Here is a 576,716-nt window from a genome sequence, read left to right as displayed (position 1 = left end):
ATAATTAAAAATCATACTGTCCAGGGGTGAAATGCTACCAGTTTGGACTGGTTTGCCTGAACCAGTAGTAATAAATGCTACCGGTTCGGGCAATCCAGTAGTAAAAAAAAATGCTACTGGTTCAGCCAAACCAGTATTTCCGACGATCAGCTGTGCCGCATGACTTATATTTGCCAGAAAGCAGGAAATCCTGCTTTCTAGCGAATCTAAATCATGCGGCACAGCTGTCCCCCTCCTCACTGTTCTACTTACCTTTGAAAATTCAGAAAAGACTTCTTAATCCTCTTTTTTTCAGCGCTGCTCAGTAGCGCCTGCGGTGCGCACACATATGAAGTGCGTGTTTGGCATGCACCACGCATGCATGCAAAAAGCAAACTAGTAGCGAAGCAAACCAGTAGCAGGCTTCACAGCATTTCACCCCTGATACTGTCTACTACTTATGTACCTTTCCCAATAATTCTCAAATTGTAATTGCACATTGTGTATGCAATCTCCTTTAAGAGCAATTAATAATGTCTACAAATCTTGCATGGACAATCTGTCTCCTCTGCAGTAGTAATATGGTTTGCGTGTCAAGAACAGAGTATCTTTGGTCTTCACAATAACTCTACCCCTTTTTAATGGTTTAATATGGTCAGTTTGTGCTTTTCATAGGCTGGATATACTGCAAGTTATATCTTGTCTGTAAAATATGGCTGGGCATCTTTAACAAGAGCTACTGTTATATACAGTCTTCTGTATAAATGTGACCAGTGAATGGTTATAGTCATGAGCTAGGAAAGTGGAGCTTTTAGATAGTTCAAAAGGTATATTTAAAGATATATAAGATTCTGCATTCATATAATCACGGAGCTGAGATTCAGGCAGTGCTCATTCATAATGGGGGATGAAGCCCACAAAAGAAGAATGGAAGCAAGCCACACTTCCTTGCAAAGTCTAATTTGTACAGTAGACCTCTGATGTTCATCATAATCTGCACCCTATCAGTTAAACTAATTTCATACAGCTAATACATAACAAGAAGAACTGCAGTAACTAATGCAAAGGAAAGACAGTAGTCTTTGTGAAACTCCTTTTAGAAATTAGGGACTGTCCCCTGATAACACAGAATTATTCAGAATATGCATATGTTAAAAAATATTCGGTACAAATGCTATCATTTTAATACTGATTATATATATATATATATATAGGAAACATCCTCTCAAAGCTAAATACAACCTTTAGTCTTAAAAAATAAATCCCAAAATATATGATTCTACATGCATGCTTTTTTATAATCTATGCATAGATTATAATTGCAGCTTTGAAAAACAGGGAGTTTTAGGACATTGTAATTAGCATATTTAGATATCCATATTTGCATTTTAGATGACTTTCATAATGTGGCTAATTTGTTGAAGAAAAGAATACTGCAGTAAATATTTTTGTTTAAAGTTGCTGTGTTGTTGGAAGGAACCGAAGCAATAAGAAACTGTAAATAAGGTCACTGGAAAGAGAGAGCTGATTCACTCATGTCATGCAGTTTTAAGACCCTTTATTTTTCTCTAGATTGCAATATTTTGTACCGTCACCTGGAAGAAAGTGTCATTATCCTTAAATCAAGCATATACGTCTTGAAAGACAATTCGCTCTACAACTGCATACCGAAACATTCTGGTTCTGCAGTGGGGCCATTTCCTATTGCTATAACAGCCATGTTGCAAGGTATCAAAGCGCCATATATTCTCTCAGTAATTAATAACAAACAAACAAATCTCTAATAAAATGACAAGTGCCCTTCTGTTTAATTCCTGGCCCTATCAGTTTCCCCCAGCTGGTCATTAATCCTTGGTAAATGACCCGAGCCATGATTGTTATTACTGACTATATTACTAATCTAATTTAGACTGTTAAAATATATTCTGACAACTCTGGGTCCTCCTGGGGATATGTGCAGGACTGATTGGCTTATAAATTAAGAAATCAACAAAGTATAAAGAACAGGTTACTCCTACAGGTAAATTACTCTTACAACAGATGGGGACACAATGGTAAGGGATTGATACCTATTTATAAAGGCTGTTGTTACAGAAGAAGAATTTTAAAAAAAATTCCAACTATTAAAATATGCTTATTAGAATATCCTAGGTGCACAAGCTTTGCTTGGGAATTGTCTTTTTGACACAATGGGACAGCACAGTAACTTCAATTACTTTAAGAATCATGTTGGCAGACATTTGAGTTAGTGGTAGGGCCATCTTGTCCAATAAAGCTAAAAATGGAGAAATGAAGATAAGGGCTGTTCACAGAAGGGGATGAAGGCAGGTAGGACTTCACAGGTGTGAAGAAAGCTGATTTAGCTAGGAAAAGGTGGCCCAAAGTCAAACGCAGAAGAAAATTATAGCAAACCACGTTCGTGTTGTTGCCAAAAAACCTGTATGGTTAAAGCTGGGATGCTTAGATGAGATTGGATGCCAGATGAAAAGATCTTCAGGTCAGAACTATGGAAGAATGCTAAGCTTTCTTTCATACCTCTATGATGATTTGGTTAAATCAGGGCCACAAGGAAGCCTGGTTAATGGTGGTGCCAGTAGTGGAAATAGAATTCCTGGGTTTTACAAGGACAAATCTAATAGGAACATGAAGTATGGAAAGCATGAATGATGCTGAGAAGCTCAAAATTGTCAGAGAAGAAATAAAGTGTGCTAGATGGTGTGGAATGGGCCATTTTAAATCAGATGTTTACTTGAGACTATGTACTGGACAGGAGTAGAAGTGATAATCAGAAAATTAATTACGAAGTATGTGCTTAACTATAACCTAATAAATAACAGGCTCATATCTGCTAACATTAATGGATATGCAGTGATGATCTCTGAAGCACTACAAGTGTGTGATGGAAAATATGGAGGAATTTTAAGGCAAATTTCAAGAGATGCTAAATGCAACATCTAGAAATGAAGCAAATAAGAATCATGTTGGCAGACATTTGAGTTAGTGGTAGGGCCATCTTGTCCAATAAAGCTAAAAATGGAGAAATGAAGATAAGGGCTGTTCACAGAAGGGGATGAAGGCAGGTAGGACTTCACAGGTGTGAAGAAAGCTGATTTAGCTAGGAAAAGATGGCCCAAAGTCAAACGCAGAAGAAAATTATAGCAAACCATGTTTGCAAGGCAAAAGTTGGGAAATAAAGAAGTTACATAAATATTGAATTAAATAATGCACCAATGAGGGAGATTGAAGAAAGGAGTTTGTCATTACCTGCCTCATGTAACATAAACACATATTTTAAACTAGGAAAGCATTCTGTGGTTAACACTGTTATATAATAATTACATAACAGGTGTTGGAAGAAATGTCCATCTGGATTCAGTTTCAGTTCCAAGTGGGGAAAAAGACACTGGAAATATGGAAGTTGCTTGGAGAGAAAGTTTATTGATGAACAGGATCACATGGCTTGAGATCCTGGGCAGAAAAGGGCAGAGATGCTGAGAGTGCCCGGGTTTTATGCCCTCTGTTGGCCTTTGAATTTGAGCTTGTATTCTGATTGGTTGTCAGATTCCCATGGGGCCACACAGGGGTAACTTTTTAGGTTGTCTTTTGAGTCCCAGGCTTGGTTGACTCTTGCTGGGTGATGATGTAATGAAAGGGCTTTGGGCAATTCCTACTATGGCTCTGCCTGAAGGAGGTAGATCTTTGTTATGTAGAATAGACTGGTCCAGGCCTTAATGGCCCATTGACAAAGGTGGGAGTGGGGGTGAGTTTTTGCCTTCCTTTTAGGGGAAATATTCTGCCCTTTTAATATTTCCTAAAATATCTCATTTTCCTAGGAGAGGGGTGGGTGCTAACTTCCTACACAGGAAAATGGAGAATAATATGCAATCATTCAGGACATTTTTAGATTTAAATTTAAACTCAAAATTTAAATTTAATTAGTTGAAGAAAATAAGATTTGCCAGCATGGTTTGAATTGAACATATAGTAATGAACATATAGTAGATTTATCTTGACTTAAGTAGACACAACTTTTGTCAAAGAGACCATGAGAGTTATGCAGAGATATGAAACAAAGGAGAATATTTGTAGTTCAGGGTTGACATGAGAGTTCCTTGGGGATCTCTGAGCTTGCTTGTTTCTTGAAGACATTTCATTACTCAAATTAGCACTGATGCTGTTACCTAGTTTGGTAATGAAATGTCTGCAAAAAAACAAGCAAGCTCAGAGAGCCCCAAGGAACCCTCAGATACTAAACAATAAAAGAACTTAAATATTCAAGAAATAACTAACATGAGAATTTAAGAAGGGACAGGATAATAATGAGAATTTAAGAAAGGACAAGATTCTGATAAGGAAGGATGGAAGAAGATAAGGAAGGACAGGATGATAATGATGATAATTTAAGCAAATACAGAATTTGAATATAATGAATGAATGGGGACTTTCAATTTCAAGGAAGAAAGGATATGGAAAGATCTTAATAAAAAATGTCAACATAGGCATGAAAATAAAAAATAATAAAGATTTATGAAGAGAAATAACAAGAAAGTTTATAGTTAAAGTTGGATTATTCAAGTGTAATCCAAAAGCTAAACCTAGTATACAAGGCTACTAGAAGGTAATAATATTTAAAGAAAATGAAAAAGTCTTCATAAATATACTTTACAAGTGGAAATATAGAATGACAGAATAATTTGCAGATTTAGAATAAATCCGGGATTCTTTTAGAAAAGTAATAATAAAAGACAGTATATTAGCTGTTCAAGCACTTAGAATAGGGGGGAAAAATATTAAACTGTAGGAGAAGAGGCAGTTAAAATGCTAACAGTGGTATGTCACAGTCCCTAGGAAGAAGACTGTCCCTAGAGATAGGAAAAGGAAGATACAAGAGAACATGCAAATTACTGAACTGTTATATTAATTTTAATGCAAGGAAAAATTTGCTTAAAGGCTTACAAAGAATAGAGCTATACATGAAGAGAGAAATGTTAATGCTAATGAGCAGGCAAGTTTTCAGAAAAAAATAGAAACAAGATATTGAATAGCTAATGAAAAGAGGATAAGAATAAAGGGAATAAGAGGGAAAATAGAAGAAGAAAGAAAAAGAAAAGAAAAAGTAAGAATGGTTATCTGTGTTTTAGTGAGTGAAGACACAGGTTTTTTTATAGGCATTTAATTATGTCATGTTCTGTAGAACATGGCAGAATGTGAAACCACCCAGAGTCACTTGGATAATGAGATGGACTGTGTCTAAATTTGATCAATAAAAAAATAAAATAAAATTTGATAAATAAATGTCTAAAGTTAGTTTGCGTGCCAAAACATGAATATGCCTCTAAGGTATTTTCTTTGTCTTTACAATGACAAAGTTTAGTAACAACTGAATTTGGAGAAATGAAGTGTTCAAACTATAGAAAACGGGGATGGAACTTGTCCCCATATATTTCTAATGTGTACAGTATAATGAATATATTATAGAAACAGCATGATTGGAAGAGATGACAGCTGGAATAAAAATTGGGTGTCAAAACAATAAGAATTTTGAGTTGTGCTGATGATACCACTTCATTGGCTGAGCTTAGAAAAGCACGTTATGCAAATAAAAATGGAAAGTAAAAAAAAATCCAGGTTGATTCTATATATTAAGAAAAAAAGTAATGTCAGCCAGGAGGCACAGTTGAAGACAAAGAATTTGCTAGATAGTTTTGTTTTGCAGGGCTCAAGAAAATATAAAGATGAATGGTGTACTTGAGAAGTAAAGAGAAGATCGATCCAAGAGAGGAGGGCACTCACAAACCCAAATCAGGAAAAATTTGAATTCAATAATGAATAGCAAGATCAGAATAGTCAAACAACTGTTTTTAAAAAACACAGTAGTAATGTACTGAGGGGCAAATGACCTGGGTTTTGTAATTTGTTAACTAACATTGTTACTTTGTATTTTAATTTGATTTATTTTCTCTCTTTTAAAATGATGTTCAGGATTATTAGCTTTTAACATTCCTAAACTGATAAAGAAGCTGGAAACGCTCCAGATAACAAAAAGTTTGTTCGTAGAAATTGGGGTCTGCTTTATCTCTTTTGTGAACTCCAAACAGCTTTTTTCCTTACAATTATGCACCTTCTCATGTTAAACCTCATTTTAATGAACATGTATGATATTATGGGAAGCAAATATGTAACATGTTTGACTACATGTAACTGATTGCCTATGCAAAGGGGAGATTACTTTTATCCTGTCCAATCAACTTTCCTCTTGAATTTTCTTTGTTGTGTTAACTATCAAAAGGAGTGAAATATGGGGTTCTCTCTCTCCTTTTTCATAGAGAGATTTCACCTTATCCACCTAATAAACTGCTTTAAAATGATCTACCCACTCAGTTGCTTATTGGGAAGGTAAACTGAGGCAGAACCAAGGGCCAGACTTGGCTTTCAGTATGGCTGTGAAAGTCAGACAAAAGAAAGAGAAAGAATGTGGGGTTTTTTTGTTTTTGTTTTAAAAGATTAGAACAGGGGTCCCCAACCTTTTGGACCTCAGGGACCACTACATTCATAATTTTAAAACCCGCGGACCACTAATATGATCTGTCTAATGACTGGCTGGGTGGGCGTAGCTAGGTGGTCATGTGACTGGGTGGGCGTGGCCAACTTGATGTCACTCACATTGAGGAGCACCTTGCCAGCCTCTACTCACCCCTCCCCTCCCAGCCACTCCTCACCTTCCCGCCCAGTCTCCTTAGGGCCCCAATAGGAAGCAGTTGTTGAAGCTAAGCAGCCACCACGAGAAAGAGTTAGCAAAACAGCTGGCTCAGTTCAAATTGGATCTGACCGAGAAGGAGGCTCAGCAAAAGCACCTCACTGAGGACTACAAGTATAGGCTTTCCAAGCAGAGGGAAGACCTGCGGGAGTGCAAGGTCAGGTACCGGCGCCTGGAGGCTCAGTGGGCTGAGATGGTCAGCCAGTTCCAGGCCATGATAAAGTCCCACTGGAACAAGTCCCTCCAGCTCTTTGCCATCAGCAGCGCTTCCCTCCAACCTTCGCCCAAAGCTCTGCCCCAGAAGTCTGAAGCAGACCCCAAGTCGGAATTTCTGTCCCCCTATGACCCACACAAAAAGACCCCAAAGGGGAAGACTCTCTGCAGCAACACAAGCGTTCATTGCACGTATCCAGCTCAGGCCGTAGTTTGAGGACCCCTGATTTAGTGCAATAGAAAAAATGCAAATAAGTTTTCTGCGGACCACCAAAATGTTCTCATGGACCACCAGTGGTCCACGGACCACCAGTTGGTGACCGCTGGATTAGAACATGGTTATTTAAAGTGATGGATGTCAAGAAGCATCAATCCATAAGTCTTGGACAAAATAAACATTGACTGCTCCTATAAGGCAAGTAAGCATTTGTAAGCCACACAGAATTGCTCTGGAAAGCAAGAGAAATGGCATATAAAATCAATAAATAAACAAAACCTTACATATTTTGAATGTGTCACAAGCAAACTACCATGTTGGAAGTTATTACATTCATCTGGAAAAGTTTTAGCGATTGCTAAAAGTAAATACCAGCTTGATAACAAAAAATAAATCAATGCCTGGATAAATCTTTTGAGGTACAATCTTGCCTTAACAATTAAAGAAAATTTCTAATGCACATTTCATTTATATACCATATGTTTGTTGTGCAAATTTCTCCAATGTCTTTTTTCTCAGTGCAGGTGTTTTAAAACAATTTCTGACTAAGGTAAGCTTAAAAAAAAAAACCCAAAGAAATAAAACAAAACCTGTTTTATTACACACTTTGTTCAGTGCAGAGATAGATTCATTTTGTACCTAAAGTATACATTATTTTTTCAAGTAGCTGTGTCATAGACCTTTTTGCGTTTGTACTCATTTCTTAGTGTAAAAAGGGAGAGATTGGTTACTCCGTTCTGTTACCAGACTCCATTTATGCAATGGGGGAGTCTTTTTTTGGCAGAACTTGCAAATCCGCTCACTTAGAAGTCCTCAGAGACTGTATTTTATATCCTTAGTGTTTATTGCTTAACAGCTGGAGGATGGAACATTTACTCTCCCAGTTAAAAGGAAAGCAGCTCTGAGGCCATTCAAAGGAATGTTCAGCAACGCAGGGATTTTAAAGAATGCAGACAAAGCAGGAGGTAACAGCAGCCCTATTACCATTGGATGTTTATTTTTTTATTTTTATTTATTTATTTGTCAAGCATATATAAGATAAAAATATGAACATGATTATGAATTCACAAAATGGATACGAATAAAAAGGAACATTTGGACAGGGACGGTAGGCATGTTAGTGTGCTTATGCACGGCCCTTACATACCTCTTAGGAATGGGGTAAGGTCAACAATAGACAGTCTAAGGTTTAAGTTTTGGGGGTTTGGGGAAGAAACCACAGAGTCAGGTAGTGCATTCCAGGCATTGACCACTCTGTTTCTGAAGTCGTATTTTCTGCAATCGAGTTTGGAGCAGTTTACCTTAAGTTTGTATCTATTGTGTGCTTGTGTATTGTTGCGGTTGAAGCTGAAGTAGTCATTGACAGGTATTTGAGAACATTGTATTTGAGAACATTGACATGTTCTCAAAGCTTAGCTTTGTTTTGAACATCCTAAGACTTTTTGTTGCTGTTGGGTGGGATAAAATAATGTTTTCCATAAATAAATTGTAGTCCTTCATTTGAGACCTCCTCTAAATTTGCAGCCAATCAGCAATTTAAGGATTGGATCAACCACAAGAACTTTACTCTGTAGAAATACAATTGCAAAATGCAAATTCAGGTAAGATGCCCCTGGTTATGATTTACAGTACATGTTTCATTCAAATTTTTGCCACTTCTAATTCAATATAAAGGTGAATTTGTGCACTTGATGTGGCCATTTGGCCAGTGTCCCTTTAATGTTGAGATATTTGCCTGTCTGAACATGTCAGGCTGAGAACAAGCCTGACTTCAATCATTTCTGACAGAACAAGAGGTGGAAACCTCTCAGTGAATGAATTTCAAATGCTATAATTTTGTCTGGTGTACCTGACAGGAAGACTTTTACAAATGTCATTTTGCAGCCTGAAACTAATAGTTTATTTAAGGAATGTGCACAATTGCATTCAGGCAACCACTTCAGGATGAATACACAGAGAAGATGCCTTAAATCAATACATGCACCCATCCTTGACAGAAAGAGTGAGTGAAGGTTTATTTTTGCTCAGATGGGTTACCCAATGTAATTGGGGCTGCTGACTGCACTCAAGAGGAGGCCATAACATGTTCCTGAATGAAGAAATCTGTTGAGTATTAAGTGACAGTTTAAATGAGCCAATCAGGAATTAATCTTGAGAGCGGGAAATTTAGAGAAACATCAGTGGCTGAAGCCGCGGACAGCTCCTGCTTATAAAGGGCTGCCGCGGCTGGAGTTGCCATTGCTGTTACGGAGCTTAAATAAAGCATTGATATTATACTTTGTATTGAGTCCTTTCTTCAACCGCCCGCTATTCAACAAAATCCTTCCAACCAGAATAAATTTCCAGAGGAGAATACAAGCTGTGTCTGACCCCTGGAAGCCATGCAGGAAGCCACCTGATAAACACCAGGTGTAATTCTTTCTTTCCTCCCTTTTCTCTTCATGTGTTGTTCTGCAGGTATTTGGATGTTTAGAGCTGGCCCCAAACCGTCTAACACAATCTGAAAGAAAACAGAAGCAGGCCTGTTGGTTCATAGGAGAAATGCCAAATTCCACAGTAGAGCTATAATTTCTTTTTAGCATATCTCACATTTCATTTTAAGATGGTACCAGAGGTGGGTTTCAGCAGGTTCTGACCAGTTCTGGAGAACTAGTAGCAGAAATTTTGAGTAGTTTGGAGAATCGGTAAATACCACCTCTGACTGGCCCTGCCCCCATCTATTCTCTGCCTCCCGAGTCCCAGCTGATTGGGAGGAAATGGGGATTTTGCAGTATCCTTCCCCTGCCACACCCACCAAGCGACACCACACCCACCAAGCCACGCCCACAGAACTGGTAGTAAAAAAAATTGAATCCCACCACTGGATGGTACCCTTACTTTAGGAGTAACTGTGGCTGATTGAAACCTTGATGTGAATAAATCACAGTTGCAACTTTAGTTATCATGAGTTATTGAGGTTACAAAAGGCGCCTTGCCCTTTTAATTTAAATTTGAAAACAGAAATAACCGTGAGAGTAATAGAGAGTCATAAATATTCCCCTCAGTTGCTTTTCACCTTAATTTCAAAAGTGAGGATAAGTTTCAGGCCTGCCCCAGCTTGGTGGTCTAGGAAAGAAATACTCCCAACTCCATGTGTAGTGAAAATGTTTAGTAGAATTCTTCTACTAAAAAGCCAATTGCTTACAGTAAAGGAATGCCAGAAGTGAGGTTTTGCACATGAAAATTTCCCACTTAACTTTCCCCTTTGTTCATTCACCCTGTTATCTTCCAATTGTCCACTTATATTTGAAGAATGTGTTTTGGTAATTGTCCCTGCAAAGGCGGGTTGGATCGCAAGCCATTACATTCAATTTCCCAGACTGTGGTCTTGGAGGGGTGGGGTAACATCTCAGGATGGCATGGTTCTTGGTTTCAGTTTCCCCCTACCACCACCCCCATCAGCTGCATCCACCCCATAATTCATGGTAGACTGGCATCTAGCAAACCAAAGCTGGAGTGAAAGAATGGCAGTCCTGACAATAAGGGATAAAGATTCCACCCACAAAAACTTTCTAGAAGAGGTAGATTTGAGGGAGGAATCTGAAGAAATGGTGAGAAGAATCATGTTCTTTGAGATAACATTAGTGTAGCAAAAGCAAAAAAGCAGATTTCTTTATGATTTCCAGGGATCAGGAATTGATGGAACTGGTCATGGGCAGAGATATATGACAAGACAATGCTGAAAGAGGTTATGAAGTGCTTTAAAAGGAAGAACAAGTCTGTATTGGATATAGTGAGGTGACAAAATGCACTTCAGCAAGGAAAATCACTGGGTTTGACAGCCATGGAAAGGTGCAATACGGATTATATTAAGAATACTTTGAAGAGATTATACTAACAGTGCTTCAATACAGATTATATTAACCATATTTTGAACAGTAATTTGATCAGATATTAAGCTCCTAAGTAAACACTTCATTAGCCCTGAATTCCACCACTTGAATGAATTACCGTAATTGTGCTTTAGCATGGTTAGCATACTGACATACCTTTTAAATTTAAAAGGACAGCATAATTTAAGATTAAAATTTCTTGGACAGCATAATTAGGGGGTTGAGATATTGGACTAGGACTAAAGAGACCAACCCAAATTCAAATCTTCACTTACCCATGGAAGATCACTGGATGATTTTCAACCAATTCAAGCTCTGTTGTCAGCTTCAAAATACTTCCAGAATAGCCAGAGCAACCTATTTCAAACCTGAAACAATTGCATGTTTTGAGATTGAAACATTTCAAATTAAAAATATTTTCCACACTGAATCAGAACTAATTCATGAGGATCTTCTTTAAGACCAAGGCCAGAGAAACTACAGTATGTCTAGAATTCAAAGCCGACTGTTATGAATTTCTTTATCAGTAATATTAACAAGAAAATAAAAAATGTATAGTGTAGTCTAAACCAGGGTTCTCCAATCTTGGCAACTTTAAGCCTGGTGGACTTCAACTCTCAGAATTCTCCAGGCTGGGGAATTCTGGGAGTTGAAGTCCACCAGACTTAAAGTTGCCACGGTTGGAGACCCCTGGTCTAGATCAGTGGCCCCCAACCTTTTCGTCACCAGGGAACAGTTCTGTGGAGAGAAATTTTTCCACAGACCGGAGGGGGCATGGTTTCATGTGCTGCCTGCATCCCACAGATGGGGTTTCACTTGCTTGTGCAGCCCAGTTTCTGGCATTCTGCAGCCTGGTGCCAGTCCACAGACCAAGGTTTGGGGACCCCTGGTCTAAATATAGTGCTACTACTGCAAATAAAAAAAATCATTTTATTAGAGTTTGGTTACTGCAATAAGTCAAAATCCAATAGTAACTGCACACAAGGCATTCAACCTAAGTTTTATTACATTAATTCCAGTAGAAATACACGCAAGCTGGTATCATAACTGTATATTTGCAAAGGATTGTTAACAACATTTTTGCACTCTTTCAAAAACCGTGATAAAATATTACACATACAAACAGACTCATCCTTTACCTATTTGAGGCATGACTGAATTTATAAGAATTCCATTGGCGTATAAATTCAGATTTGTATCCCCAGTTTGTAGCTAGTATCCACCTCCATTCATACTGTTCCATAAAGCAGTTTTTAAAAAATGTTTTGTAATTAAAACAGAAGGCTTTCCACAGTCACAAAGAATGAACCGTGAAGTAAGTTGTAACGCTCAAAAGCCTGGCACATTAAACTAAACACAGAGCAATCAATAACAAAAATTGACTAAGCACACAGTGTTTTACAAAGTAAGCTGAATAGACTTGCCTCTTGGATATTCTGGGGAAAAAAAAAATCAATTTTTTGAACTAACCAAGCCGCAAAGCCGCAATACGTTATTCAGAATACTGACTAAGCATTAGTGTGGAAACAAGATAATACTTACATTTCAGGCACTGCCTTGCTTCAACAATGATCTTTTGGGACCAGGCTAAGGTGAGCTTATCTTTGCCACATTCTTGACCTAGAATTTTCTGACAATGTCATTCCTATTTTTCAAGCATCCTGCTTAATGTTTCCTTATAGGGGAAAAAAAGTCAATAAATTATTTTTCTTTTTTGTATTTTTGGTATTTGCACAGTAGCTTATTCCAGGTATCTACAGAATTCTACATGTCATTGCATCATGGCCCTCTAATGGCATAAAGCATGCCATTTTAAACCGTTGAAACATACACGGAGATAGCAGTAGCACCTAGACTTATATACTGCTTCACAGTGCTTTACAGCCCTCTCTAAGCGGTTTTACAGAGTCAGCCTATTGCCCCCAACTATCTGGGTCCACATTTTACCAACCTCGGAAGGACGGAAGGCTGAGTCAACCTTCAGCCTGGTGAGATTCAAACTGCTGAATTGCTAGTAGTTGGCAATCAACAGAAGTAGCCTGCAGTACTGCATTCTAACCACTGCGCCACCGCGACTCTTAGAAGACAAGAACAACAAATTCTGGCTTGGAAACTAAACTGGGCAGTTGAAACTTGTATTGGAAAAAGATAGCAGATCACCCCTTCTTTTCTTTTGGCAAGAAAACTGCATCTTTATACTTGGTAAAAGTTTTTTATAAAAAAGTGCTACAAAGCTCTTATCCATGAAATAACTAGGAGTTGAACTTAAGCTGAAGAAAATACTGCTTAGTACAACTCATATTTTTAACGCATGTCTCATCTCATCCCAAAGAGCCAGTTTGGTGTAGCGGTTAAGGCATCAGATAAGAAACTGGAAGTCTGTGAGTTCTAGTCCTGTTTTAAGCACAAGCCAGCTGGGTGGCCTTGGGCCAGTCACTCTCTCTCAGCCCTGGGAAGGAAGTAATAGCAAACCACTTCTAAAAAACCTTGTCAATAAAATTGAAGGGACTAGTTTAGGGGGTTGCCTGGAATCAAAACTGACTTGAAGGCACACAGTAACATATATGTGCACACACACATATCTCATCCCAATCATCTTTATACTTGGTAAAAGCTTTTTTTTTTTTTTTTTTTTTGTAAGTGCTACAAAGCTCTTATCATTATTCCTGTATTGTGAACACAGTTTCGCAGTAATTGAATGCTGGTGAATTTGTGGCCAGGGAAGATTTGAATAGGAATACGTTTGTTCACAATTCTAGCTGCTATTCCTAAATGTAACCGGCATTAAAAAAAAAAAAAAACATTTAGAAAGTTGATCATTCCATACTGACTCTTTGGTCTTTTTAGCTCACCCTAATAAAGTCATTTAAAATCGCTGGCATGATTCAGCCATTTCACACAGAACTGAAAGTGGTCAGAACAGCCTTCACACTACAAAAGCATGTACCTCATTAGGGGTCAATCAAGGGCTGGGTTCAGTGTTTAAATGCGGTCTTGTATGCTTTAAAGAAATGAGATTATCCGTCCCTTTTTTTGGGAGGGGGAGAGATCATTTAAGTTATCTTTGATACTTCAGCTAAAACATCAAGAGACATTTGTGGCAATTTCCATTATGATTGATGGCAGTCAAAAACTGCTTACTTCTATTCTGTTCCAGGAACTGGAACTGCATTTCTATAAATTCTACCCATATACTGATAGAAAAAGCTGCAGAACGTGGGAGCTTCTAAAAATTCTGAATGTATGTATGTATGTATGTATGTATGTATGTATGCATGTATGTATGTATATCTATATCTATATCTCTCTCTATATATATATCTACGAATATATATATATATATATATATATATCTGTCTTCTTAAGTTTTCGCAGGGGTGTGTATGCAAAAAATTAAAATCTCAGGTGTTTTCCCACGTCATATTAAATAAGTTAAAATGTTTAAAATATATTTTAAAAATCAAGTAAAATAACTTGATACCTCCACCCACCTATCCCCATATCATCTGTGACAAGTGTTAGGAAGAAAAATGAAAATGGAGAAACTAGACACATCCTAGTGAATATAAAATGCTGAAAGCTCACAAAATGGTTAAAATAAAATGAGATCCCATGAGAAGAACTGCAAGAACAGCAAAATGTTCTTGAATTCTTTTCTTATCATGTTGCAATGTTGGGGCACATTATGGAATTATAGTCAAAATGGGGAAACACAAATATTACCGCCTAAATTCTTCCTGAATAAAATGTTGAGAGAATAAATCATCCTGAACATTTGATCAATCATAAATGAACCTATTTTTACCCTGTATGCCGACTGACCTGTTTTCCTGAATTAGTAACCTTGATTGACTCAGACATTTTTAAAAGTTAACTTAAGACAGGCTCATAAAGAGATTGTCAGAATATGAATATGAATATTCATAGACTGGAATATTCATAGACTGGAATAAGCAACATATCAGCCAATGGGGACTGTTTGGATAAACATGGCAACAGGTCAGCCAATGGGGGACTGTTTGGTAACTGAAACATAGTATGTTGTTGTATGGGGCCATAAGAGACAGTTTGGAGCCTGGGCGTGGCTTAACTGTTCTGTATATAAGCTTGAGGGCACTAGCTTCTCCTTCCTCTATTTTGCCTTCTCCATTTTGTGCTTCCATTTTGTGCTGTGTTTGTATTTGCTATTTCTCTTCTCTACAAATGGAAAAACCTACAAGGGTATTGTATGCCTTATATGTTGTTATGTATATAAAAACATTTTGAATCCTGCTTAATAGTCTGCTTGTGTGTGCTGCAACAGTCTCTGACAGAGATGATGATGATGATGATGATGATGATGATGATGATGATGATATCCATTCAGTAGTGTTTGACTCTTGGCGATTCTATGGGCCAGATCTCTCCACATCTTTGGATGTTGCACTTCTTTGAGTTGCTCTATGCTCTGACTGGAGTCAGCTTTGCCACTGTCGAGCCATTGTCTGGCACAATGGTCTGGTTTCCTTTTATTGGTAACTCTTCCCAAAATAATTGGGAAGAGTTTCTTGAGTGAATTCCCCACATAACATGGCCAAAGTAAGTTTGTTTCATGATTTTGTCTTCTAGTAACATGTTTGGTATTATGCACTTCAGTACTTGCTTGTTAATCACTTTTGCTGTCCAGGGAAAATCCAGCACTACAACTCCAATGAGCTTATTTTCTTCTGGTCTTGCTTTTTAGAGGTCCAAATTTCACAACCATAGGTAGCTATGGGGATATGCAATGGAGTAGACTAACCTACATTTGATTGCCAAGTTGATGTCCTTGCATTTCTGTATTCAGCTGATGTTCATCATTGCTGTGTGATTCGATGTAATCTGATGTTTTATTTCTGGTCCGTATTCACTGTTTTGAGTGATCTGCAATCTTAGGCAAGTGAATTTTTCCATGCATTCTATCTTTTCACCATTTCTAGTTTGATGTTTCCATTCCTTGCAATGGTCATGAGCTTGGTCATTTTGATGTTCAGAAAGAGATTTTAAAAATCTCACTTTCTTCTTTGATTTTCTTGGTCAGATGTTCCAGACCTTCTTTGGTTTCTGAGATGAGAGTTGTGTCATCAGTATATCAAAGATTATTAATGTTTCTTCCTCCAATCTTTACCCAGGTTTTTGATTCTTCAAGATCTAGCTTCCTGACAATCATTTCGGCATCCAGGTTGAATAAGGAAGGGGAAAGAATGCAATCTTGTCACTCTCCTTTATCTTAAACCAATCAGTGACGCCATATGGTGTTAGCACAGTGGCTTCATGATTTATGTACAGTGATTACACCAACTTGACCAGAGGTTCTGATACACCCAGGTCTTGTAAGTCTCTCCGTAGTTTCTCATGATCAATACAATCAAAGATTTTCTTGTAGTCAATGAAGCGGATGTAAATGATCTTTTGATATTCCTGAGATTCTTCCATTGCTACCAATTATGAGGGCAAAATGACTTTTATTCACCTTTTGTTCAAGGAATCAAGCAAAGATGTCCCGTCCCCCAATGATGGTGAGAATGAATTTATTATTAAGCAAAGACACAAATTAAAAATTATTACAATTTGTTATGTATGTAATATTGCTAGTTGACTAATGGATTGCAATGATAGATTTTATTTGAGTTCTTTGACATCTTCTACACTAAGAAATTTCAAAGGTGTTTGTGTTGCTCAGAGAAAGTTTATTTTCCCTAGTTCAGTTAGCTTAATATTATGAAAATAAAGTTCTGTTTCTACAGAAAAAAATGGAGAGTGATGTCTACATGCAGGGCAAAAAACAAACTTGATACAAACAAATTGTTGTGGATGAAATTCAATACTACGGAGAACAGAAATATAAATCCAGAACCCAGAAAAAAGTGTGATGGTTTCAGTTCAAATTACTTTGAATGAAGCCACCCACTCTAACTTCATCTCCAATATACATTCTGATACTGGTATAGCTTTCTCCATTAATTTTAATTGAAATTTTGCACACAGATCCTTCCTTGTTAATTGAAATTAGCAGGGGAACATTTATAAAAATAACTCTATGGTAGATGCACAGTATAACCTGGATCACAGCTGGGGTATAAATGACTCCACATGTATACTAGCTCCCTTGGCTAGGAAAATAGACTAAATAAATCAAATTATGCAATGTGCATCTTTCATGCTTTGTTTTAAAAGGGAGATTGGTGCTGACTTCTTATACTTGCCAATGAGGCTGCTTTACAAGCCCATCTGAAAGGAGAAGTGCATAATAATTCAAGAGAAATGCTCTATCGAATTAATAATATATGTAGTTTTGAAGCTATGTCTCTCAGCACAATCTCTTTTCATCACAATGGCTTCCCCTTTAGCTGTGTTTACTAGCATTATTCACTATGGACTAAACTCTGCAGGGAAAAATGCTGAGGTTGGAATACAGTAACTTTCACATTTGTTCTTTAAAATACTTGCCTTTCCATAAGCAGCTGTACTTGAAGGAAGTGTTATCCTTTGGTCTCCAAAGCCAGGAGGTTTTGCAGCTTTATTCACTTAGTCCTATAGATTTTTTTCACTAAAACTTAAATCTTCATTAGGGATATCGATAAATAATGAACACTGCAAATAAGGTACAAGTGACCTATCCTTAAATACTTGCTGTTTGCAAATATTAATCGGGCAATTTGAATTGATTTCATGCTTTTTCATTGGAACATCAGATAAAATATTACTTCCCTAGCCAAAAACTAGGCAAGGCTATGGAAAAGCTTAGCCCACGTTAAATCTTTATTTGATTTAATTAGAATCTAATTAATGTAATATACTTAGTATGAATACTTCCTTTGGATTTTTCCTTCTAGTTCATTAAAAATGGGGTAAAAGTTAGCTTCAACTCTCAGAGAGACTTTGAGATTCAAATCAAAGTCTTCCAGAGAGCACAACATGCAGTTGATGTGATAGCAATAGCAATAGCTCTTAGACTTATATACCACTTCACAGGGCTTTACAGCCCTCTCTAACTGATTTACATAGTCAGCACATTGCCCCCAATAATCTGGGTCCTCCTTTTACCAACCTTGGAAGGGTGAAAGGCTGAGTCCACCTTGAGCCTGGTGATATTTGAACTGCCAAATTGCAGGCAGTCGGCAGTCAGCAGAAGTAGCCTGCAGTACTGCATTTTAACCACTGTGCCATCACAGCTCCTACCGTAGTGATAGTTTGATTTAGTGATTAAGGCACTAGGGAGAAACTGGGAGACCATGAGTTCTAGTCTTGCTTTAGACACAAGGCATCTGGCTAACTTTGGGCTTTCTCTCAGCCCCTAGGCCACTTCTGAAATCTTGCCCCAAAAAATTCAGGGAGTTATCTAGGCTATTGCTAGAAAGCAAAGTTGACTCAGGAAAAAAAAAAAAGCTATATTCTCATGCTGTAGGCTAGGGACATAAAACAAATTCAGTGTTATTTTTAAGATAAAACATTATGATTGACCATTATAGATTCTATTGCATCATGCAGTCCCCAAATGGCCTTCCTGTATTAGAGACAAGAGATGATCACAAAAAGACATCTTTTGCAAATGTGCATTTCATAGACAAAGTTGCATGCGATAAGATGTAATTTTTAATTTATTATTTATAAACTAAAACGTATAAAACAAAACAAAACAAAATGAAATAATGAGTGAATATATGAAGCACTTCAGTGGTGGGTTTCAAAAATTTTTACTACTGGTTCTGTGGGTGTGACTTGGTGGGCATGGCAGGGGAAGGATACTGTAAAATCTCCATTCCCTCCCCACTCCAGGGAAAGGAGGGAATCCCCATTTCCTCCCGATCAGCTGGGACTTGGGAGGCAGAGAATAGATGGGGGTGGGGCCAGTCAGAGGTATTTACCGGTTCTCCAGAACTGGTCAGAACCTGCTGAAACCCATCTCTGAAGCACTTCCAGAGGGGAAAAAAAGAGACCGATATGCCCATTTCTCCTAAAGAATAGTTGAAAGTTGTGGAATGAATGTTATTCTATCAAAAGAATGAGAACATTCCTTTGCTAAGAATTCCTAATATTCAGCAATAAGCTATGCATTATATATCATTTGATCATCTAAATATCTTTTCTTGCTCCACAAATCTGCTAATGAATGAGGCCAGACATCCTTAATAGGTCCTCATCTATGGATCAAGTGAATCTAGATCACATATCACATTTATCTGAAAATAATATGATTCTAGCTATAAGACACCCATTCCAAAGGAAAACAAAGACAAAAATAAATTACAAATATTGGTCAGGATCTTATGTACTGCTTGACTTTCTTCCTTTCCAGTCAAAGATTTCAACTATATCCATACTGGCAATGTCCCCTTCTTTATAAAATACATACATTTGAAAAATATGTACATGTTTATATGTGTGCAAGTATGTGTATGTCCATCTATATTATTTATATGGAGTCCCTGCAGATTTTACTCTACTACTTGTTGCCAACTGTAGGAGTTGGCGCTTATCTCTATTTCAAGGCTATGAGCCAGAGCTATTCAAAGATGTTTCTGTGGTTATGTGCCCAGCATGACGTTGTAGAGCACTGTACCACTGTGGTACCTATTTATCTACTCTCATTTGCATGCTTTCAAACTGCTAGGTGGCAGGAGCTGAGGGAAAGACAGGCACTCACCCCATCGCACAACGCTATGGTCTCAGACCCAGGCTATTGGCTTTCCAGCCGACAAGCCCAACATCTTAACCATTGAGCCATCATGTCACTATATTATCTATATACTGTATCTATAAAATGCAGGTCAGCAGCAATCTCATGGTGAATGAATGAATGAATGACTTCTTCTTGTGCCATATCCATCATAAAATGTTGGCAATCATGTTGGCAATCCTATTTTTGTCAACAGCTGCATGAAAAAGTGCTGCTGGGTTTTGTCCAAACCAATCCCTTAAGGTTTTGAAGCCATGATGTTCTTCTTCCACCTGGACCTCAGTTGCCTTCAATCTTTCCCTGGAGGATTAAGTGAAGGAAGCTGTATTTTTCTGGGTGTCGCATCACATGTCTAAAATATTCTAACTTTCGCTTTTTAATGGCTTTGATGATTTCCCTTTGTTTTCCCAGGCAGTTTATCACCTCCACATTTGTTAACTCAGCTTATACAGAATGAATTACTACAGATTAAATTAATTGGCTCAAATCAAGATACCCCGATATCAATCAATGAATTGATTTTGTATCAGTCCCATTCTGCATGTACCAACCATTCACACTAACAATGCTCATGTATATAAATGCACACATGTTCCCCTCTGATCCTCTAGCAGAAATAGTTAAAAATAAGGGCTGGGACAGGGGTAAGGAATAAGAGAGAGCTGGGAAGAAGAGATAATTGTATTGAAAAGCTTGTTTGGAGTTCTACTGGGGGAGTCCAGCTATTATATCCCCCCAATTAAAGGATGGTGCACCCCTTTATCTGGGATAGTGATCCACTTCGACTGATCCTGCAGCTTCAAATCACCTCACACCCAAGGAGGAAACTAGAAAAAGAAACCTGAATAGACAGAATGTCCAAGGAAATGGCCAGAAAAGAAAAGTAAGCTGCCCTTTTCAAGCTTGCTCCCAAGCTAGCAAGTTTCATGGTAAGAGGTAGTTTTCCTCCCTCAATGGGGCATCCAAGAAGGAAAAAGAAGAATTCCCCACTTGTAAGTAAAATAATTGTTTACTCATATAATTAAGAGACAGCCTATGGGCCCAAGAGAAGCATCATTTCCCTTATTCTGTTCTTGCTCCCATTACATGGCAGTAGAGCAGGAGTTAACCTATGATCTGGAGCCAGCCAAACTGGAATGAGCTGGCTATTTCTTTCCAAGATCTTGATTCCTATTTACCTCCTTATCTCAGATAATGTGATTTGGCTGCCTCCTGCAAAGTAGCTATTTATCCTAACTTAAGTTGTTCTTGTTGTTGCCTTCCCTGAGCAAAACAATGCCTAATGCCATACTAAAAGCATCCTTTTCCCTAGACCCCTCTTTTTTTGTCCTTTTTTAAAAATACATCATGGATTACCAAGAGTAATTTATTTTCTCATTGCTATTCACTATTCATAACGCTTTTGACAAATGAATGCCCTGCCAATATTTTTCATGCAATGAATTCAGTTACAAAAGTCTGTGCTGTGTTTGTCTACTTTTTAAAGAAAATCTCAGCATGGTTTGGCTTTCTTGGTCTCCCAAAACGTAGTTGTACTAGCCATTTATGGCACCAGTACAAATATTGCTTTCAGCAGTCTAGTGGCAAAAGATTCTGTTGTAATAAGCATTGCTTACCCATTCAGAACCTACGGTCTGAAACAAATCTTAATTGGAACTTTCCCCCTTCTCTTCCCCAAGTTGCTAAATCCTTGCTATGCTGTGTGAAACTGTCCCATGGATATCAAAGCAGTTGTTGCAACCTGCCAATCCCAGTGTTGTGTTTGACATCTGCTGTTGACCTAAATCAGGAAGACGAAAAAACACATCAACAGCAAGCCAAAACCAATGCTTGGGTTAGTTCAGTAGCAGAATTGAGGAAGTCTTTGTTATATAAAAATGTGTCTAACAATTGTGCAGGTAGGAAGTAATGTGTACAGCCTGAAGGTGGCTATAAAAGCACAGCTGGTGGTACTCTGACACCATTTGTATGACACCTTCAAGAAAACTTTTAGTGGAAACTGCTGTTAAGACTAGAACTTATCAAAGGTAAGCCATATGAATATCTCCTTGGTGACTATGAATAGATGCAAGACCCTACAGATGTATCCATAAAGGCAACAATAACAAACATTCTCTTAAAAGATTCAGGCTCATGTATCTATATTGTGATGTGATTCATTTGTCTCCATTTCTGCCACTTGTATCACCGCACAAATTGGTTCTTTTTCCTTGATCTTGGTGGATGCAGCTTACAAACAAGAACTTTCAACATGGACTACAAATACCTCTGATAAAATTTGCAATTGGCAAATGATGACATTTTAAGTATATTGGTTAGTCTTGAAGATCCTTTGTTGTTTTAAGTGTGCCAGACCAAAACTAATTTTCTATAAATCGCTTTTTAGAGTGCTGGCCCAACTGGCCAGTTTGGTCTTAGCAGCAGCAGAAATATCAGAATATAATGAGTTCAACAGGGAATCAAAGCTAAACGATGCATTCTGTGGTTGGTTCATTTCTGGTGGTTCACACATTTTATCTACAATGGGCTATAGGCAGCTGGCAAAGAAATCAACAGCCAGAAATAGCTGGCGATTTCTGCCAAGAAAATAAAGCCAAGGAATCAGGCCAAGGTCATACCTGAACTCTAGTTGCACAAGAATGAGAAAAATAGGCTTGTCTAAACAAAAGCTGATGCCACACGGATGCTTTGTTCCAACTTCTCCTGAATGGGAAGTTTACTGACTAACCTAAATCAGCAAAGCAACTTTGGAACTGAGTAGATTTCATATCCAGGAGAAGTACTGCAAACACAGTCCTCTTCATGAAAAGCAGAGGCCCATGTGTGATGACCATGCACCGATCCAACCTCCCATACTGAAGAAATTAGATGAACTCAGACAAATGCTATTAGCTATTTGTGTAACAGCTGCATCCTTAATTGTTTGAGTTTCTTTCATCCCTCTAGATGGATGCAATAATCATAATATGCTAAGCTCTTCTTTTATTCATTTTGATTCTTCAGAGAATATAGAGCAGAACAGGAAACAAACAGAAATTGCTTTGCTAGACCCAGGTTCCAGAAAAGGGGAGTCCATAGGAACTAATATTGCCCTCATTGTATATACTTTCGTTGTTCTTCCTGGAACTGTACCAAAACATGACACACAAGATATGTATTTAGCCCAGATTTAACCTCACTGAGCCTCAGCCATGATTCAGTAGCAAACTTTTATTGCTCCAGTGCCTGAAACATCAAATGAAGAAGACTATGTACTGGCAGTTTTTTCAATTAGTAAAGAATAGAATAGAATAGAATAGAATAGAATAGAATAGAATAGAATAGAATAGAATAGAATAGAATAGAATAGAATAGAATAGAATTTTTATTGGCCAAGTGTGATTGGACACACAAGGAATTTATCTTGGTGCATATGCTCTCAGTGTACATAAAATAAAAGATACGTTCATCAAGAATCATAAGGTACAACTCTTAATGATAGTCATAGGTTACAAATAAGCAACCAGGAAACAATATCAATATAAATCATAAGGATATCAGCAACAAGGTTACAATCATACAGTCATAAGTGAGAGGAGATGGGTGATGGGAATGATGAGGAGAAGATTAACAGTAGTGCACTCTGGCCTGTTTTAATTGCCATAGTTCTAACAAATTGCCTGTGTTTTCAGAGGTTCAGATACATCCTGATTTGAGGCTATTTGAAGAGTCTCAGAGAATGAAAACCCGTCTTTCACAATCCAAAGGTCTTTTGCAATTTTAGAATTGTTTCCCATTGTATCATGGAATGTTGCTTGGTGGAACTGTCCAAGTTAGGCAATTGGGCCTTTTAAAATTATGTAAATAAGCATGATAATATATTTTTACAAGAGGCAAGGATTGTAGAAACTCTTTTCTTAGAGGTTTGGAAATCACTGTTTTTACAGGTGCATCCAGGAATTGGGATAGTAAGATGTGTGAGTGAGTAACGTTGCTTACATCTATAGCACTACAGGTTGAAGTGCTAGAATTGCCTCTTTGGAGTGATATGTAATGTCAGTAATACTATAACAATGGTAGCCTGTTACTAACTAATGTATATGTATACTTTCTACAGTATATAATCATGCTGTGATCAATGAAATTTGCTACGTTAAATAGTTACATTTACTGCATGCAGGGTTTATATCGAAATGATCAATGGAAGGGGCTTTATGTAGAATAGACTATGAGTTTTATACAGAGTTTCTTGCTATCTCCTGATTTTTTTTAGAAGCACATACCCTATTACGCCATCAATCAAAAGATTCTATAGTCAATTTACAGAAGCTGGGTATGGTACAAACTTTGGCTTCTTTATCCCAAAGTATCTAAAAGCATTGATGGGCATGCTGGATACTGACTATCCATCAGAATATACTTGCTTGCTTGGCCTGCACAAAGCCCTCTCTGATAGACCATGTTGTAATATCAAGGGTCCTAGTTTCCCATCTATTTAGAATTACAATTGTGATGCATCTAGACTTTCCAATTGTTCTGAAGTTGAGAATGCCTCCATATATCACACACCTGAATGAATGTTAATTCTATTCCTGAGATGGATAATGAAATAGGTCCAGCTAGAGTTAAAATAATCATCTCGACAGGATCATCTAGTGAAACAATATTAGAATCTGAACAGGCAATCCAGGTTCACTTTGCAGTCATGGAGGGGAGTCTGGATGGATCTGTTCTAGAGAATTTCAGTGAATTCCTGTTGCTCTTACAAACAATTTTAAGCTATGCAAAAACCCCATAAATTGAGGAATAAAGTAGGCAACTCCAAATCATGGTTTGATTCAAACAGTTGACTTACAAAAGGGACTCGGATAAGATCTTTTTGTTTTTATCTAGACAAAATCCAAACTGAATCAACACTTAAGAACGACTACACAGAAAAGCCAGTGGAAAAGATTACTACAGTGCGGAAGACAGAAGCAGTTGCAAATGTCTGATAACATCTGACATCAGCAACTCACTCTGCTCTGGAGAATTATTAACTGTGTAATTTGCCATATTCCACCCAGGGTATGAAAGCAGTACATTTCCCCCCCAGTATTCTACCCAATTATTCTAGAGATTGATGCAGACACTATGCCCAATTGGACTCTAGTAACCTGTGCAGAAATTGCTTGTTTGGCTAAAGAGATTAAACTGAGAAAAGCAGGCAGTGATTTTACTATTAAACGAATTATACCTAGTAATTTAGATTGGTGGATCTCTGTATTACTTTTCTTTTAATATATTTAGAGAATGCTGCCAGATTTTGATGGGAATGTAGTTTGGTAATATAAAGTCTCTATTTTTAGAAAGGGTAAAAGGATTGTTCCTTCTAATTATTGATCTTTTAGCTTACTGTATATTATTAGCAAAATGCATGCTTTTTATTTAAGAGAGAAACTACTTTTGTATTTTATCTTTTATGATCAAACAATCAATAATATAATAAAAACCCATTTTGGGTGGAAAAATATACAGCTAAATCTAAGATCAATGTTATATGTTGCCTTTGTAGACTTTAACTTATTCTTTGACTCAATTTCCAATACATTTGGCAAAGAAGGAAGGACTTCTCCATCTGTATTTCTTGACTTCTTTTTATTCTAGAATCCTCAACTTCCATAAGGATTCTAGAATAAAAGACCAGCGTTCCTGCTCCAAATATTATCCCTTGATTATCCCATCATGTTCAGTACACATTGGTACTCATTTGCCTTAGTTCTGGGTAGCACTGAATATTTTCAGCATCTAGTAAAGATTTATTGAGGGCATTTATTTCTTTAGCAGCATTAAGAGCTTTTCTTTAAAGGAAAAAGCTTGATTATTGTTCTCCAGAGATTAAAGGAGCATTGCTTTGTTGAATAGCTGTTGTGATAGCCATTTCAAAAATTCATTACACATCTATTTTTCTTTGATATCATTCTTTTTGTGCATGTTTTGCATGTGGACAAATCATGATTTTTCTATCTTTATAAAGCTCTACATTATCAAGCGTGTCTTGTTACAGAGATTAACTTGGGCTTTTTATAGCAAAATGTGAGATAAAGAACTCCTTTCATTGATTAATATCCACCATTGTGCCTAAGGCATAGTGACTTTAAGGATGGGTAATAAAAGGATATCATGAACCCATGCGCGTAATCTTTTTGAGACTGTAAGCCTGCAGTGGTTGCTAAAGCAATGATTACTTCCTTTTTGCCCATAAGAATAAATTCTACTAAAACAAATAAGAGGTTTCTACCAGTTTATCCAGATTTAGAGCAAAACCTATACATCTCAGAGTAGAGAGACAAACTTACTGAAACATCTATTAAAATGAGAAAGTGATTCTACCTAATCAATAAAATGAGTCTCATTATGCTCCATCTATTTGTTGCATTGCTTTGAAAATAAAATTCATTAAATCTCCTCGTTTGAAAATGTTGCTCCAGCCTACATCAATGTAGAGAGCCAGTTTAGGGTAGTGGTTAAGACTCCAGGTTAGAAACTGGGAGATTGTGAGTTCTACCTTTCCGTAGGCACAAAGTGATCTTGAGCTGGTCCCTCCCTCTCAACCATAAGAAGGAGCCAATGACAAACCACTTCCAAAAACCTGCCAAGAAAAGTGCAGGGACTTGACTAGGCAGTCATCAAAATTCAATATTGACTCAAAGGTATGTGCCTGCATGTACGTGTGTGCGTGCGCGCACACACACAGAATCAGTGTAAGGGAAATCTTTGGAACTGAGAATTGTATAACTGCCTGTATAGATATCTGATACTTCTAGGGCTTAAATTCAGAGCAACCTAATGCTCTGAAGCAACACACAGCTCTCAGCCCTTTATCACATTTTAAAAAATCCCGTCTGGACTATTGTAACGCTCTCTACATGGGGCTCCCCTTGAAGAGCACCCAACTGGTCCAGAATGCGGCCGCGCGTGTAATTACAGGAGCGACTCGATGCTCCCATGTAACACCGCTTCTGCGTGAGCTGCACTGGCTCCCGGTGATCTTCCAGGTGCGATTCAAGGTGCTGGTTGCTACCTTTAAAGCGCTCCATGGCTTGGGACCTGGGTATTTACGAGACCGCCTTCTGCCACCGATAGCCTCCCATCGACCAGTATGCTCCTACAGAGAGGGGCTCCTCCGGGTGCCGTCGGCTAGGCAATGTCGGCTGATGACCCCCAGGGGGAGAGCATTCTCTGTGGGGGCCCCTACCCTCTGAAATGAGCTGCCCCCGGAGGTTCGTAAGATTCCTGACCTTCGTACCTTTCGTCGCGCCCTAAAAACATTATTATTCCAACAAGCAGGGCTGGCCTAACTATTTTAATGGGTTGTTTTATTAGAGTTTTTGGCCAATTTATTTAATTGTTTTAATTGCTTTTAATTTTTATATTGTTATGGTTTTATTTCTGGCTGTACACCGCCCTGAGTCCTTCGGGAGAAGGGCAGTATAGAAATTCAATAAAATAAAAAATAAAATAAAATAATAAATAAAAAGGATTACAACAGTATGCAAATGAAAGCCAATAGTAAAGGTCTTCCTTTCTCTTTGTAGCCTTGCCTTGGGGGAATGGGGAAAGACAGAGAAGTAGCTATCAAAAAGAAGATGTGTTTAGGAGAGTGGATCATGCCATTCATCTTTGGTTTCGGCATAACCCTATTCTTACCACCACAGGCAGATGACTTCTGAGAATCTGGCTCTTAATAATAAGAGCTGGCAACACTTGTAGGGTAGATGAAATGCCATGCAATCCAACAGAGTTTTATTTTTCCTTAAAGTTTCATTGGACTTTTATAGGGCTTTTGACTTTGCCCTCACCAAATCTTACCAGGTACCATGTGCACACAAGTAGTAGGGAAAAAAAAGAAGAAATTAAATGTTTATCTTTCTTACGCTTAATTATGGTGCCAAAATTTAATAAGCGGTAATGTAGCAGTAGTAGTCTTGTTTTTTTTATAAATGTGCACTACAAAATATTCAATACAAATTGTCCTCTCTGATATGCAATATGTATATTTAAAATAGAACTATGTAGAAACAAACTTAGTTCAGTAAACGAAAGGGTAGAATATCTCAGGGCTGAAATGTTACCCGTTCATACCGGTTCGGGTGAATCGGTAGCAGCGGCAGCATGAAGCTCCGCCCACCCACCCAGATGTCATTACTTCCTGGTTTTAACCAGGAAGTAACCTGTTTTTGCCCCTCTGCGCATGTGCAGAAGGCTTTGCGCATGCGCAGAGGGTCCAAAATCACACGTGACAAACCGGTAGGGAAGGTAAGTAGATTTCACCCCTGGAATATCTTCAGCTATGTGTGTATATGTTTAATGCATAGCATATGGATAGTATATGATCAGACTAACTGTTCAATAGCATCAAATTGAATTGCTGAGAATTGGACATGATTGATTGGATAGCCTCATCATATATAAATGAAATGAATCCATACCTACATATCCATTATATAAGTTCTTTTTGGGTGAACTGCATAATATAAACCACAGAAAAGGAATAAGAAACTGTGACCAAAAGAATTTAAACACATACAATAAGAAAAAATAAAAATCTAGTTAAATCTAGGTCTAATTTTCCCCAATGTCATTCCTTATACTTCTTGTTGAAGCAAAAACTCCTTGCTTCTATCACATCCATATGCTATTTCATACATTGTGTTTGGTTCCCATCTGTTTTTGAGCATTTTATCAACTCCATCAATCCACAACTTCCTTAGTCTCCCGCTTCCACTCAAGAATATATTTGTTTTGTGAATCATCCTTTCTCTTTCTAAGATGAACTGCCTCAAGGTATTCTTTCACACTGGTTGTGCGCTTCACACTCAGCCCATATTCATTCATCACCCATCTCATTTTGTTTTACTACACACATGTCTAAAGTAACGTATTTCCATTGCAATTCAGTGATTTCATATTTCTCCTCTCAACCACCCACCTCTCATAAAAAAGTGGGAAGAAGCATGCTTTCTTACAAAGCCCTTTTCTCTTCTTTCAATAAACATTTGTGCATTTCTTAATATTTTACATTCTTTAATAAACCTCCTACAAGGTACACAAATTCATCTATTTTGCTCTAGTTTTTCACATTTATATTTGTAATTGTTCGCTCCATTTTATTTGTCACACCTGTCAATGGATTAGAACCAAACCTCGGTCCTAATCAATTGATGATTTTTTTTAAAGATCCATACTTCTTATTGAATCATCCAGTCCAGAGGTGAAAACCAGCAGGTTCTGACAGATTCTGGAGAACTGGTAGTGGAAATTTTGAGCAGTTCAGAGAACCAGTAGCGGAAATTTTGAGTAGTTCAGAGAACCGGCAAATACCACCTCTGGCTGGCCCCAGAATGGGGTGGGAATAGAGATTTTGCAATATCCTTCTCCGAGGAGTGGGGAGGGAATGGGGATTTTGCAGTATCCTTCCCCTGGAGTGGGGTGGGAATGAGATTTTGCAGTATCCTTCTCCTGCCACGCCTACCAAGCCACGCCCACCAAGCCACACCACGCTCACCAAGCCACACCCACAGAACCGGTAGTAAAAACATTTGGATTTCACCACTGATCCAATCTACATAACATTCTCTGCAAATCTTTTAAGTTTTTAGCCAACAGCAAGGCATAGTCTGAATACAAAAGGATGTACTGTTTCATCTCTGCCGTCATCACAAGTATTCCTAATAGATTTGTCCATAAATACATTATACAACCAAAACTATCACAAAGTTTCGATCCCTTTGCTAGGTAGTTTCTAAATTAGAGAGGATAACTAGTGATGTCCCCAAGTTTTTGTTGCTTTCACTAAAAGATGTTGCAATATTTATGAACTTCCAAAATACACGTGATCGGCTATTGTGTGACAAAGAATAACAGATCAGATAAACCCTTTGTGGGTACAATATGGCTCACATACTGTATGTAAAATAGCTTTATTCCATTATCCGGGGAAGTTCTGTGTTTCCTATTTTCTCTCATACTTTTTTTATTAAAAGTTTTAAAAATAATGTAAAAGTGATAGAAACTAATACAAAATAAAGTGGGCAGCGAGAAAGAGAGAAAGAAAGAAGGAAAAAAACTGCAGAAAGAAACAACAAAAAGAAATAGAAATAAGTTTCTGATTTCTTTTGCAGCAAATACAATTACGAAATTATCTCTTACTCTATGATTACAATAAAAACTCACTTTTTTATTATCCAATTTTTTCTTATCATCAAAACCAAATGTGAAAATGAAGCATTTTTTGTGCTTCATACAAAAAGTCTATAAAGAGTTTCCAGTCAGCCATAAATGTAGATATTGGCTTTTCTCTAATCAAGGAAATTAATTTAACTATCTCTGCAAGCTCTGTCATCTTCGCTAATCATTCTTCTGTTGTGGGTCGTGTCAAATCTTTCCACTTTTGAACATGTAAATGGTCTTGTTGCAGTTGTTATATATAAATACCAAGTTCCATTACTTTTTTTCTAGTTTTCTGTTCATTAGTCCACCACAAAAGTCTTTGGTTGCAATTGTAACTTTAGTCTTTAAAAATCTTCTGAATTAATATATGTATATCTCTACAATTTTTAAGCTTTTTTACATCTCTATTGAACAAAATGTCCCTTCATATAGTTTACATTTTCAGAAAAGATTCAAAATAACTTTATACATTCTAAACAATTTCTCTGGTGACCAATGATACATCATTTTGCAAAAATTCTCTTTAAGATTATATAGAAACATAATGTAAATTTCAATCTATTCAACTACAGATTTTCACATTGATCCATTTGTATATTATAACTACATTGTTCAGCCCATATCATCATACATTCTTGTTCTCTTGTCTTATTTTTTTAAAAAAATACAATTAGCAATGCATGTTCATGCATTGGTATATAGTTCTGTTTCAAACTCAGTTTTGCATTGTTCAAAACCCTAAAATCTTTCATCCACTTTAAACCTTTCTAATAATTGTACACAGGAAAACCAGTGACAATATAGGCTTCTTAAATCTTCTCTTGATTTTATTTTATAATCCTCTTCAGAAAATTCTAGTTATATCTAAACCACAAGATGTTTTGGGGCATAATTTGAATTTATTTTCATTCCTAATTTTAAGATTGATTTTAATATGATTTTTAAAATCTACATTAATCTTAACTTTATCATACCATAAGTATCCATGCCACCCAATTCTCAAATCATGTCATTCTAATTCCAATAGCCTTCTATTTCCTAACAACATTTACCCTTTCATCCTCAGTTTTATAATACCATATACTTAAATCATTTTTCTCCTGTCCTACTAATTTAGATATATCCTTCTGCAATTGTAGATCAGTTGATAAAACAGGTATTGTCTTAAAATCTGTATTATTCATTAATCCTGTTCGATCTCATATCTTCATGTTTTCTGTCAACATCTTTCTCTTCTGTTTATTCATCTTGAGACCTGCTAATGGCCCCAATTCTTTTAATTTACTCATTAAAAGTTCAGATCCCTTTAGGGGAGCTGCCAAAACCAGGATCAAATCATCTGCAAAGGTTCTTAACTTGTATGACCCTTTTTCAAGCTTTATGCCCTTGTGTTTTTTATTATCTGTGCTTCTCGAAATGCCTTGAAAATGCTCTAATACACAAGTGTCAGCTTTTTCCAGGCCGAAGTATATAATTGGCTATCAAGCAAGATCCCAGGGTCACAGTCCTAAAAATAGTGGTAGGGTGAAGACCAAACTATTTCATTTCATATCTTTATATTAATTATATAGATATAATTAATATTATTCTCCAGTTATGTATTTAATAATATCCTCCCTATACCATGATTTTGGTCTTACAGGAATAGCTCTGGTGGGCCTGAGAAGACTTTCATGAGGATTACGTACAATCTCTAAATTGTGCCTTTCTGGAGCTCCTTTAATTCATCATGATGACTGCTCCATTCCAGGTACATTTGGGAAAAGGCAGGTGAATTCTGTAGAGAAATGAGATAAAGGAGGGAGGTTGTGTGGTAATCTGTTCTAGGCCATTGCTAAATATGTCACCTGAAATGCAAAATTGTAAAGATGAGAAACTGATCTAGAAAGCGGAAATAATTTGAATATTTTTTTTTCTAAAACAACTCAAACAGAGCTTCTTCTATTACAGGGGTATCAAACTCATGTCATCACGGCATCATCACATGATGTATCATGACTTTTTCCCCCTTCACTAAACCGGGTGTGAGTGTAACCAGCGCAGGACGCATCCAGCCCACAGGGGTGAGTTTGACACCCCTGTTCTATTACTATCTGTTACGCCATCTAAGCCTCTTTCCTAACTCAACTGGACTAGTCAAGTTTTTACCAGTGTTTTTCAACCTTGGCAACTTTAAAATGTCTGGATTACAGTTCCTAGAATTTTCCTAACCAGCCTGACTAGTTGGAAGTTGAAGCCTGCACATCTTAAAATTGCCAAGGTTGAAAACACTGGTTTATATTGAAAGGAATGAAAGTACCATAAGGTTTAAGGAAGGCACCTGTAACACCTCCATTTTATTTATTTATTAAATGTATACGCTGACCATCTCGCTCTCCAGAGCAACTCTGGGTGGTTATCCATTATACACTATTCAGAACTGAAGGAATGGGTTCACCAGATTCCAATAATCCAGCTGAGCTCCTACTGTAACTTGTTTGTGTCAAAATGGAACAGTGTCAAATGGGGAGAGTTTTATTGGGAAAGGCTGCTATTGACAAAGGACAATCCACTGAGAAGTTAGCATTTGATAATTGCTTTCTTTCTGTTGCTAGGTTACAGGCAGCATGGTTTCTATTCTTTTGGTACTCTGTTTTAAGTAATGTAAATACTCTCCTTTATGTTTCCCAGCTGGTATAATACTTCTGAGTTGAAACACTGAGCTTAATTAAACATAGGAATTTTTTTAAAGCAAACATAAGATTGCTATAGTAAAACTCTCCATCCTAAATGTGGAAGGTCCCAATGAAGATATGACAGCAGTGGGGTGAAGTTTAGAGGTGCTCTTAATTAGCTCCCCTTCATTTTAGTGAGATGCACAGGATTGTGCCAAAGAGAGGTGTATATTGACAATACCCTAAAGAAGGTTTTCAAGGACCATAATATAAAATATTCATTTGACTGAGAAATACATACTTTCCTTACCTGATTGAACCTTGAGCTTAATCTGCTTTATTAAGTGCATAGCCATTTCTCTTCACCATCCTAGAAAAACAATATTTCACTTCAGCCATAAATCCCAAAGCCCCTCAGCACTCCAAATTTGGCTGGTTTATTCATTTGTTTAAGTTATAAAATGGTAATTTGCAACAAAAGCTTTTATCAGACCTGGGGACAATGTAAATAATTTTATTCAAGAGAAGGCCATGAGCTCGGTTGTGGACTTTGCATCATGGTAAATAATATTGTCTTTCTTGAAATCTAAAATGGCAACTCTGTTTATAGTGTTGTATTTACTCCATAACTGCCTTCCACTAGAGAGATTACTTTCTGTATTGGGTTAGTGTTTTGTTGTTGTTGTTGTTGTTTTGCTTCTTTTGAACATCTTTTCAGCTACTGTGTTGTCCTAAATTCTTTTACATATTGTAGAAAGTTAGCACCCACCCCCCTCCTAGAAAAATGAAATATTCTAGGAAATATTAAAAAGGCAGAATATTATATCTCCCTGGATGAGAAAAGGAAAAACATGCTCTTGGAAAGCAGCCCCCTAGAAAGACTGGGCCATCCTATCTACAAGACAAAAGGCTGGGCCAGCTTATTTACAAAACAAAAGACCTTCATCTCAGGACATAATAGGATTAGCCCTCACTCAAGATTCAAACCAGGACACAGCCATTAAGCCATAATAGAAATTGCCAACACACTTTTAGAACACAATCCTCTTCATTACATCATCACCCAGCAAGATTCAAACAAGCCTGGGACACAGACAGCCTACAAGGTTAACTCGACCCCTGCATAGCCCCTTGGGAGTCTGACAATCAATAGGATATATTTCTTGCAAAGCCCAAGAGAGGGTATAAATCTCTCTCTCTCTCTCTCTCTCTCTCTCTCTCTCTCTCTCTCTCTCTCTCTCTCTCTCTCTCTCCCTCCCTCCCTCCCTCCCTCCCTCTCTCTCTCCTCCCTCCCATGTGTTCAATTGCCCATGACCTCAAACCATGTGGTCCTGTCCACCATTAAACCATCTTTCCAAACAGCCTCCATGTTTCCTGTGTCTTTCTCTCCACTTGGAACTGAACCCAGATGGACATTTCTTCCAACAATATGTACAGTTGGATTTTCATGTATATAGTGGGTACTGGAATGAAAAAGCTGTTCTAAACATGTATCCTCATGTGGCAAATTTTGACACAAATAGAAAACTGAGAAATAGCTATTTGTAGACCAAAAGTAGGTTAAAAAAACATCTGAAGAATAGCTAGATATAAAAGTAACTCAAATACCTATTCAAGTTTGTATTTAATATACTCATTTACTATCCACAGTCACCTATACCTCTCACAGAGAAGAACTGTTTGGCTAATATATCCATCTCACTGAAACAATTACTATGTCCTAACATAAGATTCAGCCAAATTCTCCACTTGGCTCGTTACAATATGGGAGATTTATTGTTGAGAGTGAAAATCTCCTTAAGATGATTTGAAAAAATGTAAAATAATTTAACTTTGGATACTTAAAACCCCCTCAGGAGGACAAGTAGATATTCAGGAAAAGAAAAACTGTGCTTTAAGAAGAAAAAAAAGCAAAATTTTAAATGGCACTCTTGTTGATACTAAGTGAAGATAATAACCCTTGTGAAATTTTGGCTTTCCTTTAAAAAAAGGAGTTATAGACCTATTACAATGGAACTGGATGGGAAGAATTAGGTTTTCATTTTCAAACTGCTAGTGTGCCATTGTATATACACTACACACCAGTGGTGAAATCCAATTTTTTTTACTACCGGTTCTGTGGGCGTGGTTTGGTGGGCGTGGCAGGAGAAGGATAATACAAAATCTCCATTCCCACCCCACTCTGGGGCCAGCCAGAGGTGGTATTCGCCGGTTCTCCGAACTACTCAAAATTTCCGCTACCGGTTGTCCAGAACCTGTCAGAACCTGCTGGATTTCACCCCACTACAGACACACACATACACACACACATACACAGACACACACGCGTACTTACCAAAATATATATTTCCAAATAGAGTCACCATAGAAAGGAAAACAGTTGGTAGTTGTTTTCCTGGGACAGAAAAGTAAGAGAGTATCTCAGCAGGAAAATTGTCTAATGAGTTGCCATAGTAGCCTGTAGTTTATGCTGAATATTTCCAGGCTGTTGCCAAAGTGTCTCAGGCTAGACAGTATTTTGTTAAACTGGCTGATTGGCCAAGATAGGACCAGCAAAAATTATGACTGTGGATATGCCATAAATATAATAAAAAATAGAAACTGTGAAAGTTTTTGTTTATCAAGGAAACAGAATGAAGTACAGAAGGAGCTAGTTTGGAAATGACAAACGTGGGTTTCTGTCTGACAGGGATAGCTTGGATTGTGGGGTCCTTGGTGTTCTCTGAGCTTGGTGGTTTTCTTGCAGACATTTCATTACACTGATGCTGTTACCTAGCTTGATAATGAAACATCTGCAAGAAAACCACCAAGCTCAGAGAGCACCAAGGACCTCACAGTTCAACCCTGAGTTACAAATAATTTCTTTCTCTATCTAGTTTGGATTTTAGTGAAAATAGTGGGTTCCATTTAAAATGGCAGCTATGATTATGATTGTAGACTAAGAAAGCACCAGTAACATCATTTCCAGATTGGCATAAGATAATTATTATAGAGAGTAAGGAAGCTGACTTTGACAGAGATGAGCCAAAGCTGCTGCCTCAGGTAAATGGGCTATAAAGCATTAAAATAAATCCACAATACAGAGATTATATTCATAAATGGCTCAGACAAAAACTCCCTAATTCATTGAACTTTAAGGAGGAGGAGGAAGAGATGCAGGATAACCAGATTTGCAAGATTCTGTAATTATAGCCTATTTCAATAAACTCGTTTTAGCTTTCCTGTAGAATTGACTCCATGATCTGATTTACTTAAGGGGGCTGAGATCAATCTTGCAAATTCGGGAGGTGTCTGCTTGAGCTGTTTCTGAATGTTACTAGACTCTGTAGATTCTCTTATAGGATAAGCTCCTTTTTGGGGATTGAATCCATGTGCCTATGCAGTGCAAGGCAAGGGTTACAGAAATAGCCCTGGAGACCAAGTGAACTTTTGAGACTTCTTAAGAGCTGATCTGCAAATTACAAAAACTACTGAGAGCTCCACAATATTCTGTGGATTCAGATGATGCTCAGGATGAAATGAAGTACGTATATTAGTCATATCATCCTCTGTTGTGAAAAGAGTCCTTAGGAAATTCTTGGTCATTTGATTGATTTAGCTTTGCTTGCCACAAAGGACAAATAAATATTATAATACTTGGGATGCTTATGTGTAATGCCGGCCACCTAACTCCAGTGCTTCAAAACTGAGTAATTTTTCCAGCCAAGAATCTGCTTTCACCATGTGTTTTCTGGCTGGGCAATGACTTGGTCATTAGTAAGCATTTGCATGTAGCAGAAATTTTATGGGACAGCTGTCTTTAAATACTTCCTAATCAAAGAAAAATACACATAAACAATGTGTCTTGGCAGTCATGTGGTCCTTGGGATATTCTTAGGATTCTAATCCTCTGGCTGTGATGGTTTTTCTGTAACAATATTGTTTAGCCACTAGCTAGAGAAATGCCAAAAATATAGACAGAAGTAGAGAGTATACATCCAGAGAACCATAGCATTTAAATTCCATTGAAACAATATTTAACAGAGAAAGCTGATCAAAGAAAAGGTTTTGCTTTCTGTTTGCTATCCTCATGAAATGTCACAAAATTTCAAGTTCCCAATAAGTTTGTAATGACTTGCTATTATATGGTAGCTTTGAGTGGAAAGAAACTATATACAGGGGCTATGTAACTTACATTCTGATTATCAGACTGTTTGAGGTGTTTCCACAATAGACTGGAAAATATTTGATGGGCAATCTTTACCAGTAAGAGCAAATCAACAAACATTGCCACCAGGTAACAATGTTGACATTTATTATTTATTATATTGCCATATTATCTACTTATTAAGAGCTTAACCTATTAGTATGAATATCAATAATACCATTTATCCTTGCTTGCATCAGTAATGACACTGTGAACATATCTGAAGCCCCTCTTGAGACAAGTTACATCTGTATGGCACCGAAATCTGTTTGTGAAGTACCAAGAAATCCAGATGTTTTCCTCGTTCTTCTGCAATGATTGGAGGCTGTAAGAATGGAAATCTTCAGATTCCTATAGCCCCTTTTCCTTTCCTAATTTCCAGGTGAGTTTTAAGTACAGTATTTACTGAATCTTACAATAATTCAGAGAGTCTTAGACAACTATTATCTTAATTTCAACTTGAAACATATCCATAATTCTTCTTGGGGGACCAAAACCATTCTAGTGTAAGCCACAGTAACCTCTAATTGTTCCACTATTATTAAATGCTTAATTAGCTGAGAACCTGTTTTCCTATAGCTTAAAAAGGAAGTGAATTATTAATTTGCTATACAGATACACATATATTTATCCTTCAGAGGAATTCTGAAGGAATATTCCTTCAGAGTTTAAAAAGTATTACATTGGTCATTCTAACTCTATTATTTCCTTAGATGTTTAGAAGATGTTTATGAATACGATTCAATTTGTAGAAGTACATCCAAAGTTGTTCTAATACTTAGATATTGAACAAGTTCATAAATGCACACCAAAATTATCTTAGCACTTAATTTCCTAGGATTGAATGTTTTCAAGCAAAATCTGGAAAATATGGGATTCTCTTGAAATATGGAAAACTTAATTCATAACACCTTATAATGTACAATATTTTTCACTTGCCATTTACTAGTTTTAAACATTAATTTCCCTGGATCAGAGTTTTATCAACCTTTTCAAGGACAATATTGGAAACAAAAAAGTTTGAAATGTATGCAGAGTGGATTTCTTTTTATATTATACTATAAAGTTTGTATTGCAAAAGATTTCGCTTGTTCTATCCTCAGTTACTTATCTGGTCTAAAATAATAGCTTTAACACAATTTTGAAATATGTTTGAATTATGTAGCAGGATAACAAAGGTCTGTTTTTCTTAAAAGTGCATATTTAAAAGTGTTTGGCCATGAATGCCTAAACATATTTTATTACATTTTTAAGGACTATAATAGGTTTATTCATTCACAAAACTGTGTTTTCTTTAAAAATTGCCATCTTAAAAAATGCTAGTAAAACATAGGATTTTCTTCCTTTATAAAACAGTATACATTGTGCTAATAAATATGGACAGTGTTCTTTGTTGGGAAAACCCAATACTCAAGGTCAGAGTGCTTTTGAAATAAATGGAATAGTGCCTGTTGCTACCAGGCATAATAATGGGTAGAAAGAGAACATTATTCCCTAATCACAGATAATATTTTGCTCCTGGGGAATTTCACTGCAGTAAAATGGTTTTGCACTATACAACAATATGCTCAGTATCTATTCATTTTGCATATTTTAAAAATGAGTACATTTAGGGGAGACATTTGAAAGTGATTAAGTCCTAGCTGAACTTCAAGTAGAGTAGGATCTAATTTTTTATTATTATTATTATTATCAAGATATAGTGAGCTGGAAGTGAGAAGAGGCAATCAAACAATAAATGAAATAATATTGTGTGAAATGGAGGTTGCAGCATCCTTTGTCCCCAAATCAGAATAGATTTGATGATAAGAATCACTTCTGAAGCAGCTATTTTGGTGTGTTTCTCTGGGGTGGAAAATAAACAGCTCCTAGGAAAAGATATATTCATAATAAAATCTGATTACAATCACTACAGGGTAAATATATATTTAAGTACAATATTAGTGGCATTTAAAAATCTAAAGACTCTAAAGACTAAACCAGGTGAAAATATCTTACTATTACTGGAGGTATTAGAGACCAGACATATGCAACTGGGCTTGCTTTATTGTCATGTGTGTGGATTTTATCAATTGTCTGTATACTGTACTGCTCTGATTCAATACTAATTTTGAAATCACTGTTTCAGTAGAAGAGGATTTCTTCTACTGGTGCACGGTGGTTAGAGTGCAGTACTGCAGGTTACTTCTGCTGACTACCAGCTGCCTACAATTTGGCAGTTTGAATCTCACAAGGCTCAAGGTTGACTCAGTCTTCCATCCTTCCGAGGAGGGTAAAATGAGGACCCAGATTGTTGGGGGCAATAGGCGGACTCTGTAAACCACTTAGAGAGGGCTGTAAAAGCACTGTAAAGCTGTATATAAGTCTAAGTGCTATTGCTATTGCTATTTCCAACTCAGGTTAGTCTACTGCTATTAATCATGACTGGAGCTGGTCATATGTTTCTAGACATCTATTTCACAAACTTCTTTGGCTAGTCATTTCAAGATACTAATGAATGATGTTTAGTGACCCCAGCACACTGCCTTGACAAGGTAAAGTATATAACTCTTTATGTTATATTTATGTACTATTATTTTTGTTTATTTTTATCCCATCATTTTTTTCATATACAACTCAAGGTGGCAAACATACCACTACTCCTTCCTCCTCCTATATTCCCCACAACAACAATCCTGTGAGATAGATTGGGCTGAGAGAGAGTGACTGGACCACTTTCATGCCTAAAGCAAAACTAAAACTCACAGTCTCCTGGTTTCTAGGCCCACATCTTAACCACTGGACCAAACTGGCTCTCGTTTTATTGATAGTTACAAAGGTTTTTTTTTTTTTTTATTAACATTTTGATTTTTAAAGTATTCACTTTGGCCTCTCATCAAATCTCTGGTTAACTACTAATGGTCTACTAATTGTTGGAAAATTAACTATGGGTAATTTTCAATTTAGTTTGCATCTATCTACCCCCTCAGTCAGTTCCTACATTCAGAATACAGCATACACGCATGGCAGGGCAGGACAAGAAGCAATGGATGGAAACTAATCAAGGAGAGAAGCAACCAGTGGTGGGTTGCCCCTGGTTCGCACCGGTTCTATAGAACCGGTAGTAAAACCAGAGGGAGGCTCCGCCCACTGACCCTGACGTCATGAAAACGCTTCTGTGCTTGCACAGAAGAGCATGCACACACCCCCATTGCGAACCGGTAGTAAAGGTAATAAGAACCCACCCCTGGAAGCAACCTACAACTAAGAAGAAATCTCCTGACAGTTAGAATAATTAACCAGTGGAACAACTTGCCTCCAGAAGTTGTGAATTCTCCAACACTGGAAGTTTTTAAGACGAGTTCAGTTGCCAAATATATACCTTGATATTTGCTTATCATCTGCAGAAAAATCAAACAAAACAATTTATATTCTCTATATATGTCTAGCTATACTGTATAGCAAGTGTACCAGGACCACTGCAAAACATACTATGGTAATAAACATTAACAATCCCAAAGGGAGGGGCCTTTAGCTATTCTAAGCTTAAGATGATCCTTCTGCTATTCTGTACTATAAAGTGTGCCGGGGGAGACGTATCAAACACGAGACATGTATGTTTATATGGGAGGGGATGTCTTTTAATTTTGTATGTCTTATTGAATTTTATTGTAGCTATATGTAAGGTAGCTGTGAGTCATTTCATTGACGCAATCCATGCCATCAGAGCAGAAAGACAACATGAAGCCATGTTTGCTACACAAGCTTCTTCCACCTTGACTTCAATTCACAAGCCTGGAAAATTGGTTGAGGAAGGAGCTTTGAAGAGATGCTTATAGTGAGCCTGGGTCAAAATGAAATGGTCCTCCAGAGTTTTACCTTCGCCTATATTATAGCAGGCTGAGAATAGAGGTTGTCCTTGATTTACGACCGCAACTGAGTCCAAAATTTCCATTGCTAAGCCAGGCAGTTGTTAGGTGGGTTTTGGCCCATTATACAATCTTTCTTGCCACAATCGTTAAGTAAATTAAGTATTTAAATTAAATAAAATTAAATTAAATCGTTAAGTATCTCTGCAGTTGTTAAGTTAGTAACCTAGTTGTTAATTGAAACTGGCTTCCTCATTGATTTTGCTTGTCAGAAAGTTGCAAAAGGTGATCACATGACCCCATCATAAATACATAAGAGCTTCCAAATTTTGATCATATGACCCCAGGGATACTGCAATGGTCATAAGTATGTAAAATGGTTATAAATCACTTTTTTTCAGTGCCACGGTCTTTTTTTTAGTGCTAACGGTCACTAAACAAATGGTTGTAAGTTGAGGACTAGCAGTTTTTACCATGAGTTTTGGGGAGATACATAAGAGGAAAGGCTAACAGGAAATGGTTATTGGTTGTTTTTTTAAAATATTTAAATATTTTTAAAATAATGCACAAATCAAAATAGCTTTTTCATAAAACAATAATAAATACCAACTGTATATGAAAAAGATTCTTTTTGTTTCAAAATTTCTTAATTATTTTCTGCTCTGCTCCTTGATTTTTCTCTGTATATGTCATTTTTTAATTCTAGATTCAGTACTGCCTCCGGAACAATATACCACATTTGAGGCATGTTCAGCAACCTTAGCCACAGTTTTTTTTAAAAAAAAATCTATTAGAAGTTAACTAAATTAACTCATAACCCCCCACATGTCTTTCCTTCCTATGATTTCTTGATTTTATTTGTTATATTTATGTCTTGCCTTTCCTCCAGGAGGTGAAGACCAGCGCTCCCTCCACCAGTTTGATTCCCACAGTAAGAATGCAAAGGCTAGCTTGAGGTGAAAAATTCTCCAATTCCAAACATTATCATAAATAATTCATTCGGAGTATCTAGGCAGCATCACTTGTATTACTTCAGAGCCAGGCAATATTAAATAAGAATTACTCTCCTGCCATTCATCCGGTGTAAGAGAAAGAGGGGTGCTGCAAGAAATAGTAGCCTTGTAATGCTAAGCAGCAGAATTATTAAAGAATTGCTCCAAATCTGTTTATAAAGCTTTCTGTAACAGGAGTGGCCACCTTAGGTATCATGGACATCAAAAGAGCCTTTGTGGTGCAGCGGACTAAGTGCTGTTATGTAGCACTTAGCTGCCAACTGCCTGCAATTAGTGCGCATTCAAATCTCACCAGGCTCAAGGTTGACTCAGCCTTCCATCCTTCCGAGGTAGGTAAATTGAGGACCTGGATTGTGGGGGCAATAAGCTGACTTTGTAGAAACACCGCTTATGGGGGGACCAAAAGCCCTAATAAGCAGGTTTATACAAAGGAATGAATGCTATTGCTATAAGTGCATTGTAAGCCACCCTGAGTCTTCGGAGAAGGGCGGCATATAAACTGAACAAATAAATAATAAATAAATAAATAAATGTAATCCTGCTGGGCAACATACAGCAATATATCATCCCACACCATACTTAGCATTCATAAGGTTACCATATCTGGGCTGAAATCATCCTGGTGAATGCATTAGTCTACTAAATAGAGTAAGGGAGGGGACATTTCACTAAAAAAGCTGGGTGCAAACATAAAAAATATATTACCATGAGGACTAACATGCTTATAGATATATTGCCCTTGGTGCCTACTAGGTGATCCACCTAGGCTACCATATCATATGACCATATGTAGCAATCCATATGACCACTGATTACTTTGTGCCATGAAGTGTGTTGACTTTTAGCATCTACACAGGTAGATTTTCTCCATAAGATGAAAACAAAGAATTAGATTACTCTATAGGTAAAAAGTAAAGGAACAGAACAGAATAACAGAGTTGGAAGGGACCTTGTAGGTCATCTAGTCCAACCCCCCCACCCAAGCAGGAGACCCTACACCATTTCTGACAAATGGCAGTCCAGTCTTGTCTTGAAAGCTTCCAGTGATGAAGCTCCCACAACTTCTGAAGGCAAGCTGTTCCATTGGTTGAAAGGAATCCTCTGTCCAGTCATGTCTGACTCTAGGAAGTAGTGCTTATTTCTGTTTTCTCGCTGAGGGAGCCAGAGTTGTCCAAAGACAATTCCGTGGTCATGTGGTCAGCATGACTATACGCTAAGGCACACGGAATACTGTTACCTTCCCACTGAAGTGGTACCTATTTATCTAGTTGCATTTGTGTGCTTTTGAACTGCTAGGTAAGCAGGAGCTGGGGCAAGAAAGGAGCTCACCCTCTTATGTGGTACTGGCCTCTTGAACTACCAACCTTCCAGTCAATAAGCCCAGAGATTTAAGACTATACTATACCATTGTGCTAATTTTTCCAATCTCTAGGCAGGAGATGATAAGAACAGGATCCGAGCAAAATCTAGAGACCCTATACTGTCAGGCCCTAATGCTCTATAACAGGGATGTCAAACTCGATTTCATTGAGGGCTGCATCAGGGTTGTGTTTGACCTCATGAGGCCCCTCCAAGTTCCATTTTTGTTGGCAAAGCACAGTGGGCTGGTCCTTTGCTGTTTCCAGGGCAACCCCATGGGCCAGATCTAAGCACCCCATGGGCCAGATCCAGCCCACGGGCCTTGAGTTTGACACCCCTGCCCTATACCTTTAACAGACCAATTACCTTGGCTTGTTTAAGGTAATTAAAACCCACCAAATATTAGAAAGATGGAATCAGTCTCTCTCTCCCCCCCCCATTGGCTAATTCTTACGGAAATATTATAGATTAACTTTAGAAAAGATTTGGGACTGGACCTCCCCAAAGCTTTGCTCTGTTTTTTGTTTTGTTTTTGTCCTTTTAGAATAGTTATTCAGATACTCTTAGATGCAGAGGTGGGTTTCAGCAGGTTCTGACCAGTTCTGGAGAACCGGTAGCAGAAATTTTGAGTAATTCGGAGAACCGGTAAATACCACCTCTGACTGCCCCTGCCCCCACCTATTCTCTGCTTCCCAAGTCCCAGCTGATTGGGAGGAAATGGGGATTTTGCAGTAACCTTTCCCTGGAGTGGGGAGGGAATGGAGATTTTACAGTATTCTTCCCCTGCTATGCCCACCAAGTCATGCCCATCAAGCCACGCCATGTCCACCAAGCCACGCCCACAGAACCAGTAGTAAATTTTTTCGAATCCCACCACTGCTTAGATGTTAATTGTTTCAGGATCAATAATATGGTTCCAATCCCCTTTTATTCTCTCTGTGTACATGCTCTCTAGCTCTGGCAGATACCCTGTTTTTTTATTTTTTTATTTTTATTTTTTGCCTTTCTTCCTCTTCTTTTAAAACTTTTTATATTGTATTGTTCTATGTTGGTCTTTGCCAAAATACAGTGAAAGTTTCAAATGTTTCTCTATATTCTGTGAATGGAATGGCAGAAGCTAAACAGAATGACTGGATGAATTGATATAAAGGAATCTGGGAGGAAATGTATTTTATGCCTACCGTTCACTCTAGGAGGAAAGTAGGCTAGCGGGAAGCTATTGAAGCCTGTAGTAAAGCTATTTATTTATTTATTCAAAGCATTTTATTCTGCCTGAAAGTCTCCTAGAGTTATTTCCATATGCTAAATGAGAGGGAGGGGGACAGGTTTTTCTTTTTCAAACTGACTGTTAGGGTTGAGAAACTCCCCAGAAATTATTAGTTCAATTAGCTTTGGGGACTGTAGTTTTTTATCCCACTGAGATTTGATGATGTTGCTTAGTAATTGCTATCTGGATTTTTAGCTAGTATTTAAAACTATTTTAAATAGTACAATTAATTAATTTACAACTCTTGGGAAAAGTTAGGTTTTTTTTCCCCTTTCCTGCAGGTCCTCAAAAGGATATATAGTTAGTGATCTATCTTTTAATCACAATTAAATGAGTTTGTCAGGTTTCTTCTGAAGGTTTATCTCAGTGGGCATACATGGAGTGAGAAAGACTATACTGACAACAGATGAATGAGCATGATCAATTAAAAAAGTATATTTTGCAAATTATTTTTTAAGTAACCATATTTTGTTCCTGAGAGAAATCTAACCCTACGATTTGCATTTTACATCAGTGGTAAGACTAATAGTGTTTTACAGAAACTTGAATGCTCTGAAAAATAATTTCATAAATTATCAGCATGGCTTGCTATATTGATTGTTATATTTTGCATGTGAAGACAAACTATTAGTTACCAGGTTATTGCTAGGAGCCAAAAAAAAATTAAATGTCAATTACATTGTTTTTGACACTTAAAAAAAAAGCAGAAGGCAATATTAGGGTGACATGTTCAATCAAAATGTGAATATCGGTGGATGGATGGCATGAATAGATGGATTGATAAATCGATAGATCATCAGACAGACAGATATAGAAATATGTGTGTGTGTGTGTGTGTGCGTATATATACTAGTTTCTAGGCGTATGTATGTATGTATGTATGTATGTATGTATGTATGTATGTGTATATATATATATATATATCTTTGGTTATTCGGGTTTTCTCCCCGTGTAAAATTGGAAGTGTCTTGGCGACATTTCGACGAAGTCTCATTCATCATCTTCAGGCTGGTGTTTTCGGCTTCGGGCTCCTAGAAGCACTGAAAGGTGCTGAAAGGCAAAAGAGAGCAGAATGCTCTCTCCCACATGTTGGAGTAGACCAGGTGTCTCGGTAAAACACTTAATCTTTCCCCTGGCTCAGGCTGATGAAGGGAGGAGAACCTGTGGCTCAGTGGTTAATACAAGTGCCTAACATGCAGGCAGCCCAGGTTCGAATCCAAGTAAGGGTAAGGCTGGCTGATGAGAGCTAAGAAGCTTGAAATAGATCCATACCAGTCTCCCTTTATTTCTTTATCAGTAAAATATATTTGGTATAAAAAATGGTTTGTTGTGGATGCAACTGCTTGAGGGCTCCTGGGTTGGAGCTGAAAGGCAAAAGAGAGCAGAATGCTCTCTCCCACATGTTGGAGTAGACCAGGTGTCTCGGTAAAACACTATATATATATATATATATATATATATATATATATATATATATATATATATATATATATATATATATATATATATATGTATATATATATATATATAGCAGATGGAGGTGTTTAGCATTGTATTTTCCCCAAAATAAGACCTAACCAGAAAATAAGTCATAATATGTCTTTTGAAGCAAAAATTAATATAAGACTCGGTCTTATTTTGGGGGAAACATGGTAGATAGATAAAGAGAGAGAGAGAGAGAGAGAGAGATAGGTGATAGAGAGAGAGAGAGAGATGAAACATAAAGCCATAAATTCTAAGTGGATCTGGTAGGTCTTCTCTAATTGAACACATGTCCCTTATTTCTGTTTTAACAAATAGGTTATATTAAAATTTGACAGGATAGTTTATTTAGCACCAATAATAATTTTTTTAGCTCTGTTTAGGAGACTGGCAGACAGCAAGTTTTTAAAACCCCATCTGCACATCTCCATGAGCCCAAATCTACATTGGATGTAGACCAACAGAAAGGAAGTGACAACAGAGAAACATTTTCCCCTCTGTGTCCTCTTCTAGATTTGTGGATGTTTCCATGTAACATTCTCTCCAGTTGCATGCCCTGCTTTGATGCCCACGCAGATTGCATTAGCATCAGGGTTATACCTCTGGAGGCACCAAATGACAAAGTGCCTGACAAAATACACCATGGGTGCTTAGCATGGTGTATTGTTACATCTACATAATTTTAATTAGTGTTAATTATCCTTGTATTTGGAATTTAGATGAGGATTAGATGTGAACGAACCAATGATTTTTAGGAGGCAATTTGTTCTCTATTGTTTCAGGGTGCAGGACATGAAATAATGGATTAAGTTACAGGAAGACAGAATGTGATTTTCTTTAGAAAGAGTTCTGACAAGAAGATCAATTCATCAGTAGGCACACTTATCCCTCCATTCTACTAGGTGTGATCAAGTATAAGTTAAGCAACTTTCTGAAGGGAAGGGCTGTTTTAATGTGGATCCCTTCCCTGAAGCAAAGAAATGAATCAATGGTTTAAAAATCCCCTTCCAAGTGTCAACTCTGGAAGCCATCTTCTACTTTGAATTTTCAAGGCTGCCACATTTAGTCCTGTGGGAAACTGGGAGTGGGGATTGTATGGATTTGGAGAGATATCTAGCCATAATAGCATTCTTTTCTCTGTGAGTCAAGGACATCCTGCCCTGCACGTAGCGTGGTGTGACTGGGAGGTATCTTCAGTTGGGACGGTGCATTGATTGGACCATGTGATGGACATGTAGGTGTTGGGACAGGGTCTTGGACTTTCCTTTGGGTGGAGAAAACCTGGAAGCTTTCAGATTTGGGTTTTCCCAGATGTGCCAACATGACATCTCTAATAAAATGGAACTTTGAGGAACTTCTAGCCTCAGAGTCTTCTTTCGTTGGGGATGTTACTCGGAATCCTGACACCAAGTTTGTGATTCCAGCAAAGATGGGATGCTGAATTATGTGAAAGCAGAGGTAGGGAACCATGGCTCTTTTATGACTTGTGGACTGGCATGGCTGGCTCAGGAATTCTAGGAGTTGAAGTTCACAAGTCATAAAAGGGCTATTGTTTCCCCACCCCTGTATTAAAGCAAGAAAAAAGGAAGGGAAATGTGCAGAGAATAGCAGATCAAGTTTGTAGGGAAACATAAATATTCTAAATATGGTTCCAAGAAAAAACTTGAAAATAACAAGTCAGTCTTTTTTGGGGGGTAAACCAAGGTGAAATACATAGCATATATTAGATCATTTAGTAGAAATGGATGTTGGATAAGGAGTTTCAATTTAAGCAGCCTCTGGCAAAAAAAATCAATTTTTAAAGAGTTAAATATTTTTTTAAATATATACCGTATTGAATTTGTGCAAAGGATAAAATATAAAATACAAAAAAAGGAATTTAGGAAAAACAAGAGGGAAGATGAAGGTGAAATGGAATAAGGAAAAAAGAAAAGAAATTGCAAAAGGGTACTTTCCAACTTTTTTCAATAGTTAGAACTCCATTCCAATCCACCAATTCTCATATGAAAATATATACAATTGATCCATAAGCTGTATAAAAAGTATTTATCAAACCTCTGTTTCACAATCTTCTTGCAAGGAATGCCTGTACGGAGGCCAAATAAATTATTTCTTGGATTGTCTTTTAATTTGGAAAATTCTTTGGCCTGCAAGGGTCCTGCCCGAGTCCCAAAACAGTTGTGGTGCAAATTTCCATTACAGTGGACTTCCTCAACCTGCTATTTCCCCACCGGAAGCTCCTAACTCTTTTTGAGAATTAAATATTGACCAGAAGTCCTAAAAGTTTCAAACCTCTTCTGCTTGCAAATGATTCAACACTTTCTTTGCAAAACAATAAGCCTCTGATAAGAATATTTAAACAACTGCTAGAATATATTGAATTAGATATTCAACAGTATAGAGGGTGGAAAAGAAATTGAGGTGAACATCAGCTGTCATATTTCTATAGAGTTGGAGTAACAACTACTAACTAATAATGTCATATCTTTAGATCACTTGTGCATCTTTTCAGGAAGAAATGCCATTCAAAACATCTTTATACTGCCTTCAGGTAAGAATTAGAACAGTGTACAAAAAATAAAATTGGCAGATTCAATCCTCATTAAAATCAACATAAAATTAATGCAAAACATAAGCAAAGGTCACCCAATATTCCTGCCTAGGTGGTAAAGTCTTATTTAAAAAGTAGACTTTGCAGTGTTTTCCTAAATGCCACATGTGCATTCATAGGGCAGTTTATGCTACAGAGTAATGGTTTGTGACAATATGCTTGAAACAACACTTTTGTTCCTATGGTCAAATGAGATTTATTTATTTATTTATTGGTTTGATTTATATGCCGCCCTTTTCCGGAGACTCAAGGCGGCTTACAATGCGTTAAGCAATAGCCTTCATACTTTCGTATATACCTGCTTAGTAGGCTTTGCCCCCCCCCCCCAAAGTGGTATTCTTTTTTACACAAAGTCAGCTTATTGCCCTCACAAACCGGGTCCTCATTTTACCTACCTCGAAAGGATGGAAGGCTGAGTCAACCTTGAGCCTGGTGAGATTTGAACTTGCAGTAATTGCAGGCAGCTGGTGTTACTTAACAGTGCTTTAGTCTGCTGCACTACCAAAAGAGATAGATGCTCTTTTGGATAGATGCCATTTCATACATTAATTTTGCCCTGGGAGATTAGTTGGTTTGTGTTCGTGGTGTATTTTTTTTTTAAAATGTACTAATAGCTTGGAAGATTACTCGAGGACAGTGGAAATAGATGTTGTATGCTTTTAAGATTGCAATGACGAATAATTAAATGGTAAATATGGAAGAATATCCACTCTTCATCAAGCATCATAGTCTTTTCATACCCTGAAGAATGTATCTTCCTTTGTGTATTTGAATAACATTTTGTTGCTGAGAATGCCAGGTAGAGGATTATTCAGAACTACGACTGCATATGCTAATTTATTTAGTTAATTTGCTATCTTTTCTCATAATTAAGACAGTCTTTTTTTTTTAATTTTATAAGCAACAGGGTTCTCTTCTGCTCTAATGTAATGTAACATGGTAATATCTTTCTAATATAACTGCATAAACATAACAGGAATCTTTTTATTACTTTTTATTAATAGAAGAGAGATACTTGTCTGGGAGTAGTTCTTTTCTTGGTGTGTGTGTGTGTGTGTGTGTGTGTGTGTGTGTGTGCTGAATGTACTGCATTTTTCGGAGTATAAGAAGCTCTGGATTATAAAATGCACCTACCTTTTTTGGTGAGGAAAGCAAGAAAAAGAAATCTGCCTCTGCCTCCCAGCAATTTTGCCTCGTTGCAGCAAACAGCCTGCTTTACTTTCATTTTCGTTTTCAGTTTGCTTGATTAGCAGAAGAAAAAAAAAAATCTGCTCCCAGCAATTTACCTGCTTGTAGCAAGCAGCAGAGGCCTACGCAAAACAGCTGACACCAAAACAGCTGAGAGTCGGAAGGCCGATCCTATCAACTTGTGCTAATTAGGCTGTGCTGAAGCTGAAACAAGCTGTTTCTTCTTGCTGCTTGCTGCAAGGAGGTAAACTGCTGGGAGGCAGAGGCCAAAGAGTGGGGGCCAGTGGGTGGGCAGTGCTACATTCGGTGTATAAGATGCACCTAAATTTTCACCCCCTTTTAGGGGGAAAAAGGTGCGTCTTATACTCCGAAAAATACGGTATGTCTATCTGCCATCTGTCTATCTCAGAAATAAAGTAAGAAAACCCTGCAGATTCCAGTTTCTGGAATTCTTTCTAATTCTTGTTAATAGGTCCACTCAGCATCATGTGACTGGAAGGGAGTACTCAGAGGGACCTAGAATAAAAAGTATTTCTGATTTGCTGCCAAACTACTTTCCTTATAAAGATGCATTCCTATAAATGTTGTGGGAGGGTGTTTTTGGGTGGAGAGGGAGGAGTTAGGAAACTTAGCTGGATCTAGTCTTTTTTTCTCTTATATATCTCACCTCTAAATTTGTTCCTCTTCTGAACAGTATTCTAATATTATGGTGATGGACAGACAAAATCTCAAGCTTCTTTATTAATTCCTGTCCATTGAGTTAGATAGTTAAAAAAAAACAGTGAAGAAACACCTAAAAATAAACCCCACACATTTTTATTTTCATACATCAGTTGCCTGGCACTGACCAGGCACTACATATTGATTTCTATAAATTCTATGCTATAGAAATCTTTTGTTCTCATAAAATTTGTTAAAATTTTTAGTTTTGATGTCTATGAACTTTGTTGTAATAGTGTGATTATAACCCAGGATAACACATGCCTAAATAATATTTCACAACGTTACAGTACAAATATAAATAATTATTTTCCATCCGAAAGAAAGGAACAATATTGAGTGGTTGGTTATTAACTTTATAATACTACACAGTGGTAATAGAGTTTGGTCAATGAGATACCTTCTTCTTTAGAGTTTTGTTGCTAACAATTTTCTTTGGTATTCTCTCAAGCCATGTTTCACATTCTTAAAAGAATAAAGAAGGAAAGGAGGAGCCAGCTAAACTGACTGTACAGGATGAGAGATTGCTGGTTGCTTTCTCACAATTGGAGGTGAACAAAATATAAAGCTTTGGTGGTGCAGTAGTTAGAATGCAGTACCCCAGGCTACTTCTGCTGACTGCTGGCTGCCAGCAGTTTGGCAGTTCGGGTCTCACTGGCTCAAGGTTGACTCAGCCTTCCATCTTTCTGAGGTCGGCAAATTGAGGACCCAGAATGTTGGGGACGATATGCTGACTTTGTCAACCGCTTAGAGAATGCTGTAAAGCACTGTGAAGTGGTATATAAGTCTAAGTGCTATTGCTATTAGCCCCATATCAAGATCAAAATGATGCACAATAAGCACTGAGTGTGAATAATTGCTATGTGACTTTGTGCCCAAAGACAGACAAGGCCCACTGGATGAAAGAAACTGGCAAATGTCTATGGAGATTTTCAGTCATCCAGGTCATGGTTGTCCCAAAGGTGCTTTTTCAGGAGGCAACTGAACTTTCTGGTTTTTCTTTGAAGATGTTTTGCTTCTCATCCATTCTTCAGAGCTGAAGAAGCTTCTTGGATGAGAAGCAAAACATCTTCAAAGAAAAACAAGAAAGTCCAGTTGCCTCCTGAAAACGCACCTTTGGGACAAAGTGGCAAATGTTCAGTTGGGCTATCAAATACCATACAAACAACAACCATGGTTCTTAAGTGTTTCAGTGGCTACTGTTGGGATTCTTTTGTTAAGGAAATGTGTAGAAAGGCGAAAGAACTTGATCTTAAATTTCAGGATTGGGAGAAACAACACAGACATCCTCTCTCTTTATTTTGTTACATCCCTCCTCTTTCCTCATACCAATACAGCTTTTACATATTTCTTGTAGATACATATACTTTAAAGCAATACAAAGGAGAGGAAATCCTTAAAAGGATGGTAAAAGGAAGATTCTGAGGAGATTTAGCAGTGGAGGGATTGACCTATTAAGAGTGATTAACAACCCGAGATGCGCAGTGAGTCACGGTGCTTATTGAGATCTAAGCACTTAACGTAAGACTTGAGGAGCTAGAAACAGGAGGAATTTTAAACAACAAGCATGCTTTGCAATTAGGCAAAGGTCAGTCTTAGTTGGGCTCCATCGAGAGGCTTAATCTCTTCAGTGGTGGAGAAAAGATCCTGTATTGCTGAGATGCCTTGGAACAACAGTGGAAAAGCAGGGAGGAGAATTCAAGGCTTAGAGGAACAGGATTTTGGTTTTATGCCAGGATGAAACTGCTGGTAAACATCCTGGAACCACACGGCACAATCCTCCTGTATAAAAACACAATGAATGAAGCACTTTAATTAACTGGCAGCACTTTTTCTCAGAGATAAATGCTGTAAAATGCACAGCATAGTAAATCAGGAAATGCAAGCAAACAATGTTTTCAGATCTGAAAGAGCTCTGTGCCACTTGACTGATACAGGCAAATTCCTTTCCTTCTGGTGATACAAAACTATGCCTGAATTAAGATGGGGCTCAAGGGATCCCTTGGAAGTTTGCCAAACATGTTATTTAAGGAGGAAGGGCATTTCAGGCTCTCCCTGCTCTAAAAAGAATCTCTTCGATGCAGCAGAAGAGTATCACCAGTGGATGATGTTACAGGTTTTGCATCATTTGAGACTGAAGGATGGTTTCCACAAGTCCCACAACCCTAGGGAAGCTCCCTGGTGGCCATAAATAGGCTTTGTAAGTTTCCGGATTCAGCCTCTGCTAGCATCTCTGTTTCAAAGCAATCAGGTGTCTAAGTAGCATACAAGGCAAGATAGAAGAACATTGGCTACCCAGCCTCAACAGTGCTAGCCTTGATGGACTATTGATGAATTGGTAAAAAGGCCAATGTTGCCTTTACAGATGATAGATAGGTGAAAGATAAATGGAGGGGGATGCGGATGGAGAGGGAGAAGGTGGAGAGAGAGAGAGGGAGAGAGGGTGGAGAGAGAGGGGGGGGAGGGAGAGAGAGAGAGAATTTTATAACAACCTTCTCCCCAACTCAGAAGTCCAATGTATACAACTGTTTATACTGCTGCTCAAGGTGAAGGCATTATTTATTTGTTCATTCATTCATTCCCAATATTTTCATAATGTCCATAATCACCAAACCCAAGGCAGTGTACAAAAAAACCCCCATTAAAACAACCCATATGTCTATATTATTATTTATTTATTATTTAAAATTTTATACCGCCCTTCTCCCGAGGGACTCAGGATGGTGCCCAGCCAGCAATAAAACACACTTATACATAAAATTTAAAAACAATTTAAAATATATTAAATAGTTTGGCCCCAATATTATTAAAAAGACAACCATTAAAATTCATGTTTAGGCTAGCCCAGCTTGTTGGAACAATAACGTCTTGAGGGCATGGTGAAAGGCGCGTAGGTCAGGGATCATCCGTATCTCCAGGGGCAATTCATTCCAGAGAACAGGTGTCCCCACAGAGAAGGCTCTCCCCCTGGGGGTCGCCAGCCAACATTGTTTGACCGACGGCACCCTGAGGAGTTCCTCTCTGTGGGAGCATATTGGTCGGTGGGAGGCTATCGGTAGCAGAAGGAGATCTCGTAAGTACCCAGGTCCTATGCCATGGAGCGCTTTAAAGATGGTAACCAAACACCTTGAACATATACTGAATATAGAACATATTTTTTAAAAAAGAAAAAAATCAGCTATTTTCCTATGAGGATATTAGCAAGCTATTTGAGACACATACCAATATCTAAATTCAGAAGATTCTTTATTCTGGCTAATTTCAGTTTAAAAGAATGCCTTATGACATTCAAGTATGCCCTTATGGAACTGGAATTCTTAACTCATGCTTTGTTATACAGTGTTGCCTTTTTAATAGAGATATTAAAAATATAATGAATTCCATTAAGTATTCTATCTAGAGAGGAAATATGGTGGCCACACATATAGAATACAACATACATATTCTGTTTGGTTGCTAGTGACACATTACAGCCAAGGTGCAGCATTTAGACCCACTAATTGCTCGGATAGCCAACTGGGATTCCATTAACAAACTAGCTTCCTTTCTTCAAGATACAAGTATGTAGGCAGTTAGAAAGAGTGCTAACTTTATAACTAAAGCCAATCAGTCGTGTCTCTCACTTGTCTCTTGGAAATAAACTCCTCTGCTTCAAGCAACTGTCTAAGTTCTTCATTCTTTTAATACCAGCTTGGAAATTGACTCATTTTTCCATCCAATGCTAACAGTGATTCTTTCAGCGGGAGCCTATATTCTTAAACCTTTTTATTCTCCAGTCTCATTGCCATGAACCTAAATATAATCTAATAGCAGGCAATTGTAATAACAATATTTTCCCAAAAAGATGACATTGCAGCTCACTATTAAAGTAGCATAACTGCACAGCACAAAAGACATAGCATGACATTAGTCCTCTGAGGCTCTTAATCTGGATATATATTGCTATTATCAAAGTACTTTCGTTTTGGGGTGGTTTTTTTTCCACCAAAGTCAAAGGTTCAAAAAGTATTGAGAAGATAATAGCTTCTCTTAAGTTTGGCATTTGCTTCAAGAAATCTTGACAACTACTATTATCTTTGCAAGGGATACCTCAGTGGATTGTTTAGAGATCTCTTTGGAAATCATGCACTGAACATTATTTTCCTTGGGATCCTAATGTGACAGCAGTGTGCTCTCTTGCACTTATTAACTCATTTGACGTTTCGGAATAAAACAAATCCTGTATTATTGTTTTTTTTTTTAAAGGGAAGCTGACATACTGCAAAATGGTGTTACTTGAACAATTTTCAAAGCAGAACCTCCTATTTCCCATCTTCACTACCATTTAAGAAAGAGAGAGAGATTTCCATTCCTACTTTATTAGATGTCACGGCTTCATCGGTGTCACCGTGACTCATTTATCGGTAGACCTAATATTGTGTCTGAAACTGCAATAATGTTAAATTAAAATGGGCAAGTGCTCTGTTATGCCTCCCCACCCCACCCCGGTGAATTTAACGTACAATTTTATGCAAAAATTTAAATTCCTCTGATCAACTTGCATCTTTGAATGAATCTCGAAATGAAGATGACACATAACCCATATGTGAAGTTAAGTGCAACAACTTTCTGAAAGTATGAATCTATACTTACTATTTATGTGCACTATTTACGGATTCAAAAGTCTTTTGGAACAGAGCAATGGTGAAATCTAAAATTTGTTACTACCAGTTTTGTGGGCGTGGCTTTGGGGGGGGTAATGTGACTGGGTGGATGTGGCCAATTTTTTTTTTTTTAACTTTTAAAACCATCTTTTCTACAACCTCTTCAGCAAAGAGGTTGTAAAAAAATGCTTTCAAAAGGCTCTGACGATCCCAGTTGAGTTGCCTGATCGGCTGAGACTTTTTTTCTTTTAAATGCCTCTGACCATCAGGCAACTCAGCTTGGATCGTCAGAGGCATTTAAAAGAAAAAAAGGGTTTTTTTTCTTTTAAAAGCTTTTGATGATCCCAGCTGAGACGTGCGATCATCAGAGGCTTTTTTTTTACTTTTAAAAGCATTTTTTTGGCCTAAGAGGTTGTAGAAAAAATGCTTTTAAAAGTAAAAAAAAAAAAAGCCTCTTATGATTGTGCAGCTCAGCTGGGCATGGGGGGGGGCAGGGATTTTTGCTACCAGTTCTCCGAACCACCCGCCTCCATCGCTACCGAATCAGGTGATCCGGTCCGAATCGGGAGCATTTCACTCCTGGATCAAAGTGCTTTGCATTGAAGAAGCAAAAACTGAACTGTTCAGCTACAAATGCATAAGCGACACTTGGAGAAAAGAGAAACATTTGAAGAAAATAACAATTGCTAACAATTAAAGAGTGGCCAGCTCTGTTATCTTTTGGAGTTGTGTTGCAGCCAGTGGCACCAAAACTATTATGTTGGTAGCAGAAAGACTATTAACATATATTTGAAAGGAATTACATGTAACAAACTGAAGCTGAAAAGAGTTTGGGTATGTCAACCAGACAATTCTTTGAAACAACTTTCAAATGAATAACAGAATAACAGAGCTGGTAGTGACCTTTTGGTCCAACCCAAGCTCAAGCAGGAAACCCTATTCTACTTCAGACAAATTGTTGTTTGACAAATGAGCCATGAAGTACTTCATAGAGACCAAAAATTTTTTCTGGAGTATTGACATGAAAAGTATTGAAAATTACAAACATGCAGTGCATGCAAGGACCCCCCAAAGATACCTCTCAATCAAATGTTCTGCAAAGAACAGAGGGATAAAATCCAAAAGCAAGTCTAGAAAGATTCTTAACTTAATATTGGAAATGTTTTGAAAGTATCATGTTTTGAAACTGTTATTTTTTTGCCAATGCAGGTATTACAATTCTGGCTGGGGAATTTATTTATTTATTTATTTTTCAAATTTGTATGCCGCCCTTCTTCCGTAGGACTCGGGGCGGCTCACAAGATAAAAACAACACAACAATCCAAATACTTAAAATTGGTCAATTTAAAATCCTCAGACAATTAAAAAACCTGCGGCAGATCAGGGAATTTGCTGAAAAAGCCATGTCTTCAGCTCGATGTGGAAAGTGCGGAGGTCAGGGGCCATCCGGAGCCCGGTGGGTAACCCATTCCAGAGGGTTGGTGCAGCCACAGAGAACGCCCTCATCCTGGAGGCCACCAGCCGACATTGTCTGGCCGATGGCACCCGGAGGAGGGCAGTCCTATGTGAGCGCACTGGGTGGTGGGAGGCCGGTAGGAGGTGGTCCTGCAAGTACCCCGGGCCCAAGCCATGAAGGGCTTTATAGGTAAGTATCAGCACCTTGAAGCAGATCCGAAGGGCCACCGGCAGCCAGTGCAGCTCGCGCAGGAGAGGTGTTACACAGGAGTAGTGGGAAACTCCCGTAACAACCCGCACAGCTGCATTCTGGACCAGCTGGAGCCTCTGGGTGCACCCCAAGGGCAGCTCCATGTAGAGTGCATTGCAGTAATCCAGCCGAGAAATGATGAGAGCATGAGTGACTGTTCAAAGGGCATCCCTGTCTAGGGAAGGGCGTAACTGGCGCACCAGGCGAACCTGTGCAAAAGGCCCCCTTGTCACAGCCATCAGATGATCCATCAAGGACAGCCATGAGTCAAGGAGGACGCCAAGATTATGAACCCTTTCAGAGGGAGTAAGCTCCCTCCCCATCGGAAGTGATGGGGATACTAGATCACGAGATGCCGGTAACCACAGCCACTCAGTCTTGGAGGGGTTGAGTCTGAGCCTGTTCCTGCCCATCCAGAATTCTGGGAGTTGAGGTCCACATATTTGTCATAGTAGTCAAGGTTGAGAAGCACTGGTCTACAACATTCAAATTTCAGGAACTGCCACACTGTTTTCTTTTTTGGGATCTCTGAACATCTGCACATAAATAATAAATATACATTTAAATTTCAAAAAGATATTGTGTTTAACTTTGTACCATGCCAAGGCTCTGTACATAAGCAGTCCCCTTAAAGTTTGACTGTTGAACTTCATCAGTATTTATGCTGCTTTGTGAGATGCAAAGCTTCAAATAATTGCATCACATTTTCTCGCTGTGGTGAAAAATCTGAATTATTTCACTGTGAACAGAAGACACATATTTTAATTTTAAAATCAAGATTAACACTCAACATTTTTCAGTGTTAAATTGAGGAACAGGGAGAGACAAGATGGAATGTGTGACAGAGCCATCCTACAGTAGAATTGCAGTCCTGATTGATTTTAGGGACTCCACAAAACAGTGTTTGCTTAATTTGGACATGTGCTCACAGCTTTGCTCAGCAATTTATGAGGCATCAGCAAAACAAATGCATTTTACAGTCATATTAGGTATATTAGTTTTGGAATGTGTGTTTCTAGTTTTCCTTAATCTGGAAAATATATATCAGCATTCTGCATCAGATACTGAAATGCCCTCTCTGCTTAATTTTACGGTTCCAATATTTGCAAACATAGCTGCTTTCTTCTTCTCTCTCTTGCTGGATTTGGAGAATATGAAGGAACCCATCTTTCAAGTTCTCACACATTTTTACAAATCTGTATGGAAATCCTTGTTTGCAGAAGAAACTATAACGCTATAGTTGCATGACAGGAATTTGGAGAAAGAGAGTGGAAGGGGGAAACAGTACTGCTTCCACAGAAGTACCCCATGTATCCCAACAAATAAATTCCTTCATTAATACCCTTTCCTGAATAGGCCAATGGTATGCAAATCATTCAACTAGAATTCTGTGGGCAGATCTCTTATAACTAACTGTACAGAATTTTTTAGATGCAGAACAATTCCACTAATTTCTTAAATTGAAAAAAACCTGGATTGGCATTGTAGTGACCTCATCCTCACTGTCATCGTCGTCATCATCATTGTTTTTTCAAAAATTTGACTTTCTCAAATATATTCATAAGACCCCGAGAAAGTTGTGACATATAAAGAAAGGAAATGCTGGTGGAAATGTTCAGCGACAATTTACTGCTATGATATTTTCCTTTTCAAAATAAAACATACATTCTCAAGGTCATATACACTTTCTTCCTATCTCTTCCCTAAGTGGTATATTTTTTCCTGCCTCTTTAGAGACTTTTTACTTGCAGTTTGAAACAGGTCAAACCCAATGTGTTCACTGTATCCCTGAACTACTAATGGCCACATTTTGTTCATTTGAAAAGAAAGACTAGAGACTACTGATGTGAGTTTTCCTTTCTTATAATTTTCTGGGACTTTAAGAGAATAAAGGACCACATATGCACCTCAGAGAAATAAAAACAGAAATCCTGAAGGCACAGGGTATCAGTGTTGGTGGGACATAAAAAGGAAGTTGAGTTGGAAAACTAAAAAAATGTCCATTTGTGCATTGAAGAGGGGAAACTAAACATCAACTATTTGGTGGAGTGAACAATGAGGTGCTCTGAAGTGAACATAACTCAAGAAGGTACAGAATTAAGAGCCTCAGAATTCTTCCAAAGGCAGAAACAGCTTCATTCAGCAGCCACTAATTGATTTCCCTTCTTCCTACAAACTGAGGAGGATTTAGAAACAATTCAGGGGAAGGGAGCCATTTGAAGGCTACTTTAGCCTGCACCAGGACCTACTAAAGGATAGGTAATGTATAGGATGATTGAAAACATAAGGCCAAGAATAAACTAATAAGAACATTAAGCCCTGATTGAAAGGGGCAGAATTCCCAGTTTTCCAATCCTTAATGGTGTGAGAAAGAACAGTTCTGCTACTGTCTTTATTGCTACAAACACAAGAGTAGGGCTTAATATTTTAATGTTTTGTTTTGTGTCCTTTCCCTTTTTTGTCCTTTTTTTGTCTTTTGTATTTTAACCTTGTCTTAAACAAAATTTATATCTATATATATTTACCATGTTTTCCCCAAAATAAGACCCTCTCTTATATTTTTTTGCAACCAAAAATGGCACCAGGTCTTATTTTCAGGGGGGGGGGGTTCATCCATTGACTTGCCTTACTTGTGCATGTTGCCCCTGGCCTCCTTTTCACTATCAGAGGCTTTCTTTGGATTTGGATAGTTGCAGCCACGTCTCGCACACCTTGGCCCATTTCTTCTGCAGCCAGCAAGGCTTTCCTAAAGGATCGATCCAGAGCTCTATTATTGGCTACAGAGGCCTTCAGGAAAGGCCTTTAGGAAAGGCCTTTGCAGCTGATAACAGAGCTCCAGATCGATCCAGAGCTCTGTTATCGGCTACAGAGGCCTTCAGGAAAGCCTTGCTGGCTGCAAAGAAATGGGCCGAGGTGTATGAGACCTGCCTGCCTGGTAAGTAGTAGATCATCTCTACAAACCCCATCCCCACCCTAGATTAATTTTTACTCGTGCACCCTGGAGTGGGCAGAGTCTTAATTAGGGCTTATTTTGTGGGTAGGGCTTATATTGGGCATATAAACTAGGATTTACTTTCTGAGTAGGTCATATTTTTGGGGAAACATATATAGATATATATCTATCTATAGATCAACTGATAGATAGAGATAGATAGATAGATATATTTATGTGATATATAAATATATATAAATTAAAGTAATATAAACAAAAATAGTGGCAACCCTCCCCCCCCTGAAAAAAACTAAAGGTGCAAAAAAAGTGTAGGAGAAATATAGAAAAAAAGAAAGATAAAAAGAAGTGGTTTTCTTTTCAGTTTGTGAGAATTCAGCAAATATGATGATTTAAACCCTACAAGATTTATGCATATTACATATTTGGCAGGCTATGCTAAAGATGAAGAATTATCCAGAATAAATTGGTCTTTTGCTACTTTCAGTGATATGATTCTTCTATGGAGACATTCTTAAAACTTATTTTTTGGGGTTTAGAGAGTAAGTCTTCTGGAATACAAATTATTTAAAGAAAGAATTATGGTTTCCCTGGCCATAGGGAAATCTCTGTCAGACTGCCTCTTGACAATTTACATTGTCTTTCTTTCTGCATCTTTTTTCTAGCAATACACTTTTTCAGGTGTGCTGGTCAGAATTGTACATGATCTTGTGAAAAGGGATAAAGAAAAAATTAAAAGAAATCAAGATTAAGATTGTTAGAAATAAAAGGAAGGAATATAATATTGATTTTTTTAAAATCAAGTTTTATTGAATTTTCCCCCCACATTCACCCGCATCTTTTTTTTGAACAGAGTATTGGCCATATCTTATCTTATACAATTTTTCAAGTTCAAATACATTTTACTCAATTGGAATATAATGTTGATTTATTTGATCAAGGTTTATCTCCCAGGTACCTCAAGGACCATTTTTCCTTGCAAACTGTGGCTAATCCTGTGCATTCTTTTAGAGATGAAGAGAAGATCTCCCACTCCATGTGAAGGAACAATGTTGGAGACTCAGATATGAACCTTTGTGGTGATGGCCCCATAACCTGCAACATGTTGCCTCCTGAGCTGCAGGCAAGCCCCAACTTCTTAACTTCTAAACAGATTCTTAAAAGTTGCTGGCCTTCAAGTGCTAATGATGATTGAGTTGACTTAGTTAATTTTGGGGGGAAAGTATTGTACTTTATTTTAGTTCTGTTGTGTTTCACTGGAACAGTGTAGTCATGTGAGCTGAGTGTTTATGTAAAGTTGTGTAATGAAATACAAAATGGAATGGAATGGAATGGAATGGAATGGAATGGAATGGAATAGAATAGAATAGAATAGAATAGAATAGAATAGAATAGAATAGAATAGAATAGGTTTTATTTAGCCAGGTATGATTAGACTCAAAAGGAATTTGTCTCCAATGCAGAAGCTCTTAGTGCAAAGCATAATGCAAAGCATAATAATAGCAATAACAACAAGAGGGTAGTAAGAAGATAATAAGAGATAATAATATTACAGTTGTACTTTGTGTTCTAATTCATAGGCATTAGTCAGTACTGTGAAAATTAGGTGTTCAGCAGAGTGATGGCATGAAGGAAAACATAATCCTTGTATCTACTTGTTTTGGTATGTGATGCCCTATAGTGGCAGTCCAAGGGGAGGAGTTGAAAGATGTCCAGGATGTGAGCGATCTGTATATATTTTCTAAGCATCTTGCCTGAGTATAAAAGGATATACAAAAATGTACCTACTGTCCTGCTAAACAAGGTTTGCTTTTGTTAAGTACAGGTGTGTTTCTTCCAGCACATCTGATTTTTCCTCCCAATTAGTTAACAAAATAGAATAGGAACAAAATCAGTTTTACAAATTTTTCTTGTGTGACTTTTTTGCACAGTTATCCTAATTTTTCCTCACCAGGCTATTCAAAATATTTTACTTAAGCCATATTGATTTGAATCAAATCATTTGCAGTTTTATTATCTGCTTATATTTTAATATAGACAAATTTTAATACAGGCAAAATTATGGTTGAATTTTGCTTTATTTTATAGGGGATTATCTAGAGTTCTTGATATTGATTGCATACATATACAGGTGAAACTCAAAAAATTAGAATATTGTGCAAAAGTTCATTTATTTCAGTAATGCAACTTAATAGATGAAACTAATATATGCGATAGACTCATTACATGCAAAGCGAGATAGTTCAAGCCTTGATTTATCATAATTTTGATGATTATGGCTTACAGCTCATGAAAACCCCAAATTCACAATCTCAGAAAATTAGAATATTACATGAAATCAATAAAACAAGGATTGTACATAGAACAATATTGGACCTCTGAAAAGTATAAGCATGCATATGTACTCAATACTTGGTTTGGGCCCCTTTTGCATCAATTACTGCCTCAATGCGGTGTGGCATGGATGCTATCAGCCTGTGGCACTGTTGAGGTATTATGGAAGACCAGGATACTTCAATAGCGGCCTGCAGCTCTTCTTTATTGTTCGGTCATCTTTCTCTTGGCAATGCCCCATAGATTCTTTATGGGATTCAGGTCAGGCGAGTTTGCTGGCCAATCAAGCACAGTAATCCCATGGTCATTGAACCAGGTTTTGGTACTTTTGGCAGTGTGGGCAGGTGCCAAGTCCTGCTGGAAAATGAAGTCAGCATCCCCATAAAGCTCGTCTGCGGAAGGAAGCATGAAGTGTTCCAAAATCTCCTGGTAGATGGCTGCGTTGACCCTGGACTTAATGAAGCACAGTGGACCAACACCAGCAGATGACATGGCTCCCCAAATCAACACAGACTGTGGAAACTTTACACTGGACTTCAAGCATCTTGCAGTGTGTGCCTCTCCATTCTTCCTCCAGACTCTGGGTCCTTGGTTTCCAAATGAGATGCAAAAGTTGCTCTCATCAGAAAAGAGGACTTTGGACCACTGAGCAACAGACCAGTTCTTTTTGTATTTAGCCCAGTTAAGACGCTTCTGACATTGTTTGTTGTTCAGGAGCGGCTTGACAAGAGGAATACGACATTTGAAGCCCATGTCCAGGATCTGTCTGTGTGTGGTGACTCTTGATGCACTGACTCCAGCCTTAGTCCACTCTTTGTCCCCAGCATTTTTGAATTGTCTTTTCCTGACAATCCTCTCTAGCCTGCGGTCATCCCTGCTGCTTGTGCACCTTTTTCTTCCACACTTTTCCCTTCCACATAACTTTCTATTAATGTGCTTTGATACAGCACTTTGGGAACATCCAACTTCTTTTGCAATTACCTTTTGAGGCTTTCCCTCCTTATGGAGGGTGTCAGTGATGGTTTTCTGCACAACTGTCAGGTCAGCAGTCTTTCCCATGATTGTGATTCCTACTGAACCAGACTGAGAGACCATTTAAAGGCTCAGGAACCCTTTGCAGGTGTTATGGCTTAATTAGCTGATTAGAGTGGGACACTTTGAGCCTAGAATATTGAACCTTTTCACAATATTCTAATTTTCTGAGATTGTGAATTTGGGGTTTTCATGAGCTGTAAGCCATAATCATCAAAATTATGACAAATCAAGGCTTGAACTATCTCGCTTTGCATATAATGAGTCTATCTCATATATTAGTTTCACCTTTTAAGTTGCATTACTGAAATAAATGAACTTTTGCACGATATTCTAATTTTTTGAGTTTCACCTGTATACACGCATATATTGAATGGCGTGTTAAATGTGGTTGGCAGGCATTCGGCAAGTTAAGCATAATTTTCAAGAACAACCTCCCTCTATGCATGAAGAGAAAAGTTTTCAATCTGTGTGTGTTACCTGCTCTAACATAGCCAGTGACACTAACCTCACAATTGATACAAAAGCTACAAGTGGCACAAAGAGCCATGGAAAGATACATGCTCGGCATTACAAGACAAGATCGAAAGACCTGCACATGGATTAGAGAACAAATGAAAAGTATACAATATCATCAAGAAATTATAAATAAATGAAATGGAAATGAGCTGGTCATATAGCAAGAAGAACTGATGGCAGGTGGACCAAGACAGGATGGATCCCACTTGATAAAAAGACCTAAAACAAGATGGTTCAACCACTTCAGCAAGTATTGTGGGCCCAATCAAATTAAAAAAAATAAATAAAAAAAATTAGCAGTGGACAGATAATAGCTAAAATGATGATGATGATGATGATGATGATGATGATGATGATGATGATGATACACACATACATGCATATATGCAATTCAACTAGCTTTGAACAAAGCACAATATTATCCCTAAATAAGATGATGTTGAGAAGAATAGGAATTTCTATGTCTACTAGCTACATAAAAATTCTTCTTTGTAGCTGTTAAAAGTTTTTACCAAAAAGCATATTATACCCAATTCAGTCCAGATTTTACAGGATTTTTTTAACCTATTAAAGTTGGGACTGAACTGAGCTAAATAGATCTCCCCCCCACCCAAGAAATTGATTTTGATTTCAACTTATATGAGAAAACATATTGTTATACTGGGTCAAAATAGAGAAACAAATCTCATACACTGGTAAAGATTTAGATGTCAACAGGACACACAATCTCAGAACCAAAGTAGCAAATTAAGAGTAACTTGGGAATTTATTTAGGCACAGCTGTTTCATACTGGCAGAAAAATAACAAGAAGTAAGATCTCAAGGAAGGTCATAAAAGCCAATGGTATAAATGAATTTAAGAGACAGCTTGACATTTTTATGGAGAAAATGGATTGAAGAATTCAGAGGCAGTGACAAATCACTAATGGGTTGGAGATAAAATTAACAAGAATGGGTTTGCTTGTGGCTGGAGGCATTTTACTATTCAGCGAAGCTGTACATCCTCTTTTATCACATTCTAATCTAAGTCTGACATCCAAAGGTGGAGCTATCACTGCCATCACCAAACCATTCCACACCTCACACTGTATACTAAATATAAAAAATGAATTTCTCCTACTTTCCGGAAAGCATACTCCTTGGTATGAAGCATCAGTACCTTAAAGCACTAGAAATCATGGGTCTGTAGATTTCTTTCTTTCTTCAAATGCATCCTGAATGGGTCAGCCAGTTTACTCCCTTGCACATCGCTACTATAATCTTAAATTTCCAATGGAGTAATCTTCACCAAATGCAGGTAGAATTATTTCCCAGTGAAGGCATGCAGGCTTGAATGGTCAAGCATCTGTTTTATTTGGCGATACGAAAATTTGCTGCCACATACAGTATGCTTTTTAAGCCGTGTTAGTGAAACCTAATATTAAAATAATGCTAATTTGAAAAATACCCGAAGTGAATAGATTTCTGCAACGTAGGAATAATTCCTGTTTTTACCTCCCTCCTTTCCCTGGTATTGTATTAATGTGCATAATAAGGCCTCACATTCACTGAAATCCTAGCATGAAATTCACCTGTGCACAGAAGTCTGCCTTTAAAAATAGAACAAAATAGAATGTTGGACTCTCCAGGAGAGAAAACTCAGCATGCTTCCCTCCCTCTGATGAGAAAGCTGCATTAGCAATGTCTATTTTTCTCCTGCCTCAAACAACAGTTATTTGGGGGACAGATGGAGAGGATTTCCCCCTCCCCTTCCTCGTACAGATTACATTAGGTGCCAAGGTCTGGTTTCCCCATATGGCTGAACAAATGAGCAAGGGGAAAAAAATCCAATAGGATCATGGCAAAATATATTTGCTGGAGAGAATATTGAAACTACCATTACATGCATTTTGGTCTACAGTTTGAATAATCATTTTATTGAGTCTAATGGTAATGACTATTGGGGAGTGCTTGAACTCTGACTGTACTGTTTAAGTTTGTAATGAAAGGCTAGGAGTAAAAATTACCATCTAAATGTATTCAGGCTGGCCTTAGCATTCAAGGGCTATGATTTTATTCTATTTGAGCCAAAGCAAGCAAAGCAAAGCAAGAAACCAACTGATCTGATGGTACCAAGTGAATTGCTACGATAGACAGACAGAGAGACAGACAGGCAGACAGACAGACAGACAGACAGACAGACAGACAGACAGACTCATGATCTTGGAAGCCTTAGAAGCCTGTTCAGATGTTCCTGAAAACAGTGTTTTGTTTTGTTTGGTAATAGATTATGCCCATCTTTTATGAAAGCTTATATGACACAATCTCAACATTCCAAATCTGATCAATAGTTCAAAATATTGGCCTTCTGATGATATATTTATACAGTATAATAGATTGGATATAAGTAGATAGATGTAAGAAGATAGATGTAAGCAGATAGCAGAAGGGACTCTGTAGTTCAGTGGCTAAGATGTTGAACTTGTCGATTGAAAGTTCGGCAGTTCAGCGGTTCGAATCCCTAGTGCCGTGTAATGGGGTGAGCTCCCGTTACTTGTCCCAGCTTCTGCCAACCTAGCAATTTGAAAGCACGTACAAAATGCAAGTAGAAAAATAGGGACCACCTTTGGTGGGAAGGTAACAGCGTCCCGTGCGCCTTTGGCGTTTAGTCATGCCGGCCACATGACCATGGAGACTTCTTCGGACAGTGCTGGCTCTTCGGCTTTGAAACAGAGATGAGTACTGCCCCCTAGAATCGGGAATGACTAGCACATATGTGCAAGGGGAACCTTTACCTTTACCTTTAAGCAGATAGAAAGATTTAAATATATCAGTAATTCCTATTGAGGAATAATGCTAATAGAGTTTAAATTACTAATTCATAGGCATTTAAATACAAGATTTCATCCTCAGTATAAAAGACAGAGTCTAAACATTGTAAAAAAAAATGTTCATGCACATGTGGGTTTATTCCTTATTAATGATAACTTTATAATATTGTGAAATAACTCCATATTTATTTTACAGGAAAGATAGATTTATAAACAAGTGCTTTATTCAGAAAGTAAGCATTCCACTGGCTTGATATTTGTAGACTAAATGATAGTGATCAATCATTAAACCTTATATTGATGGTTTGCTGTGAAAAAAGACTATTTGGCTTCTTTTTTATTTTCCATGTCAAAACTTTAGTATAAAATCCCTGTATTCAAATTGGCTTATGAAGTTATGTCTGGCTATATCCTACTACAAGAATCATTTCCTTTTCCAGCTGCTTATCTAAATAAATCACCAACAGATCATCAGAAGGAGGGAGTTTTTTTCACCACTAAATGCAATTGTGTTATGGTGCTTGGGAAAAATTAACTTATGCTTTAAATATATGTTTTATTTAAAATCTTTTTCTTTCCACATTCATATTCTCAATTAAAAACATCTGCTTCTTTTGTAAAAGATCAACAGACTCAAAGTGCTATGTAGGCCAATACATCTTTCTTCCTCCTTCATAACTATTATGTATTCTTTCCAGAAGAAAAAAAATTGCAGACTATAGGAACCAGGAGCACTACTCAGGTAACCCTGAGGACACAGATAAACCTCCAAGTGCTTCAACAACCCTCTAAAAGGATGCAAATGACCAGCTGCCTGCAAGGAATATACATTAAATCCATCCATTCCCCATTATCCTGTCAGAGCTAAAGAAGCTTCTTGGATGAGAAGCGAAATATCTTCAAAAGAAAAAGTAAGAAAGTCTAGTTGCCTCCTGAAAAAGCACCTTTCTCAGAATACAAATGTGATCCATTTTATTGTTTGATAATAAAAGACACATGGGATTTTGCAACAAAAAATAATTAGATTTAGTGCCTACCTTCAACATTCAATTTGCTAATGTATTTTAACAATGTTTGCAATCACAGTGGGCAGAATAAATATCCAATCGTAGAAAAGAAGATTTTTTTAAAAAAAAATAATAATGGGACTGGATAACATACTTGATAAACAGTAAAAATGGATCAGTTCAGACTAACATTTTATATCTATGCCATGTGTGGATGGTTTAATCTGATAATTATTTCAGCATTGCTTCACAATATAAAGAATTGAAAATATATGTCTTACGTTTGTCTCTATTGTATGCCATTTACAATAGTAGGTGTTAGAAGTGTTTAAAAATATGAGAGGGATTATGGGATAATGTATACATGCATATTCATCATTTTATGCATTTACTATATAGATAGCCCTCCTTCTTCCAAAAACCTAAAGACAATTTAGAATGTATGCAGGTCCATTTTATTTTATGCTTACCACAATTTTATGGAATAGATTGAATCTGTGTAACTAATACAAAAACACAAAAATAACCTTCTAGCAGGAACCTCCCTCTAAACTACTGTTCTTGAAGCAACAAAAATCCCTTCATTGCCCCTCTCATACCATGCAAAAGGAAGTCATTAAACAAGTTGGTAGTCTCTCCATCCATTTTTAAAGAATGTGTCATTTTGTCTGTTTGCAAAATGGTATGAATCAAAAGCTAAGCAGCTGCTCTTCTGCTGGATTTGTGGTGACTTGAAAGATCAGTATTGTCAGTGTGAGAAAAATAGGAATTATTCCTGTAAAAGCATAACCTGAGTTACGCCATTTTGAAATCATGTTAAGGTTTTGTTCTACTTTGTATAACCTGATTATATAATTTAGCTGACATTTAAGAACATGAGAAAGGAAATGTGTAATTCCTGTGTTTTTTGAGAGGATGTTTATTTTGCAGGAAATATGTTCTTGGGTTAACTTGCCCTTATTAATTAAAGGAAGTACGCAATTGATGTTTTTGAGGGGTATTTCTGTTGGGAATAGGGGAATTTCCAGGGTGGAATTATGTACTGCATATGTTATATAAGATGTTATGTAAGATCTGAAACTGATTCCCAAGGTACTTTATTGACGTGTATTCTGATGTTCCTGAAGACTATAAAAACTTGTGTAAATTGTTTTATTTCCGTCTTTCTCTACTTTAGAGAGAAAGGCCCTTTGCAAAGAATAAACTTTGTTCCAGGATTATTTTGGTCTTTGTCTCTTTAAAACGATAATGGGATTTCCCTGTCGACCACAGTCAGTATCTATGAAACCAAACACTTTTCCAGATAGTTCTAATTGTAAGTTGGGTATTGTTATATGGCTAGAATGGAAGCAAGCGGAAGATCCATTGTATACCCTGCTTACAGATGGGTACCATGAATGCATCGAATGGACATTGAAAGAAGTATGTGAAATGTGGATGTGGAAGAGAAGTTCCTGAAGAGAAATAATATTCCTTATTTCCCCTCCCCAGTCTGCATAAAAAGGAAAGAAACAAAAAAGCTAAATCATATTTTTTTTCCATGCACACAACAGTCCTTAGAGAAAAGCTAGAGGTTTCCTGTTGAATAGAAGGTGGAAGCATACCAAACATTGATCAGTTTCACACCAGTTTCTTTTCTTTGGGCTGTAGTGTGGATGAGAACAGTTGCAAGGATCTACAAATGAATTTAATCAGTTCTAGGCATCAGCAAACAGAACACAGTAAACAGTTTTCTGTATCTCTTTGCCGCTATCCACTGGTCACCTGGATGCTTGTAATCCAAATCCAATGATAAATAAAGAGCTATCTGAACAACTTTTGGCTTCAAAGATCTGCAAACAGAACGCTGAGCAGATGGTACCAGGAGTCTGGTGAGGCAGGAGATCCTGCCAACAAGAAAACAAAAATATCCAACAAGTTTTTCACATCTTTGTGTGTATAAATGCGTTAATAATACTGCATGTGACCTAGACTTTAGTTGGCTGAATATGACTAGGGTTACCAGCACAGAAAACCCTTTACTGGTATGTCACAGTCATCTGGATTTTTGCAAGTTAGGTATGTAATCCTACCTGAGTCTCTCCAAGATTAATCTAACAGTTAGATCATATATACACTACTCAAAAAAATAAAGGGAACACAAGCAGAAGACATCCGAGATCTGAATGAATGAAATAGCCTTATTAAATACTTTGTTCGTTACATACAGTAGTTTTGTGTTCCCTTTAGTTGTTTGAGCAGTGTATAAATTACTGTATGTAAAGAACAAAGTATTTAATAAGGCTATTTCATTCATTCAGATCTCGGATGTCTTCTGCTTGTGTTCCCTTTATTTTTTTGAGCAGTATACTATGGCTTATCTTCTTTTTATGAAATACAACTGCACAGGGTAAACTCCATTGAAAAATGCTGCTGTTTTGAGATTTATTTTGTTTTTAATACACTATCTAGGTTACCTTTTACATATACAGCTGAATGTATATACATCCATCTCCTTGGATTGCTGCACTTAAAAATGCAGATACAGAGGGCATCACTGTATACATAACATGGGGGATCTGGCTCTTTGGCATATGTAAAATACATTAACAAAATAAGTAAAGTCTCTTTGCTATTGAGTGCAGCCACCAATTAATACATGGATGGATGAAGTTTTCTTGGCAGTTCTATGGATGTGGTTTGTCACAGTTTTATTGAGGTTTTTTTTTTCTTTTTCCAATTTTGATATGGAATAGTAACCTAGGATAATCAGTGTCCTCCAATCTAACTCTTTGTCAAGAGTGTTCTAATAGTCTCTTCATTGATATCGTACAGAGTGTCTATTCTCAAGTTCTTTCCAAAGCATCTACAGCCTTGTGCTACCAATCAAGTCCTTGGGGAAGAAAAAGTCAGCTGTAGGAGTACTGTAGGCTCTATCCAATGGTGGGATTCAAATAATTTAACAACTGCCCTAATGACCGGCTGGGTGGACATGGCCATGGTGGGCGTGGCCAGGGTGTGTGACAGGCAGCACTCGGCCTCCTGCACCCCCCTGGGAGCAAAAACAGGCCGCAGGAGACCGTGCCGCACCCACAGCACCCGGTTTTGGGCCTAGTAGGCCTCCCTGCACTTACCTGGGAGCCAAAATGGGGCATGTGGGGACTTCAGGGAGGGGAGGGGAGGGGAGGGGCCAGCCAGCAATTTAACAATCGGTTCGGCTGAAGTGGTGTGTACTAGTTGAATCCCACCACTGGCTCTATCATTAAAAAGAAAGCTGTAGTATTGTAACTGCTAAACATTTACATGCTCTACGGTAATCAGAATTGGCAACCAAAGAGAAAAAATAGCAAATTTGTAACAACAGCGTAAGTTGCTTTGTTCTTAGAGAAAATAACTTACAATCCCTCACCTGCAAAATATAAACATAATTAAAAAACCCACAAAAGTTATCAGTTGCTTTTGGCCACAAATAACACCTCAGTTTTATCCATATTAAATCTTTTCTCCTTTCATTTTGTTTACAAGATATTGAGATACTGATGGAAGTGTTTGTTATGAAGATGAGAAATAGCTTTAGGAAGAAGAAAGCATGGCCCCAGACATGCACGGATCTTTGACATCTTTTAATTTAAGTTGTCTAACATGTCTTTCTTCAAGAGCAGAATTATAAAAATATATATCCTGTTTGCATTCAAGCTGGAATGCAATTATATCACATATAATTAACTATTTGGCTGAGTAATAAACTTCACTGGGAGTTTAAATATAAGCTATCCATTGTGAAGGGGAACCCCCATCCAAACCGGATATCATGTTCAGCCATTTATTGTAAAATGGCATCATCCCCATGTGTCATTGTTTCCAGTTGAAATTATGAGAATATAATTTAGTAAGTAAGACTACTCTATGCACAAAAATGGAACGACATTTCAATTCCAACCATGGACAAATGGCTACAGAAGTTGATGGAGCTGGCAGAGATGGATAAATTGATTGTTTTGATTAAAGAAAAAAATATAAGTACTTTTGTTGCTACATGGAGACCACTTCTGGAGTTTGTGCTTGAGGTGGGAAAAAAATGAAATTTTGATTTTGGTTTTACTGATTAGATTGATTTGTTGTTATAAAAATGGCTAGTTTATATTGTTTTGGAAAGGTAAAAAGTTGAAGTTCAATGTTAATGCTTTATTCTACTGCAACAGAGCCAGAAGTCAGTCCTTTTTTTTCCTTTTCTCCCTCCCCTCCTCACTTTTCTTTCCCCTTTTCCTCCCCACTGTGTCCTATTATTTCCTTCATATTTTTGTGTTTTAGTCTATAATCTAATAAAAAATTTTTTTTAAAAAGAGAATATTGTTTGTGGGAAAGGCACCTCTAATGTGAATGGAATATTCAGTATGATCAATCAATCAATCAAACTGTGAGCCTTTTAAGTTTCACAGACTTTCTTTCATTAAAATCTATGAATCTGGAACCCTAAATCTCTACCTTTGCACATGAACATTAGATGGAATCGAGGACTCGTAACTTTAGTGGAATATGCTGTTTTAGCCACTTCTTCCCATTGTTGGGAATTAAACCTTGCCCATCTCCCTGATGTCGGAAGCATCAATCATGCGGCTCAGTCACAGGTCTTCATTTTATCTAGTGACTACGATCACAAATGTAAAATTATTATTATTATTAATTATTAATGTGGCAATGAAGTGATGAAGTCTCCAAAATAGGGATTGTGAAAAACAATCCCTATTGTGAAAAACAAACCATGAAAATATTGCAGGCTCAGGGTTGAAAAACATGGTATGTTAACCCTCCTAGAGTGTGTATTTTTGCTTTTGAAGCCATCTTTACAGCGGGGATGGAGATCCTGTTGAATTCCATTGCTGTATAAATTCTTGGGCTTTTCCTTTGTTTTCTGTGAGCAGCTGTCATTCTTGCTCTGAGCCAACGTCACTTAGGGGTAGAGGTGTGCAAAACAGCTTGAACTCAAAAGGCCTGATCTCAGAATACTCCTGTTTTGACATGGGTACAGATTGGTGGTTTGGCCTTGCAGTAACTGTTTTGCTGCTGTCATCAAAAGTATTCTGAGTTCAAAACAAAGTGCTTCAAGCACAAAACAACTCCAATTTTTGTTTTGTTTTTTAAAAAGTGCAGTTCTCTGCCAGAAGGTCTCACTTCCAGGCAATGAAAGTATCAGCTCCTTAAAAAAATCAAAACATATGATTCATGACAGCTAGAGATTTACTAATATAAAATTGTTACAGAGGAATTGTGGATCTTATTAGACAGCTTGTCTGCCTCCTACAGGATGGTGAATCTTATTTTCTGATATATCCAGCCTCCAACACATTTTCAGAATTCAAAAACAGAAATTATTCATAAAGGAAATAATCCATAGCACATAGTGATACAGTGACTTAGATTTTAACTTGCATTAATGGACTAATCGTAAGTAAGTTAGTATGTTCAGCCGAGCACTAAGGATGACTGGGCTATCAAGACAGATACATTCTGAGCAGATGTTAGGGAGTAATCTTAAAACTGGTGAACAAGCAGCAAAGAGCTTGTTGAATGCCCAGAAGTCTATAGGAGTTGACAGCATAGCAGCAAATCCATGGCACTGAGGCCTCTAGGAACCAGCTCTCTGCTCTACACTTTCTCAGTTCATGTGCAAATGTGGGAAGAAGGCAAGGGGGAAAATATGAGAGAATAATTCAATAGAATTGTAAGACCAAAGATAGAACAGTTTACAGTACAAAGAAATTTTAAACTAGATATAGAGAATTGATGATACATAATCATAAAACTTTGCTCTCGGAGTCTTACAGTAAAAATACATAGGGAAAATTGATATCCTTGATGGGTTTTTTCCCCCCCAGAATGGCCTTGTACCCAAAGTTGTTGTAATTATATATAGTCAGAGATATGCAAAGGACAGACTAGAATGCTACTGCTGACTTCTAGGGATTTGAAAGATACCACATGGGACAAAATTTCTGCAGTTTTGAAGACCTCAATGAGATTTAGAATCAGTTAGAGATACTTCTACCTGTACCAAGTAGCTATGAATCAATGTGATTATCCTAAGCTTTTCATCACAAAAATGCAACAAAGCTCCTTGCATTTTGTGCAAAAAGCATGTGAACATTTAATAAAAATGATTAACTTTCAGGAACATTCATTGCAGCAGAATGAACCCTACCAAACTCTGCGCTTAGTGAGAAGAGCCAAATGAAAGAAATAATTTACAGCTGCTCTTATTATTGAAAACTGTGTATTTATTCATAGAGTTAGGCTATGTTGCATAAATGAACATCAGTGTGTATGTATGCATATCTCGTAGCATGGTATCAACTTTCAGTCACTAATAATACAAACAAGCATGGGCACTACTGAAGTCAATATTTGCCAAATGAGTTTTGCTGGAAGAGGCCTTCTATATCATCTACATTTTAGTTCAGTATACACCAGGATATTGGAATAGAAGCAGAGCCAGAACTAATTAAAAGCAGTGGACTGGGGTTTGAAAGCAGTAAATCATGTTCTGCAAATGATATGGCCAGGAGGAATTAATTCTGAAAATTTGGAAGAATAAGTCAATAGGAATACAAAGCTTAGAACAAAATCATTATATGCATTGTTTTGTACTTTTACTTTTACAAATAAATAATGAACACTTTCAAATGAAATGGCATAAAGAAATATCTGGAATATTTATTTCACAATGAAAAACTAAAAGAAAATGCTTATATTTCACTTTTTACAAATTCTGCATTGCTAACAGTAATGCATGGACTAGGCCTGTTACAAAATGTTGCCTCCCCGTATTTAATGATGTATTTGGCTTAGTAATTTTAAATTATGTATTAATAAATTAAATTGGAAAAGGAAGAAATTAAATTATATTTAGGACTTAGGACTTAGACTTATATACCGCTTCACAGTGCTTCACAGCCCTCTCTCAGTGGTTTTACAGAGTCAGACTATTGCCCCCAACAATCTGAGTCCTCATTTTACTGACCTCAGAAGGATGGAAGGCTGAGACAACCTTGAGCCTGGTGAGATTTGAACTGCCAAAATGCAGGCAACCGGCAGTCAGCAGAAGTAGCCTGCAGTACTGCACCACCATGGCTCAATCTGATGATTTGTAGGCCATGGAGAACCTTCTGATTATGGTGAGTAGAAATCAAATAAATAAATAGCTTCTGCACTGTATACATGATAGACTCCTCTTTAGAGATCTTTGCTTTCGGCATTCAGACTTCTGGGACAGGAATATCACTTGTACAATATTGGTGCTCAGGTCCATCTGGTGAATGCCTATCCCTGCTAACATTTTGACTTTCCACCCTTATAGCAACCCTTGAATCAAACATGTTGAATAATCAAATGGACCTTCCGAGAAGTGTTGACCTACCATCAAGCTTTTCATGTACGGGCTAAAAAACTTAGCACAACCCTTAGGAAATACTTAGGAAAACCATTTAGTGATTGTTCAGATTTTTGCAGCTCAAATACAGCAGGGTTGATTATGTACACACAATGCCAAACTGTCATTGGTCTTTTAAAGATTAAGTAAAGCTGGAGAAGTTGTGTTGCGGAAAAAGTTGGGAATATGCCTCTTTGAGGTAAGTTTTCAGAAAAGAAAAGAATTCCAATTTTTAGGAGAAATCCTCTCCCATCATTAGTTCTTTCCTCTCCCTTTATAATCTCCTTTACTTGGAACTGAGCTGTTTCCATTCTGCCTAAAACTGCTCTAGCTGTGAATACACATCAGGTCTCAGGCAGCATCACTCAATTCTCCAAAGCCAGTTTGCAGATTTTTTTTTTTTTAATGTGTGCCATCCTACATTAATCTCTTTCAGGGTGCATATTAGTGTGAATTTTAAAAATCCTGAGGAAGAAAATAATGCTGAATAATAAAACACACACACACCCTATCTTGCTAACATAGTATTGGAAGAAGTTGTCTTTTTGCTGAAGCCCTGAACAGCAGGAGCAGAAGAGTTCCAATTGGCAGCTTTTCTGTTTTTCCTAAAATGCCACTGGGGAGCCATGGTTCATCAGCTGAAGTAGACAAACATAAAAAAAAACCCCAAAACCCCAAGAACGGCAGGGGAAAACAAAAGGTTCTGCTAGAGATAAGCTTTCCTGCTCAAAATGTAGGTAGTTTTTAATTGCTGCTCTAAGTTGGCATAGTCGGTTGGACCATTTCCTTTCTCTGTGAAAGGAAAGCCAAATATTGTCTCTGGAGAACTTCTCTCTTTGTTTTAGCTAACTTTTGCAAAAAGTCACGCATCTGTTGTTCTTAAACATATATCCACATAAAGCCACTTGAGACAACCTAACCTTGAAGTGATCCATATTGTTTTTATATTGCAGTTTATATGTCTGGGTGCAAGGCTAAAAAAATATGCTTCTGATAAAGATCAGGGTGGATCTATATGTTTATCAATTGTTTTTCAATGGCAAACACACTTTTCAAGACTGGTCTCCTAGGCAACCTCTTCTCGGCTCTCTTAGGATCTGACATTTACAGCTGTGTTGTTCTTCCATCACAACACCTGAAACCAGGGATCCAGCAAGAGACAGAGGAAAATTTCTTCCCGGGAGGTAAAGCAACTACAGAGTTTAATGTTGTCTATTACTGCTCTAAACTTTTTGAAAAGCCAGTTAAAAGTTTCAGCAGATCATTAGCTTAGTCCCAATTTCATCTAGTAGGGATTTTTTTAAAAAAATTTTTTGATTTATATGCCCCCCTTCTCCGGAGACTCAGGGCAGCTTACAATACGTTAAGCAATAGCCTTCATACTTTTGTATATTTATACAAAGTCAGTTTATTGCCCCCATAATCTGGGTCCTCATTTTACCTACCTTACAAAGGATGGAAGGCTGAGTCAACCTTGATTTTGGGTAGGAAGCAGAATATTCACAAGTCCAGCACCTTTGCAAGCATGCCTGATTTTTACTGAAAATAGATAACAGGAATTTTCTCACCCACAATTATCTGAATTTAGGTCTTGGCATGCTAGACCAGAGCTGTCAAACTTGTGGACGGATGCATCACATGCTGACCCCGCCCCTGCCTGGTTTAGCGAAGGGGGGGAAAGTCCCGATACATCATGTAATGCTGCTGTGATGACGTGAGTTTGACACCCCTGTGCTAGACCACAGTTGACTAAAGTGATCTAACTATATAAGAATAGAAAAGACAATAGAAGAGCAAATAAGATGATTAAAGGCCTAGAGAATAAAACATATGAAGAATGTTTGCAGGATTTGGGTTTGGCTAGTCTAGAAAACAGAAGGACTAGAGGGGACATGATAGCAGTATTCCAGTATTTGAGAGGCTGCCACAAAGAGGAAGGGGTCAATTTATTTTCCAAAGCACCAGAGGGCAGGACAAGAAACAATGGATGGAAACTAATCAAGGAGAGAAGCAACCTGGAATTAAGGAGAAATTTCCTAAGAGTGAGGACAATTAATTAATGAAACAGCTTGCCTTCAGAACTTGTGGGTGCTTCATGACTGGAGGTTTTAAAGGAGAGATTGGCCAGTCACTTGTCTGAAATGATATAGGGTATTTACGAGACCGCCTTCTGCCACCGATAGCCTCCCACCAACCAGTACGCTCCCACAGAGAGGGGCTCCTCAGGGTACTGTCGGTCAAACAATGCTGACTGGCGGCCCCCTGGGGGAGAGCCTTCTCTGTGGGGGCACCTACCCTCTGGAATGAGCTGCCCCCGGAGATACAGCAGATCCCGGATCTACGCACCTTTCACCGTGCCCTAAAGATGTTTTTATTCCAACAAGCCGTGTTGGCCTAAACTCTTTTAAATTGTTTTAATTTTTAAACTGTTTAATTATGGGTTTTAATACAGGGGTGCTTTTAATTGTGGGCCAAATTAATTTAATCGGATTTTAATACTGTTTTTAAATTTTGTATTTCTTGTGTTTTATCTGTTGCCTGTTCACCGTCCCGAATCCTTCTGGAGAAGGGCGGTATATAAATATAAACAATAAATAAGCAAATAAGCAAATAAGCAAATAAGCAAATAAGCAAATAAATAAATAAATAAATAAATAAAGAAAGAAAGAAAGAAAGAAAGAAAGAAAGAAAGAAAGAAAGAAAGAAAGAAAGAAAGAAAGGGTCTCCTGCTTGAGCAGGGAGCTGGACTAGAAGATTTCCAAGATCCTTTCCAGCTCTATCCTGATTGGATAGAGATATGTAGTGCCAGGATGTTCTAAACTTTACCCATATCACTCTTTTGTTGGTACCTCTCCATTCATGGACATAACCATTCTTTGGGGGGGGGGGGGGTTGGCAACATTACTGAAATGTTTTGCCATTGACTTTTCTGAGATTTTTAAAATTTACGTCCCATTGAAGCCTGCAGGTTTAGGATTTCCTAGTAGAAGATTAGTCCCATTCAAGTATTAATTAAATCTCTTCCTGCTTTGCTCTTCCATGTAGACACCTGCCATCTAGCTGAAGAAATGAACCAATGGAGGAAGGCAGGATTCCCTTTGAGTTCACATCTTCTGAAAAATAAACTCCAAAGGAGAAGAGTTTAGAGCTAAATTATCCTTGTTTCCTATTGTAATTGTAATTGTTGTCGTCAGCCCTCTATCTGTTTTGATGTAAGAAGAGCCCACCTATTAAAGAAAAGATGGATTTCTAACTTCATGTTCAATTTGACTTACAGATACATCAAATAATTTGCATAAGATATTTCCATTAATTAAAGATGCTATTTCCAATTACCCCCTTAACCTCTCTCTTCTAAATACTTCTTTTTTCTCTTTAAAAAAGAAAAGCCTGTGCAATTGTTTTATACCCTTGGAAATAATAAACATGAAACCTAACTGCACCTATTTTTACTACAAAATAGGACATAGTCTATGCTGGTTTAATATTATCTTATTAAAATCTTTTCCTTCCCAATCCTTTGTTTAATTTATATATTATATAGTGATTATTTCAATCAGAATTATACATTTATTTTGAATTACATAGATTATGAAAATGCACTTAAAACATGTTCACCTTCTTTCTTTCAGCCTATAATGTTTTATACATTTTTGCCCCTAGTTCCTTGCAAACCACCTATTAATTTTGAAATTAAATTGTTCACTGGGCTCTCGTTCTCCACACGAATTAGTCACCTGAGGTGGGTCTAGCTGGTATTTTATTCAGTGTTTAAGATCATGCTGTTATAATGATTACATATTTAATCACTGTGGCTTTCTTTCTTGATGTGCAGAGATTATTATAACTTTCATCTTATAGAATTAAATTTTGCTTCAACAGGCTCTCTCATTTCCTGGCCATATTTTATGCGGAGAAAAAGAGGAAATGGCTTTCATCACACAAAATGCTTCAAAGACTGGGAAATGTCATACATTTTAAACAGTTGCCACTGAACTTTTACAGTCCAACATTTTGAGAAAATTGAGACTGATGAGACCACTGAACTCATTTTTTGGGGAAAGGGTGGGCTGAGGGGGGGTTCATGAAAGTATGATATTTGAAGGATTAGCAACACAGGCAGGAAAAAAGTGTGAATTCTCCCTAGCAGTTGATGGCTTCAGAGGCTTGTTGAACTGAGACAGCTAGGCTGCCATTCAAATTCTTCTGCGTCATTCACTAGAGGAAAAGATATGGCTGTTCACTTATTCTGAATTGTGTAGTTTGGGGTGGTGTGGCTGGGGGAGGATTTATCATGCTGTTAACTATGTTGTGGGAGGGGTTTTGGTCAACTTTTGGGCAAAAATAAGGCAGCAAAATAGTTTGCTTCATTTCAGGGGGTGGGTGGGGATCAAAAAACCATCTCTCAACAGCTCGCCCAGTCCTTCTTCCAAAAGAGAATATGTTTTCTGTTAGACCGGCCAACCACCCTTCTATGATTTCATTGATTAGCATACCTTAGAGAAAGCTTATGCGTAAATCCCACCTGCAGCTTATGACAGCCAGCTTGGATTTAAAGCCTGAGTCTGTGTTTGTCACAGAGAGTAATTGAAAGCTCCAGATTCACAGCTGAGATTTCAGCTTTGCTGCTAAAGCGCTGTGATGGATTCGGCAGTATTTATAAAATAAATGTAGAACTTACAATACTTTCTTCTTTTATTCCTGCTAACTTTCTAACAATCTGTTGTATATTTCAGAGCGTGTATAGTTTTATCTCTTTACATGCATAGATAAAGCTTCTAGATGTGGTTAACTTTAGCCCAGGGGTGAAATGTTCCCAGTTCGGACTGGATCGCCTGATCCGGTAGCGATGGTGGCGGGTGGTTCGGAGAACTGGTAGCAAAAAACCCTGCCCCCCCCTTATGGCCAGCTGAGCCGCGCAATCATCAGAGGCTTTTTAAAAAAATTTAAAAGCATTTTTTCTACAACCTCTTCGGCCGAAAAAATGCTTTTAAAAGTAAAAATAAAAAAAAAAAGCCTCTAATGATCGCACGGCTCAGTTGGGATCGTCAGAGGCTTTTAAAAGCATTTTTTCTACAACCTCTTCGGCCAAAGAGGTTGTAGAAAAAAATGTTTTTAAAAGCCTCTGATGATCCCAGCTGACTTGCCTGATGGTCAGAGGCTTTTAAAGCATTTTTTTTGCAACATCTTTGTCTGAAGAGGTTGTAGAAAAAATGCTTTTAAAAGAAAAAAAAAGTTGGCCACACCCACCCAGTAACATTACCCCCCCAAGCCACGCCCACAGAACCGGTAGTAACAAATTTTACATTTCACCACTGCTTTAGACCATTATGGATAATATAGGTAACCTTACATATAAGATTATGAGGAGTGGGATGATGGGTGCATCTGGGATTTTAGGCAGTCTCTTTTACCCTCCAAAAATGGATTGAAGTTGGACTAGTTCCATTATCTCACTTCTCTAAGTTCAGTGGACCAATTAAAATGGGTGGCTTAGAAAGATTGTTGAATCTAATTGGATTTCAAATACTCGGAAAGGTGTGGGAATAGTTCCCCCTAGGGGTGAAATCCAAATTTTTTTACTACTGGTTCTGTGGGTGTTGCTTGGTTGGCATGGTGTTGCTTGGTGGGCATGGCAGGGGAAGGATACTGCAAAATCCCCATTCCCACCCCACTCTGGGGCCAGCCAGAGGTGGTATTTGCTGATTCTCCGAACTACTCAAAATTTCCGCTACCGGTTCTCCAGAACCTGTCAGAACCTGCTGGATTTCACCCCTGGTTCTCCCAGTTATTCTATGTTAGGGATATATAGCTTGTTAGAGCCAATGTCACCCTGTCTTAAAGGCTGGCCTATAGTGTACAAGTGAATTGCTGGAGCTGAAGTGACAAAACACAGGTTGAAGAATACCCAATTCAAATCTGATAATGCACAGTATAAAGATTATTTAAAGAAAAAACATTTACTCTGTAAACTCGTGTCCTGATTATTTGTTTTGGTTGCAAGGAGGGCTGATGTGTATTCCTACTTTTTTTACAGAAGATTATTACAGAATTTTATAATAATCAATATGCCTCTGTTGCAAAGTTTCATTGGTTGTTTTTTTTTTTTTTTTGCTGATATTTGAGATGGGCTGAATTCAACTTTTAATGTTGCAGGAACTATGGAGCTGCCAGGTAACTTTTCAGATAGATTTTGATTTGTGATAACTAAGGATGTGGACAATTATTTGAAGTGATATATTTCACCACTTGTCCCATCCATTCTTTCTGAATTTGCCTTGTAACTTCTAACTGGAAAAGTATTAGAGATACTCAGTAAAATCATAAATACCTCTTTGAGAGAAAAATCTTCAGTAAAATCATGAATACCCCTTTGAGAGAAAGCAAGATGCTTCTGCAATTAGAGTCTCTAATCTGGAAAATTCAAGTAGAGTACCAAGAAACTATATTATGCTTTGCTTAAAACTTTGTGGTAGCTATCAGTTCATTTGCAGATAAAATAAAATTGATGGTCTTTACTTTTTATAGACCTACATGAATTAGATCCATTCTTCCCAACTTTGGCAACTTTAAGATGTGTGGACTTCAAATCCCATAATTCCCTAGCCAGCATTTCTAAGTTGAAACCCACAATCATAAACATAGCAAGATTGGGAAACACTGGGTTAAGATAGAGGCTCTTTGACCTCTTTCTAGATGAACTTCCACACTATTAAGATCATTTGAGGAGGTTTCACTTGCAACTAGTTCACCTACATTTTGTAGGTGAAATGTTGCTCTTACCAGTTTGTTTATTTGCTGAAAAAATTGATCACTGCTGATATACTAAGCCAAATAAGCCCATAAGAATAATTTTGACAATCAGCTAAGAGATTGTATACCAACTTAACTCTGTGTCAGAATAAGAAAACAAAGAATGAAATGTCTGTGCTTCTTCCTACATGGAAGGAAAATTGGATGTTGATAGGAAATCTTAAAATGACTTAATGTGTATAACAACTGTCCAAAAAGAAAAGAACAGAAAAAGTTCTATAACAGATAAAAGTAAAATCTCTTTGCAGAAAAAGGCCAGTCAGGCTCTCATGAAACAAGCATGAAGAATAGCCTCAAGGATATAGAGATCTTACTTTGCCTGTATGTAGATTTCTATTTACTGTAGAAAGAAGCAACTTGTAGGTAAATAGTCATAAAGGAAGCTGAAATAGCATCAGCAGGTGTCAAATAATGGCGGATAATTCATTGTGAGGGCTAGTTTGATGTACTGGTTAAGGCATTAGCTAGAAGCCAGGAGATCATGAGTTCCAGTCAAAGTTACTGGGTGACTTTGAACCAGCCCTTCTCTCTCAGCTCTAGGAAGTACCTCTGAAAATCTTGCCAAGAAAACCACAAGGACGTATCCAAGCAATCAACCCTGACTTGAAGGAGGGGGAGGGGAACCCACAGAAAATGAAAAATGGTTAAATTTTGCGGCAGACCAAAATCAAGATCCCCTGCTTTGAGGCTCTGAATCTGGAGTTCTGTGCTTGTGTTATATATTGAAGTTTTTTTCTCTTTGTTGTTTCTTCTTAACATTGCCTTTTGATAACTGAGATGGGGAAAAATTCAAAATCATAGTAAATGTTTTTGGTCCTCTCTTCACAATTCCCTGCTTTCTCCTCCTCCTCCTCCTCCTCCAATAAATGCATTGCTGGAAATCTTTTATCTGGACATGGTATTGTTCGCAATCCATAATGAAAACATTTCAGTATTCAATGTATTCATTGCAATGTGAAGGAGAAACACAAAAAAACGAACTAATAGTTTTATTCAAAGGATAGGTCGGGCATGGGGCAGGAAGAGAAGCACTGAAGGTTCAACAGAAACATTTAGAGCAGTACCAACCATTGTGGTTAACTGTTACATAAGCTCTGTTGAAATAGCATAACTGATGGGCTTTGGCTTTGCGTTCTTTGCTTTCAGTAGAACTTTTTATTTCACTTTGAGTGGAGCCAAAATGTCCCCTTATTTCTTCTGGTGAAAAAAGAAATCTGTCAAGGACTTGCCACAGATTTGTTGAGGGGTGGGGGAGATAGAAGGAGAAGAGTATTATATAATTGAATTAGTGTTCAAATGAAGCTATTCATTACCTTTAGCTCTAAACAGTGGTAAGACCCTATTCCAGGACTGAGCATAGAAAGAAAACTTTTAGAATTTCCACTTCATTTCTTGCTTCATTAATTCCATTAACTTACAAATTGATGAATTCATAGAATTAAAAAGTCATTTGCTTTTTATATTTTGTGAAATCACTTTTACCAAGTCTCCAAACCTTTTAATCTGTACTCTTAAATTCCAGCTATAATTGTTTTCATCAGAGACATAATTGAACTTGTATGAATAGCATATCAATAGGGTTTGGTTTTCAGGAGCCAGATACCAAAGTTCTTATTTGTCAACAGCGAAGGCAATCATTTCTCAAATGTTTTGTACATCATTTCGGTAAAAAGATCACTGATTTTGATATAATTTGAATAACCTGTGGTAGGAGAAACATAAGCAAGAAGAATATATGATGTTAGTATCTAATGTTCCTGATGTTCTTTTCCCATGCCCCTACAAATAGAGTTGGTTTATTTTGTTCTTGAGCATACCTCAGAAGGTGGTAGAATTCAAGGTCAAGTTTCCTTCAGCAGGCCAAATAATAACAGAATCGTTCATCCTGAGAAAGCCACAATTCCTGAATACCTCTGATGGGTCTCCATCTTAAGAGGACAGTTGAGTGCTGAAATGAATAGAAAAAGAATCAGCAATCCTTGACAAGGTCAAGGTTTCTGTCCCTTCACAATGCACATAGGAGACTAAATATATAAATATTCTTCAAACGCCAATGTTTTTGTCAGAAAATCTGAGTCTGACATTTAAATTCATTTTCAGGCTGGAATGAAGCACCCATTTGTGTCCTTTCAGAACTGTCCCAACTGGCAACTCCTTGAGATGTGCAACAAAATGACTTGACAGGAAAAGACAAGCTACATTTTGATTACTTTTAACCATTTAAGGTAGAATAGAATAGAATAAAAACTTTATTGTCACTTCAAATGTACACTAATCAGCATACATTAAAATGAAATTTCATTGCTTTCAGCTCTCAAAAGATTATGCGTATACCCACATACACACACATACAGTATATGACACAGAGAAATATCACAATCTAATTTGAATGGATACATATACATGGTAAAAAAAAAATCCTGCGAATTTACAAGATGGATGGCTTAAGGAATAAAGCTGTTACAGAATCTGTATGGACCTTCTATCTGAGGAACTGCTGCCACCAAACCAAACAGTGATGCGGTTTGTTAAAATGCTCTCAATTCTGCTTTTGTAAAAAGTGGCCAGGACAGAAGGAGAAATTGTGTTCTCCTCATCCGATGCAAGAAATGCAAATACTAGTTTGCACACTTCACTAAAGATGTCCCAAAGGTGCTTTTTTTTCCCAAGAGGCAACTGGACTTTCTGGTTTTTCTTTGAAGACGTTTCGCTTCTCATCCAAGAAGCTTGAGAAGTGGAACGTCTTCAAAGAAAAACCAAAAAGTCCAGTTGCCCCTTGAAAAAAAAGCACCTTTGGGACAAGCATGACTTGGATGACTGAGAATCTCCATAGACATTTCACTAAATCTGTCTGTCATCTGCACCTCTTTAACTGTCTGGTTTGGTTCTGCAACCCAACAAGACAGACACAGACTTCAGAGGATAATTAGAACTGCAGAAAAAACAATTACTACCAACCTGCCTTCTATTGAGGACCTGTATACTGCATGAGTCAAAAAGAGTGCTGTGAAAATATTTACAGACCCCTCACATCCTGGACATAAACTGTTTCAACTCCTACCCTCAAAATAGAGCACTGCACACCAGAACAACTAGACACAAGAACAGTTTTTTTTCCTGAACGCCATCACTCTACTAAACAAATAATTCCCTCAACACTGTCAAACTATGTACTAAGTCTGCATTATCATTAATCTTGTCATCATTCCTATCACCCTTCTCCTCCCTCTTATGACTGTATGACTGTTGCTGGTATCCTTACGATTTATATTAACTGTTTCCTAATATGATTTGATTGCTTATTTGTACTCTATGACTATCATTAAATGTTGTACCTTATGACTCTTGATGAATGTATCTTTTCTTTTATGTATACTGAGATCATATGCACCAAGACAAATTCCTTGTGTGTCCAATCACACTTGGCCAATAAAGAATTCTATTCTATTCTATTCTAAAGATAATATATTAAGAGACCAAGTCAATTTTTTAGTTACCTGCACCCCCAAGATACTTAATGCTATTGACCACCTCCACAGCTGCAGATTTGATTCAAAGTGTAGTATGATTATGCTGGCTCTTTCTAAAATCAACAATGATTTATTTTGTTTTATTAACAGTCAAAACCAGGTTATTTTTATTTCACCAGTCCACCAAAGCCTTCACCTCCTCCCTATAAGAATCTTCACTGTCATCCCGGAGAAGACCCAGTATGCCACCATGTTTTTCTGCCATTCAGGAACTGTAGAAGATGTACATTTCCATGGCCATGAGCACATGCGCTTAAAAAAAAGTGGGTTCAGATGTGACAGAAAGTATCTCACTAAATAACTGCACATTTTCCTGCATAGTTGGCAATGCTTTCTGTCATGGGATGGAATTGGAATGGTCAGAAGCAGCCACTGTTTATAGAAACTAAGAAATATTGTGTCTATAATTTTTTCACCAAGTGTTACAAGAAGTGCCATCAGGAGAAAGTGGAAATTTTTCTGTATTACTGTACTCCAAGGGTGTTTTTTCCCCTTAGGAGTTCTCTCACTGGCACTTTTTTTTATGATTCTGTCTTGTATATTCCCCAGGCTGCTTTAGCTATAATAGAAGAAAATATCCTGCCTGCCTGCCTGAACAGATACAAAAAAATAAAAAAAAAATAAAAAAAAATTGGTATACATAGTCATGAAAGGATGGAAGTCCTCTGCTTCATTTTCTTCTGTTTGTTTCTCCCATTTTATGAACTTTCTCTGTTTGTGTTCATGTGCTCCTACAGGTTTTTTTTTTTTTTTTTTTTTTTTTTTTTTGCTGTCATTTCACTTTTTGGTAGTATAAAATCTACCTCCATGGAAATAATCATCCATTGCATTTAACCGGATGTTGAAATTATTATGATAACTATTTTGATTATGATGGATAAAGGCAGAACATAAATATTTTAAAGTTGATAGTTGATTACAGGCAAAATTCCTCAGTCTGTAATTGTAAGGCTGTAAGAACGTACTGGGGAAACAGAACAGAACAGAACAGAACAGAACAGAACAGAACAGAATAACAGAGTTGGAAGGGACCTTGGAGGTCTTCTAGTCCAACCTCCTGTTTAGGCAGGAAACCCTACACCACTTCAGACAAATTGTTATCCAATCTCTTCTTAAAATTTTCCAGTGTTGGAGCATTCACAACTTCTGGAGGCAAGTTGTTCCACTGAGTCATTGTTCTAACTGTCAGAAAATTTCTTCTTAGTTCTAAGTTGCTTCTTTCCTTGAGTAGTTTCCACCCAAGAAGAAAGAGGACAAAACAGCCTACTTACTTTTTGCTCCATTCCTTCAATTCTCTGCTTTTTCTTGTTTCCTGTGACTTGGAAGAAGAGAAGCAGTTGATACATGGGTTTGCAGTTAGGCAATGGACTAATTGCTGATTATTTTTATTTCCATACTCTCTAGGTGGAAAACATGCAGTACCATTAGTAACCTATTTCGACTGTTGCAAAGTGCTGTATCTCATTTCTCCAATATTGGAAAAAGGATAAGCAAATAGGAAGAAGCGATCTGATAATTTGCTATGAGAATTCTTTGAAGTAGATGTGATGGAGGCCCGCAGCAAATTTTGACCAGGGCCAGAGGGATGCCAACATTAGATTTTGATTCTGCCATGTGATTTGAGGATAGACAGCAGACAGCTAACTATGCAGATATTTCTGTTCTACATATTTCAAAAAACCCATAAATATGGCAAAATAACAGCCGAAATGATGGGAGTGGAGCTAAAACATGCTGCATTCATCACTAGTATTGTAATCAATTAGCCACTTGGCACAATGGGATATTCTTGAAACAGGAATCTTGTACATGAGAGTAAAACTACATCTGCTATAGCCTCAGTGTGATTTCATTAGCATAGCAATGAATCATATAAAAATTACAAATTAGAATTCTCAACTTCTCTTAAGAAAGTTTCTTCCAAACCTTCACAAAAATACATATTGCCAATGGCAAACCTCTAGCTTATCTCCAAGGGAAAAATTCCAGGCAACAGCTGGATCACAATTATTATGAATAAGGACAAAGATGGAAAGATTCAGTATTACCCACAATAGGGCAATGGTTGGTAAAGAGGATGGAACTTGCTGAGATGGCTAAATAGACTTATTTGACTAGGAAAAAAGACAATGTCTCCACATTTACTGATGACTGGAAACGCCTGATGGACTTTTTCCATGCAATAAACAAAGTGAACTTATATTGTATGGTTTTGATGATTAGACAGGATAGGTTATAGATAGAAGAGAGTTATGTTGCAACCAAAATGTAAATTCTTCCTCCTCCTCCTTCCCCCCTCCTCCTAGTGTATTCCCGCAGGTGCAGGGTCCGCATTTCAGATCATTAAATGCCACTTTGCACAGTCAGCTGCATCTCCAGGCCTGCGGCTTGCATATCTTTGGTAATGGTGTCTTGCCATCTCTGATTTGGATGCCCACGAGGTTGCCGGCCATTGAATTCCAGTGGAAGGTGCTGCTCTCTGGACATGTCCATACCAGCGGAGTTGGCCTTCTCTCATCTTCTCTATAATTGGAGTAAGAGGTAAATTTATAATTGTACTTACATGTGTTCCAAAGAATTATTATGTTTCAAGTATCAAGGACTTCTGAGCCTTGTAATATCATCGAATTCAGAAGGAACTGTATCAAATATTTATAAATTTTTTAGAAAGCCTTGGGAAAACCTAGTGTTCTATATTCCACACTTTCATAGAGTGAAGGCAGATATAGGCAGCTTCTCTATATTTGTATAGCTATGCCAATGTATGTACAGGTAGTCCTCGACTTACAACAGTTTGTTTAGTGATCATTCAAAGTTACAACAGTACTGAAAAATGTGACTTATGACCGTTTTTCACAGTTATGACCTTTGCAGCATCCATATGATCATGTGATCAAAATTCAGATGCTTGGCAGCTAGTTCATATTTATGATGGTTGCGGTGCCCCAAGGTCATGTGATCACCTTTTGCGACCTTCTGACAAAGTCAATGGGGAAGCCAGATTCACTTAACAACCGGGTTACTAACTTATCAGCTGCAACGAGGCATTTAGCAACGGTGGCAAGAAAGATCGTAAAATCGGGCAAAACTCACTTAACAAATGTCTCACTTAACAACAGAGATTTTGGGCTCAATTGTGGTCATAAGTTGAGGACTACCTGTATTTAGAGCAAGGCACATATAAGTAGCCAGAGAAGCACTGTGTACAAGTCTTCAAGTCTCTTAAAACGATTAGCATGTATACTCCATTTTAGTAAGAGCTAAAAGAAATACTTTTCCTATCACGCCTTTTCTCAGTGTAGTAAAGTGTGAAGCTACAAGGCCCATCAGATTTTATAGAAAACAATAAATCTTCTACCTCGTGAGTAAAGAGTATAATCTAGCACTCAATATGTAAACAGTGTTCTGGCACTCAGTTCATTGATTGTCCTTTGCGCAGATCAAAATTATTGCTTACCAGATGCACGTTCGAGGGTTTTACACCAGCGAAGCTATGCAAAAAGCTATGTAAAAATGAAGCCACATCTTTCTTGCTGTTTAAAAAAAGAACCGATAATGTGCTGCAGTTTAAGAATGGGCCTTTCTTCACTCTCTATAAATTATGTGACTTTAACTAATGTGCTGCAATATCCAGGCACACCAGGAAACTAAAGAATGAATTGTTAGCATTAAGTGAAATGGCTTGTTTTCTTGGCGGAGATGCTAATGCTTAGGTTCGTGTTCTGGTGTTATGTCTAGAAATTTTTCTTTAAGGAAAGTTGCCAGAAATCTAAGTGCTCAATTTACTTCCTTTAAAAACCCACTAATATTATTAAAAGCTTTTATGTTTATTCCATAAAAACAATAATGTGACATAATTGTTGCTCTCTCTCTCTCTCTTTTTTTTGCAAATGTATTGTTTTTCAAACTTTGCAAAAAATGTCCTCATAAGACAGGGTAACAAGCAATCAGGGACTTTCAACCTCATTTTCCTTGGCAGCACACTAAACTATAATTTTGTACATGCTATTTCAGAAGAACATACACTCATTATGTTTGTACATATCTCTCTCCTTCTCCTTCTCCTTCTCCTTCTCCTTCTCCTCCCTTCCCCCCACTAATGGAATATTCTGGAAAGATCTGGTGAGCTTATTCAGGATCATGTCAATGTTCTGATGTGATCTGTCAGGTTTCTGGAAGTCAATCTACTACAGTAGAAAAAAAGAAAGTGAACCATGATGTTCTAGACATGATCTGGCTGGGAAACAGAAGTGGATCCTCTCTGGAATCATTTCAAATTTTGAAAGAAATATGTTTGGAAAATGTCAATACCATCCTCTGGATCGGCATAGTCTGGAGGATTAATAGAACCTCTCAGAATTCCCCAGAATGTTCTCTTTCTAAAGATGTAATGCTTTGCACATACTGATGCCCATCCCACTCATTTACAAAAATGAACAGGACTGGCAGTTAAAATTTATCTGCTAATAAATTATTCATCATAGCTGAGACCAGCAAGCTATTTTGTAGGAAGAGTCAGGTCACGCAACTCACCCTGGTCTGACTTCAACTGAAGGAAAGGACCAAGGGGGGGTCTCAGCTGCTTATCCCTGGGAATATCATACCTGAACCAGTTGGAAAGAAGTTTATTGTACTCATAGATCAATGGCTTTCAGAAAGCAATCGGATAAATTTTTAGACATCTCTCTGTTGTGCAGTCTTTTAAAGAAATTGTCCTGTAGTCCTAAAATTTTAAAAATGTGCTTTCAATTCTCAAAGTTTTTCTTAAAGTTAAGTAAAAAAAACCCAACAATATTAGCAGACTATCCTTATCAAAGATACCTAAAGAAGTTCTTACCACAAGGGGATATGCATCAGGCACAAATTTTGAGAGCATGCTATAAGAACTAACAAAACCTGGCTAGGCTAGTAAGAGTTCCATTATTTCTAAGTGATGTGCTTGGCTGGTCACAAAGTATCCGTGTATCAAAAGGAAAACGCATAACTCTGTTCTCTTTCCCGTCTCCTAAGATGCTTTCCACAACGCTAACGTCCCTTTGTCTTTTATTCCAGTAACAAGGACACACTGCTCAAGAGATCAGAGGCACTTTCTAAATAAAAATAATGCTTAGTTTAATGTTTTGCCATTATGTTTTTTTTTTTTAATAAACTAAAGGATATACTTGAAAAATTAAAACAGGGAGCATCTCAAATGAAGCAGAGACCGCCATGGGCATTACATGAGGTACCTGCAGCAGTGGTGGGTTGTCCCTGGTTCGGACCGGTACTATAGAACCAGTAGTAGGGAGACTCTGTCCACCCACCTAGACATCATCAAAATGCTTCTGCACATGCGCAGAGGCTTCTGTGTGCACGCGCGGCCCCATTACGAACCGGTAGTAAAGGTAAGTAGAGTCCACCCCTGATCTGCAGGTACACTGATAACCCAGAACAAGACTTTGGGGTCCTGAATCTTGGTCAAAGCAATGGCACTGGACAAGTGGCAAAAGTTTGATAATTTTAAAATATGCAATATAATTGCTATATTGTTATATTTCTTTCTTTCATTATGTAATTTAAAAAAAAAAAAAAACAAGACTCGGTCATTCTCTTCAGTATTGTTTCTGCACATTGCTTTTCAAGGAAAATGCTAGATGTTTCACCTTAATATTCAGAGCTAAAAGTAGTCCTCTCCAGGTCTTCTGGAGTTTTTGACAGTTCCAAAAACTGGTAATGGAGAAGAGAAAAAGAACAGCTTAGGTCAACAGACGATGATGGAATTCACCCTGATATAATAAACTTATTATGTACAGTGAACAGATTTTGTACTTCAGAAATGGGTAAAATATGATCCCAAATGGAGATAATCTCTTTTGATTACCAATTAAAGATTCTAAGGATATTTCCGATTTAATATTCAAGGGCACATCATCCTAATAAAGCCTGAAGTATCTCTGACTGTGGTCACTGTTATTTCATTATGAAAGGCTCTCTGGGGTTTTAAATCATAAGATTCTTCAAGATCTTTATTAACACCCAAAGCGTTGGAGATTGAAGCACTCTGTGCGTGTATGTAAATGTTCCTGAGAGCAGAAACCTGACCTCAGCAATGATGAGTGAAGCAGATTATAATTGTTGCAATATTTTCAGGATCAGACTCAATAAAGATAATAGGAGTTAGAGCTTTAAATATATTTCTTTTTAATTATGATAGGCATTCTATATTCACTGAATATTCAAGGTAGAAGCGACGAGAATGGTGAGGGTGGCTCCTTATATATACAAGGGGTGGAGCTAGGAATGGGAGTGGTAAGTTATGAATACATTAAAGTCCAAAGAATAAGTTAACCTCTGATGTTCCATATATACATTATTTACACATTGGAGAATAAGGCATTTACATCTGACAAATCCCCCTCTAAATGCCGGTTCGTTACACAACACCAATTACATTCTGATTCAGGACAATATAATACATATAATTTAGAAGTTAAATATTTGTGTTGTTTAGAAGGTAAGGGTTTTGTTAATATGTCAGCTAATTGTTCAGAAGTATCGCAATGTATTGCTTTAATGAATCCGTCTTGAGACAGTTGTCTCACATGCTTAAACTTTATATCAATATGCCTGGACCTTTGTCCAATTGCATCGGATCTGGATATTTCAATGGCCGCTTTATTGTCTTCATGCATAATAAATGGTAAGGTGGGTTTCTTCCAAACATCAGTGATCAGATCATTGAACCATACAAGGTTATTTGCAGCTTTGGACAAACAAACATATTCCGCTTCTGTAGTAGAAGTGGCTACTAGTTCTTGTTTACCAGTATACCAGTAAACTGGACAATCATTCAATAGAAAAACATAACCAGAAGTACTCTTTCTGCATGATGTATCACCAGCCCAATCTGCATCAGCATAACAAGTAATTTTTGGTTCTCTGTCATTATTGGGTTCCAACATTAAACAAAAATCTAATGTACCCTTCAGATATCTTAGAATTCTTTTGACAGCTTCCCAATGATACAAGGTTGGTTTACTAACATATCTTGACAATAGATTGAGAGGTAATGCAATATCTGGCCTAGTCCAATTAGATATATAAAGGAGTGAACCTATAACTGATCTGTAAAATGTGTTGTCTTTAAACTCAGGGGAAGATTCATCAGTGTTTCTAAGAAAATCAGTTTGCATAGGGGTGTCACAGGTTTTAGCATTATTTAAGTTACATTTGTTTAGGAGTTCGATGATTTTATCTTTCTGTGTAAGTTTGAATCCCCTTTTAGTTTTGTTAATTTGCACACCAAGGTATTTATTCACTTTACCCAGAGATTTCAGTGAGAAGTGTTCATTTAACTTATTTACAAAGATTTCCCTGCTCTCTTTATGCTTTCCAATGTATAAAATATCGTCCACGTAAATTAATACAAATTCAATATGATCATTACTCTTTTTTACAAAGAAACAGTTATCAGCAGTGGTGGCGTTGAAATCCATGGTCTTAAGTACTTTTACCAAGCAATCGTACCATCTTTTGCCGGATTGCTTTAATCCGTACAGACTCTTATTTAATAACCAAATTTCGTTCTTATTAGTGTATTGACTGTGTGGTGCTCTTACATATATTTCCTTATCTAATTTTGCATGTAAGTATGCGGTCTGTATGTCATATTGGAATACGTCCAGATTGAGTGCAGATGCTACTACAAGGGCTGTTTTGACACTCTCTGTTCTCACTGTGGGTGAATATGTATCAGTATAGTCTTCTGGATATTTTTGTGCATAGCCTTGTGCAACTAGTCTAGCCTTGTATAAGGTATTGCCTCCTTCTAAGTTCTTAATTTTATAAATCCACCTGGTACCTATAATTGTTTTATCCTTAGGTGCGATCGCAGGTGTGAATACATTTAATCCTTGTAAACTTTCCATCTCTTTTTCCATAGCTAGTTCCCATTTTTCTCTTTCTTCATGTGGAAGTTTCAATACTTCTTCATATGTATTAGGTGTTATTTGTTCTCCATTCATATGCATTATGTAATCTTTGTATTTATTTGGTATTTGGTTTCTATTGTTTCTAATAGTTCTTTCAGGCTTGCTATGGTTATCATGCAAATATCTAGCTTCCTTTTTTGTTAATGTGTCTGTCTTTATTTTATGCTGACTATTAGACCAAGTTTTGGTTTTGTTCTTACTTTTGTTAATATTTTGATTTTCTGTTGTTCCTTCCTCGCAAGATATCGTATCTTTACATTTATTAGGAAATATTTCATTAAGGTGCAATTTTGACCAATTGGCCTGTTCATGGAACACAGCTGTTCTGGATACTATAAATTTGTTATTACTATCAATAAATCTGTACCCTTTGGTTCCAGTTTCGTATCCCATGAATCTTAATCTCCTGGATACGTTTTCTCCCTTTCTCCTCAATTGTTTAGGTATGTGTACGTCTGCAGTGACTCCAAATATGTGCATGTGTGATAATTTGGGTTTTCTATTGTACATCACCTCATATGGTGTCTTATTCACAATACTGGACCAGGTTCTATTTTGAGTGTAATTCGAATAATGTAATGCCTCTGACCAAAATTGTTTGCCTAAACCAGCATCCTCTAATGTGCACCTAATCATGGTTTGTAGTGTGGAATTTTTCCTCTCTGCAACTCCATTTTGAAATGCAGAAAAAGGATTGGACGTGAAATGTAACATTCCTCTATCCTTTAACCATTGGGAGAATTCTTTAGACATGAACTCACATCCCCTATCTGTCATAATTTGCTTTATTCTGATATTATGTTGTGTTTCTATACGTTTGTAGAATTCCTTAAATTTCTGAAATGTTTCATCCTTGTGCTTTAATGTGTAAACAAAACCATATCGGCTGTAGTCATCCACTATTGTTAGGAAGTAACGTTTTCTATAGGTAATTGAGGGACTTAATGGACCAACTAAGTCCATATGTACCAAATCAAAAATATTGTTAGTTGATCTGTTAGATTTTTTTGGTCTGGGACTGGTTTTTAGTTTGGTGGACTTACATACTGAGCATTCCAAATAATTTTCACAATTTTTTATTTTGACACCTTCTGCGTGTTCAGTCATTTTTTGTACTACAGGAAAGCTTGCATGTCCTAACTTCCTGTGTAAGATGTGAGCACACTCATCATGAATTGGTTTACCTATTTTTGGTTTCTTTTCCTTGTATGTATTTTTGTGATCATGAGTTATTCTACACTCATCATTGTCACTGTTACTGACATTTTCATCATCTGCTTCAATACAATCTTCCATATTTGAATCAATGTTATGTAAACATCTTTCTTTAGTTATCAGATAGGGTAGACCTCCTTTTATCATTACAGTACCTACATTTGTTTTGTTCTTTTCTATAGTTGCTTTCCCCTTTGAGAAAACTATATTGATATCAGATTCTCTGCTTAATTTTATGGCACTTAGTATGTTGTGAGGTATTTCTGGGATTAATAATACCCCCTCTATTTTCCCTAGACCAGGCAAGGTCACATTTCCTTTGCCTAGTACTTGAACCTTTTCTTGATTAGCTACCTTTATCACAAACTTATCTTCTATAAATGAAGATAATATACTTTTGTTGTTGGTGGTGTGATTTGTTGCACCAGAATCAATAAGCCAATTGTTATTCTCATCCTGCTGTGTTCTGGTGCTGTCTTGTTTATCTAGCCCATTCAGTGACCCAGATTTCCTCTCTTTTGAATTTTCTCTACCCCCTCTACCTTCTTTGTAATTTGGTGGGCTTCTATATTTGTGTCTATCTGTGGAAGATTGTCTGTAATTATATTTGCTCCTATATTCTGGTCTATGTCTCTCTCTTGAGACTTTGGGGCAGTCTCTTCTACTATGTTCCCTGGATCCACAATTGTAGCATCTAAAGGCCTCATTATGTTTATCTTGAAAGACTACTTTCCTAAAAGGTTTGTGGTCTGTTTGGTTACTGGATCGATTTTTTCTTGAATTGTCTTCTGCTATCAATTTGTTAGATAGACTTTCTATGGATAAATATCCCAAATTAATGGTATCTAAGTGTGACATAAAGCTATTCCATGATGGATCAAGTGAATTGATAATAACACTTTTCATTGTTTGATCTGAAATCACTTCCCCCCTCAATTGTAGCTCAGCTCTTATTTTGTTTAGATTTATCAAATGCTCACTTATAGAAACCCCTGGTTTTACTCTAGAGGAAAAGAAATCCTTAGACATTCTTGTGGTTGTAGCTACGCTATCGCTGTGAAATAGATTAAACATGCATTGAATTATTTCTGATACAGTTAGGTTTGGTTTGATGCTATGATACATTGCAGGAGACACGCTAGATATTATTATGAAAAATGCTCTATGATGTAAACAATCTATTTTTAAAGTCCAAGGTCTTCTTGGAGGGCTAGTTATAAAGAATAGTAAATTTTCTTTCATGAAAATGACCTGAAGCTGTTGATACCACTCTTGTAAATTAATGCCATCAATTCTAAGTTTTGGGAAGTCACTGGGTAAGTTACCTACATTATTCTGTCCATTACTTACAACCTGGGGCAGTCCGTGATCTCTCAAGTGCAGGAAATTACAGAACGGCATTGGGATGCTTGCAATGAGTCTGCGCGGTTCTCTGGCCAGTTCAAGTCCTTCTGGGTTGTCTACGTAGTTTCGCACATGCGCGTTGCTCATTTCTTCTTTGGTGGCGTCGTGGAAGGTTCTCTCCCTTTCAGCTCTCTCGATCCGCTCCTCCTCAGATGAGTCGGTCTCTGGCTCGGTTTTTGGGGTTCTGGTGGTGGTGACGGTTCTTTTCTTCTTTTTGTGTGCGTTGGTATTCGATTTTGTCTGTGGTGTAGGGCGAAATCGGCATGGCTCTCTGGGCTCGGGCGTCGTCGCTTTCGAAGCCAGGATGGGAGCGTGCAGGTCTTGAGTCGCCGGTTTGATTTCTTGCTTCTTCGTAGATGTCTTGGTAATTTTCAGTCTTGGCCCAAAAGCAGCAAAAAGCGTTTTCATTGCTGATTTTACTTGAGATTTTGTTAAATCGTCTTCACTTTCTGATTTTGGATCATCTGAAGAGTTTGAGACTTCTTTCTCACTTTCTTCGTCTGATAGTGTTTTTCGCGCCAGAAATTTTGAACTGAGCGTTTTGATTGGCTCTGCTCCATTCTCTTTTGAAGTTCGTTGAAACCAAGATGGCTGCCATTCAAAATTTCGCGCGGGATCACATCTTTTCTTTTTAACAACTATTTTCTCAGTAGTCATCTCACTTACGATTTTTTGATCTTTGGGTTTTTCTTTAATGACGTTTTTCTCTCTCGCTGCTCCGCTGTTCTTCAGCATCTCCTGGAGGTCCGCGATGAGACTTTCATCATTCTTTTGGCTTTTTAGTATCTTTAATATCTCTGACCTGAGTTCGTTATTTTCTATTTCGATTTCTTTCTGGTCATTATTTTCACTCATTAGTTCTTCTTCTTCAGTGGTGTATTCTTCGGATTCTCTCGAAATCGCATTGGTGGATTCGTTGATCATCTCTTGATCAGTTTCTATTTCTTTGCTGTAGGCCCTGGTGTTGGGCCTATCTTTCTTGGACATTTTTAATTACTTATTGAGTCAATTAACCATCCTCTGCTACCAGCTTGTTGCAATATTTTCAGGATCAGACTCAATAAAGATAATAGGAGTTAGAGCTTTAAATATATTTCTTTTTAATTATGATAGGCATTCTATATTCACTGAATATTCAAGGTAGAAGCGACGAGAATGGTGAGGGTGGCTCCTTATATATACAAGGGGTGGAGCTAGGAATGGGAGTGGTAAGTTATGAATACATTAAAGTCCAAAGAATAAGTTAACCTCTGATGTTCCATATATACATTATTTACACATTGGAGAATAAGGCATTTACATCTGACAATAATTATAACATCAATGAGGTTTATCTACAGGAAACACATTAAATAAGTAGCAAAACCTAGCCCTAGTTAACCGCTTCCTAACAGGAGTTGTCCAAGAACACATGGCCTACATCAATTTCAGATGAAGTTACTGTAAAAGGAATACTGTAGTAGCAGTTTCTTAGACAGCAGGCTAATAGAGTGCTCAGACTAATAGGAGCACTGTGTAAATTTACACTATCAATGTAGAGCCACTATCTAGAGCAAGTTTGATCTAATTGTTAAGGCACCAGGCTAAAAAGCCAGAGATTGTGAGTTCTAGTCCTGCCTTAAACATGAAAGCCAGCTAGGTTCCCTTGGACAAGTCACTCTCTCTCAGCCCAACTCACGTCACAGGGCTTTGTTGTGGGGAAAACAGGAGGAGGAAGGTATGTTAACTAAATAAATAAAAACCTATATACCGTTACCTTTGTAGTTAGTAGATCATTAGATTTTTTTTTAAAAAAAATTATTTTATAAACAAACATACAATTCTTAATCAATCATACAGTGTATCATCTGAGTACATCTTTTGTATCTTCTTGTTATTCCTCCAGTATTTATCATATCTTAATTTTATCATTTCATTTATTGTGACATTCCCCTCAAATTTCTTACTTTTCTATTAATACATTTATCTATCTTTTTATTTTAGTAAAAAAAAAAATTTCAACAACAATTTTATCCCCAACCATCCTTCAACCCCCCTCCCCCCCCACACACACCCCGACTTCCCAGAGCAAAAACAGGGTATAACATTTAACAAACGTAAGCTAAAATAAACTACCGTATTTTCCGGCGTATAAGACGACTTTTTAACACATGAAAATCTTCTCAAAAGTCGGGGGTCGTCTTATACGCCGGGTGTCGTTCCCCTGTAACCAGGCAGACCAGCCCGAAAGGCTCTGACGAGCCTTAAATGGCTCTGGCGATCCCAGCTGAGTTCCCTGCAACTCAGCTGGGATCGCCAGAAACCACGTAAAAGAAAAAAAGTTTTTTCCCTTTTACTCTGACGATCCCAGCTCTGACGATCCCAGCTGAGTTCCCTGCAACTCAGCTGGGATCGCCAGAAACCACGTAAAAGGAAAAAAGTTTTTTCCCTTTTACTCTGAGGATCCCAGCTCTGACGATCCCAGCTGAGTTCCCTGCAACTCAGCTGGGATGGCCAGAGCCATGTAAAAGAGAAAAAGTTTTCCCCCTCCAGCTTGCTTACCTCAGCTGCTAGTGGTAACGCTTGCCTTGCTTTGCTTGCCTGAATCTATTCAGGCAAGCAAGCAACTCCCTGCCTGCAATCAAGCAAGGAGTTAGTTGTGGACTTCAACTCCCAGAATTCCTCAGCCAGCAAAGCAAAGCTGGCTGAGGAATTCTGGGAGTTGAAGTCTACAAGTCTTAAAGTTGCCAAGGTTGGAGACCCCTGTTCTATTGGGTAAGTTTTTTTCCCCTTTGGGAGCTTTAAAAAAAATAGTCAATTGGGGTTTTTTTAGTTGTTCTTTTTTAGACTTAGCCATTTAAAGTTTAGGAAGTTTTAAATTTAGCTTTCATATAAAAATAAAAATAAAATAAAATAAAACAATATTTGTGCAGCTTTCTGAGATTTAGTGTGTTTCTGTAGTGTTTCACTCCAACTACACAAACACACAAAATCTCACAAAGCTGTATGTGGAATTTTGTGTGTGTAAAGTGTGAAAGTTGGTTTTTTGGACTTTTTGTGGCTGTGTGAGGTTCCTGCTTGTTGCAGGGGGCATTTTGGGTCTAGCACAGCTGCTTTTACATTGTGGGTGAGCCAGTTGTGTTGTGTTGTGTGTGTTTAGAGTGTGAAAGTTTTTTTGGGGGGCTTTTTGTGGCTGTGTGAGGTTCCTGCTTGTTACAGGGACCATTTTGGGTCTAGCACAGCTGCTTTTACATTGTAGGTGAGCCAGTTGATGTTTTTTAATTTTTATTTGGTGTGCATTGGAAGAGGGGCAGTCTTATATGGCGAGTATAGCCCAAACCCTATATTTTAACAGGAAAAGTTGGGGGTCGTCTTATACGCCCAGTCGTCTTTTACGCCGGAAAATACGGTAACTTGCTACAAGATTCAAAACTCCCTCACACTCTTTAACTCCCCTTTTAAAAAATATTCATCAACCTTCCTTTATAAATTCTCTTATCACATTTCACATTTGTTGCTAGGATCCTTTCCATACCTTCTAATCAATAAGACATTTTTCAAAATATAAGTTTCAAAACTTTTTTTTAAAAAAACTATCCATTAAATTTTAAGTTAACCATTTTAATACTTCAATAAGTTTTAGAAAACTATCCAATTTTAATTAAGCCTTTTAACTTCAATGAAACAGTAAACTTTAGTTTCAAAACTTTTTTTTAAAAAAAACTATCCATTAACTTTTAAATTAACCATTTTAATACTTCAATAAGTTTCAAAAAGCTATCCAATTCTAATTAAGCCTTTTTACTTCAATAAAACAATAATTATTACTAAAATCCTCCTCAAAAGAAATTAATCTTCCATTCTTCCTTTCTTTCTATATTTTTTCCAGTTCTTCTTCTTCAGTAATACTTTCTTCTTCAGCATTGCTCCTCCCCCTGCTTTTATTTTCGAAAATTTTGGAATTTTGATTTGAGGTAGATGTATCTTGAAAACTCGTTCTCTTCTTGGAATTATTTCCTCTGGTTTGAAACCCCCATTTCGACTCTTCCTGCCTATATAATCAATCAGTTCATTCCTCTGTCTGTAAGACCAAGAATTGTCATGATTAAAATTTTGCAGTAAAGAGTCTACTTGTTGCTTTTCAATTAGTTGCATGGAAGCCTCTGCCAAAGCCTCTATTTCCGCTGTGCCAACCTCCATCTTAATCTTGACAGCTGCTTTTCTATCCTCCAAAGTCACATTATTCCGGTTAATTTCATCATCTTTTCCAGCCAGCAAATCATTATTATTCTCCAAGTTATATTTTTGAAAAGTTCTATCAATTATTTCCAAGAAAGCAGAAGTAAAAGAGTTTAAAAGTTCTTGAAAAACCTTTACAGTCACAACTTGTGAGTTTGCTGACTCACCAGACAATGATCCTCCAGCCCTAATGTCAGCCATATTTCAATCTTCACTTTATATTTATTCAGCTATCAGGTCAATAAGTCCAACTATTTTCCGCACAATTTAGAAATATAAATTAGTTGAAGTCAATACCTTAATCTTTTCCATTCCACTTCCATTTTTTCTTAATGTGTAATCCAGTAACTTTAACAATGTTACAAGCGTTAAGAAGCACTTTTGTTGCAATATTTTGAGGATCAGACTCAATAAATAATTCAGGAACAATTTCTTCAATCAAAGAACTGTTTATTTACAATAGGCATTCTATGTTCTCTGCTGAATTACAGATAGAAGCAAGGAGGAGGTGCATACATCCCCTTTTATATCAACAAGGCAGAGTAAAGGATGGGAGTGGTTACATATGAATATATTAAGGAAGGAAGAATAAATTAACCCCTGATACCCCGTGTATATACATTTCCCCTATTAGAGAATAAGGCATTTACTTGTGACAACTTTCACTAGTAAGTTTCATTTTCATGCCCTCAGGCGCCATTCTTTGCCTTTTTAAACGGAGTTAAAGATCAGTACTTGCGTTTTTTGTTCTCCTGATTTGCTCTGCCAGCATCCAAAGTCCAAATTTCTTATAATCCTTAAAATTGTGTTGCTGGTGTGGTTGTGACGCCTTGGTCTGCATAAAATAGACTCGTCCCAGATCCGGAGCAATTGAAGGGCTTTCAGGGAGCTCTCACCCTGCAAACCCCAGGCTTAAAAAGAAAAACCTGGGGGTCTAGGGGAGCTCTACCCAGACCCTTCTGCTCTTCTCTCCCCCTTTTTTCCTGGGGGAGAGTTTCGAGCTGCTAGACAGCTGATTTTTGCTGTTCTAGTGGCTAACAGAATCACGGGGCTGGAGCTCCTGAAGGCGCATCCATCGGCGTTCTCGGAGCCACAGGAAGTTCAGTAGATCATTAGATTCAGTACCATTGGATCTGCACTTCCAACTCAAGAGAGTTTTATTTTATGTATTTATTCAATAAAGAGATTGTAAGAAATATACTGTATATTGTCCAGTGGCTGATCCCACCAGAAAATATATAAGACCCCATTTAGTTACCAATCATTTTGTCTTTTCCTCTATTGATAATTGGCCCATCAACTCACAACATAAGATCCTTAAATTTTCATTTATCCATTCTTCTTCATGTAGAACTATCCCTTTTCCTAATTACAAGAATCACACTTCCTTCTCCCTCCCTTTTGTGATTCAGGTGACTTCCAAATGAAAGTAGTTTCATTTTTTGTATGAGTGGTCAACTGGGGTCTTGCAAATGTGTGAAACCTCATATATTCTTTTATCTTCTATGAACATGGAACTTCTATCTGAAGACAATTGTCGTCTCTGAAATTAAAAAAGAAAACCAAGCCAGAGTTCCAGCTGGTCTGTTGCTAAATAACTGTGGTGTCAGCGTCCCAGCACTGACATATAAATAAAGGGAGGAGAAGCCTGAACTTTTGCCTGCTAAATCCCTTTGAAGATTCTGTCTCCTCAGAGATGGGGAGGGGGGAGACATTCCTGTGATCTGACAAAGAAGGAATCAGGAAAGTGACTTGGAAGATAGCCAATGAGAAGCAGAGAATTGGGGATCGGAAAGGGAGGGATTGGGGGGCAAAGGTGAGTACTGACCATGAAAGAGTCAGGATCAGATTGCTGTGCTCGAATAAAGAGAAAATTTCCTTAAAGGTTGGCAGTTTGGAAATTCATTTATTTTGAGATAGCATCGAAACCTGACATCTGGTTTATTTCATTCTTGCTGACTTCTCCTGGGCTACTCTAAGGGTGTGAAGAGGTGCAGGAAAGGAAATGTTGTGAATTGATGGTTTAGCTAATTATGAATGTGTTCATTTTTTTCTAAAGTGAACAAATTCTAGAGAGCTCTTTCCAACAGACATTCATGACTATTTCATTGAGAGGAATGCTATTCTTTCCAAAACATAACCTTAATTCCTTGAAAGAGGTTTATGAAACTGCAGGCCCTTATAGTTTTTCTTACACTAGGATTACCCATTCTCTCCTTCCATTCCCTATTCTTCTGGTCGTGCAAATGAGAATATAATAATTAATTTTAGCAAAATGTCTCTTTTGGAAATGCCCCAAACCAACCAAAGATGGGTGTTCCACATCTAAATTGGATATGTGTGTGATATTAAAACAGACTTTCACCCCCATTTATTAATTACAAGCACACCACACCAGTGGTGGGTTGCCCCCGGTTCGCACCGGTTCTATAGAAGCAGTAATAAAACCGGCAGGAGGCTCCACCCACTGACCCCGACATCATCAAAACGCTTCTACGCTTGCGCAGAAGAGCACGCATGTGAGCGAAGCAAGCACACACGCATGGCCCCGCTGCGAACTGGAAGTAAAGGTAAGTAGAACCCACCCCTGCACCACACCCAATATTGGGGAATGGAAGCTTAAGTTAATCATCCAAAATTCAATTTCCTTCAAAAGTCTGTTTGTCTGTTCCTACTTGTTTTAGGGAATGGTTATGATCAGCATGAACATGGGGAAACATTTTTATTTTTCTTCAATTCTCTGAGCCAGTGAATAACAATAACGACTATAATTTGGAATATTGAAACTTAGATTTCAATTGCAATTGTCAGTTGGGGTCCTCTGGTTACAGGAATGAGAAAATATCTGAGGAGTTACAAATGAAAAGGAATTCGAATGGAATCGTTTGTCAGCTTAATAAATTGAGAGGTTATCTGAGAGTCCACAATACCTGTGTGATGACCCAGGGCACAGCACAGAGATAATAAAAACAGCTGGCAGTTCAAACTGACCCTTTATTGCTCCAAATCTCCCCAATGCTCCCATGTTTCTGGAAAGTCCCAGAGCAGAGTGATAACAACCCCCACACAAACCTCAAGCAGACTCTGATTGCAATTAGTCCATCCAAGTGCTATCTGCACCAAGGCTGCACAGCACTAAATCCAAATGTATTTCGCAAATCAAGGGCAAATCAAGGAGTTCAGGGAGCAAAAGATCCAGGTAATTAGTCCAGAAAGCCAAAAGGAATGCAAGGACCCTTGGTAAGTTCAAACGTTGGCATGTAACACTTCACAGAAATTCAGCATTTGTTCCCTACAAATGCCCCTCCCCATAGCATCTCCTTAACTCTCATTCCTCAGATGTGCCTGGTGAAGATGGGCGGGACACTCTCCTTGCAAGTAGCCTGCTCAGTCTGCGCTGATTATGCCTTCTCTGCACTCTCCAAGTCCTTGGATCAGGAAGGGGTGGTTCCTGCTCTTCATCTGAGCTCTGTCTCTTATGTTCATCCTGCCTCTGTTCCTCTCTGCCTGCAGGCCTTACTAATTCTGAAAAGCCCTGCCTGGACTGATTCTGCCCTTCCCCAGTTTCCTCCAAGGCCAATGGAGCTGACCTCTCAATCGCTGTCAATTCTTGTTCCAGCTCATCTTCTCCCACAGACTCAGACTCCGATGGGGGCATGACACCCTGCTTTGAAGGTGCAACATTCAACTTTATAAATGAATGTGACTAATCTTGCTTGAAAAAGTTTTCTCCAATTTTGCCCTGGAACAAAAGGCCTAGGAGTCAGTGGAAAGTTTCAATTTTTTTTACTTCCGGTTCTGTGGGTGTGGCTTGGTGGGCGTTGCATGGCTTGGTGGGTGTGGCTTGGTGGGTATGGCAGGGGAAGGATACTGTAAAATCTCCATTTCCTCCCAATCAGCTGGGACTTGGGAAGCAGAGAATAGATGGGGGTGGGGCCAGCCAGAATTTTTACTACCGGTTCTCCGAACTACTCAAAATTTCCGCTACCAGTTCTCCAGAACTGGTCAGAACCTGCTACGAGTGAACTCCACCTTTGCTACGAGTGAACTTTTACTCTCAGTTATAGAGTACAGAAGACAAAATGTTGATGGATCCAGGCTTTGAGGATGCCAAACTGTACTTATAAACATGGATTAGTTTGAAATTTAATGTGGTTTTTCCACACAGCTCTATCAAAACTAGAAAACAGTCAAATACAGGACAAAATCTAACAAAAAAGAGCTCAGACAAGCTCAGCAAATATCACAAATGTCCATCACTGCAGTTTAATTTTAACACTCCTTTGTCTCTGCATTTGTTCAATGAATCTCCTCTAACAAGCTCATAGGCACACTTTAGAAGTTAATTATTTCTGGATTTTTAAGAGGTGGAAGCTGTTGCCCTTTGGTGCATGACTTGGTAGGTGAACCGTGAAGACTAGCAAAGCAAACAATAGTACATGAATCGGAAGATACAGTTTAAATTACAGGAAGAATAAAATATCAGATGGTTTGGAACTCTCCCATGGAAATCAAGCTATTGGCAAAATTAATTAATTTTGTGTCATGGGGAAAAAGTTGCTCTTTGAGGTTGTGTGTGTGTGTATGTGGACTGAAAATGAGAATCACTCTAAAAGAAAAAGAAATATTCCTTTATTTTAAGTATATTCTCATATCCTGTAATCCTGCAGGGGTTTGAAGCAAAAAGAGAAAAATGTGTTGGAGAGCTGAAAATGTTTCACAAAATAAATAATTCATGTTAAAAAATAGTTTAATGCACAGTATCACTTTAGATTTATTACATTATTGTTTCTAAGGGGTCTAATAAATGAAATGTGACAGGACATGTTACTTATGCACATTTAGAGTCACAACTAATATTCTGCTTCTTATGCTTGTAATTGTTCTGAAGCTGTTGGAGTTACTACAGCACAAATTTGTGCATATTCCAGGAAGCTGTGATCCCAGATGTTCCCATTGCTTCCCAAAGCTTTCATTCATTCACCTCACATTTTAAAGAATCATTTACTGTCAATTCCCAAAGAGAGATTTGCCTAACTCCCAAAATCAAGTCATGTCACTATGGCATGAACTCAAATGCTAGCCACTTTTATTACATTTTATGTAGAGTTTTTTTTAAAATATTTTTTTTTTTAAATTTGATTTATATGCCACCCTTCTCCGGAGACTCAGGGCGGCTTACAATGTGCTCAGCAATAGCCTTCATACTTTTTGTATATTTATACAAAGTCAGCTTATTGCCCCCACAACTGGGTCCTCAATTTACCTACCTTAGAAAGGATGGAAGGCTGAGTCAACCTTGAGCCTTGGCGAGATTCGAACCTGCAGTAATTGCAGGCAGCTGGTCTTAATAACCAGCTTAATAACAGGGTGCCTTAGACCACTGTACTACCAAGGCTCTGCCATTTTAAAACTCTGTGTGGGTGGAAGAGAGGAATTCCACAACAATGGTTGTATGTTTGTATGGTTGTATGTTGCTTTCCTTAATATTTTCCTTTCCCTAATCTCTGCATTTATATATATATATATATATATATATATATATATATATATATATATATATGTATATGTATATGTATATGTATATGTATATGTATATGTATATGTATATGTATATGTATATATATATATATATATATATATATATATATATATATATATCCCCAATATATACTTTTTTGGTCTTGAGAACATCATGGACAACCAAGCGAACAAAATGATGGATCAACAAATCAACTCATTAGCAGCATAAATAACTAGGCTAAAATTATTCTACTTTAAAAACATTATGCAAAGTCTACTCTCTGAAGAAGATTCTAATGCTGGGAAAAGTGGAAGAACAGAGAAGGAGAGGATGACCAGCAACAAGATGGATGGACTCTGTTACAGTGGCAATGAGTACACACTTGGAAAGATCAGATTAGGGTTAGATTGTTATGGAGAATTTCTATGTGTGTGCTAGGGGTTGAAAACAACTTGATGGCACATAATCAATCAGTCAGTCAATCAGATTAAAATAATTAGAACCCTCCCGAAAGAAGGCCTAGCCATCCATACACACAAACACAAACACACACACACACACACACACACACACACACACACACACATTGTGGCTCAGTGGCTAAGACACTGAGCTTGTTGATCGAAAGGTCGACAGTTCAGCAGTTCGAATCCCTAGTGCTGTGTAACAGGGTGAGCTCCCGTTACTTGTCCCAGCTTCTGCCAACCTAGCAGTTCGAAAGAACGTAAAAAATGCAAGTAGAAAAATAGGGGCCACCTTTTGTGGGAACGCAGCAGTGTTTCATGCACCTTTGGCATTTAGTCATGACAGCCACATGACCATGGAGATGTCTTTGGATAGTGCTGACTCTTTGGCTTTGAAACGGAGATGAGCACCACCCCCTAGAGTCAGGAATGACTAGCACCTATAAAGGCACATATTATACCTCTGCTCTGCAAGCCTCATTGGCTGCTTGTCTACTTCTGGGTCTAATTCAAGGTGCTGGTTTTAAACGTCCATGGCATGGGATTGCCTCTCCCCGATTACACCAGCCCATTCCATTAGAACTGAGAAGATGTATAGCAGGTAGGATCTGCCATGGACCTGCAGATAGTGGGTCCCAGGGTCATTTTTGCCAGAAGGAACTTTCTCCTTCCATGAAATAGGAGGCCATGAAATAGGATTCATATGGAACTGGATAATCTGAAGACGTTGAAACTGGTAGTTTATAGATTATAGACTGGCCTCTATGCAAAATGGAGGGAAAGGGAAGCTTAGTTTCTTGGACTTGCTAGAAATATACTAGTATCCATGCATGCATTTATTAAGTTATCTGACTCTATACGTGCATGGTCCTGCATCACATAGGAGGGTTGGAACTTTGATGGCATATTCTGCTGCATGCACATAAACACCAGATATCATTTAATATTGAACCAACAATTTATTTCACTATGATGTTATTGTTCATTTACTACCGTTTGATGGGAAATAATTACATTCTCCAAAATGTGAAATATTTTTGGGTGAAGTTTGGGGTTCCTATGCCCAAATCTGATACAGTAAGATAGACAAGATTTTCTGGAACATGATTGCACATTCAGTTGAGAAATGTGTCAAAGCCATATTCCCAAAAGGCCAGCATAAAAATGAGAACCTTTGAACTTAATTAAAAGTAAAAGAAGTCATCATGATCATTCTCCAGTCATATTTCTCTCTTCAGTAATCTTTTGAAGAGGCAGATGGCCCTGGGGTCGCACCTTTGAATTACAAGGAGGCAGAGGAATATGTGTAAGTGTCCTAAATATGTAAAAATGCCCTAATAAATTATACCATTTTTACTCTGTCCATTTTCAGCTTTTCTTGATGCTCTCACTTCAATCTGTATTTCAGAGGAAAAGATCATGGGGCTTTTTCAGGCAAAGAAACACAGACAATCATAGACGCTCCAGAACCAGCAAAGATTCTTCTCACACAGCATTGGGTTAATCTTGTAAAATCTGATCAAAATATTGTCTGTTGTTATTTTGAGTAAAATCAGACTAGGAGTGAAACTCTACTTATTTCTGAGCATAAAAATAATAAGCAAAAGCCAAAAAAAGATTATAATAAGCAAAACATTGTTTGTTTGTTTTTTTGTTCTTAAAAAAAAATCCTGCAGTCTTTCTGAGGACGTCCAGTGATTATTTTGAATGAACAAAATTTAAATGATCTCACTTCCAGTCAATCATACCTTGGGCATGTAGGTCAGAAAGTTAGGTGGCCCATATGTTGAGATATTTCTGTATTACTAAGAGCTTATTAGGATTGCTCTTAATAAATAGACTTTTGATGGTTAGTTGATTTCTTTTGTATTGTTTTCATTTTTTTTAAAATTTGATTTATATGCCGCCCTTCTCCGGAGACTCAGGGTGGCTTACAATGTGCTAAGCAATAGCCTTCATCCTTTTGTATATTTATACAAAGTCAGCTTATTGCCCCCACAACTGGGTCCTCAATTTACCTACCTTAGAAAGGATGGAAGGCTGAGTCAACCTGAGTCAATCTGAGTCAAACAACAACAATGTGTTGTTAGCCATTCAGATCTGCAGCTGCAAGATAGGTGGTTATGATAAATAAATGAAGTGTTTCTTCTGTGGACATAAAACTGATAGTAAGTAGAGTTAACTAAGAACCTTCGGTGCCACATCTTAGTGGCTTCGGTCTTCTGTTTCTGTGCCACAAAATTGCATAGAAAGTATAGTCCTGAAATCACTCCTACTTCAATGTACTAAGACCGTGATGGCGAACCTATAGCATGCGTGCCAGAGGTGGCATGCAGAGCCCTCTCTAGGGGCATGTGTGCCGTCCCCAGCTGCTCTTTTGGTTTCCGGCGTCCACATGCGTGCCAGCCAGTTGATCTTCGTGGGTGCTGGAGCACTGGAAAACAGCCCAGAAAATGGCAAAAAAATAGGCTTTTCCCGCCCTGTTTTCCAGCTGTTTTCAGGCCATTTTTCAGGCCAAAAATGCCCCCCAAAATGGCCTGAAAACAGCCCAAAAATGGCCTGAAAACAGCCTGAAAACAGCCCAAAAATGGCCTGAAAAGAGCCCAAAAACCAGCCAAAAATGCCCAAAAGACCAGCTGATTGCATGTGCCAATCAGCTGGTCTTCGGGTTTCCAGTGCTCCTGTGTCCGCAAAGTCCAACTGGCCAGTGCATATGCACATGCCGAAAACCCAAAAACCAGCTGGTTGGCACATGCACACATGCACACTGGCCAGCTGGTCTTCGGATTTCCAGCACTCTGGTACACACATGCACACACATGCACACGCATTCCGGTTTGGGCACTTGGTGCTGAAAAGGTTCACCATCACTATATTAAGATAAGGTGGTCATAGAGATTACAACTGAACATTGGTTCCCTACCTTTCACCTTTTTGGAGCTGATGAAACATTCCAGTTTCTCAGAAAAAAAATGGAAATGATTTGAACTTCAAATGAATCTTCCCTATTTATGAATGGGTAGATTTTCACCCATTCATTGATGCAGTTGCACAATGCCTCGCAGAATAATTATTCCCCCCCTTTTTTTTTCCTTTTCTTTTTAGGCTCCAGTTATTATATTGTGTGTATGTAGATTGTGTAGCTAGATATCCAGTTTTCCTCTTCAAATGTAAGTTTATTAATCATTTATTTATCATATTTGTGTAGCTGTCCATCTCACAAGAGAGCATGTTTTACTCCTGATATTTGCATCCTTTCTGTGAAATTGCTCCAATTTAAATTTTACTTTAAAGCCTCATTTGCTTTAAAAACAATACACAAATCCTAGAAGGGAAAAATTATTCAGTTTTTTTTTTAATGTATTCTCTTCCCTACCCCTCCTTAACTGTATATATTTAAATCTACTTCTTTTGCAAAGGTTGTTGACAAATGAAGCTTTTTTTCTATTCGACCATTCTAGATAATTTATAGTCATCATTCTAATGATGAATTAGAAAAGGCTTTGAATATTTAGACTTGGGGCCAAAACCTGTTGTTGGGGAAAGATTCTTAGAACGTCTACATTTAGGCAAGAAAAACAAAATGCACAGGTACAATATATGTGGTACCTTGCTCAATAGTGGTGACTGTGAGAGGGATCTTGGAGTCCTAGTGGACAACCATTTAAATACGAGCCAGCAGTGTGCAGCAGCTGCCAAAAAAGCCAACACAGTCCTAGGCTGCATAAACAGAGGGATAGAATCAAGATCACATGAAGTGTCAATACCACTTTATAATGCCTTGGTAAGGCCACACTTGGAATACTGCATTCAGTTTTGGTCGCCACGATGTAAAAAAGATGTTGAGACTCTAGAAAGAGTGCAGAGAAAAGCAAATAAATAAATAAATAAATAAATAAATAAATAAATAAATAAATAAATAAATAAATAAATAAATAAATAAATAAATAAGTAAGTAAGTAAGTAAGTAAGTAAGTAAGTAAGTAAGTAAGTAAGTAAGTAAATAAATGGGACTGGAGGCTAAAATATATGAAGAATGGTTGCAGGAACTGGGTATGTCTAGTTTAGTGAAAAGGACTAGGGAAGACATGATAGCAGTGTTCCAATATCTCAGGGGTTGCCACAAAGAAGAGGGAGTCAATTTCTCAATTCAATTCAATTTTATTTATTGATTAGCCCATTGGGCCATATCAAGTGCAGAATTCCAAAGACAAATCATTACAAAGATTTGGTAAAACAAATTAAGTGAGATTGGAATAACTCGCAATTAAAATACAATTAGAATAAAATACGATCTAAAATAAAATCGGGATAAAATACGGGATAAAATACAATCATTTAAAATACTGTTTACATATAATTAAAATTATATTATAATGTTGCCCCTGTGTCTACCCAATCAGTGTTAACTGCTATTAAAATTACATTGTTAGATCAAGTGGTCATTCTTACAATCTACCGCATTTTGCTGCACCAACTTTGTCTTCCTTCCCATCAACTTTACCACAAATTTAGCAATCCATTTTACCAACTGGAAGTTGGAACCTAACAAACAATATCGCAAAAAGTGCTCTTTAGATTTAAGGGTTCTGGTATAAAAGATCCTGCCCAGTTTGTGTTTCCTCAGGTCTGAATATAGGGGGCAATCAAAAATTACATGGGACGTTGTTTCAACTTCCCCCGTCCCACATAGACAGACCCTTTCCCTTACAGGAATACCCTTATATCTACCCCAGAGCATATTTGTTCCAAGTTGATCCAACCTCAATTTTGTAAAGAATCTTCTCAGGACGGGAAACAAGGGCACAGCTAAATATTTTTCTATTTTGAAAATTTGTTTATTGGCTGATAACCAGGGGCAAGCTTTTTCTGCTGTCACTTGTGCAATATCCGCTTGGGCACTTATGTCCTTAAATCTCTGTGCAATCCAATTTCGGATCTGCCTATAGTAGTACTGCTGCCAATTTAAAGGGATACCAGAGCTAGATACCTGCTTCAGAACTCTTGATAACCAGTTATTTTTGTTACTCGAGATAATCTGCTCCATTAGCGCTCATTTTGGTAACCTCCCTTACTCCATCTCGATTATTCTCAACCAATAATAAACAGTCTTCAACAAGGCCCTAGTGCCAGTCACACGGACTCCTGTTTCTGCCCTTACTACACATGCTGGGGTTCCGGGGGACACTGCCAGAATTCTCCTCAGGAACTTATTTTGAGGGGTTTCCAGCCCAGGCAGCTTTACTGACCCCCATATTTCTGCCCCATAAGTAAGTACTGGTTCGATTTTCGCCTGGAAGACCTTTAGCACTGGAATTAATGAAGATGGAGTTTTCTCTAAAATAAGTTTGTTTAATTGAGCCATCCGAGCCATGGCCTTCCGAGCGCTGGCTTTTACCTGCTTATTCCATTTGCCATTTGTCTGAAATTCTAGCCCTAAATAGGTAAATGACTGAACTTGTTCTATTCTTCTATCATTTAAAACCCATCTCCTTATATTTTGTTGCCTGCTAAATATCATTACCTTTGATTTCTCTATATTAATTGTCAGGCGATTTTTTATACAATAAACTGCCAACCTCCCAAGTGACCTTCGTAGCCCCACCTGTGAGGCCGACAACAAAATTATATCATCGGCATATAACAAGCAATTGACCTGTCTTGTTCCTATACTAGGCCCATGGAGTGATGTATCTTCCAGACATTTTGGGAGGTCATTTAAGTATAGATTAAAAAGTGTTGGGGCTAAAATGCAACCTTGTCTGACACCCTTTTTTAGTAGGATTGCATTTGTTACCGATCCTGACCTATTCACTCAAACTCTTACTTGGGTATCCATGTATAACAGTCGAATTAAATATAACAATTTCTTTTCTATTCCCATGGCCTCTAATTTATCCCATAAAATTTTTCTATCAATTGTATCGAAGGCTGCCTTCAACTCTATGAATGCCACATACAAGGGTTTTTTCCAAGACTTAAACTTTGTTATTAGATGGTCCAGCACAAAACAGTTATCCATAGTAGATCTTCCGCTCCTGAAACCTGACTGCTCTTCAGCTAAAATGTTATTTCTCATTATCCAATCCTCTAATTTATGAAGCAAACGCTTAGCATAAATTTTTGCTGAAATATCGATTAGACTAATTAATTGAAAATTATCTGGGTTATCTCTAGAGCCTTTTTTATGTAAGGAGATAATTATTGATGAACGCCAACTAGCAGGAATTTACCCTGTTATATTGATAAAAGTAAAGAGACCCGCCAGGACGGGCGCCCACCAGGCTATGTTATATTTAAATAACGAAGTCGGGAGCGCATCCTGTCCTGGAGCTTTGTTTGTCTTCAGGGAGGAGATTAAATGCCTCACCTCCGTGATTGACACTTGTTCCCACTGTGGTAAGGCTTCATATTCCTGTATCAAGCTCGGAGAGGATATAAGCACATCGGAGCTATCCGCTGCTGCTGGCATGGCCAAATGCTTCTCCCATCTTTCTGCACTAATGTTTGGGTGACTTATTAGTTTTCTATCTCTAATAATTTTTGAGACCTCCAACCAGAATAGTGTGGGTGAGGCCAGCTTTGCTGCCTGTTCTAGACCAGCCCATAAATTGTCGATATAGGAGGCCTTTTTTCTCTTCAGTAGCTGCTTATATTTCTGCCTTATGGTAATATACTCCTTCTGTAGTTCCATGTTTGGGCTGCTTAAGTATCTCCTAAGTGATTTCCTAAGATGTTTTTTCTTTTCCTTACAGTCATTGTCAAACCATGTTGAGTAACTAGAATCAGACTGGCCCATTGGCTTGGTAGTCATGGAAAAATGCTTCAATTTATGGCATATTTCCGCAAAACAAACTATAGGCTCTTGTTCACCCGTACTGTTTGCGCATATATGCGTTAAGGCTTCCATACATGGTGAAATCATCTCAGGGATTGTTGCGATCATCTGGCGGGCTTCCCATGAGAGGTCCAGATTAGAGAAAACACAGGCACAAGTGTTTCTCGGGATGAGAGAGCGCAGAACAAAGCCCCGCAATCTCTTTTATTAGTAATCAAAGTACAGCATCATCAAAAGGCGTTATTATGACTACACATCTCATACATGAAAAAGGAAAGCATCCATATATTCTCCATATAGGTTTCACATTCTACAATATTACAGTAAATCACGTGGATTTCAGGAAGGCAAAAATTAAGGGAAAAACGAAACTCAATTCTACCTATCTTATCATATTTGACTTCGTTCCCAGCATCTTCTTCTGCTAGCCGAGAGGCCCATCTCCCCGTTATCAGAGGTTACCTCAGTCCTCAGGAATGTTCTACAAGGAGATGTCTATGCCTTGCAAACACAGTCTCCATTCTAAATAGAGCCTCTCTAGTGGTCATCTAGCTGAACCCGCTTTTACTACTTTGATTATTTCGGTACCAAGCTCCGTATACGTGTCCAACCAGCCAGGCCGATCTACATATATACTATGGCCACCTGATTCCCACAAGGGATTGCCACAAAGAAGAGGAAGTCAAGTATTCTCCAAAGCACCTGAGGTTAGAATAAGAAGCAATGGGTGGAAACTAATCAAGGAAAGAAGCAACTTAGAACTAAGGATAAATTTCCTGACAGCTAGAACAATTAATCAGTGGAACAACTTGCCTGAGGAAGTTGTGAATGCTCCTTGCATAACCTCTTGTCTGCTATGGTATAGGGTTTCCTGCTTAAGCAGGGGGTTGGACTAGAAGACTTCCAAGGTCCCTTCCAACTCTGTTATTCTTTTCTATTCTTCTCTAAGGATAGGGCAGGTCTAAGCTCTTAGAGAAGCTCTAAGAATCTTTCCCCAACACCAGTTTAGGCCCTGAGTCTAGTTTAGGCCCCTATCCCTAATTTATGGGATTTTACTATATATTTTACTGGGATGCACAAAGATGTCTGAACAAAAAGCTGTCACCTGCCCTGTCCTTAGAGAACCTCTAAGAATGTTTTCCCCATATCAGTTTTTGGTTCTGGGTCTAAATAGAGCTAATTTAATTTTAATTGCCAATTGGGTTAGGATTAGCTCTGTTTAGACTCAGGGCCAAAAACTGGTGTTGGGGAAAGATTCTTAGAGCTTCTCTAAGGATGGGGCAGGTGACAGCTTTTTGATCAGACTTCTTTGTGCACCACAGTAAAATACAATGTAAAATCCCATTGGCAATTAAAATTAAATTAGGGTTAAGGTTAGCTTTGTTCATAATTAATGTGGTAAATATAAATTTTAGCTGTACAGTTTTCTGTTATTATTGAAACTAATTCAATACCAAAATCTTTAAATTTACAATTCTGATAATCAGTCAGAATTATCATCATAGCTGTCGTAAATATGTGGGTGATTTATGCATAGGAGAGAGGGACTCTACCTCTAGCTAAGGAGATATTTTGCCTTAATAATTTGCATGTCTGAATTGTGGCTTGTCTCAGTTTTAGGCAGTCTCCTGTGTTTATCATTTCCAAACTAAAGTTGGGTTTGTTTATTTAGCACGGGGCCCAACAAAGCATAAATCCATGGTAAACATTGATGTATTCCTTTGTTTCAAATAGGAAATCGGGAGCTGGATGTGATTGCTTGGATTCAAAATACGGATGGTATTACAATAGAAGCTAATAAAGAAAAGTAACCAAAGCAAAGACTAGGCTTAGTGGATAAAAATGTACGTGGAATTACTAATGAGAGTTCAAACACATTCTGAACTACTAGAATGCAGAATCAACTTACGTTATGCACAAAGTTAAGAGCAATTTTATTTAATTGATTTTACTTTCCCAAACAAAGCAGATCGATCAAACCCGAACTGCAAGATTGACAGAGCAATTGGGCATGTGGACATGCACACATCATTTGCCAGCAAGTCCCTAAACCAAGTGTGTTTTCCTAGTATTGTGCTGCAGTTGTGTAAGGCAACCATGCTATAATGGCAAGAGCCTGGTGGCACAGCAGACTAATAGCCTGTTATTAACATTCAGCTGCCTGCAATTACTGAAAGTTCGAATCTCGCCAAGGCTCAAGGTTGACTCAGTCTTCCATCCTTTCTAAGGTAGGTAAAATGAGGACCCAGTTTATGGGGGCAATAAGCTGACTTTGTATAAATATACAAAAGTATGAAGGCTATTGCTTAACGCATTGTAAGCCGCCCCGAGTCTCCGGAGAAGGGCGGCATATAAATCAATTAAAAAAAAAAAAAAGAGCTGTCAATAGATCCTGCTTGAGTACCTCCATGTACTTCCAAGTCTCCTTTTCAATTGAAATCCAAGATGCTGCACCGTTCCTTTTGGCCTACCAAAATATGAGGTGAAAATTATTTTCTATTGTAATAAAACATTCAAGAGCCATTAAAGACTTTTTATGCATTAGACCTAGAATAACTTTATTGTCACTGTGAATGTACACTAATCGGCATAACATTAAAATGAAATTTCATTGCATACCGCTTTCAAAGGGTCACCATCTCCAGTATACACTACATAAACATGACAAAATAAATAAATACATAAATAAATAATTACAGTATACCAGTGGTGGGTTTCAAAAATTTTTACTACCGGTTCTGTGGGTGTGGCATGGCTTGGTAGGCATGGCAGGGGAAGGATACTGTAAAATCTCCATTCCCTCTTCACTCCAGGGGAAGGATACTGTAAAATCTCCATTCCCACCCCACTCCAGGGGAAGGTTACTGCAAAATCCCCATTTCCTCCTTATCAGTTGGGACTCGGGAGGCAGAGAATCTATGGGGGCGGGGCCAGTCAGAATTTTTACTACAGGTTCTCTGAACTACTAAAAATTTCTGCTACCGGTTCTCCAGAACTGGTGAGTACCTGCTGAAACCCACCTCTGCAGTATACCCACATATATTATATGATACAGAGAAACAACACAGTCTAGTTCAAATGTATACATATACTTGGTGAGAAAAATGAATCTTGCGAGTTTACCAGATGGATGGCATAGGGAACAAAGCTGTTGCAGAATCTGGTAGTCCTGCTAGAAATACTTCGAAACCTCCTCCCAGAGGGGAGCAGCATTATGGATGTTACTGTTGTGTCCTTATATGGGCATCCGCCGGTGGTTGGCTAATCCACCGGTGGGAAGTTTAAATGGATGTCATTGGCCGGCTAGCTTGCTGGAGCTGTATATAAGGAGTGCTCGGCAGCTCAGCCAGCAGTTCCACATGAGCTGAATAAAGTGCTGAACGGACCTCTGCTGAGTTGCGTCTTCTTTTCCCTGTGCCAATCTAACACTGGCGACAAAGGACACAAAAGAACTGACAGCATACCTTGTGGCACGATCACCACCGTCTACCAAGAGCTGAGTCACTTGAGCAAAGTTACTGAAATTGAACCACAGAACCATGTCTGGACCACAGATCTCACTGGCTCTGTTCGATCCTAACCAGGAGAAATGGAAGTCCTTCATGGTCTGGTTCAGACAATTCCTGGCGGGCAGCGGTTTCACCGACCTGGACGACAACCGAAAGCGAGCCCTGTTCCTGGCTCACTACGGTTCCGGGGTCCTGGAAATGGCCATGGACCTCGTGGCACCGAGGGACATTGAGCTGATGCCTTGGACCGAACTACAGGAAGTCCTGCAAGAGCATTACACTCCAACCAGCACCCCGTTGGCCAACCGGTTTGATTTCCACCAGCGGAATCAACTGGACGGCGAATCTGTTAAGGACTTCGTATCTGCGCTCCGGACAATCGCAGCCAGCTGTGAGTTTGAGAACATAGATATCCAACTGAGAGACCGGATCGTCTTCGGGATGAGGGACGTTTCAGTCTAGAAGAAACTCCTCAGCCGAAAGAAGATCTCATTGAGAGATGTGATCGAAGAAGCTACAGCTGCAGAATCGTCAGAGAGAGCAGCAGCCACTATGAGGAGGTCTAAGGGGATCCACAAGATCTACAAGAATCCCCAACCTTCATCAGACGAGACCATCACGGGGTCAGAGTCCGAAGACAAAATGGCCATCCACAAGATTCTCAGACCCTAATGGCGGGAAGACCCTCAAGATGGCGGATGAGACGAATGCTGTGCCAGCTGCAACGGGGATCACGTGCGCGCCAGATGTCGCTGGCAGGATGCGACCTGCAGGCGTTGCAGAAAGAAGGGCCACATCGCTGAGGCGTGCAGGGTGGCAGAACCAATCATGGAGGCTCCCAGAACCCACGACCGCGAGAACCAGAGGTCATCCAGACGGTCCCAATACCCCAGGCGTGAGGGAGAAGGCTACGCGAAGAGCAGAGGGGTTCATCAGACCACCATAGCACATGCCGCTGCTGAGGGAGACAACAAGTTCCACGTGACCGTCCACGTGGAAGGGACACCATGTCCCATGGAGATCGACACCGGATCGCCCAATTCTATTATAGACTGGGTGCAACTCAAGAAACTCAAGCCGCAGATTGCCAAAAGCCACCTCAAGCCGATGCAAGCGAGATTGGTGGATTTTGGAGGCCATCCAATCGGAATCCTGGGAAGGACCAAACTCAGAGTCCATTACAAAGACTTCTCCGGGGACCTACCCATCGCAGTCATCAAGGAGAGCTGACCATCTCTTCTTGAAGTGGAGTGGTTCAAGCCTCTAGGGCTCACCATTGGCGGGATTAATCAGATCAGACAGAGCGAACTCGACAAGCTCCGGGAGGATTTCCAGGATGTCTTCAATGGGAGCCTAGGTAAATTTTTGGGGAAACCCATCTCATTCAATTTAGATCCAACAATTACTCCAATTTGGCTAAAGCCCCACAGGGTTCCATTCACCCTCCAGCCTAAAGTTGATGCCCAACTGGACAAATTAATGGCCACCCCCACCCAGCAACGGGGCAGCGAACCCGTTGCTAAAGGATCTAAAGCCCACCCCTGCACATGTGTAGTAGCATACATGTGCACAGATTGATGTTGAGTGAAAGAGGAACTGCCCATCACTGCATCTGCTGCTACAGAACATTTGCAAATGGGGAAAGGAAGGGCCACACCATGTAATGGAGGCAGGACCTTCAGAAACCTAGAGGCTTCCATTTTCTTCTTCTCCTGAGTTTCTTGTTCTGGCAGTGGAAAAGCAGTAGCAACCACCTGGTTCTCTTTCTGTCTTTTTCCCCTACTTGCTCTGAACTGATGCAGTCTGGGAGGGAGTCAGGGCTTAAGATTTCTCAACATGGGAGGCATTTACACCTGAGGGTTCTGCTTTGGGGCCTATAGAGATGTACTTACATTCTTGATCTAGAGACAGCTTTGGGAAATCTAAGATCCAGAAGGAAATTAAGTTAGCAAAAAATGCTGAGAACAAAAAAAAAGGGCGGTTTTTTCCCCCCCAACTACATCAGATAAAAAGGAAAGAAGAAAAAAAACAGTATTCCAGCTGCTTACTTCAGGCAAAAAGCCAACTGACAACAAAGAAAAGGCCGAAGTAGCCAACACTTTATTTTGGCTCAGTTCTCTCAAAGAAACGGATATGCATTCCAGCCAGGGAATCATGAGCAAAAGGCTCAAGGGGCCAGACTCCCGCTTGAACTCGAGAGAAACATGGCTTGAAAATTCTTATTGATCTTGAATGAAGTGCAAATTTCTAAGATGTTAGGACCTTGTAGGGTACTAAAAGAACTTGCTGATAGTCTCTTTCCTGAGACTAAGTAAAGTGTCACAAAACTGGAGGACTTTTTCCTCTGTTGTTCAAGATTTCAAGGAACAGGATAATGTCTTGTTGCAGCAAGACAAGTTCCAGTTGAAGGTTAAAGAAAAAAATTCCTAAAAGAAAAATGGTAAACAATGGAATCAATTACCTAATGAAGCGATGGACTCCCTTTCCTGGATGCGGTGAAACAGATGTTGCAGAGCATCTGTCTGGGACGTTTTAATTTGGAGTTCGTGAACTGAGCAGAGAAATTGGATTTTGTAAACTCTTTCCTTCTTTATAAGATTGTATCACTAAATAAAACAAAAAAGCTGTAACTTTCTGTGCAGCTGTACATCTTTGCAATGCCTAAAGTTTATACTTCGTGGGTTATATAATAAGGGCAGCTACGTGACTTTTCAGCCATGGCTGGAAAGACAGCATTGGCATGGTCCATTTGAGTTATATACAGTGAAATTCAATCTGCAAGGAAAGAAGCTTGTAGCCTACCTTTTAATATTAACTATAAACATTTATTAATTAACACTTCATTAACTTCCCCTCATTTTATATAAAGCCTTTAAACAGCCACAACACCAAACCTGATCAAACAATTATATTTTCTATTTGTAGTTTGAAAAAATATACATCGAAGCAGAAAACTCATGAACATTTCTAGTTACACTGCTGTTTTATTGATTAAAAGAATGATGAACTCTTTCCAAATAACATTCCAGTTTAATTTGGTTGATATACTCCGTTTCATTAGTCTACATGCATTTAGAAGGCTGGATTCAGTTTTGAAATGTCAAAACCATCTTTTCTTTTAGAACATGAAATCTCTCTTTTTTAGATTTAGTCTTAATTTCACTGACACCTGTCCAATCAGATCAACATTTGGTGCATGTTTACCTAAACTACCCCCCAAATTGCAGTTTTCACTGGTATTTTCTTAAATTAGAACAATTAAATATTCTGGTCCATTATTTCATTCCTAAACATGGTAGGGGTGAGAAGCATATAGTACAGGGAATGCAGATTATTATTAATCTTCTTAATAATATTCTTTTTTTAATGACTATTAGTAATCTATTATCCCCTCGATCTATAATATCCTTTCCAATTTCTTTTTTGGGACTCTTTCATCATCCAATATATTATTATATTTTTAAATGGAAAGAAAGATCCATTTCTGTCTTCTATAATGTTCAATTTCCTAATATACATGGAGAAAAACACTGTAATTTTTCTGCATTCATTACATCTTCTTTTCTACTAAACATATTTCTAATGATTGAAAAATCAGGCACAGATTCAGTACTTTCCTTGTGCCAATCGCTAGGGATACGGTACTTGATACGTCGTGATTAATTAAGTTAATACTCTCCTGTATCGTTCTTAATCAATGACAGCTGACATTGGGTTCTTGCATATTGCTTTTTTCATCAGCCCTGTTGATTCCAAATAGGAAATGATGAAGTATTTATTATCATTAATCAAAGAACCATTTGAAAAAAATTATCAAGGAGAAATGAAGATAGGAGGAGTAATAAAAAGAAGAAGAAGTCACAGAAGAAACACCGAGAAGACACACGAAAGGATTGATGTATTATGTGTTCGTTTGTTTGGTTTTTTTTAAAAAAAAACTTTTATAAAAAAAAGAACCATTTGAAAACACTGCCTTATTTGCTTTAATTCTATAGGAAGCTGAGGTGCATATCAGGGAAACTTCCTACTATTTAAATAAACCAACAATTATTTTATTCAAGAAAAAATATTCAGTAGCTGTTTCACGGATGCAGAGTTTGTCTATTTGTTTGTTTTTACCAGACCCACCAGACCAAACCACAAAATGGTGCAGAGGAACATCATCCAACAACATAAAATGCTGTAAACTCTAAATTGCAGTTTACTATAGACTGGGAATTTTTTTGACTTATTTTAATGAGATATTTATTAAAACTAGTCTACTGAAGAGAAGGACCGGGGAGACATCATAGCAGTGTTCCAATATTTGAGGGGCTGACACAGAGAGGAGAGAATCCATATTTTCCAAAGCACCTGAAGGCCAGACAAGGAATAATGGATGGAAGCTGATTAAGGAGAGATTCAACCTAGAAATAAGGAGAAATCTTCTGACAATGAGAACAACCAACCAATGGAACAGCTTGCATTCAGAAGTTGTGGGAGCTTCATCGCTGGAAGCTTTCAAGAAGAGACTGAACTGCCATCTGTCAGTAAAATGGTATTGAGTCTCCTACTTGGGCAGGCGGGGAGGTTGGACTAGATGAACTATAAGGACCCTTCCAACTCTGTTATTCTGTTATTATTCTGTTAGTTGTCAGAAAATTTAAGAAAGCCAGTGAAATTTAAACTAAACAGGTATATGCTTTCCGAAATGGACAATACATAATGGCTTTAGGAATTTTAAATCACTTGATTCAAGGATTTATGCACTAAACACATCACAGGTTAACTCAGCTCAGGTAGAAAAAAGCTAGAGGGATTTATGAGAGGAGAGGAAGTTACATACAAGTGGAGAGGGAATGCAGGGAGTACCACATTTCTAATTGATGTTGAATTTCCCTGCATACATTCCAAACTATAAGAGAGGGAGAAGCCAACTGACCAAAGATTAGAGCTGCATCATTTGAAGTCAGTTTGAAAAACATCTGCAAATAGCTGTCTTTGTCGAAGAAAATGAGGTAATACCTAGCTTTTTATTTTATTTATTTGTAAACCCAAAACAAGATGAGAACCGATGTCACATATACTTTGTAATGCTTGCAATTGTAATAGAACCTATTATTTTAGGTTTGCCTGATGGGTTCAATTTATATGAAAAATATAAATAAAAGGTTACAAGGAATAATATAAAAACTGGAACAGAACTCACGTTAGAAATAATGATTTAAGTATGGAAATTGAAGATTTTATTGGTTGCTTTAACACTTGGAAGCTATCCAGAAATGGAATGGCTAAAATACCAACTTCCAAATAAATCAACCCAACCAAATTCACTAGTCATGTGTAACTAGATGAGGTGGCTGCAGTAAGATGCAAATCTTCCATGGTGACTATGTTCTCCCAACTGTTCCAGGAAAATCTTTATAGCCTGGGAAACTTCCCTGAATGAATGTTACAAAAACCAAATAAATTAACTTTTGGCACATATAATTTTCACATTAATAAAAAGACAAAATTTTTAAAACTCAAGGTCTTCAATGTTTTATTATCTACTTGGGGCAAATGTCCTTGTTTTGGAAACCTGTCTGGAACATCAACTATCCTATTAAGACAACCAACCAATCACATACCTGGATCTGTGCATAAGATGATTGATGTAGGAGCTGGGGTTGGTGAGTTCATAAATGACTTAGATAAAGGGGAACTCATCAAATTTGCAGGTGACAATAAACTGGCAGGGATAGTCAACACCACATAAGACAAGCTCAGGATCCAAAAAGATTGTCACAAACTTGAACAATGGACCCTATCCAGGGGTAGGTTCTACTTACCTTTACTACTGGTTCGCAACAGGGCCACTTATGGACATGCGCAGAAGTGTTTTGATGATGTCGGGGTCGGTGGGCAGAGCCTCCCTCCGGTTTTACTACCAGTTCTATAGAACCGGTCCAAACCAGGGGCAACTCACCACTGGTCCTATCCAACAAAATGAATTTCAATGTGGAGAAAAGCAAAGTTTTACATTTAGGAAGGAAAAATCAAAGGTATAAATACAGATTAGGTGAGACTTCTCACAGTAACTGTGAGAGGGACCTTGGAGTCCTAATGGATGATCACTTGAATATGAGCAATGTGCAGCAGCAGACAAAAAGGCTAATATAATCCTGGGTTTGTATAGGCATAGAATCAACATCGCATGAAGGCATAGAATCAACATCACGTGAAGTACTAGTACCACTTTATAAAACCCTTGTAAAACCAAACCTGGAATACTGAAACCAATTTTGGTCACCATACTAGAAACAATGGTTGGTAACTAATCAATGAGAGAAGCAACCTGGAATTAAGGAGAAACTTCATAACAATGAGGACAATTGACCAGTGGAACAACTTGCTTCCAGAAATCATGGGCTGGATGTTTTTAAGAAGAATCTAGATCAAGGGTGTCAAACTCGATTTCATTGAGGGCTGCATCAGGGTTGTGTTTGACCTCATGGGAATGGGGTGGGTGTGGCCAGGATGGACATGGCCAGCATGACATCACTCATGTTGGGGGTGCCTGTGGTGGCCCGAGCACTCTGCCAGCAAAAACGGAGCTCGGGAGGGCCGCACGCAGCCCACCCGAGCTCCTTTTTCACTGGCAGAGGGTTGCAGGAGGCCATGGCAGTCGAAAACGGAACTCAGGAGCCTGTTTTCATTTTTTTTTAAAAAAATTGATTTATATGTCGCCCTTCTCCGGAGACTCAGGGTGGCTTACAGTGCGTTAAGCAATAGCCTTCATACTTTTGTATATTTTATACAAAGTCAGCTTTTGCCCCCACAATCTGGGTCCTCATTTTACCTATCTTAGAAAGGATGGAAGGCTGAGTCAACCTTGAGCCTGGTGAGATTTGAACTTACAGTAATTGCAGACAGCTTGATGTTAACAACAGTGCTTTAGTCTGTTGCTAAGTCATTGGCTAATAACACTGCTTTAGTCATTGGCAGAAGCACCTCAGGCTGGTCCTTTACTGTTTCCAGGGTGGCCCCACAGGCCAGATCCGGCCCTCAGGCCTTGGGTTTGATACCCCTGGTCTAGTTAGTCACTTATCTAAAATGGTATAGGTTCTCCTGCTTGAGCAAGGGGCTAGACTAGAAGACCTCCAAGGTCTCTTCCAGCTCATTCTACTCTAAGATTCTAGGCAGGAGCCAGCAGTTCCCAGGCCAGAGAAGACTGTTATGTAAACATGTTTCTGCTGCCTTCCGAAGGTAACAAGTGACCTGCCAAACATCCAATTATTTGAAAGGATGGGGAGGATAAGGCTCGACTTTAAACCTGGAGCATAGGTACTTAAGTCTCTCATTGTATTGCATTGCAGGGGGATGAAGTGTCATGTGGAGGCTTCATTCTTTTCTGTAATAAAGATCCTTACCTAACTGATCTGGAAATCCCTTGCCAAGTCTAGCTGAGAGCTGAATTAATATCTGGAGACCTGCAATTTACAGTCAAGCCAGATGTGAAGCCTGACTGCTGGGGATGCAATAAGCCTTCAAAGTGCATGTTTGCTGTGGTTGATGATGGCACAAAACAAGAGGAAGAGATGATTGAAGGGATTTGCTGCCACTGGGATGCTAGTGAGGGCTAAATATTAATATAGCAGCAGGCCAGGCAGGAAAAAAATAAAAATAAAGATAGGATATACTATGATTCAGTGGAAACAAACTTTATGAATGTGAAAAGGAAACCTTTCCCCTCGGTTATAGAAATACAAGCTAAGTAGTGGAGTGCAATGCATATATGGGAGCAGGACATTTTATCACTTTTCTTGGATAACTTTAAGGGACATTTCCTCCCACCATTAGTTAATCGATCCCAGTTGATTTTGATTGCTTTCTTACCTAGAATAATTGCTCAGATTATATCCAGTTTTGTTCATATAATGACTGCCTAGCTGATTTGAAGCCTGTTTTCTTCTCTACCTTAATAGTAAAGAAACTGCTTTGGTTTTTTCAACTAGAATTTATATTTTCAAAATGAAAAATTCTAGTAGCTTGGCTGGAGTTTACATTAGAGTAAAAGCCAGAATGATAGGGTTGGAAATGTTGGAAAAGCACCTGAAGGCCAGACTAGGAACAATGCATGGAAACTGATCAAGGAGAGAAGCAACCTGGAATTAAGGAGAAACTTCCTGATAGTGAGGATAATTAGCCAGTGGAACCGCTTGCCTTCAGAAGTTGTGGGTGCCTCTTCACTGGGTTTTTTAAGGAAGAGACTGGACAGTCACTTGTCAGAAATGGTATAGAGCAGTGGTGGGTTGCTCCTGGTTTGGCCTGGTTCGGCCGAGCCGGTAGTGGTGACGATGTGACATCACCGAACTGGTTCTCTGTGACTGGGCCCTCCTGCCCGCCCCCGCTTTATTCCTACCTTTATTTCTTGGTTTTTAGCCCAGCTGATAGGCACGGCAGAGTGGATTGCCACACCTTAGCTGGGCAGAAACTCAACATGCTTGCGCGGAGCGCAAATTTGGCGGCGATCACGAGCAAAGCACGTGCGCGAAGAGAACCGGTGGTAATACTGGTTGGAATCCACCACTGGTATAGAGTCTCCTGCTTCAGCAGGTGGTTGGACTAGATGACCTACAAGGTTCTTTCTAACTCTGTTATTCTAAGATGGTATTCTAAGTTGGTTTAAAAATAAAATTAATGGTTTGAAAGGGAGAAACAAGACAAAATGAAACAAAATATAATTCCTTTGCATGGTTAAAGTCTCACTCCCTCAGATCCCTGTAACACCATTTGACTGATTCATTCACTTCTGGTAATTCACTCATTCCAGATGGTTTTCCAAAGATGTTCTTTTGCTGAGGTGTTTGTATTTTGAGCTGAATGTGTTTTCTGTGGAAGATTTTATATCTATCCCTTCTGGCTATGAGTGACTGGTAAATTTATGTATCATTTGATTGAATGGGAAAATGGTGTGATGGGCAGCTTGAGTGACTAATCATTTTTTTTTCTTTAATCCCAGTTTGGTTCAGGTGGTATACACAGTGAGGTTAGAGTTAATTAGAAAATCTTGCAAAGAATCAAAACATATTCTAATGTTTTGAATACAAACATATTCATATTAGAAAAATTCTAATATTTTTCTTAGCGTACCTTCTTTTACACATTGTCCTATCTCATCTCTCAGCCCATTTTAAAAATATTGTCATAATTATAAAGCTAACAGTTATGTTCCTGGATTTTTCAAAAATAAGTTGAACCTGGCAAAGACTGCTGTGAAATATCTGAACACATTATAAAATGTGGAGTGAAAGAACTCCCTCTCAATTGTAATAAAAATCCTCTATATTTTTGCTCATAGTTTGGATCCCAAAGGTATAATGTTCCTGCAAAGGGGGAAAAATAAAATCCCTCAACTGCATTAGCAATATAACAGATATATCTGCCAATATACTGTAATATAACATCTTAAAAATACTTTCAGATGCTTTCTTATTTTTGTAATTATTTAAGGCAGATGGTCTTTTTTGTGATTTGGCTCTTCAGCTCAGAAAGTGTTTCTTGGAGTGTAGTAAATGTGTTTCAGGACTTAAAATATGCGCAAACAAGGCTTTTAGTGACAGATGCAGAAGTGTCAAGTACCTTCAGTTTCTTATCATTTCAGATGTCTTGAAAGGTTGTTAGTATTTTGTCTTCACTATGTTCATTTTCTCTTTTCCACTGATTTTAATAGACTTTGATTAGGGACCCATTTTCTGCAATGTTTTGGGGTTTATACAAAGCAAAAAGTATGCTTCATTAATCTTTGATATATTATATTGAAATGCTACTTTTCAATCATCTGCAGAGACTATATTATATAATGGGAAATTCTCCCAGGAAATACAGGAAGCCCTCAATTTACGACCACAATTGAGCCCAAAATTTCCATTGCTAAGCAAGACAGTTGTGAAGTCAGTTTTGCCCCATTTTACAACCTTTCTTGCCACTATTGTTAAGTGAATCACTTCAGTTGTTAAGTTAGCAGTACAATTGTTAAGTGAATCTGGCACCCCCATTGATTTTGCTAGTCAGAAGGTCACAAAAGATTATCATATGACCCCAAGACACTGCAACTGTCATAAATATTGTACATGCCAGTTTCCAAGCATCCGGATTTTGATCATGTGAACATGGGGAATGCCGCAATGATTATAAGTGTGAAAATGGTCATAAGTCCCTTTTTTCAGTGCTGTTGTAGCTTTGGTCACTAAACAAATGGTTGTACAGTAAGTTGAAGACTACCTGTAATTAACTGGAGAGATCCACCCAGTTTCTAATATTTCAAGGCTAGATATTTATAATAAACAGTGGTGGGGTTCAAAATTTTTTACTACCGGTTCTGTGGGTGTGGCTTGGTGGGCGTGCCATGGCTTGGTGGATGTGGCTTGGTGGGCATGGCAGGGGAAAGATACTGTAAAATCTCCATTCCCCCTCCATTCCAGGGGAAGGATACTGCAAAATCCCCATTTCCTCCCAATCAGCTAGAATTCAGGAGGCAGAGAATAGATGGAGGCAGGGCCAGTCAGAGGTGGTATTTGCTAGTTCTCCGAACTACTCAAAATTTCCGCTACCGGTTCTCCAGAACTGGTCAGAACCTGCTTAATACCACCTCTGATAGTAAGTCAGTACTCTCTTGCACCCCAAAGAGTGAGCCTGTACAAGGTTATAGGGTTCATATATAGGATATAAAATGGGATGACTTCAGACAGAGCAGGAAGAGTCTTCAACCTTCATGTTACCAGTAGAGAGGTATTTGAAAAATAAAAGATAAAGTTTCTATATAAAACCCATGGTTGCAGGGTAGTTCTAGGATTTTTGTCTCTTCTGACTCCCTTTACTGTCCAATAATATGGATCAACAGAGCAATATGGCCCCAACAAAACCACAAGCTATTTTGGACTGAAATTAATCACTTCTCACTCAATTGTTATTTAGGTTTGGTGTTCACACAACTCTCTGACCCCACTAATGGCTCTGCTGAGCATGTTAAATAAGCAAAACTGTGTTGTTGTTGTTTTTAAAGGAAAATAACGTATTTACTATGGGAAATCTGTTTTAAAACATTTACAATCAAGTCATATTCGGGAAAGGCTTAATGTTTAATATGTCCTGGAGCAAAATTATCTTTGAATATTGAATGTAACATCTGTTCAGGTTCATATGGATGGATCGGAAGAGGAGCAAAAAAAAAAAAAAAAAAACGGGGGGGGGAAGTCTTCCAATATAAACTTCAATCAGTTTATTAATATCAATCTTGGTGACTATGCAGAGATGAGGAATATGGCTGTTTTACTCTCTATTCCATCAATAAATCTAGTATAGAATGTAACTATTGGTAAAAATCTATGATGTCATTTCCAGCCATTTTGAGTGAAAAACATTGCAAAAGTATTTGTAAACAGTTAACATAAACCCCCACACCCACACCCACACAAAGTCCTGCAAAATTGGAGAGGGAGGGAGAAAAATTTGGACTTAGTTGTGCATAACAGATGACTTTGCCTATAAGACTATTAGATATTGTCTTTTTTAAAAAAAACATCATCTTGCTAGGTGCTGTTATCCCTATAGACATATTTCAAAAATATTGCGTGCAGATCTTAGCTAGTTTGAACGGTGTTTGTAAAAATCTAGGAGTAAGTCTGGAGAACAGAGGGAAGAAGGAATTTAAATCTTCAGATCATGATTACTCCGTAAATAATAGACTGGAACCTTGGTCAAACTTTTATTAAGATAAATAATATATTTCCTTTAGCCTTTTCTCCAATTGTGAAGCTTAGTCTTTCCTGTTTGTCATTCACATGGTAGTTGCATCATTCCATTCAAATAAATACATTTGAAATGATGTATTAACATCTCTCTATAAGGGTCAGGAATAATTCTTTTTTTTTTTTTGAGGGGGGAATGTAACCTGCCAAATTTAATGTGCAGCTGCTGTGGAGTTTTATCTGGAATTTCAATGATTAGAGAAATGGCTGCACATTACAATTTAACACTTTGCTATTCATTATTAAATATATCACAATTCGTGATTTGGAACCACTGAAGGCTGGCAAAAGATTTCTGGAAAAAAAAATGAATCACTTATGAAATATCTCTTATAATAAAAAGTAGGGTCCTAATAATAATTTAGTCCACACTGTATCTAGCACTTTTGCTTAGTTCATGATAAAAAATTCTGGGTGCAGTTTTATTCAAAGCAAAAAGTATTCAGAAAGTAAGTCTGCAGCTGAGAATTTTATTTGATTCAGTCCAGAGTAATCTAACAAAACAATGAATGGGGCTTCTAAAGACAACTTGATCCACAAAGAAACAAAACAAAATGCAATATAACAACAATAATAAAAAGTTTTAAATCTCTAGCAAATCAATCATCCGCTTTTTCCCCCTTCCTGGTTCTTGAAGGGAAAAGTCAATCTTAATAATAAAAGTGAGGCTGGATGAAAAGAAAGGTTTTAGACTCGAGGGGATTAACCTCATTGCCCAGTGGAAAACTGTGCATACTACAGAGATGAAATGTAATTCCAATTGGTTGGGCAACCATTACCAAAAGAAGTCACAGGACAATTTTGTTATTCTAAGCAGGAATGGGGAAAAGCTAGGCAAATTATTGTAGGAATATGAATGTCTATATACCTTTTCTTTTCTTATGAATATTGAAAAATCAACTAGTACAAGAGGGGTAATGGGAAACAAACCTAAATGTTTTCTGCAATGGGCAGGAGCATTTATAATGATCCCCATTGCTACAAATATACTAAAACATAACTTTAAAACAGCCTAATTTACAGGGAGGATGTAACTTTTGTCCAGGATGATTTACTCATTATATGTCATTATATGCCATTTTAAGAACTGGGGTTTTATTTTTTTTACTTATTTCTAGCTCCAGAGAGGTAGAATGATATAGAAAGGTTCATTGGATGATAGTTGTTTTGAAGAATAAACTTTTGAAACAATTCATTATCATCATCATCATCATCATCATCATCATCATCATCATCATTTCTCATCATTATCATTCCTACCATGCCCCTGGGGGCAATATGGTGGGAGTGTCATTACAACCAAAGCCAAGCCCCTTTTGTCAATGTGGCAGTTGTATTCACTTACACCCCGGGTGTCAAACTCATGGCGTCACGTTGCCATCATGTGACATTTCATGACGTTTTTTTCCCCTTCGTGGAGCTGGGGTGGGTGTGGCCTGCGCCAGGAGTGGGTTCTATTTAACTTTACTACCAGTTTGCAATGGGGCCGCGCACGCTTGCTTCACTCTTGCATGCGCGTGCTCTTCTGTGCATGCGCAGAAGCATTCTGATGACATCGGGGTCGGTGAGTGGAGCCTCCCGCCGGTTTTAGTACTGGTTCTATAGAACCGGTGTGAACCGGGGGCAACCCACCACTGGCCTGCACGTGACACATCCGGCCCATGGGCGGCCAGTTTGTCATCCCTGACTTACACCAACATAGGAAGATGACATAGTTTTGACTCATGCTTCATCTGTTTTAATACTGATGGCACTGAGGGTAGTCTTTCCAGTTGATTGTGAGAACAATCAACCAATGGAACAGCTTGCCTCCAGAAGTTGTAGGAGCTTCATCACTTGAGACTTTCAAGAAAAGATTGGACTGCCATTTGTCAGAAATGGTGTAGGGTCTCCTGCTTGAGCGGGGGGTTGGACTAGATGACCTATAAAGTCCCTTCCAACTCTGTTAATCTGTTAAACATCTCTAAGATTATGCTGCATGCCTTCAATCATGTTATTAATTTTTATTCAAAAGTCAATTTTATGGAATTGTTTGAGTTTTGAAACTTATACTTTATTACAGCCTAAAACAGCATAGAATAATACAATATAAAAAGAACAACAACAACAACAAAAACCCCTACAAAACCAATCGGGATATAGTCAGAACTGCTACAGTAGGAACTAAAAACCAGAATGAAAATTCAAAGCTATAAAGTAGATAATAGATCAATTATTCCTGAATAGAGATATTATGGATAAAATCAGGATAAATTTAGAAGCATTACAAAATTACCTTATATAAAATACTGTATATTAGGCAATGCATAAACAGGAAAATATTAGTGCATAAAAGAAGCGTGTTTTAAAACCTGGCCAAAACCAGACAACATACATGTAAAAAGTAATTAACTGATCCCCCCCTCCCAAAATAAGTGATTATGGAGGAGCAGAGGAGGAAAAAAAAAACAAGTATTGGTAACAATTTGGAGAGACCAACACCATCTTGATCTTACATGCCACCACGCAAATGTTTGCAACACACAAATGTTTGCTTCATGATACGTTATGATGGAGCTCTTGTATGAAAGATGTGTAGAAAACCCTGGCATGACTAACAATGTTGTAATATAAGTCCTTTGTATACGGGTTATATTGACAAAGAAGTAGCACATGCTCACTTATTTCTACCACCCATGAGAAGTAGGATGGATGTAGGATTGTAGTTTTCATCTGTTAGAAGAGAAGCAATTTTTTTCCTAAAGCTGTCCCATTTCAGTGACAAATTATTGCATTTGGGATTGAAAGTTTAGGAAGTGACATTATGTCCCAAACTACTTTTTTTTTCTCCTATTATTTTGAGCACAACCTGTAATTTTAAGGAAGCAAATATGATAATGTCTACGAAAGAAGTTCTACTGGGATTTGCTGCAGCAGGGCTTACAAACATGAAACATAAATGAAAACTTAAAACATCTGTTTTGTTGTTTTCTGCCAATTCTGAGGCCCATAAGAAAAGCATTTGTGAGCAACGTGTAGTCCATATGCCTTGGGTTTTCCATCACTGTTGTATTTATACAGATATAGATGATATTCACTAAATCTGCAGCTGTAGCTATTAACAGGGATTTAAAACTGAATATATTATTACTGTAAAGTTTCTACTCTCTCTTTCCCCCAGTGAAAGTATAAGGGGTAAATATGAATTTTCCTGTCCCCAATTTATCTTACATTCGTGGGATAAGAAAAATGAAGTTATATTATCAGAGCAGAGAATTCTGTCACTTCACAACATTTAGATGAAGCCGTCCAGAATATTTTATGGATATCTAACCGAGCCTAATGTGTATCATGTGAGTGGGTGGGTGAATGATCAGGTATTTATTGCATTCCAAATACTAAATAATAATAATTTAGAAAAGGAAGACCCAAACTGAACACTTGTATTCTATGACAGCCATAGTCCTTGCCATTAAAGCAGGGGTGTCAAACTTGCGGCCCACGGGCTGGATGCGTCATGCACTGGCCACGCCCACCCCCATTTTAGTGAAGGGGGAAAAGTTGTGATATGTCAGGTGATGAGAACATGTCGTCGCGAGTTTGACACCCCTGCATTAGAGTATGGCTGTTCTATGTGGTCCGTAATCCTGTCACTCATTTATTCAGTGATTACAGAGTTCCTTCATATCTTATTTTTTCAATTTGTGTGTGTGTATGTATGTGTGTGTGTGTGTGTGTGTGTGTGTGTGTGTTAGGGGAGGGGCTTATTTGAACATTCCTTATTAACAGCTTTAAGCTTTAAACAAAAACCTGAAAAATATTATGATATTTGGTGTCAGAAATGTTAGGAAAACAACCAACTATCTATGCATGCCCAATTTAATCCACGAAACAAAAAATGTTGATTAGAGGAGCACTCTAAGACTGCAGCCGACACTGAAATTTGAAAACATTCAGCTCAAAGAATAATGTTGGTGTAGCAAAAAATAAAAAAGTGATTGCTAACAATCAATTTTTACCCAATGTTAGTTACCTAAGGCCTTGCCTTGGCATTTGCCATGCTAACCTGTCCCCCTTTTGTCAAGCTGCAACCTGCTTCAGCTGAATAGAAACTTTTTTCCTTAAAAGAATAGCAAAATAATAGAATCTCTGGGTGAATTAATGCATCCAGATATCTGAGAATTCACCTCCAGCCTCATAAATACTCAGTATGACCATAGAAGTAGATAATTTATAGGTTAACATTTTTCTGTAATCTGTCATTTGCTCTTTCCCTTTAAAGCTAAATCACTTCAGAAATGCATAAAAGGGGGAAAGAAGAAATAGTCTTTTTATTTTTATTAGAATGCGCTAAATGGCAATAAAGTAATGTGAATACAGTGGGGGCCTCTTAAATCTCTAATAGTTAAATCCAGAGCTGCAACAGGTCCCTCCTTTATCTGATATTCTTTTAAGTTTATTTTATACCTGGAGGGGAACCGTGACATGAATTGGTGCTAATGGATTCAAAACATTGAAATAATTCAGTGAAACATCTGGAAAGGGTTATACCTTGTAACTTAATTGACAGATATCTGTTTTGTGTCATACAGTGTAGAATGTGAGAAAAGTAACTAAACTCATTATGTGAAAAGCAATAATTCAGTCTCTTGGTTTGCTCATTATTTTACTTGTATATTCATTTATTTTGATTCCTCTCTAGTTTTATAGCTCAGCATGGATTACCATTATTTTCATTCTGACATTTCAATTTCATTCTCATATTTCATTGTCAATGTCTAGGAGAATCCAAATTGCTGGTGTTGACCCAGGAAGTTGTAAATAGCCTATTTCATACATATTGACAATATCTCTGCCTTCTTTGCTTCAGGACATTATCTTTAAGTTCAGGCAAAAAGAAATATGGTTGCACGTTTTATCAGGGAACACGGTATTGCTGTGTTTCATACTAATGCACTGATAGTTGCCTCTTCTGAAATATACCATCTTGGGGAAATGTACTGGTCCTGGATCTAACACAGCGTATGAGACTTTAACTACCATATGGATTGTCACTGTATCACATTCCTTGCCCCTAATCTAGTGTGATGACCCAGGGCGTGGCACAAAAGCAACACAGCCAGAGAACAGGACTAACTCCCTTTTATTGATCCAACTTTGCCCCCAAATGTCCCCACATTTACTACAAGTCCTGGAGCAAAGCTCTCACACACACCTTCAGCAGCCTCTGGCTGCGAGTAATCCAGTAAACCAGGTTTAGCCAAACAGTAACCAGGGCCAGCAGTCCAATAAGCCAGGTTTAGCCAAACAGTAACCAGGGCCAGCAGTCAGTAAATCAGGTTTGGCCAAACAGTAATCTTCAGGTGCCGGCAAGTGCACATAAAACTCCACAGATTCAACGCTTGTTCCTGACAAATGCCCCTCCCACCAGCATCTCCTTACATCTCAGTCCCCAGGTGTACCTTGTGAAGGGGGGCGGGGCACTCTCCTCCCTTGTAGCCCGATCAGTCTGCATTGTTCTCGCTTCTCTCTTCTCTGCGTGCTCTAGGATCAGGAGGGGGTGGCCCTTGCTCTTTGCCTGAGCTCTGTCTCTCCTGCTCTTCCCTGTCTGCAAGCCTTTCTAATCCTGAAAAGCCTTGCCCGGACAGATTCTGCCCTTCCCCAGTTTTCTCCAAGGCCAATGGAGCTGCCCTCTCGCTCTCTGTCGGCTCTTGTTCCAGCTCATCTTCCCCCACAGATTCAGACTCCGACTGGGACATGACAGCTAGCATGCAATCCTTGTCCATTTTACATCTGAGAGATTTCAAAAGGATTTTCCACTCTGATTTAAAAGGGACTTCTTTTTTCTAGAGCCTAGCACGTGTTATATTGATTGATGTTTTATATTTGAAGAGCTATTAGTTCTATCCAATAAAAAGATCCATCTGTCTCAGGGTTCAATAGAGATCCTAAATGCAGGAAAGCTTTGTGTGTGTGTCTTTTTTTTTTTTACAAATATTGCCATGGATCCTTCCAATATGGATATTCAATTACGATTTTTCTGTGGTGGGGCCCATATGTTGGAACAAACTGCTTTATATAATTGTGGTTTGTTCCTTCCAAATTATATTTTAGAAGAAGGCTCAAAATCTATTTTAAACCCAGGACTTACAGAGTTTTAGAAGGGCCTGTTTTTAATGCTGCAGTGTGATTTTTCAGGTTTATAGTTTTTTGTGTGCCACCAAAAGCCATTTGTGAGAGGCATATCTGTTTGTAATATAAACAAACATACAAACAATATGCTTGCAATTTGAAAGTGAATATGCAACCAATCTGCCCTGAAGCAAACAGATGCAGAACTATATAGCAGTAATGAAACATCCTATGAATATAACTACTTGCCTCCTGTTTATGTGAGATGTATAGCATCTTCTTGATTTCCTTTTTATTTTCTTTATTTGAACTTATCTTGGGTCTAAACAATAAAAAGGCAATATATCCAGAGCTCTGTGAACCTTTGGGTAAACATAGATTATAGCCTTACAGAAATTTGGAAGGTAAATGTTGACAGTGTGTTGTAGGGAAGAAAGAATCCCAAACTTGAAGGGTTTCATCAGTGGTGAAATCCAAATTCTTTTATTAACAGTTCTGTGGGCATGGCAGGGGAAGGATACTGCAAAATCTCCATTCCCACCCCAGTCCAGGGGAAGGATCCTGCAAAATACCCATTCCCACCCCACTCTGGGGCCAGCTAGAGGTGATATTTGCCGGTTCTCCAAACTGCTCAAAATTTCCGCTACCGGTTCTCCAGAACCTGTCAGAACCTGCTGGATTTCACCCCTGGTTTTCATACAACTATTTACATTTAAATGGAGGAAAATCCATTTTCCATTGTATGAAATGTCATATGTATGGCCCTAAAATAGAATGAAGTTTTATACAATTTTTAAATAGTTTAATATTATTCAAACACATGATGCAACTTTGGGGGAATCCCACCCTCCCTCCATCCCATCCCCTCCCCTCCCCTCCCCTCCCCTCCCCTCCCATCCCATCCCATCCACCCACCCACCCACCCACCCACCTACCTCCCTACCATTCAGACCTATCTAATGAATAATTCTGTACTTCGTACTATAAATTACTAAAGAAAGTGATTTTGGTAGAATCTTAACTAGCTTTGTGACATTGTAAAGTTTAAGAAGATCCCCAAAACAAAACTGAATTTCACTGAATCAAAGAAGGATCTTGGGTAATTATATAACCATCTGCAGTTCTGTTCCTTGTTCTCTGGTGCAAACAACAATACTTTAGTTTAATTGATCAAGCCCTTTGAAATATATTTTCCCACATGCTTGTTTGACCTTTCTTTGCTATGACTAATAACAAAATTATAAATGTTCCACACTCCACATTTTTCTTCATCATTTAATTGGATTGCCTAAAATATATGAAGTACTGAACAACACTAAAAATGAACTTCACCTGCCTTCAGGCTTGCAAGCTCTGTGGGATCAGAACAAAAGGAACGAGGAGATGGACAGTAAAAGAGAGCTTTGCCAGAAATAGCTGAGATAAATTTATTCCAGAATCCTTTCCCTTTTACATACATAATAGGCAACACCTATCTTGATTCAGTTTTCTCTATTAACCCTCCCTCCTTTCCTTTTGAAGGAACTAAACAGAGGAAAGAAATTTTCATATGAATTCTATTTCCTGGATTACCGAGAAACATGGAATGAAAATTAGGAAAAAATATGGAACAGGTCGATTCAGAAAAGAACATTTGGAATACAGGGGTGGCATTCACTTACTTTCCGGTTCGCAAATGTGAGCATGTGTGCATGTGCACGGCCTTCCACGCATGCACTTTGCTTGTGTGCGCATCTTCTGCGCGTGCCCATGGCCTCAAAAACGTGCCTAAATAGGACTTCATAGAGCCAATTTCTGCTACCGGTTCACCGAAATTGGTCCGAACCGGCTGAATACCACCACTATTGGAATGAAAGAATAAGCGACTGAGGGAAGCAGTAGAGAAAATTTGAAATTTGTAATGTGGCATGAGAATTTGGTGTTTCAGCACAGACTGAAACTGAGCTGCAAGACTTTCCTTCATTTTGAATTTCTGTTCAAGAATATATTATTTGCTATCTATGAACTGTTTTGCCCCCAACTCCTGTTGTGCTCTCTCTGTCTCTTTGTCTCTCTCTGTCTCTCTCCTTCCAGATGATGGGTCCTTCAAGTCAGAAGGCATTCAGCATGCTATCATCCTTCAGAGTACTAAGGGTGTCTATGAGGTGGCTAGAGTAAAGCCTTTCGGGATACCTAGTTGCTGATGTTACCATATCAGAAAAAAAAATTGGAAGCTACAAAGATAGAATTAATAGGGAGGTAAGAAACATGGATATGGGAAACCTCAATATATGAAAAATGAAATGAATCAACAACACATCCACATTTTAGGCATAAATTAATTGATAATAGACTGGAGTGGGGTATTTTCAGTCAAAAGATCACAATATTTATTATTAAAGACATGAAAAACATAGAAGGAACAATGTTGCTTTCATAATTAGGAAGGTAGATCAAGAAAATAAACCTGCAATGCAATCAATGAATGTATAATATCAATTAGACTTCATGGAATAGGCTTTAATATGAAGGTTATTCAGGTTTATGTTCCAACCACTGATGCAGAAGAAGTTGATGAGTTTTATGATTAAATTCAATTTGAAATCAATAGAACACGCATGCAAGATATGCTGCTTATGGTTGAAGATTGGAATGCCAAAGTTGGAAATATTAAGGAGGAAAATGTAGTCAGACTGTATGGCCAGGAAAGAAGCAAGAGGATGACTAATTAATTTGTGTCAATCCATTGATTGCCTTGTTGTTAAATACAGTCTTTAAATAACCAAAATGACACATTACCAGAAATCAAATTGACTACAGACAGAATTCCCTTGTATTGGAGGTTCAGCACAATCATGGCCAGGGGCTGACCGTGGAACAGATCATGAGTATATAAGTGCAGGTGCTCTTTGGACGCTACCAAGTTGTATGACTGACTACAGGGACTGATGGAATATTTAGAGATATGGCAAGCAACATAAGAAAAATCAATAGATGTTCCAATCAAGCTATGTTTGGATAGTGGAGATGTAGAGAACTGTTGTTGGAAATGCCTCTATAAGAGACTTTTTAAAATTGCATTGTATACATTTATCCAGAAATTTTTTAAAAAGTTATGAAAAATAATAGAAGAAATTGAAATGATGAAGACTACATTACACTACACCATGGTGGTGCAGTAGCTCAGTGGTTAAGATGCCAAACTTGTTGGTTAGAAAGCTGGCAGCCCAGGTTCAAGACCCACGCTCCACATTATAGAGTGAGCTCTCATCCTTGCCCTAGCTCCTGCCAACCTAGCAGTTCAAAAGCATACAAATGCAAGTAGATAAATAGGTTGACCACTTCAATGTGAAGGTAACAGTGCTCTGTGACATCATGCTGATCATCATGCTGGCCACAGGACCACAGAAATGTCTCCAGAGAGTGCTAGCTCAATGGCCTTGAAACACAGATGAACACCACCCCCTACAGTGGGTAACAACTAGCAGAGTAAAGGTATTCCTTTACCAGTGTTGGGTTGCCCCTGGTTCGCACCGGTTCTATAGAACCAGTAGTAAAACCAGTGGGAGGCTCTGCCCACTGACCCCGATGTCATCAGAATGCTTCTGCGCATGCCCGTTGCGAACCAGTAGTAAAGGTAAGTAGAACCCACTCCTGTCCTTTACCCATACCATACCATACCATACCATACCATACCATACCATACCATACCAGCAAGTTTTGTAATTACTTTCCTGCACAACAGGAATCTGGGCCTTTCTTAACTTTTGTCCTGGGCATGGAAGAAAACTATGAGCTCCTTGCTAGCACAGAAGCTGAAATATCTGGAGAAGGAGACAGAGATGGATCTATGTACCCTCTATTAACCTGTAACATTTATGTGATAGAGAAAGTGTAGTCCATCTCTTGCAACTGACAAAGCAATTAAGAATATTTGCGAAGTATTAAAGGTAATGGATAACTAAGAGCAGCCCATCCGTTATTATGGAAGGTGATGATGATGCCAATCCATCTCATACGCTGAATGACTGAATTAAATCTGAAGCATGCTTCTATGAGCCATCCAAAATTTTATCTGTTCTTAAATAACTGGGAAAAAGGAAGGGTAGCAGCACTCTGCTTTGGGCAATTGTAAATGGTTGAGGACCATACATTCTAGCTTACTTGTGTAGGAGACAGAACAGAAAACAAATACAGCATTCAACAAGATTCCTCTTCTTCAAGGGCAACAAATGGGTACAAAAGAAAATACAATGTTCCATCCAACATTTTACACCCCCAAGAGCATGTTTAGAAAAAATGTTTTCAATTTTTCCATAACTGAAATTCCTGGCTTCACCAAAGTGAATTATTTATCACGAATGAAGGTGAATATGGACAATGTTGCAGGATCCAATCTGGGTTGGTTACTTGGGACCTGGTTCTGACCTAGCACCCCAAATGTGACAAACCCTCTGAAGTGAAGTCAAAAGATTCCTTTATTAGGAATGCCGGCAGCCCCAACAATAAGTTTCTATCACAGGCTAACAAGTCCATTTGGCCAGAAGATGAATAGTTGTCTGCCACATCTATTCATCTCCATCCCCTGCCTTTTATCCCCAGAGCTAGGGTGGGGCTTCACTAGCAGCAGTGGCTCTTCCTTCTCCAGGACCAGCCTATGGCTTTCCACTGCTCTCCCCTTCTCTGCCTTCTGCACAGCCGCATGTCAGGCACTGGACCCAGCTGTTCCTCCTCTTCTTTATCAACCACCTCCAGACCTGGGGGCTGTTGACTCTACATCTAAGGGCTGATGGATTTCCCAGGCTCCACCACTGTCTCTCTTTCTCTGCCAGCTCCATTCCCTCTTCCCCCTTGGAGCTCCCAGGTTGCCTTGATGCTGACCCTGACTCCCACGCCTCCTCCTCCTCTGATTCAGTTGCTGGAGGGGCCAGCAGCCGACAGGCCACCACAGGACCAGAGGTTTTGTCTTCTGAGCTTTTGGATTCATGCTGGAGCCCATCTTCAGGGAACTTCTCTATAACCTAGAGAGAAGTTCCCTAAAAATGAGCTCCAGTATGAGTCCAAAAGCTCAGAAGATAAAACCTCTGGTCCTGGTTACTGATACAGATTGGGTCCTGTATTATTTATCCTCACAGATCGTATATAATTGTTCTACCTCCTATGATTCCTGGCCTCTTTAACTATTCAGTATCCTGCCTCAGCCATCAAAAGATGATTGCACCTCAACCACCCCCTGATTTTAGCCTTCTGACCTCTTCAAAAGCCCAGCATGAAAATAAAAGAAGTATGAATAATAGCATAGATATTATGGTTTGCAGTAGAGATGGCTGGAATTGAATGCAAAGTCATTAATGGAGATTTTCTTCCTGCTTGAGTGCTATGGCTCTTTGGGATCCAATCCAATAATGCTGACTTATACTTTATTGCTGCAGATTTAGGAAGACGGAAGGACTAGGTTATTAAAAAACATTGTGATTGAAAATCTGGTTTCAGTTTGTATCCATATTGTCTTGGAAATTAATAAAATATTAATGTATAATATACAGTTCTTCTTATAGTCAATTTGGGGTATAACATGATTTATACTTACGCTGAACCTCACCACTATTCAAGAAACTGAGTAAATGTGCATTTTTCAGTGTACTTGGCATATAATTACAAGTTTCACCATTTTATTTGTTAGAGACCTCGGTGCATTTCATTTATAATATGCTCCCATGTGCTGGAGCTCAGCTGCTCTCTAGATCCAAATCATATGCCAATTATTTTTTGCCTGTGGAGCTACCTAGGCAATATTTGAAGTGTCTTAACATTTGTAGAGTTTATTAATTATATTTCTAATGAGGTAGTTCATTTATATTTTAATTAACGTATACATTTCTAGAATACAAAGTAAGGTTTTATTCTGATTATTTACCAAGGATATCTTGCTTAGCTATTTAGCAATGGATTGAAATATTTCACAGGGTTTTATAGTTAATGAAGTAATTCTACAGAATGACAAATAAAAACAAACTAATAAAATAACTGGGTTCAATCTATGTTCTCTCTAATCAGCTTTCTTAGAATCCTTCTGCTGCTATAAACACAACGCAACTAGTTAATGTCATTCATTTGCAGGATTTGCAGAAGGTCATTCCATCAGCAATCATTAACTATCTCCTTTACCCAAGCCATTGTTCTTAAAAATGTTCTTTTTTTCAGTGAAGCTTATGCTTCATTAATCCTGTGCAGCATAAGCTTACACAACAATAAATGTGTTAATTATTAAAGTGCCACAAGATCCACTGAATATTTAGTAACCCCAGTTCTGAAACAGAAGATTTATTTTATTGACAAGTTTCATTCTCCCACCCTCTCTGATTGCTCTGAATGTGCTTGAACTAGCTTCATTTGCTGTCAGTATTAACTAAGCATAAATCTGATTGATTAAATGGCATTGAGTCAATATCATTTGTTTTGCTAAATGACTACCAATTATTACTTATGTATAAAACTGAACTTTACTGTTGCACAGCTTCAACTGCCCATTGCAGTCTCACAAACTGTATATAGTTTCACAAATTGGCTAGATTACAGCGTAACACCATTCCGTTTTCTACATAATCTCTCATGAATTCTATTAGACCAGATAACTGAATATATAAAAATGATGCAGAGATTTGTTGTTATTAGTTGCGAAGTTGTGTCCGACCCATCACGACCCTATGGACAACGTTCCTCCAGGCCTTCCTGTCCTCTACCATCCCCCAGAGTCCATTTAAGCTCACACCTACTGCTTCAGTGACTCCATCCAGCCACCTCATTCTCTGTTGTCCCTTTCTTCTTTTGCCCTCAAACTTTCCCAGCATTAGGCTCTTCTCCAGTGAGCCCTTCCTTCTCATTAGGTGGCCAAAGTACTTGAGTTTCATCTTCAAGATCAGGCCTTCTAAAGAGCAGTCAGGGTTGATCTCCTCTAGGACTGACTGGTTTGATCATCTTGCAGTCCAAGGGACTTGCAGGAGTCTTCTCCAGCACCGTAGTTCAAAGGCCTCAATTCTTTGGCGCTCAGCCTTTCTTGTGGTCCAACTTTCACAGCCATACATTGAACTGGGAAAACCGTAGCCTTGACTATACGCATTTTTGTTGGCAGGGTGATGTCTCTGTTTTTTAGTATGCTGTCTAGATTTGCAATAGCTTTCCTCCCCAGGATCAAGCGTCTTTTAATTTTTTGGCTGCAGTCCCCATCTGTGGTGATCTTGGAGCCCAGGAAAATAAAATCTTTCACTACCTCCAGTTCTTCCCCATCTATTTGCCATGAGATGCAGTGATTACAATGATGGAAATACCATCAAATTAATAAAAGATTGGAGTAATAACAGATTTGAATGTTACTACAGTTAAGATTTCTCTTTTTTTGTGGGGGGATACTTTTCTCCACCATTTCCTGAAAGTTAACCTTAAAAACATCAAAATACAAGAGGATTTAATGTAATCTCACTGAATACCTCTCCTCGCACTATTTCAGAAATAAATACAAAGCTATCACTTTGCCTCACTGAATAGTTGTTCATATATAAATTACCTAATTTCAGAATCACAGCACAGTGGAAAACAGGCAAGAACCCCACTCTATGAAGATATGACATTAAGCCCATCATTTATTTAACTCCATGCCTGATTTCAAAAGAACACTTAAATATATTTCAATATTGCCAAATGTCAAACTCAATCTTGGCCGGTAATGGGAGAGTAGAGTAGACATTACCATTTCCAAAATGCCATTTTTCTAGGCTACCAATTTTCAGGCTCGTTTTAAAAGGATTTTTATTGCTTTGGCTATGTTCAGATTTCTTTTGGAATAACAACAACAAAAACGACGTTATCTCTGAATGTAAACAAGAGGCATTTATTTCTAGATGAAAGTAATTTATGGGCAGGGGGATTTCTGATATCAAAAAGTAAGAAATATTACAGCTATATTGCAATTGTATTGTAATAAAGCATCCAGAAATGTTCTATTATATGATAAAAATGCTGGCAACCGGGATCAAATGTTATGATTTGGGGAGTGCTGGGTGCCGTTACAAAAAGATAGTACTCTATTCTACTATTGCATTTGAAACAGAGGTGGGTTTCAGTAGGTTCTGACCAGTTCTGGAGAACTGTTAGTGGAAATTTTGAGTAGTTTGGAGAACCGGTAGTAAAAATTCTGACTGGCCCCGCCCCCATCTATTCTCTGCCTCCCAAGTCCCAGCTGATCGGGAAGAAATGGGGATTTTGCAGTAACCTTCCCCTGAATTGGGGAGGGAATGGAGATTTTACAGCATCCTTCCCCTGGAGTGGGATGGGAATGGAGATTTTACAGTATCCTTCCCCTGCCATGCCCACCAAGCCATGCCCACCAAGCCACACCCACAGAACCGGTAGCAAAAATGTTTGAAACCCACCACTGATTTGAAATACATGCCTTGCCATTTTTGGACAACAAAGATATTATAGGCCGTACATATGCTCTTTACACAGGCCTTTTCATAGACACCATCCTTTTCTTCTTGCCCAGAGGAAACACAAGAATCAGGGATTAATGGAATCATTATCATTTCATTAAGATTGATGCAAACTTAATGAAGAAACAGGATAAAATCCGAAAAAGAATAATAGAACTGGTAGCAGAGACTTGAGTAAGGAAAGCTTGGTAATGTGAATAATTAAAAAAAAGATATTGAAGGTGGATAAAGTGCAGAAAAGATAGCGGCAGATGGTGAATAAGCAACAGCAGATCATCTGGGAAAGACTTTTTTTAAAAGGTTTATTAAAACTATTCCTAAAAAAAATAGGATTTTTTATTATGATTTTGAAGGTGAATCTAAAATTCTGAACATCTAGGAAAGTCACCAATATATAGGCAAACAGGGATCAACCATAAGATAGATCCATGTAAGTTACTGCTACTCAAGTGAATGGATATATTTGAAAGCTAGAACAAGGACAGAAAAATATGTGGGACCTTGATGTTTTGGTTTTTCTTATGCCTCAAGCAGAAATAAGAGGAAGATCAGTGTAATAGTCAGATATCCATGCCTTTTAAGGTCAGGTAGCTAGTAACTGTATAACAGTTTTATATTGTCACAAGGATATGAAAGACATTAAGCTGGTGATGTGGAGGAAGAAAGAGACAAAATATCCTGCTTTAGCAAATCAAAGCAGTGGGTGAAATCCAATTTTTTTTACTACTGGTTCTCTGGGCGTTGTGTGGTGGGCGTGGTATGGCTTGGTGAGTGTGATTTGGTGGGCATGGCAGGGGAAGGATACTGCAAAATCCCCATTCCCTCCCCACTCCTGGGGCCAGCCAGAGATGGTATTTTCCGGTTCTCCGAACTACTCAAAATTTCTGCTACCAGTTCTCCAGAACCTGTCAGAACCTGCTGGATTTCACTCATGAATCAAAGGTTTGTTAGGCTTTTTTCATGGCTGACCCATATGACCAGAGGTGGGCTGCACTTACTTTAACAAAGGGTTCGCTGGTTGTGAGCACATGCGCCCCTTTGTGAGAGAAACAGAGCTTCAAACATGCTCTTAATCAACTCAGGCAGCTCTGGTGATTACAGCAGGGGTGGTATGGATCACAGCTGGGCCAGCCAACAAGCCAGAAAGTTAGTTATAAGTGGAAAGGAAAGCATAGCGCAGGGGTGGGTGGCCGGGCCTAGCCAGCAATCAGAGCTAAGGGTTCACCCGAACCCTTGTGACTATGCAGCAGCCCACCACTGCATACGACCAATTTAACCTATTATAAGTAAAAGCCACTGACCATTTCTCAAGGACAAGAGAGTAAAACATCATTCTACACCCATTTCCAGGAAGAACCCATTTCCAGGAAGACCACTTTGGGCCATCTTTTTCTACGATGCATTACAAGTAGTGTGTTAAACTTATATTTACCGACAAAGAAATAAATTAACAGAAAATAGTTTGTCGCAAAAGCGACTGCCTGCGAAGGCTCCTGGATTGGGGCTGAAAGGCGAAAGGGAAGCAGTATCCTCCTTCCCATATTTGGGTAGACCAGGGTGCCCTGATAGGAAAAACATTACAAGTAGTGTTTTTGACTTATGCCAGCTCAAGTGGTTCTGTCTAGTTTACTGGTGTGCTTCATTTCACGATGGGCACACACTTCCATTCAAAATTGTTTATATGTTCATGCATGCAAGAGTAGGAAGGTACACCTGGTTATTTTTATTATTTTGCAAGTCCACTGATGAAAGAGTAGAACAGTGAAATAATTGATTTATCTTTGGGATTTTCTGTTTGTTTGTTTGGTTGGTTGGTTTTGTTTTAACCAAGTGAATATGAATATTTTTCTATTTCTGCTCCAGGACAGTTATAAAATAAATAAGTGCACCAATCAGGCCAAGCTAAATGCACTCAGGAGAGACCATACTCTTAGCCAAAGCAAAGGAGTGGATGAAATCCAAAAAGGGATTTCTGAAGTGACCTTCATTTCTATCCATTTTACACAGGAAACTCCAAGGTTAAGGTTTCTCTTAAGGTTTCAATGTAGAAAAGACTTTTACTTGAATGAAAGGAACAGAAGGCAATTCTATGCAGCAATTCAAGGATGCAAAATTTCTGATCAACAATTTCATTGCAACCCATCCCCAAAGAAATCCAGCAACTGCAAACATGCAAACCTTATTTATAGTAGAGGCAAGAATTCCCCTTCTCTCCTACATGTGTGATAGAACAACATGTGGACATAACTCTTTGAGGCCAGAGGAACATGAACATTTGTTCTGGTTTTAGACTGTTTGCCTCTAACTTTGACTGATATGGGCCTTGCAGTTTTAAAGAACATTAAAAGTGTACCTTACACTTTTCAGAAGATGCAAATAATTGGAACAAAACATACCTTTTCCCTATTCATTGCAAATTTCAGAGGTTGCCTTTCAGCTTCAGTACATTGGAAGTGTAATATACTGGTGTACATGTTTTGGGATTGTTTCTTGGCTGTGTTGTTTGAACTTCATAATTTTTTTAATATAGTATTAGGGAGAGAAATAAGAATCAAACATAGTAATGTCATAGTCAAAATGATATTAAATTTAAATTCTTCAGGGTTTTGTCCTTGTCTGAAGACAGGAGCAAATATGACTGTACTTGTCTGTGAATAGTCCATGTATAACATGCTTTGCATAGTAACAGGAAGCATACAATCATCAATTTATGTAGAATTCTGGATTTACTCTGCACTGAGGATAGCCAAGTATAGCCAACAATTATTTTGTTTTGATGAAAAAAATATGTAATATCAGTTTTAGAATCCTTGAATATATGTGCTCATTTTCTAGCTATTCTATTCTACCTATTCTATTCTATGTGAATTGATTTGCTATTGATATATTGAAAAGACCAACCAAGATTCTGTGTGATCCAAGTTTAATCTACTGTTTGTGAGTTTGCATAAACAATATGCATGTTATTCCTGCTTTTTCTCTCAACTTTGACTTTCTACTCTTTTGTTCTATATTTTCATATCCCCTTTTCCTGTCTTTTGTATATAAAGCAAATTTATGTGGATGGGTATGCTTTAATTTGGTCATATGAGTTGAAATTGTAATGTGACTGCCACTTATACAGGTGATGAAAGTAATAATGTCAGATTTTGGAAATAAAATGATGGAACACCTATCCAATCTGGGTGTAATTTTATTGAAGGACTTTTATATCAAACTCACTGATATGTCATACAGCACACTGCTCAATCCGTTCTCCTGCTTCCATTTCTACACTGATTTTTCATTATTTCATATCTATTTTTATTACAATTGTTTTAAGAGACTGCAGTTTAATTCAACATAATGACTTTCCAATTCTTATCAAAAGCAGTGCTTGAAAACTGTAGAAACTGTTGTGCAACATTTTCTCTTATTTTTTATTAAATTCACTAGAAGAATGGCATTTACATGTGTGAAGTTCTATTTACATTCTAAGCTTCACAAAGCAATTCCTATTAAGCCAAATAGAACTCCAGGTGCATAAAGGATTTAAGAGGAGCTTGGCAGATGAATTCAGCTCTAGGTTTAGTGTTAGGCAGTGCTGGATTGCTCAGTTAGCAATAGGGATATGGCTTTCTCTAAATTAAAATGCTCATTCATTGGGATCCAAGCAGGCAACAATCTCAAGCAGTTTTTCAAGTCACTATAAACAAAAGGGAAAGAATGAATTTGACTATTTGGTCCCTTCTCTTCACGAGGCCTATTTCCTTCTTGCTCTTTTTCCCACACCAAATCTTACCATTGTACCTTTCCACTGGGTAAAATATTGCATGCTCCTTAGGTAGAAAATTAATAACTGTGCTAAATAAATTTTCTTCTTCTCTTCTATGACTGTTGACTTGAATTGGTCTTATAACTTTTTGACTGTTCCTCTAGAAAAAAGAACTGGCAAACCAGTTCCGTATTGTTTCCACGGAAACTGAGGACATCTGCATACATGTGGATATAATCACCAGAAACTGAGTTTACCTTGAGTTAATTTTATCTATTTCAAGAGGTAACCTTTTGCCTTATGCTGATAGATATCCTGCTGTAAAATCTTCTGAAGATCTCCCATAAGTGTGTGTGTGTGTGGGGGGGAGAATCTGCAGGATCTTAACGTGAAACTAAAATTAGGATTATGAAATACTTTGAAGGATTGCTTCAGTTTGAGCTCTGAAGCTCTGTGGAAAGGACTCCTGAAAAGACTCCTATTTCATAACTATTTCATAAAGAAGCACCCTATTTTTCACACTTAAAAAGTAAAGTAAAATTATTTGGTTGCTTGCTTTGCCACTGTTGTGAGGCTTTTTCCAGGTTTCTGATAGCCAGAAGAGGCTTTTCTTCATGTGCTGTGCATGCTCAAAAGTCAAGTACAGATGTATCTTCAAGAGGAGATGAAGCATCTCATTTTACATTGATTCTCAACATAGAGAATCACATTGTCTTTGCAATGCAAAATGCCTCCTTGAGGTGCTGTCAACACAAGCCTAGTAAGTGTTTATCAATTTTTTAAAAAATACATAAAATGACCCAAATGTTCAAAAACACAAAATGTTCAAGAGCTTTTATAATGGGTGAATGCAGGAGTGAAATCCAGCAGGTTCTGACATATTCTGGAGAACCGGTAGTGGAAATTTTGAGTACTTCGGAGAATTGGCAAATACCACATCTGGCTAGCCCCAGGAGTGGGGTGGGAATGGGGATTTTGCAGTATCCTTCCCCTGGAGTGGGGTGGGAATGGAGATTTTGCAGTATCCTTCCCTTGCCATGCCAACCAAGCCACACCATGCCCACCAAACCATGCCCACAGAACTGGTAGTAAAAAAAATTGGATTTCACCACTGGTTATATGTAATGTATGTATGTGTATAAAACCGTGTAGGAACAGACATTGCCTGAAATACTATTGCTGAACATGTGAACCTCAGAGCAGGCTGTACTGCTGTAACCACACAGAAAATTTCTCCTTTTAGAAATTTAGTTGTAGTTCCTAATCAGATTAATTAGTGTTGTTTAATTTTGAACCCAGTAGAGTCATATGGAATAGTTTATTTTGAACCAGTAGTAATTTATTCTGTGCTTAGGGATACAACTTCATAACTTTTGGTAAGCTTTGGTTTAGTTCTAGTACTCTGGGGAAAATCCATCTCTTTAAATCAACCTCTTGACTTTCATTATACTCTTCATCCAACCTAAACTAGATCTAAATTGATGTTTTTATAATTGTTTTAATGTAGTTTTTGTATATTAATATTAGTATTCAATAGAAACAAAACACTTTTGTCTAGTACTAATGAAAAGATGTTCTGATTAGTTAAACGTTTTTGGGTTAAAAATGATATTAATGATGTTCCAGATATGGTAATTGATTTCTAAAAATAGGCAGTTCAACTTAGAAAAGTGTAAAGAAACACAGACAGTCCATAGAATATTTATAACTTGAATTAACATAACTATGTCGTATATCTACATTTAAATACTTATAACTTATTCATTAATTTATTCCACAAAGACTGCTAAAGGCATAATATAAGAGAATATATCTTTATGTAAGCTTTTCCTAGTTCTTGTATCAGAATCTGTTCCTCAGAAAAATGACTGTTTATAAAATGCTTTGGGTTTTTTTCCCCCTAGCTCTTTGGTCCTGTCTTAATTTGGCTGCATTGGTGAAATTGATTGGTTAATTGAATCTGGGGACAAAAACACATAATATATGGAATTTGTATTTTTCACTAGTTATAATATAAATCCACATATTGCTATATAATATGTCTAATTAGATAAAATTTGGATCTTATTATAGCATCCAATACAAATGAATCTGTCATATTTTAGATAAATAAATTCAGGATTTTTTACCACTAGATTAAGTAGTAACATCAATCAGTCTTTGATAACCAAAAATTATTCTTAACATTTGGGAAAGGCATGTGGTACACTCATTCTGAGTTTAAACAGGTGACCAAACCTGCTTGATTTTCTCCTGGTTTAGAAGGTGAACAGGGTTGGGTCAGATTAGTGTCTCAATGAGAGACAGCCAGGGAAATTCAGGCTTGTATGCTAGTAGACGCAGTAGACTGAGAAGAACTAAAGGTATGCCAGAATATTTTCCTGTATATTCTTACCCAGAAACTGCATGTGATTATCATCTTGATGCAGTGGAAGGGTTTAGTATCTCCAATAATCTCAATAGCAATGGTAGTAGGAGTGCTCCAGATCACGTCAATCTTGCAATCTTGCAACTTACTAAGTTGATAGGGAAGAGGGAAAGCTAAAAGAAGTCCACAATGAACAGGAGAGCAGGTATAACCCAACCTACCTACAAGAAGGAAGGGGAAAAACAAATCAAAAGATTGCATTGGCAAACCCAGATAATATTTAACAAGAAAAGGCATAAATTTCCCTAAGAAGATACAAATAGGATGATGTGGCCTGATCAGATCAGAATGTTACAAAAGTATCACAGGAAAAGGAAAATGATATTTACAGAATTTCAGAAGATCAAGGAAAATAACAAGAAAATATACAGCTAAAGTAGGAATATTCACAAACAATGATGGAAGAAATCTGATAGTGGGACATGAAAAATCATTATCAGAAAATTGCTAGAATATAAAAGCTCACTGCAATCTTCACAAGTGTTATTATAAAATGAAAGAAACATTAATAGAAAGAGAATATATTGAGGAACCAAGTTTATAAAACAGTAAGGTGTGACTTCAATAGAATCATGCATTGTTTGAGCAATGTCTAATATGCAATCAAATTTTAGAGAGACTTGAGCAGTGGGGGTTCATAATGTGGGGTGGAGTGAGCATCAAAACAGTCAGGATGGTGGTTGCACAAGCATAATTGAAGCACTTCATCTTTGGGCATGCAGCTGAGATAAAGGCAGATTCAAAAAGGACAGAGCTTTGATTGAGTGACTGCAATCACCATCATGACTTTCTGAATTCTCTCTGTCCCAGTCGTTGCACCTTGACTTTGATCAGATGACTGATCTGATCTGAACTGATCAGGTGACTGACTTTGATCAGATGAATAAAGAGGACAAGAAGGAGATTTATCTTTGCTTTATGGGCTACAGCCAAGAATTTGATTATATTGATAATGTCAGAATTTATAACACATTAAGACTAATGTGTGTTGGAACACATGATTATTCTTTTGAGGACCCTTTATAATTAACAAGAAAGCACTGTAAAATTTGAATTTGAAGATGCAGAATAGTTGGACATGAAGAAGAGTGTTAGAAAAAACTCTAATGTCTCTCTGTATGTTTAACTTATACAATGAGTTTATTATACAAATGGCAAATCTGGAAGAGATGACAGCTGCTTCAAAAGTGGAAGCCAAAATACTAACAATCTACTTCTGCAGGCTATATCAATTTCTTAGTCAAAAGTAAAAAGGGTTTAGAAAAACTAATTTTAAAAAATAACAATAGAAAATAGAATCTTAGGTTAACATTAATTATGGGGAAGATTTGATGCCTATCGATAATTCTTTTTCATTCAGAAAACTATAAACATAAACAGTGTATTGGAAAAGTGAGGAAAAGATTAGCGCTAGAGGAGAAAGCAATTATATACTGTATTTAGACAAGGTCAGTGATAACAAAGGCCAGAATAGTTAAAAGCAATGGTATTTGCCAAGATCATTATTTTATTTCAGATCACATCTTCTGACACATTCTGTAATGTGTCTTGCTGTAATGCTCAAAACCATCAAGTCACAATAACTGAAAAAAGGTAAGCTGTAAAGTAAAACAATTCAAATGAATAATAAAATTAATGAAAAACAGCCAGTGAAATAGTATCTTAACCCTAAAAGCATAAGATAAAGCTTCAATCTCCATTGTTTTCTAAAAAAAAAAAAATATCACCATGGAGGCTATGTGGACATCATAGTGTTAGAAGAAATATCCTTCTGGGTTCTGCTTCAAGTGGGGAAAAAGACACTGGAAACATGGAGGCTGCTTGGAAAGATGGTTTAATGGTGGACAGGATCACATGGCTTGAGTTCCTGAACAGAAAAGGGCAGATTCAGTGAATCCCTGGGTTTTTATGCTCTCCCTGGCTCTGAACTTCCAGGGGCCCCGAAAGAGTATCCTGATTTGTTATCAGACTCCCAGGGGGTAGGGGTCTTAGCTAGCCTTGCTGGCTGATGTAATCTTCCCAGGTGCCATGTGATGAGTTTTTGTCCCTATTGTGTTGCAGATGGATCCTATTGTGTTGTGATAGTCCATTGACAAAGATTGAGTTTCTGCCTCTGGCCCATTAACAAAGGCTGACCTGTTACCATGTCTATCCAAAGTCCCCATTGGCTGACTTAGTTGCTATGCCTATTCATTGGCTGATCTATGAATATTCATACTCTGACAACCTTGGTTCCCATGAGAAGGCTCATTGTTGTGTCTGCATATGGTATATCTCTTTCACACACACACCCTGCCTTAGAGTGTGTGGCAACTATGAAGCAATTATGAAGTAGCAAAAGATGTCTTCAGTCAAGTTCAATTCAGAGTTGACACTCTGGTTCTGCTCAGAGAAGATGGTCCTGAAGATGTCCTGGACTGAAGCCATATAGAAATTTACGGATCATACACTTCACTTGGAATTATACTTAGAAACATATAGACAGCCAATGTACTGCCAGTCATATACACATATTTCTGAAACAGCTTTCACACATCAGCAAATAGATTGATGCATTCATTAAGATGGTTATACTTAGTTAACGTACTAAGTGTAAAGGAATGTAGAAATGACCTTGGAAGGGAAAAATTGTTAAGAGAGTTACCAGTCCTGGGAAAGTGCCAAGTATAAGAAATTGAAATAATGCCACTTTGATACTATTGAGTAAAGAAGGGCAGGCAGAGAGAAATTCTAACAAGCTTTCAAGATTTTGTTATTATACTCATAAGAATAAAATAGCATTTTAGGAATCCTTGTGCTGTCTGTTTCCCGATCTGATGTATCTCAAAGGACTAACACTAAGCAAAACACTTCTGAGTTTATATTATATATTTAAAAAAACAAAAACACACAGGAGAACACTCTGCTCTGCCATCTCCAGTCCCTGCGAAACAATCCAGTGATTGCTGAGGTCTAAAAATGCTGTTTAGTTTTAACATCACCAGTCAGCCAAATCACATAAACTGAAACCAACAAGCATCAAGAGACACCAGGTGTCCCAATTGCTCATCTCAGAAACTAGACTTAGATCAGAACTAGGCAACATTTTAGATTCTTGAATATATTTGGAGCACTGAGAACATCTTGTGAGTCTTCTAAAAAATGGCTACCAATGTGGCCAAGGCCATCTATGAAACACTGATTTTGTCAAAAACAAAACAAAACAGTAAAGGTGTTCCCTGCTCCTTCTCTGGTCTCCAGATTAGACCTAGGTGAGATAGCTGCCCTTTATCTTAGCAAGGTCATCACAGCAAGGATAACACTACTCACAGAGATGTTTCCAATAAAGGAGAACGTTTGTAGCTCAGGGTTGAAATGAGGGGTTCTTTAGGTGCTGTCTGAGCTTGCTTGTTTTCTTGCAGATGTTTCATTACCCAAACTAGATAACATCATCAATGCTGACTGGGGAATTCTGGGAGTTGAAATCCACAGGTCTTAAAGTTGCCAAGCTTGGAGCACTCCTAGTTTAGAGCATAGATGACAAACTTTTGTAAGGCAAAGCCTGCATTTACATTTTCCCCCCTGTGGAAAGTAGAGACTGGATGGGCAAAACAGTGATACAAAAAAAAAAGCACATTGTGTTTATTGGGACAACTCCATCGTCCCTGATAATTTTGAGGGAGATTATGTTATTTTTGTAAGATATTTAAGCTTATTTTACAGTTCCTCCTTCGGTGTTTATTTATTTATTTATTTATTTATTTATTTATTGGTTCGATTTATATGCCGCCCTTTTTCGGAGACTCAAGGCGGCTTACAATACGTTAAGCAATAGCCTTCATACTTTTGTATATACCTGCTTAGTAGGGCTTTCGGGCCCCCCCAAGTGGTGTTCTTTTTTATACAAAGTCAGCTTATTGCCCCCACAAACCGGGTCCTCATTTTACCTACCTCGAAAGGATGGAAGGCTGAGTCAACCTTGAGCCTGGTGAGATTTGAACTTACAGTAATTGCAGGCAGCTGGTGTTACTTAACAGTGCTTTAGTCTGCTGCGCCACCAAGGCTCTTTTACACATTCCGTTTCAAAATGAACACCTACGATCAAATATGGAGTGAGACCTGACAAATCTAGTAGCACTGGGCATGACTCTTGAATGTACAGTTTTAAAAACATCAAATATCAGGTGAAGTAGACAAACCATTGCCCTATATTTCATTTCTTTTGGCCCTCTAAAGACTCCCATATTACCTGTGAACATTTGATGCAATAATTTTCTTTTTATAATTATATCAATTTGTACTTTATAACCACCTGTCTACTCCCCAAATTAAAAACAAAACAAAACAGGAAATGGTCATCCTTACCCTTCTCAATAGTGGAGCTCAGAAACTTTTTTTTTTTTTTTAATGGTGTAGATGGAGACAACCCTTGCTATACAATAAAGTTGCCCATTGCTGTTTCAGTGCAGATAATCTTCAGCTGTTCTTCAGAAAGACACTATGTCTGTTCAGGGCACAGATAAACTACAAAGTTTCTTAGAACAAAATGTAATTTGTGTTAGCCATTCATTGAATTTTAGAAGATGAGTATTCCTATTTATGGAAAGATAAATAATGAATGGCTACCAGTCATAATGACTTTATAAAATCTTTTTAGTGATGTTGTTTGGGTAACATGAATGTAAGTAATAATACTGGGTCTCCGATTTGGTCCATTAGGTTTCTGGTTGAACTTAATGGGAATAAAATGCTGAAACTAAAAGATCTTTGGCACAGCTGTGATGTTCTTAGATTGGAGCTAATAACTTCCCTAAAGGATTTCAGTTTCCTTAAATATTTATGGTGTGAACTAACTAGTAATTACTATTACCAATTACCACTTATCATTTTATGGATATTGATTTTCTATGGCTCAGTTATAGAATTGAGACATGTCCTTATATAGCTACAAACACAGCATGCATTGAGAGAGCCACCATTCTAATATCAGCTTGCCAATTAACAGCTTGCATAGTCTCTCACAGATAGTAATGGGAAATACATACATACATACATACATACATACATACATACATACATACATGTGTGTGTGTTCCAGTGTATTCACTTTCCTTTTTTCCACTTTCATTTGCCCCTTTTCTGCATTAATTTGCATTTTAATAGTCTACATGACAATGCATGCAAATTTAAATGTACATTTTTTTCCATATATGCATTTATTATTCAGTACATATTTGCAAATGTTTTTTTCTAATGTCTATTACTTTCTTCAATGTATATTTGTATGTGTTTGTGTCTGTCCATGTGTATGTACAAAACTGTATTGCCAAAAATTTAAAGGATTGAATACTAGAGGAGAATTGTGGTCTGATCAATGCATATTGTTGAACTGCAACACCGGTAAATTCATATTAAAATATTATTCAAAATAATTTCTTTTCCATCCCTTGAGGCAAATTCTTGATTTTCATCCACTCATCTTCAGAAGAAATGCAAAACTAATGAGGGACAGGAAAGTTAATACGTAACTCTGTGATTTATGCTAGTAGAACTAGCAATCCCTATGCTTCAGTCCAATCAGTGGTGGGTTGCCCCCGATTCGGACCAGTTTGCAAGAACCGGTAGTAAAACCGGGGGTGGGGGGCGCCCACTGCCCCGGATGTCATCATTGGCGATATGTGCATGTGCAGAAGCAAGGTGTGCGCGAGCGAAGAGAGCGCATGTGTGCGATCCCATTCCGAACCGGTAGTAAAGGTAAGTAGAACCCACCCCTGAGTCCAATCCATCAGGCTCTCATATAAAGTCTCTAAGAAATTCGGTTTGTGAAAAATTAACAGTTTGAAAGCGATAGGGTCATTTTTTTGCAATTTTACCGTATTTTTCGGTGTATAAGATGCACATTTTGCTTTGGATTCGGGGAGGAGATTGTAGCGTGATGCCTAAAAGTGTTTTTCTGCACATTGCAGAGCCGCGCGCCCCCATCCTCCTTCTCAGCAGACTCTTCTCTTTCCTCCTGGCCAGATCCACCACCTGAAACACGGTGCACTTTTTTTTGTCTCTGCACACACCCCATGTTTGGAATCGGGAAGGGGATCGCGGGTCTGCCGCCCGAACATAATCCTGTATAAACATGATTATGGATACAGGAAATGGGTACAAATAAATGGGAGCAGTAGGACAGGGATGATAGGCAAGTAGGTGTGCTTACGCACACCCCTTACAGACCTCTTAGGAATGGGGTGAGGTCAACAGTAGACAGTATAAGGTTAAAGTTATGGGGATTTGGGAAAGTAACCACAAAGTCAGGTAGTGCATTCCAGGCATTGACCACTCTGTTGCTGAAGTCGTATTTTCTGCAATCGAGTTTGGAGTGGTTTACCTTAAGTTTGTATCTATTGTGTGCTCGTGTATTATTGTGGTTGAAGCTGAAGTAGTCATTGACAGTAGGACATTGTAGCAGATAATTTTGTGTACTACGCTTAGGTCAGACTGAACGCAGCGTAGTTCTACATTGTCTAAGCCAGCTGCAACTTCCATAACTATCACACAAGCTTGCAAATGATATGGCTTCCCTTGTGTTTAGCAAAGCAGCTGTTCAGGAGCTTTGAGCATTTGCATTAAATGTGAAGCCAGGATGCAATGCTCATGTTAAAAAAAAAAAACAATAGCTGCAACAGTAAATAAATGAAAAGAATGGATGATATTCCAGTTTTCTTTTTTATTATTATTATTAACAGAGGGCTGACCATTTCCTTGATACGATGTAGAAGAAAGATTTGTATCTACTGCACATTAGGAAGAAAATGAAAAAGTAAAGGTACAGCTCTACCCCTTTGGGGTAAAGCTTACAAATGATCAGGAAAACTTTATTTTGCCCTTTTAACCTGCAAGAACTACTCTGCAATACCACATTTATTAAAATGACATACACATGTATTACTTATCTTATGCAGCCAGAATTATGGTACAGCCCCAGGACAGATTAATGTATAGTGAAACAAAGCTAAGTACAAAGGAAAGACTCATCTTACACAAAATGATAGAGTCTAAAATCCAGGGTGAAACAGAAAACAATCTATTTATAAAGGATAAGGTAAACATTTCCCCTGTCCAATCATGTCTGACTCTAGGGGGGAATGATCATCTACATTTCCTAATTGAGGAAGCCAGTATTCTCTGAAAATACTTCCATGGCCAGCATGACTATACACCGAAGTGCAGAAAATAGCAACAGCACTTAGACTTATACATCTGCTTTACAGTACTTTACAGTCCTCTCTAAGCAGTTTACAGAATCAGCCTATTGCCCCCAACAATTTGGGTCCTCATTTTACCCACCTTGGAAGGATGGAAGACTGAGTCAACCTTAAGCCTGGTGAGATTCAAACTGCCAAATTGCAGGCAGCCAGCAGGCAGCAGAAGTAGCCTGCAGTACTGCACTATAACCACTGCGCCACCTAAAAGCTATTACCTTCCCACCAAAGTGGTACCTATTTATCTATTTGCATTTGCAATACTGGTAGGTTGGCCGGAGCTGGGGCAAAAACAGGAGCTCACCCCATCAACTGGTACGTGGGTCTCAAACTGCCAAGCTTCCAGTCGACAAGCCCAGAGTCTTAACCATTAGGCCACTGCAACTCCCTCATTATAAAAGATTCTCAAGACATACAAGAATTAAAAACCCATGCAACAATTCAAGAAACGTATAGTTAAAATCAAAATTAATTCAGACCACTGATGAATTTGGTGCTTGTTGTTATTCACCTCAAATTTTAGTAATATCATTAAAAATAAAAGCCATATAATTTGAATGAGATCATGTGCTCCATTCCTTTTAACTGGATTCATTATTAGTGATTGCCTTGGGATTGTATAATCCCAGAGTTCTTTCCCTGAGATCATGGACTGCCTTGCTTTTAAAAGCTGGAAGAAATGTATTTCTGCAAATATTATTATCTCAACATTTTAATATTATACAGCTTTGGGAAATATCAAAGCAGTAAAAGCAGTTTCTTCCTAAGCCATTATGTTCCACTGTAGTTTTCAGTACCATCTAAACATTGCTTCTTGAAGGTAAATTTCACTGATTTCATCTACAGTAATTTCCACAGGAAACCAGTGAACTCAAGTTTCAAAGAACAGTGTTTAGAATTGTACTGGAATGGAAATATCAAAATAATCACACACACACACACACACACACACGCACGCACACACACACACACCATTATTCTTCTGAGTGGCATAGAGCCATAGAGCAGTATGGATCTTGGTCACCACTAGAGGTACAGAATTTCAATATTTGTGATCTTGAAATATTGATCCAAGTGAGACTGGAAAAGGGTCTACATCTCAATGTGCACTAAGCACACCATCTCTAATGCATTATCAGCCTATTTTGCCTAAGCATATGTGGAGTTTGGATTTCTTAATCCTAGCACAACTTTCATGTTGAACAAACAATGATTAAAGGAGAATCTGGGAGAGAAGGTCATTTTATTTTTGAAGTCAGGGTGCTCTTCTAATTACCAGAGAAAATGCAGAAAAAAACATAATTGCCTGACTTAATAATAACAGTGTTGGTCTGAAATATGAACTATCAGAAATAGCATGCTTATAAACTCATTAATTATAAGAATAAAATAGTAACAGGATTTTAAAACTTTTAAATTAATTATTTGGAGTTGTTTTCAACATACAGAAGTATATAATCTTATATAAATGCTTCTTCAAAATCAATTGCAGCCAGAACTTTGGAATGAGCATTATTTATTTATTATATTATCCCCTGAATACAATTACTTCAAAATAAACAAGACATGCCAAAACAGAACATCTCTTATTAATAGCTAATGACTCACAGCTGAAATATCCTCGTGTATCATAAGATACACAATCTACTCTCAAATATAAAAACAGATGTTGAAGTTGTGTCATGGCCCATTCATCCTGGAGACAGTTAATTAGCTATTCTAAGGTTGCAAATCTAGCAAGCAACAGCATACAGTAAGAGTTCAAAGAAAACAGTTCCTATCTTTAGATAAAGTTCATAAAACGAGGCAGACTTCATGATTAGAGTTGATAAAGCAGAGTTTAATGCAGAAGACAATCTCAGCAGGTGGCAACATCCCCTGACTTTTCTGGCTCAGAAGCCAAATCCTTGGGTGAGATTTCTAAATCTCTGGCTGTAATGGAACTAAACGATTTATTTATTAGTAATTCTTATAGCTTACATCAATCGTCCAAGTCTCCGGTAGCATGCAAGTAAAAAAACCAAATCCAGAAGTAAAAATATGAAACTCAAAAATAAATTCTGTAAAATGTGCCACCACTCAATCATTCCCTGAGCCAAAAGCATGCTGAAGTAAATATTTCAGATGTTACCAGAAGGTAAGCTGAGTAGGGACTATGTACACTCCGAGGGGGGAAATGTTTCAAAAGGAAATGGCTACAATGAATAATGCCTGACATTTAATCCATTCCCATGTACAGTAGTGACCAAAATTGTGGAAACCTTTTGGGAAAAGTATTTTTGAGGTTTGATGGCTAATAACATCACTTTTTTTGGAGTTTCAAGATAATCATATTCCACTGCTGGAATGGCCTGGAAATAGCCCAGACCTTAACCTAATTAAAAATCTATGGAGCCAACCAGGAGTGGGTTCCAAATCCCGTTGCTACCGGTTTGTTTGTGCATGCGTGCATGCAGCACTTCTGCGTATGCGCAGAAGCGTCCGGGTGGGTGGGCAGAGCCTCCTGCCACCGCCGCTATTGGTTCACCCGATCGGTGTGAACCGGTAGCAACCTACCACTGGAGCCGACTAAAGAAACTTGTTAGTCTAAAGCAACCCAGCAATAAAACCTAGTTAATAGAAGCAAACATTCAATCTCGATTTCACATTATAATAGCTGCAGAACTAAAAGACTTGGTTCACTCCATGGGAAGATGTAGTAAGGCCATAATTCATGCTAGAGGTTACCCAACTAAGTATTAACTGATGTGATAATTTTTGTATATTTCGTTTTTTCTACATTATTCAGTTTTCTTCTTTATACTGTAACTGCTATTCTAATAGCAAATCCTTCATAAAAGTTATTGCATTACATTCTTGATTAAATTATCTTTCCATTGATATATAATTTTATGATACTACTCAAAAAAAAAAAAAAGTGGTGTTATTAGCTAGTTTTAGAAAATACACTTTTCCCAAAAGGTTTCCTCAATTTTGGCCATGCTGTACATCTCTCAAGGAGGAGGCTATACTTAACAGCCCTCTCTAGGTGACCCACAGGTTCAGCTCTGGCAAAACATTACCTGATATATCCTTGGATTGTGCCATAAAGGGCTTTAAAGATAAGTTGCATGTTGAATTGGCCTGAAAGCTTGCTTTAAATTACTAGATTGGACTGGACCTTGGAAATATTCTTGCCCTGTCCAGAGCAAGAACCCTCAGACCAACCCAGACAAGTGACTATTCTACTTTTGATCCATTTTTTTCAGGGATGTAACACCCATGATCCAGTAGGTAGGCTTTAATTCAGGACTGGTTGTTTTTTGAGGCTGGCAAATAATAATAATAAATATATCCTGAATGAAGGCAGTGGCAAAACATTTCCATGTTGCTTTCAAGAAAATTATGTGACAATGTTCTTTAAGTCCACCAGGAATCGAGCATGACATAAAGGTTTTGCCTTTACTTCATGTGATCCTAGGTTAGGTCTGACATGCAGAGTTGTGGCAAGACCAAAAAGTACTCAGGTGGAACCATAAATACAGGAAACTCTCAGCTGTTACTGACCACAGTTGACACTGATCAACCCACATTTCCCACATTAGGATGCAACTTATTAACAACAAACACCTTTTGCCCAAGATATCTAACAGAAATTCAACATCAATAGTATTTTGTATGTAGCTATAGGCTTGGTGCCACCCAGAAACCATTGTTGTTGGGCAAGTGTAATGAATTTTAAAAAATAATACTGCAGCAATGTCTACACCATGGGAAAAGGTGTGTGTCTGTTCGACTGATGAAAATAGTGTTCTGCCTCCTTTCCATCTGTTGCAGAATCACATGCATGTCCAAAAGGAAGGTTATACTATAGTAGAACAAGAAATGGATTTTGCTCAACAGAAATGTAAGCTCACTGCATTACCAGAACTACAACATTGGATATTATGGAGCATTTTCAATTTCAGAATTCTGTTTTTAGAAAGTTCAGGCTAAGTATATGCATGAAACATAAGAATGGTGTTTCATCGATATAATCCTTCTTCATGTAAATTTAGCTATTTACTCTAATTTCTGAAATCTACGATATTGATTTTGCACATTTTGATTATTTCTTGTACAACTTAAATGCAACGTAAGCATTTTAGAGCACAAATAGAGGATGAGTAAGAAATTGTATAAGTGGCAAAAGAAATGAGCAAGAATGAGGTCAAAAAGTTGCAAATAAAGGAGCTCTGAAGAGAAATGGGGTCAACTGGAAAGCTGAAAATCAGAATGTTAGGAAGGCACTAAGGCTGTCAACATAGAGATAAGAAATATACCAAAGTACCTAAAAGAATGGCTTATTATCTTTAAACTAAAGAATTTGCTGAGGGCTACAAAAAGACATGATGTAAGTTACAACTGGACAAGTCTCAGAAAGAGTTAAGCAGGCCAACATCAGCAAAGCCTTTTTAGGCTGCAGATGTATCACAAAGCTATTACTTCTGAAGATAACCATCATTTTCTGGATGAAGTTCTCCTCTGCTGTATCAATTATTTCTTTTAAAAAGCAGGAACCCAACCCAAAGGTGCTTTTTCAACAGGTAACTGGACTTTTTTGTTTTTCTTTGAAGATGTTTCATTGCTCATCCAAGAAGCTTCTTCAGCTCTGACTGGATGGTGGGGAATGGAAGGATTTCTATTCCTTGCAGGCAGCTGGTCTTTTGCATGTTTTAGAGAGTCATTGAGAGCACTTAAGAGTTTATCTATGTCCTCAGGGTCACCTGAATAGTGCAAATGGGTGTGGAACCTTCTTGGAACTTCAGACTGTGTTGTAGACTAGAGATAGATGATGTTGTATCCCTCCCCCTCTGTTAAGAGAGGGTTGTTCAGTTTTGATATAGATGGCCTGACCCCTCTTTCAAACCAGTGTTCCTCTCTGTCCAAAATGTAGACTGTTGTCTTTAAAAGAGTGGCCTTTGTCTTTTAAATGCAGATGGACTGCTGAATCTAGTCTTGTTGGGTTTGTTCTCCTATGTGCCATGTGTTTACGAAGTGGTTGTTTTGTTCATAAATGCATGGCACCACATAGAACAAACCCATCAGGACAAGATTCAATTGCCTTGTGAAAAAGCACCTTTGGGACAACCACGACCAGGATGACTGAGAATCTCCATAGACATTTAGGATGCATTGAATTTAGGTATTGGTCTCATTCCTGGATGGTCCAATATCCCTGTCTACCAATCATACAAATAGCAATCCTACACTCCTGATCATGATGATGTCAAAGTAATGAAAGATAGTTTTTGACACCACACCACAAGCTCTGCCCCTTCATATAGTGATGTACTATGCAAGTATGCAAGGGCCTTGTTTGTATTGCAAAGTTCTGCCTCCTATTTTATCACTCCCCTCCTCACCCCCAAAGACTCTTTTTGTCAAACCCAAATAGTCAAAATAGTTGTATGTTGGGGAAAGGTAATGTCAAATAAACAGAATTATGCCTTGTACATAACGGTAACCAAACAAAAAAAAAGTATTTATATAATCTGACTTTGTAGAATCAAAGCCTTTTGAAGTCTTTGTATTCTGCACAGAGAGCGTGAGACTTAATACTTTACTAGACTATTTTTCTCTTGATCAGCTTTCAACTTACTTTTCTGTCTGTTCTAACCTGGCAGCTAAAGAAGTAGACAGTTGCTTACACAAAGTATATAGTAGGGCATTATTCCTATTGTCTTTCAGGGTGTCCTATTTCCTCCTCACCAATGCTATACATTTCAGGATTTTTGACAGAGAAACAACATACACAAAAACCTGAAAAAGTAAAACAGATGCACAGGCAATAATGTAACAACCTACAACATAGTAAGGGAAAGGAGGGGAAAAAAAGAGACCATTATTTTCTATTGTCATGGTTATGGGCCTCTTTTCTTGACTGGCAGGGAGAAAGGGCTTAGGAAGACAATATGGAGTTGGTAGAGCAATTAACACTAAAATTGTCTGAGGAAAATTAAAAGGGCAAAGAAAGAAATCCAAATAGGGATATCTACAACTTCAAGATCTAGTCACAAAAACTTATTCCAGATTGCAACCAGTTGCTGATGGTAACCCACAGCACCCAGTCACACTTGTCAAACCCAAATGTCTTCTCAATTCAGAAGAATGTACCTAAATCTTTGCCCCTCTATCATGCTTGTGGCCTGGTTTTGCACAGCCCCCTAAGCCAAATTGAAGTTCTTTCTTTTCTTTCTTTTCTTTTTGCTTAGCTTGCCACATTGTCAGAAGCAATTGGGATTGCAGGAGAGACCTTGTAGTCAAGGTGGTGGGGAGCTGATGAGCTGTCTATGGAGATTTTCAGTCATCTAGGTCATGGTTGTCCCAAAGGTGCTTTTTTCAAGAGGCAACTGAACTTCCTTTGTTTTTTCTTTGAAGACGTTTCGCTTCTGAAGAAGCTTCTTGGATGAGAACCAAACGTCTTCGAAGAAAAACCAGAAAGTCCAGTTGCCTCTTGAAAAAAGCATCGTTGGGGGCAAGCTGATGAGTTGTTGATGCAAAAACAAACTCTTGGACTCTCTAAAGTTATAGAGAACCTACTAAAGTTGATTCTTCCCTTCTGCAGTCAGAGACTGGAGCTGAGAATAAAAACAGGTTCTTGGGCACCTCAGCAGTCAAAGTAACACTTAAAACTAAAATGCTAAGGAGGCAAGCATTTCTGGCAGTACTCATTTGAGGCTTCTTTTCCTGCTGTCTCGATAAGCTTTCCAGCCTCAGCTGTGGGTATATGAGTATTTCCTTACCCCTACAGTCTCCGGCACCACTCTTAAGATGCCGATTAAAGTCAAGAAACCCACCACTCTTGACAGCGCTTAAGCTGCTGGCCGATCATCAGAACACCACACAAAAGTGGATGGAAGCGTGGAGTAGCTATTCCCCCCCCCCCAAAGATATTTCTGAGCATATTAATCCTAATAGTATACCTCCAGGATTTAATCTACCCTGACACATATGGGTGACATACAATAGAATTAGAACGACTCATGGGGTGTGTGCCGACTCCTTGTATAAATGGCGAAAGACACCTTCAGCACAATGCGATTGCAGCCCCCCCCCCAACAGACTATCCAACATATAGTGAGGGAATGCTCTAACAGAAGGTATCCAGGAGATTTTAGGGACTTCCTCTGCATAACAACGACAGCTACTGACTGAATCTCCAAACTCGACATTAAACTCTGAAATGTTATTTCTGTTTTCCTCTTAGGTTTTCTTACTGCTCTTTTTCTAATTGTTTTAATTGTTTTAACCTGTAAAAATGAAGTGTTTTAATATTGTGTGTGGCCAGCCATATGCTAAATAAATAAATAAAATAAATAAATAAATCCGGCACCCTTTCTGTGCTCCTGAGGAAGACTTTCCAGGATGGGGAAGCAGCTCTCCTCTCTCCTTGGACAATGATGAGACAAAGAAGCCATGCCTCATAGAGGGTTAAAGGAGCATGTGCAGCCTGATAACGGAAATCCAGCAGTTACTTTCTCAGCAGGCTTCTCCTTCTGGTTGTCTGGCATCTCCCTGAATCATCTTCTCCGGCCTGTTCCTTTATGAGAGCATTTGAGTCTGTAAAAACTCATATTCACCTGCTATGGTTTATTCAAAAGGAAGCTCTTGTTTCTCTTCCATTTCAGTGGGTTATACAATAAAACCATTACTGAAGATACTATGGATCATGGCAATGGATCTTACTCCAAAACCACAAGTACAACTTTCTGCAAAATAACTACTAAAGATACTGGAAAGAGCTATAAGTTACGCCACACCACCCAATTAGTCCTCAGGATCTGCCATTCTTTGATTTTATTCAGATGAACAAAGTTTAAATGTTTCATTTTTCATCAGTCTGCATGGATGAATCAGTTTGTACTTGACTTCTTTTCCTTCCTGTTGTAAGCTACAATGCTTAAAAGTCCTGCTGGGTGTGAAAAGCAAAGAGGGGAAATGTGCTAAGCTCACCACTGCTCTTTACAACTTTTGTTGGCAGGATTTCAATAACATTAGACCCACCCCAAATATTATGTATACCCAGGCACACATGGAGAAAGGGATGGAATACAACGTTGCTAATGTACCATACAAAATTCTTTTGAGATTTCCTTTCGTACATTTTCAGCAGCAAGTAACCTAGGCTGTGTGAAGTCTTTTGTAAAATGCAGTCCAAATTATCAGTAGCGAAAAGGCAATTTCCACATAACCAGTGGGGGGACAATAGATTCACTCACCTTGGCAACATCATGGCAGTCATTCAATTTGAACTTGAGTGCAAATGCCTTCAAGAACTGCAGAATATATGCGCTAGCTGTATCACTTTCTGTCAAATGCACTTTGTACTGCTTTCCCCACTCCTATGAGACAGCCATTTCATCTATAGATCTATCTATCTATCTATCTATCTATCTATCTATCTATCTATCTATCTATTTATCTATCTATCTATCATCCATCCACCTACCTACCTACCTACCTACCTATCCTATTTATCCTACCTATCATCTATCCTATCATCTCTATCTATCTATCTATCTATCTATCTATCTATCTATCTATCTATCTATCTATCTATCTAGAACATTAACCTTCCTCCTCAGTATTCCAAACAAGATTTAGGGGAAAAAATGTTCAAATTGTTCTGAGTATTTATAACATTCTCTCCCTAATAAGCAGATTTGCATTAATTCCCCCAATCCCTAGGGGCCATCAGGAGAGGATTTTGCAAAGCTTTAGTTAGGTGATAAGAAATTGTAAATAAGGTTAAATATGGGAAAAGAAGAAAAAAAGACAAGTTCTGTGACATTTGTTAACTGAATGTTTTCCTTCTAGGTAGGTGTCACAGTAGGAGAGATTAAGGCTACTTTCTTGTACACATTTACCGGTATCTGGAAGAGTTTGAATCCAGTAAAGAGGACTTCTGAGTGTCTTAATATAGCAGGAGTGCACAACTTGGGGGGGGGGGAGGAAACTGAGGAATGCAGTCCAAACATGGACAAAACAGAAGATAGGCAAGGGCAGAGGTGTTATTAAGTAAATAAAATTGCTCTATTTTCATCTGGCAAATGTTAAACAATAGGAAATGATCCCAAAGCACTAATATAATTCTGGGAATAGTGAGGAGATAAAGCCATCTTCAACAGCATTATGCTCTTGGGAGACAATGTGCATATGGGCACTTTCTTCCTTTTGGCTCAATTTTTTATCTTTTTAATTTTTCATTGAAAAAGCAGATGAAGAGCTGTAGCACCACCGTATTAAAAGACTTTCTTAGAAAACAAAAACATCAAGTGGCTATTTCCTGCTGCTTTGTGTAGAAGTGTGCCCACTTGCCCACAAATTTATGCTAGGGCTAGAAGGAAGGCAAGGAGGATCTAAGCCTATGGGGTCCAAAGGGGTCCTAGATCTGGCCATATTCATAGCTCTCATTTTGTAAGAACATCTATGACATGTGGTTAGCATGCCAAAGCAGTTGACTAACCCAAAAAAGGCTTATCTTTAGGAGAAAGAGATCTGCTTGCTTCACCAGTATGAAGCAGAATAATAGAATAATAGAGTTGCAAGTGTCATTGGAGGTCTTCTATTCCAACTATCTGCTCAAGCAGGAGACCCTGTACCATTTCAGAGAAAAGGTTGTCCATTCAATCTCTTCTTAAAAATCACCAGTGATGGAGCACTCACTGGAGGCAAGTTGTTCCACTGATTAATTGTTTTAACTGTCAGGAAATTTGCCCTTATTTCTAGGTTGGTTCTCCCCTTGATTAATTTCCATCCTTTGCTTCTTGTCCTGCCTTCAGGTGCTTTGAAGAATAGGTTGACCCTGTCTTCTTTCTGGCAGCCCTTCAAATATTGGAAGACTGCAGTCATGTCATCCATAATCCTCCTAAACCAGACATATCCAATTTCTGAAACCATTCTGCAAGTTTTAGCTTCCAGCCCCCTAATTATCTTTGTTGCTCTTCTCTGCACTCTTTCTAGAGTCTCAACATCTTTTTTATATCATGGCAACCTTAGTTCCTTAGTTCCTTTTTTTCTTCCTTGATGCTTACTATTCTTCAACTTCCCAACAAAATATATAATGGTTCTATATACCTCTGTGATATGAAATACTGTATTTTCTAGAAAACAAACTTTCAACAAATGTAATAATAACATCCATTAAGCTAGCATTAAACTCTTGTAATTTATTTCATAAATTGAATCAAGGGATGAATAAAAGATAAGGGAAAGGAACAGAAAAAATATATGCTACTCCAGTAAACTAGTTTTAATTTTAATGTTATATATGTGTATATATGAACACACAACAAAGAGAAAGTAAATGTTGTAAAATGATTTATTGGTGGTTTGAAAAAGCACACAGGTTTTTAGTTTCATACATCTTCATGAAAACCATTATAAATCTCTGTAAACTAAATTGCTTGTCCAAGTTCTATAGAAGTCACATAAACAGAAGCAAGCAATTATACATAATAAACTTTTTCCTTAATGCCGTTTCTTTCACACTTCTGTGAAGCACACACCATTATTTATCTTGTGAGGAACTGCATCCAGAGAATCTGTATCCTAACTATGCAAATGATGCAGAAATAATGCTTTGGGGCACTCTATTTCCATTTTTAATCTGTAGGTAGACTACCCAGAAAATATATTCTCTAGAGTTCTAAACTGTACCTGATGGATGGTATGGGTTTGGTCTATTTTGATAAGTTATTTTTTTAACAATGGCATCTGAGTTGTTGAAAATTATTATTATTATTTTTTCTGGGCATAACATTTGGGTCCATGCCTAGAAAAGAAACATGGTTTTCTAAACTCAATTAAAGGCAGTTTGCCCTCTCCACAGAGCCTGGGAAAACACATCGAACTCACATTAGTATAGTCGCTGCTAAAAGAGAGCTCTACAGTGGTTGAACTAAGAAGCTTAAGGGATTTGCCAAAGTGCTCCACATTAGCCTAACTTTCTCTTTTGCGAATGTCAATGGTAAAGATGAAGCAATGATTTGACTTTAAATCTTACCATTAAATCCATTAGAAGCAATCTGTAAAGTCATCCCTTGTTGTTGTTGTGGTTGTCTTAAAAAAACAAGTTTAGCCCTGACAACAGATTTGCAGAATTGTGTAATTTTTCTGGAACAATGTAATTTTTTTTTTTTGGGGGGGGAAATAGGTCTATAGGTCAAGGGTTACCTTTAGTCAAGAGAGTTACCATTAACAAAATATGGAGGGCTACAGATGATATAAATCAGGTTAAGCTGTAGCCCATACATGGGTGTGGCCAGCATCTTTTTTTGGGAGGGGGTTCTGGTTTTTGTTGTTGTTGTTGTTATTTAGAGTTTCAGAGGGAATGGGATTTATGTGAAGACCTCAAAGAAAAGAACCACTCAACCACATTTGTATATTTTGATTTAATATCTGTATTAATTTTATATCTGAAAAAAATAAATCTAGCTCTTGGCAATTTTGACATAATAGTCTATCTCTGTCCATGTCTCAGTATCACTTCTTTGTTCCTAACTTTTTTTCCTACTTCATTTATGGATGAGAGAAAATGTGAGGGAAACCCTGAATTTTATCTGATTGTTATGTACAGTAATGTTTATGTGGCCTTTGAATTACCTTGAAATAACCTGACGCTATCGGACAAAGAAATAGGCCAGAAAGCCTGTCTTTGCTAAAGTACATTGATTATAGGACAACAGAGGCTATGTTTGTTGTGGTTGTTATGAAAGAATGGTTTCAGTATTACATACATTTCTGTGTGGTGTAATGATTAAGATGCAGGCTTAGAAATGGGAAGCCTTGGTTAGAGTACTCTGTTAGGCATTTAGACTTTTGGTTGTATGACCTGGAGGAAGGGATACTTAAGAATAGCAATAGCATTTAGACTTATATACCACTTCACAGTGCTTTACAGCCCTCTCTAAACGGTTTACAGAGTCAGCCTATTGCCCCCAACAATCTGACTACTCATTTTATCCACCTTGGAAGGATGGAAGACTGAGTCAACCTTGAGCCTGGTGAGATTCAATCTGCCATATTGCAGGCAGCCGGCAGCCAGCAGAAGTAGCCTGCAGTACTGCATTCTAACCACTGAGCCACTGTGGCTCATATCTATGGAATGATGCCATTGGCAGTAATTCAAATCATGTCCAACTTCCCTTTCTATAAGAATGTACTTGATCTTTTTCTGGATGATGATGATGATGATGATGATGATGATGATGATGATGATGATGATTTGTCTGCAGCCCTGAGAAATTGGAACCAGCTAATTTTGGACCATCTCCAGCTTTCACATCCAGTTGTGTTCTATTTCCAGAGAGTTGTTCTGCTGATTAATATGCAGAAAGTCCTGAGCATTGTCACAATATTTCTTTCCAGCATTCCATGGGATTGGAGAAAAAAATACAAAGTTTTGGCAAAAGCATCCGTTCAGCCAAGTAAATTGATTTTTCTTTATTCTAGCAGCTACTTTATTACAACAGTATCTGCAAAAAACTCCTGATATAATTTGCATAGCTACCCAGCTTTACATCTAGAAATGGCTACTGTAGAAAATTGAATACCAATCTATAAGGATCCTTGTTAGACTCTGCAGAATTCTTCTCCGGAATGCAGAGATCCTTCCTCACAATGTATACAGTATAACCTTAAAGCATTCTGTTAATGATGAAATTATAGGGATGTGGTGGCTCAGTGGCTAAGACACTGAGCTTGTCGATCAGAAGGTCAGCAGTTCATCGGTTCAAATTCCTAAAGCTTTGTAACGGGGTATGCTCCCGTTACTTGTCCCAGCTTCTGCCAACTTAGCCTAATTCGAAAGGACATAAAAAATGCAAGTAGAAAAATAGGGGCCACCTTTGGTGGGAAGGTAACAGCATTCTTTGTGCCTTTGACATTTAGTCATGCCAGCCACATGACCACAGAGACGTCTTCGGACAGCGCTTCGGCTTTGAAACGGAGATGAACATCGCCCCCTAGAGTTGGGAACGACTAGCACATATGTGCGAGGGGAACCTTTACCTTTATCTTAATGATGAAATGAATGTGCTTCAGAGGGGGAAGTAAACAGCAAATATTTTTGCTCAGTTAATGTCAATCTCTCTTTCTTGTATGGACATAGTTACTTTAATAAGTGCTGCCCTATTGGAACTACTGGTTTACAAATTAATATGCTCTAGGACATGGGTCCCCAACCCGTACTCCATGGACTAGCACTGGGCTGACGCATACCAGAAACTGGGCAATGGAAACAAGTGAAGCCCTATCCATGGGATATAGGCAGCACACAAAACCATGCCCCCTCCAGTCCGCAGAAAAACCTCCCTCCACAGAACCGGTCCCTGGTGCCCAAAAGATTGGGGGCCACTGCTCTAGGAGGAAGAGGTTGACTCAGCCTTCCATTCTTCTGAGGTGGGTAAAATGAGGACCCGGATTGTGGGGGCAATAAGGTGACTTTGTATAAAAAGAACACCACTTGTGGGGGGGCAGAAGCCCTACTAAGCAAGTATATACAAAAGTATGACGGCTTTGCTTAACACATTGTAAGCCGCCCTGAGTCTCCGGAGAAGGGCGGCATATAAATTGAACCAATAAATAAATAAATAAATAAGAGATTTTGTTATGTTGCTTCAGTAATATTATAGCTATTGGGATATCAGATGCCTTTTTCCAGGATTGAAATCTTAATGATTTACATCCATTTGCATGCAGTCTCCTTTAATTTTAACTCAAAACTCTGAATATATAATGGGAAGACCAACAATGAAACAACTTTAAAGATTCTGACATTATTTTCTTTTCTAATTTGGGCCTGCTGATAACTTCCGGGTGCGCTTCAAGGTGTTGGTGATCACCTTTAAAGCGCTCCATGGCTTAGGGCCGGGGTACTTACGGGACCGTCTTCTGCCACCAATTGCCTCCCACCGGCCAGTTCGCTCCCACAGAGAGGGCCTCCTCAGGGTGCCGTCGGCCAGACAATGTCGGCTGGCGACCCCCAGGGGGAGAGCCTTCTCTGTGGTGGCACCTACCCTCTGGAACAATCTACCCCCAGAGATACGAGTGATCCCAGACCTCCGGACTTTTTGTCGGGCTCTTAAAACCTACTTCTTTCAGTTAGCCGGGCTGTCCTGATTTTATGATGGGTTTTTAAAATTTGAAATTGGTTTTAAATTGAAATGTTTTAAATTATGGGCCAAATTATTTAATTATTTTAAATCTATTTTAACTTTTGTGTATAAAGTGTTTTACTTGGCTGTTCACTGCCCTGAGTCCGAAAGGAGAAGGGTGGTATAGAAATCTGAAAAATAAATAAATAAATAAATAAATAAATAAATAAATAAATAAATAAATAAACAAACAAACAAACAAACAAACAAACTGAGGGATTTTAAGCACTTTCAATTTCCTAGGTCTTGGAAGAAAACTATTAGCAATACTGAGGATGAAACTGTCTGTAATATATTTCATTCTTTCTTTCTTTCTTCTTTTTTTTTTTTTTGGTCTTCCAAAAGCTAAAAGTTCTATTGTTACTACTTTTGAATCCCTTTATTTGACAAGATTGTCCCTTTAAAGGTGTAAATTGCTTAACTGAAAATAAATTGCACACTGTTCTTTAATATTTCTGATCATTTATCATCTTCAACAAGCTACAGTGGCAAAATTAAAACTGTGTTGTGCTGTATTTTTCCCAAAGCAAAGCATTAAACACGGCCAACTGCCTTGTCATATGCATATCATTATTAATTACATAAGTTATGATTCAACCAATGGGGTTGAAGCTCCTTTGAACCACCTATGAAATCAATGGGACTTTTGAAGTATTTATTTTGGATTAGTTTTATACCCGCACTTCTTAAACCAATTGATAATCTTAAATTATAGTTGGTTTGATTTATCTTCAGCCAGTTCAAGTGCATGTTATGGCTTAGAGGCAACTCTCCCCATCCTAGCCAAGATTTAATGTTGAATTTTAACTGTCCTTAATGCATTTCCTGAACATCCAAAATTGTTTATGGAGATTCTCAGTCATGGTGCTTTTTTCAAGAGGCAACTGGACTTTCTGGTTTTTCTTTGAAGACGTTTCACTTCTAATCAGCTAAAGAAGCTTCTTGGATGAGAAGCAAAATGTCTTCAAAGAAAAACCAGAAAGTCCAGTTGCCTCTTGAAAAGAAACACTTTTAGGACATCCAAATTTGTTATTACATTCAATACAGATTCTTGTGCTGCCCCCATCTTGGCTGTTCTACCCCACCTGGCTGATTGATGTAAAACATGGGTGTCAAACTGGATTTCTTTGAGGGCCGGATCAGCATTGTAGTTCTCCACAGGCCAGCCGGCCGGGCAGGGGGTGGGAAATGGGGTGAAAACGGGACACCTCCTGCAGCAATCTGCCAGCCAAAACAGGGTATGCATGCAGCCCCCCTGAACCCCGTTTTGGCCAGCAGGGTCCTGCAGGAAGTCCTCCAGGCCAAAAATGGGGCATGGGGGGGTGCTTGCAGCTCCCCTATACCCTATTTTGGCTGCCAGAGGCACTGCAGGCCAGATTTGCTATTTCCAACCCAGCCCCCAGGCCAGATTTAAGCACCCCACAGGCCGGATCCAGCTGGCGGGCCTTGAGTTTTAAACAGTGTACCTGGCTTTTAAAAATGCATTACACAGATGTGTGTGTGAGAAAGTGCCAATGTGGTGTTATGGTTAAGTCCTCCCTTATACACAGAAACCAAACGAGTGAACTTTGCTAGATCACTTTCTTTGGTTTGGGAAGTCCAAAATATCTATTAATGTCAAGAGTCCATGGTAGATTATAATCCATAACCCTCAACAAAGATGTCTTACCCTGCAGTGAAAGTATTCAAGGTGATAATAATACATACATAAGTTTAATACAAAATGAACAGAAATTTGTCATTTTAGAAACCTATCCCAAATAACCAACAGCTTGCCTTTGGAAGTTGTGGGAGGTTCATCACTTGAGACTTTCAAGAAGAGATTGGACTGTTATTTGTCAGAAATGGTGTAGGGTCTCCTGCTTGGACGGTGGGGGGGGGTTGGACTAGATGACCTACAAGGTACCTTCCAACTCTTAATCTATAAACCAAACTACAGAAAAGAGAACATCTGATCTACCATCCCTAATGAGGAACATCAGATCATAGTTTCTATGATCATCAGAAACTAGAATTACAATTATGTCTGAATAAGATACAGTAATGCATTATCTAGGACAGAGAAAAGAGACATGTGTCTGTTTGTTGATAAATTACCTGTACAGCCTTTTTTTTAAAGAGAGAAAGACTTATTGGCTAGATCTGCTGGATACCGTTTTAGAGCATACAGGTTCCTTATCTATGTATTAAGAAAATCATCCAGTCAGTGTGTCTCCATTTTGAAATAAAATAACATTGACCGTTCTACAATAAGTTAAAAATAAGAATGACAGTAAAATTATCAGAATGAAATTGCAGAAAAATAAGTTAAAACAAACTAAAAAAGATAGGGGGGCATTTTGACTGAAAGCAATACTGCCACTATCTTAAAACTTTTTCCTGAAGTTTTGACAAACAGAGAGTTTCCCCTTGATAAATTTACAAGGGGATTGGAGCAAGAAGTCAGAAAGAGGCAAAGCTTGGCATGCATGATGAATTGCTGTTCATTAATCCAATTAATGAGTAATTCCAGGACTTTAATCCAAGATAAATCCCTTTATTATAACTGCTTGGCTAGGTCTATAATAGGTGAAGGTCTGTCAGCAAATCCATTGAAAACTATTTTTTCCCCAAGTAATACCCCAAAAGCCAGCTGTGCATTGCCTTCCCTCTGGATGAGAGGATTGTAAAATAACAGAAAAAATGAGGAGGGAACTTGTTTGGTCAGCACACAAAGCTACAGATTACTTTAAAAGAAAGTCATGGCTGATTATAAAGGATTGAGTCAAATTACATTTTGCTTACTTACAGACTGACCCATTTAAAGGACAACTTACTTTTTTTTGTAGCACTGCATAAGTCATTTTTAAAATGCAGTCTGAGTTAGTTGCTTTATTTCCCACTGATGGAGAAAGAAGAAAACTATATTCCCTAATCCTTCTCCAACTCTAGTCAAAACTCACACAACCTTCCTGCACAATTTTTCTTACACAATCAAATCTATGTGTTCAGTTTCATGCTCGAAGTACTTATATTTCCTTTCAGCAAGTTTTAGAATTTTCAGTGCCTTAAACATCCAAGTGGCATAGAGAAAAACAAGCCACAGAATGGAATATAACAATGGCCAATTTATTTTCAGCTTTGATCAATATAGATACTGTAGCATGGAGATTGTGAAATAATCTTGAGTGCTGACTACATTTGTTGTTAAGCTAACCTAATGATATTAAGCTTACCTAGAAAAGGGCATTGTTTTGGTTATTTCGATGTTTTTTTGTTTGAACTCCCTATGAATGAAAATAATGTCAGAAAGAGAATGGTTTGAAAAGGCTAACATTTCACAGTACACTTTCCAGGTTGACTGAGGGTTGGATTTTGCAATAGGCAACAAAGAACACATGTTTCATTAAGGACTTGGCTTTGTAAAGTGAAGTTATAACTGCCTGATTGATTCATGCTTGGGAAAGTCAGTCTGGATAATAATCCTGTGGGTTTATTTGGAAGGAGCAGCTGCAGTCTCCAAATAATAAGAAAATCAGGGAAATCAGAAACATTTCAAATTTGGAACATCCTGAACTCAAGACAAACAGGTGTGTTTCAAGAAGGGTTTGTTAAAAGCAAGCTAGAACAATTATTTGTCCATAAATACTTTGACTGTCCAATAACATTGGCTCAGCCGGTTGCTCTTGATGGGGATGTGTTTCCCATAGAAGAACTGGTCTGTGATTTAGAATCCTCCTGGATTCATGGCTCCTGGTAGTGGTTTGGACTTGGAAGTCATTTGACCTACTTCAGGTTTTGTGCTGGTTATAGCTAAACCTGGACCAAGTTGTCTTCATGTAGCGGGGAGGGATGGCCAGCTGAGTGGCACAAGGGGGAGAAGAGAGGAGAAAAGGGAAGGAGACAGAGAGGGAGAAAGTAAAGCAAGCAGAGAAGCAGCATGAGGGAAAGAGAGACAGGAAGACTAATGGAGAAGGAGGCAAAGCAAGCAGGGGAGAAGAGAGAGGGGAGGAAAGGTTTATCAGCCTGCCCTGCCCCCACCTAGGAGTGTGGTCCCACCTGAATGGGGCTGCATATGAGGCAAGAGAGCCTGACGGAGAGAGAAAGAGAGAAAAGAAGCTCACATGAGGCGAGAGAGGTCTGAGGAAGAGAGAAAGAGAAGAAGAAGGAAAAAGTGAAGCTGATCCAGAGAGAAAAAAATGAAGCTATTCTGAGGGAGAAAGAGAGCGGAGATGATCTAAGGAGAGAGGCACTATACCCATCAGAAGGAAGGGGAGGCGAGTAGGAGGGAAGTGAAGGTGAACTGAACTGGGCAAGTGGAGGCGCCGGGCAAGTGACCAAAACAGGCAAGAGACAGAGCAAGAGACCATGAGATGTTAGACCAGTGACTGAGGGCGGGAAGATATCAAATTGCCTAGAAGAAAATGACAGAGAGTCTTGTGGCCTTTCAGGGATAGCGCTACAGCTGTTTCAGCTATTGTACTGGTTATAGCCAGACCTGGACCAGGTTGTCTTCATGACAGTGGCCAAAAAGGTGTTCAACGAATAGCTTCACTACTGTAATGGGTTTTAGGTAGGGACTTTGAAAATAATTCAAAAGCTGCAACTGATGTCGAACATAGTTTGCCTATCTACCTTATCTGCTTACCTATCTAATCTGGAAAGACTTTTTCCTGACAAATCCATATCTCTTTTGGATACCCCCTAATTTGTTTTCAAGATTCTTATAAATCATTTTAATCTGAACTATTGTTATGTAAAGCTGATTAGTCTCTAACTCTTTGGTTTCTTCTTCCTCCCACATTTTTATCTTTTTTAACGACAGAAGCAACAATTACCCTCTTTCATTCATCTTTTATCAAGTTCGCCTGATTCGCCAGTTGCGTCCCTTTCTGGATCGGGACTCATTAAATACGGTCACTCATGCCCTCGTCACTTCCTGCCTGGACTACTGCAATGCTCTCTACATGGGGCTCCCCTTGAGGAGCACCCGGAGGCTCCAGCTGGTCCAGAATGCGGCCGCACGGGTGGTTATGGGAACGACGGGGCGCTCCCATGTGCCCCCCCTCCTGCGTGAGCTGCATTGGCTCCCAGTGGTCTTCCAGGTGCGCTTCAAGGTTTTGGTTACCACCTTTAGAGCGCTCCATGGCTTAGGACCGGGGTATTTACGAGACTGCCTTCTGCCACCAGTGGCCTCTCACCGACCAGTACGCTCCCATAGAGAGGGGCTCCTCAGGGTGCCGTCAGCCAAACAATGTCGACTGGCGGCCCCCAGGGGGAGCGCCTTCTCTGTGGGGGCACCCGCCATCTAGAATGAGCTCCCCCCGGAGATACGGAGGATCCCGGACCTGCGCACTTTTCGCCGTGCCATCAAAACATTTCTTTTTCAGCAGGCCGGCCTGGCCTAACCTCTCTTTAAACTTTTAAACTTTTAAAAATTTTTAAATTTTAAATTTGTCTTAAGAATTTGGGGTGTTTTAAATTTTGTTTTCCGGGCCAAATTATTTAATTGTATTTTAATGCTTTTTAACATTTGTATTATATGTCTTTTATCTGGCTGTTCACCGCCCTGAGTCCTTCGGGAGTAGGGCGGTATACAAATTCAATTAATAATAATAATAATAATAATAATAATAATAATAATAATAATAATAATCTGGTACCTATTGGGTGGGATTTCTTAAAGGAAGATTTGATATTTGGCCAGATATTGGCAAATTCCTTCAGTATTCCAGGTTATATTTCATCTAGTCTTAGAGAGCTAAACTTATGCAAATTAAACAGGAATTCTCTCTCCTTGTTTCCATGAATTTGAAGCTTCAATCCTGTATTCCTGTTGCCTGTGAGAATCTTTTTTCAGAGAATATGAAGACAAAATAAGAGCTATACATTTCCACATTTTCTTCATCTGCCAGTGTTTTACTATCTCAATTGAGCATTTAGAATATTGATTTTCCCTTATCTTTTCTCTTCGAACTCAAAGAAGCTGTTTTTATTATTCATAGCATTATTTGCTAACCTCAGCTTATTCTGAATTTCAGCTTTTCTAAGTTATTCTCCATAGTGGTATGCTCCTTGTTTTCTTTTCGGTACCCTGTTGTTCTTTCTACATATTGTACTTTTTTAATTAACTGGAAAACAAAGATTGCTGATTGAGAAACACTGGCATGATTTGAGACTTTAAAAAGTATCCAGAGAGAAAAACAAGAATGCCAGGCTGATTTATGAAAAATAAAGGTTCTAAAAGGAGGATGAGATGGCAGGTGCCTGATCATGATGCAAAAAGAACACTTAAGCAATATTCTTATCATCCACTCAATACTTTAGAAGTCTCTTTTCAGAAAACTGAATTCTGATTTGACTGGCCTCCTGTTTGGGTCACCAGTGCTCCCACAGATGTTTCCCTTGCCAGCCTCACACTTTGTGCTCCATCTCATTTCATTTTAATAATTTTAAAAAATAGAAAATCAGACATCAAAATTAATTATGTTAGCTTCAAACATAATTTTTATTTCCCTTTATATACTTCTTAATAAACACAAAGGGGAGCTTCATCTCAGTGCCTGAAAAGAAAAATATTAATGGAAAATGTTCTTTAAACCTAACAGAGGTTAGCTCTGCATCAGCTGGCCATAGATCTCTTGACTGATTTTGAAATGCCCATGAAATGTTATTCCTAGTTGTAGTGGTTTCTCCAGCTAATTGGAGGGAGGAATCAAGAGGGGCCTGAGTTTAGAATCCGTACACTACAGTAAGTGGCACAGGCCAGACCTCACTCAGAATCCTTGAATGGAATCTTGCCATTCCAAAATGAATGCAGATAGTATGGTGAGATTCTTATAATATAGTTGACTGGCAATAAAACTCTAGTTGAAACTCTTCACAAGCACTTCTGGTTGCTTTCACCTGATGTTAGTTGTACAGATTACAGTTTACTGGTGTCTCTGGATCATTTGGCTTTTGGTCATGTGATGTGTATTATTTATTTCAAAACAAACAAAGCCAACTCCAAATAACTTCTGTATTGTTCACCTCAGGCTGGTAGAAGTGGCAAAAAATTTCCTGGGAGATTAGAGGGATGGTACAAATTGACCTCAAAAACTTGTGTGCTGGTGAATTTGGTGTTTCTGTATTTCTCTTTATCCACCATGGCAGCCATTTTATGAAAATGTGCATAAATTCAAGAATTTAAATATGCTTCCCACCTCCGAAAAGATTTTCAAAGAATAACTGCTTCTTTTTTATGAACATGAAAATGGCATTATCTTTCTATGAGATGAAAATCTCTTTTGTCCCGTAGTTATTTAGAATTTATGCAATTTATTTAGAATGTATTCAGTTCAAATTTACACCCAGGGAAGAGTCTGTACTTTTCCAGTAAGTTTGTGAAAAAGTAAGTGGGTTTAGAGAAAGGTCATGTTGAGATGTGAGCAATATAGCATAATCCTTTGAATCTATATTTTTCTGCTGGACAGCAATACATCAAATAATTTTTAAAAAGCTGTCAGAGGATGTGGCAAAACCCACTTAAAAAAGTTTGTGGCCTAATGCAAAGCCAGGCTTGGAGCCCAGCCCAACCTCCACCCTAGATGAATTCTTGCAAAAAGAGAACCTGAAATTGTATATTCAGCATGGAAATCCCACAACATTTGAACTAATAGTAGCAGTTGTTGTTGTTAGTTGCGAAGTCATGTTCGACCCATCGCAACCCCATGGACAATATTCCCCCAGGCTTCCTGTCCTCTAACATCCTCTGAAGTCCATTTAAACTCATGCTCCAGAGCTGGATGGAGTCCACCGACTGCTTCGGTGACTCCATCCAGCCACCTCATTTTCTGTCGTCCCCTTCTTCTTTTGCCCTCAATCTTTCCCAGCATTAGGCTCTTCTCCAGTGAGTCCTTCCTTCTTATTAGGTGGCCATAACAGTAGCATAAAAACTCTAAATATCTGTTACTTTTATCTTTCAAATTTTAAATTCTTCTTTAAAGAAGACACCTCCCTTGGCAGAGAGAAAAATCTGGTATGATTTTGGAAATGTCTTTTTTTTTTCTCTTCATTTTCTCATCCTGCCAATATTGCTTACATTTTCTCAGCATTCAGAATATGATCAACATTACTTTCAACTGCAATTATTGCCAGACCATGATCCCTGGCCTCTTTCTGCCTCTTCAGACACAGCAGGCAGCCAACTTGGCTGTGGGACACAGTTCAGTGGGCCGGATAGCATAGCTCCTTGCCTCTCTGGACAAAAGCAGAGTGCTTTTCTCTCCTTCCCTTTTATCTCTGCAGCAGCTGTTATTGTTGCGTGCAACATCCTATCCTGCTGTTCCTCCTCCTCTATTCCCTGCCTAGCTCCTATATTCAAGAAAGGTGAAGAAAGCTGTGTATTTGCTAGCTCAGCCAGGAATAGAGCAGGCAGTGCAGACACAAGAGATTGGCAGTAGCACAGGCGGGGATAGTTGTGGCCGATACAATATAGGAAGGGAAAAATATATATAGGCTGACTAGGAGCTCTATTTATGGATTTTCACTTTTCTAGGGCTTAGTTTTGTTGCATATGTTTTGATTTCCTTGGGAAATAGCCAGATAAACTGCTTAACGCAGGGGTGTCAAACTCGTGGCCCATGGACCAGATATGTCATGCACTGGCCACGCCCATGCCCAGTTTAGTGAAAGGGAAAAAAGTCATGATACATCATGTGACGACACTGTGACAATGTGTGTTTGACACCCCTGGTGTCTGGGTGAGGCATCACCAGTTCGTTGATGATACTTAGCTGTATTTTCCATCTCATGAATCAAATGGGAATCTGCTGGTACTGAATTGAAGGGTTCCAAATTGAAATATTAAATAACCCAACTGTTAGGAATGGAACTGTACCCCCCTGTAAAATATACAATCCACAGGTGCTCTATGAGCTTTGTTAATGAAAAGCTAGGTAGTCTTAATGACAAAGAATGGTTTATAGTGCTCTCTGTATTACTGAGTTATAGTAATTCTCAAACAAAAATAGCTTCTAAAACAGTACCTGATTGTAACTTTCCATGTTCTGGTGGTTGCAATATGCTCTCTATAGGTCTCACAATGATCCAGAAATTCCAGTTGGTAGAGAATGTAGCTCCAGTTACATGTTCTCTCTTTTCTAGGTGTTGTTAGCACAGATGAGTAAAGCATTTAATTGGCTGAGTACTAAAAAAAATTACCAGCTATCCCTATGCCTTTAGGTATCGGAAACGGGCTGTTTTGCTCTTTTACTGTTGCTTCAATTTACATCAGTCATTGATGTGAGACAGAATATCTGTGATGGCTCCTTAAACGTGGAATATCCAGTCTGAAAAAAACTGTATCAAGTTCCTGCTTTACTGATAAGATCCACAAAGGATTTGTGAATGGTTTGCAATCACTTCATACAGGGGTGGGCTCCTGGGGGTTCAGCAGGGTTGGGCAATCCTCTAGCCAAGGATCACCAGGGTTCGGCAAACCCCCAAATGCCACCCCTGGCTGGCCATGCCCATCTCACCCCACCCCGCCCAGGAGTCTCCACGTGGCCCATTCATCATTCCAGGTAAGTGCAGGGGCCGCGCAGAGGGTCTGAGAGGGCAAAAAATGGGCCTACCTGAGGTAGGGACCTACCAGAGGTTCTGGAAGTTCGGAAACAGACCTGTTTCCGGCCTCCGGAGGGCCTCTGGACCCCAGGGGAAGCAGTTTTTGCACCCCCAGAGGCTCAAGGAAAGCCTCTGGAGCATGGGCAAAAAAGCCCCCACCCCCACCCCGCTGCTGCCGTGCTGAAGATAGCCAACTAGGCCAGGGCCACCAGGGCCACACTCACCCAGCAACGGGGCAGCGAATCAGTTGCTAAAGGATCTGAAGCCCACCCCTGACTTCATATTATATCATATTTATGCCTTGCATTTTTCTGCCACCTCACTCCTATAGTTTTATTGCTTCTATTGAAACAATAAATGTCTTAGTATTAGCTGCTTTATACTGTTACCATATCTGAAGGTTCCCCCCACACCAGAAAAATAGGTTACAGGGAATATATGGCAGTACACTAAAAAAGGGAGTATGTACACATCATTTACACCATACACAAAACCAATTACTCTACTTGAATGCATCTTTTTTATACTTCAGCACAAACCCATGGTTAAGAGGCTAAAACAAGCTGGAGTAGGCTAGAAAGTTCAAGCAACTGCAAATAACTGTTTTTTTTACATGGATATGTGTGGGTACAGCTGTTATCTAGCTAGAAAAAAATAGTATAACCTTCAACTGAGGATATTTGAAAAGTAATAGAAATTATCATGATGTTTTTTATCAGGCAGCCTGAAGTGCCAGAAATGTAGGACAAAAACAAATAAAGGACTTTTGCATTCTCACATATAAGTGGGACATACTTTGGTTTAAGTTTCCCAAGGTAAGAACTTCATTGTAATTTTCTGCATTGAAAACTTGTCTTTCCTTGTTTATATTAGTCAGCTAGTAAATCACTCTCTATGCATAAACTCTTAATGGAAACATCCAGAGAAGGCAAAATGAAACCCCAACTTGCCTTCTTCAAATACAGTATTAATATATTTCTTTCGCCTGATAGTTCTGTCAACCTAGTTCATTCCCAGTATACGAATTCCTCCTGGTATTACATGAAGTGAGCCATTTAAACCAGATAGAAAAAATACTCCAGATGAGGCTGAAGTAAAGTATATTGCACGCTCACCACTACTTCTGAAATGTACTTTATCTGTTTTTTCCTGTCACTGATCTTATGTTGTGACATTCAAAATTCAGCAGTCATTGCTCAAACAAATGATGTAGGTTTTGCCTTAGTGAAGGACTACTGCAAATCTACAGCATAAAGCAGGTAGGAAATGATTGATAGATATCTTTGATAACAACTGGCTGCAGATAACAGACACACACAACAGACACAAATTGGGGGGGCGGGTAGACAGAAAGAAAACAAAACAAATGAAAAAGGCAAAAATGCAATCAAATAATATAACGCAAGAAACAGTTTAATTTTTAAACATAGTATTATTTTTGGCCATATAAAATAACAATTAAATATTTTAATTTCCATTTCAAGTGACATTTCCATTATAAAAGAGTAGCATTTGTTTGCTGTATCCCATGTTTATATATGACTCTTTATATAATTGTATCTTCAAAATATTTGTCATCTATAGATTTTGAAATCACATTCATAACTTTAAATAATATGCTATTAATTTAAACTCATATTAACAAATTAACATACACAGAACCAAAACAGCCAATAATAGGCCAAATGCCCCATCCGTCATTTTACACTCCAGCATAATGAAGATAATAGCTAACCCTTCTTGTAAATTGGCCAAAGTTTTCAATGAAATGGTATTCTTTTTTAATTAATTGCATCTCAACATCATAGAAAACAGACATGTGTTCCTCAACAGCCTAAATTACTTATTTTTATATATAAGGTTTTCTAACTGATCCGAAGTTCTTACAAGTAACTTATTTTCCCCTTCATTATATTTAATTGCCTCTAAAATTAAAGAAGATTTTAGTGCTATTTAAAATTACATTACTTTGCAATTTTCTGACCAGTAATAATCTGAAGTGTAAATTTATGACATAAGTAAGGTTCAGAATTAAACTTTTATCCCAAAATGTGCCAAATATGCCTTTCAGGCAGCTTTCGGTGTTGAAAATGCACTCAGTTTGGACTGAAACAAGAACCAAACGTCTGTCATAATATCAGAGACTCCATATAATATTTTTTTAAATTATGTCAATGCTGTTTTCCTACATGATTACTTGAATTCCATACGGAAATAGAGATTAGAATGTAGGCCCAGTGATAAAGCTGCAAGCAGAAACATGTCCATTGTTATATAGGACCTGTGAGTTCAATAATGAAAATATGGGGCTTTGTTTTCCCCACAAAACTTTTTAATAACTGATACTTTTGCTTGAAATCAGACGTCCCAACTATATATTTAATCTAATATTTATTTTTAAAGTATTTATCTTTTCCCATAAACTCACTGTTTTTAGCAAATTCTTTATATCAATATTAATCTGACATACACAATTTAAAATATTTAAACTGCATTGGATCAAAGGCTTTCTTCAAAATAATCAATTTTGAAACAGACCTAATGTGGACTTGAAAAAAAAGTATAGTCTTTCTTTGAAAGATTTAAAAGGCATCACCTAGTTTTCAGATTAAAATCCAATATAAAAGTTAAGAATAAATAAAAGAGGGATTTTGAATGTTATATTTCTGTTGGTGTAAAAGCAAAAAAATATAGAATGGGGCAGGGGTGAAATCTACTTACCTTCTTTATTGGTTCGGAAGTGCACGCACCCCAAAACCTTCTGTGCATGCGCAGAGGGTAAAAAACACATTACTTCCTGGTTAAAACCATGACACCTGGGTGGGTGGGCAAAGCCTCGCACTGCCATTGCTATTGGTTCTCTGAACCATCTGCCACAATCGCTAATGGATCGCCTGATCTGGTCCGAACCAGGAGCATTTCGCCCCTGAAATGTGGGTTTTGTATTCTGTGGGAATTAGGCTTCATTTGATAAAAAGAAGTATCTGCTTCTCTTTTGCCTTAACTTTCCCTTCTGTTTACAAAGCAAATGTATAACCCAGCATTTTGTAAGAAAAATAACAGCTGAAAATTTGGAACTGGTAAACAAAGTTTAGCTGGAGATAAATAATGCTGGGAAGAGGAGCTTTTCTATAGGACTCATCCCAGTTCTTTGAAGGATGTGCACCTCTAGATGAACCAATCTTCACATGTATTCGGGATCAGTCTTCAACTTTAGATTCAGATCCAGAAGCTGAAGAGCTTAACTAAGTGAATGTCCAGAGCTAGTCAAAGTCTGGCAACACATTGCAAATTAAGAACAAAAAGCCAGTGAAATCAAGCCATCTACTCAAGAGAAGAAAATATGACCATTTGTCAAGTTGATAGTTAGGGCCAGCGGTGGGATTCAGCCAGTTCGCACCACTTCGGCAGAACCGGTTGTTAACTTTTTGAGCAGTTTGGCACACTGGTTGTTGGAAGAAATCATTAGGGCAGAGAACCGGTTGTTAAATTACTTGAACCCCACCACTGGTTAGGGCTATATGAAAAAGAAATGTTAGAGTTGAGTCTTTGTGACAAACAACATTTACATTTCTTTTTGGATTGGAAATGGACTAATCTTTAATCTTCCTGAACCTGAATTTGTTCCTTTGGACTCTTTTGTTAAACTCTTGTGCCTAATTTTTTATGCAGAAAACTTTGAGTTTGCAGCATGTTCTGTATAACTTTGGTGGAAAATCTGTAATTAAACCATAATGTATTGGTTATCAGAAGTTGGCTGTATGCATGTGTAAGTGGCACTACAGAACAGCCTGAGAAGTTGGATGATTGTTGAAGAAAATTGAATCTAGAAGAAAGAAATGTCACAAAGGAATTAAAAAACAATATTTATTCTGTTTTTATGGGTGGTTTTTTTCTTTGTATGGCCACTCATTTAGAGCACTGTAGGATTTCTACATGATATAGATCAGGGGTGTCAAACTTGCATCATCACAGCGTCATCACGTGACATAACACAACTTTTTTCCCTTTGCTAAACTGGGCATGGACATGGCTAGAATGTGATGAAACCACCCCGCAGGCCACAAGTTTGACATCCCTGATATAGATAAATAATGCTTCTTTCCTTTCAGGTCTGCTATCTGCAGAAAACACAATTCAAATGTTCATGTCCCTCAAAGAATTTGTTTCGAGAGAGGATCTATTCAAAGTAAGTTGTTTAGACTGAATCCAAGCAAACAGTTCAACCGACCCTTACTCTTAAATCTTGTTCAGTAGCACAATTAGATAGATATTCTCTTAGTTCAACATAAAAATATGATATGATGGAGTGGGTGAATAGATGCTAAAGTAAAGTATGGTTAGGGCAACACAATGAATAAAAGTTCAATGGGACAAGAACTGACAGCTAATCACCAACTGAATGGTGCAATATCTAACGTCAGGCAAGTGATGGCAAATCACCAGATATATCCGTTTATGAATGTAATGCTTCGGCTTGCCTAGAGCAATTTTGCAAATGGAAGAAAAAAAAAATGAAGGGAAACTACAGAACAGATGGCATACCCACACCCCTCATTATAGTTTCTTTTTCCTCTTCTCAGAAACAGAAAAAGTAGCCTTCCAAGTTCCAAATCCTAGCACACTGTCAAAATAGGCTAAGTTCCTCTCCTTTCTCTCTGTGCCTCATCCAAATCCACAGACCTTGTAATAATCACCATATTGAAACCCTGGTAAAAAAAAAAAGATTCCACAAAACTTAATAGGCCATATCCTCAGCCACTGTAAATCAGCCCAGCACCCATTTGCCTCCATGAACTGATTTGCAAGACCTAAAGGACCATAACTTTCGCATTTCCCTCTACGTGCTGACAAATTTGTGTTCTCTAATAGAGTTTGCTAATGGCCCTATTTGAACAATGTCATGGAGCATTGTATTAAAAGAGCTTGGTTTTAACAAGTTATACCAGATAATGGTGCTGTGTCCAAGCACTTGCCTTTCCGGTACTGTGTTGTTGTTTTTTAAATATAGTTTTCCATGTTTGCTAGAAGTCAGACCAGTGCACATTTGAACAGAATGTTATGAGTCATTCTTAGTAAATGCATCACCATTACGATCAGTGCTTATTAATCATCATCAAATCTTATTTGGTCACAGACCATGTAGAATACAGAAATCCCAGTTAATTAAAATAAAATGCAAAAGAAAAATATCTATGTGTATATACAGTATAAGTATCCATTGCTTATTAAATAAATAAAAATCATAGGATAGCAAAGAACTATTCTGTCTTCCCCCCACCCAAGTCTTAGTATTCCTGTCCATCATAACCTTGATGCATTGTTAAATGGAAGCAATCCTGTATTTCTCTCCGAAACATTTGTATGTGTCTTCTGTGCAGAGGTCTTGGACAAGAACATAAATATTTTACTTCATTAATATAATATTTGAGCATTTAGGGAATTTCTGATTATGTGCAGGGGACACAGAAGAACTTAAAAGTCAAATACATGTTAAAATACTTTGCTTCATTCTGTAATTATGAGTTTAAATGTTACTATCCTTTAATTGTAATCTTTAGTTCCTTCTAGTTCCCTCTAGTGTCCAAATTTTAAAAATCTTATTTTTTAAAAAAAGTTCAAAACTAAAGCATTTTCCCATGCCAAGGAACCCTTATAATTAATTCCAAAATCTTTGTTCAAATTTATCTGGATCTGAAAGTCTGCCATTTATTTATTTTATTTTATTTTATTTTATTTTATTTTATTTTATATTTTATTTTATTTTATTTTATTTTATTTTATTTTATTTTATTTTATTTTATTTTATTTTATTTTATTTTATTTTATTTTATTTTATTTTTCAATTTATATACCGCCCTTCTCCCTGAGGACTCAGGGCGGTGCACAGCCAGAATTAAAAACATGAAATACAAATATTAAAAACAATTAAAATCTATATAAATTTGGCCCAAAATTTAAAAAATCACAAACCAATTAAACATTTAAAAATTAAAAAAAAAAAAATTCTTCCTAAGCCAGCCGGGCTTGCTGGAAAAAGTGGGTTTTAAGGGCACGGCGGAAGGCACTGAGGTCTTGGATTCTCCTTATCTTTGGGGGCAGCTGATTCCAGAGGGTAGGTGCCCCCACAGAGAAGGCCCTCCCCCTGGGGGTCACCAGCCTAAAATTGTTTGGCTGATGGCACCCTGAGGAGGCCCTCTCTGTGGGAGCGCACGGGTCGCTGGGAGGTCGTCGGTAGCAGCAGGCGATCTCGAAGATAGCTAGGCCCTATGCCATGGAGCGCTTTAAAGGTGATAACCAACACCTTGAAGCGCACCCGGAAGACCACTGGGAGCCAGTGCAGCTCGCGCAGGAGCGGTGTTACATGGGAGCGCCATGCTGCTCCCATCACTACCCATGCTGCTGCGTTCTGGACCAGCTGGAGCCTCCGGGTGCCCCTCAAGGGGAGCCCCATGTAGAGAGCATTGCAGTAGTCAAGGCGAGAGGTGACAAGGGCGTGAGTGACTGTGCACAGGGAATCCCGATCAAGAAAGGGCCGCAACTGGCGAATCAGGCGAACCTGATAAAAGGTCCCCCTGGTTACAGCTGTCAGATGTTCCTCCAAGGACAGCTGCATATCCAGGAGGACTCCCAGATTGCGAGCCCTTTCTGTGGGGGCCAAGGACTCGCCCCCAATAGTCAGTGATGGAGTCAACTGACTATATCGGGATGCCGGGAGCCACAGCCACTCAGTCTTGGAAGAGTTGAGCTTGAGCCTGTTCCTCCCCATCCAGATCCACACAGCCTCCAGGCACTGAGACATCACTTCAAGGGCATCGTTGGGGTGGCCTGGGGTGGAGATCTACAGCTGGGTGTCATCAGCTGTCATCATTTCTTCCCTGGAAGTCTAAAAAATTATGACAAACTTCTGAGCCATACAATAACCAGTGACCTTTCAAAAGACCGTAGAGATGTTTTAATTCTACTACTTCATTTCCCATTCTTCCTCTGCTTTCCTATCAGGTGTCCAAAATATTAGATGTACATCATGAATTGCCAAACTGAAGAAAGCAAAGTTATAGGCCCGTGATGGTGAACCTATAGCACACGTGCGGAATTGGCACACACAGCCATCTCTCCGGGCACACAAGCCATCGCCTGTTGCTCTTCCAGGTTCTGGAGCGCCAGCTAGCTGGTTTTCACACACACTGGAGAATAGCCACCTGGTGCACATGCAAGTGCCAGGAAGTTGACCTTCCAGTTTCTGGCACATGCATGCTCACCGGCCAGCTGGTCTTCATGCACACATATGCGCTAGAAACTGGAAGACCAAGTGGCTGGTGCGCATGCGCATGCCAGAAACAGGAACATCATCTCCCTGGTGTGTGCATGCGCCTAGGTGGCTGCTCTTTCAGTTTCCTGTGCATGCATGCACACCGGCCAGCTGGTCTTCGCACATGCATGTGCACCAGAAATTGGAAAAGCAGGTGGCCGGTGCACATGCACGTACCAGAAACTGAAGATCATCTTCCCGGTGCACATGCGGCTGCTCTTCTGGGTTCTGACTCTCATGTGTGCATGCAAACACTGTTATAGGCATATGTGTAATATCAACAATATGAAGCAGAGCACTTCTCCCTTCATGAAGTGTTTTAAACCAGAGGCATCTGTGGCTCATTGGCATTATTCCTTCCCAACTGACTAACTTCATTTGAATTTGGTATAATTTCATCAACTGCTATGACAGCCAGTTTGTGTAGTGGTTAAGGCTACAAACTGGGAGTCTGTGAGTTCTAGTTTCACCTTTGGCATGAAGCCAGTGGGTGACCTTGTATCAGTTGTTGTCTCTCAGCCTGAGGAGGCAGGCAGTGGCAAACCACTTTTGAAATCTTGCTAAGAAAATTTCAGGGACTTTTCCAGGCAAATATCAAGAGTCTACACTTACTTGGAGGCCCAAAACACAACAATCAAAGTTAATCTATGACTTCTACATCTTTTTTCTCCATTGTATCTTTCATTTCCTTTTCTAATTGAACAATTTAGATTTATGTAAATCTGAACTGTGGTTAACATTAATTGAAAAATGCCACATATAATACATTTCAAGTTGGTTTAATTAAGGAAACTATACCTAAGTATAATCCAGAATTAGAAGTTATCAGTAAATTGTTATATAATAAACATAAAAGCAGAAGCTTTTGATTTCCTTGTAATCATGTCATAGAAGAGCCAGGGCAAACACTGCTGACAAGTTTTAGATTTAATAATGTCATTGCAAAGTAGCATTTATTGTTACACCCAAATACAGTTGAAATATACAAAGCTGCTTTCATTATATCTTTTTCTGTAATCAATTTCTATCACTGCTGTCATGTTCCAAGTAATGCACCCATCACAAATCAAACTCTGAGGCATTTTGTTTCCTCGAAGAACAATTTTATTTAGATACAACATCTTGGCATGAACTGGTGGAAAGCCAGTACTAAAAGTTCCCAGGCTTTCCAGCCCACTATAAGTAAGAGTTTCTCAATTTTCCAAAACAATATGTCACATTGTCCAACCGGGATGAGAGCTGATTGCTTGGTGACTTCACCCTCCTCCTCTGGTCAGCCAGCCATTGGAATATATCTGACTCATTGGCTAGCTATGTTGTTTTGGCCAAAGAATCCATCCTCCTCAGCTCTCCTCCTTTCAGCTCCAAACAGTGTAAAACTGAATTCATGTTAGAGGAACCAAGGATATAAACAATCTCACACCCTGATCAGATTCAGGCTTGACAACTGCTTTGCACTGTATGCACTATTGTTTATAATGTCACCTATCTTGAGATGGACAGAATGGTGAATTTTACTTATTGAAATACATTAAAAGAGTGCTGTTAGATTCTGAATTGTTTAAACACTCTCCAGATGGTGGTTATTGAGCCCTGGGAACAAGCTTTTAATACTCTAAAAATGTTGTAGTTCCCGCAACCTACTCTAATCTAAAACAGCATCTGTATCTTCATTTTGAAGAAATCTTACGCATTGCAATTCTGCAGGCATAGAGGTTTGTTATATCAGCCCCATTTAAAATAAAACAAAAATGTCTGGCATGTTCTGTAAAAAGAGTAAGATATATAAAACTTACCTAAAGCCTTCACAGAGATACATAAAACATAGTTCTTTTATATGGGATTCAGTCTCCACATTAAACTTTATAGCTTACCACTAAACAGCTATATTTTAAGACTCCTAATAATGAGGGCCAAGGATCCTACATGCACTCACACAAGCTACATTTCACTGCATTTCATTTCCTTGAATTATGAGGGAAATTGCTAATATAGCACCAAGAGCCCAGCCTTTAGAGGACAAGCAGCAAGTCAAGAGTAGGTTAAGCTTATTGCTATCACCTTAGATATAACTTGATCTTCTAATTTATGGCTTGCTGCTTGAGGATAGAAAGTTTTTTCCCAACTCATTTTAAAGTTATGTATTGCCTTTGAATATCAGAAGGATGAACCAGTCAGGTTTCCTATGTTTTTTAAAAAATAATTTACTTTCCATAACTCTATAACCAGCTGCTTTGAGCAGGCTTAATTCAGGTTTTATGCTTCATCAATGTTTTTCATTGAAGTGAAAGGAGGTTCAAATCAATGTCTCAAATTACACAGCTATCACATGACACAGCAGGATGCTGGCCCTAGCTATATCTACTAGGGCAAGCAATTTCTGTTATAAACACCTTTTCCTACTGAGCAGCAATCAGAAATGATATTCTGATTGTCTGTTGTTTTGCTTCAGTATTTGGCATATTTTTAAAAAAGGTGCTCTGTTGATGTTTTGATTTATATTATACTATTTGTAGCAGCACCGAGCGAAAGAAATAACTCCACAGTTTTGGGATGTTAGAATACCATTTTCTTCAGAAGTGGCAGTTATTGCAAATTAATTCAACATGAAAATCAGGGATCTTGGCAAACATCAGCCACAGGCTTCAAAGTGGCAGGCCAGATTGGCTAGTCAAAGCCCTGCCCCTTTCTACATGCCCGCTGTGCATCAGATGCTCTAGTCCATAAGTGTCAAACTCGAGCATGTCACATGATGTATCATGACATATCGTGATGTTTTTTGCTTTTGTGGAGCTGAGGTGGGTGTGGCCTACACATGACGCATCCAGCCCATGGGCCGCCAGTTCGACAGGCCTGCTCTAGTCAGTCACCATTTTGAAGTCAGTGACTCTCACTGCAGGTGCTGCTAAGGAAAACCCATTATCTACCCTGTTTCCCCCAAAATAAGACATCCCCTGATAATAAGCCCATTTAGACTTTTGAGCGCATACACTAAAATACCCTCCCCTGAAAATAAGCCCTCCCCAAAAATATTTAAAAGCATGCACAGCCAGTCCCTGCCATTTCCTTTGGTTTTCTCCACACACCCCAAAATAATAAGAGCTCCCCAAAAATAAGGCCAAGCACTTATTTCAGGGTCTTATTTTCAGGGGAACACAGTAGCTGGAGCTCCAAATCTGATCATGGTCCCCAAAGGCGTATCATCAGCCTATACAACCAAAACTGCTCTTTTAAAATGATAAGGAAGGCCATTAGAGAATTAGAATATCACCTCTCACAACAATTTTATCTCAGTAAAGGATGTGCTTAGTGATAACTTGCACATAGCACAGCTAGGCAGCATTTGAATTTCAGAGAGACACGCCTTGAATTAAGACTGACCCAGTATGGAAGGGAAGGATGCATGTGGGGATTTGTTGCCTGTGTGAATGAACCTAAAGCAGAAATATTATTAACCTGGACAGCAACACTGACAGCTCTGAACATGAAAAGAATTTCTAAGACTTTAATGCCGTATTTGCAGCAGAAGATAAATGAAGCAGAAGTCAGCCTTTTTTTTTTTTAGCTGATTCCTGAATGTTATTTTATATTGATTTTGATTAGTCTAACTCCATCAAAAACTGAATTAAATACTGCTTCAGATGAGATACTTCTCAGGAGCACATTCGAAAGGACAGTGTGTAAAATGCAATATATGCTTGTTGGAATGCACATATCCAGTTGCACTTGATGATATATGTTTGACTCCAGATCCTTTTTAGTTTACTCTTGTCAGAAACTGGATTTTGCTTCTCTATCCTTTCAAAATGAGTGATAGTTCATTTCCCAGTGGATAACAAAACACTCAAAGTAATACATCCAACAATGTAAATAATTACATTTCTGGGTTATATTGAGGATATTTGGCAATTTGGAACAACCAGTAATACATAGTGGTAAGATGCTGGACTAAGGACCAAGGAGACCAAGGAGCTACCCAAGGGAGCTTACTGAATCACTGATTCTCTCACAGGCTTGTTGCTATGAGATAAAATGGAAAGAGGAATAGTTATGAATACTATATTGAGTAAGCCTGTGCAAAACCTTCAAAAGAACTGCTTCACAACATGAGGCTAGAGGTACTGTGCACTTCTCTTCTGAAGCAGCCACAGCAGCCCGGAAAAGATACTTAAAGTGCTTTATTGATTCAAATAGAGGAACTGTCTATGCACTCCTGTGTGTTGCAAATCTTTTCTTTCAAAGGACTTTTTCCGAGATCTAATCTTAAAACTCCTGGAAGAAAGATGGCCCATAAATTTAACAAAATCTGGAGTGATACGTTGCTTTCTGTACATTGTTCCTCTATTTTGATTAGGGAAAAAAAACCATTTCCCAGGAAAAAGGATTAGCCAGCACCACAAGGAGTGGAAGAAATTATTATCCACCTCCCCCCCACAGTCTAGTTAATGGGACAAGACAGAAGATGAGTACCATTTGTTGTTCACAGCTTGTTCTAGCCTTGACACCTAGAGCAAAGCCAAAGAGTAAATCAAATCAAAGCTTTATTATGGTCATAGATCAGCATAAAGCCAAAGAGGTTGTTGTGATGAGGTATAATGGTGTATCAGTACAAATCATTTGGTCAAAGATCCCACAATTATCCCATCATTTGGGAATATCAGCTTTGGGGAAGGGAGAAGCATTGCATTGGTCAGAGGGTAAGTGGGATCAGAAACTTGTTTACATAATAGTAAGTGGCACCCCTGGGAAAAGCTGTTTTAAAAGGTAAAGGTTCCCCTCACACATACATGCTAGTCATTCCCAACTCTAGGGGGTGGTGCTCATCTCCGTTTCAAAGCCAAAGAGCCAGCGCTGTCTGAAGATATCTCCATGGTCATGTACCAGCATGACTAAATGCCAAAGGCACATGGAATGCTGTTACCTTCCCACCAAAGGTGGTCCCTATTTTGCTACTTGCATTTTGTATGTGCTTTCGAATGACTAGGTTGGCACAAGCTGGAAGAAGTAACGGGAGCTCACCCCATTACATGGCATTAGGGATTCAAAGTGCTGATCTTTCGATTGACAAGCTCATCTTCTTAGCCACTGAGCCACTATTATTTCTGCCTCTCAAATGGACTATAGGTGAACAAGTATATCCTTTTCTTAAATTATATATTAGTCAAATAGTGTTAAAATATTATAAATATATTAGTCCCACTTTTATTATTTTCATAAATAACTCAAGCTATTGAGTTATTTATAAAAATGAACATCCCTAATAGTCTTCCTTTCTCCTGTTTTCCCCACAACAACTCTGTGAGGTGGATTGGTCTGAGAGACGGTAACTGGCTCAAAGTCACCCAACCAGGCTTGCATGCCTAAAGCAGAACTAGAACTCGCAGCCTCCTGGTTCTAGCCTGGTGCCGTCACTGGTCAAATTGGCCACTATCACCAACTTGTTTGGTCTAGTGATTAAGCTGCTGACCTAGGGACAAGGAAAACTGACTTCTAATTTTATCTTTCACATACAAGTCAACTGGCTGATTTGGGCCAGTCATTCTCTCTCAATCCAGAAAGAAAGTAGTGGCAAACCACTCTGGAAAATGTTGCCTTGAGAACTACAGGGACATGTCCATATAACCACCAGGAGTTAAGACTGATATGAACGCAGCAACAACAACAAATTAATATGCAGCCTTAGAGAGGCAACTGAATATGTGAAGCTGTATCTCAGATTGCAAAAAGTCTGGATTTATTTTACGGGGGCAAGCTCTGAAAATATCAAAATGGGCACCTGCTATTCAAGGAGTTCACGCATGCATGCTAGATTTGTAATTTGCATTCCAATTTTGTAATTAACGTGACCAAAATCACAACAGCTTTTTGAATGGAGAAAGCAAACAAACACCCAGAACAAAACACAAACCTTCCTAAGGGAGAGCTTTATCTCTTGCAGCTGGCAACTACTCTTCCCTTAGAGTAATTCCATGTACTGACCACATGCATATTCTGTTGCAGTCAGTCTAGTCTAGTGGAAGGAACAGAAGCTCAAATAAAAATGTGGGACCTTGTCAGGGAACAGTGGAATAAAAGCTGATTTAATCATTCTCAAAGCACATCAAGGGAATGTTATTTGTGTTTCTTTTGACGGGCTTAGGCAGATATTCTGGGTACCATTATATTGTTACTTTAATATTCTAGAATAAAATAATTATGAAGTATAAAATGGTATTTTAAAGAAGCTAAATTTCAAGTCTGAAAATCAATCTGAAGGTGATGACTTCTTTTCTTTCTACCTACCTACCACGTGTCTATAAGTTATTACTGACATAATTCAGAATGAAGAAAAATGAATGTTTTTTAACATTCATATTGTAAGCATGGCACAGCTTGTAAAGATTGCTTAGAAAGGTCTTTACTAACACCAAATGCAGTCTGAAAATAAAGTGAACGGGCCACTCTCCTTCATATAGATATAGGCCAATACCTAGAATAAACAACCAAAATGTTAGGCTTCTCCTTAATGTTTCATTGAAATACCTTTGCTTGGATTGTGTTTAACAGACTGCAGGGTTGCTAATGGTTCACCAATCTCTACTGTAATCAAATTTATCCTTCTTGCTGTTGGTCATCCTCTTCCTTTTCCTTTTCCTTCCACCTTTCCAAGTGTTATAGATATCTCCAGAGAACTTTGTTTTTGCATAACTTATCCAAAATTTGATAACTTGAGTCTGGGTCATTTATGCCTCAAGTGAAAAATATGGGTCGATTTGTTCTATGTCCATTTGTTTGCTTGGTTTCTTTTTGGCTACCGATGGCATTCTCAACAATGTTCTCAATACCAAAGTTTGAAAGAATACCAATATTCTTTCCATCCTATTTCTTCAACTTTCATGACCATAGATTGTCACAGGGAAAACTATTGTGCACAATTCAAATCTGTATAGGTATAGACACAACATAACATCTAAATATCTTTTCAAAAGCCTTCATTGTTATTCTATCAAATGTTACACTATGTGACTTACTAACAGATGAGGGAGAATTGAAAGGGAAACAGGAACTGGAAGGACAAGGGTTAGGGTTAGACAGACTGGTATATGTATATGCAGATATAAACAAGATATGAGAAGGATGCTAAATTATATGGTTTTTATATGGAAAAGACTGAGTTGGATAGGATACTCATGGGAACAGATGATAATTTAATTTAAAAAAATATATTTTTTCGCTTAGTATTGAATTAGAGGAGGACCAAGTAAAAGAAATAATGATAGCTTGGGGAAGAAACTTTGGATATTCAATTGATTTGGAAAAATGGCAACAACTATGGGAAAGGAATTATAAATTAACGGTGTCCACTGCATATAAGGAAAATCAATTTAAAATGTTTTATAGATGGCATATGCCACCTGAGAAATTAGCAAAAATGTTTAAAGAAAAATCAGCTAAATGTTGGAAGTGTCATCAACTACCAGGATCATATTATCATATGTTGTGGACATGTCCAGAAGCTAAAAACTATTGGATTAAACTTAAAACTTGGTTGGAGGAAATGAAACATCAACATATTGAATTTAAACCAGAGCTGTTCCTACTGGGTATCCTACCTGAAAAAATTAGCAAGGAAAAAGTTTATCTGATAATACATGTAATAACAGCTGCAAGAATTGTCTATGCACAAAATTGGAAAGTGGAGAAAATACCTTTGGAAGAAGAAGTAATAAAAAAAAAATCTTAGATTGTGCAGAAATGAATAGATTAACTTTGATGATTAAAGATAGAAAAGACTCAGAATATTTTAAAATATGGAATGATTTTTATTATTGGTTGGAGAAGAGATATAAATGATTAATTATATAAGTATGTAAAAATATGTGATGAGTTGAATATTATGCTAGTGATGAATTGATATTGTGGACTGGATAAGGATCAAGATAGAAGTAATGACAACTATACAGAAAAAGAAAGAACTTTGGAAGATAACACCGAGATGTCACAGGGAAGAGAAAACTGAGGCATTAAATGTTTGTTTGTCCAAAAACTAAAAAACTTTTAAAAAAATGTTACACTATGGTAGATTTCTTAATTGCTAGTTCCTTCACTGCTAATAGTCAATCATAGAAGCAGAAGCTATCCAACACCTCAATATTGTCAATTCTAAGGCTGGTTATTGCACCTAGTGCCAATTTGGTCTTCTTTGTATTTAACCTTAATTCCATTTCTTTACTGTGCTCTTATTACTAGAGCTTGCAAGTCATTTGAATGGTTAGTTACAGTGGTGGGTTTCACTTACCTTTGCTACTGGTTTGCTCACACATGCGCAGAGCATATTTGATGATGTCCGGGTGAGTGGGTAGAGCCTCCTGCTGCTGTTGCTACCGATTCGCCCGAACTGGGGCGAACCGGTAGCAACCCACCCACCACTGATTAGTTATCAGAGTAGAATAATACAGTATAGGAGAACTGTGTTAGTTTATAACAGCCAAAAAAAATCACAAGGAGGCTGGTAGCATCTTTTCAAACTAACAATCTGTATTAAAAACACAGACTTTTATAAACTGGATATCATTTCATCAGCTGCAATGGAGTAGCACAAGTTATTCATATTTCTTCTTTGGTTTTAAAACTATGGTCATATTCTTCCAATCCAGCTCCTCTCAATATATATTCATTATATAGGTTGAATAAATAAGGAAAAAAGTATCTCATTCTCTGCTATCCAGGAGTCAGTGTGTTTCACAATGTTCCATTCAGACTGTGACCTCCTGGTTTAGGTTTCGCACGAGGACAATATAATGTTTTGAATCCATTTTTTAAAGGACATTCCACCGTGACTTGGTTGATATAACTGAAAGCTTTTCTAGAGTTAATCAAGCATATATTTATTTCTTTTTGGTATTCTTTGGCTTTCTCAATTATTCAGTGTGCATCAGAGATAATATCTTGTGTTCCTCAATCTTTTCTAAAGCCAGCATGAATTTTTTCATCTTGCATGATAAGCTTTGTAAAAAAAAATGTATATTATAACCACAATTGGATAGAACAGAGCCTATTGTGTTTGTAAGGCAAAGTGCTTTGTCAAGGCAAATCTCATTCACATTGAAATAGTTAAAAATTATTGTCATAGTAGCAACATAGAAGCAAAAGTAGTAACCATGGCATTGCAATATTTCAGTTGGTACAATGTTGCTTTTATTATCTAATCTGACCAGGTAATAATTTAGAATAGGGTGAGGATCCATGCACATTTGTTTCATTTTTCAAGAGGAAGATTTGGGGAAGGAAGGAAGGAAGGAAGGAAGGAAGGAAGGAAGGAAGGAAGGAAGGAAGGTGTCTAAAGCTTAAAATATCATAAAATTAAATACACAGCAAGAGGGCTTATTGGTCTTATGATGGATAAAGAAATCAAACTTTTAAAAATAGAGTATTGGTCTATATTCCATTCTTTTCACCCATTAAGTTTAGTTTTCAACACTTATAATGGCTTTAGTATATATACCAAAATACTAATGATCTAGTAAAATAATGCCACCAACAATAGGCCATATTAAAACCAAAGCACTGATTCTGGAGTAGTTGCCTGAATATATGAATGAGGATTGAAATATGATAAAATCTCAGCATTCCAATTCCAGAATCTTTCTTATCACTTTGCCCTCCTTAATTCTCTTCCTTCTCTGGCTCTATTTTGCAACTTCAAGTGTTGCCTTCTGGCCTTCAGCCACTTTGGTCATTTTCTGCTATCTCTGTTTTCACTCCACATTATAAACCTCACTTGTTTTCCTTCCAAATAGCACCTGCTGCAGAGAGCAGCCCGCTTTTTAATATGTTGATTTATCATTGTCAGGTATAGGAGCTCTTATTGCTGGAATTTGAATATTGTATTTAAGGCACTTTTGCGATTACAGATGCTTTACATATAAATTGCTTTATATTATGGGAGAAAATGTCTCTGTATTTTTAAAGCTGCCTCATGTGCATGTGCTTTCCATTTTAATACCTTTCCTTGCATTACTCTCTGGCTGTGAATTGCTTTTGTTTGCTTTCTTGTTTGTAGTAGCTTCTTTAGTTGGAACAGAGAATTTGTGGCTGTGGGAATTTGCATGGAAAGGTACAGAATTTGCAAAAGATTTGCATCCATTGTCAAAATCCAAAGCTAGGAGCTTTCCCCATGGGAAGAGACAAATTGGAGAGAGACAACTTTTGGGTTTTCAGAGCTGAGGAAAACAACCATTACTCTTTATCTCTGAATGCTAGATGGAACCAAATTATGACAACGCCTTTCCCTAACAAATGCATCCACTCTATAATCTCCATCTTGAGTCTGATTGCAAAACTCGTAGTGGGAAACAGCTTGTCTATAATTTAGATGTCCTTCTGCCTCATCCCCTGATTTTATAACATTTTTAATGGATGAAGGGTTATTTTCTGAAATTTTGATTTATTCTGGTAAACGTATCATCCAATGACCCAATTTAATTTTTCTTCATAAACTAATTCAGCTTTGATTGATAGGTACTCCTATGACAAAAGTTGTCAGAGCATGTTATGGCAAAACATCAAACAAATTAAACATTCAATAGCTATGATGCCAGAAATTCCAGAAAATGCAGGAAAGGAAAACAAATCAGAATTAACAGGCTAAGTCAATTTTACAAGGATGGAATAAATTTAGAAAGAAAAGTATAAAAAATATTGAGCAGCATTGAAACAACCATGAAGGTGATTCCAAACCAACCTCTAAGAGAAAATCATTCCATAATGATAATGCCATACCAAAAATGTAGCTCTTGGCTAGTAGCCACTTATTGCAGATCTCCAGGTGTTCATATTTTAGACTACGATCCAAACCATTTTCATATATATAATGCTTTGCAGCCATCTAAACTGAAATATGGCTAAAGAAAAATTATTTTTTGAATTGTAGCTGGCATACCACTCTGAGGCTTTGGATTACAAAGGGGATGTTTACCTCTACTGTCAAAGAAGAATCAATGAATATCTAGAAACCATGAGATTGGTCTTTATGGGGAATACAGTCCTTCAGAACAGATTGTTCATGGATGATTGTCGTCCCCCCACCCCGCAGGGTGAATGGTGCATATAGTTTTTGTAGTTTAACCTGCATCTAGTTCAGAGGTGTCAAATTCAATTTCAATGAGGGCCACATCGGGGTTGTATTTGACCTCAGGGGGGCCAGGGGGTGGGGCCAGGATGGGTGTGACCAGCTCAACGTCACTCATGTCGAGGGCACCTGTGGTGGCCTGAGCGCTCTGCCAACAAAAACAGGCTTCAGGGCTCATTTTCGGCTGCAACAGCTTCCTGAAACCCTCTGCAAGTGAAAATAGAGGTCAGGACCACCACCCATGGCCTTCCCAAGCTCCATTTTTGACTGCAACAGCATCCTGCAACCCTCTGCCAAGACCTTCCCAAGCTCCATTTTTGCTAGCAGAAGCACCTTGGACTGGTCCTTTGCTGTTTCCAGGGTGGCCCTGTAGGCCAGGTCTAAGCACCCCGCAGGCCAGATCCATCCCCCTGGCCTTGAGTTAGACACCCCTGATCTAGTCCATTTATGCTTGCTGTAAAAAGCATGACAACTTAATTTACTCTGAATTACATCCATTCAGTTCAGTAACATATAATTGTAGAAGCTGCTTACTGCAAATGCACAGCTATAGATAAGATTTTTTTTTCCTGATGTTTAGTTCAGCATCTCAAATACTTATGTTCATTTTCTGGAGCTGTTCAATCGCTTCTGCTATTAAATGCTAAAGCACACCATGCGATACTCTACTATAACCAATTGGAAGATAAACTATCAGTCATGATTTTGATGTTCTAATTAGCACAGGATTGGTCAATCTAACCTTAGCTCCTGTTTGTCTGGTATAAGGAATGATTATAACTCTTCATATATTTAAGGCTGAGATTGCAGAGAGGTTCTATTGAATCAGGTGAATAATGTCATTTACGTTTTACATATATCCTCTCTATGTTTTAAAAAGCTGTCAAAGCCAGCTTGCTAATACGAAGGCATCTCTTTGGCCAATCTTTCCTAAAAGAAGCCGAGGGAGTTGCTGAAATAACACCACCATCTACTGGACATTATGTAAGCACTGCGAATACCTTCAAAAACAAAAGGAAATTTGAGTAAAAGATTTTCTTTTTTTGGAAATTCTTTCTACACTATCTTTCTGACCCTGCTATGTATTGCCTTTAGCAAAATTCAGCCTTCTACCAAACAATTGTACAATAGTGAGTGCAGTCTGCACAAAAAGTTGGAACTGTTTACTGAAGACAATCCCCATAGAATGAAATGTTTAGCTAACAATATTTCCCATGAGAATTATCAAAGTCTTCTGGCTCAAATTTGCAAGTGATTGCCTTTTAGATCTACAGGACTCCTGACAGTTGAAGGAACAGGAGAGGTTCAGAAAAGTTTCTTGAGATGACTCCAGAAACAAACATTAGCTTATCTGTATTATCTAGCTGTCTCACTGCCTAAATCAGGCAACAACCTTTTTCTAAAGGCAGAAATGGACAATGTTATTCATTTCCCTCTGATTGTAAATTTGATCTCCATTCCATGGCATGTTTTCCACCACCTCTTATGTCATTTTGAGTGTTGTTGTCTGTTTTAGCTAGAGCATTTTACTTTCTTATAGGCTAAAACCAGTAATTCATTAGCTACTTGCAGAGATAGGACTGAAGTAAAACAAATTCCCCAGTATAACAGTTTCAAAGGCATTGCCTTTAGCATTAGTATTAAAATAGCATAGCGTTTTGCCTAGTATTTTGCTGGTTCACAACCCAGCAGCAATGTAAGAAGGGATTTGTTTTTTCAGTACTTTTTTCTTTCCTTCAGCTAGCCAGCCAACTTCCTCTAGCTAAGTGGTGAAATTCAATTTTTTTTTACTACCGGTTCTGTGGGCGTGGCTTGGTGGGTGTGATGTGGCTTGGTGGGCATGGCAGGGGAAGGATACTGCAAAATCTCCATTCCTACCCCATGCCAGGGGAAGGATACTGCAAAATCTCCATTCCCACCCCACTCTGGGACCAGCCAGAAGTGGTATTTGCTGGTTCTCCAAACTACTCAAAATTTCTGCTACCAGTTCTCCAGAATCTGTCAGAACTTGCTGGATTTCACCTCTGCCCTAGCTAGCGAAGACCTTTTTAAAAAGTGCAGGGCACGTTGAGCTTTCCCTAGCTAGCTGGGAGGTGTTTTTTTTTTTTTTTAAAGTACAAAATTGCAGTATGTTATCATTTCTTCTTGAAGGATTACTTCAAGATGGATTCTTTCACTTCCACTGTCAGGTTTCGATGTCATCGAAACCTGCATTTACTCTAGTGCTGACATCCACAGTCTCAAGGCAGAGTGCAACCATTTTAGAGTTCTCTTAGAAGTTAAATGGTTGTGAAGATAGAATAGATGAGGCTTAATTTGGTTCTAAATTGAATACATTGCAAGCATTCAACAATGAAGAACAAGGGTTTAGTCCATGGTTACTCTATAGGGTACAACCTAAGGAAAGAGCTAAACGGAGTCTTTCAGCCATTCTCTTTAAAGTGTTCTCCATCTCATGTTAGTGCCAGCACTGACCGTACTCTTCATTTAGCCTTAATTGCAATTATGCAGACTGACCCTGCTGCCTTCTACAAGGTCTTGAAGACCTGGCTTAAGAGCTTCAATTAGGGTATTTTAATGGACTCTGTTCCATTAATTAACGTCAGTGACCATGCAAAAGAGAGTAGGGAGAGGGAAGAGGGAAAAAGACAGTAGGCAAATATATGGCTCAGCTCTATTTTAGGAGAATTAGAGTGCTTATTCCATCTTGGCCAAATTTGTACAGCTTCTGAGCTTCCTAAGGAGTAGGGTTAATTGTCTTAATGATCAACAGCAGGTGGAAGCTCCTGGCTGACTTTCTCTGGTTTGGATGCCAATCAGGGTCAGTTTTATATCTAGCTTCAGGCTCCAGCCAACATGGGCAATCCTAAAAGTGAATGGGAGTTGTAGTTTAGCAACATGTGGAGACTACATCACTGATTTAACCCTGCCTTAAATATTAGCTACTTTGCTGCAAGTACCTTACCATACAGTAGCAGCCACACATATGGCCACATATGGCCACATTGCTAATCTGTGTAATTATAGCCAGGCTGCTGATATTTCATTTGTAAACTTTAAATCCTTTTCAGTTAGAAATGATTGTGTGTGATCCTTCTTGTATAATACTACTAAACAATTAGCCCTAGGTGCTCCAGATGTTGCTGGGAAAGAGACAAATATGAAAACCTTATACTTAAATATATACTTATATTTTAAAACATTTTGCTAATTAATTCATGCAACAATTTTCTTCTATGGGTGATTCTCAGTTGTTTTTAACTCAACCTTGTATTGTAAAGAAATAAAAAAATCCAATGCATTTAAGAGCAGCATCAACAAATCTTAAGAATGGAAGGATATATTAATTATTTACATGTTCTCATTTACATGTTTCTCATTAACTTTTTACCTACTGTTAGCAGCAGGATTTTTTTTTCTAAAAAAAGAAAATTATTTTCTGTGATCAAAGCATACAATGACTTTCTTTCCAAGCAATTTGTTGAGCCATTCAGTCGTTAATTATTTGTAGTCTATCAAGAAATGGCATTTGCAAATTGTTGCCAATAGTCAAACGCCACAGGTACACTAGCAATTCCCAGATCTGCATTGTGTTCTTCAATTGCCATTTATATGTTTATTGCCATTAGGGAAATGTAGCAGATGCAGTTGTGCAGCCATTCATGAATATGGTCTTACATTTTCAAAATACAGTCTACACTCCCACATTTTGTAACCTAGCTTTTTATTACTTTTTTTTTCAAAATCTGTCAGAATACCCCACTCAGATCAATTAATATTTGCAGCGGAGACTGGGTCTGAGACACATATTGTAACTGCAGACTACAGCAGCATAAGAGAATTCTAATTAAAAGTCATAAAAATCTCAACACTTGTTGGAATCAAAGAGACATTTTTCCTTCCTTCTTCAATTGATAGACGCAACAACAGTGATCACAGTAACCTAAAAACCAGGTTCACTGGATAGTCTTCTTTTGTGAGTAAGTTACATTAAGTTTAATAAATCTCTTATACTCTTCTCACATTATTATAGCTTCTCATGTTAGCACTTAACTTACTATCTAACTCATAGTGGAACTGAATAAAGGGCTTTATGCTCTGTTACCGGTTTCCATAGATTGATTGTAATGTTTATATGGGAACCTACCTATGTATATATGGCAGACCATCTTTTTTATATTAATGGCAATTCTGCTTTTGAGTTTCCCAATACTCTAATTTGTGCTTTATTTCAATAGGACAATATTTCAAGGATGTTAGTCCATTAGGAAGGAAGATAATTCACCAAAATTTATAAAACAGGTACAAACATTTTGGAATTAAGCAAAAAAAAAAATGTCAGGAAGATATATATATACTGCAGGGACAGGGTGGCTTAGTGGGTAAGTCGCTGAGCTTGTCGATCGAAAGGTTGGCAGTTCAGTGGTTTGAATCCCTAGTGCCGTGTAACGGGGTGAGCTCCCGTTACTTGTCCCAGCTTCTGCCAACCTAGCAGTTCAAAAGCACGTAAAAAATACAAGTAGAAAAATAGGGGCCACCTTTGATGGGAAGGTAACAGCGTTCCATGCACCTTTGGTGTTGAGTCATGCCGGCCACATGACCATGGAGACATCTTCGGACAGCGCTGGCTCTTTGGCTTTGAAATGGATATGAGCACGGCCCTCTAGAGTTGGAAACGACTAGCACATATGTGTGAGGGGAACCTTTACCTTCACCTTAGTAGTAACAAATATCCATTAGACTGTAGCTCCAGCTCTTATGATCCTTCCACTTATTTGTAATTAGACAGAGGCTGCACTAGAACCTATGATTTCATTATGGTCAATACATTCTTGAGTCCAATACGTTGCAATGTCATCAGCTGTTAAATCCAGCATTTTACCTCACCAGCTCACGTTTAAAGGTAATTTAAAAAAAAAAAAAAGTCCTACATTTCATCAGTGTGATGCTCTTTTCAGAGCTATGAGCATCCAAAATATTTACTGGAGCTGAGTTAGTCTCATCCTAAATAATGTTTAAACAACTCAAATTTATCCCATTCTCCCTGGGATTTGAGATGCATGCCATGTGGGAACATAAGCCTAGAAAGGATTGCTATGATGCCATGTTAGGGAGAGAAGGGGCAGCAGAATTGCCTGCAGATCTCTGTCACCCACACCCAGTCACCAAATATCAATACAAGGCCATCATTTTCATCCTGTGCAATCTTAAATAGAATTTTAGTTCATTCCAATTTGATATGAAGAAGCCGTTTCCAGTCAATTGAACAAAACTGAGACTGAGGGGAATCTTTCCTTCTGTTGCTTGGTCAGAGTGGACTGTTCAGGTTAATCAATGTTCGGGTAGTGTGGATATGTTTTGTTAAGTAATCATAGACCTCATGCTCTCAATTAATTTTAGAATTGAAAGTGCCTATTTAACATATGGACAAAGCTGAGCTTTTGGGTCACTGGGTGAGGCCAAATACTGATTTTAGATCCTTTTCCATGATACTTCAAATTTGCTTCAAATGTTTGGATCATCAATACTAGATTCAGAAAGGAAAAGAAGGAAGAAACTCTTATGAGCACCCTGAAACCCTTTAGGGTGTTTTTGGTTTCTTCTTTTCTCACTGTGGAATGGGAATTGTGTGTGGTAATCTGTAGACCTAATGGCTTCAATGCTTCCTGCCATAGTCATACACTGACACTTGCTCTCCAGGACTTGTTCTTCAACACTTATTCTCCAAAGAAGACCATTAATAAGATTTGTGTACTAGGTTGTGACAAGTTAAATGCAACATGTTAAACACCACGCACTGGCCTGAATGAGGTTATCCTAACAAGTGAGCAGTGTGGATTCCTAGTAGCATTTAGTAGCAAAGAAGTGATCTGATGGGCAGCTAAATTAATTTTGGTGGCAGGTAAATTGTGCTTAATAAAAAGGTGATACTACTCTAGTCAAAATGTTTGGAAAGTGAAACAAAGCTTTTGAAATCATCCTTTGACAATCTGGTTGAGCTAAGTTACTACTACAGAAGTTGAGTTCAAGAATTCATCACCTGAAAAAAAAAATTCAGAAAAGTTATGCCAGGTAATCAAAGTGGCTTTGCAATACTGGCTTCCCTGTAGGCAAACATGGAAAAAACAAATTACCTTGACATATTTGAAACTGGCTTCAACATGGTTAGTCTAATGGGAGTAATGAGCCTTGGTAGTACAGGGGTTTAAGGCACCCTGTTATTAAGCTTATTAAGACCAGCTGCCTGCAATTACTGCAGGGTTCGAATCTCGCCAAGGCTCAAGGTTGACTCAGCCTTCCATCCTTTCTAAGGTAGGTGAAATGAAGACCCAGTTTGTGGGGGCAATAAGCTGACTTTGTATAAATATACAAAAGGATGAAGGCTATTGCTGAGCACATTGTAAGCCGCCCTGAGTCTTCAGAGAAGGGCGGCATATAAATCAAATAAAAAAAAAATCAAATAAAAAAAAAATATGTTTGCACAGGGAATGAATCTGTGGGTTCCTTTCATTAGCTGTTGGTGCCATCTATGGTTTCCTGGGTGATAAGGTAAAAATGCCTCAGAGATTTCAATAGAGTCACTTGTAAACCATTTTCCTTCATGTGGGAGTTAGATATTGTGTCCCTCATGCTCAATTCTGGATCCAGTGCTTTCCAATATCTACATGACACTGTAAGGGAAAATGATCATCAAAAGATTTGGTATTGCAAATTTGCTGATGTTATAAGTAAGGCCTGGCTGCAATGTTGTCATTTTGGCACAACAATGGTTAGATGATTCTAGAATGGTTAGATTGTAGAACAGGGTTGTCAAACTCATGTCATCACGGCAGCATCACGTAACATATCGGGACTTCTACTTTGTTAAACCGGGTGTGGGCAGCGCATGATGCATCTGGCCTGCAGGCCGGGAGTTTGATAGCCCTGTTGTAGAAGATGCCACAATGTTCAGATTTTGGTTAATATCAGTCATCCTGAAATCTATGTACCTGTTGTTGTTTTTTCCTAAATACAAACAGAGCAATGCATATGCATTTACCTGCACGCCACTGCAAAATTGCTTTTGGGATAACTTACCTTATCCTGCTTGCTTTTTTTCCTAATGGCAGCTTTCATGATAAATTGACTTCATGCCTGATGTAGGGAGGTGTGTGTTCCTTGCGCTTTTGAACTGTTAACAAGAACATTTCAAATCGACGAGCAATTGAGTTGGAAGTTAACTTTGAAAAGAAGACATTCCTGCACGATAGGAATAGGTTTTGATATATGTGCCCCAAATCAAATGAGCCCCAAATTATAGTAACAATCCCAAGCATTTGGAAAAATGGAAAGGCCAATTGGTAATCCATTATCTTCTTTTCATTCACTTTGTTCGCATTCACTGTATTTCTATGTGTTTATCTATAATTCTAACCTAACATGGCATTAAAGCATCCAAATGATAAATGCCCTTTAGATACTGTATCGGTTTTGGATGCTCCTGGAATACTAAAGGCCAAAGTATATATTCTTTAAAGAAGCAGCTAAGTTAACAACTATAACTTTATATGAGTTTAGTGGGGATGCTATATTAAGCCCAGGGGACTAATTCAGATTGGGATTGTAGCATTTTGGGGGAAGGAGTGCTCTCTATGGCTGTTCAGATTCAACTTGGACTCTCATGCCTGCCATCTATATAATAAATAAAATATTTATTATCAACTATTTATTTCATGAGAGATAAGTGTACTCAGCCCCTTCAGTTATACAAGGGGCTCAACAAATCTCTAAATTTGCTATTTGTGGATTATAAACATAATGGGATTCTGAAAAACGGGGCAGATTTTTCAGAATCCCAGTACATATATGGTAACTGCTGTCTAATGATCAACATTTTGAATGATCGGATCCAATCAAAAGATGTTTTGAGGGGAAGGATGCTTGTATGAACATTGTGTGTGTGTGTGTAAAACAGATAAATATGTACGATTATGCTCCGTCCACTTACACAATTGCTCACCATAAAGTATACCATATATATTGAATGTGTTTAATAAATTATGAATGCTGAACCTGTGAGGAAGGTTCTGTGAGAAAGACGGTTTCTGAGCATTTTGGTTTATTTATTTTCAGCCTTCCTGCAACACAATTACTATTTGGGATGCAGATTTTTATCACAGGGTATTTTGCCAATGGAATAACTATTACTCAGTTCTAAATCTTTTTTTTTCAGAAAATTAAATGTCAGTATCTATAAAATAGCAGTACAAGTAGATAGCTCAATCCTTTCCTTAAAAATCCACTGTGTTTTATACAGTGACCAATTCTTGGTTACTACCAAGAATTCCTAGCAGAAAAATGTTGATGTGACAACATGGAAACCTATGATGATATACTTAGGTACAAAGCTCAGTTAGATGGAAGTTGAATCTTATGTCAGTATTGGAAAGGAAATAAAGTCTCCCATCCTACCCAAGGATGGCAAGCTTGGCTACATGGTACAGTGCAGCCTTCTTTCTTTAAGTAAGGAAGACACTAGCCTGGTAGCTTAGACTCTGCTACCTTCAGAAATTCTACCTGAGATATTTGCTTCACTTTAAGTATAGAGCTTGTCTTGCAGGGGCTAGATCAGGGCTGTCAAACTCTCGGCCTGCGGGACAGATGTGTCCCATGCTGGCCACGCCCACACCTGGTTTAGCAAAGGGGGGAAAACTCCCGATATGTCATGTAACGCTGCCATGATGATGTGAATTTGACATCCTGGAGCTAGATCAGAGGTGGGTTTCAGCAGGTTCTGACCAGTTCTGGAGAACCGGTAGTGGAAATTTTGAGTAGTTCAGAGAACCGGTAGTAAAAATTCTGACTGGCCCTACCCCATCTATTCTCTGCCTCCCAAGTCCCAGCTGATCAGGAGGAAATGGGGATTTTGCAGTATCCTTCGCCCGGAGTCGGGTGGGAATGGAGATTTTACAGTATCCTTCCTCTGCCACGCCCACCAAGCCACACCCACCAAGATATGCCACACCCACAGAACCGGTAGTAAAAAAATATGAAACCCACCACTGAGCTAGATGATTCAGGCGCCTTTAGCAGAGCACTTTTGGTAGGTAAAAACCAGAATCCTTTCTCCTTTTTTTGTCAGTCTTGCAAGGTAGTCCAGACAAGAAGCCCAGCATATGAGCTAATTCTACTTTATTATAAAGTTAGATTAACAGAATTTTGCATGTTTGTAAGTATATTTCTCCTCCTTTACAGCCCAAGAAACTAAGGGAAATCCCTTCTGAGATGCTTGCCCTGCCCTCATTCCTTCTGTGAGCTAAATTGCCTTATCTGACCAATCCCTTAGATGCAGCTCTTCTCCCTGTCTCCCAAGGTCATTGCTACATACCATTGCACTTTTCCAGACTGTATAGAAATGTGTTAGGCAGAAGAAAAAGGACCAGTCTAACATCTAAGTGGGTTATAACACAGTTTTACAGATTTCCTATAGTCAAAAATAGATATCAAAATGGCTACCTTTCTACTCACTCACGGTATCCCATTTACCTTAATCTGTGCATTGTCAAACAGGTTTACGCTTGGAGCCTTACATCTCATTCCATGTACAAGTGAAATTCCACCAGATACACTAGTTGCTAAATGTTGTTGTTGTTGTTGTTGTTGCATGTTGTTACCTAATGTTTTATAAATTATTTTATTTTTGTATTATAATAATTTCCTTTCTTAAAGGTCCTGGGTGGCAAATTTAGCATTATATGATGCTACTATATTAGAAGTCTGTTAAGATGAATTACTGAGTGATATTACAGTGTAAAGTTTACTGGAAACAGTATCAGAATCATGGCTCAGTGATTAATTGCTTCATTCTATAGTCTTTGATCAATTATTTAACAAAGCATTTTTATTTTTATTTTGCTTTTGACTTGCAGCCAAAGAGCAATAGAATTTGACACAGTGCAGGATAGAATAATACTTTAGGCTGTAATGCATCATAGAACATGCAACAAAAGCTGAACATTTTAAAATGGGGTTACAAATCAGTTGTTATTACTGGAAACCTTTGTTGTAGGAGGAAGATGTGGACTATATGACCAATGCAGAAAAGCCAAAGGATGCCTGCACCAAGCTGCTACTACAACCACTTTACTGTTCAGGATATTCAAGGATTTTGTGGTATATTAAACTTTCAGTATAATAGTCATCATCTTTAAGGGAAAAGACTAGGATGGAAAGCATTTTGTGTCTCATTTTTTTTACCAACTAGTAATCTGACATAGGCTAGTTCAGACATCACTTATCTTCCTAGGATTTTTCTGCAAAGGATTTGGAGCAGGCCATGGCTCTGAGACAATTTCTAGGTTGCCCCTCTTCTTTGCATTTTGGTGCACAAATTAGTGTTCCTCATCTGGAGAGATCTTGTATTTGCTTGAATAAAGGATGTATTTCTTTGTGAGGCATCAGGCTATCTTTTTAAATAATTCCGGTTTCACTTCTTAATCTAGCTTCAGAGGAGCAAGGAAGGAAATGCATCAGAGGTGGGTTTCAGCAGGTTCTGACCAGTTCTGGAGAACTGGTAGCGGAAATTTTGAGTAGTTTGGAGAACCGGTGGTAAAAATTCTGATTGGCCCTGCCCACATCTATTCTGTGCCTCCCAAGTCCTAGTTGATCGGGAGGAAATGGGGATTTTGTAGTAACCTTCCCCTGGATTGGGGAGGGAATGGAGATTTTACAGTATCCTTCCCCTGCCACTCCCACCAAGCCATGCCCCAGAACCGGTAGTAAAAAAATTTTGAAACCCACCACTGAAATGCATCAACCTAAAATGCATACCTGATGTTTTGGGAGAGAAACTTTGCAAAAGGCCTGAATAAGGTAATATCTGATCAGTTCAAACATCTTTACCAGGGTAATGAAAAAATCAATAAATAACTGTACAATAGCACTTTTCATCTCTAACTACGTATTTTGATAATTCAACCGAAGACTAAGCTAAGCTAAGCAACCCTCTTTTGCATGTTTGATATTCTACATATGAGGTACAAGGGAGAACTTTATTACAGTAATGGTTTCCACTTGATGACATGATCATTTATATGCTATCCACTAAGCCATTAAAGAAAGCATTTGGCTGATATGTGTTGGCTTGTCTCCCCTCTCCTTTCATGCCTGCCTGCCTTCCTTTTTTTTCTTTTAAACAGGCTGATTATATTTGCTTTAAATCTAACCCTAGAGAAATAGTGGAATATAACTTACTAAAACAGAAATGTCTTAGTAATTCTGTACAAGTGTCTAGGTATCTAAATATCTGCAAACACGGTCCTCCATGTTGTCAAAGAAGACAATTCTTAGTTTAGCTATATAAGGCAAAAGTCTTAATGCAAATCTTTCAGTACCTAACTACATGTTGGCATAGATCAGAGGTGGGTAATATTTAATGACTTGGAGTAGTATCTGGGTCACTAGGAAGGTTGCAAATGAATTGAGAACATACCATGTCCTTGTGCAAATGTAAGTTTCAAGGGAATAATAATAACAACAACAATAAGAGATTATTATTATTATTATTCTCTTTTATTCATTAAAAATGAAACTCAGTCAACTGGACATTTTAAAATGTGTCACAAATACCATTGACTGGTGCTAATGGTTGATATGGGTTGCTGCTAGGTATCAACCAAGTACCTTCTTAAAATATATGATGTTCCGAGTAGCGCAGTTTTTTGCAGTTCCGCTGGTATTATTGCAGGCAGCTGCAATTTCTTGAAGTGTTTTGTGAAATTCTTGGACATGGTACCAAGTGCACCGATGACAATGGGTATCACTGTGACATGTTTCATCCATAGCCATGTAGTTTCTATGGCCAGGTCGTGATATTTCATGATTTTTTCCAGTTCTTTTTTTTTTTAATTTGATTTATATTTTCTTCGACTCTGGCGTCTCCTGGTACCGCAATGTCAATAAATTGTACATTTTGGTTTTCAACAACTGTAATATCTGGCATGTTGTATTCCAAGTGACAATCCGTCTGTATTCGAAAGTCCCACAAAATCTTCACCTTCTCATTTTCTATTACTACTACTACTACTACTACTACTACTACTACTACTACTACTACTATTATTATTATTATTATTATTATTATTATTATTATTATTGAATGTTCAGTTGACTGAGTTTCATGTTTAATGAATAAAGTAAATAATAATTCATCACACAGTCAGTCAGATGTTCAGACGGGATTTGGCATTTTTGTCTATCTTATTTTGTCACTTAACCAAATCCCAAAACATCATAATCACATCGTGTTAAGCCATTCTGAACATACTTCATGATAACTTTACATTTAATTTATTGGAGCAGTTTAGTTCCTGCATGAACTGAAGCAAATCCAGTGTTATTTTGCAATAAAAATGTAAACCTGATAATTATGAGAACAGTTAAAAGTCATGAAAATAAAATAAATGAATTCATGAGATGAAAGTGAAAAGAAATAAAACTATGAAAGGAGTACAATCTTGATCATGTTCATAATAATAAATAGAGCCTTTAAAAAAAAAACCCTATTTTCTCAAGTGCCATCTCAACTCATAATCAAAGTTGAGTATTTCTTACTAATTAAAACGGAACAACTGAATAATGTTGTTTACGAGTAGGTATTCTACTGGGATTGAACTACTTCTAATATCAGTGGTGGGATTCAATTTTTTTTACTACCAGTTCTGTGGGCGTGGCTTGGTGGGCGCGGCAGGGGAAGGATACTGTAAAATCTCCATTCCCTCCCCACTCCAGGGGAAGGTTACTGCAAAATCCCCATTTCCTCCCAATCAGCTGGGACTTGGGAGGCAGAGATAGATGGGGGCGGGGCCAGTCAGAGGTGGTATTTACCAGTTCTCGAACTACTCAAAATTTCCGCTACCGGTTCTCCAGAACTGCTCAGAGCCTGCTGAATACCACCTCTGCTTTGGATTATATCCTTAATTCATTCCATTTGTTTAATGGTATCATTATCTAGTGGTTAAGGCACCATGCTAGAAATTAGGAGACTGTCCTGCCTTAGCCATGGAAGGCAACAATGTGACTTTGGACCAGTCACTCTGTCTCAGCTCAAGATAATGGTTTTGTATGGTTTTTCTAGAAACTGACCTTTACTTTTGGTTTCTGGGGGAAAAAACCTCATAGTGAACAGTAGATTTACTTAATGATGGCAACATTCAGGTAATGACTGTGGGGTTTGCATAACAGCTGTGGTGGTTGTTTAACAACCTCTGCAAAAAAGATCATAAAATGAGATTTGGTCACATGATGACTGACTTATGACCATCATGATTTATGACTTATAATTGCCAGACTCAATTACATTATTAACCTTATTTATTGCCATACATGATAGAATGGTACAACCAGTGGTGGGATTCAGCCAGTTCGCACCTATTCGGGAGAACCGGTTGTTAACTTTCTAAGCAGTTCGGAGAGCCGGTTGTTGGAAGAAAAAAATTTTTTTTTCCTCTTTACAGGGCTAATCCTGTAAGGAAGGCAGGAAGGAAACATTCTGGTGTTGTTTCTAGCCTAATCTTTATTGCCTTGTTTACAGAAACTGCCTCTCTGGTTAACCCTTATTACATTGTAACAGCTAAGGCGAAGCACCCATTGACGTGAGTGACGTTGAGTTGGCCACGCCCACACAATCACATGACCACTGAGCCATGCCTACCCAGCTGGTCATTAGGGCAGACAACCGGTTGTTAAATTATTTGAATCCCACCACTGGGTACAACCATGAATGTAAGAATAGGTTTGTGGTATAAAACTCATTTTGTTTCAAATTCTTCAAGGCTATATTAAAATAAATGTGTAGTTATTGTTTTTAAAAATTAGGTTTATGCAATAAAATCTACCAATATAAATCAAATTCCCAATGAAAAACTATCGCTATACATGCACAAGAGCTGATGTCTTCAATCTTGCTTGATTGTTGCTTGCCTCTAGGATTCTATTGATTCATGACAAAAATGTAAAATTTCCTAGGCATTAACATTTCAACCCTCGTTCTTGTGTAATACGTTTGTACCTGGAATCCATCACATCAAGTGTCTTGAGAATCCTTTAGTGATGAACAGCAGCTTTCTGTCAGATTACAGTAATACTGCACAAAGGCTCAAAGCATGCACGAAAAAAAGCCATTAAGAAATAAATATAGCTACATCTTTTGAATTCAGATAAGAGTTTAGAATGGAAAGTGGTAGAATCCAGGGCTTGTTGGTTTAATAAAATATGTCTGCAGGAAAAAAAATCCACATGAGTTCAAGAAAAAGGAAGTAGCTACCTATATTTAAATATGAAAAATAACTGCCTCAAGTTCAACATCTTATTTTCCTCAAGTTTATTGTTCCAAAATTGAACACCTCTCCCTGCCCTTGTCCTTGTCCTTCTTTTCTTTTTGATAACCACCAAGAGAAGCAATACAAAACAGCGAAGAGTCTAATAATTAGGTCTGGAGTCAACTGCTAAGAATGACAAAATGCATGATAGCACAGAGAATGAAATCGGGATGAGGTGAGGGAAGATTAGTTTTGCTAAACATAAAACAAATCGGAGAAATAATAACTATCAGGACACAACTCCCCTCCCCCCCATTTTCTTTTTAATATTAAAAACAGATTTTCAAATGTAAATCACTCCCATGACATCCCTTCTCCACTAGCACATCTGTTGCAATCTGGAAGAGAGACTTTTACATCTGTGAGTTACGTTCGAAGGAAAGAGAATATTTTTATCAATACTTTTGCACAAGCTCTGTAACTGTCTGATCATATCTGCACCAGAGGTGGTATTCAGCAGGTTCTGACCGGTTCTGGAGAACCGGTAGCAGAAATTTTGAGTAGTTCAGAGAACTGGCAAATACCACCTCTGGCTGGCCCCAGAGTGGGGTGGGAATGGAGATTTTGCAATATCCTTCCCCCAGGAGTGGGGAGGGAATGGAGATTTTGCAGTATCCTTCCCCTGCCACACCCACCAAGCCATGCCCACAGAACCGGTAGTAAAAAAAATTTCAATCCCACCACTGATCCCCACTATTGACTCAAAGCAGCTCCTAGCAGTGCTTCTTAACCTTACAACTTTATAACGCGTGGATTCCCAATATTCTCCAGATGGCATAGTAGCTAGAGAATTCAAGGAAATGCAAAGAAAGAAGGTTTGTTTGGTTTCCAGAAACTTCAGTGACAGCAGAAATGTTTTCTGGGGTGGCTGACAAAATGGCTTGAATGAGTGGATAGATCTTTATAGGGTTCTGATTGAGATGCTCTGGAGGGATTGTGCAATGTTGTGAGCCTTGTGCTTTTTATTATTCTAATCATCATCATCATCATCATCATCATCATCATCATCATCATCATTTAAAGACCCCCAAATCCCTTGCAAGGTGGAGTCTGGGCAACTGAATGGAGCTGGCAGAGTGTTTACTGGCCAGATGCCCTTCCTGATGCCAATGGAGAGATTTGTTCAGCAGATATATTCTCATTATGCCCAGAGAGAGAAATATCTGTCTCTACCTAGGATCAAACTCACAGCCTCCTGATTGTGAGGCGAAAGCTCCACTTCTAAGCCACCGCACCACTCCCTTTTTATTATTATTATTCTAGTGGGGGTGGGTGAAACCTATTATGTCCTAAAGGTCATGTCCTGTCCTTAGATTTTTTTTGGGGGGGGGAGGTAAATTGTCAATCCCATCAGCTCCAGAGCTGTGGCTGGAGGTGTTTTGTTTATGAATAGTTGGCCCAGTCTTTCTGAATTGGATACAAAAATCTGCATTCCAAAAGACCAGTCTCTTCTGCTTGAGACTGTTTCCCTATGCAGGAATGTTTCTCCATTTCTTCTTTGGGGAAATGTAATATTCTGTTTTTAATATTAAGAATGAATAATATTTTAATCTGGGGTGGGGGTGGGGCTTTCTACAACTGTCCTCGAGTCATTCAAATGTTGTGCCAAAGGAATAGGATAGGCTTTGTATCACAGCAAAATTGGCTGGGGTGTTGCTAGGAAAAAGCTCTAAGAACTTGTGGGAAAGGAGCCATACTACAGGAGTTGCCATATTATATCCTCTTATTATACTGAGTATCCAAGGGCTTTTTATCACTTATTTTTATTTTATTTTTTTTGCTCAGCTGCTGCTTTTTCTGATTGTTTTACAAAACCTGTGTGGTAGTAATAGAAATGCCTGCACAAGTAAAATCAGAGAGATTTAATTCTGAACAAAGATATTTAGTGTCCAGGCAAAACTCATGGTTTAGTTAATTTAACCTGCAGAGTCGTTTCTCAAGTTTAGAAAGCTTGCCTCTTCCAATCATTTCCAGCATGCAATTCTTACTGAAACAGATTTGTTGAGAGAGAAACTCTTGGCAGGCTTGGAGTGAGCAAAGGCAATTTGCTGAGGACTAAGGTTCACCTAGTAGTTGGCAACTTTTTGTAGGCATACAAAATGTTTCTAATTCAAATTGTTTTGAAATAAAATGCAATTAGTAGCATGGTTACTACAGGACAGCACAACTTCTACATCTGCGTTACCTAATAAAACACTTATTTTATGTCCACATTTATTTACAGTTTGTATAACAGTGTCAGCATAGCCTTGGAATTTACAGTCTGGGGAAATTCCAAACTATAAAAGAGGGTTTTTTTTTCCCAGTCTATTTTGCTATTTTGTGTTGAAAGTGTCCAGAGTATCTCAACAAATTTCCTGGCCAGATCTTTACAGCAGTTTTCCAGAAACGCTGATTTATAATATTAGCCTTTGTTAGCATTTGTTACAGATGTGAAAGCAAAATGTCTACTTCATTTTCAGTCAGTGTTTCAAAATTAAATGAAAGAAATTGGAGGTTGCTGTAACAAATTAAATAATGTAAGAAGTAGCCAAAGCAAATTATTGGATGGGAAAGCTCTCCAAGGATCCATATTTAAGTACTAGCCAATGGAAACTATTCCTTGAATTTGATTTGTGAATTAAGAAAGCTCTTTTTGTTTCAGCATACTATTAGTTGATACAGACACCTGGAGCAATTGCAGCCCTAGTTAGGTGTTATGAAAAGTAATTAAAAAAGCTCTTTTCTAATATGACTTGTATCATTATTTGAGGCATACAATTTAATATTTTTCATGTTTTTATATTCTTGTTTTTGTGATATTGCAAGGCACCAAGACTGATTGATAGTTATGTGGGTGGCATATAAACTAATTAAATAAACAGACAAATAAATAAATATAGCTCTCTAAGTGTTGATGCATACACTGAGAAAGTACCTTCATGCAGGCATTTATACATGCATAGTCCTGCTTCATAGAGAATGGCTGCTATGGAGGCAGACACCTGGAAGATAAATTCAATAGTGCGTGTGATTATTTGGCTCAGACTTATTATTTCTTACATTTTAATTCAATTGCTTTGTATGTACTCTGATGAACGATACTGTGCATGTTCATTCAGAAATAAATTTTGAATGGAATTGAGTTGAATTAAACTTTATTTGGCCAAGTGTGATTTTGACACACAATTTGTCTCTGATAAAAAAGCACTCGATACAGGGGTGAAATGCTCCCGGTTCGGACCGGCTCGGGCGAGTAGGTAGCGATGGCGGTGGGCAGTTCGGAAAACCGGTAGCAAAAATCCCTGCCCCCACCCCACCCCCCATGCCCAGCTGAGCCGCGTGATCATCAGAGCCTTTTTTTCCTTTTAAATGGCTCTGACCAGCCAAGCTCTGACGATCCCAGCTGACTTGATTGCTAATCAGGCAACTCAGCTTGGATCGCCAGAGCCATGTAAAAGAAAAAAAAAGTTTGTTTCCCCCCACCCCCAGCCTCCAGCTTGCTTACCTTTTAGCTGCTGGTTGCAACACTGTAATACTTGCAATCCATTGCGTCAGCAAGCAACTGAATCTCCCTGCCTGCAATCAAGCTCATCGGTGAGCAGCTCTTTCTGCCTGCCTGCCTTCCTGCCTAGACTTGTGGACTTCAACTCCCAGCAAAGCTGGCTGAGGAATCCTGGGAATTGAAGTCCACAAGTTTTAAAGTTGCCAAGGTTGGAGACCCCTGTTCTATTGGGTAAGTTTTTTTCCCCTTTGGGAGCTTTAAAAAAAATAGTTAATTGGGGTTGTTTTTAGTTGTTCTTTTTTAGACCTAGCCATTTAAAGTTTAGGAAGTTTTAAATTTAGCTTTCATATAAAAATAAAATAAAATAATATTTGTGCAGCTTTCTGAGATTTAGTGTGTTTCTGTAGTATTTCACTCTAACTACACAAACACACAAAATCTCACAAAGCTGTATGTGGAATTTTGTGTGTGTAAAGTGTGAAAGTTGGCTTTTTGGGCTTTTTGTGGCTGTGTGAGGTTCCTGCTTGTTGCGGGACCATTTTGGGTCTAGCACAGCTGCTTTTACATTGTGGGTGAGCCAGTTGTGTTGTGTTGTGTTTTGTAGGTTAAAAAAGGGCAAAGAAGTGACATTGACTTGGCCATGCCCACCCAGTCACCTTATCACCAAGCCACACCCACTAATTAAGCCAAACCCACAGAACCGGTAGCAAAAAAATTTAGATTTCACCCCGACTCGATATACATGAAAAGCAACAGAATAATAATAGTCATTATCATCATTATCATCATCATCATCATACCAAGAAAAGTGGGGAGTAAATATACATAGACATTAGATAGCACTGTAAGAATTAGGTGTTTAGCCAAGTAATGGCACGGGGTGGGGGGTGGGCGGGACTGTCCCTGTGTTTAGTTGTTTTGGCCTGCACTGCTCTATAGCACCGAACTGAGGGGAGACGTTGAAACAGTTTATGTCCAGGATGAGGATCTGCTGATATTTTCTTAACCTTCCTTCTGAACTGTACAATATACAGGTCTTCTATGGAAGGCAGGCTGGTTGAAATTGTTCTTTCTGCAGTCTTAACTATCTGTTGGAGTCTGTACCTGTCCTGTTTGGTTGCTGTACCAAACCAGACAGTTATAGAAGTACAAATGGCAGGCTCAATAATTCCTCTGTAGAACTGTATCAACAGCTCCTGGGGAAGACTGAACTTCCTAAGTTAATGCAGGAAGAACATTCTTTTGCCATTTTAATTGGAACTTACATCAACAAATAAATTGTGCCTTTTAAATTGGAATATACACCAAGATAAATAGACATTCAACATACAACTGCAGCAGGAATATTTTCATTGATATCCCTGAGATCTACAATATATATGATTTGGCTCAAAGTATTTGCCTTAACATTTGAAAATTATTACTACTAACAGGTTTTTTTGGATAAAAGGTTCTGACCAAATATGGGTGAATGCTTTAGATTATTTGTCTAAAGGATTTTGGGAGGGAGGGAGGGAGGGAGGAAGGAAGGGAGGGAGGGAGGGAGGGAGGTTTTCCAACATTTACTTCCAGTTTCCCACAAGAAATCTGAATGAGGAAGCCAACAGGAGGCTGGAAGTCACTCCCACTCCCATTGATTTTTTTTTGCCTGCCCACGGTCATTCTATGTCTCTGTTTTGGTAAATATCTCTGAAATGATGACCCAATAGTCATAGTTTGTCTAGTTTTAAATTAATTTATGTTTCAGAGATAGGAATGCACCAGTCTTATGTAATACTTTGAATCAGCATGATGGTACTTATAACAATGTGGAAAAAATATTGAGACTACTCTTCAACCGATTTTGTGTATTCTAAACAATTGAAAGCATTAAGGTGCTCAAATAGTTTTCAGTACATAGTTATTGCCTTCAGGTTTAATCTTTGAAAGATGAGTAGAATGTATCAGAAAATGCAATATCTTGTTACCAACTAAGTTTAGTGACAAGAATGTCTATTATTCTGTATCATAAACATTTCAGCTTGTCAGGCAAGGAGAAGGAAAACTGTTTCATCTCACCAGATCTGTAGGTGAAGATGATAAATTGACATCTGAAGTAGCCTGGTAGGCATTCAAAGCTGTTGTGTTGTCAAAGTACCTTCTTGTTGGTATTGCCAACATAGACAAGTTAATTCTTCAGAACGTTAAACCATTTTTATGCTATGGAGCATAGATGTCAGATATTGGTATCACTAAAACTACTAGGGCCCACTTCCAAAGTAGTAAACAACATTAAAGCCTATTTGAATGGTAAAAGCCCACCTTGTGAGATGAGAGTATGCATCACCATCCACATTGTCCCAGGATCTTTCTTCTGAGAAAGATATTGCAGCCTGAGCAGTTCCATGTTGTAAGGAAGTTGTATCTCATTTGGAGGAAGGACATTATAGACCACAAATCCCGCTAAAGCACAGGTAGCATTTGAAATCACTTAGCTCAGTATATCTTCTTCTGATATACAAAGCCATAATGAGAGGCATTTGGCCCTTTCCCAAACCAATCTCTTGATATAGCCTTTGGACACTGGAGAAGACTGTCCAACCAAAGAGTCTTCATGGCACTGGACAGCATCCTTAATGGTGAACCCTGATGGGCACAGCCAGAAACCCATTTTTTTAGATGATGGAGAAGATCAAAGGATTTACACAACATGTTTTAATTACTTTTAGAGTTTTCTCTCAAATAAACTCTAACATTTCACATTTAGACAGAACCTTAAAGCGTCTCATACTGCCTTCCATAAATGTGGCACAGCTACCACAGGCTTCAGTATGTAATTTAGTAACAGTTTTCTCACACTTGGCCTCATATGAAATTAGTAGCAGATTTTACTTTTATGGTGAGCAGATTGTTCACATTCTGAGAATGCACTGCAATTTTTCCTGCAATAAAACAATTCATATATTTTGTTTTTTTTAAAAAAATAAATTTCTTCCCAGAGGGCAATCAATGTAACTAGATATAACTTTATTTAAGTTGTAAGTCTTGGCTGATGCATCAAGCCATTTTGTTTTCATGATAACACAAACCTCTTCTATCAATCAACCATACAGCATTATAGTAAGGCAGGGGGGAAAATGCACAATGTCCTAATGTGATTTGCTTTTGAAATTAATATGGATGGAGCAAATTATAATCCATAAATGAATACTTAAATACCTGTGAGGCAGGGGTGAAATTCAGCAGTTTCTGGAGAACCAGTAGTGGAAATTTTGAGTAGTTCAGAGAACCGGCAAATAGCACCTCTGGCTGGCCCCAGAGTGGAGTGGGAATGGAGATTTTCCAGTATCCTTCCCCTGGAGTGACTGGGAATAGAGATTTTGCAGTATCCTTCCCTTGCCATGCCCACCAAGCCACGCCATGCCCACCAAGCCATGCCCACAGAACCAGTAGTAAAAAAAAATTGAATTCCACCACTGCTGTAATGCTAACATTACAGTCAAAGTAGCAACTGTAATGAACAAACAATTTCTCCATGGTTAGTTTAATCAAATATCTTACCATTTGGGTTCTTTTGACTGTCTGTCTGTCTACCTATCTTTCTGATTGTGAGTACTTGACTTACAAGTGCATTTTAAGCAAATTAAATTTTACTGGCAATGTTTAGGGAAAATTTGAATAAGGAATAACAAAAATGCTAATAATAAGAAATGCACCTTTATGTATCTGTTTGTGTGTTGAAGGATATGTGAATCAGAACAGCTGGAGTGCAAACAGCTGGACTGTGAATGATTTTTTTTCTTTTTTGCTGATCAGGGCGTGTACTCATAATTCTGAATGCTGTCAAGAGAAAAAGTTGTTCTTCTTAGAAAGTTTAAATTAACAATACAGCAAGATCAACCCAGGATTGAACAATTTAAGGAAAATGAACAAAAATACACAAACAAGCTGATTTCTTCCAAAGTTAAAATCTCCAAAAAACTTAATCTTTTAACAAGAGATATATGGATGAAATAAGAGTGGGAACAAAATGCAGCAGCCATCAACTCACCACCTGTGTATTTTATTTCTTTCAGCTGTCGCTTGGATTTTGTTATGTATTTGCACTGGGGCTACGGAAATAGGTAAGATTACTGAACTTTTAAAATGTGGTCATAACAGGGAGTAGTGGGAGATGATGAGGCTAAATTGCAAAAAAATAATTAACTGTGGTAGCTTTGCCAGAAACGCATATCATATTTCAGAAGTCTGGGGGGAAAATGGATTTTAGCCCTGAATAAGGAAGAAGTGGATTGAGATAGTAATGCTGTGGATTTTGAACTAAATATGTCATACAGTTCAGTCAATGGATTACCTACTATTGTTGAGAACATGACTGTGTGTAGATGTCATAGTAAACAAAATACTAACCACTCAGAAATAAGATATTTTTAAGCACACAAGTGCAGCTACCTGAAAAGTATTAAGATAAGGAAAGATCAACCATTCAAAAGGTAATATATCTGCAGATACCGATCATTTGAAAACATCTGCAAAATGGATTGCATATAACAGGAACAAAACAATGGCAACAGGTAAACCATATGTGAGAAAGCATTGCAGTACAAAAATGTTTTCTATAAAGGCATCCATATGGTTTCTAGCTACCAATGCTCTCCATGTACAGACATTACAGAGTGGCTGATAAGAGCTGGACCTGATATTTCTTATTGCTAATATGACACAGGATATGCTTTTTATTAAAAAAAAAAAAAAGAAATTCAGCAGCAGTGGTTAATCAGTACGGTTACAGCTTATCTTGGAAAGCTGCCCACAATTGAAACGGGGTGAAAGAAAATCTCCAAAGATTAGACTTTCTGCTGGTTTGAGATGTTATGATTTGGTGATATCTCTTAGGCACATATAAAGAAAGGATCATTTGAAGCAGAGCTCACTACAACATCAAAGAGGCAACTATACAAGATTTTTTTAGGGCTAAAAACAAAGCAAGCGAGTATATTTATTTGATCTTCCAGTAATTTCTAATTTCTTTTGTGGAAAGTTAAGAAATATAAGTGCATATTTATCTAGAACAGTATAAAAGACATCAAGGGGAAATGACCTTTTAATATCTGGAGGCAACTGTTTTGTTGGAGAGTTATAATCAATGTACACAATATTTATAGCTATTGAAAAAGAAATGCCCCCAAGCATATATTAATAAGCTGATAAAATACAGCAGGTGAGTATTATGAAAGAATTATTTTAAAAAAGCAATTGTTTTTCTTTCTCTCATTTCTTACTGCATACTCCACTCAATTCTTTTGAAGACATTTACATTGTGGCAGATTGTGTTATGACATTATGAAGATATTAACAAAACCATATGGTGTTTGCTTTTATATTCTGATAACAAATCTGCTAATTCCACAGTGGATAGGGGATGTGCAACCAGGAAGCTGCCTGAAGGTATCTAATTAAGGAGAAGAGAAAGTCTTAAAAGAGCAAGAAAGATCGTTCTCTTTGTGATTTTCTTTCTTTCTATTTGCAAGGATATATTGCAGTTCCAATTAAAGGAACTTTCATCGGTTTGTTTGTTGGTTTGAATTGCACTTTCATGTTTCTTGTAAGGAAGATACATGAAAGGATTGCCAGCAGTATCCATAGCTGCCTTGTAGTTGTTGCTTATGAATTAAGTTAAAGGCACAAAAATAAAAGTTACCGAGAACTCAAATGTTACTTTTGGCAAAGAACATGGAACTAAGAATGTATCACCATACACTCCCACATTTCGTTATGCACATCTGTCAAAAGTCTTTGGAGAGATTTCAAGGAAACATTCTCAGTTGGTAAGCAATTAAGGAGAAGTTGTAGAATCAACTGTTCTTCCATCCTCCTTCCGAAATTATAATTCTGCCTGTGAACAAACTATAAAAATCCATTCATCTCATTGACTTTCCTCGGCCAATTGTATGTTATATTTTAATTTGGACATCATACCGATATTGCTGTCCCTACCAAAAGATTTCACAAGAGCAGGAGAGTTGGACTAGAAGACCTCCAAGGCTCCTTTCACCTCTGTTACTCAGTATTCTGTATGTTAAGGAAAGACCAAAGTATTTTGATAAAACTAAATAATTTTCCAGAATCCAGAGGGTAGATGCTTGTGTTCCAGGGATGGGTTCTAATTTTTTTTACTATCAGTTCTGTGGGCGTGGCTTATTTTGTGAGCATGGCTTGATGGTCATGTGACAATTATTTAGGATTTAGCAGAGGTACTGGTCTACCAGGCTTTTAACTGCTTGCAGAGCTGTACCGATCTACCTATTTATTTTTGCAGGCACTCGTCTACCCATTTATTTTTGCAGGCACTCGTCTACTCATTTATTTTCTTTTAACACTGATCAGCTGTAGGGCAGCCCTTTGAAGCCTCACGGCAAGAGTTTAAACAGTTGTTTTCCCTCTAGCCATCAGCTGGGACTCAAGAGGCAGCAATAGATTGGGGGTGGGGCCAAATAAAAGGTAAGAATAACGCGGGGGGAGGTGGGGGAGCAGAACTGGTTTGGTGATGTCATATCATCACCGCTACCAGCTCGACGGAACCAGGCCGAACCGGGAAGAACCCACCACTGTTGTGTTCCCTGATATAGATGGCTTATGTGAAGAACCAGTCATAAACAGAAGCAGCATGAAAATTTGGTTCCTTGAGAGAAATCCAGACTAGATTTGCTCTGCTTTGACTATATGATGTTTTATTGTTCATCTATGTCTCTATTGCTTAACAGAGATTTAAAAAAAGATGCACTGCAGCTTTGCAACACCAATGCAAATGTACGTTTTTTCCTGAAGAGCATATATACAGATACCTATGCACAATATGGCAAAAAAAGTGTGAACGTACTACTGCACAGTGTTTTCAAGTCATTTTCCTTTTATTTAAGAGCTTCATGTTACATTTTGTTCAAAGGATGTGGAGACAAGCAATGCCAAAACACACAGCCATTTTCTCAGTCATAATGCAAAAATTCATTTGCACAATGAATCAGAATTCTCTTTTTCTATATCTTTTCAGATTTTCTGAAGCCTGAATTTTCAAATTTTTGATTTCGATTTAATTTAATCTAAATATTTTAATAAATTACATCACAGTTGGAGAACTTGTTTTTCATTTTTTATGTAAAAATGAAAGAACAGAAAGCCATATACTATTGATAGTCTTTTAAAAAATCAGCTGTTCATACTCTGTTTGCCTATATTGTGAATAGCTATGAGAAGAGAAAAAACTTTCCAGGTACACAAACCAATGGAATTGAAATTATACTTTCCAATATACAGGGTGTTCCAAAAATCAGGCTCTATAGACCAATCACAATATTCATTCATTTATTCATTCATTTATTTTTATCCCACCTTTATTTTTTAACAAATAACTCAAGATGGCTAACACATCCAACACACTTTCCTTCTTCTATTTTCTACACAACAAAACTCTGTGAAGTGCGTTGTGCTGGATGACATAAAATCATCCAGCTGGCTTTCATGGCTAAAGCAGCACTTGAACTCATGGTCTCTTGCTTTCTAGACTGGTGTCTTAACCAAGATGGCTTTCTCAGCAAAAATGGGATGTTCAAAGGTCATGTATCAAGTGAATAAGTGTTTAGAAGAAAATGGGAACCACACTGAACAGGGGCCTGATGTTTAGTACACTCTGTGCATTCCCCATCCCTTATACACTTGAGCCCAAGTGAAAGGTCCCAGTACCGCTCCAGTATGTTTATGATTGGAGACACTTGATTGCCTGTTTTGCCTAAATAATTTTCTCCTTGTTCACCAATATAATTTTATTTTTTATTTGGAGGTATCAATAGGAACCCATTTTTCAAGGGAGGTTGTTGTTATTGTTGTTAGTTGCGAAGTTGTGTCCGACCTATCGCGATCCCATGGACAATGTTCCCCCAGGCCTTCTACCATCCTCTGAAGTCCATTTAAGCTCACGCAGACTGCTTCAGTGACTCCATCCAGCCACCTCATTCTCTGTCGTCCCCTTCTTCTTTTGCCCTCAGTCATTCCCAGCATTAGGCTCTTCTCCAGTGAATCCTTCCTTCTCATTAGGTGGCCAAAGTATTTGAGTTTCATCTTCAGGATCTGGCCTTCTAAAGAGCAGTCAGGGTTGATCTCCTCTAGGACTGACTGGTTTGATCACCTTGCAGTCCAAGGGACTCAGAGGAATTCAAGGGAGGTAAACATACTGTTTTGAAATTTTTCAGGTTTGTGCGTGATCTATGCATTTGTAATGGTTCATTGGAAAGTAATATGCTGGGGTGGGAGGCTGTTATCTTATAATGGGGTAGCTTTTTTGTCTAGTTTAGTGATGGAACTGCCTTTAGGAAGAAATCATTATCTGGATGGTTTAAAAAGGATGTCTCTATCGAGATTGATTGAAAATTTGTTCCAGATGCAGAGAATGCAAATACTGTGATATGCATTAGATGGAATGAAAAAAATTGCAGGGGTTTTAGTCACATGGCTTGGCACTTTGTCCTTATTAGAAAACCAACAATGAATAACAGGGATTTGACAAGCTGCGGCAAACTTATATGAACAATTAATCGGTGAACTGATGCAATGTTTTACATTTGCTAGGGCTTATTGGTACTCTAATGTATCTTAGCTCACTAACCATCACCCATAGCCAAGAACGTTGGCAGCTTACAAATTAATTTAGGAGAGTAGATAAAGTCTTCAGCAATAACCCACTAAAAGCCATCACTTATTGGTGCATAATATTATGAAACGCTACAAATCTCTCCTTAGGGAAGAGAAAAACAAGGCCAGTAAGGGTATGTGAATATCATAGATTGATGGAGTTAAGAATTCCTTTGTTTGTGCTTCACAGCTATAGATCTAAAAAAAGTCTTTACCAAATCCTATTAAAGAGGTCCCAATTGACACTTATGAGGAACACTTTCAAATATTAAATACTGTGGTGGAACAAAAATTTCTATAGGATGCTATCTCCTTTGCTATGCTGCACTTTTGGCCACTGGTCTGTCTCTTAGAACAGATTAAATGTATAGAATCTCTTAGGTTAGGAAAGGCTCCAAGCTGTGATCAGAGTTCCTTAACAAATATTCCAATTTTTGTCTTTGGATATATCAACCAAACAGAAAATATATCTAAGAATTTTAAGTATGATATCTACCCATGTTTTCCTGAAAATAAGACCCTGTCTTATATTTTTTTGAACCCTGAAACAAGTGCTTGGCCTTATTGCCACGCGCTCAAAAGCCGAATTGGGCTTATTATCAGGGGATGTCTTATTTTGGGGAAAACAGGGTATGTCTATTCATAAGAAATGCATTGAAAAGGATTCATGTAACTACAGATCTATTAGCTTTTTGTCTGTAACGGCTAAAATTTATGCTACACATTTGAACCAAAAGACAGTCTGGACTCAGGAGGAATTTTTGCTGGAGGAAGATGATTTTTACTTGGACTGGAGCAGGATGAATTTCAAATAGGGTGCCCAACATTAGACAAGATTTTTATACTGCGCCATCTGATAATACATTAAATCGCCTTTTTATGTGGCATTTCTCAGTTTAAAATCAGCATTTGATTTGTTGTCTCAAAATTTAGTCTGGGACAAATCCCAAATATAATGATGATGAACATCTGATATGTTTAATCCAGAAGTTATATATGAGTATTTCACTTCAAATAAAATGCACCTAAACTGTACCAACTGAAAAAAGGCGTAAGCATTGTTGTATTTTATTTCTAGATTAATAAAATAATGTTGGGGTTGGAGCTTTAGACCCTTTGGAGAACCATGCCCCTAAAATTGCCAGATGCATGAGTCCCTTGTTTCTTTGTGCAGATTATACAGATATTTTATAGTTTGAATCAACTCAGAATAGCACTGAAATCTATTATATACTCTACAGTATATGTGTTATATGTGTGTGTGTGTGTTTCCTCGAAAATAAGACCCTGTCTTATATTTTTTTGAAACCTGGAATAAGCGCTTGGCCTTATTGCCATGTGCTCAAAAGCCTGATTGGGCTTATTATCAGGGGATGTCTTATTTTGAGGGACACCCAAAATGGGTGACAACGTCATCCAAAATGGGTGACAATTCCTGCCACCATACTTCATATGTTTTAGCCTCCAGAATCCTAATCATCTTTGTTGCTCTTCTCTGCACTTTTTCTAGAGTCTCAACATGTTTTTTATATAGTGGCTGGATGCAATACAAGAGCCAACAGTGTTGGGGAAGATTCTAAAATCTATTTTTCTTGTTTACATTTATTCTAGGCATCACAATACTTTACTGCATGAATTCCATCAAGGGATTCTGAGAAGTCAAAAGCCCATGCTTCAAAACAGGCCTTTTCTAGAAGCTTTAGAAACCTTTTGTCCTCTCTGAAATGTGAGGAATGGAATGTATTTGCTTTTTCTTGGGTTTCTGCTTAAATATAATACTGTTGGAGGCAAACATATTCTCTCTTTCTCCCTCTCTCGGTGTTCTTGAGAGAGGAAATCTGACATGAGCAGCTGTTAGTAAAGCAGGCTTTATAACTTTCAAAGAAAGCAGATTTATTTGAGGAACTATGTTACAGAGATAGGCAAGAACTTGTAACACCTAACTTCCTACTAGAAAGAAAGCGAGAGATGAAGTACACCATGCAAGAGTGCCTTGGAAGGAAGTGACCTGAAACAGCAATCTCTTAGACAAAGAGCAGGCAGAATGACAGACAAAGAAAGAACATGGAGTAGATCCTTTTCTATCTACGCAGCATCCCTTCTTGTGGTCAATAGGTTATGAGATTCTGGAAAGTCACTTCCACCAGACTCAAAAGTACTCTATAACAACAAAATTACAGTTCCCGTAACATTTCCCTTGGACAGTGCAAGGATTTGTTAGAGTCCGCACATAGATATACAGTACAACATTAATCAAAGTGTATTGTTCTCAATATGCCATTTTACTTTTTCATGCTAAACTATTCTGAGCTATTTTAGATGAAGTAGAAATGTCATTGGTGTTACTACTGTTATTATTTTCTATTTCTATTTTCTATTTCTATTTAAATATAGGCAAAGTTCTGAGTTTTAAACATAGGCAAAGTTAAAAGATGAGAATTGGCTGTTTAAAGCATAAAACATTTCAATGTAAATCCGGATACTATATACTCGTATAAAGATAGGTTTACTTGGTTGGCTAAACTGAAGAGTCGCCTTTTAAATGATTTTTACACTTTTTTGTATGATTTTAAAAGCATTGTTCAACAAACTAATACTGGCAATACATTTCTTGAAGTCTAGAATCGTCATTGAAACAGTACTTTTTAAACTCAGTCATTCTAAAGGTACACATAAATTATTCTTACTTTCATGAACACACAAACCACAAAAGCATATCAATCTCTTTAGCCAGGCTTATAGAATAATTGCTGTCATTTCTCCTTCAGTCACCATAAACCAAACTATGCTTAGTGCCATGCAAGTACTTGAACATTGGGCCTTAACTTAACAAGACGAAATTCAATGTGGAGAAAAGTAGTCTTACACTTAGGCAAGAAAAACCAACAGTACACATACAGATTAGGTGAAACCTGGCTTAATAGCAGTAACTATGTGTGAGATCTTGGAGTCCTAGTGGACAATCAATTAAATATTAGTCAACAGTGTGTGGCAGCAGCCAAAAAACCCCAATGCAATTCTAAAATGCATTAACAGAGGGATTGAATCAAGATCATGTGAGATACTAGTAACACTCTATAAATCCCTAGTAAGACCACACCTAGACTGCTGCATCCAGTTTTGGTCAGCACACAATAAAAAAGATGTTGAGACTCTAGAAAGAGTGCAGAGAAGAGCAACAATGATGATTATGGGCCTGGAGGCTAAAACATATGAAGAATGGTTACAAGAACTGGGCATGGCTAGTCTAGTGAAGAGGTGACATGATAGCAATATTTGAGGGGCCATCACAGAGAAGAGTGGGACAACCTATTTTCCAAAGCACCCAAAGGCCAAACAAGGAGTAATGGATGGAAACTGATCAAGGAGAGATTTAATCTAGAAATAAGGAGAACTTTTCTGACAGTGAGAACAATCAACCAATGAAACAACTTGCCTTCAGAAGTTGTGGCTGCTTCATCACTGGAAGCTTTCAAGAAGAGACTGGACAGCCACTTGTCAGAAATGATATAGGGTTTCCTGCTTGAATATGGGATTGGACTAGATGGCCAACAAGGTCCTTTTCAACTCTGTTAAGTACGTCAGAATGTTTTCATGCTATTGCCTTTTTTATCTATAGAGCATTTAGAGCAATGCAGATTATGGAAGCCATGTTTAATAGAAAAGAATGGATTGCAGTTTTTATTATAATTTTAAAGATGCCCTATCTGATATTCAGTTTAGAGAATAGGAAAGATGATTTGGATAGAAATATGCAGGAACCATAGCTAGACAAAAGGGCAGGAAACATTTTTTTTTAAGTCCTGAGAAATGAGGTAATATTTGGAAGTCACCAGTGGTGAAATTCAAATTTTTTTACTACTGGTTCTGTGGGCATGGCTTGGTGGACGTGGCTTGGTTGGCGTGGCAGGGGAAGGATACTGCAAAATCTCCATTCCCACCCCACTCTGGGGCCAACCAGAGGTAGCATTTGCCGGTTATCCGAACTGCTCAAAATTTCTGCTACTGGTTCTCCAGAACCTGTCAAAACCTGCTGGATTTCACCCCTGGAAATGACTCAGGCGGATGCTTTACTGATTGACTGGAATTTAGGAAAGGGGAAGAGATTCAGCACAATCAGACTTGCAAGATTCTGTAATTAAAAACTCATTATAAATAATTTTAGCCTTCCTGTAGAATTGATTTCCTGGTCTGGTCTACCTAGTGAGGCCGACAGTTATTGGAATTTGATTCAAATGAAGCTGTCTAAAGCATTATTTTGAGAGCATTATTGTTACCCTGCAAATCTCAACCTAATGACCTCCAGATATCTAGGGGAATTTTCCAGATAATTTTTAAGAGATTTAGCAATTCTGGGACCTGATGCACAGCAACATCAGGCCTGATATATATTATTTTCCTAATCTACATTTATGATGGTAAAAAGAGCATAGTGCAATGCTGCCAGCACAAATTGGTTTTCAAAAAATAACTTTCATTGTACCCATAGGTATTTGCAGTAAAAAAAAAAAAACATGCTACTTTGTTTTGAATAACTGTTGATCAGTGTTAAAATTCATACAATAAGTAGGTTGAGAACCAATTAGGCAAATATTCAAACACAATGGTCATTAAGCAAACCCATTTTCCCAATGGTCATTTTTTACCAGAAACTGGCAAAACCTATTGTAAACTGTAAATGGACATAAATAATAATAATAATAATAATAATAATAATAATAATAATAATAATAATAATAATAATAATAATAATAATTTTATTTCTATACCGCCCTTCTCCCGAAGGACTCAGGGCGGTGTACAGCCAATTTAAAAACACAAGACACAACAATAATTAAAAATTAAAATAATTAAATAGATTTGGCCGATTTAAAACCCCAAAAATTTAAAATACCCCAATTTAAAATTATTAAGTTGATAGCCCAGCCCGGCGGAACAACAGGGTCTTCAATGCGCAACGAAACACCCGGAGGTCGGAGATCTTGCGTATTTCCGGGGGCAGTTCATTCCACAGGGCTGGGGCTCCCACAGAGAATGTGAGTCAGTTGCCAAGTTTCCAAAGTACAATCACAGGATTTCAGGGTTTATATGTAGCCATTGTAATTCTGAAAATGGGTGGTTAGTAGTTCTGGGAAGTGCTGTCATAACTGCCAAACAACCATTAAGCTTAACAACCAGTGCATTTGCTTAACAACCATCATAAGAAATGGCCATGTGATACTGTGAGTGATACAGTCATGTGATACTTTGATTTATGACAATAATACAGGGGTGAAATCCAGTCTGACAAGTTCTGGTGAACCGGTAGCGGAAATTTTGCGTAGTTCAGAGAACTAGCAAATACCACCTCTGGCTGGTCCCAGAGTGGGGTGGGAATGTGGATTTCACAGTATCCTTCCCCTGCCACGCCCACCAAGCCACGCCCACAGAACCGGTAGTAAAAAAAAATTGGATTTCACAACTCAGTTACAGTTGTAAATCAAGGACTAATTTTAATATCAAAACATTACAGTACTGGGATCAGTGAGGGCAATATGAATGTATAATCAACAACAGCTCCCCCTCTGGCTGGCTGATGTATAAGAACCCCCAGATGAATGCCATTGTAATCCATGTAAACTGAGCATTTGAAATTTATACATTAATTTAAGTAGTTCTAGTCCACTCTTGTTCAGGATCTCATCATGTGACATCTTACCTAGAGGGAAAATAAATAAAATAAAACATCTATCTACAAAAAGATACTAAAACCAAAAGTATTAAAAGCAAACATCCATTTGCCATTAGGATACTAGAATTACCTCATTTGCTCAGTATGATTGACAATATATTTTCAGATATTTACAAATATAATGATACACAATTGTGAAAGAGCTTTATATGTGTATATTGTTTTTGCTAGCTTTAGATGCTAAAGCTATTTGTTTATGGGCTATTTGTTTAGATGAAATATATTCTCATTCACCCCTTTCTGACACATATCTCTTTAATTAGCCTGACTCCAATTTCTTCTATTGTTCAGTTCATGTCACTGTGACAACTTCTGAGAATGATGAGAAAACACTTTTAAAATGCCAGGAACAAAATTGATTATTTAATATATTATTAAGTAGAAACATATCTATTTTGCTATTTTTTTTCCCATTTATGCATTGATTTATTATATGGTATATTTTATATCCTTGGTTATTATAGAAAACAGCACCTTTACTGGACGTGACTATCTGCTGGCTTCATAACTATGATGCATTTTTTGGCCTGAGATGCATTTATATCTTGATAGCTGCTTGACAGCTGGGTTTGTTGACGGCCCCAGCACATGCTCCCTCTGGTAGATTTGTTAATATCTCATCAGTTCAATGACTCTCAAAGCCCCACTATCTTTCCTATAAACTAGTAAACATAATTTTTAGTACATGATTTATATCCTAGAAAAACTTCACATATCAGCTAACTGCTTATTCTCCTTAACATCTCAGTTCCTCAGTTTTGCAGACCTGAGAACAGTAGCAAATTTTGTCCCTTAATAAGAGTAATATTATCTGGTTTCATATATTACACTAAATTAGAACTGATTAACCCTTATTGAATAAGTCAAAATAAATTGGATCACACCACATCTTAAATCAAGGTTTGCAGGTTACAATGGTGAAGGGTTACAGTTCAAACAACACACTACTAAAACCAAGCTATGTTATTACTTGACATAGTGCATAACTCCAACCATTCCATTCAATCATGAATGGAAAAGCACAGTCATAATAACCCAGAAGAAATGTCTATCGAGTTTCTCAGTCATCCAAGTCATTGTTGTCCCAAAGGTGCTTTTTCAAGAGGCAACTGGATTTTCTGTTTTTTCTTTGAAGACATTTTGCTTCTCATCCAAGAAGCTTCTTCAGCTCTGACTGGATGGTCCTTCCATTCCCCACTATCCAGTCAGAGCTGAAGAAGCTTCTTGGATGAGAAGCAAAATGTCTTTTATAGTAAATACCCATAAATCTTTATTCAGAAAAACAGTCTTCCTATGTTTAGGTTGACTTATTCCATACAGTCCCCTTCAAGTATGTTGGATTGCAACTCCCAGAAATAATTTCATTTAATGGTTTGGGGGGAAATGAAATCAAGGTTTTTTTCAATACATTCTAAATCAGAGGTGTCAAGCTCATGGCCCACGGGCCGGATGTGTCATGCGCTGGCCATGCCGATACCCAGTTTAGCAAAGGGGGGAAAACGTCGTGATATGTCATGTGATGACTCTGTGATGATGGAAGTTTGACACCCCTGTTCTAAATCATAGTTCAGGAGATTAGAAATCCTTTGATTCTTTAAATTCATTCACATCTTTGAGAATAAAATCAAATAAAAGGTACATAGCCATACTAATATCTTCCTACCTAAACTACCATATATATTTTTCTGAAAAGGCTCTGAAATCAGTTTTAAAGGTGAAATCTTGATAATCTCATTATTGAAATGGTATGACTATTGATTTTCTAGAAACTTTTTTTTTTTAAAATTAGTGGAGCTGAGAAATAATTTGAGACAGTGCTTAATGGATTCAATCAATAGCATGCCTAATTCTGCTACTAAAAGTCCATTTTGGCAAACCACACCATTTCATTTAAAAAATAAATAAATATGTAATTGATTTCTCTCCCTTCTCTGGTTCATATAAATGTCAGAGATCTTGGCTAATATGCCTCCCTTAAAAAAAAAATTCTGCCTTAAAAGTGCATCAAAAACAAAATCAATTCTTAAACATTGTTGGGGGGTTACTGTCAATCCAGTAGCAGACTTTAGCAGATTAGATTTAGTTAGAATGAAGTTACCCAGCTGGGAGGGCAATACAACAGCAAGCCAGAGGTGAAATGCTACCGGTTTGCTCCAGTACGAACGAATCAGTAGTGATAAAAATTACCGGTTTGGGCGAACAGGTAGTTAAAAAAAGCTACTGGTTTGGGTGAACCGGTAGTTAGCTACCAGTTCAGTTGAACCGGTAGTTTAAAAAGCTATCTGTTCAGTCAAACCGGAAGTTAAAAAAAGCTACCTGTTCCTCTGAACCGGTATTTCCGACATTCAGCTGTGCCACGCGGTTTAGCTTTGCTAGAAAGCAGGAAATCCTGCTTTCTAGCGAAGCTAAATCATGCAGCACAGCTGATCCCCCCCTCACTGTTCTATTTACCTTCCCAAGCATCCTTTTGGTGCTTACTGGCATGCGCATGTTAAGGGCATGCTATGGGGGAAGCTATGAGAGAAGCTTCTCCAGTTTATGGGACCAGAATAAAGCATGCACAGGTGCCTGAGTGCCTAAGCCTTTTTTCATAAAAGCCATCACATGATATAGCATGCTACTTTAGCAGACTATGTGAGTTCTGAAGTTAACTAATAGCGAGAGTTGATTTTGTATGCGTTTGGTACATTCTAACCATGCCATCTAACCCACATATCATAGGTATCATCTCTGCATCATGATTATGGACTATAACGAATGGATTACATCAAAAATTTCAAGACAAGTTTTATGTCTTCCAAAATTATCTTATTTCCATATTCATATCTGGTGAGCTATCGTTCTCTTTTGTATGAAATGTCTTGCTGCCACTTTTTCCTCTCCCTTGTCTTCTTTTCTTGTTAATATTGATTTAATATATGGTTTTCCTCAGAGAGGAAAAGACAGAGAAGATTCACAAGCTTCAATTATGCCAATGTAATTCCCATCATAATATTCGCTGTTAATTAGTACTTTTTGTTCTTGTTTGCTATTAGCCTCATCCTGTGTATGAACGTGTGGGCAATGTAACTCATTAACATTTCCAGTTAGAGTGTAGTCTTTTTAATCTTTTTGTTTTAAAGCACCTATATCCTTTCTGTCTGAGGGCTGTGCTTGTGCAGAAGTTATTCAACATATCCATAAATTTTTGGATTTCCCAGAAAGGAAGGTGGTACAATACAAAAGGACCAGTGGTGGGATTCTACTGGTTCTAGGCAGTTTGGCCGAACCATTTGTTAAATTGCTGGCTTGCCCCGCCCCTTGCCAATAAATAGTGGGGGCAGGGCGGGGTGAGGGGCAGGCGAGCCAGTAATTTAACAAACGGTTCGGTGTTTTTTTGCAATTTATTGGCCTTGCAGCACACCAAACTGTTTGTTAAATTGCTGGCTCGCCCACCCCTCCTCCCACCCGCGTGGCATCACCCTACCCTAGCCCAGGGCTGGGCAATTGTGGCTCTTTTACAACCTGTGGACTTCAACTCCCGCCTTGCCCATTCTGGGGAATTGTGGAGAATTCTGGGAGTTGAAGTCTTAAAGATGCCAAAGTGGGAGATATCTGCTGTTACACTGTAGAATCCTTTCAAGCATGAAGGTGGCCAAGTATCCTCCTTGAGAGACAACAGTTGAACATCAGGAGGGCTGTTAGAGGGCAGGGTTATATTTGGAAATTTTTGCATTTTTGCAGGTGGTGCAAGACGATCTGGTGTCTGCAATGGAGAGCAAAATCCGGCTTCTTCTCTCCGCTGTAAGTGTGGCATCAGGATTCCACCTTGGTATATTTGCGGCACAAGGCAGCCCTCATCTCCTGCCGCTTGGGACTCGGAGCGGTAAACAGCGTCTGGTTCAGGGAGTAGCCGGATTTTGCTCTCCATTGCTCTCTCGGCCCCCTGCAAGCTCTCATCTCTCGAGGAGCCCTCCCTGAAGTGCTGCAGGAAACTTTGGTTGGGCTTCTCGAGAGATGAGAGCTTGCAGGGGGCTGAGAGAGCAATGGAGAGCAAAATCTGGCTGCTCCCTGAACCAGACGCTGTTTACCGCTCCGAGTCAGCAGGAAATGAGGGCTGCCTTGCACCGCAAATATACCAAGGCGGAATCCTGATGCTGCACTAACAGCAGAGAGAAGAAGCTGGATTTTGCTTTCCATTGCAGACACCAGATCGGCCCCCTGCAAGAGAATGAGAGAGAGAAAGTGGGGAAGAGTGGGGGAGAGAGAGAGAAAGAGCGGGAGAGAGAAAGAGGGAGAGAGAGAGAGAGAGAAAGAGGGGGAGAGAAAAAGAGTGAGGGAGAGAGAGAAAGAGAATGAGAGAAAGGGGGAGAGAAAGAGAAAGAGGGGGAGAGAGAGAGAGAAAGAGAGGGAGAGAGAGAAGGGGGAGAAAGAGAGAATGAGAGAGAGAGTGGGGGAGAGAGAGAAGGGAGGAGAGAAATAATGAGAGAGAGAGAGTGGGGGAGAGAAAGAGGGGGGAGAGAAAGAGAGAATGAGAGAGAGAGAGTGGGGGAGAGAGGGAGAGAGAAAGAGGGGGGAGGGAATGAGAGAATGAGAGAGAGAGTGGGGGAGAGAGGGAGAGAAAGAGGGAGAGAGAAAGAGAATGAGAGGGAAAGAGTGGGAGAGAAAGAGGGGGAGAGAGAATGAGAGAATGAGAGAGAAAGAGTGGGAGAGAGAGGGAGAGGGAGAGAGAAAGAGGGAGAGAGAGAAAGAATGAGAGAGAGGGGGGAGAGAGAAAGAGAATGAGAGAAAGAGTGGGAGAGAGAGAAAGAGGGGGAGAGAAAGAGGGGGAGAGAGAAAGAGGGGGGAGAGAAAGAGAATGAGAGAGGGGAGAGAGAAAGAGAGAATGAGAGAGGGGGGAGAGAGAGAGAAAGTGGGGGGGAGAGTGCCTGAAGGACCCTGTCCCGTCACTGGGAGTCCAGGTGCTTCAGCAAGCGGTGTGCTGGATTCGTATTAGTGGTCCGCGAAATTTAAAATTATGAACTTGGTGGTCCCTGAGGTCCAAAAGATTGGGGACCCCTGCGCTGGAGGATTTAAGTAGCTTAACTGTGCTTGCTTGCCATTACAGAGTTGGAAGGGACCTTTGGAGGTCTTCTAGTCCAGAGATCTCCAACCTTGGCAACTTTCTCTGCCTGAGCCTTATGCTTCCTGAGAGGCAAAAGGCTGGCCCCAAAGCCCTAGCTCAGAGGTCTTCAAACTTGGCAGCTTTAAGACTTGTGAACTTCAACTCCCAGAATTCTCTAGCCAGCATAGCTGGCTGGGGAATTCTGGGAGTTGAAGTCTGCCAGGCTTAAAGTTGCCAAGGTTGGAGATCTCTGGACTAGAAGGTAAATGATGGCATAAATGATGACCAGTCAAAAGTGCGAGTACCTGTCAGAAATCACTTTTTTCAGCCCTCTGGGTAGTCCCTATGTGCAAAGTTATTTTTGACCGGTCCTCGCACTTTTGACCAGTCCTTGAACTTACGACTGTCCTCATATTTTACATTTTGCGCCCTATCTTGTCACCCTGGTCAGGAGAAGTAGTGGTGAAATGATTGACACAGTTGTTAAGAATGCTGCAATGGGCATAAATGTGAGGATGGTCATAAGTGCGAGGACCGGTCAAAAGTGCGAGGAGCAGTCAAAAATGACTTTTTTCAGCCCTCTGAGTAGTACCTATGCACATAGGTACATAATACCTATGCACCCACCTGGTCACATGATCAGTTAGCCACGCCTACCCAGTCACATGACCAGCTAGCCACACACACAGTCATATGACCACCAAGCCACACCCCCAACTAAGCCACGCCCACAGAACTGGTTGTTAAAAAAATTGAATTCCACCACTGAAAAGGACTCATCTGAGCATCTAAAATAGTTCACAATTCGGAAAACCCAATGATTATATAGTGCAGGAAGTTTTAATTGAAGGACAGTCCAAATATTCATGGTAGTGGAAGGATGCTAGAATATTTCTGCATCTCTGAAAGGGAACAGAAGGCTTCTAGAATATTTCAAGATCAATTGCACAACATTCATGTGAATCAGGGACAGGTTTCTACTTCTATTTTTCTAGACTAAAATCCAAGGTGACATTATGTATATCATGACATTGTTATGCAAATTAGACAAATTATACAATACATAATATGCACAGTGGTGTCAAAATGTACATGATGTGACTTGCCTCTCTGACACCCATGTGGAAGCCTATGACATCTACTGTCAAACTTCAAACTTTGAATGGAATACCTATTTTCTTTTATGTTTGAAAGCCAAATGGACTAGTCAGCATATATAACTGAACAAGAGATAAAAACTCTTGTTCTATATTTTCCCCAGATTTTAACTAAGGAAATCCAATACAATTAGTCCTTGTTTAATAACTACCTCATACAGTCAATCAATCAATCAAAATAAAGCTGGAAGGGACCTTGAAAGTCTTCCAGTCCAGCCCCCTGCTTAAGCAGGAGATCCTATACCATTTCAGACAAGTGACTATCCAATCTTTTCTTAAAAACCTTCAGTGATGAAGCACCCTCAACATCTGAAGGCAAGCTGCTCCATTGGTTAATTGTTCTCACTGTCAGGAAGTTTCTCCTTAATCCCAGGTTGTTTGTCTCCTTGATTAGTTTCCATCCATTGTTTCTTATCCTGACATCTGGTGCTTTGGAAAGTAAATTGACCTTCTCCTCTTTATGGCAGTCCCTCAAATATTGAGATACTGCTATCATTTCTCCCCTAGTCCTTCTTTTCTCTGGACTAGCCAAACCCAAATCCCACAACTGTTATGTTTTAGTCTCCAGGCCTTTAATCATCTTAATTGCTCTTCTTTGCACTTTTTTTTTTCAAAGTGTCAACATCTTTTTTGTAATGTGGTGACCAAAACTGAATGCAGTATTCCAGGTATGGTCTTATTAAGACTTTATAAAGCGGTACTGATACTTCATGTGATTTTGATTCTATGCCTCGGTTTATACAACCAAGGATTGTATTAGCTTTTTTTAGCGGCAGCTGCTGCACACCGCTAACTCATGTTTAAATGATCGTCCACTGGGACCACTCCAAAGTCCCTCCCAAAGTTACTATTTTGGAGCCAGGTTTCACCTCATGTTGTTAGATAGGGCTCATTGTTCAAGCCTGTCAATATCTTTTTTGGATCCTAAGCTTGTCTTCTGGGGTGTTGAGTTGACTATTCCTACCAGCTTAGTGTCATCTGCAAATTTGATGAGTTCCTTTTCTATTCCCTCATCTAAGTCAGATATGAAGATATTGAAGAGTATTGGGCCTAAGATGGAAACTTGTGGTACCCACTGCTTACTTCCCTCCATGTAGATGCAGTACCATTAAGGAGTAGTCATTGGGTAGGGTTTGTCAGCCAGTTACAAATCCATCTGGTGGTGATGTTGTCTATCCCATGTTTTTCTAACTTACCAAGAAGTAGGTTGTGGACTGCTTTGTCAAATGCCTTGCTAAAGTCTAACTATACTATGTCCACAGCATTTTGCTGCTCTACTAACTTAGTCACTTTCTCAAAGAATGAAATGATTGGTTTGGCATGATCTTTTTTTTAACAAACCAACGGTGGCTACTAGTTATAACTTTATTTATTTCTAGATGTTCACAGATCTATTTTTTTTATTGTTTCCAGTATCCTCCCAGGTATTGATGTTAGGCTGATTGATCTGTAGTTTCCTGTTTTTTTTGTTTGTTTGTATGTAGTTGTTTGCAGTTACAATGCAATGAAAATATAACTTTGCAACTGATGCCTACATTTTCAACCTTCATAGTGCCTCTCTCAGTCTCGTGTTTACATTTACACCAAGTACACATTGATTTGTGCCATTTTTTTCTACTCAGCCCGCTCACAAAATGGAAAGATTCCCTAAACAAGTTATCTTTTTCTGGTCTGCTTTTTCTCTGCAGGGCAGCCCATCCCTGAAAAATGCTAACCACAAATTAACAAGGTCAGCTCTTCTGACCTTAATTAGCTGATTAAAACAGTCAGCAGATTCACAGCTGCTGCCTAAAATTGACCACACGCTAATCTGTTTCATACTAAAGATTTTTTGCTCACTAGGCAAACAGCCGTCACTAGTGCTTTCCTTTCAATACACATTCCCCATTGTGTGCCTGCTTATTATTTTATAATCCCTCCCTTTCCAATGAATGTAAATAAAAATATCAATTTTCACCTTGTAAGTTGAGTTCCAGAAACCGTTCCCGGCCTTTGGGCTCACCTGTCTGTTTGCGGTTGTATACTTCTGACTCTATAAAGCAAAGGGAGGCTGAAGAAAAATCAGTGGCAGTCATGTGACTTTTCATTTAGCAACCATTTTACTTAATGACCAGGCTGCCAGTCACAATTATGACTGTAAAACAAGGACTACCTGTAATTCAGAAAAAATGCTTAATAATATGAGAAACACTTCACCAGAGAATAAGGTTTACTACTTCATTAGGTTTTTGGCCAGCTTTCTACTGAAATTATGATGTGATACTCATATTGAAGCTGGAAAGTACCTCACTTTTTAAAGTTCCCATTGAAATAACTTGATTTTTTTTTCTTATTCTTTCTAATGTTACCTATTGCCAGGCTATTAAACATCCTTGTAACTGGCTTTTAATTATACATTTCTAGTTCCTTTTGTAGGACCTTGATTACAGGAAAAGTTTATGAATTATACTATTCTTTATTGTGCTACTTCTTTTTTTCTTTCTCCTTCCCTTTATTATCCCTCCCTCCTTTTATTGGCCTTTATTAAATATCATTTCTTTCATTAATCTTTTTTTATTGGTTTGTAAAGCAGTAATAATTATAATCATTATTTTTTAATTTGTGTATGGGATTGTGAAGATGTGCTATAATGTTTAACTATCTGCTATTATTAGTAGGAGTTAGTTGATTTTGAAAAAAAGAAATATTGGAATATTGTATCTTCTGAGATTAGGTTGGACTCTCCCTACTGTTTTTTTTTGTTTTGTTTTTTGTTTTTTTTTGTTTTGTTTTGGTGGGGCGGAGGAAGTTTTAAATAACTGATATTTCCTGGAGCATGAAAGTTGGGAGTTTAGTTGGAGGCTATGTTAATTTTGTATTGATTGGGCTTTGTCCTCAGCTGTAAATATATATTTTTGTATGTTATTTTGTGTAGTTTTTTAATAAAAAAATATTTAACAATGCTACACTGTGTACAGTATACAGTGACAGACAGATAGAAAGATAGATTCAATTCCTCTTTTAAGCACATTGTCAGTACTCTGTGGTTGTTTATTGGTTCATCATATAGTCAGCTAGATGTTTAGACTGGATTTGATAGTTTTATCCACACATTGAGTTCTTCCCCAACAACCTGAGATAGGCAGATACTGTTGTTTGATAGTGTTAAAGGTATCATTGCAGGATGTAAGCTGTTCTGAGTAAAGCTGCCTTTTGACAATTGACTTACAGTGATTTTGTCAATGCTGATGGGTGCTCTAGTTGAATCCAAGGTACTTTCGATACTAACTTTGTTTTCCTTTGCCACAGTCGTTCTATTTCTATTATTATTATTTACTCAACAATATGAAATCATAGCTCTCAGTTCTTCAGCTGATATTAGCCTTCAGACACATCAAGTTCCTCCAAAGATCATAGGATATTGTAATGTATTGGCATAGTATATAAGTAGATCCAAGCCTTTTCTAATTGATAGATGGAGATTTTGTCAATGGACAGATTGTTTTAACTGTTGTCCAAGATTTTTTGGTATGACACCTGGGGTGCTGATCACCACTGGGGCCACCATGGCTCCTTTATGTCATATTCTTTCAATTTCAGTTTTCAGATCTTAATCTTTGTGATCATTTCCAGTTCTTTGTCATCTATTCTACCATCTCCTGGTATTGTCGCATCAACTATTCACATTTTCTTCTTTTCAACCACAGTAAAACCTGTGTGTTATGAGCCAAGACCTTATCAATTTGTACTCAGAAATCCTACAATATTTCAACCTGCTCATTTTTATTACTTTTCAACTATATGTTACCATTTTTCATTTCACTGGCGCAAGATCACTTTAACAGATGTTCCAGTGAATCTTTTTGATAACCGTGCTGTATCATTGTTTATAACCAGTTTTTGCAATGTTCTTGCATGACAGAGGGACTTTAAAAAAATGACAGATTTTGAAATGATTATAACAAAACCAAGATCACTTATTAGGGCATGCGCGCGCACACGCACACACACACATATAAAATATACTTTGACATAGAATACATAAAAACAAGTATGATAAATAGGATTAAAACTTAAAAATTTCAATTCAGCAGGGTTGAGGGTTGAGTTTTTAATGTGGTTTCGCAGTCCAGAGCTGCTACAGTAAAATAGGCAGCATACAAACTGTAGAAATAAATACATACGTAAATAAATAATATGTCAAAGAATAGTTCATTTCTTAACCTTGTTCAGACTTGGTGATGAAAGATTAGCACTTCTAATTTTTTATGATCCAACTACAGATTTAACTAGAAAAAGTGCACAATTATTTTCAACATTTGCTTCTAATGTTTATAAATATATACTAGTTAGATTCAAAATTTGAATCAAATTTTGGTGTGTTTTTTTCAGACTGTAATACCCTACCGTCTTAACTATTACAATTTATCATCATCATAAATTAGAATTGTACTATTTTCTATATTATATGTTTGAATTTAATATTGTATTAATTCTTCCAAATGGTAACTGACCTTAATTTCCTTTTCACATAGGAATTGCTTTTATAATTATGCAATTTATAATTAAAGAAATAATTGCTAGATTATTTCTTGTTTTTTTAATTCTTTGGTATCTAAATTTAAAGCATGGGATAAGATGCTATTATCCTTTCACATTCCTATGGAATGAAGCTGTTGTCTGATAAAAATGTAGGAACATTCTTTAAGTATTCTTAAAATACACACCTTTGACACTGATTTTGTTAAGCAAATAACAAGATGGATAATAAATATCATGGATATTATATTAAAAATAAAATAAAGTACTGATGTTGCATCATGGTATGGAACATGGTGCAATTGGCGCATGCACACATATGCACGCATGCGCACACGCACACACACACACACACACACCCACACACAACCCTTCTCACCTTTATAGGTGGTATGTGTCTTCTTCAAACTTTGGTCTGCTACCAGAGACCTGGAATTTGAAGATTTTGTGCAGTATCTTAGCTGCTCCTATTACTGCACTCTTCTAAGCAGAGAGCTCTGATGTTCTTCTCGGGATCTATTGGAGCCATTCTCCTAGTGTAGGAGTCACAGCCCTGAATATTCCTACTACCACTGGGATCATTTTGGCCTTTACTTTTCACATCCTCTCTAGTTCCTTGTTCAGGCCCTGCTACTTCTCCAGCTTCTCATACTCCTTCTTCCTGATCCTGATGTCATTTGGCACCACTGCTGTCTTCTGCTTCTTGTCTACAACCATGATGTGGAAGTCCCATAGGATATTAACATATATCTGAGGGGGGGAGGGGGGAGGGAGGGAGAGAGAGAGAGGGAGAGAGGGGGGGGAGGGAGGGAGGAGAGAGAGAGAGAGAGACAGAGAGAGAAGGAGAATTCCAAATCCTTTCTATTAGTTAGGGTATATGTCACAGTTATTACCAAACTGAGCAATGATTTTATTTATTTAATCATATGTCTAACACATCTGTTGAAGGTATTAATCTTCAACATTAATCTTATTATGTATTCTTCATATAAAAAGAAGCTACAATTAGCTAAATTTAAATTTTAAAAGGACTATATTTATTAAAGAAATATTATCTTTAACTTTACGCATACCATCTATCTCTGGACCAACAAATCTAAACACAAAGTTAACAAGTGTTACACTTCTAAACAGAATTTTATTAGGTTGCATAAAGCAACAATACTGTGAAACAGGAGAGAAATCTAGTAGGTTATTGGCTTCTGCACTTAAACAAGTTAAGCAGTGTTGCTCATATATTCCCCATACAAATGGGAAGATGTATACAGATTTGAGACTCATTAATCAATGGAGGGGGGGTTGGCAAGGTGGGGAGGTAATTGTAGCTGTATAATACTAACTCTTAATCAGCAAAAGATGTGATAGATTGTTTGTTTCTTTTCAGCAGAAGGAAGGCTTACCACATTTATCACAAGATCAAATTACTAATTTCATTTCCCTTCTCTTGCTTCCAGGAATCATCACAAGACGCTAGCTCTGTTGGCTTTTTATTGACTGGGATAACAAATGCATTGGATTTTTGTCTCCTATTTTACTAGAGAACTAAATGAAGATTTTTTCAGATAAAAATCCTATATTTTAGATAGGGGAAAAAAATCACAGTTATTGCAAAACTGAGCAATGATTTTATTTATTTATTTCATCATATTTATATGCTGCCCATCTCATAGAACCTTGAATCTGGGTGGCAGACGTTAAAACCATTAAAAACAATTACAAAAATACTCAAAACATCAACATTACCATTATTTTTTTAAAAAAACTGAAAAGGGTAGGGAGAGCATATATGTTACATACAATGTATCCAGGGGTGGGATTCAGCTGGTTCGAATCGGTTCGTGTGAACCGGATGTTAATTTTACATCTAGTTTGCCGAACCAGTAGTTGCAAGGACTGGCTGGCCCCACCCCGCCCCGCCTCTCCCAGGAGTCTGCATGTGGCCTGTTTTGGATGCCAGGTAAGTGCAGGGCCTGCGCAGAGGCTCTGGGAGGGTGAAAAATGGGCCTCTCAGACATTCTGGAAATGAGTCCATTTCCAGCCTCTGGAGGGCCTCCAGAGCCCGGGGGAAGCCATTTTCGCCTCCCAGAGGCTTGATGAAAGCCTCTGGAGCCTATGGAGGGTGAAAAATGGGCCTCCCGGAAGTTCCGAAAGTCCAGAAACAAGCCCATTTCTGGCCTCTGGAGGGCCTTTGGAGCCCGGGAGAGGCTGTTTTCACCCTCCTGGAGGCTTGAGGAAAGCCTCCGGAGCTGGGGAGGGAGGGTGAAAACACCCTCCCACCATAATGCAGGAAGCTGAGTAGGCCACACCCACCATGGCCACGCCCACCCAGCAACCAGGCAGAGAATCAGTTGCTAAAATTTTTGAATCCCACCACCTCATTAAATCCCATAAAATCCCTAAGTGTGTTGCCATAATCACATTTTAAAACTTTTAAGGTAATTTTGCTGTCTGTTCTGATAAATTGATGAATACGGCTGCGATGATTTTAACAACTACTTTGCCCCCAAGATCTCAGCATATTCTAATGTACAGGTAATCCTTGCTTAACCATCCATTGAGCAATTATTCCACATTACGATGGTGCTGAACAAAGGGTCTAACAACAAGTGTTTGAAATTACGGCTGTTGCCTTATCGCCAAGACATTTGAATGTAGTCTGGGTGCTTGGTTCCCTGTTCTCACTTAAGATAGATTGCCAAGTGTCCCTGTGATCATGTGATCACCATTTGATTTCTGAGTATAATCTTCCCTGCCAGCTTCCGGAGAAAATCAAGAAAGCCAGTGGGAAAGATTTCAAACTGTTTCCACCTATCTCCCTCTGGTTCCTGGGGGTGGGCTGAAAAAGGACTGTTCCGAAATCCAAGCAGGATCTTGGCATGGAAAGTTTGCAGGATGGGATATTTGGAGGCAGCTTCCAGAAATGAAAAAGGAGTCCTCTCGTTTCTGGGCATTGGCTACAAACATCCCACATGGCAAATGCACAGTGCCAAAGATCCTGCCTGGATTTCAGGATGGCCACTTCTATCCATGGAGGTGAAGAAAACTCCTGTGATAGGCTGGAGAAAAGAAACTGGGATCATTGTAATCTGAGTTTATTTTTTCCAGCCCAGTTCTAGGGTTTTCCCCACCTCTGTGTGAATCAAGGGAATTCCAGTGCTGGGCTGGAGAAAGAAAAAAAAAAAAACCCACATTGGATCATGAAGATACAAGCTTCTTTTCTCCAGCCCAACACTAGAATTCACTTCTGTGCATGGGGGAGTGGGAAACTTTGGCACTGGGCTGGAGAAAAGAAGTTTGGAACATGACGGTCTGACCAGGGCTGGTATTCACTTCCCTTCACTACCGGTTTGCAAATGGGAGCGCGCACACTCGCTCCACTCGCAAGCGCCACCTATGCGCATGCACAGGGCCTTCTGCACATGCGTAGAGCGTCAAAAATGTGGATAAATGGGATGTGATGATGTCCGGGTGGGTGGGCGGAGCCTCACACAGCCAGCGATACTGGTTTGCCTGAACCGAATAGAACTGGATGAATGCCACCACTGGATCTGACCCTTTTTTCTCAACCCAGTACTGGAATTCCACGCACAGAAGGGCTCTGCCTCCCCTCATTCGGCAGGTGGTTCTTTTGCTAAGTCCATTTCACAACCTGCACCTGTTAATGACTACAACAGGGGAGGTGGGATTCCAGTAGTTGAGCAAATTGGTCAGGTCACCACTAAGTTAACTACTGCAATGAATTACAACTAAAATTCAGGGATCAACTGTGGTCATAAATCAAGGACTACCTGTAATGTATTTATCTAATTTGGATTCATATACTGCTGCCAAGCTTCTAACGATATTAGACCAGAATTCATATCCTTGATTTAACTCAAAATAGATAAGACTAGGGTATTTTTTCTTTAGGCCCTGAGAAAACTTTTGGTATATTGCTCAGAAAGTTTCTAAAATTATTAGAGATTTCAGTACATTGTATTTTTGGACTTATTCTCCTTGTACATTATGTTTGATGATTAACGATATGTCTTCTCTCTATTTCATTTGATGGTAACATATATATCAAGGATGCTCTCTCTCTTTTCTTTATAATTTGGCTTTAGTACCCTTGTCTGCATAATTAGAAATTCTGAAAGTATCATTGGAATTGCAGGAGAGAGGCATAACATAAGAGTTGATTTTTTGCTGGTAAGACTTCATGTTTTATAAATAGACTAGAAATAAGGCACTGATTAAGCTTATTTCATTAATAAATGAGTTTGGAATTCTCTCTACTTACTTTACAAACTGGAATAAATCAGCCTGGATGACATTGGGCACAAAAATGTTTTTAAATTCTAAGGACTGGGATTTAGGTTAGGCTATAACACATTTGATAGAGCATTTATCCTTAATATGATTAGTAAATACTTTGAATACTAAATTTCAGAATTTAGCTCTTTTTTGGACTCAGCTTGAATTTGACCCCCTCTGAAATCTTGATAAGGATTTGTATCACTATGTGGGGAATATTTTTAATATCTGCTTGTAATGCTCTCTAAGACATATATGGAAAATGCTTGGTGGCCGATATCATTTTAACCTATTTATTCATGAAAATTTAATTAGGAAGTAATGTTTTTTTTTTTAAAGAATCTAAATTTATTGGAGAGAGGGTTAATTATGCCTCATACTTAACTTTGGATCCTCTCATCTTTGACAAAGCTAATTTTAAGCCTAAATTTGATTTACTCAGAGGCAGTGGTGGGTTGCTCCCGATTCTGTCCGGTTCTATAGAACCGGTAGTAAAACTGGAGGGATGCTCCGCCCACCCAGCACGATGTCATCATTGGTGATCTGCGCATGTGCAGAAGCTTCTGTGCACGCACAGAAGAACGTGCGTGCGCGAGCAAAGCAAGTGCGTGCACGATCCCACTGCGGACTGGTAGTAAAGTTAAGTGGAACCCACCCCTGCTCAGAAGGCTCTTTTCAATATATGTCACATAAGCACTTATTATTTACAGTTGTTTATTTGATCCAGATTTAGTTGTTGCTTCTGAAAGTCCACAGTGGATAAGGATTAAAAAAAAAAATTAGCTTCAGCTTCTAAGCCAATAATCTTTCTAGATAGGCAACTGAAATTAGTTGATGAAGGTATTGTTTACGTAATCTTTGAAATAGTGAACTTGAATGTCCTATTCTAGTAAATAAATGTAGGATTGAATTAAGTAGCATGAAATTACTTGCCTATGATCTTAAAATGAGGTTAATAGAAAAAAACTTATCACTTTACGCTTTAATAGCTACCCCATAAAATTTTCCAAATGTTTGGTGGCAATCACCCTGTTGTTGGAGATTTATCTCAAATGTTGTATTTTGAGATGTATCTCAAATTTTCCAATAAATTTTCCTAGCATGCAAGATATGTACAGTATGTGGCTAACTTTTATTTTAGAACACTAGAAAGTGAAATCTAGATTTGATTTGTAGCAATGGGTTGTTGATATAAGTTGTTTGTCAACATTTAGATTCATTTCAATATTACAGGGAAAGAACAATCCTTCCTTCTTTCCTTCCTTCCTCCATCTCTGCCTCCCTCCTTCCCACGTCCCTTTCTGTTCTTCCTTCAGTGTATCAACCTGCCAGTTTGATTTTTCTAGTCTAAGTTTATAAGAAGAGATTGGATAACCATTTGTCTCAAATGGTATAGAGTTTCCTGTTTGAGCTGGGGGTTGGACTAGAAGTCCTCCAAGGTTTCTTCCAACTCTGTTATTCTTTTATTCTGACTTATATAAAGAAGCTGCTTTATAGCAATAGCAATAGCACTTAGACTTATATACTGCTTATAGTGCTTTACAGCACTCTCTGGGCAGTTTACAATGTCAGCACATTGCCCCCAACAATCTGAGTCTTCATTTTACTGATCTCAGAAAGATGGAAAACCGAATCAACATTGAGTCCTGTGAGGATTGAACTCCATGCTGTGGGCCAAGTTTGCTTGTAGAACTGCATTCAAATCACTGTACCACCAAACAGGAAGAAATTAAGACTATACCTGAGGTAAATGCAATATATCATTCCATTAATGAAATTTTCTTCTCAATTCTCAAGTGCTTTCCCAAAAAGTAGTTATGATTTTCCTGGCTATCTCAGCTAGAAAATTAAAATTAACAGATTGAAATTTATTCAACAGCAGACATTTTAATAATTATTGTTGAATCAAAAGTGCTAAATAATCCACTGTTTCTGTTGGGAAATATTTTGGATCATTATGCCAGCATGAATAATGAGTTTGAGATGCGAGGCTCAATGTGTTTAAATATATGCAAAGCTTTACCATTTATCTCTTATGATACTGCTTCCTTTTTAAATAATACAATAACTCTTGCCTGTTGTGAGCTGCAACCTCACAACGGAGCAAATTGGGAAAAGAAAAACACAGGAGAGGATGGTTGGGAAAATATTTGTGGTTACATAGCAGAAACAAGTGAAAAAGTGAGGAAGGTGGTAGAAGCTGAGAAGGTAATGAAAGTGACCAGTAGATAGCACATATAAAGAAAGAGACAGAAGAAAAGGGAAGGAAAAGAGAGGGGGATATGCTGTGAGGGAAAATGGAGAAAAAAATAACAGGCAAAACCTGGTGCTTTACAAGTATTTGTGAGTTGTCTTTCCACATGAAAGATAAATATTGCCTGTCTTTTCGTACTTTAGGAGCTCAGAAAAATATATTTTCTAAGAAGCAAGTATATAATATGGATCATATTTCAAGATTAATAAAAAGAACAGAAATACACTATTTATCAACGTATGTCAACCAGTTGGGTTTTGGTTATTGCTTTTGTTGAAAGAAACAGTCTATCACACTTGTACTTTCTGTACTTTATTGACAATAAAGACAAGTTATGCTACTTTTTTAAGAAAAATATTTATTTATGTATTATTTTCTTGAATCTCAGTTGCAAGTTTTCCATATAATTTATATAATTAGGATGTGATCCATCATTGTTTGCCAGTTTGTGTTCCCAAAAAGAAACAGAAAACAAAATAAGTCAATAGAAATGGAAAAAAGTTATGAGATTTGTGAAGGTAGGATTCTTGTCCTTATTGTTGGTTTGTTTGTAAAAAAAATCTTTTGATTTCTCCTTTAATGTGAGTTTCATTCTTCGTTACTATTTTGTGGTGATATTACTGACATATTATTGCCTCTTACCTGATATCATTTTTAAAATGATAGCCAGCTTCAGTTAATAGTAAAAATGGGATTTAGTACTTAAAATAGGACAGCTATGTTCTATTTACCAAGGAACCTGCTTTTTGAAATTATCCCATAATGGGTATATACCACAGGTGAGAATTTAATAAGGTTCTACTCATTCTACAAACTCACTTTAGAGTTCCATTTTATTATTTATTTATATATCAAAGTTCTTAACCACCAATCTCCCTCATTAGCAGCCCATAATTTAAGAAAAGCTATGTTTGGAACAGTTTTAAACTGTATTAAACACTGTTGGGGCATTTAGTGGCCCTAAAATCATAAAAACATTAATGAAAGCATCATTATCAGGCCTTCCATAACTTCTTACATATGTCAACAGGCTTCTATGTTCTATAGCACTGCAGTTTTGCTTTCCAAATTTATTTGTAGAGAAGTTCAGAAGCGATTAGGCTCATGGGATGTCAAAAGTCCTGAATCAGCATCAATCAATAAACACTTGTGAGCTTCTTACCAAAATAAGTTCTTGCCAGGTACTACCAGAATTAAACCAGTATATTTTCTTTCCTTCCTGTTAGAAGTGAAATAGGTCTTATAATGAAAGAAGAATTAGTAAAGTAATTGTGGCTTTCATGATAACGCAGGGTAATTCATCTCTAGATCTGATCATACATTTTATAATCTTTTCGTTCATTTTCTAAGTCAGAATTATACAAAGAAATTCAAGGAAATGTAGTTATAATGAAATCTAATTAGAATGCACATGATGTATGCAATAGCTTTGTCTTTTTTGACAGAAGCTAATGGGGACAAGAAATAAATTAGTAAAATAAGTACAAAGTAAAATTGAGAGCAAAGGTTAAAAATAGTAAATATGTAATTTTAAAAGTTAGAGAAATCTGTCAGCTTTGCCCTTTGCTCATTTTCTTTTCTTTTTTTCCAAAATGAGTTCATTTGGGTTATGTTTCTACAGTAATTAATGATCTGTTAAAAAAAACACCCCACGTAACAATTCACAATAATTTTATATACTGTATATTTCACTTAAAAGAGTATGTGTGTATTTTTTCCTGCTGAGTGTTTCTTTCTTTCTTTCTTTCTTTCTTTCTTTCTTTCTTTCTTTCTTTCTTTCTTTCTTTCTTTCTTTCTTCCTTCCTTCCTTCCTTCCTTTCTTTCTTTTGCAAACACCTATTCTCTTGTGTAATTGTACATAAACTTTTCAAAATAGATTCATTTATGTGTGCATTTTCTCTTATTGGATATATTTCTGTTCAGCTTGTCCATTCCAGAAAGATGACAAAATTCTGAAACCAAACCTTTTGGAATGCAAATGCATTTCAATTCACATATCATTTTGGAAAGTATCAACTCATAGAATTATAGGTGTATTGTGAAACAGTTGGGAGACGGTTGAGAAAATAAACTGGAGGAGTGTAAAGAGGGCAGAACACAAGTTAAATGACTTTCCCATCACTTCTTTTCCATTTATGAGTGCCCCATGCTGTGGATACATTAGAACTGTAATCAAGCATTATATTTGCTTGCAAATCCTTGAAATAACCCAATTAAGAGTAACACTAGGTGACTGTAGAATGTAATGTTCATGCCTTCTGTAGAGTCTGAGATTCCCAGGGTGGTAATTAATATGAATAGTTATACTAGGCCACATTATATTGTTAAAGGATATTCAGCCCCAAATAACAGTATAGGAAAATAACAAAATCAAGCAAACAAAACTACAATGTTGTTAAGTAGGTCCAACTATTTGATATTTCTAATGATCTTATCTCTTCTTATTCATTTGGTTTTTTGTGAAATCTTCCAGAGAAAAACAACCAGCTGCCCACAGTTCTGTTTCCCAAGTGATAAAACCTAGTAGAATAATGACTGAATTGTTACAGAACACTGCCTTCTCGACAGGAATCCTAAAGATTTCTTTTTCCTCCTATCTTTAGGAGTAAAATTGATCTCATTCTGTTTGAGATAATTTGCATTTTCAATTGTCCTACTTTTCAGGCTTCGCTAGGGGAAAATCAGGTATATATGGACACCCAAATCTCTTTTGGTCACTCAGCAAGCAGTTCCATATTGTCCTTGCTTTAGGAACTTAGGATCATAGGCCAAGAAAGAACTTTTTAAGTCATCTACATCAGATACGATTCTTCATAAGTTCCAGTAAAAGATGCCGTTTTGAGTGAATCCTGTTTACATTAGTCCTTGAATCAAACTGTTCTGTCCAGATTTTATTTAGTGTTATAGTTAAATTATTAATGTATTCACATCATTGCCTTTATAGATCAGCAATGGTGACTTATAGCAATTACAGAAACAAAGCAAAATTTGTATAGCGACATTTTGCTCAAACAGACCACTTCTCTATTCAAATAGTTGAAAGACATTTTATTATATTTCCCTGCTGAGATTGATTGACTCATTGCAGTAGGGATGAAGAAGTGGGGGGAGGGTCTTCTACCATGTGCTTGGTAGAACAAATAAGCCAACATCTGAAGAAATGGCATATCTTCCTTGAAAAGAAAGAGCAACTCATTAATTCTTTGATGTGCATGGAGGAACAAATCACATTTCTGCACCGTATCATAACTGCTGGCATTAGCTGATAACTGATGAGCCAAGGAATGAGTAATTGTACACTTGTTATATACCTCATAAAAAAGCTAAATCCATTATTACCCTTTGTTTAGTGGAAAAAGTAGCAGCCACTTTAATCCTTCTGAGAATTTCCTGATGTCCAGAATTGTAGATCCTGCTTTCCAGAGTTCCTTCTAATAGGACAACAAAGGTGAAATTGTTAGATCAAGTAAGAATCATTGAATCATTTAATTTTTAAATGATATATAGGGTATAATTTTATTTATGTTTGTAAGTATTAGTTTTATATCCCAACTTTTAGTAGCTCAAGGTGACTTCTGCAGCAGTTTCTCCTGCTATATTATCCCAAACCAACAACACTCCCTTGAAATAGGTTGAGCTAAGAAACAGTGATTGTTTCAAAGTCACACATTATCCAAGGTTGAGTGTGAATTGGAACCTGGATAGCAATAGCAATAGCACTTAGACTTATATACCTCTCTAAGCGGTTTACAGAGTCAGCATATTGCCCCCAACAATTGGGTCCTCATTTTACCCACCTCGGAAGGATAGAAGGCTGAGTCAACTTTGAGCCTGGTGAGATTCGAACTGCCAAATCGCAGGCAGCCAACAGACAGCAGAAGTAGCCTGCGGTACTGCATTCTAACCACTGTGCCACCAAGGGTTCTACTCCTAGTTCAATACCTGAATTACTACAGTAAAAAGCATGTTAATTAATTATAATTATGCACTTATTTATTTGTGGTATTCTTTCATCACTACAGCTTTAAATATTCCAGAATAGTTCTGAGCTATCAGCTGAATGGGTACATTTTCATAAATGAAAACAAAGATAAAGTTCAAATATTCAGAGGATATCCTACAGTATCTTTCTCAATGATGATTCTTCTCCATCAGGAATTTCAAAATATTTTTTGACTGTTGCTATTCACTGCTATTATTAGGTATTTCAGTCCTCAGCTCCTGACTTACAAACCGCAAATGGTCAGTATCTACATTAAAACTCCCGGTTCGGACTGGATCGCCCGATCCGGTAGTGATGGCGGTGGGTGATTCGGAGAACAGGTAGCAAAAATCCCTCCCCACCCCCATGCCCAGCTGAGCCGCACGATCATCAGAGGCTTTTTATTTTATTTTTAACAGCATTTTTTCTACAACTTCTTCGGCCGAAAAAATGCTTTTAAAAATAAAATAAAAAGCCTCTGTCGATCAGGCAAGTCAGCTGGGATCGTCAGACGCTCTTAAAAGCATTTTTTACAACCTCTTCAGCCGAAGAGGTTGTAGAAAAAATGGTTTTAAAAGAAAAAAAAAAGTTGGCCACGCCCACTCAGTCATATTACCCACCACCACCACCAAGTCACACCCACAGAACCAGTAGTAACAAATTTTACATTTCAACACTGCATTAAAGGCTATTTATTTAGGAGACAGAAATAAAATGAAGAGTATGCTGTGGTTGTATAGGTACTTAGAGAAAGAAATGTTGCACTTTAATCTTCTCTTAGCAGAAAGGACTTTGGAATGATTTGATTTCTATTTTTGACATCCTATACTAGTTGATATTGGAAATACAATTTGCTGATATAAAATTTTTAGTGCGAAGATTCAGTGGTTCTGATTGATCAACCTTTATATCTTTAAGATTTCTAATAATCTGACCTATTGGTACACTTCTTTAAATCTTTTTTGACATGTACAGTTGGTAGTAACAAATGGTATATGTCTGGTGGCAAAACTGCAGTCCCAAGCACCTTACAATATATTCTTGGAACCAACTTTCATTCGTGTTTCTTCCAATCAACTCCAAGTCCATTATAAAAAGTTTTGGAAGAATCAGAAAGGGACACTCTGTAGATATCCACTTAGATGACGTTAGATGTAGTCCAGTGATTGTACAGTTTATCTCTGATCCTCATATATAATTTGAAAATAAGCATTTATTCACTTACAGTTCCTCCCTTTCCTACATAATTTTATGTGTGGAAAATCATTGAAAAGCAGGTGTTATTCCCTCCGTATACAGATTTTTGTACTATGTAGGAATTATGATAGATGACCCAAAACCCCCCACATATCATGGTTCTATCGAGTTCTAGCTTAGTAAGGGTGCTTAATAAATACAAGACAATTCTCCCTATCAGAGACAGCCACATGGGCAGATTTCAAAAGCACGCTTTTCCCTAAAAAAAAATTGGAAAAAATGAATGCTTAGAGTCCTCACAAGTTTTGCAGAATGAGAGAAAAAGAAAAGATGCTGACCTTCTCTTATTTCGGTAGTGCTATAAATCTTTCTCAATATTTCTTTCTCAGGCCCTCTGCCGTGGGAGGCTGCATTATCTTTTTGTATCTATTTTGGCTACTTCGGTAAACGGCAAGAGCAAGTTGAAGAAGGGTCTCTCCACACCTTGTCCTTGTGCCTCTTTCTCCCCCAGTCTATTCTTAATTAAAAGCAAGAAACAACAGAGCTTCCTGCCACTATTCATTCCCCCTCCCCAAAAAATGTTCTTGCCTCTCTTCAGTATGAAGTTTAGATAGAAATGAATCTTTCCTCTCCTCATGTACTGTATTTTTGAAATGTATCTACCATTTATATAAAATACAATGAATGGCTATCAGCAAATAAGTCTGTGTTCTGTATGAAAATGCCCCTGTGTTAATGAACATTTGTGATGGGTCATTCTATTACTTAACTGTTCAATATTCTTTCAGTATTTTGTTATGTCCATGTCCTTTCACAAGAAGTTGTATTAAATTCCAGTCTTTAACATCTTTCTCTGCCCCCACCACAAGCACATGCTTTCCCTTTGCCATCTTATTTTGAGTTTCTGTATTCTCTCTGCATTTTTTTTTCTTGGACATTCATTCATTCATTTATTTCAAATATTTATATAGATTCCCATCTTCTAACCACCTCTGGGTGACATTCAATCTCAGCACTGCTTCTTCTCTTACTCAGCTATTCATTCCCCCCACTTCTACATTTCATCAGTTCCTTTCTACCTCCACCTCAATTATCTTATTGCCCTCTGTTCTGCCAGTTCAATGTTTTTTTAAATATCCTAACTTCATTATTTTGATAAATAACTAAAGGTGGGTAACACACCTAATATCGTTCCTCCTCCTATTTCCCCCCACAACAACAGCCCTATGAGATGAATTGGGCTGAGAGAGAATGACTGGCTTAAGGGCACACAGCCAGTTTTCATACCTAAAATGGGACTAGAACGCACCCTTCCTGGTTTCTAGCCTGGGGTCTTAACCAGTAGACCAAACTGGCTACTTTCTCACATAATTTTTGCCTTGCTTTTTTTGTGTTCCTACTTCTTTGCTGCCTCACTAAATTCACTTAAGGCTTTCATTTTCCTAGCAAAACACTCAATGAGGAAATCTGTGGGGAGAATTCTGCAGATTTTTCTGGCTGCAAACTTTAAAAAATTCCACCATTCAAGCTGTGGAGAGAGCGTGCAGGAATAGTGATTCAGGTCTTTAATGAACCTCATTCTTAACGCTGCAGATGTAGTTTTGCTTTAAAAGTCCTTTTTGATGAGTCACGGACATTGTTAGATTTCACATACTATCAATATAAATTTTCAGATGACCTGAATTTATTCAAAATGTTTTTGTTTTTTTTCATCCTCCAAATGATTATAATGAGTAAGGTCAAAAGATGTAATAGTGCTTTCTCTATACTAAGGTCATGATGTTCTTATTTATGTTCTATCATTTTATAAAAGACTTACTCTTGTCATTTTTATCAGCTAAAGGCACTTTGGGAATTAATATAAGATTATCTCCAACACAGTCTCAGTTCAGAGACTGAGAGGCAAACACTTAGTAGCTGAGTATTTGAATCAAATGCTTAAAAACTGACTGCTAGAAAATGAAACAATGAGTAAATTTAAAACACATCTTAGTATGTTGTGCCCTGCTCACAGTTGCAAAAAGTGTGGATCCGAAAGAACAGGGACATTTTATTCATGGTTGTTGTTGTTAGTTATGAAGTCATGTCTGACCCATCGTGACCCCATGGACAACATTCCTCCAGGCCTTCCTCTCCTCTACCATCCTCTGGAGTCCATTTAAACTCACGCCTACTGCTTTAATGACTCTATCCAGCCACCTCATTCTCTGTTGTCCCGTTCTTCTTTTGCCCTCAATCTTTCCCAGCATTAGATCCCATATATGGTCATTTGGAATTTATGCCCAAGAAAGAATGTCCTTAAACAGTGCTAAAATCACCTAAATGAGCTCTTTCCTCCCACTGAGGATGGAGGGTTGATTTTGGAGGACAGCATATTGCATCCTCGCTACTCCCTTTGATTTCCTTAAATCATCCTGTGAAGATGGATGGCCTCAGGGTTTGAATCCCATCTTTGAGAGAGCCATGGCAGAGCCATGGCAGCATTGGAAAGAGTGGGGTGGAAAATCCTGAGGTGTCTCAACTTCCCAGGACTCTATCTTGTCCCAACAGCACACAAGTAGCAGGACAAAAAATACTTTAAGCTTATTACCTGTTCAGGTTGTAAAAGGTGTGTTTTATTTTTTAAAAAATAATCAGGAACAACATCAAATACTGCTAAAGGTGTTCAAATCACAGTTCCTATAAATGCATGAGTCTAAAGCTCCATGAAGGTATCAGGGAATGATATAAAACATTGTGAAAGTAGGAAAAGACCTTTTGTTGGGATTAGACAAATTACATCAAAATTCATAATGGATAGGAACATTGGTTTTGCATTACATGGTTTTTTGCATTAACTTCACATATCTAATGCGGATGGCTGGAAGCTAGTTAACATGGTTCACTATAAGCTTAGAATTGCCCTATAAGTGACTTATTTATACACTGTGTATTTAACTTGATTATGATTTCATTGAATTTATTCCTAACTATGGAAAACTAGAAAATATATGTATTCTAGTTACATGGGATGAAGGATACATGGGATGAAGGGGTGGCTAACTGATGAGGGATTATATGTCCGAAATAGATCTATCTTAGTCTCCTTAGTCTTCCAAAGGGCAGCAGGGAGTTTGCTGGCTGCTGGAAAAAAAGCCTAGAAACTAGTGGATTGGGATTTCACTGAACTAGGGCTGCATAAAAATCTTGGTTTACGTAGGAAGAACCTGGCTAAAGAGAAATACATACATACATACATACATACTTACATACATACATACATACATACATACATACATACGTGTGTGTGTGTGTGTGTATTTTTCTTCAGCCGGGTATATTCCTACGTAAACCAAGTTTGCAGCCATAGCTCAGTGAAATCACATCCACTATCCTAGGCTTCTTCAGACAGCAAGCAAGCATTTTGCTGCCTATTGGGAGGAATATACCCAGCTGAAGAAAAATGCATACAAAAACCTACGATTAGAGAAAAAAGCAAATATATATATACTGATTCATTTGTTTTAAAAGGCAGGTTAGAAGGTGCTTTTTGTTTTATTAAAGTATTTTATTTTGTGCATTTATAAGTGTTTTTATTTTACTATGTATAGCAGTTTTAATAAAAAAGAGTTTAAATTAATCAAATAAGCAAACAATACTTTACAATGCAATAAACATCAATTTTATAGTTATTATTAACTATAATTATTATATTCAAATGCTAAAAATGGTATAATTGTTATAGCAGTATGGCTCATAAATGTTATTCTTTGCGGAATAAATCAACAAATATTAAGCATATGTTTCAAATATCTTTCTATTCTTACAAAGGTAGTTCTTGTTTACAATTGCCTTGTTTAGCAACTATTTGCACTTGCAATGGTGATGAAAAAAAATAACTTTATGACCAATCCCTTGCATTTATGACTTGTACAAGTCTGTAGAGTGAAGGAAAGCAAAGTAAGAAGCACAGTTGAGGTTTCATTTAGCTTGCTTCATGACCAGGTTGCCAGTTCCAATTGTGGTCATTAAATGAGGGCTATCTGTATTTCCAAGAAGGATTAATTGACATGAACTACTTCTCCTTACTTTTAGTTTATGGAATGGATGCATTGTATTAATGTATCGTATAAGCCAGCAGCTTATCATAAAGTGCTAAGAAAGGTTAGAAAATGAAGTTATTAAAAAAACAAAACCCAGGTCTTTATAACAACTTCTCTTATAATGAGTATTTTCAGCACTGACAGATAGTTTGTCTTTTCCAGCTCTACTTAGATATGTTAGATCACAGGTGTCAAACTCACGGCATCATGTTGCTGTCACATGATGTTTCATGACATTTTTCATATTCATGGAGCTGGGGTTGGTGTGGCCTGTATGTGACACATCCGGCCTATGGGCTGCCAGTTTGACACCCCTGTGTTAGAGATTGAGCCAAACTAAAAACCATGAATCTAATTCACATATTGTGCTGTGTCACAAAAGGTTATTGGGCACAAGAGATCCCATTGCGAACCGGTAGTAAAGTAAATAGAACCCACCGCTGGTTCATATGAAATTCATTACCACAAGATGCCATGGTTAATTGGATGTTATTTGATAAATTCATAAAAAGCAGATTTATTAAAGTCTACTGGATTTGATGATTTAGGGACAGCAAATTTGAACACAATAATCTTATTAGTGGCAATTTGTTATTATTTAATGATTTCCCCATTCTATCACATTAAACAGTACAATTTAATATCAGCTTTAAAATAGGCCCTGGGGTGGAAGTTAACACACCCCTAGTTTATACCAATGGTGGGTTCCTCCCGGTCCGGTCCGGTTCGGCCGAGCCGGTAGCAGTGACGATATGACGTCACCGAACCGGTTCTCCCCCCCGCCCTCCCACCCATGTTATTCTTACCTTTTATTTGGTCCCACCCCCAATCTATTGCTGCCTCCTGAGTCCCAGCTGATGACTAGAGGGAAAAAAACTGTTTAAACTCTTGCTGCGGGGCTTCAAAGGGCCGTCCTACAGCTGATCAGTGTTAAAAGCAAACAAATGAGTTGGGTTGTAAGTGCGAGGACTGGTCGTAAGTGCGAGGACCTTCCAGAAATGACTCTGACCAGCTAGCCACGCCCACCTAGTCACATGACCTCCAAGCCACACCCATAAAATAAGCCACGCCCACAGAACAGGTAGTAAAAAAATTTAGAACCCACCCCTGGTTTATACTAATATTTTGGTATAACTGGGTAAAAGGAGATTGGCTTCCACATATAAAGAACCCTTCAATAACTGAATGCTCTTCAGATATATTAGATTTCAGACAATAGAGTCTTGAAATCCAGACCTTCTGGAGGACTCCAGGTTTAGGACAATTGCATATGAAACAGGCATGGGGTGATAGAGCTACATACTTTAATGCTTTGGGCTGCAGAAACTAACTCTGTTGTTTAGTATTGGACTCTTAATTTTATGTAGAATGATTCTTGTGTTTATAGAGATAGAATTTAAATTAACAGAAAATTATTAGCTACTTTTAATAATCCCTCAGTAGCACAAATCCATATAAGCATAAGGCTAAATCCAGTAGAATACTGCACGTCGGTAAGAGGCTCAGTCTTCCCACATTTATATCACTGTAATGAGCAGCATAATGCAGTACCCTATCTCTGCAAAGAAGTACATTTAGATTAATTCATCTGTGGGAGTTACATTCCTCAGAGTAAACCCTTATCCCAGCATGCAGGTATCTAGCCATTTGAATGTCATTAATATTAATGAGACAAACTGATGAATCAATATGTGCTGTAATGAAATTATCTGGAAAGTGTAGGCACTGGGTTTTTATTTTTGGTTTACTTCTGAATTAGATTGCGCTGTTAAGGATAAACAAGGGAAGCCAAATTACTTTGACATTTATCAGCTTGATGACAATATGTGGCTGTGGGAGATCTCTAGATTCATTTCTTCTTCCCCACTTGGAAATTGTTATCCCCAAACACAAGGGAAAGCGTTTAGGACACATTAGCCAAGTAACAAGAGGAGAACCATTCAGACAAATAGTGTGTTTATTCTCTGTGTAATGTTGTGAAACTTGAAAAGTATTAGGAAAAGCAGGACATGCCTGTCTGTAGAAATGTGAGGTGCAACCTGCACAATTTTCATGCTTTGTGCATTCTTAAAGAAAACATGAAGGATACAGAAGACACCAGTATCCTATATTCCACACCTTGTTCTTTTTGACATTTCTACATTTGGTTAGGAGGAGTAAAGAGGAACAGTCCTTGGGGTTGCTTGAATGTTGATGCAGCTGTCCATCTACAGTTGCATCCAGGGGTGGGCTTCAGATCCTTTAGCAACAGGTTTGCTGCCCCATTGCTGGGTGGGCGTGGCTTGATCGGTTGCCTGTACCACGGAGAGGGGGACATTTTCCACCCACCCCAGGCTCCGGAGGCTTTCTTCGAGCCTCCAGGAGGGTGAAAACTGCTTCCCCCTGTTGTGGCTCCGTTGCCTGAGCCTGAGCTATCAACAGATGCAGACTCTGAGAGTGAGGGGGAGGAGTTGGCAAGGCCTCCCTCTCCAGGACCCTCCTCTCTGGCAATGCCTCTGGAGGACACCGAAGGCCAAACAATAGGCTCAGAGCCAAGCACGTCCCCGCAGCCACAGGTGGACAGCGAGGAGGAAAATAAGTGCTGGCTGGACCCTCACCAGAGGCGCAGGGAGAAGCGTGCGCAGCAGAAGGGAAGGCGTGCCAGAGATTAGCTGAGTCACTGGACCACACCCCACAGGCTATAAAAGGGAGTGTGGTGGCCATTCGGACTCTGTGACGGACAAAGCTAATCTCTGGCGAGGCACTTTGCACCTTCGGACACAACACCTATTTGCTGTGGATTTAATTACAAACTGGACTATTCAAACTGTGCGTATTTTTGTCTGTGTTATCGGAGTAAAAGTTTTTGGCAGGCAGCCACGGAGTTGCTGCCAAGTTCCTTATCACTGACGTTGAGTGTTTGAAGAGTTTATTTAACTCTCGGCTGGCTGGTTGGGTGTGCATGGTATGGGGACAGAACACCCCCAGGGTCTGGAGGCCCTCTGGAGGATGGAAACGGGCCCATTTCTGGACTTCCGGAACCTCCAGTAGGCCCATTTTTTGCCCTCCCAGACCCTGAGCATGGCCCTTGCACTTACCTGGAATGGTGAATGGGCCACGTGGAGACTCCTGAGAGGGGCGGGGTGGGGTGGGGTGGGCAGGGTGGGTGTGGCCAGTCAGGGATGGCATTTGGGGGTTTGCCAAACTCCAGCAATCGCCCAAACCCTGCTGAACCCCCAGGAGCCCATCCCTGGTTGCATCCTGCATCACATAGAAATTTATATCATAATCCCCATGACATTCATGTTGGAAGCATGAGTTTAAGGTGCTTCCGAGTTGAAAAGATTAGCTGGTAACATCACCATTGTCCAGGGGACTCATATAGGAGCTCCTTTCATATCCCCATCAAGGAATTGGAGTGAATGACGGGAGCTCACCCCGCCATGCAGCAGCACTCAGATCTCAAACACGGGGTTGCTAAGGTCCAATCTAGCATCCTAACCATGTGAGTCACCACGTTCCTGATTTATATCATAATGAAGAAAACAGAAACAGAGCTTCCCTCCAGATTTCCTCACAGAGGTTAGAGGGAATAAAATATGGTGGGAAAAATACATGTACAGGGACGGGGACCAGCATATATGAGACTATGATTTATTTATATTTCATATTCTTTGACTTTCTTCAAGACATGCATGAAGACAGGACTTCATATGAGGACTTCATAATGTACAGGGATAGTTTTAGGTTTCAGAAAATATAAATGTTTTAGGATGAATTTGCAGGGGAAACAGCTTTTTATGTTACTTGAAACAAAATGGTAAGAAAGAGTTTTAGCTAATGATAAAAATGATTAGTTTATATTTAATATTAAATATATGAATGGCATGAATTGTAATTAAAATTCTTGATCCAAGGAGTGAACATTCTCCTAACTTAAATTATGTATATGTAATAGCAGAAGAAATACACTTGAGACTATTATTTATTCAATCCCAAATTTCATCTTGGTGCCCTCTGTCATATATACTATGCAATATAGGCACGTTCAAGAAACAATATGCATTGTGCCAAATATGCCTTTTAATAAAAACTAATGTTTTAGGATTGCAGAGACCATGACAAACACAATTTGTTACAGAGTCAGTTTGCCCATTTAGAGAGAATCCAAGCAAAACTAACATTCCACTGAAGCTGCAGACAATGCAATTATGCTGGAGACAGTTTCTGGGAATGCAAGAAACCTCTGACCGTAACCATCTTAATACCACTGGCATTGTCAATTAACTTCTATTAACAGGCATTTGGCTTTCTTGAAGATAGGCAGAGCTTTATTCATGTGAAAAGCCAAAAATGATCTATTTATTGCACCAGAAGAAAACTTGAAATAATAATTTTCTTTCAGAAATCCTACCAGGTCTTCATTTAGTATCTCATCTAAATGCCACTGAGTCTTCGTGACCAGATAGATTCCTACTATTTTGATTTGTCCATACTGATAATCCTTAGCTCTTCCAAGGACCACTTGACCACCACCACCTCCTCCTCCTCCTCGTCCTCGTCCTCCTCCTCCTCCTCCATTTTACCAATTGTCTTCCCCTTCTTCTGTTTAACTCAACCTTGCCAAGCATAGTAGTTTTTCTACTCCATAATTTGCTCAATGTATGTTAGATTCTGCTTATGGATCATCCCTTTAAGACAGCAATCAGTCTTTATTTGGTCCAGGACTGATGGATTGTTTCTTATTGCAGTCTCCAAATCCATAATTTGAAGACATCTATCTTCTTAGACTCATTCTTTCTCCAGCTTTCATAACAGTACATTACCAGTTGAAAAATGACTGCTTTAACTATTTTGTTCTTTACTGTCACTGGAATACCCTTATCCTTCATAAACTATTAAGTTTCTTATTGTCTTCCTCTCTAGAATTAATCTCCCCTTTACCTCTCTACCACAGTGTATATATTTATTCTTGAGCCCAAGAAAAAATAATTATAACATTCATTGCTTCTCAGACAACTCTGATATTCCTACACATGGTGGTTTACATTAATTTTGTTTTAATATTTAACATTACCTTTTTTTATTTTACTTTTTGTTTCCATAAGTTGTCTTTTAACTAATAATATAGCAGCATCTGCATATTTCAGACTGTTAACCTTTAATTTTGATACCAGCTGGCATCTTTTCCAATCCTGCTATTCTTTTAATTTTTTCACTGCATAAATTAAACAGAAATGGGGACAATATGGATATTTTTTCATACCTTTCTGTCTTTTGAACCAGTCTGATTTCCCTGACTCACAGTAGTTTATTATTCACTAAAATGTTTTCCAAGAAGAATAATCATATATTGTGCCATATACATAAGCCTGAATTATTTCACCTTCTTGCATGATGCAAATCCTTGCTGTAATTAAACAAATTATCTTATATACTTTTTCTCTCTCCAGTTTTGATATTACGTTGGTCTCATGTTCATCCAACTTTTCTGAAATCTGCCTATTCATTTGGTATTTCTCTGTTCAGGTATGGGTCTCTTAAGCAAAACTTTTCATAAAAATTAGTGCAATGATTTGGGAATTTGTACATTCATCTTCTCCAAATTCAGTATAAAGTATATTCTATTTTTCCCTGCCTCTCTCTTATATTGTCTTGTTCCATATTTGTCAATCTACAGCTGTTAGCAGTTCATTGCCCTTTTCTTCTGCAGCTTGAAGCAGGTCAGTGGGCGTTCCATGTCTGGTGCTTTCCTAGTTGACAGCTGATCTACTCCCTTTCCAATCTCACTTCTTAATGGAATCACTCCCTGAATATATTCACTCTCTAGAAATGTTTTTGCCATCACACTACCTGATAGAATATATGTACATGTTCCAATAGTTACCCATGCTTTAAGATCCCTGTAATGGTCTATGGGAAAGACCTTGGGAGATGAGGCAAAGAGAGGCTTCCTAAAGAATGGTCAGATAAGAGAGAGCATAGCCCGCAGCTGTATAGTGGGCACAGCAAGAGGCTCAAAAGAACCTTCCCTGGCTTCTTGAACTGTAAAATAGACGGCAGGAGATTTGCACTTGCAGGCTTGCATGATAGATATCAGTCTTTCCAGGTAGACCAGGCAGGAAACACAACCAATTGGACTAATTCTACTTTATTGTAAGGCTTCGTGAACAGAATCTGCAAAGCTTTTATTAGCATCCACCCTGGCTATAGAATATGGAATGCACTCCCTGGTACTTACATTTTGTATTCTCACACGATTTAATAGTTGGAGATCATCAAAGCTAAAGACAGTTTTAGCTTTTAGATTCACTTGCTGCTTTAAACTGCTGTGATTTGAATGTATTTTTGCTCTTATACTATATATATTTTATACATTTATATATTTTTGTGTTTCAAAAAGCATTGCCATGTTCAGCTTAATATTTTGCTTTCATTTGTTTAATGGAAGGCAAGGAAAAAGTATATTGAAGATCCAGGTTTTCCCTCAGATTGTAATTTTTATCAGTCCTCAGGGATTTGCTTCATAAAGCCTCATATAACCATAACGTGCATGATCTATTATTCTTATATGCTGTTGCTTGTTTCCTTGAAATATATGAAGCTCTTTATATGGAGCCACTCTGTTGGTTCTTCTCATTTCCAGGGGAGGCAAATGGTTTACACACTGTCTGCTTATCTGATTCTTTTCACGGAAAATGTCAGGGTTTAAACCCTGGATATTCTGTCTGCAAAACATATACAGTATGTGACTTGGCTAGCAGCCTAATGCCTTAGGGGACCACTTTTCATTCATTTTTCAAAGAGAATACTACATCCACAGAAAACTAGTACAAAAGACTCAGTTCTAGCTAAGAAAATGCTATTACTACTATGTGATATTTGTTAATGAGCCGTGTTATAGCACTATACTAGTAAATGGATATACAGTGGATTCTAGAGAAATCTGCAAATGGCAGCAGATTAGTTCTAAAGAAAAATAGCTGCTCTACCCTGCTATCCCAAAGCATCTTGACTCAAAGGCGTTGATGAATGGCTTCACATGTGGCACAGACATCTGAGCAGAGAAACTCCATGCATTATAAGAAGTAAAGCTGCATGATCTGATTGTGCCCTTTATCAAGGGATCTTCTGAGTCAGTACAATAGAGACTTCACTAGAATGAAAGGACCTCTTCCCCATGCCTTCCCACCCAATCCTTTTTGTTTTGTTTTGTTTTGTTTTGTTTCAATCTCTTGCAGTATCCCAAATCTAATCCATAGCATGCAAGGTTCACTGCAAGAATTAGGGTACTATAAGGTAAAGAAGAATAAGCGAAACTAACTCACCACTTGCGTTTGTTGACTGAAGCTTCCACTGATCAGAGTTTTCCTTCGGAGAGGAATATGCATGATTCTGCATTGTAATAATTCTGGATCTAATAATATTGCTTTGGCACTGATGGTATAAAATGAACAGAACAAATCCAGAATCATGAAACATAAGTTAAAAAATAGATTTTGTAAGTAAATGGATGATGATAATAAATCTTCATAGGTGTAGAAAGAGATGCTTTTGAGACTAACTCATTATCAATTATTAGATAATACTATCTCTTCCCAATGAAGCAAAATGCATCTTAATAATTCATACAAAAATACTACTTTCCCTAAGTAATCTTTTAAATCATCTCAGTACTGTAATTACAATCATTATATTTGTGGTTTTGATGATTAAAAGAACTGGATAATTGGGAAAAAAAGTGACCATAAAGAGTTAATATCAAAAATCTACTTACATTTGCTGCAGAAGAAATCAAGATTTTTTCCCCTGTTTCTTTCCATTCCCTTTGCACTTTTTCTTTTTTCTTCTTTGTTTTCTTTGTTTCTTTTATTCTTTATTAGTTTGTGTTAGTTTTCTAATTACATTTATATAAAAAGAAAATTTCAATTAAATGAATGTGATGTTTGTAAAATTCCAAAGCATGTCTGAAAAGGGCTTTTGGTACAGTTCCTGGGACATGTTATTATGGGTTTCAGCATCATTTAATCAGATTGACGCACATTACAATGGCTGAAATTTCTCCATATTTGGCAGCTATGTATACTTCTTAATGAAGAATTCATACAATGCAGCATTTAAATTAGTCAAAATCAGTGCTTTACAAATAATTGAAATGGAAGTTGATAGGGAGTGATAAAAAAAAAAAAAGATTGGCAAATTCAGTGCTTTATTCTTCTATGTAACCAGTGGTAGTATTCACTTACCTTCGCTACCAGTTCGCAAATGTGAGCGTGCGGTGCTTGCTTCACTTGTGTGCTTTGCACGTGCATGCCACCTCTGCACATGCTCAGAGCATCAAAAATGGGACGTGATGACATCTGGGCGGGTGGACGGAACCTCCCGCAGCCACCCCTACCGGTTTGCCTGAACTGGATAGAACCAGCTGAATAGCACCACTGTATGTAACGGTATGTTAGAATAACCTTAGGAGATTGGACAAAGAGACATTACCAAGGGAATGGTCAAATAAGAGGCAACATAGTCTGCAGGTGGATAGTAGCAAGAAACTCAGAAGAGACCCTCCCTGGTTTCTTGGACTGTAAAGGAAATGGGGGACAAATGCACTTTCAGACTTGTAAGATTCTGTCAATGTAGCTTTACAATAAACTAGAATTAGCTCAGCTGACTGTGCTCCCTATCTTGTCATAGCCACAAGACTGACACCTATTCAGGAATAAACATTTTATCTTGTCATGATAGCAAGCAAGTTGAGTGCTTCCCAATCCTTACAGTTCTGATACTCAGCCTAGAACCTGCTACATATTTAAGCAATAGGCAAAGAACTATTAGGATTTAAATTTAAGAAACACTTTGCTCCAAGAAGAATGAATTATTCCATACAAATTGTGCTGAATCTCTGTTATTAAATTATACAGTTTTAATAAGTTTCCTAGCCTGGGGTGGCTGAAGAGAAACCACAGCAAGTGTTGGTGAATAATAACTAAGCCTTTGATTTAACAAAGCCGAGTTTAGTGTCCTTTGGATGCAACCAACCAAATCTGTCTGTGCAATATATGCTTTTGCATATGTGTAAAGTTCCATTTACCTTTTATGCATGTATAAAATATGTAAGATTTGCATGCTCAAAATCCAATTCCCATGTTACAAGTGTATAAAATGTATAAAATATAAAATATATGCATGTGTAAAACACCACTTGGATTGAACCACCTACCCCTCATTAGACTATTCAACTGAGAGTTTATTAAATACTGAAGTACGAATGGATACTGAAAATCAAACCAACCATCTGGTAGAAAGGAAGTGCTTAAAGAACAGAGCAGGCCTATTGCTGAGAACTATTCTTTATATATATAATATATATATTATTGTGTGTGTGTGTGTGTCAGTAGTGGATTTCAGTTTAGATTGCTACCGGTTCGCTCATGCGCAGAAGCATCTGGGCGGATGGGCGGAGCCTCCTGCTTCCGCCACCGCTACCGGTTCCCCCGATCTGGGGTGAACCGGTAGCAACCCACCACTGGTGTGTGTGTGTGTGTGTGTGTGTGTGTGTGTGTGTGTGTGTGTGTGTAAAACAGTCTTAACAATATGATGTAACATCAACATTAAACATAATGATAACAAAGAGGAGATAGCAATAGCACTTAGACTTATATACCACTTCACAGCGCTTTACAGCTCTCTCTAAGTGGTTTACAGAGTCAGCCTATTGCCCCCAACAATCTGGGTCTTCATTTTACCCACCTCGGAAGGATGGAAGGCTGAGACAACCTTCAGCCCTGTCAGGATCGAACTGCTGGCAGTGAGGTGAATTAGTCTATAATACTGCATTTTAACCACTTCATCACCATGGATAGGTATATAAAATTATGTTATAAAGAGAATAATTCCCCAAAAGTGGCTATATTACTCAAAAATCTTTCATGACTCCCTGAAAAGGAACCATTCCCTCCCCCTCCTCCCCCCCCAAAACCTCCCAATATAGTTTATGGTTCTTTGGAATAATTTTTTTCTTACATATCCTACAGTCATTTTTAACCAACTCCCATGCCCAAAGTACTACATTTGCTAGAATATTAAAACTATGGAGTGAAAACATCACTACTACATGAATTTCAAGGCATTACTAAGACTGTCTTAGACAGTTTACTTCCTGAGGCAGAGTAGCAAATGATTCCTCTTTTCTCTCAAGTTAGGGCTCTGTGTATAAAGGTCTAGTTTAGTTATTTTAGCACATGAAGCTTTTTTTTTTTTAATCCAACATATATTTCCTTCTAGCTGCCAATAGAAATACAATAACAAATTCAATAACAATATACTGTCTCTTAATCTACTGCCTGAAGTGGTTGCTTCTCTCAATCTTATATTAGAACCAATGTTCCATTAGATTACACTTCATCCCTATCACCAGCAGACTCACTTCTCATCAGCAATCTGTTCGGTGGTGGAGATGCCATAATATCAGTCAGCTCAGGCCAAAAGATCATATAATCACCCCAGCAATTGCTGTTATGAGTCCCTAACCATTTTGCACTGCATTAGTTTGGCGTAGTGAACCTAAAGTGGAATTACCTCAAAATACTGAGCAATTTTTGAACTTGACATACAGCAGAGTAATATTTCCTTGCACTGCCAGAAATAAAGCACACGTTTTAATCTCACAAGTCAAAATGGGAACCAGTCTGAACTGGACAAATAGGAGGAAGTTTCTTCCATTGTCTCTCTACTCTAAATTTCCTTTTCACTATTTTCACTATTTCACTATTCACTATTATTTATTTATTGGTGGCATAAATGCAACTGAGGGAGTTATAGTGAAGGGGATATTGACAAAACTCAGTTACCAGTTTTAGGAATAGCATGAAAAAAGTATGTTCATTCTGACTGTAATTAAATTGCATTATGGATTGTCTAAGGAAAAAGGGATTCTTGAAAGGGGAAGCTATGGAAATCAAATTTTCATCTGAATACAGACCAATATATTTTAAAATCAAAGCATTTACATTAATAACATTCTTGTTCTTCATGGAACAAAATCATTTGGAGGGTATATTTTTAGCTGAAATTAGGTTGTAAGAGCCTGTTCATTTTGTCACATTGCTTCAATCTGAGAGATGCAAAAAAGGAAAAAAGCCAATCAATAACCATAATTATAATTTTCTTCTCATTGATTGCTCAGAAGTCTTCAAAGGCACCTTCATTAATTTAAAGTTTTTGTGCAAAATGTTTAGAATTTAAAAACCCTTTTCTGGGGAAAAAAATACAAAAATAAAATTTGTTCAATATGAACAAGTTAGAATGTATAGTGATGTCCATAATATATAGTAAATTCTATAAAAGCTAATAAAGCCAGAAAAGAAATTCTCATTTTAAAATATGCTAGGAGTTTTGTTAGTTAAGTAATACAAGAAATGACCATATGGCCATTTTTTATTAGCAATGTGATAGCCTTATCAGATGACAGCTGTACATGAGTATTTATTATTAGAAAGCCAATAAAAACTTATACTGAAATTAGTGCTGTTCAGCTTGCCTGCTCCTCTCTATATTTGAGCAATTATGCCTTGCAATTCAGTTACATATTTCCAATACAACATTAACTTCACAACTATTCATATGTGTTGTTTGATGTTTTTTTAAGTCTTGAATTAACAATATGAACAGCCATTTTTTTTTTGTCCCTAAATGCAGGGTAATCTGAAAGTAATGATATTTGCCACACATTACTGCATTCAGAACCTAATTTTAATCTGATTTTAAATTATATCTGGCTAAAACATGTTGTCTAATTTTTGGACTTCTTTTTCTCTTATTATTATTTTTTTCAATCTTGCTTATTGAAAAATTCAGAAAAATTGAAACCTTACACATCGTTTGAATAATTTTAATTAGTGTTAATGAACAAGTTGTTTTCTTATGGATGTTGTATAATCTTGTTGGTCTTCAGGTTTTTTTAATTAATTACTTAAAAGATGACAGTCTTTTTTGTATATATGATTAGGTAATTATTTTCTCAGTAGCTAAATGGAGAGCACAGTTATCCAGCATTTTAGCAACAGAAGCATTTTTATAACCTAATAAAAAACCTAAAATGGTAGGTGACCTTCCTTCAACTAAATAATGCTTTAAACTTTTATGCAAATCAGTAGTACTTTCTGATTTGTTCCACAGAAACAATGAAAAAGATTACTCTTGTTTCTTCCAAATCCAGAATAATATGCTACTGAATTAACCTTTATTTTCAAAGCCATGTAATATTAAAAACACTTCAAAGTCCTGTGTCTGTAGTACGATGTTCCAGATTAAGTGGTTTGATGGTAGAATTAATGCAAAACATCAGTGGGTTCCCTATTCAAGTATTTATATTTTGAATCAGAGTTTTAATCTGCTTTTTCATTTCCGTAATACCGTTATAATTATAATGCCTTTCAACACATAACAGCTTGTTACGTACTAATCATGTTGGCAACAAGGACACATGTTCTATTATGATGAAAAACTGCTAGAAATCTATTTGTTTATTAATTAATGGCGATCCCTGTTGTTCCTATGGAAACATTAAGACTGTGCAGTATTTCAGATCTGATTCCCAAAACATGCTTCAGAGTGCCTGTGGACATGAATATTGCACTTATTTGCAACTTAAAAGCAGCCACGTCTTTATACAGAAGTGGCAGAGAGCAACTATTAGTTGGATGCTTGATGGACTGGAGGAATAAATTTATATAGATTAGATAGTAAAAGGGAACTCCTTCTGTTCTGTCCCCCTTCCCCACACAGGCAAACACACCACCAGGCACGCCTGCCAAGATTTTATTATGCAATCAGACTAGAATCCCTTGCAGATAAGAGTTTTGGCAGTAAACTGCGAAATGCCTGCCTAGTCAGTTTTCACTCACAGTAAGCAAGAGAGAGTTTATCCTCAATCCGGTTCAGTAGCAAAAAGTAATCCACGAAGCAAGAGTTAGCTAAGGTCCAATCCAAATATGCACAAGCCAGATTTCAGGTAATGCGATGTGACTCTCAGGTTTTTAACGTTGCCCGTCACAAAGCCTGAAGAGCAATCACACCCACTTTTATTCCTTGTGGGGTGTGGCTCAGTGACTCAGCTCAATCTCTGGCCCTCCCATGCCTCTTTCGTTGCTGTGCATGCTTCTCCCTCCGACGCTACCTGGGATCAAGCCAGGATTCATCATCCTCGCTCCCTATCTGTTGTTGTTCCGATATGCTTTCCTCCTGGCATATCCCAGGCTGTTCCTCTTGGCCTTTGGATGGAACCTGAGACATTGCCAGAGAGGAGGGTCCTGGAGAGGGAGGCCTTATCAATTCCTCCCCATCACCTTCGGAGTCCTCTTCCTCTATTAGGACAGGCTCGGGAGTTGGGGTCACAACACTTTCCCTCTTTTAACTGTACTTCCCTCAGCCATGATAAATCATTTAGATAAGAATGAGGAAGGGAGTTTATAGTGGTAGTGGAACCATGTCAATTGCATTCTTCTTTGATTTTGAAGTTGAAGGAGCATAATATTGGCAGAAGCTTACATTCTATGGTGGCAGCATGGGATGGAGTGGAAGCTATTCCATGAATTTTATGATTACACAAGGTTATGATCCACAAGATAGAAGTAAATTCCAAAACATCTAAAAAGTTTTTGTTGTTTTTGTTCATCGAATAATATAAAAACAAAACAACCAAGGCTGGGTTGGGTTAGGTGGTTTGATTAAAATGGTTTGATGATAGAGCAAAAAAGGCTAACAGAAAATTACAGAGCTATTCACACCTAAGAACTCGTCTTCAAAAAGTATATATATACATCGTTGTCATCTTAGATCAATAAACCAGTGTTCTCAAAGGTGGAGCCAGCCAAATATATTATTCTGACTAAAAACGTTGGGAGTTTTACTCAATTATATGTGAAGAGTTTGGAGAAGACAGTTGTAGACAATGAAGAAGTAAAATATCTCCATCCTCACAGGACCTGGCTGAATCTTGGTTGATCTCAATAAGTCAAGCAAAGCTGGACCTGGTTAGTATTTGAATGGAAAACATTCACGAATACCCAACTGAAAAATCAATAACAATAATAATAACAAATCAACTGATGCACAGCATGGTTGCAATTATAGCTAAATACTTGGGATGCAAAATCAATAAATAAGAAAAAAGCAAACAGTGCACCACCAAAATGGAAAATCAGAATTGAAAATAAGATGCAAGCAACCTAGAACAGATGAAAGAAAAGAAGATGGAAAAACAAGAAGAATATCTGATCAAGAAATATCACCTAGAAACAAGGAAAATCAAGGAAGAAATGGAAATAGTAAATTTGGTTGATACACTTGGGACAGGTAACCTGAAATAATGCATTTGACATTGGCAAATGTGTGTCAAAATTGGTTCAGTGGGTTTCCTGTAGGAATGTCCTTTTTCATCTGATCCTGACTGTTCTCTTGTCCTTTAATTCCCTGTTGGTTGTGAGAGAGACCCTGACTTCCACAACCCGTCTGTCCCTCCCTCCCTCCCTCCCTCCCTCCCTCCCTCCCTATTGATTGACTGGTGAAATTCCACTATAGACAGTCAGTCTTCTGAAAAAAATGAAACAAAAAAAGATCAGTGTTGCTTTTAGCAGATGTAGCACTTGCCTTCCTGCAATGTTCAAAAGTATTCAATAATTTGTGAAACCTCCTAGACAGTCCTAATTTGGTTTGAATCACTTTAGGAGAGTGCTGCTTGCATTCTGTTTTGTTGTGTTGCAGACTACTCGAGATTTAAATTTCAAGTGAATTCTCAGCCTCCAAATAATTCAGGCACCAGAGAAATCTTTTATTTCTCTGTGTGTTTGCTCTATAATTCTATCTTACATCTTCCTGTGCCCTTTCAAATGCTATAGTAAGCGGACCCCCTAAAGAAGCACGATTCTCTGCAAAAGTATGATTTAGTCTTTCTGTCTCGCATTAGCTATATATATTTAATCATATGCATTGTTTTCACAGCTCATTTTTTCTTTCTCTTTTATGTAATATATCAAGAAAACTCCTTGTGGTGTTCGTGTTGCATTCTGGAAAATACGCCTGAAATCAGCATTTCTTAGACCTGTCTTTGATCATCAAAAGGCCTATTTTAAAGCAGTCCCATAGCAATTTTCAGAATTTATATAAAACAAGCCTGGTCTATCTTATGTCAGTTATTTTTTTCTTTAAAACAAAACAAAACAGAGCGGCCTTCAGATTAAAACAAGAACCTGATGCTGCTTCTAATTTTTTGCTTATTTGTTCCCTATGACTATCATTAAATGTTGTACCTTATGATTCTTGACGAATGTATCTTTTCTTTTATGTACACTGAGAGCGTATGCACCAAGACAAATTCCTTGTGTGTCCAATCACACTTGGCCAATAAAGAATTCTATTCTATTCTAATGCATTTAAATCTAGTGGCATCCATGAAGGGGCAGGAGAGAGAGGGAGAGGGAGGGAGAAGGAAGGGGAGAGATCCAATGAGATTCTCATGCTTCTGTTTGGCATGTTGTAAAAGACATTCTCAACATTTTGGCATACAATATGCCAAAACATAAGCATGAGACTATCATCTTGTTTAACACAGCGGTTTATGTTTAGGAATCAATGAGGGAGGAGGAGGAGAAGGAGGAGATTGTTTACCATCAAGAACTCAATTGAATTAATGTTCATTTATTATCTTTATATGTCACATTTCTCTTACATTATATCTAGAGCACCTCAAAGCTAAAAAAAAAAAAAAGGTAGCAAACAGGTTTATTATCTATCCATAACAGCAATATCAAAGTTGCTATTTTCAACATATAATGGTGAAAGATTACGAATCTATAAGGGTAAAGAAGAATAAAAGGCCATCGTGAACATGATTTAATATTTATTCTTTAAATTTATATGGCATATTTCATTCAGGAGCTAAAGGCACCATGTATCCTGCACCAGGCACCATGTGTAATGCTCCCTTCTATTTTCCCCCACCACAACAGTCCTGTGTTGTAGGCTGAGTTGAGAGAAAGTGACTGGCCAAAAGTCACACAGTAACGAAGAGTTGTCCTAGTTCAAGATGTAACTATCCTGCTACATTGGAATCTACCATTTACAAAGTTTTATTGCCCTGTGAAAAATATTTGTTTGTTTTGTTCATCCTCTAGAATTTTTCAGTGGTTTGAGATTTTTTTTATTGATACAAGGTGATAGAAAGTGATGGCTGACATGTCTCATGAGCCCTGCAAGCAGAATAGTCTCATAGGAGTCCAGATTAGTTTGAGCAAAGATTGTACAATGAAAGTGGAGTCACACTCATAGAGAACCCTAATAACTGTGGAGGCTCAAACTCCTGGCAAGACATAAATGAAAATTTTGTAGAATTTTTCTTGCCTTTGAAAGGTATTTATATTTTCCTTTCCACTGAATAAAAAATATTTTACAAAGTCAAAGACATTTACAGAGTGGCTCCAACTGAAGTGCGAGATTCAAGCTCTCCAAGCTGCTAAGATGTATTCATCTTTCATTTTTGTTTCTCCCCTTCAATTCATATATTCATTAAAAGAAAATAAATCACCTATTCTTTCTAGTCCCTGAAAGAAGAAGAAGCATATACCCGTTGGAAATTGGAAATCAAACTGAATGAAATTCTCAGTCATCCCTATTTTGGAATAAGAAAAAAAAGAATATATATATATAGTGTTTTTCTATAGAGACACCTGGTCTACCCCGACATGGGGAGGGGCATTCTGCTCCCTTTCGCCTTTCAGCTCCAATCCAGGAGCCTTCAAGCAGTCGCATTCACGACAAACCATTTTATACCAAATTTATATTTTGCTGATAAAGAAATAAAGGGAGACTAGTATAGATCTATTTCAATCTTTTTAGCTTTCATCAGCTAGCCATACCCTTACTCGGATTCAAACTTGGGCTTCCTGCATGTTAGACAGTTGAATTAATCTTCTGAGCCACAGTGAATGCGACTGCTTGAGGGCTCCTGGATTGGAGCTGAAAGGCGAAAGGGAGCAGAATGCCCCCTCCCCATGTTGGGGTAGACCAGGTGTCTCGATAGAAAAACATTTAATCTTTCCCCCTGGCTCAAGCTGATGAAGGGAGGAGAACTTGTGGCTCAGAAGGTTAATTCAACTGCCTAACATGCAGGAAGCCCAAGTTATATATACTGTATGCAGGAAGCCCAAATATATATACTGTATTCAGCTCATTCTGCTTAGTAAAGGTAACATGTCATTTAGCTTCTAGAAACAGTCTACAGACAGATATTAAAATGCTCTGTGCAAACATTCATTCATACTGAGCTGTGATTTAATAAGTGAATGTAAAGTTATAGATACAACTGATGTATTGATTTTTATTGACAGTTATGATACTTCTATTTTCTTCCTTTTCTGCCCTTAGCTCCAGAATGCTTTCCAGAAGGACATCGTATTCTCCATCACGCTTATCGCAGCATCCATTTTGATTCTCTGGAATTACAGGAAAAAGCCATTCAGGACATGATTTGTGATCATTCACTTCCACAAGGGTGGTACCGCTTCATGATTGAAAATAAGCCTGCAGAAATGCCAACTAAGTGTATAGAAGTAAGTCAGATAAAATGAAATGGAATGAAATGTGCTCTCTCAATAACTTTTTTATAAACTGAGGTTCTCCCCAGACATTTTGAGCTCACAGCCCTACAGAAATGCCCATCAACTCCTAGAATCCTCTCCTATAATATTTAGGATTTCTGGAATGACAGACCCAAACAACTGATAGCCACCAGACTGGAGAAGGCTTTTTGGAGTACTTGACTGGCACCATCTTGCCTCAGATGCATTCTTCTATCTTAATTAATGAATTCGGTACATTAAAAGGGAACAATGTATGATTAGAAGCACAAAGGAATTTCCTCATCCAGGGAACAGCTTGATATACTTATACAGATTTAATCAAATTTGTTCCTTTTATATGCAAATGAATTCACCTCATGCTTTCTGAAGCTCAAAAAATGCATTTCACAGGCTGAAATATTATTAATAGTTCAACATTTCTATTGTATTATAGCTCAAACCCGTTGCTGACATGTTTTGAGCCATATGAAATATGTGGCTGGATTAAGTGGCAAGTATAAAGCAATTCAAGAACTTATTTTTTATTTTCATTTTTTTTGCCCGGAAATTTTTAAATAATGCATTATCTGCCGCTGGGAAAGTAGATAATTCAAAATATATTGGGCTTGATGGAAAATCTTCAGCAGCTCTGATCAGTGACTTAAAGGTTATAGCACCTTTGAGGTTTACTTCTTTGATGGATAGCTTCTTGATTCAAAATAAATAATATATTGCTTTGCTTCTTTTATAAATAACTTTGTAATTCAAAAGAAATAATAACTTTCTAATTCAAAGCACCACCTCACATAAAAAAATTCTTCATTTAAACTACAACTTAAAATAGGATTCAAACTGAGTCAGGAGTTCTGATTAAAAAATAATAATAATAAAACTTATTTAAAAATAGTTTTAATTAAAAACCATATCTTTAAAATATTTTTTTCATGTTTATGTTCTTAATTCCTTGGCCTTTTGGTGATAATTTTAAAATCTGTATGTTCAACAAATTGAGCTACATTTTACACAAAGTAAATTAGTTTTAAAAATTATTCAATTTTAAAGCCATCTCACAGTAGTGAGTCTGGAGGTATAAAGATTGAAATCATCATCATCATATCATGACATCCTGATGAAAATAAAAATCCCTAAAACAAAAAGTCTTATCCACCGCTCCCCCTCCGCCTGCCCCCCACATCTTAACTTCCTGGCGTACATTTAAAAATGTTAATAACAAACATTCTTTGCTATCAGCTGAAGAAAAATTCTGGAATGTAGGATGATTTGCTGTGAGCTTTTGAAATTGTCACTCTGAATTTGGAACAATCTGTGCAGCTCTTGTGACCTTAAAATATGTAAACTCTAATCTAACACTTAATATAATAGCTTCCTTCTAGAAAAGATCAAAATGGCCCAATTAACACTATCCATTTGTTGACTGTGTGTATATCCCATGAGTAATGAAATTCAAGGTATAGTTAATCAGATATCCCCATGATTACCAACTAGGGTTGCCAGGTCTGCTTCCAAAAAATAGCGGACAAGTGGGGTGGGGGTGGGGGGAGTTAAGTAGTAAAAAAATAAAAAAAAATTACAATTAAATTAAATATTTTCTTACAAACATTTTAACACGCCATTTTAGGTCAGTCAACACAAGCTAAAATACATTTTAAAAATGTGAACTGTACATAAATTTATAATATATTTTTATTTTAATCTCATCATTAATTTTTTCGGAGAATCGAGTTCAATGGATATTCGATCTTTGTCTCATTCTAACTTATGAAAAAAAAGACAAAACGCGATTCTCCTATCCTTATTCTCTTAGACTGTACAGCTTTAGATTACGTACCATTTCATCATAAAGCTTTTGAATAAAAAAAATGTCCACTATTTTGTGAAAAAAAATAGCGAACGTAATGTGAAAAAAGCGGACTGTCCGCTCAAATAGTGGACACCTGGCAACCCTATAATACCAACCCCCCCCCACTTTGTTAGTAAACTGAAGCACTGCTAGTGAGTAAAAGTGTTTTATATACTTACTAAGTGTGATTCCTGTTAAGATTCTTTGCAGCAAGATACATAGGCTGCCGCATGATCCAGATGGGTTTCCACATATTTGAATATTATATATACAAATGTACAGATATATGAACTGACCTTCATATGATTTCAGATACATCATAAGAACATGTATACAAGCTTGCTTCCTCATCACACATACTTGATGCATTTATGATTGTTTTGTGTTTATAAATATTTCATATCATCCATTTGTCTACTGAAACCTCTTCAGTGACTATATTAAAGGCAGTGTGAATGCAGTTATTGTTTCACTTCTCCTATTAAGAATCTTTCTTCATTCAGAAATACCTTGCAGTGCCATGGCATTAGGATCTATGTGTTATCAGAGAAAAATGTATATATTTTAGATGCTAATTGCTACTTAGCTCAATAAGGGGAAATCCATTAGAGCTGAACCAAATATATGCAGCAGAGTTAATAACATCTCATTTAAATTATATTAATCAAACTACTCCAGATGTGAAATCTCCTGTAATTTTTCAAGCCTTTTCAAGCTTTGCAACCTCATATTTCAATATGAATTAATATGGATTAGGAATTGAAATGGAAATGGGCTGGTCTCATAGCAAGAAGAACTGATGGCAGGTGGACCAAGGCAGTCCTAGAATGGATCCCACTTGATAAAAAGTGTCCGCAAAAGAGACAAAAACAAGATGGATTGACAACATCACCAAGTATAGCGGACCCAATTAGCAAAAGGAAGCTCAGGACTATATTGGTTGAAAGCATACTGAAGAGGCCTTCATCCTTCAGTGGATAGACAATGGCTGAAATGATAATGATAGTAATGATTTACTAACATTTACTGGAAAACTAAATGAATGAAATATATTGAAATATACCTTAATGAATATGTCATACGGTTAGGACATGTGATGCCAAGACTGAGATATTGTTTACTTTTCAATTAATTTAAATGGAACATTTAATATGTGAGGCTCTAAACAGCCTGTAACCAACAGCTAGGATAATACTGAAGAACTTGCTGTATCAATTAAATGTAAGCGAGAGATTCACACATGAACTTCTAGTTATATTTAATAACATACAGTTATCTACGCAGACCATAAACAAACCAGTAGCATGATTTCTCCCCATATAACTCGGAATGCTCAATCTGTGAATACTCTATCAGTGGTAGCCTATAAGTCATTTGATTAACTAAATCCTGAAGAAACAGGATAAAATAGATAACTCAAAATATAGCAGAGTAATGCTAGTATGTTTATCATTTAATTGAAATAGGCAGCTCTTCCACTTTAAAAAATAATGTGATATTTGTCCATCAAATAATTGGATAGATTAACTATGAGTGGTATATACCTATCCCACGGTAGTGCTGCTTAGATTAAGAAATATCAGCAAAATATGAAAATGAACAGTGAGATATAGGCTAGACAATGGAATTTCTGATTTCATTAAAAATATTTTACCTGAATTTTAGCTAAATACTGTACATGATAGCTTCTAATTACGCAAACATTAGAAACTAATTTATTCTTTATGTAATTGATTTGTAAAGCTATCCATCTCAACAAATGACTCTGGGTGGCAAACAAGAACAAACAGAATATCAACAATTCCACAGTTGCAAAAATTAAATGCAAAAATTAAAATCCATAGCAGTCAAGAAAAAGTACATAGTCGACAACACTAATATCGCTAGGATTACATCTTTTTAATACAATGCAGCTTTTGCACATTTAGGATACCAGGTTCAGAACGAGGTCTTTAGTGCTTCACAATAGGCCAGCAGAGTTAGACCCTCCTGATCTCTGGAGGGAGAATGATCCAACAAAGGCTTTGTTAAACAAAATGGTGCTATTACAGATAGTCTTTGACTTATAACAGTTCATTGAGTGACCATTCAATGTTACAACGGCTCTGGAAAAAAGTGACTTATGACCGTTTGACACAGTTACGACCTTTGCAGCATCCCCATGAGCATGCACGCGTGGCCCCCCCTACAAGCGTCCCATCCCCCGTGCATGCGCGGCAGAGACCTGATGACCAGCTGGCCAGTGGGAGGCACTGCACATGCACAGCAGAGCTGAACTGGGGCAACGTCTCGCGTGCCCACAGAGAGGGTGCTGCGTGCCACCTGTGGCACGTGTGCCATAGGTTCACCATCACGGAACTATGCAATACAGCATTTTCTGGGCCAGAAGTACACAATATTTTTTCTGGCATGAGAAGACTGGTAGTCAGATAGCAGGCAAAGATCAGACTGGTTCAAATCAAGGACTGGAACATTTTCCTCCCTCCTTCCCTCCATAGATCATTGTACCGCTCAGCACTAGGAAATACAAACTTGTAAGAAAATGTATACAGAGGATATGAATGATTTGTTAAATTAAATTAATTATTTTTGTATTCTAAACCACCTCAAGATCCTTTGGCACATAATGCATTTTATCTGCATTGCATTAAAACAGACAACAGCAGGGTTACCTCATTGCTCCCTCTAGAAAGGGATGGGGGATTTTTGAGTGGAGGGGCTATCATAGGAAAAGCCTCACACTGATATGAACAAATGCAAAAAAGAAAAGACATATTTAAATACCAGCAGCACCAAGAGCAAAGGGATGCAGCATAGTGAGAAGGTTTATATTTCATGACCTTAACCTCTTCCACAATAATACTCTGTGAATATTAAACAACATTCCCAATTTGCCACTTCCTGTTAAAATAAATATTACTGTATCATTAACTTCAAACAAAAGGTTTGCTTTTCAAACAAGAAATTAATTTACCATGTCAAATTGTTTGATATTAATTTATTTTGCCTAACTCGTTATTCTCAGTGCTCAGGGAGCCTTCCAGTGTGTGTGTATGAGCTAATGTGTGTCTTTCTTGGCATGCCATGTAAACTTTAGCTGACAGAACTACAGTGAAGCAAACATAACTTACAGGAGATCCCAATCCAACCCTGTTGTCATATACAAGAGCCATTTCTTTAATGCTACAAAAGAGCTGCTGCAACTCCTTAAGAACTCTGGCAAAATTGCGCAAGAGAAAGATACCTAACTTCTGTTATATATTTTTTTTCAAACATTACACAGCACTCAGATTCAGTGGTTTCACTGTAGTTGTGCATCATTTTACTTATCTACACTTACAGTGATAACTGTTAACTCTAGAAATCATCAGTTTTTGAAAGCTGAAAATGAGCCACTTACATCTGTTTTCATGTGTATATTTTGCTGAGAGAAGCACACACACACACACACACACACACACACACACACACACCACTTTGTGCTAGGACTTTTTTACTTTTCTTTTTTTAATCCATTAGTCAATTTTTTTTCAAGTTCATCTGATACTTTCGATACATCTGTTGAGAAGAAATGTTCACCAAACAACAGTATCTTCCTCCCCAGCGTAAGATTATTATTCACAGAGACTGAATGCCTCTAAAGTCAGCTCAAGTGTAACTGATTACAGCAGTAAAATAGACATGGTAAAAATGTGCCATGAGGATCTCACAGAACATTTTTCTTTCAAAAAAGTTTCTTTCTTTCAGCGTAGATTCCAATGAGGTATCATTTGCGAAGACAGGAAACATCACTGAGGCAGGATTCACATATCATAGTAAGCTAAGAGGTACTTAATCATGGCTTGTATATCCTACATTTTCTCCAGGAGCTCAAGACAGCACACATTTTTTTCTCCACGCAACAATTCTGTGAAGTAAGCTGGGCTGAAAGAATGAAGAATGAAGCCCAGAGTCACCCAAACTGCTACTGTAACTGAGGATAGATTTGAACGTAGCCTGTCCAATCCTGGTCATACAAATAAATAATAATTGGCAGAGTTCTGAGAACAGATCAAGCAGAGAAAAACATTTACAATCTAGAATGAATAACCTAGTACAAATTACATCATCTCTTAGTATTGGAAGCATTCTATATTCAGAAATCAGAGTTGCCACAGTGTTCAGTTGACCAGGCTAAATTCTAGCTACGAAATTCCATATATATTTGCATTATTAGCAATAGCAATAGCACTTAGACTTATATACCGCTTCACAGTGCTTTTACAGCTCTCTGTAAGCAGTTTACAGAGTCAGCCTATTGCCCCCAACAATCTGGGTCCTCATTTTAGCCACCTCGGAAGGATGGAAGGCTGAATCAACCTTGAGCCTGGTGAGATTCAAACTGCCAAATTGCAATCAGTGGCAGTCAGCAAAAGTAATCTTCAGTACTGCATTCTAACCACTATACCACCATGGCTGTATAGATTATGTTATTACCTTATATAATCTTAATATTGGATTCTTAGCCTTTTCTTCCAAAAAGTGCAAGTTTCTAGCTGTTGCAGAAACTTTCAGTATCTGAGGCAAAATCTTTAACCAATATCAGTCATAGCTATTTAGAGGGAGAATGGTACAGTAAGAGTGATTATCTGAGAAAAAAAATTTAATCCATTTTTCTCAAATCTTTCCTGAGAAGTTGCCCCTGCCCATAGCAAACAATTGAGAAATCACATTAATCTTTTATAATATTTTATCATTGATTCTGGTATTGATGAGGAGCTAAATGAATAAAGGACAGGGTGGTTAATCTGGGATCATAGAAACCACGATTACCATTTTAAAAGGCAGAAAATAAGAGTAAATGTGTTCTATAAATAATACAGGCAAAAACTTAGTGCAGTAACCATCTTCCATTATGGTAACAAGCTGCAAAGCGTTTAAAGTTAATTTAGTGTTGTCTCTAGAGTATGGCTCGAATCATTTACGATATTTTATATACAGAATTTTTAGTGTCTAATTTAAGATAAGTAATATTTGCTCACTAAAAGAAATAATACTGTTTTACAACATTGAAACAATGTTATAGTCAAGGCAACTGTATATTGCACTAGTAAAGTGTTGAAATGTCAGAGCAATGTAGAACAGACTTGATAAGTGTGCCTTTTTGTAGTTTAAAAGTGTTTCTGCATTAAAGCTTTCTTCACGTTGTTGCTGTTGTTCAGGGGCGGTATTCACTTACCTTCACTACTGGTTCGCAAATGCATGTGCAGAGGGTCAAAACGGGACGTGATGACATCCGGGCAGGTGGGCAGAGCCTCCTGCAGCCACCGCTACCAGTTTGCCTGAACCGGATAGAACCACCTGAATACCACCACTGCTGCTGTTTCTCAAAGCAATGATTTGCTTTGAGAAACAGAGTCTTTTCATTGTTAACTGACTTAACTGGGCTCCTAAGCAGAATTCTATTCAGAAGTTGCTAGAGATAGACCACCAAAGGTCCAATTTTTGCTTGAACATAATTGGCAAAAGCTGAATCACTGGACAGACCTGACAAGATAATGTCATTTGGGGCTCAGTCCCTTCTGTCTTGCCTGCTTCCACAACTCATTGGAAGAAGTATATTGTTTAAGTCAGGCGTGTCAAACTTGATTTCATTGAGGGCCACATCAGGGTTGTGTTTGACCTCGGGGTGGGGCGTGGCCAGGATGGGCATGGCCAGCTTGACATCACTCGTGTCAGGGCTGCCTGTGATGGCCTGAGTGCTCTGCCAGCAAACACGGGCTCCCAATCTCCGCTTTTGGCTGGGACGGCCTCCTGTAACCCTCTGCCAGTGAAAATGGAGCTCGGGAAGCCGTCCCAGCCGAAAGCGAAGATTTTCACTGACAGAGGCACCATGGGCCGGTCCTTTGCTGCTTCCAGGGTGGCCCCACAGGCCAGATCTAAGCACCCTGCAGGCCTGATCCAGCCCATGGGCCTTGACTTTGACAGCCTTGGTTTATGTGCTCTACTCCTGAATTTTAAATACTCTCTCTCTTTTTCCCCCCCACAGATGAACAAATGTGGAACCCAAGCCCCAATCTGGCTATCCCTTCAATCAGATTCTCTCCCACGTCCTGGAGAGAGAAAGGCACTGACTGCCTGTGGAACCTGGCAATTCTTTTCTGGAAGCACCAAAGACTGTTGCCTCTTTCAAATCCCCATCTCAGTTAGACACTGTGGGGAGTTCCTTGTTTATCTCCTGCAACCTACTCAAGGATGCATGGGCTATTGTGCAGAAGGTGAGTTTCATGAACTCCACATTTATGGCCTATACTGTATTCTATATATTCCTTTTGCTACACATTGTTATTGCCATACATATCTTGGTGACCTAGCAAGTCAAGCATTGCTTTTTGTAAGATGTATACCGTGCAGGTAATAAATCAGCAGCTGCCCAAATTGTTTTTATAGAATGGTTGTTATAATTTTGGCAGATTTTAACCTGCAATGTGTTACCAAGGAAAATTTACTGCAGTTACACTTTTTGCACATTTTTTGTTTGTTTGTTTTGTTTTGTTTCCACGTTTGGCTTAAAGAGTGAAAATAATGTATTTGAACATTTTTTATTCTGTGTGTTACTAAATGGGATTTAACACTGAAATAGTTGTTGGAAATGAACAAGTTCCTTTGAAAGCTGTTCTAAGGGAGGCCAAAAGACAATAACTTTTGGCTGGCTTTTTTTTTTTTTTTAAATTACTTTGATCAGAAATTTCTACCCCTGCACAGAAAAAATACACTATTTTGTATTTAAGAAAGAAAAGGAATTGCAAATAGCAATTCCTCACTGAGTCTGTTACACCATTTGAAATCCATCACGTCTATAGAATAATACAAAGAAGTCTTTCTTAGAAGAATCAGTAGCAATATGTGGATTTTGCAGGACAACTTAAATCTCAAGGAATCCACACAAAGAAAATCCAGTTGTGGTAGATACTGTAGCTTTTTATTCCATGCCCAGTCATCATCAAAAACAGTCTATTGGTAAATCTCTGCTACCTTCTTGTTGTGGACAACTACAGTATAATATTTATAAATGCATTTAGTTTCTTGTCTACTCAAATAACTTTTTTTTCTCCTTGATTGCCCTTTGTGCTTGAAACTGCCTCTCAGAACACTTGAGTGATGCTACTTCTATTTCAATTCAGTTGTCTCCTCAAAAATGCCCTTTTCTGTCATGATTTTGGCATAATCTCCTGACTTTCATGCCTTCTGTAACTCAGTTTAACTTTGTGGCATGATTATCTCTTATCCTTCTTCTTCTGACTTTTTTGCATCATATTTTATATTGTAAGAAGGCAAGAAACATTTTTGCATTTTGCAAAGCACATGGATGGCACAATATTAACTTTAATAAGCTCACTGATCTCAATACTATTAAACTTCATGTTAACATTTCTTTATTAATTTCAGTATTAGAAGCTGAGTTTTAAATCTTATCTGTAGTCCCAAAGTGTATTTATAACAAACATAAAAACAGGTTATAATCAAAGAGTCACATAAAATACCCCAAGAACACTTTAAAATTTCTAGGAGAGTGGAGCTAATAAAATAATTAAAAGACAAAATAGTTTTTAAAATGTTTTTACTATCTGCATTAAATGAACCTTTGACAGGCTTAATCTCTCTATTCAAATTATCAGATAATTGAGATGTTGCTACACAAAATATTTTCCTGTATTTATATCGATATAAACTTTCTTGATATTAGAAGATGTAATTTAGATTTTTGTGGTAAGAACCAGAAGTTTGAATTGGGCCTGGAGACAAAATAAACATAGTACATTTTTAAAAATATGATGAAAAATGCATATAAAAAAAACTGTCAAAATTATTTTTGAATTTGTTTGTTTTGGTGTTGTCTTCATTTTTTCAAATGTTCTTCAGGGGCAGTTCATTTAATAATAATAACATGTATATGTATATGTATATGTATATGTATATGTATATGTATATGTATATGTGTATGTATATGTATATGTATATATGTATATGAATATGTAATTAAGGAACAAATCACTGAGACCAGATCTATCTGTCAGTAGGGTCTATGACAACTTGCTGCGGCCAATTCACCATGGCCAACTAACTGTAGCCAAGTCACTGCAGGACAACTCACTGTATCCAAGTCACCTTGCCACAGCCAACTCACCTCAGGACAAGAGTTACATAATAACAAAGAAAGGATGCAAAAGGAAGAACAAAATGAAATGTGAATAACAAAAATTATTTTTTTAAATTATTTTAAATTGTTAAATTGAATTGTTGAATTGTCCTGCAGTGAGTTGACAGTGGCAAGTTGGCTGCAGTGCATTGGCCATGGTGAGTTTACTCACCATGGGGAGTTTTACTCCCAATATTTGAAAGATGGATGGAGGGGTAGACAGACAGATAGGCAGACAGGATTGATTTTGAATAGTTGTATATATTTGCACATAACTGGTTATGTTTCTTTGCAAAATATATAATGCTGAAAAGACTTATTTCAAACCTCCAAAAGAAGCAAGCCAGTTCTGTATTTCAAAGCTGAAATGCTGAGGCACATATTTCTTACCTGAGAATCCGTGAAAACTATGAAAGCTATTAGATCGATAAGTCAAAATATGTCCAGTGAAGTATCAGAAAACTCTTAGCACTTGCTTCACCACTTCACCATTCCAAGTTAATTGATTTATTTCTTTCGTTGTTAAAGAATCACAGCTCAACTCTTTTGATCCCAAAAGAACTGAATCAGAAGACATCATTAAAGGTAATTTAATAACATGAACTACATACAGTATATGAATTATCTTTTATCTGCAGAACCGATGAAAGCATTGTTCCACATTCACATTGGTGATCTTTCGTGCATATTTCCAAAGAAACTTTTGGAAATTAGGAGACCACCCAAAGCTCATATGTAGGATGAGAATGCAACTAAGAGTTATATAAGCAAACCCTGGTTTATTATGCTCATTATTATGCTTATTTGTAGCAAATATGCAATCTTGGGAACCAATGTTTATCTATTGCCAGGGCTATTTGTAAGGTACTGTACAAATAGCTTGTACATTTGGGCATTAAACTAGAGTGTAGAGTCTATCTCTAAGGGGCATTGCAGTATATTGATTGGTGCCCTTGGCTGCCAATATCTTTGATTAGGTTTGATATGGGTGTTTTTAATTATCATTTAAAAAATTGTTGCCCAGAGTTGTTTTCTAAACAAGGTTTGTTAGCCAGAGTTGTTTTCTAAACAAGGGGCTATATAAATAAATATTTTAAAAATAAAACAAAGAATGCCAATAACACCAAAACTATGTTTTATATCCAGTCATATAGTTGAATGGACAGACCTTTCTTTACTGGATTGGAGATGAAGGATTTTTTTAAAGAAAAAAACTTCCTCACTGTACATCCCTCCAGATTTGGTTATTATCATAGTTGAAGGACTTTCACATATTATGATTTCTGGCTCTTTGATGTTTGGGAATTAAGATCTAGTCAGGACCAAGAGAGCTGTTAAGTACATCCCTGTTCTCTGCTGTTTTTAAATGTAAATAATTCATGAATATTTCTGAAACCTCAGAATCCTTGTGGCAGAAAAAAATCCACAGGCTATAAAAAGATGTTCCTCTAACTTTGGGCTACCACTTAATTTCAGTCTTCATCCTTGGGCTAAGATAATTCAAAAGGTTGAAGATGGGATCCCATGACTAGAAGTGCCTGAAGTTTTTCAATTTCAGAATCTCCTATAGGTATGCTGACTTCCTGTCCTTGAGGACATGACTGTGAATCAAACTGAGTAGGGATATTATTTTAGTGCTCCCTTGTTGATATTGAAGGATTACTAAGCAAACCTCTCTTTTGTTTGCAATCATTGGAAATGCTTTGATAATCATTTCTTACTACCTTGTTACTTTGAACCACTCAGTTTAGTCACAACTTGCAACTCTTCAGTTTTCACCTGTCTGCAAAAATTGCATAGTATAAATGTCTACAGAAGTTCTGATTCATCTGGGTCATAGTTGTCCCAAAGGTGCTTGTATTTTAAAGGCAACTGGACTTTCTAGTTTTTCTTCCTTCCTTCCTTCCTTCCTTCCTTCCTTCCTTCCTTCCTTCCTTCCTTCCTTCCTTCCTTCCTTTCTTTCTTTCTTTCTTTCTTTCTTTCTTTCTTTCTTTCTTTCTTTCGCTTCTCATTCAGGAAGTTTGTTCAGTTCTCATAATATAGCATAGTATAAATGTATAATTTTCATTCAGAAAGCATAGGGCTTTACATGTCTTTTTCAGTTCTATAGTACTGACTTATTTATAATTTTAAATGGGTCGAATTATTGATTTTTAACTCCTGTGCATTATATAACAGTCTGCTTTTCTTCCCACCTAGGGAAATTCCATATTCCAGCTTTACATCCAGTAGTTACACCTGAGCTTTTGGGGTCCCAGGTCTACTTAAAATGCACTTTCAGCAGTCCAACTTCAAATTGGGCTATGGGCTATACAGTGATCTGGTCACGACTTTCTACATCCAATGTGAAAGAACGGCTTCATCATGACACAACTGTGCAGACCTTCTCCTACGTGGAGATGGATGGAATTAATTTCAGATTGGGAGATACGGTAAAGCTTTCTTGAACTCAGAAGACAAGGTCAAGAAAGACAATCATTCTGTAGTGCTTTTTCTCTTTTTTAGTTCTTATTAACTCTCATATCTTGAGCCTGAATTTGGCCTAAAAGTAAAACACGGTCTTCAAGAAGCAATGCATTTTAATGTAATAGGATTGTGTACATTTTATTAAGTTTAGAACTATAAAGCAATCTAATTCACTTATCCCCCCCAAAAAATTGTTGTACTGCATAGCATTACATATTTTAAAACAGGTAAATAAGTAATAATAGATCATATAGTAATAGCACTTAGACTTATATACAACTTCACAGTGCTTTACAGCCCTCTCTAAGCAGTTTACAGAGTCAGCACATTGCCCCCAACAATTTGGGTCCTCATTTTACCCACCTTGGAAGGATGGAAGGCTGAGTCAACCTTGAGCCTGGTGAGATTTGAACCGCCAAATTGCAGGAAGCTGGCAGTCAGCAGAAGTAGCCTGCAGCCTGCAATACTGCACTCTAACCACTGCGCCACTGCGGTTCGTGTTGAATAAAAACAACTCTACCCTCTTAGAGCACTGTAATAACCAAAAAGCAGTTTGGTTAACCTGAATCAAATCCCTACAGCACAATTCTTTGTATTTAAGTGAAATTAAAACTTAATAAAAACACTGGATTTCTTGACCATAACTTCAGAGAACCATCTTGATTCCAGAAGTGGATCTCCAAAATTTTGTTTTCATGAACTCACATAAATGAGTCAATGATGTAACACATAGTTAATTATATAACATTATTAAGAATCTGCCAATAATAGAAAGAACTAAAAAGTTATGAATCCCATATTCCTACAAATAACAGCAGATGTCCAAAGTGGACCACAATATATAGCACAGATAGTTCTTTGTTCTCAAATCACTACAGATAAGAAATAAAAGAAACTCCTAAAAGATAGGATGATATGTTCAAAGCCTCATATAATTTTGGCCTTGGTTTCTGCTTGAAAAACTAAAATTGGCCTCCTATTCCACTGCTAGTCTATCATTCTTTCTTCAGATTTTTCATTTGAGGAAAAGATTTGAAAGCCCTGTCTCAGTTCTTAATTGTCCCTTATTCACACTTGAGGTGACATGCCACGTATTCTGTCACTTACTCTGTTTAATGAATTAAAAAGATTTAGCAAACTAAAATCCAAATATTTAAGTATGCTGACACTCAGTTTTCTTAGCAGGGTAGTTCATAAATAAATTGGAATCTTGCTTATATCCTGATAGGCAAGGCCTCCTTTCGCCTATCATTCCCTTTCTACAATTTTGAGATAAAACTGGCATTTTATCAATTTTTGTTAAGGCTTACAAAATATTGCATGCACAGTGATTTAATGCTATAAACTAAAGCAAGATGTACATGTGTACACAATGAAGCATGTTTTTTTTTTTGCTGCCTTTTAATTTCTACCAACTATACTAAAATATGATTGATGTAATATCAGAATTGACAGGGTTTTGTGACATCTACTTGACCTTCTTTAGTGGCCAGCTAAGATTAAGATCCATCCAAATCAGCCTTTCTATGGTGGGTGTTGCAAATGAAGGTATCTGGAGTCACTAATTGTAACAGCCAATTTTGCATTTATTCAATATAATTTTCAAGTACCTCCGTACTTTTCCATGCTACTTATTTCTCAAAAGCTGCCAAAAAAAGACTGGGATCTTAAAAATTAGCATTCTGTTCCCATATGATTGACACATCTGAACTACTTTCCATTCATTTAAATTTTCATTAGTAATATTGTTCACACCCAATATCAAGTTTCCATCAAGATCTTCATCCCTTAACCAGAGTCATTGAGCTTGACTAGTCCACAGAATTTGAACTTTTATTAGCATATCTAGTAAATAGCCAATACCATTTCCCCATCATGTTTAGAAAAGTCACAACTTTGTACAGTTATGCTATTTGAGCTCAGCTGACAGCCAAATGCTAGCAAAACTACTGCAGCTTTAATAAATAAATCTGTAATATGCTTTTTTCCCCTTGGGTAAATGCTCAAGATAGCCCATTCTATCTGATTTGAAATTGTAGCAATCCCAAGATCTATTTAGATGATATTGACAGAGGTCATTCTATACCTGGAGGGACAGCCATCTGTAAATTGCAGCTGGTAGTATGTGCGCAGTGGGTAATGCTAAGAAAGCAGGATGTGCCATTAAATAATGGTCATTTTTGCTCTGGACAGCAGTTTGGAAATTCATGACATGAAATGGCATGCACTTTAGAAAAGGCTTATGTAAAATTGCCTTTTAGTTTGTTATTAGCATTGGCCATCTTGTTGAAGAGTTACAATATTTTCAATTATAGTGGCAACTCTTCCCCCCAAATACTGAAAAATAACAACTCTTGTACAAAATTCCATAGTGATTTATTTCTGTGGATAGATTAGAAAGAAAGGTAATTATTTGAGATCCTTCCAGTATAAAAGAAAAGAGAGACAGAGATTTCTTTTCCCCACACTTTTAATTCTGTTAAATGCAGTACAATGATTCTTGATGTATTAAATATTGCTTTCAGAAAGAGTTCTGGATTTTTAAAATTAATTTTCACAGTGAAATTCCACAACAAGGGATGTGGATTGCTTGAATGAAAACAAATCTTGAAACTACCCTCTCTGAATCAAGCATAATTTCCAATTCAAATTATTTTGACTTGCTGTAATTGTAATAGATAGCTCCGTCTGAATCTTATTGTGCTAAAAAAATCCCTCTCCCTCCTCTGATAAACTTTATTTGTTCTTTTCAATAACAGAAATTACATAACATGGAGTACAATGTTATTCTCTCCCCTACAACACACACACACACACACACACACACACACAAGATGACTGGATCAAGAAGTAATATTTAAAGGATGGGAAACATCAGCCCCAAGCATTCAGAACTCTGTGCCTTTATGGCCCTACATCATCGAAAGAGGGCAAGGATCAGTGGTGAAATTCAAATTTTTTTACTACCAGTTCTGTGGGCGTGGCTTGGTGGGCGTGGCAGGGGAAGGATACTGCAAAATCTCCATTTCCACCCCACTCCACGGAAGGATACTGCAAAATCCCCATTTCTTCCCCACTCCTGGGGGAAGGATAGTGCAAAATCCCCATTCCCTCCCTACTCCTGAAGGAAGGATATTGCAAAAACTCCATTCCCACCCCACTCTGGGGCCAGCCAGAGGTGGCATTTGCTGGTTCTCCGAACTACTCAAGATTTCCTCTACTGGCTCTCCAGAACCTGTCAGAACCTGCTGAATTTCACCTCTGGCAAGTATATAATTCGCAAATGGGTCAGCCTCTCCCATATAGAACTCTGTATGTGACAGACAGAAAATTAGACAAGAACCAGATTCTTATTCACTTTCTCCTATAATTTTCTATGCTCGTTTTCCCATCATATGTTCCTCTGTCAGTTCCCATGTATATCTATGAAGAACAACAATAATTAAAGGAATAGAAACCAAGTGCTATAAGGAGAGCCTGAAGGAACTAGAAGTATTTGCCTTTGAAGAGAAAAGAGAGAGGACTCCAAGCAATCTATATCACAATGTCAGAATTAAAGTTCCATGTCAGAATGGCGGACATGGAAACTTGGGAGACAGATTCCAACTTGAATGTTCAAGGTGGAGGGAACCTTCATTAACAATAACAACAACAACAACAACAACAACAACAATAATAATAATAATAATAATAATAATTTTATTTCTATACCGTCCTTCTCCCGAAGGACTCAGGGCGGTGTACAGCCAATTTAAAAACACAAGACACAACACAAGCATAGCACACTCCTCCATGCAGCATGCAGAGACTGAATATCTACGATATATGTTATGGATACTTAGTTTAGATTCTTGTCCTGACAGTTGGGCTTAATGGCTTAAACTGCCTTTTCCAATTATTATTCTAACAAATCATGTGAACTTGTCAAATTTATATCCAAGGGATTGCTGCCAAAAAAAAAAAAAAACCAACCCACCACCACCCTAATAAGAATGCAATTCTATTTTTTTCTATCACGACTGTACAACAAGGCACACACAGAAAAATTAAATCTGCGCACATTGCCAATTTCTCAAACTCCATCACAAAACAATCCTCCTGATGTCTATAGGTGTCTTTCTTCTCCACATCTCAGTAGGGAATGCCATGGTTCTGGATTTCCATGATACGTTTAGCTTAAATAAATCAATCCCTTCTAATACTTTTAAAATTTAGGGATAAGAAGGGTTTTATTTTATTGAGAAGCTTTAGGAATAAAATATTCATTCCCATAGTCAAAGTTGTCTTTACATAGCCTGTATCTTTTCCATTTCACCCCTTTCTTTGGAAATGATAAAAGGAGGGGGAAAACCTATGATTGCTTAGTTAAACACTAGGAACCAGTGGTGGGTTGCCCCCGGTTCGCACCAGTTCTATAGAACCAGTAGTAAAACTGGCGGGAGGCTCTGCCCACTGACCTTGACATCATCAAAACGCTTCTGCGCACGCGCAGAAGAGCACGCATGCATATGAGTGAAACGAGCAAGCGCATGTGGCCCCGTTGCGAACCGGTAGTAAAGGTAAGTAGAACCCACCCCTGCTAGGAACCAATATTTAGCTAAAGGCAAGAAGCTTGTGAGAAAACATATCCCAATAATTGTGTGGCACATTCTCAAGACTACAGACCAGTGACTAAAATGTATGTCTGCCTATTGTGAGGAGGAGGAGGAGGAGGAGATCTAAATTTACAAAGGAAGAAACTTCACACATAGAAATACAATGCAATGCAGTATTTCACAGTCTGTGCAGCTTTTAGAGGTATAAATTTCAATTTCCAGAATTTGCCAGACAGCCAAGCCTTTTGCTGAGAATTTGTAAAAAGAAAATAATTTAATAATTTCTACAGCAACAAATAAGAGATGCTAGAGAACTCTGTTACAGGTAGTCATCCGTTCAAAATTACAACAGTGCTGAAAAAGTGACTTATAATCAAGTGTTGCATTTATGACCATCGTAGCATCGGTGTAGTCATATGATCATAATTTAGGCATTTGGCAATGGGCATATATTTTCAATGGTTGCAGCATCCTTGGATCACGCGATCACTATTTGTGATTCCCCCCCACCCCCCAGTCACCTTCCAACGAACAATGTCAAAGGGAAAACTGACAGGGGAAGTCACAAATAGCAATCATGGAATGCCCCTTTTAACAACCACAGTGATTTGCTTAATGGCCGCAAAAAAAGATTATAAAATTGGATGTCACTTAATAACTGCATCACTTAATGATGAATAAGCAAGGAATCAGATTTGGCTTCGAAGGAGCAAGTTCCAGGAACATCAGATTCTAATAATGATTCATCTCCTGAATAGCCAATTTTGACCTTGTTTTACAAAAGAAAAAAGCCTACAATTAGTGAATGTGAACAGATTTTTTTTTCCAAGAAAGGTGTATTGGCTAAATTTTGGGAGAGAAATTGGGGAGAACAGGTGCTTTGTTGCCTCATTGGAGAGAAGACATGTATTGCTATTATTCCAGCATATATAATTAGCTTGAACTGTATTGATTTATGAGGCAAGTAGCTTCTAATGATCAAAGTTTAACTTGCACTATAAACACATAGTCCAAGAAAGAAGGCAGTGCACTTTTGAAAAGGCCATGTATTATTTTATGTACAACATTGATCTATATTCCTGGTACAATAGTGTTAAAAATATATACATGATTGGCTTTTTCCTCCCCAGGACCAAAAGACCACTCTATATAGATGCTTACCTCAAAGATACTTAAATTTTTGCACTTTGAGTTATAGATTTTTTGCAATTGGTTTGCCATTTAGCCAAAAACATTGTAATTCAAAGATGTTACATCTAAAGTTGAAATCAGGTCCAGTAGGTCCTTGATGCCTACTCAGACCACCCATTTATTGATCCAAATGTGGTACAAAAGGGCAGTTTAAAAGAAAAATAATAACATAGATAGTCCTGTTCAGCTTTGGCGATTCTAGACAATTTGGAAGCATTGAAAAATAACATGATCAATCCAGCAATCACTAAATCAGCAGCATAAAACCTCTAACAAAACCTGGGCTAAAAAAAAAAGAAAATCTCATAAACTATAACAATCTTAGCTCCAATGGTAATATTTGTTCAGAAATACAGCCTATCTGTAGCAGCACCTGCAAAAGGGTGAATATGGGAATAGATGGCCTTGAAAATGTCAATCCATCTCTCTTTATTGATTCCACTACTAAATAATCCATTCCCTATATCTGAGCCCCATAGCATTGTGCTCTCCAGTTCTATTCTTCTGAAAAGCAATGCACAGAAGCATCAGGGATGTGGGGGTGAGGAAATATAGCTGATATTGTAAGAATTTTTTTTTTGTTACCATATGCTTAAAATGATAAAGCAGGGCTGCAGCTTAAAAAATGCTGCACAACTGTTTCGCCCAATCTTACACATATTGGCAGATGTCCTAGTTCTGAAGGTCAAAGACTTCTTGAGCATACTGTGCATTTTGAACTGGCTTGGCAACAGCTTTTAGCAACTTTAAAAGCCACATAGAGATATTTATTTGAACAAATTTCACTGTTAGTTTTTAGTGCTTGGAGCCCCCCCTCTCCCCGGTGCATTCTCAATTTGACAGGGAAGGCTACCTTTTTGTGAAGGAGGTCTAACAATTGCCAAGGACAAAGAGCAGCAAAATAAGTTTTTATAAAGTGTAATCTAACAATCGCTTAGTACATTTTCCATCGTTTTTCATAAGCCTGTCATTTAAAAAAAAAAAAAAGAGGCAAAAAGGTTTTGAAATAGTTTGGCTTATCTATTGCAGGTCTCTTGCACTGTCACAGCTTTTAGGTGGGACTCACCTGATCACCACTCTCTCCCCGAGGAAAGCGATGGATTCTATGCTGGAATCAAGGTAACCACATAACATCTACGGTAATTTCATAAACTTCTCTAGCATAGCCTTGATGGAGATTTCTATATTAGCCATCTTGTTTCGCAAGACAACACACCATAAAATTGGCTTTCGTGATTATAAGAAGGGTGCTTCTAGGTGCTGAAGCAGAAAATGTTTGAATAAATTGCCTGCCATTCTATCAATCATTTTATCAGTCTTTTAAAAACACTAACAGCTGCAGCATTTTAGGTAGAGAAAAATCCTCCCATGTTCATTCACCTGAGTAGTATGGTTCTGTATGTATAATTCTGTGCAAATAAATAAATAGTTATGGTAATATCGGCCATAAGGACAGATTCACACTGTGCAATATGAACTGTGTCTTTCATATGATCATATTTATGAGGTCTGTCATGGGATCAACATTCAAATCTTTTGAATTTTCTGAAAGGCACCATTCTTTTACAAAAATGGGGGTCAAATTCTCTTTTATATCAAGGAAGCTATTGTACATCACCTGGCTCATGTGCAGTTTGTAAGCCCCTCTTTTGTGTCCTCCTTCGTGAAATGTCATGAGAGCCAGTTTGGCGTTGTGGTAAGGTGCTAGCCTAAAAACCAGGAGACGGTGAGTTCTAGTCCCATTTTAGACATGAAAACTGGTTGGCTGACTTTAGATCAATTACTCAGCTTAGTTTATCTCACAGGGTGGTTGTTGTGGGGAAAATAGGAGGAAGAAGGAGTGTTGTGTAGGTTTTGCCAACTTGAATTACTTCTAAAGTCATAAAAACAGGTTAAAAATCTGATAAATAAAATTTCAACAGCACAATGATAAAACATTCTAAAATAGGAAATGAGTGAAAATAGTAATTTTAATTGGATAAACATTTTAAAAACTCTTCCACCTTTTAATGTATTTTAAATCCAACACTTTTATAGAATAATTGCTGTGCTTTATAATCATCTGTGTGATTATGCCTTTGACTTAATAGTATAATCACAGCTTTGCCTAATGTGGCATTATTTATATGTATAAAATTATTTTCTCAAACATCATAGATGGGTGAAATCTTTTGTTTACCCTCTAGTTTCAACCAGATCTGCCTTGAAGATGTTTGGAAGTACAGTTATGCTCTACATTTGGAATGTGTTATTCTTGGTCATATACTGAGTTTCTTATTCCTTTTCCATTTCCATTTTCACAGTTTTCCTCCTACATTTAAATATTGTCAGCAAATAAAAAATTCTTCTCATCTATTGGATGGGGAAGAAATTGAATAAATGCTATCCTCTGAACTTTCCCCATTTCATTGTCTTATGATTAGAGTCATGAAATATAACACTGTTTTAAAATCACTTTAGCTTAACAATTTTAAAATTAATGTTTATATCTGTATCAGAGAGAAACGTGGGTATCATTATTTTGAATTATAGTTGCCCATATTTATTTGCTATGTATCAACAACTACTATATCTATATTTATTTCCACAGTAAGATTAGACCAGGATAGCAAATGTAGAATGGTAGAAGTCAGTTATGCTGTTGTCAACATAACCTTGATTCAGAATACATCAGTTATAGTTTGCTTTTGTAAATAATGAACAAATCAGAAAGGCATAAAAACAGTCTTAAAATACAGACTGGCTAGGAATCTAAAAAATTGTGGTGCAGTCCTTAGCCACAAAATTATGAAACCTTTGGCGTTTCCACATACTACTAAACTTGCTCACACATCAACTGTAGCTAAGATCACTGATGATCAGAGATTAGAGTTGGAATCCAAAGAACTAGATTCTTAACACTGTCTTAACATCCCCAGTAAAAGAGAAACATGCTAGGGAAGAACGAGAAAGAGAAACTTGACACTTCTGTCAATAGATAATTTTAGTCAGATGGCTCGATGAATGGTCAGATCATCATATTCATGTTCATGTAAATTCCTCTTCTATTCATTTCAACATTCAAAGTAGAATAACAGACAAGCAACATGACCAGCTAATTATTGTAATATACACTCCAGCACCTTTTAATTAACTTTTTTTCCCTTCATTACTAGCACTACAGTGCACTAAACCAATCGGTTCCATGCTGTTAGTTAATAGAATTTTTCAAAGGTTTTTCTCCCCTTTCTGCAACAGTAAAAAGAAACAATTACCCAACTATACCTGAAAATTATTTTGTAATTACTAAAGATGTTCAAAAGCAAAAGGTAGCATTTGGAAATTAAGTCAATGTCTATTTAATAAGCAGTTACAGTGGCTAATTTGACTGAATGGTTTAGAGCTTAGCAGAAATCTCAGGGAGCCACCAAAATAACAATTTCACCTCATCTTGCGAGGGCACTGATCCAAAATCTTGTTAACTTGCCAATATAGCAGTAAGAGCAAGCAAGAGGGTAAAGGCAGAAAGAAAAAAAAAGAACAGCAAACCTTTTCCCAATGAAAATTGGTATACTTGAAAGAAAATGAGAGGCATAGTAATTTGAGAAAAAAATCCTTAAATCTTTAATCTGTGACCCTTATTTATTTATTATGTATTTATTAATTCAATTTGTATGCCGCCCCTCTCCGAAGACTCAGGGCGGCTTAAATATATGTATGTACATACATATGTATGTGGGACATATCACACTATACATATTATACATACATAAATACAGAGGTGGGATTCAGCCAGTTCACACCAGTTTGAGCGAACCGGTTGTTAACTTTTTGCCCACTTCGGAGAATCGGCTAAGCCCACCTCTGGCTGGCCCCGCCCACCCCACCCTGCCTCTCCCAGGAGTCCCCCTGCACTCCCTATTTTGGCTTCCAGGGTGGTGCAGGAGGCCTTCCAGGCCCAAAACCCCTGCTCTAGGGGAGTTGGGAATGGAGATTTTGCATGAACATTACTGTGGGGTGAGTTGGGAATGGGGATTTTGCATTATGATTGCTCATAAGTAAGTAGGAACCAATAAAAGAGGAATGGAAAAATCCCTATCTGTAGATCAGCGTTTTTCAGTGTTGGCAAGTTTAAGATGGGCAAACTTCATGCTGCCTGGGGAATTCTGGGAATTGAAGTCCATGCACCTTAAAGTTGCCAAAGTTCAGAAACATGAGTCTACACTAGAGTTTAGGATTTTCCATTCTTGTTTTATTTAGAGTTTGGTGCAATTAAATAAATCAGTTGTGGTTTTGTTAACAAATAGTGATTAAAGCAATATGAACCGTTACTGGACTTTTTGTGAATTGGGCTTTGATGATTAAATAAGGGATTATGGAAATAATATAGACAAATGTTAATCTTAGAGTAAGAGTTCGATATATCTTTTTACTTATATCTGTACCAAAGAAAGTTGGAAGTCATTCTTTTTCAGTTTTCCTTCTTTTCCTCTTTCTTTCTTACACTTTCACTCTTTTTCTTTCTTGAGCCTTTTCTTTTTTCAAATCTGTTTTTTATTTATTTATCCTTTGTATTTTTTTAATGTGTGAAGGATCAAATACTCAGCCATTATAATTCTACATTCCTTATTTACAGAAATCATATCAAAATTTAGGATGAAATCCACTGGGAGCCATTTCATATAATGCAGGCTCTGAGTCCCTCTAACCAAAAAGTGTTTATTGATAGAAGATAATATTTGTAGTTCAAGGTTGAACTGTGGGTTCCTTGGTGCTCTCTGAGCTTGATGGTTTTCTTGCAGATGTTTCATTACCAAACTAGATAACATCATCAGGACTAGAAGTGATTGGAGTTTGCTCTTCTTTTCATATACTAGTGACTGTCAGTGTTAATCAGTTGCTTCATAAAAAGTGTTTTGATTGGTTCTGGGTCTCTACAGCCTCAGACCAAGAAAGGCTATTCTGCACCCCTCCCTCAAATGTTCTTTAAAAATACAGAATTTCCCAGCATTCCTTTAGGAAGCTCCAACATGCAAACTGTGGTTACTCATCCTAAAATGAATCCTCTTTACCTGGAGCTTCAAAATTTGCTGTTTGCTGGGAAGGTGTGTAGCTAAAAGTCAGTCTACATTTAGTGTACATCTGACTTTGGGGATATTTCTTCATAACCAAACAAAAGTATTTTCTGTGCAGTTCACATTCCTTGCTTCCTGGATCTGGATGTCACAAAGCAAAGCCCACATTTTGTAATTAACCCCCACGCCCCGTTTTGGCTGGCAGAGTGCTGCAAGAGGCTGTGCACTGTCATTGCCCCGGGTCACACCCACTCTGGCCACACCCAGCCAGCCATACCCACCCAGCCAGTCATTAGGGCAGAGAACCGGTTGTTAAATTATTTGAATCCCACCACTGCATAAATACATACGTGTGTGTGTGTGTGTGGGTGTGTCTGTGTGTGTGTGTGTGTGTGTGTGTGACTTTAGATAAAATTTGTTTCTGTGGAATAGATTTTATTTTAAAAATTCCAAGGAATATGTTTGACTCCAATACATTAGCGTTGTCTGGGAGAAAGTCTGCTAATTTTAATTGTGTTCAGTTTAGTTTAATTTTCTTCCCACCCGTCCTTCCCAGTCTTATATTTGTTTTTGTCTCATGTCTTTCTAATTTTCATAAATAAAACTAAAGTTTTCTCTAACAATGCAACAAAACAATCCTCAGTGAGAAATCACTGGGAAACTTATATAGCTAACCATCTACCAAAACAAACTCTGGGCAGTATAAGGAATAAAAGCACAATACGGTAAAAAGAACATTTTTCAAGAAAGTATTTCATCTTCAGACTTTTTTCAGCAAAATGATCATCAACTTGAGAATAGATTATTTTATTTTTTAGATACTAAGGCTGACCTTAGTATGTTTAAACTGATGCTCTTAGGATGCTCTTAGAATTCCTCCTAGGGCCCCCAGTATGTTTCTAGCTAGGCTGTCTTTTTTACTTAAGAAAAAGTAAGGTGTCATGACTTTTTTAAGTCATGAAACCTTCTTCCTCTCTTCATGGTCTCAAAGGTCTGCTTCCCAGGCAGAAAAATTAAAGGTTCGTCTTTAAATAAGAAGCCATTTCCCATGAGAAGAGATTAGGGGTTGATATGAGCTTAATCTAAGATTGATAACCTGTCTTTATTTCCAGTTTGTACCAGAATCATTACAAATTGCAGAAGATGGAAAGGAACATATTTTGACAATCTTAAGTACCATTCCTATTACATGTTTGGCCCAGGATGACATCTGTAAAATTACTTTACAGTTAAGCACTCAGATTTCTGGTAAGTACTTTATGTCAGGTAGCATATAACCTGCCACATTTTTCCCCCATTTTTCCTGAAGTCACCATACCTGTAATGAATCTAGAAGCAGAGAGGTGGTAAAATGCTTCAGAAGTAAAATATGTTCCATAGCTATAATACCAAACAGATGAGGGAAAAAATGCATCAAGCATTGAGTGATGTGGTACATTAAGCTATTTGTTCATTTTTATTAACATTAGAAGTTAATATTCATGACAGTTAATATAGAACCTTTATGTTAGGTTTTACAGATGGTATGGTTGAAATGTATATTGAAATAGAAAAAATGGGTTCAAAAATCTTTACTAATGATACTTTATGTTAGTTTAGCTTGGAAAAAATAACTTCTTCCTATACTTCATTATCAATCATTAAATATATATACACACACACATGGATAAAGCATACCTATATACATTTTCTGTTTTAGAACTCAGATCCTAAATGTATAGCTCAGATCCATTTTCTTTAATTACTATGATGTAATAAATATTAGGCATACTGTAGGTTTAAGAACTCACACAGTTTGTCCTCAGTGGCTATGCCTGAAGATAAATGGTCTTGTATCTGTGTCTCTCACTTGATTTGCCTCTTTTTGCCCTTTAACACTGGAAAGAACTAGCCTCAGAGACTGGAATGAGGGATTTGGGAGACGTTTTCACTCTTTTTACTCTAAGAGTGAGGCAACTGAAGAATCCACTGTTTCCTGGGACATCCACCCAATGGATGGAGCTAAAAGTCATGGGTGCAGAATTATGGCATATAGCCCTAGATATTGTTGTGACCTAGGATTACTGAGTCATTACAATACACTAGTCATTAGTCCCAAAAAAACCTATTTTATTGTAACAGCTGAGAATTACGTTCATTCCCAGCTGAGTCCCAATTAGTTGCAAAACTAGTCCTTCAGAAGAAGTACTTCAGGATAATCACCAACCTATAACTTCTTTGACACCCTGCCAAAGGCCTTACTTGGCAAAGCCCCATGGAGTTCAGAAACAAACAAGAGATGCTGACTGGAAACAGAGTTAGCAACACTGCTTTCCTACAAAAGGCCCAAGTGCCTTTGTTTCTCCTTTAAACCTTATGGGAGGGGCCAATCATCTCCTGGCCTTACTCCTGAGTTGTCCCTTTTGCTTTAGCTGCTCTTGCCTTCTGGCAGTTCTGCGCATGCATGCACTAGGAACAGGTTCCTCCTGTTCCTCTGCCTCTTTGCTGTCCGACTCTGGAGGCTCCGGATTCCACGCATCACTCCCAGATGGCCCTGGCCCCATTCTGCCTCCGACACAGACTGGGCCTTCCACAGACTCCAGGACTGGCCCATGTTCCTCCCCAGCCTTCTCACTGTCCAACTCTGCTGCCAGTTCCACAGGCTGCTAGCGGACCACAACAGATATCTCCTTTACACAGGAAGTTGTACAATCCTATTTTTAAATGTTAACATTTTCATGTGTTGAAATACTTTATTATTTTAGTGGGTAAACTATATTGTGAATCCTTGGGAACTCTATTTGGCATGGGGGTAGACATAGATATTTTTAAATAGATAAACTAATATTGCTGAGATATATATTTGGTCTTTTTTGCTATTTTTTTCCAACATAATAGTCTGTTTCTGTTTCAAAATGATTGTGTACTGTACAGCAAGAATTATTTTTAATCACACACAGAAGACCATCCAACATCATTTATCTAACAGAAAAATAAAACGAGTAAATTCTGGACAGCATTATACATTTATCCAATATGTTTTTGTGCTTTTTAAAGATAACTTGTTAGAAAGGACACCGAACATAGCCCTTTCAACATGCCATGTGGATCTGGAACAAAGGCCCTGCAGAGAAAGCAGCTGTGCAAGAGCAACATTTGCTGTAAGAGCTGTGAATGACTTTGTAGAAAATGGAAACTTTATCAGTTATATCACAGCCAAGCCAGTTCAGCCAAGTAAATCTCTGTGGCATGATTATAAGCCCATGGATGTCAAGGTAAGTTAAAGCAACAACCAAGAGGTTTTTACAGCCTGTTGTAAAAAAACAACAACACATAGCACTCCTTCCCAGTTATCTTTATTTATGTTTACCTTTATTATTCTTTTGCTCTTTCCAAATTTGGAAACTAATCAATCTTTTAAAAGATTAATAAACCAATCCTAACAGAGATTTTTGAAATGTACTGAATAACCCCAGAAGTCAGCTTCTTCATTGTTAGAAAAAGCACCATTTTTGAGAAAGAAAGAGTTCTTATATGAGAGTTGGATTTCAGTAATTTATATTTGCTTCAATTTTGTTCGGCTTGAATTCAATGATATTGGATCGGGTTGCAAATATTTCACATGTTTCAGTCGTCAAGCATTTATTTGGATCTGAAAAATGGAACCTTTGAACTGTTCCATATTTTCAAATATATCAAAGTAAAGTCCTTCTTGTACCTGAATAAAATTCAAAAGAAATGCAGCAAAATAATTAATTATATTTGAAAATAGTAGGCCTGGTATCAATAGCTGTCTTTACTGCTTGTGTTATGCAGAACGTTTCATGACTGTAACCCAAACTGAACAATTTTGTTATTCATCAGGGATTTGATTTGTTTTAGTCAGGAATAAAGAATATATTTTTATAAATCATGATATAAAATAACCTGAGCAGAACGCCTCATCTTAATGAATGTGCAAATCAGTATTTAGGATGTCATCTATAAAGAATTCTGTTTGTTCTGTGTCACCAGCCATCCCATCCTGATCTTTCAAAATCTGATCAAGAAAGTCACCCAGATTTTTCAGGACAAAGGGGAAATCCTTATAGGGAGTGTTTTCAGTTCTACCAGTAAATAGAAAGCTTTGAAAGGAGTTCTTAATTATCCCCAGTTTCCATCTTATTTGAGATTATATATGTACATGCATACATATATACATACATACAAAAATACATACCATACATGCTGTTGTTTTCTGAGGTAAGCAGTGTTATCCAGAACGCAAAATAGGGGTAAGAATTGTAAGGTAAGAAATTAAAGGCATGAGGAAAGAAAAAAATAAGGGAAATACATCTAAATCTTGGGATCTCATTAATTAATATGGAACTCCATCCATCCATAATTTTTGGAGCTCCCCTTCCTCTTGACCCATTCCTTCTCCTCCACCACCACTACATCCTCCTCCTCTTTCTCCTCCTCCTCCTCCTCCTTCTCCTCTTTCCCAAACTTCCTCAAACTATGCATTTATATATCCAGTTCCTAGACCATCTAACTGCAAAAGGAACTCACACGTTATTTGTGACTTCACAAAATTAAAAACTAGAAAAAACAATCAACTTGAGGTAACAATGTAAAAAAACATCTCTCATATTATCTTTGGACTAGAATCCCTTATCCTGCAGGAAGTGCCACGTTTTTACAGCTGCCTTAAAGGTTAGTATGGTGAGGTCAAAAACAAACTCCAGGGGGATGCTGTTCCAGAAGGCAGGTATAGCATTATATTCCCCATAACTACTTCTTAAATGCAGATTCCAAAAATAAGTAATTGAAATTCTAATAATAACCACGATCTAAGATATCTGTACTATGTTAAATCTGATTTGAATTCACCTATAATTAAATGCAACCCAAATATGGTGAGTCAATATTAAGAGCAATACTGGAATCCTACCTCAAAGACCATATGAACTCCATTTCTTATTTTAACTAGGTCACAATTCAAGACCTCCCTACAGGTTATTGCTACACTTTCACAGATCCACACATAATCACATTTGATGGATGGTGAGTATTTTTTCCAGAAATTGTGTAGATTCTCTGTAGTAGCTGATTTTTATTTTAAATTAATTTGATGTTTTGATATATGAATATTCCTTTGCCCAGTGTTTTTCAGAATCCAAAGATCCCCCCCCCCAAAAAAAATGCTAGTAAAAAACAAGGGGAAACTAGTCAATAAATTATTTTGAAAGTAAATTTTTTTAAAACAAAAATCATAATAACAATATGTATGGAAGTTGGTTCAGAATGATAGAAATAAGAACTTTTTTTTTTCATAGCTCAGAATGAATTTGGATTTACTTTGGGTGCTTTTGTCTCATCCTTGGTGGCAACAGAGCAATCCATAGGATTAAACCATAACAATCTAGCAAACAAAAATCTAAAGAATATTTATTTCAAAAAGTCCCATTAATTGCAAGAGAGCTTTACAACCAAGTATATTAAGGTAACATTGCAACCACCTCAAGAAATAATATTTCTCTGCCTCAATTATTCTTTGTACAAACATGAAATCTTATTCGTCATGTGCCAAGTCAGTTCATAAAAACACCTGTCAATAATAGTTGAGTATAAGCATAGCAGCTATACTGGGATATGGCCCTAAGTAACAACCAAATCACTTCACCCTGGGAGGCTGAAGCTCATTTGTAGGGACAAGATGAGTATATCACTATCATATGGTAGCCCTTTAGGTTTGAAGAAGACACACTGTTGTGAAGTTCATCTCTAGATACGATTGCAGTCCATTGTTATAGTAACTCTGGATGGTATTCTGTAGCACCATTCACAGTTTTCTGTCAGTTTTTGGCAGCACCTATCTTCAAACCTCATGAAAACTTCATAATAAAGGGGTCAACCTCAGGTTCTGCCATCAGCTGCAACTTCTAGTTCCTATACATTACACAACAGTTGCAAATACAATAGTTTATAGCACGGTTGGATTGAAGAATGAGTCTCTGTCTAGATGAATAGGATTCTGTTGAAGCTCCATTTTTTCCTATGAAATATTCACTCAGCAATTGTAGATCTTACAAAAGTTGGTTATTATTCACCAAAGATACTGTTTGAGCATTGATTTTGCTTTTAAGAATATTAAGCCATAAAGCACCCAGTTACAACTAAAGTATATTTATTAAGATATAGAGGGGAAGATGCTGTATATTCCCATTTACCTTTGTCAAATGTTTATCTGCCTTGCCTATGTCTGCTGTCAAAGCAGCCAGTCTAGACACCTATGAACAGCTCATATGAATTCTTATGCATTCCTAGTTAATAACACCATTGTGGTGTTTTAGGTTACTTATAGTTATGAAAAAATGTTTCCTCATTAAGTGTTTGTTTTCTGTCTCCTCTGAAGTCAGCTATCATATTGGATTAATTAAAGAATCTTGTTGTTAAAAGCAAAAGTGTGCAAATCAAACAGACTACGCCATTCTGTAACTTCTTTCTTGATGTTGTCATTTTGATTTCTTAGGCATTACAATAACTACATGGTTGGAACTTTTGTCTTGTACAAGAGCCTTAGCCGTCTGTTTGAGGTGCATGTACGTCAGTGGCACTGTGCCAGCCATCATATTGCCATCGCCTGTAACTGTGGTGTTGTTGCACTGGAAGATAATGATATTGTTGTTGTTGACATGTGCAACAAGCAATTTCTGGGAACCAAGTCTCAGGTGATAATACAAAACATCAGAGCCTCATCACAACAAAATGTCAAAATCATGAAGTCCTATGGAGGAAAAAAAATCACGGTATGTATATCACCCTTATTTACTATACTATTACTGATGGAGAACAAAATGTGTGAATGGAAATCAAAGAATAGCGTGACTTTTAAAACCTCATAGTGATATAGTTCTAGTATTCGTTGTTTAGCTGATCGATCACTCACTATTAGGCATCTTAAACAATGCAAACTGAAGTTAATTCTGCACACCAATGATGTGTTATAGACTTGAATATTACTGTTAGGGTCAGAATAGGGACAAATAAATAATAAAACCCAAGAATCAGATTATTAATTATTTAGGGGAGGGGGAATATTGTTTTTTATTCTTTATATTGACCAGAGTCACTGAAAACAACTGTGCGGCCATATGAATTCTCTAAATAAATAAATACATAAATTCAGGTGGAAAATAAATGCATCCATAAAAAGGTTTCCATTCATCAGATTTCTCTGTTTTTCCAGATCTTGTTCCATTCAGGAGCTTTTGTTCGAGCTGATCTTAATGACTGGGGAATGAGTTTGACAGTAAGGGCACCGAGTAGTGACTTTAACAGAACCAGAGGTTTATGTGGTACTTTTGACAGAAATAGTCAGAATGACTTCCACAAGGCTGATGGGAGCGCCTTACTTTCTCACCAAAATAGCACAACAGAGGAAAATTTCATAGAAGCTTGGAGGTAAGATTTAAGTGGCAAAGGGTAACAGTAAAAAAATGAGCCATTATAAAAAAGATTCCATATAAACTCTGTAGTGTGTTTTTGTGGTGATCTGCTCAAGAACTCTGTCCTACCTTGACAAAAGTACTAGCGGGGACCTTCAGACTATATCACTCACTGTTTTGAACCTTCAGTATAAACTTTGGAACTATGATGGAAGATGTCTATCTTATTGTATGCCTCTTTCAGTTTTAAGCAACTAGTTTAGCATTTTATCAAGCACATATAATGTTTTTGAAGTAGACTACCAAATTTATCTGAGGGCTTAATGTCTTCTTGGAATCTTTATATTTTTAAATCATTCTCTCTGCCCACCTCCCCAAACATAATTCTGTTACATGTTCTAATTAGCAAAAATCATATCAAACAATTATCGAGTTTATTTATCATGGCACACTTACACATGATCAATTATTGCATATATTAAAACTTTTAAAGGATTTGGCTGTCACTTTTGGATCATTAAAGTAGTTTCAGCATGAACTTTATTTTTACTAATGTTTACTCAATAATTCATGCCTGTATTTAACAAATGCTTGAGAAAATGCCATCATAAATCATGAAGTATTCAGGTATCAAACATATTTATCAATATATATTTTCCTGTGATTGATAGACATAGATAAAATTTTCCTTCCAATATTTGTGCATTGTCCTTTATCATATTTTCATCAATTTCTGGACATCTGCCTGTCTAAAACGCAAGAAATCTATGATTCCAGCATTCTTCATTTTATAGCCCTCCTTGGGTCTTTAGTTATCAAAATTAGGTATCAATATTTACCAGTCAGGGTAAGAATGTAAAATGCTGTCCATCAAATTAACTGCATGTTTTCTTTTCTGGATTCTTTTTTGTTTCATTGGTCTGTCATCAAATGTCTTTCCCGGAATACTTTTTGTTTGAGTCACTAATATTCTCATCCAGATAACTTGCAAGTAGTGCTTCCTATATCTCATACATTTCTTTATGTATATATGTGTGTGTGTGTGTGTGTGTGTGTGTGTGTGTGTGTGTGTGTGTGTTGAACTGTATTAGATGATAGTGGAATTTACATTCTGAAAAGGTGGAAGACATATTGTTGCAATATCTGTTTCTGTTTCACAAGTCTATGTGAATATAAAATTCCCAGACTTTAACCAAAACACTGCATGTCTTTTTCATCCCAAATCTCACTGCCTCTCTTTCTTTGTAGAAAAAGAGAGTCGGAATCCTACCTCAATTCAGAGGGAAGCTAAGACCTATCTGACTAGGATCCTCTACCTTTGCTGAAGAATAACATGTAGATCAGGCATGTCTAACCTTTGGACTTGCCTGGCTCACACTGACTAAAGAGAAGTTGCCTTGTGCTGTGTATAAATATGTAGTTTTTTGGTGTGTGTGTATTATAAATAAAGTTTATGATGTTGTGGGGCTGCATTAGCTGTCCAGAGTTACAGGTGGCCGACCGGCTGTAGATTGGACATATCTGATCTATATGGTGACAAAGAAGGAAATATATGTATATGTATATGTATATGTTTATGTATATGTATATAAATTCTATTCTATTCTATTCTATTCTATTTTATTCTATTCTATTCTATTCTATTCTATTCTATTCTATCCCATCCCATCCCATCCCATCCCATCCCATTCCATTCCATTCCATTCCATTTATTATACATTTTATTGTAGTTTTCCCATTCAATACACTGTCCACAAAATATGTATGGTGTTAAAGGACAAGGAAGGGAATTTGAAGAGAGACTACAATTCCCTGACATAACTTGGCTTTATGGTGTAGGAAGGAGAGATTTGCACGCTGATAACACTTGAATAGATATTTATCATCATAGCTTTCTTAATGCTGTTTTTCAGCAAAGCAATGCATGCCATTTACTTGCTGTCACTTCTGATGGTGCAAAAATATGCAGAAGGGCCTCTCCTAGTAATCTTAAAGTATAGACAATAACTTGTAGGCGCTCCTGACAGTTCTGAATCCCTACAGTCCATTTGCTGATTCAGCAAGGTGTCAGAAGAATAATTTGGGGTTGCAACTCGAGGGTTGCACAAGAACGAATCAAAATGAAATCTAGGCACTCTGTGAGGAAAAGAGATTTATTTATTCCCAAAAGAAAAGAGGTTTGCTTGTGGGGATAGCTACAGAGAAAATGAGGTACAAAGGGGAGATTTTATAGGGAAGCTTGTCCTTGGTGTGGGTCTTGAGGGGTGTGAGTGTCTGTATGTGCTGGTTCTACAGTGTGGCATTTGAGGGGCATGGGCATGTGTAGGTGTAGGTGTCAGCAGTGATGTTTATTCTGGTGAGCATATGGTTCTGCTGAGAGACAGTTTCAATTAAGTCTATTTGTGTTTAGAGACCTTCTTCTTTGATGTATGGATTATGTCTGGGTAATTTACTTGGGGGTTCCAAAGACCAATGGTTGCAATGGAAACCTCCATCAGTGCGTTTGGCATAACACACCTAAACAGAATTTGCTTGGCAGATTAGAGGTTGTGCAAAGCAGTCAGAGGCTGTTAGTCATTAAAAATAATAATCTCTTGTTGCTAGTGTTAGGCTTAGGGTTTATATTCCTATTGTTTGTAGTTCAGCATATTGTTGTACATCTTAATTTATTTAAAAACACCTAAGAATTTGTATCAGAGTGAGGTGTCTGACATCTTAACTGTTTTAACTGTTATTGTATTTTATCAGGATAGCTCCAGGGATGAGCTTGTTCGACCACATTCCGTCCTCCTCGAAATGGCAGAAGACAGAACGTTTCTGCTTATGTCAGAAGAAGCCTGAACCCTACTTGCAACCTTTAAATTCTCTGCATACTTTTTGGAATCCTGCCCCACATTCTTTGGATTGCCATGATGAGAAAATTTATTACACTTCAGTAATTCCATATCTAGATGTCACATCAGATTATGTCATTCACCTTGAAACAGATCCTTTATTAAATGATGAGCAAAGTGCTACTAGTATCTCTAATCATTGGGAAGATCTCCAAAGAGGAAAAAGGCAAGGGTCTTTGGAATACTCACCTATTTCCTCTTTCCAAAGTCCAACTGACTTGGAAAGTTTTTCATATTTTTTCCCAGAAGATTATTTTGAAGGGAAGTGGCCTACAGTTCAGTTTACGTGGCCAACTCCAAGTGGCCTGACCTCACCTGAAGTCTTAACACATTGCAAGACATTGCTTGAAAATTCCGCCATAGGCTCAGCTTGCAAAGGGTTTCTTGGCATCCAATTCGATGTGGCCATTGAAATGTGTCTTTCAGATGTACACATTAAAGATGATCTCAAATGGGGGGAATTGCTTATTCCGTTTTTGGAAAATGTCTGTGAAAAGAAGGTCCTTTTAGAAAATGTAACTGAATCTTTTCATTCGACATATGAGATACCTGCTATCCATCACAAAATTATTACAGCATTGAGATGTCCCAATCTCTGTAATGGCCATGGACAGTGCACTATAAGGGGCTGTCAATGTTTTGAAGGCTACAGCTCCTATGACTGTAGAATTGCCAAAGGTAAGTGAGACATTCTACAGTATTTCCTCTTAATCATCTTATTTATTACTTTACTATATTTATATGCTACTCATCTTACAGTTTGAGGCAACTCTTATTTTATAGCATTGAATGAATTGAATGAATGTCTGCAGTAAACTGTTGTTCGAGCAGTATCGCTGGTTAAGATACAGTACTTGATAAACTAATAAATAGGATTTTACTTTTATAAGATTATTACAGTATCTGGTTGATTACTTTGTAAAAGTTTAGAACCTTTTTGGCTAAGTTTTGTTTTCACTTTAGTTAATTGATAAAAATGGGTGAGATGGTTCCCTTAAACAAATTGGCTTTATGGAATTATATTTTAGCCTTGTCATCTACATGCCAATGGAAAAATAAGTCTGACAGAAGTATTATATTAATGCAAGAAAGTTAAGAATTTGTAGTTTGTTTATACAATTTTTACGACTGCCCATTGCATCAAAAGTGTCAAGGTACTTTACAGAAGAATTAAAACATAATTGAACCTAGCTAACTCAGATAAATTTTATACCATACGAATTTACTGGAGTAGCAAACTTTTTAAAACTTTCTTAAAAGTATAGAGGTTGGGGGTATTCCTAATATGACAGGGTATTCTAGAGAGTGGGGGCCATCAATGAGATGGTGCATCCTTATGTAGGAGATGACCAGACTGAGCCCGAGAGAAGGGTCAAACGCGTCATCAGTCAGGAGTCCCTACGGACTCACAAGAGATCTAAGCCCAACCCACCTTGAATTCATTTGACTCTTATCTACCTCCAATTTGCTCTGGCCATTAGTAGTTCAGATTTTTGCAGAGAGCTTAAGCTTGCAATAAATTTTTATAACCATTTGAATTGCCTGGATCTTCTGATTTCCCTGGCATCTGACACCTTGTTCCTCAGTACGATGGTTTATGGGAATGACCATGGGAGACCGGAGGAAGAGCTGCAGCCTAGACAACTACTACCATGTTTCCCCCGAAAATAAGACCCTGTCTTATATTTTTTTGAACCCTGAAATAAGTGCTTGATCTTATTGCCATGTGCTCAAAAGCACAATTGGGTTTATTATCAGGGGATGTCTTATTTTGGGGAAAACAGGGTATGCAAAAGGTATTTTAGCCCAGAGAAGGAAAAGGGGCATGGGAAGCACCTGAGAAAGGAACCTCCCTAGTTTTCTGGGAAGTAAAAATAAAGGAGGGGAGAAGTGCTTTCAGGCTTGCAAGGGTCTGTTACTGTAACCATTATAAACATATAATGTAGCACTACTAAAAGTAGTGCTAGTTCTTATGGTTTATACTTCTTGCCTGGAGTACCTCAAAGGGCTGACACTCAATCCCCCTCACCTCTCATGGAATAGAGAGGCTCTGAATACTCTTCCTTCTGATCACATGGGGCAGCCATATGTGACGGGGAAACTCGGTCCAACACGGATGCAAATCATAAATGGCTTTTAAGGCAATAACCAGTATCTTGAATTGAACCTGGGAACTAATCAAAGGGCAATGCAATACTCTCAGCATTGATGTAAGACTGCTGAATATGTGTAGACAATCAAAGAGATAACCTTGGAGAATGAGGTCATCAGTCACTTTTGCCAGGAGAAAATGTGTGTGTGTGTGTGGGGGGGGGGATTAATGGGCTGAAGAGTTCAGATGGCACGTCAGAAAATGACTGAAAAATATTAAATGTTAGTCTGTTCGGAGACTTTTAATTGGTCTCATAACTAAAACATTGAGTATAATCTTAAAATGAAGGAAAAATAGTAGTTTGAATAACAACGGAATGAATTTATATTTAAACTGTGACAAAAAAAAAACAAAGTAACTATCTAAATTGATTTCTGTAGGGCTCTTTGTTACTTTAGTATTAATTGTATTAAAGTATGTCACTGTAAATTACTTATTTGTATCCTTAAATATATTTAATTAGTCTGCCATTTTGTAGTTTATTCACAACATTTATAGTTGCTCTTTTAGAATATCTATAACTTATAGAAGTCATTTTAAACTTGTTCTAACCATGGAATCTGTTAAGTTTTTTATTTAACTTTTTAAAGGTTTTTTTTAAAAAAAATCCCAATGAAGAGACAAAGTAGCAGTGATGGCAAATTGGCAGTAAAATAAAACTTGCGCTACTTGGAATTTATTTATGCAAATGTATATGGTAAAATTTATTTCACAAAAAAATGGATCTTCCAATTACAGCACTGCAATTTGTTTCCCTTTTTCTGTTTTCACCTGCTTCAATATGGTATGCAATTGTACCAGTTTGTAGCCAATGTTCCATGTCTGAAAAAATATTCACATACATAAATATTTATTAAGTCTAATCAAAAAAGCAAAACAAACACAATATGCATATGCTGAGAAAGAGATCTCCAGGATGGGCATGACAATTTTATATTGTGAAGTTGAAAAATTATGCAGGAAAGTCACAATTTGGGATATCACTTAGAATAATCCCTTTCTTAGACATGTCAATGGACAGTTGCACATAACATGTCATACAGCATAATAATATAGACAATAGTAATGGATTAACATAGTGAAATTAAAATTGGATTTTTTTTTCACCATTATGAGTGCTTGGCAAAGGCACCTATTTTCTGTCTGTTTGTCTGCCTTTGCAAATCTGATTCTCTGAACTGGTGGATATCCCACTCTGAAGGGATTTGAGGCATACATGTACAGCAGCCAAGCAATGCAATCTGACATTTCTTTATTAATTCCCATCCAGATCAATGGGACTTAGGTCTAAGTAGATGTGCAGAGGATGCTGCCATGATTATTAAGCATACCTCTGGGGGACATGTACAATATATGCATACATTCAAGAAATGTAGAAACTAAAGAGGGAGGAAGACACACACTTTGATAGTTGTTGCACGGTTAGAAATGTTGTTAGAGCTTGAGGGCAAGCAAAGAGTCAGCTTTCGTGTGTTTGCATGTGACAAAGAAAAGGCAGCCATTTGCCTCCTGCATGGACTGCTTGCAAATGTTTGCTGCTTGCAAGCAAGAGAAAAAGAGTACCTATCAAGACAGAAGCAGATGGCTGAATGGTTTGAAGTTATTTTCCCCCTTAGTTCCTCAGAATCCATTCAAATCTCTTAGTATATAGAACTCAATTTGAAAAGCCCTTCATAATGCACACTGATTTTCGTCCTCCTAAATATTTTGTAAGGAGCTGTCCCTGATTCCCCCATTTTCTACAGTTTATGGGGGAAATATTTTAATAATGCACTTATGTTAATTAAAAGATTTATCCTAGGAATTGTATACCACTGATTGCAAAACTTTTATTTGACTTATCTAACAGTTATGCTTCTAATCCTTGGCACATAAACCTTTGTACTCTGTAAATCTCCACATGCTGATTTCTGAATTTAGTTCTAGTCAAGCACATATGTTACTGGAGCCTCAAAATTGCAGAGAAACCTAAGCAAATATGCCAAGCTGAAAAGAGTTCTTAAAAATTGGCCATCAGACAAAAGACACCCAACTCAAACTCCACTGATTAAAAATCCAACATTCAAGGATTACTTTAAAAACATTTTCTACATGCAGGCAGCAATTCTAATTTCAGAAAAGAGCCAGGCACCGCTCAGTTTAGCCGTGTGGCGTAAGAGCCGATCACAGAGTACTGAAAAGAGTTAATAACAATTGGAACTACAATAGCTTCGCCTTTCATTAAGAAGACCATTCCCTGCTTTTCTTAAGCTTCACTGACATTGTAACAGGTTCATGTGGTGTTGTATGCTTTTGTCTGTGTGCATGTATGCCTTCCCCGTTTCACTTGCCTACTGATGCCTGACAAGCCTTGAAGGAGGTTTGTTTGAGAAGTGTAAAACAAGGGCAGGGGTTTTTATTATTAATTTTTAATATAATGACTATGTTTAAGAACTCACTTTCAAAAGTCCTAAAAATGTAACAATCAACTCTCACAAATGAGTATGAGCTGGCACTAGTAGACCAGTCCAGTGCCTTTATCTTTGAGGGTAGAGGTTCGTTCTCTGAGCTTGTGGGTTGGTTTCTGGATGTTTCATTATCAGGCTAGGTAATATCTTCATTGGAACTTAGGGAATTTTCCCTAAATGTTACCTAGCCTGGTAACGAAACATTCGGAAACCAACCCACAAGCTCAGGAAATGACCCTTTACCCTCATCTTACACCTAAGCTACAAATATTTGCCATTACTGCAAACCTTTATCTTTCTATTATTATTATTATTATTATTATTATTATTATTATTATTATTATTATTATTCACAAACGTGATAGCAAACAAGATAACCATGCTGGATTTCGTATCTCAAATCACGAGTCGAACACTTCCCAAGTGTTTAGGACTGCATGATGTATCAGCGGATTATGCGAGCAGATCCCAGTAAGGTGGCTTTCTGCAGATGACCAATGGTGATCTTGTCAGCGCCATTATTATTATTATTATTATTATTATTATTATTATTATTATTATTATTTCATAGTGGCTAATAACATCCCAAATTAATAGAACATCTATATCTATTCACACATAATGTATGGTTTACTTGAGCCCAGTGTTTTAAAGACATAACATATTGTCTTATTAATGTACATATAAATATTACAATAAGTAGTGCAGACATATCAGTTGTAATAACTGTGAATTAGTTACTACAATCAATAACAAAAGGGATTTCAACTTTGTAGCTACTTTTTAAAAAAAATGTTTTGACATTCTTTTACAAAATGACCACTGACACTTTAGTCCCAAAGCATATTTACTTGGAAGAAAATCCAACTGATACCAATACAACTTATTTCCAGAAAGTTGCATTTGTGATTGCAATCTTAAATTATTTTTCTGAGAACATCATGCCTCGGGGGTTTTCAAGATATGAGACAGAGTCAGACAGCTGGTTGAGAATCAGGCTAAGAAAAACTGGCACAGAGAGTCATGTGCTCATATAGACATACATATAGACTCACACACATGCATGCACACACACTACACCCACACTGATACTTCTCTCCTTTGAAATAATCAGAAATATCACTACAAAACAAAATCAAGATGATATACAGCAGTCATTACAAAAAAGTCAAAATAACATGGGAAACCTTTAGCATTTCCTTTTTCCATTTTGTATAATACACATGAAATTACCCATTATTTTTTCATAAAGAAAGTGTTATGAAGATCACTCGCTGACATCATACTTCATTTCTCCCTCTCTCTGCTGCAGAAAAAGAAAAAAAAATACAAAAACAGCCTGTTCTAAGGAAATACGCAATTGCCAATATTTCTATCTGAGCTTCTTTAAATAAAAGAGGAAAATATGTTTGCACAGCACAAAAACTAAAAGGTCTTGGCATCATAAACTAGGATATACATATGAATGGCGAGCATTCACTCACCCAGCCCTTCCTGACATTTGAAAGATTTTATTAAGATTTATATTATTTGGGGTGTTCTATCTATGTTTTTAATTGTTAAAGTCATGTTTACTGAGTTAGTACTGTATGTTGTATGTATGAACATGAGGAATGCAGAGACCAATATGTTGGGTTGCAAAATAATTTCTAGATTAGAGATTGTAACTTGTACAGAGTAGAATGAACATGCATGGGCCTTGGTTATAATTATGGAATACTGCCCAAAATTTACCAAAACTGACTGGTGCTATCCTTACCATTAACATGGAAGGATGGAGATTACACAGCTATGAATCTAAATCTAGATAATCTAGTGTACATCTTCTCTATTTTATTAAAACGTGTTACAAAATGTTGACCAAAACCATGATGGGAAATGGAGGTCAACATTTATGACTCATCTATTGGTGAAAATAATGCATGGAAATTGTCACTTAGAATGTAGAACATGAAGCTAAATTGCTTGTGAATAAAGAGAATGGGAAAATTTAATACATCTTGATTGAAAGTGGTCAGATCACTTGTGCAGTGGATTTGAGGAATATATGCAGAAAACTATCTAGTTTAAATTATTATTGAATGCTACAATGTTTATCAAAAGTATGATCTGATGTCAACTAAATTGTTGTGAGTGAATGTAGTTATTGCAAAAGTTGGAAATAATTAGATGCTTGCTACATGTTGTGAATGAAAGAACCAGGGACAAATATGGGGAAAATGTGCAGTATTCTGAATGAATGTGATTGGGGTGAAAAATTTTTGGGGTGAACTGAACGGGTGGATAGGAATTAAATGAGAGGGTACAGAAAAACTGACTGGCCCAAAAAATCAGGAATTAATTAGAATAGCAATCTGTTTCAAATGTGTGAAGCATAAGTCTATTCAAGTATACACATGACAAAGAAATGAATCTAAGAGCACAATTGGTTTGATTGGTTATGATGAAAATTTGAGAGAATTACTAAAGGAAATAACGTTGATAAAAGTTCTGAATGTTGGACAGAGAATAGTTTGGAAAGGTCAAGTGTGAACCCTGGGGAAAATGGACATGGAAATAAAGAAGAGAAGTAAAGTGTATTAGAGTAAAATTAGCACAACTGTAGTATGAGCACTGTAAGAAAAACTATTCAAAAGAAGTTTGATTTCCAAATACAAAGAACAAAAAGTAGACTTTGAGAAAGAAATAGTTACTTGATGGTCTGAAGACTGAGCCATTTTCCATCATCCCATTGCCATGGTCAGATCATTTTTTGATCTGGTTATTATACAGAACCACCCAAGACATCCATAAGATAATGGAAGACACTGAAATGGTCTGTCCTGGACATCTCATGGATCCAGTTACAACTTAGAACTGGTTATAGAGAATAGATTTAGTGGTGTGTTCTGCATGGAAGCTGTACATATAAATCAGTGCTGAAATCCAAATTTTTTTACTATTGGTTCTGTGGGTGTGGCTTGGTGGGCATGGCAGGGGAAGGATACTGCAAAATCTCCATTCCCACCCCGCTTTGGGGCCAGCCAGAGGTGGTATTTGCCGCTTCTCCAAACTAATCAAGATTTCCACTACTGGTTCTCCGAACTGCTCAAAATTTCCGCTACTGGTTCTTCAGAACCTGTCAGAACGTGCTGGATTTCACCCCTGATATAAATGCAATCTCTAGGTTTCCTATATAATGTATATTTGTGTCAATTGCACAGTTTACTTTGACATCAAATAAGTGGACTTGTTCTATAAATACACATAGTCCTTCTCTAATAACAGTAATTAGGACAGGGATTTCCATCGATAAACAATACAGTCGTAAATATCAGTTAGCAATCCTGGCATTCACCATTGCCTTTGTGGGATAAATAAATCCCACCTTGTTAAACAAGGACCAACCCTGATCCAAGCTATTACCTCAGTGAGGTAAGGGACTGCCTCCTTTTTAACTCCCCACCCACTATTCCCCTCTCCCCTTTTGATCATGCTGAACTTGGTTGCCTCTACCCATCCAGCCATCCCTGGCTCTGCTGGCACTACCACCCTTTCATCTGACCTTCATTGTCTTCTTCTTTCCACTGATGATGAGACACATCTATACTGGCCCTTCACAAAGCAGCAGCTGGCCATGCCAGGCCTTCTTCTTCCAAGGTCCTGCATAGCCTTGTCCTAAATATGTGTGACTTTCTTGCAAGGCTTTGGAACAGCATCCCTCCTGAGATTCCCTTGGCCCTGACCTTGTTTGCTTTTCAAAAAGCATTAAACACTTGACTCTTTCCCTAGGCACAGAGTCAGAGACTGGTATCGGCTGAAATTTTCCCTGCATTTAATGTCCTTGTGTTTCAGGCTTTGTTTTTGTTACTTATTCGCTGTGTTGTTTTTGTGTAGATTTAATTTCTGTTTACTGAAGATATACACTGTGCCAAGTGAAAGCTGTATAAATCACACAAACAAATAAATCTGAATTGAAAAGTAAGTGAAAGTTTGACCTGGCAGATACATGCACTAATAGTATAATAGAAATGAATAATAAGCTAAGGGGGAACCTAAACCTCTTTTCTGACATGCACATTTTAAAATAAAAATAGCAGAGAATGGTGACATAGAAACTGCAATTTTTTTCTTTTATTTTTGAAGAGCAGGTGAAATAAATATATACATTTCAAAGAACAACAAAAATAAAAAAGAATAGTGCCATTGCTTTACAGTTTTAGTTTCCATTCTATCCACAAATAGGATTGGTTCATACAGCCATTCTTTATATATATATATATATATATATATATAATTTATATATATAAAAATTTGTTTTCTGAGGTTTTCGCGGGTGTTTGTAACCAAAGACACACACATATATATATATATATATATATATATATATATATATATATATATATATGCATACATATAAATCAAATTTAGAAAATACGTAAACTTTAATAAAAGGGACTTCAGAAATTGCATGACTTGTAAGAGATATACTGCCTGTAAAAATCATATACTGGAGATTAGCCTCTTGTGTGATTAGTTTTTTTTTTCTTTTTTGCAAAATAGTGAAAACAACTCTGTAAATGAAACAATTAGAAAATAGGTATTAAAAAATACTTGAGAAATTTGTATCCTATGTAAGTCTAAATGCTATTTCTATTCTCTGTATTTATTTACTCATTGAATTAATACTCTGCATGATCAATTGATTCAGAGAGGCTTAAAATAAATACAACGAACTAACTTTTTAAATATCTGTGTAGAATACTAACATAAATGACACTAAACAAAAGAGAATAAAATAATAAAAATGCAATAAATTAAGTCAACAAAATCATGAAAATACTGTCTGCAATAATTTAGCTTTTAATACTTTCCTAAGGGCCAATAGGGAAGGTTGCACAGGCAGAGTGTTATTGAACAATATGTTATCAGGTAAAAAAGTTTGAGACCTAACATGTTTAAATCATTGAAAGAGGCAGTGGAAGCTAACTGTTGACTCACAATCATTCTCTTAAAACACAAATATGCTGCCTGTTCAATTTCAAACAACAAAAACATTGCTGTGGTTATCCATCCACAAATAATGAGACAATTTGTGGGAAATTATAAGAAACCATTTGGTCTGTATCAGAATGAATATATAATTATTTAAATGATTGTGTATTTATGCAGCTCTCAAAATTAGGAACTAAGCAGCAGTTACTTAAAACTGTCATTTTTACTGGTTCTTAGAATGGCAATTCTTGATCAGCACGGGTTTTTTTTTAAAGCATCTTATCACTTTTTTTATTCAAGCATAGTGTAATGGTATGTGGGAATGACTTTAAGGGATGAGGAAAAAAGATGCAGTGAATGAGCAGACAAGAAAGGGAAGATTCCCCAATGGCATAACAGCCAGAGAAATCAACTTAGGAAGCACCTACCCTAACTGATCAGGCTGTTAAAAGTGATGGTGGGGGAGTTATATTTCCAGGCTTGCAAGATTCCATTAATGTAGCCTTATAGTAAAATAGAATGAGCTCATCTGGTTGTGTTTTCTATCTGGTGTACCTGGGAGGATTGATACACGGGCAGTTAAGTATGAAGTCTCTGTTTCCAACTTAATTTGAGCTTTGCTCATGCTCTTAATTTTATTTCAAGCCTATGTTGCAGATATGGAGCAATAAATAACTCTGTTCACTAAACCAATTATATTGTCCACAGTTACGTGAAGCTTGAATAAGAAATCTGTTTTCATGGGATAATACAAATCTTTTGTCTTATATAACTTTTAGGTTAAGTTATTAATGCTAAAGTAATGATAGCCCTTTTAGCTACTGTAGTGATATTGGCAAAAATATCCTATACAATAAAAAAGGAATGTTGGGCTGCAAATAAACTAGCAGTGACCTTTATTTTAAGAACATATGAATAGCACTACTTAAGTTAGCCTTGCCATCCATCCTTCTTTGTAGAAGAGGGAAAGAGGGTCTTAACTGTTTCACCATGCCCCTTGTTGAAGACATATAATATATATACAATGGTGCAGGAAGTGCCAACTGGACTATTCATAATTGCCTAAATTGTAATCTTTGTGATAATTGTATCTTTTTTATTTTATTTTTATATATGCATCATCTTCAATGCATAAACAGAGTGGCATCTGGGAATCATTTATTTTGATACAAATAACAATACTAATATCAATAATATTTGTTGCATTAATTAAGCTTACATACTCCTAGTATTAATACTCATATGTATTAAGATATAAACCTTCATTATTTAATTATTCAATATTTCAATGTATCATTCTAATGCCAATTATAACATTGTTTAAGCATGCATAATAATACTATCTTTCAACTTCTAATCTTTCCATTTAATTCTTTAGTTTATTCTATTTAATCAGGCCATCCTTACTAATCCTAGTATAGTACACATATTGTATTAAAATCTAATTCCTTTACTCCATCCTGACAACAATCATCATATTATTTAAACATACATATTAAATCCATCTTTCAACCTCTAATCTTCCTTCTATTTATTACTTTTATAATATGTATATCTTTATTTCTACTTCTATTCTAACTTTTAATCAGGCCCCCATTATATTAAAGAAAGAAGAAAACCCCCAAGAAATAACATTTCCTTTCTATCCATCATCTGTTGCCCATTTTAATATTTCAGTTCTTATTTGTTTTTTGGCATACCTCCTATACTCCTCTCTTGGATCTTTGTCTCTATCTACCTCTGCATTTTTACTGTTTAGTCTAAGTATTCCTCCCATCTCTTTCCTCTTATGCTGCCAAGCCTCCAGGGTATTTGCCCAAACCCCTTTCTCTTTTTCAATGGCATCTTCCCATTTATTTTTAAATCTCTTAAGATACTTTCCCCCTTATTTGTTTCATTAATCATTATGGTCTTTATTATATCCTCTTCTTGTTTTGCTTGTTGATTTATATGTTCTGTCTGTTCCTCCATTCTTTCCATTGTCTCCTCCCTCTCCTGGGCATCTTGGTCTTTATTCATTGTTCCTTGTAGAATATTTTCTATTTTCCCATCATCTTATATAAATGAAGTGAAGGAGGAATAGGAGGAAACTGATGTTTCATAAAGGAAAACCATCTCTACAGATGCAAGGAAAAAGATAAAACTAAAGTAGCTAGCTAATTTTTAAATTTTAGAGGCCAGTAGATTATCTATTTAATAATGCACAATAGATTCTATATGTGGCAAATATAATCTGAACTACAATTATAACACTAAGGATATAGTGTTGGAAGTTCAGGTCAAGGATTTTGATGTACTCCCAGTATCAGGGTAGTGTTATGAGCAATAAGAATCGCAAACAGCGCAAGCTATTACTCTGAGACACTAAGTGGGATGAATTCCCCAAACAGAAAAGTGTTGTCAAAAGTTGCAGATTCAGTCTCTGATTTTTGTCTCAGACTAAGTTATTTTAATATTAAGAGATAGTGGATAATATACTCACTTGACTACCACATGGGTGTTAAATGAAAGAAAACATGTGAGAGATATGGATTCAGGGATAGCATATAACAATCTGTGAAGCTAAAGTGAAGTTAAGGTGCCAGCTATGGGTGAAAAGTGAATGGATTAAAAAGACAATCGAGTGCATAGACTTGAATCAAAAACTTTTTAAAGAGAGAGAGAGAGAGAGAGACAGTCTGTCAGTCATGTCCATGGCATATAAATAATCACTATAGAAAGAAATGGAGCATGATGCATCAACAGACAACTCTCCAATGTGGATTTAGTAAGAGAGATGAGCCAGAGAACCTATTAACTCAGCTCACAAGCTTGCAAATGAAAAAAATGGTCTTGGACACAGTGGTCTTGTTATTATATAGTCCAGCACCTATAACCAAAGCTGGACAGTATTCTTTAAGCTGCAGGTTTCCAGCATTTGAAGATCTACCTGAGTGCGATATAACCTCTATCATATCCCAATGTCATATATTCAAGCTAGAAGCCTCCTTGAAAACTGATCATTTGTCTAAACTGACTGATGTTTTCTGCCTGTACAGCACCTCAAATGCTATAAGTAGCATTTATTTATCATGAACTTAAACTAGACTGAGATAATGGCTTTCCCTTTTGATTTAATCTGTGAGTAAAAGGTAAAGACTCCCTTGAGTTGAATTCAACACACAATGACTTATTGAACATGGCCATGACATTTTCTTGGCTAGCATATGGAAGTAGTTTGCTGTTACTTTCTCCTTTATCATAACACTACAACTCTGAGTATTGTCTCTGCAGTTTATGAACATAATCAATTAACAAATTTGATACAGCAAATGTGAGCCAGAAGATGACTATCTCACCCTCCAATATGTTCTTTCTGTATCTGTGCTGATATAAAGTCAGATTATGGCCTATGGGGTTTGCCATGAACTGACTTGTTGTGAGCATGTGGGTACAACTTTGAAAAACGAACAGCCATAATCAAGGGCAGCCTGCAAAATTGTGCCTAGGCAAAAGCTTAATATCTCTCCTTGCTGATTTTTATATCTCAGTTGTGAAATTAGATGAAGAATTCAGAAGTTTCTGAGGAAGAAAAGAGAAGAGCCTGCACCAGCAAATGGGGGTAAGGCAACTAGAGGACGCGATATAATCCTAGATAACTTTGAAATCCAATCCAAAATCTCCTCTTCATTTATTTAAATGACATTAGCTTCTCTTGCTATGGAGCACCTTGGCTACTGCTTGCTGTTGGCAACCTTTACTACACTGATTCCCACAACCACATCCATTTCCCATTATTATGAAATTCAAAATTTGAACTTATAGGAGAAGAATACTAAGCAACAACTAATTACCTTTCAAATCCAAGTAATGACTCTGGAGGAAATGCCTGTGGAAAACAGGAATCCCCAATTATCTCATTATCCTTATATGAAATGTGCAGATCAGGAAGCCACAGTCCAGACAGAACCTAGTAAAACAGACTGATTGCAGGTTGGCGAAAGAATTAAACAAGGCTATATACCCTTATTTATTCAATCTGAATGCAAAATATATTGAAAAAAGATGGATTAGAAGAATGTGAATGTGGTTTTAAAATTAGAAGAACCTGCACAGGTGATTATATTATTCTAATAGCTCAAAAGACAAATGGCCTGCAAACTCTAATAATGAAAATAAAGGAACATCATGAAAAAAATTGGACAACCATTAAATATAAAGAAGATCAAACTAATAACCACAAGTACAACAACGAGCCTTTAAAATGACTATTAAGATTTTGCAGTGATGAATAGCTTTTATATTTTAGGTACAGGTAGTCCTTGCTTAATGACTATTCATTCAATGACCATTTGAAGTTACGACAGCATTGAGCAAATGATAGTTATGATTGGTAACTGAAGTTACAGCCATTGTAGTACCTCTACAAATTCTATGATCAAAATCTGGTCTCTTGGCAGCCTGCCCACTTTTAGGACCACAGTGTATGCTTCATCTCCCCACCAACCTATCTCCCACTGTCTGTGCACTTTTGGCCACTCTACATTCTACTACTATTCTACTACATTCTACTATGCCTAACCCTGCCATCCCCTGTTAACCCCAGTTGACTTTTTTTCTTCTGCTGCTGACAAGGTAGTTGCTGGCCCTTCTCTATCACAAAAATCCAGCAACTGCCTTGACTGGGTAGGTTTCCAGCAGGGAAAGGATGCAGATGACAACCATGATTTGAATGGTTAAGTAGAGATAAGTAATGGTGGAACTATTGGAACTGCCATTGCAAAATGGCATGATGCTTTTCACCTAATGACCACTTTGCTTGGTAACAGAAATTCTAGCTCTGATTAGTGTTGTTAAGTGAGGATTACATGTAAAGGAACCAGCAATCAAGATATATATCATAGACCAGCAGTTCAAATGCTGTGTAGTGTGTGTATATATATGTATATGTATATGTATATGTATATGTATATGTATGTGTATATGTGTATATGTATATGTATATGTATATGTATATGTATATGTATATGTATATGTATATGTATATGTATATGTATATGTATATGTATATATGTATACACACACACACACACACACACACACACACACACACATACTGTAGCACTGTGCAGGTGATGGATTTTCTTGTAATACTGTATAGTTTTTGAAAAAAAAAACACGATAGAAAGAGTATTGACACTATTTGAAATTTGATATTGAAGAATACTCCTGAGAATACCATGTTATCAAAGGAAAGAAACAAGGGATTACAGAAGAAATCAATCCAAAGTTCTCACCAAAGGCATACATGAACATGTTCAAATATATCCTATTTTGAACATTTTATGAGAAGATCTAAGTCTTTGGAGAAGATTACAATGCTGGGAGAGGTAGAAGGAAAGAGAAAATGAGCACAATTAGGAGCAAGGTTTTAATGGCAATGGTGCATCACTGCACCATAATTTTGAAAAGCCTAATTGGGAATATAGATAGATCTTGCTTAGTGACTGCCTCAGGCAGCACAATCTTTTGAAGTTATGATTGTGATGAAAAAGTAACTTTGCAATCAATGCCCACATTTATGACTTTCGCAGCATCTCCTGCTCAGTCACGTATTCGTCATTGCAGTTAGCTAGTACATGTTTTGTGCATGACCTGCTTTCCCATCCCCCACCCCCAAGTTGAGTGATTGCTTAAACAAGCAACCTCTTCCTGAGCTTCTTTTCTCCAAAGTGCAGTACTTCCCTGGAAGATGCTAACTGCATCTTAACAAGCTCAGCTTTGAGATCTTAATTAGCCTGCAGACAGCTGCTGTCGGTAACTGACAAGACTTTAATCACTTTGAGACCTTCAGCAATTGTTCAGCTCTTAAGTGACTTGGGGCTTTCAGCCATGAGTGCAATGGGCCAATGGCTGGTGTTAGCACTTTCCTTGTGCTAAATGTATATTTCCCACTGTGTGCATGCTTAGTCTCTTAGAATCTTGTTTCCTATGCTTTCAATTTCTTATGGTGTATGCTTAGTTTAGGGCAGGGGTGTCAAACTGATGGCCCACGGGCTGGATGCATCACACACAGGCCATGCCCACCCCGGCTCCACAAAGGCAAAAACATTACGCTATGCCATGATACATCATGTGACACAATCAAATTTGACACCTGTGGTTTAGGGGAAAGGAACATTTTAAGATAGTATAGCCTGTAGACTTTCTGAAAAAGGGTAGGTGGAAGTAATTGATGAGAAATGTAAGGAAATGTATGTCTTATCAAAGTTCAGAACTGAAAGTATTGCACATTTTAGAAAATTTTTGGAAACATAGCCCACTCGAAATTGTTCACTCATAATTGTTTCAATGGCATTTCAAAATAAATTTAAAGTGGGTCTGAGCACAGTAACTATGTTAATTTGGTCTATTCAAGTTCAATTCATTGGAAAAGGGTGATGCACATAGTGGCAGCCTTGAGGTTGCTGAAGCAATTAAGGGCAAATTTCAAACAGGTCCCACTGCAAGAGGCTTCATTATATAATTGGCCATCACATCATATTGCTGATCCTTCTAAGTTTTAATGGATACTGGAGGCAATTTCTAGAATTATTAAATAATGTCCACAATCACAGGACTCCACTTTTGCTGTCCATAAATGGGATACATGCATTCTACTAATTTGTTTGAAATATTTGTAGAAAGTCCAAAAAAGTACCAGTGACAAACCTCAATCAAACATATATGCCTGCTTTCAGAACATATGCATAGAGCAAACATAATATGGGATAATTTTTAGCATTTAGCAAATGCCAGTATTGGTTACCTCTCTTTGTCAGCTTTGACAAGGAATGACAGAAATTCACCAGGTTCCAATTTAACTTTAAAGCGTGTGCTCAAATTGTTCCTACTGGTATTGTTTCAGGAGCTCTTGTATTTGGGTTGCTCCAATACTGGCTTCCTCATTTTGTGTGTGTGTGTGTGTTGTTAATCATCTCCTCTTCACTTGTATGCTATTTTACCAAAGCCAAAAAATTATAAAAAGCATAATTTATTTAAGTTTGTTATTTGCTGACTACTGAATTTTAAGTGTATAGCCTCCTTCTTCAAATCTGACTTTGTATAAATATACAAAAGGATGAAGGCTATTGCTGAGCACATTGTAAGCCGCCCTGAGTCTTCGGAGAAGGGCGGCATATAAATCAAATTTAAAAAAAAAATCAAACTTGACACCTGAAAATTTTAAGGACATGTCCATGTAGTTTTCTTAGCAACAGTATGAAAAATAGCTACCTTCTTCAGAGATGTTTTTCATCTTCTTAGGCAAGGGTGAAATCCAGCAGGTTCGGTGAACTGGCAAATACCACCTCTGGCTGGCCTCATAATGGGGTGGGAATGGAGATTTTGCAATATCCTTCCCCTGCCATGCCCACCAAGCCACACCCACAGTACCAGTAGTAAAAAAATCGGATTTCACCACTGTTCTTAAGGTATCCTATAGCCCTGGTATTTCTGAAGAGTCCCCTATCCAATTATTAACCGGTTTTATTTGGCTTAGCATCCAACAGCACAAGGTAAGCCAGATGCTCTTACCTTCTGAGGTACCAACTCAAATTTAAAAGAAAACAGAACAGAACAAAACAAAACAAAATGTTGTACAAATGGAATCAAATTTGTTTCCAACCCAAACAGCTTTCCCACAGACAGAATCCTAAATCAGTTTACTGCAGTAGTGGGTTGTCACTGGTTCACACCGGTTCTATAGAACCGGTAGTAAAACCGGTGGGAGGCTCCGCCCACAGATCCCAACATCATCAGAATGCTTCTGCGCATGTGCAGAAGAGTGAACAAGCGAGCGAAGCAAGCCCCGTTGCAAACCGGTAGCAAAGGTAAGTAGAACCTATCTCTTGTTTATTGATTTGGAATCCTGGATTTGCAGCAACAATATGTTGGGAGGACACCAGGCTGAGGAAGACTGAATTGAATCCAAGCATATCCCATCTTTCCTCCAAATCTCCAGGGAAAATTTGGGTTTCTTAGTGTAGGAGACATAGGAAGAATTAGAATCTGAGGAAAATTGCTTCCTTTTTTTATTAATGATTGGGAGGAGTGCTTTCTCTAGCCAGTGGTCTGTCAGCATTGTGTAGTCTATGGGACTTATAAATACATTCCTACCAGTGGTGAAATCCAAATTTTTTTACTACCGGCTCTGTGGGCATGGCTTGGTGGGCGTGGTGTGGCTTGGTGGGTGTGGCAGAGGAAGGATATTGCAAAATCTCCATTCCCACCCCACTCTGGGGCCAGCCAGAGGTGGTATTTGCCAGTTCTCTGAACTGCTCAAAATTTCCTCTACCGGTTCTCCAGAACCTGTCAGAACCTGCTGGATTTCACCCCGATTCCTACACACACACACAGACACGCTCCCAGTTTCCCTCCCCTCTTTTCTTCCTTTGCTAAAACCTTTGTTCTTTCAGAACATAACCCTCTTCACAAATGCACTTTCCGTTTTTTCTGTCCCCCTTACCAGGCAGTGACAGTGATTTTTTTTCATCTTCTCTTTGTTTCTCAAACTATTTGGTGCCCTAGAAGAAAAAGTCAGCATCTCAAAGGAATTTTAGAGGAAAGAAAGGCAGTAATAGTAGGGATTTAGAAATTGGCAGAATCTTTTTTAACAAGCTTTCATGGCACTACAGTATATTTTAAACCTCCAGGCAGTAGAGTTGCCAAAAGTCTTAAACCATTGCCTGGTGATTCAGTCCTAAAAGTACTATTGTTCTGAATACCATAATTTTACTCATATATACTGGATCTATACTGCTTTGAGAATATAGGGATACTGTGATATTATGACTTGCAACTTTAAATTGAAACAGTGCTTCTCAACCTGATGTACTGTATAGATTTCAAGCCTTAGAATTTTCTCCACCTGTTGAAATTTGCCAAGGAAACTCTGAATTAAAAGTTCAAACAAGTGAGTAAATTAGTATTAATAGGAACAGAATCTCAGTAATTATAGTTATTTCTTGAAATATACTGTAGTAGTTCTGTGAGATGTATAGGTTATTATTTTTTTAAAAAAAACTTGTACAATTGCTAGGGAACAATGGGCAGGGTGATTAAAACTTCATGAAAAGCACAATGACAATTTTATTTTTTTGCATTGCCTATCATTTATCAAACCTGCTCATCCTGCCTTCCCAGCAATATTGTACATTACACAACTGCTGAAATTACTGATGAGTGTTGATAAGCAGAAAATGACAGTTAATATTTCAGTTTCATTTATCAAAAAGTAGAGGGGACTGAAAGTAGTGGGGGGAGAGAACCAGAAATATTTTCCAGCAGTAAAACAAAACACTTTTAAAAAAAAAAATCCACCACATTTTTGGATTTTATTATTCTTTTAATAGGCAAAGGCAACTTCCATTGAGTGAGGGGCCACCATTCCCACCACAGGAAAGACAAAGAAGGGGCACCAATGGTGGGGTGCTGTTGCTGGAATCTTTGCATTTTGTTTGCTTTTTAAAGGCTGCAAATGGAAGCTGAAGCCCTCTGAGAAACGAACTGCTCTCATGCCTCCCTTAAATCTTCTCCAAACTTGAAAAGCAACTTGAAATCATGCTATCAAAATTCACCAGCAAAATGACCTCAATTGCAGTAGTTTGTTTTGTGAGGATTGTGAGAGTTAAGGTTGGAAACACTACTACTTTTCCTCCCAGAGGTCTCTTATCCTATTCCCATCTTTATTTTAAGTTAATTTTTTTTAAGAAAAAAGAAAAATAACACCTAAAAAAGTAAGCTGGTTAGTTACCAAATTTCAGTAGTATGAATTTAGGTCTTAAAGGCTGTTTAAGGCTGTTTTAAAACACTAGACTCACTAGTCAAGTAAATTAGAAGATCTCGAGATAAAATCAGATATAATAAGCTGTTTGGCTGAAGACTGCATACAATTAATTGATGGCTGTATTTACTGTTTACCAAGGAGTAAATTTCTGTAACATTAATAGGATTTCTGAATAGATGTGTTCAAAATTGTGTATAATACTAGTCATTAATTTATTTAATATGTAAAATATTGTACAGATAGTTCTGAACCGTGATGTCACACACACACAAAACTGTAGTTTAATGAGTTTATTAATATTCCCCAGCAATTCCCTTCACCAAAAATGCAGAACTGTCCGAATTAAGTCCAGCCATAAACAGACCAATGCTACTCCATGGAGCAATGGAGCAATGGCCAAATAGTCCCACAAGGCACTTGAAAGTTTCCCAATCAAAACAAACCCACTAGGCAAAATTAAATCTACAGTACAAGATAGTTCATGAGGCAAGAAAAGTTCAGAGTTTCCAAGGCACGGTGTCAATCCAAAGTGAGGCAGAAATCACAATGCCCAGAAAACACATAGCTAGGAAACAAACATGTGGTTCTCAGCATCACCTCCATCTGTCTGCTGTGCTAAATAGCCAGCTTCTGGTGCAGCCCATCAAGAAGGGTGAGGCTTTCTCCTCATGAGTAATCTGGCTAACTTCTCTGCTCCTGCGTTTTCTCTGCCCTATGTGTTCTTGGATCAGGTGCAGAAGGCAGTTCCTCTTCCTCATCATTGACCGGCTACAACTGCATGCTTTCCCCACTTACAGCCTCAGGACTGTTCTGCTGCAGCTGCACTTCAGCCAACTCCCTCACAGACAGCTGCTCAGAGCCATCAATCAACTCAGCTTTGAGGTGCCGGGAACTGGTTCATTCTCCCCCAAGCTGACATCTACAGGACATCTCCATCACATTGACTTACAACCACACATTTAGTGATTGTTCAAAGCCACAATGGCACTGAAAAAAGTATAACCAGTTTTCACACGTCTGTTGTAGCATCCCCATGATCATCTGATCAAAATTTAGATGCTTGGCAATTGGCATGTGTTCATGACAGTTGCATTGTCCTGGGATCAAGTGATCACCAGTTGTAACCTTCTTAGCTGGTTTCAACAAACAAAGTCAATAAGGGAAGCCAGATCGACTTCCAACTCTCTCTGTTGCAGTAAAGTAAGGCATTAACACAACTTTTTGTTTTTCATAATAATATGAACAAGTCATTTCTGTAAAGATCTATCAATCATCTTTGTAAAACCCAAAATCAAAGCTTCATTCTTTTTTACTTATTTATTTATTATTTCAATTTGTATACCGCCCTACTCCCGAAGGACTCAGCCATAAAATAAAACATGTGAATACAAAATTTAAAATAAAGTAAAACGAATTAAATAATTTGGCTGAAAATTTAAAACCCCAATAATTTAAGACCAAATTTAAAATTTCCATTTAAAAAGGGGAAAAACTTAGGTCAGGCCAGCTTGATGAAATAAGAACGTTTTGAGTGCGCGACGGAAGGTACGCAGATCCGGGATCCTCCGTATCTCCGGGGGGAGCTCGTTCCAGACAGTAGGTGCCCCCACAGAGAAGGCTCTCCTCCTGGGGGCCGCCAGTCGACATTGTTTGGCACTTCAAGCACGAAGTGCGAGCTTTACAAGCACTTTTTGCAGGATATTATCTGACCTAATTTAAAATCAAGACTAGGAAGAGATTTTTCTGAACATGTTAACATTTGACTTGCAGATAAAAAAAAAAAATCCTAAAACTGCAGCAGTATCTGCTCTATTTTTAAACATGGCTATAAAAATAAAGTCTTTAGTACATATCAATAATTTAAAATGTTTTAAAATCTTAATTATATTTGTAGTTTGATATTTGGATCTTTTGGCCCTAAATAATCTATTTCTCTCTGTGTATATACATAACACACATACACATACACTATACACTATATGTTGTGGCCCACCAGCGGCCTGCACAGATTGTAGCTGACCTCGACGAGGAGGAGGCTGATGTGGTGTCATGCCAGCAGCCTGTGCAGATGGCGCTCGAGTTGGACAGCGAGGAGGCTGAAGAGGATGTGGTGCCACAGGCAGAGATTCAGCCAGGGCCTTCAGAACCTCCAGAGGCTCCTTCAAGTGAAGAGAGTGAAGTGGAGGAGCCTCTTCTCAATGCTCGAGCACACAGGGCTGCCAAAAGGCAGGAGTGGCTACTCAGGAGGATGACTCCTTGAGAGTAAGGCTTGGGGCTAATTGGCCACTCCCTTAGCCTATTTAAGTTTGCTCACAGATAGCACACGCTGCTGGAAATGTTTAATTTCTATGCAGAGCATTTTGAGAGTGAGTTTCTTGTTATATTTTGGTTTCTGGGCTGGTTGCCAACCCTTGTCAGACTTTGTTTATTCTCTGTAATTCATAGCAGGCTGATAAGGACATTTGCACTGGAAGCCTGCATTTTGGAAGGGGTCTGTTTGCATTAAATGGAGTTTTTGGAGCTTTGTGTGTGTCACACTCCTTGGGATCCGGAGCTGGGGCAGAACACTATAGTTTCACAGACAAGCACACAAAAAGGTATAGCTATTTTAGTAATTCCCAATAGGTACTCTGTTTCCCCGCAAAATAAGACATCCCCTGATAATAAGCCCAATCGGGCTTTTGAGCGCACGGCAATAAGGCCAAGTGCTTATTTTAGGGTTCAAAAAAATATAAGACAAGGTCTTATTTTTGGGGAAACACGGTACTATATGAGTGCCCTTGTATTTTGAAGCACCCTTTCCTTTAAAATCCCAAATATTGCAGAGATGCACCATTTTTTAAGTAAATGGAAAAGATTGTGCATTAAAGTTAACTTTCAAATGAATGGGGGTATTTTAAAAAGTCATATGAATCTAGCTGCTCTTGTGAAGAATTGTTCTATATGGAAAAATCTGTTTTAGAATCTCTGTTTTACTAAAACCACTAGTTTAATAACTACTGGCAACATCCAGTATTTTGAAAAATCACTAAACTTCCCTGAAGATATTTAGCTGTTTTTTAAGGCTATGTGATCCAACAATAAGAAAGGAAGTGCTGTCCATTTTCAATAGCTGAATTGATTTCAGCATTAATTTTAATATTTTTCCTAATCAAATATATATTCAAGTATTCATGCCTCATGTTTCATAGTTATCTATGAGCAATTTGTGATAAAGGTATTTTCACCCGAATCATAAAAAATATTCTTTTGTCAAATATCTCGGTCAATATTTATATTCATGAACTAGATTTATACAGGTAAAATCATACTCTCATTATCTGAAATATTTGTGCAGTGACTTTTTTCAGTTTGTTTTAGTCACTTTTTAAAAGTCTATTTATCTTGGTATCACACAAAGAACATCATTTTATGGCCTTTTCTTCATCGTGATGTTTACAAATATTGCTTCATTAGATACAAGTGACTGAGATGGGCAAGGGATACAGGTTGCTTTCTATTCCAGTAGTTGTTGGGATTCTTCCCATAATCCTTTTTATGCTATTGGCTAGTAATTCTCGTTGTCCCGCCCATCCCCACCCCTGCTCTCCTTTAGATACTTCTTGATGCTTTGGCTCAAATCACTGTGTAGTATGATTTTGTGTGCTTGCAACAGCCAAATTGTTATGTAATCATAAAATTCCTCTGTGAGGGCAATGGGCAATTTCAGACTTTGATAAAGAAATAAATAAAAAGGCAAAATAACTCCAAAGGTAGCAGCAAATTACAGGTTGATTTTATAGTCTGGGAAAGGAAATTTGGGCATTCCCCCATGCTTGCTTCCAATTTCAATTTCCCTGCTTCTTAGAAAAGGAAAGGAAGAAGAATCACAGTTAGTTCAAAGCAATGTTATTGTAGTATTTTGAATGCTATATGATAGAATAAATAATGTTCAGGAACAAAGAAATTCATGATCAGTTAAATATCTCATTCATTAGTAACTGTTTGAGTACAACAAACTGTTAGATTCAATAGACTATTTCATACCCTAATTCAATACTTGCAGACCCATATTTATTGTTATTATTCAATAAATTCCAATGAAACAAATTATACTCCATAAATGATTCCATCTAACATTTTAACCCATCCTCACACAATTGGAAGTTTGCATCAGATCTTCTGAATTCGTAGTCATAGATCACACTAATGATAAATGTGGGAGTTTTTTTCCTACTTATGTAGGAATAAGTATAGTACATACTTTATAGTACATACTTTTATGTACTATAAAAGTATAACAGCTGCTTTAATAATTACTTAGCTGGTTGCAGGTATCTGTTCCAAAGTCTGAAACTGTTTATACACTATATAAAACTAAAGTCATCTGCTTGTATAGCCAATATTGTCTATACCATTTTATAAGCAGCAGATTCCCAAGATATCAGAAAAAGAGCTTACTTTGCTCTTTAAGATAATTCTTGTGGCAGAAGTTAGAATCTTTTCCATAGAAAGTACTTGAGATGATTTTCAGAGCAGGTGGTATAGAAATACAGTTTAAGAGCTGTACAATTCTTGTAAGAAAAAAAAATCAAGGCGTTACCTATGTTTTATATTGTCAGAATAATACATTATTGCATACTGAGTAGAATGGTGTTTCTTTTGCTAATGTTAATATCTGTGGTAATTTGCAAGTAAATACATAAAGTTAAAATTGATAGTTCATGAAGTAACTCTCAAGGAATATTTCCAGAAATAGAAATATAGTCTAGTGTTCCAGGCACATTATTCCACATTTATATACTTATGGAATCACCGTATTGGCAAGACCATTGAATAGACCAAATATAAAAAAGTGTTTTCATTAGTCCCTAATCAGCCTTGAACAAGATAATCTTATGAATTTAACAACACATACTGTAATGAGAAACACTTTTCTGAGCAGATGGCTTCGATTGCTACATAAAATGTAAAAACAATGCCATTCATGTTTTCAATGTCTGTTTTTCATATTGCTTTTTCTCAGAAATTGCTATGTAAGATTGACACTTAACTTTTTGACCCAGGAAGGCAAAAGCTAGTATTTTACACAATAAAGACTCACGAGTAAAGTTTGCACATAAAAGGGTTTTTTTTTAATAAAATAAAAGCTTACATGTACTGTACTTGTACATATATATTAACTCTAGATAGAATCACTCTCTTAAAGGAACTGATCTGCAGCTAGACAATCCTGAGGCATTTATGGCTTTTGCTAAACAACAGATGGAAGTGGTGGCCAGAAGAGTCTTTAGCCAGCTGACATTGGTGTGCTAGTTGCAAATATACTTGGATTAGGATATTCTTGGCAACAGTGATTCAAGCACATATCATTACATGACTAAAATTCTGTGACACACCCTACTTGGAACTGCCTTGGAAAATGATTTGGAAGCTTCAATTGCTACAAAATGCAATGGATAGGTTACTAATAGGTAGAATCACTATTTTAATGTTGTCCTATCCTTTGATCATTGGAATGGTTATCAATAAGCTTCTGGGTCCATTTCAAAATCCTGGTTGAAATTGAAAGCTATAATACCTTAGAAGCTTTCTTCTCTGGATGAAATCTATCTAGTTCGTTTTCTCATGTGAAGAGCACATGAGGATTGCTGGGATGCAAGGCAAAGGATTGCTGGGAATCCTTTGCCTTGCATGACTACTAAAATGTGTGGGCTCCAAAACAGTTCTTCTCTGGAACAGTCTCCATGCTTTGGAATACTTTCCCTTCATGGTTTATCCTTCCTTTTATCTTTCTTCAAGTTAGCTATAACAATTATTTTTGAGCAGCCATTCATGTTTTAGATCGTTAGTGTTTTGGACATTATAGTATTGTTCTGTTTATTTTTCACTTGATTTGAATTGTGACCCACCAGAAATCTGATCAAATGGTACAGTAAAAACAAATTACAGTAAGTAACTAAATACAAATAAATAATTAGTTGATTATCACACCTTTATTTCCATATCAGAGCATTCTGTGGAGATTACTAGTCTACTCAATGAAGGCTTCTGTGATGTAAGATTTTCCAACTGTAGCAACATCCAAGTGTATGGAGTTGGCTTTAATGATTCTCCAGATCTTCACTGTGAAGTCACCAGACTGACTGTAAGTAGTTTAATACGAGATCACGAAAAGAATGAAATATTCATCAGAAAGCTTCTTGCATTCAATAAACTCTCTGAGAAGGAGAGTCATGATTGACAAAACATTCAGTTTCAAGAAAGTTTAGCTAGGTAATTGAATAGTTATCAAATAGAAAAGGTATCCCCCCCTAAGTAAATACTTTTGAATGGCAAATGTAGGAATGTAGAGTCTTTTTATTTTGTCTAGGAAGAAGATCGACAGTGAATATGTGCAAGCACAGTTGATTACAGGCATTAACTTATAATATATGTCTTTGAAGATTAGCTGGTGGTTATCAATTATTTGGGAGATGCTGATAAATTTAATCTTTTTTTGGGGGGGGATTCTTAATCAGGACTTTCCTTTCTTTCAATTTACTTATTCCCTTCTCCTCATCTCTATTCAGATTGATTTCCTTTTTCTCTTTCTCTTCCCTTTCCAAGTGAATTGTATTTTCTTTCTTCTCTGTCTGTATATATGTATGTTGATATATATTCAGATGGGGAATCAGATTTTGATAAATGGAATACCTTATAATTAGTCAATTCAGTTTTACTTACAATTCATTCATATATCATATATTCATTCATATATGATATATTTTGACCCTGCTTTGATTGTTGGGACTGAGAATCTATATCCAAGGTAGGTTTTGGCAGCCTTAGATTGATTAAATATGAAAACTAAGCAATATACACAATTTTTTCAAAGTTTATAATTTTTTTAGCTATGTTTCTTCGGGTGCTGGGGCTAGGAATAATCTTAAATGCAGAGTTATTTTATTTGAGATAAATACATCTATAACATGTTTTTGAAAGTAAAGTCATATATTAGACAGCAAGAGAGCCAGTTTGGTCTAAAGATTAAGGCACAAGGCTAGAAACTAGAAGACTATAAATTCTAGGCCTGCCTTAGGAACAAAAGCTGAGTGACCTTGAGCCAGTCATTCTCCCTTAGCCCAATGCAGGACACTGGTTGTTGTGGGGAAAATAGGAGGAAGAAGTATTAGATACGTTCACTACCTTGAATTATTTATAAAAATAATAAAGGTGGGATAAAAATAAATGGGCTTTCTTCCCAGTCCTATTTCCAAACACTGTACAAAATAAAAAAAAATACATGCATTTTATGAATTGGAATAATGGAAGAAAAGCAGAATAACATCTAAATGGCTCATTTTTATATGTAATGGCCCACGTTACTCTCGTTAACAGCATGTTGATTAGACAAATCTGAGTAATCTCAAATGATGCTCAAATGCTATTTTAGTGCATGCAATTTCTCTGGGTTCTTTTTTAAAGTCCTGTAAATCACCATTGCTATCATATGCATGTTAAAATATTTATATAATTCCAATATTTTTTTCTATTTAAATTACACATAATTGCTCCATATTTTAATGTACTCTATGTATTTATTCTATATATTTCCTTTAGTATGTTAAATAAAATGTTTTCCATAAAGTTCAACATACATGCTTATTTTTATTATTTTTTTCTAAATATATTATTTTTATAAACTTTTTCTAATTGGCAAAACTTGGCAGCAAACTCCATTAATTACTGCTGATGTGCAATGGTAGAATTTACTCTAGTGGATTATGGTAATTACAGCTAAAAGAAATCTGTGATGGATTTCTTTTACATTCCTTGTTCTACTGATTGGTTTATCTTCCTGCATAGATTTGTATAGAGATTGGCTAAAATTATGGGTTCTAAAAGTAAAAAAAAAAAAAAAACCCTCTTTCTGACACACACATTTTATACAGTTGGTGTCAGAGCACTTCAGAGATTAGTTTATAAGTAAATCAAAGCCATGCAGCATCTTCCATTTTTCTGTGGGCTTTTATCCCACTTCTACTATAGTTCACTGAAGCTTGAAATCACATTATTATTACTTCTCAATTTTGTGCATCTGGAATCTATACGCATGACTGTATTTCCAAAGACACTTGAATTTTAAGTGTCACAACTAACTAACCAAGTTTCTTGATATACAGCTGTAGTCTTCATCTGAATTGAAGGATTATTAATGTTATTATACATCACATCAGATAATACAAAGTTTTCTAACACTTTGCTTATCTGAGTAAAAAGAAATCTATGGCTAAGAAGTGCATGAATGGGAGAGCTTTTCAGTCATACGATTTCAAAACTACATAAATGTTGTCATGAACTTTCTCAGTGAAACTAGAAGGGTCCAGAATATTCCACAAAGCATCAATGGAAACTAGTGTGTATCCTCATGAATTAAACAAAACTATAAAATATTTATCTGGCATACAGAAAGTTCTAAATATCATTGCCCTTATTCATGCATTTCACATTGGGCATGATTGGATCCCCATATATTGAAAGGTCTGAACACTTAGAGTTACATTAATGTAACACCAGCAACTTTTTCAGAGACAGTGCTAGAGTGTACAGCAGTCTTTCAAATACTATAAAATGGAATCAAGCCATAAGGGTTTAGTAACAAAAATATTCTCAAAACATTTTATTAAATATGGGGAAAAAATAAGACATTTTCAGTAGTTGTTATCCAGCATATCTGACAGTACCCAAACCATGGTTAGAGGGAAAACCTGGAAGAACAATCTTTCCTTTAAGAATGAGAGCTCTGGTTTGTTTGTTTGTTTCCTAAAATATATATTCTAGTTGAAATTTTGATGTTATATTTTTAGTTGCTGAGGAACAGGTTGCTAAACATTCTGAAAGTATTACTGAGTAAATGCTATAATAAAAGAGAAGACAGAGGGTTCCTTCAGTACAGTTTACCAAACTAAAAACTATCCCAGCTGATTCCGACAGCTGTTTCCAACACCTTTCTGCATTATGTATAAAGTTAGTGTAGCAGTCTTCCCATTTGTCTGGCAATTTAGCTGGGACACAGCCAGTATTATAATGATAGGGCTGTGCAGAAATCTGGATTCAAAAAGCAAACCATAATTTGGGGTCGGGATAGGGTGAGCGTCTATATAGCATCTGTTAGGAACACATGGGTCTTCTCCTAGGCATACATGGCTGTTCAGTATTGTAGCACAATCCTGGGAAAAGACAATTCTGACAGGTGTTATGCATTTGCACAAATACATGCTGAATATTTTGCCCTTCCCAAATATATTCCTTTCTTCACAGCCTTAATAAATAGATATAGGCTATGTTGATGGTATTTTTTTTAAAATCTATTTAAACTACCAATATTTTAAAAAAGAATATTGGTCATCCAACGTGGCTGCTAGCATGGATGCAAGAAAATGCCTTGCTGAGTATAATTTTCTTCATCTGTTGCAATACAAAAAAAGAGTAATTGCTTCTATTTCAGCAATTATCAAAGGGTTTTAATCTGTAGCAATATAATTTTAGGCATTTTTGGATGAGCCATATTATTTGGATTCTTTTTCGGTGATAATTCCAAGTGGGTAATGGGATTCAGATTGCTTGAGTTACCTTACTGCACTGACCAATAGCTACAGTCCGTCGAAATTTCCATTATCCAGCAGGCAGCGCCTGTACAATTAGGGATGATATCTTACTGGACTACCTAGGCAGTGTTAGGTCATGAAAACATTGTAAAAGAGACTTTCATCTTTTCAGTCAGATGGTGTTCAGTTGGCGGTGCTGTGAACAGAGGAGAAAATATTGTTTGATTGCATGCCCTTTGGTCAGTGGTAGACCAACTGCAGATGCAAGGCTTTTATAGCCAACCCACTTTTTTCAGCATAGGAGGAAGCTAAGGGTGTTCACTTCTTCCTTTAATTTTTCTGCATAGAAGACACACTGATTTATCAGATCCTTGAAAAAAAATCTGAGAGCAATATTTTTTTTCCCCTTCTGCTCCAAAGTGGTATTGGGGAACTTGCCACAGATAGAGCCTAGGGCAAGATTCCCAGGAGCATAAGAGGCTATAATTCTATTCTACTCAGCGTTGAATAGGACAATTTAACCCTAATTGGTGATCAGAAATATCTTTACACTATTACATGTAATAGAGCAGGGCAGGGGTGAAATGCTCCCGGTTCAGACCAGATCGCCCGATCCGGTAGCGATGGCGGTGGGTGGTTCAGAAAACCGGTAGCAAAAATCCCTGCACCTCCACCCCCACCCCCCCATGCCCAGCTGAGCCGCAGGATCATCAGAGGCTTTTTCTTTTTTCTTTTTTCTTTTATTTTTTCTACAACCTCTTCCGACAAAAAAATGCTTTTAAAAGTAAAAAAAAAAAGCGTCTCTGCCGATCAGGCAACTCAGCTGGAATCGTCACAGGCTTTTCAAAGCATTTTTTTCTGCAACCTCTTGGACGAAGAGGTGGTAAAAAAAAATGCTTTGAAAAGTCTCTGATGATTCCAGCTGAGTTGCCTGATCGGCAGAGAGGTATTTTTAAAAAAGCCTCTCTGACGATCCCAGCTGAGTTTCCTGATCGGCAGAGGCTTTTCAAAGCATTAGAAAAAATGCTTTGAAAAGTTAAAAAAAAAAATTTGGCCACGCCCATCCAATCACATTACCCCCCCCCCACCAAGCCACGCCCACAGAACCAGTAGTAACAAATTTTACATTTCACCCCTGGACCAGGGGTGTCAAACTCTATATCATTGAGGGCCGCATCAGGGTTGTGTTTGACCTCGGGGTGCCTGTGGTGGGCCGAGAGATCTCTTGAGCTCCATTTTCACTGGCAGAGGCACTGCGGGCATGTCCTGGCCATGTCTTATTTAGACTTATATTGCATACTAGCTGGATCCCCGTGCTTTGCTACAAACTATGTGATCAGGCTTGATAAATTGACACTTACAGCTTGAATCCTCCCCTATCCTATCCCCTTCTGTCCCTTAGCCTTGCCCCACAGAAATGTCTCTTATCCTTTCCCCTTCTCTCCCTCAGGCTTTCTAACCCCTTTTCTCCATGAGGCTTGCCCCACAGAAGCCTGTCCTATGCTATCCCATTCTCTCCAGAGTTATTTTCAAGTTGGGAGGGGGAGTAGAACGTCTAACTAATTAGCATCAAAGCATGTTAATAATAATATAAGAAATACTAGTGATTTGGTGGTCATTTTGAAAAATCCTTTCTTAATGAGCACCTAGAAGCCAAAAGGAACATACATGGCAAATTTCAAGTTTGTAGGCTTTACAGTTCTAGCGATTTCATGATTAATGTGTGAGTGGTTTTCGCTTTTATATATATAGATAGAGCTCTAGATCACTGACTAATTTGAAATGAGGCAACTCAGATATCAGTCAGTACATTGTGTCAAAATAACTTTATATGAAAATGTGGAAAATGTGCAATTCTTGTTTTCAGGGTCAAAGTTGAAATCATGATTTTTTAATTAATTATTTATTTATTTTTTACAGCTTCTCCTCTTAGCTCTGCTCTCTCCAGGATATCATGTTGATGTAGTTGTGTCCCTCGAATACAGGGAAAGAATTTATTCTATGTGTTCTCAGATTATGGAATTGCCTCCATCTATAATCATGTGTGCATTGTTTTAATTTAATGCTTTAAATTGTGTTCTGTATTGAACTGTTCAAGCGTCAAGCGTTAATGTACTTATATAGTTACACTGCTTCACTTTTATTTCGTTAGTTGTTTTACATTCCTTCAGAGACTTTTGCAGAAAGGTTATTTTAAAAAGAAGATTTTGGTAACTAACCATATAATGTTAAATAACCTTTTGGATTTTTACATAAATGTGAAAATATATTCCAGAGCTATTCATGCAAGAACTTTGGGGAACAGCTTGTCCCTGTTTAGTTCTACTCATGCCTTAGGAATGATGTTTTTTGCTAATTACCATTCCAGAGCATGAATCAATTTCTGAACTGTATATGTGCCCTATAAACATGTTTGTTTCTTATCACTGGATTGAAGGAGAATTCAGGGGGTCAAGCTAACCCACATATGTCTTCCCAGGGAAAACAAATTACTAACTCAGCTATATGGTGTCAGATTTCCCAAACTAAACCAACAGCTCAGCTATAAAACATTTAGAAGGCCAAATAATAAGGATGAGAAAAGATACTAGCAGACAAACATAGCAGGGACAGTTCGCCAAACCCTATAAGGGTAACTCCACAGAATGAAACTATGTTCAGAGAATATGAGCCAGGGTGGCGCAGTGGTTAGGGTGCAGTACTGCAGGCTACTTCTGCTGGCTGCTGGCTGCCTGAAATTTGGCAGTTCGAATCACACCAGGCTCAAGATTGACTCAGCCTTCCATCCTTCTGAGGTGGGTAAAATGAAGACCCAGATTGTTGGGGGCAATAGGCTGACTCTGTAAACCGCTTAGAGAGGGCTGTAAAGTGCTGTAAAGCAGTATATAAGTCTAAGTGCTATTGCTATTGCTATAGTGCTTCTTTGTTCTTTCAAAACTTTAATTGTCTATGTAGTCCTATCCCATTACTTCATAATTACACCATAATTGCTTCACTGACCTCACAAATATAATGTGCAGTGTGTGTGTGTGCCTATCAAGTCATTGTTGACACCCAGTGACTGCCTGAACTAGTCCCTGTAGTTTTCTTGCCAAGATTTCAGAAGAGGTTTGCTGTTGTCTCTTTCCTAGAGCACAGAAAGAGTGACTGGCCCAGTCTGCCTTTGTGCCTAAGACAAAAGTAGAATTCACAGTGTCTCACTTTCTAGCTATTACAGCAAACTGGCTTTGTATAATGATAACCCAATCAAATATCTCTCTATAATGAATTATATGTATACTTTATTCTGCAGAAATCTAAAAGGGACTGTTCCAACACTGTCCATAAACCTATTGATACTTTAATAAAAATGTGTCCTAGTCTCTGGTTCAAACATCATTTGAAATATTTATATATATATAGATGTGCAATAATTAATTCACATCTTATTGCTCTGTTTCCTGTAGTATCACAATGGTGAATGGATAGCCAGAGAACACGAAATCACAAAAGCAACTTTTTTGAACCTGACAGTGGTTGAATGCTCAATCCCCCTGCTGAACTTCACAGGAACAGAAAATCTTCATTTCAAGATTGATATTGAACCATATGCAAGATGGCAAGTGAAAGTAGGAATTGCTTGTGGTACTAGTAAATATTTTTTTAATTTTTTTTATACTTTGGAATGACATTGAAGTTAGCCTTTCCTGCTAAGCCCCATACAAGAAAGGCAGAAACCAAAGATTTTTAGTATTGACTAATATTAAGTAAAGAAACAAAGGAAAACCAGAAATTATAGCATTGCATTAATTTTATTCTTAAGGTGCCGAATACAGTTAGTATTATTAGTAATCATTCTCAGTTGGCATAATAGATGAATCAATTGCTGATCAACTGCATTTTATTTCTAGAGTCACAGGTTGAAATCTTGATTGGGCCACAATTGCTGAATTGTTTAAGCTTCTGTTGTGTATCTGGCAATTCTCCTATGCTCCAAATTGAATGCAAGACAGCAGTCCTCGGTGTCCATAAGACTTACTGGGAAGTCCTGCCATGATTCAGTGATTGAATCAAGTCAATCAGGGGTTGCCCACATGACACTCACAGCAGTAGTGGGTTCTACTTACCTTCGCTACCAGTTCAGAACTGTGAGTGTACGTGGCGCTTCTGCGCATGCGCAGAGCGTCCATGATGAAATCCGGGCAGGTGGGTGGCGCCTCCTACTGCCACCACTACCGGTTCACCCACCACTGGCTCACAGGCACCATACTACCCACAATAATCTCAGGTGCGATTCGTAATTTGATGATCAAGGCATTTCTTTAACAGGAGTTCATTTTAGAATTACATTTTTTTATTCCCTAACCTCATAGAAAATCATGTGATAATACCTGGAAAAGCCAATGATTTCTGGTATAGATTTAGGCTAACCATATGGGGGGGGCTTGCATACATAGATACGTGTGTATGTGATGGTGATATATTGACCTTTGCTGATAATAAGCTTGTACCTACATACCACACAGATAATTGGGTCACAAGAAATGACTGTCAAGTGGCAAGACAATGTTTAAAGGTAGAGTGGAAGTGCTAGATTTGTTTGTTTCAATACTGAGTCTTGTAAAACTCATCTAAATAAAATTTATCTAAATAAGAGGTAATCTAAAAATGTCCGTTCAGAAAAGTGCCGCTGAACTCAAAGGGGCTCATTATGTGTTTAGATAAAAATAAAATAGCTTTTGATGTAATTATAGAAGTATATTTCAAAGCTGCATTTCAATTTTCTCTCAGAGAAAGAAGAGTGAAATGCTTTAAGAACTAGAACGAGATAGAAAGTTTCACACAGTAATTACAGTGTATGCAGACTGAAGTATTCTTGTATTTCTATTTTTGTTAGTATTTCATTTTAGCATCAACATTCAGACAATTACAACGCTGTTAGATAGGCTCCAAAGCTGCGTGGTTGTGTTGTATCAATATGTATTGTTATCTAAAGAAATATCTACTCAGTATTTCTTATTTATTTTAGCTCCAACATTGTGAAAACCCTTACTGTACTTTAAAAATCCTATTTCTGCCTTCATTTATAACTTTCCATCTCTATTAATAAGTTGATGAGTACAGGACCCAAGACTGACCTATCTACCAGATATCTCACTTTAGTTTGTTGAAGATCCATTGATCTTCAACAATTTTTGAACCATGAATGCATCTACATAGATGTCATGCCATCTACCCTGCATTGAACTAGTTTGCTGATGAGAATGTCATGGGTTATTTTTTCCAGCTATTTTACTGAATCAATACATCTATTTTTTCTTAAAAAATAAAACACTTAAGAAAACCTGATTCTGGACAAATCCTTGCTGATCTCTGGTTATCATGGCATTCATTCCAGGAGCATGTAGATAATGTCTTCATGAACTGTTCTCACATTTCACACATTTTAATATCAGACTAATTGATGGTTCTGTGCATTGTCCCCATTTCCCTTTTGGAAAACAAGGACAGTGTTTGTCTTCTTTCACCTAGCATTTCTGCAATTCTCCCATATTTTTCAAAAATAATATGTAAAAGTTCACTAGACCTTCAGCAATTTCCTTCTATACATTTGGATGCAATTCACCTGAACATAAAACATTTGATCCTATTTAAAATATAAATTCCATGACCGTGTGTCTATCAATCTCAAATTCAGTTCTTTCATTCTGCTTTTCACAAATGTCTGGCAAACAACAGTCTCACTGGAAATTATTTAGACAAAAAAATAATAATTGAGCAGCTTTTTGTTTTTACTTATTCTGACAATTTCGCTGAGCAATTGGCATGTTAGGTAACCCCCCCTTTGCGTGGGTGTGTTTTTCTCATATATTGCAATTTCAATTTATCTTGATCCTTAGCTTTCCTAGAGCCCTCTCTACAGTTCTAGGTTATTTGTTGGTGTTTTCCTTGACCAGCTTTCTCTGTTTTCACCTCCTTTGTTTTGTATCATTTTAAAAGCTTCACTCAGTTTTGTATACTATTCTCCCCCGCATTTGCAATAGCACTTTTTAAAGCAAGTCCCCTCCATTTGTTTCTCCTGCAAAAATGCAGGTCTACCCATTGTTTCTTAGTCTCATCTACCCCCATGCTGTTAGGAGGATGTATGAGAATATTAGTGAAAGGTTATGCACATTATCTTGAATTATAGGAAAGGAAATAGATAAACATTTATGCACACATACACACACATACAAAAGAGTATATATTACATATCAACAAATAAAAACAGTTAAGATGTGTATTTATTATTGTAGGCTGTTAGCTTTCAAAGCTATACCAATCCATTTCGGGATAATAGACCAACCTTGTTATAAAATAAAACAAAATTAAAAAAGCAAAGAAAAGAAATGAGAGTTATTTGAATATCTTACTGCAAAGCGGCTCCTGATATTCTACCCATTATTTATGTTCATTGGTTTGATCATTAGAGCTGCACTGAGAAAATAATAGTCTTGAAAGTGTTGGTTAAAGAAAGACATTGAGGAAAAAATTGCATTAAGAACGATCAGTCTGCTTTTGCCTGCAAAACAGTTGAATGTTAAGCTAATATTCATTTCATTCCAAAGTTTGATTTGCTTGGGATTACAACCTATTTCTCCATGTTAGATATTTGCAATACTTTCATCACTTTTATACTGACATTACCTTGGACTTTGACTTCTGTATTAGAGACTGACTCTTATCAAGGGCAGAATATAGGGTCTAATTCCAAGTAGCCTCTAGCCAGGATTTACATTTGCTACATATAACCCCATTGTGTTCTAAGAGCACATGGAAATAAATGCAATGCAATGCAAACTGAATGTATTTTAGTTTATTTGAGTTGCAATTGTATAATTAGATGGACTTGCTGGGAGTTTTAATCCTTCTACCTTCTGCCAGCTCTAATTAAACATCTTGCCTCGTAGCCTATTGATCAGGGGAAAGGAAATTATGTGGTGACAGTCTGAAGCAAACAGACATTTTTCATACTGTAAGCCTATTTTTCTGACAATATGCTACTGAAGTGCAACTTATCTTGTCTGGCAACAATCACCTGGGATAGACTGAGACAATGCAGAACACTCTAAAGTTTTATTTAGAAACAACCAATTTCATTGCACGTAGAAACTGGCCACAGTATGATACTATAGATAAATCTAAGAGTAAAATATATCATGGTTAACTGTGTTATATCATAGCACAGTTAAAAGGATTACATAAAACATTTGTAACATCTCCTCCTACTCATCAATCTTCTGCTAAAGTCAAAAGAGAGAAACCAGGGGTGAAATACTCCCAGTTCGGACCGGATTGCCCGATCAGGTAGCGATGGTGGTGGGTGGTTTGGAGAACCAGTAGCAGAAATCCCTGCCCCCCCCCCACCATGCCCAAAAGCAAAAAAAATGCTTTTAAAAGAAAACGAAAGCCTCTGATGATCAGGCAACTCAGCTGGAATCATCAGAGCCTTTTAAAAGCATTTTTTTTTACAACCTCTTGAGGTTGTAGAAAAAAATGCTTGTAAAAGTTAAAAAAAAAGTTGCTCACACCCACCCAGTCATATTACCCCCACTAAGCCACGCCCACAGAACTGGTAGTAACAGATTTTATATTTAACCACTGAGAGAAACTTACATTACTTCCTGCAGTATGGGCAAGATGTTTATTGACATGAACAGAATTGTCCAACCTTTGACTCTTTCATCATAGACAAAACCATCCTAACAAAATGTATCAAAACCAGGATAATTTTGGAGGAATATTTGTGAGTTAACACAAATAAATTCTAGGAAACCTAGAGGAAATGTTTGCTTCAACCAACACATATTCAGCAAAGGCAACTTCATGTTCCAATTAGTAGGTCACAGTGAGATCTAGCAAAATGAGTGAGTTCATGACAATAATCCGTACCCTGTGACACACATGGAAAGGTTATATTACATCTGTTTTATCAGTTGTGTTTGTCGCACAGCACAAACTACATACAGCAGAGAAACGTAAAGTCATACAGCTATTTCTGGCAGATTTAATTCAAACGAAAACAAACAAAAAGTTTGAGCTATTCACTGGCTGAGCAGAAATGATAGTTAGAAAATAAATTGGGTGGTTATTCATAGATATCTATGTGTCCTGTGAAAAACAGGTTCCAGAAAGTTCATTTTCTACTTGAAATGGTGCTGGCAAAAGTAGCTTTGTAACCAGTCCATAAACTTGCGGCAGCCATGGTGTCCCGATGATGGTTGCAGCGTTCCATGGTTATGTGATCACAATATACAAGGTTCACAGTTGGCTTATGACAAACAGTGTCAATGGAAACACCAGCAATAAGTTACAAGTCACAGTCATGTTGTATCATGCTCAATGACCAGGGTGGAACTAATGTTCTAAGTTCAGCACAGTCACATGATGTTTCATTTAACAATTGTATCACTTAGTGATGGAGTTGCCAATTCCAGTTATGGAAGTTAATCTATTTGTACTAAGTTAATTTACAGTCCCACTTAGTGAAATAAGTGTTTATTTTTCCACTTATTCTCTGTTTTACTCTGGATTTTAGAATAAATGTTGGTTTCTATATTCAAGTTAATAGCAATAGCACTTAGACTTATATACCGTTTTACAGTGCTTTTACAGCCCTCTCTAAGCCGTTTACAGAGTCAGCTTATTGCCCCCAACAATCTGGGTCCTCATTTTATCGACCTCGGAAAGATGGAAGGCTGAGTCAACCTTGAGCCTGGTGAGATTTGAGCTGCCAAATTGCAGGCAACCAGCAGTCAGCAGAAGTAGCCTGCAGTGCTGCACTGCTCTACCACGGCTAATATTCTGAATTCAGAGCTCAATTTATTACTTTAATTTTACAAGTGTCCAAGAAAAATATAACCTCCTGAAATATATATGTGAAAAATATAACACAAATAGTGTGATATCTATTTTAAATATAAATATGAACATTTAGAACAACATTTTAAGCAGAACAGTTTTTTTAAAAAAATGCAGTGCATATCCTCTTTGAATAGTTTGAAATGCGGAGAAAGCTAAAAACACATATTCATATTCAAAACTTACTTCAATGATGGAAAGTATTAACAGCAGCTCCATTTCAGCACCCTTTTCAAACAATGAAATAAAAAGTACATTTAATAGCTTTCTCAATCTTTAGCAGGGGTGAAATCCAGCAGGTTCTGGCAGATTCTGGAGAACCGGTAGCAGAAATTTTAAGGAGTTTGGAAAACCGGTAGCAGAAATTTTGAGTAGTTTGGAGAACCAGCAAATACCACCTTTGGCTGGCCCCAGAGTGGGGTGGGAATGGAGATTTTGCAATATCCTTCCCCCAGGAGTGGGGAGGGAATGGGAATTTTGCAGTATCCTTTCCCTGGAGTGGGGTGGGAATGGAGATTTTGCAATATCCTTCCCCCAGGAGTGGGGAGGGAATGGAGATTTTGCAGTATCCTTTCCCTGGAGTGAGGTGGGAATGGAGATTTTGCAGTATCCTTCCCCTGCCACACCCACCAAGCCACGCCCACAGAACCGGTAGTAAAAAAATTTGGATTTCACCACTGATCTTTAGATATAACATTTGTATTGTGCACATTTTTCTTTGTGTAGAATGTCAATTTATAAGTATCATGAGTTTTTGAATTGAGCACAAACTAAATGAAACTTCATATTTACTATTCAGTATTTAGTCTTCTAATAAACAGGTAATGTGATCATTATTTTTCAGAGAAAAATAAAATGCAAATTAAGTAAAATACATTATCTTCCATAGTTACTAAAACACTCAGGCCACATGAAATTCACATAGAGTATATTCGAAAAGTATATTCGAAATTTGAAAATACTGGCGTATCTCCTTTTGGAAAGATGGTGTGCACATTCAGAACAACATTCTATATTACAAGTGAAAACTTAATCCTCTGTATCTATTTTACAATTGATGTAGTAATAGAATGTGAAATGTATTGCCTTTGAATGTAAAATATGTTATGCAATTCTACCTTTCATGTCAAAATCTGAATTTGGTATCCCCATCTGTTTTCACAAAAGGCAAACAAGTAAAGCCTACCTAATAAGGTTCATTGCTTATAATAGTAATATCATTACTAGCAATAGCACTTAGACATATATACAGCTTCATAGTGCTTTACAGCCCTTTCTAAGCAGTTTACAGAATAAGCATATTGCCTTCAACAATCTGGGTCCTAATTTTACTGACCTCAGAAGAATGGAAGGCAAGTTTGAGCTGCTCAGAACTGAACTCCTGGAGTGAGCAGTGAGTTAGCCCCGCAGTGCTGCATTCTAACCACTGCACCACCATGGCTGCTATCATTACATTATTTGAACAAAATAGCAAATGATGACATGAGGTGAGATGGGGGGGGGGAAAGGTAAGGGGGAAAGAGGCAGAAGTGTGGAGGTGGACTTAAAAGAGGGATCAGCCTTGAATCTCAAAGTAGTCACAAGTGAGCTAAGATCAACTCCTCTTGAATTCATTTGATACTTATCTAACTCCTAGCAGGTGCAAACTGTTAGTTGAGAATATTCCTGTGCACAGACATGAGGAGCAATAAATCAATTTAATTGGACATTCACTTGTGGACCTGATTTTTCGTGCCTTAACAAAGAATTTATCAATGCATATGGTTAAATGTTTTGGAACAAATACAACTTAGAAAATTACTTAACTTATTATGGTTTGAGTCCTGTGCCAAGTACAGAATGAACATTTTTTTCTTGTATCTACTACTCTGTCTCCAGTTAAATGTATTCTTCCTCTACCTATAGGAAATACATGTAAGAGAAGCTTCTTTTACAGAATGTTTGTTCAAGATGTGACATTTTATGAATGAATTAGTATCTCAGGAATAGAAATTTATCTTGGGTGGAATAGAGGACACAATCTACCCAACAGGATTGTCTTGCTTTGAAGCAATCTCAATGAAATGCTGTTGACATCCATAAAATTTCTCTTGAGTAAATGTTTTATGGACTGCAGTCAGTTTGGAGCAGGATTTATTGTTCAAAATTGTGTCTATCTGAGTAAAAAAAAAATTACGGAAACAGATTTAACAAAGCACACAATTATCAGAAACCCCAGATTTGATCTGAGCAAAAAGATATTTTGGTAATAAATGAACGTCTTTTCAGTGTGCAGCATCCAGTGATTTATTAGCTTGCTGGAAAGTAACTCACAAGTGGTTTAATTTATCTTCTTGGGAGACATTTAGTTCAGGGGTGTATTTAGAATGTTCAGACAATGTCTACGTGGAACTGGATCACACAAAATGATATATTTTTGTATTTATTTATTTATTTTTAGATTTCTAATGATGGATTCCAGTACAGCAATTCAAAAGTTCTGACCTTGTATGATGGACTCTGCCAGGATTGCAAATTCCATCAAAATGGGCTTTGCAAATTAAAGGTAATTTCAAAACACTTAGAGGTGTAGCAGTGAACATCCATCTTCTTCTTAACCCTCCAGCTTCCTAAAGTGAGTGATGTGACTAGACAAGTCTCGGAACCAGATTTGTTTACTGATCAGCTGTATATGTACATGTATTGCTTCTATAGCTATTTCCTTCACATATACTGTACATGCAAGTTTGGCTAAATCTGTTTATCTCAGAACTGTCCTACATTGACTTTTCTGTATTAAAAAGTCTACCATAGTTTAATTTGAAACCAAGTATAGAATGTAGTGTTAACATTACATGTCTTTCTTTAGACTTGCTAAATTCAGTGGTTTAGCTACTGTAGTCCAACCAGAAGTTTAGTCAACATAAAGTTTGCTGTTGGACTAATTTACTTTAAGGCAGGAATCCTTTAGTTTCAAACAAAGCAATGGCTACATTTACCAATTGTTTTATGATTGGTAGATCATAATTGCTATATCAATCAAAAATGTTTTGCGGCCAGATATATTCATGAAAAAAAAAAAAGAAGATAATGCTGAAACTTTTTCAACTACTCCCTTTTTAACATTTAAATGGCCAGGTCAGGTGACGCAGGATCTGGCAGGTACCCAAAAAGTATTATGTAGATTAAGCCAGGGACTGATTTGGCACTTTTACTTACTACACTGGGAAGACAGATTTAGATCATTTCTTATGTGTATTGTCTGTGGCTGCTTTATGTACTTCATAATATATTCTCAGTGGTCATGGAAGCTGCCCAGTCAGATTATAGGGGAGATGGGCGGCATAAAAATAAATGTATGTATGTATGTATGTATGTATGTATGTATGTATGTATCCGGTTTCCCTGAAAATAAGACCTATCCTGAAAATAAGCCCTAGCATAGTTTTTATGAATGTGCCTAATATAAGTCCTACCCCCCAAAATAAGCCCTGCTTGAGAGCCAGCACAGCCAGTCTCCTGCCCCACCATGAGCAAGCAGAAGAAGTGGACCTCCTGTACATGGGGGAAAAAATAAGATACCCCCTGAAAATAAGCCCTAGTGCCTATTTTGGGACACAAAAGAAAATAAGACCCAATCTTATTTTTGGGGAAACACAGGTGTGTGTGTGTGTGTGTGTGTGTGTGTGTGTGTGTGTGTGTGTGCGCGCGCGCATATATGTGTATAATGGAAAGTCTCTTGGATTAATTAGAACCTTGGAGCAAATAATGATCCTTTAAGACACGGGTGACAAACTCGCGGTGTCACGTTGCTGTCATGTGACATTTCACAATGTTTTTCCCCTTTGCAGAGCTGCGGTGGGTGTGGCCTGCATGTGACATATCCAGCCCAGGGGCTGCCAGTTTGTCACCCCTGAAAGAAATAACAATTTAGGAAGACAGCTGTAAAGAATCAAAAGGAATATTTCTCAATTAGAAGCAGGTCATATTGTCTGAACTAACATATTGTCCATAACAATTGTTAAACTTAAGATCTCAGACTACTGAAGAATTACAGTCCTCTCTGCCCATCCCAACACCTAGTTTATTTAAATGAGTCTCGGCAGGCTGGATTCCCCCCCACCTTGTGTTAGATCAGAACTCCTAATACCCCAGGCTACCTAGGAATGATAGGAGTTGCAATCCAATATATTTGGAGACACTTAAGTCATTCTTCACAACCATGTTTTTTATCCTAGCAGAAGTAATTATTTTCTACTGCTGTAAACTGCTAGAAGTCATTTAGGATGGGTGATATAGAATGCCTTGCAAGCAAATAAATAGGTGCCTGAATGCTGTCAAAATTTACAAGATTGTTTTTTCTTTATCAAGGACTTTGAGAATAGAGAAAGATATCAATACTATGGCTTTTATGTTTCAAACCCACCCACCCCAATTTAGAGGAATTACTTGATTAATACTACATTTTGTAATTAATATATAATTAAGTACTATGTTATAGCCAAATAAAACTAAATTTTATTTAAAGAGAAATTGATGAAAATCTTGAGAATGTTGTATATTTTTATGAAAATTTCAACTTTTTTTTTTCTTTTAACTATCTAATTTGGAGAAAAAAATAAAGATGGCCCAAGAAATCACATCGACCCCACTGCCACCATCTACCTCTGATTTATTGGATGGGGTCCATTTGTACTGTCCATGACAAAGACACAAAACCAAAAAAGGCCATGTACAGGCATTTTGAAGATATTTACCTGACATGTTCACTGCCTTGAGTTATTTGTAAAAATAGTAAAAGCAGGATCAATCAATCAATCAAAAACACTGGGAACCCAGAAGCCAATCAGTTCCTGGGTAGGGAAAACCGGGAATGGACAATAGGCATGATGTTAAGCCAGGGACTGATTTACCGGAGAAAATGAAGATTCATTTAGATTTCTCCCTTGGGAATGGATTGAATTGACTATTGTCCCAGGATTGCTAGAAATAAATATGATATACTATTTCAAGTGACTAACAGGTCATTTTTGTTTTTCTTCCTGACAGGAAAATACATGCAAAATAGATGGCTTGTGCTATGCAAAGGGTGATCCCAGTCTCACCAGCTCCTGTCTTTTTTGTGAGCCATCAATTTCCAAATTTACTTGGTCTATCAATGAAAGTAAGTCCTTTGGGCTTTATAAAACCAGGTGTTATTTATGATACAAAAATGCATTTAAGTGATTGAGTGTATTCTTGGCTTGGAGAAGTAGATAGTGTATATTTCTAATATTTATTCATGCTAAAAAATATATATATATTTTTTGAGAAAGCCATCCTGATTTCTGCAAAGCCAAGCAGTTTAGACCTTTGTCATTATATAGAGGTTTTCTTTTTCTAATATGACTATTATGAGACTCTATTCTGGTAATCACTCTTTTGCCAGAGAGGCAAAATGCATTCCAGGCTTCAGATCTCTTCTCAAAAAGTGTTGGGCTTTAGTGACAAACAGGGCTATTTCTAGTATATCCACAGTTTAGCAGCAGTCCTCCTCGATCTCCTGGAACATATCATGGGGCTGGGGCAGGGGTGGGCTTCAAAAATTTTAGCAAGGAGTTCTCTGGCCGGTTGCTGGGTGGGGTGGGTGGCCATGGTGGCCATGGTGGGTGTGGCCTAGTCAGCCTCCTGGACCATGGCAGGGAGGGCGTTTTTGCCCTCTCTGAGCTCCAGAGTCTTTCCTCGAGCCTCTGGGAGGGCGAAAACGGTCTCCCCAGGCTCCAGAGACCATCTGGAGTTCTTCCCGAACTTCCAGTAGTTCTTCCCAAACTTCCGGTAGGCCCGTTTTTAGCCCTCCCTGAGCCTCCGTGCACGCCCTGCACTTACCTGCATCCAAAATGGGCCATGTGGTGACTCCTGGAAAGGTGGGGTGAGGTGGGTGGGGCCAGCCAGGAGTGGGATTTGGGGGTTCTCCGAACTGCACAGAATCTTAGCTAGAGGTTCTCCCGAACCCTGCGAACCCCCCAGCCCAGGGGTGGGGGGTAGAAAAGCCAAGGTCTTTAACATTGGGGTATTTTGGCTGTTATGTACTGGTGTGGCTATGTACTGAGCTCTGGTGGCTCAGAAGACTAATTAACATCCACTTACATCTGCTGCCTGTAATTACTGCAAGTTCAAATCTCACCAGGCTCAAGGTTGACTCAGCCTTCCATCCTTTCTAAGGTAGGTAAAATGAGGACCCAGATTATGGGGGCAATAAACTGACTTTGTATAAATATACAAAAGTATGAAGGCTATTGCTTAACGCATTGTAAGCCGCCCTGAGGCTCCGGAGAAGGGCGGCATATAAATCAATTTTTTTAAAAAAATGGAGGCAGATTGCCTTAAACATCACAGCCTACCTAGCAACTATGGGCCTGTTCTTGGATTCCTTTCTCCTCTTTTCTCTTACTGTTGATTGGATTGATTGGGTAAAAGTGTTAAAAGCTATTTGTTGGGGTAGATGCAGCTGGTGCTTGTTTATTGACTGTTGACTATTACAATGGTGATATAAAGGTTTCCATTTATAGCCTTTGCAGGTTTATAAAGCAAAGGAAAGCTGAAGATAATAAGCACAGTTATGGTTTCACTTAGCAACTGCTTTGCTTAAGGGCCAAGTCCCAATTTTGGATGCTAAATGAGGATTGCCTGTGTAGAAAATTAGGAGATTGGTAACATGGAAGCCCCTAATTGGTTTGTGATAGATAGTAAAAGGAAATGATTAGAGAGCTGGAGACCCACTGAGTTGCAGTGCCAGATTGCAAATGGAAATTTCTCAAGATTGGTGAGTGTACTTAATCCATCAGTCTATGCCTTGCTGATACAGGAAGCAAGAACTACACAGAGTTTAGTAAAATGTAGAGTATTTAATGCAGTCTTAGTTCTGTGCAGTTCTTGCTCCCTTGATCTTTAAAGCTAGTCTAGTGATTAATACAGAATTTTGGAAACTACATGAGGAATGTCCAAGCCTCATTTATAGTGAATTAAATAAGACAACCACTTTGAATGATTCAGAATGCTGCTTCTCAGGTTTCTTGCCACCTTTGCTGTGTTGCCAGTAGATTAATCTTTTCTATACTGTTTATATCTACTCCCCTGTTTCTTTCCAAGCCTCCCACAATCATTCTGAAGAGTGTCAGGAGCTCAGTTTTGATAGGCCAAGAGAGATGTAGTCTTCTAAGAGTCTATGAAGAGACTGGGAAAGGAATGGAAGGCAGCAGGCAAGTCAGCAGACAGCCTATCTCATAAGCAGCAAATTAGCCTGAGGGTGAGGACGAGTGAGACATGTGGGACAATCTGTTTCAAAGTATTCAAACAGAGTCTACCTTATAAAACTAGCTATAAATGAGAAAGTCTGAAAAATTCCTATTTTATATTCCAAGACTCTGAATTTATTCTGAACATTAAATTTTACCTTTCTGAAGTTTGCAGTTTTTGGTACCTCATTTTTGCAGCTTGACAGATAGGAAAATGTTGGGCTACATTCCCTGTTCCAATGGGAAAATGCAATCTCTACCTCCAACCTTGGGGGGGGAGGGGAAAGGGGCTGATCCTGGTGACTGATTGATGTGATCTTGTTCTCAAAATTCTAAAGGTAAACAAAGGTCCACCTGTAATAAAAGTGTGTTAGCTACAGTTTGGTAGTGGATAAGCAGCAGAATCTGGCATGTATTATCAAAACATGGTTGAACAAGGTCAGCAATGTGGCCTTGATAGAAATTTGCTCTTTTAAGTCTTTCGTCACTCTCAGTGCCAGGATCAGGGATGAGCAGGGCCTGGATGAGCAAGGCCTGGAGGGAAAGCACCTACACTTCCCTTATGTTGGATGGCTGCTTTTGGAGTAGCAAATACCTTTACGGGAAGGTGATTGCTGCTAAAGTAGTTATGGTTATTTTGCATAACACTTTGTTGAAAAAAGTTGCTCAGTTACATGAAAATATTGCCCCTTTATTGGTAGAGTCCATGGTGGGTGACTTGCCATGTTAACTGAAATCCTTTTTAGCTTCATCAGAATCTGATGAAGTAAACACGATCATTACTAACATGTTCTATCTCACTTGTTGGTTAAGCATGTGCATATTATCAGAAGGGCATGGTTGGCTCAAGATGGTCAATGCTTCATCTTGAGAGAGGATGTTTCCTGCAGCTCCAGTGCACCCCATTGCTCAGAGACTTTCTTTAAATTTAGCTGTATGGGTTCCTGGAGGCTGTGACGACAGCATGCTCATCTGAAATCCTTGTAAAATCGAGTTGCTGGGTGGCAGAGAGAGGTTTGGTTTTGGTTTTACTTCTTGATGGATTTTTTTTTCCTCTAAAACACCTGATCTTTGACAGTACCACTTCAAAAACCACACAATATAGTAATGTTCATCAATTAAAGGTAAAGGTAAAGGTTCCCCTCACACATATGTGCTAGTTGTTCCTGACTCTTGGGGGTGGTGCTCATCTCCGTTTCAAAGCCGAAGAGCCAGCACTGTCCGAAGATGTCTCCGTGGTCATGTGGCTGGCATGACTAAATGCCAAAGGTGCACGGAACGCTGTTACCTTCCCACCAAAGGTGGTCCCTATTTTTCTACTTGCATTTTTTAAGTGCTTTCGAACTGCTACGTTGGCAGAAGCTGAGACAAGTAACAGGAGCTCACCCCGTTACGCAGCACTAGAGATTCAAACCGCTGAACTGCCGACTTTTCAATCGACAAGCTCAGCATCTTAGCCACTGAGCCACCTCATCCCTATAATTAATTCATCAATTAATTATAAGTAAATTGAAGGTTTTTTTCCAACTCAGCAAACTGTTAATTTATTTTCAGGATAGATAATTTTGATTTTTTTTAAAAAAAATTATTCACACGGTGCATTTCCAGCAGAAAAGCACAACATAAAATGTACAGTACATTTAAACTCACTTAAGTTCTTGTAGGATCCTGACTGTAGAACTGGCCTTCCATTTGTTGTATTTTAAACTGCAGTTTAACATTCACCACAGACACCACACTCAGATTCAGATGTTAATCACTTTCTGCAATATGAAAATAAGATGAGAGGTTTTTCCCCCACCAGAAAAACCTGTTGATGCATTTCCCCTCTCTGCATCATATTAGATAATCACTTGAGGGGCTCATTTCAACTCTGATTTTTTAAAGGTTTTGCTGATTAGAAAAGGGAGAGAGAATGAGGGGGAAAAAATACAGCTTTTCTGAAGAAAAGCTCACTAGCCGTAAATATATTAATTTTATCAGATGTGTTTAACCCCTTAAGTATAGATGATTTTCCTCCAAATTACTAGCTCCAATTGTTAAATTGCTTGTCATTTGCAATAAAATGTTTTCAGTTTTTCTTAAATAAAACAGTATTTTTTATTAACACCCCTCTAATTTTGACTGGTTTTTTATGTTTAATTTAGACAACCTGCCACCTGTGTTTCTGGCCCCATCCAATCAGCTTCTAACGTTTGAAGGGGAAACTTTTGTTTATCAGCTGCAAGCAGTAGATCCTGAGAGATCAGCCCTGCTTTTTACTCTAGAAGCTGGCCCTCCAGAAGCCTCCCTCTCTCCTGCTGGCCTTCTCATCTGGCAGGTCCATTCTGGAGAAGAGAAGAGTTTTGAATTCACGGTATCTGACGAATGCAATGCACAAAGCAGGCATTCAGTGCAGGTAGGAAGGAGATCTTAACAATCCTTCAAAAACTAGTTTGTAGGTTCTTGGGTACTCCAATAATAGTTAATAATGTGTTATTGTCTTTAAGAAGCTAAGACTTCAGCTATTTTCAAGTGAGTGAACATTATCATTCATGACAGTAATGATGAATTAATCTAATGAATATTCTGGAGAAAGTGAATCCCATATATTCAATGAATCAGAAAGGGATCCGTATTGATTGCTGTCTGAAAGACCACTTTTTTGCCAAGCTGGTTAATGGTTCATTAATCTGCTTGAAAACTTGTTGTGTGCATGTGGATCTTTGAAGAAAAACACATCATGACATAAAGGACCAGGTTTTAGCCATAAAGGGAAAATTATAATTCATTTGCAACAATATTTTTAATAGCATTTCTCCCCCCACCACCCCTTATACCATTATTCCGTAACCTTGGTTTCTTGGCCATGCTTTCCTGCTTTGTCTTTACAGCAAGCTGTTCTATTAATTTTGCAGTAGCATTTGCTAATAATGCAAATGCACAAGAGGAAGAAACTTACAGCTAAAAGAGGCCGGCTAACATGGATAATTACTAAGGGAATTGTATAAAATAAATGTTAACTCAGGTCACTAGATATAAAATTTATGCAGAACCTGGAGGTATTAGCAACAAAGCCCCTAGGAGTTAGATTCATTGAGCAGTCAAGACCAATCTATACATTATGCTAAGTAACCAGTTGCTTTTAAGAATGGAAAATGCAAATTTGGTCCTTTTTCCTTTGTGATGTTCAGTGATATCTTTATATCAAGATGCTTCATGTTTATTGACTCTTAACCACCAATGATAGAAGGGAGGGGGATGTAGAACATTATAACATTAGAAGATTGTTAAAAGTTCTATTAGATATTAGAAAGGAAAAAGATGAATGGACACTTTTAGTTTTCAAGTGGCAGCTATGCATTTATCATGTGCCTGCGTTTTGTTTCTCATTATCATCTATGACTATTGGAAATTCTTCTGGTATCTTTCAGGGAATAAATTGTTACTGTTACATTTTGATCCACAAATCATTTTTACATATATCATTACATAGGAACTTCAGTAAGTAGCCTTATTGTATGTAAAGTAATAAAATGCATGCTTAAATACAAGACATTGTTGCCTTTTGTAGATTTCAGTGAAGCCTTGCGGCTGTTTGAATGGTGGAACTTGCATCACCAACATTAACTTCCCTCCTGGTATTGGGGAATATCTGTGTAGGTGTCCCAGTGAATTTGAAGGGGACCGTTGCCAAAACAGCCATAATCATTGCAAATCAAATCCATGTGGTATTGGTTCTTGTACTGGTGGTATAGACAGCTACAAGTGCAAATGTCCAGCAGGTTGGAAAGGTGAGTTGTGTCCATAATCTCCTCTTTTCATGTTTAATTTTGACACAATTAGATTATAAATGTATTCAAAATAAAATTTGAGAATCGTTTTATTATGGTAGAAATATTGCTTTGATAAAATCATTGACCCCCTAGCCAAAAAAAGTTTTTTTTATTTCAAGGCAAGCATTTGACAGCAGCTGTTTGTAAATGGAAGACTAAAAATGATAAGATGATGTTATTTCAAGAGAGAAAAAGAAAAAGTTCACCAATCAATATAAGTCACAGTATGGTGCATTTGATTTTAGGTTAGTGTGTTTTCTGAATCCAACTACTGTATTTTGCAAACTATTGTTTATAGTTTAAAACTGTGTAAATCTATCTGACCTATCTATCTATATATGGATGGATATTTCTATCCATCCATCCTGTTCGTTAAATCCAATTCTTTGCTAAACACTAGAACTTCCATCTTCCATAGTATTCTGTACAGTAGAACAATGTTAATTCATACCCAGTATCTTCATTTGTCTTCAGAATGTGTTTAGGATAAGTAGAAATACCGACAACCAAAATGTCACGGTAATGATTTAAGAGCTGACCAGCTGCTACAATGATATAATACTGGGAGTGAGTCAGCAAGGTTTTTGGGCTGATATCACTTTAAGAGCCTGTGATAAGAAGAGGCCCTGTTGGGGCATGTGTGTCTCTCTTTCCATGTGTGTTTCCGTGCTGTAATTGCTGATTGCTGTTTGTTTGAGGTCTGACTAAAGTACATGTGTGTATATATTCTTTGTAGATAAAACCACTATTTAAATGCAAACTTCTGTTTACTGTATTTGCTCCTGGATTGTCTCACATAGTCACACTGTGCGCACTCTGACACAAGAGCTCTTATGCTCTTTTGGAGGAGAAAAACTAAAGACATAACATGGTACTGAAATTGGGGTTATGTTGGGTGCCAGGTTACAGACCAGACACAAGACTGATGATGTAATAGAATAGTTATCAAAGATCTATGGTTGGTAACAGTACATTGGCACAATATTTTTCCTATTTTGCTCCTACAGGCCGGGTACCACCTAATTCACAAATCTAAAAGCAGTTAGTTCAAGTCAAAGTATAATGAAAATCAAATCCTGTGAGATTGTGTGAAGCTCTTCACTGCAGTATTTTTAAAAACCGTCCCTATTTCCCCATAAACTTAAATTTAAGCAATTGTTTTCTGACATTTTCATTGGATGCTAGTCTGCTAATTTTGTTTTCTTTATCCACATGAACATAGTGATAAGATATTGCCTGCTAAGAAAAAGAAAGACACCTGCTTCAATTACTCTCCTTTTTCTAGTTCATTTAAATAAAATATTCATTGTTTCAGCAGCTGCTTCCTGAGCTGAAAATAGCAAACATGAGGAAAATGGGGGGGAGGAATAAAGAAATGATTGAAAGGCATTCCTATTTCATTCAGTATTTTAATAGCAGGTGAAAAATTATATGCAAGTGTAGCTGAAAACCAGCTGAGAGGTGGATGATTTTACTCCAGGGCAGATTCTGTTACAGCAATAAAGCTTCTTGAAGTAGTGTTTGTCTCAATTCCCCAGAAAACCATCAATAATCTAATGAGCAGGTAATACTGCACTGCTCAAGTGACAAGACCATTATGGCATCACATCTTTACAAATGATAGCAAACAGATAGTAGTAACAAAACACTTGCTCTTCAGAGATCACGTTAAATATCATCCCTTGAGAAGCTCGTTACTAAAAATGTAGAAAGCACTGTTGTGCATGCAAAACTACCACTGCATTCTAAATCCCATTTTGCTGTCACTGACAGGATGATAGTAATTACAGATGTGCACAGGGAGAACAAGGAGAAGGCAGAGATTAAAAAATGAGCATGAGCGATGGAAATGTCTACACAGAATGCAGGCCCAGAGTGCATTTTTTGTGGTTTAAACTTCCATAAACAGGTTCTCCTGTTGGGACCTCATTCCAAATCTATTTTTGAATATTCAAAGTATTTAGTGCATATGTTTGCTATCGGTCCTTAGTAGCAGCAGCAAAACACAAATACACATGTAAAGCATAAGCTTCAGAGTGAACCATGTTTATCAAAACATTTCTTCACTTTGTGAAAAGCACACACAATTTATTGCATTGCTTCAGTGGTATATGTTGATTGAGAAAACATTGGTGACCAAAAGAGCAAGTGCATTTTCACAGCTAGGAAGAGAAATGTGCCTATTGCCAAAGTACACTAATTTTAGATCAGCTAGTCATAGACAATTAGTGACTAGTTGTCATTATTTACTTGCATCAAATCTGAAAATGTGTTAACATAAACAGTTGGATATATGTTCCAGAAAAAGGAATGGACAGATAACAGATAAGTATCCTGGAGATATATCTCATTTTGGATTTTTTTTATGAAACTATCACATGGGACAATAAAGAGAATCCCTGCTAAGACTGTGGTTTGTTTTTTGACCTATACTACATATGTAAATGATCTTCCTATGATTAACTTTTCTGTAGCCAGAGTATTTCATGTTTATTACTGACTTGCATTTTCTCTATCTGTATCAACGGTATGTTTGGAAGGGCTGGGAACCAAAAATGAGGATGGATTAATTCAACATTTAAGATCTTCTCTTCAACACTCAGGACCACTATAATCATATGTACCAAGAATCTTGCACATTTTTACAGTTTTCTACCTAGTAGTACAGTACACACACTGATTTTTAGCTACCCAGTTGTTTTTCAGAAAATGGTGCTGGCATCCTTGTTATTTTTTCCTATTGTTATAAATATTTTGGATTCCTCAACAACAATTTAAAATCAAATATATAAAATTTGGCCCACAGATTAAAAACTAACATACACCCATTATAAAATTCATATTAGGCCAGCCCGGCTTGTTGGAACAAATGGGTCTTCAGGGCATGGCGAAAGGTACGCAGGTCGGGGATCATATGAACCTCTAGGGGCAGCTCATTCCAGAGGGCTGGTGCCCCCACAGAGAAGGCTCTCCCTTCTCTGTTTAATGTTTATCATGGGAAAAGTGCACACTGCAGTTGATATTTTGACTGAGTCTCCACTGGACTTGAAAATATAATATACAATAGTCTGTCTTGAGAGACTTGGCTCAGTAGAAAATATTTGATGGAGTCAGAAAGATATTTTCATATTCCTTCCTCTTAATTATCTCACTGTTCCTCACTGAAAAAGCAATCTGTTCAGAAATTGTTCAGAGTGAGCTGAACTTTTTCTGCCATATAACGGTAGTGTTTATTTATTAGTCATATTTCTATGCTGCCCACTCTCTGAGGACTCTGGGCAGCTTACACCAAAGACAGTATACTAAATAGCATATTGCCCCCAACAATCTGGGTCCTCATTTTACCTACCTCTGAAGGATGGAAGGCTGAGTCAACCTTGAGCTGGTGAGATTTGATCCGCTGATCTGCTGAACTAGCAGTCAGCTGAAGTAGCTGCAGTACTGCACTCTAACCACTGCGCCACCTCGGCTCTTGTGTGTTTTAAAATAAAGAAAGGGAAATGAAAATAGAATATCCCCATAGTTTTTATATAATTCTGAGAACTGATAGAAGGAGAACAATAATTAACCTCCTCTGCTTGTAAGAATCAATGGCTTTCAAACAGTGGAATACATATTAAATTTAACATTGGAAATAATGATAATTATAAGAAATATAATTGTCATAAACACATTCCAGTTGCCAAGTGCCTGAATTTATATCATGCGGGCCGGAGTGGGTGTGGTTTCATATGCTGCCTGCATCCTGCAGATGGGGCTTTGCTTGTTTGCACGGCCCGTTTCTGGCATGTCGTGGACCGGTCCATGGACCAGGGTTTGGGGACCCCTGCAGTAAAACACTCTACATGGTAGTAAAATCTGCCAGGGACCTTCCCTGCCACGGTGCTTGCCTTATTCTCTCCCACACTCCCCAAGTTAGGTTAGTTCCATCCCTGTTAATGTTTAGGAAGAGCATTGAGACCTGGTTATGTCATCTATTTGGGAGGGGAGAGGTCACAAAGAACCGGAAATATTTTAAGATAGGTCCCTTATTATATCTAATATGTGGTTGCTTTACTTTTCTCTGCCTTCAGACATAAAATACTTTATACTGTACTACTTTATACTGTAGAGTACTTAAACTCTACAGTATAAATTTTCTTTAAAAGTTATTTATATGCTCTGTTCAAACTCTCTCTGTTTAGGTTGATATGCAGTGATTGCTTTAGGAGAATAGTTTCATATAACTGTTTCCTAAGATAATAGTTTCACATTTCAATTATTCTTTAATTTTTACTAATTATATTTTTATAATTACTGTTTTATAATGATTTTTTATATTGTGGTTTTACTTTATTTGTTATATGCAGCCCTAAGTCTGGTGAGATGGGCAGCTATCTTTTTTAACGAAGGAAGAAACAAATAAACTGCTTTCTGTCTTTCTTACAAGTGTTGGATCTGTAGTTCATACATTGTTTTGTACAGCTTCTATCATGGAAAGCTTTGTCAGCTGTTTCTTTCTTTCAATCAAACTGATATTAAAACCTGAGGACTAATTGGTAGCCCACGATTACATAATTCCCAGTAGTATTTTTGGCATAAATGTCATATACCTGGAGGGGTGATAATCAAACATGGTTTTAGGAGTATATTAGTTTTATTTGAGTGACTAACATTCAGTTTTACATTTGGGGAAGCAGTACACTAGTGGCACTAGACATCTGCAACATCAGGTGAATCTGTTGGAGGGCTTTCAATGACAAATGACCAACATCTTCCCCAACTCTACTTCTGGGAAGTCTGCCTAATGTGTATGAAGATTTAAACAAAGGATTAAACAGCAGTAACAACATCTTTCTATTTATTAACCTAAGCTTTATTTTTTGCCACAGGGCATACTTGTCAAGAGGATATAAATGAATGTGAAGCAAATTCTTGTTTTCCTGATGTCTCTTGCACAAATACAATAGGGTCTTTTGAATGTGGCAGCTGCCCTATTGGGATGGAAGGTGATGGTAGAAATTGCAAATGTGAGTATTTTGTTACTGATGTTACAGTAATTAAGGAAACAATTGTAACCGGCTCAACCCCAAAATAAATTTTGTGAGTCAAAATAATGCAATATTTGTGTCCTTGTTCAAATATATACATGGATTATCTCTGATATATTCAACTGTATCTAGAAAAAGAAAGGGATGGTTTTTTTCAATGGAAATTTTCTGAATAAGAAAAGTATATAATATAATTTGAACTGAATTGAAAATAAGGTAAATGCTGGACTAGCATTAATCGAAGCATATTCTGAATGTGCATGTGTGTTTATTTGTCTTATTTGCACAGGATACGCATAAATAAGGTAGGTCATATGGCATGATAACTTTGCCCAACATGTGTTTTGCTTATGAATATCCACATATTTTTTATGTTTGTAGCACAAAAATTGTAATGCTGTTATCCTGATAAGTTGTCTAAACAATAGAGATTTTCAGTATGCTGTATTCTATATGAAGTAATACTGTCCACTTTTATACAATATGATTATGCATACAAAGAACATTCAATGCCTTCACTCAGGGGCATGAGAAAATGTAGACATGCCAAATAAGTACCAATTTACTGAATCTAAAATTCATTTGCAGTCTCCTCTGGTCATCCTGATCCTAAGATGGGAACTTATCAAAACACAAGGAAGACAGAAAGGCTAAGACCTAGTCTCTATGTAGAAGTCTGTTAGTAGGACATTGATGTAGTCCAATATTATTTAGGTAGTTAACTTAAACTTTGGTAATGATGCTTTGATATTATCCTTCCCTCTTTTATTAAAATATATTTCTGAATACATTGTCTAAGTTTTCCTCTAGAGTCTTTCAAAGTCTTTCCAAACTTTAAACGTGATTGTTTTACGTTATCCTTGTTTTTAATTGTTGCTTCTTCTCTTAAATACAAGTTTATTATTTCTTCAGAAAACCAATAAAAGTTGTTAAACAACTTTAAGAGATGAACAGCACTTTCTAGATTAACCCCATCCTCAAGGAAAAAAATGCCCAGAGAATCCCAAGCTAGTGTTACAGAGGAAGTTCAATAAATCGTTTACTTCATTATGCATAAAATAATTTATGAATGCTCCTGAGGATGTAACCGCCTGCCTCCCTGGTTTTTCTGTTCATGTATACCTGACTATTAACCTTCAGTGTGCAAAACAATTAAATTAACTATCCAAGAGCATTCCTCCTCCACCTCCTCCTCCTCCTCCACCTCCTCCTCCTCCTCTTTTTTGTTCATTATACAAACAACAGGTTATGTATGGAAACAAAAGCAATGGCTTAAAGCTGAAAAATCCTAGAAAACATGAACAGTCTGTTGTAATATTGATTCAGTCTTCCCTTGGTTTACAGTTTTACCTTATAGAAACTATTTTCTAGTCTTTGCCTTGTTTCAGGACATTTGTGGCTGCCTTGAAGTGTTTCTGGTGTTCTTGTGTGAATTAATTCTGTTAAGCGTGACTGGAGAAAGGAAGATTCAATTCATGCCTAAGTAAAATCCTGCCCTTAACTGAAATGTGGTTGTTTATTTGCACACTCTCAGGATTTTAAAATGCTTCATCTGATACCGCAGTTGTACACCACTCATTTAAATTACCTTACAGAAGTAATGAAAGTGGTTATTGGTTGCAAAATTCTTTTTTCATAGCAAAGGTTCAGTGACATTGGGAAAGAAAGAAAAAGTTACTGCTCTGAAATATGATGCCTCTGTATATCTGGCTTAAAGTTGGGAAAAGATTCTCTTATGCTTAACCAACTAATCGATCAATCAACTCACTTTGATTTAAACAATGGTTCATCCCTTTATGCAAACCAGGTTCCACTATGTACTATATAGCAGGCTAGAAAGTCATGAAGCAGGAAAAGTAGAAAGGTTCCCAATCCACGTCTATGCTCTATCTGACATATCCAATGCTATACTGTCATTTTTGCACTAGGAACTTAAAGAGACCATATTGTCCGTTGTTTCTTAAGTCAGAGATAGGCAATGTAGAATTTATGGGCCCAGGATTTACTGTCCACCAGACCTGTTTCATCTGATTATTTGAAAAGACTCTTTTTAAAATGAAAGATATTAAAAGAAAGTAGCCAAATTGCATAGCAAAGGACCAATAGCATCATATTTATTTATTGGAATGTCTTGTGAATCTTCACCAAATTCTAGATTCTAGACAGCATCTGAAAGACTAACCTGCCTTTAGTGACTCCCCATGTCCGTGAATAGTAACCATGTTGTTCATTAGCAAATTCCCATGAAAACTCTGCATCTACCACAAAGTCTCACAATTCTAAATGTATTCCAAAGATTAACATACCCCTGTACTTGGTGGCAGCAGTCTTAAATAAAGATAATCAACTTTTCATCAGTCAAAGACTGCAGAATATGAATGCAACACAACACTGAAATATATACACTTCAGTAGCAAAGGGTTCCAAAGCAGTGATATTAGAAGAGAATGTGGAGTTGTGTTCTGTTGCTAGAAAATAGGCAGTGGGCTATAAAATCAGCATTTCCCACCCAAGAAATTGATTTGATTTAGCACAGTGGCATCAGAATTACATTTCTTTGTTCATCAGATCTTTGTTCAAACAGATTTTTCTGTTATAATTGGTACTTCATTCTGATCTGAATTTTCCTGAGGATGGGATTAATCTAAAAACTGCTCTTCAACTCATAAAGTTGTGTAACAACTTGTATGATTTAGTGAAGAAATAACAATCACATCATGCCGGAAAGGGGGGGGGCTATTGAAATTCTTTTGCCTATGTAAGATATATTATGTAAACTATATACAGTGAATCTCCTCTTCTTCCTCTTTCTATAAGGGTTCTTGAAAACTTTTACTAATTCGAAGACAGAGTGCCACCATGACTGACTGTTTCTTCCATTTGACTTAAAATATTCACACATACCTTTCCAATAAAGCTAGCCAGTAGCTAATTGCTTTGAAACATGGCTCCAAGTGGAACATTCATTCTGTAACTTACTGGAGGAAATTAATATTTTAAATGGTCCCTGATGGACAATTTAGTTGATTTACTTCTTTGAGCACTTCAAGCCACGGTATCCAAAGTACTCTTCTTGAGCCAGCTGCTGCCTAGAGTTGGTGTGGTATAGTTTGGCAATTGTCCATGAGTAGGCAGATGGAGTCAAGCCAGCATGATTTTTTTTTAGAATTGGTCAAGCGGATGTGTTACTCATTGCTCCAGCTGTACACCTGCCGCTATTCTATAAGCCATTTGAATTGTCTACCTCTACTTCTGGATCCTCTACTATATCTGGATGTTAAATGAGACCCTGTTCTAATGAAATCCCAGATGTTAACTCATTCAATCTGTTTGATTCCACACTTGTCTTGGGGGGTGAGGGGAATAAATAACCTGGAGGATAACATGATATGATGTTAGCATTCGCCTCCATCAATAATCACAGCAAAAACAAATGCCGTGCCTTTTTTCACCTCCACTCTCTATCCTTGCAGCTGAAGACTTTGCTGACAGAATAGAAGCTTTCATTACTAATCATCATAATATCAAAGGTGAATGGAAAACAAGTGAAAATAAACAACTTGAGAAAGGCCAAGAAGCAAGGACTTTGTCGGCAATTAAGTATGTTAATACCAGCAAGGTCCATGGTAAGTATAGTCTAATTAGATGAGTGTCAAAGAGTTCTGCTCCAAGCTGTCAGCTCTTATGTGAAACTATTTTCCTAAGCAGTCACTGCATATCAACCTAAACAGAGAGAGTTTGAACACAGCACAAAGATAACTTTTAAAAAAGTTTGTATAATGGATAGAGCAGACAGTGGGAATGCAGACAGTCAGTTGTGGCCACGGTTCTTAAAACGTTCTTTGAGAAGATGCAATGTTGATGCTATGCGATGAATAGATTCCTGCCTGGCTCAGGTCCACTTGGCATGTGCCCATCTTGTTAGATTGATTATATCTATTAATTAACAAAATATAAAATATTCAGAATAGAACTTGATGAGGAAAAAGAAATTGCACTAGACTTCCATTGTCAATGGTTTGGGTTTTTGCCTTAGCCTTTGGTTTGGAGTCATAAGTACCTTTCCTTTCTTCTTTGGAATCATAAATAGCACTCTTCTGGGTTTAAACAAAGTCACTTATTGCAGTATCTTGTTTCTAACTATGAAATCTTTAGAGAACCTTCAAGCAAAGCAACATCATTTTCCCATTCTTTCTTCCCAGAAAGTTGTCTGTTTGAAAACAGTTGTATGTGAGACCATGTATATCAGTGGTGGGTTTCAAATTTTTTTACTACAGGTTCTGTGGGCATGGCTTGGTGGGCGTAACAGGGAAAAGATACTGTAAAATCTCCATTCCCTCCCCACTCCAGGGAAAGGTTATTGCAAAATCCCCATTTCCTCCTGATCAGCTGGGACTTGGGAGTCAGAGAATAGATGGGGGCAGGGCCAGTCAGTATTTTTACTACTGGTTCTCCAAATTACTCAAAATTTCTGCTATTGGTTCTCCAGAACTGGTCAGAACCTGCTGAAACCCACCTCTGATGTATATTTTATGCTGGCTAGTTTTGCACATTGCACTAAGCAAATGTGCAACTTACTTGCTTTTTTATTGTATGAGCCCAATAATTCAGTTGGTAAGATATTTTATGGTTTAAGATGATCTATGAATCTGATCAGTTGTGGGCGTATTCATAATTGAACACAGTGTACGAACCAAGTAATTATCTGCAAATAATAAACCCCAAATGAATTCTTCTTTTTTGTAAATTAGTCACTGAAATGGAAAAAGTGGGAAAATAAATATCATTTTATCCTGACAGATTTTTTCCTCTGAATCACCAGTTGGATTCACACAATTACTAGGTCATGGTTTGGTTAACTTTGATTTAATTAATAAATCATATTTGGATAGTTTTGCATGACACTTAGCCATATCCCTTATTTATGCATCATAAAGTCAGGGTTCAAACAACATATAAAGTAAAAGGTAAACAAATCATATTATGGGTTAATGGATTGTATGACCTGTTTCACAATATCTTCACCTTCTGGGCAGTGGTGGGATTCAAATAATTTAACAACCGGTTCTCTGCCCTAATGACCGGCTAGGTGGGCATGGCCATGGTGGGCATGGCCAGGGGGTGTGAAGCCTCCTGGGAGTAAAAATAGGCCATGGGGGGTTTACTGCACCCCCCATGCCCCATTTTGGGCCTAGGAGGCCTCCCTGCACTTACCTGGGAGCCAAAATGTGGTGCGTGGGGACTCAGGGAGGGGTGGGGAGGGGCCAGCCAGCAATTTAACTACCAGTTCGCCCAAACAAGCCCGAACCAGCTGAATCCCACCACTGCTTCTGGGTGATTCCACAGCCATATTGTAAGTAAGGTAAAAGCAGAGTGAGGGAGTTTAAAAGAGAAAACATCAGGCAAGAAGGGGTTGAGTTAGCATGACTTCCTCCACTCTTTCTTCTCTATTGCAAAACAACCTTTCCAGTAGATGCCTCACAAAGGAGAGAAGGAAGCCTCTGGGAATTCATTATATAATCCTGCAGAGAAATGTGTAGTTTGCCCCCTGATTAATGAAACTTCTCCACCTAGATGTTTCTAGCAGTGAAGAAAAGTCAATTTCACCCCTGATAAATGCCACACACTTTTGAATTCCAAACTTTACAACATGTAATTAGAGGGCTAATAAATCTTGCCTTAATGAGAAACAGCTGGTTGGTATGTGGTGCCTTTAGGGTTTTCTTATACTTGGCACACAATTTGGGGGCCTCTAGCATTAATTATGTTTTGAAAGAATAAAAAGATCAGAAAGCCTTAGCCAGTGCTCATATTTGCTCCCTGGTTTATTTTTAAATTAGCAATGGTCTTGGATATTCCTTCAGGTCATGCAGGAGTCCTACCATCTCTTACTAACTGTGCTAATAGACCTTGTTTTCCTGGAGTGCTGTGTGTTGACCGCAAACCTCCAAAGACTGGATACTTCTGTGGCCGATGTCCAATAGGTCTATATGGGAATGGACGAATCTGCACAAAAGCATCTAGACCAGGTACCTTTCTTTCATTTTGGGTATCAGAGCTGCAGAACTGAACTAGATAATTGATTTGTCAACATATTTTAATGTGACATTGTAATCATTTCATTATATCAGGAAAAATATAAGGAAAACTATTTGTACTTCATCAACTGTTTTGTATATAGCCCAGTACTACCTACCTATCTCAATACTACATTATTACCATTAATAATGATAGTAGAAGCACAAAGATTGACAAAACTAGGATTAAAATAATTCATACCTCCAGAAACTAGATCTTTGTTGTTCTTTGAAAAGATTGTTTGTGTGTGGGGGGGGGTTCATATGGATTTTGGGGAGCAAAATATTCCACCAGGATGGGATAAGTGTTGTTTAAGCAAATGATTACTTACATTTTCCCATCAAAACTGGAACTCACAGTCCAGAATCAATGACCGCTTTTAAATGAGAAAAGACAATTGATTTTGTTTTAAGCCCTATAGAAATACAGTGACTGTTGTTTTATATAGTCTGTAGGTTCCAAATTAGAAGGGTTCAAAAACTGCTACATCAGGGTTAAAACAACTTGGGATTTGAAAACAGTTATATTTTGTTCAAGAATTGTTGTAGAATTGAAGGAAAAACTTCAAGGGCATTGCGAGCAACTTCTCACTTGTTGCAGGAATTAGAAAGCAAGAGTATCCGCAAATACAAAAGTTCCTACCTTAATTCAATTATTATTGAATTAATAATTAATTCAATTATTGAATTCTTATTTACTATCAAAATGTTTCTCCTACTGTTCAACTAAAATCTATGCTTCTGTAAGAAATCTAAAGAAACATCTGGCTTTCAAATGTTACTAAATTCTCAGCCACCATGGGTAAAGTTGTTCAGCAATATCTGAAAAACTACAGATGCTGTACTCCTGCCTAAGGATATTCAATCTAGTCCTTCTAGAGCACAGGTATCAAACTTGCCACATCATGTTGCCATCACGTGATGTTTCGCAATGTTTTTCCCATTCGTGGAGATGGGGTGGTTGTGACCTGAATATGATGCCTCCGGCCCCCGGGCCACCAGTTTAACACCCATGTGTAGAATCTAGATGAAACAACAAGGATACTGTTGGTATTTGATGGACCTATACAGTATTTCACATCCTCATAATTTGTATTCTTATTTGTTGATTATAAACCCACAGGATGAAAATCATAGCACAATGTATGCTTTGAGAATGAACTTGAAGTGCTTCCAATTTTAAGCAAAAAAAAAAAAAAACTTTCTAAAGCACCCCATCCTTTTTCAGTTTTCCAGAGAGTCTGAAGACATATGTGGCTGCATTAAATATAATGAGTTAAACTACTAGATCTGTTTTAAGCTTATGCAGAAACCTTTGGTCTGCTTTAATGAATTGCAAAGAAGTACAGAGCCAATGCAAGTGCTAAAGCTGTTCCTCCAAATTATTTTCAAAGCATGCAGAATGCTAGAAGACAATACACTTCTAGCTAACTTTTCCTAAAGCGTTTCAAATTGAAACCTTCACAGAAATACTCCATGCAGAATTGCAAGCATGAAGTAACTCATTTCTTTAAAATCCAAGGAAAAAACTGACTGCTTTTGCCATTGTCAACCTTCCTTGCTGCTCATTTATACTTCTTCAGGCTATAACTATACCAATGTCACCCATCCATAAGTGAAGAAACAAATGGCAGAGAGCAACTTGTAATTAAAGCAGTCAACCTCTCAGTAGTATGTTGCATAAAGTCTGCCTTTAGGAGTTTCCAAACATCACATCTTTTACTAATCTTTGAATGTGGAGAATGAATAGAATGCTGAAGAGAAGTCTTCCTATAATTGTAGACTGGAGGAATCAAAATGAGTGAGCTGAAAGACAGAGCCAAACAATTTTGTTTCCCCAGCTTTTAAAAAAAAAAATCCTTCTTCCCAGTTCCTGAAGGATAGACAGAATTTAGTCACCTTTCCTGTCAAGTTATGCCTAAAACAACTTCATCAAAGAGCCCTTAATTTATTTACTGAGAATTCAGGGGAAGGATTTATATAATTACTCAAGTTAGATTCCCTTCTCTCACTTCTTGCTATACAGTTTAATTATTTTGGAACGGCAACACTCACTCCTGCTGCTTCAGCATGCATCAAGATTAATGTCATTTTGCCATATTAATTAAACTCTTGACAAAATGGAAAGTTAGGGCTTCAAAAAAAAAAACCTGAGGCTCAGTGATTCTGTCAGTGTTTCTGAGGGATTTTTTCCCCCTTCAGAGATAAGATTATGACTCATACATACAGCCAGTAAAACAAATCGTTTGGATGGACACTCCTCTATAATGTATGATTTTCCCCTACAAATAGAAACATTTATCTGTTTAAGCAGGAAAAAAAATCCATGAAGTCATTCCTCTTGTTATCATATACTATATGGAGTAAAGCTGCAACTGACAGAAAAATGTCACTAGCAGACATAAATACAATAATTTGGAACTACAATTTGCATTTCTTTTTTCTCCATGACAGGGGGCGAATGCAGATTTATGTATTATATAAATATTTATATCTTCCTTCTAGTGCTTATATACCATTCAGAACAGCTTACAATATTTAACATCAATTATAAAATGCATTCTAGAAATTGATGGAGCATCCCAGTTCATCTCAGTGTCATGGGATGGGGGGAATGCACATTGTGGTGTCATTGTGATTTGTACCAGATGCCTGTGTCTCCTCTATCTTACCTGGTTTATATCTCTGTTGATACTTTCAAGCAGTGTTTTAAAATCCGAACAAGGGGGTTTTTTGGTTGTGGAAGTAAGAGGAATAGTCTTCCATGCTGCATATGAAGATTAATGAGAACGCATCCTTAATCCCTGATATTTTTATATAGATAAAAATAGAGAGTAAAACAAATGATCACAAGGCACAATAAACCAAAAGCCAAGGCATCAAACATCTTTCTCAAACTGATTCTAAGGGACAACTTGAATCACTGTAATTTAGTATCCCCAAATCTGTCCTACACAAGTAGTCCTAAATAATGCCATATTTGATGCTATCAAAGGCTACTCATAAATCAGTGTACCAACAAGAACATATTCTTTCTTATGTAGTTCTTCATAAAGATCAACCAGGGATGCCCTTCAAAAAGGACAACCAGGGATGTTTCCGAATATAAACTGGGTCTGAAGCCAGTATGGATACAGAGTTTGTATCATTTTTAGGGTCTTTGGCACTCTCTGAGCTTCATGGATTTCTTCAGATGTTTCTCCCAAAGGTGCTTTTTCAGGCGGCAACTGGACTTTCTTGTTTTTTCTTTGAAGACGTTTCACTTCTCATCCAAGAAACTTCTTCATCTCTGACAGGATAGTGGGGAATGGAAGGATTTATATTCCTTGCAGACAGCTGGCCATTTGCATCCTTTTAGAGGGTCATTGAAGCACTTGGAAGTTTATCTGGGTCCTCAGGGTTACCTGGGTAGTGCTCCTGGTTCCTGTAGTCTACAATTTTTCTCTGGAAATCCATTCCTACCCCCACACTTTTCAAAGGGTTTTCATCTCAAATTGTATAGCTAAAAGTCTGTAGAGATTCTCAGTCATCCAAGTTATGGTTGTCCCAAAGGTGCTTTTTCAGGAGGGAACTGGACTTTCTTGTTGTTGTTTTCTTTTCTTTGAAGATGCTTCACTTCTCATCCAAGAAGCTTCTTCAGCTCTGACAGGATAGTGGAGAATGGAAGGATCGGATGACTGAGAATCTCTACAGACTTTTAGCTATACAATCTGGGATGAACACCCTTTGAATGGTGTGGGAACAGAACTGAAGAAGCTTTTTGGATGAGAAGTGAAATATTTTCCAAGAAAAAAACCAATAAACTCCACTTGCCTTTTGGAAAAAGCACCTTTGGGACATTTCCTTAGTGTAGCTTCTTCAGTGAAATCAAGAATTAGCACCCAGCACCCTTGATCAGAAGCTCAAGCCTAGTAGACACATGTTGCATCATGTCTCTGGAGTGCTATAAATGCATTCTAGCTACCAGTGGGACATCTGGAAGCTTCAGAAGTCAGAGCAGATAAAATAGTTATCATGCTGTAGATTCCATCCCGTGGTGGTCACTATTGCAGGGCACAAAATATGTGACTTGTCTGTTTGTTTGTTTTTTTAATTTTAAAAACAAACTTTATTCAATATAAAAAGATAAAAAATTGTACAAAACGTTCTTAACTCTAAAGAAGAAAATACAATTCTAAATTACATATTATACTAAAACTAACAAACAGGATTATCTATCTATAATATTTAAACATGTGAATATATATATACATTAACCTTAATTTCTTAATGACAGTGTATATTTGTTACCTTTAATTTCTTACTGTATTTGACTTTAGTTTTTTTTCCATCGTTTAATCCATTCATACCATCTGTCCCATATTTGGTAATACTGTGAGTCTTCCTTGTCATTTAATTTTAAAGTTAATCTATCCATTTCTGCACATATAAATATCTTTTGGATATTGTCTGGGTTTAATAAGAGCCAAACTGTCACCTGTCCCATTTGCACTGCTGCCAGGAAATTAGTCTGGGATGAGAGATTAACTCTTGGCATATACTACCACATTCTTTGCTCGTCCCTCCCAGGAACATTTCCCCCTTCTCCCTGCTGCCAAAATGAGGCAGCACATAACAAATCAATCTAGAGTTCTCACTCAAAGCACAAATGACCAAGCTCAAATTATTCTATTTTAGACACATTATGCAAAGACCTAGGTCTCTGGAGAAGTCTATAATACTGGGAAAGATGAATGGAAACAGAAGAAGAGATGACTAGCAGCAAGGTGGAGGAACAAAATTACAGTAGCAAATGGATATTAACTAGCAGTTGTTATGTGAACCTATATTCCCAGTGCTACCTGACTCTGGGATGCTGCTGTGAATAAGATTTTGAGGCATATAGCATTGAATTATGTTCGGTTTCAGCTTTTAACATTTTATTTATTTATTTATTTATTTATTTATTTATTTATTTATTTATTTATTTATTTATTTTGTCAAACATGTACAAGAGAACAGGAATAAGTATAAGCATGGATATGAACACAGAAAATGGGTTCTAATAAATGGAAACAGTAGGACAGGGACGGTAGGCACGTTGATGCGCTTATGCACTCCCCTTAGGAATGGGGAAAAGTCAACAGTAGACAGTTTAAGGTTAAAGTTGTGGGGGTTTTGGGATGAAACCACAGAGTCAGATAGTGCATTCCAGGCATTGACCACTTTGTTGCTGGGTCGTATTTTCTGCAATCGAATTCGGAGTGGTTTACCTTGAGTATGTATCTATTGTGTGCTCATGTATTATTGCGGTTGAAACTGAAGTAGTCATTGACATGCAAATATTTCCAGAGAATGATCTAAACTACTGCTTGAGGCAACAATATTGTTAGGTATGCAAACAGCAATAAAGCTATAGATTGGGTATACTGGGATATTTTTCCTAGGTTTTTTTTTTCCAGTGTGTAGAAAAGAGAGGAGCTGTTTGTTTTAATTCTAAGTCACTATTTGCACTGAAGATAGTTAATTACTACATTCTGTGTATCAGTGATTGTGGCTAGAGTGGTCCTCATTTCTTTATGTGATTCCAAATTTATCACAGGTCATTGCAGGGATCATGTTAAGAGAAAAATAGCATTTGGCTTGTATGTGCAACTCCAAATTTGAACTTTATAAGAAAGAGCACAAACACAAAGAGAAAATGCATCCGCTTTTAGTGATTTCTCCTTTCTGAAACTAGAATAAATCTAAACAAAATTATTTTGCTATCTTTTGAAATCAGAAAAATCTGAGTACTTTATTACATACTTAAGGACACTTCAGAGAAAGAAAGAAAGAAAGAAAGAAAGAAAGAAAGAAAGAAAGAAAGAAAGAAAGAAAGAAAGAAAGAAAGAAAGAAAGAAAGAAAGAAAGAAAGAAAGAAAAAGAAAGAAAGAAAGAAAAAGGAAGGAAGGAAGGAAGGAAGGAAGGAAGGAAGGAAGGAAGGAAGGAAGGAAGGAAGGGTGGTGGTGGTAATGATAGAAAAAACTTTTTCCATCTAAAATGCAAAATTTCAAATCCAGTACTATCTAGCAAATAATTCTGGAAAAATTGCCAGGAATCATCCTCACTTTCAGGTTAAATTTAATTTAACCCACTTAAAATTAATTTGCCTCCATCTAGGCAACAGCTACTAAAATCCAGATACTTAAGAAAAAGGAAGTAAAAAGAGCTAGAGAGGTTTTCTACAGAGTATTCAGTGACCCAGATATAAAACCCAAAGGTAGATAAGATGGGAAGGATATTTTAGATAATGGAAAAGATAAATTATTTCCAACTTAGCTGATTCATACAGTTCATCAATATAGAATTCATTATGCTCTTCAGATCCAGATGATATATTAGCCAGCAAGGTAGCTCAGCAACACAAGACCTGTGATTTCTAAGTTATAAAACCATGAGAAAAAGGCCAATTTTACAGGCCTTGAATAATATTTACATTAAGTTGTATCTTCTGCAGCACATTATATCCATTTCCTAATAGCTTTGTTGGTTATTAGGTAAGATAATGTGTAAAAAAAAAAATGGCTAGCATACAGGTAGTCCTTGATGTATGACTACAATTGAGCCCAAAATTTATGTTATTAAGTGACATGTTTGTTAAGTGAGTTTTGCCTCATTTTATGACCTTTCTTGCCTCAGTTGTTAAGTGAATCACTGCAATTGATAAGTTAGTTTTTTATTTTATTTTATTTTTTTCAAATTTATATGCCGCCCTTCTCCCGTAGGACTCGGGGCAGCTCACAAAATAAAAACAACACAATCCAAGTGCTAAAATTAGTCAATTAAAAACCCCAGACAATTAAAAAACCTTGTGGCAGATCAGGGAATTTGCTGAAAAAGCCATGTCTTCAGCTCGGCGCGGAAAGTGCGGGGGTCAGGGGCTGTCCAGAGTCCGGTGGGTAATCCATTCCAGAGGGTCGGTGCAGCCACAGAGAACGCCCTCATCCTGGGGGCCACCAGCCGACATTGTCTGGCTGACGGCACCCGGAGGAGGGCAGTCCTATGTGAGCGCACTGGGTGGTGGGAGGCCAGTAGGAGATGGTTCTGCAAGTACCCCGGGCCCATGCCATGAAGGGCTTTATAGGTAAGTACCAGCACCTTGAAGCGGATCCGAAGGGCCACTGGCAGCCAGTGCAGCTCGCGCAGGAGTGGTGTTACACGAGCGTAGCGGGAAGCTCCCATAACAACCCTCGCGGCCGCATTCTGGACCAGCTGGAGCCTCCGGGTGCACCCCAAGGGCAGCTCCATGTAGAGTGCATTGCAGTAATCCAAACGAGAAATGATGAGAGCATGAGTAACTGTGCGGAGGGCATCCCTGTCTAGGAAAGGGTGTAACTGGCGCACCAGGTGAACCTGTGCAAAAGCCCCCCTTGTCACGGCTGTCAGATGATCCACCAAGGATAGCCGTGAGTCAAGGAGGACACCAAGATTACGAACCCTTTCAGAGGGAGTAAGCAACTCCTTCCCCATCCGAAGTGATGGGGATATTAGATCATGAGATGCCAGTAGCCACAGCCACTCAGTCTTGGAGGGGTTGAGTCTGAGCCTGTTCCTGCCCTTCCAGACCCGTACCACCTCCAGGCACTTTTGTTGTTAAATGAATCTGGCCTTCCCGTTGACTTTGCTTGTCAGAAGGTCACAAAAGGTTATCACATGACCTCAGGACACTGCAACCGTCATAAATATGAAACAGTTGCCAAGCATCTGAATTTTGATCACCTGATCATAGGGATGCTGCAAAGATCGTAACTGCGGAAAAACGGTCATAAGTGACTTTTTTCAGTGCTGTTGTAACTTTGAACAATCACTAAAGGAACTGTTGTAATTCGAGGACTACCTGTATAAGCTTTATGTGATCACATTGTGTATCTTTAAAACAGCAACTCATAAATGTGACGAGTTACATGTTTTCTTTACAACAGTAACATAAAGGATTCTATCCACTATTACAATTGTCAACAGGGACCCTCAATGGCAAATAAAATAACCAGATTTTAGACCAAGATAGCATTTATGGAGGGCTAAACTGGAAATGATATCAGGAAATCTGGTTATCTGAAATCACTCCTTGTTTTTCTCTTGTTATTTGGATTCCAGATCCTTTAAATAGGCGCAATGTATCCATATTTACCTGGTATTAATCTTGTACATCCAGCCATCCTTTTCTTTCATTTCCATTCCAAAAGAAAGAAAGAAGAAGAAAATTAATTACTATAGATTGTTCATATGCTTGGATACCTGAAAGAATTATACACAGAAGTGGTATTCAGTCAGTTTGGACCAGTTCAGGCGAACCAGTAGCGGCAACTGCCGCCTACCTACCTGGACATAATGCCGTCCTATTTAGGCACATTTTCGAGGCTGGGTGCATGCGCGGAAGGTACGAGCACGAGCAAAGCACATGCACAGAAGGCCGGGTGCATGTACAGAAGGTGTGCATGCAGAGAGCATGTGTGTGTGTGCATCAAGGGTAGGTTCTACTTACCTTTACTACCAGTTCGCAACGGGAGAAGCTTCTGCGCATGGACAGATCACCAATGATGACATCCGGGATGGTGGGCAGGGCCTCCTGCCGGTTTTACTATCGGTTCTTGCAAACCGGTCCGAACCGGGGGCAACCCACCACTGGTGTGCATGGGGCGAACCAGTGGTAAGAATATGTGAAACCCACTGCAGACTATACAGATATACAGTATTTGTAAAACAGTTTATGTTTACACATTTTTTGAAAGAAAATAATAATTTGAAAACATTTTAAAATCATTTTCACGGCCACTGTTACAGTTCATCCATGGAGTTGTCTCATCTCCCCATGAATGCAGATGGAACAGAATGGGTTATAAACCAAATAAGCACACAGTATCTCGGAGATGGGGGAAATCAGTTGCACTTCTGCATATAGTTAGGAATATTACTAACAGCCGCTTCTGGAAGTTTGTACCTATATCAAATTTGCTTTCATTTTTGCCTGGTATAAATCAATGTTGACATAAATAATACAACTGGCATACATGTTTTACATACAAATTTCTTTCAAGTGAAATTCTTTCAGTCTCCAGGATTTATTTATAAAGAAACAAACTAATACAACAAAGGACTCAAGGCGAAAGCATTAAGACAAAATCAAACTAAATCTTACTAACCCAGACTATTCTTTTGTCATGACTCATATATCTTGCAAAATATTTACATTTTTAAAGCTTTTGTAAATGGTGGAAAGTAACCTTGGGAAAGGCATAGTGTTCCAAAGAGTAGGGACCCTCTCCATGATCACATGGGATGGGTAATAAAAATGATCCCTGAGTTAGTTGGATGCCAATAAATAAAGTGTCTAAATGTGATAACAAACACTTTGAACTGGATCTGGAAGTAAACTCAAAGCTAGTGTAATGGCCACCAACTGGAATCTGTTAGTTCCAGTTATCAGGCCCTCTTTTGCATTGTTTTCAAAGGCAGCCCATGCTTAATTCAAGGTAATAAAGACATGAATTATTCCTGCCAAGAAAACTCAGCCTTGAGAGTTTTCAGAACTGATAGTGGGTAAAGTGAAAGGAAAGGGAACCAAAGACAGACAATACTGGATTAGGACAATCTGACCCAGCTGAATGTGTATTGTAGAAACTTACATATACAAAATAGATAAAAACTGATAAACTAAGATTATGAGAGAAAGTAACAGAAAGTGTGCAGGATTGTTTTAGGAAAATCTGGGTGGAATCTACATATGATAATAGGATAATAGAAATCATTATTACTTTTGAAGCAATCACAATTTAGAATACAGATAGTCCTCGAAGTACAACCACAATTGAGCCCAAAATTTCTGTTGCTAAGCGAAACGTTTGTCAAGTGAACTTTTGCCCCATTTTACAACCTTTGTTAAGTGAATCGCTGCAGTTGATAAGTTAGTAACATGGTTGTTAAGTGAATCCAGTTGACTTTGCTTGTCAATAGGTCACAGAAAGTGATGACATGACCCTGGGACACTGCAATCGTCATAAACGTGAATCAGTTGCCAAGCATCTGAATTTTGATCACATGACCAAGGGGATGCTGCAGTGTGAAAACTGGTCATAAGTCACTTTTTTCAGTGCTGTTATAACTTTGAAAGGTCACCAAATGAACGAGGACTACCTGTATTTCTCATCCGAATTAAGTCAAACACAAGTTATTTGCCATATATTTCATTTACCTTTCGTTTTTTTTTATTGGAAGAAAGGTAATGAAGCTCTTTGGGGAGAAAAATGATGGAATTTCTCCCACAATATGTTCTTCTGCATCTTTGTTTGCCTATGTCAGAGAGAAAGATTGAATCTCTCTGAGTGTAGCTCATCTATATGTGTCAGTATCACACTGTTTTTAGCCAGGAGGAAGAATCTGACAGCGCAGGAGACGAGGAGATAAGAATGGCATTTTATTAATTTCTCTGTGTTTTGTGTGAGCATTTGAAAGAGAGCCTGTGGAAAATTCTTTAGTCAAATATAATGTTACAATTATATTGATTAGGTCAGCAGCCAGCCCAACACGGCATGTCTGAAAAAGATTATTCAGGCATTCTTTCCCTCATGGGATTACAGTTATATGGAATTACAGTAAAATTACCCAGCCCTGGGACTGGCATCATCCTTCACTGGCACTACTTTTCTGTAGTGCCTCTGTAAGGGGGAAATATACTGAATGCATATAAGTTTGAATCCCATGTTCATATCTAAACATGCTAATCAAGGGTGAAATCCAGCAAGTTCTGACAGGTTCTGGAGAACCGGTAGCGGAAATTTTGAGCAGTTTGGAGAGCCGCCAAATGCCACCTCTGGCTGGCCCCAGAGTGGGGTGGGAATGGAGATTTTGCAGTATCCTTCCCCTAGAGTGGGGTGGGAATGGGGATTTTGCAGTATCCTTCCCCTGCCATGCCCACCAAGCCACGCCCACACCACATCCACCAAGCCACGCCCACAGAACCGGTAGTAAAAAAAATTGGATTTCACCACTGATGCTAATTTTGGTTGTGATTCGAGTTTGATTTTTGCAGTTCCTCTGTGTCCAGCAGCATGTCCTTTAGTAGAAGTGAATGATTTAAATGTTATGAACAAAGGATACAATTAAAAACTTTACTATATTGGTATTCTTCCCACTTCTTCTTTTCTAGTGCCTTTCCAACTTACCTGGCTAATGTACACATTAATTTAATTAAGCTTAAAATGAAAATAATTTTGATGGATTGTTCCTTCCTTGGAAAGCACCGTGGGTAGTTTTTTAATGAACAGATAATGGAATATTATATACCTGTTTTGTTTAATGTAGCATGTACATGTCTATCAATAAAATAAAAGATTTATTCCCTACATCTTTTTTTTAATGCTCTCATATTCAGTATTTTATAGATTTATTTTAAGTGAATACATTTACTACAGATGTGCCCACTCTTCCTGTTCAGTACAGTTATGCATTAATACAAACTTATATGGGTTTTTTGATCTTTGTAGAAATCTATAAACTGACTTCCATCCATAAAGATAACAAGGTTAGAAAAATATAAATATTATATAATTACAATAAAATTTAAAATAACAAGTGTAAAAACTAAAACACATCAGTAAAAATATATTAAAATAAAATGCCTAGGTCAAAAGGAATGCTATGATTTGGTAGCAAAGAAATAGCATGATCTGTCTTTCTTGGAAGGACACAATTGGGATGAGAGCTCAGCGGTCCTCTAATCTGTAAATCTATAACTATAGATCTCACTGAAAAATAAAGGATTGGCAAGTTGATCTAAGAGGAAGCAAATTGTTCAGGGATTTAAAATTAAATCAGTGCCTTGAATTAGCCTTGAGAATGAAAAATTAGCTACTGTTTTTTTAAAGGAACTTGTATAAATTTGCTAGACCAAAGTTTAATTGCAAATGAAAGGCTTGAAATGTAAGCCAAAAGAAACAGATTAGTCTCTTCTTTGTCCCAAAAGTGTTTTTTCAAAAGGCAGCTGGACTTCCAGGAAAAAACAAAGTCCAGTTGCCTTTTGAAAAAGCACTTTTGGGACAACCATGACTTGGATGACTGAGAATCTCCATAGACATTTAGTCTCTTGATTGTTGTGGGTGCAAAGGAAAGTAGAAATCAATTACTTTCCAGAAAAATGGACATAATGAAAGAAGTTTGGGAAAAAATATGCAACATTCTCAATGAATGTGATCTGGGGGTCCTCTATTAGGTGGCTTAAATGGGTGGGGGAAAACAAGAAGAGAGTATACAGAAAAAATGTTGGATGATTTGTAGATCCAAGAATATTTGAGAATGGTGATTGTTTAGCTTCTTTATATGTTTTGTATATAGTGTTGGTAGATAACTGAAGTGACTTGGTCATTCCGTGTTTGATGGAATGTGCACCTGGAGGAAGAGTGGGAGACTTCTGACAATTCAGAGCTTTCCCAGAGAGAGGCCCAAATTAAGAGGCTGTGTAGTCTCCAACTGGATGGGGAAGGAGGAAAAAGGTTCAGGGTATTCTCACCCTAAAATGTCTCAGGATAGATCTAGTAGAAGCTTATAGCTTTAGTTTGGCAAGATTCTTTCCATCAGGTGTAAACAAGTAAAAGATTGAACTCAATTTGATTTTGCTATATCAACTCTGCATTTGAGCCTGGCACAATGTATGGTTTAAGTATTAGTATATTCATGTAAACTCATAAAAATAATTTTGATTAAAAAGTGTAATTGGTGTCAGAGGTTATGAGAATTATAGGAATGTACTGAGAGGAACGTTAGCCCTAAATATCTGAAAGATAGGAGAAGACACGGTAGCTCATTCCAGTTCAGAAAGTAATTCAAAATATTAAGAGTTTCTAATTTATTAAATTCTCAAATAAATGAAGGTTCCTATCAAGATTCTGTGTTTTGTTCCTAATTTTTACGTTAAAACATCACTGAAAATGTTAATTCTTGCTTCTTTGATCGTATCCTGTTGTAAGGAGTTTAACAACTATTTTGATTGCTTGTGATGAATGATTGAAAGATAAGAATTATAAAATGTTCTGAATCTTTTGGTAGTGCCAAAAAGAGACCTTGGGAAAACAATAATATAGAATAAGGGGAAAAGAAAATGCTACATGAAAAATATTAGAAGATAGATTAACCTCCACAGAGTGAACAAGAAGTAGTGATTAGAAAAGAGAATTTTAAAGCTTCTCAGAAGAATTAAGTGCTACCAATTTGTATGGAGTTATAGAAACAGGATATAGACAAGATGATGAAGTGAAAGACACTATGGATCAAGGAAAAATCATAATAGAGAATGATTGCTACACAAATGGGAATTAGAGAAATATGTTGCATGATGTGTACACAAGGGAAAGTAAATGGAACAAGGAACACTTAAAGTTTAAAGAGGCAGAGAAAATACAGAGTTATTTAATGCAAATAATAATTGTCTTTGAAATGAGTGAAAAGGGTTAGGTTTTCAGCAGAATAAATACAGTAACACTACAAAAAAGGGAAATTATTTGGGGGAAAACTAAACTGTGGGGGATAGTGGAAGTTGTATTTTAAAGCTGTTTATGCAGGCAGACCTCGACTTACATCAGTTCATTTAGTGACCGTTCAAAGACAACATCACTGAAAGAAGTGACATGACTTTTTTTCACAGTTTTTCATTACCGTTTTTCACCTTTGCAGCATTCCCATGATCCTGTGATCAAAATTCAGATGTTTGACAACTGATTCATACTTATGAGCATTGCTGTGTCTCGGGTTCATGTGATCACCTTTTGCGACCTGACAAGCAGCCAATGGGGAAGCCAGATTCACTTAACAACCAGGTTACTAACTTATCAACTGCAGTGATTCACTTAACAACTGTGGCAAGAAATTTTACTCATAAAATGGAGTAAAACTTGCATAGCAAATTCTCACTTAACAACATAAATTTTGCGCTCAATTGTGGTCATAAGTTGAGGACTATATATATATGATATTAATATAACAATGTGTAGAACTGAAAAGAATGTGTTAAATCTTATCACCCAAGACTAAATTATGATGTGAAAGAAATTACAAATGATGTGAACATATTAATAAAGTGGTAGGATGGTAAGTTTAGATTGTACAACTATAGAAATGTTAAAATATTTTATTTATTTATTAAATTTGTTTGCCGACCATCTTACTATAAGCTGTGGTTCACTTATTGAGTGGCTATGCAACTTGTATAACATATAAAGAATCCACTTGTGTCTTATTAAGAACAAGTTCTTTTAACAATGAAAGCAAGAACTCCTGTACTGTACATCAGGGGCGGGTTTCAAAACCCATCGCTACCAGTTCACTCATGGGCATGGGCATGCTCCTGCGCATGCGCAGAAGCTTCTGCGCATATGCAGAAGCGTCCGGGTGAGTGGGCAGAGTCTCCCACCACCGCCGCTACCAGTTTGCCTAATCCGGGGCAAACCAGTAGCAAACCACCACTTCTGTACATGCTGATTAGAAGACCCCTGGTGGCACAGTGGTTAGAATGCAATATTTCATTAACCCTAACCCTAACTCTGCCCATAGCATGGCGTTCAATCCTGATGGGGCTAGATGTTCACTACCATCCTTCCGCAGTCAGTAAAATGAGAACCCAGATTATTGGGGGCAATACACTAACTCTGTAAACAGCTCAGAAAGTTCTATAAAGCACTATGCAGCAGTATATAACTCTGCTATTGTAAGATGTGAAAAGAGAAGAATTTTGACTAAAAGAATGAGAGAGAACTTCGATTGAAAAGCTATTTATTTATTTATTTATTTATTTATTTATTTATTTATTTATTTATTCTTTCATTCATTCAATTTCTGAAGCTGCCCATCTCAGTCAATGACTCTGACCAACCTAAGATTCAAAAAATACATTACAATTAAAAATGCCAAATACATAAAAACAGGGAAAAACCCACTAAAAACATCTATGTTGCATATACAGGGGAGCAACATATTTGGCCAGTTAACAACAGCTAGGAAGTGGGGCCCTGAATACATGCAACATCCCAGGTCATAAACATAGCCTGGTTTTTAGGGCCTTACGGAAGGCTAACATGGTTGGGGTCTTTCTAATCTCCAAAGGGAGGATGTTCCATAGAGCAGGGATCTATCTCAGCTTTGCTGGCTGAGGAATTCTGGGAGTTGAAGTCCACAAGTCTTAAAGTCGCCAAGGTTGGAGACCCCTGCCATAGAACAAGGATCACTGCAGAAAAAGCTCATCTTTTTGTCCCCACCAGCTGACATTCCTTGTCTGATGGGATCTGCAGCATGACCATTCTGCTTCATATGATTAGATGGGTAGAGATTTTGGGGAAAAGGCAACCCCTCAGATAAAGCTATGTGGCGCTTCAGAGGTAACCCCCAGCACCTTGAATCACACCCAGAAATGCACCAATAACGAATGCAGCTCACAAAGAAGTGACTGTATGTGTGCCATGTTTCTGACACAATTTACTGCCTGCATAGCTACACTCTGCACCACTAGAAGTTTTTGAATGGTCTTCAGGGACAGCCTCATATACAGATGTGTTACAGTAGCCTAACCTAGAGATTATGAGGGCATGAGTTACTGTGGTCAGGTCCTCCCCATCCATGTATTAGTGCATCTGGCCCACAGCCTGAAGGTATGCAAAGGCCCTCCTAGCCACGGCTGCCACCTGTTCTTTGAACAGAAGCTGTGAGCCCTGTAGGACCCACACATTACACCCTGGGTCTATTTGAGGCAGTGCAACCCCACTCAGAATTAAAAATAGAAGAGCCTTGTCTCTGGAGAGTCCAAATACCCCCATCCAGTCTCCAACAGCTTCCAGACACTGAGATAGGACATCCACAGCATCACTCAAAGGGCCTGAGGTAGAGATATAAAGCTAAGTGTCATCTGCTAGTGTAGGAGATGTTAATGGATAATAAATGAATGAATAGTGAAAAATATCTGGAAAGTGAGCTATGGTTTACGTTGGCCAGGAGTATGCAGACCAGAATCTTGTTCTTCAGCAGGTCATTGAGAATGTATCAATGTGAGAAAGAAATATTATTTTACGGTGGTTGCTTTTGAGACAGTAAATGAGCTTGAATTCCGTGAACATTTGCTGGAGATGTAATTAAATAAGCAGTTGAATTTTGATTGCTAAATGCTTTTAAAGTGTATTTAATGAAAATAAAGTATTTGTGAGAACAAATAGGATGCATAGTGAATGGTTAAAATTGAGCAAGGTGTAAGATGTTTAAAGTATTTGTAGATTAATTACAGTATATGAATGCTTATAGTGATAGAAATGGGTTTAGTATAGACATGAATGGATGTGGAAAATACATGACATGTATTTCAAAATGCAGACAATATTATGTGATGAGCTTAGAATCCATATGCTTTGCAGTGAATATTACTGTGATGATAATATTACTATATGATAAGTTCTGGTCAATAAACCCCTAAGTACTATATGATGAAGAAAGTAGTATGGATCTGAAAACTGATGTACTGAAGATCAAGGTAATTGTGATTGCACATTTGATGACCAGTTCTGTGGAAAGCAACCTAAACAAGAAAGTGAATTTTTCTGTGCAAAATTTATAGAAACGCAGCATGTGGCCTATTCTAAGGAATAACCCATGGGTTGAAGGAAGCAAAAGTGGATGAGTATGAAAGTGTGTTTATTTCAAATTTCTTACATGGAAATAAAAGCTAGAAATATTGGAAGGCGAAAAAAATAAGTCAAAGGTGGTAGCATTGAGTTAGTGTAGATGTATGTGATCAGACAAGAAGAGACAAGGCCTAAAGGAAATGAGTGATGAAAAAAAAATGGTTTATTTATTTTATTTATTTATTAAATTTATATGCTTTCTGTCTCACTATCCAAAGAGCCTCTAGGTGGTTTACAATGGCATAGATTAAATTCAAAATTGAGTAGTAAGTATGAAATCAACACAGGTTTTATTGTAATATTAAGAGAATGAGTGAAGCCTGAATCCCAAATACATGAGGGAAGAATAAATATACACTTCATACATTGCTTCAACACATTACATAACAATAAAGTTGTTATGCAAAGTGCGAAGTATGTCCAAATGAGAATATGGATAAGATGGAAGCAAGATGGAAGCAAGCATGGCTTTCAAAGACATAAAATATGTAATGATATAGGGAATGATGTTAATATAAACTAACACCATTTTCTTCTATTTCTTTTGCTAATTACTTCTTAATCATTTTGTGCACCTTGTATTATCCACCTTGCTTATCCATAAGAAAATAATTTGAGGGTTATGCACAAAGTAGGAACAAAAGAGAATATCAGGGAAAATTACATTAAACATCTATAAGGAATGTATATTAACTGCATACATTAGGAAACATTAATATAAAAACTCTATATATTGGGTAAATAAAAATATATAAAACAAAAACATATACCCAACACCTTTAAAACAATGCTATATTTTCATACAACATAAAACTGATCAAATGTAATGTTTTGGAAAAAAAATAGATTTTTATCATGCCTTTATTACTGTATAAATAATTCAAGGCATCGAACATACGTAATATTTCTTCTTCACCCTATTTTCCCAACAACCCGGTGAGATGGGTATAATTTAGGGAGTAACTGATCCAAAATCATCCAGCCAGTTTTCATGCCTAAAATGGGACTAGAACTCACCGTCTCCTGGTTTCTAGGTCTGCCTCCTTAACCACATCAAACTGGCTCAATGCAATTTAATTATGTAAGAATATTAAAAAATCATCACCCAATAAAAAACAGACATTTTTAAAAAGCTGCAATTAGCACAAAAAAAAAAGTATGAACTAAAATTCTAGTAAAACTCCAGCTATCGGAACAATGAAAAATGTATCAAACATTCGAAGACAGGCTTGACACTTCAGACAGGAGGTAGAACACAGAGTAAGGTGTCCTTCAAAGATTGATGTAGGCAGGTTTCAATGCAAAGAGGGATCAATTTAAATATATTCTCTCCAAAGCAATTATACATTTAAGGGTAAGTATCATTGAATCAAAAACAGTCTTCAGTATTTCGTATCGGCTGATGCTTTCTCAGCTCTGTGGGAAAACTGTTATAGTAATTTAACCTGGAGGTGATGTAGAGCAGGTATCTAATCATTCAATTTTCTGTCCCAGCAAATAATGAAAAGGCTGATAAAAATCAATTTGAATTCCTGGCAAGCAGATAATCATACAATTAAGTAAACAGATGCTTAAATACGATGACTTGAAGGAATATTGGCTACATATTATGAAAGTACCCTCTAACAGCAACACTATAAAATGCAGGCAGGCTGGGATCTTTTGGCTCATGTGTTAATTCTCTCTGGCCTGTTATGGCTGCTCAGAAGGTATCCAAAAGGAAGAAGGCTCTTCACCATGGATTGCTGGGCAAGTAGTAGAACAGTCATTCCTTACATGTGCAACAGTGGTGAGTTCCTCCCGGTTCCTCCCGGTTCCTCCCAGTTCAGCCAAGCCAGTAGCGGTGACGATATGATGTCACCAAACCGGTTCTGCCCCCCCCCGCCCCCCAATTTATTGCCGCCTCCTGAGTCTTAGCTAAACGGCTAGAAGGAAAAAGCTGTTTAAAGGGCCGCCCTACAGCTGATCAGTGTTAAAAGGCAGCGTGGTAGTAGACCGCTGCCTGCAAAAATAAATGAGTAGACCATTGCCTACAAAAACAAATGAGTAGACAGGTACAGCTCTGCAAGCAGTTAAAACCCTGGTAGAGCAGTACCTCTGCTAAATCCTAAAGAATTGTAACATGACCATCAAGCCATGCCCACAAAATAAGCCACGCCCACAGAACTGGTAGTAAAAAATTTTAGAACCCACCCATGATGTGCAAGATTGTAAACCAACCAAGCCAGTAGGATAGCAAATGTCTTATGACCAGCAGATGTTATGACAGCCACTGTTGACCTGCTATGCTTTTCCTTTCATCAGCAGGGGTATATACTTATCTTACAACCACAAATGAGACCAAAATTTCCTTCTCAAGAGCATCATGCCCCGTTTTATGACCTTTCTTATCACAGTTGTTAAGTGAATCAGGGCAGTTGTTAAGTTAATAACACGGTTGTTAAGTGAATCTGGCTTCCCCATTGACTTTGTCAGAAGGTTGCAAAAGGTGATCACGTGACTCCGGGACACTGCAACCGTCATGAATATGAACCACTTGCCAAGCATCTGAATTTTGATCATGTCGCTCAGGGATGGTGCAATGATCGTAAGTGTGAAAATCAGTTGTAAGTCACTAAATGAATGATTGTAAATTGAGGATGCTGCCCTTCAGCATTCCCAATTACAGCTGGCTCAGGAAACAGAGATAGATAGATAGATAAATAGATAGATAGATAGATAGATAGATAGATAGATAGATAGATAGAGAGTGTTACATACCTCAGGGAACCCCCCCCCCCTCATGTCAGTGGCCTTGGTCAGAATCTCTTTAAAGCAGGGGTGTCAAACTCGATTTCATTGAGGGCCGCAGCAGAGTTGAATTTGACCTGGGGGAGTGGGGGGGCGTGGTCAGGGTGGGTGTGGCTCAATGTCACTCATGTAATCAAATGCCAGTTTTGCTAGTAATTCGTTTTGCTAGCACTCTGCCAGGGAAAACAGAGCTCGTGCACAGCCCTCCTGAGCTCCGTTTTCACTGGCAGATGCAGCAGGCCAGTCCTTCACTGTTTCCAGGGCGGCCCTGTGGGCCAGATCCAAGGACCCCATGGGCCAGATAAGGCCCATGGGCCTTGAGTTTGACACCTCTGCTTTAAAGCATGTTGTAGATTATAACTGCTCTTGGCCTGGCTCTTACATCCTATTGTTTCCTAAATGCACAGATCTTTTCTCCACAAGATCCACAAAACTATTTTGACCAAATTCTTGTACTAGAAGGAGAATGCCAAGCAAACACCTCTCTTCCTGATTTCCATATTTATGCAAGAGTTAAAGACAGAAATGTATCCAATCTGCATCTGATCTTCTTTTATCTATTCATATATACAAGCACATTAATTAATCTATCCTGACAGAGCCTATACAAAATAATGTTGCTTTGCAGGGGGAATGCAGATTTCATTTCGACCTTGTGCATTTTATGCTGTCATCATTATTTTTCATCTTCTTCAATTATATGGTAGCACATTGGGGCAGGTATAACCAGTTCTGCTTCTTCAATGGATAATGGATGATACGTCTTAAGATATTGAAGATTGTTTGAAATAAAAGAAAAAGATAAAGCTGTTGATCTCGGGAGACCTTTCAGTGTTAACCCTTCTTCACAGTTTAATAAGAATGCCATTTTTAAAAAAATACTGCTCTGATTCTAATTTCTACTTGTAAAACCCACTTTCTTCTTTGCTTCTGTAAATTATGTAGCATTTTAAGTAATGTGATTATCCTTGCCACTGAAAAGTACAGTATAATATTAAATGGAAGAGAAAGTTGGAGACCATATTTTGCCACCTGATGTTTCAAACAGATATGTCTATCACACAGTTAGTGGGCTATTTTATTCATTAATTCAAAAACTCCTTAGAAACTTATATTGGCAAGCAAAGTGAAAAAGATCCTATTACACTACTGTATGACTAGTTCAATGCAGCCCCATTTGGGAATGTATTAATTATTCATTCAATGGAAGATGATACTGCAGGTTTCCCTGAGAATATGATATAGGGTGGTATATAAATATTTTAAATGAATCAAAAATTTAAAAATCAATAACTTGGGTAGGAAATTAGGAAAGAAATAGAAGATTTCAACTAGTACTACTACTAATAATAATGTAGGGAGAATTCTGAATTTATTCGAATAGCTGACTTTGACTAAGGTTCTGCAGTACTTTTATTTTGTTGCAGTACTGATACTCAGTATTAATTTGGGGACGGTATTGTGTAGGAAAGAATTAGCTAATACATTAAGCACAGTAGTGAGTTCCATTTACCTTCGCTACCGGTTCATAATCGGGAGCGTTCATGTGCAGCACTTCTGTGTATGCGCAGAGTGTCCATGATGACGTCCAGGTGGTGGGTGGAGCCTCCCACCGCCACCACTACCAGTTCGTCTGAACCAGGGCAAACTGGTAGAAACCCACCACTGATTAAGCATCCCTTTGAATAGGAATTTAGCCATGTTGGGAATATAATTTCAAAATCAGAAGTGGATAGAAAGGGCCTTCCAAGTGAAAAATTGATTATATTTTCAAACTTTAGAGGAATAGACACAATTTCTAGCTGACAAATATGTTTAAGATACATATCTTATCTGGAAAATACAGCAGTCTCTTATAAAAACAACATTCTGGATGGCGAAGAGCTGCCTTTCCCTCCAAGCTTTGAGATAGGGTGAGAACAGAGTTGGAAGAGAGTGTTGTGGATTGCTTTGGGGAAGTTTAGCTGTGGCACCAGGTTTCTCTACAGATAATCACAACTGAATGTTTTAAGTTAGAAACTGTAGCAGTATTCTTATTAAAACTATTTGAGATAAATTTCTCCTTAACATATTAAATAGAGGATCATATTTACTAAGGTACTAATTGATCTTTAAAGCCTGACCTGACTCAAGAACTGTCTCTGTTGTTACAAACCAGCCATTAACATTTACCCTTTTGAAGGTGTTTCTGTTGTCAGAAGTGCATCTATTTTATAGATGGGTGAAAGCTGTCTTCTGCATTATTCCCAATGCAGGAATTGTTTTCAGGCTACATAATGTGTTATTTTGGGGAGCTGTTTGGCTTCACTCTCTCACCATTTAGAAAATCTGAAAAGAGAAATATCTCCTCTTACTGGTTAGCTGATTTTAGCATTTTGTATATTTTCTAGTGATTTTACAGTATATTTTATTTATGATATTTTTAAATATCTCACACACATCTCTCTCTCTCTCTCTCTCTCTCTCTCTCTCTCTCTCTCTGTGTGTGTGTGTGTGTGTATGTGTGTGTGTGTGTGTGTGTGTGTGTGTGTGAGAGAGAGAGAGAGAGAGAGAGAGAGAGAGAGAGAGAGAGAGAGAGAGACAAAGAGACAGAGAGAAGCAAATATAGAATATTTTGTGCTGATCCATCTTTTTTCATTTAGTGTCAAGTTCTGCAAAACATCTGCCTGATGTAACTGTGGAAGTCCCTAGGGAAGCCAAAATCTCCTTTGCCCAAGGTGTTATAAAGAATTTACAAGATATTGATTCTGCATCTTCACAAGATCATATTTCAAAATTAGAAACAACTTTCCATATAGCACGATATCCCTTAACTATTGATATTCAAACTCCATTCGAAGAAAGAGTGGTGCCTCTGACTTTTACACCATCTATAGGAAAAATCTTTCCATTCAGCAAAATAAAAAATGGCACCCACGAAGCCCTTCTTCAAAAAAACGAAGCAGGAGCTGCTGAAAAACTTTCAGACTATAAACTGCAGGTTCAAGTGGATACCACAAGGAATACCTCCTCTCAAGGCAACATGGGCACAAGGCTGCATGCTATTCAACAGAGCCAAACCTCAACCGACCCGTCACCTTATGGGAAATCTCTTGGGATATCAGCTACCCAGACTAATTCTGACCATGGTTCTAAAGCAAAGTATTCGAGACAACCTGTGTGGACCACACCATTGCCGTCGTCTTTCCATTGGAAAACTTCATTGTCTCTTCGTGTAAATCAAGGTAGCCAGGCACAAGGGAGCTCTGCGCAGTCAAGAATTTCAGGAAGGACTGCTTCATTCAGAAAGCCTTATGCCTCAGGTGTAAACCATTTGGTAATTGATTGGAGATCATTTAATAAGCGAGTCAACTGTGCAAAGAAGCCATGTTTCCCTGGTGTGCCCTGTGAATCAACAAAGTCATTCAAATGTGGACCGTGCCCCTACGGATACAGTGGTGATGGAATACGATGTTATGGTAAGAATTTTTTGAGGGGGTGGTAAGAGGGGAGGAGAGATTACTAGCACTGTATAAATCAATTCATTATTAATTATTGGGGGTATTAAGAATATTAACATTACATGTGGGTCCTATTAAACACATGTGGCCTGGTACACCACATGCATTAATAGATTTAAAAATTTATTCCAACACTTGTGGTTGGAAACTATGGGGAAATAAATTACCAGAAGACAATCCAGTGAATAATTCAAGTTTTGATGTCAATCTTCTCAGACTTTTTCATGCTATTCCCATATTAGCAATGAATATATATCTATAATTGATAAATATAAGTAAATTGTATCTTGAGAATGTCAACTAGAATCAAAGATGAAAGATTTTCTTGTAGAATTTTTTTAGTTATACTTATGAAACCTTATTTCCTTTTTTTAACCTTAATGAAAACAGCATTGTTTAAGATGGAGAATGTGAATAGTGTATATAGTTTGTCATATCCACCTACATGATATTAATAAAAAATTATTTACTCTGAAAAAAAAAGTTTAAAAAATGGAACACAACTTTGTATATAAAAAGTGAAATATGCTAGTTCTGTTACTATTATGGTACAAAATATAAAATATATCACCGTCAGGTACTTTGGTATTTTTTTTTTCCAATCCCATGGATCATGTAATAGTATTACATAATAGTATTACAGTATGAAAGGTGGTACTTGAGACCATCATTGAGGGTAGCAGATTAGGACAAATACATTATACGAGGGAGAAAAAGCTGAATTCTTCAACATTTTAGCTACAGAATTATACAAATTGGCTAGAAATAGAATCTCTTGTCAATTAAAAAAAATATGGCATAAATGAACATAGTACAATGCATTATACTTTTGTATTATACATAGGTAATATGTATGACTTAAAAGAAAAAAACTTTGCTTTTGAATTCTATCAGTAATACTCTGAAGAGAGAATTACTCTATCATTTAAAGAGCTATACATGACTTCAGGGCACATAATCACAGTGCATATTTCTGAGGGAGAATATTAAATTGGCTGGTTAAATTAAAAAATGAATTAAATGTTTTAAAGGACCACAGTGCTGAAACCTGTTTAATAATTTGGCAAAATGACTCTTTCTTCTGTTGTTAGGGTTAGAGTTTAAATGTTTTCCACATGCTTCAATATTTTCAATTTGCTCATCCAACAAATTTGCCTAAATCTAAATCTATATATTAGGAATATACAGTATATTGATCAATACACACACACACACACATCACTTGCCATGGGAATAATTGGCAGCAATATGGCTGACGTGGCAAATTAATACACCTCAATAACATTTCCTCTTCTTATCATTTTACAAATCTTTTCATATAAAACATGGAAAAGATGTTTTAGAAAATATGGGTTCTACGACCCTCATCGCTACCTGGGATCATTAGAAGGGTAAGATACATGTGAACCATGTTTCTTTATGCATACAGTTATGAATGATGATTATATGAACATGTGACTCCTATGTGGTCTTCAGAGTAAAGAATATTGACCATAAGTTTGGCCTCATCACATCTTACTAATGATGTGATATATGATGAGACCTTTGGGGGTTTTTTTAATCTTCGTTGCCAATTATATCACCTGCTTGTGTGACTGCTGTCTTATTTTGTTTCAACACAGTTTTCTTCATGCCCTTGTTAAGAGTTGTCGGGAAGTTTCACTAAATACTCAATCTTCTTTTTAAAAAGTCATTCTACTCCAAGCTGCTGATTTTCATTTCCATTTGGAAAAAAATGCAGACTTGTTGCAATAGTCAAATCATTTACATCCATTAAGGTGGCTTACCATTTATTTTATAAGATCTCTGATGCACTGGGATTTGCCCTTATTTTTCTCTAAGAATAACATACATATAGAATAGGAAACACATTTTAGAACATAGCTTAGAAAATGGCAAGTGTTTCTTGCATTTATTGATTTGAAGAAGTTGGATGTGGTAAGAGACAAAGCAAAAGAAGAGTTGAAAAATCAATCTTGTTAAAAGACGCAGAATGTTGCCACTTAGTCTTGACTCAGATGTGACAAAAGTCATAGTGAAAGCATTTATTCATAGAAACATCCAACATAACTTCAAGGTTCAATTTAACTTCATTTAAATGGTTTTGCTAGGAGCACTGGACATAGATAGGAGAACGGATTGTTTTGTTAACTTTATTTGCTGAATCTGACCCCCACAGCAATGCACAGTTAAAATGGGCTTATATTAATTCAACAGTCCCTAAATGCTTCCCTGTGCCTAATTCTGAGCATACTTTAAATGTGTGATTTAGGGTTAGGGTGATTTAGGCGATTTTTATTCCATTTTAGCTCCCGGTGGTCTTCCGGGTGCGCTTCTGTTGGTTATCACCTTTGAAGTGCTCCATGGCATAGGGCCTAGCTATCTTCGAGACCGCCTGCTACTACCGACGACCTCCCATTGACCAGTGCACTCCCACAGAGAGGGCCTCCTTGGGGTGCCATCAGCCAAACAGTGCAGGCTGGTGACCCCCAGGGGGAGGGCCTTCTCTGTGGGGGCACCTACCCTCTGGAATTAGCTGCCCCCAGAGATAAGGAGAATCCAAGACCTCAGTGCCTTCCATCGTGCCCTTAAAACCCATTTTTTCAAGCAAGCCAGGCTGGCTTAAAAGAAATGTTTAAATGTTTTAATTGGTAGTGAGTTTTAATTGGGCCAAATTTATATATCTTTTAATTGTTTTTTTAATATTTGTACTGCATGTTTTTTAATTTTGGCTGTACACCGCCCTGAGTCCTCAGGGAGAAGGGCGGTATAGAAATTTAATAATAATAATAATAATAATAATAATAATAATAATAATAATAATAATAAATCATCTTGGGTCCCTTTCTTGTGTATATAAATCACTAAAGCATTTTTCCATGCATCAGGTATTTCTTTCTACTTCTGAGGCATCTAGAGCAGGGGTGAAATGCTCCCGGTTCAGACCGGATGGCCCGATCAGGTAGCGATGGAGATGGGTGGTTCAGAGAACTGGTAGCAAAAATCCCTGCCCCACCCCCCCATGCCCAGCTGAGCCGCACAATCATCAGAGGCTTTTTTTTTTACTTTTAAAAGCATTTTTTTCTACAACCTCTGTTATGTACTGACAGATTGGAGCATGCGTGTCAGCCACCGCCAGGCGAGGGCGCTCTTCTGGCGGGAATGAGCAGAGCACTCATTGAATAAGATGCTGACAGCTTGAATATATTAAGAGCTGTCAAAGCCTGACAGAATTGCTTAGTTCCTCAGTTAGTAGTTGTTGTAGAGATCCAGCCGTTGCTGTTAACTTGTTCTAATTAAAGGAATGGTTATGGTTAATTGAATTGGCCTCGTTTATGCCTACCCACCTCAGTATTTATCACTGGCGACGAGGATGGGATCGTGAGGCAGCAAATCGAGCAACTACGTTTCAGCTGTCACTGAGCTATTAACCATACCAGAACGCAGAGTAAGTGCCTCAGGCAACCGTCCAGGCACCATGGCCACCCTAACGATGTTTGCACCCTTTAACCAGACACAGGAGACGTGGGACACTTTCCTAGACAGGTTTGACTGTTTCTTAGCAGCTAATGACTATAAGGCTTTACCGGGTGATCGGAAGCAAGCTGTTTTCCTCAGTGTTTGTGGTCATGAGATGTTTGAGACTGCGAGAGCTCTATTAGCGCCCCTGAGGGTTCAGGACGTACCCTGGGATACTCTGATGGCCAAGTTAAAAGGACATTATGCCCCACTGCCTTCCCGTGTTGCTAGGCATTATGCTTTCCGCCACAGATATCAGGCTGAAGGGGAAACGATTAACCAATACATGGCCGCATTAAGGACAGCCGCCTTGTATTGTGAATTCCGAGACCTAGATGACCTCCTGCTGGATCAATTAATTTGCGGGGTACGGGATCTTAATCTACAACGCCGTCTGTTGGCCAGAATGGACGCCACCTTGCAGTGGGCAATTGATGAGGCCCGTGCATCCGAGCTGTCAGATAAGTCCTCGAATGAAATGCAGAAGACTGCTAGCCACTCATTAGCGAAACAGGCGTCAGCTGTTCACCATGAAGACATCGACTCAGACCACTCCACAGATGACAAAGGGGTGAGCCGTTTGAAGGCAGCGTCTAAGAAGGATCGGGACCCCGAGAAGCGGAAGGTTCAAAGTTGGTGCGATGGTTGTGGCGGAAACCACAACCGGTCTTCCTGCAGATTCAGGAACGCAGAGTGCAGGCGATGTGGCAGGAAAGGCCACATAGCCAAAGTCTGCCGAGCCGGCCAACCATCCACAGTTAAGCCTAATAGACCATTTCCCCGGGAAGCCCCGCCACAAGTAGACAAGGCCCCAGGGGGGGAGAGTGCTTTACCATCTATCGAGACACGCACAGCCCTGAGGTAGTTGTTGGCCAGGCCAGTGGGGACGTAAAAAGAAAAATTTTCCTCACTTTGTTAATTGAGGGTATTCCATGTAAAATGGAAGTTGACACGGGATCCTCAATGTCCATAGTGTCATGGAGCACCTTTAAACGCCTGTCACCCAAAATTTCAAAACACCGTTTGTCTCCATGCAATATTAGATTAAGGACTATCAAGGTAACTCCATTCCCATTTTGGGGCACGGATACGTTAGAGTGCAATATAGCAATTTTAGTGGCCGCCTGCAAGTCATCGTTGTCAGCGGCTCCTTGCCCAATCTCCTAGGGTTAGATTGGTTTGATGCCCTGGGTCTGGCCATAACGGGGGTTAATAGGACTAGCGAGGATAAGTTTGCCTCCTTATTTGATGAGTTCACTGACGTATTCAGCGAGGGTCTTGGTACCTACAAAGGTTCCCCTGTATCTTTTAGCCTAGATCCTGGGGTTGCCCCCATCAGGCTCAAACCTAGAAGAGTCCCCCTGGCACTCCTGCCCAAGGTTGATCAGGAACTAGATAGACTAATTAGTCAAGGGGTCCTGGAGCCTGTGGACTACGCTAAATGGGAGACCCCCATCGTGCTGGCAATTAAACCTAACGGCTCCCTTCGAATTTGCGCCGACTATAAGGCGACCTTAAATAAGGCGTTGCAGTCCAACCCGTATCCTGTTCCTGTGGTACAACACTTGCTGCATTCTTTGGGCCACGGTGCGGTGTTTGCCAAGTTGGACATGGCGCAAGCTTACCAACAACTTCGGGTGGACAGCGCCTCTGCAGAGGCCCAGACAATAGTTACCCACCGTGGCACCTTCAGGTGCAACCGCCTGCAATTCGGCATCTGTGTTGCCCCTGGAATTTTTCAGAGCTTGGTAGAGCGGCTGTTACAAGGACTTCCGGGAGTAATACCGTATTTTGATGACGTCTTCGTATCAGCGAAAGATGACCACGAGCTCCTGAGTCATTTGCGGCAGGTCCTAGCTAGATTCCAGCATGCTGGCCTTAAATTAAAGCGCGACAAGTGCCAACTTGGCTCTTCACACATCGAGTTCTTGGGTTTCCAGATTGACACTGCGGGAATTCACCCTACTCAGGCAAAGGTACGTGCCATCAAGGAGGCCCCCACTCCTAAATCCAAGTCTGAATTGCAGGCCTTTTTGGGCCTTTTAAACTTTTACAACATGTTTCTTCCTCACAAGGCCACTCTCGCTGAGCCTCTCCACCGTTTGCTTAAGACTCAAACGCCTTGGTCCTGGGGGCCCCGGGAGGCTGCTTCTTTTGCTGCTGTTAAGGACTTACTGACTTCTTCCAACCTGTTGGTCCAGTATGATAGCTGCCTCCCATTGACCCTTGCCTGTGATGCTTCGCCCTATGGCGTCGGGGCTGTCCTCAGTCACCGCCTTCCCAATGGCTCTGAGGCTCCAATTGCTTATTTCTCCCGCACACTCTCCCCAACTGAGCGCCGCTACGGCCAAATTGATAAGGAGGCTCTTGCTTTGGTGGCTGGAGTCAAACGTTTCCACCACTACTTGTATGGCCATTCATTTGACCTCGTGACTGACCATAGGCCTCTCCTTGGTATTCTGGCTGGGGACAGACAAACCCCTCAGATCATTTCCCCTCGCATGGCGAGATGGGTCAAGTTCCTGATGGCTTATCATTATCGTCTCCTACACCGCCCCGGTAAGGCACTGGGCCACGCGGACGCCTTGAGTCGTTGCCCACTTTCCTCGCCGGTCGAAGACCCTGCACCTGTCGCTGCTGTTCTGCTGATTGACGACCACCGCCTCCCCATCACTGCCGCGGATGTGGCGCAGCTCACCGTTAAAGACAAAACCCTCTCACAAGTCCTTGACTGGGTTCGGAGAGGATGGCCTCTTGATCCTACTGCCCCTGAGTTCCAGCCCTTCAAAATCCACCAGACTGAACTGACTACTCTAAAGGGGTGTTTGCTGTGGGGTTCAAGGGTCATTATACCGCCTGCCTTGCAGGGGAGTGTTTTATCTTCTTTGCATGAGGGTCACCCGGGCATCGCCGGTATGAAAGCCTTGGGGCGAAGTTATGTTTGGTGGCCTGGTTTAGACCAGGATATTGCAAATTGGGTCGCTAACTGTTCTCCCTGCCAAGAGTCGTGAGCATCTGCTCCAGCCGCCCCCCCTCGGGAGTGGGAGTCCCCCCGCATTCCTTGGTCCCGTCTGCATGTTGATTTTGCAGGACCTATACAAGGTCATACATTTATGGTTATCGTAGATGCCTATTCTAAATGGGTTGAAGTGGTGCCTATGCTTTCCACATCATCGGACGCTGTTGTCCGGGCGTTGCGCCTATTGTTTGCTACCCATGGGCTCCCTGATGTCATTGTCTCCGATAATGGCCCTCAATTTACATCTGCCATTTTCCAAGGGTTTTTGGCAGTGCTAGGCATTCGCCATGCCCGTGTGGCCCCGTTTCATCCTGCCGGAAATGGTTTGGCTGAGAGGGCCGTGAGGTCAGCTAAGGAGGCCCTCCGTCGGTTGAGGTCAGGGGATTGGAAGTCTAAGATAGCCACCTACCTTTTGATGCAACACTCTACCCCCTGCCTGGTCTCCAATCGCTCCCTGGCGGAACTGCTTATGGGCCACCGTCTGCGAATTCCCTTAGATCGTTTACATCCGACCTATTCCCCTGAGTTGCCCTTAGACTCCATGGGTGGGGTCCGAGTTTTCACCGAAGGGGACCCTGTCTATGCTAGAAATTACAGTGGCGACCCCCGTTGGGTTCCGGGAAAAATTTCAGGGGTTATGGGACCACGTTCTTATTCTGTCCTCCTGGCCGATGGCCGTCTGTGGCGAAGGCACATTGACCAGTTGAGGGCACGGTGTTTGCCAGACTCGCAGGAGTTTGGCCCCCGATCCTCGCCCATTCCTGTGAGTCCACCAGTGTGCATGCGCGTGCCTGACCACCTACTGTCGTCACTTCCGTTGGACTCACCTGTGCGGAAGGAACCGGTAGCGCTTGATACTCTGGGCGACAAGGGGTTAACTCCTCCATCCCCGAACATCGCCGATTCTCCAACCCAGTCGCCCATCCCGACTGCCGGGACCAATTTACGCTGTTCAGGGAGGAGCCGTCACCGCCCAGCATACCTGCGCGATTACGCATGTGCCATTCCGGGGGAAAGGGGTGTTATGTACTGACAGATTGGAGCATGCGTGTCAGCCACCGCCAGGCAAGGGCGCTCTTCTGGCGGGAATGAGCAGAGCGTTCATTGAATAAGATGCTGACAGCTTGAATATATTAAGAGCTGTCAAAGCCTGACAGAATTGCTTAGTTCCTCAGTTAGTAGTTGTTGTAGAGATCCAGCCGTTGCTGTTAACTTGTTCTAATTAAAGGAATGGTTATGGTTAATTGAATTGGCCTCGTTTATGCCTACCCACCTCAGTATTTATCAACCTCTTCGGCAAAAAAAATGCTTTTAAAAGTTAAAAAAAAAGCCTCTGATGATCGCGCGGCTCAGCTGGGATCATCGAAGGCTTTTAAAAGAAAAAAAACCTTTTTTTCTTTTAAATGCCTCTGACGATCCAAGCTGAGTTGCCTGATCGGCAGAGGCTTTTTCAAAAACTCAGCTTGGATCGTCAGAGGCAGTTAAAAGAAAAAAACACTATTTTTCTCAGCTGGGATTGTCAAAGCCTTTTGAAAGCATTTTTTTACAATCTCTTTGCCGAAGAGGTTGTAGAAAAAATGGCTTTAAAAGTAAAAAAAAAAAAAAGAGGCCACGCCACCCAGTCACATTATCCCCCCCACCAAGCCACGCCCACAGAACCGGTAGTAACAAATTTTAGATTTCACCACTGATCTAGAGTCTAGTTTTGCTAGTATCTTGTGTAAACTGTGACCACCAGCTTTCAGCATATCAACTGTAACACATTCATTTCCTGAAGCTTTGCCAGTATTCATTGATTTTATGCAGTAGTGAAATCCAAATTTTTTTACTACTGATTCTGTGGGCATGGCTTGGTGTGCCTTGGTGTGGCTTGGTGGGCGTGGTAGGGGAAGGATACTGCAAAATCCCCATTCCCACCCCATTCTGGGGCTAGCCAGAGGTGGTATTTGCTGGTTCTCCAAACTACTCAAAATTTCTGGTACCAGTTCTCCGAACTGCTCAAAATTTCCACTCCCGGTTCTCCAGAACCTGTCAGAACCTGCTGGATTTCACCCCTGATTTTATGGCACTTAATACTTCCTCCATTAGAATATCTGGCATTTCCTTTTTCATGGATGTTGTTATTTTTGAGTGATCTTGATCTTTGCATAGCTCTGAATAGAATTTTTCAATTATTTCTAACATTTCCTGGCTTGTTCTACACACAAAGTCATCTTCACTGCAAAATCATTCTTTCTTGTATTTATAAGGTTGCATTTTGCTCTATTAATCCCTTTGTTTTCTTCAATTGCCTTTTTCACAAGCTTCACATTAAAATGACATGTTTCTTCTTGGATACATTTTCTTATGGTGTTGCAAAGTTCAATGTACTCCAGTTTATTAGTCAAATTTCTGGTAGTCTTCATTGTTCATTGTTTTTTCATTAAATCAATAGTTTCATCAGAGCTTTTTTGACTGTACAAAGTGTTTACCAACAGTGCAATAGATATAGCAGATTCAAGGATGTTTTTGACTATTTGTTCATTTTGGTCTGTAATGTTCATCTCTTCCAAATCTTTCAATAGAGCAAAGCAATTTGATAGATTAATCTCAAAAATCGCTGTTCTCTTTCAACAGCTTATCACTCCACTCTTTATTTTTATTTTTCGTGACATCTCTATCATTTTCATATACTCTTTTCAACAGTCTATCTTCACTTTAGTTTGTACTATTCTGTGGTGACTTCCTTTGTTAAACCAATTGATGACAGTACAATCACAGAATATGGTTTTATCACTTGACATGTTGTAGTCAATTTTGCTTGTCTACCCAGATGGACTCTTCCATGTCCATTTTCTGCTAGCTTTTTTCTTGTAAAATGAGTTCATGACATAAACTTTCTGCCTTTTAGCAAAAACTACTAGTCTGTCACCTCTGTTATCTCATTCACCACTTCCATATGGGCTAGTTGCTTTTTCTTCAGGCATTGTTCTTCCTATTCTTCCATTAAAGTCACCCATTAGTATTTTGTATCAGCATTTTTCTTTGTCTTCAAGGTGGGTGACATCATCATAAAACTCTTTGACCTCACCATCACTGTAGCTTATTTTTGACTTGTAAGCTTGAATGATTTGAAACTTGCATTGTTTGTTCAATGGAATGATGCATTGGGCTACTCATATATAGTTTCAAATTTTATCACAGAGACTTTCAGCTTTTGGTTGATGAAAAAAACCAACTCCGCCACATTGTCCATCTTTGGCACGTCTAGTGTATAATAAATGCCCAGTCCTATCAAGTTCATGTAATTTTTTGCCTTTTCGTTTCACATGATCCAATGATATCCCAATGCATATTGTTGAATTCAACCATCAGTTCTTCTAGTCGAGCATCATTTTCATTGTACAAATGTTGATTGTTAATAAAAAAAACAGCTAATAGCATACTCATCTATTGACAGTTGATAATTTAGATTATAAAGTACAATAATGCTTTTTTAAAATGGCAGTCTTTCCACCACTGAAGCTAATAGCCATTAAATTTCTATCCTTCCTTAATGTATATTGACTTTTTTATTTGTACATTTCACTATGAACAGCTGTGCATTTTAGTGTTGGTTAACGTATAACAGGAAAATTGTGGATCAATTCCTGAGTGCTCAGCATTCACATATCTGTGGAAAAAAATAATACACATTGGTGTGAAATCTAGCAAATACATTTTGTAAATACTTATGCATATATATTTTCTCTTTAATATTTACCATATATTCTATATATAATAAGAAAGAACCATCAGACTCCAATCTGAGATTTTCAATAATTTCTCATATGCACATATCATACTATTCTTCATCATAGCAGCAATTAATTTTTTAAAATATGAAATATGCTAACTCATAAAAATGAATTCATTTCCCCAGGTAAAAAAGTTCCAAGTTATAATTCAGATTTTCAACTAGGTGTTTTCTCTTGCACATCTTTATACCTGTGACAACTTCTTTCTCAGCTTTGTGTTCCAGAAATTGCAAATCAGATCAGGATCAGAAGTTTGTCTTAATCATATTTATCTAGATATCAATAGTGATACAAAACAAACTACAAAATGGAATCAAATTCTAAAATCAATACTATAAATTTATAATTCGATTCTTGATGTATTAGGACTTCAAAGAACTATAGTCTAAATAAATGAGGATTTGTTGCCAGGCCAGTGGATGGGAAGAAATATAGGCAGTGGTGGGATTCAGCCAGTTCGCACCACTTCGGGAGAACTGGTTGTTCACTTTCTGAGCAGTTTGATGAACTGGTTGTTGGAAGAAATCATTAGGGCACAATAAAAACCAATTAAAAAAAAGAAAAAGAAAATGTTATTGATTTGCTGTTATGATTTGTGCCTTGCCTTTCTATTCTACTGAATACTCAAGGTGACTAAATAATAAGAATATAGCATGAATTAAAATTAATAGTAAAATTAATGCTAAAATCAATTAGCAATTACGAGTTTAGCAAAAGCAAAATATTTTACAGATGTTCTAAATGCTAAGAAATTGGAGGGAAAACATAAAACCCAAAAGAATTGTTCCATATCTGAGAGCAATACAAGAAAAGGTCCTTGTATAGTACTAGAAATAATGGGCGGGGGGTGGGGATACAAAAGGGTTTCGTGTTCAAATCCCAATAGCTGAACAGCTTCATCATGGAAAAGTTAATCTCCATAATAGGCTCTACAAGTGTGCCCAGTAAACAATTTTTGAGTTTGCAGTACCAGTAGTATATAATCCTGTACCTTGTATAGGTTGGCAGCTTAGCTGGTACAATTTGTACAAGCTGCTGTTTCTGCACTTTTTTCAAAGATAGTACCAGCTTAAATAGAATGTGTAGTAATAATACCAATGAAGTGTAACCAAGGCTTTGAGAACCAACACCAAATTTATTCAGCCCAGAAGCCTACCAGCACTCTTATATTGTGAATTTGCCTTTTCAGAGGGAGAGTTACTCCATCTCCAAGACCTCTTTTCCTATTTACCAAGCGTACCTTGGTTTCTCTGGTTTTAATTGAGTAGGTTCTCCCTTATCCTCCCAATTATCAGATTTAGGCAATGCTTAACATATTGATTGCTCTTTCAGTTAACTGATAAGGAGCAATACTGATGACACCACACTCTAAATCTCTTCGTGACCTTCTCCAGCTGTTTAATGAATAAAATGCAAGATAAGATGCAACCCTGTGGGACACCACAGGTCAACAGCCTAGTGTCGAGCAATAATTCCATTATGGAAACTCCTGGCATCAGAATAAACCCTTGTAAATCTGTGTTCCCAAAGACCAGACCCCCAGTTGAAGCAGAAGAATTCTGTGGCTGATGACAATGAACCCTTGAGACTTCCAAGGCACTTAGCATTTCCCCAAAAATAATCAAAGCAGCTTCGTTATTGAATTAGATCCTAATAATTAGAATCCTTCATAAGCATCTGGAGGGTGAGGCTATCACCTTCTTGATCATCTTTCCCAGAAATTGTATTTATGAAATAGGCCCACAGTTGGTATATACATTATTCAGGTCAAGGGTGTTCTCTTTCTTTTTCATTAGAAATCTTAGAAGTGCTTCCTACAGGCAGGGAGAAACATATTTCATCTGAGCAAACGTTGCTCATTACAGCTAACCATGTTTCCCAAGTTATCCTAGCTAATTGAATTAAATAAATAAGATCTTATATAACTTAGGCATATCTCTATATAAACTACTATTCATGTGGTATTTGTGACAGTGATTTGAACCCATCTAAAATTATGTATAACATTGATTTTACATAGTTATTCTGCACTTTCAGATCATCAATCTCATCCAAACACAATATGCTGGGCCAGCTACTACTAATGGAGACAAATTTATGGCTGTCAAAGAAGACATGAAATCCCAGATTGTTCTTGATATAATGTACAAGATTGTTGTACATTATAATCCTCCTGGACAAGAAACCTCAGATAATCTAAGAACATAGTTTTTTTTAAAAAAAGTTTGATTTATATGCTGCCCTTCTCCAAAGTCTCAGGGGGGCTTATAATGCATTAAGCAATAGCCTTCATACTTTTGTATATTTTATACAAAGTCAGCTTTTACCCCCACAATCTGGGTCCTCATTTTATCTACCTTAGAAAGGATGGAAGGCTGAGTCAACCTTGAGCCTGGGGAGATTTGAACTTGCAGTAATTGCAGGCAGCTGATGTTAATAACAGTGCTTTAGTCTGCTGCGCTACCAGGGCTCTGATCTAGAGATCATTCATTCATTTATATTATTATTTTAGAAATAACCCAACGTATCCAATACACTTCCTCCTCCTATTTTCCACATAACAAAAACAACCCTGTATGATGGCCTGGGCTAAGAGAGAGTGACTGCCCAAAGTCACCCAGCTGGCTTCCATGGCTAAGGTGGGACTTAAGCTCATGGTCTCCTGCTTTGCAGCTTGGTACCTTAACCATTATGCCATCTTGATTTCCTCATAGGCTGCAATGGGAACGAAAGGGCAGTCAATCATCAACCTCCTATTCTTTCTTGCAATAATCTACTTGTTCTTCCCTACCATATTTAGCTTTGCTTTGTTCAGTCACATAATATTTTCGGTTCTTCACTTTCCCCAGAGAGTGTATTCTCCATGCAGCCAACAATATTTCCCCCACATTTTCCTAGTACCCACAAAAAAATGTTGTGGTGCAAAGAGGAAACAAGAGGGTTACCTGGGCAGAGGTAATTTCAAGCCCCAGGCATCTGATGCACTTAAACAAAAGCTGATCCTGTGAAGAATCTGTTTTCCACAGGTAACACTAAGGCAAGCAATGACAGCATCTAGATGAGACAGCACAGTTTCATTTGCACTCTCTCTGGCCCAAATGGAAGTTTTATTTTTAGTGTCCACTTACTGGGAGCTGTTAGTAGTTAACTAGAACACAGTAGCCACAATTTAAGTAGAAATGTTTCCATCAAATAGAATGGGCACTCCTCATTTGTATGCCTAATATGACTTTTCAAATACTGTAATGGAATATACTTAAATTGCTCAAGCCATTAGGAAAATTTATTTTGCTACCATTTGTCCAACATCCATATACTGTAATCTATTGTAATTCCTTATATTGTTCCATTCAGTTAATATGTACAGCCTTTTTCACTGACTGAAAACATGAAACATTCTTGATTATGCAGCTACTATATGTCTGCTAATAAATTAAGATTCAGTTTGAATTTGTACTTTGATGCAAAGAGTAGATTTGATTCAAATTTGCAATCTGAGGAGTTGATTCAATTCAAGGGCGTGTGTGCATGTGCAGAAGTCCATCAGGTCTTCTGAGTGACTAAAAGACAGTGAATAGAACTGATTTGATTATTCAGTTCAGAGAGGTAATTTCATCAAATCATCTTAAAATCAGATATTTGAATGAAAGCTTTGCACAAAGTTAGCAATTACTCACCTCCAGACGATATGGATAGTACATAAACCTAATAAATAAATACTTATGCTAGACATTGATAAATAATTTATTTCAATTACTATTTACCAAGTACCATTCCCATACAATATAAATCTATTTTAAATTGTGAGACTGTGACAACAGTAGTGCCTGTGATCAGTAATTTTATAAAACTCTCTAATGAGATGTATTTATTCAAGTAAATTCAGAAGCTGAAGACTGGTTTGCCTTCATTGGAGAACACACTTAATTTTTTTATGAGTTGCAGCATTCCAGGTACTATAAGTTCAGTCATGCACATTTATTGAAATGGATCTTATTTCAGCATGTATATTTTTAAATGTAAAAATAAATAAATAACACAAATACGCAGCAATGGCTTTTGTGAAATTTCAGGGTTGTAAGAGAGCTGTAAATATGGCATGGTATTTTAAAAAAATACATATGAAAAATCAATTTAAAAGACTTCTCTGTTTAGAAGCAAGAAATATATATTTCTTAGTTTCATAACGCATAGAACTCACATGATAACTAACCTGCCTAATAGCAATGTGGAAGATGGAATACCTATAAATTTTCTCCTGGGATTGAGTAGTTGTTGTGTGATTCAGGGAAAATATGTATTTGATTTAAGAAGTGCTACACTTACATCATCTTATAGTTAAAACCTGTTTTGCCTTTAAATCCAAAGCATTCTACAGGCTTTTTTTTTATCCTTACTCTAAAATAATTTATTTTGAATTAACTTACTTCCAAATAAATCAGCATTACAACCAAAGTATCACAATATGCTTTTGGTTTTGCAGAATATTTATTTGCTTGCCATTTTCTCCTGGCATTATAACATGAGAACAAGAATAGCTTAAAAAAAAAAAACAACCATGGAAGTCAAGGCCAAGGAATAAAATATGTCTATAGTTGTAAAGTCATTTATCCAATTACATTACAATTTTTGAAAAACCTTATAGATATTTTTCATACATCTTTCCTACATTATCGTCAATTGCCACATGAATAGTATGGAGGCAGGCAAGAAGAGACAAGCAGGGAAAGATCACAGAAAAAAGCTTAGCTTCTCTATGTAAAAGTATATGAAATAATAACTCAAATTATTTTGAATAATAAAATGCAATATTCTTTAAAACACAAAATATAGTGAGGAGGAGGTAACAGAGAAAACTAGCATAGGCATAATGTGTATATAAGATAAACATATTTTATTGTATGCTAAGCTTTATTAGAACATTCTGACAAAAAACATTTCACCAAACTGTGATCCACTAGAACAAAGTTTAAAACTTTCCCAAGTTCATCATCAAATAAGAATGAGAATTAAAAACAAGACCCTAATAACCTCATTGTTCAACTTAGAGCTATCAATAGCACTTAGGCTTATATACCGCTTCGCAGTCCTTTACAGCCCTCTCTAAGCGGTTTACAGAGTCAGCCTATTGCCCCCAACAATCTGCGTCCTCATTTTATCCACCTCGGAAGGATGGAAGGCTGAGTCAACCTTGAGCCTGCTGAGATTCAAACTGCCAAATTGCAGTCAGCCGGCAGTCAGGAGGAGTAGCCTGCAGTACTGCATACTAACCACTGCACCACCACGGCTCTTATAAAGCTACAAAGATTTCCACTAATCACCCATTCTCCTGAAAAAATGATTAAGTGGATTATTTAGGGGACAAAACAAATCCAAATGGAAAAATTGAAGTCACTGTTATTTTTTTTTCCAGCTTTCCTGCTCAGTCATATTACACAATGTTTTATCTATAGGCACAGCATTATCAATCCCTGCCTTGATCTCTGCCCATCTAATCATAATTCAACTGCAATACTTGGGACTGAAACATAACTTTGATTTTACAGGCAACTTGATAAGATAGGACCTGCTGGGACATCATTTCAAAGATATTTCCTTCTCTAAACAGAGAAATAGAATGACCAAAGGTGGGCAAGAAAGCAGTGGGTGGAAGAGTCATTTCCAACTTCCTGCTGGATTGAGTTTCCTTGTGGGAAGCTGGCAGTGAGCTTTGGAAATCCCCTTTCCTCCCTCCCTAGAATTCCTGCTGGCTTTCCTGTTTACTTTGCTTGTGGGAAGCTTGTAGGCACAACTTCAGTGGGGAAACTAGCAGAATTGCAAGTCCTAGGGATGTAGCTAGGTAAGTGGCAGTGGTGTTGAAGCAACCACAACTTCCCCAACTTTAATTCACATGGGAATGGATCCCAGCATTCTGCAAGTTAGCCCATTTGAGCTATCTTGGTTTAATCATTATTGCTGAGCAGTGATGGGTTGCTCCCGATAGTAAAAGTGTCAGGAGGCTCCGCCCATCCGCCCTGACATCATATTTGGTGATCTGCGCATGCGCAGAAGCTCCCGTTGTGAACTGGTAAGTAGAACCTACCCCAGCCTCTGAGGTATCATTTTGCTCAATTGTAAGCTTACAAACAGATGTCAGAGTTTTAGTATTATATAGATAAAGCAGAGATATATCAGTGGTAGAATGTAGATCAACAGGATCCTCATTACATTACAGCCAATCTACTCTAAATTCAGTTATCATTTTTCTGTTCTTTTATATAGCACTTTGCGATCCATTGTGTGAAAATGGAGGGACCTGTATCAGTCACAATATCTGTTCCTGTGCATATGGATTTGTTGGTTCAAGATGTGAAACACGTAAGTATACTATTATGCGTATGTAACTTTATCAATCTTCCCACATATTGATAGCTAATAAATAATACGAGAAAAAAGAATGCAAACTTTACACAACAGCAGCAATAATAATAACTGGGGAGGACTCAATAGGTAGATAAAAATGCTAAATCCAAACTAAGCATCTGGCTGACTGTGACAGACCATAATTCTGACATTATTTTAAATCAAATCTAATCTAGTATGCAACATGTAACTCAGTATTTCAATATTAATAAATATATGTAATGCTCAATAACATCATATCTGATGCTGTGCTTTCTAAAAGCACATTAACACCATAAAATGTATTCAATCTTTTTCAATAGTTACTTTGTAACAGCTCTGTTGCAGAGAAACATTTTTTATGGTAATGTTTGCGAAATTCAAAGCATTGAAAAAAATACATTATAATACTGAGAATATAAAGGACTTGGGGGGGAATTGCCATTAAGATTCAAGTTATTGTTCAAAATGTATACTAATATGTTAATAACTTTAAAACAATCTGCCTTTAAAACTAGTCACAATTTAATAGTACACATATTTTACACTATCTTAACTACAAACCCTGGTCAGTGACTGACTATCCTGTTATCCGTGATCATTTTTTAAAACACCTCTCTGCAAAGAGTATCTACAATAGGTTTAAAAGATGTTTCTGTGTGAATCAGTTAAAAAAAAAGCTGTTCATTAAGAAATGAAGGGTTTACATGACATTTATATTTTGGTTTTAACAACATAGTCCTTGAGAAGCTCTCAGTGGCTGCCCTGGATTTCAATCAGCATAATTTAGAGCAAAATTCAGATGCTAATAATCGGTACAATTGAACTTGCCCTAATTTGTTTTTCAGTGGTTTGCAATAAGCATTGTCACAATGGTGGGAAATGTGTGGCACCAGATGAATGCCAATGCAAGGCTGGATGGAGTGGTCCTTTATGTGAAACAGGTAAACCATATGTTACTAAAAAATTTCCATGAAAACACAGTATGTAATAATTCCCTTAAAGGTACATGTAACACATTTATCTGGGACTGATATTAAATTCTCCCCCGAGAAGCAAGGCAAGACTTCAGTCTCCTCTGGTCTTTTGGAAATGTCTGAAGACTTAGCCGTCTCTCTTGGAGCTCACAGAGAAGCACACAGACACGGGGCTGGGTTAGTGCCCTGCAGGCTCTCCCCCCTGCCTTTTAATTAACTTCTATGTTGAATTTAACCATCCTTGCCTCTATTGAAAAATTTTGAATTTAATTTTTATATTTTTAATACTTTATTTGTACACTGTTCAGAGTCTCCCTCTGTGAGGAAGGTAGATGGTGCCTATGTTCGATAGACAGACAGACAGACAGACAGACAGACAGACAGACAGACAGATAACATAGCTTCACCCATAACCATCATCTCACATACAAGTAACTTATCTTTTGTAGAGGACTGAATATTGTCCCCTGTTTGTAGGTGCCTAATTTGTTTTTAAGACTAAACAAGATAATATTTGGCATTATATTATAACACTAAATTCTGTAAACTGCCTTGAATCGCTATGGGTGAATAGGCAGCAATATAAATCTAATAAATAAATAAATAAATAAACTTCTGTGTCAGAAGCACCAAAGCACTTCTGTGATGAAAGGATTAACCAGTGACTTCATCATTGCCTGGAGGATGCCCAGTGGGAGGCTCCTTTCATGTCCCCATTAGTGAGTGTCCCCCCCCAAAGTGGTACCTATTTATCTACTTATCTTTACATTCTTTAGAACTGCTAAATCAGCAGGAGCTGGAGCGAATGACGGGACCTCAGCCTGTCACACAGCAGCACTCGGGCTTCAAATGCAGGCTTGCAAATTGTCAACCCAGCCTAACCGCGCTCCTACATTTGACATTTATGTATTTTAATTATGGTACAGGCAATTGCCACAGGATACAGCATTCTGTATTAAATTTCTGGGGTTTTAAAATTTAGCCGAATTTATTTAATAATTTTAAACTATTTTAACTGATGTTGTTTTGTGTTTTTAATAGGCTGTACACCGCCCTGAGTCCTTCGGGAGAAGGGCGGTATAGAAATAAAATAATAATAACAATAACAATAACAATAATAATAATAATAATAATAATAATAATAATAATAATAATAATAATTATTATTATTATTATTATTATTATTATTATTATTATTATTCTAACCTCCATTATCTGCACTCTTTGCCCACGTGTTTGGATCTACTTGTGATTTCCATGCATTCAATGCAGTGGTGTGTTAGACCATTCTGAAAGCATTGAGCTAAATGCATTTGCTTTTGATTATGAAAATAATGGTGCAACAGACATTTCTGATGCAGTAGACATTTCGTAGTCTAGTTTCCTTGTTTTCACCAACAGCCAAATGTAAAGCCAAAGTGGAGATTCAATCTTAGGGCTGCATGCGGCCTCTGAAGCTTCGATTGGGGACCTTCAAACATTCTTACTGAGTTATTATACGACAGAAAGGAAAATGTTTTATAATACGATTGAAGAGTAATAATTTTAACAGTATTAGTTTTAATTTAAGTAGAAACAAATGAAATTAAGCATGTAATTTTACGTTGGCTGAAAACCTATGACTTGTTGGATCTATACTTCCTGAAATATAGAATTCGGCAAATTATTCTGAGAAAAGTACAACACTTGGTCCCAAACAGAGGTGGTATTCAACAGGTTCTGACCAGTTCTGGAGAACCGGTAGTGGAAATTTTAAGTAGTTCGGAGAACCGGTAAATACCACCTCTGACTGACCCCACCCCCATATGTTCTCTGCCTCTTGAGTCCCAGCTGATTGGGAGCAAAATGGGGATTTTACAGTATCCTTCCCCTGGAGTGGGATGGAAATGGAGATGTTACAGTATCCTTCCCCTGCCACACCCACCAAGCCACGCCCACCAAGCCACGCCCACCAAGCCATGCGCACCAAGCCATGCCACGCCCACCAATCACGCCCACCCACAGAACCAGTAGTAAAAAAAAAATTAATCCCACCACTGGCCCCAAAGTATTGTTATCCATCCCAAACTCTTAAGGAAGGACCGTAAGTGGAAAAGCACATGCTTTGAAGATTTTTGGAAACTATAATTAGCACTCCTAGATAATGCTGGGAAATATGGGGTGTGTGTGTTTTTTTTTTAATATCTGCAAATCACTATAAATGAAGAAGTGTGGGTCCTTTTAACCTGCAAACTGCACTTGGCCTTGGTGGAAGCTACACTTCAATGCTAAATCTGATTTCATTCCATTTCACTTTTGTTAACACCATTTATGAATTGGCAAAAATTGCTTCTTCCCTATGGCATAGGAGCATACTGCAGTGGCCATTTGTGGGGGGGGGGGCTTTGTGATGTTAAAGAGTTCCAGTTTTCTGCATTTTTACCAAAGTCAGGGGTGAAATAAATGGAATCAGGGTTAGGATCTGGTAAAAACTGGTGCAGAGCAAGTCCTATATGACAAGTTTACACAAGTTGAAGTGCACAAAGGAAGCCAAGTATGCAAACCATAATATCAATAGCAATAGCACTTAGTCTTATATACCACTTTACAGTGCTTTACAGCCCTCTCTAAGCTGTTTACAGAATCAGCCTATTGCCCCCAACAATCTGGGTCCTCATTTTATCCACCTCGGAAGGATGGAAGACTGAGTCAACCTTGAGCCTGGTGGGATTTGAACTGCCAAATTGCAGGCAGCCAGGCAGTCAGCAGAAATGGCCTGCAGTACTGCACTCTAACCACTGCGCCACTGAGGCAGTTTGCCCAACAGCCATAAACAACACCCAAGCAGTGATTCAATAAACTTCCTGCTTCCTACTGGGATCACTTTTTTGAATTATTAACAATCTAACTGGCTATAATATAACACTAGTGTCCTGCCTTCATAAATCTCAGGTTGGCATCATGGCATCAGCTATATTCAATAGTTCACTTTCTGATTAATATAAAAAGAGGAAAAAAGATCTCAATATGGTCCGTGTACCCCTGTAGGGATTATTAGTGTTAATATTATTTATGTCCTCTTTTTTTTGGCCATATGTGTACTGGAGAAAAAGCAGCTTTCTTAATGACTAGATTCAAAGGAAACAGAATCGTGCAAGTTGCTTTTCTAATTGGCTACATTATGCAACAAAAATGTAATAAAAGTTGAATGCTGATTGGAGTAAAAGGTTTATTGTATTTCTTGTATACACATTTTAGGTTGTTTTTGTCAGTTTATATGAATAACCCTTAAGAATTATATTAACATGTGTAGCAACTTGTATATCCAGGTCAAATAAGGACCAATTTGCATTAATGTACTTAAATACTAATAGTGTTCATGGCATTTTGCTTCACTTAGTTTTCACCGGAAGTATTGCACATTGACTAACATACAAACACAGAAATATGCATACAGCAGTGGTGGGTTGCTTCCGGTTCGCACCGGTTCCCAAGAACCAGTAGTAAAAATTTGTAGTAGTTTGGAGAACCGGTAATAATATTGGCTGGCCATGCCGCTGAACCGGTCCCCGGCCCGGTCACCACTCGCTTACCCCACCCACCTCATCAGAGGCTTTTTTTTTTTTACTTTTAAAAGCATTTTTTCTACAACCTCTTCGGCCGAAAAAAAGTTTTTAAAAGCCTCTGGCGATTCCAGCTGAGTTGCCTGATCGTCAGAGGCTTCTAAAAGCATTTTTGTCTGCAACCTCTTAAGGTTGTAGAATAAATGCTTTTAAAAGTAAAAGAAAAAAAAAGTTGGCTACGCCCAGCCAGTCATATCACCCCCACCAAGCCACGCCCACAAAATAAGCCACGCCCACAGAACCGGTAGTAAAAAAATTTAGAACCCACCCCTGGCATACAGGTCATAAAAGTACTAATGTCTAATTGTACAATTCATACAAATTAATATACTTTATAGATTTGCTCAGATCCCTAAATAAACATTGAATAAACATTGAGATATATATGTTTATAATCCAATTAATTTTATCCTCAAACTAACAAAATAACTCCCATTCCTCTTAAGCTGTTTTGTCTTATTCAAGATAAGGCAACATGGATGATTTTTTTGTACATGAATGCCAGTTTATATTATTTATAGATGTGACTGAAGCCTCATTTTTACAGCATTGGTAAAATACAAGGCATATACTTCATGCTATAAACCAGTAAATAGTAGTCAATATATCATGGACTTCAGTGTCATCACATTTACAACAAATTGGAAAAGTGTTACTGCTTCTACAATGGACAGAAAAGGTGAGAGAAAAGGCAGAGAAGAAATTTGCCTCAAAGTGCCTTAGAAATAGAGATGCACCTGGAGAAAAAGATTGCAAAACAAATATTAAACAAAATATTACTGTGATTCTAAGGGACAAAATGTCTCATGGCTCACTGAGCCATTGTTTAAAACAGAATTATTCTGTGTTCTTAATAAAAAAAAATATATAGTGAGAGAGCAAGGAAGAATTTGATATTTTCCTCCTTACCTGAGATAAATGTTTATTATGTTTTCTATTGGGACAGCCATTTGCAAACCCATTTGCCTAAATGGTGGGACCTGTATTCGACCAAATATATGTGCTTGTCCATTTGGTTTCTTCGGGCTTCAGTGTCAATCTGGTAAGATGAATAAATTTAATTCTAATGATTAAATATTGTTTCCCTTCCCTGCAAGAATATTGTATATTCTTTCCCATTATTCGTTGCATTTTCACTTTCATTCAGAACAAACCATGTGCTGGCATATTGTTTATATGGCATGCATAAAGGTAAAGGTTCCCCTCTCACATATGTGCTAGTCGTTCCCGACTCTAGGGAGCAGTGCTCATCTCCATTTCAAAGCTGTTGTCCGAAGACAACTTCGGACAATAATGTCATAATGCCACTGCATCCCTTATGACATGCATAGTAAGATGTTAATTGAAATAGTGCTGTGTATTGAATTGCCCTGTATTATTTTTAAAGACAGAAAGGCATATATGTAAATAATGTACTGAGCGTATCACAGCAAACAAATCTGTTATTCATAATGAACTCAACTTTAAAATGTATGTTGGCAAAATGTCACAATACACAGTACATTACTATGTCAGTACACTCAATATTGTAAGCGAGAGAGCTTGATAGGCACTATATTACTTTAAATGAGAGTAAAACGGATGGATAGATGGTAAGTTTCCTTTTTGTTCTATCAGCCAGGAGATAAATTCTCCTTAACTGGTTTGCATGTACTGTTTCTCCCCATATACAGGCTCTTTCTAATAATCTGATATAAATTGCTGTTACACATATAATTTTCCTAATCTAATATAATTACAAGACTGTTAGCAGTTCAAAATATGTTACACATTTATTGGTATAATTTGTTTGTATTGCAGCAATCCATACAGTAATTTCTTCCTGGTCAATACAACATAGATTTTTTTTTTTTAATGTGAGATGTATTAAATTATATTATAGTCAAGGATGAGAGAATTTTGCACTGCATACTTTGGTTTCTTCTGGTTTGTTGGTTTCCAGTGTTGGTGAACCTTTTTGGCACCAAGTGCCAAAAGGGGAGTGCACTTGCACATACAGAGGAGAGCCAGAAACCAGAAGAGCAGCTCCCTGGCGCGCATATGCAGGAGCACCAGAAATCGGAAGAGCAGCTCCCTGGCGCGCATATGCAGGAGCACCAGAAACTGGAAGAGCAGTTTCCCAGGGTGCATGCGCATGCCAGGAAACTGAGCTTCCAATTTCTGGTGTGCACATGCATGCCAGTCACCTGGTCTTCTGGTTTCTAGTGTGCATGCACACAAAAAGACCAGCTGGCAGCACACATGCGCATGCCGAAAACCGGAAGCTCAGCTTCCTGGTGTGTGCATGTGAACCAGAGAGCTACTCTTCCGGTTTCTGGCACTCCTGTATGCGTGAAGATTAGCTGGCTGGCGCGCATGTGCTTACTGGAACCTAGAAGAGCAACGTGCGACAGCTGGTGTGCCCAGAAAGATGGCTCTGCATGCTACTTCCGGCACGTGTGCCATAGATTTGCCATCATGGCTCTATTCTAATGCAATGCAATTTAAGAAATTTCCTGACAGTAAGAACAATTAAGCAGTGGAATGGTTTGCCTTCAGAGGTTGTTGGTGCTCCAACACTGGAAGCTTTTAAGAAGAGACTGGATAGCCATTTGTCTGAGATGATATAGGGTTTCCTGTTTGAACAGGGGGTTGGACTAGAAGAGCTCTAAGGTTCCTTCCAACTCTGTTATTCTGTTCTGTTAAGGAAACTTTTGATAACCAAACTTTTGCCATTTCATATCCTGAAAGAGTGAAAACAGTCCCGTCCCTGATAGTAACAGGCAACTGCCATTTTTCACCAGTTTTGCTAAGCATCTATCAGAAATTTTGCACTTAGCTTCAACTGCCTTTCAGTTTCTTATTTAAATTGGGTTTTTTTTTTCTTACCAGCAACTTTTGGAAAACAGTGTTTTATCATTATAGTCTTACTGATTAAAATATTCCAATCATTGAAGTCCACATAACCTTATTACATCTAATTGTGTCTATGATCTACACATAAACAAATTAATGCCTCATTAAATACTCATTAATAGTGGTTTGAATTATCTTATTGCAATTTTCTGTTTGTAATTGTTGTATTTTGTTTTAAATTGTGTGGGTTGTTTTTTTTTTTATGGTATTGTTTCTTAGCTGTCTGTGAGGGCGGAGGGGAGATGGGGAATTAAAGTAAAACAGTAATTGTAACAGTAGTAATACAATGCAATATAATTATTACAATAATAGTAATGATGATGATGATTTTCATTGAAAGCCTAAAATAGAAATCTTAAATGAACAACCTCAAAGTAAGTCTGATTGAGATCCCTTCTAAGTACCACATATGTAACATTGCACTGTAAAGCTAACACCTAAATACTTTTATTTATTCCAGCAATCCCTCAAACTCCAGTAATATCATCTTTGATAAAAGGCTATATACAGTGGTGGGATTCAGGTAATTTAACAACCAGTTCTCTGCCCTAATGATTTCTTCCAACAACCAGTGTGCCAAACTGCTCAGAAAGTTAACAACCGGTTCTCCCGAAGTGGTGCGAACTGGCTGAATCCCACCACTGGCTATATAACTATATAGAAATAGAATGACTGTGCCAAAAGAAACCAAAGGTACCAGTAGTACCAATAGTGATAGGTGCCTTGGGCACAATCCCAAAACAATTGGAGTACCACCAGCATTGACAAAATCACCATTAGTCAATTGCAAAAGGCAGCTTTACTCCAAACAGCTTACATCCTACGACAATATCTGTGACCCCATCAAACATCCACATCTGCCTATCCCAGGTCCTTGGCAAGGACTCGATAAGCAGACAAAAATGCCAAATCTAGTCTGAACATCTAGCTCACTGTGTGACAAATCATAAATAATAATAATTGCATAATTGGCAGAATACCCCATAAAGTATGGTAGCTGAGGTCATATAGTAAACTGAATTGAAAGAAAACAAACCACATTCTGGCTTTTCTTCCTATATAAAGCTATGCTAGAATAATGAAAATCCTTTGATTGGAGGGCTTCCTTGAGAAATCAGATTCTATCAGTAATCTGTAATCCTAAATCTCATCATGGGCACAGTGTTACCATGGACCTGTGCCATAGCATTAGGCTGCTGAGGTCTATTTTGCAATTTCTGTCCTATTACCAATAACCTTGGTTTATTTATTTGCCTTGTAATTAGCATTCTGCAATCCTCCTTGTAAGAACAAAGGGCTATGTATGAGAAACAACCTCTGCTCCTGTATGGAAGGTTATGTTGGAAGAAGATGTCAGAAAAGTAAGTTTTTCCACTTTGCTTTAACTTTCCAAATATCTCTTGCCTTAGAAATACTTTATCACCTAGGGAAGGTTCTTATTGCACGCATATTAAACAGAATCCTTTGCTTGGATTAATCTTCTAATCTTTCATTTTTACATCATGGCACGTATATCAGTAACTTTACCACAAAAGGCATTATTTCCATTTACTGGAGGTTTCCTTCTTATATTATATCCCAGTACATTAATGGCACTAACATTACATCAAAGACAAGAAAAGGTTTAAGCCACTTTGGATCTGATCCTGTCTATGTATACATTTAAATTCATTCCAGTTTAAGAGAGAAAATCTGTATGAGAGATAAGCTAATTAGATGAATTAAAGTTAGTCAGGAAAGTTGTTAAAGCCCAATCCACAGGCATTGACTGGGACAATTTAAAATGTCACTGCTTACAATTATTCTACCCTAATTAATACAGTTAGTTAATGAGTTGTGTTTATGTGTTTTGGTGGCCTCTTTTCTCATTATTAGGCACAATGTTATCTATTCCTACATAATTGGACCACTTCTATCAGTTTTGGTTTAGTATTTCACTAAAAATGTAAACTACGTTCTGCATGCACAAGCAAACCTACTAAGAACATCATAACTGGTAGAACCTTCTGCATATTAACAGCAATAAATTTGTTCCCTAATACTTAATTAAGTATTAAGAACATTTTATCTCTATCAACAAGTGTCCAGTAGATTTTTAAAAAGCAGGCACACAGAATGCTCAAGACTTAATTTGCCGCAACAGTTGAATATTACAATAGCACAAAACAGTTAGAAAGTCAGATTGCATATACAAGAATGTCCATTTATTTAATAATATACTCATCGGATTTACTTTTGAGTACCTGTTATAAGTCTTCATAGTTGCTGCAGCTCTCGCATACTTAGAGAATATCCATTGAACATCATAGGTGTCGCTTTCTAGTAAACCTGCACAGCCACATTGCAAAACTTCTAAAATCTCTCTAGGGCCAACCAAAATGGCACAAAATACTTTTTTATATTTCAGGTTTTCAAGAAATTCCCAGGGAGCTATACAAATATACTACTAGAGGTACTAATAATATGTACTAAGTTATTTAAATTGATGAAGAGAAATATCAATCATTGAGTTCAAGCCACTACATAGTCAGTTTTCTTTTACCAATGTAGAGTATGTAATTTCTGTTCAGTATTCATATGACCTCTGTCTCTACCTAATAGGCTTTGCTGCTTGCCCCTATAATTTTCCTTGATCATCTTAATCCACTTGCCTTCCCTGTTATGCCAGTTGTGTAAGAGGGTCAAATAGATTTTCCACGTATGTAGCATGTCAACTGAACATGCTAGGAAAAGTTTTCTGCTTCTTAATTACTTCACCACTCCACATATGCTGTATCCAGTCACCAACAAATGAATGATCTCATCTTAATAGCATATCCTATTGGCTAATAATATTAGTTATACATTGTATAATGTGGTATTGGACCAGATTGTTGCAATGATTTAAACCTGCCATCTAGGATGTTTACTTGGAAGCATATCTGGTGAATTCAATAAGAGTTCCTTGAAAGGATATGGCAATAAAATATATAAACTGGTATCAGCATATTTCCATAGCAATAGCTATGAACAAATGGTGAACATATCTAAATCAAACTATGGCCCATTTGTAGATTGAAAATTTGAAGGATGATTACACATCAATTATATATAAGGTGTTTTAAAAGTATGACTTTCCAGAAGGCTTAGCACCTCTTCAATTAGGCCTACCAATTAAGATGTTTCTGACTCATATAGTACCCAAATCATGAAAAAAACTATAACTTAAAGGTACATCCTGATAATTGTTGTGACATGTCATAGTCACAGGTGATTACAACTGATGTAATCATCAGTTACACTAATACAATGTAGCAATTTGAATGAGAAGTAACTTTGGTTTGCAATAGTTGTGGTACAGGTAATATCTAAAACCAGTTCTACATCTGGCAAGTTTGCTTTGTTTTGTTTAATTATTGAGAAGTATAGTACAGAGAGCTGTCGCTTACCAACTTTGTTCAATGACTGTTCAAAGTTAGGAGCACACTGAATAAAGAGATTTACAACCAGTCCTCAGAATTGCAGCCATTACAGCATCCCCATAGTCACTGATAGCAACTCAAGAGCTTGGCAACTGGTACACTGGTCACAACATCTCATAGTCACATGCTCACCTTTTTGTGACCTTCACAGCCAGCTTCCAACAAGCAAAGTCAATGAGGAAGCCAGCAGAAAGTCACAAGTCAGAGTTCTGTGGTGTCTTGCTTCATGATCTATGGTGATTCATTTACCAATCATAAATTGAACTGACAAACTGCTGTTATAAGTCAGGTGTAGTCACATGAATGTTCACTTTACAACCTTGTTATGTAGTGATGGAATTACTGGTCCCAGTTACATTTAGCAAATGATGACAATCTGTATTCTAGGAAGATGTTCCCCAAGTCTTTTAATTGTTTCTCTATCTATGGGGGATAGACTTATATTATAAGAGCTGTGGTAGCCCAGTGGTTGCAGGCTAATTATGCTGACTGGCAGTAGTTTGATTCTCACTGGCTCAAAGTTGACACACCTTCCATCCTTCCAAGGAGGGTAAAATGGGGACCCAGATTGTTGGGAGCAATAGGCTGATTCTATAAACTGGTTAGAGAGTGCTGCAAAGCACAATGAAGCAGTATATAAATCTAAGTGCTATTGCTATATGGATCAATAGAAATCCATTGCCTTTTCATGCCCATATCAATAAGCCATAATTGTGTGTTATTTCTTTGTTTGTTTAAAAATTGGCCACAATTTATTATGGTATAAGACACTGCTGTGCACAATTGTTTCCTATAGAAATATTTTAAAGTATACTTTACTTATTTTTTTTTTAAAAAAGAACAAATTGCTTTATGCCTTTTTCTAGCAGTTCTACCCTCAGTCATATTCTGTGTTTAGAAAAAAAAATTTCTCTTGTTTCTTCCATCTGAGGGCATTTAGACAGAAAGATCTATTGAATGATTGATTGAATGAATGAATGATGATGAATGAATTGAATGAATGGTGAATCTATTGATAGGCATTCAATGGGATATCTCCTGAATTTCTAAAAAATATAGCAAGATGCTCCACCAAAAGGAATGACCTTCACGAGTCAATTAAACACAATTTACATAATTGTCTTACAAGAGACTCATATCAGTGAACCTTAGTACTCAATGGCTATATGTCTTTTTCATTACAGGCTATGCTTGAAAGATATAGCCAAGGAGCTCTCAGCATCTTCATTTTAGCCAAACTATATCCAAGCATGTCACTTCTCCTTTCTTGCCTATAGTTATTGAACTGAAACCAGATAACAAACACTGTTGCTGTTAATCAATGTCTATTTAAATCATTTTAATGACATTGGGAGTGTGTTTGATGATTATCTCCTGGGTTTGTTAATAAAATAAACCATCTTTGAACTAATTCTTGCAAGTTACTTTAACGTGGCATTGAATCCAATGAAGAACCCTTTACTTCCTCTGTTTTATTTTAATTATCTATTGGTCACTTTTATTTCCAACCTGCTTTCTCGAAAGATAAGGAAAATAATTACAGAGGGTAGAGATTAGCTAATTAGAATTGGGTTTGTTTGTTTTTCAATTCTAATTGGATCAGTTAAAGGCGACTCCTAAAACAAAATCCTGTAGAGTGGAAATGGGTAGAAGTGCTATTCATTATATGTAAATCTCAAATGTTATCCAACAGAATAGTTGGTCTGAAGATTGATTTTATTATGATAGGGATCATTTCTCTCTTAACCTGAAATTACATTCTAAGGCTTCAGGTTTCAAGGCCAGAGCACTGTTGTACATATGAAACTATCTCGGTCAGGAATACTCAATAGCCACTTTCCATTTTTTTTAAGCTTCCTTGTAGTCTCTCAATGAAGTTATTAGAAAAAATAATAGGATTATTGGATTGAATCTAAATAAACACTGAAAGACACTGCTGAAAAAAGGACAACTTAAAAAAGGAAGAAATGGTTAATTAGAAGAAGGTAGCTGAAGCAACAAACGATCAATAGTCCACATATCTTCTTTTGTTTTTTGCAATTTTTGAATTACTATTCAGCTGAAAATGCTTCTAGGGTAGGGTGCTGATTTTAACCAAGAAATGGATAGAGCCTATTCAGAACTAACATCTTTGGGTGAGGACTATAAAATATTTATTTGGTTGGTCTCCCCTATCTATTCCAGAGATATAGCAGAACTAAAGAATAATAAAGTCGTGTGTAAGTCAAGGAGGCGGGAATTTGACCTTGACAGAACTATTAAAAAGCAAATTTTGACTGGTGGGCTATCATACTAGCTACTCTGTATTACCACACTGACCTTTCCTTTCAGATAGGGCGGCTGCTGGAGCCCTGGACCGAGTCGTGCCTTTGCGGCTTCTGACCCGGCGCTGATCTCGCCTGGCTCCTTGGTTTACCGAGGAGCTGAGGGAGATGAAGCGCCGGAAAAGACGCCTAGAGAGCTGTTGGAGAGCTAGTCTTTCTGAATCTGACCGAACACTGGTAAGATCTCATATTAGGAGTTACCTAGTGGCGATAAAAGCAGCAAAATGTACTCATTTTGCTGCTCTTATTGCGTCATCAGATAATCGCCCGGCTGCCCTGTTTAGGGTGACCCGCTCCCTGCTCCACCAGGAAGCGCGGGAGGACCCCTTGGAGGGAAGAGCCAAGGATTTTGTTCAGTATCTGTATGACAAAATCACTCAGATTCGGGCAGGTCTGGACTCTGACGGGATAAATCCAGCGAGGGTGACAGAGGCAGGTCTTGAGACTGTTATCTGGGATGAGTTTGATCCTGTGACCCCAGATGACGTGGACAGGATTCTGGGTAGATTGAATGCGACCACATGTTTGTTGGACCCGTGCCCCTCCTGGTTAGTGCTGGCTTCCCGGGAGGTGACGCGAGGCTGGCTCCAGGGGATTATAAATGCTTCGTTGGGTGAGGGTGTCTTCCCCGCCGCCCTGAAAGAGGCGGTGGTAAGGCCCCTCCTCAAGAAGCCTTCCCTGGACCCGGCAGTATTGGCTAATTATCGTCCAGTCTCCAACCTTTGCTTCGTTGCGAAGGTTGTTGAGAGTGTGGTTGCGCGACAGCTTCCCCAGTACCTGGATGAAGCGTCGTATCTAGATCCGTTCCAGTCGGGCTTCAGGCCTGGGTACAGCACGGAAACGGCATTGGTCGCATTGGTTGATGATCTCTGGAGGGCTTGGGACAGGGGTTGTTCCTCTGTCCTGGTCCTGTTAGACCTCTCAGCGGCTTTTGATACCATCGACCATGGTATCATGCTGCACCGGCTGGAAGGGTTGGGGGTGGGAGGCACCGTTTTATGGTGGTTCTCCTCCTTTCTCTCTGACCGGTCGCAGTCTGTGTTGACAGGGGGGCAGAGATCGACCCCGAGGCCCCTTATATGCGGGGTGCCACAGGGATCGGTTCTCTCGCCCCTTTTGTTCAACATTTATGTAAAGCTGCTGGGCGAGATCATCCGTGGTTTCGGGGTGAAGTACCATCTGTACGCTGACGACACTCAGCTGTACATCTCCACCCCGGACCACCCCAACGATGCCCTTGAAGTGATGTCCCAGTGCCTGGAGGCCGTACGGATCTGGATGGGGAGAAACGGGCTCAGGCTCAACCCATCCAAGACCGAATGGCTGTGGTTTCCGACGTCCCGATATAGTCAGCTGGCGCCATCGCTGGCTATTGGGGGCGAATCATTGGCCCCCACGGAAAGGGTTCGTAACTTGGGCATCCTCCTGGATTCACGGCTGTCTTTAGAAGAGCACTTGACGGCCGTGACCGGGAGGATTTTTCATCAGGTCCGCCTGATTCGCCAGTTACGTCCCTTTCTAGATCGGGACTCGTTACGCACAGTCACTCATGCCCTCGTCACCTCTCGTCTGGACTATTGTAATGCTCTCTACATGGGGCTCCCCTTGAGGTGCACCCGGAGGCTCCAACTGGCGCAGAGTGCGGCCGTGCGGGTGGTTATGGGAGCAACGTGGAGCTCCCATGTAACACCTCTCCTGCGCGAGCTACACTGGCTCCCGGTGGTCTTCCGGGTGCGCTTCAAGGTTCTGGTTACGACCTTTAAAGCGCTCCATGGCTTAGGACCTGGTTACTTACGGGACCGCCTACTACCATCAATAGCCTCCCACCGACCAGTACGCTCCCACAGAGCGGGGCTCCTCCAGGTGCCGTCGGCCAAACAATGTAGGCTGTCAGCCCCTAGGGAGAGAGCCTTCTCTGTGGGGGCACCGACAATCTGGAATGAGCTCCCCCCAGAGATACGGAGGATTCCGGACCTGCGCACCTTCCGCCGCGAGCTGAAGACACTGCTATTTCATCAAGCTGGCCTCGCCTAAATCTTCTCCCTTTTAAGTGTAAATTTTAAATTTTTTACTGTATTTTAAAATATGGGTATTTTAAATTATGGGATTAATTCAGCCAAATTTATTTAATTCATTTTATTCGATTTTAAATTTTGTATATCTATGTGTTTTATTTCATGGCTGTGCACCGCCCTGAGTCCTTCGGGAGTAGGGCGGTATAGAAATTCAATAAAATCAAATCAAATCAAATCAGATTCATGGCTAGTATCAATCTCTAACTTTTAAAAAAGGTAGTAAATTCGCCTGACCAATTTATGCCCAAACAGCCTCCTGAGCATTATTAGAAAATTAAAACCCAGGCATCTATATAAGAAAGTTGTTGACTGGCTGACTTAATATAATATGTTGCCAACTTTAGGTCTGGACAGGAGCTCAATCAATGCATCATTTGGTGAAGAAGTACTTAGATTACCTTCAAAGCTGTCTGTCTGCTGTCTTTTATTTATCTGAAGGTAGCAAACAGAGAGGAGACATTATGGTAAGGTGACCAGACGTCCCGCTTTTGGCGGGACAGTCCCGCTTTTGAGCAATTTGTCCCGCGTCCCGCGGCGTTTTAAAAAAGTCCCGATTTTTCATTCTGCTCCTGACTCCCGGCTGCCTCCTGAATCCCCGCTGATGGCTAGAGGGAAAACAATTCATTCTTAATCTTAATATCTTTATATTTGCTTGGGGTTGGCTTTCTTCCCTTTCATCTTTTTTATTGTACAGCAATCTTTCTCCTCAAACCTACCACCACTCTCTTTTCTTTCCTTCTTACTTTCTCTTCCCCCCACCCTCTTTTTCTCCTCCCTACTTCCTCTTCCTTTCTCCTTCTCCTCCTCTCTTCCTCCCTCTCTTACCCTCACTCCTACTCTAATTTCCATTCCTTCATCCCTCTCTATTGCTGTATCCTTTAATGCATATGGACTACTCAGAGGGCTGAAAAAGTTATTTTTGACTGGTCCTCACACTTTTGACCAGTCCTTGAACTTATGACTGTCCTCACATTTTACATTTTTGCCCTATCTTGTCATCATGTTGAAGAGAAGCAGTTGTGAAATGAGTGACATGGTTGTTAAGAATGCTGCATGGGCATAAATGTGAGGATGGTCATAAGTGTGAGGACCAGTCAAAAGTGCGAGGACCTGTCAGAAATGACTTTTTTCAGCCCTCTGGTTAATCCTTTTGTGCATATGGACTACTCAGAGGGCTGAAAAAGTTATTTTAACTGGTCCTCACACTTTTGACCAGTCCTCGAACTTACGACTGTCCTCACATTTTACATTTTTGCCCTATCTTGTCACCATGGTGAAGAGAAGCAGTTGTGAAATGAGTGACATGGTTGTTAAGAATACTGCACGGGCATAAATGTGAGGATGGTCATAAGTGTGAGGACCAGTCAAAAGTGTGAGGACCTGTCAGAAATGACTTTTCAGTCCTCTGAGTAGTCCCTATACACATAGCCATGGCCACCCGGTCACATGACCAGCTAGCCACGCCCACCCAGTCACATGGCCTCCAAGCCACGCCCACACAATAAGTCACGCCCACAATGGTGTCCTTCGTACCAATGTTAAAATCTGTTCACCTTACCCTATACACATAGCCATGGCCACCCGGTCACATGACCAGCTAGCCACGCCCACCCAGTCACATGACCAGATAGCCACGCCCACCCAGTCACATGACCAGATAGCCATGCCCACAAAATAAGCCACGCCCACAATGTCCCTCTTTACCAATGTTAAAATCTGGTCACCTTACATTATGGGGAAAAGTAACAGCAAGAAGTCCCTACTGATCACCCAGTACTTTGATTAATCATTATTTATTCATGTAAGGTGCACCGTGCTGCGAAAGAAAGAAAGAAAGAAAGAAAGAAAGAAAGAAAGAAAGAAAGAAAGAAAGAAAGAAAGAAAGAAAGACTAAACACTCAGTCCCCTCTTCTTTAATTGATTTTTATTCATTTTATCCTTCATGGTTGGCAAACAAACACGTATTTCTCCTTTTGCATGCTGATAATTCAGTTAGTTTTGTCACAGGCTGGCCTGGGGCAGAGTCTTCAAATACCAACCGCATTTTGCAACAAAGGGAAAAAAATGGCTGTTAATTATAACAAAACTAAAGTGCTTGTGTTTACTAAGAGGTATATTAATTGCAAACCTAATAGGAAGATTAATTACAGCATCATTGAACAAGTTAGGCACCAAGTACTTCAGGTTCCCTTTTCCAGCCATCTTCAGCTTGGAAGGAACATCACTATTCAGGCCTAAAGCTTATTCTGCTTGCTGCAAAGGCCGTACTTTTGTACTCGATACAGTGAAATTATTCAAAGTCTCCGTGCTCAGCCTTTTGCTCTGTGACATGTACCTCTGTTAGTATAAAGGTTTAAGAGCTTTAGAAGGAATCCAAACTAAATTGTAAAGAGCTATGCTTCACATGCCAGATGTGATAAATGCTCCCTTTCATCTGGAATTTGGTCTTTCTCTTCTGCCGAGGCTTGCAGGAGAAATCTGCTATTAAAACGGCAGCTCAAACTAATCTTCACAATGGAATCTCTGATCCCTCTTCTTCCCGAAAAGTCCTGTGTTTACCTGGAAGAAAGGCATAGGTGTGGCCTTTCAGCCCAATTCTTAATCCAACAATAGTATAAGAAAGCAAGTCAGAGAGAAAAAGGGATGTTCTTTGAAGTATTCTGTAAAAGTGTTTCAAAGCAAAAGATCTTTTACTTTAGTCAACTGTTTTGTTAATATCATAGCTGTCTTGCATAGGGGAAGATTCTCATTTGCTAACTTTAACATTTTGCAATCTATGATACTGAGATCGAGTATAATACTATCTCATTAGAAGATCGCTTCTATCCTTATTTGTCAAGGTTGACTGAGTTAGACTCTTATTTTGTCCCACTTGACCAAAGCAAGTGGTTTGCTCTCTTGGTGGTCCTGAGGAAATTTTTTTTTTCCCCTTTTCCTCTGCTAGTGCCTACAGAAATGTCAGTTGGATTGTCAATTATTGTCCAAAAGGGATTACAGGAAGGAGGATTTGGATCTCATTTTGGAACTGTCTACTTGGTGGATACTTTTGGTTTTTTATTAGGTATCAATATGTATGTTACTCTCTTATAACATTTTTATCCTGTTACTGATTTTCTTACTTTCTTATGCTCAGTGTTTGGTATTTTGATGATATATTGGTATATTGATGATACCCAGCTTTACATCTCCACCCCTGACCACCCTAGGGATGCCCTTTCCGTGATGTCCCACTGCCTGGAAGCGGTGCGGGTTTGGATGGGGAGGAACAGGCTGAGACTCAACCCTTCCAAGACTGAGTGGCTGTGGATGCCGGCATCCCGGGATCTGGAGGTTCCATCCTTAATGATCGGAGGTGAAACCCTTGCTCCCTCCGATAGGGTCCACAACTTGGGTGTCCTCCTGGATTCTCGGCTGTCTTTAGATGACCATCTGACGGCCGTAACCAGGGGGGTCTTCACACAGGTCCGTCTTGTGCGCCAGTTGCGCCCGTTCCTAGACCGGGATGCCCTCGCCACGGTCACTCACGCCCTTGTTGCCTCTAGGTTGGACTACTGTAACACCCTCTACATGGGGCTGCCCTTGGGATGTGTCCGGAGGCTTCAGCTAATCCAAAATGCAGCCGCACGGGTAGTTACGGGGGCGTCTAGATACTCCCGTGTAACACCTCTCCTGCGTGAGCTGCACTGGCTACCGGTGGCACTCCGGATACGTTTCAAGGTGCTGGTGCTCACCTATAAAGCCCTTCATGGCTTAGGCCTGGGGTACTTGCAGGACCATCTCCAGCCATTCTCCCATCATCCTGTGCGCTCTCACAGAGTCGGCCTCCTCAGGGTGCCGTCGGCCAAACAATGTCGGCTGACGACCCCCAGGGGGAGGGCGTTCTCTGTGGGAGCCCTGACCCTCTGGAATGGATTGCCCACTGAGCTCAGGACAGCCTCCGACCTTCTTTCCTTCCATCGCGAGCTGAAGACGTGGCTCTTCCGCCAATTAAACTGATCCGTTTGGGGGTACACTGGTATAATTTTAAATCGTTTTTTTAATTGGGTTACTGATTTTAATTTGGTATTGTATTGTGATTTGTATTGAAGTTGTCATTTTGTAAGCCGCCTTGAGTCCCTAGGGAGAAAGGCGGCATATAAATCGCAATCAATCAATCAATCAATCAATAAATAAATAAATAAATTTTGTTTTCTGAGTGTATTGAATTTTTTTAAAAAAAATTTTTTTGATATAGATCCAAAATCAATTTATTTTGCTTTCCTAAAACAGGGTTACTTTTTCTGTGCAAAATTGTGTCTACATAGTCATAATCTTGGAAAATTTCCCATTTGCATGGGAATTTCCTTGTGATAAATAGGCCATATTATCTTGTAAAAGTTCTCCTAAGTTTTGAGTTTTGATATTTATCGGATTCATCTTTCTAGAGCAGGAAGTAATTATCTGTACAGTTCTTATGATCAGATTAGGTTGAAGGAACTCATTTACTGGAAGCCCAAGAGTGACTGATATAATCATTACAATTAATCTTTTATTTACTTTTTGTTTTGTTCACACATATAGATTATGGTTTAATTCTGGTTGAATTTTTTTAAGCCACCCCATGTCACCTGTGGTATGTGTAATTAGATTGGCTATATACAAGTGGTCATTGACTTAAGACCACAATTGAGCCCAAAATTTATGTTGCTAAGCGAGACAGTTTTTCAGTTCCCCATTTTACAACCATTCTTGCCACAGTTAAGTGAATCACTGCAGCTGTTAAGGCAGTAGCATGGTTGTTGAGTGAATCTGGTTTCCCCGTTGACTTTGCTTGTCAGAAGGTCGCAAAAGGTGATCTCATGACCTCAGGAAACAGCATCCGTCATAAATATGAATCAGTTGCCCAGCGTCTGAATTTTGATCACATGACCATGGGGATACTGCAATGGTTGCAAGTGTGAAAAATGTTCATATGTCACTTTTTTCAGTGAACTTCAAACAGTTACTAAATGAAAGGTCGTAAGTCGAGTACAACCTGTACTATAAATTTGTTTAAAAATAAATACTTTTGCTTCATTATGCCTTATTTCTTTATTTAGGCTTTTCAGGCAGCCATATCTTTCCTCTTGCCTCTATCATCTATAAATTTTTTTGGGCAGGGAAATAGCATCGAGAGAAAAGGGTATGTTTAATGTAGATGTAGACAAATATAATATGTTAATTCCATTTTCTCAGATTGACTGGCACTTGAAATGCAGAGTTTTGATCCTTGGGTGCTTACTGAGAAATAACCACACTATGACTATGCTATCATATATTTGGAAGCAAACTGAAGTGGATGCCAGGATTAGCAATAAAATGCATGGTAATGCAAGAAGTAATATGCAACCTCCCTAGATAATCTATTTTACTGAAAATTTCATTATTTAGCATCCACACAGCAGAAATAACTCCTTGAATTTATTGCCCTCTTAAAAAGCTAAAGGCAGGATAAGCATCTCCCATTTGACTACATGCCTTTATGTCATCCCCAGCTTTATAGAGGAAAGGACTGGCAATGTTTTCTGCTTAGATTGGTAAACACACATACACACATACACCACTTACATTGTGTTTATTATAGTGTGTACTAAAAAATTAGTAAAATGATCTAATTTCTGACTTTGGAATATTGAATAATTACAGTAGGTCAACACAGCATACATATCTATAGAAAATCCAGCTTAATAGCCATATTAGTTTTTGAAATGACAATTCAGAATATTCTAAACAACCAAAAATTCTCCTTTTCAATGTTAGCGCTTTCGGTTAAATATCAAAGAAATTTCCCTGATATTAAAGGTAATGTTTGATTCAATTATAAACTAAATGGAAAAAGAAATAGCTAATTCTTTACAGTATGCTTCTTTCAGGATTAGAACAGTGAATTTAGCCTAGGAATAATGAAGTTAATGGAATAGAAATGAGCTATTCCAACCAATATATTCCAAATAAAAACTGACTGTTACATTTTTGGGCAATTGAAGTTCCTGAGCCTTTTTCAAATGCTGTCCTAATTAGAATATATTGCAATAAGGAAGCCTGCTTCTAAACCAGATGCTTGTCATGTTCAGAAAAATAAGTTTTAAAAATTGTGATCAGTACAGAATTATTAAGACAACATATAACTTCCTTATTTAGATGTAGAAAGAGATATGCCACTGGTTCACTGTATACTAACAGTGGGCTCCACAGTATCACGGGATTGTAAAATCAAATTTTAAAAATGGACGTATATGGAGAACAATCCAGTTAAAAGGGATTTAATTGTAGAGTGTAGATGTAAAGTATCTTCCCATCCATCTTTCACAAGAAGAAACAGACTGCCAATGAGAAATATGGGACCACTAATGCATATTCCAATAGATATTCCTGCTGTTAAATGTTTTAATGCTCTCATCTCTACCTCCTATAGTGTAATACACTTTATTGATATAAATTATATGCAAATAGGCAGTAGAAGTATTAATTCTGAAGATTGAAACAAAAACCTAGGTTTATCGTTCGATTAAGTTTGGAGGACAATAGCTAACTAATCATAATTAATACTTCTTTTTAATCTGCAAACCTACAACATCAGCCAATGTGGTACATTGGGAGCAGGCAGATCCAGATTCTATGTTCTCTTAAGTACACAAACCAGCTACATCACTTTGGGTCAGTTTCTCCCAGGCCAAACCAAAAAGTCAGAAAACATCTATCTATCAATTCATATTGGTACCAATAAAGAAGAATTTATGTTGCTCAGAGTTGAAATAAAGGGTCTTTGGTGCTCTCTGAGCTTGCTTGTTTTCTTCCTGACATTTCATTACCCAAACTACAGTTCATCATCAGTGAGCACTGATATTAGATAAGTAACAATGCTCACTGATAATATGCTGTAGTTTGGGTAATGAAACATCTGCAAGAAAACAACCAAGCTCAGGGAGCACCAAGGACCCTTCAACCAGGGGTGAAATCTACTTATCTTCCTTACCGGTTCAGAAGCATACGTGCTGCGTGCAGACTTTCTGCGCATGTGCAAAACCTGCACATGCCCAGAAGGTAAAACACACATTACTTTCTGGTTAAAACTAGGAAGTAATGACACCTGGGCAGGTGGGCGGAGCCATCGCTACCGGATCACCGAACCACCAGCCAAGATCGCTACCGGACCAGGCGATCCAGCCCGATCCAGAAGCATTTCACCCCTGCCCTCAACCCACATTGGACCAATATGGTAAATTATGGTCTACAACCTTCAATGAAGAGGTTTTTATTCTGCAGTGGATTCATTTGGGCTAGTCGTCATAACAATATGTGTATGTTTGGGAGTAGTTTACTCCATTTAGACTCCTATATAAGCTTTTAATGTGAAATATTAATTTGTTATTGTGGTTTCTGATCTATTACAATGCTGTAAATTGGAATAAATCAACTTTCACTAAAGGAAAAAGTAATCAATTTATTTAAGTATGATTTCAAATGTTACTTTCAAACATTGACCTTCATAAAGACTCAGACACGAAGAAACGTTATTTTGGTTAGTATTGATCTGCTGTTAATTAACAGTTCCGAGTCTCGTATTTTTTGTTGTACTTTCAATGAAAATACATCATTCATTTTAATATTCTCCTTTCTGACCAAGATACCAAAAACTTAAATTACATAAAATTAGATGGCTGAGTTGTGAAACCCCATGATTGTGAGATATTTCTTAAATAATTCTCTGTTGAAGGAATTTGATCACTGCTGTTGAAAATAATTCAAGAATATGTGCTGTGCTATCTTTCTGCTCTACCCTTTATCCAATATTTGGGGTGCATTAGCACCCAGGAGCTGCATTTGATACATTTAATTGTTTGGCTAGAATATATTGCTTAGAGGAAACCTCTTGCTTTCTTTGAGGTGGGATAGATTATTGAGGTCAATTTACCAGCCTTCTGGGGGGCAAAAAATCCAATGTTTTTAAAACGATATCTTCCAACTCAGCACAGCAGCACAGTCCTGTTTTTCCCTTATCTCCTATATTATTCAGGTGATGCAGTGACAGGTAATCATTGTACTACGGCTTAACAGAATCTAAATTATATTTTGGGAAAGGTTAGTTAAGTTCAGTTCTTCTGAAATAGCCCAGACAAAAGGGTCATAATGGAGATCAGCAACCTGATTTAATACTCTTTCTGTACAGGATTCTGCACTTAATTTCTCACACTAAATACTGAAATACCACATCTGGCCCAAATGGAAATGTGTGGGATAGGAAGAAGCTTAGGATGCTTGGATCAGTACTGCTGCATGGGATGAAATGCACCACTTCAGTAAGAAAAATCAAGGCACTGAAAACAAAGGCAATGAAAACTCATAAGCTTCACGAGTCTAGTGTCATACAACATTAAGCATAACATCTGGGGTTGAATCAACCAGATCTGCCAAGAAGCATAGACATGCTTCTCATAGTCAATTGGAGTGAAATGGGTGGCTATAGAAATTGAATGAATGGAGGCAGTGGTGGGTTTCAATTTTTTTTACTACCAGTTCTGTGGGTGTGGCTTGGTAAGTGTGGCATGGCTTGGTGGGCGTGGCTTGGTGGGCATGGCAGGGGAAGGATACTGTAAAATCTCCATTCTCTCCCCAATCCAGGGGAAGGTTACTGCAAAATCCCCATTTCCTCCAGATCAGCTGGGACTCAGGAGGCAGAGAATAGATGGAGGCTGGGCCAGACAGAATTTTTACTACCGGTTCTCCGAACTACTCAAAATTTCTGCTACCGGTTCTCCAGAACTGGTCAGAACCTGCTGAAACCCACCTCTGAATGGAGGAATGAATGAATGAATGAATGAATGAATGAATGAATGAATGAATGGATGGGGTTGGCTGATACTGTGGCCCTGCACTACACCCAAGGAACTGTAGTGCTTCTGTGCCTAGTGCAACTTTAGTGACATAACCTGGCTCCAGAGTCAGAAGAGAGAACCCAGGCTGACTGCCTAGCTGAAGATGTGGCTTCACCAGCTGCAAAGGGAAGTATTAGCCATCTGAAGTTGTGACAGTGCTTGCGACAGTCATGTGTGATCAGTAGAGAAAGATAATGTTGGCTGTCCTTGGACATTTCAACTGATAATGTTGAGTTTCTACCTATTTGGTCAATTCTGGCCTATCTTTCTTTGTTCTGCTGTGAATTATGACTGGGATTTATTATTGCCCAGTTAGCAAATATCCCTGCATTAGTAATATTTTATAAACATAGACCATTACTATTTCATTGTGTTTCTCAAATGGCTGTGATTACTCATGTCACCATTTGCAGAATCAAACAGTGCTCCAAAGAAATTGGAGAAAAAGGAATATAGTGGCAGCTAACAAGAAAAACATGGGGAAAAAAGATGGGGAATATTTAGGAATTTTAAGGAAATGTTTCAACCTATCCAAAGCGCTAATTCAGCTGAGACCCTGAAATCAATAAATAGTGAATATTTTCTTTATTCAATATTTATTAATGATTCTTAATGCTTTTGATTTTAAGTAAAAGTAAACATTTTAAAATCTTTCATGGAAAAATATAATTGTCAGTATCTTTTCGGTTTAATAAATGATATTTCTCTTAGGAACATTTATTATGGTAAAGTTATTTTTTCTTATAGGTCACTTATTTTGAATGGATTGTTTTTTTAAAAAAAATATTCTGTTTTCTGTGTTATTATACAACTAATTGTTGCAGTGATGGCAGTTGCAGTGAAAGGCGCATTATATGTAAATGAAAATAATAGTTAATAGGAGACCATTAAAACACTATATAATGATGAGCAATGGACAATACAGAATCTGTGTTACAATGCAGTCAAGGAAAATTCCAGAATTAACTTGCAGCTCATGAGTTCGATAACACCATGCACATTTTAATAAATAATAGTTATCTCATTCATTCCAAAAGCCAATGTTAGTTCAGTTTGATTTTTATTTATATTAGGCAGCTAGAGATTGGAGAACTGAATTTGAAAAGCATGAACTTTTCCCCAGAGGAAGGACCTTGAAAGTTGTTCTTATTAGGAAAAGACAGGGGAACTCTTCTCCATTAAAAAATGTTGGCACTGCTGAATTGGAGAATGAATCATGGCCAAAGCTTGCCTCATTTGCCCTTGCTCTCTCCCCATGCCTTTTATAAACAGAATATGGAAAAATCTAGTTCAAGATGTTTTCTGATTGTCAGTTTCAAAAGAAGTTGATAGGATGGTAATCAAAAGTGAAGAATGTGAACATCAGTAATTGGCCTTGATTGATTCTAACCATTGACCAGTCTAGCCAAACTTCATGGTTTATGGCCAGTCCTCCAGCATTATCTCACTATACAAGGGCTGTCAAACTCGCAGCCCACGGGCCAGATGTGTCACGTGCTACCCATGCCCATGCCTGGTTTAGCGCAGGGGGAAAAAGTCGCAATACATCACATGATGACACCTTGACAACATAAGTTTGACACCCCTGCACTAACTACATGTAAACCATTATTTGTGTTAGAACCCAACCAAGGTCAATAAAGAACAACAGTTATTTAAAAAAAAAATAGTCAGAAGCTTTAAAAGTTTACTGGGTAGTCAGATGTGTGAATGATTTTTTTAAAAATACATTTGAATTCTATGTATGAAATTTATGTGAACTTCATTGGACTTCCTGATGGCTTGCCTAACTGTCTAGTGTCTTCCAGGTTCTCAGATTACTTACTATTTGAGACAGATGCTACAATCTTATAAGTAGGATGGTGGTCTAGGGTTATAATGCTACACATGCATTTTTTAAAAAAGCATATCTAGGCTGTGTAATTCAAAGTGATCACTTTGGTTCAATTAATGGTTAGGGTTGTCTGCACCTTGTTGCTGACATTTAGGTGTGTGCTTGCTTATTTGCATCTACTTTATAGTAGACCTAGTCTTAAAAGTATTTTTAAATCTGTAGAACCATCTTCTATGTAAATGTGGATGCAATCAATTTGTTCGTTTATTATCAGCTGTCAGTTTCCAGTTTTATTCTTTTAGAAGTTAATTCCCAGCACATTAATTTAGTGAAAGTAGATATAGCTGGCTGTGGCCATCTCATCAAATCCCCAGATACTAGAAGTTGCATTCATCTCATTGGCCAAAGGAGGACTTTTAAATAAATGTTAAAAAATAATGTTGAATCTGTTTTTCTATCTAAACAAAAAACAAAAAACTCCTTCTGGTAATTCTATCCTTATCTTGTCTGTTATTCTTGATGGATAAAATGCAAAAGCTTTTTTGAATTGTCTGAAACTAATCAATTCTCCATCACCTCTAGCTGATCCAGATGAATGCTTGAGAATATGTTTTCTAATCAGGAGGGGAATGGTCTTAACAAGAATTTGGCAATCAGCAGTAGTCAGTGGTATTGGCCTGCCTTATAGCTGCCACCAAAGATTTCCTGTTTACTTATTCAAGAATTGTTGTAATTAATGTTTCTCTCATTCCTTTGGCGAGGCAGCTCTTACTGAAGACTCCTTGAAATGTCTCTTGCACACAGTGGACCTCAGCAGATTCTAGAAGGATTTACTAAAGCTTGCAAATCCCCAAATTTTAAAACTGCTCTTCACACTCAAATTACATTTTGTTTTGAATTATGCAAAACGCTGCCATTATGAAACTGCACAAACACACACACACAATCTACGTACTTTAGAAAAAAAGAAAGAAAGAAAAAAAGTTTTGACTATTTTTCACGTGACACCTGTCTTTAATTCTGTGACACTGCAGGTATTTGCAATCCGATGTGTATGCATGGTGGGAGATGCAGCAGGCCCAACGTTTGTGACTGCCCATTTGGCTGGAAAGGAAAGCATTGTAGTATACGTGAGTCTGAATCCCTTCTGATTCAAATATGCTATTTGTTGATATTTCATGTCAGATCCCTAACATGATATTGCCATTCAAATGGAGGGAGGCAGGGAGCATGGGGATAAGCTGTATTTTACAACTTTTTTCCTGGCGCCTAAGTACCCTGCAGTATTCTCACCTTCTTTGGAATGAAATAAGAAGGGAGGGCCATGTGGATTGTGTCAGTTGGTTGAAAGCGGAAGAAGACCATGGGAACGGATCCTTTTCTGGTCCTCAGGACGGCCATTACAATAAACATCTTCACTTCTGTGGATTGGCTGAAATCTACATTTGGACTGGAAGGATGGATTCTAGAGCCCTGTTTCTAACTGGGCAATTTGGGAGGGAATTTAGAGTCTGCTTCACCTGTTCTGCTATCACTTCTTCTCAATAAAAGGTTCCTTTTGAAATACCATGTTTCAAGAGTCTATACTTTCTTGGGCAAGAAGAAGAGGCAGATCATTCAAATTAATACAACTTTTTAGGCTTCCCAGTGTAACCATAAATGTCCTTCATTTCTGTCTGGAAAAAACTGTCAGTCTGTTAGGCAACTTTTAGACTTGGTTATTCCTGTATGCCTGGGGACTTCAGGAGATGAGTGAACTGGTGAGGTAACTCTGCTATTTTTAACTTCCCTATGTCTATTATTCTTTGTTTTAGTTGGTTCTTACAGTTTTTGATTTATTAACTGTGCTTAGTTCTGTTATATGCCAGCCAGAATTGCTTATTTTGTGATGGTCAGTTTATAAATTGGTTTATTAAATAATAAAGAAATAAAGATACCCACATGTCTGAATATGAACATTACTAAGTTTTGAGGGCTGTGTTTGTTTGTTTGTTTGTTTGTTTGTTTGTTTTTGTCTTCACCTCAGTCCTTTAAGCCTTGGGCAGCTGGTTTTGTAATGAATCTTTGATGATTTCTCAGCCAGGGAAGAAGGACATCATATGCAAATGATGGTTTTTTTAAAAAAAAAATCTTAAGCAACTGTCCTTGCCTAAAAGATTGTTTACATGGTAAACAAGGCTACTTTGCAACAACTTTGCCACTCAGCGTCCTACAAAGGGCACTGATCTGATTAAAGCACCATTTAATATCCTCATGTTCAGTCTGAAATTAATGGGTTACTCTGTTAATCACTCAATCAATTAAGGATTTCAGACTTAATAGAAAATGAAAATTTAATGACTAGGGAATCTGCCTTTGGAGCAAATCCATGATGAAACTAGAAGTCAGAGTAGCAAAGATTAAGGGGGAACTTGCTAATCATGGACATTTCAGAATGCTAATTGCCTCATGAAGAATGCTCATTAAGCTCTTTTGAGATCAAGCTATTTTGAAAATAACTGTAGGAAACTAAGACGACATGTCACTCAGTAAAGTGACTTAAAACTCATGGGCCATCATAAAGATCTTCTTATTTCCTCTCTTCACCTTTATTTATTTTTTTCAGCTGTGTGTCTACCCAGCTGCATAAATGGAGGTGAATGCATAGGGCCTAATGTTTGCCAGTGCTCAGAAGGATGGGCAGGTCTCCTATGCCAAATTCGTAAGTGGTTTTTGAATATGATTCATATTTTCTCTTTGCTTTTTGTCTCTGTCCAAACTATGAATGGATGCAGTTTTGCTTGCTCCCAAATTATTTAAAAAAGAAGATAAAGTTATGTTCATATAATATGGCTAAGTTAAAAAAAACACATTTTGATATAGAATAAGCCAGATTTCATAGGTACCACTGCTTCCAAAATTGAGAAGGTTATGCCATTTTACATTGCAGCATTTAAATATGAGCATCCAGAAGAACAGGGCTGTTAAACTCACATCCTGTGGAAAACCTTATTTAATCTTTCTTTTAAAAAAATGTAATCCAAACCAAATCAAAAGGGTTTTTTTCTGCATTTAAAGATACGAATACTGCAGAGTCGGTTCTATATCCAGAATGAATGGAATTGGTGGAATTTTTTATAACTTAAGTAGAGTGTCAGAATGGCAGGGTTTATCAGTTAATTTTCAGTTTTTATCCATTATATCTCGTAGTAATTATAAATTAACACTCTACTTAGGTTGCACATCCTCAGCAAAGATTTTTTTTCAAAAAGTTCCACTAATTTCATGATACATACCTCAAATTGTGTACCATTTCTCAAAACCAATTTCCCAAAGGATGTGACTAAAATCTTAACTCCGGTTTTTCCTTTTCCTTTTCTCAACTAAAATATATATGGTTCTTTCTTTCTTTTTTCTTGTACAGACACAATTTTAAATGGTCATTTTATAGTTTAATGTTATGCTTGTCTATTCAGAAATAATCCCTATTAAGTACAGTGAGACTTACCACTAGCTCCAATTTTAATTTCAAGAACTTTCTTCAATGTGTCCTGGGTAAACAGTCTTACTTGTGGGTACTCAGAAATAAGCTCTATTAAATTCAACCAGTCTTTCTCCAAAAGTCAGTTTTCATAGCTTTAATGGCATGATAGGAATTTTAAGCATAAGCAGGGAAAGGACATTTCTTTCTTCCATTTTACTCACATAAGTCAAATCAAGTAAAACATGCTTACAATTTGTTATGTTGGATGGGTAAAATGTAATTTCATTATCACATTATGCAGAAAAGACATAGAGAAGTCATGAGCATCTGTATTGCTGACCAAGATAATTCTTCTGTTGAAAATAAATGACAGAATGCTAATAGGAATCCATTTTTTCTTTTTTTTACTTTCTGCTGCCACCTTATCTAGGACTGAATTCTCTTAATAATTCCTCTTATTGTTTGATATGATGCATATTACTGCTGAGAAATCCTGTGAAAGCAGTGTATGGCAGCGCATACAAAAAGTTTAATTTGAAATTGTTAAAGCAGGCACATCTTTTTTTTTCTCCCATTCTTGCATGGCTGCTTCTGACTGATTCCACTTGTGCTAGGCAAAATGGTTGTGCATGCACCCACAGAGATAGCCAGAGGTAACTTCCAAAGAAGCTGCATGAACCTGAAGAAAGATGCCATTAATTTAACATAACAGAGAGACAGATTTTGCATATCCTCCCAAGGTGTCCTGAAGCACCTTTTTCAAAATGATTTTCATAGTCCTGAAATATACAGTATGGTCCACATCGTCTCTCTTATGCTCACTGAATTAAATACTTTCATGGCTCCAATAATTAGCCCCCAAATTTGCTTATGAAAATTCACTTTCTGAAAACTGCTTTGATTGGAATGAGTTTGTTAAAAAAAGCTTGCGATGCAATCAGGAGAAAGCAAAAGAAAAGTCATCCTTACTAACAATATGTGCTCCAGTTTTCACCTTCTCTGTCACAAAACACAGAACACATTTTCAGGAAGATTAAGTGTTTTAAGTTGAGCATGATCATTATCGCTCTATCTTGAACAATCAGAATATAGTCACAGTACAAAATAGCAAAATCACAACCATAGAAATAACAAGGGTAGAAAAGAGAGGAATAACTAATCTAAGCAAGGTGAATCATTCAAATATTGGCTTAAAAGAGCCAACTGTTGTCAAAGACCATGAAAAATAGAACAGAGGCTAGCTCTTTTCAAGGCTAGCTCTTTTTAAAAAATTAAATTATCAAATCTTCATTTCACTGTTTTTGTTAGTTTGATAGTTTGATATCTCCAGAAGCTTAAGGAAGCGTCATCTTCTCCTTACAAGAAAAATCCTAACTATAAAGTGGCTTGAACTGATAGAAAGAAATGGTCCAAAACCTTTCAGCGTGCTGGCCCAAAGAAGGCATAAAATTGGTCTTCCCAGTCTTAGGAACGCCTGAACATCGGAGTATCAAGCTTATGGACCTCTAAGTCATTTTTTATGGACTACAGCGGTAGTTCAATGGTTCATCACATACATATTTTGATGGCCTACAGAGAAATACCTTATGTTTGTTTCACTTCAGGAGCCATCAAATATCCAAAAAGATATTTTTCAAAGAAAGGGATTTTGTGCTCCAGAAGAAGATATTTTTGTCATGCCATTTATACTGATCATTTATTCATTTCAACTAGGCATTCTAGGCATCACTGTATGGTATGCAGCTGTAGAGAACATTGAATCCGCTCTGATATTTGAAACATCTTATAAAATTATTAAAATAATGAATAATCAGACATTCTGCTCATTAACTTCAGTGCCCTTACTCTGATTAATATCTATGGCAACATAATGTTATATATGCTAACTCTTTCATTTGCCCCTTAGGAACATGTTACTTTCATTCACATGTCAAACCAGTAGGTTTATAATTTTCTAAATCTCCTTCCCCTGTTCTGCCCCCTTTGGTATACCTCATTCTAGATTTTCTCTTCATTTCTTTGAAGTAAAGTGTTCAATGATGATAGTCATTTACAGTTAATATTCTTGCCAGCACAAGGGAAAGTCTTTTTATTGATTCTAATTTCAACACAAGAAGCTTGACTTAATAATATCGTCTTTGCCAAGACTACATAGCAAAATGTCTGCCTTACTCCAGGGTTTAAAGTAAATACATTTCTGAAAAATTCATTGAGATTTCCCCTTGACTATATTATGTTTAATTTTAATTTTCTTTTGAAAATTTTAAATTGTCCTCCCAATAATATAGATAGAAGTGTATTCTATTTTATTGCACTTCCCTGTTTTAGCATAACCCTAATCCAATGTCGAATAATCCCCCAAAATGCATTTTAAAGCACACTTTATTATGTTTTATTGACATATAAATAAAGCTTCTTTTAGCCCACTCTTCTGTAATCAGTGCTTTCCATTTCAAAATGTAATGTGACCCAAATTGAAGCAGCAATTTGAGCCAAACTCACACCTATTGTTCTTCTAATCCACCAACATATCCAGTGGAAAAAATATCTCTCTGAGTCAGTTATTCCCAAGTACAAAAAGAGAGAATGAGCAAAGAAAAAATTTAATTCACCCGATTCTCTTCTTCGCCACTCCTCCACTTACTCATCATGCATAACATAACATATGTCTTTTCACTTCTCTGTGTGTAAAAACAATCAGCCTTAACAACTGATAGTAATTGCATTTCAACATCATGCTTATAGTTTTTGTAGACTATAATTTAATAATGACCCATCATATCTCTGTTCCAGAAATTATCACCAGCCAACTTAAGCAATATATTTAAACACCATTGTCTGAACATAAGGTGGGATTCCATGAAGATTTTGTGGACGAATATATCATCGAAATGTCAGCTCCTGAGATCCAATTAAAATAGTAATAGGACATGGGGATTCTTCTTGGAGTAGTGCCTTATAAATTGGCTGATCTCTCTCTCTCTTTTTTTTTTGTGCCAAAACAATGTCAAAAGAGCACACACTGCTAATTAGGGAGAAGGGGGAGCTGGCTTGTAATCAGCAGTTCCATTGCCTTAACTTTTATGAAGGCAGGGAATAGCTAGGTTCTAGCAGAATACTGCTGAAATTGAAATAAGGGTCAATCCCATAAATCATATTTACAACCTTAATATAGCAATATATTTTTAGATGCTGAAAACAGCTTGCCAACATTGCTTTCATTAGTAAATAAATTATATATCCAAATGAGCTTGGAAAGGCAAACTGAATTAGCAAAGAAAATGTCATCATCCTGTTTGTTTATTTTAATGGACTGATAATAGTGTAGGCTTTTCAAAGGATTATTTATTGTATCACATTACATTATTTTAGGCCAGATACATTAATGGGCCTCAACCATGAGAGAAAAGAGGTAAATTTATTGCTTACCAGAAAAGTCTAGAATCTGGCTTTGCTGCAGATTCATTGAAGCGAGGAAAAAAGAAATAAATTACAAATCGGGTTGGAGGTTCCCTACATATTTGTTCAGATCTTGTGAAATTTGCTGCAGCCAATCAGAAGCAGCGCTAGAACAGAATACCGAGTGTGTATTCCTTTATTTGTCTTTGGCTCAAGGTAGAAAAGGAAAAAGCATCCTCCCTGGCTCCTGCTATCCCCTTTGCATTCCTTTTGAATTTTTTCTTCAGTTGCTCAGAACTCAGATGCAGATGCAATGGGTGTGCTACATTTGGCAAGGCCTTCGAATCAGAGAAACAAAACTGATGAACCTTCATATCCCTCCCTCCCTCCCTCTCTCCCTCTCCTCCCTCCCCCTCTCTCTCTCCCTCTCTCCCTCTCTCTCCATCTCTCTGTCTCTTTCTCTATCTCAACTCCAAGCGTAGAGAATGAAATGGAATAGATGGTTTGCTTTGCAACAGCACATCTTAAGTTTTGAGTGCTTATTGAGGGCAGCAGCGGAAGGGCTGTGCAATCCAGCTTGAAGTGCTCTTGGATTGTTTGGCCCTTTATGGATAGAAAATGCAAAATTATTGGCAATATAATGCTGGATGATGGGCTGCTCAGGTCAGGTGACACCGAAGGTACTACTGAGTATATCCTGAGGACTTTTCAGAGTGATAATGGGGTTTATGATGTGGCTAGATTAAAGTTAAGTTGCTGACGATGTTGCCATGCAGAAAAATCTGAGGCTGCAACGATAGAATTAAGAGTATGAACATGGAAAAGCTCGACACAGTAAAAGATTACAGATAGTCCTCAACGTATGGCCACAATTGAGCCCAAAATTTCTGTTGTTAAGTGAAACAGTTGTTAAGTGGATTTTGGCCCATTTTCAACCTTCCTTGTCACAGTTGTTAAGTGAATCACTGCAATTGTTAAATTAGCAACATCGTTGTTAAGTGAATCTGGCTTCCCCATTGACTTTGCTTATCAGAAGGTCACAAAAGATGATCACATGACTCCAGGACATGTAACCGTCATAAATATGAGCCAGTTGCCAAGCGTCTGAATTTTGATCACATGAACATGGGGATGCTGCAATGGTTGTAAATGCGAAAAAAGGTCATAAATCTCTTTTTTCAGTGCTGTTGTAACTTTGAACATCACTAAATGAATTGTTGTAAATTGAGGACTACTTGTACATAAATCTGCACACATTACATCCTAGGTATCAGCAAATTGAGATAGACAGGAATTGGACACTTCTGGACAGAAGATCACACTGTTTACTACTTAGGACCAAAGAAATAAAAAATGGAATGGCACTGCTTTCATAAGAAGGTTATAACAAGAACAGTATTTGACTACAGTGCAATCATAATTGAATAATATTAATTAAACTTCATGGATGCCCCCTTTAATACATCAGTCATACAAGTTTATGTTCCAAACATTGATACAGAAGAACACAACGTAGATGGGTTTTTGATCAAGTTCATTGTGAATCAATAGAACATGCAAGCAAGATTTGCTGTTTGTTGAGATTGTAATGCCAAAATTAGAAATATCAAGGAGAAAAGTATAGTTGGATTTGATAGCCTAAGAAACCCAATTAAAGCAGGAAAACAACTAATCAAAAATGTTTTTTTACGTTTTTTTAAAAAATGGTTGTTTGACAAGTAAGCTCATTATTTTTGTCAAGTAAAGGTAACAAAAATAATGAATTTACTTGAGGGACTTGGTAAAAAAAAAAGCTTTGGTTAATGGCATGAAATAATTTCAGGCACAAATACATCTGATTTCTGAATGAAAATATAAACTTTTATAACTCATGATTGTAAGAAAATATGGAATCATGTAGGAGAGTTTGAATTGAGCCTAAAAAGGAATTTTTCTCATATCTCTATCAAAGATGGCTTTAGCACCACACAGATTGATAGCCATTAATGCCTGACAGATATCTATCATTTTCTATTCCAAAGTTCACACAAAGTTACATGTTTGATAAAGATACAGCCAACAATTTGAAAAAGTTGTATACAAATATATACATAGAAATATACCGATATATATCTGTCTGACTACAGTATATGTGAGAAAGTTGTATCTGAATATCAACACATGTTGATTTACCAGCAGTTATTAAGGTAAAATAACTTTAATGGAATAATGAATTAATTCCACTGACACAATCCAGTTTTAACCTGATACCGATCTGATACTCATGTGATATTTGCAGTCCAGACATGCATTCTTATACAGTGATCACAGAATTTGTGGGATCTAGCTTGATTAAATTTTTAGGGAGAAAAGTAATTCAGAAAACTGTCAGCAAAATGGAGAGGAATAATTGTTGAACCCATTGAAAGTGCAATTCTTTAATATACTTGGACAAATTTTAAATAAAAGTCTTTTGCCAAAAAGAATTACTCAGGATACCATCTAATTTCCTAGATCTTGACAGTTAGTTCCTTGAATTGGACAGCTACAGTTTCAGTCAGAATAAGGGCACTTCAGCAAAAAGGATGGCTTATGGAACTTTAATATAGCAAGCCTGCAAATTGCAGGATTCACAATAGAAAAAAAGCTTTGAGAAGTATTGGTTTCCATCAGTGTCAATAGAGTTTCAGTGCAGCTAGTTTTACTGTGGTTCACATCCATTTGTTGCCCCTGTATTTAGAAAGGTTCCACTCAATTTCACAGTGCTTGTCTACTCCACTGACTTCCATTTTTCACAAGAACAGAAATCTGACTATTGTAAAAAGAAGTAGCTGCCATTGTTGTTATTGTATTTATCCCATTTCAAATATATCTCTGCATTTGCTGCAACTGAAAAGGTCAGTCTGAGCCCATTAACAAGCATATATCAAATACTTGTATCTTTCTTATAGAGAAGTAGCATTCTTTTATGACTCTAACTATTGTGTCAAGATAGTAGGATAAAGACAAGGAGAATAAAACATGAAAAAACAAGCATTTCTATCCACAAAAGCTATTCTCTACACATACACACACACACACACATACACACACACACATTGTTATTTGTATAGATACCTTGAATAACAGTGACCCTTGATTAACACTCCTGATAACTGTCAATGAAAGTAAAGTGTTCATATGAAGAGATTCACATTGAGGGAGAACAATTGTATCTTCTCACAAGTCTCTCAGATTCTTTGTTAAGTTCTATCCTAAGATGATTGTCTTTCTTGGCTTTGACTTATCTTCTCTTGGAAAGTTCTGCTCTGTTTTAACATCCAGTTTGCTTTCTTCTAGGATTTTTTTTTTTCATTTTTACCAAAAAAAATTCACATTCATCTCTAGTGACATCTCTAAGTTCATTCCATAGTTCTTTTGATTCTCTGTAGGTGAGGTTCAGGACTTTAAAATGATTCCTGAGATTCTCCTTGAAAATAACAGATATTGTATATGTTCAAGATCATATCAGAGAAATTGACTGGTTTACCATCTTCCTTATCTTAACCTGGAATTGCACATGAGCAATTCATGATTTGTTTCGCAGTCTTTGATGCTCTAATTGGGATCTTCCCACTTCCTTTTAGCAATAATTTAGTCAATTTGGTTTCTTTGTATTTCATCTAGTGATGTCCATATATGCAGGTGTTTTGGTCATTTGAAGATAGTGTTAGCTATGAAGAAATTATTGGAGGGGCAGAAAATAATAACTCATTATAACCTGCTTCAGTTTGGTTTTCTAAGCAAAATCCAACTATGGTTAGTCCTTGCCTTATGACCACAATTGAGCCCAAAAGTTCTGTTGTTAAATAAGACAGCTGTTAAGTGAATTTTGCCCCATTTTACAACTTTTCTTGCCACTATTATTAAGTGAATCGCTGCATATTTCCAACTGTGGCATTCCAGTCTCTAGCCTCAAGCAGCACATCCTCCTTGCGGATTCTTTGATCTCAAATTGAAGTTGATTATAACACTTATCAACCTCATTGTCTTCTGCATCAGCAGTTGAAGCATAAACTTGAATGATTGTCATATTAAAGCATTGTCCAAAATCCAATTGATATTATTAACTAAGAATACAAAACTAAGACATCATAGAATTATAAAAAGTCATATTGCTAAGTACAATTAACCCCAAAGACCTTACAGAAAAGCCACATTTGCATTTGCTTCTGGAAACGTGGAGATGGAGGCCATAAGTGATTCCAAGGAAAACCATGTTTAACGTTTTAAGTTATATCTTGTGTGAGTTTAGAAATAATACAAATGTGTTGTTTGTCACAGCTCTTTGTGAACCAAAATGCCTGTTTGGAAGCCGATGCATCCAACCCAATGTTTGCGCTTGTAGACGTGGATATGGTGGTCTTCACTGTACAAAGAAGGTATGGCATTGTTTCAAACAGTGGTACCAATTAATAAAAGGGGAATACAATTAAATGGCAATGCAATTAAAACATTTGGGCATGCCCTATAAAAAGAGTGTAGCTTTTATTTACTCTTACAATAACTTATGAAATCTTATTAACCAGGCTTCAGCGTATATGAAATTGAGGATGTAGGACAGAGAGGAACACTCTGCTGTATTTGGATTATGTTAGATGAGATTCTTATAACAAGCTTTCCACATTCAGTTTTCTGAAAGTAGAATCACCTTTCAACTCAAAATTATAGTTATTGGTGTATTTCATGACAGTGACATTCTTCCCAGCAAATTCCCACCTTTTACTTGAAATTAGCATACGCAATATATGAAGATAAGAAAAAACAAGATTTATTGTAATTTCAGATTTCATAATAGCTATTTAAACTGGACAGTTATAGCCAGAGATGGTGGTAAGCATCCTGCAATTTCTAAAATACTTTACTTCAATTTCTACTATGAAACCCTTGGTTTCAATCAAATGCACTAAAGAGATTGATTGTCTGTATGTGTTTAAATGCAGAAGGTTTTTAGAATGGTGTTTAGAAAGCTGACCTTTCCATTATTTCAAAATCAAAATTATTAGTTGTGTTTTCAGAACATTGCCATGATTGTGAATGTGAGGCATGAGATCTATAAGCTCACAAATGAAGTAAATCTTTGTTGCACTTTGTAGAAAATACCAAATCACATGCTGAGCATCCATTATCCTATCTGTGAGCCAATGTACAGTAAATAGAATTTGAAGATGTGTTAGCAGGAGTTCTAGTGTATGAGAAATGGCAGCCAAGGGGGGTCACTGCATTCTCACTAACTCGTTTATCTTGTCAAGTAAAGTCAGTTTTTAAAAGAATATGGTCCACACTTAACCAACCATGGTTAGAGGGACCTCCAGCAAAATTAAATTAAACTGTCTTCTCCGTACTCAATTCAGCTTTGAATCAGATGAAGAATAAAACTAACAACTAGTCATTATACTCAGTCCAAATTCTCAGATTAATAATTTGATACCTCTGAATCATTGAAAATTCAATAGTGTGTGTGTGTGTGTGTGTGAGAGAGAGAGAGGGGGGGGAGAGAGATTGAGATTCAGTGGTTTAGGCTTATTCCATTATGATTAAGGTTGTGCAGATATGATAACAAACTATATCTTACCACTAATCTTAGGAGATGTACTTATCCATTTATCTCTCTCGGTAGATAGATAGATAGATAGATAGATAGATAGATAGATAGATAGATAGATAGATAGATAGAGATGTGAAAACATATATACCTATCTATCATATCATATCTATCTATGTATCTATGATCTATCTATCATCTCTCATCTATCTATCTATCTATTTATCTATCTATCTATCTATCTATCTATCTATCTATCTATCTATCTTATAAAATTGATAGGCCACCCATCTTACCTCAAGATAACTGTGGACAGTTTACAATCATAAAAGATAAAAACTACAGTATGTAAACTAAAAACATAAATAAGTTAATACAAAATCAAATCCAAACACTACAGCCAAATTAAAAGGTGGGAAGGATGGGAGCAGGTTGGGGGGTGAGGTGGGATCTATTGTTAATTGATTAACTGCCTCTATTCTGATGGTCCATCATTGGACCCCTAAGCTAACTGGAAATGCCAGATCTTTAGGCTCTTATGGAAGGTCAGGAAGGTTGGGGCCGACCTCATGACCTATACTATTATACATTTACATTAGATGTGTGGCTGAGCCAATATTCTGGTTTTGCTAATTGTTATTGGTTTTTTCTCAGCTTCTGTATGTGTTATTTATAAGTTTGCTCTGTGTTTTTTTTCCCTTGTTTTTAAGTATTATTTTTAAATAGATCTGAATTTGAGATGGGCAATCTTACAACATGAATAAATATGCAAATAGTTAAGCCTTTTCTGAACAGTACTTTTTTGACTCCAACAGTGAGAGAAAGGAAGTAGCTAACTTCATTGTTTAATATTCTAATGCTTCTAAATAGACATAAATCAATTTTCATAGCTTCCATAACGATCACTTCCATTGTATACTTACCGTGGAGAATATTTCCTTCTTTTTCCGCCTTCATAAACTGCCACACTTTTTTCTAAACAACTTATCCCTACACTGGGCATAAATCATGAACTGAACGGTTGGTTGAGGAGATAAAATAGAATATCAAAAAGAAAATAATTGAAAGTTGAGATCTCATGAATGGCAAAGACATTCTCAATCCATCTGGCCATAAATGAAATGAAGCACAATCTGAACTATAGGAATGCATTGTATTTGTGTAATAAAACTGTTGAAAGGTTTAGTACAAAATAATTATCTTATTAAAATAATCTTCCTGGAAAGAGATTTCTTATTTAGAGATATCTTTTTTTCTCAACAGAGATCCCAAAATCCAGCTATAATTAATTGTATTTACTCTCATATAAAAGTAAATCCTACTGTACCCAGTAGAGGTAACATATCTGAGTAAACATTTTTGATAACAGACTATTATAAATGCCTTTGAAAACAATTAACCAGTTAGCTACAGGTAACTAATTTCACTTTGAAAGGGCTCTAGTCATAAGCAATTATGAGTAACTGCAAGTATGAGTTTTACTCTGTGTGTGCGTGTGTGTGCATGTGTGTTTTAAATCAAGATCCTTCAAAGGAGATTACTTTAGGTTTTATATTTTAATACATTTATCTTGTAAATACTGAGAAACAAAACTAATCTGATATGAAAATAAAATAACATAATCCTGGCTAAGAATTATCTTTAATTTCTGGACAACCCTTTGAAAAAGTCCATCTCATAGAGCTAGAAAGCAGTGCAAAAATTGACAATTGCATTTTGAATACTGCTGCTGCTACTACTACTACTACTACTACTACTACTACTACTACTACTACTGGCATACATGCTACCTGGGAATCAGAAGGCAAGTTGTTCTAGAATTTCTTCTCCATCCTTGTTTATTCTTTGTTGTTGTGACTTCTTCAAGGATTCCTTTAAATGTTCTAGTAAGTGTCAAGCAGAACTTGATATGTGATGTCTTTGGGTCGAGATGGTGGCTGCAGATATGGGAGAATGATTGCCCGGCAGTGAAGCAGAAGAAATAGTCACCAGGACTATTCTCAAATTACATTCTATACAGTCTCTTCTTTAGCTAAACTCATTTTATAAGACTGACAATAGTATGGTGTGTCTCTCCAAATTCTCTGCCCCACAAAGAAGAGGGGTATAATACTATGAATAACAATTTCCAAAGATTTTCAGTGATTTTTCCGAAACCAGGACAAAAAGAGATTCACTATAAGAAATTTCTTTGCTTCCTTCCTTCCTTGCTTGTTTCTTTACACCTAATCTTTATCCTTTCCCCATTCCAGTCCCAAAAGTATAAAGTAAGTACTAGGTAGATAAATTGCCATATTGATTACCTTTTCCTGAAACAAACCACTGATCTCATACTAAAACGTGTAATTATTGTATTTCAACCCAGCCCTGAAAAATTCTGCGTAAAATCAAACTGTGAATAAGAAACTGTCAGATGTAAATGCCTTATTCTCCAATGTGTAAATAATGTATATATGGAACATCAGAGGTTAACTTATTCTTTGGACTTTAATGTATTCATAACTTACCACTCCCATTCCTAGCTCCACCCCTTGTATATATAAGGAGCCACCCTCACCATTCTCGTCGCTTCTACCTTGAATATTCAGTGAATATAGAATGCCTATCATAATTAAAAAGAAATATATTTAAAGCTTTAACTTCTATTATCTTTATTGAGTCTGATCCTGAAAATATTGCAACAAGCTGGTAGCAGAGGATGGTTAATTGACTCAATAAGTAATTAAAAATGTCCAAGAAAGATAGGCCCAACACCAGGGCCTACAGCAAAGAAATAGAAACTGATCAAGAGATGATCAACGAATCCACCAATGCGATTTCGAGAGAATCCGAAGAATACACCACTGAAGAAGAAGAACTAATGAGTGAAAATAATGACCAGAAAGAAATCGAAATAGAAAATAACGAACTCAGGTCAGAGATATTAAAGATACTAAAAAGCCAAAAGAATGATGAAAGTCTCATCGCGGACCTCCAGGAGATGCTGAAGAACAGCGGAGCAGCGAGAGAGAAAAACGTCATTAAAGAAAAACCCAAAGATCAAAAAATCGTAAGTGAGATGACTACTGAGAAAATAGTTGTTAAAAAGAAAAGATGTGATCCCGCGCGAAATTTTGAATGGCAGCCATCTTGGTTTCAACGAACTTCAAAAGAGAATGGAGCAGAGCCAATCAAAACGCTCAGTTCAAAATTTCTGGCGCGAAAAACACTATCAGACGAAGAAAGTGAGAAGGAAGTCTCAAACTCTTCAGATGATCCAAAATCAGAAAGTGAAGACGATTTAACAAAATCTCAAGTAAAATCAGCAATGAAAACGCTTTTTGCTGCTTTTGGGCCAAGACTGAAAATTACCAAGACATCTACGAAGAAGCAAGAAATCAAACCGGCGACTCAAGACCTGCACGCTCCCATCCTGACTTCGAAAGCGACGACGCCCGAGCCCAGAGAGCCATGCCGATTTCGCCCTACACCACAGACAAAATCGAATACCAACGCACACAAAAAGAAGAAAAGAACCGTCACCACCACCAGAACCCCAAAAACCGAGCCAGAGACCGACTCATCTGAGGAGGAGCGGATCGAGAGAGCTGAAAGGGATAGAACCTTCCACGACGCCACCAAAGAAGAAATGAACAACGCGCATGTGCGAAACTACGTAGACGACCCAGAAGGACTTGAACTGGCCAGAGAACCGCGCAGACTCATTGCAAGCATCCCAATGCCGTTCTGTAATTTCCTGCACTTGAGAGATCACGGACTGCCCCAGGTTGTAAGTAATGGACAGAATAATGTAGGTAACTTACCCAGTGACTTCCCAAAACTTAGAATTGATGGCATTAATTTACAAGAGTGGTATCAACAGCTTCAGGTTATTTTCATGAAAGAAAATTTACTATTCTTTATAACTAGCCCTCCAAGAAGACCTTGGACTTTAAAAATAGATTGTTTACATCATAGAGCATTTTTCATAATAATATCTAGCGTGTCTCCTGCAATGTATCATAGCATCAAACCAAACCTAACTGTATCAGAAATAATTCAATGCATGTTTAATCTATTTCACAGCGATAGCGTAGCTACAACCACAAGAATGTCTAAGGATTTCTTTTCCTCTAGAGTAAAACCAGGGATTTCTATAAGTGAGCATTTGATAAATCTAAACAAAATAAGAGCTGAGCTACAATTGAGGGGGGAAGTGATTTCAGATCAAACAATGAAAAGTGTTATTATCAATTCACTTGATCCATCATGGGATAGCTTTATGTCACACTTAGATACCATTAATCTGGGATATTTATCCATAGAAAGTCTATCTAACAAATTGATAGCAGAAGACAATTCAAGAAAAAATCGATCCAGTAACCAAACAGACCACAAACCTTTTAGGAAAGTAGTCTTTCAAGATAAACATAATGAGGCCTTTAGATGCTACAATTGTGGATCCAGGGAACATAGTAGAAGAGACTGCCCCAAAGTCTCAAGAGAAAGACATAGACCAGAATATAGGAGCAAATATAATTACAGACAATCTTCCACAGATAGACACAAATATAGAAGCCCACCAAATTACAAAGAAGGTAGAGGGGGTAGAGAAAATTCAAAAGAGAGGAAATCTGGGTCACTGAATGGGCTAAATAAACAAGACAGCACCAGAACACAGCAGGATGAGAATAACAATTGGCTTATTGATTCTGGTGCAACAAATCACACCACCAACAACAAAAGTATATTATCTTCATTTATAGAAGATAAGTTTGTGATAAAGGTAGCTAATCAAGAAAAGGTTCAAGTACTAGGCAAAGGAAATGTGACCTTGCCTGGTCTAGGGAAAATAGAGGGGGTATTATTAATCCCAGAAATACCTCACAACATACTAAGTGCCATAAAATTAAGCAGAGAATCTGATATCAATATAGTTTTCTCAAAGGGGAAAGCAACTATAGAAAAGAACAAAACAAATGTAGGTACTGTAATGATAAAAGGAGGTCTACCCTATCTGATAACTAAAGAAAGATGTTTACATAACATTGATTCAAATATGGAAGATTGTATTGAAGCAGATGATGAAAATGTCAGTAACAGTGACAATGATGAGTGTAGAATAACTCATGATCACAAAAATACATACAAGGAAAAGAAACCAAAAATAGGTAAACCAATTCATGATGAGTGTGCTCACATCTTACACAGGAAGTTAGGACATGCAAGCTTTCCTGTAGTACAAAAAATGACTGAACACGCAGAAGGTGTCAAAATAAAAAATTGTGAAAATTATTTGGAATGCTCAGTATGTAAGTCCACCAAACTAAAAACCAGTCCCAGACCAAAAAAATCTAACAGATCAACTAACAATATTTTTGATTTGGTACATATGGACTTAGTTGGTCCATTAAGTCCCTCAATTACCTATAGAAAACGTTACTTCCTAACTATAGTGGATGACTACAGCCGATATGGTTTTGTTTACACATTAAAGCACAAGGATGAAACATTTCAGAAATTTAAGGAATTCTACAAACGTATAGAAACACAACATAATATCAGAATAAAGCAAATTATGACAGATAGGGGATGTGAGTTCATGTCTAAAGAATTCTCCCAATGGTTAAAGGATAGAGGAATGTTACATTTCACGTCCAATCCTTTTTCTGCATTTCAAAATGGAGTTGCAGAGAGGAAAAATTCCACACTACAAACCATGATTAGGTGCACATTAGAGGATGCTGGTTTAGGCAAACAATTTTGGTCAGAGGCATTACATTATTCGAATTACACTCAAAATAGAACCTGGTCCAGTATTGTGAATAAGACACCATATGAGGTGATGTACAATAGAAAACCCAAATTATCACACATGCACATATTTGGAGTCACTGCAGACGTACACATACCTAAACAATTGAGGAGAAAGGGAGAAAACGTATCCAGGAGATTAAGATTCATGGGATACGAAACTGGAACCAAAGGGTACAGATTTATTGATAGTAATAACAAATTTATAGTATCCAGAACAGCTGTGTTCCATGAACAGGCCAATTGGTCAAAATTGCACCTTAATGAAATATTTCCTAATAAATGTAAAGATACGATATCTTGCGAGGAAGGAACAACAGAAAATCAAAATATTAACAAAAGTAAGAACAAAACCAAAACTTGGACTAATAGTCAGCATAAAATAAAGACAGACACATTAACAAAAAAGGAAGCTAGATATTTGCATGATAACCATAGCAAGCCTGAAAGAACTATTAGAAACAATAGAAACCAAATACCAAATAAATACAAAGATTACATAATGCATATGAATGGAGAACAAATAACACCTAATACATACGAAGAAGTATTGAAACTTCCACATGAAGAAAGAGAAAAATGGGAACTAGCTATGGAAAAAGAGATGGAAAGTTTACAAGGATTAAATGTTTTCACACCTGCGATCGCACCTAAGGATAAAACAATTATAGGTACCAGGTGGATTTATAAAATTAAGAACTTAGAAGGAGGCAATACCTTATACAAGGCTAGACTAGTTGCACAAGGCTATGCACAAAAATATCCAGAAGACTATACTGATACATATTCACCCACAGTGAGAACAGAGAGTGTCAAAACAGCCCTTGTAGTAGCATCTGCACTCAATCTGGACGTATTCCAATATGACATACAGACCGCATACTTACATGCAAAATTAGATAAGGAAATATATGTAAGAGCACCACACAGTCAATACACTAATAAGAACGAAATTTGGTTATTAAATAAGAGTCTGTACGGATTAAAGCAATCCGGCAAAAGATGGTACGATTGCTTGGTAAAAGTACTTAAGACCATGGATTTCAACGCCACCACTGCTGATAACTGTTTCTTTGTAAAAAAGAGTAATGATCATATTGAATTTGTATTAATTTACGTGGACGATATTTTATACATTGGAAAGCATAAAGAGAGCAGGGAAATCTTTGTAAATAAGTTAAATGAACACTTCTCACTGAAATCTCTGGGTAAAGTGAATAAATACCTTGGTGTGCAAATTAACAAAACTAAAAGGGGATTCAAACTTACACAGAAAGATAAAATCATCGAACTCCTAAACAAATGTAACTTAAATAATGCTAAAACCTGTGACACCCCTATGCAAACTGATTTTCTTAGAAACACTGATGAATCTTCCCCTGAGTTTAAAGACAACACATTTTACAGATCAGTTATAGGTTCACTCCTTTATATATCTAATTGGACTAGGCCAGATATTGCATTACCTCTCAATCTATTGTCAAGATATGTTAGTAAACCAACCTTATATCATTGGGAAGCTGTCAAAAGAATTCTAAGATATCTGAAGGGTACATTAGATTTTTGTTTAATGTTGGAACCCAATAATGACAGAGAACCAAAAATTACTTGTTATGCTGATGCAGATTGGGCTGGTGATACATCATGCAGAAAGAGTACTTCTGGTTATGTTTTTCTATTGAATGATTGTCCAGTTTACTGGTATACTGGTAAACAAGAACTAGTAGCCACTTCTACTACAGAAGCGGAATATGTTTGTTTGTCCAAAGCTGCAAATAACCTTGTATGGTTCAATGATCTGATCACTGATGTTTGGAAGAAACCCACCTTACCATTTATTATGCATGAAGACAATAAAGCGGCCATTGAAATATCCAGATCCGATGCAATTGGACAAAGGTCCAGGCATATTGATATAAAGTTTAAGCATGTGAGACAACTGTCTCAAGACGGATTCATTAAAGCAATACATTGCGATACTTCTGAACAATTAGCTGACATATTAACAAAACCCTTACCTTCTAAACAACACAAATATTTAACTTCTAAATTATATGTATTATATTGTCCTGAATCAGAATGTAATTGGTGTTGTGTAACGAACCGGCATTTAGAGGGGGATTTGTCAGATGTAAATGCCTTATTCTCCAATGTGTAAATAATGTATATATGGAACATCAGAGGTTAACTTATTCTTTGGACTTTAATGTATTCATAACTTACCACTCCCATTCCTAGCTCCACCCCTTGTATATATAAGGAGCCACCCTCACCATTCTCGTCGCTTCTACCTTGAATATTCAGTGAATATAGAATGCCTATCATAATTAAAAAGAAATATATTTAAAGCTTTAACTTCTATTATCTTTATTGAGTCTGATCCTGAAAATATTGCAACAGAAACAATCTTTGACCTTCCATTATGCACTTGTTGCGATGGGAATCACACAGGACTGCTCATTTTTAAATATTTACAATTTCTTATATAGTGCCATCAAAAGTTATCAGGCAAGATAATAAGATTCTGTACTGCTCTGTCTCCATTGTTGTTTTTTCATTCTTCCTTTTAAGATCTTCCCATTTATTAGCATGTATGGCTTTAACCAGTAAATTGAGCTACATTGGTTAGGATACTGGATATAACCCCAGGCTCAACTCCTTACTCGGCCACTCACTCTTGGCTCACAAGGTTGTTATGAATAAATAATGAAGACACAAGACACACTGTGGTGGTCTTGAGCCCCAGGATAAGAATATAAATCCAAGAAATAATAAACTCTATAAATAATCAGGCTTCTTCTGGTGTTGGAGTTATGATTTCCCAGCACATATCTGAAATCCTCAGATGTCTGGAGGGCAACAGGCATGACAGATTGATAGCATATATGATAGGCAAACAGTTTAAGACAGTGGTTTTTAAACTGTTTGACTCAATAACCCCTTTTCTGGTCTCAAATAATGTCATTATACCCACCAAAAAAAAGTAAAAAAATAAATCCAGATTCATTTATTTTGCACAAGCATCTCGGCAGCAGTAATCTCAATCTTGTTCCTTGACACACAAATAAAACAATTACAAAGTGCTCCATTGCTCCCTTGGTAATTAACCCCCGCACACACATTAAGAACCACAAGTCTAACAGAAAGCCATTTTCATTAGTTATTTATGGGTTATTTTTCAGTCAAGTAGACCTGTATTGAAGTATATGGCTGCATTGTATAATGAGTGAGTGATGGAACAACCAATCAAATATTGGCAACACTCTTGCCAGGTTATATTGTAGTGGGAAGAGGGACCTCAGGGGAAAGGATGTGGGAGGGGCAGGTGGACCAACAGGTTTGAGCGGGTCTCAATCCAAGCCTAGGATTAGCTCCCCATCGGGAAATGTGATTGGGAATAATGTTAGAGTTGATTAGAATTTATGGGATATAAATCATTTGTAAAAATAAGTGAATCAGTTTTAAACCGATTCGTTTTACTTGATAAAAGTCCATTTGTTTAGGGGATATCCAAGCTTCTATGCTACTTTATATCTTGTCCACATTCTATTTAGTTAACTTAGAAACTTTAAAAAATAAATCAACCCTCAGGCTCCCACAACATGGAAGCCTTGTGATGTATGTGATAGACCTTTGCAGAGACCACTTGTGCTTGCTTTGCTTTCCCCTGCTTTTATTTCCAGTCAAAAAGGGGTCCAGTAGAAGTGAAACAATCATAAAACACACAGCTGGTATGGTATTTCCGTAATGCATAAAGAGGAGTGAGAATACTTCTCAAACCCGCATAAGCAGATAGACATTGTTGCATTCACTTGCAGTCAGCTTTTTGGCTGAACAATACAGACCTCCTGAGGAAGAAAGCGAACCAAGATCTATGTGCTTGTTTATGTTGCTGAGTGATTGCCAATTCATTTTTTGACATTTTTAGTTTAATTTTTTTCTGAGTTTTGCTAAAAAGGGATTTCTAAATGTGTTCCTGGGGGATAATGAACTTTCTAGCATAGTAATCACTCTTTTATAAAAGTCTATTGTATTTTGAGCATGTCTGGGTTGTTTGCAAGATGCAGATAATGCAGTTTGGAAATAAACATGAAGGCAAATGCCCTTGCTAGGTTGTAAAAATCAAAGCTGACAGATATGGCAAACTTCTTTACAAAAGAGGAAAAACTGCTAACAAACCAGCCAAGTACAAAGATGTTGGTTGTGGTTTTTTTAATGTTAATAAAATCATTAGTAAAAACAAAAAAAGTTAGATGAAACACTACTGAATAATCAAATACTGATTTATTTATTTAATCTATTTAAATTTGAGGGGTGCGATGGCTCAGCAGTTAAAGATTCTGAGCTTGTCGGCTGGAGAGCTGACAGCCTGGATTCGAGACCCCAGCGCTGCGTGATGGGACGAGCTCCCGTTCCTGCCCAGCTCCTGCCCACCTAACCAGTTTGAAAGCATGAAAATGCAAAGAGATAAATAGGTACCGCTTCATGGGAGGATAACAGCATTCTGTGTTTCACCACATGGCCTGCCCTGAGGTGTGATGTCATGCTGACTACATGTCTTCAGACAACACTGGCTCCCTTGGCTAAGAAACGAGATGAGCACCATCCCCTAGAATCAGACACAACTGGACAGAGGAAACCTTTTCCTTTATTTACATTTTTTAATATCCAAAACATTTTTTTTTGTTTAGGTCATCTAAGTTTGCTCTCTCATAAACCCCTGCTGGAAATGTATAGGTTGGATTACTTTTTAAAGATTCTAAAAGAAGCTTGCAAGAAATCCTTTGTTTCTTAGCTCTATGGTTGCCACTTCTTTAGCTTAGTAAAATTTCAATTTTCTTTATTATTTATTCAATATTCTTTTTATTATTATATTGTTGTTTTGGTTTACTCTCCTTTCCTGTTTTTCTTGTAAAGCATAGTAAAGAAAGTATGGAAGCGGGCAAGGGACGATAGATAGATGCTCTTTCTGTTGTTGTTATGAGTTACTTCTTCTTTTTTCTCTCACTTTCTGCGTCCTTTTCCTTTTTCCTCTTTTAAGTAGGTGACATGATTGGAAGTTAGACAAGAAAGAAAGGAAAAGCTTTCTTTTATTAAAAGGTGAGATGATCAAAAGCTAGAAAAAGTGATGGAAATAAGAAGAGGGGGAATATTAGTATAGACTTTTTATATTACAAAATGAAAGTAATAACAAGAGAAAATGTGGGATAATTGAATAATGATAGACTATAAATTAATATAAGTATGCATTATTATTAGAAATATATAAGCGGATTGAATGTAAGGATTATAATTAACTTGATTAGCTTTATTTGTATTAGAACGTATGACACCCAGGTGCCACATTGGTTCACACATTGATTTGATATTTTGATAAAAAAAAATAAAAAAAGCTTTTTTAAAAAAATTCAATTTTGGCTAAAGATATACTTTCAGATGTTTTTCATTCTGTTTGGGGAAAAAACATTTTTTTCCATAATTTCATGAAATGTAGCATTCATTCTCTCTCTCTCTCTCTCCCTCTGTCTCTCTCTCTCTCTCCCTCTCTCTCTCTCTCTCTCTCTCCCCATACACACACACACACAATTGAATTCTAAATTTCCATAGTTTCCTGCTGCTGAGATATATGGATTACTTTAGGTCTGTGATGGCGAACCTACGGCACGCGTGCCACAGGTGGCACGCGGAGCCATTTTAGTGGGCATGCCAGCTCAGCTCTGGGGCGCATGCGCGCACCGGCCAGCTGATTTTCGGGCCTTCTGGGCCCACCAGAAGTAGGGAAACAGGCTGTTTCCTGCCTCTGGAGGGCCTGGGGGGTGGGTGGGAAAGGCCCGTTTTTTTTTTCTTACCTGGCTCCAGATCCTCTCTGTGTATCTGGGAACGGCAAAAACAGCCTTTCCCACTTCCTTGGAGGCCCTACGGAGGCTCAAAGGGCCCATTTCCCCACTCCCGGTGGGACAGGAAGTGACATTTTTTCCTGTCCCCAGTCTCCAGAGACTCCTAGAGAGGCTCCTACAGACTCCTAGAGAGGCTCCTATAGACTCCTAGAGAGGTTCTGGAGGCTGGGGACAGGAAAAAACATCACTTCCTGTCCCACCGGGAGTGGGGAAATGGGCCCTTTGAGCCTCCGTAGGGCCTCCAAGGAAGTGGGAAAGGCTGTTTTCGCCGTTCCCAGATACACAGAGAGGATCTGGAGCCAGGTAAGAAAAAAAAACGGGCCTACCAGGCCATCATGTGCCTGGAGCGGGGGGAGGGGGTTGCGCACACATGCGCATGGGCACATGCGCGCGTGCGACCCTCCCCCGCCCCCCCTCTCCTGGCACGCGATGGCAAAAAGGTTAGCCATCACTGCTTTAGGTATACAAATAATCCTCATTTTTAACAACTACAATTGGGATCAGCGAAACCACAACTATGCTTATGATCTTCAGCTTTCCTTTGCTTTAAAGATTTGTGAAAGTCTTTGATGCAATGATTGGTTTTCAAGTTATTTTTCCAATATTGAAATTACAGTGAACAGTCGCTAAGTGAAACAGTTGCTAAATGAGGATTGCCTCTAGTTCAAAATTGCTCAAAATTCCATTTTAATATAGTATTGAAAAAGCTTAAAAAGTCATCCCAAAGTTGCTTTTTCAAGAGGCAACTGGACTTTCTGTTTTTTCTTTGAAGACGTTTTGCTTCTCATCCAAGAAGCTTCTTCAGCTCTGAGCTGAAGAAGCTTCTTAGATAAGAAGCAAAACGTCTTCAAAAAATAAAACCAGAAAGTCCAGTTGCCTCTTGAAAAAGCAACTTTGGGACAACCATGACCTGGATGACTGAGAATCTCCATAGATACTTAAAAGGGTATGTTTACAATATTGAATTACCAACATTCCTCAGGCTAATGTATATACTGTAGTCTAAGCTGTAGTATACTACAGTCTTTTTCATTAGGAGCATGAGCTTGAGTTGGTAGGTGAAAATAGGGTGGGACAAAACAAAGGTCATGAGATAGAAAATGGAGGAGATAGAGCACCGCTAAACTATGATTACCTGTACAGTATCTAATAGGAATTAAGTTTCATTTTACCAATTGGGTAGTGTTTCAACTACCTATATCTATATAAGTATCTATAACTATAGGCTATAACCATCCTCCAGCAAAAAAAAAATATATCCTGGAAATATTCCCCTTCTTTCTTTTATGCCTTGGACCATTGTTAGGATTAGATTAGGAAGGAGAAGAGAGCAGCTATATGAGGAAATGGATATTAAAAATGCCTGTTATGGAATTGTTGGAACAAAGCTGCTATGGATCCATCAGATTTGATGGTGCATAAATGTAATAATAGAATAAATAAAGTGGAACATCTTGTGACTAATCCCAAATAAGTAGGTACAAGCTCCTGGTATAAATAAATTGACTACTTCCATTTCTACACAGGCAAAAGTCTGAAATAAGATATTCTTTGGGAAAGAAAATGAGAATGACAGGGTATAAAAGATAGATCCTGTAAACACTACTTTACTTTGCAAAGATGCAATTGAACTGAAGAATGCAAGAATTGCATTGTTGTGTTATACCTATTTCTTTATTTTCCTATATAACATGTTAAGTATCATATATTAAAACAGCAACAAAAAAACATGCAGAGTCTGGCATCAGTTCCTTCTGCCCCTTTAACAATAGATCCATGCTGAGTCACATGACTGTTTCTCCCATAGGTTTGCATGGGGGGAGGGCTGGGGAGGTTCCCTCCAAAGTTCTTCTCTAAATTCTGTCCTTTTTCAAATTCAACCTTTCTTTGTGGCTTCTCCCACACCCCAACTCTGACACCATACTGTCAAGATTTCAGAAATTTACCCTGCTATTGGACAGACAGATTAGTCTCATGCTCATAAATACTTAATTTCTTTCCAACATTATGTTGGAATAAAAATAGGTGACAGGAGGTGCCTAGTTATAAGAACTGGTGTAACTAAATTGGCTCTTTCCCTGTTTAAGATGTACAGAAACTTATTTATGGATTTAACTTCCAAGGTAGAGTTATTTATTTAATTTTTTCCCTTAAATCAATTTATATTGATGAACTAGCTTTTTAAAAATACATCAGAGCAGACCATTATAGCAAGGATCTGAGGTGCTTTCAATGCATGAAAATGATATTCAGATGTGTATCCTTCATCCAATGAATCATATACAACTATATTTAGTGGTATTTATCACTATCATATATGATATCTTAATACTCTGTAATATGATTTTCCAACTTTTAACAACAAACGAATTGGATATAGCTACTGAGAGATCAGAAATCCTCTTCTCTTAGAAATGAATCAAACACAAACTTTTGCAACCTGTTTCTGGATTTCTGCTAAAGGGTTTCTTGTAATCCTATAGATGTCCTCAATGTAAAGTTGTTTTCTATCATTTAATTTCTTGTTTATCAGCTAAACTGTCGGGATCACAAATCTGTATTGAATAAAAATGGGCAGAACACATTTACTTTCTTATAAGGTTCCCATGTGGTATGGAAAACAGTAATTGGTGGCACCTCTGCTTTAGAGGGCAGCCAAAATATTTTATGCAATATACTGTATTTTTCAGAGTATAAGATGCACCGACGTATAAGACACACTTTAGTTTTTGGGGAGGAAAATAAGAAAAAAGCTGATTGGCAGGTGGATCGGCCTCCCGGAATACCCCTAATCAGCTGTTCCCAGAGGTGAATTTTAGCAACAGGTTCCTTGGTTGTGAGCTTTTTTTTTTTTTTTGCTTTTTTTTTCTGCCTCTGAAATTTCTGAAACTCTGTTTCAGAAAAAACCATTTTTCCTGCCTCTGAAAGCCTCAGAAACAGAGCTTCAGGAAAAAAAGCCTCTGAAGCTCTGTTTGGGGGCTTCTTTTCTGAAGCTCTGTTTGGGGGCTTCTTTTCTGAAGCTTCGTTTCTGATGCTTTTTTCAGTCTCTGAAATCTCCATTTGAGAGGCGGGGCGGGGCTACATTCGGAATATAAAACGCACCCAGATTTTCATCCTCTTTTTTGGGGGGCGGGGGGGGAAAGGTGCGTTTTATACTCTGAAAAATACAGTAGCTATTTTATGTGTTGGAAGAGAACTCATCCCTTGCGTGAGGATTTCTCATGCCTTAAACTCAGATCTCTCTTTTGGACTGCTATGGAAGTGGAGGTGAACATTTGGGTGGCCTGGTGAAATCTAATTGGTTTTGGACAGTGACAAAAGTTAAAACTGAAAAAAGAATGTGGAGAATAAGAGAACCAAAAGTAAGGCAACACCAGCAAGACATTCAATGTTTCATGATAAACTTGTTTGATGACAAGTACATGAAACTGTTTGCAATCTACAACCCTGCACCTACATCTCTCGCAAGCTCACAGACACAGAGAGACAATAGGCAGCATGGGAAAAGGAGGCATTTGCAGTGAAATGGGCACTGCTAACCTGGCGACATCTGGTGGCAAGGGGGTACCCGCAGATTGCAACAGGGTTGTAGATTTCAAACAATTTCATGTATTTGTCTTTTTAATGACTGAGTATGTACTTCTGTTTCACAGCTCTCCATACGATGACGAAAACAACAGGACAGTGAAGATACACATTTTGAAGTTACTGTGCAACCTTTAAAAAAAAAAGATTGGCTGAGAGCGCGCTGCAAAAGACTGATGAATTTCTCCTGCTTTTTACTCCTTCCAAGCACTAAGTTCTGTGGAGAAATTGCTGATTTCAGAGCATACTCCAGAAACTTTAACAAGTTGCTGATGCTACCCTAAATGATATTTCTCTTTTGCTGTCTGCCTCAACCTTAACTATTTGCTACCTGTAGGTGCCAAACTCCAGTGTGACTTTGTTCGGTACTGAAAAAAACATTGTGTTGTGTTCTTCTAGGTATGGGTGGTATACTAAAACTAACAACATTGGAGATGACAGTATTTCCGCATTATATTCTTTGTGGTTTCTTCTCTTTATTCCACCAGGATAGACACCGAGAGAAATGAGAATTTCACTTCTTTTCCTTAATAGAGTTGATTTTTCTCCCTTCATACATCATCACTTCCATGCCATGTTTTTGTACACAGCTTTACTGATGTGCTACACAGTCCTGACTGTGACTGAAGCATATGGATTACACATTAGAATTGCTGTTATATTTTTCATGTGTTTTATCATAACAAAATATGTACTTGGAAATAAAAAGAAAATGGATAAGAAAGAGCAAAACATAGTGGAATGGATGCACAGCTTACTGGACAATATTCAGAATCAGAATAATAGGGAAGAACAGTTTTAATATCTTGGTTGCCCTTCAAGAAAACTCCAAAATATAAAAAATAATTAGAATAAAGAGAAATTCTGAATAAATCCAAATCAAAATGTGTGTGTGTTTTCTCTTCTTTTTAATACCCAGTTTATTTATTTATTTATAATTTAATTTATATACCACCCTTCTCCCGAAGGACTCGGGGCAGTGTACAGCCGATTAAAAACACAAGGTACAAACAACAGTTTTAAAATAGTTAAAAATATTAAATAATTTCGACCTGAATTTAAAACCCAAAATTTAAAAGACCCAATTTAAAATCATTTACATAGATAGCCCTGCCTGGCGGAACAGCAGGGTCTTAAGGGCATAGCGAAACACACGGAGGTCGGAGATCTTGCTTATTTCTGGGGGCAGTTCGTTCCACAGGGCAGGAACTCCCACAGAGAAGGCCCTTTCCCTGGGTGTCACCAGCCGACGTAACTTGGCCGATGGCACCCTGAGGAGTCCCTCTCTGTGGGAGCGAATTGGCCGGTGGGAGGCTATTGGTGGCAGAAATCGGTCTCTTTAATGTATTACCTATCAAGAAATCTTTACTGAATATCTTTTAAAATGGAGGGTCTTGCTTTTGAATAAGAGGGAAAGAGAAGGAAACTTTTTTTTTCAGTAAGAGTCATAAGTTTGCTAATACAATTTGGAACCAGTCTGGAATTCCAAGCACTTTATTCTTTCCATCTATGTGTAGTCTGATAGACAAAGAAGGAGTATGGATCAGGTGTGAAATGCTCCTGGTTTGGACCGGATCGCCGGATCTGGTAGCGATGGCAGTGGGTGGTTCAGAGAACCAGTAACAAAAATTCCTGCCCCTCCCCCATGCCCAGCTGAGCCGCGTGATCATCAGAGGCTTTTTTTTTTACTTTTAAAAGCATTTTTGCCAAAAAAAATGCTTTTAAAAGCTTTTTAAAAGCCTCTGACGATCGCGCAGCTCAGCTGGGATCGTCAGAGGCTTTTAAAAGCATTTTTTTCTACAACCAAATGCTTTTAAAAGGCTCTGACGATCCCAGCTGAATTGCCTGATCATCAGAGGCTTTTAAAAGCATTTTTTTTTACAACCTCTTCGGTGGAAGAGGTTATAGAAAAAATGCATTCAAAAGTAAAAAAAAAAAAGTTGGCCATGCCCACCCAGTCACATTACCGCCCACCAAGCCACGCCCACAGAACCGGTAGTAACAAATTTTACATTTCACCACTGGTACGGATTTGTGAAGAGTAAGCAAAACACTTCGGATGTCTGAACACATCATAACTAGCTATGAGGTACAATTGTAAAGTTATCAAGCTTAATTTCCCCACTTTGTAGAAAATTGTCCACCATGAGATGATCCTGATCTTAATTGGTTGGGTTATACCACTCAATACTCCTTGAGTGGAACTCACAGCTAAAGCACCATTCAAGCACCAAAGAAGTGAAATAGTTTCTCTCTTCTAAATTTCCACCTCCCCCTTTGATAAATAAACACTGTCTAACAGGAAGAAAATGGTCCAACCCTGTAAAAACGTATAAACTAAAATTAAATTAAGCACTAGTAAATTTGGCCACCTGAGAAGACTTCACAAATGGTCTTAGAAGAAGCTGGCAATTCCTCTTAAATGCTCCTAACTGAATTAACACTAATTCACCACCAACCAGATAAATGAAGAACTGGAAATGGATGATCTCTGTTGCTGAATAGCAGCAATACTGTAAAAAGAGAATGGCAGCCATGCATGCATATACCAATCTAGCAGTTTTCAGTGCTTTTTTTTTTTATTAGCTATAAATTGATATAGTTATTTTGCTAGGCCACATTTAAAGAATCCACTAATTTCTTTCAGATCCCTAAAATAGTGTGCCTTAGTATAAGAGCTGTCTATATCAATTAGTGATAGAGAAACAATATATGGCCAATAAGAAGCACATCCTGGTTTTTATTCAGGGAACGTGCAAATAATCAGGCATTAGCTTGTATTCACCAATGCTAATTCAATTTCCAAGTCACAAAATAATCCCCAAAAGGAGAATGAGAAACGGAGCCAAATGGAAGCTAAAAGTTGAATCAGTAACAGGTTAAAAATGAAAATCTGATTCTCAGACCTCTGGATTCAGCATAAACTGAAAAACAAGCAATTACAATAGTGAAGGAGCACAAGTTTAAGAGTTCACACATAATAACAGAGCTCTATAAAATTAATCCTCAACTGCTTGTTCAAAGAAACAAACCTTCCATGATTATTTCTCAGGTTTCCAACATCAATTCTGTGTGCAAAGTCTACAATGATCAGTGAACCTGTTATTGATGCCCCCCCCCCCAAAAAAAAACCCACACAGGGCTAAACTGTATTATGAAATGCTCATTTCACATGTATTGAATTACTGTTTGGCTTAAGAGTTATAGATTCATTGGGAAGAAAAATATCTGATTTACAGCATTGTTCATTTTTTGCTGTGGACAAAAAAACTGAGATGATTCTCTACATTTAAAATACATTTCCATTGGTACTGTAATTGTGACACATTTGTGGAATAGTGTGCTCTTTTTGTTCTGAGCATTTCATTTGATATTATCCAATATAGGTCCAAAAAAGTGTTTGTATACTGTTCTTGAAATAAATGCTGTCTATCAATACCTTTTCCAACAGAAATATATGCCATTTTCATGAATGGATGTCATCCAGTAAAGAAATGAAACAGTAACACATAAAGTATTATCAAATCTTTTAAATAAATACTGCATGTAATACGGTAAAATTGCAAGATTTTATTCACTAGCCATCTGTCCAAACCTACTAAGCTAAGAGAAACTCTCCATATATTTCTATAATATCTATAGATTGAAGGTACCCTGGGGGTAGCATGTTTGGAAGCTGGTGAGTTTGAAAATGAGCTCAAAAGTTCACTCCAATGTTTCCAGGAAGTCATTGGAACAGAAGGCTGGCAACAGATGAGTGTTACAAGATTAAATTTAGGATAGCAATTACACTTTTCTTCAATTACCCAGAGAATCAATAAAAAGAAGTTCCATTACCTTACCTCCATAATGGCTAAGATGGGCAGTGTTGATGAATAAGGAACACTTGCTAATTGTGAATTTGGGGCCAAAACCACATTTAATTTACCCAGTATCTCTCGCTTTAGTTTTAAAAGTTCTTGTTACATTAGGGTGCATCATAGCATTTCGCATTTCAAAGAGCAAAAAATGAATCTATATTAAGACAGAATTTGGAAAGGGAGAAAAGAAACATGACAAAATGAAGATAGATGATACTGCCAGAAAGACAGAAAATAGTAGGTTCCAGCTTTTCAATGGGAAGCTGTATTTATACTCACCGAATTGATACAATGAATAAAACGTCTTCCTGCTCTATTTTTATAGCAAGCTAAGAAGGGAATTTACTGCGAAGAAAATATGTTTATGGTTACATAAATATCCAGCTTTTTTATATGTTTAGTTGTGCCCACTGTGGTTAGCAACAACTAGTGGAGTCAAACCCACAGGGACTCCTTTTCTTTCCTTCCTTCCAGAATACTCTAAAAAAATTAAAACTTTCTCAATGAATATCCTGGGGAAAATGTTCCTCAGAGTTCTTTCCCAACCTTGTAATAATGGTTCATATATATCAATGATGCAGCAAAACAAAAACAAATTGTATCAAGTACAATTGATGCTTAATTATAAACTGCTACAATTGATACTTAATTATAAACAATTGTCCAAATAGGGTGGCAATGTAAATTTTTAAAAGACATTAATGTCAAGCCCCGGGGAAATTCAGGCAGTTCAAATGAGTATAAAGATTAATTGCAAGCTTAAGCTCTCTACAAGAATCTGAGCTATTAATGGTCAATGGAAATAAGTGGAAGTTAAGGAAGGAATTCAAGGTGGGCTGGACTTAGATCAGTGGTATAGAACCGGTAGTAAAACCGGCGGGAGGCTCCACCCACTGACCCTAATGTCATCAAAACACTTCTGCGTTTGCACAGAAGAGCATGCGCGGCCCCATTGCAAACTGGTGTAAAAATAAGTAGAACCCACCCCTGACTTAGATCTCTTGTGGGCAAGCAAGTACTCATGACTGATGATGTTTGACCCCTCCCTCAGGCTCAGCCTGGTCATCTCCTACATAAATAAGTAGTATGCAGTACTTTATGGTTTTACAGGAGAGCACCAGGGGTGGGTCTACTTACCTTTACTACAGGTTTGCAATGGGATCACGTGTGCGCTATTGCTTTGCTAGCGTGCGCACCAAGCTTCTGTGCATGCTCAGAAGCTTCTGCGCATGCACAGATCGCCTATGACGACATCCAGGGTGGTGGGCGGAGCTTCCCACTGGTTTTACTACCGGTTCTTACGAACAGGTCCGAACCGGGGGCAACCCACCACTGTAGAGCACATAATCTAGTTGGGGGTAAACAGTATTTACAGGGTGTAATATAATACATTTTAAAAACCATATTTAAAAATTAAAAATGTATATAGTAACTGTATATATCTAACAATGTGAGTCACACATTATTCTGATTGGCCTATTTACTTCAGATTTCTTTATTTGCTGCTCTGTTGGGTAGGAGCTTAATCTTTCAGGTCCAATTATAAAAGTGTCTCACCTGGATATTCAAACATTTCTTCTCCTCTTCCATAGTAGCCTTAGAAACAGAGGAGGATTACAGGTCTTAATGAAGCATAGCAATCTCACAAAGCAGTTGCAGAGAGCAGTCACAAGAACTAATACAATACAACTGTATAGAAAAGCAGCACAAAAGTCTGGAAAGTCCATTGGACTATTCACATACACACACACACCATAGTCAGCAGTGTTTCACTGGGAAATAAAAAGTAACAACTTCAGATGTGAAATCTGCTGTTAGAAGAATTTTCTTGGCCAGATTTTCTGAGCCCGTTCATGAATAAACACAAATGACAGCTGCTGGACGTAGAGTAGCTTATTCATTCAATCACATACAATGGTTGAAGGTAGCTTACATCGTTAGAAGTCTACCAATAGAGGTAGATATAATGACAAGCAAGCTTTGATATGTGCAGACTCAGGTGCTCCTGTCCTGGGCTTTGATCCTGAGGTGCATGTTGGATGTATATATTAGGATGTTGCCTGAGGTGTGAAGTCCAGAAAGATAGATTGCCCTCAGATACAGTATGTACTGTATATTCCTCCTTACATATTATGTGCATGTCAAATTGGAATATTGATATAAAATAGGGCCCCCAATGCCCAGTCCGTAGACTGGTACCAGTTCACAAAGCCCCATCTGTGGGATGCAAGCAGCATGCAAAACTATGCATTCTCCAGTCATGGAAAAACCTTTTTCCATGGAATCAGTTCTTGGTGCCCAAAAGATGGGCTACAGACATAAAACATTTCCCTTATCAGCATAATCTGGCTAAAAGGGGAGGGGTCGCATCAGAAGCTTTTAGCTTTGTACACAGCAAAGGACAATTCTTTCTGAGCAAAAGCTTAATCTACATTTTAAGTGAGCAAATTACTGGTTCTCTTATCATTTGCGGAGGGGCTTCCACAACCAGAAGGGTGAGAAGGAATGAATAAACAAATAAGGAAGGGTGAGGAAGGAAGAGTAAGGAAGGTAAGGAAGAGCTTATATTGTATGGCTTCTTTGAAACAATATATTTCTTAGTCATTTCAAGTGTCACAGCACTATTGCTCTCTCTGGACAGCCTGCTATGGTCCAAGAGGCACTGCTGATAACTGAATGTCACAAGAGGGGAAAAACTCATGCTCTGGAGAAGATAACCATAAATTTCAGCAAGTTCTGCAGGCATGTTTAAATTTGCTTGGCTCTTGCTTTTTCTTACATCTCTACGGCAACAGTAACATTTTATGCTGCCACCTTGTGCTCTGAAACCCCAGTGCTGCTTTCTTTTTCTATAGAAGTACATCAGAAAAAGGCATTGAGTAGCTCAAGAATTCTTTGTTCTTCTCCATCCTACTGTCTATGCCAGAGTTTGGTAGCATCAGGTGAGTCATCAAGCAGTTACCACACTGTAAAGGAAGTACAACTAAATCAAAGAATTTCAATAATCCCTACTAAGAGCCATGAAAGAACCATCTAGACAAAGAGTACAGACTGTGGCTGCAAGGCAAGCCACCCCTCCAAAAATTGATATCAAATTGTAGTGGTTACTACATCAAAATGAGTCTGGTGTAGTGGCTAAAACACCCGGCTAGAAACCAGGAGATCATGAATTCTAGTCTCACTTTGGGCATGGAAACATATTTTTTTTTGAAATGGTCTTGCTATGAAAAAGATTTGGAAGCAGTACTTTGGATTTCAACCAAGCTTAACTATGGTCGCTCTCTACTACTCATTAAAACCACCATGTCTTTTTCATGAGCTTGAAAAGGAAAAGTAGCAACTGCTTAAAAGAGTTAATTTATTCAAATGAATCTGTCTCCTTAAAGTGGGGTTTCCTTTTTTTCAGGTTCATGAAGAACTCTGAAAAAAAGTGGCTGCACTTGCATAAATTGTAAAGCATTTCTCCAAATTGTTTTCAAAGTATGTAAGAACTTGGAAGCTGAATGCTGTAAGTGTTCCTGAAAGCAGAAGCATGACCTGAGCAATTATTCATCATTGGGAGTTGTTGAGAATTGAGTGATATGTAAATTGAATGAATAAATAAAACTATTATTTTATAAATAAAATGAGAAAGGATGTCTAGTCATAAGAAATAAGTTGTAGTGATGGGCAAAGCCTACTATATAACTAGCCACAGCCTATCATATGAAATGGCCAAAATATGTGTTCATGTATGGACTAAGAAGAAAGATGGAGAAAATTACTGCAGGTTCGAATCTCGCCAAGGCTCAAGGTTGACTCAGCCTTCCATCCTTTCTAAGGTAGGTAAATTGAGGACCCAGTTGTGGGGGCAATAAGCTGACTTTATATAAATATACAAAAGAATGAAGGCTATTGCTTAGCGCATTGTAAGCCGCCCTGAGTCTCCAGAGAAGGGCGGCATATAAATCAAATTTTTAAAAAAATGACTGGGGAGTCATAGATAAGGAAGGAACGGAGTCCATATTTCTCTATATATGCTCTACTTCCCCCTTATTGTCAGGAGATCACATGACAGGAAGAATTAGTGCCATTGGCTTTGGATCGCCAACACAAAGTCCTACTAAATTTGACCCCTTGGCCTGAAAATGACGTGCATTCCTGCTTTAGACGTTTGTTCCCAAGAATGGCCGACCACAAGAAAATTTAGAGTTAACTCAAGGAGTCTTACATGTAACCAACATAGCTTGAGTATTTAAAAGATACAAAAGTTAGCTACAAAAACCGAAAATATTGATACAATAAAGCATACTTTACTTACGTAGCTAAGTAGGATTAGCCAGCCTGGGCTTACTTTATTCCAAGAAATTTATCCCAATTCTATACAATAAGGATGGGCAGACTTTAATAACTTTAAGAATTTTATAGCTCTGCATGGGCTACATTATACTGTAGTTTATAACATTTTTTAAAAAAATATTTTTAGATACCAACTTGCCCTTAAAAAGACAGGAAAAACTATTTAAATCATACTATTTAAATAGTATGATTTAACACTTTATATTAAATAAATACAAAAATATTCAATTATACTTTCATTATACCTTCAAAACAAAAAGAAAATCTTGAAACAGTGAGAACAATATAAGATATAATTCTCATTATTCATATGAAAATCAGAAGAAGTCAAACCACCTCTCTGAACTTTACATTAGAATAAATCACTATTCATAACTGCAACATAACTGAGACCTTTCAAAAATTCAGAAACACAAAATAAGTTCACCCTAGGAGAAAGAGTGAAGAATTCAAACTGAGTGTTTGGGTAATGAAAAACCAGTTGAATAATGCAATGGGGAAATGAGCTACAGGCCTACCTTGAAAAGGAACTCCTCTTTTTATCTGCTTGAAAAGTGTAGCCTGGAAACTAGCAATTCAATCGGGACATTAAAGTTCTGCATAAAAGAAAATTTGTACTGGTAAGATTTATCTGATTGCCCTGCCCAGAGGTGGTATTCAGCCGGTTCGGATTGGTTTGGGAGAACCGGTAGCGGAAATCACAGGTGGGCCTACCCACCCACCCCGGCTCTATGCTGTCTTATTTAGGCACGTTTTTGAGGCTGGGCGCATGTATAGAAGCCAGGCAAGTGTGAGAATTGGTGAACCAGTAGTAACAAAATGTGAAACCCACTGCTGGCCCTGCTCATTTAATGTTTGGCTTGTCATTAGAAGGCACCCTGATGAGATAACAGAAAACAAAGCTAAGAAGTAGTAAAATTAAAAGACAATAAATTTAGGCTGGATTCAGAAATAAAGCTTATCAAAAGTTATATGCCAGTTCTCAACCTGTATCTGTCAGATGGATCTTATTTCATTCATATCTTTTGTAACAGAGCCAAGCTAATGCCTGCTTCTCAATCCAAGTTATAGCTCAGTTCAAAAGGCCACAAATACACAATTTAGATGTAAAAACTCTTTAATGACAGCTTCAGGCATTCCACAACTGAGACAACATTTATTGAGTGTCATATGCAACAACAGCCAGGAGACTTTCAGGTCATATATAGCTTCTGGAAAGAACTTTTGACAGGAATATAATCAAAGGCAATTGAGATGCAGGAGAAAGGAAAGACTAGATAAAATGGAATATTAAGGAATTAAGCAATTAAACATTGAGTGTCAGGCAAACATAAATAATACAGTAATTGAAACTAAAAGATTCTGGAGGCCGAAATGGCACATATATTAACTACATTTGATATAAAAATAGTGTGCAATTCAAGTTACTGTCGGTGTAATTTATTTCTCCATTTTGTTGAAAATGCTTTTTTCTTGGAAGATTTAATATAGCATAATAGCAATAGCACTTGGACTTATATTCAGCTCCATCGGGCTTTACAGCCCTCTCTCTAAGTGGTTTGCAGAGTCAGCATATTCCCCCCAACAATTTGGGTCCTCATTTTATCAACCTTGGAAGGATGGAAGGCTGATTCAACCTTGAACCAGTGAGAATCAAACTGCCAAACTGCTGGCAGTGGGCAGTCAGTAGAAGTAGCCTGCAGTACTGCATTCTAACTGCGGCACCATCACTGCTCAACACATATTAATAATATTTGTTGCCTTTTTTTCATCCTCCAAATCAGTTTTTAGTTCTGCTTGGTATGAGTAGTCAAAGAACCCATGATCTGGCATTTGTGAAATAGTTTTAGAGCAAATCTATCTCTATGGTAGAAAATTTGCACTGAGGAGGCTTTTGTTTATACAGCTGAATGTACTTTGGCTTCTCTATGCAGAGATTCTATTATTATTTTGGCTTCAATGGAAGCCAATTCTCACGTAGGAGTTGACAGAAAGTTGCCAATACAGACTTCTATATTGCACATATAAATGCTTGTTTATTGATGCAATTTCCTACCGGAAGGGAGGGGGGACATAATAATCATAAGTACTTGGCGAACAAGGCTCTCCTCAACAGTCAGATTCTGATCCTAATTATTGGGGGGGGGTTTCCCCTTTCACAGAAAAGCTGATGAATTATTTATGTTTGTATGTATGGGAAACAGGGATCAATGTTATAATTATAATTAGTAATATAAGACTCCGATGATTGGAGAAACCTGTTTGGGCCAAACCGGTCCTGCTTTAAAAGTAGAGATCCTCTCATTTTTAAGCAGGCCTGGTTTGGCCTAAATTTATTCACTCCAATCACCAGAGTCTTGAATAACAAATGACATTCCTATACAATATGCAGAGATGTTTTAAAACTACAAAGTAAACTAAGAAATTACAGTTATGTGGAAAAATGTCCATGAACTATTGAACAAAAGCTCAAAGGAGGGAAGGGAATGGGGGAGATTTGGAATCTTTTGCCTGATTGGATGTAGTTGATGTTAAGTCAGGGGTGAAATGCTACCGGTTCACACCGGTTCGGGCAAACCAGTAGTAATAAAAGCTACCAGTCCAGATGAACCGATAGTAAAGAAATGCTACCGGTTCGTCCAAACCGGTATTTCCAATGATCAGCTGTGCCGCATGTTTTATATTTGCTAGAAAGCAGGAAATCCTGCTTTATAGCAAATCTAAATCGCGCGGCACAGCTGTTCCCCCCCCATTGTTCTACTTACCTTCTTAAGCCTCCTTTTTCTGTGCTGCATGGTAGCGCATGTGGTGCGCATGAATGTGAAATGTGTGTTTGATGTGCACGGTGCATGCACGCATGCAGTACGCATGCAGCACACATTTGGTGAGCACTGCACATGCATGTGCAGCAAACCATGGCAAACCTTGGAGGATTTCACCACTGTGTTAAGTACATACCCTAAGAAATATCATAATACCACCAATTAGCTGCCAAGGGGCAAAACAACCAGGTAGCTAAAATAAAGGACAAGGACAGCATCTGAGCATGAAGAAGAGATGACAATGGGCAATTTTATCAGTGTTTCTTCTAGCAGGTGGGTTTCAGCAGGTTCTGACCAGTTCTGGAGAACCGGTAGTGGAAATTTTGAGTAGTTCGGAGAACCGGTAGTAAAAATTCTGACTGGCCCTGCCCCCATCTATTCTCTGCCTCCAGAGTCCCAGCTGATCAGGCGGAAATGGGGATTTTGCAGTAACCTTCCCCTGGAATGGGGTGGGAATGGAGATTTTACAGTATCCTTCCCCTGCCATGCCCACCATGCCATGCCATGCCATGCCATGCCCACCAAGCCACGCCCACAGAACCGATAGTAAAAAATTTTGAAACCCACCACTGATTGGGCTTTACTTCTTTTCTTTTCTTTTCTTTCTTTCTTTCTTTCTTTCTTTCTTTCTTTCTTTATCTTTCCTTCCTTCTTTCTTTCTTTCTTTCCTCATTCAGTGAATGGAGAAAAGGAAAAAAAGAGAAGAAATGGGGGAAAATATGGTTATTAAAAAATTCAGAGAAATGCCTCTCATCTTCTGATTAGATTACTTTTTCAATAGGACACAGAGATGTGTTGCTATGGATTTGTGACATGAAAGTTGCTCAAGGAGTCCTACACAAGGACGCTTAAAAGAGAAAGTTTATACAATTAGAAGGGATCGGATAAAATGATAAGAAACTCACAAGCTACTAAGGTTAAGTTTTCCAGAAGCTTAGCAAGAACATAAAAAGAAGTAGAAACAGTGTATGTTTTCAGGAATATTAATAAGATTAGCTACGATGGCGTTAGAAACAGACAGATAAGAAAATTGCTGAGGAGGTGTATTAATTCTTTATATTTGTACTCACTGAAGATGATGTAGAGCAAACATGGTCAGTTTAATTAGCCTGAACTGGTTGTTTTCAGGAAGAGGATCTGAGGCAAGCAATAGGGGGGGGAAAGAGATTAAGTTTGAAACCTTACTGTTCGGTCTCAGATTGCAGGCAACACAGGCAGACACAGTTGCTATGGAGTTAGGCAGATAACAGTAGACAAGATGGTAAATCAGGAGCCTGTGCAAAGAAAACTTGCCTGAATGAGTCCATTGGAAGTTTAAGCAGCAATCGAGTGGTCCAAATTCGTTCCAGGAATCAGAGTGCCAAGTCAGGTAGTCAGCCAGTCCAGTAGTCAAGGGTTCAAGAGTAAGTAAACACAGGAACAAGAATAGCAAATTTGGATTCCAAATAGTTGTTTTCAAACAAAGACTGCAGGCAAAGCAGCCCTGAAGATGTGGTTCTGTCAGCAAGCCTTGGGAACCTGAATGGAGACGGAATCAATCAAATGGGTTGACCAGATTGTGTTCTTGCTACCTTGGGCAGGGTGGAGTGGGGTTTTGGTTCTAATGCTGTGGGTTTTTTCTAATGTTGTAAGCCACCCAGAATCACATGTGTGTTAGTAAGGTGGCCATATAAATTTGTTTAATAAAGAAATCTGTTTGCAGCTGGTTGCATTTATTTATTCAGGCATCACCATTCTACCTAAAGGTAAAGGTAAATGTTCCTCTTGCAAATATGTGCTAATCGTTCCTGACTCTAGGGGGCAGTGCTCATCTCTGTTTCAAAGCTGAAGAGCCAGCGCTGTCCGAAGACATCTCTGTGGTCATGTGGCCAGCATGACTAAACGCCAAAGGCGCACGGAACGCTGTTACCTTCCCACCAAAGGTGGTCCCTATTTTTCTACTTGCATTTTTTATGTGCTTTGGAACTGCTAGGTTGGCAGAAGCTGGGACAAATAAAGGGAGCTCACTTCATTACATGGCACTAGGGATTCGAACCTCTGAACTGCCGACCTTTCAATTGACAAGCTCAGCATCTTAGCCACTGAGCCACCACGTCCCCTTCTATTTGGCTTGAGTTTTGTAATTTGTTAACTAACATAGTTACTTTGTAGCTTGCTTTTACCCTGTTCAATCAACTTTCTCTTGCATTTTCTTTGTTGTGTTAACTATAAAAATGAGGAAAACATAGGGGCGGGGCAGTAGTGGGTTTCACTTACCTTCGCTACCGGTTCAGAACTATGAGTGTGCATGTGTGCACGCTCGCTTCAATTGTGCGCAGGACTTCTGTGCATGCCCAGAGCATCCGTGATGGCGTCCAGGCGGGTGGGTGGAGCCTCCCACTGCCGCCATTACCGGTTTGTCCAAACTGGAGCAAACCAGTAGAAACCCACCACTGGGTCGGGGTTCTCTCTCTTCCTTTTTCATTGAGATGCACGGAACGCCGTTACCTTCCCATCAAAGGTGGACCCTATTTTTCTACTTGCATTTTTTACATGCTTTCGAACTGCTGGGTTGGCAGAAGCTGGGACCAGTAATGGGAGCTCACCCCATTATGTGGCACTAGGGATTCGAACTGCTGGACTGCCGACCTTTCGATTGACAAGCTCAGCAACTTAGCCACTGAGCCACCACATCCCTAAACCCCATAGTATTCCCATCCTAATAGATATACCCTGTTTCATTCTGAACAGTGGCTATCCTAACTCTCTTCCTCTGTGTTCTATCCAGCTTTAGGCTTGTCTCATCATCCACCTTGGAATCTGCTGCTTTCTTCCTGGGAAACTGCCACTTCACTGAAGCCCATTTCACCAGCTCCCTCTCTATAGGCACCATCTCTCCCATCTTCTACAGGCGGTTTCATCTGAAGCTTGGTTAAATTAAACCCACCCTTCAAAACTTTGTACTCTACTCAGAAAGGGCTCACCAGCAACAGCAGGAAGAGATTAGATGATGATAGGAACCAGTGGAAGTCCTGGGGAATAGTGGCATGTCAATGCAGGATGTCTGGCTCCAAAACCAGCATCCCCATCCCTCTTGCTAGTGCAAAATCTAATTCACCTTTCCTCCCACTGAACATAAATAGGACTCATTATGAAGTTTAATATAAAGCAAAGATGAGAAGTGAGGGGCTAAGTTCTTGTGCACAGTCCCAGGTCCTTTATATCTCCTCTTACATAGTGTCAAGTTTGGAAAATAGTCTGGACAGGAAGCCTACGTGAAAGTACAAGCTCTATCTTTGTGGTAAAGTTTCATTAAAAGAATCTTGCAAGTTTGGAAGCATGTTTCTCCCTTGTCACCTTTAGGGTTCAATAGGGAAGGTCCTTTCTTTATTTTCTTTATTTTATTTATTTATTTAAATTTTTATAACGCCCTTCTCCCGAAGGACTCAGGGTGGTGTACAGCCATATTAAAACAAACATATACCCATAAAATTTAAAAACAATTTAAAATATATTAAAATTGGCCCTTATTTAAAAACTACAAACACCCTGAGGCATTTTCTGAGACATTTGCTACATGCACATTCCTTCTCTGAGCTAAGCTGCCTCTTACCCAACAATTCCTGTGACTCTGGCTCTTCCCCTTCTCCAGAGGTGGGTTTCAGCAGGTTCTGACCAGTTCTGGAGAACCAGTAGCAGAAATTTTGAGTAGTTCAGAGAACCGGTAAATACCACCTCTGACTGGCCCCGCCCCCATCTATTCTCTGCCTCCCGAGTCCCGACTGATCGGGAGGAAATGGGGATTTTGCAGTAACCTTCCCCTGGAGTGGGGAGGGAATGGAGATTTTACAGTATCCTTTCACTGCCATGCCCACAGAACCGGTAGTAAAAAAATTTAAATCCCACCACTGCCCTTCTCCCAAGGTCATTCCTACATCCCATTGCATATATTCCTTTCAGGCTAAAGGTAGCCCTGAACAAGGCTACCCTGCACAAATGATGGACATGAATAATTGCAACCAACTCTCCCAGCCATGATTCATTTGAGTATAGAGACATGTCACAGCCAAGCCAATCTCTACCTGTATCAATGTAGCCCATAATGTGCCTGTTCAGGCATTGTTTGACATCTGCAGGCTTCACATCTGGAAATTTGGACAAACATTTTCACCCAACTGGGACTCTGCTCTGGTAGCATTTTACTTCATGAATATCTGGCTTATTTGCTCCTCCCTGACTAAACTCCTCCCATAGTGTTATTCTTGTATATTTCCTTAGTTTTCTCTCAGGTTGCTAACCTATAGAGAAGTCATCCTTACCAGGTAGACTGAACAGAAAACCTGGCCAGATGAGCTAATTCTACTTTATTTTAAAGCTATGTTAACAGTCTGAAAATACAATTCTCTCGCTGTCTTCTTTACATCCCAATAGGGATGATGCCACCTGAGTCTCCTGCTCCACCCATTATCCAGATGTGGGCTATGTTCTCTCTTATCTGACCATTCTCTAGGCAGCATCCCTTTGATGGTCTCCCAAGGTCATTCCCACATACCATTACAGAGCAACTCTCCCAGCTCTCAGGCCTGTTTATGCATTTCCTGTCCCCTTTCACCTGCGATTGGGGAAATTACATTTCTGGTGTGCTCTCTTCATTTTCTTCCTTTCTCTGCTTTCTTTTTCCCTCCAGCTGCATTGACAGGTGGGAAGAGAGAGACCTTGTCCTCCCGCCTGCTTACAAGCAGGGAGGTAGCTGCTCCCTCTCCTTTGAGTGCCACAATGGCTGGTGATAGGGGAACCAAATAAAAGGAAAAGCAAAGAAAACATAATCCCTTAGCCCAGCAATATCATTGCCAACAGAGGATTAATCTCTGACAAGACGATTTCAGGGTTGCTAGGAAACCAGGTCTTCCACTCTGAGCTGGGGAGGGGGGGTAGGTTTTGTAACAGGAAATCAGTTTTAAGGCTGTTTTAAGGTGAAGAATCTGAGAAGCTGTGAATTTATTCTTAAAATTTCAATGCTACATGGTAGTAGAGGGATACATATAATTCACTGACTTTCTATATATATATATAAAATGGCAAGGAATGGCACACAATCCTGTTCTTTTTCTAGGGTCATGTTTCATGAAATTACAGCACTGTGAATTGTGTTCTAAACAAACAATGCCACCATTCCTTCAGCGATGGGTGCGCAACGCAGCAAGTGTATTTTAAGGGGGGGTAGGGGGAGTGAAAAGCAACACAGCTATGCCTCACAAGGGAAAGGATAAATTCTGAATTGGGTTGCATTTTATTGTCAGCCTCTTAAAAGGAGCCTATCCAGATACAGGTAATCCTCAATTTAGGACCACAGTTGAGCCCCACATTTCTGTTGCTAAGCGAGACAGTTGTTAAGTGAGTTTTGCCCCATTTTATGACCTTTCTTGTTGCAGTTGTTAAGTGAATCCTTGTAGTTGTTAACTTAGTAGCACAGTGGTTCACTGAATCTGGCTTCCTCATTGACTTCGTTTGTTAGAAGGTGGCAGAAGGTGATCACATGACATTGCAACCGTCATAAATATGAGTCAGTTGTCAAGCGTCCAAATGTTGATCGCATGACAATGGGTCATTTTGGTCACATGATGATGGGATGCAGCAATGGTTGTAAGTATGAAAAATGATCCAAAGTCAATTTTTGCAGTACTGTTATAATTCTGAACGGTCACTAAACCAACTGTTGTAAACTGAGGACCAAGCCCCAACTTGGTTTAAGAGCAGGAAGAGAATGTTGAATGCCATCCAGTTCCAGTTCCCATTGTCACCCCGACTGTCTCCATCATCCCTATACTTTCCCAAGAAGTGTGAAAATGTATCCTTCTTAAAAGCTTTATGCCACTTAAATCTGTCCCTGCCAACTTTTTGGCAGTTGTAATTTGCTGTTTAAGGACCTATCCTGGAAGACAAATCAAGAGCTCTTCTTTCAGAAGAAGGATAATCATGGAGACTGTCCTTTTTGAGAGAATTCTCTTTAGACCAAGCGAAGGGACCAAGACAGTTAATGCTGTGATTCATAGAGCAATCAGTAAAGAATCACTGATAATTACAGTGGAAGTCTCAATATGAATGGCATCAGTACTCTGCAAACGAAAGATAAACAAAGAGTAGATGAAGCTCTTTCTTCTTGGAGAGACAATTAATGCACCAGGCTTCATCTCGAAGGTGCACATTTTTACTGGGTCATTACTGTCAGTCAACAGGGCTGTCCTGAAAAGGGTTGTGAGAGCGGGCTTTAGAGCTTGTGCAGGCACAAGCACAGCCCTGCTCTCTTATCCCTGAAAACCACCCCTCTTTTTCGTGCTTCTGTAGGAGCATGAAAGAAAAATGGGTCTTCTTAAAGGATCACAATATCTATTGCCAACTGGTGCCTTAAAAGAGCAATACCTGTTTTCAGGAGATCAGGGAACCTGAAAAAAACCCCAATAAAGGAGAATATTTGTGTTATGGTCCGCTGATGGCCTGTGGAGCTGGCAGCAGAGTGGGACAGTGAGAAGGCTTAGGAGGAACATGGGCCAGTCCTGGAGTCTGGGGAAGGCCTGGACAAGGGTTCTGCGTCAGAGGCAGAGATGGGGCCAGGGCCATCTGGGAGTTATATGCGGACTCCGGAGCTTCCAGAGTCGGACATCAGTGAGGCAGAGGAACAGGGGGGAGCCTGTTCCCAGTCTGTGCATGCGCAGAGCTGCCAGAAGGCAAAAACTGTTTAAACAAAAGGGACTACTTGGGAGTAAAGCTTGGAGATGATGGGCCCCTTCCATAAGACATAAAGGAGGAGCAAAGGCACATGGGCCTTTAAAGGAAGCAGCGTTGTTGATGCTGGTTGGTTTCAATGGTGGGTTCTAACTGGCTTTACTACCGGTTCTCTTTGTGCACGCACTTCACGGGCGATTAATTGCCAATTAGGTCTTTGGCAGCGTGTCAAGGGAGATAAAGGTGGGTGCTTATCAGTCTTATCCCAAAGAACTGTGGCAGACTTCTGTCAGACTCTTTACAACTATTTGGGACTCATCTGTCAATGAACAGATAGAGAATGAACAGGCTCTGAATGAGCAGAATTCACAGCAGTTGAAATAAAAAGAAGGTTTTTGGGACTCATTGTGTGCTTTTACTGTATCAGGAAGCCTAGGTCAGAGCAATTTGTAGCTCGGGGTCGAAATGAGAGGTCCTTGGTGCTCTCTGAGCTTGGTTGCTTTCTTGCAGTCCAAGATTAACATTAGGTCAACAATCAAGAAGTAAACAATATCCCAATAAGGAACTGCCAAACAAGCCAACAGTAAACAGGCCAACCAAAGAATCTCTTAGACAGGGGTGTCAAGCTCATGTCATCACAGCAGCATCATGTGACATATCGGGACTTTTTTACCCTTCATTAAACGGGGCGTGGTTGTGGCCAGCATGTGATGCATCCGGCCCACAGGCTGGGAGTTTGATAGCCCTGCTCTAAAATCACTCCCACCAACCCAGACAGAACAAGCCGCTAGAATATAAATTAAGAGCAAACTACACTCCTTACTATCACTGATGATGTTCCCTAGTTTGGATAATGAAACATCTGCAAGAAAACTGTGGGGGCACCTACGATCTGGAACGAGCTCCCCCCGGAGATACGGAGGATTCTGGATCTGCGTACCTTCCGTCGCGCGCTTAAGACGTTTTTATTCCATCAAGCTGGCCTGACCTAAACTTTTCCTCTTTTAAATGGAATTTTAAATTTGGTTTTAATTTATTGGGGTTTTAAAATGTCTCAGCCAAATTTATTTAATTAGTTTTATCTCTATTTTAAATTTTGTATCTACATGTTTTATTTTATGGCTGTTCACCGCCCTGAGTCCTTCAGGAGTAGGGCGGTATACAAATTTAATAAAATGAAATGAAATAAAATGAAAACAACCAAGCTCAGAGAGCACCAAGCAGCCCTCAATCTGAAAAAAAAAAAAAGAAGGGCTGTATTAATGAATCACAGAGAGGTGCTGTGCTCATGTAGGCTTGGTCCCAAACACTTCTGATTCATTTTTTAAGTAGACATTCCTGATGGAATCCTGATCTTGAAAGGAATTGCTGAGCATCATTTCTGAAGGTTTAGAGTCAATTTGTAGTTTATAGCAATAGCAATAGCACTTAGATTTATATATCACTTCATAGTGCTTTTACAGCCCTCTCTAAGCAGTTTACAAAGTCAGCCTATTGCCCCCAACAATCTGGGCCCTCATTTTACTGACCTCAGAAGGATGGAAAGCTGAGTCAACCTTGAGCCTGGTGAGATTCGAACTGCCAAACTGCTGTAAGCCAGTGATCAGCGGAAGTAGTCTGTAGTACTGCACTCTAACCACTGTGCCACTGTGGCTCAGTAATATGTAATTTGTTTATATGTAATTATAAACAAATATAAAGTAGCTTTCAATAACTTTAGATTGGCTGGGTTTTTCCCTACTTTTTTATTGGAGATGAGAAGTGATCTACAAGCTGCTTACTGTTGTGTTTATGCATCAGCACGAGGTAGGCAAATAATGTCTGATGGCCTGAAATGAGATAATATAATTGTTTGTGAGTTGAGAATACGCTTGGGATTGCTGGGGTTGAGACACTTTTGTAAAACAGCAAAATCTGGAGAATGTTTTTTTGCCCCCCCACCCCCAGGATAAGTAAATAATGACTTTAATCTGAAACCTGAAAAGGGGGTAATTGAGCCAAACAGTTTAATATATAGACTGCAATATAGACATTGTTTAAAAAGTGCAAATAAAAATCCTAAATAAATTTATTCCTATACTGAGAAAAGAAGAGGCTGAGAGAAGAAGGTCCAACGATAGAATTACTGTGAGGGGTCAAAGGGGAATTTGGAAAAAAAAAAGGTGGAGTGCATTTTTGTCCTTTGAATATCTGGACTATTGTCCTGGATCTCTGCACAACTGTACAATCACACCAAATACCTCGTAGTAGAAGCAATAGGCAATTATACCCAATCCTGCATTTCAAACATAAATAGGATGAGCAAATAATCTCTGATGACCTAAAAGTGAGATAATGTTATGCATTAGCTTCTAAGCCCTTTCATAAATTGAGCAAAAGTGGATTGGTAGGTTCTAATTTGCTTTACAGAACATCTGCCTTTGCAGCTGCTTTGGATGGATGTAAAAATCCAAAAAGTATGGGTTTTCCCCCCACAATTAGCTATGCTATTAGATACACACACCTTTTATAACTACTGCTACCATTCATTGGAAGCAAGAAGAATCCTGAATCATAGGTTATTTCATTGTGTTTCATTAGAGATTTTGCATTTTTTTTAAAGAACATTTAAAAAAATACTGCTTTAAAAGAGTTCAAAGCATTTAATTTAGCTTGTATATTGACATGGATGGCATTTACTATTATACGTACTTGATTGCATTTCATAGCATTTGTGGACTCGCTGTCAAATGAAGTGGGAAGGGATGCACAACAAGGATGGAGTACATTAGAGTCATGGGCAGCATTAGTAATAATAATAATAGTAATAAATAATGACAATCTTTATTTATTTATTTATTTATTAGTCCAATTTATATGCCGCCCTTCTCCCTAGACTCAGGGCAGCTTACAATGCATTATAGCAATAGCCTGCATACTTTTTTTGTATATACCTGCTTATTAGGGCTTTTGCACCCCCCAAGCAGTGTTGTTCTATACAAAGTTGTCTTATTGCCCCCACAATCTGGGTCCTCAATTTACCTACCTCGAAAGGATGGAAGGCTGAGTCAACCTTGAGCCTGGTGAGATTCGAACTTCTCCTGCCCTTCATCCACATAGTGATGTTGACAGACTCTATTTACCAAGAAAAACAGGCGAGCATGGAATGTTGCAAGTACGCCAGAGAGTTAAAGAAGAAAAAAGGGCATTGGAAGAATATCTGAAGAACAGTGAAGAAAATGCACTGAAGATAGCATACCAGAAAGGCCTACTGAAAATTGTAAATACTCAAACGGACCTACAAGGTAAAGGTAAAGGTTCCCCTTGCACATACATGCTAGTTGTTCCCGATGCTAGGGGGTGGTGCTCATCTCCATTTCAAAGCCGAAGAGCCAGAGCTGCCCGAAGACGTCTCCATGATCATGTGGCCGGCATGACTAAATGCCAACCAAGGAACACTGTTACCTTCCCACCAAAGGTGGTCCCTATTTTTCTACTTACATTTTTTACCTGCTTTCAAACTGCTAGATTGGCAGAAGCTGGGACAAGTAACAGGAGCTCACCCAGTTATGCGGCACTAGGGATTCAAACCGCTGAACTGCCGACCTTTTGAACGACAAGCTCAGTGTCTTAGCCACTGAGCTACCTCATCCCTTGCTAAACAGACCTATAAGTAAGATCAAATGAAGAATAGAAAAGAGATATGGCAAGGCAAAGTATTACATGACCAGCACATATTTTTTTTAAAGATGGCTTTCTTGCTTTTAACAGTGGCTGAGAGCAAGAAAGTTGAAGAAAGACACCAAGGAGCTACTTCTGGCTGCATAAGACTAAGCTTTAAGAACAAATGCATACAAAGCCAGAATTGAGAAGAGGGCAATAAACAGCAAATGCTACCTCTCTAAAGAAGCGCTGAAGAAAACCATAGATCACCTAGTTAGCTGCTGCAAGAAGTTCACCCAGACAGACTACAAACAACGGCATGACAAAATAGTAAAAATGTTATATTGCAATATCTGCAAGGAATACCGTTGGACCATAAAATAGGGAAATAGAAAGGAAAGAAACTAAAGTGCTCTGGGACTTTAGAATTCAAAAAGACAAGTAACTGCAACATAACAGACTTAAAACTGTTGATAAGAATGACAAAAATATCTGGATAGTGGCATTACCATTGCACTACCTAGAAACAGCAGAAGATAAGAGAAAGAACTGGAGAAAAATCACAAAATACAAAAACCTGCAAATAGAAATAGAACGATGGGACAATAGAAAGCAAAGGTAACACACAAAGTGATAGGTGCCTTATGTGCAATTCCAAAAACATCTGGATCACCACTTGAACATCTTCAGCATTGACAAACTCATCATCAGTCAATAGCAAAAGGCAGCTTTACTTGGAACAGCTTATATCTTACAGCAATACCTTTAACATCATCAAGCAACATCTGCCTATCCCAGGTTGATAGGGAGATAAAAATGTGGAATCCAATCTAAACATCTGGTTGTGTGATGAACGATAATAAGCTATTAAACTTGTATGCTGCCTGACTTAATGAGTCTTGGTGGCTCACAACAATCAAACAAATTACTATAGAATCACTAAAACATAAGGGATAAAATTAAAATATGACAAGTAAGATGAAGTGAAGGGAGTCAATGTGGCTTGCCAAAGGCCTAGGTGAAATGCCAAGTCTTCACTGCTCTTCTGAACAGCAAGATAGTCAGAGCATCTGGATCTCTGAGAATCTCATTCCATAGGGCAAGCAGCGCACTCTTCCAGATTAAGACGTTGTTTAATCCAAAGAAACTGGTCGGCATCAATCATCAATCATCTGTCTGGTGCAGTCAAGCAAGCACAAGGCAAATAATCAGATCCTATGCCATGTAGGGCTTTACAGGTAACAACCACACCCGGAAGCAAACTGACAACCTGTGCAACTCGCAAAGCAGCAGTGTTACACAGGCATTGTGAGTTATGCCTGTTATTACTTGCACTGCCACATTCTGCACTAGTTGAAATGCCTCAGTGTTTTCAAGAGCGGCCTCATGTAGAGTGTGTTGCAATAGTTAAACATGAGACAACTAGTGTATGGGTGACTATCTAAAGAGCCCGCCAATCTATATGGGGCTCCTCTTCAATTAGGAATTGCAAATCCAGGAAAACCCTCCCTAGCAATTTTGAATGAAGAGGTTCTACTCCATCCAAGGTCAGAGATGGAATAATCCCCAACATCTGGGTGGCCCAACCAGCTATAGCCACCTGGTCTTGGGAGAATTGAGTTGGAGACAGTTCTTCCTAATCCAAATTCACAACCATCATCATGACCTTTAAAGAAGCTACTTTTCTGTAGATTTCAAACATGCAGGAACCAACTAGAACCATTATTTAGCCACTGATAGTTAGAATCTCCTCTCTGGGAGCAATTACTTTGTTTTGTTATGTATTTTATCTTCAAGCATCAACAAAGCATGAAAATCACCCAATGTCCTTTCTATACAAACCTCAAATGGGGCCTATTGAATCCTTAGCAAAAACTACGCAGGTAGGTGTTATTCTTTTGCTTAAATGGACAATGGTCTTAGCTTCAAGACAGAGTGCCCATTTTAAAGAGAATAAAATAAATCCTGAAAAAGAGCTTTCTTCATATTCATCCTAATGGACACAACCACAAGCTCTTAGGTGTCCAAGGCATGATAGTATTATCCCTTGTAATAGCAGTCCTAGAGAGCGGTAAAAGCCTGTCCTATATTCAGTCATTTGTACAGCTACTCTATCCATTGCTTTTATAGTTGGAGAAGCTGGAAGTTGTAGTCTTCCATTCCCCTCTGCCAAGTCTTCTTAGGGGTAGTTTTCTTAATAAGGAATTTAAGTCAAACCTAAAGAAGATCCATATGAAGTCTAATGCGAACATTATTTCACAATAGATGGGGGGGGGAGAGATAGAGACAGAGAGACAGAGACAGAGAGATGGAAACAGAGAGACAGAGAGACAGACAGAGACAGAGACAGAGAATTATTGGTTTAAGTTCTCTATTCATTCATTCATTCATTCATTCATTCATTCATTCATTCATTCTATTTAGATCCTGGTTTTTTTACCCTGAAAAGTCAATGCAACTTATTTGGGGGGCAACTCTGTTTTTCTCCCCTGAAAAAATAGTCCTGTGATGTTTGCTGAGTGAGATGAAGTTACTGTTTCAAAGCCACTTAGTGAGGTATTTGGCCAAGGGAATTCTTGCAGACTTGCATATCTTGCATATCTCTTGCATATCTTCTGACCCAAGTCCAACATCTTAACCATTACATTCCATGCCCCACTTGTGAAATTTCCTCAGTTGCCCACTATGAAAAATTCCTTTGTTTCTGATCATAGACGGTTTCCAGTGCTATTTGGATTGTTCTGGGTTACCATAGTGTATCAGGCTCCATAATTCAGTATCAAAATGCAGTTGCTGTCATTTAGCACCAAGGACAGTGACTTCTAGAGTAATATATAAAGAAGAGCAAAATGCAAATATACTGATAATTCATAACCTGTATTCCATCTCTCTGTATATTGTTTCCATCAGTTGACTGTAATATACATTTCCTGTGATGGCTGCTGTTATTTACTAACCATGAAAGAAAGCCAGCTGCAAGTAATGCATTTGCCTTTATCTAAGCAAGAAGGATGTTTTCTAATGATCTTTCTGCATGGCATGAAGCACCTGCTCCATTATGGCTGTAGATGAATGCTGAGTGTTTGTGCACTGCCACCCTCTGGTGGATGACTCTAAAATGAAATTAGGGTGACAAATCTATGAGTTTCTCCTCTCCATCATATAAAAATCGGGGCTGGTGGGAGGAATAGAGCTAAATGGCAATACACATGCTCTGTACGCGGAATGCTGTGGATGGATTCCTGTAGCTTCTAAATAGTAATATCTCCTGTCCAAATCCGTGGACAGCAGCCTCTGCCTCTGCCATTCAATCAGGCAATATAGAACTTGTTGGGCCAGGGATCTGATACAACCCAGGATAGCTTCTTGTAGGGAATCCTAATATTTCTCAGTGCAGCTAGGAAGGCCTGACTGTGAAGTGATCTCTTTTAGTAGCATTGGTGATCAGATAAAGCAGTGACTTTCACTGCTAAAATCACACAAACTCTCTCTCTACTTCTCTCTTGCTCCCTCTAATATCTCTCTCAGATTAACAGAGTTGGAAGGGACCTTATAGGTCATCTAGACCAACCCCCTGTTCAAGCAGGAGACCCGATACCATTTCTGACAAAAGGCAGTCTAATCTTTTATTGAAAGTCTCAAGTGATGAAGCTCTCACAACTTCTGAAGGCAAGTTGTTCCATTGGTTGATTGTTCTCACTGTCAGAAAGTTCCTCCCCATTTCTAGGTTAAATCTCTCCTTGGTCAGTTTCCATCCATTATTCCTTGTCTGGCTTGTTTCCTTGTCAAGCTGTTTCCTTCGAAAACAGCTTGACCCCCTCCTCTCTGTGGCAACCCCTCAAATATTGGAACACTGCTATCATGTCTCCCCTGGTCATTCTCTGCACTAGACTAGCCATTTATTTTTTATTATTTATTTTTAAATTTATATACTGCCCTTCTCCCGAAGGACTCAGGGCGGTGAACAGCCAAAGGTAAAAACACAAAATACAAAATTTAAAACAATTTAAAATAAATTAAATAATTTGGCCCAACAGTTTAAATACCCCATTAAAATTCATATTAAAATTAAAAAATTTAAAAAATTTAAAAATTAGGCCAGCCCGGCTTGGTGAAATAAGAAAGTCTTTAGGGCCCGGTGAAAGTTCGTAAGTCCGGGATTGTCCGTATCTCCGGGGGGAGCTCGTTCCAGAGGGCAGGTGCTCCCACAGAGAAAGCTCTCCCCCTGGGGGCTGCCAGTCAACATTGTTTGACCGACGGCACCCGAGGAGCCCCTCTCTGTGGGACCGTACTGGCCGGTGGGAGGCTCTCAGCGGCAGAAGGCGGTCTTGTAGATATCCAGGTCCTAAACCATGGAGCCCTCTAAAGGTGGTAACCAACACCTTGAATCGCACCCGAAAGACCACCGGAAGCCAGTGCAGCTCGCCATGCCAGTTCATGTAACCGTTCTTCATATGTTTTAGTATCCAGTCCCCTAATCATCCTGGTTGCTGTTCTCTGCACTTTTTCTAGAGTCACAACATCTTTTTTATAGTGTGGTAACCAAAACTGGATGCAGTAATCTAGGTGTGGTGTTACTAGGGCTTTATAGAGTGGTATTAGTACCTCACTTGATCTTAGATTGTATCCTCTCTTTATCTCTCTCTTTCTCTTTCTCTCTCTCTCTCTCTCTCTGTCTCTGTCTCTCTCTCTCTCTCTATCTATCTATCTATCTACAGTATATCATATCTATAAATCATCCCTATCTATATCTATCTATCTATCTATCTATCTATCTATCTATCTATCTATCTATCTATCATCTATCTATCATCTATCTATCTAGTATATCATTATATCTATATATCATCCCTATCTATCTATAATCTCTAATTCTATCTATCTATCTATCTATCTATCTATCTATCTATCTATCTATCTTTCTATCATCTCTCTATATCTATCTATCTATCTATCTACAGTATATCATTATATCTATATATCATCCCTATCTATCTGTAATCTCTAATTCTATCTATCTATCTATCTATCTATCTATCTATCTATCTATCATCTATCTATCTATCTATCTATCTATCTATCTATCTATCTATCTATCATCTCTCTAGCTTCCCCAATCCAGCAACTGTTGGCAGCTTCCATAGCATATAAAAACTAATATTAAAAAAAGATCTACTGTCTGAAAGAAGATTCATCAGAATCACAATAGTTACATATGGGCAATTTACCTCAATCATCCATAGGAAATTTGGGATAGGGTTGGAGTGGAGTAACAATAGGTTAGATATCCGAACCTAAGTAAATTTCACATAGTACATAATTTCTCTTGTTACGAAGATCCATGTTAAAACTACAGAAATAAAGTAGTGATTGCTAAACATAGAGTATCCCTTCTTTGATCAGCATTTTTCACTTTAATTAACAATCAGAGGTTTTTTAGCTATTAACCAAATCTGCTGCATTGAGATAAGAATCCCTTTGAACTTGAAAAAAAATTAGTTTTCTAAAATAGTTAAATAGTTAAAACACTAGTTGGGGTTCACATCATATTGAACTATCTGATTAAAAACATCCTCAAATCATGCAAATGTCCTTTTAATTTAAGATTTTGACCTATAACTACTGCTTAAAATACATTAGTTTCCCAAGAACATCTGTTCTTCAAAATACTAAGCAATTAACTCTTTGTTTAACCAAGAAATATTTCCAGATGAACCTTTATATCAGTATCCAATTATAATAGGGATTTTCCAGTGAATGCTGCCAGCTTCTGTTGGCTAGGTGTACAACAGTACCTATATCCATCTGCAAGGCAGAACAGTCAAGGATGACTTAACTACCCCTATAGCTGTGGCCCTAAGAACTACCCTTTATTCCTATTTGAACCTTAAATGCAAGATGTATTAAAAATCAATAACTAAAATTATATTTTGAAGAGTTGTTTTTAGGCACAGAGTAATGTTTTATCTTCAAGCATCAATAAAGTCAGTAGTGGGTTTCACTTACCTTCGCTACCGGTTTGGAACTGTGAGTGTGAGTGTGTGTGTGTGTGTGTGTGTGTGCGTGTTCGCTTCGCTCGCACAAGGTGCTTCTGCGCATGTGAAGAACCTTCTGCACACGCACAGAGCATCCGTGATAACGTCTAGGCAGGTGGGCAGAACTTCCTTCTGCCATCGCTACTGGTTCGCTTGAACTGGGGCAAACCAGTAGAAACCTACCACTGAACTAAGTATGAAATCATACGATGTCATTTCTGCACAAACCTCAAAATGGGGCCTATGGAATCCTTCGGTAGGTATTGTTCCAGATTAGATCCTGCAACATTTTCCTGGGACATGTACATTCGCTTTCATTTGCAACATTTCTGGCCAACTATATTAATCCATCAGCAGAATGCCTGGACTGCTGGCAGCTTTTAAGATGCCACAGCCATCACATCATTGTAGCAAAGTATATGCATCTTCACCCTGTCACTTCTCTAACTAGGAAAAGTCATATGGGAGTTCAGCTGGCAACTTCCCCAAACAGAGATGTTGTTTATATGCTCTACCAATAGTCACCCAGCTAAGAAGCAGAAAGCAATGTTTCCATCAAAGAGTGGCAGCTGGGAAAAACACAATGCTGGAACTATGATGGATTAAAGGGGGGGGCAACTTTTTTGTGTAGCCCTCAGTCCACCCTTTAGCTGTGGACTGAGTGTGGTTATCAGGCGTGAAAGTCACCCACCTTTTGAATGGAGATTCGAGGTATCAAACCTGGAATACACATTTTATTACACACACACACCCCAAACAAGATCTTATTCCAGCTTTTTGAAACCAAGTCTCAGTTTTCTAACAGTCCTCACATACATCGATAGAAATTATAGCACCAAACATGGTCAACTCCTGTTTGACCTGAACCTACCTACTTCTAGACATGACTCCGTCACAGACTTGCATAGTCTGTTTATGGAGATGCACCGACTGGAAGTTCAGCATTTCATGGGAACAGCATTCTAGTGCTAAATTTTGAGGGGAAAGAGTTTACGGTCATTTCAATCATGAGTCTACTGTCAAATGTACAATGGATTTTGTGCAGGTGGGTTTGTCTGCAGATCAAGAGAGTCTTGGTTGTTGCTAGCAATGGTTCTCAAAATGTAGCCTAAAAACCCAACTGGGAAACGCATGTGAGTATCGTCCTACTTAATGTTGAAAATAAAATTCTACCCATAGCATCCCAGTGTTACCGAGACAAGCTTTTTTGTAAAAGGCAGAACAAACAAAACAAAGGCAAGACTATTTGAATCTTAAACACAAGTTCTATTAAAAATCAAGGGCAGGTTTTAGGAGAATAAATTATGTTTTGAAGAGGAGTTCTTAGCCACAGAGTAATTTTTGTTCTGGATGTGGTTTATTATTCAAATCTCTGCACAGAAGGCCAAACAGACTAATGCATCACACTTAGAGGAGTATTTCACAAGAGACAGCTTACTTCCACGGGGTTTGGAGAATCCGATATCTCAAAAATAAATGGTTATTAAAATGAAAGATTGGGCTGCCTGTGATATCATTTGGCCTGTTGCATAAGCACGCTGAAATGATGTGATGGGTAATATTATGACCACAATAAAGAAAAATAATAATGTAACAGCCCAGAAGATATGACAGCTTAGGACAAATCCATTTATTACCTTTAAAGGCTTTTTTTCTAATTGTTACAGCTTCCCCCTCTGAGGTTGAACACAAGTCATTGCCAATTTTTTCCCCCTTCCCTTGAAATCACAGCAGCCATAATATGTTTTCATAGCTGCTTTATCTTTGAAACCTCAGACTTCTAATGACAGAGGAAAACCGAGCGCATTCTTGCTTATTCATTTATACTATGAATTCACGTTTATAAGAATTAGAAATAAAAAGGCAGGAAGCCATGCATATGTCCTGTAAATTATATTAATGATGATGAGCCTGACTAAAAGGGCTCTGCCATTAACACGTCTTATAGCAGAGCTCACCACAAAGAAGTGGCACTAAATATTCCCGAATGTCAAGGCTACCATAAACAGTGCAGTGCCACTCGCCTTTATAGCTGGCACACTCATTTGGGCAAATGACTGTAATCAATTTTAGGATCACACAATGAAGCGTTGGCATTTTTAAATCAAGGCAGAGATCATCGTTTTTAACTCTGTTGGCACTTTGTCAGGCAGAAATGTACACATGACTCTAGCACAGGGTTGGTACATCTGGGCTGGCAGCAGCAAATAAATGTAGAAAACTACTTCCTGCCATCTCAACAGAATAACAGAGTTGGAAGGGACCTTAGAGGTCTTCTAGTCCATATTTCTGCTCAAACAGGAAACCCTATACCATTTCAGACAAGTTGTTGTCCAATCTCTTCTTAAAAACTCCCAATGATGGAACACCCACAACTTCTGGAAGGAAATCATTCTACTGATTTATTGTTCTAACCAGAGGTGAAATCTAAAATTTCTCCCTACTGATTCTGTGGCTGTGGTTTGGGGGGGGGGTGTCCTGTGACTGAATGGGTGTGGCCAACTCGATGTCACTCACAGCCATGCCCACTCAGTCACAAGACCCCCTCCCACCAAGCCACACTCACAGAACCCGGTAGGAAAACTTTTTAAATTTCTATTCTGCCACCCACTTGTCACCTGCTCTCTCTTCGCTTTGGGTCAGGGCCCAGGGCCCAGAGATGCATCATTCTCTGGGGCCCTGGAGCTGCCACCTGCTTGCTGCCTGCCTCAACCAGGTTGGAGAATGCACCATTCCCCGACACCAGCCTTGCCCCGGAGCCGCTGCCCACTCTCTCATTGCCAAGCAGCATATCCTTACCTTTCTCCCATGGCTGGCTCTCACAGAAGGCAAGTGGCCGAAAATAACCAGAATCGCTCACTTTCCTTCTTGAATGTGCTGCCACCACTGCTGCCCTGGTCCACGTGCTGGCTGCACAAGCGCACACCCAACCTGCCGCTGATGAGTGAATGAAATAAACAGTGTGCACTTGCACAGCCGGCGCATGTACCAGAGCAGTGATAGTGGCGGCACATTCAAGAAGGAGAGTGAGCGACTCCAGTAACTTTCAGCTGCTTGCCTTCCCTGACAGCCAGCCGTGGGAGAAGGGTGAGGAGTAGGGAGGTGACGCAAGGCTGGCTCCAGGGGATTATAAATGCTTCATTGGGTGAGGGTGACTTCCCCGCCGCCTTGAAAGAGGCGGTGGTGAGGCCTTTCCTCAAGAAGCCTTCCCTGGACTCGGCAGTGTTGGCTAATTATCGTCCGGTCCCCAACCTTCATTTTGTTGTGAAGGTTGTTGAGAGTATGGTTGCGCGACAGCTCTCCCAGTACCTGGATGAAATGACGTATCTGGATCCATTCCAGTCAGACTTCAGGCCTGGGTACAGCACGGAAACAGCATTGGTCGCATTGGTTGATGATCTCTGGAGGGCTCGGGACAGGGGTTGCTCCTCTGTCCTGGTCCTATTAGACCTCTCAGTGGCTTTTGATACCATCGACCATGGTATCATGCTGCACCGGTTGGAAGAGTTAGGGGTGGGGGGCACTGTATTACAGTGGTTCTCCTCCTTTCTCTCTGACCGGTTGCAGTCTGTGTTGGCAGGGGGGCAGAGGTCGACCCTGAGGCCCCTCATATGTGGGGTGCCATAAGGGTCAGTCCTCTTGCCCCTTTTGTTCAACATTTATGTGAAGCCGCTGGGCGAGATCATCCGTGGTTTCGGGGTGAAGTACCATCAGTACACTGATGACACCCAGGTGTACATCTCCACCCCGGACCAGCCCAACGATGCCCTTGAAGTGATGTCCCGGTGTCTGGAGGCCGTGCGGATCTGGATAGGGAGGAACAGGCTCAGGCTCAACCCATCCAAGACCGAGTGGCTGTAGTTTCCGATGTCCCGATATAGTCAGTTGACGCCATCGCTGACTATTGGGGGTGAATCGCTGGCCCCCACGGAAAGGGCTCACAACTTGGTGTCCTCCTGGATTCACGTCTGTCTTTAGAAGAGCACTTGACGGCCGTGACCGGGAGGATTTTTCATCAGGTTCGCCTGATTCGCCAGTTGCGTCCCTTTCTGGATCAGGACTCCCTACACACAGTCACTCATGCCCTCGGCACTTTCCTGCACTTCCCTACTGCAACGCTCTTTACATGGGGCTCCCCTTGAGGAGCACCCGGAGGCTCCAACTGGCGCAGAATGCGGCTGCGTGGGTGGTTATGGGAGGAACATGCACTCCCATGTGACACTTCTCCTGTGCGAGCTGCACTGGCTCCCGGTGATCTTCCGGGTGCGCTTCAAGGTTTTGGTTACCACCTTTAGAGTGCTCCATGGCTTAGGACCTGGTTATTTATGGGACCACCTACTACCACAAGCAGCCTCCCACCGGCCGGTACGCTCTCATAGAGAGGGGCTCCTCCAGGTGCCGTCAGCTAAACAATGTTGACTGGCAGCCCCCAGGGGGAGGGCCTTCTCTGTGGGGGCACCCACTATCTGGAACAAGCTCCCCCCAGAGATACGGAGGATCCCGGATCTACGCACCTTCCGCCATGCTCTTAACATTCTTCTATTCCAGCAAGCTGGCCTGGCCTAATTTTCTCCCCTGTTTTAAAATTCTTTTAAATCAAAATTTTAATGTGTTTTAAATTATTGGGGTTTTTTAATTGTCTTGGGCTAAATTATTTAATCTGGTTTTAATTATATCTTTTAACTTTTGTTTCTATGTATTTTATCTTGTGCCTGTTCACCGCCCTGAGTCCTTCAGGAGTAGGGCGGTATATAAATCTAATAAAAGAAAGAAAGAAAGGAGTAGGATATACCGTGTGGTGAAGGGCAAGCAGGCGGCCGCTCTGCAGCAAGGCCAGAGTCAGGGAATGGTGCATTCCCCAACCCAGTTGAGGTAGGCGGCGAGCAGGCAGTGGTTCCGGGGCTTCGGTGAATGGCAGGTCCCTGGCCCCCGGCCCCTGACCCAAGGTGAAGGGCGAGTGGGTGGTGAGCAGGCGGTGGCTCCGGGGCAAGGCCGGAGTCTCTTTCTGGGCATGTCACTTCTTCCAGTTGGGCCACTTCCAGGAAGTAATGACTTCTGGGTAGGTGGGTGGAGCCTCCAGCTGCCATTGCTACCAGCCATCATCACTATCAAATCGGCCGATCTGGTCCAATCCGGGAGCCTTTCATCCCTGGTTCTAACCGTCAGGAAATTTCTCCTTAGTTCTAGATTGGCTTTCTCCTTGACTAGTTTCCATCTTCCTTCTTGTGATGCTTTCAGGTGTTTTGGAGATAGGTTGTTTCCCTCTTCTTTGTGGCAGTCCCTTAGATATTGGAACCTTACTATCATGTCACCTCTAGTCTTGTTTTCATTAAACCAGCCATACCCAATTATATGATACGATGGGTAAGAAGAACAATAATTTTTAAAAAGTGAAAACCAAATGACTACCCTTCATAAGAGGAAGTTAAGAGGGGAAATCAGCCCTAATTTTATCAGTTCAACAGCCTCCCACAATACTATCCTACCAAGTATAATGTATGGAATTTAGGATGAATTTACAAATGTCCAAATATGTAGCCAATTAAGATCAGTTTCCAGTAAATGAGGAATGGAAGAAATTAAAAAATGGTGCATAAAGATTGGAAAGATCTTAATTATAACTCCAACTACTAAAATACCTCAATATAACAAGTTAATTGATGTTTTAAGAGGGACAAATAAAAAATAATTAAGTAAGGCTAATGATAGCTCTGAGAATATGTATGTGAACATTGTGACACTTTTTTAAAAAAAAAATAGATGGTATGCTTCTAAATCCTCCCCATTTTGAGTGTGTTCACCTTATCTTACTTCCACACCCCAAGTGGAGGACCTACCATTTTTATTCTCCAAGGATGCCTGTGGGGCCTCTATCTATTCAAAATATAGATTCTGAAAATCAAGCTGATTTTTATCTTACCTTGTCCTTTTTAGAGCCATTGTGGCGCAGTGGTTAGAATGCCGTATTGCAGACTGACTCTGCCCACAGCCAGAAGTTTGATCCTAATAGGCTCAAAGTTGATTCAGCCTTCCATCTTTCCAAGGTTGGTAAAATGAGGACCCAGATTGTTGGGGGCAATAGGCTGACTCTGTAAATTGCTTAGAGAGTATTGTAAAGCACTATGAAGCGGTATATACAGTAAATCTAAGTACTATTGCTATTTACTTTAATAAAATGATCTTTAAAAAGTTCCACCTAGAAAGCAGAGATATTATACACACTACATCAAAGCAAAGTATTGTACATTCAAAGGATATGTTGCTCGTTGTGTTCAAAGTGAAAAGATGCTTCAAAGCAGTCGGCTCTGTGCATCTAGTGAACCAAAATACACGCATAATCCTGGGAGCCTAAATAAAGATGCAGATTCTTTAAGAAGTGTCAACAATGACCATCTCTGCTCCAAAACTCTGCAGGTGTAAAATGCCCACATCCCTAATACATACTTATCTAGAAAGGTTACATGGATTCCAAGCATATGGACCAACGAGGAAGGAAACAGACACTCATTTTTCCAACCAGATCAGTTGAGCTGTCCTTGGTGGTTCTATGTAACTCAAAACAGATAGAGCAACACAAAAGAGAAGCTTTCAGATGCTCAGCTTTCCTATTTCTGCTCTAAGGGATATCCTTCCTTACCCAGGGAATTGCTTCCTTTGTATCTCAATCTTTGGAGGGTCTTTGACATCCGAGATTGCATAGAGGGGGCTGCAACATGGATATAATATAATTAGGCTTTCATAGAATGGTAACACAATTATTCACTGTCACCCAGGGAACCATCAAATCAGTAGGATCTGCTCTATCAGATGGATAACACTGGCAGCCCATTTAAAATAATTGAATATGGCTGCAGAGTGACAGCTCAAACTAGATGTAATTAGGACTCCCAAGGCAAGGCCTGGATCTTGTGTGCATCTTTAGTTTTATATATATATATATATATATATATATATATATATATATATATATATATATATATATATGCTGCACGATACAAGCTGGCCCTCTTATTCTTCAACCTCAGCTTGACTATTATTTTTTTTCCCACCAACAGCATCTTTTAGATGTTGTTTGTGATTGTACAGCAAATCCCCGCAGAAAGCTGTAGCCTAAAGGCAGGAACTAATAATCATATCGTTTGTTAAAACTTAACACGCCCCCCCCTCCTAACCCCCATCTCATCTATAGGAAATGAAGCATTTCTATTTTAAGGCATATTTTCTGTATTTCTGTAATAGATACAGACTTCGGGGAAGTAAAAAAAGAGAAGTTTTGCAAGCAAACATCACTCAGCCTTTACTAGCCGCGAGAAGCTACAAGTTCCAGATTGCGTGGGTCTGCCTGGATTTCGTATTGATTCTGCTCAGCCCATTGATCACCAAGAGAGCCGGTTGACTCAGTACAGTCATATTTTTCATACCATTGTGAAAAGTGTTTCTATTTTACTTTATATAGCTTTAAAGTTTTGCCTTGTATTATAAATGGCAGTGCTAATTGCAATATTGACTTCCTGACCTCACTAGGTTTAAAATATGATTCTTAACCTTCCCTTAATGCTGGATTTGATTATTGTGAGATCAGATTATATGTCAAAGGCTAGTACCACAGGCTCGTTCTCCTGGGAAAAGATTCAAAAAGGATTGTGCAAGCTGCAAGAAGTTAACATTGGCGGGAATAATTGTTGTATTTACTGTAGACCCTACCTTCCACCTAAAAGTCTTAAATCAGGGCACCCGATGTTCTCTACTTCCACCTCTATTTTATCCTCAAATGCCTTTCACTAGTTCTAGGTTTTAGCTCTCTGGATGAGTGGAGACTTGAATCCCAGTTTCCGGAATTCTAAACCCCGAAGTTCCATTTTCAGAATGACTTCATTTGATAAGCATTCCACAGGGAGTTGCCTACTTTATCAAAAGACAAGACAATAATGATGGCGATGATACAGAACTGAAAAACCGAGGCCTCAGGGGTAAAATTTAGGTTAAAATGGCTTTTAAATAATAATAATAAAAAAAGAAAGCACCGAGAAGAACCGAAGGATTGCACTGTGCAAAGAACCGAGATCTATCTTCATCCATGCCTGGTAATTAAAGCTGAAGCCAACTGGATCCTCTCTGCCAAACTTCTGAAACTTGGAGCATCAGCTTTGTACTCGAAAAGACCTGGATCTCTAGACACGGGAGTTTCTCTATCTTTCTATTAGCATGTAATGAATGTCATAGAAACCTGAAGAGCACGCCAAATTGGAAAGTATCTCCCTGCCTGTCTGAGATACAGATCTGTGCTATTATCAGTCATTGCAGTTGTAACACATCCCTTTCCTTATTTGAGTTGTAAAAAAAAAAAACCCACTTATTTTTGTATCCAGCTGAACCATCCATCATCGTGCATCAACCAGCTTAATTCTACTTCATGATTTTATAAGCAAACCCTGCTGTTTTTAATTCATTGTGTTTGCCACAGGGGGAAAAAAAAATAGAATACCAATGGTAATGATTCATTCCATTCTGTGTGATTGTTTTAGCAGACGGCTAATAACATTATTAATTATTATGGTTATTATTTTAATTACTGTTAAAACAAATGGCGATTATAGATGATCAGATATGCACTAAGAGAAATGTATACCAAAGAAACCATTAAACTCAGATTGGGTTCAGCTTGGCTCAGACATAGAAATCGGAATCTTGAATCTTCAACAATGATCCATTCTACTCAGATATTCAAATCAATTATTGTTGTTTTTACAGTCAAGTGAAAATGCTTTCTACTTTCTATCTGGTGAAATTGCTGAACTGATCGTTATGGAATGACAATCTAAGGATACATTTTTCTTGTTAATATGCACTTATGGACCCTGTTTTTTTCCTAAGAGCTTTTTCTGCAGTGGCCCTCACTCTGTGGAATAGTCTCTCTGGCAATTAGAATGGCCTCAGCCCTGTTAGCCTTTCGTAAGGCCTTAAAAACCTGGCTATGGGGCAGTGGTGGGATTCACACATTTTTACTACTGGTTCTGTGGGTGTGGCTAACTGGGCGTGGCATGGCTTGGTGGGCATGGCTTGGGCGTGGCAGGGGAAGGATACTGTAAAATCTCCATTCCCACCCCACTCTAGGGAAAGATGACTGCAAAATCCCCATTTCCTCCCGATCAGCTGGGACTCGGGAGGCAGAGAATAAATGAGGGTGGGGCCAGTCAAAGTCGGTATTTACCAGTTCTCCGAACTACTCAAAATTTCTGCTACCGGTTCTCCAGAAATGATCAGAACCTGCTGAATACCACCTCTGCTACGAGGCACTGAATGTGTTAAAGGCCCTGTTTCCTGGCTATATTGCCAACTGGTCAAATATCTTGCTCCTATGTATATTTAATCTATTTATTATAACTTTATTATATTTTATTATACTTATAAACAAGGCAGCAAGCATATCTAATGCTCCTTCTTCCTCCTATTTTCCCCACAACAACAACAATCCTGTGAGGTGAGTTGGGCTGAGTGACTGGCCCAAGATCCCCCCTGCTGGCTTTCATGGCTAAGGCAGGACTTGAACTCATGCTCTATTGCTTTCTAGCCTGGTGCCTTAACCACTAGACTAGACCAAACTGACCCAATTTGTATACAATGCACATTCTCCAAATTGGTGTTAGCCCCACCAATTTGAACTTGCCAAGAAAAACTGCCAAAGACCAAAGCTTGGATGCAGTGCTTTTCACATACAGTGCTGGTCTTCTGGAATGATCTTCCAGATGAAAGGTGTCCGGCTCCCATTTTGCCTTCAGGAAGCACTGAAAACTGAATTTTTCCCAAGGACATTTGGGACATGACTGTACTATCTACGATGAATATTTATGGCTGCTGGATTACAGTGCCATGTTGGAGTTTTTATGACATGCTATACGTTTGCTGTGAAGTTCATCATTTATCTTAAGTGACATGGATTTCTAGGCTACTGAGAGTCCTTTGGGATTGTGGGAATATATAAACCAACCAAGAAATAAATTTGCTTATAGTTGAAACATTGTCTCTTTATTATAATAAAGCTATAACTTTTCACGTACACAGAAAAAAAAATATTAGGTAAATGTAGAGATAATTTTTCCTTATGCTTTTCCATTAATTACACTTATAGTTACTTCTCTTCCCACTAAATATGATCTCTCCTCACGAATGATTATTCTAAATCTTGTTTCTGTTATTTCACTTATAATGCTGGCTCCCCTTCAGCTTCTGTCCCCAACTAATGCGCATATTGAAAGTTCATTTCCATTTTTAGAGCATTTTAATGGCCTTTGCACTAGAGTTCAATTAATTCAGTGAAGTGGGTTCACACTAGTAAAGTTTCTTCTCTAGTTTTCTTTGAGCGATAATGGCCAAATGTACATTGAAGTGGAGCCCAGAAAATGGAAGCTGAATACCCAGGGGAAAAGCCAAAAAGAAAAAGAAAAAAAGAAAAGAACTTGGACAAACAGAACTTTAGATTTCATAATATCCACCAGGGCTTGAAAACTCACCTTAGATTTACTAGTATCCTGTGGAGACCTTTTAAATTCTATAAAATGTCTGCCCCAGGTAAAAATTGCCAGCACTTTAGAGCAAAGATTTTATAAGTGGTAGTTTATAATGCACGCAGGATTTGAAAAGCGCTTTTTTTTTCTTGTCAGGAAGATAAGACTTATTAAGATAGCATACCTCCTTGGAGGCAGTACCCTTATTCTTACCATAATATAAGCACTGTCCCAATTCTATTCTGGGATAGACGCGTGATAGTAGAAAATTGAAACAGATTGTCTGATTTACAAAAAGAAAAAGAAAAAAAGAAAAAACACCAGCATGACTTACCTGACAATTTGACTGCTTCAGAATATGATATGTGGTGTAACGCAAAATCATCATGAACCATTAGAAAATAAAAGGGGAAAAACTGTTTAAAAGAAACCAACTCCCAACTTTCCGCACAATGGCAAGTCAATAGGATAGGTTAGCTAAGAGGGAATGGTTGTACCCAAGAAACGAAACAAACTTCATGAAGCTGGAATGGGACTTGACTGTTTTCCATTCACATCCAGTGATGCACCGTTTACTGACTCCACCACACTGGCTAACAATCATACACAGGGTCCTTGACTTACAACCACAATTGGGATCTGAACGTCTGTTGCTCTAAATGATTTGGTCATTAAGTGAGACATCACATGACCGTGCCCAATTCTATGACCATTTTTTGGGTGATACCATTAAGCAAATCATGTGGTCATTAAATGAATCCCCCAGTTGTTAAGCAAATCTGACTTCTCCCATTGATTTTGCTTGTCGGAAGCCAGCTGGGAAGATAGTAAATGTCAATCACATCACCCCAGGATGCTAAAACCATCATACATGCCAGTTGCCAAATACCTGAATTATGATTGCCAAATACCTGAATTATGATTATGTGACTGTGGGGATGCTGAGACAGTTGTAAATGCAAGGACCAAGCATAAGTCTTTTTTTTTTCCCCAGCAGTAACTTCGTACCATCGCTAAATGAATGGTTGTAAGTCAAATACTACCTCTACATAAAAGAAGTACAGATGCCAAGAGGAAAAAGGCCTCAGGGTGTGACTGCATCTTCCAAGCTTGACTAACCTAAAACATTAAACACAACAGTCCTGATGCTGTCTTAGATGGAGTCCCACTTGGGAAGTTCATGGCTGTAGGTAAGAGTGGGACGTTGAAACAACACCCCAGAAGACAGCAGGGCAAGCCGTTTCTGTATCGAACCAAAAAGACTGCATGGAAGTGTCCATGAAAGTCACCAGAAATCCAGTTTAACTGGAATGAGGCATGTGACAGGAACAGGGAGTGGGATTAGATGCTTATGCACCAGAGACAAATTCCTTGTGTGTCCAATCACATTTGGCCAATAAAGAATTCTGTTCTGTTCCATTCTGTTCTGTTCTGTTTTGTTCTGTTGTTTTTAATGATGAAAGATATTAGCAATACATGTAAAATATGGAATAAAAAATGGATGGTTCTCATAACACTTCGTAAGCTTCTTTATTGCATTATACACACCTCTCTCTCCTTCCCTCCCTCCCCTCCCCTCCCCTCTTTCTTTCCCTTTTTAAGAAATACTTCAAATGAGCTCCTAGACTCAAGTGGCTCACAGAAAGACTTACCGGGGCAGGTAATTTCATCATCTTGTCACAGAAACACATCACATAAAATAACACTTTAGTCTAGAAAATGAGTGATGATAAGGCATCCGCATCTCCCTGTGGGATGGCCTTCTTTTTCATGTGCACATAAAATATGTTCTAAATTATCAGCTTCAGGCTGTCCGTCCTTAGTATAAGCCACTTCTTCATCTTTTCACTTTGTTCCAGCAGTCGGTGAGGTGAGTTCCATCAGGAGGAAAACAGTTTAAAGAATGGGAGCTCGAGGGCAGATATCGGCTGAGATCTCTCCACCTGTTCCTGCTGTGGTTCTGATATTTCACTCAAGCCTTTGTTTCTGGAGAATTTGGTAGCGGTCCTATGAACAACACAGGAACTGTTTCACACACATCCGGCTTAGTTCTAAGAAGTCAATCCACTTTGAATTCACTAGGATTTTTAAGTGAAACTTTAGGATTGTACATCAAGTGGTCCTAAACTCTTAGCTGGTACTGTGTTCCACCCAGTAGTGGGTTCCACTTACCTTCACTACCGGTTCGGAATTGGAAGCGTGCACATGTGCATGCTTGCTTCACTCATGCGCAGCACTTCTGTGCATCCGCAGAACCTTCTGTGCATCCGCAGAGCATCAGTGATGATGTCCGGGCAGGCGGGCAGAGCCTTCCACCACCGCCACTACCAGTTCACCTGAACCAGGGCAAACCAGTAGAAACCCACTACTGGTTCCACCCCAGTAGGTGGGAAGTGGCCTCCTACTGTTTGCCACCCGCTCCAACTTTTAGTAAGGGCCAAATTGCACATGATTTGCCAATTTCCATCAGTGGCAAACGCTTATTATGATTTCTTTCCATCATTCCTGCCCTGATCATCACCCATATGGACTATTGCAATGCGCACTACATGAGGTTGCCATTGAAGACCTCACAGAAATTACTACTGGTGTGGAATGCAGCAGCATAAGCCATTTTAGACACCCCAAGGAGAGCACATGTAACACCTTTGCTAAGCAAGCTGTTTTGGGTGCCAGACTGTTTCTGGATCTAATTCAAGGTGCTATTTGGCACCTTGAATTAGACCCAGCTTTAAAGCCTTCACGGCATGGGGCCAGGCTACCTGAGGAAGCATAGTATCCCTATTTTATCAACTCGTTCCACCCAATCAAGCAGGAATGTTGCAGACCCTGTCAGCTAAACAGTTTTGACTGGCAGGGTCTAGGAAAAGAGACTTCTTTGCAGTTGCCCCTGCCCTGCCCTCAGAGGTTAGCCCCCCCCCCACCTACCTTCCAGAAAAACATCAAGACTTTGCCAACTGGTATGGGGGTTGAAGAGTGGCATGCAACCCTGACAGTGGCTTGAGGGCAGGGGTGAAATACTCCCGGTTCGGACCGGCTTGGGCGAGTAGATAGCGATGGCGGCAGGCAGTTTGGAGAACCGGTAGCAAAAATCCCTTCCCCCCCCCAGCCTCCAGCTTGGTTACCTTCGCACGCCTGCCTTGCTTCACTTGTTGTAATCCCTGCAATCCATTGCATCAGCAAGCAACTGAATCTCCCCGCCTGCAATCAAGCTCATTGGTGAGCAGCTCTATATGCCTGCCTGCCTGCCTTGTTGGGTAATTTTTTCCCCCCTTTGGGAGCTTTAAAAAAAATAGTTAATTGGGGTTTTTTTTAGTTGGTTTTTTTTTAGACCTAGCCATTTAAAGTTTACGAAGTTTTAAATTTAGCTGCTTTTATATAAAAATAAAAATAAATAAAAATAAAATAATATTTGTGCAGCTTTCTGAGATTTTGTGTGTTTCTGTAGTGTTTCACTCTAACTACACAAACACACAAAATCTCACAAAGCTGTATGTGGAATTTTGTGTGTGTAAAGTGAAAGTTGGTTTTTTGGACTTTTTGTGGCTGTGTGAGGTTCCTGCTTGTTGCAGGGGCCATTTTGGGTCTAGCACAGCTGCTTTTACATTGTGGGTGAGCCAGTTGTGTTGTGTTGTGTTTTGTAGGTTAAAAAAGGGCAAAGAAATGACATTGACTTGGCCACGCCCACCTGACCAACAAGCCACGCCCACCAAGTCACCTGATCACCAAGCCATGCCCACTAATTAAGCCACGCCCACAGAACCAGTAGCAATTTTTTTTAGATTTCACCCCTGCTTGAGGGTGCTTCCTCTACCTTTTAAAACTTTTTTAACTTCTGTAATTCTTAATTGTTTAACTATTTTAATACTATTTTTAACTACTGTATTTTTTGGAGTATAAGACGCACTGGAGTACAAGACGGACCTTAGTTTTTTGGGAGGAAAATAAGAAAAAAGCTGATTGGCAGGTGGATTGGCCTCCTGGAATACCCCCAATCAGCTGTTCCCAGAGGTGAATTTTAGCAACAGGTTCCTTGGTTGAGAGCTCTGTGCCTTGCTTTTTTTTTGCTTTTTTTTTTCTGCCTCTGAAACTTCTGAAACTCTGTTTCAGAAAAAACTTTTTTTTCTGCCCCTGAAAGCCTCCGAAATAGAGCTTCAGAAAAAAGTCTCTGAAGCTCTGTTGGGGGCTTCTTTTCTGAAGCTTCATTTCTGGTGCTTTTTTCAGCCTCTGAAACCTCCATTTGAGAAGCTGGGCGGGACTACATTCGGGGTATAAGAAGCACCCAGATTTTCACCCTCTTTTTTAGGGAAAAAAGGTGAGTCTTATACTTCAAAAAATATGGTATGTCACTTTTCATGGGTTATGTTTGTAGAGTCCTTGGAGTCATTTAGTTGAGATAGGTGGTGTAGAAATTTGATGAAAGAATGAATAAATAAATAAAACAAATAGAGATGATAGAACCTACCCAATCTTGACTGATGTTCAAAGAACTATGATGGGTCAAAGTGGTTTAATATCAATCTCCTGAAAATACCACCCCCTGGGGAAATAAAAACCGGAAGAAGGCAACAGTAAACCACTTCAGTACTATCACCAACATATGAACATGAACATGGGCATGGAGCTTCCAAGATTTCAGTCTGACTTGAGGGAGACTTTCTTTTTTGTTCTTTCTTCTTTTGGAATCCTGGAATTTTAATCGAGCATAGCATGAAGAAAATAGTAAAATGCTATTGTCACTTTATTTTAGTTCTTCTTAGCTTGTATTTTTAATATTTTTACATTTGCATATATTGAAGGGTATCTCCATCCATCCATCTCCCTCCAACCTCATTCCTTTTACTATATCATGGACAGAAAAATCTAAGCTGCAGTCTTGGTGTCCTTCAATCTTACAAGCTGAATAACCTTCTATGCCCCACTGGTGGAGCCCAAAAAAAGATGGATGTTTCTCTGTCCCCTACTTAGCATAAAAAATGAGAGAATGGGAATCATAACTTTCTTCACAAATGAGAATGTTAAGATGTGAAACAGTATTTAGCATAGTATCTATTTCCCAAAAATGCTGTAGCAATAGAATGGGAAACAGTAGCGGCGTCAAATTTTCCAGCAATGAGACTTGTAAGTTAATTGATTAGAATGAAAAAGAAATGACAGAGAAATTGGGATACAATGAAAATAGGAAAGGACAGCCTTCTGTAACACAATTCAAAACATCTGTTTCAGATTGAAAGTTGGTTTGTTAATGGCCAATCGAAAAATACTCCAACTGGTTTTCTACCTGTTCTCGTTCAAGCTGATGAAAAAAGATGTGCTTGTATGGGTAAAGTATGTTATTAAACTTGTTATGAGATGATCCAGAGATAAGGATGACAGTCCTACCTACCTCTCTGCACAATTCTCTGTCTAATGGTCTATAGCAAGGGTCTCCAACCTTGGTAACTTTAAGACTTGTGGACTTCAAAGCTGGCTGAGAAATTCTGGGAGTTGAACTCCACAAGTCTTAAAGTTACCAAGGTTGGAGACCTCTAGTCTGTAGCCTTTCTGGCTTCCCAATTTCAACAAATCCAATGCAATGAGACCACAATGGGCTTTTTCAGAGACACTATTGGTGACCACTAGCTGGAATCCTGCTTTTGAAAAGTTCTTGAAGAATTCCCAGGGCAAAAATTCAAAGGAATTATCCAACCAAGTTCCATGCCCAGAGACCCACTGGAGAATTTCAAAGCCACATATAAACTTCTGTAACTTGTACAGTCATTCCACCAGAAGTTAGGGGGGAATAAAATGCCAACTCTGATTGGGGAAAAAAAATAGAGCCACTCTGAAGGCAGAACAATGTGAGAGAATCTGATCAGGATGGCAGTTAAAACACTGCACTAGAGTTGGGAAGATCCAGGTTCAAATCCCCAATCAGTCATACATTTCCTGGGTAACTTGGATCAATCACAACCTTGCAAGCTAACTTAACTCACAGAGTGGATTGGAAAATAATAGGTTTGAGACAGTGGTGGAATTCAATTTTTTTACTACCGGTTCTGTGGGCATGGCTTGGTGGGCGTGGCAGGGGAAGGATACTGAAAAATCTCCATTCCCTCCCCATTCCTGGGGGAAGGATATTGAAAAATCTCCATTCCCACCCCCACTCTGGGATCAGCCAGAGGTGGTATTTGCTGGTTCGCAGAACTACTCAAAATTTCCACTACCGGTTCTCCAGAACCTGTCAGAACCTGTTGAATAGCATCCTTGGTTTGAGGGAGAAATGGGAGCAGTGGTGAAATGCTCCCATATTGAACCAGATCACCTGGTCCAGTAGCGATCTTGGCCAGTAGTTCGGCAATCTGGTAGGAATGGCGGAGCAAAGCTCCGCCCACCCGCCTGGGTGTCATTATTTCCTGGTTTCAACCAGGAAGTAATGTGTTTTTTACCTTCTGCGCATGCGCAGAAGGTTTTGCGTATGCGCAGAAGGTCTGCGCATGCATGTGACATGTGTATGCACGAGCGAAGCGAGCACATGCATGGCACGTGCACAGCACGTGTGCTTCCGAAGATAAATAGATTTCATCCCTGAATGGGAGGAATGTAATAAATGAAACTCAGAACTCAAAATCCAGGGTTGCTCCACCTATCTTTCATATGCAACATACTGAACAGACTCATCAACTTTCTAACTACAGTAAGTTGCCTTTGACATTTCTCCTATTTATCTGACAGAAAACTTTAACTTTCCTTAAGGCTAAAGGACAAATGCTTCAATTCCATTTGTTGGAGTAAAAAAGAAAAAAGAAAATAGGCTTTCTTAAATCATGAAATACTGTAATTAATGAATTCAGGGTTCATTTTCTGTCCTATTAAAGATGGAAGGCCACTGAAATTTATACCCCCTTGTTTGTATCCAGGCTGAGGCACCTGTTAGAGCAATTAAAGCACAAAGCTGAAGGTAGAACCAAACAAGAAAAGTAGAACAAATATATACCCAAGGGGAACTTTTCCGATTTCCATCTCTCTCACCAAATAACAGGAGGAGAAAAAATTGTTGTCTCAATTACTAGCATAGGTCACCTCCAATGCTTTTTTACAGAATCTTATTTTTTATGCATAGTTCTCTCTGACAGAACAGTTCATTTTTTTCCCCTTAAGGATAAGAAATAAAAGTCTTCCCATTTCCCACAGCTCATTCATAATGTTGAGAGAGGCAGAGTATTACAGACAAAACCACCAATCTCAGAAGAAACTGTGGGCTGTGAGGGCACACACACACACACACACACAAACAAAAAGATGATCAGAGATTTATTCATCCCACTCACAATAGGCCACCAGGAGACTGACTGGGATCCTTGAGCAGACCTGCAGGTCCAGTCAGGCTTTGATTGATTAAACTAATTCCTAGGGAAAACAAACTATAATAAGCCAACCCACTCGCCTTTCTGAAAAGGATTAAACAGCAAGCTCACCATTTTTTAGACAGCCCTTCTCTCTAGGAACACAAGTTGAGGCGAAATCCTGGCCTCATCTTGGCTGTAATGAAGGGAGCTGGACCAAGGACACAAATGTTTTGAGGGGACAAAAGATTAAAAACAGTTATTTATTATTTATTATGAAAAATTATATGATCGCCCAACACACTTACAGAGATTCTGAGCATTTTACAGAAATATAAACCCCATACAAAACCCAATAAACTCGCCCTCTCCCCCCGCCCCCGGGTGACAACAATCAAACCAACAACTTAAAAGTAATTAAACAAATCCAAAGGGCTCATTCAGGAGTTTTCCTACTCTGAACCCTTTCCTGATGCCTTGATATGTATTCAAAGGGAACTGAGATGCTGAAAGACTTTGTTTATGCAAATTGTGTTGGTCTTCTTTGTCAGCCACATAAACAAACACATTAGACAGAATACAGAATATATTGTTCCTTTTGCATGCAGTGATTTTTGTCATCTCACAGATACATTATTCATTCTGTCCTAATAATAAATTAAAATAAATTAGTAAAACACAAGTTTCACACCCAGAATTTTTGTTTAATCATAAAATTTTCTACCAGAAATTCTTGTTGGAGTTTTCACTGTGAATTGCAAGATCATTCAGTTATTAGAAACCAACCATCCGTCCATCCATCTGTCTGTCTGTCTGTCTACCTACCTACCTACCTACCTACCTACCTACCTACCTACCTTATGCCTATATCAATAATCTATCTCTGCTTGTCCACAGTTTATTTGCCTGTAGGCTACTTTATTTAACTTTTTTTCTTATTCAATTCAACATATGGAATGTTGGTGCATTTTTATTTTTATTTTTTTGAAGAATCAGGTATTAATAATATGAGACCATTCTAGAAAAAATATCATTTTCATCATACTGATAGATGACTTTTTAAAAAGCAATAACACATGCCTAGCACAATCAAATATATGTTTACTTTCTTTATTAGAAAGAAAATCTCAGTGAGGTGTACATAAAATATACAAAAGATAATACCAGGAACAGAAGAACTTGTCATTAAGATTAGGTTATTATGCCTGCTGGCTAGCAAATAATGGGAGCTTTAGAATGTTCTTGACCACTTCATCATACCAAAAAGAAACAATCTAGTCACAATTTAATGCTTGACTTGTTATTGCATCTTAATAATTATCTTGCTACATAAATACCTAAAGATATTAAGAAAGAATACAAGAAGATAAGCACAAATGTCAATAAGCATTTCATAAGTGAAACATTGCAATTGCAATACAAGTCTTTGTGCTTGGTACCCATCTGTCAAAGTTTGTGAGTTTCAGATATAGTTTGCTACAGTTTGCCTAATTCTGTAGCAAATTCTTATTAGGGAGCTATCCTTGGCTCACTGCTTGCAAAAGAGAGAGGGAGAGAATATAAGGATCATAGTGCAACTTGGGACAAGTATGATCAAATATAAACCGGAAACCTCACTATTAAAATCTAGAATTTGCAAACACTACCGCTGCTTTTTAGTTGGAATACTAAACTTACCTTTGAATTACTAGAGCGCTCTGCCTAAGCAGGTGGCTTATTGAAAGCCTGCCTGCCTGACATGTTATCAAACGTCCTCTCGCATTTTACAACAAAATTGGAGAGGTATGTACGTATTTTCTATTGCTGGCTCCATGTCACTCCCTCCATGATCCACTGCTAAAAGTTCTTCTTAGCTCACTTCATGCTGGATTTCCAAGCATCCTTTTAAGTCCATCAGCAGAAGGCCTCACCTGTGAGTTGCTTTCATGCTGCAGAGGTCTATCCTATTCCCAATTCGATGAATGTGCTTTCCTCTCCCATTATTTTTCCCCTACTGAGGAGACATCATTTCCCCTTTACCATCTGCATCATGCTGCTTTGCTATTATAAGATGAAATTTGTCTTCTTTTTCCGAGCATTGCAACCCAATTCCTAGGCAGAGTTTAATCACTCCATTCCTGCATGAAAACCGTGACAGGTGGGGTGGGAGCTTGCTATCATTCTTCTCTCTCTCTCTTTTCAGAAACAGCCAGCATCTTCTTCACTTCTGCTTCAGTTTTGCATGCAACCCTGTGTCACTTGGATGAGAAGTTGGAATACTACAAATTTTGGTTTGTGAATTAGTTTATGGCTTCTCAAGGTGCTTTTTTAGGAGGCAGCTGGACTTTCTGGTTTTTCCTTTTGAAGACATTTCGCTTCTCATCCAAGAAGCTTCATCAGCTCTGACAAGACAATGGGGAATGGAAGGATTTATATTCCTTGCAGACAGCTGGTAATCTGCATGCTTTTAGAGGGGCATTGGCACTTGGAGGTTTATCTGTCTTCAGCACTACCTGAGTAGTGCTCCTGGTTCCTGTAGTCTGCAATAGGTCTGTACTAATTAGTCAGCAATTCATCTGTACAATGTAGTCTGACCCTCTAAAACAGGGATCCCCAAACTTGGCAGCTTTAAGACTTGTGGACTTCAACTCCCAGAATTCTCCTATGCTGGCTGGAGAATTCTGGGAGTTGAAGTCCACAAGTCTTAAAGCTGCCAAGTTTGAAGACTGCTGCTCTAAAAGGATGCAGATTACCAGCTGCCTCCAAGGAATATAAATCCTTCCATTCCCCATTGTCCTGTCAGAGCTGAAGAAGCTTCTTGGATGAGAAGCAAAATGTCTTCAAAAGGAAAAACCAGAAAGTCCAGTTGCCTCCTGAAAAAGCATCTTTGGGACAACCATGACCTAGATGACTGAGAAATCTCTACAGACTTTATGGCTTCTAGTTTATGACTTACTTGAAACAGCACTTTGATAATATGAAACCAGCTTATGACAGATTTTGATCCTTGCCTCTTTTTTTTTTTGCCCTATCTTTACTATCTTAAATATTTTAAAAAAAAACACTTATTTTTTTTATATAGATTTATTTAAACTGTTGAAACCAGCTCTATCAATACCAAGGTGAAAATTCTTATCACCAGTGTGTGTCCCCGCCCCTAGCTAATACAAGCTGGACTCATAGTTGTACTGACTGATGTTTGTTTGTTTCTCCTGGGAAATAAATAGAATTAAAACATTTTTTGGACAAGCCAAAGAAGACAACTCTGAACAGCTTTAAAAAAAAAATGGAAGTTACAAATTTTATACCTGAAAATAACAACAACAACAACAACAACAACAATTTAAAAAATTAATACATAAATAAATACGACTTTCCTGTACCCAAAAAGTCATGGGAACATAAAGTGGAAAAAGTTATAGAAAATGAGAAGGTGAAGATCTTGTGGGACTGTCAAATACAGACAGATCGTCATTTGGAACACAACACACCAGATATCACAGTTGTCGAAAACCAAAATGTACAATTTATTGACATCGCGGTACCAGGAGATGCCAGAGTTGAAGAAAAAGGAGGAGGAAGCAGTATTAGCTGTGTTTGCTGCTTTACTTATAAAATAATAAGTAAGACAGCAAATGTAGACAAAACTCAAATAATAATCTGTGAGTGGGTTTAGAAAAGTCAAGATGTGGCTGTAACCACATGATTGAAGCCCTTTTCTCCATTTGCTGCATAGGTGATTCATATAAAAGAGGCATGACTTCAGGTGTGTGACTTTGCCCACAGATATCTCTGAGTTCAAACAATTATTTCCTATGTTTCAGTTCAGACAACACTCCCTGCAGCAATAAACATGATGTATAGGAACAAAACTGGCTGCTGAAAGTCATTTAAAAAACTCAGCATAATCTTTTGAAAAAGAATTCGTGAATATGGAAGGTGCAATACTATTGCAAATACTGAACTGTCAGTAAACTTGCTATGGCATCTTAAAACAGTGTGGCATAACCTTAGAAATTCACAGGGTTTTTTTTTAAGTAAAATTGTATGCTTGATAGAAAATATCTTATTTAGATTATTGTGAGTATAGATGGATGATTTTAAAAAATGGTGAACCATGATTTTTTAAAAAAGACAGGTAAATGGATAACCCATTTCTTGACTACTAGCATGAAACAAATATATAATCATTCAAATTTCTTTAATAAATATTTTAATAATTATTAGGCAACAATTATTTAACATTTATTGCTTAATTGGATTATTGTACACCACTCAGAGTCACTTCCTATAAGATGGGTGGACATATAAATTTGATTAATAAACAATATTACCTTTTAAATATTGTAAAATAATATAAACAAGGACAGGATTTGGAACCAATTCAATTTTTTAAATCAGTAATGATAATCAGAAATATAACCACACAGTTTGTTTTTTTTAAAAAAAGTAACAACACTGCTGGGAATAAACTTACAAAGTAAACAGGTAAACAGGCGAGAGGCTAGGTTATATGCTAAACACCAACTTTATTTAAACGCAACAGTTCTAACAGGAACGCGTAACTCAAGCAACAACAACTCGCTTGACAGCTCCTTAAATAGTTAGCTGTCAGATCGCACGAACCAATCCCCAGCAGCCATTCTCCCGCTCCCGCAGCTGCTCGCGTCCTAGCCAATCCTCGATGCCTGGCAACAGAGCCAGTTGCGCAGGCGTCGTGTCCACGAGTATCCAACACCCCTTCCCACCCGGATCGCGCACGCATAGTCCTCCAAGTAAGCCGGACAACGACGGCACCGGCCAGACCGCCTCAGCTCTGGTGTAGCAGTCAAGGTGGGTGGAGACAGCGCTGACTGGGAGGGTGTTAGAGCTGGCGTGGATGACGTAGGAGGAGGAGCCAAGTCCTCAATCACTAAAGGAGGCTGACTCCGTGCCATGCCGGGAAAAGGAAGATTCGAACTCACTGCCGGACCTGCACCAGGCAAGTCTCCTGCCGGGAACGCTGCGGGTGGAGAACTAGGGATGGTAGTTCCACTCGGGTGGTCCCTGCCAGGTGGAGTCAGGGAATCCTGGCCCGGTGGTTCGGCAAGTGCATCGGCTATTCTTCGTCGAAGCTGGTTTACATGTCGCCGCCAGACTCTCCCATCAGAGAGTAGGACCCTATAAGAGTAGGGACCGGTTATTTGTGTGATGTGGCCCGGCAGCCATCGACAGTCTTTATCAAAGTTCAGGGTGTAGACTAAGTCCCCCACATTGAAGACTCTAGATGGCAATTGTGTCCCCCTAAATAGCTCCCCAGTGTAATCAGGGTGCAGACGGTCCAGGGTCGTACGGAGCCGGCGCCCCATGAGCAACTCGGCCGGGGTATGCTTGGTGGTAGAACTGGGTGTAGTGTGCTGTGCTAAGAGGTATTGTCGAATTTTGTGGTGACAATTTGTAGTACCCAAACGTCGTAGCGCCTCCTTGGCCGATCTTATGTCCCTCTCCGCCAATCCATTAGTGGCTGGATTAGCCGGGGCGGTCTGAGCGTGCTGGATGCCCAACCGGGCCAGAAACAGTTGGAATGGTGCTGACGTGAACTGCAGCCCATTATCCGTGACAATGATATCCGGCAACCCATGCGTGGCGAAAAGGCCCTCCAGCACCCCAATAATAGATGCAGATGTGGTAGCATGCATAGGGGCAAGCTCAACCCATTTGGAATGCGCGTCTACAGCGATAAGGAAGGTGTGGCCCTGGAAAGGCCCAGCAAGGTCCAGGTGCACCCTGGCCCAAGGGGCTCTGGATGGTTCCCACTCCAGAACTGGGGCCGCTGGTGGAACCGGTCTAGTGAGTTGGCACTCTGGACAGCGACCTACCCAGGCTTCGATGTCTTGGTCAATGCAAGGCCACTAGACATAGCTGCGAGCAAGGGCCTTCATTCGGACAATGCCCGGGCGAGCATTGTGTAGGCATGACAAAATTTGGGACCTGAGTTTGGGGGGCACCACCACCCGATTACCCCACAGAAGACAGCCTTTGTTTACTGACAGCTCATGCTGTCTACGACTGTAAGGGAGGAAGTCAGCGGTGGCCTGGGACTGTGGCCAGCCCCTGTGCACCCAGTCCAGGACTACGGAGAGAATAGCATCCGCTGCTGAATGAGTTCGGATGTCAGCGGCGGTCACTAAAGAGGCCAAATCATCCACGAGGAGGACAGAGGCCGTAGGGGCAGGATCGTGGACCACTAGAGGGAGAGGGCAGCGGCCAAGGGCATCAGCATGCCCAATAGCCTTACCCGGCTTATAGACTAAAATTCAGCCCAACGAGACATGCACGGGGACACGATCAAAGGGGTTTGGCGATCTCCAGCCAAAAGCCCCAACAAGGGCTTGTGATCTGTGACCAACATGAAAGGGTGGCCATACAAGTAGTCATGAAAACGCTTCACGCCAGCCACAGCAGCCAGAGCCTCCCTATCGATCTGGCTGTAATTCCTTTCAGCCAGCGATAGGGTCCTCGAGTAGTACGCAATAGGTGCCTCCGCCCCGGAGGGCAAAACATGACTCAAAACAGCCCCCACCCTGTAGGGGGAGGCATCGCATGTCAATGAGAGGGGCAAGCTATTGTCGTACTGCACGAGGACAGCATCGGAGATGAGGAGGTCCTTAACAGCCTAGAAGGAATTTGCTGCCCTACGGTCCCAGAGCCATGGAGCCTTGGTGTCCAGGAGCCGGTGGAGGGGCTCCGCCACCGAGGCCTTATGCGGCAAAAAAACGGAATAGAAATTCAGCAGGCCGAGGAACGCCTGCAACTCGGCCTTATTAGTAGGGACAGGAGCCCGCTTAATGGCATCCACCTTGGAAGGGGCAGGGCGAATACCAGAGGAGTCGATGAGGAACCCCAAGAATTTTACCTGGGGAACACCAATTCTGCACTTATCCCTCTTCAGTCTTAAACCTGCCTGCTAGAATCTGGCAAGAACAGCCCTGAGTTTGATGATGAGTTCGCTGTGATCAGCAGCAGCGATCAGCACATCATCAAAATAGGGCACAACGCCCTCAAGCCCATGGAGCAAACGTTCCATGAGGCTTTGACAAATGCCCGGGGCCACACTAACCCCAAATTGCAGGCGGGTACATTTGAAGGCCCCCCTGTGAGTCACAATCGTCTGGGCGTGGGCGGTGGCATCGTCCACCGGAAGCTGTTGGTAAGCTTGAGCTAGGTCAAGCTTCGCAAAGATTTTACCCTGGCCCAGAGAATGTAATGGATGCTGGACAATGGGCACGGGATAGTGGTTAGCTTTCAGGGCCTTATTGATTGTCCCCTTGTAATCAGCGCAGATTCTAATAGTGCCATCCTGCTTGAGGGGAATCACTATAGGGGTCTCCCAATTGGAATGTTCCACCGGTTGAAGAACCCCTTGAGCTATTAATTTATCTAGTTCACGATCAACTCTGGGCCGCAGCGCAAGAGCCACCCTCTGAGGCTTCAGGCGTATTGGCGCAACCTGGGGATCCAAATTAAAGGAAATGGGAAGCCCTGTGTATTTCCCTAAAGTACCATCGAACACCTCGGCAAATTCGTGTGCAAGTTTGGATAAGGGGTCCGGACAGGTGTGATGTATGCCGGACACGCCAAGGCTAAGGGCTGCGAACCAGTCTAGCCCCAGTAAGGAGGGGAGGCGGTCGCGCACCACAATCAAAGGCAATTGACCAGAAAATGAGTTATAGGCAACCCGGAAGGACCCACATCCCAGGATGGGGATAGCCTTGCCCTGATAGTCTCTCAGCTTGATGTGGCAAGTTTGTAACTGTCGCAGAGAGATAGAAGGCAGCAAGGTAGAGAGTGTGGGCCAGGAAATCAGTGATTTGGAGGAGCCTGTGTCCACCTCCATCTTGCAGGGGACCCCCTCCAATTGAACAGTAAGAAAAATCTTACTCCCCGTGACAGGAATGGAAGCATGGTTAACGGCCGCTGCTGCCACCTCACACTCAAGCGTTGTAGCAACACCTTCTGCAGGGCGTCCGGCCTTCCTGATCTTCATTCGCTTGGGGCCTGGTTCCCCAGCACCCTCAGGAATCAGAAAAGCGGAGCAGCAGACCCTAGAGAGATGCCCCCATTTGCCACAGCGCCAGCAGATAGCAGACCGGAATCTGCATTCCGAGCAGTTGTGCGCTCCGCCGCATCCGAGGCAGCCGCCCTGAGATCTCTTGACCGGAGGCATGCGAACATTGTTTTTGGAGGTCTTGAGGCGGCTGACTTCCAACTCTCCCTCAGAGGTGTCATCCTGGTCGGACTCCTCATAATGGACAGATTGAGGGGCGCTAGCTGGCAACCCCCCTCCGGTCTGGTAACGCTGGATCTCGGCCGTGGACTTGGCAGACATCTCCGCAGCCCTGGCCTCGTCCATAGCAATCGGAAGGGTCAGGTCAGAGCGGGCCAGTAAGCATTGCTGGAGCTTTAGGTTTTGCACCCCGCACACGAGCTGGTCCAGGAGCATGTCATCCAGCTCCCTGAACTCGCAATGGAGTGCCGCCGAACGCAGGGAAGCCATGTAATCATTGATGGACTCCTCCTCCTTCTGAGCCCTCTGATGAAACGCATGTCGTCTTACTATCTTTGAAGGGGTGGGAGAGTAATGGTGCTTCAATTTCTCAAGCAAAGTCTCCCATGGCACAGCAAACACCGCTTGAGGGGCCACGAGAGCCCTAGCAGTCCCAAAAATCTCGCGGCCACATGAACTAAGGAAGTAGCCCCTCTTCCTGGCACTAGATAAATCAGCGAGGTCATTGGCTTATAAAAAACACTCAAACCTTTCCATGTACTCATCCCAGGTTTCCAAAGCTGACTCAAACGGTGTGAAAGGAGGGAGGGCGGTTGCCATCGTGCAGGCTGGGTTGGCGTGAGGGCACAGACTTAGCGTTGTCCTTCTGATGGTGCCTGCAGTCACCATCACCTCAGGCGTATCCCACCCTCGTCGCCACTTGTTGAGTCCAGTGGGTAAACAGGCGAGAGGCTAGGTTATATCCTAAACACCAACTTTATTTAAACGCAACAGTTCTAACAGGAACGCGTAACTCACGCAACAACAACTCGCCTGACAGCTCCTTAAATAGTTAGCTGTCAGATCGCACGAACCAATCCCCGGCAGCCATTCTCCCACTCCCGCAGCTGCTCATGTCCTAGCCAATCCTCGACGCCTGGCAACAGAGCCGGTTGCGCAGGCGTCGTGTCCACGAGTATCCAACAAATTTAGCAACAGTAACCGCATGTAGAAAATTCCGTTGACAGTTGCAAAACAAAATGGCAGCTCAGAGCTGAAACTCCGAGGCTAGGAGGGAGATGTTTCGACATTTTCAAGAGTGTGGGGGTCAATTAACCATCCACAGACCCCCCTCCCAGCAAGCTGAGGTATTTTCGTCTCAATAGAGCTGTGGATGGAGCCCAAGGATAAAAGCCGAGCCGAGCCCGAAGATCAGCTGTTTGTCAGTAAAAAGACTGAGGGCGGTGGGGAGAATGTCAACGTCAAAGCCTGGCTGTCATGACCGGGTCAACCACTGAGTCTAATACAGCTGATGAAATGGTTGGCGAGACGGTGGCAACAGCGACTCCAGATAGGGTGTTGATAATGATGCCTGGGTTAATAGGCGCTGCATGTAGCAACACGGCGGTGATGATGTCTATGGCAAGGGGGGTTACCACAATGGCGAGAAGAATGGCGCTAATGGCAGCGACGGCGACGGCAACACCAGGAGGCTGCAAGGAAGCCCTCGTTGTTAATAGAGGAGAGGGCAATGCTACAAAGTCTATAAATGTTAGGATCCCTTCAACCTCTAGGGATCTGTTGCACTCCTCTTTCTTGAAACTCTGAGGACTTATTAAACTAATTGAACTAAGTAGCCTGAGCAAGGTAGGGATAGGGACTGAGGATTACAAACAGGAGATGATGACTTACTCTCCCCCTCAACTGTCCCTCTCTCCTTTATCAGATCTAGATTTATTACGACCACTCAGTGTTAACTTGCAATCTTAGATCGATCTGCAGCTTTATTTACCACCTATTCCCCAAGATTACCCTGATTATTTAACCCTAAATACTTTGTCCAGTGGCTCTGCCTTACTTTTTTGATCTAATCCTCAGCCATCGCTGGTATCAGGACTGGAGGAGATACAGACATCGAGAGTCTTGGATTATGGGGAGATAGACCACCTTCTCTTTGTTTGTTTCAAATGGTTTGGTCGCTGTGAGAGGACGTCCCTTTGAGACCTCTATCCCCACCTCCTTTGGATGGACTTATTACAACCACAAGACTTCCCATCGTTGTGAGAGGGCGATGATGTTCCGATGTATTGACATTTGTAACATACTGGTCTCCCTTTTACATCTATTTCCTCCCTTATTTTAAATTACCTGTCTTAACCATCTCTAACACTCTTAGAAGAAAATGATCCTTCATCTCCTTCAACTCGCTCCTATCTTTGATGTATTCAACTGTGGAGCTCCTTGCACTGCGAGATTCCCCCCTCTTGCATGTCTGGCCCTCTCAGTTATCAAGGGCCGCCCTTGAGGACGGGTTTTGGAACCCTGAGAGGTGGTTTGCAAAAAACCGACAGCTTTGGGGGGTTTTAGATAAATCTTTAAGTTCTATTTTAAGGGGTTCTGGGAGGGATTGTGGGAATGGATCTGGGGGGATCCATAAATCCACTGAAAGGGGTAATGGGTCTGATAATCATGGTGGGGAGGATGGGGACAGAAATCTGACAAGGATGCAGGGGGATGAAGTGATGGGCATTAGTATAGTAAGTGGGAGGGGCAGATATGACAGCTGCAGGGGGCCATATTATGTTTTGGGAGTGCGCACTCATTGTTTACGAGCGATTGCCCACTCCGACCCCCAAAGCACTGCTCATTTCCCGGGTTGTTCAGAGTCTCAGACCCTGGGTCTACGGCTGATGTTATGTAATGCCAGGTCAGTGGTAAATAAAGCCCCCCTCATTCATGATCTTATTTCAGAGAGGGTGCTGACCTGGCAGGGATTACGGAGATCTGGTTAGGCCAGGAGGGAGGAGTTCCCCTTGTGGAAATGTGCCCGCCAGGTTTCCGTGCATTCCATCAGCCAAGGACTCAGGGAAGGGGTGGGGGAGTGGCAGCAATCATTAGAGAAAGTCTTTGCCCGAGGGAGGCTACTGTTCCTCAGATAGCCAGATGTGAATCCCTCCTTGTGAAGTGGGGTCGGGGGATTCAGATGGGCCTACTGATTGCGTACCTGGCTCCCTGCCACGTAACAGCGGTCCTGCCTGAGCTGCTCGACATTATAGCCGGGGTGGCGGTGGAAACCCCCAGACTTATTGTTATGGGGGATTTTAACCTGCCATCCGCTGGTGAGATGTCGGAGATGGCTCGGGAGTTCATGGCTTCCATGACGGCCATGGACCTGACCAAGGTAGTTCAAGGCCCCACCCATTTGGGGAATCACACTCTGGACTTGATTTTTGTCTCTGATCAGTGGCTGAATGACCTAAGAATAGGGGATATAGACATCAAGCCCTTGTCATGGTCTGATCATTCTCTTCTTCACATGGACTTTCAAGTCACTTCCACCCACCGCAGGGAGATGGAACCAACCAAATGGTTCCGTCCCAGGCGCCTGATGGACCCCGAAAGGTTCCTGATGGAGCTTGGGCCATTTCCTGAGACTCTGGCTCACAACTCAACTGAGGACCTGGTGGTCGCCTGGGACAGGGCGGCTACTGGGGCCTTGGACCGTGTTGTGCCTTTGCGGCCTCTGACCCGATGCCGATCTCGTCTAGCTCCTTGGTTTTCCGAGGAGCTGAGAGAGATGAAGCGTTGGAAAAGACGCCTGGAGAGTGATTGGAGGACAAGCCGATCTGAATCTGACCGAACACAGGTGAGATCTTATATTAAGACTTACCTAGTGGCGATAAGAGCGGCGAAGTCTAGCTACTTCTCCGCTCTTATTGCATCTGCAGAGAACCGCCCAGCTGCGCTGTTTAGGGTGACCCGCTCCCTACTTCAGGTGGGGGTACGGGAAGATCCCTTAAAGGGTCGAGCTGAGGATTTTGTACAATTCCTGCATGATAAAGTCGCTCAGATTCGGGAAGGCCTGGACTCCGGTTGGGTAGATCCAGGGGAGGAGACAGGGGCAGGTCTTGAGAGCGTTATCTGGGAAGAGTTTGACTCTGTGGCTCCTGAGGACGTGGACAGGATTCTGGGCAAGCTTAATGCTGCCACATGTTTATTGGACCCGTGTCCCTCCTGGTTGGTACTGGCCTCCCGGGAGGTTACACGAGGCTGGCTCCAGGGGATTATAAGTGCTTCTCTGAATGAGGGTGTCTTTCCCGCCGCCTTGAAAGAGGCGGTTGTGAAGCCCCTCCTCAAGAAGCCTTCCCTGGACCCGGCTATATTATCAAATTATCGTCCAGTCTCCAATCTTCGCTTTGTTGCGAAGGTTGTTGAGAGTGTGGTGGCGTGAAAACTACCCCGATACCTGGATGATGTTGTCTATCTGGATCCATTCCAGTCGGGCTTCAGGTCACGATACAGCATGGAAACTGCATTGGTCGCATTGGTGGATGATCTCTGGAGGGCTTGGGACAGAGGTTACTCCTCTATCCTGGTCCTATTAGATCTCTCAGCGGCTTTTGATACCATCGACCATGGTATCTTACTGCACCAGCTGGAGGGGTTAGGAATAGGGGGCACTGTGCTTCGGTGGTTCTCCTCCTTCCTCTCTGACCGTTCGCAGTTTGTGTTGGCAGGGGGGCAGAGGTCGACCTCGAGGCACCTTATTTGTGGGGTGCCACAAGGGTCAGTCCTCTCACCCCTTCTGTTCAACATTTATGTAAAACCGCTAGGCGAGATCATCCGTGGTTTGGGGGTGAGTGTTCATCAATATGCTGATGACACACAGCTATACACCTCCACCCCAGACCACCCCAATGATGCCCTTGCTGTGATGTCCCGTTGCCTGGAGGCCATGCAGATCTGGATGGGGAGAAACAAGCTCAGACTCAACCCCTCCAAGACCGAGTGGCTGTGGCTTCCGGTGTCCCAGTATAGTCAGCTAGTACCATCACTGACAATAGGGGATGAGATCTTGCTCCCCACAGAGAGGGCCCGCAACTTGGGTGTCCTCCTGGATTCCCGGTTATCTTTAGAAGATCATTTGACGGCCGTGGCCAGGGGTGCCTTTTATCAGGTTCGCCTGATCCGCCAGTTGCGTCCCTTTCTGGATCGGGACGCCTTGCGCATGGTCACTCATGGCCTAGTTACCTCCCATATGGACTACTGTAATGCTCTCTACATGGGGCTCCCCTTGAAAAGCACCCGGAGGCTCCAACTGGTCCAGAACATAGCCACACGGGTGATTATGGGCGCAGCTCGTTACGCCCATGTAACACCTCTCCTACGCGAGCTGCACTGGCTCCCGGTGGTCTTCCGGGTGCGATTCAAGGTGTTAGTTATCACCTTTAAAGTGCTCCATGGCTTAGGACCTGGGTACCTATGAGACCGTCTTTTGCCACCAATAGCCTCCCACTGACCAGTTCATTCTCACAGGGAGGGACTACTCAGGGTACCGTCAGTCAAATTATGTCGACTGGTGACTCCCAGGGGGAGGGCCTTCTCTGTGGGGGCTTCAACCCTTTGGAATGAACTGCCCCCGGAGATACGGAATATCCCTGATCTCTGTACTTTCCGCCGTGCCCTCAAGACCCTGATGTTCCAACAGGTGGGGCTAAACATACGAACATGTGAATGATTTTTTAAATGTTATCTAATTCTGGGTTTTATTTAATTGACCAAACTAAGTAATAATTTTAATTAGCAATTTTATGATGTTTGTGTGTCTATATTTTTCTTGACTGTACACCGCCTTGAGTCCTATGGGAGAAAGGCAGTATAGAAATATAATATAATAAATAAATAAATAAATAAATAAATAAATAAATAAATAAATAAATAAATAAATAAATGTAGGGAGAAAGGACACGTAGAGCTTTGTGCAAGATAATTCTATGGTGGAAATGACACATATACTCAGGAGGGACACATCTCCGTGGATGAACAGACACGCATACTAAAAGCAAGTTAAAGGTTCTGTGAAATTTTACTTCCTCATTTCTCCAAAACAACTGTATAAAAGATCATGCTTTGCTATTGTTCAGGGTCTCAATCCCCTTAGCGGTTGGGACTCTTTTCCTGGAGCTCTTTAATATAAGTTTATTCCGAAAGTCCATCTTTCATGTCTGGCTCTGATTGGACAACAAAAGAGGAATAAATGCTGTTTGTGAAACCTGGAGAAAGCTTCTAGGTCTCTTCGGGTGTTATCAAAGGACTGCTAGAGCAGAGAGCATATTGCTGTGCATTGTCATGTTCTAAACACTGCCTGTGTTATACAATCTTTACACCCAGTGTGCACAGCAGTGGGAAGGGACCTTTAAGTACACAGTTTTCAGTGCAGGACTCCCAGGGAGGAGAAAAAGTAGTAAACTATGAAGTAAAATAGCATAAAGCCATTGTCTTTGTAAATTCAAAATGGAGTATTACACACAGTGTATCACAGTTGAGCAGTAAAAGTGTGTTTATAGGAATCATTCTTTCAGGAAGTGAGAGCATAGATTTTGGTGCAGAATAGAATAGAATAGAATAGAATAGAATAGAATAGAATAGAATAGAATAGAATAGAATAGAATAGAATAGAATAGAATAGAATAGAATAGAGTTGGAAGGGACCTTGGAGGTCTTCTATTCCAAAACCCTGCTTAGGCAAGAAACCCTATACCCATGATGGTGAACATATGGCACATGTGCCACAGCTGGCACACAGAGCCCTCTCTGCAGGCATGCAAGCGGTCACCCAGTTCAACCCCACCACGCATGTGCGCATGTCTCCCACTAGCCAGCTGATTTTTGGGTCTCTGCCACACATGTGCAGGGTCGAGGTGCATGAGACACACACATATGTGCAGAGTTGCACACACATGCACAGGAGTGGGAAATCAAGTGAGCATGCATGAGGAGCACAGGAGGGGGTGCAGTGCACCCCCACATCCTATATTTGGTCCCAGGAGGCTGCAGGGAGGCCTACTAGACCCAAAATGGGGAATGGGGGGGATGCGCACCCATGTACAGGGGGGCGGGGGTGGGGGTGTCACGTGTGCATTGCATTATGGGTGTTGGCATTTTCGGCACATGATGACAAAAAGGGTAACCATCACTGCCCTATACCATTTCAAACAAATGCTTGTCCAATCTCTTCTTAAAAACTTTCAGTGTTGAAGCATTCACAACTTCTGGAAGCAAGTTGTTCCACTGGTGAATTGTTCCATCAGGAAATTTCTTCTTAGTTCTAGGTTGCTTCTTTCCCTGATTAGTTTCCATGCATTGCAGTGGTGGGTTCCTCCCGGTTTGGTCCGGTTCGGCCGAGCCGGTAGCGGTGACTATATGACGTCACCGAACCGGTTCTCCCCCCCACCCTCCCCCCCCACGTTATTCTTACCTTTTATTTGGTCCCACCCCCAATCTATTGCTGCCTCCTGACTCCCAGCTGATGACTAGAGGGAAAAAAACTGTTTAAACTCTTGCCGCGGGGCTTCAAAGGGCCGTCCTACAGCTGATCAGTGTTAAAAGCAAACAAATGAGTCGGGTCGTAAGTGCGAGGACTGGTCATAAGAAATGACTCTGACCAGCTAGCCACGCCCACCTAGTCACATGACCTCCAAGCCACACCCACAAAATAAGCCACGCCCACAGAACTGGTAGTAAAAAAATTTAGAACCCACCCCTGATCCATTGCTTCTTGTCCTGCCTTCAGGTGCTTTGGAGAATAGCTTGACTTCCTTTTCTTTGTGGCAACCCTGAGATATGTGACCAATATTCTACACATGTTATCTCAGCACTGATTCTGCATGATACCCAATTTTGACAGGCCGTCCAGAAGACACAACCCTGAAGAAATATGACTCAGTATTATTTACTGTGGATTCGTTATTCCCAATTCTTTCCAGTTTTGGTTTCAGGGCTCCTGCTTTAGTGCTGAAACCCTGCAAACCAACAAGCAGTCCTTATCCACAAAGTCCAAAGCATCAAGCAGAAAGTAAATTCACAAGTTATTGATGGAGCAAAGGTTGAATGCTTTAATGAATACACGAATACTTCTCATTTAAAAAAATCATTTGTTTTAGAAAACAATAGTTTATGCCCTTTTGCATTCACCGGGATACTTTTTTAATGCAATTCTAAGGATTTCTGAAGTGTTACTCATGCTGAATTAATTTACTACATATTAGTTTTTCACTCTTCGTAATGTCTTTTTGACTGCTGGTATTGCAGTGCCTGAATGGAAATGTGCTTTTAAAGCTAAAAGGCATCCTTGCCACTCTAGTTGACCTTCAGAGCGAGCAGGATTGTGAACGATAAAGGCAGAGTTTAATTCAACAACCAATAGGCCATTCGTATTTCATATGCATGATCAATACATTTTCACATGAAAAGAAAACAATATTCACAAAAGTGGAACTCACTAACCCTACCAGCTAAAATGCAATTCTATTTTTATTTTGATGATAGGGCAGAAAGGATACTCAGCTTCATTACACCCAAGAAACTCCTACCAGATACAAGTAGCCTAATTACGTCAGTAGAACCAAGCTCATTTAGCATGAAGTCCATTGAGGGGCCCTTCCTCCTGTTCTGAAGCAATTATGACAAGAAAACCTAGTATTCAGTTATTGCTGAGTTTGGGGAAACAAGATCAAGTATGTCACAAAGTGCTAAGGGCTAATTAAGTTTAATTCACCGTGGTCCAGTCTGTTCTGCTCCAAATGAAGCATTTCATAGTAATGGCCTAGTTTACTAATTACAGCATGAATCAAAACATTGGGTTCATAGGAAGGATGATGTCCACTATTTGTAAATTTTCTTTTTCAGTTTCATTTATTTCAACCACTCCTTCTGGTACGTCACTGTCATGGTAGTTTTTCAGGAAGGATACAAGATGAATAGACAGGTTTAAAAAAATCTCCGTTTAATGGGCACAATTTTACCTTTTATAGTTGTTAGGATCTAAGCTGTCCAACTTTACTTTCAGATAGGATATTGCTAAATGAACTTGGTTCTACTTAAGTAATTAGGCTACTTCAGTGGTGGGTTTCAAAAATTTTTACTACTGGTTTTGTAGGTGTGGCTTGGTGGGCGTGGCAGACAAAGGATACTGTAAAATCTCCATTCCCACCCCAGTCCAGGGGAAGGTAACTGCAAAATCCCCATTTCCTCCCGATCAGCTGGGACTTGGGAGAATAGATGGAGGCAGGGCCAGTCAGAATTTTTACTACCAGTTCTCTGAATTACTCATAATTTCCACTACCGGTTCTCCAGACCTGGTCAGAACCTGCTGAAACCCCCTTCTGGGCTACTTGTATCTGGTAGGAGTTTCTTGGGTGTAATGAGGCTGAGTATCTTTCCTGTCCTATCATCAAAATAAAAATAGAATTGTGTTTTAGTCAGTAGGGTTAGTGAGTTTCATTTTCCTGAATATTGTTTTCTTTTCATATGAAAACGTATTGATCATGCATATGAAACACAAATGGCCTATTGGTTGTTGAATTAAACTCTGCTTTATCTGCTTTATATTTTATATATCTATTTGTGCTCACAAAATAACATGAAAATTGGGGAATTGGCTTGCAGATATTGGCTAGTGCTACATTCAAAATTCTTTTCCTGTCTTGACGCTAGCGAATTTTAATGGTTGGCACCAAATGTCTACTTTGCTACAGGGAAACAAGGGAAGAGTGGTTAGGTAAAATGTAGTCACATGGATCTTCTTCCTCTTCCCTCTGTCAAAAAACTTGATTCTGCTCTCTAGATACTCCTGCATTTACTTTCCTGTTCCATAGCCATTGCGCAAGGAGAAAAAAAGGAGTTTACTCACTACTTTGCTAACCAGCAGTTGGGCATGTATGTTAAAAGGAGGTGCATGCAAATTAAGATAACATCACTTTTCTGTCTTGCTTTTCTCCAAGAAGCTCAGGATCCCTTGCACAGTTATCTCCAATACTTTATCTCCATTGGCAGCAACACATTTGGGTCATTTTAAACCTTCTTCTGTTTCATTTAGGATGAAGGGAGGGGAAAAAAGGGGGAGGGAGATGATGTTTGGTTACAATCACAGACTGGTTGCATATATTCAGACAGCCACCAGATGATAGCAAAGGCAAAGATATTAGGTTTCTGTGTCTTTTGCTGCTAACTGGTGGTCATCTAGAGTTTTGCATCCTGGATTTGCTAACCTATGATGTATATGCAATGAACAACCAATGAAATGTTTCCAAGCCTCAGGGGAAGAGTTATACTTTTTGTATTCCATTTCTCTCTTTAACTATTATTTTTTTTAAAAAATGTTGTAATGCACAGATGTGTTACACTGTCATCTCTATCAACCTAGCTCATATTACTAGGTGGGAGATGATGGGAATTACAGCCAAATTCACCTACAGGCCACATTTCAACAGTGGATTTTTTAAAAAAAAATGTTTTACTTTACTAAAATAATATTTAAGAATCATGTCTTCTTTAAGAGGTAGTAATGTTGCATGGGGACCTCATATAATTGCTTATCTGTTTGCTTAAAACACTTGCATCCCCCATTTCCTGCCTGAACAGGGCTCTAAGGTAAATCATAACAATGATTGAAATATAGTACAACATAAGCAGCCTATTTTACCCACTCAGCTTTTCTGCTTAATGAAAGAGGATGCTTTTAATTGAGTTGCAAAGGGGAAAGCCTCTCTACCTCTCTCTCTCTCTCTCTCTCTCTCTCCCCCTCTCCCTCTACCTCTCCCTCTCTTCCTCCCTCCCCCCCTTTTTTTTCTGCCTTAGTTCAGTCTGTCCAACAAAAAGGCTTGTACTTATCTACTCCTCATTCTTTTCTGCCCTTGTGAGAAAGGTTAAAAACAATAACGCCATCTCTCTTTCAGGTTGCTGTGGCTGAAGCAGTGGCCTTTGCTCATTCACCAGGAATAATGGGGGAGAAGAGATAGGAGGCCCGGCTAATGCTGCTTGCAAAGCAGTGCTAATTTTGCATCTATCAGACCAGTAGAAAAGAACTTGGACAGCTACTGAGAATCATTTTTTGCCCTGCTGCTTGGAAGAAACTAGCACCTCTATCATTCATGTGTTGTCAAAGGTGCCTGTTAGCATCTGATTCATCACACACTCCTGGAATAATTGGGAACAAACTGGGAACTCGCTGGGAGGGAGCTAAGAGACACATAATTGGATCTGAGTAAATGTTAACGGACGATCAATTAGCCTTAGGGGAAAAGGTCCTTTTTACAGGAAAAGGACTGTTTCCGATTTTTGACTCCCGCTGTAGAGGGCAGATGTTCAAGCAGAAAAGGTGCGGAGGGGAGAGGAATGGCGATCGATTGAGCTACAGCCAGAAAAGAATAGAAGAAAAGAATATTGGGAAAAGAAGTGGAAAAAAAAGGAAGACACCGAGAAGAGAGAAGTTTGATGCTCATTTGTCTCTATGAATGTATGGAATCTGTGTTTAGGGACATGAGCTGTGTGCAGAGGGTTGGTTGGAGATAGTTTTACCGCCCCCTGCTGGCCCCATCGCTCTCTTCCTGCAAAATCCACAAGGGGTTGCAATCCTTTGGCTGCAAATCATTTCCCACCAATGACCCAGCCCTGGGCAAGGTCTCGGCTGCATGCTCTGTCTTTCCATGTGACAAGGTCTAATCCTCGGCCTGCATTTGAGAGGGAGAGAGGGAGGGAGTCTGAGCAGGTGAGACAAAGAGATTAGCATCTGTCAGTCATCCAGGGATTTATTTGCACTCTGCTAACCTTACACGACCAAGATTGTTTTGCTTTGTTTATGCATTCGTTGAACAGATATGATAAGTGACCCCAGAGGAGACGTATTTAAACCTCATGCCTCTGTTGTGATTTTAGTCAACTAGTTGCTGCAGGTTTAATTATATCCAATATCTAAATATTGCCTACTGCCATATTTAAACAGTTATTGCTGCCTTTTGCAAAACAAAACACTGTAATTGGAATCATACTTCCGTCGGAAAAATCCGGTTGTGCAGTTGTTTATGCCTCTAGATATATTTACCTTACATCTCTTGTTAAATGCAGGTGTCATTTGATTAATCCTGAATGCTTAACAGAATTCACACTGACTTGCAAATGCAAATAAGAAAAATCTCATTTATTTCTTGTACTACCTAAATAAGAAAATGGCAACAATTCTTTTTCACACTACCTTGTTTTGCATAGAAGGATTTTTTCTCCCTTCTCTGCCTGATACCACCTCGCCCCCATAACAATGCAATATGGACAGACCACGCCTCCATCTCTGACTGCCATTGAGGGTGGATAGCAGCTGCTAACAAGTTACTCCAATGTACATAAATCACATTTTGCTATCCTAAATAAAAATACTCTGAGGTAACTAATATAGGTATGTGCATTGGCCTGGTTCCTAAGGCTGTCCCCTGCTTCCATGTCAGTTGTATAGAGTTAATGCTTGCTTCTCACCAGGTATATTTATTACTGGCATGTGCAAATGGAAACCTAATTGTCAGAACTACAATTCGCAGCTGGGATATCAGGCAGAACTCCATTGCTTTACCAATTAGCTCACGTTCCCCATTATTTTAGCTGTGTGAACTGAGGGCCAGGCAGATGGAGGGGATTTTATAAACACATTTACATGGTGTACTGTGGTACCATAGGATTTGATGGCTCATAAAATGGCTGCTCTGACATATTTTAATCTAACGGATGTTTTTAAGGAAACCCATGGAAGTGGGGAGGGGGGGTTCTTTCTTTTTCCAAAGGCCCTTGTCAGATGTTTCCATAAAGCAACACATCTTCTCCTTGAGCATGAGTATACATAGCATAGGACAATGTGCGTCTGTTTCTGATAATGAGGTTTGTTCACACTGGTGCTTTATACAAAGCTTTTAAAAGGGAGATGATTTGAACATTTATTCCAAATATAGCACCTCTGAAGTGACTGAACCTTCACAAAGCAGCTGATCTTTTTCTAATTGTAAGGCTGCTAGGATTTAATACAATTTGAGAAACTGTTATATCAATACTATCTATGCTACTACTTAATGCGTACAGGATTCAACCAGGTACCAAAAACAGATTCTAGGTAGCACATTAGGATATACCATTAAGCCCAAACACCATGTTTCTTAAGTCTACTTAATTTGATATACTTAAAATCTGTTGTTAATAGCTACTAAATTAATCACGGCAAACAACTATTGACATTTGCAATCACTGAAGGCTGAATTAAATCTGATACATGGTTCAAATTATAAAAGAGTGAGATAGGAAGGCTGAAAAAATGGTTTAATGTGAGACCAAGTGAGCCAGCTGCCTCGAGGAGCAGATCTGGGTGTTGTGAAAGAGCCGCAATGTTCCCTAAATTATTATTATTGGCTTTTTACTGCTAGCTGGAGGGAGGGAGAGAGCGGGGGAGGGGGAAGAGGGAGAGAGAGGGAGGGAGAGGGAGGGAGAGGGGGAGAGGGAGGGAGGGAGGGAGGGAGGGAGGGAGAGGGGGAGAGAGAGAGAGATGTTTTGAAATAGTGGGGAACCTTGATAGGAATGGCCAGAGCTCTATTTTCAGATTCCATTCAAACAGCAAAATGTCTCTGATTGGCTTTTGATGGAAGCAAGCATGCAACATAGGGTTTCACTGCAGGGTCCACAGGTGGAGTCAAGAGGGTTCATATAGTGGCCATGATTGCTTGGTTAAAGATCCATTCCTTCTTATGTGTTTTGCATACCTAACGCATAAGAAAGAGTAGTTGCAGCCACCATTTTGATTCTTTTAACCTTCCTGTGAACACCTCTGGATTTTAATAGGATTAATGGTTCTCAGTAAAATGGGGAAAAAATAAGTAGCTAATTTATGGCTTCTAATGCAAGAAAGTCACAATGAACTGTGAGATAGGTGACAAATAAATTTGATAATAACATAACACCCCAGACTTAATAATTGTCTATACGAAAGATTAAAAAATATCTAGATAGCGGATGTGGTAGGATCTGGAGACAACAGAAAAGAAGAGAAAGAACCGGAGAAGATAACAAAAAACAAAACCTGCAAATAGAAGTAGAATGACTGTGGCCCAAAGAAAGCAAAAGTAATACCAATAGTCATAGGTGCCTTGGTGCAATTCCGAAACATCTGGAGCCCCACTTGAACCCCAGTGGCATTGACAAATTCGCCATCAGTCAATTGCAAAAGGTGGCTTTATTGGAACAGCTTTCATCCTGCGACAATATCTATAATACCATAAAACATCCACATCTGCCTATCCCGGGTCCTTGGAAAGAACTTGATAGGCAGACAAAAATGCCAAATCCAGTCTGAACATCTGGCTTTCTGTGCGATGAACCACAATAATAATAATAATGAAAGCATAAGTTTGAACACTTTCTCTACAGCTGCACTTTGAACTGACAGCAGGACAAAATTACAATTAAATAATAATAATAATAATAATAATAATAATAATAATAATAATAATAATAATAATAATATAATGCTACCACTGACAATCATTTTGAAGAAGATGAACTGTGGATACGAACTTGCAAAGAAAGGACTGAAAATCTCGCACTTGATGTACATGGATGATTTGAAGCTGTTTGGTAAAACAAAAGCTGAACTGAATTTATTAATTGAAAACACAAAAGAATTCAGCCAAGAGATTGGTATGCAGTTTGGAATTGACAAATGTGCAACAATAGCAACCAAAGCAGGCAAGATCATAGAAGAGGATGGAATAGAACTAGAGAATGAAGAAATGATAAAGGCAGTAAAATCAGAAGAAGGCTACAAGTACTTGGGAATTTTAGAAGCCTCTGACTTAATGCATAATAAAGTCAAGGAATTAACTTCAGCCAAGTACATTCGACGAATTCGTAAGATATTAATGTCCAAATTGAGTGGAGGAAACATCATAAAAGCCATAAATACCTGGGCTATACCTGTGATTAGATACTCTGCAGGAATAATTGACTGGACCCAGATGGAGTTAGACAATTTGGACAGAAAAACAAGGAAGCTTATGACAATGAATCATGCCTTGCACCCTAAAAGTGATGTTGACCGATTATATTTACCAAGAGCAGAGGGTGGTCGAGGACTCCTACAAGTAAAGCAGACTGTGGAAGAAGAAAAACGCAGCTTGAATGATTACATCCAGAAAAGTGAAGAACCAATGATTAAGGAAGTAAATAAAGGAGGCCTTTTAAAGACAACTAAAACAAAAGCAGAATATAAGAAAGAAGTAACTGAGCAGCGAGCTGAAAATTGGAAACACAAAGCTCTGCATGGCCAATACTTGAAAAGTATTGAAGGCAAAGCTGACCAGAAACTAACTTGGAACTGGTTAAGATCAGGAGTACTGAAAAAAGAAACAGAAAGCTTTATTTTGGCAGCTCAAGAACAAGCCCTAGCCACAAACTGTATGAAGGCAAAAATTCAACATGTTACCACCAACAGCAAATGCCGCCTCTGCAATGAAAAAGAAGAGACAGTTGACCACCTGATCAGTGGGTGCAGCAAAATTTCACAAACTGACTACGTACAACGCCATGACCGTGTTGCTAAAATCATTCACTGGAAATTGTGCCAGAAGTTTGGATTTGAGTACAGCAAAAACCACTGGGAACATCAGGTTGAGAAAGTTTTAGAGAATGAGAAACTCAAGATCTTGTGGGACTTTAGGATTCAGACTGACAGGCACTTGGTCCACAACACACCTGACATAACAATAGTTGAAAAGAAAAAAGTATGGTTCATTGACATTGCAATACCTGGTAATGCACGAATTGAAGATAAGCAGCAAGAAAAAATCACAAAGTACCGGGACTTACAAATTGAAGTTGAGCGACTGTGGAAAAAGAAATCGTGTGTTGTCCCGATTGTAATTGGAGCCCTCGGAGCAATACCCAAAGGGCTACCCCGCTATTTAGAAATTCTAAATTTGCCGGACTTGAACATTTTGACTCTACAAAAAACCACCTTACTCGGAACAGCTTACATCCTCCGACGATACCTTAACAGTTCCTAGGTCCTTGGTTAGGACTCAAGCTGCTGAGCTATTAACCAGCCTCAAAGGCTGTGAATCTCACTAAAGATTAACCAATAAATAATATAATAATGCCAGAAGTTTGGATTTGAGTACAGCAAAAACCACTGGGAACATCAGGTTGAGAAAGTTTTAGAGAATGAGAAACTCAAGATCTTGTGGGACTTTAGGATTCAGACTGACAGGCACTTGGTCCACAACACACCTGACATAACAATAGTTGAAAAGAAAAAAGTATGGTTCATTGACATTGCAATACCTGGTGATGCACGAATTGAAGATAAGCAGCAAGAAAAAATCACAAAGTACCGGGACTTACAAATTGAAGTTGAGCGACTGTGGAAAAAGAAATCGTGTGTTGTCCCGATTGTAATTGGAGCCCTCGGAGCAATACCCAAAGGGCTACCCCGCTATTTAGAAATTCTAAATTTGCCGGACTTGAACATTTTGACTCTACAAAAAACCACCTTACTCGGAACAGCTTACATCCTCCGACGATACCTTAACAGTTCCTAGGTCCTTGGTTAGGACTCGAGCTGCTGAGCTATTAACCAGCCTCAAAGGCTGTGAATCTCACTAAAGATTAACCAATAAATAATATAATAATGCCAGAAGTTTGGATTTGAGTACAGCAAAAACCACTGGGAACATCAGGTTGAGAAAGTTTTAGAGAATGAGAAACTCAAGATCTTGTGGGACTTTAGGATTCAGACTGACAGGCACTTGGTCCACAACACACCTGACATAACAATAGTTGAAAAGAAAAAAGTATGGCTCATTGACATTGCAATACCTGGTGATGCACAGATTGAAGATAAGCAGCAAGAAAAAATCACAAAGTACTGGGACTTGCAAATTGAAGTTGAGCGACTGTGGAAAAAGAAATCGTGTGTTGTCCCGATTGTAATTGGAGCCCTCGGAGCAATACCCAAAGGGCTACCCCGCTATTTAGAAATTCTAAATTTGCCGGACTTGAACATTTTGACTCTACAAAAAACCACCTTACTCGGAACAGCTTACATCCTCCGACGATACCTTAACAGTTCCTAGGTCCTTGGTTAGGACTCGAGCTGCTGAGCTATTAACCAGCCTCAAAGGCTGTGAATCTCACTAAAGATTAAATAATAATAATAATAATAATAATAATAATAATAATAATAGTAATATCATCTAGTGTATGATGAGAGCATGACAGAAGAAAAATAAACATGTACAGACAATCAACATAATTATATACAGGGGTATGGCAGTAGCCTCATAATTGGATGTCCAGTTCAGCTACCCAGGTAGCCGCCTTTGGCATTGCTTCATGCAGATCTTCTAAGGAACCAGAGAACACACATCATGGGCACTCTTCCACAATATATTTAATGGTTTACATATCAGCACCACAGTTGCAACAAGGGGAATCTTTCCATCCCCATTGATGCAGGGGAGAGACACTTCTTCCAGTATCACACTTAATTCTGTTCAATTTCATCCAGACCAGGGGTCTGCAACCTTAAACACTCAAAGAGCCATTTGGACCCATTTCCCACAGAGAAGAAAACACCAGGAGCCACAAAATCCTTCCCATGCCTCCTATTTTTTGAGCGGCCACAAAACTAGCATATGTAGTTGAATTAAGCATTCTGTTTTCTTCTGAAACTTTTCTTGGATTTATCCATGGTTGGTCTACCAGGGATTGAAATGCTCAATAAATTGTGTGCTGGTGGGTGTCGCACATTGGCAGTTGTGACACGTATTTTGAGTGACAGGGAACCGCAGCAGAGGGGTGAAAGAGCCATATGTGGCTCCAGAGCCGCAGGTTGCTGACCCCTGATCCAGATAGAGTGAGGCAGGTCAAAACCAAGTGGTTTGGTAGAGGGATCACTAAAAGTCAGGCTTCAAGAAGGCATTTTGGACCAGCTCTCTCTCCAGGCCCATGTCTTAGAATTCCTTAAGCTACATGTGCTCCCTGGGTGGTGATAAATGGGTGACAATGAACAGATGCAGTCACCCTGCCTTCTTGGGATTCACAGCCGTGAGAAAAAGAAGTACATAAAATCAAATTAAAAACCATACGTCAATTGCTTATTGCTGGACATAGGATATTAAATGTGTACTGTCATTAATGTGTACTATGGGATATGCTGAGAAACCTCCCTTTACCTCATGTCTGAAGGACGTTAACACTGCTCAGATGTTGTAACTACTGAGGTGTTTTAAAACATTTCTGTATCTTACAAGGAAAAGGGTATCAGAATTTAAAGCTTGCTATTAAGCTGGGAGCACCACTGCATGATTTAGTTTCAACAGAGGAGCATTTATTTAAAATAAAAAAGAGAGGTTTTCACACATCACTCTCAGAAAAGCAGTTGTGTAAATTTGACATTTACAGTACCTGTTGCTTACAGAACTGGAAAAGGTCACAAGCGTAACTTTTATCAATCAATAACTGTCAGAATCTGCTAGTTTTATGAAATGCTTCCAGGAAATGATGCAACCAGACACAGCTGCCTGTCAGAAGCACATGGAAAATAATCACCTCATAATGGCTTTCCAAGTAAATATATCTATGCTTCACAAATGATCCCTTCTATCTATGTACTGTCATATATTTAGTTCATATCTTTAGAAAGTCTGCTATGAGGTGGTTAGGGTCTGACTGAATTAACCCCCTATGTTCCTCTCATTCCAGCACATGATCATCGGTTGGGAGGGGGCAGCCTGTCAGCCCTGGAGGCCATCTTTTTTTCCGGATCTTCAAGGCTGCCACACTTAGTCTGTGGGAAACTGGGAGAGTGGTTTGCATGGAGTTGGTAGAAGTATTTAGTCATAACAACATTCTTTTCTCTGGGAGTCAAGGACATTCAACCTGCACTTGTAGTGACGGGACTGGGAGGCATCTCCAGTTGGGACCGTGGATTGATTGAACCATGTGATGGACATGTGGGTGCAGGGGAAGAGACTTCAACTTTCCTTTGGGTGGGGAAAACCCGGGAGCTTTCAGATTCGGGGTTTCCCAGATGTGCCAATATGACATCTCTAATAAAATGGAACTTTGAGGAACTGCTGGTCTTGGAGTCTTCATTGGATGGGAGTGTTACTTGGAACCCTGACATCAACCCAAATCCCTTTTGATAAGCCGAAGGCAACGGAGGCCATCACCCATCCCTTTAAAACATTGCTTGCCTATCTCTCAGGACCGACTGACCCATGTTCAACGGCTGTTCACATGGAACTCTTCCTCACTTCGGCCTACAAAGTTCTCATTTGAATATTTGCTACTACCATCAAGATCTGGGCCTGTGGCGGCTCCACCTGGGCCCACGCCCTAGGCTTCAAGGCCCACTGTGGCAGCCCTCCTACTCATCGTGGCCTTGGAGTCTTCATTGGTTGGGGGTGTTACTTGGAACCCTATCATATAGAAGTTTTTGTGTAGAGACAGAAAATTGATCTGTCATGCCTTGTACTCTCTATTCATATTTAGAGCACTTCTCCAGAGATTTTGGTCAGAGAGTGCTCTGCCACATATGATTTTCTCTCCCTCTAAAAAACTAAAAACAAAAACCACTAGCAGAATCTCCAACACTAAGAACAAAAATTGGCACCTCTACTTGCCTTTTGCTCTTACCAGCTTTTATCTGCTGGAAATTCTCTGACTTGCTGAATGCATTCACCCCGGGGTTGCAGGAGCATGAAGTAGGCAAGTCAGCAGAGCCATTGGCAAGATCCAGTCACGGGATCCTGTGAATGCATTCAGCAAGTCAGAGAATTTGCCTGACTTCTGGGCAGGAGTTTTGATTTAAAGAGGGCTTGCAAACTGGAGGATCTTCCCAAGGAAAGGGGAAGGAAGGAAGGCACAAGAAGCTGGTCTCAGATAAATAAAGCTTGAAGTACACGTTGGTATGCCTGTTCTGCCTTTCTTATTTTGAAGGAAGTGAAACAATGGAAGTCAAGTCAGCTTGAACAACCAAGAGATTGTTTTGGAAAGAAAAACGTAATGTAAAAACGTGAACATTCAGTCCTTCAGAATAAAATCTTTTTGCGTGGGCGCTAAGAGTCAACACTGACTTGATGGTGTACACACACACACACACACACAGAGAGAGAGAGAGAGAGAGAGAGAGAGAGAGAGAGAGAGAGAGAGAGAGAGAGAGAGAGATGTCTATCATCTATCCATTTATTGTTGTTCTTATTGATTGTCACACAGTCAGCCAGATGTTCAGACCGGGTTTGGCATTTTTGTCTACCTATCGAGTTCTTACCAAGGACCTGGGATAGGCAGATGTGGATGTTTGATGGTGTTATAGATATCATTGCAGGATAGAAGCTGTTCCAAGTAAAGCCGCCTTCTGCAATTGTCTGATGGCAAATTATTGTTATTGTTATTATCTATCCATCCATCTCTATCTACTATCTATAGATAGAAAATTCTATTTTCTGTTTATCTAGCCATCTATCCAACAGCCCACCCATTACTCACTCACTCCCTTCCTCCCTCTTCTCTCTCTCTCCCCCCTCTCTCTGTCTGTCTGTCTGTCTCTCTCTCTCTCTCTCTCTCTCTGTCTCTCTCTCTGTCTCTCTCTCTCTGTCTTTCTGTCTCTCTCTGTCTCTCTCTCTCTCTCCTATATCTCTATTATCTCCTTTACATGAAGCTGAGTTCCTGGTGACGAATTTAGGTGTATATTTCTGTCCTTTGTCCCCCAAATCAGCACCTTGCATTTATGTTCTTCTTTGACAATGGGGGAAGAATCAACCCTTTGTAGTGGTAGGGAAGGGAGAAAAGTGTTCCTCTCAGACTCATGATGGACAGGCCTCATTCTGTCACTTGCTCTCTTTGGGGGCTAGGGAATCAGCTGCAGATGTTTATATAATAAAATGGCAGCAAAATGTTTTAATGGCATGTTTCTCTAAGTGAGCCATTTAAAGTTAAGTGTTTAAATTAACTGAGCTGAACAACAACTTTAGCGTGCCTCGGGCAGCATAAGACTCCCTTCTCTTTTTCTTCCTTCCTCCCTCCCTCCCACCCCCCCACCCAAGTTGCTGTCTCTCTGATGTGAGGAGGAAAAAAAGACCAAAAAATGATTGAATCTAATATGTGGAACAGTTTTTCTTGAATTAAGGCCAATGAATAATAAAAAAAAAAAAACCAGATTCCAAGTCCCATTATGATTTTAATAGAGGTACAATCACATTCCTTGTTTGTAAGTCTGCAACGCTTGAAGATTTAATTGATTTCTATTTAATTGTTCAGAACATTGCCAAAATTTGACAAACACCTTGGGCTCCACTTCTCCCTCTCTCCCCCCACCTTATCTCTCAGGGGTATCAAGAGCAAAGCTGTGTTACTCAGATTAGCCCAGGCATAACAAACAGAAAACACAATGCCATTTTCCATATTATTCATTACAATCCTAAATGTTGACTCTTGAGTTAGAGTTTAAAACCGTACACATTTTAAACATAGTCCCCGTAAGTTAATACTTGGATGAAGGCCATATAATGGCCAAAAACTGAGTGTTTTTAATCTATAATATGGCACTAATATTCTCTTTGTATATAGTCATAAATAAGATCTGTGTCAACTTTTTTTTTTTTTTTTTGAAGCTTGGCTCAAGACTCATGATTTAATTAGGGCATCCATCAGAACCGTGACTATCTGTTTTCAATGGGGAGAATTTGAAAGCAACTAACTTCTGCTGTTAGTCCCTAGTAATTTATATTCAAATGCACAGCAATAGCAATAACAATAGCCCTAAACTTATATACTGTCCCACAATGCTTTACAGGACTCTCTGGGTGGTTTACAATGTAAGCATTATTTGCATAAAGCCTCCAACAATCTTCATTTTACTGACCTAGGAAGGATGGAAGGCTAAGTCAATCTTGAGTTCCATCAGGGTCGAACTCCTGGCTGTGAGTAGAGTCAGCTTGCAATACTGCATTTTAACCACTGCACTTTATACATGGCCTCTGACCTATAGGTTGTGCACTGTATGAATTATTACTAGCTGTCTGATAGAATCTTCCTTCATGAATGTTCCGATTCCTCTCCTTTTAAAGAAGTTTAGGTTTTGACCAGTTTACGGTGGCAAATTTGATACTGTCAGTACAAACAAGCCTCCCAAAGTCGCCTTATCAGGGAGATGGGCAGCATGCAAATTTAATAAATAAATAAACACCGCAACAATGAAGGAACTGATTTCTTCCTTCACCTGAATCAGCCATTCAGATTCATTGTTTAACTTTGACTCTGAAGTTTACCAGGGAGTAAACCATATAAATTTTCACAGTATGTGATATCTCCCTTTAACATTTTGTATATCATGTAATTTTTTCTCCCAGGCATCATTGAGTGATGTTCTGCTGGAAGACAGTTTATATCCATGGTGCGCCATGGTGGTGCAGTGGTTAAAATGCAGTACTGCAGGCTACTTCTGCTGACTGCCATCTGCCTGCAATTTGACAGTTCAAATCTCACCAGACTCGAGGTTGACTCGATCTTCCATCCTTCCGAGGTCAGTAAAATGAGGAGGCAGATTGTTGGGGGCAATATACTGACTCTGTAAATTGCTTAGAGAGGGCTATAAAGCACTGTGAAGCGGTATATAAGTCTAAATGCTATTGCTATTGCCATATATGAAATAATAACCATGCAGCCCAGGATCTTACATCCTACGGTCAAAATTGGGAATGGATATGTTCTAAATTGCAAGTATAATGTCTACAAGAAGGCTTGGAATGACTGCATATATAGGCAGTCATCAACTTACAACAGTTCGTTTAGTGACTGTTCAAAGTTACAACGGCACTGAAAAAGTGACATGACCGTTTTCCACACTTGCGACCTTTGCAACATCTCCATGGGCATGTGATCAAAATTCAGATGCTTGGCAACTGCTCCATACTTATCACAGTTGCAGTGTCCCAGGGTCATGTGATCATTTTTGCGACCTTCTGACAAGCAAAGTCAATAAGGAAGCCAGATTCACTTAACAACTGTGTCACTAACTTAACAACTGCAGTTCACTTAACAACTGTAGCAAGAAAGGTCATAAAAAGCACCAAAAAGTCACTTAACAAATATCCCACTTAACAACAGAAATATTGGGCTCAATTGTGGTTGTAAATTGAGGATCACTGTTAGAGTTTGCAGCAATCCAACCAGCACAGAAGTAAATAATTCAGCAGATTCATTTATATAAGAAACTTCTTTATATACAATTCCATACAGCAGAAAGTGTTGTGGTTCACCAGCAGCCTGTGGATCTGGCAGCGGAGTCGGACAGCGATGTGGCTGAGGAAGAACATGGGCCAGTCCTGAAGGCTGGGAAAGGCCCAGATGAGGGCTCTGCATTGGAGGCAGAGATGGGGCCAGGGCCATCAGAGAGTGCTGTGCGGACTCCAGAGACTGACAGTAGAGAGGCAGAGGAACACGAGGAGCCTGTTACTAGTGCATGTATGAGAAAAGCTGCCAGAAGGCAAGAGCAGCTAAAGCAAAGAGGATGACTCGGGAGTAGGGCCAAGAGATTACTGCCCCTCCCATAAGGCTTAAAAGACCAGCAATGGCTCTTGGGCTCTTTGTCGGAAAACAACGTTGATAGTCTTGCTGCACTTATCTCTTGTCGGCGTCTTCTGCTTTTGAACTTTTGCCAAGAGAAGCCTTTGGCAGTTTGCCTAATTATACCAAGGTTGGTGATTAGACTGAAGAATTTGTGTTATGAAGAGTTTGTTTTAATTTACTTTGGACTACGCTGAGAATGAGTTAATTCTCAGCTGTTCTAATAAAGTCTGTTTGTTTTGGAACTGTTTGTGTCAATTACTACCTACTTGGGTCTGGGTCACAACAAAAGCCAGAACCAGAACACAGAATCAAAAAGTACAGAATCAATAATCACAGAAGCTATAGAATCACAGAAGCACTCTGGGTCACCAAACAGTCCCCATTGGCTGACCTGTTACCATATCTATTCCAATTCATGAACCCTTATATACTGACAACCACCTGTACATTCAAATTACCTAGGGTTATGGGTTTTGGTGGTTTTCATTGATGGTTCAGAAACACAATGTTCCATACAATGAATGAGACTGCAATAGGTTAGAAAGACACACAAACTCTTAATTATGTGTTATCAGAGTAGGTATTTATTTACTTTATTTATGTATTATGTTTATCTTTTTGATGAAGAAACAAGTGTGGAGCAAAGGCCCACACCGAGTAACTGTAGCAACTCAGCCTTTCTTTGTGCATGCATATTAACACTTAGAAGTCTTCACTCAGCAGATGTTAACAACACTTCCTGCAAGATTGCCAAGAAAAATGGTGGAAGTGGAGCTTCTCAATGTAATGATTTTTGGTTGGATGGATGCTCACAGCATCAAGCAGCTAAAATTCATTCATACAGTTTGGTAAATGTGTTTGGCAGCCGTCTACCATTTTAGCCCTCATACTCTTAATGAATTTGCTATTCTTGCTTAGGTTGAATGAGAGGGCTTTCTCTGGGTTTTGGAAAGACTTCTTCATTTCTACTTCCAGCCCTGGAATTTGCATGCTTAGTCATTGTACTACCTATTCTTTCTTTTTCTCATTTTTAAAAGACCAGTGTCAACTTCGAACTGAACCTGGCAGCTGTCATTTTTCTGTTCCTCAGTTGCCACACAGAGGGGGAAGGGGGAAGGAGGTTGGAATGCCTTACTAGACACAGCAGAGAGCTTTCTCATGAGAACCAAGGTCATCTCTACTGGCAACAGATAAGGAGTCACTCGGGGAAGGAGTGCCTGGAGAGCCTGCCAATTAATCCAATTGGCCAAAGTGGCCTGTGACACTTGGGGGATGGGGTTATTTCCTATTTTAATTATACTGAAACTGCGGGAAAGATTTAGAATTGGTTTTCCTTTGAAGCTGTGCTGATATGATGTACTCAAATAAAGAAGAGATTTGAGGAGGATCCTAGTTCTGATTTGCTTGGTTTATTAGTCGGAACCTTACAATCAGATTACAATCAGATTAGTTTTTCTCATTTTCAAAAGGTCAAATTAGTTTCAAATTAAATCACTTAGTTTACTAACCCACATTTTACTGTCCAAACAAATCAATATCCTTATCTGGAAGACTTAGTCCCATAACCTGCCTGTTATCTGCACCAGAAAATAGTGTCACATGCAAGCACACTCTATAGATTATAAAACAGTTTAAATTTGAGAAGAGGAGACCAGAGAGAGAGAGAGAGAGGGAGAGACAGACAGAGACAGAGAGACAGAGAGAGGGGGAGAGAGAGACACACACAGAGAGAGACAGAGAGACACAGAGACAGAGACAGAGACAGAGACAGAGACAGAGAGACAGAGAGAGACAGAGAGAGAGAGACAGAGAGACAGAGAGACAGAGAGAGAGGGAGGGAGAGAGAGACAAGAAAAACTGTCCTGGAACAAATCTTTGCATCTCACAAGTATACATTCGCACTCCTTTGACATATACAGAAACCTGCACCAAACCTGTTTATGAAAATTTGCTGAACTAGTTTTCAGTTGAGGATGATAAATTTGCCCTTGCTTTTACAATTTTCTAACAGCTCTCTCCAGTTAGTTTATATTCCTCAGGCTTTATGGGACTGTGGACAAATTAGTAGCTAAGCCCCGCCGATAAAATTAATTCATTCCCCAATCAAATATAGATGCATGCCACATTTGAAGTTGATGCATGATACAGCCATTTTTTTGCAAGTCTTTGATTTTTTTAAAAGCCTAATTCATAATTTCCCTTCCCTTACAGTCCCAATACTAATTTAATTTCAGCTACTGACTCCCCTCCCTAAAACAATATAAACAATATCAGAAGCAGATCTCACTTCTCTCGTCTAGCAATTGCTTTAACAATTAAAAACAGGCTTGTCAAACAGTTAAGAAAGACGACGGGCATCCAGTCATTTGTAGCATTGTTTAGTGCATCAACTTGCTTATGGGCATTATACAAATCACGAAAAGTTTTCTGCATAATGGCTGTGGCATTTTAAGCCCATCATTATTGCAAAAGGCAACCAAATACATATTGTCAATCTCCGGCACGCATTATGATTTGCTTTTTAAGAACAGGTGTTTTTTAAAAAAAACATTTCTGGCATGTTCCCATACAAATATATCTGATTTAGTCTCCTTTTTGAATCAGGCCAGGATTGAAACAGATCAAGCACCAAAATATCTAGAGCCTTATTTGAAAATAGTCCCTTTAGCAAACTCCTTTATTTGAAAGGATAACAGTGTATTGCAATTTCAGTGGTGGAAATAGATTTGCAATTTCTTATGAGTCTGTTTGCATAGAATGTGACATGAAGTGGGCTTCAAATGGTGTCACTGAAGTTCAATGTGACTTTATTGACTTATAAGGCCCTTAATAGATCTGAAAGGGACCTTGGAGGTCTCTAGTCCAACTCTCTGCTCAGGCAGGAATATACCATTTCAGACAAATGGTTGTCCAATCTCATCTTAAAAACTTCCAGGGTTGGAAAATTCAAAACTTCTGGAGGCAAGTTATTCCACTGGTTAATTGTTCTAACTGTCAGGAAATTTCTTCTTAGTTCTAGGTTGCTTCTCTCCTTGATTAGTTTCCATCCATTGCTTCTTGTCCTGCCCTCAAGTGCTTTGGAAAATAGTTTGACTTTGTATCGGAACAATGCTTTATATCAGCTATCATGTCACCCCTAGTCCTTCTTTTCGTTAAACTTGTTGTTAGTTGCAAAGTCGTGTCTGACCCATCGCGACCCCATGGACAACTTTCCTCCAGGCCTTCCTGTCCTCTACCATCCCTTAGAGACCATTTAAACTCACGCTGACTGCTTCAGTGATTCCATCCAGCAACCTCATTCTCTGCCATCCTCTTCTTCTTTTGCCCTCAATTGTTCCCAGCATTAGGCTCTTCTCAGTGACTCCTTCCTTCTCATTAAGTGGCCAAAATATTTCAGTTTCATCTTCAGGACTTGGCCTTCTAAAGAGCAGTCAGGATTGATCTCTTCTAGGACTGACTGGTTTGATCGCCTTGCAGTCCAAGAGACTTGCAGGAGTTTTCTCCAGCACCAGAGTTCAAAGGCCTCAATTCTTTGACACTCAGCCTTCCTTATGGTCCAACTTTCATATCCATACATTGCAACTGGGAAAACCATAGCCTTGACTATACACACGACTTTGCAACTAACAACAAGTTTAACGAAAAGAAGGACTAGGGGTGACATGATAGCAGTGCCATTGGTGGGTTTCAGAGGGAGTGTCAGGCACAGAATGCAGGCACGTACAGACATAATTATAACAGTCATTCAAAAGGAATCTGATTATTGAGAGAATTATTAATGGCCTTTCATATCCCATGATCCAGTTTCACTACTACAGAATGAATTTACTTTTATTGATTAAAAACAGCTGCATTTGGGAAGAAGGAGACCATGTTATGCAATTTGGGAGGGTGGAAACAGTATAACCAGGTTTCTAACTGCTAAGAAATCACTTTTTAAAATATTTTTCCCTCTTTCTCTTGATTTATAATGTTGCTAACGTTTTCTTCTATACAGAAAGACTTATGACCACAACTGAGCTCCAAATTTATGTTGCTAAGTGAGACAGTTGTTAAGAGGTTTTTGCCCCATTTTACAACATTTCTTGCCACAGTTGTTGAGTGAATCACTGAAGTTGTTAAGTTAGTAATGCAGTTGCTAAGTGAATCTGGCTTCCCCCATTGACTTTGCTTGTCAAAAGGCCACAAAAAGTGCTCACATGATCGCTGGACAGGCCAACTGTCATAAATATGAGTCAGTTGCCAAGCATCTGAATCTTGATCATATGACCGTAGAGATGTTGCAATGATCATAAGTATGAAAAATGGTCATAAGTCACTATTTTCAGTGCCATTGTAACTGCGAACGATCACTAATTGAACTGTTGTAAATTGAGGACTACAGTGTTTCCCCAAAAATAAGACCCTGTCATATATTTTTTTGAACCCTGAATAAGTGCTTGGCCTTATTGCCATGCGCTCAAAAGCCCGATTGGGCTTATTATCAGGGAATGTCTTATTTTGGGGAAAACAGGGTACCTGTACTTCTATTTTTCTTGATTTTCTTTTTGTATATTTTTCTCTTTTCTTTTCTTTTTTTTGTAATTTTAACTTTGTAAATAAAATTTCTTCAATAAAAAAAATATATAAAAAATTAATAAATAAAGCTGCAGCTTTCTGGGCACTTAGCTAATCCCTGTTCCATCTCAAATGAGTTCTTATTTAATAAAGTGCAATAATCACTTCCCTGGGACTACTTTCTTCTCTACTGAAATATAGAGAAGGCACTTACTACAAAGAATGTCTCAAATTTAAAGTCTCCAACCTTCTCAGAGAGAGCTTTATCAATTAAAATTTCTGCCTAAACAGAATTTAATCCAAGATACTCAGTTTTCTTTTTACATTCTCTTTCCTGAAAACCTCTGTGCTCATCGACTATTTAGATCTGCGTTCTGCTGCCTTCTAATATTTTTTTTAATTACCTACTAAATTCCATCGGCCTGCACTATAAAAATCTCATGTAATGGTTTTGCTACTGGTTAAATAATCTGGATAAAATCATTAGATTAAGGTTAAGAGTGCCCTTGGATAATTAGGCATCAATTTAAACAGATACAATACAAGATACAATAGAAGGGTTACTGTTGCATATTCAAATCAGTTCGTCAAAAAATAAATTGGCTGACTAAATCTCCCCAGGGTTCAGATTGTTGATCTGTAGTAAAAACTACAGGGCTAGAATCAAAGGGTATGCTTTTTGCAAGCTTTCTTTCAATAGGTGGGTTGTTTACTGCTGTGATTATTTTTTCTTAGCACATGATTATAAGGATTACACTTGCAAAATGAGAGTGTGCAACTAATATTTATTAAAACTTATTAATAGCTTATTTGGGAACTCCTCAGTCACGTATTTCATAGGTTGCCTCTTTGGCACATTATAAATTGCATTTTGGTCAGATATTTTGGAGGATCTTCTGATGCTGCACCCAAAGCTTCCACAGAGATGTGCACTTCCCTTTTTTTTTTTTAATTTGATTTATATGCCGCCCTTCTCCGGAGACTCAGGGCGGCTTACAATGCGCTAAGCAATAGCCTTCATTCTTTTGTATATTTATACAAAGTCAGCTTATTGCCCCCACAACTGGGTCCTCATTTAGCTCATGAGGCCCTCTTCAGTGCACCGCATGAATAAAAATCCCTTTTCCTTCTTAGATTCATTTTACAATCTTTCTTGCCACAGTTGTTGAGTGAATCTGTCAGGTATGCCTCCTTTCAGTACTTAAGAAAGAAAAACCCCGACTCCATTTTCATAGAGAAAGGTACTTTTACTGAGTATGAACTACATGCAACCAAAGAAAAGCAAGGTCCGAGGCAATAGGCGCAAAAAACAAAAATAGAAAGCATACTTTAAACCCTCCCCCCAATGGTCCAGTCAGGATTATCCAATCCACATCCCCGCAAGGGGTCATGTGGGGTGGAGCTTCCAATGGCTCCATCCTTCTGGTATGCCAGGACGGTTGACCTTGAATCAGTCCAAACCGGCTGAATCCCACCTCTGGTTGTTAGGGTGAATCTGGCTTCTCCATTGACTTTGTTTGTGTTGTGACCTAGGCTTCCTGAGTCATTAAAACACATGAAAACCTCTTTTATTGCAACAGCTGTGAATTATGTTCATTCACAGCTGAGTCCCAATTAGTTGCAAAAAGTCCTTCAGGAGAAGTCCTTCGGGAGAATCACCAACCTTTATCTCCCTTGACATGCTGCAAAGACCTACTTGGCAAAGCCACACGGAGTCCAGAATCAAACAGAGATGCCGACTGGGAACAGAATTAACAATGTTGCTTTCCTGCAAAGGGTCCATGTGCCTTTGCTCCTCTTTTAAGCCTTATGCGAGAGGTCAATTATCTCAAGGCCTTACTCCTGAGTCGTCCCTTTTGCTTTAACTGCTCTTGCCTTCTGGCAGCTCTGCACATGCGCACACTAGGAACAGGCTCCTCCTGTTCCTCTGCCTCTTTGATGTCCGACTCTGGAGGCTCCGGAGTCCGCGCATAACTCCCATCTCTGGCCCCATCTCTGCCTCCGATACAGAGCCCTTGTCCAAGCCTTCCCCAGACTCCAGGACTGGCCCATGTTATTCCTCAGCCTCCTCACTGTCCGACTCTGCTGCCAGCTCTGCAGGCTGCTGGCAGACCACAACAGTTTGTCAGAAGGTTGCAAAAGATGATCCCATGACCCCAGGACACTGCAACCATCATAAAGACATCTTGAAATCTAAAGAAAGGAAAACACTGTAGTGAAGGATGTTGGTAGCATCCAAATAAAGCCAAAGAATACAAACATGGGTTTAAGAATATTTTTGAGGAAGTCACATAGTCTGAACCTTCTTGGGGTCAGCCGATTGGAGTGCTCTCTTGCCAAGCATCCAAATTTGGATCACATGATCATGGGGTCGTTGAAATGGTTGTAAGACTGAAGAACAGTCTCAAGCCATTTTTTTTTCAGTGCCATTGTAAGTTTGAAGGGTCCACAAATGAATGGTTGTAAGTTGAGGACTACCTGTATCTTTTTTTTTCAAACGTTTTAATTAGGTTAGAGAGTGTTATAAAATGCAAAATACAAAAGTAAATAAAAGAGCAGTGGAAGGGGAGGGAAAGGGGGAGAGAGTAGTGAGGGAAGGTAGGGAAAAGAAAAGAAAAGAAAAGAAAAGAAAAGAAAAGAAAAGAAAAGAAAAGAAAAGAAAAGAAAAGAAAAGAAGCATTGATTTCCGACTCTCTCTGTTGCAGTAGAATAGGGCATTAACATCAAATCACAGCTTTTTGTTTTTCCATAATAATAAGAACAAGTCATTTCTATAAAGATCTATCAATCTGATCTGTAAAACCCAAAGTCAAAATTACATTCTTTTCCACATCAAGCACAATATTCTGAAGCGGTTTCCATGGACTCTTGAGTGGATTCAGTTCTAAGGAATCAGATTGCTAGAATTTTTGTTGACTTCTGCAAATGTCTTCTAGGGGATAGTAGAGGCACTCCTACCATCCCAAGAGACCATTTTGTTTTAAGAAGTTAGAGCAAGATAGCACTCCATTTGGCTGACAAACAAGAAGATTCAGTCTGTGTGTGACTTCCTCAAAAATATTCTTAAACCCATGTTTGTATTCTTTGGCTTTATTTGGATGCTACCAACATCCTTCACTACAGTATTTTCCTTTCTTTGGATTTCAAGATGAAGGTCCTCTGGGAAAGGAAGGAGGGGCAGCGGGGAGTGGAAGAAGCTTCAAGAAATTTTGCAGCTGCCAGTTAAATGCTATGCAAAGGCAGATGAATTTCAGCGGCCCTCACGGGCAACAATATCATTGTTTAATGCATTTAGGTTCAAAGGTAAAAGAAACATGATACCAACAATAAAGCAGTTCCAAGAGTGTAGTTATTGCAGAATAATTACATCCTGCAGGGATGAGAGATAATGAGCCGCACTGTGTCTTGATACACCTGGGGGGGGGAGTGATTATCTTACTCTAACACCACCACCCACTGTGTCTGGTTGCTTCAACATTTTTCTGTAAGAAAAATGCAATCAAAATGATTGCTCCAAACTCATCTCCTTCAGTGTTTTTTTTTTTCTGAGAACACTTTCAAAGTTTAGAAACACAAGAAAATATTCTGTCTCTGAGAGTATCGGTTGTCAAAATTAGGCATTAAATATTTGCTGGGGCGCTTCCATCAGTCTCATGCAGCTGTGCCAACTTTGAAAGTCACAGAGGTTTTCTTTTTTCTCTAGAAATAATTGTCTAGAATGTTTAGAAGCACTTCAGATTGATGTTGGAAATGTGAACAACAAGAAGAGATTTTTTTTTATCCTGTTCGGTAAATATGTGAAAATACTAGAAAACTTCTGGATTCAAATACATACATCGATTTAGGGGATTGTAAACTTTAATGTACAGTTGAGACCAGAGGTTTTTCTTTTTGGGATTGATGGACCAACAGTTGGGAAAAAATTATGAAACATTGTTTTATATGACAACTGCAGCAAAATTATTGTATGCATAAAGATGGAGAGATTCAGCATTACCCAAATGGAGGAATGGTTGGCGATGATGATGATGGAAGTTGTTGAGATGGCTAAATTGATTTCTTTGATCAGAGAAAAGACAATACTGCGACAATATCTTCATCACTGGAAACCCCTTATGGATTTTTTTGCATATAACAGGAAAAAAATTCAACATGTATGTTTTTCATGATTAGCCAAGATAAATTATAGAGTGGTGCAGTGGCCTAAAGGTTAAAATGCTTGCCTTACACTCAGGAAGCTGAGATTTCAATCCTAAACAGTGACAGATTCTTCTCAATCAGGGCGCAAAGAGAAAATATCTGCTGCAAACTCTGTGTAGGTGTCAGGAAGGGCATCTGACCAGTAAATGCTCAGCTCCATTCAGCCATCCCAACTCCACCCCAATACAAGGAATTATAGGGTCAAAAAAAGACAAAAGACAAAATAAAGACAAGGAAGAAAACAGCTATAAGTGGTAAATTTATAATTGTACTTTTAATAGCTGTCAAGCAGATTGGAAGCTATTTCCTTGTATTTGCTTTCTTTTCTAATTTTCTTTTCTTTCTTTTTTAGTTTTGTGCACTTTTAGCTTTTTTTGGATTTTTTTCTGTTCTTTTTCTTACTTTATAGTAGTTTGTACTAGTTTTTAATCTTTCTTTTAAAAATATTTAATAAAGTTATATAGGAAGTCATAGCTTTTGCATCACTACAACGACTTATGTAAAACTTTCTCATATAGTCATGTATACTTATGCATAGATTTATACTCAGGAAATACAGAGAGAAAGAGAGAGACAGATGCATTAGTGAATTTATGAATGGCAAACATTAGTACAAAAATAATAAAAGGATCCTTTTTATTAAAATTGATATAATGCATCCCATGTATTTAATTAATTACAAAAGAACCTAATAAATCTAAACATAATTGAATGCAGCCATTATGGATGGTTGAGTACATTTATTCAAACTAATAAATAATACATCTGCAGGTGCTATTGCTATTAGTATTTCTTAAGTGCTGTAACATGGTGGGTTTTGTTTTCAATTTATATTTCATACTCTGCATTGGTTAAAAAAATGGAGGAACATAGAGCTCACACTATTATATCAAATACATAGTCTGCTAGCTGACTGGAATACCACTTAAAATTTTGTGTCTGGATAAACAGCTACCATAATTAACCTGTTTCCTGCCCTTTGAATTAGGAAGTGCTGCTATTGTTGTGCTAAGTGTTATAAGTAGAACATGTATAAGTGTCAGTAGGATTTTTTTTTCATTCATTCATTCATGACATTTTTTGATCCCCCACTGTAAAACAGCTTTGGGCAACTTCCTCTAACTTCCTCTAGCATTCCAGAAAAAAACCCAACTCCAATTAAAAACTCTGAAGCAAGCATTTCTCAAAGTTCTGTTTATTAGAGTAGGTATACTGGCACATCTGGGAAAACCCGAATCTGAGAGTTCCGGGTTTTCCCTCAGTAAATTAAAGCCCCCAAAACCCTCCCCTCACTCATCAGTTGATCACATGCTCCAATCACCATCCATCCCATCTCGAGACAGCACTCCAACCACTCCCTCTCCAGATGTAGGATCGTCCTGACCTTGATCGAAAGGAAGAATGCTATTTTGTCTAAAGACAATCCCTCTACTAAATCCCCCCTCCTACTTTCCCACACATGAGAAGGTGGCAGCGTGGAAGCTCCCAGCCTAATATGGCTTCCAAAGCTGACAACTCTTCTCCTCTGCCCTACTCTAACCCACCCCCAAAACTGTCACTTGTTGAACATTGCTATCATTGAACTGTTCTGAGTTTCATGATAATCCAAAAGAGCTACCTTAGGTAACACTCCACAGATGAAATCAAGGCTAAGACCTGATATTTCCTCTTCTTTGATTGCTTTGGCATAGGCCTTACAATGATGCCATTGTTATTCTCAGACTCATCCCTGGATCTGCATCATACCTGCAGATTTCTTTGTCTGCAGTTACTTTATGTGCTATAATGACCTCTGTGCTCCAGGAAAATGTGCTTGATTGGGATCGTTTCCCAGAAATTTTTTATATTCTGTATCTCAGCTAGGTTGCTGATAGGGCAATCAGTTTGGTGGGAGAGCCTCTAGGCATCTAGCAGCGTCCTTCAGCTTCTGCAGGCAGACTAATCTAATCTAAGGCCTATAGAGATGAATATGTTGCCACAGTTTCATCCTCATCAGTGGCCCACACATAACAATAATATCCTTTCTAAGGTGCTGTATATGCACTCCTCTCTCCAGAACAAAAAACGAGCAGGTTTTGAAACAATTTTGTGTGAAACCCATGGAGGCTGTGAAAGAGCGATTCACCTTTCTTAGAATGGCCTCAGCATGAATCCTTAAATTCCCCATAGGAAAAACCTTGGAGCCTCCAATATCAGCTCCAGAACCGTTCGTGTCAGCTCTGTCAAAGGATATTATCAGACAGCAGGTTAGTCAATACATCAAACAAATTCTTTAAAAGTTCACTTGATCATTCAGAAAGAGGTAGATGCCTTCAAGACTGCTATTGATCTGAATAGAGGGCCTGGAAAGGTAAACATCATCTTTATGGATTAGTGGATATACACTCGCACAACCAACAAGTCTTTGTGCGCAAGCAAAAATAACAGCAAACAACCACGAAGTTAATTTTGCAGAATGCATCCCACTCACCCCCAAGAAAGTAGCAAACAAAAGTAATCATGCCAGAGTTTATTTCTATTTAAAAAGCAAGAAAATGATTCAGGAATTGAAGGGAAAGCAATTTACATTAGTCTGAATGGGCTCTTCTATTTTTAGGCTAGGATTGGGACTAATCAAACAGGAGAGATTAATTCTTGTGTCTTGTTAATAGGTTGGCTTAGCACTTCAGGATATGCAGTATTAAGGCAGAGAGAAGATTTCTGCATTAAAAAAAGTGGGGGGAGAGGTTATCTTGTTCTCTTGATTCTTCATGGCTTCTGATATTTTAAAACACAGTTTCTGTCTGGTGAGATTGAAACTTGTGGTCATTGTTTTGCAGTGGTCCCAGTGCCTTCTGCTAGTCCATATCCCAAAACTGATGCTGAAGGTCTATTTTCAACAACAGGACTACTGACCTATGATGTACTATATGTACTATAGCAGTGACGGTGAGCCTTTTCAGAACCGAGTGCCAAAAAGGTTGTACGGAAACATTGTCAGTGCACACGGATGCTCGTTGGAGCCGTGCTCTGGAAAAGCCTAACGTCCTGGTTCTAGCATGCACCCAACAATTAGCTGGCCGGCGCTCATGTGCACAACGGTTTTTGCCACTGCCGTATGCATGAAGGACAGCTGATTGTCGTGTGTGCATGCATGCCAGAAACACAGAAAACAAACAGGCAAGGCCACGCGTGCCGGGAGACATGGTTTCGCATGCCACCATAGGTTCACCATCAGAGTACTATAGGGATCTATTTTTCTCCCATATTCTCAACATCTACCTGATGAACACCTCATCTGGAGCTCTGTTTCTCATTACCTTTTGATGCTCTGCTTCTCTTTACCATCGAAATTTTTTTTTAAAATGAATCATTGAACATTGCTCATGTTTGAAATGGCTGGTTGAAGGGGAACATAATTAAATTGAGACAAAGCCAAAATGTTGAATAGGAAACAGAGTCATTGATAGAGTTTCAGGGGGTTTTTTTGTTCAACCTCTAAAGAACAATTCTACACCCATGTCCCTTCCCTTTGGAACATCTGGCCCACTGGAATGAGGTCAGCTCCATCCTTCTGTAAGAGCCTAAAGACCTAGCTCTGCTTCTTGGCCTGGAACTCCAATGAGGAAACATCATGCTGGAGGTGAATCATGGATTAATAACATATCCCCCTCCCTCCCTGCTCATCTTTACTCCCTTCCTCTCTCCTCCTCCCTCCCCATCTTTTAGTAAGAATTGGGTATCTGAATTTTTATAGTATTTTATTTGTATTGTCTATAGGTTTTATATAGTTTTCTTTTTAACATTGTACGCCACCAGAGTTACCCTGGGTGGAGATAGGCAAACAAACAAACAAACAAACAAATGCTGCCACCGGATTTGCAGGTGCTAAATTTACCCAGGAGTGTTTTCAAAGCAGTTATGACTATGCTACCAATTGGGGCACGATCTGAACTGCTCTGATTTGCCCATACTGGTTCATGCATGGCTACACATTTCATCTTGACTTTTGGAATGTGCTCTATATAAGGTTACCCTTAATAAATATTGAGAACTTGTCATTGTCACAGCATAAGACAACCTGCAGGTTACAAGGACCTCAGGTTGCCTGGATATCAGAAGTCTTGGAACCTACAATACCATCTTCAAAACTATTCATGTCAGCAAGACAAGAGTGTTCCACTGTGGAAATCTTGTCTACCCAGAAATAATAGCCAGATTGCAAATCTTAACATGAGTCACTTGTGGCAAGTACCTTTGTTAACAAGTCTTTCAACTCTTTATATGCTTTTTAATGAATATGAGTCAACATTGGGCAATACAAATTGCAAAAATGAATCATTCTGATTGAGGTTCTTGGGATAAAGTTTCTAAAGAAGTGATATTTCATGTCTCCATCTTTTCCTTTCGGCTGTTTGCTGCTTTAAGCATGCCTCAGATTTAATACATGTAAAGAGCAACAGCAATAGCACTTAGACTTATATACTGTTTCACAGTGATTTACCCTCTAAGTGGTTTAAAGTCAGCATATCAACAATCTGGGTTCTCTTTTTACTGAACTAGGAAGGATGGAAGGATGAGTCAACCTTGAACCATTCAGATTGAACTCCTGGCAGTGGACAGAGTTAGCCTGCAATACTGCATTCTAATCACTGCACCACCACAGCTCTAAAGAAGTGACATCTTCCCCCAAATGCTGAGGTTCACTTTTACTCTGTGAACTTGGCATGCCAACAATTGTTTCAATTTTTTTTCCTTGGGTTTTACTCCATTAAGAGTCAACACCTTTCCCAAATACTGTACTTCACTTAATCTAATTATTTTTAGATGTTTTGCTTAATTTCAGTTTTTTTTCCGCATACTTGGTGTAGAGAAAGACACATTACATTTGACATTCAGTACATTTTTCAAGACTTCCGTCCCTCTATGATGTAATAAATATATCAATAAACATAAAACTCCATAAGCATCCAACATTCTGTTATATTATTTTCTGATATATTCTGGAGAGAGAAGAAATACTACATTAAAGTTTAGTTGGTTCCATTTTTTCCCATTTTGCATGTTGTGATTGTTTTAATTTACTGCTCAGAGCTCAGACTCCTATGTTGAGTGGGTAAGCATACAAATCAAATGAATGATTGATTGAATAGTTTAAAGCTTTAGCTACAAAATGTATTAAATGTGTATAGCTTCCATCTCACTGGATCAGCTAAATCTATTACCAGCATTCTTATGAAATTACTTGTAATTTTGTGAACACGTGGCAACTGAACACGTCTCAAGGCAGCTGGGGTGAAAACAAATTCGAATACTTCCCTTCCCTGCTTTTCCCAATATGATATTATTAAAGGATTTGCCCATTCTGTTCATTTGTCTATTTTTATTTTAACTCCCATTCCATTCAAGTTCTTTTTCAATCTTTATTCTTCTTTCTTTTCAATCTTAGTTCTCAGCACAATACAGATCTTTCCTGAAGCACAAACTACTAAAGATAGACAAGTATTTAAAGTAATTGAATGATGACCTGATAGGCATTCTAATCCTTGATTTTCAATTGTAAGATCTTTTATGATCTTTTATGACCTTCTGTTGTGAGACTGAAAGCTAGAAACTTAAAATAAGTTTAACCTCAAAATAAATGCTTGGAACATTTAACTTCAGAGTTATATTTGTATATTTTAAATCAAGTTCTTATTTCCCTAAAATCTGACCCAGAGCAAATAGACCACGGGTCCTCAAACTTTTTAAACAGGGGGGGCCAATTCATGATCCCTCAGACTGTTGGGGGCCTGGAATGACTGGGCAGGTGTGGCTAGGTCAGGGGTGAAATGCTCCCGGTTCAGACTGGATCACCCGATCCGGTAACAATGGAGGCGGGTGGTTCAGAGAACTGGTAGCAAAAATCCTTGCCCCTCCCCCCCATGCCCAACTGAGCCGTGCAATCATCAGAGGCTTTTAAAAAAAACATTTAAAAGCATTTTCTACAACCTCTTTGGCCATAAAAAATGCTTTTAAAAGTTAAAAAAAAAGGCTCTGATGATCGCACGGCTCAGCTGGGATCGTCAAAGGCTTTTAAAAGCATTTTTTCTACAACCTCTTCAGAAGAGGTTCGGCGAAGGTTGTAGAAAAAGTGCTTTTAAAAGCCTCTGACGATCCAAGCTGAGTTGCCTGATCGGCAGAGGCTTTTAAAAGAAAAAAAGCCTCTGCTCATCAGGCAACTCAGCTGGGATCATCAGAGCCTTTTGAAAGCATTTTTTTTACAACCTCTTTGCCGAAAAAAATGATTTTAAAAGTAAAAAAAAAAATTGCCCACGCCCACCCAGTCACATTACCCCCCCAAACCATGCCCACAGAACCGGTAGTAACAAATTTTAGATTTCACCACTGGGCTAGGTGGGCATGTGACTGGGTGGGCATGGCCAATTTAGCAGTCCAACCAATATACACAAATTAAACTTTAATTTGTTATGCTCCTGAGGGTGGAAAGAAGGTTAGTGAAGGGATGTGGCTGCCTTGGGGTGTGTATGAGGAATTTCTCTCTCTCTCTCTCTCTCTCTCTCTCCCTCTCTCTCTCTCTCTCTCTCTCTCTCTGCCAGGGAGCCAAAAACAGATTTGTTTTTGGCCTCCCAAGGCCTCCTCGTGTCCCATTTTTGGCCTCCCCAGCCTCCAGTACCACTCTGCCGCCCAAAAACAAGCTCGTTTTTGGCCTCCCAAGGCCTCCACGCATCCTGTTTTTGGTCTCCCTGGCCTCCAGAAGGCAGATGGGGCCGATCGATAGGCAGGGCGATGTAGGCGGGGCAGCCTGGTGGTCCCGCGTGGGCCAGATTAATGGTTTTGGCAGGCTGTATTCAGCCCGTGGGCCATAGTTTGAGAATCTCTGAAATAGACAATCTAATATTTGAATTTTCAAAGCTTCTGTTTGCAAAAAACACTACAGGAAAATTAATTTCCTTGCATTCTTATATGTCTCTTAAAAGTGTAACAGTTCACAATTGTTAATAAGTAAATCAAGAGTTAATTTTTCCACAAGTTCAGCCAAATGAAATATTCCAATAAAAAGATGTTGACATTTTTCAGGTTCTTTTACTGCAATACCTAATGGCAGTCTTGTGCATCTTTATGAAATTATTGATTCTTCCAACATTTGGATTAGGTTCATTCTTATAAAATATATATTTATAATTTTCAAGGAGCCATTTCTTCTTTCCCCCTTTCCTTTCCCCTTTTTTAAACAGTTATTCATGATTATGAATTCTCAGGCGACAGATTAATGTAACACAAAAGATTTTATTAGTCTGAGTCAGCAGGCAATTGAGTGACACATAGTGTACTAACACATCATTAAAAGACCAATAGTCAACAAACACATATCAGTCCATTCATAGCTACATATTTTTAATTGCAGACTGCTCTGCAAATGTGTACTATTGAAGTAAAACCATCTTCCAATAGCTTCCCCCCCCCACCAAAAAAAAAACCCCATGAATTAAAGAAGTTGGCACTAAAATACTAATTGGACAAGTTTCTTCCCATCTCTACCCTTGACTAATTATTCTCCTTTCTGGAATAGTTTTCTGAAAACTGTCTATAATGATGTGGTTTGATGAGAGCAGCAATTTTGTGAATGATAATATACAGTATGCTCCGTAGCCTTTAATTTACAACGTACCAATTTGGCTGCTGAGCTTCCCACATCTCCTTTTCCATGTACCAAGCTACATTTTGCCTTAAAATGTAGGAGACAGCTCTTTTTGATGAAGGTGTTCTGAATGCACACCTGAGCCCTTTGTGTCAGCAGGTCTATCTTGCATAGGAGCGTTGAACTGTAAAATGCTTATGGCCTGTAAAACATTCACTTCAGTTGATTTGGATTCATATAGTTTATGTCAGATCCTGCTCCATGCCATTAACCGAAAGAACAACTTGAAGTGCACTTCTTGAAAAGGCAGTCATCTTAATCTCATGCCTCCACACTTACACTTCGTGACAAAAGCCATAATGGTGATTGGTGACCTAATGCAAATGAATTCGTTATCTTTCTTCAGCTAAAGTTAATGTGGGCTCTTTGGGCTCTTTCTGGCACAAGGACCTCTAAGACCATAACTTACAAATGAAAGATTTATTGACAGCTCCTGGAACCCAGACAAAGACCATGGTCTTGGTTTCTCAGTGCCAAGTTTTCCAATTCATTACAGAAAGCTGTACAGGCATTTAGAATATTTAGCTATTGTAGCATTAAATAAGAATGACTACATTGGGAATTAAAACACTCTGAGATGTGTACTTGGCCAAGTCTGAGATTTTACAATTCTCAAGGAGACTGCATTGTGTTGGCAATAAATATCCAACTAGCAAAGTATTTCTTATTCGACCTTAAATGAAAATCACAGTTGGTAACCTTTCCTGACAAAGCAGTTGGAAACTTATGATCCAAGCTAGGGTTCAACTTCTTTAAAGTTTGTTATTGCTTGTTGACATAAGTGGGAAAACATAAGACAATCTATTATTTTACCATCTCTGTCCAAATCAGGAGATAAGCTAGTAGCTTTTCCCATGCCAAGTTGCTGATGCTGTCAATAGAGCCCCAGACATGTCACATTTATTTTGGCCAGGTCTGTAGTGGTCTGCCAGCAGCCAGCAGAGCTGGCAGCAGATTTAGACAATGAGGAGGTTGGGGAGGGACATGGGCCAGTCCTGGAGTCTGGGGAAGGCTCAGATGAGGGCTCTGAATCAGAGACAGAGAGGGAGCCAAGGCCATCTGGTAGTTATTTGCTGCCTCTGGACTCTCCAGAATCTGACATCAGCAAGGCAGAAAAACAGCAGGAGCCTGTTCCCAGTGTGTGCATGTGCAGAGCTTCCAGAAAACAAGAACAATTAAGAAAACAGGGTCAACTTGGGAGTAAGGCTTGAAGATGATTGACCCCTCCCATAAGACATAAAACAGGAGCGAACAGGACATGAGTTTTTGCAGGAAGCAATTAGTTCATCTGGTCAGTTAAAGCTTTGGAAAGTTCTGTTTGACTCAGTGCTAAGTTTGGCCTTGCCCTGTGTTTGGCAATTAGTTCTCTGGCAGCATTCCAAGGGAAATAAGGTGAGTGTTTATAAACATTCCCCTGAAAGACTGTTTGAGAAGCCTTTCGGACTGTGAATGACAATAATTCACAGCCGTATGAATAAAAGAGGTTTGCTGGAACTAAGATTGTGCTGTTTACTTTCTAAGGAAGCCTAGGTCAGAGAGGCCTCTTTAGAAACCTCCAGAGAATTCTATGGGGACAATTCAACTAGAGAAAGCAATTATGCTTGGAAGAGTAAGCATGAAAAGGAAATCAGGCTGCCAAGAAATATGGTGGTTAGACATCATCAAAGCGGACCCCAACCAGAGCATAGAATAACCCAAAGAAGTAGTGCAAGATCAGAAGACATGGAGACACCTGGCCCATAGAATCACCAAGAATTGGACACAACTGAATGGATATCATCAACAACAACAACAACAACAACAACAACATGATTTATTTTGCTGATGGGTTCTGAAAATACCCTTCACTTCACACCCTGCATACTTTACCTCTCATTATCATACTCCTTTCCTGCTTCCTATACCAGGTTCTTTCCTTTTAATTGTTGTGGCCCGCTGATGGCCAGTGGAGCTGGCAGCAGAGTCAGACAGTGAGGAGGTTGGGGAGGAACATGGGCCAGTCCTGGGGGCTGGGGAAAGCTCGGCAAGGGCTATGTGTCAGAGGGGGAGATAGACAATAGTGAGGCAGAGGAACAACCCGTTCCCAGTGTGCGCATGTGCAGAGCTGCCAGAAGATAAGTACAACTCAGAAAGCAGGATCGACTTGGGAGTAAAGCCACACCTTGAAGATGATTGGCCCCTCCCATAGGAAACAAAAGAAGAGCGAACAGGGAGGGGGCTTTTGCAGGAAACAATTCGTTCATTCGGTAGTTTCAAAAGTGGAAAGTTCTTTTCGTGACTCTAAGGGACTCTGTGCCAAGTTTTGCCTCACTCTGCAGTTGGAAACAAGTTACGTGGCAGCTTGCCAAACAAGATAAGGTGTGTTGATAAACATTCCTTTGAAAAACTGTTTGGACAAACCTGGCAGATTAATTTAGATTCATCCTTAACCATGTTTTGGTTCTCTGTTTCCCTAATAAAGGAAGTTCAGGATTTCAAAGTGATTATGAACGTTATTCTTGATAATGGTGGTTATATGCTCAAATTTATACTGTGGAAACTGCTCAGTTTTCTACTTCTGCTTTAGCTTGACTTGAAACATTCACATAAGCAGTTTTTGATATGTTCCATAACTAAATCCTCAGCACATCATTGCTGTTATAATTGCTGTTTCCACCTTGCACCAATAATATAGTCGACTCAATTTATATGTGCTCCATCAGTTAATATTTATGTACTGCATACAGGCATTGTTTTGGTTAAATAATTCCCTTTACTATAAAGTTAGATATAGTTAGTTAAACAACTAACATTAAATTTTATAAATCTGATTTTTAAAAAAGCATACTATATATTAGAATTTCTCTATATATAAAAGCCAAATACTCACTCATCATGAAATCTCCAGAACTGTAAAGCCTACAAACTTGAAATTTGGCACATATATTCCTCTTGGCTTCTAGGTGCTCACTAAGAAAGGATTTTCCAAAATGACCATCAGATCATTAGTATTTCATATACAGTATTATAGCCATTATTATGATGCTAAGGAGTTAGACATTCTACTCCCCCTCCACACCTGAAAGGAACTCTGTCCCAACTACCAGTTGCCTTATATTAACATGCTCTGCTGCTACCCCTTCGCTAAACCGGGCGTGGCCGTGGCCAGCATCTGACTCATCTAGTCTGTGGGCTGGGATATTCCACTCCCCCTCCCCCTCTGTTCCAACTGCCAGTTGTCTTATATTAACACACTCTGATACTACAGTGTTACACATTCTACATTACGTTTCAGGCTTTAAGTGTCAATTTATCATGCCTGATCACATAGTTTTGTAGCGAAGCATGGATGCCCAGCTAGTTATACATAAATTGTTAATTTATAAGCTCTGTTAATTTTAGGTTTGTTTTTTTTTCAGGCTCCCAGTAGCTTCCATCCCTTTAGTGCTAACCAAGAGCTTAAAGAAGAGTAAATACATGATGTTCAATAAATAATTTACATTATTCATTGGCAAATTCTACCTGACATGCAGCCAGGCCCTTTTGCACAAATTCAATTTTACATATTAGACTATATCTTGTAGGCCACCAGTTGCCGAATAAAAATCCCAACTTTAAGATTGCCCAACTTCATAAGGAACTAACATATTATGCTTTACGTTTTCTTTTTCTGTAAGATTCAGCAAACCATGATGTCTGAGTTAGCAGGTGATACTTTCAAAGAGTCAGGTCATCAGCCATTAAAGACTTTGAAGGTCAAAGCTAACATTTTGAGCTGTACCCATAAAACAATTGCCAATCAGTGCACTTGTTTGGACATGGGTATACAGCTGATCTAAGAGGGATGCGGTGGCTCAGTGGCTAAGATGCTGAGCTTGACGATCGAAAGGTCGGCAGTTCAGCGGTTCGAATCTCTAGTGCTGCATAATGGGGTGAGCTCCCGTTATTTGTCCCAGCTTCTGCCAACCTAGCAGTTCGAAAGCACCTAAAAAATGCAAGTAGAAAAATAGGGACCACCTTTGGTAGGAAGGTAACCGTGTTCTGTGCGCCTTTGGCATTGAGTCATGCTGGCCACATGACCACAGAGACGTCTTCAGACAGCGCTGGCTCTTCAGCTTTGAAACGGAGATGAGCACCGCCCCCCCAGAGTCGGGAACAACTAGCACATATGTGTGAGTGGAATCTTTACCTTCACCTTTATACAGCCGATCTATTTGTGGGAATGTCTCCCTTCATTCATCTCAGTACGAGCAGGGAGGGCAAGCTCTGGATCCTGCTATCAAACAATGTCGTCTTGTTGGACCCAGAAGTTGTGCCTTCCTTGTTGCAGTACTTACTCTGTGAAATAATATTCCTCCAGCAGTTTTGATGTCCCTAATTAAGTTTGCCTTTAGCAAAGCCTTGATGACTTGGCTGTTCCACCACTTGCTCGATCCAGGAGATTAAGTCAGCTCCCCTGGTTTATAGGTTGACTTGGACATTTATTACTGGATTATTTTAATTGCTGTTTGTCACTGTCATGAGATTGGCAGTCCTGGAAATAAAGAAAGGTTGTGCAGTATTGTACACAATTTAGCCATCTGCTTACAGCAATGGCAATTTCTGGAACTTGTGGAATATGAAAATAATAAATAAGAAAAACCCAACTTGTCCCATCCTTGTAAAAACTTCGCATATGTTTGAGGGGTAAAAATAATGTCCTGTGATCATCTGTAGACCATTGGAAGCATTTTTCCAACTGCAATTGACTAGGAAAGCTCCAAAAGGAAAGCTTCATCACTAGTTTTATAGCAGCCAGAGCTTCCCTTAACACCTCATAAGCTGAAACACCTCTATGAATAACATTTATAACTCAATTACCCAAGAAACAACCTGGCTTTTTAAAGTTATTCTTTCAGAACAATAAGCAAAGTTGTAAGGAAGGGAGAAGTGGAAAGTGACACTGGTGCATGCTATGAAACATCTTCAGGATTCTAATGAAATTAATAAGCTCCCAAGATACTTTTTACAAAAAAATAAAAAAAGGAAAAGTCTCAGAAAGTTAAAGCAGTTTTGTTTCTTACAGTAATAAAGAGTAATCTAGGCAACTTGTAAGATGCATCATCAATATTGCTAACAATGGAATTCACCAGAGGAAACAATTATTCACTCTGATGCTCTGAACCTTCTCGTCCAGCCCAGTAAACATGCTTTGGCCCCATGTTTGAGGGATTTAAGTCAAACGTGGTAGGAATTATGATTTACTTTTCTTGTGCTGCAGAATTTAATCAGCATGTATAGGATGGCTGCAGGTGTTTAATGAGACTCTGCCAGCTAATCAAATGTAATGACGTGATCGTGTGACATGGTTACAAAGAAGAAGAAACAAAGTGGATACATTGGATTTATAGGCCCCTCCCCTCCCTAGATATAGTAAGCAATTGCCCCACTGTTGAATAACAATGTTCTACTCTAGTCAACTAAGAAGTATAATTTGGAGTACCTCATATTATGTTCACCATATTGAAAAAGAATTCAACTAAAATGGGTGGTTTAATTTTCACAAACTGTGTCATTGCTGGTAGATTATTTTGTACATTTATATACCAAATTTCCTCTCAGAACTCAAGGCAGAGAACATGTCTTTTCCCTTCATTTATTTATTTCCTCACAGTAACAGCCCGGTAGTTATATAAGTCTAAGAGACAGAAGCTGGATTCACACATGCATATCATTAACAATTTATACATCACACATTTGGAATCAGACATTTCACTCAGCCAAAAACAAGCAAACTGCATTATGCCTTAATACAGGTGATGTGTTAGACTACAATGTATGAGTCTAAGCATTGACTAGTCCAAAATTACTCTGGGAAGTCTGGTAAAAGAAAACTTTCATTTTGAGCTCCTAGTTATCATTTAACCCCTTATATGTTATTCCACAGTAAAACGGGGCTCTACATGGGGCTGCCCTTGGGATGCGTCCGGAGGCTCCAGCTAGTCCAGAATGCGGCTGTGCGGGTGATTACGGGGGCTTCTCAATACTCCCATGTAACACCTCTCCTGCATGAGCTGAACTGGCTGCCGGTGGTGTTCCAGATTCGTTTCAAGGTGCTGGTGCTTACCTATAAAGCCCTTCATGGCTTAGGCCCAGGGTACTTGCAGGACCATCTCCAGCTGCTTTCCCACCATCCTGTTCGCTCTCACAGAGTGGGCCTCCTCAGGGTGCCTTCAGCCAAACAATGTGGGCTGACGGCCTCCAGGAGGAGAGCGTTCTCTGTGGGAGCCCCGACCCTCTGGAATGATTTGCCCACCGAGCTCAGGAGAGCCCCTGACCTCCTTTTCTTCTGTTGTAAATTGAGGACGTAGCTCTTTCTCAACTTAACTGATCCGTTATGGGTGTACATTGTTATAATTTTAAATTGTTTTAATTGGGTTGTTGATTTTAATTTTATTGTGATTTGTATTGGATATTGTTTTTGTAAGCCGCCCTGAGTCCCTCGGGAGAATGGCAGCATATAAATCGCAATAATAAATAAATAAACGGTTGATTCCGGAAATATTTTCTGACACCTTCTATTAGATATAAGAAAGTGTACAGGTTATTGGCTGACTGGAGTTGGAGTAGATGTGGGAAACAATATCAGAACAGTCAGATTGGTGGCTACCATTGAGGATGACATCAGCAAGGAGAGCTGGTGGCGTAGCAGCAATAGCAGAGTTGAACTGAAAGCAGCGCAGCAAGTGTCTGAACTTTGCTACCATTGGCTGGAGCTGAAGTGCTAATGGTAGCAGCTCTAAAGTGGTGGAATATACAGCTGTTGCTGCCAGGGTTTGTGGTAGTGGTGGAGTTGGGACAAAGTCTGATAGTTGTTGGAGTTCCTTGGGATTAGAACCTCTTCTTCCAATTCAGCAACTTGGCTTCTGGATTGGTGGGCAGATTGATTATTAAGATTGGCTACACAATCAACCAGATGTTTATACTGAATTTGGCCTTTTTATCCATTTATCAAATCCTTCCTAAGAACCTGGGATAAACAAAGATTGTTCTTTGATGATATTAAAGGTATTGTTGCAAGAGGTAAGCTATTCCAAATAAAACTGTCTTTTGCAATTGACTGATGGCCATTGCGTCAATGCCAATGGTGCTCAAGTAGACTTTGAGATGTTTTGGAATTGCACCCATGGTGCCTATCACCATTGGTACTATCTTTGTTTTCTTTTGCCGCAGTCATTCTACATTTATTTGCAGGTCTTTGTATTTTGTGGTTTTTCTCCAGTTTTTTCTCTTCCATTCTGCTGCCTCCAGCTACTGCAACATCCTTTATCCCAACTTTTTTTTTTACTTTTTTTAATCAACAGTTGCTATGTCTGGAGTGTTGTATGGTAGGTGCTTATCAGTTTGCATTCTAAAGTCCCAGAGCACTTTAGCTTCTTCATTTTCTATTACATTCTCTATTTTAAAATATATAGGAAAATGTGCTGTGCTGTCAACAAATTTGGTATGAAATAGCCCTTTCCAGCTGACTTCACCATTCCATTCTAAGTAATATTTGGAATTGCTTCGGAACTTTTTTTTCTGGAAGGACACCATGTAACCCAACCCCTTTGCTCCAGACTGTAAACAAGAGAACAATAAAAGAAGAAGAAGCTGCAATACAAAAAGACATGACATGACAAACAATGGGTAGTTACCACCCCAGACTTTCATGGTTAACCTCACCGAATATTTGTGTTTCTACAGAGTTTGTCATCTGTTTGAAAATAAAAACACAGTGACGGAATCAGGAAAAAAAATATATTGACAGTAATAAAATTAAATTTCAAAACAGGCATTAAATCACAAGACATGTTGACAGTACTTTTGTTAATTTGGGAAGTTTTGGCCCTTATGTATCAGTCTTGACATCTCATATAAAAACATGCTCGGTGCATTAAACCGTGAAAGCACATTATTGCAGACAAATATATGAAGCAGACAAATACATATTAGTTCATCCTAGGTGTCATCCAATCCTCGGTGAAATCCATGAAATGATTCTATATTCCCTTTCATAGTTAAGATTTCCCAGCGCTTTCCATTATAAGAGAAACGAAATAAAATAGGTGGCAATCTAGGGTACCTTTACATTCATCTAACTCTAATTTATGGCCATTAGATCTAAAATTGTTTTTCTAAGGTATCTCAAAGAAGAACATTACTTTTTTTGTTTTACTGTCCACAAAGTTATTATTTAACATAATACAGAAGAACTTTCTACAATGATATGGCGTCAAGGAGGCATGTGGGCCTAAATGCATAATTTTCTGGCTTTTGATCTTTTTTAAAAAGAGATCATCTTGGGGTAAGATAAACATCCCCAACAGGAAAATAACAGGGAAGGTATGTCTGATCTCAGTGTTTTTTCCCCAATTAGATCTCTTAGCATTTAGTTACTCTAATACTCCACTTGTATTTTGTGGTGGTATACAGATAGTCCCAGACTTGTGACCACAATTGACAGTAAATTGAGTTTTGTCCCATTTTATGATTTTTCTTGCCAAAGTTATTAAGTGAATCTGTCTTCCCCATTGATTTTGCTTATCAGAAGATCACAAAAGGTGATCACATGACTCAGGACACTGCAACCATGATAAATATGAGTCAGCTGCCAAGCATCTGAATTTTCTCCTTAGTTGTAGGTTGGTCCTCTCCTAGATTATTTTCCTTCCATTGCTTCTTATCCTGCCTTCAGGTGCTTTGGAGAATAGGTTGACCTCCTCTTCTTTGTGACAGCCCCTAGATATTGGAACATAGTTATGATGTCACCCTTAGTCCTGCTTTCTAGACATACCCAATAGTCCTATTACTGGTTAAAGTACTTTGGCACAGAAATATTTATGGACAGCCAGTCTGGTCTAGTAGTCTAGTGGTCTAGTGGTGACGGCAGCAGGCTAGAAACCAGGAGACAATGAATTCTAGTCCTACCTTAGCCATGAAAGCCAGCTGGATGATTTTGGGCCAGTCATTCTCTCTCAGCCCAACTCACTTCACTTTTGTTGTGAGGAAAATAAGAGAAGGAAGGAATATTAGTTATGTTCACTGCCTTGAATTATTTATAAAAATAATAAAGGCAAGCAATATATAAATAAACAATAGTATTTTCAGTTAGCGATCATTTGCTGTGGATCCTAAGGGCATTACAGTCCCCCAAGAAAATATTTTAACCTGTAGCACTAATGATACATGCATAACAGAGCACAGTTAGGTGGGTTGGTTGCCAGTTCTGGACTTGACACAAAGAGGAGTCTTTGGAAATCCAGATTAATCAAGGTGACCGAACCTTATTAATAGAATGCTACAATGCTAAGTATTGTTTCATTATTCATAAACGCATCTTTGACACTTGTAACAGTAGCACACTATTTTTCCACATCAATATAGGTAGCTATGAGGAAATGCTAATTGTTGAATTAATTATTGCATTTGGGTTTTAAAATGATTTGCCCATGTCTTTTTTTGTTCTTTTTTTTCTTCCACAAAGTTCTATGGAGACATATTTGATAAGGCAATTATGGTTCTGCTCTGTCCACTCCATAGTAACAGGGAAACTAGGTTCTACCTAGCAATTATATATACCGTTTTTTTTCTAACTCTCAAGTAGTGTTTTCCTTCCTAGTAATATATTATTTTTCCCCAATTTACACACTGTTTATTCTAAGAAGAAGAAACAGAAAACTCGGATCCTTCTTGTTATCTTTGACAGCAAGCTCCTGGGTGGTATTGTGAAATTGGTACTTAATCTCAAAGGTACACTTGTCCATTTAAGGCAATATCAAGTGTCAGACTAACCAGTGTAAGGTCAAAAGATAGAAGCCTTCTCTTCAATTGTTGGCTGAACGTGATAATGAAAGGAGCACATCTTAAAGCGATGGACACCTTGTAAATCATAGCTGGTTCAGCAGAGAGGATTTCGTTTCTTCTCTTGTCTAAGAATATTTCTTTGCTTCACCTAATCACATTTTATTATGGACATAAAATTGAAAGGCTGCACTGGGCAGCCTTCTGAGAGGTGCATAGGAATAGGACGACAAGCACTGATAGCATTTCTAATGTAGAAAGAATTAGATGCAATCAGTTTAACAAAGGGACAGCAATTGATCTTGAATTATGTGCTCAGACTTGTACCATACTTGCTAAAATAATTGCAGTACAAAGGATTATCTTGGGATTATGCACTATTAATTTCCAGAAATTGCATATTGATAAGATGGATCAAATTTGATCTAAGGATATACGCATACATAGAGAGAAAGAGAGTTTTTGCAGTATTTTAGGGTAGAGGAGGAGGATTATTTTTAAAATGCCTCATATCTTCAGACTTTTACAGCTCTCCTAATTAAAATTATTCCTCATTTTTTTTCCCCTATAGAAATGGGAGGCAGAGGTGGAATAATGCATTTCAGGATACTTGGATGAAATCATTTGTAATTCCCATTGCAAATATAAAATCGTTTGCTATTTGCCATAGTGAGCAATGACTTTTTTAAAAAATGAATATAGCACTATGCTTAGGAAGGCGTTATATAGATCCATAATTTCTACACTGCTGGTGTATTAAGCTACTCTAAGGATCAGACTGAATGATATTTGACAAGGGAAAAAAATGAAAAATCTACAGCCTTATGACACTGCAATGGCTTGTTGTAGTATGATTTTGTGGTTCAAAGCATGTAATGCAGTGAATTTTAGATCAAGAAAGTTTATACCACAGCAAGTAAATTATAATGGAACTCAGAAGTAAATTCCATTGAGATCAATGTGACTTATTGTAGGTAATGTGTGTAAAATGAAAGCCTAATGGTAGCTATTAGAAAATGTGGCTGTTTTTGCTGCATAGCCAGCAGAGTTTTTTCTCTGAAATTTGTCCATTATTTTCAGAAGTAGTGCTATCTATTATACAGAAGCATGATTATACATTATTATCCTAACCAACTGCACAGCCATGTAAAACTGTGATGTGGCTAAGTAACCACAGATCCTCAGAGAGCCATGCTTATTTCTTGAGAGTTAGCCATATTCTGCTGTAGAAATTATATGAAAGTTCCAATAGGATAGATAGATGATAGATAGATAGATAGATAGATAGATAGATAGATAGATAGATAGATAGATAGATAATAGACAGACAGACAGACAGGTGTGTGTGTGTGTGTGTGTGTGTGAATGAGAGAGAGAGAGAGAGAGAGAGAGAGAGAGGGAGAGAGAGAGAGAGAGAGAGATGAAAAGAAAGAGAAAAAGAGAGAGATGAGACATAGCTCAAGGGCAAACTACACCAAGTAAACTATCAAGCTGAAAACAATGCCCTAATCGAGGTTCTGTATATAAATAGGGAGCAAACCCCACATTCACTCACATTGATGATGTTGCCTGGTTGGGTTACAAAATGTCCATAAGCAAACAACCAAACTCAGAGAGCACCAAGAATTCCATGTCTGAAAGTAAAAACAATATAACAAACATCTGCAATGAAAAAATGCAGAGTAATAAGGAAAGGTTGACACGATATAAGCACTGGTCCATTCGATCCTGGCATGTCTAGATTATCCAATGAATTCATAATGGGCCTGCTTACTGCTGCCTGTATAATTCTCCACTACTTATGTGATCATTGAGAGAAGTGAGATAGTATCCTTGATGCTGATCTGGAAGCACAAGTTGAGATGGTTAAATGAAGGGCTGAAGCTACACTGAACCTTAGTTATTGGTAACATCAGATACTTATCGTCCTAGGTGAATGATTCATTCTAAAACGGTCAAGTGAATTCCGGCTTTTGAGAGTTCCTCTTTGACAAGCTATCAATCTATCTATGTTCCCCAAACCAGTGGTGAAATGTAAAATTTGTTACTACCGGTTCTGTGGGCGTGGCTTGGTGGGGGGTAATGTGACTGGGTGGGTGTGGCCACCTTTTTTTTTTTTAACTTTTAAAAGCATTTTTTCTACAACCTCTTCGGCCAAAGAGGTTGTAAAAAAATGCTTTTAAAAGGCTCTGATGATCCCGGCTGAGCTGCACGATCATCAGAGGCTTTTTTTTTTTTTACTTTTAAAAGCATTTTTTCGGCCGAAGAGGTTGTAGAAAAAATACTTTTAAAAGTAAAAAAAAAAAAGCCTCGGATGATCGCGCGGCTTAGCTGGGCATGGAGGGGGCAGGGATTTTTGCTACTGGTTCTCCGAACCACCACCGCCATCACTACCAGATCGGGCGATCCGGTCTGAACTGGGAGCATTTCACCCCTGCTCCAAACCACAGGAAGTATAATGAACTTTCTAGGAATGAGTCCTTAAGATACAGTGCAACTCCTTGATCACTGCTGTACGTAAAGGCTATCTCATACTCATGCTTTCCAATAAACGTCACATACATGTGAAGAAAAACATATTGTCAACTTCAAACCGAACCTGGCAGGAGCCATTTTCTTGTTTTTCAGTTGCCACACACTATGGTATTGGGGGGGGAGGGGGAGAGAAATTGGAATGCATTACCAGACACAACACTGATCTTTCTTGTGGGAACCAAGGTCATCTCTGCAGGTGTTGGATGAAGGAGGATGGGAGTGCCTAAGGAGCCCACCAATTAATTTAATTGGACAATGTGAACTATGACACTTGGGCAGGGAATCATTTTCTATTTTAATTATACTGAAACTCTGGGAAATATTTAGAGTTGGTTTTCCATTTAAGTGTGCCGATATGATGTACCCCAATAAAGAAGCTCTTTGAGGAAGATTCTAGCCTTGGGCTCATTTGTCAGAACCTTGGCACATATATTATAATAGGGACATTAAAAAAAAGGACAGACATAACTACCCTATCAATAGCATGTGTCCTTTTGAGAACTTTTCCTTGCTGGAGGGAGCCAATTGCACTGGGCAGACCCTGAGTTCCCATGTGAAGGGGGGAAATAATGGGGGACAAAAGGAAAGAGGCAAATTGAAACGGGCTCAAGAAGATCCCACTGTTGTAGCAGGCAGAAAAGTGCTAAAATTATCCATCACTCATAGAAAAGGAAACACTCAGGTTGGTGAAAAGAGGAAAGCTTTGTTAAGAGTTGAAATGTTGTAAACTGACAAGCGTGTAAAAGGAATGCTATGATTTTGATCCCCTCTATCCACTTCAGACACAGCCTATAGCAACAGTTCGTCATTTTACTTACTGCCATCATCCTTGGAAAACACTGTGAAGTTACAGAGGCATACCAGAGGTCAGATTAGTTTTGTTCTGTTTCTGAAGAGGAGAAAAAAAAATGTGTGAATCTACTCGGACACCGTGCCAACCCCCCTGAGAGGGAACAAAATTAGCTTCAAAGTGTTGGTCTTGCTTCCAGCTTGAGGAGTGCAGAGTGTAGATCATATTTGGCTCTTTACCAAGGTTTTGTGATGGCCCTCCAAACCTCTCTGGCTGGGAAGATATTGACAAGACATCAGACAGGCTGCCTTTCCCACAGAAGAGGGAAGAAAGAGAGAACTCCAGGAGTTGTCTAGAAAGGAAATCCACAAGTATATTTTCCCTTTGATGGCTGCAGAGGCCAAAAAAAATGTTAGTTGAACAGAACTTATTTCAAAGGAGAATAATGAAATTTGGATTGTATTAACAAAAAGGATTCAAATGGGTGACCTGGCTTGCATGTTACATCATGGGAAAAAAGACATGGCAGCAACAAATGTCACATTAAAGGAAAGATTTAGTAGCCGGGGGGGGAGGGGGCCTCCAAGCAAGACACTTAGTTGTGGTCCTTCACCTCAACGGTCTAGGCCGTCTAAGCCTCAGAAACAGTATATCAAGGCAATCACCTCATTCTCTCTTGTTGCTCACTGCTGATATTAAGAAAAGAAAACCTGGTTATGTGGAAATCAGAGATGAAGGAGGGAAGGGGATGAAAGCTAGATGTATTATTATTTTTCAGTTGCTGGAGTTACATTTTCCAGTTCATTTTTTTTCCTCTCAGAAAGACTTCTAAACAGTTAACTTCTTGATCAAATACTCCTTATCACCTGAGGCACTGCCTGTTTTATTAAGTCATTTGTTCAGTCTGTAGATTATGCACAACTGCAAGCTCGGGGGTGGGGGGAACCTTGCTTTTTGGGCTGCTTCCATTCTATGCAACTGGTACTATACCAGATGTGAAAGGAATAACTTCACTTCTCATTCAAACAGTGAGGATTTGGATGGAGAAGAGAGGGAGGGAGGGAAGGGGGGAAGATAGAGATAGAGATAGATAGATAGATAGATAGATAGATAGATAGATAGATAGATAGATAGATGACTGATAGATGGACGGATAGATGATGGATAGATAGACAGATAGATAGATAGATAGATAGATAGATAGATAGATAGATAGATGACTGATAGATGGACGGATAGATGATGGATAGATAGACAGATAGATAGATGATAGATGATAGATGGATGGATGGATGGAGGGATGGATGGATGGATGGATAGATGGACAGATAGATAGTAGGTAGATAGATGATAGATAGATAGATAGATAGATAGATAGATAGATAATAGATGGATAGATGGATAGATGATAGATGGATAGATGATAGATAGATGACAGATGACAGATGACAGATAGATAGATAGATAGATAGATAAATGATAGATGATAGATGATAGATAGATAGATGATAGATGGATAGATAGATAGATAGATGATAGATAGATGACAGATGACAGATGACAGATAGATAGATAGATAGATAGATAAATGATAGATGATAGATAGATAGATAGATAGATAGATAGATAGATAGATAGATAGATGATAGATAGATAGATAGATGATAGATAGATAGATAGATAGATAGATAGATAGATAGATAGATAGATGATAGATAGATAGATAGATAGATGGATAGATGATAGATAGATGACAGATGACAGATGACAGATAAATAGATAAATGATAGATGATAGATAGATAGATAGATAGATAGATAGATAGATAGATAGATAGATGGTAGATGGTAGATGGTAGATGATAGACAGAGACAGAGACAGAATCTGTTTCCTGATCTTTAAACCCCATCTTCTGCCTCGCAATTCCATCAGCAAGACTGACTTGACAAAATGAGTAAGGATCTTGCTTGGAAATTCTAATCTGCCACCAATTACATCCTTCTTTCATAATGTTCATACTGAATCCTATAAACTGGAATAGCTTTGTAGCTAAAAAATTGTCAGATGAGCAGGCACAAAAACAGCCAGGGAAGTGATTGAAGCCTGGGAAATGGGCTCTTCGTCAGTCAACAGGAGTGCTAATTTGCCACCAGCTTATCAAGTACTTAGGAGGTAAGGGCTTGGCAGCACTAGGAAACAACAGCCAATGACTTAATAGAGTGCCATCAACACCCCAATCAACATCTAAAAAGTCATCCACAACGGGCATAATATATAAATACCACACACAGAATAGCCAAAGCACACACTCTGTTAGAGAGAAGCTCCCTGAGGATGAAGTCCAAAAGCTCAAAAGGCAAAATCTCTGATCCCAGTGACTGAGCCAGATTGGATCCCAGAATAGCTTTCTTGGGTCCAAGAAAGACAGTTCATCATCCCTCTAATTTAAAAAAAATGCATTCTGCAAGGGGGATCTGCTCAAAAAGCATGGTAGGCTTACAAATGAAAGATGGCATCTCCTCCCATATGTTCTGCAATTAATGAAGGATGACTGCACAGCAAACTCCTATATCTAGGATGAGAAGGTCTTAACCTTTAAAATGCGAGTGTAGAGCCAGGGAAAGCTTTAAGGGCTTAAATTTTGATATCAGGCCTTCTTGGATCATCAGACCGAGGCCTAAACACAAGGCAGAAGATCAATGGGACTCCAGGTATGTTGCTTTACGTGTTTCTAGGTAAGTACGGGATATGAAAACGTTTAAAAGAAACTTGCATTCAACAGAAGGTCGGTTTCTTTTTGTAAGAGAAGACCAGCAGAAAAAAAAAATATTGTGGCAGATGCAAAGACTAATGGGGAATACAATCCACAATTTATCTGGATTTGTGTACTGAGCCAGAGGGAGGGGCAGATAACCTAAGTAGCTTCTTCCAGCTCTAGCATTCTACAAAGCCCAATTATAAATATAAGCCAATATAAGCACAAGACCTAAAACATCCTGCTAACGTTAGGAGGGAAAGATTGATTCTTGCTGACAACATATCTCAGCCAGGACTGAAACCCTGCTGGCCTCCTGTTACTGGAACCCAGCAGAATAAACAAATCAGCAAGGCTCCGTGAATTCCCAATACATTTGCAAAGGAGACGGAAACCCATGTGCTTGAAATTTTCCAAAAAAATCAGGCAAGTGTCAGCAAAGCAAAGACATTAACCCACCGCTACATGATGTATAACAAATGGTTGCAAATCTAATAGTTTCAGGAAGGTTTAATTGGAATGAATGAAGCTTTTAGTCTCCCTCTGACTAGAATTCATTTTGCCAATTGAAGAGAATTTCCAACTCAGGAGTATGTAAACAATATACAAGAGGCCAGAAGCCACGTCTTTTATAAGTAACACATATCTCTCTGTATTGTTGTTTAAGTCTCTGGGCAAAATATCTTCCTATCCATATTCCTTTCCAAATGCCCAATAAAGATTGAAAGACAAATTAGTGAAGTTTTTATATGACTGTCAGCTTTGGGGAAATTGTTTCTGAGTACATTTTCATCATGTCTTCACCTCCAACAGTAAAACAAATACACATATGGCAGTCAAAATGATGCAACAACGAAAGGATTAAGAAGAAAACTTACAAAACATCAAATACTATTAGAAAAGCTTAACATGAACTATTACAATACAGGATGAGGAAGCAAGGCCACTGTTCGACACCAGTTTTTCTCTCATATCACTTCTGCTAAGAAAGGAGGAAAGGAAAGAGGAGAAAGGCAAGGCAAGGCAGAGACATATTTTCCCATGTGTAAAATAAGTATGGTCAAAAGAATGCTTCCAGCTAGCTTCATGGGGAAATTATGGTGATGATAACATGATTTAAGGCTATGCATTAAACCAGATATCTCTTTGCCTACATATTTATATCAATAGCAGCATCAAAGTCCCAACAACTTTATAAACAAGATTAGAGGCACTTCCACATGATTTTTCTCTAATGCAGTGTTTCTCAACCTTTTTGTATTTTAAGATGTGTAGACTTCGGCTCCCAGAGTTCTGGCAAGGAAATTCTGGGAGTTGAAATCCACAGATCTTAAAGTTCCTGAGATTGAGAAACAGTGATGTAATGTGATCTGTGCCGTCACCTGCTCTTTTGGATTCTACATAAGACAAGCGGGCAAATTCTAGCCAAAAGTATGAATGGATGCCAATTTGAGAACAGGAGGAAAAACAAAGTCAAATAGCTGAACGCTTTATCTTCCTAGGACAGTGTTGGCGAGCCTTTTCAGCACCGAGTGCCCAAATGGGAGAGCACGTGTACGTGCATGGGAGGGCAGAAACTGGAAGAGCAGCTTCCTGGCATGCATGTGCATGCTGGGAAGCTGAGCTTCTGGTTTCTGGTGTACATGCGCATGTGAAAACCAGGTGGCTGGCACACACATACCGGAAGGTCACTTCCCAGGGCGCGCATGCATGCCAGGGAGCTGCTCTTCTGGTTTCTGGTGCTCTCATGCACGCAAAGACCAGCTAGTCAGTGCGCATTTGCATGCCAAAACCAGGAAGAGCAATGGGCAACAGCTGGTGTGCCCAGAGAGATGGCTCTGCATGTCACTTCTGGCACGCATGCCATAGGTTCGCCATCACATTCCTAGGATCTCAAAGTAGCCATTTTGGATAAAAGAACTGGTATCAATATAATTGAAGATGAGATTGCAAAAGTCAAATACCTTAGAATAGGAGTATCTAACCTTGGGCATGGCTGTCTGAGGAATTCTGGGAGTTGAAGTCTACAAATCTTAAAGTTGCCAAGCTTGGATGCCTTAGAAGATTTCAGGGCAACTCACAAAGGGTTCAACAAACAAAATGGGTTTTTTTTTTATACATGACAACTGTTTATTGATGAGGTACTTATAATGTAGCTCATATGCAATCTAATTCTGCCTAACTACCTTTTCTTCCTCCAGCACCGCTTTGCCACATCCCCTTTTCAATTCCTTCCTTGGCTGAACCACTCCGAACAACTGATGAATTAAACTTCACAAAAGCCTAGGCTTTGGTATTTGTCAGCCTGAAAACATCTCCATATAGAACTTTGATTGTAATTCTGCTTTCAGAACTCAACATCTCTAGCTCTTTTTTTTTTTAAGGATTCATTTTGATTTAATATTTATATTTTATTGTCTTTCAGAGTTTTATGTTCTTTTGTAAAGGTTAATGGACCATATACAATAAAATATTCCATTCTATTCTTGTGGCTTTCCCCAGCTCTGAAAATCCAAAAGCCATTAGTCCCCAATCTGTCTCCTGCCTGGAAAGCACTCAAGGCTGTGTTCAAATTTAAAAAGGTAACAAGCAAACAGCAATTGATTGCCATTCGGGCAATAATAAAACAAGATAAAAATATACTCAGAGAACTGTATTCAAGTAGAGCAAAAGTAGAGGAAGCTGTAACTTCCTTGGATCTTCTTGTCTATGATCAGGGCTGCTTCAGAATAAATAGTCTTAATATTTTTTTTTAAATTTGATTTATATACCGCCCTTCTCCGGAGACTCAGGGCGGCTTACAATGCGTTAAGCAATAGCCTTCATACTTTTGTATATTTATACAAAGTCCGCTTATTGCCCCCACAAACTGGGTCCTCATTTTACCTACCTTAGAAAGGATGGAAGGCTGAGTCAACCTTGAGCCTGGTGAGGTTCGAACTTACAGTAATTGCAGACAGATGGTGTTAATCACAATGTTATCAGTCTGCTGAGCCACCAGGCCCTAGGGTTTATCTATTAAGACTGTTAAAAATAGAAAGTGACACAGAGTGAAACCTTCTCCCAAACCCTTTTCTCTCTCTCTAAAGACTGCTTGACAATTACTTTGCTTTTACTTGACAGTTTGAGAAAGATTTGGGGTTTTTTTAAACAGTGTTTGTTTGTTTTTCTACCACTTCCTCTCACAAATAGTACTCTGGAGAAGGGAAAGAAATTTGCTGAACTTGGAAAGAGCAAATGAGAAAAACTCTATTACTTCATATTTTATGGAGAGGTTCTCCAAGATGCAGGGTTGCATTGAATTGAGAAAGAGAAAGAGAGAGACAGAGAGAAGGAGAGAGAGAGAGAGACAGACAGACAGCTTGATATCAGAAAAAGAAACCATAACTAAACTGTCTGGAAGTTGAGTCATGGTAACTCAGACTGAAGAAGCTACTTGGATAAGAGTCTGTAGAGATTCTCAGTCATCCAGGTCATGGTTGTCCCAAAGGTGCTTATTCAGGATGCAACTGGACTTTCTGGTTTTTCTTTGAAGACATTTCGTTTCTCATCCAAGAAGCTTCTTCAGCTCTGACAGGAGAGTAGGAATGGAAGCTGTCTGCAAGGAATATAAATCCTTCCATTCCTATCAGAACTGAAGAAGCTTCTTGGATGAGAAATGAAATGTCTTCAAAGAAAAAACAACTTGGATAAGCAGCAAAATGTTTCAAACCAAAAAGAAAAGAAGTCTAGTTGTTCTAATAGGATAACTTGTTTACAAAAATAAGAGGGTTACGGTTATCTGGCCTCTGCGGGAGGGGGGGAAATTCCAGAGTGGGGTCTGGCACTGAGAAGGCCTGTTGCCTGGTCCACAACCATAAACTTTGAAAAGAGGATTCTGAACAGGCTTTCTGTAGATGTCAAAACAAACCAGAGTCTCGTCTAGCAAGGCATTGCCTGATATATCCCAGTTAGGCTTTGAACCTTTGAATTGCTGCAGGAAGCATAGCAATAATTAACTCAGCAACATCAGGACTGGTCTTGGCAAGGCGTTCAGGATTAGCTCTGGTTTCCAGAGCATCCCCAAAGGCATCCCCAAATACAGTGTGTCACAGAAGTCCAGCAACGTGGTGATCAAAGCATGAGTTTATATTGCCAAGGTTGTAACTGGTACACTAGCTGGTGCCAGAGGAAGGCTTCCACCTCCTGCTTTAGCAGGAGCCAAGGGTCCAAATCACAAACTCTTTCCTTTGGAGGTAATTCTACCTCATTCAGAATAATTGCTGGAACCAATATTGTCACATTGCCCAGTCACTGATTGATGAAGAGTAGCTCCATCGTGATAAGATTTAATGTGAGCTGCTGTTATCCTATTCATGAGATCCTCACATTCTCCAGACATCAATTCAGGACTTCTACAGCATCTCAGGGTAGAAATATATAACTAGTAACTGATGACACCTCAACCCAAAGCTACAGATCATCTCCCCTTATGTCAGCCTTACTAGGTAGATCTGACAGGAGGCATGACTAGATGAGCTAATATTAAAGGTAAAGGTAAAGGTTTCCCTCGCACATATGTGCTAGTCGTTCCCGACTCTAGGGGGTGGTGCTCATCTCCGTTTCAAAGCCGAAGAGCCAGCACTGTCCGATGACAATTCCATGGTCATGTGGCCAGCATGACAAAACGCCAAAGGCACGCGGAATGCTGTTATCTTCCCACCAAAGGTGGTCCCTATTTTTCTACTTGCATTTTTTATGTGCTTTTGAACTGCTAGGTTGGCAGAAGCTGGGACAAGTAACGGGAGCTCACCCCGTTATGCAGCACTAGGGATTCGAACTGCTGAACTGCTGACCTTTCAACAACAATCTCAGCGTCTTAGCCACTGAGCCACCATGTCCCCTTAGAGCTAATATTACTTTATTGTAAAATTATATTAACAGAATCTTGCAATCTGAAAGCATTTATCTTCCCCTCCCCCTTCCCCACCTCTGACTCCTTTACATGTGAAAAATTAGGGAGGGTCTCTTCTGAGTCACTTGCCACACCCACATTCCTGCTGAGGTTCAGCTGACTTTTATCTAACTATTTTCCCAAGGTTCTTTGCTCTGTCTTCTGAGGTCATTCATATATACCATTATATATGCCCTAGTTGTTTTATGCAGATGTTAAATAATATCTGGGAGAATATTCAGCCTGGAAAAATCCCATGGTTGGATCTTATTTGGCAATTGCCTAGAACCACCCACTCATATAGAATATAATTACTGCAAAACAATGCCCTCCAAATCCCAAACCATGCAAGTCTTTCAATATAGCTCCAGCAAAGGTCATCTATGAGAGTGACTGATGCAATTTCAGTCCCATACTTAAGCCTGAAGTTTGATTTCAAAGGTTCTAGATCGGGGTGGGAAACAATGGACCTTTTATGATTTGTGAACTTCAACTCCCAGAATTCCTGAGCCAGCCATTCTGCCTCAGGAATTCTGGGAATTGAAGTCCACATGTCATAAATCGGCCACCATTCCCTACCTCTGTTCTAAATCATCTGTATCACTTAGGATCCTTTGTAGTTGATTCATCACTATCTTCTTGACTATCTTCACCCGAAGGGAAAAAAAGTTGAATGAATCAAGGGAAAGCTTCTTCACCACCATCACAGTGATGCTATGCATTATCCCAGAGAAGCATTGACTGTTTCTTTGATTCAACTGGTCATGCTGTGCCTGTCATTTGAGCAAGACTCAGGACATGGAGCAAGTCAACAGATCACAACGTTCAAGTCTATTCCACTTCCTCAGACCCCAAACAATCTGATAATTATATCATAAGGTGATGTAATTCACCTTATTCTTTCACATAATACTTTTTAATAAGTATGCATTAGGTTTTCTGCCTTTGTCATCCCAGCACCACATGGAATATTTCCTGCTAGTGATAAAATGTCCTGATCAATTTCAGCACATTTTGT

General features: G+C 38.4%; 1 protein-coding gene and 1 long non-coding RNA gene across 2 annotated transcripts; one reads left to right on the top strand and one right to left on the bottom strand.

Annotated features, from left to right (window-relative positions):
• Window positions 1–82,446: 82,446 nt before the first annotated feature.
• Window positions 82,447–90,729, bottom strand: LOC117674675 (uncharacterized). Its single transcript, XR_004593940.2, has 4 exons — window positions 90,646–90,729; window positions 86,275–87,526; window positions 83,291–83,421; window positions 82,447–83,175 (listed from the first exon to the last, which is right to left on the bottom strand). It is a non-coding gene; the product is annotated as an uncharacterized LOC117674675 (long non-coding RNA).
• A 46,695-nt stretch (window positions 90,730–137,424) lies between these two features.
• On the top strand, window positions 137,425–462,444 carry VWDE (von Willebrand factor D and EGF domains). The gene is made up of 31 exons (XM_034424473.3): window positions 137,425–137,643; window positions 219,990–220,037; window positions 274,293–274,477; window positions 282,376–282,604; window positions 285,055–285,111; window positions 286,726–286,958; window positions 293,808–293,897; window positions 298,945–299,080; window positions 300,869–301,086; window positions 302,784–302,857; window positions 304,326–304,602; window positions 305,043–305,257; window positions 307,990–308,813; window positions 333,504–333,640; window positions 340,529–340,690; window positions 348,403–348,507; window positions 350,991–351,105; window positions 355,363–355,613; window positions 356,769–356,988; window positions 361,902–362,039; window positions 365,534–365,686; window positions 367,925–368,089; window positions 390,243–391,058; window positions 407,676–407,771; window positions 408,644–408,739; window positions 413,321–413,416; window positions 416,535–416,630; window positions 434,892–434,987; window positions 436,463–436,558; window positions 445,022–445,119; window positions 461,626–462,444. Exons 1-31 carry the CDS (start codon window positions 137,595–137,597, stop codon window positions 461,638–461,640), a joined length of 5,586 nt encoding a protein of 1,861 aa, XP_034280364.3. The 5' UTR covers window positions 137,425–137,594; the 3' UTR covers window positions 461,641–462,444.
• Window positions 462,445–576,716: the final 114,272 nt, after the last annotated feature.

The sequence above is a fragment of the Pantherophis guttatus genome, chromosome 1 (assembly GCF_059756535.1).
Source record: "Pantherophis guttatus breed Tessera chromosome 1, ASM5975653v1, whole genome shotgun sequence".
NCBI lineage: Eukaryota > Metazoa > Chordata > Lepidosauria > Squamata > Colubridae > Pantherophis > Pantherophis guttatus.
The sequence above is the reverse complement of the archived record's forward strand: the minus strand, read 5'-3'. Positions and strand labels throughout refer to the sequence as shown.

Bases quoted from the DNA above. Each gene is read 5' to 3' on its own strand.
- VWDE (XM_034424473.3), top strand. From the start codon at position 137,595: ATGTCATCAGAATGCTTCTGCGCATGCCCGTTGCGAACCAGTAGTAAA. The intron at 285,112-286,725 runs GTAATTTAATAA...CTTCCCACCTAG, and splicing joins ATCAGAAGACATCATTAAAG to GGAAATTCCATATTCCAGCT. The intron at 413,417-416,534 runs GTAAGATGAATA...CCTTGTAATTAG, and splicing joins CGGGCTTCAGTGTCAATCTG to CATTCTGCAATCCTCCTTGT.